General features: G+C 42.3%; 2 protein-coding genes and 3 long non-coding RNA genes across 19 annotated transcripts in view; 4 read left to right on the forward strand and 1 right to left on the reverse strand.

Moving 5' to 3' along the window:
• Nucleotides 1–24,061, forward strand: part of LOC120102821 (uncharacterized) — a 79,902-nt gene extending 55,841 nt beyond the window's left edge. The window contains exons 2-4 of the long non-coding RNA NR_190458.1: nt 13,615–14,925; nt 15,623–15,710; nt 23,347–24,061. This is a non-coding gene — a long non-coding RNA (uncharacterized LOC120102821). The remainder of the gene's footprint in view (nt 1–13,614; nt 14,926–15,622; nt 15,711–23,346) is intronic.
• An 18,574-nt stretch (nt 24,062–42,635) lies between these two features.
• Nucleotides 42,636–238,541, forward strand: Clvs1 (clavesin 1). Of its 3 annotated transcripts, NM_001108969.2 has the most exons (7): nt 42,636–42,812; nt 53,868–54,029; nt 54,850–55,474; nt 131,514–131,688; nt 210,011–210,121; nt 215,129–215,364; nt 236,164–238,541. In NM_001108969.2, exons 3-7 carry the CDS (start codon nt 55,020–55,022, stop codon nt 236,249–236,251), a joined length of 1,065 nt encoding a protein of 354 aa, NP_001102439.1. In that variant the 5' UTR covers nt 42,636–42,812; nt 53,868–54,029; nt 54,850–55,019; the 3' UTR covers nt 236,252–238,541. The 3 variants fall into 3 exon arrangements, with proteins under 3 accessions (NP_001102439.1, NP_001415617.1, NP_001415618.1); NM_001428688.1 differs by lacking the exon at nt 53,868–54,029; NM_001428689.1 differs by lacking the exons at nt 42,636–42,812; nt 53,868–54,029 and adding an exon at nt 42,862–43,084.
• Asph (aspartate-beta-hydroxylase) lies at nt 235,825–448,122 on the reverse strand. Of its 13 annotated transcripts, XM_087548665.1 has the most exons (27): nt 447,801–448,122; nt 413,751–413,900; nt 412,197–412,241; nt 410,519–410,587; nt 404,984–405,160; nt 398,157–398,198; nt 386,879–386,971; nt 384,252–384,326; nt 380,209–380,322; nt 378,447–378,479; nt 377,743–377,799; nt 376,183–376,227; nt 375,726–375,758; nt 372,365–372,403; nt 371,699–371,734; nt 366,359–366,403; nt 311,047–311,132; nt 306,559–306,645; nt 300,583–300,733; nt 298,259–298,395; nt 289,003–289,101; nt 287,288–287,377; nt 281,960–282,097; nt 264,231–264,366; nt 257,258–257,349; nt 256,787–256,920; nt 237,443–240,212 (listed from the first exon to the last, which is right to left on the reverse strand). In XM_087548665.1, exons 1-27 carry the CDS (start codon nt 447,922–447,924, stop codon nt 240,062–240,064), a joined length of 2,478 nt encoding a protein of 825 aa, XP_087404791.1. In that variant the 5' UTR covers nt 447,925–448,122; the 3' UTR covers nt 237,443–240,061. The 13 variants fall into 13 exon arrangements, with proteins under 13 accessions (XP_087404780.1, XP_087404781.1, XP_087404782.1 ...); XM_087548654.1 differs by lacking the exons at nt 398,157–398,198; nt 404,984–405,160 and having other exon boundaries at nt 235,825–240,212; XM_087548655.1 differs by lacking the exons at nt 398,157–398,198; nt 404,984–405,160; nt 447,801–448,122 and adding an exon at nt 418,634–418,757 and having other exon boundaries at nt 235,825–240,212.
• LOC120102822 (uncharacterized) lies at nt 288,874–318,388 on the forward strand. Its single transcript, XR_015620697.1, has 3 exons — nt 288,874–289,979; nt 313,268–313,439; nt 318,260–318,388. It is a non-coding gene; the product is annotated as an uncharacterized LOC120102822 (long non-coding RNA).
• Nucleotides 448,123–550,271: 102,149 nt separating the features above from the next.
• On the forward strand, nt 550,272–555,781 carry LOC103692300 (uncharacterized). Its single transcript, XR_015620698.1, has 3 exons — nt 550,272–550,540; nt 554,846–554,963; nt 555,579–555,781. It is a non-coding gene; the product is annotated as an uncharacterized LOC103692300 (long non-coding RNA).
• Nucleotides 555,782–576,716: the final 20,935 nt, after the last annotated feature.

The raw sequence follows: 576,716 nt of genomic DNA on the forward strand, positions 1-576,716 counted from the left end.
TAGATAGGCCCCAATGAGCTTCCCTTCCTGGACAAGGCATTTAATCCCTGGTTCATTCTGAGTAAGACTTAAACATTCACCCCATCCGCCCAATTAAAGCAGTTTGGACAAGCAAGGGCCATCTCCTTTATTAAGGATTGCAGCTACAGAGAGGGAAGCCTTTGTCATAAAGAGCTGTGCCTAAATCTCCCAGAGACGACCTCTCTTCCAGCCCCTCTGTACTTCCAATGGACGACTCTACCATCTGCTTCCTACCTTGCTCATAGGAAAAGTGGACCTGCAGACCACGGTTCTCAACTCCTCCTCGAGGTCCCCAGCAGCATGTGGGTACACAAGCATCTGTCCCAGATTTTGTTGTTTCTCACTGAGAGAAAACACAGGTTGGGACCCCTTATCTCAAATTGTATTCTGCTGTCCCTGAGCAGCTTGTCAACAACATTCCAGCATCCCAGCGGTGAGGCAGAAACACAGCCTGACAGGTTACTTCACTCAGGAGAATTATTTCTAGTTCTATTCATTTGTCTGTAATTTCATAATGTCAGCAGCTGAGTAATACTCAATCATGTAGATGTACTTTTCTTTATCCATTCTTCTGTTGAGGGACGTCTATGTTGTTTCCAGTTTCTGGCTATTAGGACTAAAGCTGCTATGAACTAGTGGCCTTGTGGTAGGATAGAGCATCCTTTGGGTATATGCTGAAGAGTGGAATAGCTGCATCTTGAGGTAGATCAATTCCCAACTTTCTGAGGAATTTCCATATTGATTTTTCATAGAGGCTGTACAGTTTGCACATTCACCAGGAATGGAGGAGTGTTCCCCTCACTCCACATCTTTACTAGCATCAGCTATCACTTGTGTTATTAATCTTAGACATCATGATAGGTGTATGATGCAATCTCAAAGTAGTTTTGATTTGCATTTCCCTGATGGATAATGATGAACATTTCTTGAAATGTTTCTCAGACATTTGAGATTTCTCTGTTGAGAATTCTTTCTTTAGAGCTATACCATTTTTAGTTAGGTCATTTAGTTTGCTGATATCTGATTTCTTGAGTTCTTTATATAATTTTGATAGTAGTCCTCCATCAGATGTGAAGTTAATAAAACTCTTTTTCCATTCTGTAGGCTGCCTCCTTGTCCAATGATGGTGTCCACTGCCTTCCATTTTTATGAGGTCCCATTTACTAATGGTTGATTTAGTTGCCTACACTGACAGTGTTCTGTTCAGAAGGTTGTCTCCCGTCTCAGGGTATTCAAGGCTGCTCCCCACTTTGTCTTTTAACATAATCCAGTGTGTCTGGATTTATGTTGAAGTCTTTGATCCACTTGGACTTGAATTATGGGCAGGGTGATAAATACAGATTTATTTGTATTATTTTACATACAGAAAATCAAGTTTGAACATCACCAATTTTTGAAGGTGCAGTCTTTTTTTTTTTTCTTCCAGTGTGTATTTCTGGCTTCTTTATCAGGTATTCATAGGTATGTGGGTTTATGTCTGGGTTTTCAATCAGATTTCATTGATCATCCTGTCTGTTTTTATGCCAATATTATGCAGGTTTTATTACTATAGCTCTGTAGTACAGCTCGAAATCAGGGATAGTGATGTCTCCAGCAGTTCTTTTATTGTTCAGGATTGTTTTAGCTAATCTGGGTTTTTGTTTTTTTCCGAATGAAGTTGATAATTGCTCTTCCAAGGTCTGGAGAGAATTGTATTTGAATTTTGATGGGGATTGCATTGAATCTGTAGATGCTTTTGCTAGGATGGCCATTTTTTTTTCTGTCAATCCTACCAATCCAGGAGCATGAAAGATCTTTCCATCTTCTGATTATCTTCTTCAGTTTCTTTCATCAAATCCTTGAGGGTTTTTTTGTTTTGTTTTGTTTTGTTTTGTTTTGTTATATGAGTCTTTCACCGGTTGGTTAGAGTTACTTCAAGATCCTTTATATTATTTGAGGATATTGTAAAAGATGTTTGCCTTATTTTTTCCTCAATTTGTCTTTTGTATGTAAAAAATTTATAGATTTTTTTGTTTGTGAGGTTTCCTCTGCAGTTATACATTCCTAAATATTTTCATTTTCTGAATTTCCTCTGTGTTTTCTTTATTGCATCTACTTCCATTTTCAGGTCTTGAACAGATTTATTTGTTTTTTTAAGTGTTTGTTTTTTCTTGGCTTTCTTTAAGGTCTTTATCCATTTTCCCCAATTGTTTGTGTTTTCCTGGCTTTCGTTGAGGAATTTATTTCCTTTTCAAGGACTGTTATCATCTTCATATAGTTAGTTTTAAAGTCGTTTTCTTGGGATTCAGCTCTGTTGGAATATTCAGGGCCTATTGTGGTAGGATAGCCAGGCTCCAGTGAAGACATACTGCTCTGGCTGTTACTGTGCTCTTATGCTGGTATCTAGGCATCTGGGTTTGTGGAGAGTAAACGCACAGTTGCTGATTTCCTGGGTTTGTCTTTATTGGGTTGGTGTTTTGTTCCTTGTTTTCTATTTCCCCTCTGGATTTTCAGGAAGGATGTTGGCTGACTGTTGCTTGTTTTACTGACCTATTCAGCTGGTGTGTTCAAGGGGAATGCTTTCTGGTGCTGAGACTGGGGAAAAGAGAGGCCAGAGGAAGATGATGTCTTGCAGCACTAGGGTGACCCTTAGAATTGGGTCTTGAGGAACACAGAGTGGATAAAACCCATGGGCAGCCTTCCTGGTTCTCTAGCAGGAATGGCCTGTGGTTGAGCAGTTGTCTGCCTGAGCTAGGGGCTGGGACACAGAGATGAGGCAAAGAGGGAAGGCCAGGGTGGGATCCACAGAGGCTGTGGAGGGGGAGGGGTTGAAGCTGCAATAAGATTCTATTCTAGCACTAGGGGCAATCCTGAGAACTGTGTCCAGGGTAAAAGATAGAGTGCTTATGCCTTGACCTTAATTTGTAGTTATGCCTCCAGCTTTCAGAAATGGATACTTGGCTCATTCTTCTTAAGAACCCTCCTAATATGATTTGTCCTTACTATATGTAATCTCCATATTTTATCTATCTATATATCTATCTATGTATCTATTTATGTATCTATCTATGTATCTATGTATGTATGTATGCATCTATCTGTCTGTCTGTCTGTCTATCTATTTATTTCAGTTTTTCAAGACAGAGTTTCCTCTGTAATTCTTGCTGTCTTGGAGCTCACTCTGTAGACCATGCTGACTTTAAACTCAGAGATCTACCTGCCTCTGCCTCCCAAGTGCTGGGACTAAAGGCATGTTTAGTTTTATTTGCTTGTTTGAATTGTGAAATATTTATTGTAATATGGGCTATTTATCAGTGGCCACATCACTAAAAAATCAGCACCACTACCCCGTTCCCAGTAGCCATTAACAGTACCTCCTGGATGGCACAGAAGGACTGTAGTCCTGAACTTACTACACAATACTTGTACAACATCAGGCCTATTAACATTTCTTCCTACATGGATGGTGGACTCATGAGGCTTCACCCTTCTCTGAAGAACCATTGGGGATAAAGTTTATGCCATCAGCACATAGAATACCTCCCTCTTTTGGAGGGAGGGGACAAGCATCAATAGCAGATTGTTTCTGTGCCTGGACTTTTGTGGGGACAAATTTACCTGCAAGTCATGGAAAGACTTCTTGTCTCTCAGGAGGAGGGATTTCTAGATGTTGTTATATGTAACTACCTTGACACAAATGCTTTATGGAGTGGAAAAAATTCTAATTCATATATTTTCCTTTCAATCTACCATCAGTATATATTTAATCTACCCTTAAAGTCAAAGACTTGAGCCATGAGCCCGTAAAGTTGGTGTTCCCAGTATCAGATGATTGGGATTAGGTTCTTACATCATTAATTTTTTCCCTAAGATCAAAATACATCGTGTATGTGTATAAAAATGTTATGATGAAACCCAATGCTATATGTACACAACACATGCTAACAAAACCCACAAAAGATTATGGGTCTTCGTATTCATAATTTTGCCATTTTTAGATTCTAGGTCATGGGCTTGTAAAATCTGTTAAGCAACATGGTCTATGGAACATGTCAGTCTCTGCTCTACACTGTCCCTGCTTAGGGAACCAAAAGAAGATTTCATTGGATCTTACAGTAGCTTTCAGAGTTTTATATTGAATAAAGAATATTGAACATGTTTGAATGCTGTATATTGTTAATGATTGTCTGTCTAGGGGTTCCCCAAGTGTCATGATTATGAAGATCTCTAAAGATAAGGTTGAATGTAGTTTGGCTTAAGAAAAGTAACCCCAAATTGGTCTTACTCTAATAATACTTTTCAAATCTAAATACCATCTTTGGCTTAACAATATGTGACCCATCTTTCTTTTTCATATATTATATGCTATTGCTTTGAGAAAAGATTAGCTAACATTTTCATTTTTAAAGTGTTTTATTGATTCTTTGTGAATTTCATACCATACATCCCAAATCCCACTCATCTCCCTGTCCCCTCACCCCACCCTCCACCCTTGCAACTTGCCATCCAAAAGAATGTGGATGCAGTAGTGTGTCCCAGTGTGCCCCACAGTGTACTCTGTGGATACTGTAGTGTGTCCCAGTGTGCCCCACAGTGTACTCTGTGTATGCTGTAGTGTGTCCCAGTGTGTCCCACAGTGTACTCTGTGTATGCTGTAGTGTGTCCCAGTGTGTCCCACAGTGTACTCTGTGGATGCTGTAGTGTGTCCCAGTGTGTCCCACAGTGTACTCTGTGGATGCTGTAGTGTGTCCCACAGTGTACTCTGTGGATACTGTAGTGTGTCCCAGTGTGTCCCACAGTGTACTCTGTGGATGCTGTAGTGTGTCCCAGTGTGTCCTTCAGTACACTCCTTTGTCTATACTTCTTTGCTTACAAATTTTCATTGCAATGAGTCATTGGTTTGGTTTGAAGTCTATGGCTTCTGCTACACTATCAATACTGGACCCTCATGGGGACGCCACTTGCATATCCTGTTCTTGCCCTGCATTATGGAGATCCTGTAGTTTTGGATATGTAGTACTGGCCACTTCGAGTGCTCCAACAGTTCATCACTGGAGTAGATGTTGTCGGCCAACTCAAAACCCTGTATCTGAGTCAGTTACACTACCAGGTCTTCCACACTCACACCCTCAGAGGTAGTTTGCCCGCAACTCTGCTACCAGAGGCCGCTCTATTTCCTGAGTGATGTGCTGCTTTCCCAAGTACTAGAGCTGGTAAGGGGTGAGGGCCGCTCTCCCAGGATGCCCAGAAGAGGGTTGGGGCCAGTTCTTCATATCCATCAGACTTCAATATGGCCTAAGGCAGCAGCCCAGAGTAGGAGCATCAGCCTGGCCTTTGGTGATAACAGACCTCCGTTGCTGCAGGGCTCTGAGCCCAGACCCTGCCCTCAATGTCAGAACAGACCAGGACATCACCAGGATCTACTCACATCAGCCCATTCCTCACTACTCTTGAGACTCCGGTTCTGCCTCTCCTCATTCTGCACACATCCTTCTGTTTCCTTTTCTTCCATCTCGCCACCATGTACTTGCTCACCGTAGTGGTGCTCCAGGCCTCTGGGTATCTGGGGTCATCTCGGAAGTGGTCTCAGGTGTGCATGCCCAGTTCATGGAGTGTGGCTCCAGGCTGGGGTCATTTTGGGCATGGTCTGGCAGCCCAGGACTGAACAACGATAGACCGGCATTTGTTTCAGGCTAACTCATTGTCCAGAGCCTAGGGTGCTAGACATGTGACAGTCTTGGGCTCGCTCCCCACAGCTCCAGGTCAGTGGTGTCTTGTTTCAGACCCCTGCCATCCAGGCTGCATGGCCCTAGGTAAGAGCCCCATATTTCAATTTTTAAACATAGCAAAACACAGAAAAATGTACCGCCAAATTCATCTTGAAGCACAGAGTGACCTCTGACGTTCCGCTGTCGTGTAACTGATCCTCTTACTGTGCTCCAGAACTTTGCACCATCCCGCAGTGACTGCAACCCGGTGACACGGTGACTGTCTCTAGCTCGTCACAATAAACTCCATTCTACTTTCTTTTGGGGGACAGGTTCTTGCTGTGCAGCCCTGGTTTACCTGTAACTCACTACATAGATTAAGCTGGCCTTGAACTCACAGACAGCTACCTTGCTCTGTCTTCTGAGTGCTGAAATCCATTCTTCTACCTCTACACATTAGCCTATTAGGGACTTCACATATATGAAGGCATATGATATCTTAAAATACTATTTAAAAGCTAACTTACCTGGCCAAGGACTCACACGGTATGAAAGCAGAGGTAGTTGTTACTGACTGTGGTTTTTATGCATTCTGCTGATTAGATTTGAGAGGTGGTCTTAGCGAAGGAGGCAATTTTAGAAAATTTCAAATCGAATAAATCACTGTAGCCTTCTCATGTCACACAGAGCCTCTAAGTGGATTAAAGAAAGCATGTTTCACTGCCAGGCCTACTTATCTACTTACACACTGTTGTTATTGATTTCCTAATTGGAAATGTAAGTTTCTAAAGACCCGCAGAGTCTGACATCACGTGGCTATGGGGTGGTGGTCCTGATACAGAAGCGGTAACTTCCTTACTGTTCAGCGTGACTTTTCCCCCCTGAACCATTACCAAAATGCATTTGATTGATCCTAACACAGTCATTCCAAACTGACCCAAACTGATTACTGCTGCACTATTTGATGTGAACAGAATGCAGGTGGCAGGGCTAACTCCAACCAATGCATTAGCAGTGACACTTTCATTTACTGTCACTGTGCTAATTGAGCGGACAGACATTTCCTTTGCTGTTGTGTGCTACACTTTGCAGCAGACAAATATTGATAAAACGTCTCTCGTAGTTCTCTCACCTGTTAAGCTGATGGCAGGCGGTCCTCAAGGCCTATAAATTTGACATTTACTCTACAAAGTCCCACAGTTTAGATCTTGATGTTTAAGATTTTATGAGCTTTAAATATGTCTTCACTCCAGACTCTAAATATTTAAATTATATGTGACTTGTATATGCTTGGAAAAGGTGGTAAAAATCATTTAGAAGCTTTTAGTTCTCTGTCTTCTGTGTAAATCAGCTTTAGAAATGGAATTTTTCCTGTCTGATGGCAAAGTTGGTTGTAATTTGCCTACCTGAGGACACAGGCTACAAGACCGTCTAGATTTCTACCCATGTTCCAAGGAGATCATAGAGCATTGAGTGTATTTTATCAAATTAAAGGAATGAGGACTGGGTGACTTAGCTAGAGAAAGAGGAGCAATGAAAGATAGGAAGAGAAAAATTCTGAGCCGGATGAGGAAAAGGGATAACCTAGGCTACAGTGTTCTCAACACATCTACTTAGATCTGCAGTTGAGAAGGCAAACATGACACACTGCTCCCTCCCGAGTTCCTGGGTACATTTTCTTGTGTGTCCCGTTTCTCCATCAGCAGAACCTGGTTTTACAGTGCTGTTTACTGCTTACATGTTGATGGTTATTAGCACTACTGATGATGATGATCCTGGTAATAATTCACCACTAAAGTCAGGAAAAGGAGGCAGGTCAAGACAGAAGGGAGAGATGGGGAAGGGCCTCTGGAAGAGTGAGGACAGACACTGGGAGGAACGGCTGACTCCCCTCACTCCACCCCACTGTGTACTTCAGTGCTGGGAACGCTCAGGACTTTCATTGTTTTAAGTTGGGAATATATGTCACTTTAACTTCAAAGCCCTTAATTCACAGTGAACTCAAGAAGAGACCGTGGAGTAAGATTTCCAGAACTTTCTTGATAAGTCAAATGCATAAAATGCCTTAGCATCTGGAGTTAAGACATCCCATAGAACTACCTTTGGTTTCCACAGCCCTGCATACCTTTTAGCTGAACATTAACAGTGTATCCCACTGCAGACGCTACAGAGCCCACCATGGACCCTGCAAAGAGAAACTGTTCCTCACACAAATCCCAAACCACCTATGAGTTTCTGTGGGGGCAAGGAGATGGTGGTGAATTTCTGAATTGTTAAGACAACTTGACTAGTGAATTGATCTCATGACTAGCATTCTTGTTCCCATAGCACAACCAGAAGTGTTGTGTGTGGGAAGGTAATGTCGAATTGTAGTTTCATTTTATACATTCCAAGGACAATACAGAGCATAATGCGTAGGGCGAGGGTAAAGCCTTTTCTCTTAACTCTGTGGTCCCTTTGGTATAAAATGTTTACAATCCTATGCCTGCCAAGTGACATTCTGAAGGTTATGGCAAGGCCTAGTAAGAATGCCACAGCCGAACTCTCAGAGTTGTCTAGTCAGAGCATATGTTATGAGTCAATACGCTGTCTCTGTTGAAAAAAAAGACACAGAACATCATTAGCAAATGACTTACAAATGACGTACAAATCAGTTATGTTGGCATATGCCTATAACCTCTATACCTGGGATGCTGAGACAGGAAGAGAGTTGTGAGTTCGGGGATAAACTGAGGCTCATCATAAGGTGGAGACCAGTCTGAACTGTACAGTGAAGTTCTGTCTTCAATAAGAAAGAAAGAAGGGGGGAGAGAGGAGGGGCAGAAAAAAGAAGAATCATTGTTAGATCACTAGGAAATGAAGCTGTCTATCTGGGAAAGGCAGATGGAGTGCGCCAATGTCCCCTCTTGTCATTCTTCCCAGGGTACTATGTTATAGCAACAACCTTGTAGTATAGTCCTTGTAAGCTATTTCAGCATATCAATATAAACTCAGAAAACAAAGCCTTTCATTAACTCTTAAACCTCATGATAGTTCTATGCAAGTAGGAATATCCATACCGATAGTTGTCCGGCAGGGATATAATTAATTACAAGGTAGCAACTATATGTGATACTTGACTCAAAGTGCACACTTTAAAAAAACAAACAAAAAAAAGACAAAGGTGTAGATTTTTATCTTTTTTTTTTTTAACCCTAGTACTGGAAATAGGACCCAGAGCTTCAGGCCTATGCCATGGGCTTTCCCTACTGAACCAAATCCCTGCCTGACAAAGAATGAGATGACATACACAGGATGTTGCCGGGACAGAGGTTCCAAGACTTAGCACTATGGAGTCATCGTGGCATTCAGTCAAGCCTGGCGTCACTGTGCGAATGGATGCATTTGGCTCTCTGGAGTACTGAGTGCCTTGATTAATTCCATGCGTACTCAGGGTGAGCAGCTGGTCCCGAGCAGGGTTGTGCCTATGTGTCGGGCTGCCAGGCTGCTGCTGTTGGCAGAGGAGTGTGCAGAGTGTGCCCCGACCCAGTTCTCCCAGATGAAGTATAGAGTTTGCTGCACCATCCCAGATCTCCTCCTTGCCTGTTCCCAAGGCTCAGCTGCTGCAGAACTCTAGGCTTCCTCCTTTACACAGACAGTCCTTCTGCTTCGAACGTGTGAGTCCCCTTTCAGCTTTCTCTCTGTTGGCTTTTGATTTCAATGTCACTTCTTTCTCTGCCTGCTCCCTCATTTAAAGCAGTCCCTTCTTGGTGTCTTTCATTGTATTCATGTATGTGTTACGGATGTGTGTATCATTCTCCTTACTCCCACCCTTTCATGAACAAAGGTGTTAATGGCCAAAGACTTAGAGGGGATGCTGGAGGGTGCTCAACTTCATTAACAATGGCAATAGGACACTAACATCAGAAAGTGTGTTTGACTTCATATGCACCCCCCCCCATTAAATAATGGAGCAAACACTGTCCATCTAGTCAGCATTTTTTGTTTTCTTTCCCCTTCTCTCTGTCTTTAGCAGAGCCTGCCATGGGGTCCCCTTCTTCTCATACACCCATAGAGCAAGACTAAGTGTTTTACTCCTCTCTTCAGTCCTGCCAGGGCTCTGTCATTTCGTTCACTTATTACCAGCCATGCTGTTGCCTAAGGATGCTGGTATACGACTGTAGGGTTCAGGGATCCTTTCTTTCACTCAGAGAAGGATGTAAGGCCCTCCCTGGCCCAGGCCAAACATACTGACCCAGGACTTAAATCCTGTTGTTTATCCTTCTATCTTCTGTTATTTGCACATAAGCATCTGCTCCACACCAGAGAAGCAAAGGAGGGAAAGACAGCAGTGTTGGGAAATTGCTGGTCAGTGTGAATGAAACACAAAAATTTGCCAACAACAAAAAAAAATCAATTCCTCTCCCCTTTTCTTCCTCTTCTTTCCCTCTATTCTTTGACTCCTCCTCTTCCTCCTTCTTCAAAGAGGATTTTAGTACATTGCCTAAGCCGACCATGAAATAGCAGTCACCTTTCTTCAGCTGGCTGAGAGTGTGAATTATACTACCATACTCAGTGGGGAACTTTTTAAGATACAAATTCCCAGGCTCTCCTAATCTCCTGGGTCTCAGATACAACTAGAGTGAGTACAATACAGGATGCCATGCTCAATCCTCAGCACCAAAACAACGTAAGATCCTACTCCTTCTTGAAGTTGAACTTACTAGGTCTATGCAGTTATATAACTCTACCTTGATATCACAAAAGCCAGTCTATTTTCTTCGACAGTCACAATGACTACAGCTCTGTGATTGGAGTCAGAGTTCCCATAGCACATGTGTTCGGGCACAGAGGGCCAAATGATACTGTCCTAAAGACTAGACTGTATCCAGCCCTGTTTATATACTTTGCCATGTCTTACAAATACTATCTTTGGGACATAGTCCTCCCACAGTGTCCTCAGAACCTGGAGTTCTGTGGCCCTCACTGATAGTTTATCTTCACATATTCAAGTTGCTGATAAAAAGTGGTGTTGTGCTTACTCACAGTCAATGTGTCTTCCCCAATACTTGAAGTCATCCCTAGAGTACTTCGAGTATAGGATAAATGTGAGTTCTGTCTAAACTGCGGTTATGCATAACTTCTTAGGAAATAGCGGCATGAAAAGTAAGTGGCAGATACAACAGTTTTCAGTGTTTTAGATTTGTAACTGGTTAGCTTTCCTGATGTTGACACAGTGCTGCTGTGATTTAGATGCAGGGGAGTTCAGCAAGTACTCCTGTCCCTTACCTCCAAATTCCTTGCATGTGAGAGATGTGAAGGTCGGGGCAGGAGTGTGAGCTGTAGTCTGGATGGATGTTTGTGCTCCTATTGAGTGCACACTGTGAAATCCTCGCCCAGAATGTGATGAGAGCCTTAGCTGTCCTCTTAGGAGATGTTGGGAGGTGATGGATAGGAGAGTGGAGCCTTTTAGTATGGAATCAGGTCTCCAGCATGACATTCTAGAATGTTCATTGGGTATCTTCCTCTACACGGAGTTGGGACTACCTGTGACCCTCACCAAACATCAAGTCTGTTTGACGACTTCACTTTGAATATCTCAGCCTCTGGGACTCGTAAGAAACAATATTTCTCTTGTTGATGAGCCACTGTGTTGGTGATTTTCTTTTTAATATTTTTACCCACCAAGTGCCCCAAGGTAGATATCTCCCTCTCATCTCTCTCCTCTCTTTCTCTCCCTCACTCTCCAAATTCCAGTGATTTTAATCACTAAAACGTGCATTTATCTTTCTACCTTGAGACAATGCCATGCTCCTGATGTGTGTGAAATTCCCAGAAGTCCACCTTAAATCACAGCATACCCTATGCACTCCGATGCCTCTAGGCTCTTCAATCAGGATTTATCTGGGGTCATGGAACCCATACTCCAAGGACACTGTGGAAGGACTTTGTTCTTTTCTACAATTTCTCTCTAGGGGATAGTTGGCCTGTTTGGGTTCTGGGGGGACTGGCACTTAGCTAATACTATTCACATCAGGACTTTCAGAACCAAAGACAGTATTTATAAGTAAGGCTGAATCAGGTCTTGCCTTTGGGACAGGATCATCTAGCCCTCTCTGGGAAATTATCTGAGCTAAGCACATGTGATATGGAAACTCTGACTCAGATCACAGAGCTATAGTCATAGGTGCCTGGTCCTTTGTGACTGGCAAAGAAAATAGACTGGCCCTTGTGATATTGAGGTAGATTTATAACTGCAAAGACCTAGTGAATTCCCCTTTAAGAAGGGGTTGGCTCTTTTGCTGTTTTGATGCTGAGGACTGAGCAGGGGTTGTACGCTGAGCTCATTCCCTGAGCTGGGTAAGGCGATGGGGGACTGCACCATTCATATTCTCCAGGTAAAGGACTCTCCATTCCTCTACATTTGGTAGCAAGGATCATTGCCTTGTACTTTGAAAGTTGGATGCTTCTTGGTGGTCTCAAGGAACAGCGTTCATGTTTCAAACATATAGCTTCTTTCCAATGGGGACTTGGCACCATTTCAATGAAAGTGCATGTGATAAGCTTGGATGCCAGTTCAGGGAGGATTTCTGTGGTGACAGAGGAGGTGGCCACCACCCTGGGCTCCTTTGTTCTGTCTCACTTTTTTTTTTTTGCCAGGAGCCATTTTAGATCGCAGCTGTATGTGGCTGGATCAAGGAATTACCCAAGATGCAATCCACGGACCACATGAAGCTCAAGAAGAAGTATGACCAAAGTGTGGATGCTTTACTCCTTCTTAAAAGGGGGAACAAAAATATCCATAGGAGGGGATATGGAGGCAATGTTTAGAGCAGAGATTGAAGGAAGGCCATTTCTCACACAAACGCAGGAGGCCACGGCTGGTTTTTGTTTGTTTGTTTTGTTCTCCATCCCATTTTTTCTTCTACCAGATTCATTTCTACATCCCCCACCATTTATAACAGCTCAGTTATACAACTGTGGTTTTAGAAGCTCTTGATTAGTTTTGTCTGACTTTTGGGTATACTTTTGTATTTGTTAAAGAGAGTGGGTGAGCTTCGTGGTTTTGAGAATTTGTGTTTTGCAGAGCCTCCCAGAGTGTGAGAAATTGCCTAGTTCCTGTCTGACTCCTTCTATGGTTCTTATTCATAATCCATGTTGTCTTGGCATTAACTACCACCAACCCAGAGGCCTCTAGGCTAGCAAAAGAGATAGGGTTAAGTGCTTGTATGGTTACCCTTCTCATCTGGTAAAATTTGTGGGAGACTCAGGCATGACTCTGGAGCACACTGGGGTGCTGAGTGAATACATGGCTGCAGATAGGGCAAGCAATGTAGGTCCCCAAGATGTAACTCATCTTATCATGCCCAGTCTAAAGCAGGTCATTTAGTGTCACCGAGCACTAAGTCAGTTAAAGGTTCTTGTCAGTATGCACTACTTCAGACATGGTTCTGAAGGTCAAACAAATGAAAACACCAGTAAGTTGTAGTGTGTCCCTTCATATTTCAAAGAGTCTGGGGCTCCAGCATAAGCAGATGTCTCAAGTGGAGAGATTGTAATTGTCAGAACAATTGAGAAGATGATTTTCTCTATATTCTACAAGGAGAAAATGTGCTGATAGCCATGACTATTCTCCCTTGGTGCTGTCAGCAATTTCTCTTCAAGTAGTGTGAAAATGATCTCTTATCCTTGGAGTCCCAAAGGAACATGTGTTGGAGGTTTGGTTACCAGTTTGTGACACTTCTGGAAAATGGTACAGGTTTTATAGGAAGTGGGGCCGAGAGGAAGGAATGTAGTCCACTTGGGGAGTTAACCTTGCAAGGCGTGTTTAGACCCTAACACCTTCCTCTCTCCCTTTGTTTCCTGTCAGTGATGTGATGAACAGACTTCATTTAACATGCTTCCATAATTCTCTCTCCCACTACAGCCAGACCCAGCACATGACAAGTGACCCATGACCCATGAAACCACCAAGCAAAGTGAACTATTCTTCGAGTTGATTTATTTCTGGCATCTCATCACAGAAATGAACCGCTCACAAAGAAGTGGTCAGAACATGCAATCTCATACTGTAGTCAAGAAACATAGGTCTGGAGGGTGAAGGCAGACAGTGTCTCTGCTGAGCCTTGGAGAGCCCGGGGCGCATTCCTTGACTCTTCCTTCTCAGGTGATCTCATTTGGTCATGTGCTACTTAGTGTTGTCTGTATACCAAACATGCTCTAAGTTACAGTTTCAAGTTGAGACTTTCCCTGAGCCCCAGAGTATGTCAAATGAGACCTTCAACTCATCTTTTGGATGTTTTGTGGGCAATAGAAAATTAATACAGCTGTCCTGAGTGGTCACTCTCTCAAATCCACCTTCTACCATGCCCCAATTACCTTAACAAATAGTGCTACCATTCACTCCGTGCTTTAGGTCCACATTATAAGAGCCATTTATGCTAGACTTTGTGCTTGGGTAGTTATTGAATCTCCAGTGTTACAGTTTCCAAAAGAGAGAGAACAATGACATATGTATCCATTTGCATGGAATTTTGGAAGACAGTGGTGGCACATTGAAAAGCTTCTGAAGATCCTGACTGGCAAGCATATTTCCTTGTATCTCAGCTGTATTTGGACAGATCTGTTTTCAGTTTAGTTACTTTTTTCTTTTTTTGTAGTTTTGATTGAAGACCTGACCGGAAGCAACTTAAAACAGGGAGCTGAAGCAGCATGATAGTTGTGTACTGCTGGGGTTCCTCTCATCTCAAGGCATCAGGATGCAGGACAGGATCTTCTACTAATCCCTTTCTTGCAGATAGATTTCACCTCTTAAAGGTTGCACAATTGCCTCAAATAGCTCACCAGGAGGGGGACGAGTGCTCAAGCAGCAGCCCGTGAGGGATGCCACAGGCAAAGGTCACACTGAATTTGATTACTTTTTACCATCGTGATACCACAGTCCCACTTAGATAGATAGCTTTTGATCTCTATTCAAGTCCCGGGGTACTTTCTTTTCCATCCCCTGTCTTTGCTTTCCCTGACTATAGAACAGCCAGAATCCAGTTCCCCACAATGCTTTTCCCTGTTTGGTTGTGCCTTCCTTTCATCCTCAGTGCTGCCCTCTGTGCTAAGAATAAAACAGGTTGATATGAACCCAGAGATGGGATGTGATTGGTAGACACGAGACTACAGAAGTCTCTTGGAAGAGGCTGCATTTAAACTGCAAAGTAACTGATGACCAGGAGCGGCATGGCAGGTAAGACCATGTTGAATAACAGACCCGAGAGAGTTCTTATTAAGCTTGCACCGAGCATCACATTAACAGTGCAATGGTGCACATATGTAACCCCAGCACTCAGGAGCAGTGGCAGGAGGCAGGAGGAACGGAAGACCAAGATCATCTTCTGCTACATAGCAAGTCGAGCTACATGAGCACTGTTTCAAAATAAAGTTTTAGAAATCATAGTCACCTTTATGCTTCATGCTCATGAATGAGACTAACCTTATGTTACCTGAACCAAAGAAATTATGGTAGATTATAGAGATGTGTTAGAGATGATTGGAGTGTTTATGCTTATTATATATTGTTATTTCGCTTGGTTTTAACTTAAATACAACCAGAAATATAATACAACTTTCTACGCACATCTAAAAATGACAAATCCTGCTTAGGTAGTAGATTTTCCATTTTTGAATTCTTATTAAAGATCTATGATTGCACAGGATATTTGGCCTTTTCTAGATATGAGGGCATTCCCCTCATGTCCTTTTCAGCTCTCCCACTGGGTCTGCTATGACAGATAGGGTGATAAACAGGAAATAAAGTCTCAGATATCGAGAAGATGCTTCTTTGCCCTGTAAGTGAATAAACATGAATGAGTTAATTTTCCCTAAAAGACTGTTCTTGGCAGAGTGACTGTTCCTCCTGGTGTTCTTCTTCCTTTGCTCCTTAGAATCAGCTCAAAGTGGAACTATGTCTTCGTGGAAGCCACACGACGATGGAAGTCAAGCAATCGGGATTGGGATATCGGAAGTCACCAGGTACAAAGACTGACAAAGCTACAGTATTTTGGCAGAATCTCGCACGGCAATCTGCTTTCCCTTTATAATAATCACCCTTTAGGAACCTATCATGTGCCATGAACAGACTCCAGGTGTGGTAGTTTGAACAGAAATGCGCCCCATAGTCTTGGGCATTTGAACACTTGTTCCGCAGTTGGTGGTGCAGTGCAGGAAGGTTATTAAGTACGCTGTCCCAACTGAGCCACATCCCCAGCATTAGATAAGAATGCCTGCAAAAGAATTATTTTTAGTATAAATGCAAACAATGAATTCATCTGATGCTTGTATTTCTTTACTTCGCTAGTTCCCAATAACAATATAGGGAAACCAAAACTTATTTAAAGCTGCATATCAATACCTGTGCAGTCAGGTGATCTATCTTAACCCTCCTATGCTAGTCTGGCTACCTCCCAGCCCTGTGTCCATGACATAGCTTTAAAATATTGTCTCTGCCTTGCCAATAAATGCGGATCACCCAATGGCTATGCTGAAGAGTGTCTAGGATAGAAACTTCTGCTAGCCATGGGAAGAGAGAGAGAGGGAAAAGGAGTTGGAATTGGAGCCACAAGGAGAAGGTCTGAGAAGACATCATGCAAAGAAATAGCTGAAGCAGGGAGAGCTAGAGCAGTATTCCAATTCCTCCTCCCTTTCTCTCTTCCCCTGGCTGGCAGAAGTTGCTGCCCTGTTCTCTCTTCTGCCCAGCCACTGGGTGAGCAGCATTTATTATAAAGGCAAAGGATAGATGGTAAGAACTGTTTACACAAACTTGAGACAGGAGATTCTTGATCTAAGCTTTACAGTGCTGTGTCTGGATTGAAACAAGATATGAGGGCAGAGAAATCAGCCTTTGAATAACACAGGGATAATATTTACACAGTGCAAAAATCATTGTGGCTACAGATGACTTCATAGGAAAAAGGATCTTCAGCCTTAAAAGGCAGGCGGCTCATAGTTTTCATGTCCTGTTTAAACAACTGATTAAAAATTACAAATTTCCATCCAAGTTTAGCTTTTTCTCTTCTTGTGACTAAGCATCCTTGTCAACTGTACATAAATTAAATGATAATCATGGCTGAGGTACATAGCTAATTTGGGTTTATTGCCTTCTCACATGTATAACAACTATAAGCCTTTGCAGATAGTTTCATTTTATTTCAAGACCCATAAAATGGGCTCCGATTTATTGTAACTTTATTGTCATTTTAAGTTAATTTACATAGGAAAATTCTGTTCACTGTGATTCAGGAATCTGTCTCAGGACCGTGTATGAAAAGGCCATTAATTAGATCTTTATTGATGGAGTGATCAGATGGAAAGGCTGTCCTTCACAGACAGGCATGGGATGACTTAACCCAATGGAGTCTCGATGGCAGCAGCTACAGGACTGGATGGGCATTGTAACTCTGCCAAAATTAGATATGGTTAATTAGTCTGTCCACAATTCTTAAAGACAGCATGCAGAAGTGTTTTAAATGTTTTGACAAATAGCAGGGACTCCTCACTAATTTACCGATCGGCGACATTGTGACCAGCCCTATGTTAGCAGCCAACATAGGTTAACGTGGGGTGAGCAAAGAGTGTGGGAAGTACCTGTTCTCAATGCTCACTTAGGAAACTGCCCTGCTATGTCACTGTCTGCTTAGATTACATTAAATACACTTTGGCTCCGTCTCCCCCACATTGTTACCGGATGGGCTTACTTATTTCAGGTGAAATTAGCTCTATTTGCCCAAGTCTAAATCTCCTTGATAGTTATTGATAACGCCATTTATCTGCCCTGATGAATCACTTAACCAAGGACATACTTAATTCTCGAGACTCTCTCCTCTTGGTTTTTTTTTTCCCCCTTTCTACTCTTCTGTCGTAATCAAACTCTGATTAGTGGGCTCATTGCTTCACGAACCTGGATGTCTTGACACAGGTAACACGTTTGAGATGTTTCGTCAAAGCAGAGAATTTGCTATTTCCCTTTATCACCATGCTGCAGTCGGTTTTCAAGCCTCAAGAGTTTAGCCTCATTTATGCGTCATAACAAAGACTGTACAGTCATACATTAATTTCCAAGTTCGGATGACTCAAAACACGTATCTTTAGTCCAGATTGAGTTGCTTGAAATGTGGTCTCCCTCTCTTTAATGGATTAACCTCTGCAGTCTCCTGCATCTTCATAATTAATATCTCAGTCTCTCTATTTCTTCAAGGATAAACGGGCCTGTCAGACGTTAGTCCGCCGTCATTGAGCAATGCATAAAGACTGACGTATGGCTTGGTTCTGTGGTGATGCAGTGAGTTAATGACGTTTTCACGCATGCCTAATTTGCAATCAGGTGATACCTCAGATCCTGAGAGATCAAAGCCAAAAAGTAAAGCTTATAAAATTATTAGAAATGGAGGGGGAAGAAAAGCCTCATCTAACCTGGAGAGGACAAGCGTATGGCCTCCAGGCTCGGTCCACTCTACAGAGAGCTTGCTCTTCTGTTTTGATTTGGGGTGTCTTTAGGAAATGCAATGGAGTACTAGTTTATTATGCTCCACCAACACCACACACACACACACACACACACACACACACACACACATACACACAGACACACATATACATACAGGCACACATACACACAGAGACACACACAGAGACACATACACACACACTCACACACACATACACACACAGACACACACATACACACACAGAGACACACACAGACACACACACACATACACACATACACACATACACACACAGAGACACACACAGACACACACACACATACACACATACACACATACTCATATACACAGACACACATACACACACTCACACAAAGACACACACACAGACACACACACACACACACACTCTCGCACACACAGAGACACACACACAGACACACATACACACACACTCACACACACACAGACACATACAGACACACACATGGACACATACACTCAGACACACACATACAGACACACAGACGGTCACACACACTCAGACACACACATATACACACACAGACACACACACATACACAATACACTCACAACACACACACTCACAGACACACACACACACACACACACACACACACACAATTGCCTCATTGCCTGGCACCTTAAAGGCACTGGAATCTGAATCTTTGTTATCAGTCTAGGGAATGAGGAAGTGATGACATCAAGGTGACTGATAGGTGATAGGAGTTTGACCTTCATGTTGAAAGTTCCTTGACCGTCAGAGGTGACATCTGCATATATGAGAAGGCATTTCACACACAGTCTGGTTTTACATCCTGAGCCCTTCCCACAGTTGGGTTCATCAGGATAGTTTAAAGTCAGAGTGAACTAAGAATCTGGGCCACTAATACAGTACTGGTACTACAAAGGGATTTTAGAGGAACAGCCAACAGAAAGGTAGCACTTCCTCCTCATTCAGAGGTAGACTCAGATGCAGCTGAGGTGGAAGCTGCATCTTGAGTCGTGTGTCCAATCCCTCTTATGGGCTGATGTAGTGCTCATTTGCGCAATGATGGGAAAACCAATAATTACTAATTAAATTTGGCATTTCTTCTTGCAACAGTAAGATCACAGCTTCCAAGTAGATCTCTGTAAGACACTTGCTTTCAAAGTGCCATCAGTTGCTAAAAGGAGCATCCCACCAAATTAAAACAAGTAAAATCCTTGTGTGCTGGTGGAGAAATTATTTTCCTAGTCGTCGTGTTACTTATCAATTATTCCCTTATTTCAATGTATACTTCCATTTAAAAAGGTTGTTCTGGGAATGGGGAGATCACTCACTTGGTAATTTTGCCTTACAAGCCTGTTTCCCAGCAGTCACATAAGATTTCTAAGGGTTATGGTGTGCCTTTAATAATCCCAGCTCTGGGGAGGCAGAGACAAGATCACTGGAGGTGGGGGAGGAGAGGCGGTGGGATCACTGGTCAGACAATCTGGCTTAATTGATGAATCCCAGGCTAATGGGAGGATGAGGCTCAACAGAGCAGATGGTATTCTTGAGAATGACAAATGAGGGTGCTCTCCAACCTCTACATGTGCGTGCGCGTGCGCGTGCACGTGCACGCACACACACACACACACACACACACACACACACACACAATCTCCACCAGTCATGCTCAGTGCCTCCCTTCCCTCACCCCAGAGGCACACACATAGGAACACACACACACACACACACACACACACACACACACACAATCTCCACCAGTCATGCTCAGTGCCTCCCTTCCCTCACCCCAGAGGCACACACATAGGAACACACACACACACACACACACACACACACACACACACAATTAAAAAGATCATTTGCTTTGACATAAGAGGCTGCGACGTTTCTAAATCCGTGTTGCCATTAATGTGGTCAACCAAAAGCTATCCTGAATCTTGAAAATTAAAAGGGAACAGAGAAGTTTGCACTGGGAGCTACTAGATTCTTTGAACTTTCTGATTCAGAGCGAAACGCCATTAAGGAAACGATGCTTCCGTGGCCTCAGCTTTGGAACACACCATTAGCAAGCAGCAGGGAAGGTGGCCACAGGATGAAGGACAAAGTGCAGCCCGATAATTAGAAATGCTCTCCCATTAGTTTTGACCCTAACAGGTGGCTTCAATCACATTAGTTTACACTCCATTTCCAGTCTCTTTGCTTCCCTTCTTATTTCTTAGCTACTGTGCAATCGATGAACTTAGAATTAAGTGTCTTCTCATTATTTTGTTTTCTCTTCTACAAGGTGATCCTAAAGTGCCCCAGCAGGAGATGCGTATGGGTTAGGAAGATTGCCCAAGAAACCCTTGTGTTTATGCAGTGTGAGTCTGTGTTTCTGGTGGTGTCCCCTGGTTTGTTTTGACATCTTCATTAAGCTAGACTCAGTGTTTAAACCTCCTCTGTACACCATGGCTTTCCCTTACACCTGTAGTCAGCACTTTCTGGTTGCCTTGCAGTTATTTTCTCACTTATTCAGTTCCTTCATTTGACTCTCTGTGCCTCGGGGACGAAGGATTACATCTCCATCAGTTTTATGTTCTTAACACGTAATGCAGTACGTGTTAGATTATTGGAAGAAGAAAGAAAGAAATGACTTAATAAAACCTCGCAAGCTGATTGTCCGTGAAGAGTCCTATGTTTAAAATCTCCAAGTGTTAGTTAACATACTAAGATAGAAAAGGTAGATTTGAATCAGAGAGGATGATTTATGCAGGGGCTGGTACCTCCAGGGAAGGGAAACAGACTCCAGGCCTGTGGCGTGGTGTGAGAGAGCAGAGAGTATACCGTAGTGCTCTTTGTCGAGTGCCCTCCTTATTCTGTGCCTTGCTCATCACCCTTTCTCATTGGGTCTGGGGTGATCTGTTCGATTTACCCTTCAGAGCTGCCCTTTTCTGTGTCATTATAACACCACCAAAAGAAATGTAAGTCTCCTTTCTCAGTCCCAGGTTGCTCTATTATTTGCTGTTTAGGTCTGTCTCTGTTGACATCTTTCTCACCCCACCCCAATCTGTTTCTCATTCTCTGTCCCTCTATTTCCCCCCTCCCCGTCCCCAAACCCTGTCATGAGTTAATTCTAAGCACAGCTTTAAAATCGGATACTTGGGCACGGGAAGACTTGAGTGCATTTTTCTTCTGAGATGTTACTGTCCCCAGGGATACGTCCAACTGGAATTTGAATCTTTCTTTCATGTTTTGAGGACCCAGCATATAAGAATTTTCTGTCTAAATGGTTTCCAGATCTGTGTTCAGAGCTTGCATGGAGTTCTTTCCAAGGTCTTGATGACAGTGTCTTTGTGCTGATGGTTAGAGGTGAACTTTGATGTTTTCCTGTGTGGATCGCTCACATGCTGCCGCGTGCACCCTTTAAAGTTACTACGGACCACGACTTCTGTCGAGGGGAAAAATAACTGCTTACATTTTAAAGGTTGGCTTTATTTTTAGTTTTGAGTGTTGGGTGTACCACTGTGAATACAAGTATGCTGGTACCTGTGGGGGCCAGAGGTACTGAACTCCCTGAAGCTGGACTTGCACACCGTTGGGAGCTGCCCATGTGGTACTAAGTCCTGCTGAAAAGTATGTTCTGTTAACGTCTGAGTTGTCTTTCCAGAATAAACATAAATGTTTAGAAGGAAGTAGGTCCATTTAGCAAAACGACAGTAGAAAGTTCTTCCAAATGATAAATGAGGTATCTAGTCATTGAGTTTTTATCAGTTTTACAGTACCAGGCATACATTTCCGGTTGAGAAACAAGTCTCAAGTCCGAAAAATACATGGTTGTTTGCATCCACAACACTAATGTAGCGATTGCCCCAGGGAGCACACATTGGAAATCCTTCCCCCCGCCCCCGTCTCTTTTTATAAAAATCATGACATCTACTAAATAAAATAAGAGAGATAATGTGGTGAATACAGGAAATACTCCTTGTGAGCAAACAAGAAATGCTTTTTCATATTAGCTGCTTCCATTTTTGTCTCCTGATTCCTGCTTGAGTTCCTGCCCTGACTTTCCTCAGTAGTGGACTGTGACCTATAAGATGTAATAAACCCAGTTCTCTCTCCACCCACCGCTAATGACTAATTTGTTTCCCCTTCAGAAGGAGATCTACGAATCCTCCCTTGGTCTCTCCCTATCAGCTAGTTTCTTTGTGTCTGGGGATTATAGCATGGTTGTCCTGGACTTTATGGTTAATGTCCACATATAAGTGAGCACATGTGTGTCTTTCCTGGTCTGGATTACCTCACTTACAATTTTATTCTCAAGCTCCATCCATTGGCCTGCAACTTTCATGATTGCCTTGTTTTTATAGCTGAAGAGTATTCCATTGTGTAAATGTACCACATTTTCTTTATCCATTCTTCTGTTGAGGGGTATCTAGGTTGTTTCTAATTTCTGGCTATTATGAATAAAGCTGCTATGAACATAGTGGAGCAAGTGTTTTTGTAGTACAGTGGGGCATCTTTTGGGTATATTGTCCAGTAGTGGTATAGCTGGGTCTTGGGGTAGAACTTTCCCAAATTTCTGAGAAACTGCCAAATTGATTTCTGAATTGGTTGTACTTGTTTGCACTCACACCAGCGATGGAGGAGTGTTCCCCTTGTTCTACATCCTTGCTAGCATGTCCTGTCCTTTGAGGTTTTGGTCTTAGCTGTAAGATGGACCCTCAGGGTCATTTTGATTTGCATTTCCCTGATGACTAAGGATGTTGAATATTTCTTTAAGTGCTTCTAGGTCATTTGAGATTCCTCTGTTGAGAATCCTCTGGTTAGCTCTGTATTTCATTTTTTAGTCAGGTTACTTGGTCTGTAGTCTAATTTTTGAGTTCTTTATATATTTTGGATATTAGTCCTCTGTTGGAAGTAGGAGAGGGGACAAAGAGGAGAAAGGGGATAGGGATCAGAGGTCCAGAAATGAGAATGGAAATCTGTGGGACCAACTGGAGGCCTGGGATAGGGGAGGCTTCAGGGAGTTTATGGGGGTGAGATCCCTGTAAGAGGGGATAAAGAGACTGAAGTGGCCACTTCCTATAGCCAAATAGGACTTCTGGTGGAAGAAGGGGGGACATAAACCCACCCACAAAACCTTCAACCCCAAATTTTTCCTACTTACAAGATGGACGAAGACTAAGAAGAGAGTAAGGGAACAGACAACTGATGATTACTCAACTTGAGACCCATCCCACATGAGAGAGCCAATCCTTGACACTATTAATGATGCACTTCTATGCTTGAAGATAGGAGCCTAGCATAACTGTCTCCTGAGGGGCTCAATCCAGCAGCAGATGGAAACAGAGACAGAGAGCCGCAACCAAAGATCAGGCAGAGCTTGGGGAGTCTTGTGGAAGAGAGGGGGATAGAAGTGAGTGAGCTGGAGGGGTCAAGGACACCACAAGAAGACCTACTGTGTCAACTACACTGGGCCCAGAGTGGGAGCTCACAGAGACTAAACCACCAACCAAACATATAGAGGCTGAACCTAAGCCCCGCCCCCCACATTTGTACGGATGTGCAGCCTGGTCTTTATGTGGGTCCCCTAACAACTCTCTCTGACTCTGTTGCCTGCCACAGGATCCTCTTCCCCTACCGGACATCCTGTTTGAGCCTCAGCGTGAGAGGATGTGAACTAGTCCTGTTGATACTAGATATCCCACTGTGGAGTGGTACCCAAGGGAGGTACCCTTTCTCTGAGAAGGGGAGGGGGTAATGGGTGGAGGCATTTGTGAAGGTGGGACTGGGAGGAGATAAGGGAGTGGATCTGCAGTTGGGATGTAAAATGAATAAAAATAAATTATATTTTAAAAAGATGCAATAAACCTCTTCTCTTCTAATTTCTTTTTTGTCTGTGCTTTATCACAGCAAATGCAAGCAAACTGTTTACCAGTCTTAGATTGCTAGGAAATCTTTAGGTTCACGTGCCTCTAAAATTTCAAACAATTCTTGTTTTAGGATAAGTCTTTGTTTTTTTTTGTAATTTCTTTTTTAAAAACTTTTTATTGATTCTTTGTGAGTTTCACACCATGAACCTCAATTCCACTCATCTCCCTGTCCCTCCATATCTGCCCTCAACCCTGGTAACCTCCCCAACAAAAAATATCAAAAATTAAAAAGAGAAAAATAAATAAAAATCTAAAGCATCTTACCATGGACGCTGAAGTGTGTCATGGTGTGTCCCAAATCAGACTCTTCTGTCTGAACATCCTCACTGCAAGTGTTTATTTCAGTGAGTCATCGGTCTGCTTCAAGGCCTCTGGCTTCTGCTGCATCATCAACACTGGATCCTCACCAAGACTCCTCTCGCTTACACTGTTGTTGTCCTGTGTCATGGAGACCTTGAAGCTTCGGATCTATTGGACTGGCCCCTTCATAGCTCCAACAGTTCTGAGATGGGGTAGATGTTGGGTTGAGCCAACTCCTGGGTGGTAGCTGAGTTGGTCAGCACCCCAACTCCCCACACCACCAGGGCCAGCTCTCTAGCACACCCAAGTATAGGAGCCATCATGAAATGGGGCCAGCTCCTTGCTCTCATGCCCTTGGGCAGGCTCTATGGCTGACTGAAAGGTAATCAAGGGGTAGAGCCTTCTCTCCACAATGCTGCAGCCTGTTCAGTGCAGGGCCATCTCTTCACAGTCCTTGGTCATCAACCTGGTCTTAACAGCAGCCCCTAGCAGTGACATCTGCATGGCCTTTGGTGGTAACATGGGTCACAGACGTTGACACAGCCTGCTGCTACATGGTCATGGGTTCAGTTATGACCCAGGGTGGCAGCATGGACCAGGACTTCACTACAGCCCGAGGCGGCACAACAGTCTATTCAAATCAGACTGTTCCTCACCACCCTCCAGTCTCCAGTTCTGCCTTTCTTCACAGTGCACAAACCTTTCCAATCCTTTCTCTCCCATCTCTGCACAGCATACTTGCACATCATAGGCGGTGCTATGAATTAGAAAGGTTTGCGAACTCTGTAGGACACGTGGGCTTCTGGTGCCTATTGCCAGGAGGCAGGCTTCAAAGGATTCTTAACTTTAAAAAAACTCTCTCTCTCTCTCTCTCTCTGTGTGTGTGTGTGTGTGTGTGTGTGTGTGTGTGTGTGTGTGTGTGTGTGTGTAAGAGGTGTCAGAGAGCCCACAGAAGACAGGGTGGTAGATGGCTGTAAGGAAACAGTATCTTCTGGACACAGTAGGGCAGCTGTACATACAAACTTCTAGCAGTTGTGACAGCACACACAGAGGCTGTGCAAGTCCAAGGCAGACTTCTAGATGGCGACTCCAGACCACCAGTATGGAGAAGGAGGTTGGTCATGGAATTTTACCCCTTGTCATAAAGCTATTGTTGACTTACAGTTTCTGAAAGAGGAAGTGTCAGTTTCTTTTTCCCCAGGAGTGTAGCCCTTAGTAAGTGACCTGCAAGCCCTGGAGAGACAAGGATGTTTGGGCACACATTTGTGTTGATGGATTATTTTCAAGGGACACAAATTCAGGTGGATGGGGAAGTGGGGTTGACCTGGGAAGAGTTGTAAGGAGCAGGTGACTATGATCAAAACACACCGCACAAAGTTCTCGAAGAACTAAGAAAATTATTTTTAAAACCCTCACAAATGTAAAAATGTTTTATACTTTTTTTTGGTGGGCATTATTATTATATTATTTCCCTGTTTCCCAAGCAGGTGTTTGGAAATTTTCCGATTTACAGTGAAGCTGTTGGATACAACTTTCCAGGTTCTCTGGTGATGTCAGTAACAGCAGTTCATTTGTTCATAGTTGGTGCTAGTTGCCATAAGAGTTAAAATGTGTGTGTGCGTGAGTATGTATATGTAGCACACATGCACTACATGTTATCCTTTTCCTTTCAGCGAGGATGTATACATGCATGTGTACATATATATATATATACACATACAATACACACAGATACATGTTATATGTACAAACATAAAGTACACACATATTCATATTATACATACACACATAAAGTACATACATATATGCATATTATAGATACACTCATAAACAAAGGATATACATGTTATAGGTACATTCATACAAAACAAGATATACATATTATACATATGTGTACAATATACACATATTACATATACATGCATAAAACACACAAATATACACGTTTATTCCAGGACAAAAGAACCTTGGAATCATCTTCCTCCAGCACTCTTTCAGTTTAGGAGAACCCCACAGAAGTTGTCTCTTTCTTGAAAAATGTTCTCGTCTTGAAGCCACTAAGGATAACTTTACTCTGGAACATGAACTAACTAACCGTCTCTTACCCAGTTCCATGATTCAGGGTCCTTCTGGGTCCTCTGGGTCAGGTTGATGCTGAACACTCAAGCACTAACAGCCTCAGTTTGGTACAGAGACCACAATAGTGAGGCAACATGTTCAGTGACAGGAGCTGCAGCCTCTGTGTAGGGTTAGGTCCCATATATGACTGACAGATGCACTGACTATGGTGGGCCAAGTGAACTGTAGCTCTAGAGTCCAGATATTGGGGCCACATCCCTGTAGACTTATCTAGCATCTGGAGTGTGTTATGTGTTCAAGATATGTTATGCTTGAAGAAACCTGATGTGTTTCCCAGTACTTTGCCCTCCTAACAACGTAATTCTCCTTCTACGTCAATGTGGAGAACTCTTGTTTCAGAGCTGGCCCCTCTGCTACATCTCAGTTTTACCTTTCACATGGCAGGAGATCAAGGCTACTCTGCCTAGGGGGCCTTTTCCTCCCTTCACAAGTCTTCAGGCAACCCTCCCCTGCCATCTCTGTATTTTCTGTTTTGCCTCCTTTCTCTGCTCCCAGTGACTGTGTCTCTTTGTTTCTAACGGTCTTTTAGGGTAATGACTTGCAAATGACCAATTTAGCAACAAAACTCTTTTAGATGCTGAAACGATCTGCAGGAAAAATTCTACAAGATTGGAATAATAATATTCAAATTTTGCAGAAACCAGAACTTGCAGTGGCTAGAATCAGTTAAAGCTAATTTGTGCCTTAATTTCCCAAGCCAGAACTCTTAAATCCCTGCTATGTTACCCACTGAGCACTCTAGAAGGCTGGAAGTTTGTAAATTTAACATAGATCATAAGAACATGAATCTGAAATATTGACTCAATAAGATGTGCATTTAAGTTTGATGTCCTGTAAATTATTCACTCATAAATGTATGCATAGAATATACCCACATATAGTATAATGATTTTTAAACCTGTAAGATATGTTGCCCAGGTTCAGGATCTCAGAAATCTTCGTGGTAATATTGATGTGAAACTTAGAAACGATCCTAATAATTTAAACTTAATTATTTAGTATAAAATTTCAACTTAATTTCTGGATCTGGAATGGTAGCTCAGTGGATAAAAACACCTGTTACACAAGCATGAGAATCTGAGTTCAAATCTCCAGTACCTATGGAAAACCTTGGGACCAGCCTCAGTGGTATGTGGAGAGGAGGTAGAAGGATCTGTCAGGCTTGCCGGCCACCATGCTAGCTCCAGGTTCAGTGAGACACCATGTGTCAAGCGAACAAGGCTGAGGGTAGCAGAGAAGTACACCTGGCATCTTCCTCTGGCCTCTGGGTATGTGCAATTTACTCCAATCTATGCATATACCACACACACACACACACACACACACGCACACACACACACACACACACACACACACACACACACACACACGATAAGGAATAGGAAAAATCTGGCATGACAATATTTCTTTATGGAGATACAGGCTTATTATTTAAAAGACGAACTTGGGAAGGGGGTGGGGGAGATGTTGGGAGGTGGGGAAAATGGAATAAGGGACAGAGAATACACATGGCCAAGATACATTGTATGCATGTATGAAATTTCTGTAAGGAATCTACCTGAACAAAATATGACTTCAAATTATAAATATTTTATTTTGTATATGATAAAATCAGCATAAACATTTTCTATTTGTGTTATCTATCACATTATTCAAGGTATGAAACAAAAAGTTTAATCGAGGCTTGTAAGCAACAAGCCTAAAAGCCATAGTTTCCATAGTTTGTCTTCTATATTAAATAGACCTTTCCTCTGGGATCAATTTGATCATTCATTTTAGATTAGACTATTGGCTTATACTGCAATTGAAAGTGAACATGTTAGGAATGTTAAATATCTACACTAAAATATGGCAACAAAGTAGTTTTTAAGAAACCCAGGTATAAACTAGGTAAGATGGATGAAGCAAAGAAGTGCAGGCCGACAGGAACCGGATGTAGATCTCTCCTGAGAGACACACCCAGAATACAGCAAATACAGAGGCGAATGCCAGCAGCAAACCACTGAACTGAGAACAGGACCCCCGTTGAAGGAATCAGAGAAAGAACTGGAAGAGCTTGAAGGGGCTCGAGGCCCCTTATGAACAACAATGCCAAGCAACCAGAGCTTCCTATACATGGACTGACCCTGGACTCTGACCTCATAGGTAGCAATGAATATCCTAGTAAGAGCACCAGTGGAAGGGGAAGCCCTGGGTCCTGCTAAGACTGAACCCCCAGTGAACGTGATTGTTGGAGGGAGGGCGGTAATGGGGGGAGGATGGGGAGGGGAAGCCCATCTAGAAGGGGAGGGGAAAGGGTTAGGGGGATGTTGGCCTGGAAACCGGGAAGGGGAATAACAATAGAAATGTAAATAAGAAATACTCAAGTTAATAAAGAAAAAAAAATTTAAAAAAAAAACGAAACCCAGGTATTGTTTTCAGCCAACTCCCCTAATTTTAAATGTAACAGCTCAAAAGGAGAAGGATGAATTCTTAGAGAACCTCTATATTACAGTTCAACACAGTCAGTTACTTATTAGTCCACACACATACATTTTCATAGCTATTCCCTCTGAAGAACATTACAATTCACTTGAGAAATGCAGGTACTCTTCAGATCTGGGTTCTGTAAGACAGGGTCTTCAAATGGCTGCCATCGAACAGATTTGCCGCATTTGTTTCCTGTAGATTCTTCCTCTTGAGCAGAATCAACAGCAATCATGGTTGGTTTTTTCGTTTGTTGGTTTTTTAAATGTCCAAAAAGTCCTAAGGAAACCTGGGCCTGGTAGTACAGGTTTGAAAGGCCAAGGCAGAGGATGCTAAGTTCAAAGTCTGTGAAAGACCCAGTCTCAAATTTTAAAAGTTAACAGAAGCAGGGAGTGGGAGCTCGGACTACATTCAGTGGTAGAGTGCACATACATTCTTGGTTCAAGCCTCAGTATAAGAGAGGAGGAGAAGGATAGGAGGTGGACCTCAAGATCTCTTATTAGTCCTGAGTTATGCTGACAAGCTACATCAACTGGTGAGCTGAGGAAGAAGGAGGAGGGTGGATTGAAGGTGTGCTGTTTATAACCTAGTAGGTAAGGGGGCGTTGTGAGCTTAACTACGGCTCCTTCCAACCATATGCTGCATCACTGTTCCCCAATGTAAGAGTGAGAACAAAAGTCGTTACAGGGTCCGTAGACAACCAGATCTCAGGAGCAAGAGACGGAGTAGTCAGAGCTCAGTGGTGTAGTGCTTGCTTACCTAGAACAAGATCAGAGGCCCTTGCTTCAGTTCTGAACACAAAAAGACGATCACAGAAGATGGGACTGAGCTGAATTTTTCTACTTTTCCAAGAGCCCTGATTGCTTAGTTCTGCTGGGAGTGGTATACTCCAATAGTCACAGATATCAGGGTTTGGTGGGTAACCACTGTGATTCTAGGTTCTGTGTCCCAAGGCTTGGAAATGGACAGAGACACAAGGACAGTAGCAGGAGCAAAGAGAAACACTTCCAAGTTCAATTACAGTGCTGGACAGAGGATGGGAGCTTTTCTGTCCATGGCGTTGGTTTCGTGGCGCTCTGCTCAGGTAGGTGTTCCTGAGCATGCTGTATCGTTACACAGCTCTAATACTCTGCCATGCATCATGTATTTTCATTGCATCTTAAAGCTCTATTTTCCTTATTGAAGATTTTGCATTTTAGCATTCTAACAAACCACAGGACACCTTCAGACACTGTCATGTCCCTCTGCACCCGTGCCGAGGCTGGCTTCTGTGGAGGGGAGGGGTCTCCTCTTACTCTTTAATAAAGCATTTTTTTCTCATATGCTACTTTGCCGCCTTTGTGTGGTGCTTTCAGGACCTTACCTCCTGCCCTGCTCTCCTGTCTTAGTAAAGCAGAACCATGGTTCAAGAAAACTGGCCTTGGGCAGTCATTGGTTGGCCATTCCCTCAGTCTCCACTCTATCTTTGTCCCTGCACATCTTGTAGGCAGGACACATTTTGGGTCAAAGTTTTTTCGTGTGAGTTTCTGTCCTTATCCCTCCGCTGGGAGTCCTACCTGGCTACAGGAAGTGGCCACTTCAGGCTCCATATCACACATTTCTAGAAGTCTCAGCTAGAGTTACCCCTATAGACTCTCCAGGGTTTCCCCCGCACCCCAGGTATGTCCTAGAGATTGCCCCTCAGTGCTGATCTCCCTTCTCTCTCCCCTCCTTCCTTTGCTGTTCTTTGAGTTTTTGATCTTAGCCATTCTGATGGGTGTGAGGTGGAATCTCAGGTCATTTTGATTTGCATTTCTCTGATGACTAAGGACGCTGAACCCAGCCCACAGGCAAGAACTAATCCCTGACACTATTAATGATACTCTGTTATGCTTGCAAGCAGGAACTTAGCATAACTGTCCTCTGAAAGGCTCTACCCAGGAGCCAATGGAAAGAGTTGCAGAGACTCAGACCGAAACATTAGATGGAGTCTGGATCAAGGGGCTTGAAGAGGACAGGGATTCCACAGGAAGACTAACAGAGTCAACTAAGTCACCCAGACTCTTGGGGGCTTCCAGAGACTGGATCACCAACCAAAGAGCAAGCATGGACTGGTCCTAGGTCCCCTGGACATACATAGCAGATAAGCAGCTTCATCTTCATGTGGGTCCACCAACAACTGAAGCAAGGGCTGTTCCTGAGCCTGTTGCCTGCTTGCCTGTGGATTCTGTGATCTTAAATGGACTTGGACTGCCTTGTCTGGCCTCAGTGGGACAGGATGTGCCTAATCCTGCATTGACTTTATTGGAGCATGGGGGTTGGAGGACTGGGGGCATGGGGAGTGGAGTTAGTGCGGGGTGACATCCAGAGGGGGTCTTCCCCTTCTTGAAAGAAAACAGAAAGGTAGAATGGGGGAGGACATGCGTGAAGGGGAACTGGGAGGATAGGAAGAGCTGATGTTGGTTTGGAAAGTGAATGAATAAATTTAAAACAAAACAAACCACACACACACACACACACACACACACACACACACACACACACACACAAAACATCTCAAAGCAGTGGTTATTTTGGCAGCTAGATTTGGCAAATTCCTGTAAAGGAACTTACTCATTGTACGATTATGAAATAGGAGAAAGTACAAGGTGTATTTACATTAAAAAAAAGAATACTGTTCTTGGGAACAAACAGCTATGGATTATGACCCCAGCTGCCAAATTATTGAGGTATGGTACTTAAATTCCATGACTCAGTTTTCCCAAGAAAATTGAAACAATAAAGTATCTGGCTCACGAAACTGCTGTGTGTGTCCGATGTAATAGAGTTTGTAAATTGCTATATAGTTTGTACATAGGAATTGCTGATAAATTTGAGCTGTTACCACTATGTACTGTTTATCTGTTTTTAAAAAAAGCTTCCATTCAATAAATTAAATAAAAATCAGGTCTGTTTCCCATCATCTTAAAAAAACTAAAACATCCCATGATGTAATAATTCCTCTCGAGAATGTACTTTCATTGGGAGTGGTTTCCTGGGAATATAAATTGGAATAGTTGGTTTTTCTTGTGCACGCGCATGCGCGCGCACGTGTGTGTGTGTGTGTGTGTGTGTGTGTGTGTGTGTGTGTGTGTGTGTGCACTCGTGCCCTCACAATGTTAAATCTGCTTAAAAAAAGTTAGGATTCCCCAGAGCATGTAGGCAAAACCCAGTAAGGGGGGTGGTGCCCACTGTGGTTCCCTGCTCATTTCCTAATCGAAAAGGTAGGCTGTTCTTAAGAGCATCTATTTCCTCAGAGAAAGGCTTGCCTCACAGAAGCAGGTCTTACAGGGAAATCAGAGCCCAGCAAATAAAACAGTTCAGAAAAGTCAGTCAAATGGAGCTGACATATTTTAATATCAGTGACAGAAATACATTTTAAATTAGTGTGAGAAGCTATAGAAAACAGATCCTCGGGACAGTAGATAAATCCCACATTATTCTTACAGTACTCTTCCTAGGTCTGAGAATCTTCTGCTTCCTACTGTTTGTTGAAATGCTCTACTAAAATGAGCAATAGTGGTCCAGGGCGTCTTAGGTCTTTAGAAGATATTTCTTCAAAGGAGTATTGGCTAGGTAGGGCACATGTGTTTGTCACTGTAATTAATTCATCTGGGCTCTCTCAGCTGGAAGAGATTTGAAAGAGGGCTGTCTCCAGTTTTCATGCTCTGTCCTTACTCATGCTGTTAGGGATTACCCGTCTGCTTTCAGGTTACAGAAGTGATGATTTGGGTCTAACAGTGATTGGGCTTCCTACCTTGATGCTTTATGGACACCCAGGACAGAGTAGATTACTTTATTCTTTCTTTCTGTAAAGAATATCTGACCTTCGGCCATTTGATGCTACACCATGATCCTCTGGGTGAGTGTCAGTATATAATGTGTATCATTGATCTATGTTTTCTGCTTCTCCTAAGTGAGTCTGTACTTCCTTTTGAATCTCTCTTGTACATTGAACTACCTTATCTATCTCTGTGTGGTTAAGAAGAATGCGATGATTTATTTTGGACAAGATGATACAAGGAGTGAGTGAGAGTTTTCAAGTATCCATTTCCCCCTTCATGATAGCTTTCACAATGATGTGACTTAGCTCCGAGTTTGACTTTGCAGAGTACAGACTTCCTTTCCCCCCAGCTCTATATTCATTCAAACTAGCAATGAAATTCTAGCCTGAAATAAAGCTTTGTTGGATTAAACTTCTTTTTTTTTTTTTTCGGAGCTGGGGACCGAACCCAGGGCCTTGCGCTTCCTAGGTAAGCGCTCTACCACTGAGCTAAATCCCCAGCCCTGGATTAAACTTCTGATATCCTTGGTGCTACTTACTGTTGTAGCACAGATGCAATCAATGTCTTGAAGATGATTTCTGAAGAAGAAAAGTCATGTACTGTTGATAGTTGCTGGTAACATGTGGTTAGAAGTGAACATGAAAAGCAGGAAGATACGGTAATGGTAAAACACTTCCCCAAAACTGTCACTCGGGGGCTGGAGAGATGACTAAGCAGTAAGGACTGCTTGCTGGGCATAGCCATTTGTAACTTCAGTTCCAAGGATCTGACATCTTCTTGTGACCTCTGGAGAAACCAGGATACAAACATATAATCAGGGAAACACTCACACATTTAAAGAAAAAGAAGAAGAAGAAGAAGAAGAAGAAGAAGAAGAAGAAGAAGAAGAAGAAGAAGAAGAAGAAGAAGAAGAAGAAGAGGAGGAGGAGGAGGAGGAGGAGGAGGAGGAGGAGGAGGAGGAGGAGGAGGAAGAAGAGGAGGAAGAAGAGGAGGAAGAAGAGGAGGAGGAGGAAGAAGAGAGGGGGAGGGGAAGGGGGAGGAGGGGGAAGAAGCAGAGGATTACAAAAAGCTTTTAAAAATCTTTTACATGCAATATGTTAGGAGTAAGAGTGTTTATATAGTTTACACAACATCCTAGCATGTATGTCATATTATTTACTGCACTTTTTAAGACAATAAAGCAAGAAATGACCTGGTATTGCAAAAAGAAATAAGACTACAAGCTTCTAGAAATCTAAAGTTTTGACATATTCTAAAAGCAAATCAACTCATGTTTTCAAAAGAAGAGGTAAATTTAAAAAGCATTTGAAACCTAGCCAATTGCTTGGGCTAGTAAAGTCATGGATCTTGGTAAAGAACTTACAAGCATCACTTTACTAAGCCAGCGTAATCCCTAACTATAGAGTGTTCTTTGTACTCACATCACAAATAAATGTAACCCTCATGTTAAGGACTTTCCACCAGAAACCATCATAGAAAATCACAGCCAATCAAAATCCAGAGCTGTGCAGCCCAGTTCCAGAAGATTCATCTATAAAATACCTTGTACACACAAAGCTTGGGGAATGTTGTAGAAGTAAGGGTGGGAAGACTGTAAGAGCAAGAGAAGCAGGGAGATTTCGGGGAGTCTGTAACTCCTAGCACTGTCAGAAGACTTTATGGCACTCATGAAGTCTTGCTGGCATGACTGCATAAACATGATCTGAACATGGACGACAAGAATAGACACGCCAAAGTGGACGGAGCAAAGAGCATGAGACCTCAATCGCACACAAAAAACTACGGGAAACTAAGTTGCCGAGAGTGGGAAAAATAATCTACCCAAGGGAACAGCACATCAATATCAATGGTCAGCCCTGAAAACATACAGTTAACAATCTACAGACTGAGAAAGTTGTGTGTGTGTGTGTGTGGTGTGTGTGTGTGTGTGTATGAAACGATTTGGAGGGAAACGAGGGAAGGTAAAATGATGCAGTACTACTGTAATATCAAATATAAAATAAAATATTCAAAAAGAAAAAAAACACTTGAGAAAAAGACCCTTGAAACCCCTACCCCCATTTTCCCTAAGAGCCATATTCAAGGTCCATCGATTCTGGCAACTTAAAAACTCCTAGTATGCTAGAGTGTTATGCTAGAGTGTTTTAACAAGATGTGAAATCAATTTAACCTTAAACTTTTTAGTATTATTCTAAAGGAACTAAGTTGCTTTAATAAGCACACGCCTGGAGCATGTGAGAATGTGTCAATCCAGGGACATTCCAGCTGAAACTTGAATGAAATCTGAGTGAAACTTTGGGCCACAGGAGTGTGAGGTCCATCACCCACATCAAAGCTGTTGAGAACTCTTGGACTCCTACATGACCACAGCTTTTGTGGACCAGTCTGTGAATTCAGCTTACCAAATTCTCCAAGAAATACTGAACTGTTGTCTTCAATCATCAGGAAGCCCCTGATAGTGGTTAAGACAGAAGTACTGCTTTCCTTAAGCATCCAGTCTCAGCTTTCTTATTTTTTTAAAATTTGCTGCCTAGCCAGTCTATTGAGGAGATAAATGTTGGAATGTTTAAATATTTAATGGTACGTTTTTCAAGAAAACGCTTATTTACTTGGATGTGTTCATGTTCGCATGAGTATACATGCATTGTATGGTTGCTGAAGCCAGGGAGAGGTATTGAGTGTCTTGGAACGTGCGTTACAGAGGGTAAAGAGTTTGCCTGACATGGGTGCTGAGAACCAAACCCAAGTCCTCTGCCAGAGCAGTGAGTGCTCTTTTTTTTTTTTTTTTCTGTTGTCAAGGTCTCGTTTATTGAGAGGAATGTACAGCATTTAAAGCTCTGAGGCAGGAATAGAAGTGGGAACTGAAGCTTAGGGTGGGGGACTTTGGGAAGTGCCCAAGGATATAAGGTGAATCACTACACTGCAAGATATCCTCCTAACAAAGAGGCAACAGTCTTCCGGGGACATGTTCTTTGAAACATGTTCATTCCTTCTTAGGAATCTGCTCAGGGACATCCGGTGTTTTGCTCAGGCTGAAACATCCTGTCATTGCTCCCAGGGTCTTCCTGGGAGAGGCTCTTAGTTCAACAATCTCAAGTCTGTATGGCAGTCATTTCAAGGTTAAACCTCTGTGGCCATGCAGCCCAGAGTCAAGTAGCCACCTTGAGCTATGCAGTCACAAAGCGGCTAGGCCCAAATCCAATACGGCTCACTGCATCTCCCCCGTTATTCTTTTTTTTTTTTTTTTTTTTTTTTAAAAAGGACCATTAGGTGGAAGTAGTGGTCTGAGATAGATCAGACATGCCTCACAGAGTGCCCAGCTCGGCCATGGCGAGCCACTCTTGCAGTTAGGACTGCACCCCAATGGCTAGGAATGAACTTATGCTGTAACACACCGTTCTGGGCTATACGTGTGTGTTATTGGGGGAGAAACTGGGCAGAGGAGCATTTGACCGGCCCGTACATTTAAACGGGGTGTAGCCACCTCTGTCTTAGGATCGACCTCTTGAACCCCAGCCTTATCTGTCATAGGATCACCTTGTCGCCCCCAAGGCACCATGTCTTAGATTGGTCAAGGGTCAGAGGAAGTTGCCCGTCCCTGAGGATAGCTACATTGGATCATCTTCTCATTCCTCTTACTTGAGCCCAGGGGCGAAAGAGTAGGAGCCAGATGGCATTAATATAAGAGATTGTGGAAATTGAGCCTCTCCCGATAAGTAGTGGGCACCTCATCTGGTTCTCCTCAGCTGCTACCACCAAGGGCCGTAGTCAAGCCGCTCCTGTAATAAAATTTAGAATTCCCAATTGTTAGCAACTACTCCAGAAAGTTCACCCACTGTGCTTGCCTAACAATAGATTGGGGGAGGGTAACTCCAGACACTGCAGACACAATGGCTGCAGCAGTAATGGCTGCTACAATAGCAGCGAAAATGCCAAGGTCTTTCCCAGGACAGTTCAGGATCGGTCATTCTTCTCTGGAACAACCAGCAGGCAATGGAACCATGTCTGAGATCTGCAAAACCAGGGCAGAGTTCCCCAGTCCACAGCAGCTTCCAGCAAGCAGCAGTGCACAGAGGGTCGGAGCACAGGCCGCGGTGGGACAGGACACAATGACTGCAGCAACGCCAGAATTTCTGTGATGACAAAAGATGAGTGGGAATCTTCCATCTTCCTCTAAGGACACAGGAATGACTCCAGGGACCCGAACCAGGAGAGCTGAATCTTCATGTTCCCAGGATCAGCAAGTCTCAGCAACCACCTCTGGCAGCTGGCACACTCTTGTAGCATCCTGTAGAAAAAACACAAAGATTCCCTCTTCCCCATATAAAATATCTGAACAGGATCATGCCAATATGTGGATCTTTCTATTTCACCTAGGCAGAAGTATGCCTAGCTGTAGGGTGCCATAAACTCAGAGTGTTTCTTGGCATCCAAATTTTAAAATTGAAATAAAAGGAGCATATTTTAGCATACAGGGATAACTCCCCTTTTTTATTTACTAAAATATTGTTAAAATATTATTTATTAAGATAAGTCCTTGAGGATTAAATTGAGGACACTGAGCACTTGTATTTATACATTGACTTTTATACCAAATTATTGTCTCCAGCATTATTGTTTTGGATATATAAAGAATGAGATTTTTTGACTAACTGTTCCTATGTAAGGCCTATAATCTGCCTGGTATCATTGTCCTCCCTCCCTCTCCAGCGACGCACGAGCGATGCGGCCTGAAGAGTCCTCAATTCCCGCTGCAGCTATCTTATCTCCGTCGTCCTGTAGTCGGCCTTGCTTCGGGGTCCCTGTTCAGGCGCCACTTGTCCCCGCCAGCGGGGACCCAGTTATTCAGGGTCCCAAAGAGGCTTTCTACCTGTGGGCCAAAATGGGGGTGAAGAGAAAAAGGAGACCAAGCAAGATTCTGTTGTCAAGGTCTCTGCAGTGAGTGCTCTTAACCTTAAGCCATCTCTCTAGCCCCTAACCATGTGACAGCTGGCTATACAGTTCTCCCCAAAGAATATAGTGTTTGCTCTGATCTCAATTCTTCTGCAATTGAAATTCAACTTGGAAACTGGAATTCAGCTGAGGACATTTTACACAATTGCCATTCTATATATGTCTGAGTAGGGTGATAGAAGCCAAAAGACTTTTCCAGACAGTACTGCCATGCTTCCAAGAGGGTAAGTGAACAGCGTGGGAATCTTCTCCCACAAAGCAAGTGTCCTAGCCCTCTGTACAGAACTTCCCTCAAATTCCCCGGTGAGATTTCAGAAAGGAGAACTCAGTGAGAATCAGATGTCCCCATCTTTTCCTTATTGGTTTAAGTGTTTATCATTGCCTACTATGCCACTGTCTGCTACTCTGTGTTTGTCTCCTATGGGAGGGGGTTGGGGATGATTTGTATTTTTAGATTCTACATCTTTAGAGCAGGAAGTTCTACATTTGGACACAGCAGGCATAAGGCAGTCACATAAGATCTAGAGATCTGGGATCGAAAACAGGCATAGGGGTTGAAGGAATCTTTGGAGATGGATTCAGCATGTTCCACATAGTAAGCAAAAAAAAAATTAAGATGTTTTATTCATAGTTATATGAACAAGCTGGTGTGTAAGGTGACTGTCATGAGATACTTTGATGACTGCCAGCATTCCCAGCTCCTTTACATTCAGGCGGGGCCATTGGATTAACTCTGACTACGTGTCGTGTGCAGAAATGGTCTGTGCTGAAGCTCAGGAGCAGGTGCAAAGCGTCACTGCTCCCCAGTGCAATAATCCCTCGAATGGTAGGTACTTAGGTGGTTATGCAGTTAACACCGCCTCCTCTCTTCATCCCTCACCTTCAGTGAGAATAAGAAAGAAGCCATTGTTACGGGAAGCCAGAGGACTAGGGCTGCAGAAATAGTTCTTACTTGTCAATATCTTCTAGGCTATTCTGACTAGTATATAAACGTTGGGACTTCAAATCTGACCTATACACTACATAATAAAAATACCAGCGACAATTTTCATGAGACCATATTGAGATACACGTCACAGAACTATGATCTAGTTAGATAGAATGTTCTCATTTTCGCAATTTGACCTGAGTTCTCATAAGTTCTTTCAGCTCTTAAACATTTAAGCTAGGCAGATGTCCAGAAGCTTGTTGCTTGGCCATTGTAATATCATCCTATTATCTCTTTCATGAACAGCAGAATTCTTCTGGGTACTAATCCATTCTTGCACTTTCAACTTCAATGCATCCTCCATGTGGATAAACCTTTACATGTTGCTTACCAACCCATGTCTAGATCATAATGTACTGTAGCTCATTTGGGGATCAAATACCAAATATCCTGCATATCAGGTATTTATATTATGATTCATAAGAGTAAGGAATTACGGTTACAAGGTAGCGATATAATAATTTTATGATTGGAGCTCACCACAGCATGAGGGTTGAGAACCATTGGGATAGAGAAATGGGAGTTATAAAAAAAATACAGAGGTAGCAAGCAGGGTGTGAAGAGGAGAAGGGGAAGAACACACTGTTGCTGTCATTGTTGGGAAAAAACCCAAGTGCTCACATATATCAAATACATTTGATTTCATTATCAGTGTAATTGACCTGGCTGACACAGACCTATGATTCTAGCACTCAGGAGGCAGAGGAAAAGAATCCTGAGTTCAAAGCTAGCTTTTGGCAGCATAGTAAATTCAAGGATACCCTGGACTACATGCAACTCTGTCTCCCAAACAAACAGAACCAAAACACAAGGCCCCTTTACATTATTTTCAGTAAACCTGAATTTTAAGCTTGCATGTTTAAACTTTAGGATATAAGATTGTACTCCTCTAGTTAGTAGCTTCTGTAGTACCACGCACCCCTCTTAATGAACTATGGGGTTATGGTTTTCCCAATACAAATAGCATCATCATTTATATGATCAGCATATTATGATCTCATGCATCTGATTTTTTCTATCACTTAGAATGTATATAGAACCCAGCTCTGTTATCAATGGTGTCATTCAAATGTCTCGATCAATATTTGTTATCCAAATGGTAACACTGGTCAAGCAAACTGCATCAAAGTACAGGTCAACTTCAAGAAAAACTACTCATTATAGAATTACGCACTTCTGAAATGCCCTTGTCTTGGCTTGCATTTCTCTTAGCAGGGATAGAACCAAGAAAGAAGTGTCTGTGTGTGTGTGTGTGTGTGTGTGTGTGTGTGTGTGTGTGTGTGTGTGTGTGTTTGTGTATGTGTGTGTTTGTGTGTATGTGTGTGTGTATGTGTGTGTGTGTATGTATGTATGTGTGTGTGTGTAGGGGAGAACTGGTGTCAATCAATACTACACCTCAGAAGAAGAGAAATTGTACAACATTTTTTAAAATAAATATATAGTCCAGGCTGGCACTCCCCCCGGACCCTTCCATGTTAGATTCCTAATGTATGAGATTTTAAGCCTCTGCTACTACATCCAGCCCACCAAAGTGTTAAAATAGCATAAATCAAGACCGAATGTCTATTATCAAGAAAACACACACACACACACACACACACACACACACACACACAAATGTTAGCAAGGATTGGGAGAAAGAAATATTTTTGCATGCTGGTAGGAATGTAAATTAGTCCAGTTTCTATGAAAACAAACATGGATATCACTCAAAAACCTTATCATAAAACTACCATGTGATCTAGCTTCATCTTTCCCAGAGATATCCCTGGAGGGATCGACGTCAGCGCACCACAGGGACATCCCCTCAGTCACGTCCATTGCACAATAACCAATACATGCAACTGGCTTAGGTTCCCCTTAGGATATGAACAGATATACAGGAAATTATATTATGTTAGCCACACAGAAGAACGAAGCTATGTCATTTGCTGGAAAGTGGATGCAACTGGAAATCACCATATCAAGCAAAGTAAGCCAGGCAAGACAATACGGATATCACATGTTTTTCTCATATGTAGAATTTAACACGATGGAAAGTGAACAACATGAAAGAAGACAGGGACTACGACAGCACAGGATTGGGGGCGGGGAGGAGAGAGGCAGAGAAATGATTAAAGTAAGCATGTGCATGAACCGAGACAGCATAAAGGGAATTAATTAGGGAAAGTGTTTTCCTTGGACACGTTCTCATTTAGTGTCTTTGCATGTGTCTACGATGAGCTGAGCCATGCCTTTGAAGGCATCCCTCTAACTAAGCTTGAGCAATGAAAGTTCAGCATCCCCTGCAGACCATTTTGATGTGCTGAGCCTGTTCAGATCAATTTCCATACAAAATTCATAGCTTCATAAAATACTTTAAATACACATATATGTGTTGTGGGTTATGTCATCCATCCATTTACTCTTGCACCCAGGACATTTATTGAAGTACTGTGAAGTCCCAGGCAGCCTTCCGTGGCTTACAAGCAGCAGTGAACAAAGTGGAGCTCTCCTGTGCCACAGGATATATATATATCTCACATACAGGGAGGGAGGAGGGGAGGGCAGGAGGGAGGGAGGGAGGGAGGGAAGGAGAGAGAGAGAGAGAGAGAGAGAGAGAGAGAGAGAGAGAGAGAACATGTGAGAGCTAGAAGATTATTTAAAAGTCATGATGAACTATATAATAGGAATATTGGAAAGAGACCCATCAACTTTCAGTTTTTAAACGAATGTGGCAAATTTAGGTAAATACATGGAAGAAGATTGAGTCACCTTAGCAGAAAGCACACTTACTTGTTATGTCTTCTACCCAATGCCCCATCCAACGCGAGGAGCAGAGGCTGGGGCTGGATGCTGCATTTGTGTCTTGTCTCCGTCATTTCTATTTTGCAAACATTTCTCTTTCCTTTACTCTTCAGAAATGTAGCTTTTATCCAGAAAACCCTGCAGCCTGTATAAAATTAAGTTTATTGTTTTTGATAATTTCTGTGATCATTAATGAAATTTATATGCGTAAACACACAAATTGCTGAGTTGAATTAGAAGACAGTATATAACATGTACATTTTTTAGAATGTTGAAATACATTCCGAAGGTCTGTAGGAAGGTTACACTTTCTCACTTAGGATATGGGATACTGAGTAGATTTAAATGTTTTTTTTTTAAATCCCAAACCATACATCGTTGCTCTTTTGCTTTTCTCTCTCTGTTTCTCTATCTCTTTCTTCTTTTGGCATGTCTTTGGTACTTTATTAAATTATGTGTTGCTTTTTAGTGGTGAGGTTGACTTTTAAAATGTTTGTTAGTTCTTCAGCAATTTTCCTTTTATTATGAAATAGCTATGCATGAAACACATACTTGCAGTATTTTTTCCAAGTGATAAATTTACATTCACAATCTTCGAGATTAAGAAATATTTTATGCATTCAAATCTGCTGACCTCTCTCCTGTGATTTCTTTTATTATTCTGCTCAGAAAATGTTTCATAGCCCTAGATCTTTAAAAAGATACACATCTCATACTCGTTCTTTAATGTTTTAATTTTCATTGGTGGATTTAACTTACCCGTTATTTTGACAAGATGGAGCCTTAATTTGAGCCTTTTCCGACAGTCCATTTTCTGAATGTCATCTGCTAATAAAAATAATTATTTTTCTATAGGCATATGATGCTTTACCATTTGTCTAGTTTATGTACACCGGACCTGGAACTTGAAATAATCTGCCTGAGAGAATCTGTTTTAAATGTGGAGAGAAATTGTTTCCACTACTTACCCCCCAGTTGTTAAAAGGTTACAACAATCTTTAGTACTGTATTGCCTGAATGGGTGAGACCAACCTGCGGAGGCATTTAGGACCCAGGGGAAAGCCAGGCTTGGTATAGAAGGACAGAGTCTCTGGCGCACACGCCTCCTACCCAAATCACAGCCCAGTGCAGCCCGGGCTCTCATTCACAGCTTTCTAGAGAAATCTGAGATCCAACTGCCAGGGTAGGGGATATCACCCACCCAGTTCAGCCGCGAGGACACCTGCAGAAACACATTCTCAAAGCAAGCCTGGGCGGCGGTGTGAAGGTATTTGTTGCCTTTTTCTTCCTTCTGTGTTCGCAGCGCCTCCCCGCCCGTCCCCGCTCTAGCGGTGCCATGGCTGCGGCGTTTCAGCACTTCGGCGCGTGGACAGCTCCCATCTGCAATCCCACTGCACTCCATCCCTTCTGCACCCCACTCTCCACCGCCTCCGCGGTCCATCCTCTTGCCACGCCGCACAGCCTGCGCTCCCCAGCCATCAGCACCCTATCTCCACCATCGCCGTCATCATCTCCACCACCTCCACCACCACCGGCGCGGTAACTACAGTCCACACAACTGTGTCTTGTCACTTAGACAAAGCCTGAGGTCCGCAAGGTAGAGAGGAAAGAGCTCAAGTTCTCAGGCATAGAAGGGAAAGTTCAGGCGGAGAGACCCCTGAAAACAAAGAGAGATGCCTGTTCCAGAGAAAGGGGAAGTGGAGGCAGCAGGAAGAGACCCCAGCAAAGGGACAGATGGGGACTTGCCAGACACCAGCAGTTAGCCAGCTGCCTTTCAGCAGATTAGAGACTGTTTAGTTCAGGAAATTAACATGGCCTGAGGCATAGTGTGATTCCAGGAAGAAATGTTAGCTCAGCCCCGATATTCTGGTTTTCCAATGGAGAGTCACCAGGAAGCAGGGTGGGGGCGATCAGTGACTCACAGCACCCACATGCCTGTTTTTGTTCATAGCATTTACCGTAGAAACTCTGAAATTAAGTTTTATTGAACTGTTCTATAAAATGAGAACCCCAAAAAGGTTAACTCTGTGGCCAAAAATGGAAATTAAAATGATGGTTATAAGAACCTAACGAATAAGGCTTTCACTAGGAAATTCCGTTTGCTCAAACAGCTCCTTTTCTTGTCTACTTACTTCAATTACCCAGTCTTAAACCTCTCCTGGAAGGAGAACAGATATATCCCTTGCCCAAATGGCCAAAGTGGTAATGATATTCAGAGCAGATGGCCTGGCTTTGTTCATTACTAGTCAAGGACTGGCTCAGATTTGGAAGGCGAGATTTTTGTGTGCTTTCTCAGTAATCAGGCGATAACACCATTTTCCTATAAATAGTAAAGGGTAATAGAGTGCAGAAATTGAAAAGGCATTTTATGTAACTGTGGTTCGCCTCTCTCTGCTTTCATTTCCTATCAAAGCTGATGGGGAGTTGGGACATCTTTCAAATAGCCCATCCATTTGGACCTGATGGTCCAGTCCTAGGTCATGGCACCTATTTGATTTAACCAGGGTCATTTGCTTTATGAAAGCTGACAAAGTACAGCAAACAAGTGCTTGCCTCTCTCAGGCACAAGTGTGCTGAAAGGGACTCTTTGGATTGACTTTACCGAACTGCAAAGTCTTGCAGTTTCCTCTGCTGCTGTTTTTCTGTTTTGTGTATTTTTATTGTCTGTCTTCAGCAACGTAACATCAGGATCTTAATTTAAATGTGTGGTATCTAAGTAGGAACGCAGTCAGGTCGCTGGTCACAAGAACATTCGAACCAAAGAACAGAAAGCCCAGCTTGACAGTACCCTTGTGCATTTGATCTGTCTCTTGGAGAAGGGGCAGTGAAACTAGTTTTGTTCTTGCTTATCCTTTGAGCACCACCCAAAAGTAAAGAGACTCACAGATACCTTCAGGAAGAAGCTTTGTGCAAAAAGTCATGGTCAGTAACCTTTGTAAATGAGGACTAGTCGAGTTATGACAGAAGTTTACTTACTGTTACTAATGGTATGAACTTAGGCTCAGTTTTCTATTTGTCTTTAAATTCTGCTCATTTTTAAGCTCAAAGCATGAAAATATTTGGCAAAGCATACTGCATTTGGTCACCTACCCGTAGACTGATAATATGCACAACAACCAGGAACTCTCAAGTCTCTGGGAGAGATTTCTTAAAACTGCCTTATCTCTGTGCAAACAATGGTCCAGACCAGGAGGTTGAAAAATGTGCACATGTTGCCAATTTGAGCTGCTTCACCAGAAACACAGGCCCGGAATGCAAAGCTTCCGAAGATGCTGTCTTCCTGTGCTTAATGCAATTTCCTGAGGCTGGTGAGATTTCAAAGCAGGGCTGCTTCAGGGAGATTTACAGGCACCTGCCTCCGAAGCAATGCTTCTCTCCTCCCTGTCTGAAATATGCCCAGCTTATTAATTTTCGTAGCGTGCGACTGTTGCAGCGTTCACACATTTCTTGATTAGGGCTGTTTATCTTTCATATCGGTAATAACAGAACTTTCTCATTTAAAAATGGACTTACAGGCAAAAGGAAACATTGTTTTTCCAGGACAGTGCCCCCTTTGTGGATGTGCTTATGGAAGGGTACAGAAGTTTAGAATCTAAGGATATAGCCTGGAGGTCCATTTCCTAAAAGATCAAATCTGGCACTCTTATGTCTTTGGGCTTGATAAGAGAAACACCCTATTATCTCTGAGAAATCTGTCCCTGACTTCACCATCTCTGTTGCTGCCCAGCCCCCCTTCATAAATGGACTCTGGCTGGCTTTGATCTTCTCTGCTCTTGTGACAGTGTGACTTGGACAGAGGAGGTGACAAGCAGCAGAGAGAAAAAAAGCGTGGTGCTTGTATGGATAGAAGAACCATGACCTCAGGGTCATCAAGAGAGCTGGTCCTTCCTATATACCCTTTCCCAAATAGTCATTGTTTAGATAATTATCATTCCTCCAGATCTCTCAGGAAGGAAGCTATAAGAGAGGGCCCACAGTGTGAATGACCACAAGTATGCAAACCTCATTAGCCCAAGTGCTGTATCTTCTTAGAGAAAACTGGACTCGACTTCCTTAAAGGAAGTTTGGTTCACCTGGATATATAAACTAGCTGGTTGGACACTGTCGGCCTCATAAAGAACCTTTATCCATTCAGATATAAGTTCACTACTTCCCCCACATTCTCTTTGTTTTCTCCATTGGGTCACCCTGTACTGTTTATTTTCTATAGCCTTGCTCTATGTCAGGAGGTATGAAAAATGCCCTTTGTAGTAGGTGGTGTACTCCGTGTCCTAGGTACTAACAGCTGAATCTCTGATTCTTCGACATCATCCAGGTATCCGGCTATCCCTTGCCTGTTTCTGTTTCTTAAAATAGCCTTGCCTCAATTCAGATTCTATTACTGCTCAAATGGTATTACGTAAACGTCCATACCTTTATGTGTGTCACATGCATAGGTTACTTGGTGTTCTGAATTTTACAGTTTTGGAAGAAACAGCAACAAAGCAATGGGCCAAGGGAAAATGGAGGGGCTCAAGTTACAGGCTTTGTAAGCAAACTTCTCAAAAATGGAATCAATTGACATTTTTCCAACGCTTTCTTTTTCCATTTCTCCCTCTCTTCTTCTTTCCCTCTCTCCCTCTCTTCTTTCCCTCTTTCCTTTCCTCCTCATCCTTCTCCCCACTTTTGCCTTCCATCTTCTCTTTCTTTCATCCTTTCTTTCTTCCCTCTTTCCAGCTTTTTAGATGCTATATAGTGTGTAAGCGTATGTGGATGTAATTTATAGGGTGACATTGTAAGCTGCCATGGGAGCCATTGCCCACATGAACAGAAATACTAGTGACATGCTTAGTTTTCTATTACTGTGCTACTGCTATCCACAGACGTTGTGAGATTTGCTTTGGGACAGGTCATCCAACCCAGCAATTTGAGGTCATTGCTTCTCAGGTCTGACATTGCTCATTGAGTGAGTCGGGGTGTATCTCAGTAGTCTGCGCTCCCAATAACCTATGAAGTTATGAGACTGTTACTGATTAATGGGCTACTTTTGATGAAATTCTTGATTGATACAGAATAGTTACACATATTTTTGGGACATTGTGATCTTTCAATGAATGCTTATAATGTGTAATGACCAAATCAAGCTTATTGTTGGTTCCTTGTATTAAGAACCTTCCTACTTTTCTAATATATAGTTATTGTAAACTGTAGTTGGCCCATAGTGCTCTGGAATAATGGCGCTTGTTGCTCACGTTTAGCAATGTTCTGGTACTTATCTCCCTTCTTCTACATCCTTCCTCCCCTTTGCAGACTCTGCTACCTTTCTCTTCTACCAAAGCAGTGTGTTTTGTCTCTCATATGTGAGGGAAACCACAGTATCTGCTTTTCCGTGTCTGGCTTATTTCTCTTAACATGAGGCATGGCCCTCTCTCGAAGAAGGAAAGAACAGTTACCCTCTTATTTAAATGTCACACCGCCAAGTGTAATTAGTAATGGCTATTAACTGCAAAGAAAGGCAAACCATTCTGACTTCTCAGGCAGTTCCAGGGTCAGTTGAAGGGAAAGTTGGAGGGGCTCTTCTTTCCTCTCACCCAACTCCAGAGCAACTTTCTCCATTCCACTTTCACCTGACAGGTTTCTTCATTCGGTCCCAACTGCTTCTATGAGAAGAGTCCCAGTTACATAGATGTCCTAGAAAAGCAGGGCAAAGGGGGCAATTTAATGCCATTTGGGGAGTCTCATCTTGTGTACGCCTCTAGATTATTTTTCTCAAATAATGGAGTCTATTTGGGGGAAGCATCTTTTTTCCTTTGAGACAAAATAGTCAAGCATTTCCACTTTCTCTCTTCCTCTCCCAGAGATATGCCTACCAAAGGAGACTGATCCACTTTGGGTATGGAGTGCCAACTGGTTGAGATTTCCTATGGCAATAGAGTAACATCCGATGAAGACATTTCAGTCTAATTTCCCACATGTCTATTAACCCTCTTCCCCACACACTGTCTTTCCACAAGATTATAGAAAGAAAAATACCCTAGTGAAAACCTCCTACCTTAAACAATGGAGAGGCAGAAGAAAACCTGCTGTCTTCCAGTTTACCTAGCCTCCTTTTGCATTGTCACACAGCAAACCAAAAAAGCAGGAAAGATGACAAAAGTTCTAGAACTCAGGAGTCAACTGTTTGCCAAATTGCTCCAATGTACCTGAGACCTAGTCTATTTTCATTTTGATCTGGCATCTATTTTGGGTAAGAAGTTCTCAGTGTCTCTAAGTTGATGGAACGCCTCCCAATTTACTTTTAACCTTTCTCAAGAGCGGGAGCAAATGGAAGCATATGACTGTGTTTGGTTGCTATTTTAAAAGGATCCAAGGGGATCTACACAATGAATATTTATGGGGCAGGAGTAAGCCCTGGGTTAGGGCTGAGCTAAAGGTGACGGAATGTTGACAGTGAGCCAGGGCTAAATTCTGATCACACTACACATTCTGTTGATTGAAGGTCTTCCCTCTGTCCTTCCAAACTCGACTCCCCACCCCTAGTACGGAGAATTCCTATCTGAAAGTTGGCAAATCTTCTATGAAAGTCAGTACATGCAGCAACATAGGCAAACTCAGGGCTTTGGTCCCTTTGTCTACAGAAAGGAAGAAGTCCAACAAACCAAACCAACCCCTTGAGAACCTAACAACTGCAAAGACCCATTTCAAAGACTGACACAGCCTGAATGTGTAATTAACCGCCCCTGGGCTTAAATGTGGGTTCCTCTAGCTATGGGAAACATGTTAGCATTCAGGAAAGACCACAGATAGAATTGCCAAGCAAAAAACGTTTTGTGTAGTGTGATTGTAAACATTGGTCTAGATGGTCCAGATGACCATCTAGTTTGACTTCACTTTGTATAAAAATTCCTTGCATGGAATGCGGTGCCGCACTCCTATTATAAGAACAGTCAAGAAGCTTAGGCAAGAGAGTTGTGAACCTGCGGCCATCTGAGCCACATAGAAAGATGCCTTTTGAAAAGCCCAAGAATAACAATAAACAACTAAAAGATACAACAATCGAAGCAAACAAATTAAAAATCTCTTTGGCATTCCTTGGTGAATATAAATGCAATCTGCATATTTGGAATGAAATTATAAACAAAATATGCCTCAAATTTGTAAAAAATAATTTGTGCTAGTAGTTAGACTTTAATAAGTAGGGTTTATCATAAAGATTCACTTTTTCTTTCTTTTGTAAATGAAGAAAGCTCACAAAATAAACATGATTTTCTCATTTCATATGTATATATTAATATACATGTGAAATTCTGTGCATTACTAAGAACACACAGAAATCACACTCCTCTGAAGCTTTATTTATTAGTAATTTGTGTCCATATATTTCAAAGAATACTAAAATTTTATAGGTTCTGCTGTTACTGTTTTGAGAAAGGGTCTAATTTTGAATCCTGAGTTGGCCTCAAATTTATAATCCATCTGCCTCAGTCTCCTGAATCTTGTGATTACAAGTTTAGTTACTATGCCTGGTAAGATTTTATAGATATTATATGTCTGATCCCTCTTCACATTTCATGCCTGATGTATGAGTGAGTGTGTGACTGTGACTGTGACTGTGTGAGTGAGTGTGTGTGAATGAGTGAGTGTGTAAGGGTGTGGGTGAGTTTGTGATTGTGTGAGTGTTTGATGAGTGTATAAGTGAGTGTGTGTATGAGTGTGTGTGAGTGAGTGTGTGCTTGATGAGTGTGTGAGTGAGTGTGTGTTTGATGAGTGTGTGAGTGAGTGTGTATGTGAGTGCGTATGAGTGAGTGAATGAGTAAGTGTGCGTTTGATGAGTGTGTGAGTGAGTGTGAGTGTGTGAGTGAGTGAATGAGTGTGTGTTTGATGAGTGTGTGTCAGTGTATGAATGAGTGAGTAAGTGTGTGTTTGATGAGTGTGTGAGTGAGTGTGAGTGTGTGTGTGAGTGAATGAGTGAGTGTGTGTTTGATGAGTGTGTGAGTGAGTGTGAGTGTGTGTGAGTGAGTGAATGAGTAAGTGTGTGTTTGATGAGTGTGTGAGTGAGTGTGTATGTGAGTGCGTGTGAGTGAGTGAATGAGTAAGTGTGCGTTTGATGAGTGTGTGAGTGAGGGTGTGTGAGTGAGTGAATGAGTGAGTGTGTGTTTGATGAGTGTGTGTCAGTGTATGAATGAGTAAGTGTGTGTTTGATGAGTGTGTGAGCGAGTGTGAGTGTGTGTGTGTGAGTGAATGAGTGAGTGTGTGTTTGATGAGTGTGTGAGTGAGTGAGTATGTGAGTGTGTGTGAGTGTGTGAATGAGTGAGTAAGTGTGTGTTTGAAGGAGTGTGTGATTGTTAGGATGCAGTTACGAAGAATGTGTTGTTAAAGATGGCAACTCCTCAGAGATAAGGGAGAGCCATGAACAAAACATGTACAGGCAATTTGCGGTATGAAGGCTTGTTATATGTATATGTGTTTATGTATATATATCCATGTTTTGATCTAAGCTCTCAGTCTCTTCTTTCACCTAATAATAACCTGACTTTAGAGATTGGCTGTAAATTACATAACATAATGCTAAATCCCTGGCACATAACAAGCAGTCACAAGTATCTGTCTTTTCCCAGGCCAGCACTAGTTCATTATTTGACTTTAAGGCAGCCCAGAAGCTAGTGTGCATCTCAACATCGTTTATTTATTAGGAGATAACGTAATTATGATATTAACAAGGACACCACAGCTAATGGCAGATAGATTTTTTCATTTCATAAACATCTTCAGTTGTATCATTTCATGTGATTTTTACCTTAGTGTTTCCCAGGAAATTATCTTTCTTCAACCCATCGGAGATCGTTGTGACAATGGACACAATAATTGATGTAAAGTGCCTTGAAGTGTTACATATTTTTAGAGAGGACATTGCGACGATTGTTCTGATCTCTTCCAGGTATTAACTCAGGGTTTCTGAAGATGATAATAAAAATAAAATACATGAGAATAGTTGGTGACAGAGGACCTGAAATAGGTTAGATTTGAAGCTCTCTGCTTTACTAAGGTTTTTTTTGTTACTCTTCATACAGATAAAAATATGCTATGCATTTATAAGCCACTTCCTTAAGAATGAATTGTATATGAGCAAATGTGTACGTAGATTTATTTTTGTCTTACTTGAGATGAAATGCTTATCTGGAATCTATGGATGTCAGCATTTAAACTCCTAGCAGTAGAGACTTTCTTTCCTCCTCATTTATCTAAAAATATTACAACCCAAATTTCTAGTTTATTAGCAATTTTTGCAGATTATAAGCACAAACATTCTAGCTTGACCTCCCAAGAGATACTCTTCTTTCAGAATAAAAAGCCATGAGCGTCCCTGTAGCACTGTGGAGAGCTGCTTTCTGCACCCTGCCTAAAGCTCCCTCTCTGCCTGGTGAGCAGACTTCACTGTTGATGCCATGCTTGGCCCTCTCCGTGGCATGGTAAAGGATGAGTCGTTCTGAGACAATGGCAGGGTCTTTGATCTGTTATACCAGACCAAGGAAAATAATAAATAGAAGAACAAACTATTAGTGAGAGCTGGAAAGGCACAGTCAACTGAGTCCTAAATGACTCCAGCCATTTCCCAATGTTAAAAAGAGGATAGAGACGGTGGGTGTCTATCTGTAAGGTACAACACTGCCTAAGGCTGCCTAAAGAAGTCTGGCCACCCAGAGGCAGATGTTGGCTCACAGAAGGTTAGTGTGGAAGAGATGTGAGGGAAGGGGAGTGAGGGTCTGGAGCTTTGAGAGGAATGTCAAGCAGATGTTAAGTAGCTAATACTTAAACCTCTGCTGCACAGTAGAGACAAACCAGCACATGGATGAAGAACATAGTCCAGAGAGAGGGGGGAGGGGGAAGGGGAGAGGAAGAGAGATCATTTGGACTATCATCCCATTTCTACCTTTTGGCAAGACATTTAATTTCTTTGCATCTCGGATTCTACTCATTTGGTCTAGTCATTTGAAATGTATTGTAGTATATAAAGAGGCTATTTGAATGTCTGGGATATAATAAATACAGCAATAATAAATAATGAATTATAGCTATTATCATTATTCCGAATACCATCAGGAAAGTAAACCACTTTCACTTATGAGTAGGGCATCAAGTCCAATGTAACCCTACTCATAAATCTGAAAAGCCTAGTGAGAACAAAAGCCTGCGGTTGGTTGAAAATGCCACATTGTGATAAACATTCTTCATACAGCTTTTTCTTGTGCCTTAACTAGCATTGATTGGTGTTATTTAAATAGCAGTTGGTTCAGGATTCCAGTATGATTTACCTTTAATGAAAAAAATTATATATATATGTATATATATATATCATATTAAGCATGAAATCCAGTGACCCTGGCTGGACTGTTCTCACCAGAAGCTTCTACTGCATGCTGAGCACTGAATAAAGATGTAGATTGGAGCAAATTTATTTCAGATATTATAGATCGGAGGCATAGCTATGTATGGAGGCAGGGCATGAAATATGCATCCTCGATTCTCCCCCTTGAACCCACAGTAATTTATCTGGGAAACATTGTTGAGTTCCGTGGACTCTGAGGTAAGTAACTTGCTCCAAAGCAGCTTTAAATCTTCTTCTGGGAACAAGCTGTTGCTATGTGCTATGCTCTTACTGCTGTGCTCCTTGGCTTGGAACTGTGAACATTACCCAGAATGCTTCAGTCGGACCAGGATCTGAAATACAATGTGCCTAGTGGAAATTCTCTAGGGCCCTGGGAGGGGGATTCTTTATAGATAAGGGAGGGAATTAAAGGTTAGCTGCAAGGCTTTAAGAAAAACTAGCCTCCCCCAGATATGGGAGAAACACTGACTTGCAAAACAGCATTTTGACTGTTGTTTGCATTGATGCTTGGTAGCATTTACTGCATCATGTACCCTGTCCTAGGCACTGAGAAAATGTCAGTGATCACAATGAACTTCTTTGCTCACAGAGCTGACCCTCTTTATGTCACACACACACACACTGAGGATTCACAGATAAATAATAGACACCCTCCTTTTATAGGCGATTCTGTATGAAAGGGAGAAGGAGATGCTCATAAGACGTAGTGTGGTTAAATGTTTGTGTGTCATCTGATTTCTGATTTCTGATTTCTGAAGGTTGGGGAGGGTTTCCTGGGGAGAGTGACTTTCAGACTGAGTTCTGAGGAATGAAGAGGAGTTGGAGGCTAACAATGGATGTTAATACACAGCGAGTGTATTTCAGTTGCAATACAGAGAGAACTGGGAATGCAGAAAATAAGTTCGCAGCAAAGGCCACGGTAGAAAGCCTGTTTCCAATCTAAACACTGGAGTGGATGATGGTCTCAGTTATGTCAGCAACCGTGGATCAGGACAAATGAGAAGATTTGAGAGCTAGTCAAAATGTGATGTGGACGGCAACAGAGAGGGCATAATAAGAAATATCTTTCAGATCCCAGAAAGTGAATCTTTATGGGAATTGTTGCCATTCACTGAGGGGTGAAGCTGGAGGATCAAATTCAGGATGAGGAATTATGAATACTTTAGTTTTGAACATAGTGTGTTTGTAGTATCTGTAGGTTATCTGCAGGAAGATGCGCAGGGACAACTGAATGAGAAACCTGGAGATCAGAAAAAGCTATGGACTGAAGCTATGTGCACACAGGTAGACAGGTCATGGAGCAGGATCCAGAAAGTTCTGGTATTGGCTTGCACAAAGGGAGAAGAATGAGCAGGGGGAGGCAAGAAGCCGGGGGCAGAGATGGCCAGGGCATATGGACAGAGAAAGGAAGGAGGGAAGGAGAAGATGGTCTAAGGAGGAAAAGGTCGGTGTCCAATGCTAATGGATGTCACCTGAATTGGAAACTGAAAATTGTCTTTTGGATGTAGCAACGTGAATGCCATTCAATACTGTCTAGACTGTGTGGTACCCTTCCGGCTTATGTTTGTTCCAGCTTCATCATTGCTAGTGTCTATCTTAGCCAGGGTCACTATTGCTGTGATGAAACACAATGGACAACATGGGGAAGAAAGAGTTCGTTTTACATATCCTAAATCATAATTCATGGAGGGAAACCAAGGCAGGAACTCAAAGAAGGTGTGAACCTGGAGGCAGGAGCTGATGTAGAGGCCATGGAAGGGTACTGCCTACTGGCTTTCCCCTCATGCTTTGCTCAACCTGCTTTCTTATAGCACCCAGGACTCTCAGCCTAGGCGTGGTACCACACACAGTGGGCTAGGCCCTCCTGCATCAATTACTAACAAAGAAAATTCTGGACAGACTTGCCTATAGCTTGATGTTCTGGAAGGATCTCTCAGTTGACGTTCCTCCTCTCAGATGACTCTAGCTTGTTTCATTAGCGCCTATGTTTCTATAACAATGATACCTCCCCCTTCGGTTGGTTGGTGAGAAGATGTTGATCAGGATGTCTAAGAGCGTGGTGAGTATAGGGATGAATTGGAGGAAGGAGGTACACAAAGAAAGATTCAAGGAATACGGGCAATTTTCTTTTGTCCTTTATCATTTATATGGAGTAATAGGATGGTAATCAAAACTCTTTATTTTCCGGTGTAAAGCAGTATCTCAGAACAATAGAAAAGTTGTAGAAAATGGATGGATTTAGAAGCCCATATGGGTGAGGTAGAGAGCACATTGGGTGCCTGTGGTTTCTTACCAGGAGTCTAAGATATCAAAACAACCAACTCCACATGAGCCTGGAAACCTCTCTCATGGCTGTCCTTCATGAAGGTCAAGCTTCCAGCCCTGAACTTGTATCGCACAACCCAGCCTGTGACCATCCTCTTTTCCTTAATTATACACCTTAGGGTTAGGTTAGGGTGACATTTAGTGTTCTCAAGCTGTGAAGGGTTGCCTTTACGAGACATGAGGAACAGATTTATGTCTGACATACTGGTTTGAGAAATGAGGCTAATGGAAAGCAATCAATTGTATAACAGCCATAATTTTTCTGCTGTATCTAGGTCCAAGAACAGCCTCACAAGCATGCTTTAGCATCAACAACAACAAAAACATTTATTAATAAAATACATTCTATCGCTCTTCTGACCACAGTCCATCGTCTTAAGGAGTCACTCACTGTAACTAAAAACTTTGTGAATGTATTTCAAATATTTGTTTATTAACCATTCAAGTTATTAATAACAAGGCCAAATGTCCTATCTAAATGATTATATGTGCTTAGTTACAAGGTATACACTCATCAAAAGAGAAACTCATTTCTATCTGGCTTTAATTATTATGCCCAGATATTCTCTGTTTCATCTCTCTTTTGTTTCTCTTGTGTGCATCTGTTTTTCAGTAAGCAATGGCTTCGGTTTTCCTTCTCTTTTGGATGGCCACCACCACATAGGGCCTGAATGTCCTGCTGTTTTCCAAGGACAGAAAGAAGACTCTGTACCTGTCTGTTTGGAGAGCAGTCTTGTAGGAGAGCCATCGAATGGGCCGCGGATTCAGCACATTTCCATGTGAATGGGACCAGTTTCTGTTCTTCCCAAACCTCAGAGCATAAGCACTTGGGAAGGAGATTTGGCCAAGATGACACATTTGCAGGCCGGGCTCAGTCCAGACACGATAGAGAAAGCTCGCCTGGAACTGAATGAAAACCCAGATGTTTTACATCAGGACATTCAACAGGTCAGAGACATGATCATCACCAGGCCAGACATTGGATTTTTACGTACAGATGATGCCTTCATCCTGCGGTTTCTCCGAGCCAGGAAGTTTCACCAAGCCGATGCCTTCAGACTCCTGGCCCAGTATTTTCAGTACCGCCAGCTAAACCTGGACATGTTCAAAAACTTTAAGGCAGACGATCCCGGGATTAAGAGGGCTTTGATCGATGGATTCCCCGGAGTGTTGGAAAATCGTGACCACTACGGCAGGAAGATTCTCCTGCTGTTTGCTGCCAATTGGGATCAGAGTAGGTAAATGTAGATAGTGTCTTTACTTGGCTTTGCTTTGACATAGCATCACTACTGCATGCTTGGGTTGGATCGCTTCATAGGTCAAAACTCATTCCACATTCCCCCAACGAGGTTTTAAGACCCAGGTACAATGTTACCCAAAAGCAAGACTACCAGAGAATCACAGACTCTGAGTTGTATTGGACTTTAGAAGTAGGTGTTCTACTCATCAAACTGGGTCATTTATTTTAATAAACCCAAAGCTGATGTTGTAGAAGGATTTGCTAGTTGGGTGTCCACGTATACAATAGTGTTTTGAATGCTCTCTGTAACTTTAATATCCTCCTCTTCTGGGTGGCAGATTTTTCCATCCAAATGAACTCCCTTCCTAAATATCCTTTTTAGGGCTCCAAACTCCATGTAACCATGCATCCTTCTTCATTTCTCTACTTAGGCCTTCGTGCCAAAATATGGGATCAACTTTGGCATCTTCTCCCCAAATTCCACCCGCCCCCACCTTCTCCCTTAAAAAACGTTGCCAGTATCTTCACTTCACCGTCCCCATCACTATCGGCCAAGTTTGGGTTCACATTATCTTATGAAAACAATTATAGCAGAAATGGAAGTCACACCGTCCAGAAGATAACCTTTTTTGGTGCTTGCCACATGTTCTGCTGCGTATTTGTCTGATCGCATCGAACCATCCAAGACCTTAGAATTATAAACGTTACTGCCACTTCCCACCCATGCTTCACATTTGATGGCACACGAGTGTGAGAAGTCACGGACCTGGACTCACTGTCACGCTGCTAGTGAGTCCAGAATGGAAGTTGTATCCTGGTTGTGTGACTTGAGAGCCAGTTGTCATAGCCCAGCTATGTAAGGTCACTGTGTGTCATGAGATCAGGGAAGATGGTGCCTTTTGCATTTTTATCTATTTGTAGAGAAGCAAAATAATGAGTCGATGTTGACTGGGGAAAAATGGAAGGAGCCACTTGCTAGAACAGCCACTGTGGCTGTGGCTTTCACAACATTATAGATAAACATTTTATGTTCATGGGAACACACATGCTTAATGGAAAAATATATCAAAACCTTCCCAATGCTATTTAAAGAAACTTCTAGTCTGTCTTTTCATTGTTTCATGCCACTGTTTCTCCTAAGAATCCCAGAAGTGCAGGGGGCTTCACCATCATTGGCTATTTCCTGGTGGGTAAATCAAGGCAGGACCATCTGACTCTGGAAAAGTACACAGATGTCTTGACACAATCAGCCTAGACTTTAGTCAAATCTGCACCTAAACCAATAATAGTGATGTGGAATAGACACTTGGTTTACCAAGTTCAATTGCAGTTCATGGTGAGTCTCGCTTTATTACATTGCTCCACTGATGAGAATGATGGCTGGATTTTTACATTCATTCATCCATCATTTAATCAACAAGCATGTACAGGTGTGAGTTTGAGGCACTTAAGACCATGATGAGGACATGTGGTCTTCATCAGGGAATACTCATGTGCAGGTCATGGTCTAATAAATGGTGCAGTACATAAATGGCTAGATGCTACCCATTAATGAATACTTCCTTCTAAGGCACAGGACTTAGACATGGCATCTAAACTGAGGGGAACAGTCTTACTCACAAGAATGGTACACTCACATTTTGGCTCTGGAAGCCAAGACAGTTCTGATGATTCTGAAGAGTTGTCATGCTGATGTCACTGCTAAATTGCCAGTGTCCTGAGGCTTCCGTCTGCTAGGATTTTGTGCCACCGAGCTGTGCTGTTCACATAAGCAAATGAACCACAGTAAGATGTTTTATTTTGTTTTAAGATTTGGTCTGTATATATCCCAAAATATGTCATGAAGAAAGAGGAGGTAACAAATCTCTGGGGAAATAATGAAAATGTTTATGATTATGGTAACCTTGGACAAGTTACTTCATTCTCTGTTCCTTGAATTCCTCATGTGTAAAGTAAGATTCTAGCTCTAATGACTCATGAGTGAGAAGCCCATTCAGCCTCATCCGATGGATGAGAAGGGATTTTCAAATTCACTTTATAGGCTCCCCATTTGCTCAACTTTTAAAAGATAATGTCTCTTCTCTTTCTCATAGTCCCATGACCTAATTTTCTTCTAACTATACAATTTTATCCAAACCATTTTGCTTTTGACAAAGTGGTATTGGTAAGTTGATCCACTTGGCATTATACCAGATGCAAACAAACCAGTTTGAACATGAAGAGGACCATCTCTCTTGTGGTTATATGGAGCGGGGGACAGCAACGTTACACTGAAGTTCATTGTTTGGCATACAACAGGCATTCAGTAGACATTGGCTTCTGATATTATCACTACTAGTTTAAAAATCTGACTTCAAAAATAATGGCAGACAGATGGCAAATAAATTAGAACTAGATCCAGGAGGACACTGTTTTAAAGTGGGAGTGGGATTATACATGCAAGAAATCTGCCCACGTGACTAAAGCACCTGCTTGTTTTCCCCAGATACCTGCCACACAGACCCCGCCCAGATGAGATACAAAAGGCTAGGGAAATTCTCTCAGCCTTGCAACGTGGTTGCGTCTCTCTGGGGGTGTCAAATGATCAGGCAGTGATTTGAATATCTCATGTGGAAGGTCTAACTGAGATTAAGATGATTATTAATATTTATTAAAATGATGTAAAATTTCATCAGTCTTGACCTGGCACATGTATAAAAGTGACCAGCTGGAAGCAGGTCACAGCAAAGGCATGATAGCAATTGAGTGACCATAATTCAAGCTGGTCTTGCCGGGAGGTGGAGGCTCCAACATCAGAGATCTGTCTGCTTTCTGTGCTTTCTGTAGCTGACAGTCTGAGTGGAAAGAGATAAATACAAAAGAACCATGTACTCATTCATAAGGTGAACACGGCCAGCCCTTCCAGAGGTAGCGGAGTTATTCTAGTGCACACACTTGGTGTGCCTTGGGAACAAGGTAACATCCATACTCAGTGATTTCTCTGTTCGCTTACCTCAGCTCATAGCAGCATTAGTAAGACTTCACAATCTGCCCCTTTAAGATCCTAAAGAAAATCCATCTCTTGCCCTTTTTTCCTGAGCTGCAAATTTGCATGTGCCGCTTTGCTGTCAGGACACTGGTGCTGGAAAGGGAAAGACAAGCAGAGAGGAATGTGGTGGGTATTTTATTCCTGGACTACACTTCAGTCAAAAACAAAAGTTAAGCTTGGCTGTTTTACTGTTCGGAGTCTCAATTTCTCAATAAGACATCAGGCATCTCAGGCTGCTGCAAGGACAAACCCAATCTTGGGAAAGTCCCAGAGACAGAAGAGACTGAATGACAAACTCTGAAGCCAGGTGGCCACCTTAAATTCCCGCAGCCTCCTGACCAGTCCCATGCTTAAACACGTAGTTGAAATCCTATCATGTAGTCTCTCCCTGCAAAGCAGGGGTGGTGATCCAGGTTTACACTGGTGATGCACAGAAGGACTTCTTTCTTAAGAATAAAAAAGCACGGGGATAACAAGTGAGAAGAAACTTTCTTAACCCAGAAACTTTGATAAAATTATCAACATTTTCCACTTGGAAAACTGTAAAACTGGTAACTGTGACAAACTATAACTTCAAAATTAGATTGGGTTGGAAAGCTCTGTTGTTCTTATTTCGATGTTGTTCTGGTTTAAAAGCCTCTTCTTACTGTTGATCATAGATTGTAAGAACCACAGTCAGAGGACTCGAGACAACACAAGTACCATAACACACCGAAATCACATCCACAGTGATTTTGTGCACACACCGAAATCACATCCACAGTGATTTTGTGCACACACCGAAATCACTTCCACAGTGATTTTGTGCACACCAGCTGTTCCCACCCCAGGTTTTTGGCTGGGGGACCACATCAGAGGTACTATTACAAGTCAGAACATATAAAAATACAGAGAATATTCTTCTGTCACTATCAATGACTCTCATGGAAAAAGTTCAGAAATCAGCAAGCAAGTTGAAAACTAACTGAAAACATTGTTTCTTTAGGGAAGTTGAGGCACTGTAAGAGTTGGACAACTCTTAAACCAGTAAAGGAGGCCGGTGAAGAGCTTATTAATACCTTAAAACACAGGGATGGGAAGAAGGCCAAACAGGCTGCTTCTCCTCACAACATGAGATACAGGATAAAAGGTCTATACCGAAGATTAGCAAGTCCCAGGCAAGGTTTAAGACAGAGAGCTGACACAAAGCTGAGAAAGGAGAGAAAAATTTAAAGAGGAACCCAAAACCTCAGTAATTTCCTCAAAGTAAATCATATTCCAGTGAAATGGTTTAGAAACTTACACTTAAGATAAAGATACATAGTTAACAAAAATCAATATTGCTAAAGGCTGGACAGCGTGTCTGTTTTGTTCTGGTTTGACTGAGCATGGCTCTGCTATGTCGAGCCAGCTATCTTGGGGAAAGAACCTTCATTAAATTGTGTCCTGTTATTTCAGCTCCAGTTCCTGTAATGGCAACACACACACACACACACACACACACACACACACACACACACACACACCAAGACACACACACACACACACAAGATACATACGTATATACATACATACATACATACATATACACACACACACACACACATATATAGAGAGAGAGAGCGCGCGAGAGGGACAGAGAGAGACAGAAAGAGACAGAGACATAGAGAGAGACAGAGAAAAAAAGACAGAGAGACAGAGACAGCTACAAGCATCTTACTTTTCTGAAGCATTTCTACGAGTATTTTCTCAGTTACTGCTAAGATCTGCTGGGGAGACAGAGCATCACTAACTGATGTCGAGGAAAGGGGTTTGGGAGGAGATGGTGCTGTCTTCTTCAGGGAGCAATGTGACTCACCCATGGAAAAGCTGAGGCTCACGGCTTCCATTCCAAGTTAATTCCAAAGACATCTGGAACCAATTACTCAGCTTTGGCATTATTAGCTGTTTCAAAAATACCATTGGAGCTTCTGCAAGGCTCTCTGTGTGAGTGCACGTGTGTGCGCGTGAGTGTGTGTCAGAGGTCAACATCGGGGGTCTTTCTGGATCACTCTCCAGGGTCTCTCATTCAGTCCAGAGCTTATTCATTCAGTTAGGTTGCTTCCCCACGAACTCTGTGGATCTGACTGTCTCCTACTCTCCAACACTTGGATTCTGAATTTGTATTACTATGCCTGACTTTTATGTGAGTTTTAGGAACTGAACCCAGGTTCACATGCTTGTGTAGCATGAACTTTACTGACTGAGCCATCTACCCATCCCGTAGACTTGGTATTCTTTTTTTTCTCCATCTTTATTAAATTGGGTATTTCTTATTTACATTTCAATTGTTATTCCTTTTCCAGGTTTCCAGGTCAATATCCCCTAACCCCTCCCCCTCCCCTCTATATGGGTGTTCCCCTTCCCATCCTTCCCCCATTACCGCCCTCCCCCCAACAATCACGTTCACTGGGGGTTCAGTCTTGGAAGGACCAAAGGCTTCCCCTTCCACTGGTGCTCTTTACTAGGCTATTCATTCCTACCTATGCAGTTGGAGCCCAGGGTCAGTCCATGTATAGTCTTTGGGTAGTGGCTTAGTCCCTGGAAGCTCTGGTTGGTAGGCATTGTTGTTCATATGGGGTCTCAAGCCCCTTCAGCTCTTTCAGTCCTTTCTCTGATTCCTTCAACAGGGGTCTCGTTCTCAGTTCAGTGGTTTGCTGCTGGCATTCGCCAATGTATTTGCTGTATTCTGGCTGTGTCTCTCAGGAGAGATCTACATCTGGTTCCTGTCGGCCTGCACTTCTTTGCTTCATCCATCTTATCTAGTTTGGTGGCTGTATATGTATATGTCACATGCGGGGCAGGCTCTGAATGGGTGTTCCTTCTGCCTCTGCTCTAAACTTTGCCTCCCTATCCCCTCCCAAGGGTATTCTTGTTCTCCTTTTAAAGAAGGAGTGAAGCATCCGCATTTTGGTCATACTTCTTGAGTTTCATATGTTCTGTGATTTAGGGTAATTCGAGTATTTGGGCTAATATCCACTTATCAATGAGTGCATACCATGTGTGTGATTGGGTTACCTCACTCAGGATGATATTTTCCAGTTCCATCCATTTGCTATGAATTTCATAAAGTCATTGTTTTTGATAGCTGAGTAGTATTCCATTGTGTAGATGTACCACATTTTCTATATCCATTCCTCTGTTGAAGGGCATCTGGGTTCTTTCCAGTGGAGCATGTGTCTTTGTTATATGTTGCGGCATCTTTTGGGTATATGCCCAAGAGAGGTATAGGTGGGTCCTCAGGTAGTTCAATGTCCAATTTTCTGAGGAACCTCCAGACTGGTTTCCAGAATGGTTGTACCAGTCTGCAATCCCACCAACAATGGAGGAGTGTTCCTCTTTCTCCACATCCTCACCAGCATCTGCTGTCGCAGGAGTTTTTGATCTTAGCCATTCTGACTGGTGTGAGGTGGAATCTCAGGGTTGTTTTGATTTGCATTTCCCTTATGACTAAAGATGTTGAACATTTCTTTAGGTGTTTCTCAGCCATTCAGCATTCCTCAGCTGTGAATTCTTTACTTAGCTCTGAACCCCATTTTTAATAGGGTTATTTGTCTCCCTGCTGTCTAACTTCGTGAGTTCTTTGTATATTTTGGATATAAGCCCTTTATCAGTTGTAGGATTTGTAAAGATCTTTTCTCAATCTGTTGGTTGCCGTTTTGTCCTAACCACAGTGTCCTTTGCCTTACAGAAGCTTTGCAGTTTTATAAGATCCCATTTGTCGATTCTTGATCTTAGAGCATAAGCTATTGGTGTTTTGTTTAGGAAAATTTCTCCAGTGCCCATGTGTTCAAGATTCTTCCCCACTTTTTCTTCTATTAGTTTGAGTGTGTCTGGTTTGATGTGGAGGTCCTTGATCCACTTGGACTTAAGCTTTGTACATGGTGATAAGAATGGATCGATCTGCATTCTTCTACATGCTGACCTCCAGTTTAACCAACACCATTTGCTGAAAATACTATCTTTTTTTACATCAGATGGTTTTGGCTCCTTTATCAAAATAAGTGGCCACAGGTGTGTGGGTTCATTTCTGGGTCTTCAATTCTATTCCACTGGTCTATCTGCCTGTCTCTGTACTAATACCATGCAGTTTTTATCACTATTGCTCTGTAATACTGCTTGAGTTCAGGGATAGTGATTCCCCCTGAAGTCCTTTTATTGTTGAGGATAGTTTTAGCTATCCTGGGTTTTTTGTTATTCCAGATGAATTTGCAAATTTTTCTGTCTAGCTCTATGAAGAATTGGATTGGTATTTTGATGGGGATTGCATTGAATCTGTAGATTGCTTTTGGTAAAATGGCCATTTTTACTATATTAATCCTGCCAATCCATGAGCATGGGAGATCTTTCCATCTTCTGAGGTCTTCTTCAATTTCTTTTTTCAGAGGCTTGAAGTTCTTATCATACAGATCTTTTGCTTGCTTGGTTAAAGTGACACCGAGGTATTTTATACTTTTTGGGACTATTATGAAGACCTGGGATTCTTTTAATGTGATAAGTAAGAATGCATTCCTCATGCATTCTAGAGTAACCAGAATAACCAGAATAGTCTGGCCTGCTGTGCTTTCTGAAGGTCCCCATGGAGTCCTCCTGTCCTGGGCTCTATTCAAGAACCACATCTCCCAGCAGTGTCCCAGTCATCCACTACAGGCATGTCATGTGAGGAAGATGAATGTTCAGGTGTCGAAGGAGAGGACATGTTATTCCATCCTGATGATAGATCTAAACTAAAGTGCTTGGGTCTGTCTGTGCTTAGAGATGGTTGCTTTCCAACTCAGCACGGTTTCTTGAAAGGTGTTCAGTTGTTCCTTGTTCCCTGACACTGTGCAGTAGTCTAATTTGGTGAATTTTTCTAGAAAGAGTAGCTCCTTCAAACCTGCAGAACTGGTGTAGAAAAGGGGCCAAGTTCAGTGGGTGCAAGATGGCCGCCAAGGTTATTGGGGATGAGTTTTATGTCAGTTCTTTCTCCTGATTGAAATCCTGTGGCCATAGGTTGGGTTTACCTCTTAAAACTACAAATAAGCTAGCTGACTGACGCTCTCCTTTAGCTACTACAAAGGCATTCAAGAACCTTTTACATCTGGCAGGAGTTCTGTGCCTCATTCAGTTTGGTTTTCCTGAGTGATCATCTGTATTCTCACATATCCATGCTGAACACTTATGAAGAAAAAAAAAAGGAGGTGGGGCTGGGGAAACTGCCTGAGTTCTCACTGGGGTCAGGGAAACCCTGTTCTCCAAATCCAGAAGGCTATTCAAAGGGAGATCCAGCAAAATGTTTAACCCTCTATTGGTTAAACAACAACAACAACCCTGCAATTCCCATGGCAGTGATCAGTTCTCCAATTGTTAGGAGTTTGGAGGTGAGCTGGAGAGTGAGAGTGACCAAAACACAAAACTAAGCACTCCTGGCTATTTATAAAGTGCTTATCATATGCTAAGAAGTGTTCTTGGATAGACACTAACAATAACCGTATAAGCAAGTGATGAAATTAAAGCACAAAGAAGTTAAATCATCTATCTGAGGTCCCAGAGTGGCAAAATGGTAACATGGGCAAAAATCTGAACCCTAACTCCTTAGGTACAGTAGCCCACCACACGGCTTGTCACTGGAATTCATCTGCCCATTTTGGGGCTGAGTAAGCAGACATTCAAGAGAGCACTAAAGAAATTGTGAGGAAGCATTGTTAGTCACCTCTAGTATCAAAGAACATGGAAGACCTTGTGGTCTACAGAGCAAATCATTCACCATATTCTACTTTAATCTTATAGAAGCCTGGAAGATCAGAGGTTGAAAAATCCTTATCTAATATACTGGTTTGATTTTCTCTTGCTGTGATAAACACCATGACTAGAAGTAAACTTAGGCATAACATTTTTGTTTGTTTGCTTGTTTTTGTTTTTGTTTTTTACCTTTCTGGTTATTGTCTACTACTGAGGGAAGAAATGGTAGGAACTCAAGGCAGGAGGCTGCAGGTAGTAACTGAAGGAGAAACTGTGGAAGAACATGGCTTATTGCCTTGGTCTCCTGGCTTCTTTAGATATCTCTTTTGTACAGCCCAGGCACGCCTTCCTAGAGATGACATCACCCACAGGAAGCTGGGCTTTCTATGCCAATTAACAAGTAAGAAAAAGTTTCAAAGATATCTGGTCATCAGGTCATCTGATCAGGACAATTCGTCAGTTGATATTCCCTCTACTCAGTTATGTCAAGTTGACTATCAACTTTAGCCATCATAGCCAGTTTCTGCCAATAATACTTCACAAAGTCAATCATGACAACAGAAAAATAGTATAACTTTCATTTTCACAAACCCATTGTCCAGTAAAGGAAATTTGATATTACTTGGAAATTATTTTTTTAAAAAATGACCTCAATCTAAGCCAAAATAGGGGCCAACTTTACCTACCCATTCCTTTTAACTATTAAGTGTTCCTATGTAGATTCCCAGTTGATATCAGAATTTCAGTTCAGTTTGCCTTGCCTGTCTTGGGCCTCAGGAAGCTCTACTTTCTGCTCAGTGTCCTTATTTGGTAACAACAGCATGTGCTCAGCAGAACTGTCAGGACGAGAAAAGGTGCAGTAGGAAGAGTTTTCCACACAGTGAAACCCTCTTATCTTTTTTTCACAGTTAAGAAAGTTTTCTAACTTTGATGTAACTCAGAACCTCAAGTGTCCAAAACAAAATTTCCCGTTCAACTGAAAGAGAATAAAATGCATTATGCAATTCTAAAATGCTACTGATTGATAAAGGAATGAAATTAGAAGGGTTTATAGTATGCCTTCACTGACACTTCTTTAATGTAGCTTGTTATGCTAGATGACCAAGCAATCCCCTGACTCATTCAAATCTCTTCCTACACAAGAACTTGTTCCCAGACACAACCCACCACTTTCATGGTAACCAGTAGGCAAATGCTCAGGGAATTCTGATGACACCACCTCTATGTCTGGTCGAAGCCACAACTCATGTACACTAACGGATGAGATACATAGGTCTGAGTACACATAGAGATATTATGGAAATCATGTCTGTGTAAGCAGAATGCTACTTCCCAGGAAGGCATTAGTGTCCCATGTCCCATGGCAATCACTCACAAAGGCCAGTGGATTTGAGCTTAAGGAGTTGTAAGAATTCAGCGAACAAAGTCTGATGGACAGAATGTCTTCCTCTGTCACTGCTCCTCCCAAATTTTCCTCTTGTAGATAAAAACACTCTTGAGTGTGGGCATAAGAATGACTTCTTCCTTTTGAAGGCAGGTTCTGGTTGAGGAGACTTGGTGTGAATTCCTCCGTTTGCCGTGGTCTGCCTTCTGAACAATGGCTTTCGTTAACCTTGTCTGAGTTTGTTTTTCATTGATGCAACGAATCACCAAGACTAAAAGCAACAAGGGGAGAGAAGGGTTTATTTGGCTCATACTTCATGATCACAATCCCTCCTGAAAGGAGGCACAGACAAGAACCTGGAATAAGGAACACGGAATAAGAAGCCATGGGGGAACACCACTTGCTGACTTGTTCTCCATGGCTCAGGCTACTTTATTATACAGTTCAGCACCACCTGACCAAGGGTGGCAATGCTCACAATTGGCTGGGCCTTACCACACCTATCATGAATCAAGAGAAATGCCCCACAGATTTGCCAACAAACCAATTTGATTGGGGACATTTTTTTTAATGGAACATCCCTTTCCCTAGATGATCCTAACTTGTGTCAAGCTGAGAAAAAATATTAATCAGCATGAGAGTATTATTTTGAAATTTGTATTTACATTTATTTGTTTGTGTACATATATAAATGTGTGTACTAGGGTGTGTGTCTGTCTCTCTGTGTGTGAATCTCTTTCTCTGTGTGTGAATCTCTTTCTCTGTGTGTGTGAGTTTCTCTCTCTCTCTCTCTCTCTCTCTCTCTCTCTCTCTCTGTGTGTGTGTGTGTGTGTGTGTGTGTGTGTGTGCGCGTGCGTATGTGCTTCTGGGAATCATTTTCTCTCTCCATTATGTAGGTTCTGGGGAACAAGGCTCAGCAGGAGAAGCCTTTACCTTAGTCATCTTGCTGATTCCAGTGTTAGCACTTTAAAAAAAAACAGTGTCACTAAAGGAGAGCATATAGAAAGAGCATTGCTCATCATGCCCTGCATTCACTTGGAGATTTTCCAGGAGGTGTAGCAGGCACTTGAATATATGCGTTGCTCTCTAGCCATATGTCGAAGTGCCTCAGATTTTTAAGAAACCTGGACAGCATTTTCTGATCACTTGAGAAAGACAGTGTCAACCTGAAGAAACCTCATGGCACAGCCTTACCACCCCACTGGGGCACTGAGCCTCCTCAATATCCAACCAGCAGCTCTCTTGCCCTTTAAATATGGTTCCCAGATAATCACTCCTGAACGGTGATATACAGAGCCTTAAGCAGCTGCTGGAGATGATTAAGTGGCCGTGCTTAGCGGAGGCTGTAAATCAAGCTCAGAAACCATTTATTGTGAGTGTATTATAAAGCAGCTAAGTTACTGCTGCTCTCCTGCAGACTGTAACACTAGGCAAGAAAATAGAGAGAGGCGAAATTTTGTTGTGAAGGTTTTAAGGTGATGTGTTCTTCTTCCTTGGCCCGTTCTCTTCCTGCTTCTCACCATTTTCTTTGCCTATTTCTTCCCGGTCACTTGTATTCCATGCTGGATGCATTATGCTGTAATTTAAAATATGGTTCTCCTTGGAATAACAACCCAGACCTTGCTGGGTTGAGGGCACTAGCATCAATCAATAATGGTCTTGGGCCTGTGTGTCCACGTTTCCCATTGTTTTAGTTAATCTTCATGACTGTGTCTGCAGAAGCTGCTATTTCCATTCTATTTGTCATCTCTTCCTTTTTATTGGAAATAGGCTTTAATATAATATATTCTGATTATCGTTTCTCCTCTCTCTACTCCCCCCAATTCCTCTCCACCTCCCACGCCATCTGTATATACACACTTTCTGTCTCCAATTAGAAAATAAACAGGCTTCTAAGGGATAAAAATAAAAATAAAATATAATAAGATGAAACAAAACCTAACACACCAGAGTAGGATAAAACAAACAAATTCAAGAAAAAGACCTCAAAAAAGATGCAAAGATAAGATGCACATGAAACAGATCCAGATGCAGGGACTCACTCATTCGCAGATTCAGGAATCCCATAAAAGCATTAATCTAGAATCTGCAATATGTACTCAAAGGATCTATAGGATAAAATTATATATATATATATAATTTATATATATTTTATATATAAAGTAAGATAAAAAGTGTAAAAGTTCTGACATGAATTATAAGACAAGAAAAGTCTTCCCATGATGCCTTTGAGTTTGTTTTCTGTTGGGCATCTATTGTTGGGATACGACCTATTCTTTTTTTTTTTTTTTTTTTTTGAGGAGGAAAGGGTTTATTTTTGCTTATAGTTATAGGTTACATTCCTTCATTACAGAGAAGCCAAGGCAGGAACTTGAAGCAGAAAACATAGAGGAATGCTTCCTACTGGCTTCCTCTCTCTGGTTTGTTCAGGTAGCTTTCTTTTTTTTTTTTTATTATTATTTTTTTTTATTATCTTGAGTATTTCTTATATACATTTCAAGTGTTATTCCCTTTCCCGGTTTCCGGACAGACATCACCCTCCCCCCTCCCCTTCCTTGTGGGTGTTCCCCTCCCAAACCTCCCCCCATTGCCACCCTCCCCGCATAGTCTAGTTCACTGGGGGTTCAGTCTTAGCAGGACCCAGGGCTTCCCCTTCCACTGGTGCTCTTACTAGGCTATTCATTGCTACCTATGGGGACAGAGTCCAGGGTCAGTCCATGTATAGTCTTTAGGTAGTGGCTTAGTCCCTGGAAGCTCTGGTTGCTTGACATTGTTGTACTTTTGGGGTCTCGAGCACCTTCAAGCTCTTCCAGTTCTTTCTCTGATTCCTTCAACGGGGGACCTATTCTCAGTTCAGTGGTTTGCTGCTGGCATTCGCCTCTGTATTTGCTGTATTCTGGCTGTGTCTCTCAGGAGCGATCTACATCCGGCTCCTGTCGGTCTGCACTTCTTTGCTTCATCCATCTTGTCTAATTGGGTGGCTGTATATGTATGGGCCACCTGTGGGGCAGGCTCTGAATGGGTGTTCCTTCAGTCTCTGTTTTAATCTTTGCCTCTCCCTTCCCTGCCAAACAAACAGTAGTTTGTTTCCCCAGTGCGACTCCTTTGGAGAACACCAATTTTTAATTTGCAAGTGGTTATCAGTTGAGCATTGCTTCTGGATTAGGGATGAGGGACATGTGTCCATTTCTTCTTCCAGTTTTAGGTTCCCATGTGTTGCAAACCTGTGCATGCTGCCTCAGTCTCTATGAATTCACACATTCATCGACCGTGTAGCTTTAGAAGGGCTGTTTCCTTGGTGTCTTTCAACTTCTCTGTCTCTTACACTCTTTCTGCATCCTCTTCCATAGGGTTCCCTGAACCAGGAAGGGAGGACATTCATGGCGACACTCCTTTAGAGATGAGTGTTCCAAGTCTCTCATTTTCTGCACATTCTCTGGCTGTTTGTTCCCAGCTACTGTAGGAGAAAGCTCCTCTGACGATGGGTGAGCAAGGCCATTTGATCTATGAGTATGGTATGGCATTAACAGCCATTTCATTGCTATATTTTTAGTAGAACAACAGTATTAAGTCTCTAGTGTCCCAAGCCGAGCTGGGTATGGGCTCCATCTCATGAAGTAAGCCTTAAGTCAAATTAGATACTGATTAGCCAATCAATATCTATACTCAACAGATATGGAGTGAATGGATTACTTTTCCTTGGTACTGATTTCAGTGGAATTGCTTTGAGTTTCTTTCTAGTTAAATTGATGTTGGTTGTAGGGTTGCCGACAACTGCCTTTATTACATCCCTTATGTTCCTAATCTCTCCAGAACTTTAATCATGAAAGGGTGTAAGACTTTGTCGAAGTCTTTTTCTGTATCTAATGAATTGATTATGTTGATTTTTCAATTTCAGTTTGTTTAAATGGCAGATTACATTTATTACTTGTATTGAATCATTCATCTCTGGGATAAAAGCTACTTGATCATGGTAGATGATCTTGGATTCAGTTTTCAAGGTTTGTTTTTTTTTTAGAAATTTTGCATCTATGTCTTTAAGGAAAATTACCTATAATTTTCTTTTTGGACTTCATATGGTATCAGGCTAACTGTGGCCTTGTAAAACAAACTGGGAAATGTTATTCTTGTTCTGTCTTGTAGAACAACCTGAGTATTGACATTAACTCTTCTTTGAAATTCTGGTATAATTCTGCACTAAAACCATCTAGCCCTGGGCATCGTTGCTGTTGTTGTTGTTAGATATTTACTGGCTGCTTCTATTTCACTAGAGACTATATGTCTGTTTAAGTTGCTTATCTGTATTCGTTCATCCATTTATTTAGGATTGTCTGGTTTTGTAGAGTACAGGTTTTTACAGTATGGCCTATGCTCTGCATTTCCTCAGTGTGTGGTGTTAAGTCCCCTTCATTTCTAAGTTTGAGTATTTTGACAACCTTTCAACCATTTAGTAAATTTTGGATAAGAGCTTGTCAGTTTTATTGGTTTTCTCCAAGAACCAACTCTTTGTTTCATTGATTCTTTGTATTGTTTTTGATTGTTTTTATTTTATTGGTTTCATCCCAGCATCATCGAATAGTTCTTACCGTCTAATTTATTTGGATATGACTTCTTCCATTCAGGAGTGGGATTAAGTTGATGGTAGAAGATCACTCCTCTTAGAATGACCTTCGTTGTGTCCCAGAAGTTTGGGTATGCTAGGTATTTATTTTCATTCAATGCTATAAAGTATTTTGTTTCTTTCTTAATTTCTTCCTTATCCTTTGTTTCATTTGGTAGTGAGTTGTTCAGTTTCTATGAGTTCGTAAGCCTTGTGTTGCTTCTGTGGTTGTTGATTTTCAGCTGTAATCCATGATGGTCAGACAGCATTCAGGGCTTTATTTCAATTTTCTTATATCTGTTAGGACCTGTTTATTCGCATCCTGTATATGCTCACTTTTGGAGAAAGTTTCATGTGGTTCTGAGAAGATATATATTCTTTTATGTTTCGGTGAAATGTTTTGTAAATGCGTGTTAGACCCTTTTGATTTATGGTGTGAGTTAGCACCAACATTTCTTTGTTTAGTTTTTGTCTGGATGACCCATGTACTGGCCAGAGTTGGGTACTGAAGTCTCTCACTGTTCATTTGTGAGGATTAATATGTTGCTTATGCTGTAGTAATGTTTCTCTTACAAACTTGGCTGCATCGAAGCTGGGAATTGTAATGATAGATTTTTTCCTTTGGTCATTCTTTCTATTTTTTTTTCTGATTAGTTTTGGTTTGAAGTCTACTTTGTTAGATATGAAAATGGCTACACCAGCTTGCTTCCTTCTTAGGTCCATTTGCTGAAAATATCTTTTCCCAACCCATTATCCTGAGGTAGTGTCTATCTTTGATTTTAAGTATGTTTTATGGATGCAACAGAAGGACATTTTGTTTGTGCATCTCAATCTGTTAGTCTCTGTCTTTTTATTAGGGAATTGAGATCATTTGTGGTAAGAGATGCCAGTGATCAGTATTCTTTGATCCCTGTTATTTTGCTGTGGTGCATGTCCCCTCTTTTGATTTGCTAGCCCACGGTTATTTACTCTGTATGTTTTCTTGGGTGTGGCTAACATCTTTAGATTGGAGTTTTCCTTCTATCTGGCTGGATTTGTACAAAGATGTTACCCAAAATTAGTTTTATAGGGAATTCATTATTTTCTTTTTCATGTATTGTGATAAAAAGTTTTTCTGGGATACATTCTGAGCTAGCATCTGTGATCTATTAGAGATTTAGTACATCTATCCAGGCCTCTCTGGGTTTTAAGTCTTCATCGAAAAATCACATGCTATTCTAATACATCTATTTTTATATGTTACATGGTTTTTTCTCTTGCAGCTTTTAATATTCTTTCTTTGTTCTACATGTTTGCAGAGAGGACCATTTCAGGTTCAGTCTATTTGTCATTCTGCTCACTTCTTATACCTTAATAGGCATCTCCATCTTCAGGTTAGGGAAATTTTCTTCTATTACTTTGTTGAAAATATTTTTTGTTCCCTTGACCTGTGTTTCTTCTTTTTCTTCCATTCCTATTACTCTTAGGTTTGGTTTTGTAACTTATCCCAGATTTTCTGGGTGTTTTGTACTAGGAATCTTTTAGATTTAACATTTTTCTAAGGCTCAGGTATTCATTTCTTCTATTAAGTCTTTGATGTCTAAGATTCTCTCTTTCACTTCTTGTATTCTGTTGGGGAGGCTTGTCTCTGAGGTTCCTGTTTGAGTTCCAATATTTTTTATTTCCAAATGTTTCCTGATTTGGTTTTTAAAAAATTGATTCCACTCTCAGGTTTTGAACTATTTTATTTATTTCCTTTCACTGTTTGTGTTGTTATAGATTTACTTAAGGTATTTATTAATTTCTTCTTTAAGGATATCTATGATATTCATAAAATCTATTTTAAGGTCTTTGCCTTGTGCCTCAGCTATTTTGTAATTTTCAGGGCCTGCTCTGATAGGATTGCTGGCCTCTAATAGAGACATATTGCTTTGATTGTAATTGATTGCAATGTTATTCTAGCTTAAAGGCCTTTGGGTTTGGGAAAGTTGCAATTCCAGGGACTGATATCTGGTCTTGTGTTTTTTGAGATGGGTGTTTTGTTCCTTGGTTTCTGTTTTCTCTCTGTTTTAGGAGTGTGTGGTAGCTGTGTATTGCCTGGTATGAAATTCTTCTGGGATTCTTCTGGGTAAGGCTACTGAGGGTTCTGGGTAAAATGTGTTTCTAGGTATTGGTAGCTGGCAAATAGAATTGGGGGTTGGCTTGGAGGATGCTGAAGAGTGGGACACAGGAGGAAGGAAAGCAGAAAGCAGGGTGTTCTACCAGGTGCTGATTAGTCCCCTGGGAATGGGGACTAAGACCATGAGGAGAGGCCATACAGGTAGTCCAATACTGAGATTGGAATGAAACTGGGATGTTGGGTTTGGAGGAGAAGAGAGAGAGATGGAGGTCTGCACTTTCCCTACCTGGGAGCTGAGTAGCCTGTGGGTACCCAGGAAATGAATGTTGTAGTTGGGAGATGGGAAAAAGGGATACATGGAGGGAAGGAAGATTGGAGGGGATTATCTGTGTGATCCACTGGATATGAGAGTCAGGTGGTCTGCTACATTGTCGAGGTGAGATTTGGGAACTGGACTTGGAGGAGAGGGTGCAGAGGTAAAGATCTTCGTGCAGTCTATGTGCTTCCCTTGCTGGGGTCCATTACCTCCATTTTAAGCAGAGGATATTTGATCTGGACCTAATCAATTCTGGTTAGAGCTTTGATCTTGCGGATCTCTCTTTCTCTCGCTCCTGCATCTAGCCTCCTAAATTAGGGACCTGCTTTTAGAGAATGGGCCACCTAATCTGTAGTTGCTCAAAATGTGGTGAGAACTCTTTGCTCAGAAATCCATACCACTCCCTAATAAAGTTGGTTCAGCTTCAATGCCATACATTTTGCCTTCTGTAATCTAGTATCGCTTTCGAGATCTAAAGAGCATTTTCTGGTGGAGTTCAACGAGCCTCTCTCCCATGCCCTTCTCTTCCCCCTCAGTTCTTCCTCATTTCGTTTGTGTAGTTCCTCCATCTTTGGTCCCATGAGAAGGGGCACCTCACTCCACTGAGGGTATTGGGGTCTCAAAGAGATCTTTCTCTAGGGGTTATCTAGGTTCAAAGAAAACCAAGAGCAAGAAGGTGATGTAGGGCAATGCATTGGAAGCCCGCTGGAGACAAAACAGCCCAGTCAGAGTGATCCTCAGAAACAGAGCTTACTCACTCAGGAAAACCTATACTGGTTCCGTGGAGCATAGAGCACGAAGGGTTCCTGGAGAGACATGAGGCTTAGGAGCTAAGCTGAAGCCAGGAACAGAAAATCTAGTTTTATGCCAAGGACACATCAGCTCTCACCTGCCTTTCAAGTCCCACATCTGCAGTGAGAAGCTTTGATCTCCCAGTGTGTGCATTCCCTGAAGGAAGCTAGTGGAGGATCCTCCTCTCTGGTATTTGTGGCTACAGAGTGTGTCCTAGAAGCATCCTGTTGGCTGCCTGGCCTTATGGGAGAGTAATCTGAAGCAGTCGGAAGTCTGGACAAGCCAGCACATTCCAGGCTCTTCTCGGTGTTTTGAATTATGTGCAATTGAACTGGAGAGTAAAGGAGAAAGAGTGTAGGATGCTCATGCAGATCCCCAGGCTTGGGGTCCTTGGCAAAACACAGCGGACACAGAGAGTTTTGTAGAAGCCACAGCGGGATGAGGGCAGGGGCAGGGAGTGGGTGGAGCAAAGTTTGGTCAGGCTTTTCTGCTGTGCACCATGGACTCAGTAACCACTCCGAATGATAAGGCTGTGGAAGGACATGACCTGATAGTTTCCTTTCAGCTCATAATTTGCACCCACACCCAGTGTTACTGTGTACCGTACACGCTTAAGCCAAAGCTTCATGTTGCAGATGCCGCCATTGTTAGCGATGCTAAGTATGAACTGAGATGAGGGCATAGGGAAGGCCAGCTCCCTGCTTCGTTCTCAAGGAATAACTTCCTATTTCTACTCAGCATTCCCTCACTCTGAAAGGCTTGTGTAAATTCTGGCAATAACCTACTCCCTCGTGTGTTTTGGAGAGGTTAATCCATCATGTAATTTCATCGCATGCGTGCAGATGGGCTAACCGCCCCTCCCACGGGCAGAGCGCTGCAGCTGGTATCTGATCTGTGGAGTCTACCCATGCAAAGCCTCGCTTGCCTTATATCTTTGGAAAGGAAAAGTGTATTCTGGACATATTGAATTTCCAAATAACCAAGGGATGTCTTTGAGACCCAATTTAAAATTTTATTTTATCTGCCTCTGTTTAAAGTAAACAAACCGTGTTACACAGTGCTTTGTGGAAAGCACTGTCTATGAGGATTGTGAATAACCGTGGCAGGAACCGAAAACAACCAGAATGATGGTCCATCAGGTGTGGGCTTTGTCCCCTGCTACACTGCCCACCCTACCACACTTTCTGACTTAGCTAATACTCTTAACAGTTTCTTCGTTCCCTTTAGCAGTAGCCATTAGTAGTTCTGTTTCAAACTCTCTTTCCATTTTATTTCTGGTGTGGCAAGTCTGGAAACAACACTTGCTGAAATATATGTTTTGGGTATAGACCGATGGGGAATCCCAAGGAATGAAGTAAACCTGCTGTAGCTGGGAACGGATTTACAGCCTCTCATCTGTAAGCCCAGAAGAACAGTCTTCCCAGAGCAGTAATAGGTGAAGCAGGAGACATTGTCTAGATTCTCTAGAATCTAGAGCCATGAAGAACTAATACCCTGGCCAATTTTACTCCCAGGACCTTTTTAGCCTTGCACTTTGACATCCAGGACATCTGCCTCTTTCTTCTCTTTGGTCATCTCCCCAGCCTTTCAGAAAGAGATCTATCTTTTATTTAAACTTGGACTAAAGCTCATTTTCCCTTGGTGGTGACTCCCTTTTGTCTCTTCACTTGTAGATTTTTCTCGCTATTAAATATAGGACTTTGTCTCTCAACAAGGCAGTATTAGGGGAAGAAAATAATGCGTCTGGTTTTGGTTTATTGTTCCCACCTCTTTCGTCTTTTCCTTTGGTTGTTCATCAGAGTTGCCACCGCCTCCTCTTTTCTGAGGGATCATCATGACATTTGTGGCTGTGGCCTACCATTGAAGCCACGAATTTACATTGGCATGTTTATATTTGCACTGCTTTGCTCCAGTAGTGAGAAATCCACATGTAGAGTCAGAGAGCCTCAGCACAGCATAGAGAGATAAACGTGAGAGATGTTTTCTTCCATGGTACCGGGTGTGGGCTGGGTAGCTGACGTCTCTGGATAAGTAGAACACTTTAACCTGTTTTCTTCCCTGTTTGTTTGGTTTGCTTTGGTGTGTATAAGTTAGGCTCTTGATAAATAGTCCATGCCAGCCCCAAACTTTGGATCCTCCTGCTTTAGTCTCCTGAGAGCTGGGTCCACAGACATATATTATTGTCCTTGGCCTAACCTGTTGTTTTTTACCCTAGAACACATACCTAGGGCCCCTATTTGAATGTTGGGAATATATGAATTTCTTTGAACTACTGATTCAAATACATTCAGGAGAGGAGAAGGTAGTTTATAGTAGATTCTGGTTAAGTCACATCCCCAGAGTTTAAGAATCAGCACCTCTTACCCTTCCATTGGTTAATGCAAATGTACAATTCTGTGGTGAACTGAGTAAGCCATTACTCTATTGGTATTATATGGTTTAATTCTATTCTAAAAGCAAAGTAATATATAAGCGTTCAAGGTAAATACTCTCCTGGAGTATTCTGAAAATAGAAGAAGCACTAGGATATTAAAGTTCCCCTAAAATCTGGCCAATTTTATATAGTCACTATTTTTATTAAGAACTAAGGTATATAACACACGAGGGTAGAGGAATTGTGAGTCTGAATCTAAACATACCAGCATTCTGATAAAGACTAGGACACTGTAGCAACACTCTCAAGGTCAGGGTCCAGGGGAGCACAGCACCCTGCACCTCACCTGTCAGTGAGAATAAAGATGTCTTCTGCCTTGAAGGGAGATGGTGAGAACTAAAGAAGTGAATGCGACTGAAAGAGAAGAAACATGTTGGCATTCAATCAATTCCAATGCTTTTATTGCCCTATTCTTCACTTGAAACTATGACAGATCTACTCTAATGGCTTGCTAAATGTTGGTCTTATTAGGTCAGATCTTGGTGTTACAACAAAACAACCAAGCTTATGAAGAGATGAAACTCATTTCTGGCATTTCTTGGGGACCGACAGGATCTAGGCAACAGGGTTATCTGGCAACGGTGGTTGCAAGGCGGGGTTTGCTGCTGAAAGCTGTGGAAGGAAGATGGACTGTGTTCTTGCATGGTGGAGTGTAGACGGGTAAATGAGCCAGATACTAGTGAGGTCTCTTAGATTAGTGCTTTCACCTATCATTCTCATGAAAGGAGGAACTCTCAAATGCTGGTTGCTTCTAGGACCAACCCCTTTGTACTTTGTCTATTGAACTTTAACATCTGAAACTGGGAATTCTTTAAACTACATTAAACTACAACTAACGTCAGACATCAGGCAATTTCCGTTTGTTACTTACAAAAGTAATGATAAAGAGTACCTTAATATCTATGTATTTTTCCACATTTTCAAGTTTTTCCCTATCGAAATTCCTGTTCAAATTCCCTGTTCAATTCGTGAACAATGAAAACTTTATCTTTTGTGTCACACACAGTTCAATCGTTTTCTAGAATGTTGCTCTAGTCTCCACTCACACAGGCAAGGCCCATCTCTTCCTAGCCCTCCTAAAGTGTACTCCACATGTTTATATTGTGTTGTCTTCAGTTCTGTGTGTTGAACAAGGTGCTTTGTGCAGGGAAGTGCTATATCTCAGAGTTACACCTCCAGCCGTAAAGTGTGGCTGTTCGCTGGTTTGATCACATTGCGTTTCCCAACTTTACTTCTTCCCTTCCAGTTTAGAAGTTACTAATTTCTATGGCTATTTCCAACATTTTAGTTTGGCTGTTTTAACAATATTTTTTTGTAAGTACAATACCAGTCAACTTTTTTTTTTTTGGTTCTTTTTTTCGGAGCTGGGGACCGAACCCAGGGCCTTGCGCTTCCTAGGTAAGCGCTCTACCACTGAGCTAAATCCCCAGCCCCACCAGTCAACTTTTGTGTTCTCATTGGAAGAAGAAGAGGAAGAAGAAGAGGAAGAAGGGGAAGAAGGGGAAGAAGTGGGAGATGGGGAGGAAGGAGAAGAAGGGGAGGAAGGGGGAGAAGTGGAAGAAGGGGGAGAAGGGGAGGAAGGGGGAGAAGTGGAAGAAGGGGAGGAAGAGGAAGAAGGGGAGGAAGGGGAGGAAGGGGGAGAACGGGAGGAAGGGGAGGAAGGGGGAGAAGTGGAAGAAGGGGAGGAAGGGGAAGAAGGGGAGGAAGGGGAGGAAGGGGGAGAACGGGAGGAAGGGGAGGAAGGGGGAGAAGTGGAAGAAGGGGAGGAAGGGGAAGAAGGGGAGGAAGGGGAGGAAGGGGGAGAAGTGGAAGAAGTGGAAGAAGGGGAGGAAGGGGGAGAAGGGGAAGAAGGGAAAGGGGAAAAAGAAGAAGAGGAGGAGGAGGGGGAGGAGGAGGAAGGGAAGGAGGAAGATTATTCTACACTTTATTTGGAACTCTGTGTCTTCACAGTCCTTGCTGTCTGTGTTCTAGATCTACTTTGTCTTCAATGACTTCGGTTATTGTTGTTATTGCAATTCAAAATTTGAGCTTGTTCAAATTTCCTAAGGTTTTCTACCTTTCTTGGCTCACTGTTAAATCTGACACCCATAATCCTCTCTGTGGGCTTACCTCCCTTCTTGCTGAAGTAGAGAACAAGGCAGTAATTGACAAATTTAACACGTTAGAAAATAAGGTTTGTCTTAAATACTGTTAGCCCGGAATGTATTTCATAGCAAAATGTTTTTTTCTTAAAATTTGAAGATTTTCATTGCATTTTGGTATGTCTTTAAAAAGGGTATTTATAGCCTGATTCATGTTCCTAATTTCCTTTCCCCTTGTACCTTTAAATCTGCTGCTCTGTGAATGAAGGTGCTCTGTCTACTTTTTACTGTTGCTTGGTGCTTAAGATACATACATACATACATACATACATACATACATACATACATACATACATATGAAAATTTATATTTGAGAAAAATGTGTGTGTATGTGTGTGTGTGTGCGCGCGTGTGTGCACACACGCACAAAGCATTTACTGCATGATGCATGTTTGCTAGACACCAGAGTACAAGGCTCACTAAGGACTCACAGCTAGTTTTAAGGACCTTAAGAGTGAGTAGAATCACATTCAGACTTTCAGTCTCAACACTCACAAATCCCTTTAATTTCTCAAATAAATTCTATTACTTCTTCAGCTATTGGATTGTTCTCATTATTTTCATCATCTTCACATGAAACTCCAATTAATCTGTTATCAAAGTTCTCATTATATTTCTATGACATTTAACTTTTCCTTTATATTTTCTTTTTTTTTCCAGAGCTGGGGACCGAATCCTTTATATTTTCTATATTTCTATCTTTTTAAAGTAGATGTATGAAACAGCTTTTCAGTTCTGTGATCTAGTTTCTTAATGTTTTAAAAGCCACATCTGTTCTGTTTTAATTTGGTATATCTATTTTTCCTTTTAATTGCTATTTCATTTTTTTTTCAGATTTGCTTCCCCCCTTCCCCTTCCTCTTCTTCTTGGTTTAGTTTCATTCTCCATCCCTGGCTAGAATATGGAGTATGTCCTCCAAGGTATCCTTGAACTCAAAGTAATTCCCCAGCCTCAGCTTCCCAAGTACTAGGATTTTAGGCTATGGCCATGTCTTCCTTTTATTCAGAGTATCCCATTCTTGCTTCCATGAATACTTAAATGTTTTCTGGCTTCATCAAGCTGTAATTTCCAATAGATTATTCTGGAATGCAGCCCTTATTCTGCCCTTAGGATGCTGGATGAATGTCTTTTATTGTGTCCTCACACAGGGGGAACTGACTGGATTTGTCCTCATTCTCTAGCTGCCTCCCAGCACTCCTATGTCTAAGGACTCAGAACAACCTGGTTTTGTCACAGACTGCTTTCTGGGTGACCTGGTTGCTTGCTTCTTGATGCCAACACATTCTTTCTTTTGGTTCATCCTCTTCTTCTTCTTGTCAAGTACTGGAAATTGCTCCTTATTTGTGCTATTATGACACTTTATTTTCTTGAGACATAATCCACACTAAATTTTTGAAGTTCAGCATTTCTCTGTGTCAGGAACAAGCTCCCTTATTGTCACTGTTGATTTCTCTCTTGTTTCTTGTTATAATAATAGGAGTTTTCTAATGATGTAGTTCTGCTTGCCAGACTGACCTCATTTATCAGCCTCTTAATGTCCCATAGATGAAATGTTCTGAGTTATTAAAAAGAGAATTTTCATTTTACTCTCAAATATTGTTTTTCCTCATTATGGACTTAGTTTGGAGGTTCGTTCAATATATCTGATATAGTCAATGTCTATGGCATCATAGTGAGGTTTCCCCTGACCACCTAGCTTAGCAGTACAATGTCTCCTCTGCCTTTTACTTTCTCATTCTGTTCTTTGCTTTTCTAAAACACCATCTTTTCATTAGCTTGTTTAATCTACTCTTTATAGTTGTTCTTCTTTTATCCTAATTTCAATGCCACTAAAATACCAACTCCTAGAAAAATAATAAAGATCTTTAGATCCAGTTCTCGGTTGGATCCCAAGTAAGCAAACAGCCACGGGCAAACACTATCAGGTGCTTATTAAGGAAATGTTGGATGAGTGATGGAGCTCTCCCTCATGTGGTGTGTTCTGCTCATATCTATACATGCAAAGATGTTCTTCTCTAATCTGCAGGTATGGAGGAGGGGGTATGGCATGGCTTTTTGGTAAGCTTCAAGTCCTGATCACCTCAGAAGGAGAAGCTGGACATTGACTATGAATTGGAACCACCATCCCAAGCATGCTCACCCTGGAGTAAAGTATGCGAGAGTAACTACTACCGGAAGTCATCTCTCTTTTGAAAATCTGCTCTTATAGGGCAAAGTTTGCACAGGTCTTAGGTACTTCCAGATCCTTCCATTGGTGTCAGTGTCCTCCCATCCCTCCTTAATATGATTTTTCTTAACAAAGATTGAAAATAAAGTAAGTTGAAAACAATGGAAAAGCAGGGAGGAAGGCAGCTGTTATTTTCTTCTGGGAACAGAAGGACAGACTATTAATTACTATTAATGCTATTAATGGAAATATTCTCATCTCTGTGAGCCAATTCTTCACATTCCAAATAATCAATAACTGAATTCATGGCTGTTAACACTTTTAGTACAGCTTGTCCCTGCAGGTCCCATGCCATGGCACCTTTTAAGCAGTGGAGGCTTAGCAAAAGGAAACTATGGTCATGGGTTCTATGGGAAGCTGGTCTTACAGAGAGACTTCATCTTCTCTTACAAGAAAGTTGTAATGGAGAGGCTACTTCATGTGCTTGGTTTCCTCTGTATCTAGCTGTTTCCCTTTTTGCTTCTCCAACAACCAAGCAAGGTCATTGCAGGGGTCAATACCATTCTGCTCTGATTGACTGTCTCCAGAACCGAGTCAAACAAACCTCTTCAAAGCATGCGCACTCAGGCTTTTTGCTAATGCAGCAATAATAAAGGAATGCAGCAGTCGTCCATGGTTTTAAGAACATTCTAGATTTCTATTCATGATTTCCCTAATTTAAACACTCTTCAAGATTTAATATAAAAATCACCTTTAGGTATTCTTCAGTGTTTGTTTTAGACAAAACTGAGTAATCAGTTTGGTTCACCCCATCTTAGAGCTGACTCCGTTACGATACATAACAAAAGCATCCTTGAATGCATTCTTTAGTGGCTGTTTTTCTTTCCTAATGCACTTCAACTTTTCAGAGAACGGTAGCCGTCTAATCTATTCACGGCTGCATAAGAACCAACAAAAACTTACTGTCTCAAAAGGTGTTATTTCCTAACAATTCTGGTAGCTGACTTCAAGGTTCTTCCTCGGTTTTATGTGAGCCTGTTCTGACAGATCTATTTAGTTGGAAGCAAGGGGTGTGTCATTTGGTCAATGGGTTCTGCTGAAATGAGTGAACAGTTGGACTTTTCTTTCACACTAGGTTTCTTCAGTGGCTGGGTTTTCCAGAGCACTCCCTAAGAGGCCAAAGACAACAGAAACCATCACTCTCAAGAAATGTGCCCTAAAATGCCATCTTCTCTCTTCCTATTTTTCTATCATCCTCTCATGCAAATAATGCAGCGGGCACTTATAGTCAAGACAGCAATGAGCTGGTAGCACCAGGCAATCCATAGTCTCCAGCAGTCCTGAAAGCTTAGCGACCACAGTCTAAATTTCTAAATCTAAAGGCAGAGGGGGCTGTTTAATATGAACTTGTTTCTAATCTGCTAAGATGATTTCCTCATTTATTATCCTCTTTGGGATTTTCTCTGTCCCACCCCTCTTGGTTTCTTTCTTTCTTCCTTCCTTCCTTCCTTCCTTCCTTCCTTCCTTCCTTCCTTTCTTTCTTTCCTTCCTTCCTTCCTTCCTTCCTTCTTTCTTTCTTTCCTTCTTTCTTTCTTTCTCTCTCTGAGAGATGGGTGTTGGAGAGATGGGTTAGTAGTTAAGAGAATTCCATATTCTGGTAGAGGATCCAAATTCAGTACCCACCACTCACATCAGTTCCTAGGTTTCTACTGCTTCCTTCTGGTCTCTGTGTGCACCAGGGACACATGCGGTGCACATACATATAGGCAAACAAACACTCATACAAACTAAACTAGATTAAAAGTCTAATGTGAGTGCATTGATCCGCTCTATCTCAATGAAACTAACTAAATACAAATTAGTAATGGGTTGGCAAATGAATAGTGCTCCCAGTCTTCTTCCCATCCAACAATGGAGACAGGAGTTGGGGAAAGGATTCTCTTCACTTTGGACTTCGTTTATTTTTATCCAATCTATGGTATTTTATCAATACAGATTTCCTGGGAAACTCTGAGTGTCTTGTACATCTTCTCAGTGCTTGATCAGCCACATGAGCTGTGTTTGAGCAACAGACATTACTATTGGATAAGCAGTTTGTAGGTGGCAATACCTTGAGTTTCTCTGTCTGCTGGGTATCATTTAAGCATTCCCAAGGTTTTCAGGAAAGCCTCAGAACCACATTCTTGTTTTGATCTTCATGTTGAGGCCACATTGCACACTGATCATTCCTCTGCTTTCGGGACAGATTGAGAATATGAAACAGTTCAGTTTTCCAACTCAACAAATTCTGGGCCCATTTATCTTTCTTTAAGTTATACTCACAAGTTGAAACCTTCCTTCTTTAGTTCATCTCTCTCTTGACATAATTTATCATACACAGCAGAGTGCCAATTGACACTGTCAACTTTCTGCCAGATCCTCAAACTCATTAGGAAACATTTTTGATGCTCTACAACATCTCAGAAAATAGTCTTGTAAATGTTCCATCATTCCATAAATGGATTGCGTTCCCAAATCTTTTAATGACAGTCTCCTTCCCACACTTATGACCTAAAAAGCAACCTTCCTACTATCTTTTAGCTTTTGTTCCCACCCACACTTGAACTAAAGCCAAAGTCACATGTTTTAAGGCATGGGTATCCTATAATGGATCTCTACTTCCTGCTATCGATGTGTGCTTGTTGTAGTTTTGGTATCATAAAGTCTATCAAAACTGAACAGCTTATAGTAGCAGTGAGTAAAGATTTCTTGTGATTCTATGGCCCAGTTGGGTGGTTCTTTGCTGGTTTTGCATGGCTTTTCTCACATGGCTACATTCAGGTATAGTGTTAGTGTGAGCTCAGTTATAGCAGCTGGAGAGCTGGACCCTGCATCAGTAATTTTATTGTCTGTTTGTTTGGCCAGGTCATACTGTGTAGTCATAGGCTGGCTTCAAAATTATAATCCTCCTGCCTCAGGTTTCAAGGTGTCGGGATAATCGATGTATGTTACCTCATCAGGCTTTTCTATGCAGTGTATTTGGTTTGTGGAATGACAGCTGCATGGTTCTAACTAAGAAGGGGCAAAAGCTACCAGATCAGTTGAGGTCTGGAATCTAGAACTAAGCTGTTCCTTCTAGCATATCCTGTTTATCAATGCAAGTCACATAGCCAGGTTGGCTGGAGGGAGTGAATGGAGACCATGCTTCTGTGCAGCACAGTTATTGGAAGCGAATGTGGCCTGAGAAGGGAAGGCTGTGTAGCCATTAGATAATGTATCGCAGAAGCCAACTGCAATTAATTTTACTCCTTATGTCATGAAGAAGATCATCTGGCATAAATATGTACTGTAATAGGTACTTGTGGAAAAGAAGGAGGAAGAATTGAGGTCAAATCTGATGCTCTATTTACAGCAGGCTCAGCTTCCAATACTCTCAACGGCATTTTCTTCTGGTGATTTAGGGGATTTCTCTCCACATAATAAATGCGGCTGGAGAACTGCTGATTTTATCTTTTAATACTTGAAAACCCTAGAAACATGGCTCAGCTCAGCTACTAGATTTTCGATTTAACAGCTCTCATGAATATGATATTTGGGTGATTGCTGAGAATTGGATAAAATAGAGTTCTAGGGCTAGAGAAAAGGGAGATTTACACACACACGAAGACATCCACTTTTATGTGAGTGTGACTGTAGGGAAATGTACAGAGAATTCAACATCAACCCTGTGATGGGTGATTCTTATCTCAACTCGACACAAGCTCAACTCATTTGTAAGGATGGAGCCTTTGTTGAGACTATGCCTCCATGGTATTGGGTCGAGTAGGCAAGCACATAGGTAAATTTCTTAATTGGTAATTGGTGAGGGAGGGTACACCCTAGGTTAGTGGTCCTGGGTCTATAAGAAAGCAGAACGAACAAGTCATGAGAGTAAGCCAGCAAGCAGAACCCTCCATGTCTTCAGCATCAGCCTCTGCCTCTGGGTTCCTGGCCTGCTTGAGCTCCTGTCTTGGCTTCCTTCAGTGACTAACACTGATATATGGGAGTGTAAGCCAAATAAACCCTTTCCTCTCAACTTGCTTTTAGGTCATGGTGCGTATCATAGCAATTGAAACTAGAACTAAGACAAACCCTTCAAAGAATGAGAGCATGTTTTTCTCTTCAGCAAAGAAGTGTGACCCATCGCATGTTGTGTACATTGGAACAAGTTTTATCCTGAGGCATCTTAAGTGACTTGGCATTCAGCGGTGAACACAACTGTGCAGATATTGTTGTAGAGTTTTTTTTTCCTGTCATGGCCATGTCTATGTTTCATATCCCTTACCTTCTTTAAAATTTCTGCTCATCAATAAGCAGATTAGTAAACAGACAATGTCTTTAGGTTTAGTCGCTCCCTCACCCACCAGCATGTAGAGCCAACTAATTTAGGATAATGAATTTCTTTCATCAAGAGACAATAGTGTCTTTGTCAATAGACTCCTCAACATGGAGTCAGTCTTGTTAACAACGTGCCGAACACTGTGACAGTGAGGGAACAAGACAAGTCTATTCTTCAGAATGCATGCAGTTGAGTTAAGAAACCTGTTCCAATTACTGATGTAATCCTGGTAGTAATAGCATCACAGTGCATTACTAGACTGTTCTTTGTCAAGAGAGCTTCATGTGTCACCTTTCATTCCGCCCCAAACACTGTGAGTCAGACAGTTAGTTACTCTGTGCAATTTCCAAGTAGAGAAAATATAGGCTTTGGAAATCTTGGAACTTTCCAGAGACTAGAACTCAGTGAGATTGGATTGACTGTTCTCATCCTGCAGCCTAGTTTACCTGCCATCCCTGTCCACCTCGCTCTGGGCAGTCAGAATTTTTCCCCATCATCATCATCATCATCATCATCATCAACATCATCATCACCATCACCACCACCATCATCAACATCATCACCATCACCACCACCATCATCATCACCACCACCACCACCACCATCATCATCACCACCACCACCACCACCACCACCATCATCATCACCACCACCACCATCATCATCATCATCACCACCACCAAATGGCCTTTTCTTCCTCCATCCAAGGCATCATGCAAATCATTCTGAGTTTGCTTTCACAGGGCCCGCTGCAGAGTGCCACCCCCACTTTCTGACAGCCTGGAAGCCCCTGGCATAGATGTCCATTTCTAACCTGTCCCGGCTGGAATTCTGTCTTGCTTATTACCTGTGGTTCCATGTTTCCCCACTTCTCTATGTTCTGTGTCGGTGGGAGGCAGATCTGGAGGACAGGCTGTCTTTCTCTATAGCTCCCCTTGTATCTTCCTCCTGCTATCCGTTTATACTGGACATGCAATGAATCTTGCCACAGACTGACTCAGAGGCATATTGTAAAGAATAAACCAAGGCAGAAACATTACTGGGTCACAACCCAAGAAGCTTTCCTAATGCGAACCTCTACATTATTTTAGCTCCTAGTCACATTCCCATTCATTCCTAAAGAACTTTCATTTCTGCTGTTGTCATTACTACATTTTCTCATTATATTATATCTCCTCCTCCCTCCCCATCCCCCACCTGTGGGATTACAGATGATCATTCATCCACCTGCCCTGCTGCGTTGCTGTGACCCGTCACTCCCCCTCCACCCACCATTGAATTCCTTTTTGTCTTCTCTAGGTGTCTTCCCTGATGTTTTCTGGATCCCATGTGTTGTTCTTCCTTGATTTATGAAGAGCACACAAGCTGTATCTTCCCACTAAGCTTGGTAGAAATCAATAGAATGGCAGTTGGCGCCCCAGCATTTTGAAGGCATTGCTTCATTGTTAGGCTTCTAATATATCGTTAAGTCCGGTGATCCTTTAATCCTTGGCCTTTCACGTGCCTTCTGTTCCATTTCCATCTTTAATTCTCCTGGGCGCATCTCCTGCTGTTCTGTAATTCAGATGGCTGTGTTTCTGTCTTCTTTCGTATTCTCAGCTGAGAGCTCTATGGGTCCATTCATTTTGAAAAACCATAGGCACTAGCCAGGGTTTTTTCTTACCTTACGCACAATTAAATTCCCTCCAACATTTTCTCTGGCGCTTACATTTCAAAACTATTATTTGAATGTTTAATTTCTGCAATTTTTCGCCTCTTTGTAATCTTTTCTGGAATCTTCTCCAACATGATGGCTCCTTCTTCCCCTCTAGGGGTGGGAAAACACAAAATATTGCATTTTTTTCTATTCTTGGTGATGGTTGTGCATATGTTTTGTTTCTTCTTGTCTTTATGGCTATGGTATATTTTATTGTCTTTTGGAGGACGTCAATTCTAGTTCTCGATCCTGAGTTTTCTACAGACCTATGTTTTCCTCTTGTTTGAAAGAAGAGAACAATTTATTTCTGAGTGTTGGTTGATGAACACTCCTCGAGTATAGAAAGGTTAATGCTTTCATGCACTACGACTTTAAGAATTGGGCTACGGGTAGGGTTTGTGTTATCTCACAGATCCATGGCTGTGGCTGTGGTGAGGCAGGACTGCCGTGGTAGCTGGATCTTTTTCCTTGAGTGATGCATAGCCCAAGACACTCTTCGGTCACCTGACGAGGGGAAAGGATGGACTGCCAGGTTTCTGTGGGCTGAATGGAAAAGGAGTAGCAAACACGTGGGGCTGAGTGATTTCTTTTTCAGTTCAGGTTCCAGATTTTTCACATTGTCCATTTTCAGCCTTGGCCTTGACCTTGACCTCAGCTGGGATTGGTTGACCTCCTCCTGCCCTCTGTGCTTTAGGTACTAAAGTGCCCTTTTGCTGGATGGCTATCTGGATGTAGACCTGTTCCTTTAAACTCTTCTATGGCGTCCCCTGTTGGCCACCTGCCTTATTTTCAGGGCTGCTCTATCTCCTGGGCACCCTCAGGAGTGTGTGGTGTCAATTGACAAGTTTCTTCTTAGTTTGCTTTCTCTGCTCTGTTGGGACAGCACCACTTGCCCATCTGGCTACCTCCCCAAATCTGTCACCATGCCTCATGTGCATCAGCTCCTCACAAGCATTCTTTGTCCTATGATGTTGATCATAAAAAAATAGTGATTTGCTCTATATTAATGGCAATTTAGATAAAGAGCTAAACTCACAAATTCAGTCTGTCATCTGTGTTTGTTTGCTTAGTCAGATCTCACAGCACAACCCAGGCAAGGTTACCACCTCAGTATCCCAAGAGTTAAGATGATAGGTACCAACCAGAATGTCCCCTAGGTCAGCTCCATCAGCCATGTCTAGCTGAAAGTTTTACTAAAGTTTATATCTGTATTTTTTTCTTTATATGACCTTATGATCTACTATTAACTATATGAGTTATCATCAAAAATATCTGTATAAATTATCTTTCTAAAGTCTTAGATGTATTTATTTATTTTATGTGTATGAGTGTTTGGTCTAAATATATGTATGTGAACTACATGCATGTCTGTGCCCACAGAGGTCAAAGGGGCATTGGATCCATTGGAACTGGAGTTAAAGATGGTCTTGAACCCAGGTGGGTGCTGTGAATCAAACCCCGGTCTCCTATACGAGCAACAAATGCTCATAACTTCTGTGCTATCTTTCTAGCCCCTGTATGATTTAATTCTTAAAGCAACAAATTTTCTAATTTATTTATTTTTATGAGCTTATTAATTGTATTTTGACTACATTGCCCAGGAAGTGAAATTGTTTAAAATAGCCTTTGGATTGGGATAGTTAGCATAAATAAAAATATGGGCCGGTTGTGGTGGCGCACGCCGGTAGGATTTGCTGAAGGAGGCAGAGGCAGGAGGATCACGAGTTCGAGGCCAGCCTGGGCTACACATTTTTGGGCTGGGGATTTAGCTCAGTGGTAGAGCGCTTACCTAGGAAGCGCAAGGCCCTGGGTTCGGTCTCCAGCTCCGAAAAAAAAAGAACCAAAAAAAAAAAATGGAATGCTTGCAGACAGGAGCCTAACATAACTAGTTGTCCTATAAAGGCTCCACTTAGCAACTGACTGGAACAGATATGGAGACCCACAGCCACATTAGACAGAGCTCAAGGAGTCTTATGAAAGAGTTGGCAGGAGGATCGAGGGACTTGGAGGGGAGAGGGGTTCCTCGGGAAGACAAACAGGCAGCTCCTAGAGACTGAACCATCATCTAAAGGGCATGCAACATGGGACGAACTTAGCCACTGCCTCCCCTGCACATGTGTAGCAGATGTGCAGCTTGGTCTTCAAGCGGGTCCTCCAACAACTGGAGCAAGGGCTGTCTCTGACTGTTGCCTGCCTGTGGATCTTGTTCCCCTAACTGGGCTGCCTTGTCTGGCCTCAGTGGGAGAGGATGTGCCCAGCCCTGCAGTGACTTCCTGAACCAGGGTGGCTTGGCACCTGGGGATCAGGCTATTATTATTATTATTCCCTCTCAGAGGAAAAGGGGAGGTAGAGTTGTGGTGGGGGCTGTGGGGGGAAATGGGGCTGGGAGGAAAGGGCGGTGATAGTGATGTGAAGGATTAAGTAAACAAATTAATGGAAAATAAAAGAATATGGAGAAACTTAAAGGTTAAATTATTCTTTTACAAAACTTATGACAAATAATTACTCTCTATAATAAGTAATTATAAACAGGAAATCTTGAAAGAATCAGATTTTAGTAACCTAGTAACCTAAGGCTCTCTAGGATGTGGTGGGTCCAAGAATAAGAGTAGCCCCCAGGAAGAAAAAGAAAGTCTAGAAGGAATTTTACAATTATCAGAAACAATCACAGTGGGTAGTAGAGAAGAGGGGCTGATATCATAGTAGGAATGCTGTGACCCCAAGATCTGTAAGGTCCCTGGAAGTAGCTAAGGAAGGCTAGAGAGAAACAAACATGGGAAGGAGGATGAGGGCCTGGCATGGTGACCCAGCACCTCAGAGAGTCTGCTGCTGTGCCCTGTATACAGGCAGGAATTGCCCGCTGGCTTTGTCAGGAACAGAGGCTTAAGGAAAGACAGAATCTAAACCAGATTTCTTTAACAGGCCTTTTCTTCTGGTTCATCTCTGGAGAACAGCAGTTCATCTAACTGTTAATGAGGCAAAGGACAGTCCTTCTAAGGGGCTGCATTCAGCCTTGTCCTTGCTGAGGAAGGGCTTGTCTGCGGGAGCTCTATCCTGAGTCCTCTGGGAAGGAGGTCCTTTGCAATCAGCTAGTTCTCAGAGCACAAAGACTGGCAGGATTTCTAAATTGTTGCTATTTTTCTAGGATCTTAAGAAGCAGGTCAATTGAGCATTGTCAGTATAAATAGACAAGATGGCTATGCCCGAAAAGACAAGAGGCTGGGATGGGAGAAAACTGAGGAAATATCTCAATATAAGGGAGTTAATGAAGGGTCAATAGAAATATGCAGGTTACCATAGCGATTCAGGGAAGGAAGGACAGGGAGCCTAGGCTAAGCTAGGTCTTAATGCGTGGCCATGATCTACTCAGGTGGAGACTAGGCCATCAGCCCCAAACTAGAGAATGTGGTGGAGGTCGTGAAGGCAAATGTGCTTTGTAAACCTGGTGCAACCAAGCTTACCTGAGACTGGATGAGGGAGAAGATGGGCTTGGCTTGTGGACAATTTCCTTCTATGTCTGCTACATCCATTTTCTTCATACCAAGAATATATTTGTAAACACCTACTGAAATCTCAGGGAATGCACGGGAGTTTATGTTGGGCTTATCTTCCAACTCAGGGCCTTTGCTGTCTCTCTCCATCAAACTCATTGTCTCAAAAGTATCAACTCCTGCTTTATCAAAGTGAACATCACAGCAACACATACATCATCTAACTCTATTCTTTTTGAGCAACAGACTGCTGTAAAAACAGATGTCTCCTTTGTACTGTGGAGACAGTAAGCAGACCACTTCCCTTTGCTTGTTGTTGAGTGCTGGCTGGGAAGAAACCTATTTATGTGACCCAGCAGGGGTATCCTATATGGCAGATAAGGGCACTTTGACTTCCCCACGGTGTGGGGGATAAAGAAGGGGTCGAGATAGAAAGCTATCCAGGTAGAGGAGCAATCCCTATGGTGCTAAGGATTCAGTGAGGAGAATAAGGCAGTCCACATCCACCCACCGGTCGGGCTCTCCTGTCCATCTTCTGTTATCCACCTGGGTCAGAAGCCTATTCAGCTGGTGCTCTGGTGCCACTAATTTTCCTCCAAGGACCAACTCACATTTGTCCCCCTTGAGAAGAGCCACATTTCCCCCTACGTGAGGCCCATTGCCTAACCTGGTGCTTGCTACTCAATCCTTGTATTTACTGCCATCTTAAAATGCGCTGTAAGTCTTATGATGGGGGTGGGGCATGTCCTTCCTGAAGCTAGAGATAAAGCTACACTCTTTCCTGACAGCGCTTCAGTGGCCTCTCATTTGTTATCATGCCTCTTATGCACCAAGGACAGCTCTGTCTGGCATCTGGCTCAATCACTGAAGTGAGCAGGTGGTCCTGTCTGTATGACAGGGAAGGGTGTGTGTGTGTGTGTGTGTGTGTGTGTGTGTGTGTGTGTGTAGTGTGATGTGTGTGTGTGCCTGTGTGTGTGTAGTGGGGTCTGTGTCTGTGAGTGAGTGTGTGTGTGTGTGCCTGTGCGTGTAGTGTGGTGTGTGTGTGTGCCTGTGTGTGTGTAGTGTGGTCTGTGTCTGTGAGTGAGTGTGTGTCTGTGTGTGTGTGTTCCTGTGTGTGTAGTGTGGTCTGTGTCTGTGAGTGAGTGTGTGTGTAGTGTGGTGTGTGTGTGTTCTTGTGTGTGTAGTGTGGTGTGTGTGTGTTCTTGTGTGTGTAGTGTGGTGTGTGTGTGTATGTAAATGTGTGTATACAGTGAGTGAGCAAACAAAAACAGGAAATTAGGAGACTTATCATCATCCTAGTAATAATAACGTGCAATAGTGAGGGGAGGAAAGAAACAAAACTCCCTGAAAAAAATCAGTGGCAGAGCCCAGGAGAAGCCCGTTAATGTGAAACCTCAAGTCAGCGTTACAAACTGCAGACATCTAAAGAACGATAAAAGAATGGATGTTATCTACCACTAGTAAACAGAACAAACAGACAAACAGACAAATCCATCTGGCTCTGAACATAATGAGAAGAAGATACAACCAGAGCAGACAGGGAGCAGATGCTCAGTGTCAGGCTTGCCAGAGAGGCTGACTGTAAGGTGAAGGCTACACAGCTTGCGCCACTTCTTCCTCAGACTGTGACCTCAGTAATTCAGAGTCAGCCCCATGCTGACTGATCACACCCCATGTCCCTGCACTGAGCCCAGGACCACAGAGACCAGGGTACTTAATCCTTAACTACTCCAACCCTCTCCCAGCCCAAAGCAGTGAGTAAGGCTTGCTTCTCCAGGTGGGGAACCTGTCGTTGCCCTTCTAGCCACGAGGTTTTCTGTAACTCGTCCTCTTCTTGACCCTACAGTGGTCGGACACACTTGGCTCCACATTTTGGATTCCTGACCTCTTAGAGCCCTGAGCAGTCCCTCTGTCTTGTTTCAGTCCCCGCTAGACTTCCGGTCACTCCAGAACTATCAAGGCATCTTCCATCGTTTAGAGATTTCCAGTGCTATATCCCACTGTTCAGATCTACCCCCATCTGATCTCACCAGTTGAATTCCGATAATCTGTGATATGTTTGTATGCAGCCTTTTATTCTGGAAAATAAATTTATGAGGTGGGATATTGCTGTCTTTATTTTTTTAAAACAAGAGGACCAAAGACTAGGCTCATTAAATAAATAACTCATCGATGGTTAAGAGAAAGCGGCAGAATGGTAGGGCCGACACCCAGAAATTACTTGTAACATCACTTTTTAATGGACCCTGCTTGAAGAGTGCTTCTGTGCCTTTCCGTTTGTAGAACATACCATGGAGGCTCAGAAATGTTAGGGGAATTCTTGAGGCAGCCCAGCTAAATTAGGCAGGCTTCCAGCCCCAAACATTCTGATTTCCGAATGCTATCTTTGTTCTTTCTCAGACTAATCTTCCCTCACGACAGATTACTTCGGAAGGAGTTTCTTGTCAGTGTCTCTGCCTCCTGCCTCTGGTATAGAGTGTGCACACAGTTCCCCATGACAGAGTCCAAGCACAGGAAACATTCCTAAGGCCCTTAGCTAGGAGTCACTGCTGCCTGTACCCTGAGTCGGTGGTTGTGGTTGCTTAGCTTTTCAGTGTATTCATGCCCAGTTGCAAAGCAGAGCCAGACAGGGTCTAATTTATTCATTGCAACATCCCAGCATGACAGTGCAGTGTGCCTGGTGGTAAGAGGAACTGGTTGTGTGTGAGCATGACTGCCATTATTCTGAGGGGGCCAAGATGCTCTGGGGGGTAAAGAAGAGAAGTGTGCCTGTTGTCCTTGCCTGGTTCAGGCATAGCCAGCTGGAGGTCAGCCCTGCCCATCCATTCCTTAGCCTACATGAGTAGGAATGAGGAGACTGTAGTGACCTAGTGAAAACCCTTGTTAAACCCCAGGCCTAGTTGTCCTCCATCACTTGGCATGGTTGCCAGAGCTGCATAGACAAAGCTTCAAGATGCTTGAAAGTTTGCTTAAGATGCTAGAGATTAAAACCATAAATAAACATCTAAGCTTTTAGGCTGCCAGCCTTTTGGTGGTCATTAGCATCTATTTGTAAGCCCTGAGCTGAGCTAGTAGATGCCCTAGGAAGCTACCAAATTCCCTCAAGGGGTGCGAGAAGTGAGCTGGTCACTAGTCTGTCCTCTGAGGGGACATATTGAAAGCGCTTCCCCAGTTTGAAGCACTTGGCCATGTCTTATCAGTAAACAGATATTCAGAATAGCTAACCCTGAGGCAGGACTGTAAAATATTAAAACGTGAGAAGGAATATTACCAATCTGTATTAGCATTCTTGAAAGGAACCTAAGAGAATAAATTCATATATTAAAGCAGATTTATTACCCTGGTTTATAGGATATGCCTGGGTAGTCCAATCATGGCTGTCTCACACTGGAGAGGCCCAGAATCCAGTAGTTTCTTAGCCCACAAGTCTAGTGGCATGAGCAGTTCCAGTCTTGTGCTTGTGGCTGGCCAGAGTCCTGGACAGCTTCTGGTCTTTAGTTGACACTGGGAGCCCAAAGAAGCAGGTTCTAATATTAGCTAAGGAGTACCCGAATGACAAAACGTATAAACTTGACAGTGAGAGTGAGAGCAAGCAGGCAAGAGGCAGTTTCCTTCCTCCATGTTCCTCTTTCCGGGGCTGCCACCAGAAGGTACTCCTATGTCCGGGGTGAGTCTTTCTGCTTCAAACAATGTGATTCAGAGAATCTCTCACAGGAGAGCCCAGAGGCTTGTGTTTCAGTTGCTTGTAGATTCAGTCAAGCTGACAACCAAGATTAGCCACCACACTCTCCTAAATTCTGGACTTCTTACCTTCCTCTCGGGTTATTTTGATTAGTGAATTAAAATTGTGTGAATTTATGGCAAACCACATGATTTTTAAAAAGTATGCATACATCCCAGAATGAATAAATCAACTAATTAACATATTCATTATATCGCATACATAGTTTTATGAGGTGTAAACACTTAAAATCTAATCTCAGCACCGTTTAAAATTGCACTATTTAGCTACAGTTAAGTGATAGTTATTAACTATAGTCATCATGATATGTAACAGACCTCGTATCTAACTAAAATTTTTTTTTTTGGTTCTTTTTTTCGGAGCTGGGGACTGAACCCAGGGCCTTGCGCTTCCTAGGTAAGCGCTCTACCACTGAGCTAAATCCCCAGCCCCTAAAATTTATAACCTTGACCAACATCTGCCCTTCATTCCCAGCTCTTGGTCACTCCATTCTACCTTGCTTCGGTGTTACACATGAGTAAGATAGTATTTACTTGGTTTGTCCTGTGTCTGGCACATTTCATTTCGTATCATGTTCTATCACTTCAACAATCCATGTTGTCAAGACTGATAGGATTTCTTTGGTTCTAAAACACACTTAGAGTCTACTCTCATATATATTGGGCTTTATCCTTTCATCCATTGATGGAGATTTGGTTTGATTCCACAGTTTAGCTGTCATGGGCAGAGCTACGATAAGCATGGTGTGCAGTGACTCTTCAGCATGCTGGCCCCTTTGTCTTGGTTGTATACTCAGAAGTGGGCTTACTAGTCAAATGACATTCCCATTTTTAATGCATCTGAGGGACTTTCATACCATGGAGTCTGTCTTAGCACTGGGCACATTTTTAATTTGGACGAATTTCAATATCGTGCTCTTTGGAAGCAAGCGGGAATTTTGTTCCTGAATTATCTCCCTGTTTTTAATTGCCTCGATAACTTTAATCTCTGCTGTGGGATGTTTTTGAGTTGGCACTTTGGGAAACGTGAAAACAATTTGATACCGTGGGTCTGATCTGCCTTGTTTTGAGTCTTAGGTATCCGTGCTGTCACATGCTGTCAACTGAGTGAAAGAGTTGTGGGCAAGACGCAGACAGGAGGACAATAGGCTTAAAAGTATTATTAATAAAAACATATAACTTCAAAATGCACCAAGAAGTGTAAACAATGCCTAGTAGGAAAACAATAGAAAAATGTCTCCTCTCCAGCTTCAAGCCGCTTTGTTGTTAGCCATTTCTAGACACCGTGTTAATAAACTCCATCCCACATGTTGCTAAGTGCGCCATTCTGTTTAGAAAGAACCAGGTTTGCAGATTGCTTCGAGCCTGAAATTGGATGACAGCAGGAAGCCGTTAAAGATAATAGACCTGTGTTAAAATGCACAAATGAACAGAGTCATCCTCAGGCTTGCCCGAGCAAGCTCTTTGTCATCCATTTTCCACATGTACAACATGTTCACAGCTGGCTGTCCAATCTCTTTTGGGGACCTTTGTGAATATGCATGTTCAGATTATTGCCCTAGCTTCCAGACCAGGAATTCATGTCTCTGTGTATTTCCTCAAACATCTATCAGGAGGTTCCTAATCAATTTAGGACCTGCCATCTGGTGTGGTCATTCTGGTAGCCCTCCCTGCTGAGACTGCATACCCTGCAGACAGCAATCCAGGCTGATTTGTTCTGGGCAGTCACTTGGATGGACAGTTCCCTTGGGGTTGGGAACTTTGTTTTAGACAAAAAGGAGTATACACAAGAGACAGACTGGCGATGTTCTCTCCCTTTTAAATTAAGGCTGGAGGGGAAAGCCAGCGTTGTACAGGCAGATAGAACAGTGCTACCTGAATCTGATTGATGGCTTTTAAGAGGCCTCTGCAAGACCCAGCCTGTGAATGGTCCTGGGTGAACACAGCTGCTCCCTCTTTTCTTTGAGTGAACGTTGAATCCACTGTCATGGGACATGAAGGACATTCAGTGCTCAGGAGGTTAAAAAAAAGTCATGAAGATTGTTAATTAGTCCTTTCATAGAAAGCAATTGATTTTTTCCAACCTTCAGCAAGCCACCTGTGAGTGTCTAGGTTTGTAAAGGGCATTTGGAAGGCAGATACTTGGTGGCTTGGTGGTGTAGCCAAGATCTCTCTGGTACATCTGGAAGTGCTAAACATGGCCATTCTTACTCCCAACCCCTGGGAGTTTACTGCATGCCCCTGTTTTCCAGAACCATATTTTATTTCCCTCAGGTCCAACATTGCTTCATTCTGCTTCCTGATGAAGGGAGCAAACATTCCCCAGTCGGACCAGCTTAGGATTTTTCTATTTGCACCGTTGGCTTGATAGAGAAAGGCCTTTAAGAAAGAGGAGAGAGTACTTTTTTCCTTCTGAAGGAGAAAGATAACCCAAGGAGGAGACGGCTCAGTTCCTACAGTCTTTAGTTAATAACCTTGACTTTGGGCACTTGCTAGATTTCTCTACTCTTAACTCCCTGAAAAGAAGAACCTGTATGACTTAGCCCATTTCAATAACCCCTTTGATCTTCCCACCCTAATGGTGTTGTGTGTTTAATTCTATTCTTCCTGACTGGTGGACTTAAAACAAGATGTTTTCCTCCATTCCGTGGCCTCTGCATCTGACACGGTGCTTGGTATACAGAACCCAGGCACCTCTTGTTGGAAACCCAAGTGGCAGTTGTCATTCCTTTCAAAGTTTAGTTTTAAGAAGTCATCGTGATGCAGTGGCGCATGAAGGCTGCTCTATGCATCCAATGGAACTACCTAGATTAGCACTCTGGCATTCTTTCTAGAACAGCAAATAATGAAGTAACACTTTCTGCAGAGCTCAACAGTGTGGTGTGGTGGGCAGAGTTTCCTCTAGCCAGACTTAGTTACTACATGTTTTAATTGAACTTTGGAAAGACTGAACAACATCCAGAAGAGCTGTGCTGGGTGCCAATATGATCAAAGGACACAATGATTGACAGAAGAATAAAGAACTAAGAGAAATGGAGACCCAATATTATACAAATCTGATATTTTCAAATGTCCACCTGGGTTCTGGTATTGCCATCAGAGTGACCTTAGGTTCTCTACACAGGGGAAGGGGAGAGACCTTAGTGTTCCACTCAATTAACAAGACTTCAAATGAAGTCTTAGAATTCTCTTATAATTCATAAAAATGGGTCTGGGAGATGCCTCAGTTGGCAAAGTGACAGCCATGAGGACCCACCTTTATTTTTTTTCATCTTTATTAACTTGGGTATTTCTTATTTACATTTTGATTGTTATTCCCTTTCCTGGTTTCCAGGCCAACATCCCCCTAGCCCCTCCCCTTCCCCTTCTGTATGGGTGTTCCCCTCCCGATCCTCCCCCCCATTACTGCCCTCCCCCCAACAATCACATTCACTGGGGCTTCAGTCTTGGCAGGACCCAGGGCTTCCCCTTCCACTGGCGCTCTTACTAGGCTATTCATTGCTACCTATGAGGTTGGAGCCAGGGTCAGTTCATGTATAGTCTTTGGGTAGTGGCTTAGTCCCTGGAAGCTCTGGTTGCTTGGCATTGTTGTTCATATGGGGTCTCAAGCCCCTTCAAGCTCTTCCAGTTCTTTCTCTGATTCCTTCAAGGGGGGTCCTGTTCTCAGTTCAGTGGTTTGCTGCTGGCATTCGCCTATGTATGTACTGTATTCTGGCTGTGTCTCTCAGGAGAGATCTACATCTGGTTCCTGTCGGCCTGTGCTTCTTTGCTTCATCCATCTTGTCTAATTGGGTGGCTGTATATGTATGGGCCACATATGGGGCAGGCTCTGAATGTGTGTTCCTTCGGCCTCTGTTCTAAACTTTGTCTCCCTATTGCCTCCCAAGGGTATTCTTTTTCCCCTTTTAAGGAAGGAGTGAAGCATTCACATTTTGGAGGACCCATCTTTAAACAGCAGGTGTAGTGGTGCTGATTTATAAGCACTTTATAACGAGGCAGAAACAGGAGGATTCCTGAAGCTGCTGGTCAGTCAGTCTGGTCAAAGCAGTGAGCTTCAGGTATAGAGAAATGTCTGGTCTCAAATACAAGGCTGAGAGCGACTGAAGAAGACATAAAAATAGACCTGTGGTCTCCATCAATGTGCACAACATTTTTGCATGTGAACCTTCATGCACCGTGCACATGTATGTGCACATATACACAGTATATGAAAGTGCTTTTACCTGGTTGATTGGGCCTTGGTGGTTCTGATTTTCTGATTTATAATCAATATATTTATATATATGGAGATTTTATTGGTTTATGGTCTAGCTTTGTATTAACAAATAAAGCTTATTATGCTTCTAGGTGGCTAGCAACAAGAAAGATCTCACTTGTCATCAGATCTAGACAAGAGGTTATTAATAGTTGGCATGTCTGTTTAACACTGGAGAAGATATGCCGACCATAACAGGTACAGCCTGATTCCTTCCCTGGATATCGTCAGGGCAATATATCCAGAGACAAGCACAGTGTTCCAGGTACTCAGAAATCTGAATGAGGGCAGACATCCACAAGCAAGGAAGTGAAAACGCAAAACGTGTATGCCTCCACAAAGCCCTGGCAAACTGCCATTGCGGGGTGGTGTCTGGGTCTTGGGGTCAATTACAGAATTTACACTGAGTAAAGTCTTTTGTCCCCTTTCCAATTACTCGGTGTCTCCAAGGCAAAATTCTCAGAGGTCACTTCACAGGCAGATTTCATTTTTGGTGACGCCAAAGGGTCGTTAGCATCCTATGAGAAAGAAAAGGCTGTAGGAATAAAATTGACATGCGTGCTAGTCTCCCTCTGTTTACCTCAAATCTCAGCAGTAGGACTGAGGAGCTAAACAAGTATGCAGTACCTGTTTTGAAGAACCACATAACCATGATGTATTGCACTATTATTAATAAAGCCCACAATGTGGCATTCTCCGAAAGGACAGCACATACCATAATAAAATGCCAATAGTGCGTGCCTTCTATGATAGGCTCTGTTCTTTAGGTCTTTGAATGCGTTCTTTTCTCTGCAGTATCCTAAAGCCTTGGTTCTACCATTGTAATATACAAATGGAGTCTCTGAAGCACAGAGAAATTCAAGACAGTGAACCGACCCTGACCATGTAAGAGCTAGTTTGGTCAGAAACGCTCTTGAGACTCCGGAATCTGCTTCCCAAACTGCAACGTGCCCTGAAGATGTTCAAAAGTAAAATAAAAACAAGCAAGCAAGCAAACAAAATGATCCTTCTGCGAACAGCAGAATCAGGCAGAAAATTATGCTCAGTGCATTATCAGACAGCACCAGGACCAAAGCAATCCGGTTCTCTTGGCTAAGCTCTCTCATTTCCGTGATGTATGAGCCCTTGAGGTATAGCCTGGAATTTGCACAGCTGTCCTATCTCAGTTGTCTCAGAAGGGGAAGAGAGCCGGGGAGTGGCACTTCTATGCAAATGAGTGAACAAGTGACTGTCTACATAGAACCTGAGATATTTTTCCCTACTAAAGGAATCAGTTTTATTCTGCCTTCATTCCAGAACTCTTTTGGCTATGAGACTAGCTTCTTTGGTCATTTGTCTCCTTTCTTTAGTTTATACTGTGGTTTAGCAAAAGCATAATATTCAGTGACTAAAATGAAGGAAAACAAAGTACTATTTCAGCATAGGAATGTATGTGGTTAAAGTGGAAAATTGCATGTGCGTCCTGCTGAGGTATCACAAAAGAAGTGTGTATTGTATTGTCTGAGATTTGCTTACCTGGGCTGTAACTTCCTGCTCGGGCCTCTTTCATAGTAATAGGGGTGATTTTCTAAACTGTCCTTCTGATCAAACATGATTCTCGTGTTGGAGAGTGTTACTGTGGAGAGCAGTGATACCAGGCTGTAAATCCACAGCAGTTGAAGGAAGTTTAGAGTCATTACTCTCGACCCCCTGGCCTGTGCATGCCTTACTGATTTTCTTTTGCTATAGTCCTGTGTTAACTGCATCTTCCCATTACTGCTAATGGCTCTTAGGGTACAGCCAGCCACTTCCAAAATCACATTTGTACTTGCATTTTTGTTCACAAAGCAAGTTAGTCTGCATTCGGATATTTGCAATACCAGGAACATTTTGTGAAAGAAGTTACCAGGAAGCTCTTCCAGAGGCTGAAGCTCTGGGAAATACAGAACTGCAGCTGGTAACCTCTCCTCAAAAGCAAGGGTGTACCCAGGCACTGAAGTGATGCTCAAAGAAGTCCTGGAGAGAGAGACTCTTCTATCTGCATGCGGGTTGAGGCTATCTATGAAGCCTCCCTTCCTAGTGTGTGCACGTGTGTGCCTCTATGTGTGCGAGGGGGATACACTTGGGATTTTGATTAACATCATGGATTGCACATGGGGTGTATGTGTGTGTGTGTGTGTGTGTGTGTGTGTGTGTGTGTGTGAGAGAGAGAGAGAGAGAGAGAGAGAGAGAGAGAGAGAGAGAGAGAGAGAAAAGCTTCCTTTTTTAGCTGGCAAGGTGCTAGTTATGAGGGGAGATGGACCTTGTGGATGGTTATCTCCAGGGCTAGACAGGAAGTGGGAGGTGGCTTGAGTTCCAGGGCATGTATTTAAGCAATTCAGGAAGAATCACCAGGGAAGTGACTGAAGGGCTCCCAACATACCTGTACTAAATTGCTGTTTTAGAGGCAATGAAGAAAGAGTGCGTTTAGCTTTCCTCTGACTTACTTTAAACTGAGGTTGGCCTAATGGCCTAAATGGTATCTCTTTGTTCATCAGATCTTAACAAAAAAATATTGAAATATGAGTACCCATCCAATTTCCCCTGCATAAAACACTCCCTGAAGACATCTTCACATCTGGTATAAAATATCAGTCAGCATTTCTTTGTGCAGGCGGCCTGAGAACTCTAAAATGATTATAACAGCATATTTGGGAAGAGACGAGGGAATTTGTATTCTAGAAAACCTTCCCATATACAAAAGCTGGACTGAGAACTACATCCCTAAGTAGATTCCCTGTTGTAAAGCAGATGAGGAAGTCAAACAAGCCAAGAGTACATAACAGTGGGAATCTCTTGGGCACCCTTAAGGTGTGTATAGATAGACGTGTTATAGACAGGGCAGTATAATACAGATTCCTACCAAGCCCTAATGATAATCTTTTGTCTATCTCTAATTAGTTAAAAAGGAGTGCATAATTAATTTCCATTTGGCATCACCTCTCCCTCAGAACCCTCCCAATATGGTGATCGCTGGAAGTTTTTATGTGAATTGATTTTCCTTTTCCCCAGATAATGCCTCCATTCATTTGGCAGGCACTGAGTACCTCCCATGTGTAAGGCACAGTGCCAGAACCTAGACAGATGATCATTCTGTACTCATGGGGTTTCCCTGCTAATAGCAAAGGCAGTCACACAAACAACACTCCATCTGTCCATGCTTTGGCCATTATGAGGTGAAAACCCACCAGATCTGGCCACTTGCTGTATATTCGTTAGAGAAAGAGGTAGTCAAGAATGCTTCTTGGCTCTCTACATAAGAACCATGTTTGAAGTGGTCACATCTCCTCCAATGGAGGAGGACCAAATCTAGGTGGTCAGATATTTCAAGGCACACACCAAGAAACTTCATTTAGATTTATTCTCCCCCCCCCTGTGTGTGTGTGTGTGTGTGTGTGTGTGTGTGTGTGTGTGTGTGTTCTCTGGTCGTTTTGTTTTATTTTGTTTTCCATTAGAGCCTTAATCTGAGTGCTGAGAATAGTCTCAATTTCCCAACTGGAGTCAGTCAGAAACAATTTCATGTGATTTGCAATTTCAGTGTAATTGATCCCAAGTTCTCCTGGCTTGAAAATGCCAAAGAGAAAAATTATGTAAATAAGCCCAACATATTAAAGTTACCCACAGGAACGATCGTTGTTGGGGAGGAGTAAACTCCAGGTTCTAGGGTACTCCCCAAGCACAACACGGTGTGCTATCTACCGGTCACTCTTGAGCCCCAATCAATCCTAGATCCCGTCATTGATGGATTTGCCATGCAAGGAACTTTTTCAGGAAGGTCTGACTTTGTATCCTTCGCAGACTAATGAATGTGTGGAGTAGACAATTAGCCAGAACGCATTAAGAGGTTGTTCCTCTCTGCTTGCTGCCCTCCTGAGGGTTTTTGACCACTGAGTGGCATGTCCCATGCAGGCTGTTGCTTAACTCCCTCACCAGAGCTCTCCTTAGCATACTCACCTCGTAATTTTGCTCCAGTTCCTCTGTTTCCCCAGAGAGCTATCCCTTTTGAAAGTCCATACTTGGCATTATCTGATGTTATTCTGGAACATATTTTTCTCCACGTTGTAAAGTACTGTGCTAGTGAGTCACAAGGGGAACCACTTCAATTAACCATTAGAAGACCATTGCCTCTGAATGGTGCTTTTTTATTACTCCAAGGATAAGCTTGTGTTGTTATCTACCATCTTGTTAAATGGACATTCGGAATTGAAGAGATTTTTATTGAAATCTCTTTCAGACTCTAGGCAGCTTAAAAAGAAGTAGTCTGTTTCCCTGTCTTCTAACAAACCTGTTGTGCTCATGTGCACTGAAATCAAGGGCAAGACACAAAGGCGCAGCTCCCATGTAGAGGATGCAGAACTGAGTGAAGTCTTTCATTCACTGGAGACCTCCAGACATCCTTGCTGTGATGCTGCCTTGGGTCCAGCCCCGGTTCCTGTGAAACTAACACACCTCTCTTTCTGAGTGTGGATTTGACTAGAAATGATACCCCACTTGTCTGGAAAGCAGTGTGGGCTGAAGGAAGTGTCTTTAAAAGGTTAGAAGGTTCAGCAGGTATTGTAAGAACATGGATGGTATGTGTTTTGTCTGTCCCAGGGATATATGACTAATTAATATGTCTTTGAGGACATTACCCATATAGAACCCACTCAGATACTCACAAATGCTTTGTAATTGAGTTATTGACTCAGATGAAAGTCTGATTGCTTTCAGCCTCCTTAAGCCTGATAGAAACATTGAAAAACGTAGGCGCACACAGTCAGGGCAAGCAGCCTTGACCAGGAAGCCTTTGAGTACTTGTGGGCCCAAGTTTTGTTTTGTTTTATTTTGTTTTGCTTTATGCATAAAATACTGTTGTAACCTTTGAGCATTAATGAGAAAACCCCAAGTCTCCTTTCTACATGGTCAATACAACAGCCTATGAAATTTTCTTCCTATATAAGATAGCACAAGCCAGGGCCAGTGGGAGCTGCAGATACACCAGGTAACACTGCAAGAGGCTCTGAAAAAACTTCTATTGGGATCACGAGTCAAAATATCAGCATGCGGGCTGGAGAGATGGCTCAGAGGTTAAGAACACTGACTGCTCTTCCAGAGGTCCTGAGTTCAAGTCCCAGCAACCACATGGCGGATCACAACCATCTGTAATGAGATCTAATGTCCTCTTCTGGTGTGTCTGAAGACAGCTACAGTGTACTTATAAATAAATAAATCTTATGAATAAACAAATAAATAAATCTTTTAAAAATATCAGCATGCTTAACAAGGTGCGAAAGCTGGGTGTGGTGGCTCTGTGTTATTCCATCACTCAGGAGACTAAGGCAGGAGGCTCCTCATGACATCAGTGTGGGCTGCAGGGTGACATCTCATCTCACAAAATCCTGAGAACAAAACAAAAACCGAACAGTACTGAACTTAGGTGGGAGATGGGGGCCACCTGATAAAATAAATGACTTAGTGAGACGCAGACTCTCAGAGCACCACAACCAGGATATAGCAGCATAAGAAACAAAAACATGCGCACGTATGGCTTTCAAGGGAGAGAAGGAAAGAACGCCGCGCTGTGGCCTTTACAGCTGGTGAAAGCGCTTTTCAAACATGAGAGGGCATATTCTCAACAAACACAACTGGAACTTTGCTCCTGGCAGATCCTCTCCTAAAGACTGGCAAGAAATGTCATTCCATAGAAAGCAACTAGTAAAAGAGGGAATTGTGGGGTCTTATTAAGACAGGACAGAGAAGACCAGAAGCAGGACCCAGGTGAAAGACTGGCTTCTACTTAATAAATCTTAGAAAGCATACTTCGTGATTGATTCAAAGTTTTATACTATCTGATGGTCCAGATAATGATAGCTAAGAGGAGAAAAATAAAGGAAGCACTTTGGGGGTGATAATGTTCATTCCCTCATTTTATTAAACATAGATTCTTTACTCATAATCTGAATACAGTACCCTCCCCCTTCTCCTTCCAGTTCCTTCCCACCTCCCCTCCCATCCAGATCCACTCCCTCTCTGTTTCTCATTAGAAAAGAAGAGGCGTCTAAGAGAGAACAACCAAACATAATGAGATAAATCATAAGATAAAACAAAAAACATCACATTGAAGTTGGACAAGCGAAGTAAAAGAGCCCCAAGAGCAGGCACAAGAATCAGAGAGCTACTCGCTCACACACTCAGGAGTCCCACAAAAACACTAACCCGGAAATTGTAATATACGCAGAGGGCCTGGTGCTGACCTGAGTAGAGCCTGTGCTTGCTGTTTGAGCCTCTGGGATTTCACATAAGCTCTGCTCAGTTGTTTGAGGCCCTTGTTCTCTTGGGGGTCCTACATCCCTTCCGTCTCCCCTATTTCTTCTCCCCCTTTCCTGTGGAGTTCCCTGAAACACCTCCTTTAGAGCTGTGTCCATGAGCATGGGAGATCTTCCCATCTTCTGATCGCTTCTTTAATTTCTTTTTCCAAAGACTTGAATTTTTATCATACAAGAATTTCACTTTGTTAATTTGAGTTACTCCCAAGATATTTTATATGTTATCTGAGGCTATTGTGAAAGGTATATTTTTCTGACTTCTTTCTCAGTTAGTTTGCCTGTGGAACATAGTAGGGCTACTAATTTGTGTGAGTTTATCTTGTATCCATCCACTTTGCTTAAAATGTTTATCAGATCTAGGAGCTCCCTGGTGGAATTGTTAAAAGTGAGTTATGTATAGTCTTATATTATCTGCAAATAAGGATATATTGAGTTTTTCCTTTCAATTTGTAGCCCCTTGACTTCCTTCAGTTGTTTTACTGTCCTAGCTAGAACTTCAAGTACTATATTGCACAGACGTGGAAAGAGTAGACAGCCTTGTCTTGTTCCTGTTTTTTTGTGGAATTGTTTTGAGTTTCTCTCTAGTTAATTTGATGCTGGCTATGGTTTGCTCTAAACTGCTTTTATTATGTTAGGAATCCCTAATCTCTTCAGGACTTTTATCATAAAGGGGTGTTGAACTTTTATTTTTTCATCTTTATTAACTTGGGTATTTCTTATTTACATTTTGATTGTTATTCCCTTTCCCGGTTTCTGGGCCAACATCCCCCTAACCTCTCCCCCTCCCCTTCTCTATCGGTGTTCCCCTCCCCATCCTCCCCCCATTACCGCCCTCTCCCCAACAATCACGTTCACTGGGGGTTCAGTCTTGGCAGGGCCAAGGGCTTTTCCTTCCACTGGTGCTCTTATTAGGCTATTCATTGCTACCTGTGAGGTTGGAGCCCACGGTCAGTCCATGTATAGTCTTTAGGTAGTGGCTTAGTCCCTGGAAGCTCTGGTTGCTTGGCATTGTTGTACATATGGGGTCTCGAGCCCCTTCAAGCTCTTCCAGTTCTTTCTCTGATTCCTTCAACGGGGGTCCCGTTCTCAGTTCAGTGGTTTGCTGCTGTCATACGCCTCTGTATTTGCTGTATTCTGGCTGTGTCTCTCAGGAGAGATCTACATCCGGCTCCTGTCGGCCTGCACTTCTTTGCTTCATCCATCTTGTCTAATTGGGTGGCTGTATATGTATGGGCCACATGTGGTGCAGGCTCTGAATGGGTGTTCCTTCTGCCTCTGTTCTACACTTTGCCTCCCTATTGGGGTGTTGGATTTTATGAAAGGCTTTTTCTGCATCAAATGAGATGATCTTGTGCTTTGTTTTTTTTTTTTTTTTTTTTTTTTTTTTTTTTTTTTGTTCTTCAGTTTATTTGATAGAATACAAATACTGATTTTCATATATTAAACTATTAGTACTTAATCTCTGTCAGGAAGCCTACTTGGTTATGGTAGATGATCTTCTTGATGTGTTCTTGGATTCGGTTTCCAAATATTTTTGCATCTATGTTCATAAAGGATTTTTGTTTTCTGTCAGATGTGGCCTGTGGATTATTAGGGGATGCCTGCTTGAGTTGGGGGCTAGGATAGAGGAAGAAGTAGATTGAGGGAGGTTAGGAGGAGATGATCTTTGAGAACCACAAGAAATGCAGACCAACAAGGGGAAGTAAGTATTATTGTTATCTTGTCCATACAGTAATACAGCCACAAATATACACATCATAAATAAGGACAAATGAATCCTGCTGTAAAAGAATTAAGATGCAATTCTAAAAGGTATCTAAGTATCTAAGAAGCACAGAGGGGGTTGGGGATTTAGCTCAGTGGCAGAGCTCTTGCCTAGGAAGCACAAGGCCCTGGGTTCGGTCCCCAGCTCCAAAAAAAAAACCAAAAAAAAAAAAAAAAAGAAGAAGAAGAAGCACAGAGGAAAATATAAAGGGGAAAACCGAGAAGTAATAACCAGATAAATTAAACAGTAAACAATCAGTAAAATAGCAAGGAAGCACAAATAAACCAATAATTATGTTAAATATCAGTAGTTAGTGCACCCATTAAAAGATGGAGAATAACAGTGAAGTTTTTAAATGCTCTAATACTTTGCTTATAAGAAATTCTCTTGAAATTCATTCACATTAGTAAATTTAGAGGGAAAAGATGGCAAATATGTCATATGAAGATAATTAAAGATTTTAAAAATGGCTAGATTAAGATAAATTAGATGAGAGAAGAGGATATTACTGTAAATGAGAGATTTCATAATTGAAGAATGATTAATCTATTGGGCTATTAGTAATTTCAGTAGGCTAAGTGTGTGCACACTGAATAAGCAAAGCACAGATTCATAAGCTTAGAGATGCAAATACATCTACATCTGTACGTGGGGATTTCAACATCTCCTCTCAGGACATGCCACAGGTGCATATGGGAACTCTGAACCACATCATCAACCAAGACCTCACGGACAAACACAACCGAGAACATTCTTCCCCCAACAACATGATCCACATTTTAGAAATGTATTTATTTTTAATTAAAATATACTTTATATCACTTTTCTCACATCCCTTCAACTACATCTGTGTTCCCAATTTCCTCTAAAATTCATTATTTTTTTTCTTTAGTTTTTTTTGTTACACACACACATATGAATAAATATATAAATACCGCTTGCTAAGCCTGTTTGGTATCGCTTGTATATATGTTTTTAAGGATGACCACACTGTATTAGAAAACCAATTTCCAAATGTTTATGGGACATTCATCAAGAAAGAACATATGTAAGGGCATAAAGTGAGCCTTAGCAAACTAAAAACTTACATTGTGCAGGTGTGGTATTTCACCATGGTATCACTGAACTACAAATAGGTTGAAAGATAATAAAGAAAAAAATTGAAAAACAGAGAAATTAAGCAACACACTTGTAAACAGTCCACAGATCAAAGGGGCAACTCAAAGAAAATTTGAAAAGTTGCATACAACTACTGAAAAAGAAAATAGACTTTATCCACAAATGCAAATGCTGGTTAGATGCTCCTGAGAAAGGGCTGGGGATACCATAGCTTCTACAAGCGCTCGCTGCCAAGCCATGGAACCTGAGTTAGAATCCCCAGCACTCAAGCACACCAAAGAGCCAGACGTAGCTCCACATATGCACTGTAACCCCAGCACTGAGGAGTTCGAGGCAGGAGGATGGCTTAGGTTAATGTTCATCAGAGTAGCTCTAGGTTTAGTGAAAGAGCCTGCCTCAAAGGAATACAACAGAATGCGACATTGACCTCTGACCTCCATTTATACATGAGAGCAAGCATGCATATGTCCTAATATCATGCATGGACATGTGTGTGCTCGTGTGTGCATGCACACATGCACGCACACACATATACACACATACACACATGCACATACACACACATGCACACACATATACATTCATACACACACATGCACACACATATACATTCATACACACACATGCACATACACACACATATACACAGACACACACACGCACACACACATATACACACACACACACTACTGAGAGATAACCAGTATAAGATACTAATAGAAAAAAATGAGGAAGGACACAAAGACAAAATTCTAAGTTCCCTCAAGAAACTAAAAGGGAGAATAGAGCAAAACAACCCAGGAAAGCAGAAGGGATAAAATGATAGAGAAAACCTCTTGAAATGAAAGAAGTGTAGAAAACCCAACACAAAAAGGTAGCTTTAGAAGTTAATAAAATCAGAGCTAGAGAGATGGCTGAACAGTTAAGCGTACTAGCTATTCTCCCAGATGGCTGGATTTGATTCCCAATGTCTACATGGTGGCTCACAACCATTAATATTTCCAGTTCCAGGGGATCCAGTATCCTCTTCTGACCCCCAGGGGCAACAGGCTTGCAACTGATGACATGAGCATGTCTCAAACACATAAGACACAAATGCTCAAACATAAAATAAAAACAAATGCCACCATCGAATGTAAAACGGGATGTCAGTGGGAGAACACTCCTCACCTACCAGAGGGCCTAAAATACAGTATATTAGGCTGAGGATACAGCTCAGTGTCAGATGCTCCAGTCGCTACTTTGAGGACCCAGCTCCTGAAAGAAGGAAGGACAGAGCTGGTGACACTGGTGACACTGGTGACACTGGTGAAGGTACAACAGAGCCAGGGTACAGGGACATGGAAAACACTCTCTCAGCCTGGCAGTTTCTTAAATGTAACAAACATCCAGTGGCTATAAGGCGCAAAAGTTTTACTCTTGGACATGCAGCTCAGATACATTGTAACATGTACATTAAGCCTGTGTACGATCAGTCGGTTTTGTTTGTGACAATCCGGAATCAAATCATTTCAGTCCCTGTCCATAGGTTTAATGATTCAAGTCCCTGCACATTGGCGGCACGGAACGTGACTCAGCAAGAAAAGGAACAAAGCTATTGCATGTGTGCCAGCTTGGATGGAATTTAGGTCTCTATGCCGTATGCACGAAAAAGCCGATCTGGAAAGGTTTCACATGCCAAGGATGCTACCACTTTAAATATGAAGGACAGATTACTAATTACCAGGTGTTATGGGACACAGTGTAGAATCTGGCTTGTGAATTTGTCTGAATGATCACTGGGGTGGGGAAGGTAGGCCCACTTCATTCAGATAAGAGTGTATTAAATGAAATATACACACATTTAAAGGACTACGAGCGGTGCGTGTGAACCTATACTTACATCAGTTAAAAATATGTCCCCCTCACCCTTTTAACTATGGAGCTGAGTTTCCTCTGATCCATGCCCATAACAACCAACTCCACCTTTTACCAGCTGACGCTAAGCTTTGAGGCCACCTTTGACTTCCTCAGCTAGAGTTTTTTGCAACAAGTCCCCAGTAGTTGGGGTGGGCAATGAATCCAAGTGCTGACACATCCCCATCTATGTACACGTTCTTCCAGAAAGAGTCAGCTCGATCATATGACAGCCTTTGGAACCCACTGTGGTTCAAGATGAATATGATCAGGGATATCCAGGGAGAACAAGAAGCAGATGCAGACATAACATGCTGTGGGGGAATATATGGAAAATGGTGTGATATACAGCATTTTCATTCAATTTCCTTCTAGCTGTATCCACACATCCACACATGCATATGCACTAAGCAGCCCCACAAAAATGTTGACAATTTTTTCTTTGAATAAAATGCTCACTGTGTTGTTATACTATCCTTCCAACTTTTCTGTTTGCCAGGACATTTTCTTAATAAAAAACTTGGCAAGAATAAATCCTGCTGTCTGCCTAGGGATTATATGATCTTTTCTGTCCCTTCCTATGGTGATATTCAGACAGGGAAGTTCAAATCGTGGCTCTGATATTTATTAGCTGTGTCCTCTGGGTCTTAGCTCTTCTCATGTATAAAGATGAAAGCTTTGGATGAGCTCTAAAACTCTGTATATCTTAAGGTCGCCGGAGAAATTGATTTGAAATCCCTGGGTAACCCGTTCACATTACGAATAGCCCTTTGTGACAGTGCATTCCTGCTTCCAATCTGTATCTCTCAAAGAGGAATTTAATAACTTCCTTCTTCTCAACCGGAAAAGGAAAGGAGGAAGATGAGCAAACCGTCCTCGACTGCTTGAGGATCAGGCTTCCCTCCCTGCTTGCTTCTCTCCTAAGTCAGTTGTTCTCAGACGCTCACATCGATGCGTTATCCCAGTGCTGTATGCCAGTCCCATTTGCTTTTTCCCTGGCCACGGTCAGCCATATTTTACTCCTCTGTATCCTTTTCCAAAGTGTGTCAGTCCAAAGCCTAGTTAATCCTAGCTAATTTACTTCCATTGCTCTGAACTGCCCACTCCAAGTTCTCTGGTTATAAATTCATATTTGTTTATGATTCTGGGCATCCTAATTTGTTTTTTTCCCCAAAACATGATCATGCAGACTTACACCAAAGAATGCGTTCAGCCTGTATGGCGGTAACACCAAATGCACAGATGCTAAAGCCACCGTGAAGCAGTGGCATGGTATTTACACAGGGCCCACGCACATCCTTGCAGGACTTTAAACCATCTCTTAACTGATTACTATACCCAGTGTGGTGGAAATGCTATGTATACAGGTGAGTACAGTATCGTTTAGGGAGCCATGACATAAAAGGGACAGTTCACGCTCAGCGCCAATGCACTTCTTTCTCTTTTTTGAACGTCTTCACACTGTGAATGGCCGAAGTAAAGACACGAAATGTGTAGATGTCTCTGGATTCAGTCTTCTACATTTATTGTAAGCAACCTTGAAATTTTGTATTATCATAATTTAAAATGTAAGCCCTTTTAACTTACATTCTCTTTTAGAGGAATCACTCATTCATAGGTTCACATTTTTCAAAATTATGCTTTGGGTACAAAAAAATAATTCACAAGTTTTGCTTTGAAAATTGTTTGCATTAGCTGACCATTGCTTACTGCAACAAATCATCATCATCACTTGCAACACTAAGTCCCAAGAGAGTGTCCCCTTGTAACCTGATTGGGTTACCACACAGGATCAAGTTCAGAGACTGTAAAAACCAGCCATCTCTTAAAGAATTAGCAAGAAAACGTAATTTGTTTCCGTAATGCAAATCTCTCTCAGAAAGCATCTGTCTGATTAATGATACCAGAAAAGACTTCAAAAATTGATAGATCTAGAAAGAACTTTGCAGCAAGCTTACTGGGTATAAACAATTAGCCTGAGATAACTCAGTTCTTTATTCCCAGCTCAATGTTCCGCCTAGACCAGCAGTAACCAACTAATGGATGGCACGTGCTCTGGCACGCTGTGTTTAGTTACACGTGCCAGCTGGCCCTTTAAGAGTTGTCAATGGCTAAGTCCTGTTTCCAAAACTAAACATCCTTTGGTCTTCTAGTTTACTGAACACTACCTCTGAGCCTGTACTGAACCTTGGGGATGACACATATCCCAGCCTCTGAGACAGATAGACATGCCACAGAGCCATTATGGACAGTCCTGAGAGAGCTGGCACCTTTTAAGACTTGGCTAAGCAAACATTTGTGTTCATGCATTTAAAATGGGAAATACAAATCCATCTATCACACAATGCATGCTTCTTACTGCTGTGTATTCTCCTAGAAAAAAGGAAGGAGAGTACGTCTGAGAGACAGAGGTCAGCAGGCAGCCAAGAGACAAATCTGGTTTGAGAGACAAAGTTAGCTAAAGCCAATGTCTTATCTATCTGGATCCTGCTTACTCCTTTATTTTGGAGATTGCTGGGAGCATGTGGCTGCAAACTGCTTAGGAGCGTTAAGACACATTTAGCAAAGAATGACTGGAGGTGGATCCTCAAATTCTGCTCGGGGGATTCCTGATGCACAGATGTACAGCATAGCTCCTCATTGGGCCATCCTCTCCGTACTTGTGTGTTCTTATGTTCACTCCAGTGGGTGGCTATGAGAACAAATGAAGTGGGGTGTGTGGAACACGCGGCACACGGTACCTGGTACATGCAAGGTAATCCTCAGATATTGTCTTTGATCTTTCTTCTAAGGCCCAGCTAGGTGAAGTTCACCCAGGATGAGGGCATATCTTGTGCTTATATAATCATTGTCTGGTGAGGTGGCTGTGCTCTAATATGGTGCCTTGCACAGTGAAAGAAAAGGCCCCGTGTGTGGTGATTCAAGAGTAGCTGGAGAGCAACAAAGAAAGGTGGTTTTCTTCGTGGCGTTTTGGCATTAAGTGGAAATAGGAAACGTATGCGTTGTCTCTTCGAGATAGCTAGTGTGGGACGTCAGAACCCTTCCAATGACTCTGGAAAAATCTGTGACTTTTCCTTAAATACTAAGCAACAAGTGCTACAGTTGGCTTTCCCTAAGAACACTATTCTGGCTCCCAGTGGTGACAAATGAGTTAGCAAGGCGTTCCCAAATGAGGGGAAGTGGGTGTGTCCATTCGATGAATGGGGAATAGCAAAGGAAAGACGTGGCCCATGTGATGTCCTCCTGGCCCTTTATTTCATCCATATAAGTCTAAACTACTGTAGTCAACCAACTTCCTCTGAGCCTCAAAGAACCTTAACCCTTTCCTGTCTCAGAGATTGATTTAACTGATGACCTCGGATATAAACAAGGCTCATTAACCCAAACGAATGCAACAAATCCTCCTTGGTGTCCATCCCCGGGGAAAGCTGTTTTGTGTTAATGGCAGACAGAACAATCCAGTCTCCACTGTTTGCAGTCTCTGAGGGATGCCTTGATGTCATCCACAGGAAAGAGAACTTCTCTGTCTCAGCCTGGGCCAACTTGCCCATTTAGGGATATTTATTTACAAGACGTGTGCCATGGACTTGTCTATTTGAGATTCATATATTGTACTCTAAAAGAAAAATTATTCACCAGACACTTGTTAAGTGTGGCAAAAAAAAGACCACGCAAGACTACTGCAGCCGGGGTCAGGGCTATTATAACAGGAGAGAAGGCTTGACTTTGACTCTGAAAGAGCTAAGAGCAAGTGATCATTTGTACAGAGAGGCACAGTGAAGGAGTAGGCGAACACTTACCAGGAAGAACTTGGTTAGGAGTTCAAAGATGGAATGAGGGAGAAGAGGAACTCACAGATGGCCTTGAGCCACCAAGTGGTTGCTGGGAATTGAAGTCCGGACCTCTGGTAGAGCAGTCAGCACTTTTAACACTGAGCCATCTCTCCAGCCCTGCCTCCCAGTGCTCTCAGGGACTAGACCACCAACCATGGAGTGTACAGAGAGGGATTCAAGGTTCTAGATACATATGTAGCAGAGGATGGCTCTGTCTGACATCAATGGGAGGAGAGACCCTTGGTCCTGTGGAGGTTTGATGCCCCAGCATAGGGGATGGATGCTGGAATGGTGGGGCGGGAGACAGTTGGCAGGTTGGGGAGCACACGCATAGAAGGAAAGGGGAGGGAGGAGAGGGCAGACATGGGGTGGAGTGGTTGTGGAGGGGTAAGTGGGATATCATTTGAGATGTAAACAAATGGAATGATTAATAAAAATAAAAATAAAAAACTAAAGGAAAATTTACTCAAGACTTAAAATGTGATGCGACTTCATACTACAAAAAGGAGGAGAATATCATAAATGGGTGGGGAGAACAATAAGAAATGGTCTTGATCCCATGCATTGTTCAGCCTCCCCTTTCAGTTAATATTTCTTCCCCGAGTTGTTGTCTGAGTTTCAGGATCACTAGACACTAGACGAAGGAGCCATGGTCCTTGTTCCAATTGAGCAATGAATTGTTCTTTACAGTTTTACTGAGCTTATCTGAAACTGGACTTCACGTTATCTAAGATAAGAGTCTGCTGACATTTGGGATCTTTTTCTGGATTTATTGTACTTTGTGGGTTATTATTCATTACTGGCTTCAGCTAAACAAATGCTGGTAGTGTTCTCAGTATTGTGAAAATCATCAACTCCCTTTCTTTCTGTGCACAGTAGCAGATGTACCCTAAGTGGGCAGGGAAGGGGAGAGGAGGGGAGAGGAGAGGACAGAAAGGTAGGGGACAGGAGGGGATAGGACAGGTAGGTAGGGAAGAGGAGGGGAAGAGAAGGGGAGAGGAAGGGAGGGAAGGAAAGAGGAGGGGGAGAGCAGGGGAAGAGGGGAGGGGAGTCCATCTCCTTTCAAGAGTCACTTTTGTCATCAATTTTTAACTGCTTCATTCTATTTTAATTGCAAATCTATTCTGTAAAAACCAATCTTAATCATGATCCCCAACCTCTGTATTTCTCCAGTCCTTGAGATTTCTATAGTCAGTGATTAGAATATTTATATGTTGTCTCAGGATGCAGAGAATTATACAGAGGTTAGAGCAATCAATGTCTCCTGAATTCAGAACAGAGACAGAAAGCTTTAGTGTTCTCTCTTGGGAATGGAATGTTTGAACAGTTAGGAAACGAATTGTATCCCTGTGGTTAGATGAACAGACTTGGGCCAGGCAATGACCCGTCAACCTTAGCATTCAGGTATTAAAACAGGAAAAAAATTTAAGGTAGAATTTTCCAGAGGCAGAACATTAACATTTTCCCTCTTTGGACACTAAACTACTTACTTCTAATGTAGGTCCTAAATTTTTAGTGTTTTCCAGTTGTTATCAATCTCTATGATTTTGTTACATGAAGGCACCCAATTTCTTCTGTGGAAAAAATCCCAAGTTGAAAGATTGCACTTTCTCTTTTTGTGAGAATTTAAGTTATAGGTGTATTTATGTGCATATGCAATGCATTTTCCAAGTTCTGTTTTGCTATTCAGAGTGTGGAATATTTGGGACCTATTTTGAAGACAAGAAAAATCTTGCTGGCGCTTCACAATTTCTCCTGCAGGGTAAATGGTAGTAATAAATAATTGCTTAGAGAACTTCTAAGTGATAATCTGTGGTGTAATTAAAGGAAAGAAACAATGTTGCCTTTAACACTGCTATAATATAATTTCCCAGACAGGCATCAAATTTTCCATGGGGAAAGAAAGTTACCTGGTGGGATCCAGTGAACTGATCCCACCCCTGGGACAGGAGCCGCTGAGTATTCCTTTAGCTTTATTGTTTGCTTTCTGTTGATTGATGACTTGTATTGCCCTATTTCCATTATTTTACAGTAGAATTTTGATATTAAACATCTCTTCTTCTTCCTCTTCCTCTTCCTCTTCCTCTTCCTCTTCCTCCTCCTCCTCCTCCTCCTCCTCCTCCTCCTCTTCTTCTTCTTCTTCTTCTTCTTCTTCTTCTTCTTCTTTCTCGCTCTCTCTCTCTCTCACTCTCTCTCTCTCTCTCTCTCTCTCTCACACACACACACACACACACACACACACACACACACACACAGAGAGTTAGAAAATAGAAAATAGACATTTCTGACTGACCGGCAGAAAGCAGGACTAGAGAACTCCCAAGTCACTGGTTCATGAGACAGTGCAGAGAACCCATATGATTGATGATCAGTAGAAGACACCCATATCCTCCAAGATGTCTACTTGTCTACTGACCTCCTGCACATATGCAGCCCTACCACACACAAGAGATTAACTGATGAACAAATAGTATAATTTTAAAAAATCCAATTGTCACTTTCATTATACATAATCTGCTTGGTTCAACTGGTACCTAGGGCTCCTTTTTATAGTAAAGCTAAACTTTCTCTATATCTGCCTTAATGTAAACAGGCAGGTCATTTATGGTTGCGTGTGCAGTTGACTGTCACGGTCACAGTGTTCTGGGTTCTACCCATTCACTGTCTCTCCAGTTAAATTAAAATAGTTTCTGTATTTGTCATGCTCTGGCAGAGCCTCTCTGGAGACAGCTATATCAGGCTCCTGTCAGGAAGCAATTCTTGGCATCAGTAGTATTGTCTGGGTTTGGTGGCTGTATGTGGGATGGATCCCCAGTGGAGGTGGCTGTATGTGGATGGCCTTTCCTTCAGTCTCTGCTCTACACTTTGTCTCTATACAGAAGCAGATGCTCACAGCCAAGCATTGGACTGGAAGAGTTAGAAAAAAACTGAAGGAGCTGAAGGGGTTTGTACCCCATAAGAAGCTCAACAATATCAACCAACCAGACCCACCAGAGCTCCCAGGGACTAAACCACCATTCCAAGAGTACACAGGGATGGACCTATGGCTCCAGCTTCATATGTAGCAGAGGATGGCCTTGTTGGACATCATTGGGAGGAGAGGCCCTTGGTCCTGTGAAGGCTTGATGTACCAGTGTAGACGAATGTCAGGCAGGAAGGAGGGAGGGAGTGGGTAGGTGGATGGGTAGGGGAGCACCCTCATAGAAGCAGGGGGTGGGATAGGGGTTTTCTGGAGAGGAAACTGGGAAAGGGGATAGCACTTGAAATGTAAATAAAAAATATCCAATAAGAGGAAAAAATTAGTTTCCATTCCTGAAGCAATGGTGGAGTTTGCTGGAGACTTTTTTCCTCTGCCCCATGAAAGCTCATGCAGTTTGGCTTCAGGGTATAATTAAGCCACGAGTGACAGCTGTTATTTGTGGAATATTAAGCATGAGAGACAGTCAAGACAACGAATTCTCCCATCAGACTTGCTTCCTGGCACCATAACTCGGAAACGGCGTACTCAGAGAGCAGCATTGCTCTGCGTCTGAGAGCTGTAAGGTCATATGCGTCTTGGAGGTCTCCTGAAGGAGATATTGTCACTGAGAAGTGGCAGCAGGTTGAAAATGACAACTTACAAAGTAGCAAAAAAAATTACATTCATTACTGAAGTCTGGGAAGCTAGCTCCATGATGTAAATAGACGAATACTGTCCTATAGCTTCTCTTCTCTGTCTATCACGAATGCCTTGATCATTGCTGATTCCATGGCTTGTGGTTGAGAAGGCTACGTGTTTTAGAAAGGAGACAGGATAAGCTAATATTGTAAACTTGAATCAGATGGCACAGTCTCTAAGTTCAGTGCCTATTTACTCTTACTGTGGAGTTTACTCACAGTTTGGAGGGCTCAGATGTTTAGTTACAGACAACTAATTTTAGAGCCTGGGTTTTTCCTGATTTTAGATCTTCCAGAATGTATTGATCTCTTTACTGAGGACAAACCTTTCGAGTTTTTGTTTTCAGTAGACGATTTTCTGAACTAATTAAAATTCTGAGGTACGATATACTCTCAACTCATTACTGTCATGACAGTCCATATTATAGGTCATTTTTCTAGTACACAATTTAATTTGAGTCGCCTTGCGCACTATTTTTAGAACTGGTTACATTGAGAAGCTATTTCCTGATTGCTGATTGCAAGCAACTGCAAAGTGTCATCAAGAGGGAAGGGTCTCCGAGTGTGGAATCACTCAGAGCGCCGTGTACCATCTGACTGACATTTTCCTCAGGTGCCTTCTCGCTTGTTACCAGGTGCCTTAACTTGAAAGTGACTTTATGGTTCTGAGTCAGGTCAACTCAGGGAAAAGAACATGCCATTTTAAGGAGTGACTGGGACATTTCCATAAACACAGTACTAGATCTGTAAATGCACACTGATCCCCACCTTGGGGATGATGTTTGTCACTCCACTCTGGTGACCACACTAGCTGTCTGTCTAATGCACAGGGAAGTTTGGTGGAATATCAGTGAAGACGTGTGTAAACCAAATGGTGCTGCTGCTGGTGTTGTTGTTGTGGTTGGTTGTGGTGGGTGGTCGTGGTGTGGGTGGGTGAGTGAGAGAGAAAAAAAGAGAGATACAGAGACAGAAAGAGACACACAGAAAGACATGCAAAGAGACGGAGCTCTCCACTGTGAGATCACTCAGTGATTGCACAGGGCGACTGAGGGACTTGGAAAGCGGCCATGTGTTTTTGGATAATAAGTGTAGGAAAGCCTTCATTTGTTTGAGAAGCTCTTGTTGGAGGCAGAGAGGCCAGAGCAGAAACTAAAAACAGTGTTTATTTAACTATATTAAGCGCTCATTTGCATTCTTGACATCCCTCCGAATTCTTACTTCGACGATACTTCTCAGCCAAGGGAGTTACCAAAATAGACAAGGATGAAATCAAATTTTCATCCCACTTTAGTAATGGATAGAATGCTCACTTCCATTGAAGCTTTTATTTTATTTATTTTATTTTTTTAATCCTCTCTGCTTAATAAGGATTGCTGAGTGAGGTTACCTCATTCTTGCTTTCATTTCATGTGTCATGAAGGGGTCTTTGGGGGAACTAGCTCTTTCTCATCAAGCAAAATACTATGGTACACCGGCCTTCCTGTCTATAAATATGTATACAAGGCATTCGCTATTAACTCTTCTATAGTCCCCGTTCCTCAGTGACCTCCTTCACTCACACACAAACCTTGCGTGAATGCAAGTAGCAGTCACTTTAATCAAAATCAAAGTCAAGCCAAGTATGGTGGCACATGCATGTCGTTTGAACTGCCTGAGAGACTGAGGTGAGAGGATCTCTTGAATGAAAAGGTTTGGGAACAGCAGAACGACTTAAGGAAAAAAAAAAGACTTGTAAAAAAAAAAAACAAGCAATGCCCATCAGAAAGGCCTACTTCCTTTCTTCTGCTTGGGCCTGTGGTCCTCAGGAGAGCATCACCCTCCACTAATCCGACCCAGGATAGGAAAAGCACTAGAAGGCACACATCAGGCATCAGTGACAAGCAAGGACGGCAATGACAGAATGCAGCCGCCGTGAGTACCGTGTAGGCTTGGTCTGTTTGCAGTGTCTTGAAATATGTGTGCGTGCTGCTTGACTTGCCTTCCTCCCCCGTCACTGGTAATTGATTGAGCTTCCTCTGTGTGAGGGAACTAGTGATTGCTTAGGATTTAGAGGGAAGTACACAGGCTTCCAACTCTCCTAGAACTCACAGAGCAGCCCGCCGAGGCACGGATACCTATGATACAAAGACAATAAATAATTTTCTTTGAAGACAATGCTGACTTATTGTGGCTTTCCTCTCCTTTGACAGGAATGTGTCCCGGCCTCATTAATGCTAAAGTAACATAGTTTCCTGCAACCACTCTGAGGCACTTCCTGCCTCCTGGAGCTCCTCTCCTCTCTGTGGCACCACTGCCCTGCCTACCTCTGCATAGAGAGTCCTGCTAGCCTCTTAGTGTTTCTTACAGATACCATTTCCTTTGGTTCTTGTCCCTTGTGTAGCAGTCACTTCCTTGTGACTAGGCTTGTGTCTAGACCCTGCTTGTATCCAAGTCCCAGCTGACCATCTGGGTCTCCACGTGCCCAGCTGCTAGCATCGCCCTTCTCCTCCTGCGCTCACTTATGAGCGATCCCAGAAGGCAGAAAGCAGGTGCATCCCAGCACACCTCTGGCTCACTTTTAATAATTGTTTGCCTCATTTCACAGGACCATGTTGTTCCAAACAAAGAACAAGATTTCCCCTGTATGCTCCTTTATGTAGCTCTTTCTGCCCTTTGCTTTCAAGTCCATTCCCTAAACCTTCCCATTCTTCCTGGACCAATTAAAGAATTTCTGAAAACTCTCAGTCTGAAGTGAACTCTTCTTTTTATTACCCCAAGCCTATTACAAACCACTTATACTTCTTGTCTCATCCCATAGTTCCTCATGCAAAATCAAAAGCCATCATGGTTATCAGCATCTTCCAAGCACGATTTGGTCTATGTTGGTGTCATGTGCTTTGCCTCACTTTATCGGTGCTAGGGCATTGGGTGGCATAATCTTTCCTCAGAGATGCATCTAAGCCAGAGAGAAACTTGCCAAGCTCAAGAGGAACAACTATGTCTCGACTCTGAATCCACTACACTCCAAACACACTTTAATGACCTTGTTATCCTTCAGGTCCAAAGGTGTCTGATCCCTCATACAGATCCAGTTTTTCCTGTTTCATCGGATATTGTTTTGGTTTGGGCCTTTTTATATGACAGATAACTTTTGCTTTTATAATATGGTTTGTATAAAATAGATCTTGTGTTTTATGGGCTTAGTGTTTGTTCTTTGGGTGTGTGTGTTTGCGTGTGTGTGTGTGTGTGTGTGTGTGTGTGTGTGTGTGCATCTGAATTCCTGTTTCTTCTTTCTAAAAAGGTTTTTGTTTCTTTGATTTGTTTTTGTTGATTTCCTAAAGAGAGAGAAAGAAAGGGCATGGAGTTGAGTTGGTGGGAAGGTGGGGATTGGTGATTTGGGAGCAATGAAGTGAAGGGAAACCATAATGAGAATGTATGGTATGGAAAACAATTTTGTATAAAGTAAAAGGCATTGGCTAAGCATGTGTTGAACTATTGACTAAGAAGGCTGATGAACTTCTGATGCATTGGACAGATTACTAAAGTAAGTGGGCAAATGCACCTAATGTTCACCACTTTTTCTGAAATTCTAGGAAGGGTTGGAAGACTAGGGCCAAATGTGACACAATACTGTGTCTTTATTTTTCAACCAGGTCTTCATTTCAACCAAATAAGAATTAACCATAAGTGAAGTTATCATGGATGACACGCATGCACACACCCACACACACACACACACACACACACACACACACACACACACACACACACACACACACACACACACACAATTTGTATTATTGTTCTGTAAACGAATTCAAAGAAGAAAAGAGCAGGTTAGAATGGCAGTGCTTCATTTTCAATGCTTCTGAATGTCAGGTATGAACACCGTGCTTTCTGCTCTCTGTAAAGGAGACAGAAAGCCCGTCAGGGTGGTCTGCAGAAACTTTTTCTTAACCTTGCTTTGCATTAATGAAGGAGCATTTGCCTTATCAACTATTTTTTTGGTAGCAGAGCTTTATCATGATATTGCTTGGTATCATTTTATGCCTTTTCATATAAAACTTTAAAAATTAAAATTTGCATTTGTCTTAGTTTGGGTTATTGCTGTGAAGAGACACCACGACCAAGGCAACTCTTATAAAGATAAGCTTTTAAATGGGGCCGGTTTACAATTTCAGCAGTTTAGTCCATTATCATGGTGAGAAGCATGACGTCATACAGGCAGACATGGTGCTGGGGGAGCTGAGAATTCTTCATCTTGATATGGAGGCTGCCAGGAGGAGGCTTTCTTCCACACTGGTGGAATCTCAACATAGGAGGCCTCAAAGCCCACCTACAGAGTGACACATTTCCTCCAACAAGGCCACACCTCCTAATATTGCCACTCTCTATGGCCAATCACTCAAACACATAAATTTATGACTGCATTCCTACTCAAACTACTACAGTATTGAGAATTCCATACTTGAATACTATGATTATATAATGGCCATCTTTCCCTCTAAACTTCTTGGTCCTCTTCCTCTCTTCCAAATTTAAGACCATTGTTTTTAAAAATAATTATTCTGTTGCACACACACACTTCTCTCTTGTCCTACTGAGATCATTTAGTGTTACTATTGTGTATATATATTTAGAGATGACTGCTGGATTGGATAATCCATCAGGAGGTTCGTGTCTGGAGAAGACTCAGTCTCCTGTCAAAGCAATGGACTCCCTGTAGCTCTTCATTTAGGGTTGGCCTTGTGAAATCTTCCCCATCCACATAGGTATGTTCACTGGTGGTGTCATCATTCTGGTCTTGTTTAGGGAACTACATTGTTGAGATTTTGTGAATGCACTATCCCTGTCATGTTGTTCTCCACTTTCTGTTCTATTAGATTTCATGTATGTGGTTTTACATTGAGGTCCTTGATCCATTTGGACTTGAGTTTTGTGCAGGGTGATAAATATGGATCTATTTGCATTATTCAGTGTCTGGCCCAAATTAAGACCCTTTCCATCAGCAAGAACCAATCCCTGACACTATGGATGGCACTCTGTTACGTTTGCAGACAAGAGCCTAGCATAACTGCCCCCTCGAGTCTGCACCCAACAGCATATGGAAACAGATGCAAGGACTCACAGCCGAACATTAGATGGAACTTGGGAAGTTTTGAGGAAGCATTGGGGGAAGGATTGCAGGACCCAAAGAGGACAGGGACTCTACAGGAAGATGAACAGAATCAACTAACTTGGATATTTGAGGGCTCTTAGAGGCTGAATCACCAACCAAAGAACAGCCGTGGAATGGATCTAGGGCCCCTGGACATATGTAGCAGATGTGCAGCTTGGTTTTCATGGCGGGGGATGTGAAATACCAGGGCAGGGGGCTCTCCCTTCTCAGAAGAGAAGAGGAGGGGATAAGGGACATGATTTGTGTGAAGAGGTACTGGGAGGAAGGGGTGGCCGATATTGGTATGTAAAGTGAATAGATAGATAGATAGATAGATAGATAGATAGATAGATAGATAGATAAGTGGGAAAATGCTTCGTTTTGTTTTGTTTGCCTATTTCTGGCTTCTATATAGCAGGCAAGTGTCATGGGTATATGGATTTACTTCTAGGTTTTTTTATTCATTTCCATTGATCCCCCTGTTTGTTTTTATGCCCAATGACATACAGTGGTTTTTACTGTTGCTCTGTAATACAGTTTGAAATAAGGGATGGCGATATCTCCAGATGCTCTTTAATTGTTCATAATTGTTTTAGCTATTCTCAAGTTTTTGTTTTTCCATATGAAGTTGAATTTTGTTCTTTCAAGGTCTGTAAAGTATTGTATTGGAACTTCAGTGGGGATTGTGTTGAGTCATAGACTGCTTTTTGATAGATGACTATTTATATTATATTGATCTTACTGATAAATGGACAAGGAACATCTTTCTATTTTCTGTTATATCTTTTTTGCTTTTCTTCTTCAAAGACGTGATGTTTTAATCATACAAGTCTTTCACTTGCTTGATTAGAGTTACTACAAGGTATTTTCTGTTATTTGCAGTTATTGTAAAGGATGTCGTTTCCTTGATTTCTTTCTCAGCCACTTTGTCATTTATTTACAAGAGGGCTACTGATTTTTTTGCATTAATCTTTTGTCCAGCCACTTCACTAAAGATGTTTGTCAGTTATAAAACTTCCTTGGTAGAACTTCTGGGGTCCCTTATGTACACAATCATATCATCTGCAGGTGGCAATATTTTGACTTCTTCCTTTCCAATTTGAATCACCTCGATCTCCTTTAGTTGTCTTATTCCTCTGGATAACACTTCAAGTACTATACTGAACAGATATGGAGAGGGTGGAAAACCTTGTCTTGTTCCTAATTTTTGTAAAATTGCTTTGAGTTTCTCTCTGTTTAATTTGGTGTTGGTTATAGGCCTGCTATGTTTATGTATATTCCCTGTATCCCTGATCTCTCTGAGACTTTTATCAGGAAGGGATATTGGGTTTTGTCAAAGGCTTTTTCAGCATCCAATTAGATGATCATGTGTGTTTTTTTCTTTCAGTTTGTTTATATGATGAACTGAATTAACTCACTGTTGTAGGTTGAATTGTTCTTGTATTTCTGTGATAAAGCTACTTGATCGTGGCTGATGATCTTTTTTATGAGTTATTGGATTGGGTTTGCAAGTATTTTATTGAGTATTTTTGCATCTCTTTTCATGAAGGAAATTGGTCTGTAATTTTCTCTGTTGAATCTTTGTGTGGTTTAGGTATCAGAGTGACTGTGGCCTAATAAAGTGAATTTGGAAATGTTCTGTCTGTATCTATTTTGTAGAATAGTTTAAGGAGTGTTGGTATTAGCTCTTCTTTGAAAGTCTGGTATAATTCTGTTCTAAAACCATCTGGCCCTAGGTATTTTTGGTTGAGAGATTTTTAATGATACCTTGTATTTTCTTGAGCATTAGAGGTCTATTTAAATTGTTTATATGGTCTTAATTTAACTTTGGTAAGTTGTATCTATCGATAACGTGGTTCATTTCATTTAGATTTTTCAATTGTATGGAGTATAGGTTTTTGAAGTATGACCTAATTTTTGGATTTACGTTGTGTCTTTTGCTCTGTTCCCTTTTTGTTTTTTTTATTTTGTTAATTGGATATTTTGTTAATTGGATATTTGGTCTGTGTCTTTCAGTTAGTTTGAAAAACAATTTAGATATACTTTTTGATTTTTTCAAAGAACCAACTCTTTGTTTCATTGATTCTTCTCTTTGTTTCTATTTTATTGATTTCATCACTCAGTTTGACTATTTGCTATAGTATACTCATCTTGATTATGTTTGCTTCTTTTTGTTCTAGACCCTTCAGGTATGCTGTAAAGTTGCTAGTATGATATCTCTCCAATTTCTTTATGAAGTCACCTAGTGCTATGAACTTTTCTCTTAACATAGCTTTTTATCATATCTCATAAGTTTAGGTATGTTTTACATTCATTTTCATTGGATTTTTGGGAGTCTTTAATTTCCTTCTTTATTTCTGCCTTGAACCAATAGTCATTCAGTGTACAGCTGTTCACTTTCCATGACTTTGCAGTCTTTCTGCTGTTTCTGTCATTGTTGCAACCTAACTTTTATCTGTGGTGATACAGCAAAATTTTGGAGAATGTTCCATAAATTGCTGAGAAGAAGACATGATCTTTTGTGGTTGGGTGAAATGTTTTGTAGGTATCAGTTAGGTCCATTTGGCTCATAACATTTGTTAGCTCAATTATTTTTCTAATTAGCTTCTGTCTGGATGACTGTCCACTGATGAGAAGGGGGTATTAAAGTCTCCCGCTATCAATATGTGAGATTCAATGTGCTGTTTAAGCTTTAGTAATGTTTCTTTTACAAATGTGACTGCCATTGCATTTGGATCATAGATGTTGAGAACTAAAACATCATCTGGGTAGATTTTTCCTTTGATGAATATGAATCATCTTTCTCCGTCTCTTTTGATTAATTTCAGGTTGAAGTATATTTTGGTGGATATTAGAGTAGTTATATCAGCTTGCTTCAAGAGTCCATTTGCAAGGAAAATCTTTTTGCAGCCTCTTAGTCTGAGGTAATAGCTACATTTGATATTGAGGTGTGCTTCTTATATGCAGCAGAAGAACAGATCTTGTTTTCAGATCCTTTCTGTTAGTCTGGGTCTTTTTACTGGGGAATTGAGTCCATTGATAATGAGAGATATAAGTGACTAATGATTGTTAATTCCTGTTATTTTGTTGTAGTTGTTGGCAGTGGTTTTGTGTGTGTATTTCCTTCTTCGGGTTATGTTGGTGTGAAATTATTTATTGATTTATTGTCTGTGTTTTCTGGGGGAGTAGTAAACCACCTTGGTTTGTAGTTTTTCTTGTAGCACATTCTGTAAGGCTGAATTTATGGATAGATATTGTTTAAGCTTGGCTTTACCACAGAATATCTTGTTTTCTCCATCTATGATGACTGTAAGTTTTGCCGAGTATAGTAGTCTGGCCTGGCATCAATGATCTATAGCACATCCACAGCACATCTGTCCAAGCCCTTCTGTCTTTTAGATTTTACATTGAGAAGTTGGGCCTAATTCTAATAGGTCTGTCTTTATATATTACTTGGCATTTTTCTCTTTCAGTTTTTAATATTCTTTGCTCTTTGTGTTTTATTATGAGACAAGGGGTCTTTCTTCTCTAGTTCAATCTATTTGATGTTCTGTAAGCTTCTTAGACCTTTATAAACATGGCTTTTAGTTAGAAAACTTTCTTCTATGATTTCGTTAAAAATATTATTTGGGTCTTTGAGCTGGAAACTCTCTCCATCTTCTATTCCTGTTATTCTTAGGTTGGTCTTTTCATATTTTCCTAGATTTCCTGGATATCGTGTGTCATGAATGTTTTTGATTTAACATTTTCTTTGACTGGAGCATCTAGTTTATCTACTGTGTCTTCAGCACCTAAAATTCTTTCTTCCACTTCTTGTGCTTTGTTTGTGCTGCTTCTTTCCGTGTTCCTTCTCCCTTACCCAGATACTTTATATTCAGAATTTTCCGTTTGTGTTTCTGTATTGCTTCTACTTCAATATTAACATATTGAATGGTTTTATTCGTCTCCTTGAACTGTTTGTTTGTTTTGTCTTGGCTTCCTTGATATTCTTTAATGGAGTTATTCATTTCCTCTTATCTTTTGATTGTCTTTCCCTTGATTTCTTTAATGGATTTATTCATTTTTTTCTTTATGGACCTCTAACATAAAGTTGTTTTTTATGCTGTTTTGTTGTGGTTTAGTTGTGTTGAAATATTCAGGGCTTGCTGTAGGTAGATAGCTGTCCTCTGGTGGGAACCCATTGCCCTGAATGCTACTGATTATGTTCTTACACCTATGTTTAAGCACCTGGATTTAGATTGATTGTAGGTCTAGGTGCTGATTTCTGTGGTTGTCTTTGTTGTATGAGTATTTTCTTCCTTCATTTCTATTCTTCTTCTGGTCTTCTGGCTGGAGTGGCCTATGATTGAGTAGAGGGTGTCTTCCCAAGTTGGGTATGGGCTCCTAATGGCCTGTAACGCCTCTGGTCCACCAGGAGTTTGCTGCCCAAGTTGGGCTCTGGAGTTGGGCTACATACTTGGCCAGAGGTCCTCTAATCAGAATGTTGGCCAGGCTTCTGGTGTGGTATTAGTTTTCAGCCTGGTTTTCAGGGAGCTGGCCTTGTCCCTGGGGTTCAGGATGCTGGCCTGGCCTCTGGTGGAGTAGGAGGCTCCTTTCAAGGGTGGGCCAGGATACTGTGAAGAGCAGAGGGACAGTTGGAGTTATGCTGGTTCTTCATGGCTGGAATAGGTGGTGGTTTTACTTGGGGTTCATGGCTCTGGCCTGGCCTCTAGTGAAATAGAAGCTACCTTTAAAATTCTTACGGAAAACGTTCATAAATATTGAATCACACTGGTAAATATTAGAATTGACATGAGGGCTTTAACTACAAATATTAGTGACTTCTTGCTACAATGAAAAAGTTACTGCAGGAGTATGCACCGTGGTTATGGAAGTGGCTGAAAACTGCACCATTCTCCCCAAAATAAGTATTATTTATAATCTCTTCAGGCCAGTGCATGGTCGTCTGTTCAAATATGACCTCTATCTGATATAGTACAAGCCCCAAGGTTCAAGCCTTAGAACAAAGTCAAGACAAATGAGTAGGTTCTTAAAAGTTAAACAACTTCTAATTGGTAACCCCTATTTTACATCATTTTGTTTCCCATTTGTATTAAATTTTAAAACCATAAAGGGAGATGTTAAACAATGATAAAACTGCAAGCACGAGGCGACCCTAACATAATCTGTATTTGTAGTCTCTAGGTGTTCTCGGTCTGATGATGAAAGTGCTACTAAAACCCACTGCTAAGTCTTAGTTAATTAAAATCCTCATGGGAAAGTCCCAAAACTTTTTCTTTTTTACCCTAGTAATTCCTTACATTTTATTGGCAATTTACAGTTCGCTTGGTGCTTTTATATGAGGTTAAAGAATGTGGCACTAAATTCTGAAATTACAAAAGCTATGCAAATTATGGAGAGAATGGATGAAATGTAAATAACCCTCTTTATCTGTTATTTCATTCTGAGACACATACTAGAGTATTCTAATCTAATTGTGACTGCGGGCAAAATGTAGTCTTTTTCCTTTGGGTGATTAGAGTTAAACAACTCGTGTCTACATCAGTTCATCTGGTGAAGACACTCTGAAAATGGCTTCTGTTCTTCCAACCACAGTTTCCCTTAGGTTGAATTGTTGATGACCATTTTGGTTTGTCTGGAACCATTTTAGAGGATATAGATGCAAGGCAACAGGCTACAAGTTCCAACAGGTCTATTTTCTTAAAAAAGCAACCATACTGACAACAGTTTTACAGTTACAAATTACGGTGAAGATGCCAGGGAGACTTACTTGGTGTTCTGCATGAAACTAGTTGACTGAGATTAGCATCTGAAATTAGTCTGCAGTCATTTGTCATAATGAAATAACTAAATTAAGCTACTATTATTCACTATGATCCATACATACTTCAGGTCTTCTCAGTTCGTTTTTTAATTCTGTCTCAGGCTCTCAGAAAACTGTGTTACATTTGGCTGTCGTGTCCCTTAGAGGCCTTTTGACTGTGGCAAAAGCTCAGAATTTCCCTGCACTTTGACCTAGCTCACAACTGTGAGAGACACTGGTCATCAGTTTTCGGGAACGTCCTTCAATTGAAGTGTGTTTAGTGTCTGCCTCATTATTGCTCTGACGGCATGATGTGGGGGAGGGGGAGGACAGTTCTCAAAATAAAGTGCCATTTTTAACATCCCAGCAAGAAAATGCCCTTTATGGTTTCTCGCTGCTGATATCACCTGTGGTACCCTGGCTCTGACTGTGTCCACAGCTTTCTCCATTGAGTAGTGACTCTTCTCCTTACTGTAGCCTTTGGAGGGCATCAACATGCTCAGCCAGTATTTATGGAGTGGTAGGTTACACTCCAAATCTTTCAGGGTGGATTATCTACATAAATTATTTAGTTTATTAGTTATTCTAACTTTCAAACAGCCAAGAGTGTTTCACAAATGAAGCATATTCCCCCAGAAGAAAGAGGATGAGGGTGGGGGAGGGGTGCTGTATGTGTATGAGTAAGTCAACGACGCAGGAAATGAAGGGTACAAATCCAGCACAGGTAAGCAGCGGGGCTTCTGTAGCAATGAACCCTCACAACTCCTGTTCCATCTGGTCTCTTCCTGCCCTGCAGTTCATCCAGGAAAGTGGAGTACCTGGTGTAGCAGTGAGTTTATGCTTCACCACTCTGGCTGTAGGCAGATCACACTTGCATACCTGCCCAGGAGCTATCTTTGGATCTGTGAATGGAACACACACACACACACACACACACACACACACACACACACACACACACACACACAAACGTACAAGCTTATTTTTAAAATGCCTTGGCTCCCACAAAGGTTGGGCACTTCTAAAACCTTCCACTACTACCCCGGGCCCATTCAGGGGACCATGGGCCAGCCATTGGCCGTTAACATCTTTATTGATTGCTAAAAAACCAACTGGGGACAAGGATCTTCAGCGTCTGGACACACAGATTTCTGAATGAATCAAAGCTTTTGAACCAATCTCCAACAACCTGAACATTTGGAAGGAAATCTGAGTCTTAAGTTCCTTTTACTTTATTTCTCAGGGTTCATCACATGGGTGTAACATTCTGGTCCTCAGGTAGTTTTAGAGGTTTCTAGATAGAATTGAGCATCTTTTCTTTTTTTTTTTTTTCCGGAGCTGGGGACCGAACCCAGGGCCTTGTGCTTGCTAGGCAAGCGCTCTACCACTGAGCTAAATCCCCAGCCTGAGCATCTTTTCTTAAAAGTGGACACAAATGACTCTGCTATAGGAAGAGACACAGCTCTTACTTAAATAAGTTAGGGAATAGTTAATTTATTAAATACCTTTATTTTATCAATAGCTCCAACTATCAGCTAAAGTGCTTTCTCAAAACTTGTTCAAGATGAACTCTGTTGCTGGGAACCATGGTTCACACATTTACTCACAGCACTCAGGAGACTGCAATTGCAGGAGTGGAAATTCGAGGCCATTCTGGGATTCTTAGCGGAATCCAGTCTTAGAAACTTAATCATCCAAACAACTAAACCACGGCATCTACCTGTGAACGTGCCAGTTACTTCTCTTTCCCCATTCTCCTTAACCTTGCTGTTGCCCTGACTTTGAAAACCATCCTCTTGTCTTGAACAGTGACTGATGCACGGCGAACTATACCAACACCGAATAATAATTGTGTATTCCTGCTCTTCTGTCTATGGGGAGTTCATCTAGGCAAGGTTCAGACAGGTATCCCTACTTCTTACAGAGAGACCTGACAGTCAGTTGGGTATCACTTCCCTGTGTATGTCTATTTCTCGATCCATCATTCTAGCCATGGTATGGTTTGACCATGGGCATTAGTAAAAGCGTGACTTGAAGAGCAAGACTAAGAACTTGAACAATTTTGTTTTAATCATGGCAAGTCACATAGATAAGGAACTATGCTCTTATCGAGTAGGTAGGACATGAGGATTTGAGGTCACTGATGCAGAAATAAATGAAGTTTATCTTGCACTAAAACATTCTCTTCTTTTTCTTAAACCATCTTGTCTTCACATTTTTACCTTTCATTATTTATTTAATTCTTCTTCCTTCACTTTCAGTGCTGTCTGTAGAGTTTATATAAAACTCAGATTCTTAGTCCTTGTTGTATTTCTAGATTTGCTCTTGCTAAAAATGCTTATCCAAGCTCAGATTCCCAGTTATCCCAATGGTTATTTCCAGCTTATCACCAGATATTTCCATATTGCCATTTGAAATCACCCAGACACATAGTTTTTGGTTCCGTGTTCCCCTGAAATCAGCATTTCTTCACAAGACAAAGCTCTGTTTCTGACTTAAGTAAGTGTCTGGTAACTGTGTAAAAATGCAACCTAAGCCACAATCAAAACCAGCTCCTTAAAACTTACCCTAAGAGTCTAAGACCACAGTATCTCTAAAATAGGCATTGGTTTTAGAAGAAACCATAATGGCAAAAATGATCTTCAGGAACCACCATTTCCATCTAGAGGTCTTACATGTCCATGAGCATCATGTTTGCAGAGCTGAGGGTGTATGCTGTGGGTAGCTCCACGTGCTTCCCTGTCCCTATACATTAGGTCTAATCTAAGTAGGTATACTGAGGGAAGGAGAATTTTAGTTTGGTAATGGGGAAAGAGAACCTGACATAGAAAGCAGAAATAGAGTGAGCTGTTTATTTTTATTTTTATTTAGGCCTCTCTTCTGTCCTGAATTATTTTCTCTCTATTATTTGAGTTACTCATCCGAAGCCCGTTCACTCAAGGCTTATCCCAAATCGTCGTCTCTTCATACACTCCTTCCAGACTGAGCGAGTGATGTCAATCCCTCTCAACACACGTAGCACATTTCTAGCCTCTCTCCGACTATTATCTTTAAAAGTAGAGACAGGGCATACTAACTTACAACTGCAAACATGAAACAGAACTCCGAGCTTGTATTCATCAGTGTGTACTATTGCTGTCCTCCTTTCCAATCATAGATGCTCAAACTCTATCCTGAAGACATTGTGGTTAAGGTTCTAAACCAGACTGATCACTTTAGGAATACAACCCTTAGAGAGTGACTTCACATAGCGAAGTTTCTGATTTTAAGGAACGCTTGAAGGAAGTCATAGAATTCACAGACACTTGACATCCAGACTTACATCTTCCAGCTCATCAAAGACCCTCCCTGATGGTGAAACTCTTGCAGTGCCTTAGATCTGCAGTTAGACGATGTAACAGATCATTTGCAAGTGCTTCTGTCATCATTTGCTTGTGTCTGAAAACTCTAGTAATGAAAGTCAGCCAGCCATTTGGATCAGTGATGTGGAGGCTTATAGCATAACCCTGAAGAACTATCATCCTAGTTTGTATTCAAGTCCGCCTGTTGTCATAGTTACTGATGTACTCAAAGTGATTTCCCTTCTGAATCACAACCTATAGACCTTCAATGAAAACAAACTGCTCGCCCGCCTTCCTTTCTTTCTTTCTTTTTGCTACCCATGAATCGGATGGAAAAACATGGCAACAATAGCATGGGCTTTCTTACACTCTCCACAAGGTTCCAGCATAGAAAAGGAATAAAAGATACTTAATCCAAATAAGGATCCATGATTGAGGTTTCACTCCATTTGTTCAATAAAGATTCATTGAGTACTGAAGAGATTATCTTGGTTTGTAGCACAGCCCCTGCCCTGTGGACATCAGACCCTGTTTTTTCATTCGTTTTTGTTGTTTTTGTTTTTGATGTGTATGTCTGTGTCTGTGTGTGTCTGTGTGTGTGTGTGTGTGCACACGCCAGATATCTTTCCACAAGGTGGGTACAGTGATGCAAAGGGGGCAGAAAACAGAGAGCCATAGGATGCAGAAGAGTGATATCTCATTAAATCTAAGGTGCTGTTGGGACAAAATTAAAGGGAGCACCCATCCTAGCCACCTCGAAGCAATAGTCTTGTCACTCAGTCTGCCTTGCGAAGCACTGAGAACCTTAGTGTGACTGCATGAACACCTCATGGGGCAGCAGGGTGAGGACAGCAGGGATCCTGCACACAGTGTACCATCTGTCAGCTGTCGAGACTCACACCCTCCTCTCTGCTCTGGCTGCAGGAACTCCTTCACAGACATCCTTCGCGCCATTCTCCTGTCCTTGGAAGTCCTTATCGAAGATCCTGAGCTCCAGATAAATGGTTTCATTTTAATTATAGACTGGAGTAATTTTTCCTTCAAACAAGCCTCCAAGCTGACACCGTCGATCCTGAAACTGGCCATTGAAGGGCTGCAGGTACGTTTAACGGCAACGCAATGCAAGTGCGCCCGACTGTACTTTTGCCTGATTTTTGCAACCGAAGTCTTATCTGTCCTTTGGAGTGGAAGAAGGGAATGTGAGTTAAACTCACCCGTGTGTGCTCCATATTTTTACTTCAGCCTGAGCTTAAATGTTTGTTGTTTTCCTTTATGGGCCTTCATTTTCATTAACAATATTAAATTGCTGTTACTCCGGGCACACGTTTCCTGCCAGAGCAATAATGAGGAAAGTCTGGAGACGTTCGGCTAAGTCCCAGAGTTCACAAAATGACAGCTAGGAAGCACCTGCTTCATTTTTTTCCCACAGTGATGGCATGGGGGGCTGGGTCTCTAGGATCGTTTTGAGCCCCAGAGATGCACTCTCTGGATCTTTTCTTCCCAAAGCATTTGTTCTGTGCCGAAGAATCCGTAGGAAAGTAGATTGCTTCCCTGTGAACAAAGGAAGTCGGTGAAGCTCAGCAGGCAGTTGCCAAAATGAGCCCTTTGAGGAAGAGATTTCTGTGTTTAGGGCAATTTTCAAGGACCTTCCTCGGCCCTCTCATCTCCCAGAGCAGTGGGCCTTTTAAGGGCCAGTGGTTCTATGAAAAGTAGCTAACTCAGAAATGCTGCTTGGTATCCTGAGGTGATGTGTGCAAAAGCAGAATTAAAGGCACATTTTGGAGGCATTAGCTATCCTCATAGGTGAAGTTCACATCCCTTCTTAATCTGATGGATTCACTCCAGGGGGTGACCAGTTTCTTAATGGGCAACCACACACCAAAACATGGACAGTGAATACTGACGTTATTCCAAACCCGAGTCTCACCACCCACAATATCTGCGCACCACAAGGGATGGCTCCATTTCTTAAACCGTGGCTTGTTCTTTCACAGGCCTCTGAGGAACATATGCCTATTAAATGGATATTATTATGACATTAACATGGTTTCCTGTTTCCCAGAGGAGTAGATCTGGCATTTCAGAAGAGAAACATCCCATGTGCATGGTCCCGGGGACATTAAATGGTCCTGGGGACATTAAATGGTCCTTGTGCATTGTGGGCACAGCTTAGTTACTTTTGTAGGTTGCTATGAGTTAACTTGTGTTCCTTTATATGTATTTTTCCAGAAATAAAAGCCCTTTAGTCAACCCTATGTGCCAATTTTTGTTTCTGAAAAAAAAATGTGTGGATTATATAACAGGCCCTTGCTAACTAACTGTACTAAGCAGACGCAGGTCTTCCTGCATTAAGGCAGGTGGGTATGGTTTAAAGATGAAGTTATTTACAAAGCTGAGTTATTGTTGCAGGAAATACCTAATGAACCTTAGTAGGTCAGGATGGGTCCCATTTAGGTCTTCATCTTCATGTGCCGGGGTCCAAGGTGAAGTCCACAGTGTTCTGCAGTTCCAGTTAAGGGGTAGCCTCTCTTAGGATGATTGAAGGTTTGCGAGACCAGAGCCAGGGGATGGACCGAGTGTGACCGGGGGCGGGGGGAGTTAGGTGCTTGCCTGATCTCCAGAGCGGTGGGCTTCCTTTTATAGAGCCACTCTGACTTGAGAAAGCGTCAGACCATTCTGTATACTAATTATCTAAATTGTGATACACCTCTGTCTCTTCAGACCTCAGGATGCTTAGGAAGTGATGGACAGACACTTCATGCAAAGGGCAGGAAAGTCATGGCCGAAAGGAAGTTAGGATAAGCTATCTTCCTAATGATGAGGCCCTTTAATGCCGTGAGTTCCTCATGTTGTGGTGACTCCCAACCATAAAATTATTTTCTGTGCTACCTCATAACTGTAATTTTGCTATGTTCTGAATTATAATGTATCTGATATGTGACCTCCAAATGGGTCATGACTCACAGGCTGAGGACTGCTCATCTAGGATACGGATGGTCCAATACTGGGCTTGTAAAATGCATGCTGTCTTGGACATGAAGAAGTTACTGAGGTAACTCTCACCCCTACAATAGCCGCTCTATCTAGGAACTCAATCACTTTTCGTACCAGGCTAACCTCTCTCTGACTTAGGGACCATCTAGATACTATTACCACTATGTCTTCTAGGGATCTTTCTTTATCATGGGGGTTATCCTCATCTTTAGGTGACTATGGACCCTTCTGATACCGTGAAAAGGTTATAACTAGGACCGAACAAAATCCATTCATTTTTTGTCAATGGTGCTGTACAGTAGCAAGTCTTCATAGATCTCCAATGGTTGTCTACAATGGCATTGTAAGATAATGTACATGATTTTGACATTATGTCATCATACTCACCTCTTGGCCAAGTTACCCCACACCACTGTATCCTCTACTAGACTTCCTCATTTCTTCGTTCTGGGCCACAGAGTGAGAGTTGATCCTTCATAAGCATTTTGAGGTGCCCATGCTGCTGGTATGACCACACTTTGGTGTGGGTGAGCACATAGTCTACTCTCTGGGCTTCTAGCTTGTCTCTGCACCTGACAAATCATTCCCTCCCTGGGTTCCCGTTCTCCCCCTGCGCAGTGTAGCATCGCAGCAATGCCTACCTCACATGTGGTAGCAGAAATGAAATGAAAAGTGGCTTTATTCAGCCAGCACCTCATGAAGGTCCCAGTGGTATTGAACAGATGAAGAGACCTGGTCAGTAGACTCATTTAACTTTAATGCACTTGCATACATAAAATCTGCATTGCCTGGCTCTGTAAGCCTGGATTTCTGAGCACTGACCCTCGGCAGCCTCATTACTACTCCTAAACAAGGAAGTTCCTTATCTATCTGTGTTACTGTGACTCATCACAGATGGTGTCACCTGCCTGTGCAACATCACCTTCCCTTCTATTCTTGTGGTGTGATCTTTCAATTATCACCCAGTAGCGGAAGAATGAGTCCAGTCCCAATATCTTGACACTGGGTGCTGGGTAGAGACTTATAAACTAATGCACTCCCTCCCCTTAAGACTTTTGCCGCAGCAATGTCTGCAGCATCTTTGACTCTGTGTGCTAAAGCACATTAGGAACAGGGTGAAGGAAAAGATATTTTGCATTCTGGACAAAGAATCTAATGAATGTGTGTCTTCTAAACTTTTCATGTATGCTCCAAGAAAATGTTTCCTCTAAGCTAACTCTTTTGTCTTCTCACACTACAGAGCTGGAATTGTGAATTTGCAGGAGTGCAATCAGTTAATATGGAAATAGTAGAGGAATAAAACATCTCCTTAAAAGGTCTACCTCATTTAGTGTCAATTAAAATCATGAAAGGAATCAGGGCTGATGACACCCTGGTGATCCTGACGCAAAGAGTGTGGCCCATTTAAAATGGTTCCGATAAATAGGTGTATCACTCTGGCATACTTTTGTTACACAGTCTTTGGGCTCCTGTGTTTTATAAACCTAGCCAGTCTTCTAACTCAGTTCAATCCATGGAGAAACAATCTCTCCGTCTTTACTTCTAGTTTACCCACAAAAGCAAAGAGACACAGCCTCTGACGCTGGGAAAATTGTACTTCAAAGCAAAGCCAGACTTATGAACAAATGGGAAAGAAACCCAACTCAGAACACTCAGAAAGGAAGAAAAACCACGAAACAAATAGAATCCCAGATGAAGAAAACAATGCAGGAGCGTAGAGCATGGTTTCCTGGGTAATACCACCACCCCACCCCTGCTCATTCTTAACAGACGAATGCTGAAAAGGGAAGTAAAGACAGAAGGGAAGGGACTGTAGGCAACGGGAAAATTATAGTCAAACATACAGAGGCCTGCCTGTTGTACTTCAGTAGAAGAGAAAATTAGAATCCATTTCATATCCCACAGCTCACAAGCACCAGGAAGGACTATGGTGCATCCATGGCAATCTGAAAAAGTAGATGACATTAGAACATGTCATTACCGAAGCAATGCGGCAGATTTGTTTCCCACGGTGACCATTCAGAGCTTGTGAGTAAACAAGGTGATTTAGTTTCTTTCTTCATCATTATGACCCAAATTTGTGACAGAAGCAACTGAAGAGAGTAGACTGAAGGGCCCATTATTCCCAAATGAGCCATCTACTGTGACAGGAACGGTGTGCACCCATAGCTTTGTGAGCAGGTGCTTCTTCCCTGTATAATCTAGGTATTTTGCCCCGTCTTCCTCCTCTTCCTCCTTCTCCTTCTCCTTCTCTTCTCTCTCTATGTACAATCCTTTTCTTTCTCCCCCCCCATGAACTCGCCAGAGAAAAGCTTCCCAATAAACCTATCTTTAATATGATCTAAAAAAGATAATAATTGAAACAAGGCAATGGCTGCTTAAAGCATCTTGGCAGCTCAGAAAACTGAGTGGCAGTTGGCGTTGTGCTGGGCTGTAATCTTCAATGGCCTGCACCAAGCAGAGTGTGTTTTCTAGATCGACCACCCAAGTTCCAAAGTCTTACAACCTCCCAAAGCAATGACAGTATCTGAGTACTGAATCCACATGAGCCCGGAGGTGGGTGTGCAATTCACATTGAAACCATGACAGACACTTCAAAGGCTGACTAGACCAAGGGAGGATAAGATGTTAGACTAAAAGAAATACAAAAGGCTAAAAGAGATTTAGTAACCAAACAGGAAACAAGATAAGAAAATTTGATTCGTGAAAGGGCAAAGTTCAGGTGTGAGGTAAAAGGCGAAGGGTGAGGCTACCGAATGAGATGATACTGGGCGAGGTGGGTCCATGTGGAAATGAAAGCTCCATAGAGCATTAGTTCTGGGCCTCAGATAGAGTCTGATTATATTTCTCAAAGGTTCGTGTGTCCAAAGTTTGGTCCTGTGTGTGGTGTTGTAAAAGTTACAGAGGTAAAACCTTGTCGGGTGAACAGGTCATTAGGACAAGACTGTGGGACAAACTCCTGTGGGACCTCACTGGGTTATCACAAGAGTGCTTTGCTCTGAAACAACGAGACTGGCATTTCCTGCTGTCCCAATATTCTATATAATTATATAATATCATTCTTGGCCCTTCCTATCTATGCCTTGATGCTTCTGGATGATAAAGCCAGAGGGCAATGTAAAATTAAGGTTCAATGACATAGTCTAATGGTTTACATTGTCTGAAAAGAAAGAAGAAATTTGGGCATTTTTTTATCTTTAAAGTATATTTTCAAATGTATTTATTTTATACACATGACTATTTTGTCAGCATCTTTATCTGTATATTATGCATATACCTAGTGCCTTCAGAGGCCAAAAGAAGGCATCAGATCCCCAGGGACTAGAGTTACATGCAGATGGTTGTCAGCTGTTATATGGGCACTGGGAATCAAAACCACGTCTTCTGGAAGAGCAGCCAGTACTCTTAATCTCTGAGTGATATCTTTAGTGCCTATTTTTTAAATTAAAACTCACTTTATAGTGATGAATTTATAAAATAAGGGATCTAGTCAAGGAAGCACTTGCCCTGTACACAATCAGAGCCCAGGTCCAGTGTGTATGGACACCCTGAAGCTTCACATAGTGTCTTACACTTTTGCTACCAATTACTTTTTATGCAGTCATTTCCCATAAAAAAAGAAAAATCATGGTAGAGTTAAAACTAGAAGAGCAATTAGCTTTATTCTTCACATGTCCACTGCCTTTATTACTCTTATCACCTAATAGTCTATGTATATATAAGTGTGTTGTATGTTATATGTTATACATTACATATGTATTACATATTACATATATCATACATAATATTTTATATGGTGTATATTATACATCACATATCACAAGATATATATTATATATTATATACAATATGTAATAATTATGTATATTCTATGATCATATATGTATATATACACATATACATACAGAAAATTATAGGTTGAAATCATGTTAGGGAAACATACATTTCTAAGATTGTGTGACATCACTTAACATGACACATTCTAAGTCCATCCATTTTCCTGAAAATTTTGTGATTTTTTTTAGATTTCAGAGTGTTTAAAATCTAGGAAAGAAAACATTCAGGGAAAACTTAGGAACGGGAGGCGGTGACTAAAAGAATAGTTCAAGGGAGGAAAGAGAAGCATCAGCTCAGAGGACGAGGAGCAGCCACAGAGTAGGGCAGGAAAGCCAGACTAGAGAGTGATCACGATGACTGCAAGAGCTGAGAGTTGGGCTTCGTGGAGGGACCTGGTGTGATGCTATGGTGAGGTGCCAGCGAGAAGTTCTGGGTTGAGAAAGGAAGACACACACCTCCTTGCCAGTAGCCATATTTCACCAGACTACAGTCTCAAAGACGTGGGAGACGCTTGAGCAGAGGAAACATGGAGATGTTAGCAGAGGAAATGTTAGTGTCACTTTTCTGCTGACAGAGGATGCCCACTAGAGGCAGGCATTGGGGCCTTCATACAACTGCAAGAGCTCAGTCTGGACAACGTGTTAATCTCTGTGGATTTTTTTAAAGTTATTTTTAAGTTTTTTAAGTTATTAAGTTTTTTAAGTTATTTACATTTTGACCATCCCCAAATTCTTTATTTGGGGCATATCTCTTATTTTGTTTCTCTTCACTATTACAGAAAAGCAGAATTAGGTCATATCCTTCAGCCAGCTGGTGGTGGCGCACACCTTTAATCCCAGCATTTGGGAGACAGAGGCAGGTAGACCTCTGTGAGTTTGAGGCCATCCTCATTGAGTGATCTGAGTGAGTTCCAGTTATCCAAGGCTCCACAGAGAGACCCTGTCTCATAAAACAAAAATAAAAACAAAACTCTTATATTCTTCAGGTTTATAGCATTTAGATTTCATAGAAACTTCACCCATAATCATCCAGTGCTTTTTTTTTTTCTAAAATGATAAAGGGTTTCTTTTATTAACTGGTCCATAGATTGTAAAGTGAACTGCCTGCTTTTCTGCTCTGGTAAAATGTACCTTTATTTTCCTTCTTTTTCTTTTATTGGATATTTTTTAATTTACATCTCAAATGTTATCTCCTTCCCTGGTTTCCCGTCCATAACTTCCCTCTCCCATCTCCCATCCCCCTTCTTCTATGAGGGTGTTTCCCCACCCATCCACCCACCCCTTCCTGCCCTGACATTCCCCTACACTGGAGGGAGGGTTCCAGCCTTGGGAGAACCAAGGGTTTCTCTCCTGATTGGTGCCCAACGAAGCCATCCTCTTCTACATATGTGACTGGAGCCGTGGGTCTGTCCATATGTACTCTTTGGATAATGGTTTAGTCCCTGTGAGCTCTGGTTGGTTGGTATTGATGTTCTTATGGGGCTTCAAACCCCTTCAGCTCCTTTGATCCTTTCTCTAACTCCTCCAATGGGGACCCCATTCTCAGTTCCATAGTTGGCTAGGAGTGTCTGCCTCTGTATTTGTGATTCTCCATGCACTTCTTGGCATCAGGAATAGTGTCTGGGTTTGGTGGCTGTATGTATAGAGACTGGATCCCTATGTGGGGCAGTCTCTGGATGACCTTTCCTTCAGTCTCTATTCCAAACTTTGTCTTCTTATCTCCTCCTATGAGTATTTTGGTTCCCCTTCTAAGAAGGACTGAAGCATCTGCACTTTGGTCGTCCTTCTTGAGCTTCATGTGGTCTGTGGATTGTATCTTGAGTAATTCGAGCTTTTGGGCTAATATCCACTTATCAGTGAGTGCATACCATGTGTGATTTTTATTTTTATATTTTATTTGGGTTACCTCACTCGGGATGATATTATCTAGTTCCATCCATTTGCCTAAGAATTTCATGTAGTCACTGTTTTTAATAGCTGAGTAGTCCTCCATTGTGTAGATGTACCACATTTTCTGTATCCATTCCTCTGTTGAAGGACATTCTGGTTCTTTCCAGCTTCTGACTATTATAAATAAGGCTGCTATGAACATAATAGGCATGTGTCTTTGTTATATGTTCGAGAATCTTTTGGGTTTATGCCCAGGAGTGGTATAGCTGGGTCCTCAGGTAGTACTGTATCCAATGTTCTGAGGAACATCCGGACTCATTTCCAGAGTGATTGTACCAGCTTGCAATCCTATCAGCAATGGAGGATGTTCTCCACATCCTCACTTCTGTGAATTCTTTAGTTATAGAAAAACACTTGTCAAAGAGTCAAAGAAAAGATCTCTTCCTCTTGTGATTAGGAAATGAAGTGTGAAGTGTCTGCCCAGGGATTCTGTTCTGAATGTATCGTTGTAACACATCTGCAGAAAGATACCATTACAGATTTCTAATTTGGTTTATGTCCTGGGGAACCCAGCATCATGTCCAACCAACACATGGCATTCCTAAAGGGCCTTTCCCTGCATAACCCACATTCTCATGAGCCATGTATAGAAAGTAAGAGCCCTTGCAAGCATTACCTAGAGTTCTCTGCTTCTATGAGCTAGAAAACCAACTCAAGCAAAAGCCAAGCAGAGTAGAAATGAAGAAGATTTACATAGAGGAATAATTCTGAGCTGTGCTGTCCTCGACGGTCAGCTAGACCTGGCTTTAGAAGGGGAAGGGTTCCTGGAGAATCAGTCTTTCCCTTCCCATCTGTCAGTCAGTCTCTGGACCAGCTTTATTTCAGAAGAGTTTTCCCATGAGATGTTGTAGATGTCTGAACGTTCCCTGTATAAGTCAGAGACCTGTGGTGTCTTCATCCTTTGCCAGAATGAAGAGATAAAGGAGGGTTTTCCCAAGGTGCTACATCTGAAGCTTAGCAAGCCCTGCAAGATAAAACACGTAGAAGATGGTTGGGATACTAAGTCAGGCATCCCTTATGAATGAGACTTTAGTTTCCATGGAGACCAACTAAAGAGCTCACACTTTCCCATGTGTCTTACCACGGGAGAGAGTGTTCTTTGGGGGAATAAACATGTGAGTTCATTTGGTGAAAATGAAAGCGTTTGTTTCTAAAAAAAAAAAAAAAAAAAAAAAAAAAAAACACTAAACATTGCTAACCACTGTTTAGTGCAGAGGGGAAAAAGTAAAAATGCAGTTTCTCTTTTTATATTAGAAGGATCTGGTTTTGTATCTGGAAATACTAATGTATAAGTTACGTTCTCAAAATGTATGGTTCAGGTAAATTTTTAGAAACTGAAAGCATCTAAGTAATTAATGGAAAAACAACAACAACAACAACAAACAGATCTTATGACCCAGGGGTCATGAGTCTAAAAATTAACACCAAAGGTAGTCACTTTCCTAACTTCCAAACCCCAGATGGGTTCTTGTACAGTTTAACCACCCCCTCCCCACAAACAAAACCAAAAAGCAATTGATGTTCAATTGTTCCTATCTCAGCCAATCAGGCTCCATGATACTGGGGCCTGTCTTGAGTATGTTATTGTCATAACCAATCTAACATTGTGTGTCCATGAATGAAGAATAGAACACACATTTTGGAGACATAGAAATGCAGTGCCACATTGCTTAAGGAATTTAAGTGTGAGTGTATTCACATATCATATAGAATGTGCAACATCACGGTATTACAAAATCACTATCATCAGTTGCACACTGCCATTAAGAGGTGCTCTGTTAGAGCTGATTTGCTCCTATTTTTACAAATAAGTCTTGCTGATACATTCTTCACTTAGTATTTATGTGATGTAGGCAATATTAAGAAATAACAATTGACCGAGGGTGTTGCTCTGTGGGAGAACACGTGTTAAGAGGATTCAAGGCCATGGGTTCAGTCTTCTGCCTTTCTATCCCAGCTGATAGCCAGAGAAGAAGCACAAATCGTGTAAAACTTTCCTTCTGAACCTGTGTAGATGCTGCAGTTCATCTGTGCCCCGAGGGAGTCAGTGTATCATAGCATCAGATCCAACGGGCACAGCTGTGAGACTAAGCAGTCTGGAAGAGTCCCTGTCACATCCAGTCAGGGCTACCAAAAGAAGGGCACATGCAGAACATCAGAGAGGTTTTTTGTCTACGATAGTTGCAGTGTGGTATAAAATGTTTACAGCTCAAGTTAGCTCTGTGTGTATCTTAAGAGTTATAGAGCCTGTTCACAACCCACTGTTTCCCAGAACCTTTCTAAAGGGAAATGGGAGGTCAGTTGGATACTGTAAGTTATACAGTATGCAGTAATAAAAATGCAAGACTCTAATAATAATAATACATAATACCATATAAATTCCAACCCCTCTCTGAACCCCCCATTACATCTTCAGTTACTGTGCACAAGATTTCAGGAAATCATCTTCAGAACAGGGAAGGAAGAGGAGAAAGAAGCAATGGGGGAGGGAGGAAGGAAGATGAGGAGGGATCCCTGACAGTGTCTAATCCTCAATTTCATAAACCAAAACACTCCAGATACTAAGTGTAAGTACTTAATATTTGATTGACGTATCCTACACATAGCATCTTGTGGTCGGTGCTGTGAACACTGTGATTCTTTGTGAGATCTCACAGTTTTCCATATGTTTATTAAATATTTTATTCTCTCCTCTGCATATGACTTGGTAATCAGCCCTGGCCATTTGGGGGGTGGGAGTTAAAATCTTGCCTAATAGCTTATAATCATCTTTTAACCGTTTGCCTCACACAAAAGGGTTCACACAATTTACACTAATATTTAATGGTGTTTCTCTTATTTCAAATGGCTGCAAGAGGTTTTGCGAAAAGTTTGTTAAGTGCCTTTGCTTAGACTTATAGTGTCATCATTTCCCGCCCCCCCAAATGTTAAATAAAACTCGCTAGTATCTTCTAGACTTGGATTCCTTCTAATGCATCATTTTCTTGACTCTGGGTGTTTAGAAGCTGTGAGGAAGAAGTCGAAGTTGACTGTGTTTCGGTATGCCCCGGTGCCTGTTATTATTGGAAAGCGCATCCTGAAGTACACTTTAGAAGGCAGATAAATGAATGTCCGGGGAATATTAAGGCATCCCGGGCAGAGCTACAGCCCTGTCTGCTTTCTCTGAGACTTCTGACCTAGTATTCGGTCAGCACAAGCTCCTTTCACATCAGAAACTGTTTACTTCAAGCAGAGGTAGAGAAAGAGGCTTCCCAGCGAGGTCAAACCTGGATGAAGTGTTTCTTTGGGACCATCTGAAAAAAAAACAAAAACAAAAAACAAAAAAACCAAGCAAGCAAGTAAGCAATGACGTTGGCCAGCTGGAGATGCGAGGACGTTATTGTGAGGCTCAAAAACAATTCTAAAGGGTTTTCAAAATTCTCTTCACTCCTGAAGAATTCTAGAATGTGTAGTCATAAAGTAACTTACACTGTCTCAATAGTACATTGGGTTTTAGAAACTTTTGCTTCTAAGGTATTAAGAATGTGAAAACAAAGAGCCGGGGTGCTAAGCTAACGCCAGCTCAGCTGAAACGTCGTTAGTTGAAAGGAGTAATTCTAATGCCCTAAGCTGCAGACTCATTAGGCTTTGGAAGGAATTGTGAATTTCCTTCTCCATTAACTTGAATAAGGTTTTGATGAAGAGAACACTGGAAAAGCAACAGCATAGGACAGCGTTCAAATGGATTTTAAGTCATTGCAAAGGTAGTCAGTTCTGAAAGAGAGTCTACACAAGATTCGGCATAAGCTCCCAGGTATCTTGAAAGCAGGAGCCTGTTCTCGGCTGTTGTCCTAGGACGGACACCTGAGCGTGTCTAGGTGAGCATGCCTTCATTGAATGCATGGCTGCCAAGCTCTGTTCCTGCCTGCTCTGGCAGTTTCTAATGTGTGTTTCTTAATTTTTAACAGCCTCTTCCTCAGAAACATAGCTGTATATAATGATCATTTTAATCCCAAGAATAATAAATAATAAACACATCGAAAGCACAGCAGCTAGTATTCTGTATCTGAGACTGTCCTTCCTACTCAACCAAATCTACTCATGAGGGCTGCCCAACACAACCTCCTTTCCTGCCTATGTCGTGATTTCTTCTCCGATGATGATTAAACTGTACATTTCCCACTTTCACGTTCTTGCTGGCCCCTCAGTCTACAATATTGCAAACTCCTCTACCTTTTCATCTTCTAGAATTTTCCGCTTCCCTGTGATGAGCATTGTTGTACACTGATAGGGCAAGTATCAGCTCCTGAGATTTCCTCTGGATGCTTAGATCCTCTGTGAACTTTTCTGCTCATAGTTACTGCCTTTGATCTAAGAGGGAATATTGGGAGTGTTATACATCATTGTGACCCAAACAGACATGATTCAGAACCTACAGAAGAATTTTAATGATGAGAATGCTTGAGGTGCAGGCGAAATGGCCCAGTAGACGCTCTTGAGACTCAAGCATGAGGACCTGTGTCTGGATTTCAGCACCCATGTAAAGGCCACACATGGCCATACATGTGTCTCTAATCCTGATGCTGTGAGGGCAGTGGTTGCACAAATCAGGGCAGTCAATGTACTCCTCTGGCCTCTGTGAACAGACATGCATAAACATGCATGCACACACACATAGTGCTTATACATATATATACTTCCATATATATACATATATACATACATATATATATATATATCATCCCACATACAAATCACACACCCCTATAAACACATGCACCACAAACACAATACCACATGTACCTCATACACACACACACACACACACACACACACACACACACACACACACACACACACACTATGGTTGCCCACTTCTTGGGATTTGCATTTCTTTGGTGCAGGATAGGGTCTGAGAATACGTATATCTACACAGAAGCACACATATTGTTGATGCTTATGGTCCCAGCAACACCCTCAGAGAATCATTTCTTTATAGCCTCTCCTTATATAAATAAGAAGTCAAGAATCAGATTGCTCAGTGTTCCAAAGCCCTCTAATGGCACATGAGGATAGCTTAGTATAAACTTCAAGGCCAGATGTCAGATCAGAAATCCTGACTGTCTACCTGGTTATGAATGAAGACCATTATCTCCTTAATCAAAAACTAGCTTTGAATTAAAATATCCATTTTCTGTGATTTTCAAATATTTTAAGATCATAAAATGTTTTACTGTTCACATATTTGTCCCAAATAGCAACACTGATAGAATTCATAAACCTCCTTTGATGTTCCTGGGTTCATAGTTGGTCTCAAATTTTAAGTGACTATTTAATGTTTCACAAACTTTCGTCATTTTTCTCTCCATCCCTAGAGCTGCCGCTTTGGTTGGGACCTCAGCAGTTCTTTCCCAGAGGACAGGAGAGGTTCCCAACTACTTATGCGCTGGTCTAAGCAGGGCTTAGCGCATTCATACACTGCATGGTTGTCTTTGGAGAAAATTACTTCTTTAGTACACATCATTTGCTTTTAATTTGAATAGGAATTAGAAGTTTTAGGTTTAAAAATAAATGATAGAAATGTATTGGAGCATCCTGGAAAATTTCCAAAAATATAAGGGAAATTATTCCTCCTTCTCTCACCCAGGATTATTTTTAAACTTAAATTTAATTTTTATTATACTGCTTTTTGAAGATACAATTTACATATCACATAATTCATCCAATCCAAATGTGCGATCAGTGGGTTTTAGAGTACAGCGACATGCAACCATTGCTAAAACCTAATTTTTAAAGACATGTATTTAGGACTGCGCTGGTAGCGTAGTCTAAACATGTTTGTCTTGAGTGTATAAAGTCCTGAGTCTGAACTCCAGGAGAACATGAATGAAGCATAGCGATGCAAACCCGTCAACCTAATATTTTGGAGGCAAAGGTAGACAGACAGAAGTTTGTGGCTATCCTCAGCTACATAGCCAGTTCAAGGGCAGCGTGAGAAGTCCGAGTCCCTGCCTCAAATATTTTTCTTTTCCATACAAAGCGATTCAACTCCTGTTGGCAGCTACCTTAGTCATTACTTTCTCCACCCATCCTAGAGCTAGAAGGCACCGGAAATCTACCTTCTGTATGCATGCACTTTCTGATTCTTGCTATACCTACGAGAGCAATCATACAATGTCCAGTCCTTAAGGCGTGCCTGACTGCTCTCTCTTAACATGTTTGCAAGACTCATTCACATGAGAGCCTGTGCCAGTATCTGGTTCCTTCATATTATTGAATAACATTCCATGGTATGTGCACATCACCATTTAGTCTGTTTCTCCATTGCCTGAATTTGCGTGCTTTATACTTTGAACAAGTATGAGTAATACTGTTGTGATCATCGATATTGAGGGCTTTTATTTTTACTTCATGTGTGTGCATGCACATTCATACCATAGCTCATGCATAGAGGTGAGACAACATCTTGTGGGAGCCTCACCCTCCTGCTAACCTGTGGGTCCCAGAACGTGAACTCAGGCTGTCAGGTTCGGTAGCAGGCACTTTTACTGGTTGAGCCATCTTGATGACAAGTAATACTTCTGTAAGGGTGTTGTATGCTTGCAATACATGTCTAGGAATAAATTGCTGGGTCATGTGGTAAGTCTGCATTGAACATTTTGAAAAGCTGTTGAATTATCTCCTAAACTTGCTGAATCATTTAATATTTCCACTTGCAAGGTATCAGGGTCCCAGTTTCTTCAGGTCTTCAGTTATTCACGCACTTGAGGTTTCTGTCATTGTATTTTAAATTAAAATCGTGGCTGTTACAGAGAGCAGTGTCTTGCTGTGTCTTTGTATTTCTCTAAGGACAGATGATACTGAAAACCATTTTCTGTACTTGTTATCTATGTATATTTGTGGTAAAATATATATTAGATCCTTTGTCGACTTTTAATTGACTTTAAATTACTGAATTGTGTGAGACATGGGTATATTCTCAGTACGGTTTCTCTGTCATATAAAATGTTTCTCCACTCCATAGTTGTTTTTTCACTTTCTCAACGGAAATCCATAAATCACAAAGGTTTCCATTTTGATGGAGCCTCGTTTATTATTTCTATTCTTTCAAGACGTGTGCTTTTGGTTTCATACCCTAGAAAGTGTCACAAACCAGAGTCCCTATGTTGTCTTCTAAGAGATTTACATTGAGATGTGTGTTGCATATTGAAGCTTTTCGGTGTATGTGGCGTGAGGCACATCCAACGTCTTCTCCCATTCGGATTGCCCCAACATCATGGCTAAACGCTCTTCGCCCATCCTGAATGGTCCTGCTTCCCTTATGGACACCAGGCAACCATGGTCCATTCATATCTGAACCTGGTTTTATTCCATCGGTTGACGTGTTTCTACTTGACTATAGTAGCCTTGGAGTGATGATTTCCAGTGACAGAGGAAGTATGAGCTGCCCGGCTTCACTTTGTCAAGATCGTTGGCGCTACTGAAGATTGTTCTACACTTTCATATCAATCTTAGAGTATATTTGTCAGGTTTGTCAAAACGAATCAACCAAACAAACAATGCCAACAACAACCCCAAGCTTGGAATTTGAAACATGAATTTTAATATTTAGATCACGATCAGTCTGGGATAAACTGTCATCATATCCAGCATTCGAGCATGACACATTTTCCCATTTCTTTTCTCCTGAATTTTTTTTAAGATTTTTTTAATGTATAAAGCCTCCCTCTGTGTCTTTTTTTTTTCTTTTCTTTTTATCGGAGCTGGGGACAGAACCCAGGGCCTTGTGCTTGCTAGGCAAGCGCTCTACCACTGAGCTAAATCCCCAACCCTCTCCTGAATTTTTTAAGATGGACTTTATTAAATTATTTATTTTTATTATTTACTATTTCTATAATTTACACATTTGGCCCCCATGTGTTTCTCTGTGCAGATATCAGATTATCTGGAGCTGAAGTTACTTACAGTGATGAGTTACCATATGGTTGTTGGGAGTTGAACCTGGGTCCTCTGGAAGGGCAGAGTGTGCTCTTTTTTTTTTTTTTTTTTTTTTTTTGGTTCTTTTTTTTGGAGCTGGGGACCGAACCCAGGGCCTTGCGCTTCCTAGGCAAGGGCTCTACCACTGAGCTAAATCCCCAACCCCCAGAGTGTGCTCTTAACTGCCGAGCCATCTCTCCAGCCCCTCTAATAGTTTGATGTTAATTTTCAAGGATTTCTTTGGGGTTTTCTGCGCAATGAAAACAGAAACTTTTATATTTCTTTTTCTTTTTTTTTCAGCGCCGAATAGATATGATGAGAGCAGATACCCTGCCTTTACTTTTGACTTTAGGTAAATAGCATTCAATCTTCTATCATTAGGTATGGGGTAAGCTGTGGGTGTCTTATTAATTATTATTAAATACGCACAGCTTATTAGATTAACGAAGCTTCCGTTACTCAGGGTATGTTCAGTCAATCACTGCCGTCACGTTACGTGAAACAACTTTTCAGAGTGGGCTCATTTCCGCCTCAAAGGAAGTTTGTGCTTTGTAGCCTGTTGAGAGATCCTCGTAGCCCTGTCTCCAGTCTAATTTCCAGGCTGGGCCTGTTAGCCCCGCCCACCCTGCAGTCACCTCTTTCAGCCTCACCTCTATGCTCCAGCCACCTAGGAAGCCGCAGAGAGCGTGTCGTAGTCCGTGTTGCCTGGCTCTCAGCTTTCTCATTGCCTGATCCTGAAGAACCACTTGGTTGTTCCTCAACACACAAAGCAACTGCTACTAACTGCACGACTTCGTGGACAGACTAGCGCTACCTCAGCGACTCTCCTTTCGTCTACTCACAACAAATACTCCTTCATTAGATATGAAAATATTAATATTCTATTTTAAATTTCTCATTTTAAATTTCTGCCTCTCCATGCGGGATACAATTCTTAAAGTCACAAGCTGTGTTAGGCATCTCTCACACACAGGACCTGGATTCCACCATGTTGATAGGCACGAAAAATGAGCTGTATGCCACTTTTTATGTTGAGCCTTCGTAAATTAGTAAAAAGATTCACATAGTTCTATAAAAAGCAAGAGGCCCTAAAGGCAAATGCAGCTATTTTTCTAAGGCCTTGGAATATAAAAAGGGAAATGACAAGCATATGAAAAGACATGTCAAGCAAAAAAAATGTATTAGAAGCTTGAGATTCCAGAAATTTTCTCTTTCTAGAAATAATGCTCCGTAGGACATTTCACCTAGGAATACTATTATTCCCCACCTCTCCCGCTCCTTACCCGTCATCATCAACATAAATTATTCTGCAGTCTATTCCACTGAAGAATTACGGTAGTACTTACAGTACTCGGCCCATTCACATACAAAACTGCTGTCACCCGTGATTGCCATCAAAGCAAGTTGCACCAAATAGCTAACATTCAAACAAGAGTCAGTAAAACATAAATCCACCAATAATTGTGAGCATGGGCAGAACGTTCATGAGTAATGCCTTTTCACTGCCACGAAAAATTCCTTGGAAGGCGAGGGTCCTTTGTCCACAATTATTGTGTAGTGATATTCGGTTGCTTGGCTGGACAGTGAGTGAAGAGCGCTGCACGGTTCAGATCTGTGTATTCAGGGAATCCGTGCTTGAGTGAAGACCAATGCTCCGTAACACACTGCCTATTATCCGCTCTGTGAATGTTTATTGAAAGCCATCACAGGTATCACCTAGGAGTGCTTGGGATACATCAGTGAACATTATACCGAGAAGAGCAGGCAGGAAACAATAACCACATTGTGTCTGTGTGTGAACACATACATATAAATAAGATTCTGAACTCGGTGAGTGCCATGGAAAAGAAGAGAGGCAGTGAGGGTGCTTGGGACCAGTGAGCATACATCAGCACAGCGAGAAAAGGACTCTTCTGAGTGCCGCCTCTCACCAGGATAAATATCAAATGAGGCACATATGTTTCAAGTGATTTTAAACTATGGCACAATGTATAATACATTCAGAATCACATGGACTCCCATAAACATGTATGATTTTTATGTCCCAGTAACTTTTTAAAAGGAGTTTAAAAATTGTAAAAGATAATCAAATTTAAAGATGAAACAGGCCATGACTTATGAATGGCTGTTTGGGGCACAGTCTTTAAGGAGGGAAAGTTGTTGGCCGCACAGCTACTGGGTAAGATGTTCCAGGCATAGCAAGGGTGAAGACTCTGAGATGCCAGCATCCTCGGAGAGTCCGTGGCATAATAAAGGTACTCCGCTTTCAGTCAGGTTCTTGACCACAGGGATAAAAGATTAGTCAAGGTGGAGTATCTGGTCAACTTAAAAAACGTTTAGACTTAATAAAACAAAGAACAATTGTAAGGTTTTGAGCAAAGGAGAGATTCAATTGAATTTATATTTTAAGCAAAATACAGACAATCCGTGGTTTCCAATGTTTTCTTTTTCTCACTTTATAATGGCACAAGAGCAAAAATGCACCCTATTCCATTTGGAGAATGACCTAATGTAGTCATACTCCTGGTTTGAAATGAACGAGTCTATTAAGCACATGGCAAACAGAAGTAAAAGAACAAAAGCAGACAGCAGAGACAACATAATCGAATCTGGAGCTTACCCAAAGCAGCAGAAATGAGTGGGAAAGCCCTGCTCCGTCATTCTAAAGTCCCCAGTTGAGAGATTTCCCAACAGAACAGAAGCCCTGGGTGGGCTTCCAGCTTTTTGCTTCCACTGTAAGCATTTGGATACTGTGGGGCAAACAGTAATCACCTTTGAATAGTGCTTTACGTTTTTGCCGTTTTCTAGGGTACTCTGTTTTGCTGTTCTCTTTCCTCCTTGTTACAGAGCCAGGGGCCAGCCTGACCCAGAACAGGGAGTCTTGGCGGACATTTGAATTAAACATTATTGAATCTGATACCATGTACCCAGTCTCTCCTCTCAGTCAATTCTCTGTAGTCACAAAACACATAACAATGTACCTGTATGATTTATATTACGACAACTCAGTTGAAACTGTATTTCAACATGAGCTGTGCTCTTTGCTCACACTAAGGATAGGTGGCCTTAACATTACTTTTTATGAAGGCCAGCAGAACCGCCCTGAACCAGAGCCACAGGTTAACCACAAGACGAGGAGACTCAGCCACTGCACAGCGGGCTGTGATGTGGAGCTGTGCTATACGGTGTCTTAGGTACGCAAAATGGGTTTTGGACGTAAGATACTTTCATTCTTTGATCAACCTTACAGAATATAGCCTGTAATTCTGGAATGTCTGGAAAATAGATGTAAACTTAAAGGGAGGTGTTAGGAAACTAGTTGAGAAATTATTAGTATAATTTATACTTGATCTTAGCCAAAATGCCGAGAAGTGGTATTATGAGTATAATTTAAATTTGAGGGATTTTTGGGTGTTTTGTTCTTCGGGTTCTTGTGACTGAAACTAGAATGTAAATAATAGAAACGCTTGGAGATTTCTGATTAATATATTTATTAATAATATATTACATTATAATAATACATTAATATATTTAAATATTTGAACTTAAGCTAGCAGATCGACTTAAATTTAAGGTTAGCAAATAGGGTATGTTAACCTTATGGGACATAAGTGGGGGTAGGACAAAGAGAGGGTATCAAAGATGCCTTTGGTGTTTTAGAAACGTCTTCTCCTTAAGAATACTGAGGAGGATGCAGAAAGATTCAGGTGAAATGCCTGAGTGAGAGGGAGAGAGAGAGAGAGAGAGAGAGAGAGAGAGAGAGAGAGAGAGAGAGAGAGAGAGAGAGAGGAGCCCAGCTTTGCATATTGTTCATGAACTCTCCCTAGAATAGCCACCGTGGAAGTAATTCTGTCTGCAAGTACTGTGACAGAAGTTTGTGTGGGGGGTGGGGGCCGTGAGAAAAGAAAGCTATGATATACACGTGTGGGATTCCTAGGGAAAGAAGTGCTGTGCTTGGAAAGGAACAGGAAAGGCTGGAGACGTGAAGTGGGCACTGGACAATAAAGAGCTAATAGAGAGCATTCCAGACCCTTTGATCGGAGCAAGCAGGGAGTTTCTGAGAATAGCAGACAGTCAGCCGAACATGGACATTTACAGAAATGCTGACGACACATGGCTAGGTAACTTAGGGACAAATATCACCTATGGTACTTTAAAGGCTAGGTTCCCTCAAGAATGCCACTCCAGGCCCACTGTCCAGAGCCCTGCCAAGCCCTCTGTGGCTACTGTCTACATTCTTATCTGGGAACCATTCCAGGGTATTATAGGAGTACTCACTTTGCTCTCAGACTCTGAGATTCAAAGTTATTCAAGAACAAAGACTACACGTTTTTCTTATTCTTTTTTTTTAAACCACAATGATTTATTCAGAGAAGCCAAATCAGTGCTTGCTCAAACAATAACTTATATTTTACCATGCTTTTCCTTATTCTATCTTACTTTGGTGCTTATATAAGCAAACATTTTACTTAAAAATAAAATTTTCTTTATTGAATAGTAGCAGGCCATTAACAAGAGCCCACCTTGAAAGAATTAACACGGAGAAAAGTTCCAAATATCAGTTTTCTATTTTCTCTTTTCTTTATTTTTATTGGTTATTTTATTTACATTTTGAATGTTATCCCTCTTCCCAGTTTCCCCTCCACATACCCCCTATCCCTTCTCCCTCCCCTTGCCTCTATGAGGGTGCTCCCCTACTCATCTGCCTCAGAGCTTCAGAATTCCCCTATACTGGGTTGTCAAGGCTCCAAAGGACCAAGGGCCTCCCCTCCCATTGGTGCCAGATAAGGTAATCTTCTGCTGCATATGCAGCTGGACCCTCCATGTTTACTCTTTGGTTAGTGGTTTAGTTTCTGGGAGCTTTTGGGGGACCTGGTTGGTTGATATTGATGTTCTTCCTATGGGGTTGCCAAGCCCTTTAGTTCCTTCAGTCCCTCGCCTAATTCTCCATTGCGGTCTCTATGCTCAGTCGGATGGTTGGCTGCAAGCATCCAAACTTGTATTGGTCAGGCTCTGGCAGAGCCTCTCAAGGAACAGCTCTACCAGGCTCATGCCATAAGCACTTCCTGACATCAGCGACAGTGTCTGGGTTTGGTGTCTGCAGATGGGATGGAGGGACAGTCTGTGGATGGCTTTTCCTTTAGTTTCTGCTCTACTCATTGTCCTTGCATTTCCTTTTGACAGGAACAATTCTGGATTTATATGTTTGCCCTTGGTGGGTAACACCCTACCTCAACAGGGGGCCATGCCCATCCACTCGATATGATTTCTACAGATTCTATCTCCCCTTTGTTGGGTATTTCAGCTAATATCCCTGTCGGGTTCTGGGAACCTCTTGGGTCCCTGACAATGGCAGAGAACACCACAGTCCCCAGGGATGTGCCAAGATGGAAATTTTAGAAACTTAACAGTAAGCAAAAGATTAAGTTGTCATGAATTTATAAAGGAGAGTTAAGTGGCTGGTTTTCATAGACAAGTTTTGACAGGTTTCTATCACCGAGATAGATATTGCAGACATTCAGGTTTAAAGGAAGAACCGTTTATTTGGGCTTATGGTGTTAGAGGCCCATGATAACTCATGTTTGGGGCATGTGGCAGCTTAGTGCTCCACACGCAAGAATTTCACACCTTCCTGGGGATGGGAAACAAAGGAAAATCAGGAGGCAACACCCCTGCCAAGTGCATACCGGGGTAGACTAACTTCTTCCCATTAGGTCCTACCTCCTGAAGCTTCTGCATCCTCCCAATAGTGCCACAGGATGGGGACCAAGCCTTCAACATGGGGATCTCTGAGGATCACCCTAGCACTATTGCACATTTATAAGGATGAACGTTTTGAAGCACTTTTGCAGATTAGTGACAAGGACTGGGACAGTTAATACTCATCCCGCCAGAGTCCTGGAGCGAAGTGCAAGGCTCAGCGTCCTCCAAGAGCCTCTCTCCAAGCTGAGAGAGAAGGGAAGTTAGCATCTATCTCAACCTCCACCCCCGGCAGGGGGACAGACTTGCCATGGATAAAGAACCCTAAACTCCTAGCAACTGAGGCTACAAGAAACAAATCGAGAGAGCTGCTGAACGCAGGCAAAGGCGGAGTGGCAGATGCTTGAATCCCAGGGGCCATGCTTCTGGGCGTGTCTGAATGTTCCAAAGAGCTCTCTGTGGGCAGTTAATACGCATGCTCGCTTACCCTAAAAAAAGACTGCATTACTCATTGTAGCTTGCACTTTAGGAGCTCAGTAGGAGCTACTGTGGCTCCTCTGACTCATAGGCTCCTGTATGTGTTAGCTAATTTACAAACACTACTGCTTGTTTTCCCCAGGAGTACAGGGTCACTTCCGTCGTTCTGAAGAAAAATGCATGGCTAAATATTTGTAATATGTCTTTTTTTCTTATTTACTTGAGTATTTCTTATTTACATTTCGAATGTAATTTGTCCTTCGATGAACCTTTCATATAAAGGACGCTCCACATAAAGAGCTGGTTCGCCCAGCCCACTCTTGGAGAATAACCACACAGCAACACATACTCTAGTCTGCTGAAGGATTACTATATCCTCACATAGGATATTAAAGGTGTGCATTTGAGGTCAAGATTAAATAACTCCACTAACTTTTTTTTGTTCCCCTCCCCCTTGTCGCCCTCCCCCCAACAATCTAGTTCACTGGGGGTTCAGTCTTAGCAGGACCCAGGGCTTCCCCTTCCACTGGTGCTCTAACTAGGATATTCATTGCTACCTATGAGGACAGAGTCCAGGGTCAGTCCATGTATAGTCTTTAGGTAGTGGCTTAGTCCCTGGAAGCTCTGGTTGCTTGGCATTGTTGTTCATAAGGGGTCTCGAGCTCCTTCAAGCTCTTCGAGTTCTTTCTCCGATTCCTTCAACGGGGGTCCTGTTCTCAGTTCAGTGGTTTGCTGCTGGCATTCGCCTCTGTATTTGCTGTATTCTGGCTGTGTCTCTCAGGAGCAATCTACATCCGGCTCCTGTCTGCCTGCACTTCTTTGCTTCATCCATCTTGTCTAATTGGGTGGCTGTATATGTATGGGCCACATGTGGGGCAGGCTCTGAATGGGTGTTCCTTCTGTGTCTGTTTTAATCTTTGCCTCTCTATTCCCTGCCAAGGGTATTCTTGTTCCCGTTTTAAAGAAGGAGTGAAGCATTCACATTTTGATCATCCGTCTTGAGTTTCGTTTGTTCTAGGGATCTAGGGTAATTCAAGCATTTGGGCTAATACCCACTTATCAATGAGTGCATACCATGTGTGTTTCTCTGTGATTGGGTTACCTCACTCAGGATGATATTTTCCAGTTCCAACCATTTGCCTATGAATTTCATAAAGTCATTGTTTTTGACAGCTGAGTAATATTCCATTGTGTAGATGTACCACATTTTCTGTATCCATTCCTCTGTTGAAGGGCATCTGGGTTCTTTCCAGCTTCTGGCTATTATAAATAAGGCTGCGATGAACATAGTGGAGCACGTGTCTTTGTTATATGTTGGGGCATCTTTTGGGTATATGCCCAAGAGAGGTATAGCTGGATCCTCAGGCAGTTCAATGTCCAATTTTCTGAGGAACCTCCAGACTGATTTCCAGAATGGTTGTACCAGTCTGCAATCCCACCAACAATGGAGGAGTGTTCCTCTTTCTCTACATCCTCGTCAGCATTTGCTGTCACCTGAGTTTTTGATCTTAGCCATTCTCACTGATGTGAGGTGAAATCTCAGGGTTGTTTTGATTTGCATTTCCCTTATGACTAAAGATGTTGAACATTTCTTTAGGTGTTTCTCAGCCATTCGGCATTCCTCAGCTGTGAATTCTTTGTTTAGTTCTGAACCCCATTTTTTTTTATGTTAGTTGTTCTTTTTTTTTTTTTTAACTTGAGTATTTCTTATATACATTTCGAGTGTTATTCCCTTTCCCGGTTTCCGGGCAAACATCCCCCTCCCCCCTCCCCTTCCTTATGGGTGTTCCCCTCCCAACCCTCCCCCCATTGCCGCCCTCCCCCCATAGACTAGTTCACTGGGGGTTCAGTCTTAGCAGGACCCAGGGCTTCCCCTTCCACTGGTGCTCTTACTAGGATATTCATTGCTACCTATGGGGTCAGGGTCCAGGGTCAGTCCATGTATAGTCTTTAGGTAGTGGCTTAGTCCCTGGAAGCTCTGGTTGCTTGGCATTGTTGTACTTTTGGGGTCTCGAGTCCCTTCAAGCTCTTCCAGTTCTTTCTCTGATTCCTTCAATAGGGGACCTATTCTCAGTTCAGTGGTTTGCTGCTGGCATTCGCCTCTATATTTGCTGTATTCTGGCTGTGTCTCTCAGGAGCGATCTACATCCGGCTCCTGTCTGCCTGCACTTCTTTGCTTCATCCATCTTGTCTAATTGGGTGGCTGTATATGTATGGGCCACATGTGGGGCAGGCTCTGAATGGGTGTTCCTTCAGTCTCTGTTTTAATCTTTGCCTCTCCCTTCCCTGCCAAGGGTATTCTTTTTCCTCATTTAAAGAAGGAGTGAAGCATTCACATTTTGATCATCCGTCTTGAGTTTCGTTTGTTCTAGGGATCTAGGGTAATTCAAGCATTTGGGCTAATAGCCACTTATCAATGAGTGCATACCATGTATGTCTTTCTGTGATTGGGTTAGCTCACTCAGGATGATATTTTCCAGTTCCAACCATTTGCCTACGAATTTCATAAACTCGTTGTTTTTGATAGCTGAGTAATATTCCATTGTGTAGATGTACCACATTTTCTGTATCCATTCCTCTGTTGAAGGGCATTTGGGTTCTTTCCATTTTCTGGCTATTATAAATAAGGCTGCGATGAACATAGTGGAGCACGTGTCTCTTTTATATGTTGAGGCATCTTTTGGGTATATGCCCAAGAGAGGTATAGCTGAATCCTCAGACAGTTCAATGTCTGATTTTCTGAGGAACCTCCAGACTGATTTCCAGAATGGTTTTACCAGTCTGAAATCCCACCAACAATGGAGGAGTGTTCCTCTTTCTCCACATCCTCGCCAGCATCTGCTGTCACCTGAGTTTTTGATCTTAGCCAATCACACTGGTGTGAGGTGAAATCTCAGGGTTGTTTTGATTTGCATTTCCCTTATGACTAAAGATGTTGAACATTTCTTTAGGTGTTTCTCAGCCATTCGGCATTCCTCAGCTGTGAATTCTTTGTTTAGCTCTGAACCCCATTTTTTAATAGGGTTATTTGTTTCCCTGCGGTCTAACTTCTTGAGTTCTTTGTATATTTTGGATATAAGGCCTCTATCTGTTGTAGGATTGGTAAAGATCTTTTCCCAATCTGTTGGTTGCCGTTTTGTCCTAACCACAGTGTCCTTTGCCTTACAGAAGCTTTGCAGTTTTATGAGATCCCATTTGTTGATTCTTGATCTTAGAGCATAAGCCATTGGTGTTTTGTTCAGGAAATTTTTTCCAGTGCCTATGTGTTCCAGATGCTTCCCTAGTTTTTCTTCTATTAGTTTGAGTGTATCTGGTTTGATGTGGAGGTCCTTGATCCACTTGGACTTAAGCTTTGTACAGGGTGATAAGCATGGATCGATCTGCATTCTTCTACATGTTGCCCTCCAGTTGAACCAGCACCATTTGCTGAAAATGCTATCTTTTTTCCATTGGATGGTTTTGGCTTCCTTTGTCAAAAATCAAGTGCCCATAGGTGTGTGGGTTCATTTCTGGGTCTTCAATTCTGTTCCATTGGTCTATCTGTCTGTCTCTGTACCAATACCATGCTGTTTTTATCACTATTGCTCTGTAATACTGCTTGAGTTCAGGGATAGTGATTCCCCCTGAAGTCCTTTTATTGTTGAGGATAGTTTTAGCTATCCTGGGTTTTTTGTTATTCCAGATGAATTTGCAAATTGTTCTGTCTAACTCTTTGAAGAATTGGATTGGTATTTTGATGGGGATTGCATTGAATCTGTAGATTGCTTTTGGTAAAATGGCCACTTTTACTATATTAATCTTGCCAATCCATAAGCATGGGAGATCTTTCCATCTTCTGAGGTCTCTTCAATTTTTTGTTCAGAGTCTTGAAGTTCTTATTGTACAGATCTTTTACTTGCTTGGTTAAAGTCACACCGAGGTACTTTATATTATTTGGGTCTATTATGAAGGGTGTCGTTTCCCTAATTTCTTTCTCGGCTTGTTTCTCTTTTGTGTAGAGGAAGGCTACTGATTTATTTGAGTTAATTTTATACCCAGCCACTTTGCTGAAGTTGTTTATCAGCTTTAGTAGTTCTCTGGTGGAAGTTTTGGGATCACTTAAATATACTATCATATCATCTGCAAATAGTAATATTTTGACCTCTTCTTTTCCGATCTGTATCCCCTTGACCTCCTTTTGTTGTCTGATTGCTCTGGCTAGAACTTCAAGAACTATATTGAATAAGTAGGGAGAGAGTGGGCAGCCTTGTCTAGTCCCTGATTTTAGAACTCCACTAACTTTTACTGTTCCGTCAAGGATTCCTTTTTGGCGAAACTGACACATTTAACACCTAGGGCACGGAAAGGTGGGAGCATAATGTCGAGTATGCTTTGTGCCACTGTCTATTCATGGATGCAAATGGCAATGCAGTAAAAACAAGCCAAAAGATGTTAATATTATTAAAATAATTCTGACTGTTTTGTTCTTCTGAAAACATATTAAGGAACTCCAGTGGATACAGCTGCTCTAACTGTCCTGTGTGTGTGTGTGTGTGTGTATGTGTGTGTGTGTGTGCCTGTGTGCCTGTGTATCTGTGTGTGTGCCTGTGTGCCTGTGTGCCTGTGTATGTGTGTGAGTGCATATGTGCGTGTGCCTGTGTGTGTGTGCCTGTGTGTGTGTGCCTGTGTGTATGTGTGCATATGTGTGTGCCTGTGTGTATGTGTGCGTGTGTGTGCCTGTGTGTGTGTGTGTGCGCATGTGTGTGTGTGTGTGTGTGTGTGTGTGTGTGTGTGTGTGTGTGTGCATGCCTTGACGTTCTTGGGTAAAATCTATAGAAATTCTAAGTGCTTGGTAATATTAACTAACTGCTATGTAGGCATGCTCCACTGAAGTCTGCAAAGGTAGTGTTTCTGATTGGCCTGTTTAAGGGAAGAGAATGAATTTAGGCTACAAATTCACAATTCTGTCTTGTTGGAGACAGAGATAGTAATTCCTTTTCAATTTTCTTTGCTTCTCCCAACTCAGATGTCTCTACTGTTGATAGATTTTTGATGTAAACTCCAAAACAACCTTCAATACCTGTCCAAACAGGAGAGGCAAGAACGTGTGTTCCAAGAAAATATTTCTATTCTAGCGACTTACTACATAGACACCAGCCTTCAGCAGGGCTGCAATTTCATTTATTTTAAAATGTGACTTTATACATACCTTCATTGTGACAAAATTCTACCACAACTATACTTAGTCTGTAATCACGGGAATGGAAGGAAACAGAATCTTGTTAAGTCGCACGATTGCAAGAAGACTGACATGAAAATCCCTCAAACCGAAGTTATAGCAAGACACTCTCAGATAGATAAGATTCTGTCGTCTTAGGGATTTCATTTGTTAGTGGTTGGCATTATGATTAGTGGTAAACTTAATAAAAATAAGATTTGCATTGGTCTCAATTCAAAGGTACCTAGTCACCAAGGGATGGCTTCAGAATGCAGACAGCATGAAGCAGAAGAGTCACATGACAGAATTAGTCACGTCAGAAGTCCCGTAAAGCTTGAGGCAGTTGGCACAAACCCTTAGAGGGCATGTTGTCAGTTCCCAATATGTGAAAGTCACCTAACATCTTTTTGGAACATTTCTAAATATTCAAAAGGGCTGTCCATTTTCTCCAAAGCCTGGTGGCCACCTGTAACTTCCTCCCTCAGGAAAGATTGCCTTCAAAGGGCAAATCGTTCTTCCTAAAAACAACTCAGTCTCCTGAAACCCGTGTGCCAGTACTTTTAACTGTTCCAAATAATGCTTAATACTTAGCACCAGTGGTTTACATGTGTTGTGTCACAGTTAACATCCACTAAGTCAATACTAACCTAGATGCTTGTAAAATTAAGACATCTGTTTACGTGTCTATAAAAATGACATCTGAAATTGAAATAAAATCTTTTGGGGCTCTTTTCCTCCTGTTGGCTTGCCCTGTTGGGTTCTATTTTGATATGATGGGTTCTATTCTGTCTTATGGTATTTTACTTCATTGTGTTTTTCTGTTATTTCTTAGAAGCCTGTTCTTTTCTAATGAGAGACAGAAAACAGTGGCTCTCTGGAGGGGAGGGAAGGGGAGATGGGGAAGAACTGGGAGGAACAGAGGGAGGGAAAACTATATTCCAATTACATTGAATGAGAAAAAAATTCTATGTTTAATAAGGAGGCAGGGAATTGCCACTCTTGGGAAAAATAGACTTCCCCAGGGAAGAGAACACCAATTGCTTATCCAATACAAAATTATCAGTTCTAAAAGCATGCATGTGACATTATCGGACAAGTCAGGGTGTGTATGTCTATGTGTGTGTGTGTGTGTGTGTGTGTGTGTGTGTGTGTGTGTGTGAAAATGATGCCATAAATTTGCCAGCAAACGGGGAGCATGGGAGGTAGAGGGAGAAAAGGAAAGGGAAGGGGATATGATGAAATTACAATATCAGAAACAAAGGAAAATATAATAAAAATAAAATAAAGAAAAAATTGTAATAAAGAGAATTTCATTACCAATGACAGTCTTGTACAATTGTCTTAGTTAGCTTTTTCTCTTGCTGTGAAGAGACACCATAACCACAGCAAATCTTATAAAGGCAAACATGTCACTGGGGCTGGCTTACGATTCAGAGATTTATTTCATTATCATCAGGGCAGGAAGCATGGCAGCACACCGGCAGGCATGATACTGGAGAAGGGGCTTAGAGTTCTACGTCTTGATCCCAAGGCAGCAGGAGGAGATGGTGTGCCACACTGGGTGTAGCTTGAGCACAGGAGACCTTAAATCTTACCCTCACACACTTCCTTCAACAAGTCCACACCTACTACAACAAGGCCGCATAGTGTCACTCCCTGATGACCAAGCATGCAAATCTATGAGCTTTTGGGGACCATTCCTATATAAACCATTAGAATTTCTTTTTAAATCAGTTATTGGGGGAAAATAAATTCACTTTGTGCAGTTTCTGTGGATCCTCAAGAAAGTGCATGCCTAAAAAATGAGTCTGGTCGTCTTAATTTAAAGTGAGAGCTTTTTAATTTAAATATATGTCTTTAAGTCCAGTTAACATCCTTAACTCCAGTACACTGAAGTTTTAAACAAGTCAGATGAGAAAACTATTTTTATCCAGATTTGAAAGAGCTTAAAATTTCTGTAAACAGGCCTGGGAAGATCAGTCTGAGTTTCAGAGCACTTGCTGTTCTCGCAGACCACGCCAGGTCAGTTTCTAGCACCCATGTGATGTCTCCCAGCATTCTCATCTCCACTTCAGGGAGAATTAGCAGCCTCTTGTCGCCTGTGTGTATTAGACGTGTGGTACACACACACACACACACACACACACACACACACACACACACACACACATGCAGGCAAACCAACTGATGCACAGAAAGGGAAATAAATGGTTCGTAAATTGATTTTTTTATAGTGCAACATTTAACTTAATTGACTTATATATTTTAGATTTATAATAAATCTGAAATGACTTACAAGTTGCTATATAGTAGAAAAGAATAACCATTAAACACGGAAAGGTGAAGCTTCCTTTTCTGAGACAGTCTGAGAGGGTCAAAAGACAGCAGAAATGTCTAATGTCAGCATTACTTAAATGATTTTACTCACATAATATACATTTGTTAAAGACATTTTCATATGCTAGATATTTGTGTTTAAAATAAAAATCACTCCGTCTGACTTGGGCCCTGGCCATTCACTTATTCATGGAAGTAGTATTAGTGAGGCCCTTCTGTGGATCAGATACTATTTCAGGCACAAGAGTATTCTGGAAAGCAAAGGAGACATGGTCCCTACTCTCCTGGAGTTCACAGTGCTGAGAAGAGGGACAAACATGACGAGAAATGAATCAATGAAGCTCACTCAGACAGTGGCTTGGTTCTGTTGAGAAAATAAATTCAGAGGATGGGAGGAGATCATAGAAATGCATCCCAAGAGGCAAACTTTAAGGTCAGCCCTAAAGGAGAAGGTGAAGGACAATGTTTAAAGAAACAGGGTGGAAACTTCCAAGCAGAGGCAGCAGCTACAAGTGCCAAGACTGTTCAAGAGGATTGTTGAAGAAGATCCAACTTCTAAGGCAAGAGATAGGCAGCAGGTAATAGCATTGAGTGCTCTTCCACGGGACCCTGGTTCGATTCCCAGCAGTCATATGGCGGCAAACAAGCACCTGAAAATCCAGATGCAGGATTTCTAATGCCCTTTCCTGGACCGTGAATGATCCGTTCACGTATGTGGCATGCACACATACCTGTATAAACACCACCACAACATAAAATAAAAACAAAATGAAAGCAACAAAACAAAACAGAAAAGCCAAGTCAGGCAGTGGTGGTACATAACTTTAACCTCAGCACTGGGGAAGCAAAGGCAGGCGAATCTTGGAGTTCAAAGATACCCTGCTCTATAGAGTTCCAGGACTCCCAAGACTACACTGAGAAACCTTGCCCCCTACTCCCCAAAAATAAATAAAATAAACATTTAGCTTCACCCAACGACCTTCTTCCTCCCAACCTAGAAACTGACCCACCAGCCAGGAGACTGGCTTCAGGGCTTCAGATAGCCTACAGCAACTTGCTTACAGACTTAATGTCATTTCGTCTAAGTTGCAATTTCAAAATGTTTATATTTTCTGAAAGCATTAACAGGTTCTCAATCATTATGTCTTAAATGAAGAGGCTTGCAAAAGCAGTGACAGGCAGGGACAAAGGAACCATGATGTTACTCATCACAGTGCAGCAGGCAGCTTGTGGCAGTCACTCTTAGCTTAGACTAGCAGCTGCTGCTGTCTTTGATGTTATTAGATGACTGGGAACAGTGACCCAGAGTAAAACACTGCACTTGGTGCATTAAGGAAAGCTGGTGTCTGTGAGACAGGCGCCCAGCATAAGTAGTAAACAGACAGTCTCCATGTTGTTGACAAAACACCCCAAGCCTTCAGCACACTCATCATCATGGGCATTTATTTTCTGCCTCAAGCGGAAGGACAAAATCCATCAGGTTTAAAGGCATAGTAGGAACATGCCCCGAAGAGAAAGGTGGGCTAACTTGTACAGAACAGTTTTGAGTGTTGTATTGATTTCCCGAAGGAAGACTATCTGATAAATGATTAAAATTGGACATACTTCAGTGTGACTGACATATGTGGTACCTGAGAAATTGTTAATAGCTGATCCAATCACACTACATGTGAATGGAGACAATATAAACAGACTTACTAAGGAATTTCAGCCCCATTACACCCCTCATTCCCACTAGGGTAGATTTCTGTTAGGTTTGGATTTTGGAGGAGTCTCTTTTTTTATCTTTTAGTATGTTAGACGACAGGAGTCCATATTCCTTCTTTTATATTTATTTATTCCATGTACTTAAGCGTTTTGCCTGCATGTATGTAGGTGCACTGTGTGTGTGCCTGGTGCCCATGGAAATCAGTAGAGCTGAAACTGGGGTGATATGTCTGTGAGCTGTCATGTGGGTACAAAACCGAGCTCCACTACAAAAGTAAAAAGTGCTCTTAGGCACCGAGCCATTGCTCCAATCCCAGAAGTGCGTACTTTTATATTCAAGTACATGTTCTTGGATATTGAAGGCATAGTGCTAACTATGAGGTTCTGCCTTTGACATTTCTGCCATTGACGTTTTTAGCACATCTTTTCATTTACCAGAGCATTACCCTTACATTCTTTAACGCATGCATGGTACCAATTATGTGGATATAACATTAACTGTAAACACAATCCTCTATAAATAGATATCTATTCTAGTTCTAAGGTTTCGGTATGCAGACTCTGCCGTTGTGAGTAATGTTCTGTATTGCATCCCTCTGTATTGGGACAATTATATTTTCAAAGTAAGTTTTCCGGAATGGAATTTTTGTATAAACTAAAAACTATTTGTCATTGAGGTAGTGACATGGGGTGGTCTGTGCTATGATGTCCACTATTGGCAATAACCCCTGGGAATGTCTACCTCTCCAGTGAACTCATCCTCCCACTTCCAAGGTTCTGAGAGTTGACCAAAATGTCCCGATGAGTTTTTATGTTCCAGTTTTTTAATCATGAACATTATGAGGAATCTTTTCATATATTTGAATGGAATTTGTGATTTCTTTCTATTCTATTCATAGTTTTCTTTATTATTTTACTATGGTGGTTTCTTCCCATACTGACTTTTACTATGGAGATGGGCTTTCTGTTATATGGATGACACACATTTCTCAGTTTTCCTTAATTACCTTTAGACTTTTTCCCTGTAGAACATTTTTCCTCATCTTGTTTTTGTCTGGTTGGAGGACTTGTTATTGTGGTCTTAATGAATTTTATATGGCTTCCTTATTTTCTTCTAAAATTTGAAGGCTTTTATTTAATTAACTTTTATTTGTTTTGAGACAGAGTAGTGCTATATATTCTAGGCTGGTCTCAAACTTGTCACCCACTTGTCTCAGACTTCTGAGTGCTATGGTTTACTTGCCTGTTCCTGCACAGTTGGCACACAATGTAAATTTTCCATCCATCTGCAGTTCATCCTCTGTACCAAGGGAGGTGTCTTTGTATATGTGTTTGCTTCCCAGAAGGCCGACGGCCATTGCCACACAGTTTTTGGACGGCTTTATTTTGTCTCTTCGGATTACACTTTTCCACCTTCGTTACTCATCGCATCCACTTGAGTCCATGCACGCAGGGATACCACGCTGTCTTAATTATTGAGGCTTAAGGATGAGTTTTGCATCCAACCCCTCTGGTTCCTTTGAGGAATTCTCCATGGTATAAATTTATCTGCTGTGAACAGAAATAGAGCTGATTGCCTGAAGCTAAATGCATGGTTTCTGAGGTCAGAGTCACACGGGATCCATGAGAGCAACCTTCCCCTTCCATTTACAGTCTCTGCAAAGCCACACCCCCTTTCCACCCCACACGTCTCATCCTTAAAAGTGGTGTTTGTGGGAATGGTGAGTTTCTTCCTCCTCCTTCCACTGTGCTTTCCAGGGCCTCCCAGACTCCCAGACACGGGGAGGGAGCACTTTATCTGCATCCCGGACTACTGACCCAAATCCCTAAACATTTGTCTAGAGAACAGATAATCATTACCTTTTTAAAGGGTCAATACAGAAATACATGCACCCAAAAGTGTTATGTAAACCAAATAAACAGACGAAAATATGAATAAGGGGAAAAGGAGCATTTTTGAGGCTTTTGAGTTTGTTTCTTGGCTTCCAGAGAAGTATCGAATACCTCTCTCCTGAGTAGTTCCAGCCCTTGGTCATTCCACCATCAGGCTTCGAGGACAGGTGACCTGAGAGAATAGAGGAGATCAACCCCCTCAGCAGAAGGCTCAGAGAACAGATCAGAAGGTAGAAAGAATCTAAGAGTTAGAGTACTGGATAGAGTTTGTGAAATGTTGTTTGCCAGAAGTAACATGCCTCTCACCCTAGTGCTGTTTGCCGGAAGTGACATCACTACTACACTCATGAACTCAGAGTAGCTGTAGTTACCTGCCCAAGATGGCACAGCATCAAGCCATTTCAAGCTTAGCATAGACAGGAGTGGAACTCTCCGGGCTGCATCCCTTATCGAGGAGCGATTGGCTATTGATAGCCTCTGGAAACAGAAACTAATTTGTTCTGAGGATGTGATAGGTTTCTCCTAGTCAAAGGCATGCTCCCACATTCGTGCACATATGGGTGGTACTAAAACTTGAAGAGGGGAGAAGAACATGTTTGGGAGGATAAGGGGGCGATTCGACGATGTAAATGAGGGTGTGTGTGATTATTTCATTGCAAACATGGATAAGAAATTAAGAATAAAGCAAAAGGTTTAAAAAACATAAAGGAGGGAGAAGGGGAGAATGAGAGGTGAAGAAAGGACTAGAGAATTTGAAGGAAGACTAGTGGACTCAGAACTAACGTTGGAGTCATTGTTGAGAACATTTAACAGTGACATTGTTGGTGGTGGTTCTAAAAAAAAAGATAAACTTCTACAATATAGGTCAAAGAAATTGAGGCTCCATGTAACTCCTATTACTTCTCCCTCCTCAGACTTCCACAATGAAGCCTCCCTCTCCTCACTGTCCCAGTTAACACCTATTCTGAAGTGGCAACCCAGAGTTTGAAACTGACCAGGGTGTTTGGGACAGAAGATACAAATGCAGGGCTCTCTGTTATCCTCTTAGACCATGGTGTCAATGACAAATCTCCATTATTGGCTCCAAGGATCATGTTTGTCTCCAATTATGTTACTCAAAATACACAGAAGTGGGTCAGCATTGGGAAACAGGCTCAGACAGCAGGGAAGATGAATGATGGGTTGTGGAGGGGCTCAGTGTAGAACAGGAGTTCCTGCCCTTCCAAGAGGTCCAGGACTCTCTTGTCTCCCCTGTCAAAGTCCTGCCCCTCCAAGACTGGCTCCCCATTCTCTCTGAGTTCTGCTGTCTCTCTGGACCAGCCAACTCTGCTCTTATCACCCTCAGTCACAAACCTCACACACACGTGCTTGGAGTTCTTCTTAGTTCCTCACCTCGCATACCCACACTCCCCTCCTCTCACACACGCGTGCACCTGTATCTGCTCCCTTCACACTGAGTACCACAGACATCCTCCCTCGTGCTCCCACTTCTCATCCCACATTATGTCCCTGCTCATACCCGCTCCCATACACACCCTCCTTTCTGTCATTCATCCAGTCACTGTCAGTCATTCTCATTCAGTCACTTATCCATCCTTCATGTTAACTCACTTCCAAGTTTTTCCTTCTTCAGAACAAAAGAATCCTATGCTAATCATACTTCACTGATAAAGAAGCATACCATGAATCCATGTGCTTGGAGTGAATGAAGGCACTGTAGCAGAAGTCAGATCTACAGGGGACTTTTAACAGAGCACAGACAGTAAAAGGTTAAGCACAATGCAGTACTCTAGCCTCATTTGGAGCTTGCCAGAGACTTATCAATTTTCTTTAAACAATTTTTTGTATTGGGGTTGAGATTTTTAATATTCTTAATTTGTGTGTTATATACATCTGTATGCTGGTAAACTTGCCTTGGCACATGCGTAGAGGTCAGAGACAATTTTAAAGAGTCAGTTCTTTTCTTCCACCTTTCTGTGGGCTCCAGAGAATGAACTCAGGTCTCCGGGCTTACAAGGTACTCTACCCACTGAGCCATCCCAGAGATTGGGAATTTTTTATGTGTGACCCAAAGTGAGAACAAAAGAGACATTTTAATAAACGTGCTTCTGTAACCTGACAGGACTCTGAATGTTTCCCAAAAGCTTGAGGATGCCTCTTCCTGAAATTAACTGAGAAGCTTCAGGGAAAGGATAAAAGTAGAGAACAGAAGAGAAACCTCATCAAGATGCTGAAAGTTCCTAGGAATAAAATGACCCTCGACTGTCTTCTACAGCTGCAAGTTCTCCCACGCCTACCCAGATGGAGATGGATGAAGTACCAGTGTGGCTCTCATCCCCATGCTTTGTCTTTGCTCTAAGTCTGACATCTTTCTGTACCCTCTCCTATCCTGATTAGGCCATTTGTTAGCATACATTGTCGAGTCACAAGGCATGACCCTTATTCTTTACTTATTGTAAGCCCTGGGAGAGGCAGAAGGTAGGCTTCATCTGCTGGTTGAGATATGGGAGAATAGACGGTTGCATTCTCAACCCAAGGTCAGAGAAAGCAAAAGTGTGCTCTGGGTGAAGGCTCACATCTTCTGGTGTGGTTTTCGCCATGCTAGCTCCTGCCTTAAATCTCTCTCCTGACAGCTCCCTCTTAAACATCCTGTCTGCATGTCGCTGCCCTCATCCCTTTTGCCATTTCATACATTTTGCTTGTTAGCAAGACCTTGATGACCAAGGGAAGGGTGGGATCCTCTCAGTGGCACTGAGGTATCGCCAGTATGGCCCTGTGCTCACAGCCATGTGTTGTGGAGCTCCCAGTACTGAGGGATGACATGAGCCTCCTTATACTTATCTTTATTTTTCTGTAATAAATCGTAGCTGGAACCTTGTCTAGTAGCACACAGTGAATCTATAAGAAGAAAAATGGCCCCATATGAGGTCTTCATTTGTCTTTCTGAAATGACATGTCTCAGCTGTCTGAAAGGCATAGAACTTTGTTCAAAATATCAAAGCAACTCAATCCTCCATTGTCTCACTTCATGTTCATCAAACTGTTAGTGGGAGCACAGAGTCCCAAGAAGGACAGCAGATCAGCAGAATCCATGGGACCCTAAAGACCATCAGTACCTCCACGTGTGTTGCTCTCTGCTCCATGCCTTTCATTCTCCAGGATTGTAAAATATGTCTGGAGTGCCCTCTTCCTCAAGGAGATGAAGTCCGTGCATTGTAATTATGTAGGAACCACGCAGTAAGGAATCCCAAGGCCATTGCGTTCAGGAGATTATTTCCTGTCTTCGTTGATTTCACCTTGCCTTGGATTTATACATCCACTATCCAAAAAGCTTGGAGGTTTCTGAGCTAAACTCTGATGACCAAACCACAGAGCATGAAGGATCGCCTGCCCCGCTCATCACTGGTTCAGAAGTAGGTGCTGTGTTCTGTGCAGAGGCCGAGTGGAACACCCAGGCTACACTTGCTTGGGGTGGAGAGGATCCTGGCCAATCTGCAGATATGGGAGCAGGCATGTGGATAACAAGGTCATGGAACCAGTAAAAGAAGAAAATGAGAAATGAGTGAGATGAAAACCCCTAAAGAAAACCATGGGCCCACGTGACTGAAGCAGGAAGCAGAAGTCCATGCCTAGGTTCCCACTGTGCACACATGTACACTCTGCTCTGAGGAACATGATGTGCATATGGACTATTTAGGCTACATTTTTCTATAGGCTTTTGGGTCTTCATATGTGATTCCAAACAGATATTGACCCATGAATTTCTAGGCTTATTTTTAGCCTTAGTTAATAAACTTTATGGTTATCTGATAGGCTTGCCCCAAGTGCCTGAATGGTTCTGTGTGCTTGTTCTCTCAACTCCAGGTGCTGTTAACTTCTTTGGTCCCTGTTGTATGTAGCCACTGAAGCACCCCCCCACCCCTAACCCATCCCCTCACCTTTTAAGAGTTTTTTCATGGGAGAGGTGAAGAAATGTCAGACTATAAACTAATTTTTACTGGCATCAAACATGAAAATTGACATTTTAAAGAAAATTTAGGTAGAAAACTAATTAAGTATCTAATTAAGTACTCAGAACTCCCAATTCGTATCTAGAATTAAAAGTCAGTCATCCTTAAACTTGTTCCTTATGCCAGAGCTGATGACCCAAGAGCCATTTTATGATAAAGAGCCAGGAGCCATCAGTGGGGTCTAGATTCAGAAGAAGAAAACTCAGAAACATTGAGGAGCCCAGTGTAGTACATCTCCCCAATGGCTGACATCATAGCCAAAGCCTAGTAGTCATGCCTCAGTCAAAAATGTCCAATTCCTCAGTATTGAAGCGTTTTGTTTTACTTTGACAAAACTGTCTTAAATCCTATGCTGTTCTATGCTTTTCCTGTGAAGAACAAGTACGTTCTGTGGTTGAAAAAAAAATCTCACCATCTTCCCCAATAGAATATTGAAAATGAAGCCTGGCTCTGTCTCTTCTTGCGGCCATTACTAGAACAGACCCATGCCTACTCCAGACTTGATGTCTTTGACTGTAAGTGTGAATAATAGTTATTTTCGGCCATATAAAAATTTCTGTATTTGTTCTTAATGTGAAATTTTAGCCACTAATCTGGTCTGTGTCCCCCTTGCATTCTGGAGGCAAACATAGCCACCAATATCCTCCTTCCTCTCCTTTACTCATTGCTCATAAAAAACTTCACAGATAAATATAGGCTTTTTCTTTGTATCAAAGCATACACACACACACACACACACACACACACACACACACACACACACACGCACACACACACACACATGCAGGAGAGAGAGAGAGAGAGAGAGAGAGAGAGAGAGAGAGAGAGAGATCAATTATTCAGTTGATTATCAAGAATCAAATGAGATGAGACCCAGGAAAGAACTTGGTGCAAGGTAATCATCACACATCCAGGTAGATAATATTACCAGGTGGGATTTGGTTAATCTCTTTAGCATTAGGAGGTGGAGTGAAGGAATGAATAGAGGGATGAGTTGATGGACACAGATGAGCTTAGGGACTTTTCCATCAAGTAGAGTTGTCCCAGATGCCTATTCAGGACTGGATGGAAGGTTCTTAGTGGGGCCCAGAGGCTGGACAAGAGTACTACATGCACAGTTAGCCATAGAAATATGTAGACTGTCTTCCCAGAGTGGCCAATCATAAACTGGGGGTGAGAAAAGAGAGAGGTCAGCATAAATTACCTCATTTTCAAATGAAACAAAGAAAGGTTGGGAAATGACTCATCATAGGAGCCCAACAACCTGAATTTGGTCCAGGGAGCCTACACAGTGGGAAGGAGAGAACCAACTCCCACAGATCATGTTGTTTTCTGACTTCCACAAAACCTCCCATTGAACACATGTACACACATAGACACACAGATAGAAAATAAGTAAATGTAGTAAGAGAAACACATAAAATACAAAGAAGACCACAAACTGAGCCCATTTATTTAAGCAGTAAGGGTGAACATAAGGAAGGGCATGTGAGAAAATAGGGAATTTTTCCTCTAAGAGATTACATTCGAAGGAAGCAATGAAAAAAAGTTGCCAACACACTGAAGGTTGACAACAGGGACCTGCGTTCACCAGCCATGAGGGTTCCAGAGCAGAATTGGAGGTCAGGCTTCACTTTTATCCTCATAGAGTCATAGACTAGAGCATCCTTCTGTGGTCTGCCATATGAAGACAGGGCTTTGTGTGTCTACAGCTAGAGCCATGTGGTAGAAGGCAGGTTCTAGCTATCAGTTTCCCTGCTAGTACATGGCTACATCACATTTTCTTCATACACCTGTTGATGATTTCTATGCTGATTTCACTGTTAGTTACTGTGGATTTATAAGGCACATCATAGATGTCCAGGTATCTCTGTGGTATGTTGACTTAGAATCCTTCAGATACAAATCCAGGAGTGGCACAGCTGAATCATACAACACTTCTGTTTTTAGTTTCTTGAAGAACATCCACACTGATTTTCATGGTGTCTGTGCTAATTTACATACTCGCCAACGGTAGAATTCCATTTCCTGTGAATTCTTGACATTGGCCCTTATTTGCTTTCATGACAATATTAGTTCTGACTAGGGTGAGATAAATCTTTTTTTTTACATGAATAATGTGCTTTATTCAAATTTCCTCCACGTTCATTTACCTCAAATTACTTCCTACCAGATTTCTGAGTTCAAAGTCAGCCTGGACAGAAGTGAGTTTAGATCAGGGCCCAGGCATGGTGGGAATGGTAATCTCAGAATAGGATCTCACCCAATTAAACTTATTTTTTTTATTAACTTGAGTATTTCTTATATACATTTCGAGTGTTATTCCCTTTCCCGGTTTCCGGGCAAACATCCCCCTCCCTCCTCCCCTTCCTTATGGGTGTTCCCCTCCCAACCCTCCCCCCATTGCCGCCCTCCCCCCCATAGTCTAGTTCACTGGGGGTTCAGTCTTAGCAGGACCCAGGGCTTCCCCTTCCACTGGTGCTCTTACTTGGATATTCATTGCTACCTATGGGGTCAGAGTCCAGGGTCAGTCCATGTATAGTCTTTAGGTAGTGGCTTAGTCCCTGGAAGCTCTGGTTGCTTGAGATTGTTGTACATATGGGGTCTCGAGCCCCTTCAAGCTCTTCCAGTTCTTTCTCTGATTCCTTCAAAGGGGGACCTATCCTCAGTTCAGGTTTGCTGCTGGCATTCGCCTCTGTATTTGCTGTATTCTGGCTGTGTCTCTCAGGAGCGATCTACATCCGGCTCCTGTCGGTCTGCACTTCTTTGCTTCATCCATCTTGTCTAATTGGGTGGCTGTATATGTATGGGCCACATGTGGGGCAGGCTCTGAATGGGTGTTCCTTCAGTCTCTGTTTTAATCTTTGCCTCTCCCTTCCCTGCCAAGGGTATTCTTTTTCCTCATTTAAAGAAGGAGTGAAGCATTCAATTTTGATCATCCGTCTTGAGTTTCGTTTGTTCTAGGGATCTAGGGTAATTCTAGCATTTGGGCTAATAGCTACTTATCATTGAGTGCATACCATGTATGTCTTTCTGTGATTGGGTTAGCTCACTCAGGATGATATTTTCCAGTTCCAACCATTTGCCTATGAATTTCATAAAGTCATTGTTTTTGATAGCTGAGTAGTATTCCATTGTGTAGATGTACCACATTTTCTGTATCCATTCCTCTGTTGAAGGGCATCTGGGTTCTTTCCAGCTTCTGGCTATTATAAATAAGGCTGCGATGAACATAGTGGAGCACGTGTCTCTTTTATATGTTGAGGCATCTTTTGGGTATATGCCCAAGAGAGGTATAGCTGAATCCTCAGACAGTTCAATGTCTGATTTTCTGAGGAACCTCCAGACTGATTTCCAGAATGGTTTTACCAGTCTGAAATCCCACCAACAATGGAGGAGTGTTCCTCTTTCTCCACATCCTCGCCAGCATTTCCTGTCACCTGAGTTTTTGATCTTAGCCATTCTCACTGGTGTGAGGTGAGGGTTGTTTTGATTTGCATTTCCCTTATGACTAAAGATGTTGAACATTTCTTTAGGTGTTTCTCAGCCATTCGGCATTCCTCAGCTGTGAATTCTTTGTTTAGCTCTGAGCCCCATTTTTTAATAGGGTTATTTGTTTCCCTGCGGTCTAACTTCTTGAGTTCTTTGTATATTTTGGATATAAGGCCTCTATCTGTTGTAGGATTGGTAAAGATCTTTTCCCAATCTGTTGGTTGCCGTTTTGTCCTAACCACAGTGTCCTTTGCCTTACAGAAGCTTTGCAGTTTTATGAGATCCCATTTGTCGATTCTTGATCTTAGAGCGTAAGCCATTGGTGTTTTGTTCAGGAAATTTTTTCCAGTGCCCATGTGTTCCAGATGCTTCCCTAGTTTTTCTTCTATTAGTTTGAGTGTGTCTGGTTTGATGTGGAGGTCCTTGATCCACTTGGACTTAAGATTTGTACAGGGTGATAAGCATGGATCGATCTGCATTCTTCTACATGTTGCCCTCCAGTTGAACCAGCACCATTTGCTGAAAATGCTATCTTTTTTCCATTGGATGGTTTTGGCTCCTTTGTCAAAAATCAAGTGACCATAGGTGTGTGCGTTCATTTCTGGGTCTTCAATTCTATTCCATTGGTCTATCTGTCTGTCTCTGTACCAATACCATGCAGTTTTTATCACTATTGCTCTGTAATACTGCTTGAGTTCAGGGATAGTGATTCCCCCTGAAGTCCTTTTATTGTTGAGGATAGCTTTAGCTATCCTGGGTTTTTTGTTATTCCAGATGACTTTGCAAATTGTTCTGTCTAACTCTTTGAAGAATTGGATTGGTATTTTGATGGGGATTGCATTGAATCTGTAGATTGCTTTTGGTAAAATGGCCATTTTTTACTACATTAATCCTGCCAATCCATGAGCATGGGAGATCTTTCCATCTTCTGAGGTCTTCTTCAATTTCTTTCCTCAGTGTCTTGAAGTTCTTATTGTACAGATCTTTTACTTGCTTGGTTAAAGTCACACCGAGGTACTTTATATTATTTGGGTCTATTATGAAGGGTGTCGTTTCCCTAATTTCTTTCTCGGCTTGTTTCTCTTTTGTGTAGAGGAAGGCAACTGATTTATTTGAGTTAATTTTATACCCAGCCACATTGCTGAAGTTGTTTATCAGCTTTAGTAGTTCTCTGGTGGAGCTTTTGGGATCACTTAAATATACTATCATATCATCTGCAAATAGTGATATTTTGACCTCTTCTTTTCCGATCTATATCCCCTTGATCTCCTTTTGTTGTCTGATTGCTCTGGATAGAACTTCAAGAACTATATTGAATAAGTAGGGAGAGAGTGGGCAGCCTTGTCTAGTCCCTGACTTTAGTGGGATTGCTTCAAGTTTCTCTCCATTTAGTTTAATGTTAGCAACTGGTTTGCTGTATATGGCTTTTACTATGTTTAGGTATGGGCCTTGAATTCCCATTCTTTCCAGGACTTTTATCATGAAGGGGTGTTGAATTTTGTCAAATGCTTTCTCAGCATCTAATGAAATGATCATGTGGTTCTGTTCTTTCAGTTTGTTTATATAATGGATCACGTTGATGGTTTTCTGTATATTAAACCATCCCTGCATGCCTGGGATGAAGCCTACTTGATCATGGTGGATGATTGTTTTGATGTGCTCTTGAATTCGGTTTGCCAGAATTTTATTGAGTATTTTTGCGTCGATATTCATAAGGGAAATTGGTCTGAAGTTCTCTTTCTTTGTTGTGTCTTTGTGTGGTTTAGGTATAAGAGTAATTGTGGCTTCGTAGAAGGTATTCGGTAGTGATCCATCTGTTTCAATTTTGTGGAATAGTTTGGGTAATATTGGTATGAAGTCTTCTATGAAGGTTTGATAGAATTCTGCACTAAACCCGTCTGGACCTGGGCTCTTTTTGGTTGGGAGACCTTTAATGACTGCTTCTATTTCCTTAGGAGTTATGGGGTTGTTTAACTGGTTTATCTGTTCCTGATTTAACTTTGATACCTGGTATCTGTCTAGGAATTTGTCCATTTCCTGAAGATTTTCAAGTTTTGTTGAATATAGGTTTTTATAGTAAGATCTGATGATTTTTTGAATTTCCTCTGAATCTGTAGTTATGTCTCCCTTTTCATTTCTGATTTTGTTAATTTGGACGCACTCTCTGTGTCCTCTCGTTAGACTGGCTAAGGGTTTATCTATCTTGTTGATTTTCTCAAAGAACCAACTTTTGGTTCTGTTGATTCTTTCTATGGTCCTTTTTGTTTCTAATTGTTTGATTTCAGCTCTGAGTTTGATTATTTCCTGCCTTCTACTCCTCCTGGGTGTATTTGCTTCTTTTTGTTCTAGGGCTTTTAGGTGTGCTGTCAAGCTGCTGACATATGCTCTTTCCTGTTTCTTTCTGCAGGCACTCAGCGCTATGAGTTTTCCTCTTAGCACAGCTTTCATTGTGTCCCATAAGTTTGGGTATGTTGTACCTTCATTTTCATTAAATTCTAAAAAGTTTTTAATTTCTTTCTTTATTTCTTCCTTGACTAGGTTATCATTGAGTAGAGCACTGTTCAATTTCCATGTATATGTGGGCATTCTTCCCTTATTGTTATTGAAGACCAGTTTTAGGCCTTGGTGGTCCGATAGCACGCATGGGATTATTTCTATCTTTCTGTACCTGTTGAGGCCCGTTTTTTGACCAATTATATGGTCTATTTTGGAGAAAGTACCGTGAGGAGCTGAGAAGAGGGTATATCCTTTTGCTTTAGGATAGAATGTTCTATAAATATCCGTTAAGTCCATTTGGCTCATGTCTTCTCTTAGTCTGTCGACATCACTGTTTAATTTCTGTTTCCATGATCTGTCCATTGATGAGAGTGGGGTGTTGAAATCTCCCACTATTATTGTGTGAGGTGCAATGTGTGTTTTGAGCTTTAGTAAGGTTTCTTTTACGTATGTAGGTGCCCTTGTATTTGGGGCATAGATATTTAGGATTGAGAGGTCATCTTGGTGGATTTTTCTTTTGATGAATATGAAGTGTCCTTCCTTATCTTTTTTGATGACTTTTAGTTGAAAATTGATTTTATTTGATATTAGAATGGCTACTCCAGCTTGCTTCTTCTGACCATTTGCTTGGAAAGTTGTTTTCCAGCCTTTCACTCTGAGGTAGTGTCTGTCTTTGTCTCTGAGGTGTGTTTCCTGTAGGCAGCAGAATGCAGGGTCCTCGTTGCGTATCCAGCTTGTTAATCTATTTCTTTTTATTGGGGAGTTGAGGCCATTGATGTTAAGAGATATTAAGGAATAGTGATTATTGCTTCCCGTTATATTCATATTTGGATGTGAGGTTATGTTTGTGTGCTTTCATTCTCTTTGTTTTGTTGCCAAGACGATTAGTTTCTTGCTTCTTCTAGGGTATAGCTTGCCTCCTTATGTTGGGCTTTACCATTTATTATCCTTTGTAGTGCTGGATTTGTAGATAGATATTGTGTAAATTTGGTTTTGTCATGGAATATCTTGGTTTCTCCATCTATGTTAATTGAGAGTTTTGCAGGATACAGTAACCTGGGCTGGCATTTGTGTTCTCTTAGGGTCTGTATGACATCAGTCCAGGATCTTCTGGCCTTCATAGTTTCTGGCGAGAAGTCTGGTGTGATTCTGATAGGTCTGCCTTTATATGTTACTTAACCTTTTTCCCTTACTGCTTTTAATATTCTTTCTTTATTTTGTGCGTTTGGTGTTTTGACAATTATGTGACGGGAGGTGTTTCTTTTCTGGTCCAATCTATTTGGAGTTCTGTAGGCTTCTTGTATGTCTATGGGTATCTCTTTTTTTAGGTTAGGGAAGTTTTCTTCTATGGTTTTGTTGAAGATATTTACTGGTCCTTTGAGCTGGGAGTCTTCACTCTCTTCTATACCTATTATCCTTAGGTTTGATCTTCTCATTGAGTCCTGGATTTCCTGTATGTTTTGGACCAGTAGCTTTTTCCGCTTTACATTATCTTTTGACAGTTGAGTCAATGATTTCTATGGAATCATCTGCTCCTGAGATTCTCTCTTCCATCTCTTGTATTCTGTTGGTGAAGCTTGTATCTACAGCTCCTTGTCTCTTCTTTTGGTTTTCTATATCCAGGGTTGTTTCCATGTGTTCTTTCTTGATTGCTTCTATTTCCATTTTTAATTCCTTCAACTGTTTGATTGTGTTTTCCTGGAATTCTTTCAGGGATTTTTGCGATTCTTTCAGGGATTTTTGCGATTCCTCTCTGTAGGCTTCTACTTGTTTATTAATGTTTTCCTGTGTTTCCCTAAGGGAGTTCTTCACGTCTTTCTTGAAGTCCTCCAGCATCATGATCAAATATGATTTTGAAACTAGATCTTGCTTTTCTGGTGTGTTTGGATATTCCATGTTTGTTTTGGTGGGAGAATTGGGCTCCGATGATGCCATGTAGTCTTGGTTTCTGTTGCTTGGGTTCCTGCACTTGCCTCTCGCCATCAGATTATCTCTAGTGTTACTTTGTTCTGCTATTTCTGACAGTGGCTAGAGTGTCCTATAAGCCTGTGTGTCAGGAGTGCTGTAGACCTGTTTTCCTCTCTTTCAGTCAGTTATGGGGACAGAGTGTTCTGCTTTCGGGCGTGTAGTTTTTCCTCTCTACAGGTCTTCAGCTGTTCCTGTGGGCCTGTGTCTTGAGTTCACCAGGCAGCTTTCTTGCAGCAGAAAATTTGGTCTTACCTGTGGTCCCGAGGCTCAAGTTCGCTCGTGGGGTGCTGCCCATGGGCTCTCTGCAGCGGCAGCAACCAGGAAGATATGTGCCTCCCCTTCCGGGAGCTTCAGTGCACCAGGGTTCCAGATGGCCTTTGGTGTTTTCCTCTGGCGTCTGAGATGTATGTGCAGAGAGCAGTCTCTTCTGGTTTCCCAGGCTTGTCTGCCTCTCTGAAGGTTTAGCTGTCCCTTCCACGGGATTTGGGTGCAGAGAATTGTTTATCCGGACTGTTTCCTTCGGTTCCGGCGGTGTCTCAGGCAGGGGTCCTGCCGCTCCTGGGCCCTCCCCCACGGGAGCCCAGAGGCCTTATACAGTTTCCTCTTAGGCCAGGGATGTGGGCAGGGGTGGGCAGTGTTGGTGGTGTCTTCTGCTCTGCAGCCTCAGGAGTGCCCACCTGACCAGGCGGTGAGGTCTCTCTCTCTCACGGGGTCCGGGAGAAGAGAGCTGCTGCAGGCCGGGATCCGCGGGTGTGGGACTTCCGGTAAACACAGGACGTGCTCGGTCCTAGAGGAATTGTGCCTCCGTGTGTCCTGAGCTCACCAGGCAGCTTTCTTGCAGCAGAAAAGTTGGTCTTACCTGTGGTCCCGAGGCTCAAGTTAGCTCGTGGGGTGCTGCCCACGGGCTCTCTGCAGCGGCAGCAACCAGGAAGGGTGAGATAAATCTTAATGTAATTTTTAGTTGTATTTCCCTAATTGGTTAAAGATAGCGAACACTTTTTTCTTAAGTTTATTGATCATTTATAGTTCATCTTTTAAGAGTTGTCAGCTCATTTCAAAAGCTCATTTACTGATTGAGGTTTTGGGAGGCATTATTTGGGTGGTTCTCTCTTTTGTTTTTAGTTCTTTTTGTATTCTAGAAATTAATCTTCTGCTACATGCAAAATTAGCAAAGGCGTTCTCCAGTTGTAGATTGTATTTTCCCTCAGGTGTTTCCTTTGCTGTCTAAAGAGTTTTAAGTTCATATATTCTCCTTTATCAACTCTTGGTTATATTTCCTTTATATAGAGAGAGCTATTTTCAGAAAGTCTACACCTCTCTCTATCCACAACTTGAAGTAGGTCATTTCCAGGGTTTCAGGTGTTCTGTTATATATTCTCGATTCATTTTTGACTGATGTTCAAGCTTGCTCTGACCTAAGGGTTGAGTTTCATTCTTCTCTATATGGATATAGTTTTCCCACCAACAATTCGCAAAAAGGTTGCATGCTGTACAATTATATTTTTTTTTTCCAAAAACCAGGTGACCGTAGCTGAGTGCTTTTTATTTCTGTTCCTCTATCCCCAGCTTTTAAAGTACGGACAGTGACCCCTGATTGAGTCCCATAGTGGAATCTGGAAATTGTAAACATTTGGTAATGGTAAAAGGTTTCTGAATGATCAGTAGCCAGAAGTTAAGTCAAATCAAGCATACAGTGAATGGAGGTCTTCGCAGTGTACACATGAGTGCAACACATGAGATTCCCCCAGAGCATTGGCTCTGAGCCCACGTGTACTCTGTGCTAGCTGAGACCCCATACAACATCAGGAACACTGCTGGAAACAGATTAGCACAGATAAGAGATCACTGTCTGTGAAGAAGTACAGTGCTTTACTGTGTACATGAAGTGTTCTGTACTTGCACAAACAGCCCCTTAACTGCGGAAAGCATTTTAAGTATTTTCATACCAGCATTCTTTACCATGTAAACGTCAAAACTTGATATCTTCGGATTGGATTGTATTACAGTGTTTGGTGTTTTTAAAATGTCGTTTGAATTGCTGGTGACTCTGATTTTTAAAAAAATACTAGATTAATTTTGGGTTTTGGATCAGTATTGAATTTCCAATGATTTCTTAAATCACCCTGAATTATATTTCTGCAGTTGTGTTCTCTGTGTTAGATGAGGCAGTACTCTTAGCATTGATGATAAAATAAAATCATCAATCAGTTCTGCTATGTCCTGCTGCATAAATATTTGGTCAAGGTTTAATTTTTTTATATAAATACAGATCAGCATCTCCATCTCATTAGTATGAACACTTGCTTTCATATTTTACGAACAGGACGTTTGTATCATTCTAAAGAATTGCTTTAAAATATTTTTTTTATTTACTATCAGCAAATGTTCTATTTGCATGTCTTCCGTATGACTGTGTACCCCAGGACATGTTATGGCTCAGATGAAAGTGGGGACATGGATAGGAAGTGGGGACTGCAAGAAGCTATGCTGTGTCCCCCATTATTGTCTGTGTTCCTATTTCTGTTCAGTATCACACTGGTTTCGTTACAGCGGATCAGCAGTACAACTTCACATCTCGCAGCCTCTCCAGCAGAGCTCTTTCTGTTCGGTGTTGTTTGACTGAGTCTTTTGTGTTTCCACTCGAATCTGAAAATCAATGTTTCTACTTTGGCAAAACTTTTTATGGAATTCTGATGGGGATTGCATTGAGTTTGTACGTTGGTTTTGGTATCAGCCATCTTTGTATTATTTATCGTACCAGTCCATGAGCATGGGGTGCCTGTTTTGTCCTCTAGTGTCGTCTTCAGTTTCTTTATTTGTTGTTTTATCATTTTCACTGCAGAGACTCCTTTGCTTCTGTGGTTAGCTTTATCTGAAGTTTGTTTGTCTGTTTATTTAAAGCTAATGTGCATAGAGACATTTCCCCTGCTCTCTTCCTCAGAGTGTTCATTATTGGTATATCATAAAGCACTTGTTTCTTTCATGCCTTTATGCATATGGTGTGCATGTGTGAGTATATGTGTGCTCGATTGAATATGGGCACTGTGTGTTACTAATGTGCATGCATATGTGTGCACATGTCTGTGGAGGCCAGAGGTTGATGATAGGCTGTTTTCCTCAACCTTATTGATCGAGGCAGAATCTCTCAAATGTATTTATTGCTCGTTGATGTGGGTGTCCTGGCTAACCAACTCAACCCATGGATCTCTCTATATCTCTGAGCAATGGAATCACTGGCAAGTTGGCACACTATTTCTTCCGTATGCGTATTCTAAACCCCAGTCATCACGCTTACACAGCAGATGCTTTAACCCTTTAAACTCTCTTACCAGCCTTCCTGATTTGTTTTGTGTTGAGCTCTAATCCTGTTTTGTTTTCTTCCTCAAAGTTTTTTTTTTTTTTGCTTTAAAGGTTTGTAGTGGAGTGTCTAGAATCTGTACATGTACAAACATATCATTTGCAAATAATAATACTTTTATTTCTTCTGTTCCCATTTGAATCTGTTTTATTCTTTCTCTTCTAAGATTCGAGCTAAGAGTCCAAGCAATATATTGAATAGGAAAGGAGAAAATGGATATTTTTATCTCATTTCTGATGTTAATGGAAACGCCTTCAGTTTTCCCCACTTCTGTTGGCTATAGGTTTATTGAATATAGTTTTCATTGGGTGTGGAATTGTATTCCTTCACTAATTATCATTTAGGGGTTTTGAATCATAGTAATCTTGGGCTTTGTCAAAGGTCTTTTCTGCATCTGCTGAGGTGATCACGTGATTTCTGTCTTGGAGTCAGTCTTGGATTTTCTGGTGTTTTTCGCAGCCTTGGCTTCCTCTTGCAGCTTCCTCCCCAATTCCCATCTCTTTCACCACCCATCCTAGAATCAGAAGTCCCACCTATCCTCTCTAAAGCTCTGTATTGCCTCATTGGCTTTTACAGACAGAGAATAAATGAGGAACAACGTTCATACAAACTTGAGACAGGAGCTTCTAAGAATAAACATGCCAAAGCCATGTCAGGATTGAAACAAGATACAAGGGCAGAGAAATCAGCACTTGAATAACACAGGGATAACTTGTACACAGTGTTCAAAAACATTATGCCTCCAACATATTTATTTTTATTTTACATATATTGGTGCTTTGCCCACATAAGTGTATGTGGACCACACCAGCCTGGTGGCTTAAAAAGCCAGACAAAGGCATTGGGTTCTCTTGAACTAGAGTTACAGATGGTTGTGAACTGCCACGTGGGTGCTGGAAACCCAGCCCATGTCCTCTAGAAGAGCAACAGTCGCTCTTAACAGCTGAGCCACCTCTCCAGTTTCACATTTACAAGTATTTTATTGCAAACTTAACTATTTTTATTAGAGAAATTGGCCTTATTTTTTTGGTTGGGTCTTTGTCTGGTTCTGGTATTAGGGTAAGGTTGGCTGTGTAAAATGTTTCAGTAGTATTCTTTCCCTTCTATTTTATGGGACAGTTTGAGGAGCATTCTGGAAGATCTGGTAGATTAGACCTAGGATTCAAGCAGTGAGTCCATCAGGGCCGAGGCTGCTCTGACATGGAAGGCTTTCCTTACTGTTCAGTCTTGTTGCTTGTTAGACATGTGTGTAAGTTGTTTATATTAGTATGTATCTAGAAAATTTTCCATTTTTTGGGTTAGAGGTTTAAATGCTTAGGAATATAAGTTTTCAAAATATACCCTAATGAGCTCCATAGATAATTTATGGTTGTGTCTCCCTTTCAACTTTTATTTTATTGACAGAGATGTTCTATTCAGAGCTGAATATATTTACTCCTATTACTTCATTTTTTTAAAGATCTGGTATTTTCCTAATTCTCCTTTATTTAGCTGTTATGATGAAATTTATTTTTCCCTCTGATCTCATCTTTCTCTTTTCTGTGTATGATTCTTTCAGGTATCTTTTTGTAAAGCTTGCTTAGAGGTAACGAATTTTTCACTTTGTGTTTTCGATTGTGAAGGATAGCTTTTAGAATATAGTAATTGGCATTGGCACTTGTCTTTCAGAGCTTAAGCACATAATTCCATTTAAATTATGTGAATAGAGAAATCTGCTATTATTCTGATGAGTATGTTTTATGTATGAGTTGTTACTCTTTCAGCTTCAACAGTCTTTTGATGTTGTTTTGTAAACTCAATGTTTTCATTATAATGTGACATGGGGATGCTCTTTCTGCTCCTTTAATTTTGGTGTCTATTTGTATCCAGATAACCATCTTTTCCCCTAGATATGAGAAAATTCTGCCATGATTTTATTGAATATTTCTATGGCTTTAACCTATACTTTTCCTTCTATATGCATAATTATTAAGTTTAATTTTCTAAAATTTTTAATAGACCTTACAAGTTTCATTTTTACCTTGTATTTTTATTATGATCTGAATTTTCTGATTCATCTATGTTATCTTCAAGCTCTGATATTATATGTAGAGAGTGGTTCTGATGCTAAGGTCCTGTTCCCCAATTAGTTCTTGATCAATCAATAAAGATGCCAAGGTCCAATTGCTGGGTGGAAGGAAAGAGGCAGGACTTTCAGGTCCGTGCAGACAAGCTAAGAGTCACAGGAAGAGAAAAGGGAATTTTTGCAATGCTTCAGAGGGAGAAAAGGTGACCAGCCATGTGAGATCTCTGGTGGAATGGTCCATCATAGGCTGCTTCTCCAAGAGGGAGACTAGAAGCACAACTAAACTGAGGGCAGATTTGGGGTGTTGATCTTGGACTAAAGGTAACTGAATAAATAAAAATGAAGGCAGATTTAAGGTGCTGAGCTCAGAATATTGGGAAGGGCACACTAGTTGCAGGAGATTAGAAGAACTCAGCAAATAAGTCAATAAGGAAAGTTAAAAATGAGTTAATGTATGTGTGTGTTTCATTCACCATCCTGAGGGAACCTTGGTGGGGTTGGTAGTATGGTCTACCTGGAGTTTAAAGCGGGGTAGTAAGAGCTACATACTACAATTGTATCTTCTATTTACTTCATCCTACTGGTAAAATTTTCCATTAAATTTTAGTGTCACTTGCTGAGGCTTTTCTTACAAAAATTCACCAGTATCTATCTATTCACTGAATTCCTCCTTAATATCTTATGAATTTTTTATTTATCTAGCTGTTTACTTACATGTGTTTCAACTCATTTGAGACCTTGTAACCTTCCAGTTTGGTTGTACATGTTTATATTCATTTCATTGAACTCTTGCCTGGGATTTCATTTAACTAATTTCTATTAGACTCTATTACTGTGGAACTGTTATGTTTTGAAGGAAGCATATGGCCTTGTTTTTTTTATGTTCTATTATTTTTGTTTGTGTTTTCTTGTGTTTCTATTTAAGACTTGTGCACCAGGGATTATGTTGTGGGCTGGATATTTCTACCCTTATCCTTCCACTGAAGTATTTACAATGTTCAAATGAGATTAAGTTGTAGTAGATTTGAAGTGTTATTCCTCTCCAATTCCCTAATGGCAACTTCATCTGATGCATAGGTTGTCATAAAAATACAGTGACAACGAGTTAAAGCAAAATTTCCCTTCAATTGTAATAACTTAGGGGAAATAAAGATACAAAAGTAGTATGGTACATACTAAAATATTAGTTGGTAACAGAAAATAGGCTAAGACTAGTAATTTGTACTAAAGCAACAGAAAAAAATAGGAATGGGAATAGAAGGATATAAGGGGAGGGGTAATAAAGAAAACAGGAGGGCAATCGAGCAGCTCCAGCTAAAGGCAGAGTGAAAAGACAAAGAGGTAAAGAACTGCAATAATAACACAATCTCCAAGCAACTCCAGCACTTGGGAAGCAGAGGCAGCAAGAGTCCACACCTAGGTCTGTCATGTTTCCTTTGAAAGAGCCTGTCTCAAAATGGGTCAGCAAGAAGAGCATAGGACAAAGCAACCCATAAATCTAATATTCACTATTAAATTAGGTCTCTTTTTCTGCAGATGCCCACCTGAACTCAGGTAGAGGCTGTTCTATGTAGTCACGTGCCTAGTAGTTGTAGAACCTACACCATCTTAATTTCCCTTCTCTGAACATTCGGGTTGGTGTGTTTCAATGAGTGTGGAGTCTGTTGGACATTGCATTGATCATGGTGTTCTTCGCCTTACAATCAGAATGGATGGGCCGTGGGGCAGGCAAAGGTCATTATATTAGGAACAGGCTTATGCCAAGCCTTCCACTGGAGTTCCTCAGAGCCCATCCCTTTTAAGTTGTTGCCGATGCCTGCCTTTCTTCTAGGGATCTAGGGAGATTCACTGCATGACTCAGACCAGATTTCCACAGCTTGAAGTACTGCACAAGCTTTGTCCCTCAGCGAAAGGTGTTCTTCAGGCCAGGACTTGGAAAACAATCCACTAACCCTTGCCCTGAGTTTCTGGAGGGGGTTATGTAGGGAACAGTCTTCATTCCTAGAGGTATTTAGTCACCAGCTGAGCATGGGTCTGTTAGAAAGCAGTGTCTTGCTGATTCTCCAACGCTGGAAAGAGATTCTTTTAGCACATATATGGTGTGTGAACACCAAGCTCTTCTGTGTAATTGGATGGCAAATCTGCTCAATGATGTACTTAGTGGCAGCTGTGCATGTTTTGTTTCTAGGGGTTTTGTTCTGTTTTGTTTTTCTTTATTCTCCATCTTTCTTTCTTTTATTGTTCCATGTACCTCCACTCCTCCTGCTCCTTTTCTTGCTTTACCTCTCTTTCTACCCACTCCAGCCTTTTCCCTCTGGAGGCTTCCTTTGTGGTTCCTAATCTCTGAAGTTGCAGCCACTGTACAATGAAAGCAGGATGCTCTCCAAGTGGGATGAGCTACCCAGAATGGACTATCATCCTGTCCTGTTTTGTAGAGTTTATATTCTTTTTTGTTACTGAAACTAGTTTTTTTTCCTATTCCTTGTTTATTCCCCTGAAGATTCTAGTTGTCTATTAGTGAGTGCTGTCCATTAACCCTGTCTTCTAAACAAAGCACGGTTTTGTAAATAAATATACAAATAATTGTTATTATTTAAAGTATTGTGTTTTTTATTACCCATTACATTTTCTATTAAATAATCAAAAGCATGCAACGGAGTACACAGTTCAATACATATGCAGCCCATGGGAGTATGCTCTTGTGTGAGAAACAGAAATTAGAAACCAACATACAGTATACCACTGGCTTTGCCCATTTGTTTAAGCTGTTGGTGTTTGGAGGCAGGTTCTTTGAGGTATTGAAAATGATTATATTTTAGAAATGATGCCTAGGGCTGCCTCTCTTGGCATATCCCCGCTGGATGTGACTGCTAAACTATGTACTCAGAGCTGTAAATACCAGCTAATATGTTATAGTGATGTGGGAGAGTGGCCTGATTGGGGATTTGGGAGGGCGTAGTATGAGGCAACACTCCATGGAATGAAGGCATAAATACAATAGTACTACACAAGACCTTAACCTATACTCTCAGAGTATGTGTGAATACTGAGAGATCCTGGAGAGTACAGGATGTTTCCTGGGCATGATACCCTAGCACTTTAAAAGATCCTGGCCTTCCTCAGTTGACAACAAAGGGAGCAGAAACTATTTCCATGCACAGAGGAAGTAGACCCAAATCTAGTGGATCTGATCCCAGCAGAACAGGAGGCTTACTGAGTCCCCGTTCAAATCAATCAGCCTGTTGCTGTTTTTTGTTTGTTTGTTTGGTTGGTTGGTTTGTTTTGTTGTTGTTGGTGGTTTTTTTGTTGTTTTGTTTTGGTTTTTTTTTTTAAGTTTTTTAGTTTTTTTCCCCCTCTGGGACCAAGCATCAGGACACAGTGTTGCTGTCGTCACGTTGTGGTTAGATGTAAAGGTGCAGCCACTGGTTCTCTTTGCTGTGGTTCTACCACTCTGGCAGAGGAGTAGGAGGGCTCAGGGAACTTGGCTGAGGCTCTTTCCACACTCTCCGTTGGGAGCAGGCAGAATAAAACCCTGCCAGTCTCAGGAAAGGTTAGGATCAGTTGGAGATATTCAAATATCGAAAGTGGTTTCTCTCACTTTGACATTTTTATTTTGAGGAAGATAGGGTTGCTGAAGATCTAACTCAGAGCCTCAGGGATACAAGTGCTGTACAGCAAAGCTCTACCTGCTGCTCAAAGGAATATTTTCTCATCTGAGACATGCCATACATGTATGAGTATGAATTGGCCTCTGTTCTGGTTGCGAGATCCTTTTCCCCAGCTTGGTTTCTTGTTTTCCTTTGAAGAGCCTTTCGGTCAGGTTTTAAGATCTTCAGAAATATAGATGTTTATGTTCAATATTCTAATTAAAAGTAAAGTAAAACAAACAACGAAACTAAGTGAATAAATCCCCCAGAGCCTTAAGGGTCTTCCAACAGTGGTATCTAATTTCAATGAGAATGCACATCTGTGGGCACACCTCGCCTGACAGAACTACAGGGATCAGAGGGCAGGTTGTGAGTGGCTCCTACACACCTCACAATGAGTTGGGTGATGCTTTTGAGGAGTGTGAGACTCAGGTGATCCACCATCAGTGGAATTGGGTGTCCAGAGAAGAAAGCATGGACTTAATAAATGTGCAACTGAAAATTATATGGAGCATGATGAAGAAGAGAATGTGGATCAGAACACTTTGATAACACTTTGTAAAATTGCCTTAACTGTTTTTAATCTGTTAGCCTGGGTTGTTCAGACTAATGCTTCAACTACTTCCTTTCTAAGGTCTAATTCTTAGATTTCCACCTTAAAACATAACCTGTGATGAGTTGTAACTAGCATATAAGTTATTTACTGTCGCATGACAGTAGCTGCTTTATTAACTATGTGGTAATGTGGGCAGAGCTTCTTTTAATTATTTAAAACTATACATGGTCTCTTAAATTGAGACTCTTTCAACACATAGACCTTTGCTTTACTTTTTCTTGTGATTTTCCCCATCAAGTGACATTCTCTCAAGGGAAGCTTGGTCACACTATCTTTATATATCTAATATCCCTAAATACAGTGGGTTTTATGGGATAAAGAGAATAAGAATTTTATGCACATTATTGGTTATTCTGAGGAAATCTGAGTTTTCTTTAATTAGGACTATTCACACAAAGGAAATGAGCATTGACCATGAAGATACTATCATTTACGCAATGAAAAGGTAATTATCTACTTCTCCTTGCTGCGACTATTTTATCCACAAGCAGATTTTAAAAAGAGAGTTTGAAAATGACTTCCTACGTGGGCAAAGGGCTCCAGCAGATTTCAATCCACCTACCTTATCTGGCTCAGGGCCACAATCATCCAATTGTTCCTGTATACCATGACATCAATTCCTTTACCTTTGCGCAAAGGCCAGGCCTTACTTCATCCCTATACAGCCCACCTTCCATCAGCTAGGATTCCTTTTCAGGAGAGAAGAACGGACTATAACGTGATGTTAAAGTTTCGGAATGATTGAAAAGGTAGGGAAGAATGTAAGATCAACATCTCAAGCCTGATTCTCATTTTTTCTCCTTTTTTATGACTATAAAATCTTGGTTGAGGGTGCCATCTTGCCTCTTTCTTCATCCACCTAGATTTTCATTGTCACCTTCTCATGCCTGGATTCTTGGACTCTGAGCTGATCATCCTTTCTCACCCATTCCTGATTGTCTGGTTTCTACAATTTTCCCTGTGCCTTAGGTGTAGGATTGTTTTGAAGCTATATCCACCGGGACTGGGCTCCATAACTCTGCATTTTGACTGGTTGTGGTATTAGTGCTCTCCGTTTGTTGTAAAGAGAAGCATCCTTGGTGAACAGTAAAGTCTACACTTACATAAGGATAAGTGTTTGTGTTCTTAGCCCAAGTTTTCATAAATATCATGGCTACTGGATATTTACAACACCTGTCCATTTAGACAGAGCACCTTTCAAATGGTTAGTAGCCACTTGTGTCTGCTTAGTTCTTTGCTAGACAGTAAGGGCTTGTAGGCATCAGTTGCCTAGCAGCCACCAGTCACAGAAGTGTGGATTGAAGGCTGCACAGAGAACTGATGGAGTTCCGTGCCAAAAATGTAAGGCACTCTGCCAGGAAAGAACTTCCATATTTCTGTGGTAGAACTATCAAGAGTTGTGTTCAAATATACCCATTTCCGAGGTTACTGTATCAACCCTGCCTGGGTTTTCCATCTGAGAGATACGAAGTCATCGTGTGGTAAGGAAGGAATCTGAGTAACCTGGTAGTACTTTCAAGTGGCCTTAAAGAAGTTCAATCTTTCCAGTGCTCCATTATTCAACTAGCGATGGCTTTAATTTTCAGTAAATTTAGAAAAATACAGGCTTGTGAGGTAGTCCAGCAGGTAAGGAAGGATACTGCTCTAGCAGAAGACTTGAGTTCAGTTTCTAACATGCATACTGGTCAGCTCGCAATCTCAGCACAAGGGGATCTTGTGCCTTTAGCCTCTGAAGGTAAACACTTGCACACACACACACACACACACACACACACACACACATACATACATACACACACACACAAAATTAAAAATTTTTAAAAGAAGAAATATAGAAGATATTAAAAAATACTAATCAGGTTTTTCAATAAATAGGTGTTGGGTTAAAGACCAAATTAAACATTAGTTTGCTGCCAGTTCTCTGTTGCAAAAAAATATCACTAGCTCCAGGTTCCAGAGCCCATGTTCATTTGCATGCTGGTATTCTGTTGAAATGGCTTTCACAATTCAAAAGAATAAATTTTATCTCAGTCCAAGGTCATTATTGGCATTGGATTATAATATAAATCCCTTTGCCTTCAATAATAGGGCTAATTTATTGCACTGTGCACAGTGAACTCTACTTCGGTTCTTAGGAGTTATAAGGCATCTGGTTGAGACTGCCGATGGTGATTTTTTTTAAAGTATCTCATTAATATGTGATCCAAATGCAACAAAATGCCTTCCAAGGGCATACATCTGTACGCTTTGGTACATTCAGAGTTGTGCAACTGTCGACACGATCTAATTTCCAAATATTTTTGTCACCCCAGAAAAACTGCCCAACAGCAGTCACTCCATGCCACCCCTCCCCAGCCCTAAGTAGCTACGTTGCATCTGGGACAGGAACTTCCATGCAAAGCTTGAAATTTTTGTAATGAAAGTAGGCAGTGGGCAGTTAGAGTGCTGCTCTCTATTGTCCGCAAACCACGTGCTTCTTCATCTGCTCCGTAAGCATCCATTGGATGGCGCTGGTGTGCCAGAGCACAGGAGCACAGATAGTTTTGTCTGTGCAGTGTGCTCAGAGTGCATAGGCTGCATCTCATTTGTTTGCTTGGTGGCTGTAAAATCAGACCCAGCACCATTTTGCATGACGTTTACTTTAAGTTACTAAAATGTCATCATCTGCTATCTCTGACCCCAAAGAACTATAAAACAAATTTTCCCCAGGGATGTGCAATGGGGCCCGTGGCTTCCAGGTTTACCCAGATAGTCTTTTTTCCTTCCACATCACAGACTCCAGAGTGTATAGACTGGTGACTGTCCACTTCTGTCTCACATTCTGTCTCTAATCCTGTCGTATTTTCTGTTCTCTATTCTGTTCTATTCCTTCCTGAAATCAACCTGGGTATGCCCTTGAGTACCCTTCCTCATTCTTACAACATAAGCCTCTGTCAGGTGGTCCATACTATCATCACAGCATCATAACATTATTTCTACTATTGGTTCCTGTCATATGAATGCTTTGGTAAAGGTTTACCTTGTAGAAAATTGAGAGTCCATTGTAGCTTCCAGATCCTGATTTGTTTTTTCTTCACTGTACATGGATTACATCATCTGATAATTATGTCTTACTTTTTTATCACCTTCCCCAAATAAGTGATGACTCCTTAAGAATAGAGAGGAACACTCCTCCATTGTCGGTGGAATTGCAGACTGGTACAACCATTCTAGAAATCAGTCTGGAGGTTCCTCAGAAAATTGGACATTGCACTACCTGAGGACCCAACTATACTGCTCTTGGGCATATACCCAAAAGATGCACCAACACACAACAAAGACACATGCTCTACTGTGTTCATAGCAAGCTTATTTATAATAGCCAGAAGCTGGAAAGAACCCAGATACCCTTCAACAGAGGAATGGATACAGAAAATGTGGTACATCTACACAATGGAGTACTACTCAGCTATCAAAAACAATGACTTCATAAATTTCATAGGCAAATGGAATGAACTAGAAAATATCATCCTGAGTGAGGTAACCCAATCACAGAAAAGCACACATGGTATGCACTCATTGATAAGTGGATATTAGCCCCAACGCTGGAATTACCCTAGATGCATGGACCACATGAGATTAAAGAAGGATGACCAAAATGTGGATGCTTCACTCCTTCTTTAAAAGGAGAGCAAGAATACTCTTGGGATGGAATTGGGAGGCAAAGGTTAGAATAGAGGCAGAAGGAACACCCATTTAAAGTCTGTCCCACATGTGGCCTATACACATACAGTCACCAAACTAGATAAGATGGATGAAGCTAAGAAGCGCAGGCTGACAGGAACCAGATGTAGATCTCTCCTGAGAGACACAGCCAGAATACGGCAAATATGTAGGTGAATGCCAGCAGCAAACCACTGAACTGAGAACGGAATCAGAGAAAGGACTGAAAGAGCTTGAAGGGGCTTGAGACCCCATATGAACAACAATGCCAAGCAACCAGAGCTTCCAGGGACTAAGCCACTACCCAAAGATTATACATGGACTGACCTTGGGCTCCAACTGCATAGGTAGCAATGAATAGACTAGTGGAAGGGGAAGTCCTTGGTCCTGCCAAGGCTGGACCCCCAGTGAACAGGATTGTTTGGGGGAGGGCAGTAATGGGGGATGGATGGGGAGAGGAACACCCATACAGAAGGGGAGGGGGAGGGGTTAGGGAAATGTTGGCCTGGAACCCAGGAAAGGGAATAACATTTGTTATGTAAATAAGAAATACTCAAGTTAATAAAGATGGGGAAAAAAAGAATAGAGACCTCATGGGGTTGGGAATATAGCTCAGTATCTTCGTTGTAAAGGCCTTGACTAGCATGCATAAGGCCCTAGGCTTGAGTCCCTGTGCTGGGAGAAAGAAAGTAAGAGACCACAGAGGTATTATCTCTGTTTCTGTCTCTGTCCCTGCCAGCACAGCCCAGCACATCCCAGCCCAGCCCCTCTGACTATAGTATGATCCTTTGGCATAAAAGCATAATGATTAAAACCAGTATAGCTGACAGGTATTAATCACCTTTTTCTAATGACTTTATTCCACTCATTTTTAATTAAAATATACTAGTTTTCCTCTTTCTATTTACTTTCTCTAAATCCTCCCATCCCTTTCTCTTGTTCAAATTCCTAGTTTTTTTTAAATTGGTGTGTGTGTGTGTGTGTGTGTGTGTGTGTGTGTGTGTGTGTTAAATATATAAATACAACCTGTTGAGTTTGTTTAGTATTGTTATATGTATATGATTTTTAGAGCTGACTACTTGGTATGAGACAATCCATTTGTGGCTCATCCTTAGGAAAAACTTCTTCTGCTTTCAGTAACCCTTACTTGTCTGTAGTTCTTTGTCTAGGGAGAGACCCATTCGATTTCCTCTCCTATGGTAGTATATCTATTGGTGTTTTCCTTGCTCAGATATCTTGTTCAGTTGGTACAATGTTGAGGTATCATGGGCGAAGCTTCCCTGGCATTGCTAGGAGACACAATCTCACATCAGATTGTCTGGTTCTCTGGCTCTTACAATCCTTCCAGCCAGTCTTCCAAGATGCTCCAAGGATGTACAGGACTTGCGTTTTTAATTTATTCACTGGGATCAGTTCACTAGGATCAGTTGTTCTCTGTGCTTTGGCCAGTTGGGGTTTTGTGGTGGATCCTGTTTGCTGCAAAGCAAAGCTTCTTTGGGTTGGGAGGGTTGGGAGGGTTGGTAGGTTTAGGAGGTTTGGGGTTGTTAGGAGGGTTGGGAGTGTTGGGAGGGTTGAGAAGGTTGGGAGGGTTGGGGGTTAGGAGGTATGGGGGTGTTAGGAGGGTTGGGAAGGTTGGGAGGGCTGGGAGTTTTACATCGTTGTGGATATAAGGACAAGCATTTAGAATGCATTTAGCAATAATGCTTGTTTATTAAAATGGGGATAGTAGATTCTCCTCCAAGAACCATGACCTCACTAACCCCGAGGCAGCTGGCTAGGTTTCCAATACCAGTCATAACTTCTCTCCTGTGGGGTGAGTCTGAAGTTCAATTAGATAACTGTTGGTTAGTGTCAAAACGCGAGTGATGCTGCTCCATTTTGACACCGTTTCACAGTACTGGAGAACTGGCTTCCTACAGCAGATGTTGTTCTGTAGTCTTTCTACTCTCTGCTGCTGAATTTCTCTCTTCTTTGGGCTCTGACTTTGTGACTGACTCTGTAGAAACATACTTAAATCTCATTCCTCCTGTGTTCTCATATCATCTCTTCATTTCTGTCATCACATTAAATATATACATTAAGAGATGCTAGCTCAGCCATCTCCCTCTCTGGGCTGTGGACTTACATAGGCTGTGTACCATTTCATGGGTAGGATAGAACCTTGCATATACCTGGTCCATAGCAGGCCATTCATCAATGTTTATTTCATAAATTAACCAACAAACAAAAACCCCAGTGTTCTAGAAGCTTTCTGACTACTTGTAAAGACAACATTTTTGAAGCAATGAAGCAGGAAGCTAACACCATTTAGGTGCTAATCACATAAATCAGACAATCTGTAAACCAACAAGCTTTAGGAACCCACGCAGCGTGGAGCTGACAAAAGAAAATCTTTAAGTATAAGTCAGCTACCACCACACAACTACATAGAGATTGGGTTTATTTTGCTCCTCTTTCAGAAGTTAAAGGAGACATCACTCACACTGCCCAGAGACACTTCATGCTATGCCCTCTAGGTCCCCAATCCTCCCATTTCCTGTAATAGTCTGCAGCCTGTCACTCTTTGTCCTCATGTCCCTTTCTCACATCAGGCTGTACCTACTTCCTGGATATCTCCATATCTCCCAGTCCTTCCCATCAATACGCGTGCACGTGAGCATGCACGCCCACACCTACGCATGCACGCACGCACGCACGCACGTACGCACGTACGCACGCACGTACGCACGCACGTACGCACGCACGTACGCACGCACGTACGCAGACACACAAATACACAGCCTTGCTTGTGTCTCCTCCTCCCAGTTTCACACATTTCCCCAAATGTGTACCATAAACAAAAGCCTCAAATCAACCCAGGTGCCAGAGACTCCTTCCCTTCAGGAAGTAGCCGGGCAAAGGGAGGGCTGCACGGAGGAGCTATGGACAGTGCTGTGATTTAAAAATGAATACACTGAGACTAGGAAACAGAATATCCCCGCTTGGAGTTAGCCAGCAGCCTCTCTGTCTGTCAGGACATGCCCTGGCACTGTGTATGCATGACAAGGAGCACATGGAAGCTATGCGTGACCATTAAGCCTGGGATAAAGCAGGAGCTGGATGAGGAGTCACTCCTGGGGCGTGGTGCTTTAGGCCCCCTTTTGTGGGAGTTTCGTTTTCTGATCAAGTATATTCGATGTCCCGTATACACAGACATCCTACCTAAGCAGCCCTCACCTTCATCTTCTTTCTCTTCACATGGACAGTTGTGCTCATCTGGCTCCTGACACCAACCTCGTCCTTCAAGGCTTCATGCCCACCTGTCCAGAAAGTCTAAGGATGCAACGTCTTGCGTTATATAGCCTGAACTTCCCATCTGGGTGCTGAAGTGTGGTGCTTATGGCAACACAGCATCTCTGTCTTGGTTAGGCTCCCACGAGGAGAAAATTAATATTTAAACAAATTATTTTCGCTTAATACAAGGAACCTGCTAGACTGACATGGTGATTGTATACCTGAGACGCCAAACAGTGGCAGCGATGCAAGCTAGAAGAAGGGGAAGCAGGGAATGGAAGCAGAGATAATAGGTTACTGGGGTTCTGGCAGTGTACTTCATAGGCCTATCCTGAGGAAGCTGGTACCCCAGAGGTGGAATTGCCACCAACAGAGAGCCCAAGTAGAACCACATGAGGAAGGCTTCCACCTTTGTTCCCACAGCAGTCACTTCGGACTTTTCAGTAGTAGCCTCTGTGGGGTATAGACAAAGAGACATGAATGGTGTGGGTAGGAGAAAAAGGGTCCCCTTAACCCAGAGGGAGGAAGGGACACTAAAAGAACAGGTCTGACACACATAGGCTATGGTATGCATGGTCTGTTGGATATTACTAATGCTACAGCCAAGACACTTTGGCATCAAGGTGCAGAGCTGGCTTGGCCATATGTTCATGTTGAGATGGACATCTAACATGGACAGAGAGTAAAGACTAGGAGAGGGAAATGCCTAGCAAACTGCCATCCCCAGGCACAAGGTTACGCCACTGAACAGTCACTATAACCTGAAGAATCGTAAGGAAGTGGATACACACTGGTTTAGTAACTTGCTGAAAGCCCCCTTTAAAGACTAGAAAAACTTTTGCGTCATATTCTTAAAGGTCTTCATAAACACATATATGCATTGAGTCCTAGATTAGGATGACCACTGAATATTAAGAGAGAATTTTTTTAAAAAGATATTGACAATATCAACTGTGTCCTAAGACATATGTTTTGCACACTATGTAGCATGACAAACATATTCAGTGAGTATAATGGATAAAATGTTACCATAAAAACCAAGTTGTTGGGGTTGGGGATTTAGCTCAGTGGTAGAGCGCTTGCCTAGGAAGCACAAGGCCCTGGGTTCGGTCCCCAGCTCTGAAAAAAAGAACCAAAAAAAAAAAAAAAAAAACCAAGTTGTTTTCCTTTTAAAGAATGGATGGTAATGGTGTAGCATATAGAGTAAAGTCTCAGGAATGCAGCAAACCCTGTTTGTGTCTTTTTCTTAAGTAATGGATTTCTCCTTTCCTAACCAAGAACTTCATGAAGAGCATGGGGCTAGAATAGCAGACTTGAGTTATGTACATTAAAAACAAAACACAGCTTTTTCCTTCCATATACTCTCTAATGATGTCATTCAGCAGAAAGGTGTGTTTGTGTGTGTGTGTGTGTGTGTGTGTGTTTGCGTTTGCGCGCACGCTGATTTAATAAAACTCTTTAAAAAGATAACATCAAGTTCTGAAAGAACTAATTATCAATAGAATAGCTTAGTAGTATCACATTCAGCAAATTCAATGCTCACTACTAGTATAAAATATAAAGCACTTATTAGAATTTGTATAGCTAATAAAAAACAAGAAAGCCACAATGCCCAGGGTATATTATAAGAGTGGTGGAACATTTTTAATGGAAGATTTCTTAATTTTATTAGTAATAATCTTCTCTCTCTCTCAGCCCTTGGGTTTCCCAAGAGGCACATAGCTGAGTTAAAAGCACAATCACTGGAATTGAGAATGTTATGAGGAGTGTTACAGGTGAGCTGTTCTCTCTCTAGTCATTTCTAACGTATTTAGCTCTATTTGTTTATGTCAGTAGATGCTGCTCTTTCCGTGACAAAAAGTACTCAAGCACTCACAATGGTTGGCATGTATGTACCAAGAAACTGATTGTGCTTTTATGTCGTGGCCCTGAAAGAGCACTCAGACCTGTGAATTACTGTGTCAAGTCTGTTGTAAATTCTACATTCCCATCACAATCCTTCCGTAGACATCTTTAGGCATATGAATATATCTATGCTTTATGGGCGTTCAAATCAAGTTTTATATTTGCTGAAACCACTCAAGTAATTATATGACAGTAAGAGTCTTCTCTGGACAATGACGCTGTCACGAATTAGTTTAGGCCTCTACTCACGACTGCAGATTCATGAGCATAAAAAAGGGATAAATTAGATACTTTTAAAACAATGTAGATTGATGCATATCTGCGTCTGAGGTGCAGCGTGACTCAACACATTTACTCCATGTACTGAAGGATTGCATTAGAATAATTAGTATTTGTTCCAGCTATGACACCTTTCTAAAGAAGGAATAAAATTGCTCCCAAGTCATTTACTAGCATCTGCCTTCAATGTGTGTGTGTGTGTGTGTGTGTGTGTGTTTAACACCCATCAAAAGAGCAAAGGCATATGAAAGCTGCAAAAGGGAATATATTGCTAATATATTGTAATATAGTACAGCATATCTACTCTATGGTGAGTCACTTGGAAATGCACATCCCACTATGAGAGAGTTATAGCAGACTCTTGTCTTAGTGGGGATCTTGGCAGTTGTTCAGATGAATCCTGCTTTCTTTCTCTTCTGTGGGGACCCAGGTCCCAGTTATCACCACGTCTCCTAGGTTCTGCTACTGCCTGCATCCTCTTCTTAAGATGATACCCAATCCATTCTTCATAGACGTGTGTTAGATGAGGTGGAATGTAAAACTTATTCATACAGTTCTTGATTCACATGATCCAAATTATCCTTGTGTGTGTGCACGCGCGCGCGTGCGCGTGTGTGTGTGTGTCTGTGGTGTGTGTGTGTGTGTGGTGTGGTGTGTGTGTGTGTCTGTGGTATGTGTGATGTGTGTGTGTGTGGTATGTGGTGTGTGTGTGTGTGTCTGTGGTATGTGTGTGTGTGTGTGTGTGTGTGTGTGCGTGTGTGTGTGCAGGTGCACTTACCCCTCTGAGCACAGGTAGAGGGCAGAAGTTGATATCAGCTCTCTTCCTGTAGACTTGTCTTCACCTTGTCTTATGGGATTCTTTTGAGATTCTTCGATGAACCCAGACCTCACTGTTTCATCTAGACTGGTCAGAAAGCCTGAGATATCCACCTATTTCTCTACCTGTCTCTTCCTATACATGGGATTACAAGTGTGAACCCCACTGACCAGCTTTTCCATGGGTCCTGTAGATCCCAGCATCGGCTTCCATTCCCGTGCAATGAGCACTTTACCCACTGAGCCATCTTCCCAGTCCCTGAATAAGTCACTCTTAACCATGTCCACTTTTAGTGTTTCCTCTTTAAGTTATATTTATTGTGACTGAAGTGTTCCTGGACTTGCTTTTTGCAAAATTATAGACCAAAAGGATGAGTCGCTGATTAGAGGTTCAGCGTTTGCAAAAGTCTTAGACTGGATGACCTCTGTGATCTTTCTGCTGTACTCTCTTCTCACTGGGGCATCAGCACTTGGGAGCTTAATGGGCAGGGTGAGTCACATAAAGCAAGTTGTCTCTGCTGCCATCGATTTCCTCCGTGAATCAGCCATTCAAGGGATCTGGGTTTCTCTGCGAATTGGCTTTTAAATAATGAGTAGCAATCATTTATTTACCACTTACAGGTCCTTGGGGAAATGACTGAAGATGAAGTATTGTGTAATAACCATAATGTATTTGCTATCTAATAGTCAAATATAACCCCTCCTTCGGGTCAGTGTGGTTCGAAAAGCTGGACGTGATCTTTATAGCAAATTAAGTTTCCAGTGCTTGGGTTCAGTTCTGCTGATACAGAGTGATCAGGTGGATGGATTTTTATTCTGTCCCTTCTATCTCCAAGTCCTATCAGAGGTCACCTCTCTGGTCATCTTGTCTGGCCATCAGTGAGATTGGCGAGGCTAGCAAAGTAGATAGCTCTCCCATGTGGAGCTTTATTAAGTAAGAAATAAAGAACGCAATTTATATGGAGATCCTGTTTGGACTGAGCACTCTGTCTCTTATCCTCAGAATTTTGGCCAGTTATGTATGTCTGCACTGTCTGCCGTCCACTGCAAATGAAGCTTCTAGAGCAAGGTTGAAAGCAACCAAAGTCTATGAGCGCAAGCTAAATATTTAGACGGCAACTAGGCAGCATAGGCATTTAGCAAACCAAAACTAGCAGGTTCAACCCTAGAGCATAAGCCCAGCCATGGGCTTTTGACCAATGATGGTAACAGTACCAGGTATACAGTTCCTTCCCGAGATGAGGCTCGAATCAAATCAGGAAGTGGTTACTTTTCTCTTACCAGCTATGCCATTATTGTACCAGTGAGCACGTCTTGCCTGGCAGGTTCCTGTGCTAAATGAGGTCCCTTGGGCACAAGGCAGGTATCATTGTCATCCAGACAGTCTCTAAATGTATGGTCAGTTTTCTGCTACCTTACTGAAAATTCAACAGAGGTGCATCCCTTCATGTTTTCTTCAGGTATTCATCTTTCCTCTCTCATTTTATTCCTCCATATTACCCACTCCCTTTGGTCCATCAATATAATATTGTCACTGTGTTCAAGGGGAAAAGATGAGCTAAGCGAAATGTAGGAGTTCCAATTGGCTAAATTAGACTGTCGAATACAAGTACACATATTTACAAAAGCTTTGTTTAGTTCCTTGACGGCTATAGTGTTTAACTATCTTTTACGAGCATAAAGGAAGATATAACTGAATGTTCAGAGTTCTACTTTAAATTCTTATTTGCTTTTTTACTCATCCAATTTAATTTTGTAATAAAAATATAATCATATTTACCCATCTCTCCAACTCTCATCTGCCCTCCCCCTCAAAATTCATGTTATTTCCTTAATTATGATTGTTATACATTTATAGATATATTATATGAATATACACACACATGTATGTACACACATATAAATACAGCCTTTTGTGTATGTTTAGTGTTACACACACACACACACACACACACACACGCACACATTAAACAGAAGCTTTGTTTAATTCCTTGATGGCTATAGTGTTTATTTTATGAGCATAGAGGAAAACATAATTGAATACATAGGGGGGTGTGTGGGGGGTGGGTGGGGGAGAGAGAGAGAGAGAGAGAGAGAGAGAGAGATAGAGAGAGAGAGATTTTGAGGCTGAGTACTTGTTATTGGAAAACAAATTAGGGGCACCTCCCTGAGAAAAGTTAATTTTCCCTTTCTTGGCATAACTATTTACCCATATTCTTTGTATAGTTGCAGGGATCTGTGAGATTTCCCTCTTTCCATGTTAGCATGTCCATTGGCGCCATGATTGTTCAGGTATAATTTAGGACTCATACTGATGAGGTATCACAGGGGGAGCTTCCCTGTCATTCTAGAAGACACAATACAACAACGGACTTCCTGCTTCCCCGACCCACTCAGAAGGGCTAAGACCAACAAAACAAATGACCAAAAGTGCTGGATGTCGAGTCCTCCATTCACTGTTGGTGCAATTGCAGCCACTCTAAAAATCAATGTGGACAATTGAAGTGGAAACTTAAGAATTCTTTGGGAAATCAGTTGTGTTGGATGGGGTTTTGCTGGAGCAAACAAGTAAAGGAGCATTTTTCTGAAGTGGAACAGGTGGAAAGCTAAGGCAGACTCCTGAAGGTTGAAGCAGACATAGGAGAAAGAATGTTCTGCTAAAACAAACACGTGAAAGGACACGTGATAAATGATTCTTTTTGCTAGTGGCATGCATGTGTTGATCTGCCCTACATTACGTAGTTGAGCTGCATTTGTTGGGACTCTGTAGAAAGAAATGTGCCAAGAAACTTCTAGTGTTGTGCTATAGATTCTCGCCACTTCTGTGGACTCAGGCTAATTGGCAGAGTGATGTCAGCTGTGTCAGGCCCATGTGCTGAGGTAAGACCCATAGAGGACACGTGATGTTTGGACAGCATATAAAAAGGACTCAATGGACAGTGACATGGCCTGAGCTTGCTGGGACAGCTAGCTGTGCAATGCTTGTTCTTCTCAAGTCTTCACTGATATTCACTTTGCTGAGAGAGGCACAGACAACACTTCCCCTGGCATTCCTCTGACTCCCTCTTGCTGACTCATGCCAAGGCTGAGGCCTGGCTGTCTCTGCTAGGTCATGCTACCCCTGCTGATTCATGCTTGCTATCCCAACTCTGTCAAACTGGACTGCTGATGCATCCATGAAGAGTTTGTGAGTGAATTGAGCTGCTGCAGCTAACTTGAGAACTGAACTTCTGATTCCCAGACAATAGATTGGATTTGCTCCAAAGAACCTTTCTAAACAGGTCCACTTTCCCTTGTATCCTTTCTTTTCCACTATAGGGCTATAAGGGAGGTTAAAGAATTTAAGAACCATCATTAGAAATAGGTTTTGAAAGAAATTAAAGATATAAACACTCCTCAAAAACCTAAGAATCAATATACTATGTGGTCCAGCTATACAACTCCTTGGCATATGCCTGAAGGATTGAGCCTTTTATTCCACAGATACTTTCTCAGCCATGTTCATTGCTGCTCCACTCACAACAGCTACAAAACAGAAACAAACAGAAGGTCCTCTAACTAATAAATGGATAATGAAAAATGTGGTAGGAAAAATGAAATCTTAACTACTGCATGCAAATGAACGAAACTATATTGGGTGAAGTAACTCAACACAGAAAGACAACACCACATATTCCCTTTCATCTGTGGTCCCCAGCACCAAATCTTTAAATGTAATCCATAACCTGTGGTATCAACAGAAACCAAGAAAGTAAGAAGTGATAATGGTGGAAGGAGAAAGTGAACGAGCATGCATGCTAGAGAGGAAATAGCAGGATACCAGTGATAAGAAGGAGAAAGTAAGAAAAAGGGTGGGAATTTAACTGAAGAGAAGGAAGAAGGTAAAAGACAGAAGGAGAGGGAAGGAGAAAGAATAAATAATAGTAAGGGTGTATATGAATAAGTGTGCACATACATTTTTTCCAGTGGCTGATTATATTCCTTTCATAAGAACAATAGAATATCTAGCAGAAACCACAGTGTTAGGCAAGAGAAGCTTCCTTCCAAGTTGTTGGTCACTATTATAGGTTATAGGTTACTATTGCTACCTTTGTTGTCTCCTGGAAGTTGAAGGTAAGTCTTTATGGATAAAGACACTATGCATTTTGGACACAGGACTTTGCTGTTTGAGCTGTGTCTGATCTGAAATCCTCCTCCCTGAGGAGTAACTTTCATAGCACTTGAAGGTGTTATTAAAGTTGCCATGGAGAGAAGCAATCAATAGTTGAAGCCAGTCATGATACGCAGGATCTACAATAAGGGCCAGCATGACAAAATGTCCCTAAATGCTCAACAGTAGAAACTGTATATTGGTAAAAATTAAACGTTGTCTAATTGGGCGTAAGGCCTCTTTACCAGGAAGGAAATCATGCCTAGGGATGGAAACCTAAGGAACAGGCTGGGGCTTGTGAAATTGTGGATCTTACGGGAGAGCATACTTCACTAAACTAGTGTATCTATTTTCCTAACTGCATTCTACATAGTTATCCTAATACCTAAATAAATCTAGCTGTCACCATTCTACCAAAAGCAATTTACACTACAATCCCAATAAAAATAACCACATTTATCACAGAAATAGAAAAAGTATTAAAATCTTTAAATTCATATATAATCAGAAAAGTATAATAAAAAGATTACCATTTCAGATTTTAAGATATATTACAAAGCTATGGTAATAAAAGCAGTGTGGTATTGACACAAAAACACACACCGAACAGAACTGATGGCCCAAGTAGTATATGTAACTACAGACATCTGATATTTAGGGAAACAGTCAAAAGAATACATTAGAGAAAAGATAGCACCTTAAATAAATTTTGTTGAGAAAACTGGATGCCCATATGTTTAGGAATTAGACACATAGATACCACCCTACACAAAATAACTCTAAGTAGCTCTAAGATAGCAACCCCAAGCCTGAAACAGTAAAACTGCTGAAAGAAAATAGTAAGTACACTACCAGATAAAGGTGTAGGAAAGGACTTTTTGCACAGGGATCCATTTCCTTAGGAATAAAAACCAGCAATTGACAACTGGGGCCTCACGAACCTGAAAAGCTTCTGTTCAGTTTGGAAAATAAGCTAGAAAGAAACCCATTTGTTGTATGGAAGAGGATCTTTAACAGCTATACATCCAACATAGGTAATATCCAAAATGCATAAGGAATTCAAGAAAGATTCAAGAAAACAAATGAGCCACCCAGAAGTTGGCTATGGATCTCTAAGATAATGAGTAATAGAAATCTAGCTATAGACATATCATAACTGGCTGCAATGAAGTATGTAAGAAATGTTCATCATGTTTAATAATTAAAAATGCAAATCAAAACAACTTTAAAATTTCATCTTACCCCAATCAGAATGGTTCAATTTTTGGATTCCAACTTTCTTTCTATAGCTCAGGCTGACCATGTAATCCTCCTGCCTCAGCCTCCCAAATGCTAGGATTGTAGATGTGCACCACCATATCTGGCCTGACTGGGTCATTTATAGAAGGCTTTTTAAAATTTGACCACAGCAGGACATGAACATTCTCCTGCTCTTTTTTTTTTCTTTTCTTCGGAGCTGGGGACCAAACCCAGGGCCTTGCACTTGCTAGGCAAGTGCTCTACCGCTGAGCTAAATCCCCAATCCCCATTCTCCTGCTCTTAATACTTAGTTATTGACTATTTAAACTCTCTTCTCTGGAGAACACCCAAAAAAGCATGGCCGCTGAGCCTAAGGTCATATCTTTCCTTCACAGAAGGCACAGTCACTTGTTTCTTCTTGGACAGTGAACTTACTGAATGGATGTCTTTGGTACACCCTGCACCTTCTACTTTTGCCTTTGTAGGGTAGTTTAGCATTTCTTCCTGAACTGGAGATCCTCATGCAATTGAAAAATGAAGGTCAAGGAGTGTTGTTTAAATTGTAATCTCAGCTTCATCAGCAGACCTCATTTGTTTGGCAGAGGACAGATTTGCTCATTGGGAGAGCTATTTTGTATTAAGACACAGAGGAAACTACCCCCAGCACACACTGATCTCAGTATTCAGAAATACCCTTTTTACCTTTGAACCCAAGACAACATTGAATTGGCATAGCTTCTTAGAGGTTAGCACTACCCTGCAGGAAACCCTGAGACAAGCCACACTGTGTGGTCAGATGCACCATTGCCAGTCTTCCTGCTGGTGAGCATATTCTGTCTGCTCTCTCACACTGATTGCTGACATGTAAATCTACTATCACGCACAGCTTTTGCATGAGTTCTTCGTTTCTTTGCAAACGCATGCATAGTTATTTCTACACTAATGATTGCTATGTGGCATGATAGAAATCCATCATCATGCAATATGGCATTTTTACAGGCTCCCTTGCATCAATGAAGCCAATTTGCATTGCTAAAGATGTTTTCTCCTCCCGCTTTGAAGTGAGAAGTAGATGTCATTGGTAGGGCATGCATGGGGGGAATAAACAAAATCTAAGTGCAGGCCGTGTCCTTGCTGTGCCTGTAGAACTCCATATGTGCAGCTATATGAATGAAGATTAGACCCAGAGGACACTTAGGAAGGAGACCGTAGTAAGAGGAGAGCTTTTGTGGTATGCCCTCTCTGTTTTGCATTTATATTTTAGCAGCATCTTAAGCGAGGAGGTGAGTCATCTGTTTTCTGAACTTTAGTAGTCTTGTTTTAGTTTTCCTATGAAAGCATGAGGAAGAGAACCAGGCAGCTGAGAGCTAGAGAGTATGGCTCCCGAAGCTTCTGAAGGCTAAGTGGTTTTTGGGTTTAGATGTGTTTTTGAATAATGTTGTAAAGTTCCTGAGCCTACAGGCATTCTAAGACTTACCAACAGCTCCAATAAGTGCTGTATGATCTGCAGGAAAAGCAACCCACAGCCATTAGGAACAACAATGCTTGATCATCAGCAAAAGAAAAACAAAACGCTTTGACCTCTTCCAGGGTGTCCCTAAAGTTTGATCAAACACACAACAAGGCAGCTAAGTAACATTTGAAGAACGGTGCTAGTGTGGAAGTAAAGTGTGGACAGTGTGGCCATTAAAACCGATGGGCAACTAAGAGATGTCAAGAACCCCTGAACTCTATCTATGACACCCAGAGAAAATAGAAGATCCTGAACTCAGTGCTTTACTTGGATTTTTGTTCATTGTCAATATTCTAAGTGGGCAGAAACAGCAGTCTTTCTCTTGTGTTCAAAAGTCCAGGGCATCCCATCACCATAAGGACTGTTCATGTTCCCTTTTCCAAGCCACTCCTACCCCTAGCCCTCTACCCACCTCTTAAGTTTTACATTTCAAGAATACCACAAAATGAAATCCTGCAAGTATATAACTTCAGAGAATATTTTTTGAGACAAGAGTCTCACTATATAACTCAGCCTGACCTTGAACCACTATGCAGATTAAGCTGGTCTTGAACTCACAGAAATCCAGATATACCCTCCTGCTGAATGCTTGGATTAAAGGTGTGCACTACCATGCTTAACATAAACACACACACCTGAGAAACTTGGGTTATTGCACATAGCATTAATTTTACCTTTTGTTGGTGACTGGTATCCCATGGTATGGACACAATGGTTTGTTTGGTCACTTATTTAAATATGTGTTGGTTGTGTTCACTCTGACTACCTCAAATAAGACTTCTATGCACATATCAGATTTTTATGGAAATAAATCTTAATTTCTCTGGGCTAAATAATTATAAAACATTTGGTTGGTGATATGCTAAAATGACTATGAAAATGGGCAATTTTCTTCTATCCCCTATTAATAAATGACTAACTTCATTCCTCTAAATCTTATCTTTACCAGCATTTTGAAATATATATATATATGTATATATATATGGTGGTTTTCTGTATATATGTGTGCATGTGTATGCACATGTGAGAACACATATTTGCCTACACGAAAGCCTGGAAGAAGATGTTAAATGCCTCACTGTTTTCAGTAGATCCCCAGGCCAGTAACCTCAGCAATCCTTCTGTCTCTGCCCTCCACACTACCAAGTTCCAGGCTCAAATATGGCTCTATGTGGCATTTTATGTTGGTGCCACTCGTTTGAACTTGAGTTCTTATGCTTGTGCAGCAAGCTGCGTCATCACTGGGATAGCTTGCTGGCCCCCAAAGTGGTCGTTATTTTTAACACCATTCTGATAGGTTTGGAGTGTGGTTCTCTGGTACAGTTTGCTCATGATTAATGGTGTAGAGCTTATCTCTTGTGCTTATGAAACATCTGTATGTTTAGTGAAGTGTTCCTCCAAGGCTTTGTACATATATTAATCGAATTATATAATCCTGTTCTTCTAGTACTGCTGTATTTTCATTCTAGACCTACTTTTGTTTCCTATGTTGTATAGATCATGCTTTTGATCCAAGTCTACTAGTCACGTCTAGTCTCTTTGCCTAGTCCTACCTCTTGAATATAGACACTTTTGTTTTCTAAAAGTGACAGAAAGCTTGGGCATTTTTCACAGTAATGAATGATTAAGGAAGAGAAAGGAGCCTACAGTGGCTTAAGATAGGATAGTTTGAATAATTTCAAGGACTCCCCGGTATGGGGTCTTCACCAGTAGTCTGGGTTCCGAACCTGGACTGCTACATGCAAAGGACCAGCAATGCAGAGTTCAAAGGCCCAAGAAAGAAGCTAGTAGGGAGATGGAGCGATTCATCCACCTGTAAGAAGACAGTTCCCAGGCTCCTCATTGGCTTCCTCACTCATAACTGTGACAACCCCTCCCGGGACGGGAAGACCCCATAGGTTAAAGTACCAGGTATAAAAACTAGAAGATGTTAATACAATTATGACTTATTTTGATATTGTTCCAGACTTGTAGGTTAGAGTAAACCTTACTTAGTCATAATGTATATACTTCTTTGCATAAATTGCTAGGTCCCATTTGCCAATACACTGTGAAGGATTTTTCATTTGCACTCATGAGTAATAGTTTGAATAGCGCTTGGTAGTTTGATTTGCTAGTATCATTCTTGTCCTGTCTTGACATCAGCTTCATAAATGAATTGAAAAATGTTCCTTTTATTTTTTGAAAGAGATTGTATGGAATTGGATTTTTCCTACATAAGCCTAAAGAATTATTTTTTTGACAATTTTAATTTCCTTAGTAATTAGAGAGATATTCAAATTACCTGTTTCTTGATGACCTGGGGCAGTTTGAAATTCAAGAGTGATTCCTGTCCTCTAGGTTGCCACATCCCCATGTAGGACTGTATTTCTGTCCCCAACTCTCCCTTTGAAGCTGTGTGACAAACACAGTTTTGTTGCTGACAATGGTATGTTGTTGTATCCTTCTTTGTCAGTCTTGATAAAAGGCTGGATAGTTTTATATACCTTCTCAATGAACCAAGTCTTGGTTTCATTGATCTTCTTGGCCATTTTTCCATCTTAAATACCACTGATTTCTGTTCTTGTTTTCATGGTTTCCTTTCTGTTCCTGGCTGTGGCTTTGTTTTCGTCTCCAAAGTCCAGTGGGCTTCCCATTATTGATTTGAAGCCCCTTGTCTTTTGTCCAAAATGCGTTCAGTTTGGCAGATCTCCCTGCGGGCAGCAAGCTAGCTGTGTCCTGTGTGGAGAATCTTGTGGTTTTGTTTCCAATTCTTTGAGATGTTTCTGGTTTCTGGTTTGACTCTCTTTTCAGTTTTGGATATAGTTTTGTGACTGCATTTATTTGACTTTAGAATTTTTTATGGTCTGCCTTGGTGTATTCCCCCATGCAAATGTGTAAAGGAAATGTATTCTCCTGTTGGGTGGAATATTTTATAAATACATAAATAGAAGTTCTCAGTGGAGAAGGAAAAGAAGCCATCACTTTTATGCAAGTTTGGGGGAAGACCTGACTCTCCAAATGGTCTTCACAGAGACCATCATCATCTACATCCTAGGTATTGGTGACAGGAGTTGCTGACTATGGATGTGGTGAAGGTTCTGGATCTTCCCTGGGGCTTTTATAGCATGCCTCATGCCCAAATGCTGCTTATTTAGTTTTAGCTTCACTCGGTTGACAGTTTAGGCTGCCTTTGCTAAAGTGTTAACACAGATAATGCTGAAGTTGGAAAGGTAGGTGACTATATAAGGCAAGTCCAGTTTACCCAGTGCAGCCCAGTGTTTGGTATAATGAGCATGTAGAACATGCTAAATGATGGGGGAGGGCAAAGCATGATGGGAACCAAGGCTAACCCACTTGAGATCTGTTCTGGGCATGCACCTTCATGAAGTCCCTTTGGATTGTGGGAGATGCCTGAGTGTGATGATAACTCCCCCTTTGCCTGCAGTTGGCTCATGTGATCAGCCAAGGGGGTCAAACTGGCAGGTGCTGACTGAAAGCTTGTTGTGTTTGTCATTTTCTCCTCATTACTGTGCTGTGACAGAATTCCTGCCAAGACATCATGGGAGGAAGAATTCATTTTGCTAACAAGTTCAGAGAAAACACTATAGCAAAGAGCAAGGCTTAGTGGCTGGATTACCTTGAACTGTGGTGTCCAAAGATTGACAGATTCATTTTTTTAAAGATCTATTTACTTATTTTATGTATATATGAGTACACTGTATTTTATGCATATATGAGTACACTTCAGACACACCAGAAGAGGGCATCAGTTTTCCATTACAGATGGTTGTGAGCCACCATGTAGCTGCTGAGAATTGAACTCAGGACCACTGGAAGAGAAGTCAGTGCTCTTAATTACTTAGCCATCTCTCCAGCCTGATTGACAGACTCTGATAGTATCGTCCAAAGCGGAAGTGGGGTTAGCCTGCATCCTTCGAAGGCTCACCCTAGCATTCTACTCACGCTCCACAGCATCTCAAAACATCCCTATGACCTGAGAGAACCAGGGATCAAGACATGAGACCTTACAGGACATTCCAGTTTCAAACTATAGTAATAGGTTTCTTATTTAACATTCTCCCTCTGCAGCTCCCCCCACAATAAATACACAGCCAGTCTCTGCCCAAAACATTTGCGTATGGTAGTTACCAAACAGGAGAACCTCTCATTTGAACGTTATGGGAGAGACTTGAAGAAAAATGACTGTTTCTGCTTGAACCCAAGCTCAAAACTCCAAGACTCAGGTTCATGTGGTTTTGTTTGCACGTTTTCATTAGCTGATTTGTGGGAGGGCAGTACAAACTTGCACAGTCTCTCTGGCACAGACCTGACCCCGAGTCAATTAGAGAGAACTTACAGTTGCTAAGAGAGATGGCTTCTTTTCAATCTCCCTTGGCACAGACAGGGGCCAGTTTTTGATGTCTTTGATGATTGAGGTTTTGTAGGCTAAAACTAAATATCTCCAGGTATTTTTAAAAGTTAATATTGTTATTATGATTTTTTTCCTACTGTCTCTTGAGTAATTTTCAGCATTTTCTTCCACTTTACTAACATAAAAATACAGAATACAAAAGATTATTGGAAGAAACATAAAGATTCTTATTAGTTACAGTAAAAATAAAACCACACACACAGAGTAAAGTTTAGTTTTATGAATAAATGCCCCATTCCTGTTTTTTTTCTATAGCCTCTGAGAACTCACATTCATCATGTAAGTTATGTTTCTGAATAAGAGATCAAAAGAACCAAAAAGAAGGAACCTGAGGTGTAGCCCGTCTTAGAGAGAAAGAGCTTGCAGGGGCAGCCTCATGTTTTCAAGGAACCAAAACTATTCCTGGGTCTTGGACTAGGCATAAAAGGACAGCATTGTCGAGGGAGTAGCTTGTTGATACAGAGCTTGCCTAGCCTAATAAAGGTCCTGTGTTCAAAGTGTAGCACAAACAAAGCCCCAACTCCCTTACACACACACGTACACACACACACACACACACTCACATACACACTCATACACACAGACACGTACACACATGCGCGCGTGCGCACACACACACTCATACACACACACATAGACACAGACACGAGCATGCGCACACACACAGACATGTACACACACGTACACACACATACACACACTCATACACACACACACACACACACACACACACACACACACACACCCCTTATTTATAGCTTGGATCTTTCTGCAATCAAATGTAGAAGATCACCAAGTCTACCTTGACGAGTGTGGGTGAGAAAGTGCTCACACGCACAGAGAGATGATCGACTGGCTGCTCCTACAGTGAAGGAAACTACCCTCACTGAGCCTTACTGGGCACTGAATGACAGCCAGGCCTCCCTGTAGTACACTGTTTCCTGTGCCCCTTCCACTCTCCTTCACAGAATGAAAATGCATTTGCACCAGATCTCCTTTGGTAATGTCATCTGCCAATCCCTTTACTCAGTCATGGTTCCATTGAGTTCCAAAAACTCAAGATGGATGAACTGAATGAATAAACTGAGATTCTCTAGTTTAACCCTCAAAACATTCCATTGGGGTTGGGGATTTAGCTCAGTGGTAGAGCGCTTGACTAGGAAGCGCAAGGTCCCTGGGTTCGGTCCCCAGCTCCGAAAAAAAAAAAAAAAGACTGGGTTCGATCCCCAGCTCCGAAAAAAAGAACCAAAAAAAAAAAAAAAAAGAAAAAAGAAAAAAAACATTCCATTATTTCCTATTTTGTAAAATGTCTAGCTAGAATAGAAGTTATTTTTAAGATTTTCAAATGTCAGCCTTTAAGTTCAGTTCCACATACTTTCATTGGAACCAGGTCTCCTTGTGGCAGATGCCTTGGAATCCTGTAGATACAGAGAGTTCTGGAAAAATGAATAGCCCTCTCATTATGATGTTAAGAGTGATCCAGGCACGGTATTTTTTACACCCAGAGAGAATGCTTAGCTGCCTGCTTCTTGTCTTGCTAACATGTTACAAGACGTTTGTTGCAATGAACCTCACTGACTTTTTGGTGGGCCAAAAAGAATTTAGGTGTTTCCCTTTCTAAATGTCATTAGTAGTAACAAACCCAGTCTGCTGAAACCACACATCAAGACTTCCTCCCCAAGATCCCTCCTCCTGTGGACCCCTAAGTCTCAGAGAGGTTTACTAGGTCACAAGTCACAGACTCCTGTTCTGGTCTGGATTCCAAACTAAGAGCCATTTTAAAAAACGCCGTTTTGGCTTGATATTTGCAAACTGTGCAGAGGATGGGGCTCTTGTTCTGTGAGGGAGGTCAACCAACATTCACACAACATTATCTTTCCTTGAGGATCTGCTTCCAGGGTGGATCCAGAAAGTGACCAACAGTTTATACTGTCAGACCAGTGTCATGAGAGAACCTCGTCTTAGATCCTATGGGACATTGTACAACCCTTTCTTGTGCAGCCTGCTCACTCACCCAGCAAGTCCAAGCTCTGGACTATTATCAAGTTGACACAATACGATGGAGAGAAAATGGAGGGAGAGCAGAGACAGAGCTGTACTCAGAGCCACCAGGAACTGAAGCGAGGTTATACAATGCCATGAAAAATTCCGACTTCTAATGGTCTGGGTCACATGTACTTCTCTGCGCCTAGATGAGTCAGTCACTGCCCTTTGGGAAGATTAGCCTGGACACATTAGGCTGTGCAGTGGGGGGTGGGGGAGGAGGAATGAGAGAGGAAGTCAGGGGAAGGTAACCAGGCCAGGAGCTGAGCATCCGAGCCCTTTCTTTCTCTGGAAGTGGGGACTTCTGCCAGAGGCTGTCCCCTAAGGTGCTGCTGTACTGAGTGGCAGTAACTGACGTGCTCTCTCACTCTTTGTATTCCCTTCCCAGGACAGCTTTCCTGCTCGCTTTGGAGGAGTCCATTTTGTCAACCAGCCCTGGTACATCCATGCCCTGTACACGCTCATCAAGCCATTCCTCAAAGACAAGACAAGAAAACGGGTAATGAGAAAGAAGTGTCTTTTAAATTCTAAATGGGGGAGAAAGGCTCCTCAGCGGGTTGGTGCTTTTCTGTGTGCACACCCCCCTTCACCCCCTGCCTATAGCTTTCACCATTGTTGTGCAACTTTTGAACATTTGCGCCTTAGCAGGAGTTTGCAAATAACCCGTGTTTAATCAATAATCGTGTAGAATGAGCTCTTTTCTGAGCACCAGACAAACCAAAAGAAACTTCGAAGGCACTCAAACACCAGGTGCCAAATTTGCTACAAATGCCTTTAGGAATAGTGCATGAAGCCACACCCTGCTCCTATTTGATTTGGCTCTTGTTTTTGTGGGATATGTTTGTTTGTGTGGGGGGGTTAGGTCTTAATACGTAACACAGGCTAGCCACTATTCTTTTTCAAAGATTTATTTATTATTACTTTATGTATACTGATTTTCCTGGATGTGTGTATCCATATGTACAACAGCATAGAGTAAACCATGAGGCCAAGAGAGGGAATCAGATACCATGGGACTGGAGTTACAGAAAATTGTGAGCTACCTCATGGGTACTGGAAACAGAATTGGATCTTCTGCAGTAGCAACAAGTGCTCTTACGTGCTGAGCCATCCCTCCAGTCCCTAGCCTTAAAGTCTTAGAGCTCCTACCTCTGTGTCTGGAATTCTGGGATTATAGGCACTCGCCCAGTTGCTGCTTCTTGTTCATGGACTATGTCAGTAGCTAGCATTTTGCCCCGTATCATGACTGTGAAAAGTGGTTCTTTATGTTTTTTTTTTTCTCTCATGGATCTTGGTAACTGCCAGATTCATCATCTGTAAGGTTGAAAACACTGTTTGTTGAATGTAATAATCTTCAGAAGAATGCTTGTTATAACGACATCAGTCAACATTTGAGAAGCCAGCCTCTTTCATCAGAGTCAAGATAGCATGACATCCTCTACAGCAGAGTGACAGGCATCCGATCACTACTCTGAGCCTGGCTTTCCTGTTCGTTGTGTGAGGAGATTAGCTCCCGTACCTCAGACTCTTCGGAGCAAGTTAGTGAGACTCTATATAAAAACGTATTCATAACGCCAGTCATGTGCCAGACACTTGGTGACTTCAGTTGCTTTTTCCCTCTTTGTCTTTTCCCCCCACTAGCTTTACTAAAACATACTTGACAAGTAACATGGTATGTGTTTAAGGAACACGGTGCAACTGTTTAATATATAAATACACAGCAGCATGGTCATCCCAATCAAACTAAGATATCTATAGTTATGTAGCTGATGATATGAAATTCTCTGCACACACACACACACACACACACACACACACACACACTTACATGCACATGCACACACTCAATCAATCAAACAAACAACAAAAAGCACAGACAGCATCTGATGGAGGAAGCTATAATATGCCATGGTCTGACCCACAGTGTGTCCCTCTGTCCACACATCTTCATTCACAAATGTTCACTGCAATGAGTCATTATTCTGGTCCAAGTTCTCTGGCTTCTGTGACACCATCAATATTGGATCCTTATTGGGACACCTCCCAGTTATTATGTTGTTACCCTGCGTCATGAAGATCCTGCAGCTTTGGGTCAGCAGGACTGGCCCTGTCATGAGTCCCAACCATTCACAGATGATATAGATTTGGGGATGGACACTCTCAGAGACCTGGACCTGGGCCTGGGTGCTAGAGCTGACACAGCTCTGGCTAGGTCACTCAATGCTAACATCAGCAGGAGGCAGGGCCAGTTCTCTTGCTCTCATTCCCTTGGGTTCAGATCCCCTGATTACCACAAGTGGCAGGGAGCAGGGAGAAAAGGACATCACCCCCTCAGCCATGCCACTTCACAAAAGTCAAGCAATGGGGCCAAATCTCTCCTGCTCTTACCCTGGAGGCTGGCTCGCCTGCTCTACTGTGCTGCCCAGGTAGGGTGCAGGCTCTGCTTTCCTGAGGGTGCAGCAGTGAGGGACAGGGCCAGCTCAACTCTTCTCATGACCCCAGGGCCAGCTCTCCTGACTGCTTCAGGTGGTGAGGGATGAGGCAGGAAGGGGTCACCCCTCCCCCCTTCACACACCACCACCACCACCACCATCACCTCTGAGCAGACAAATGGCAGAGCCAGGTGCCACCAGGTGCCACTCAGGGCTGGCTCAGCTGTGCCCCTACCCACCAGGGTTGGCTCCGCTGTGCTGTCCAGGGGAGGTTCAGGACCTGCTCTCCCAAGTGTTGCAGCAGGGCCGGCTCTCCAGAGCTCATGATCCTGTGGCCACCTTTCCCAACAGCAGGAGATAGTGAGGCGCAGGGGGTGGGGATGCTTCACCTGTATGCCTATGCTACCCCATGGAGATGAATGGCAGGGTTGGCTCTCCCGCCCTTATGCCCCCAGGACTGGCTCACCCACACTTGGCAAACCCAAACACTTGCCCTTAAGGCCAGCTCCACCTCTCTTCTGGGTGCTGCTAGCAGCCAAGCACCACATATAGTGATGGACAGGGCCAGTTCTGCATAGCTCTTGGACATCCACATGGTCCCCAGAAGCTGTGCTAAAACAGTGACATCCTATGGTAATATGAGCCCCAAACATCTACACCAACTCCTGCCATTGCATAGCCACAGACTTAGACATCACCCTCAGTCATGGCTTGGGCAGTGACATCACCATGATTTTAGGTAGCAGGGCTGGTCACCCACAACAGGCTACTCTCTCCACCCTCAGGTCTGCAGTTCCATCTCTCTTCATAATGCTCAAACTGCTCCACTTCTCTTTCTCTCCCACCGGACCACAACCTACTCACACATTGTGGTGGCTCCAGCTGCAGGCTGGCCACATGACTGGCAAGCCACTGGTGACGTCCTCCATCCACGATGCCTGACATGTCAGCAAGCAGGTGTTTATAGCTCATCTGTGCTAGAGGGCAGGTCTGTGGATGCCATGGCAGTCTGCAGGTCTCTGTTTGTCTTCCTTCTCCCATGTTATGCTGCCTGGATTTGATTTCACTTGGTTTGTTTTTTATGAGTCCTAGGCATAAAAGAGCTTTGGCTCCCAAAATAGGCAACACACTAGGAAGAACAAGGGACTGCTATCTGCTCTGCCCCTGACAATTGTAAGAACATCACCACCAATAAGGGATCCCTTTGGCCATTGACAGTGGGTGAAGATTCTTAATTCTTAAGCCTTGAATACAGCTTAGTTTTTAGAGAACATTGTAGTGGACTATTGGAGAAGGACAAGCTCCTGTTTCCAAACAAGAACAGAACTTAGAACAAGACATCACCAGCACCAAGAAGCAGGCATCTTATAAGACATTCTATAGGCTCCTCAGGACAGTACCAAGAACCATGTGTCCAACATTGTTTGCAGCATGGCTTCAGGCTTCCCAGTGCTTGCATTTTCTACCTACTATAGGGATGGTGGGAATTCCTCCTACAGTAGACACAGTCTGCTGAAGCAAAGCAGGGAGTTTCTAGAACTCCTAACCCAGGAAAGTGGGTCCAGTCCCCTATATCTGTGTTCCTTTCGATTGGACTGCAGGATCAGGAGGGCTCCCAGAACAGTCACCTTAAGCAGTACATCTTGTCCTTTCAGAATTGATTATGTGTGAATACAAATGCTTACAGTAAACACCAGAGCAGGACTTGGTGTGCTTCTAATACTCCAGCATGCACTATAGAGTTTCATAAAAGCCAGAAGATTTTAGTTTATTCACAGCAAATCTTTTTTAATATTACCTTTCAGACATATCCAACAGCAATGCTCATTGCTTTCCTGGGCACTGCCACACTCAGAAGGGCTCCACACTTACCTTCTTTCCCCTTCTCCTTTTATGGTGGTATTTACAATACAGGCTAATGAACACCGGAGGATGGGGAAACAGGAGTTTGTCGCTGACACCCAAATATGGGTATTTTAAAATTCATATTTAAATTTCTTCATTGCCAGCTGTGGCATGCATGTCCAGGCATAATTGATGGTATTCCACTTGAGTACCACTTACTCCGGATAGTTAATTGTGTGTAACTTGCGCATTGCATGTCATTTTTTATGCTTGAAATGTGTATAATAACCAATATTATTATAGATGTATTTAAGTCAACTATCAAGGTCAATTTCTAAATTGTAGTCAGTGACAATTATCTACTTAATACATGTGACTTGTGGATTTATCGAAAAATAACTGAAATCGGGAGCTTTTCCCCCACTCTTCACTTTGCCCAGTTTGGATCATTCTACACTGACTGTGTGCTTGGGAAACACAAACGTGTTTGGGTATCAGCACTTTATGCAGGCGAGAGGAAAACTGCTACGAAGGAATTCCTACAACACGTTCTCAGGTCTACACTGAGTAGAAACCACTTAGCATCTGCCTAGTACACACACACCATCCTATAACTAAGGAGTATGCTGGATAGCAGGGTAACATCATCATCTTGTTCTCCCTAAGACCCAATGGAATGAATTGGAACAGAACTAGAAGCATCAAATACAGAAGAGTTGATGGGAGGAAGGGTATGCAGAGTCAGCATGGGTGGGCCCCGGAGAGGGCAGGAGAGGCAGAATGGAGAAAAGCCCATAATATATTCAGGGAGAGCGTGCTCTTGGTTGGGCCTAAGAAGATGATTGGGAATAGAGAGGTTCAGGGGACCAGAGTTCTCGGAGAGAAAAGGGGTACCCAAAACATGAGCAGTTTTGAAGCATTTGATATTCCTGTTCCACTCTTAGTAGGAATAACCAGGAGATGACTGAATGCACAAATTTGTGTAGTGGGCAAACAATGTCCAATCTATTTTTAAACTTCCTTTTATAAAAACGACTATCAGTACAGTCCATTTTCTAAGCAATAAAATATCCTTTTATAATGAGTTAGCCATGGGCACCACATAATTGCCCCTTTGAACACCATGGTCACCAGAGACATTTCCAATTTGTCTTTGCTAAATTGTATATTAGATTAAACAGTTAGTCATATTTTAATTTTCTATGTTGGCTATTTTTCTTCCTTTCCAGATTTTCCTACATGGGAACAACTTGAACAGCCTTCACCAGCTAATACACCCTGAGTTTCTGCCCTCTGAATTTGGAGGAACTCTTCCTCCTTATGACATGGGGACTTGGGCCCGGACATTACTTGGCCCTGACTACAGCGATGAAAATGACTATACCCACACTTCCTACAATGCCATGTATGTGAAACACACCTGCTCCAACCTGGAGAGAGAGTGCTCGCCCAAGCCCATGAAAAGGTACAGGCCTGCCAGAAGGCGTCAGAAGGTTGACTTAGATCTTACTGTGGCTCAAGGAATTGAAAACTCAGTGGGTACAGAATTGGATAAAATTATTTTCATTAGAGTTTTACAGAAAATGGGTCTTGGCTATTGTCCCCTTTACACGATTTAAAGGACGAACTTCGTGTCATGATTGCAACCTGACTTTTAAACTGCTAAAGTTTGGGAGGATACAGGTGACATGCTGGTCCTTTGAGAGACACTGATGGGGGCCGTGACGTGCACCTTGAGAGTGTAAAGAGGGTTATGGGCATGCAGTACACCCGAGAGAGTTAGACTCACCCGGTAAAGTGTGTTGTACGGGTGCTCAGGACAATGCCACAGAAGAAGATTGCTCTTGGTTTTTCTCCTTTATGCTTTTTTTTCCTTTCTCTCCCTTCTGTTTTCACCCTCTCCTTGACCACTTGTAATTTTTTGGACATTTCAGAGAAAGACCCAGAGTTTTGTTTGTGTCAGCTCGGTCTACCAGTGACCCACCTGCCCATCCTGAGCATGGTTTTTGAAATTTGCTATACAAATGATCCTGGCACACTAACGACCCTTTGATTTTCTAAGGCTAAAATCCCCATTAGTCACCATCTCAGTCCCACGACTAAGACTAATCTCTCTCCACCCACGTGTACTGGTACCCGACAGGGTAAGGACCTTCCACTTGCTTTTCCATGGACTTTGCGCACTATGTGCCCACACCTAGTGGTTTTCTGACATCGAATAATGAGGATTCATTGGCTTCAGCTACACCCAGGCAGTCTTGGTTCCTTAAACATCAGGAACGTCTTTCCTCGCAGGTCTGGGACAGAGAGAGCTAAGAGCAATGTGTCGGGACACTCGGGATCTTTGCAGCTTCTCCTGCCATGCAGGTGGCTGTGCTCTCTCCTTGTCTTCACATGATCTTCCTTCTGCTTATGATTGAGTCCTAATTTCTTCTTATGAGAGCATCAGAAATGTTGGCTTAGAGCCCACTCTGACCACGTATTACCTTAATGAGTCCTTTCAAAACTTCATCTTCAAATGCAGCCATAACCAGAGGGATTGGATTGAGAATTCCAGTCTGGAAGTTTAGCAAGAGAGGGAGAGCATGATGACTGTGTAGCATCTGTCTGTGTCCTACTGTATATACTGTATATATCTAATGTGGCCTAGGATCCCAGAGCATTGATATATCATTGTAGCCATTACTTTATTGGTGAGTATTTATTTAGGCTCTTGTTTAGTTAGTTTGTTTCTCTATTTGAACAATTATTTTCTCTGTGTTTGCCCTTAGCTTGTTTCCTTTTCCTAGGAAGGTGTTTTGGGAAGCCTCGGATCCCTTCCATTGCTGGGCCAGAGAGCCTGACCTCTTTTGGTTTCAGTCCATACTGCACAAGGGGGTCCTGGGAGGCAGTTTTACCAACAGTGATTAAAAATCAACTTTCCCCAGACCCAGATACCTCACTGATGCAGGAACAGAACTGTACATTCATTGTATATCTGCACCCCTTGGAACCTGCAGAATGCAAGAAAAATGAAAATAGACGTAGGGAAAAGCTTCAATATAAACTTGTCTGGTTTCCCACTTATTATTAGATGGATCTTTTACTCAAACCCTGGTTTCCAGGAAGCCTCATTTTGCAGTGTACAGATTCAGACAGGCAGTGATGGAGCAGTGCGTCCATGCTGCATGGCCATGTCAACGTTCTGGATTGCTGAGCTTGGAATAGTATTGTGAGGTCCAACGGGCGTTCACAGGTTCTAGTCTCCTCCATGATTCTCACCATGCCTCCAGTCCATTTGGAGCAAAGTGGTCTTTTGTGGACTGTCTTTGGGAACTGATCACTTTTTGTAACAAGGCTTCCGAGCATATGTGGCTCTGGGTTCCAAGCTGATTCTTAGTTTCTCAATGGAATAGTTTATGGTAAAATGAGAGACAACTGGCTGTCTCCCCAAATGAGTGGCTGTAACTGATGCTGCTTCCTCGTTTTTTGGTAATTGTGATTCTGCCTTTAATCAGAAAAGGTATTATTTACCACTTTAATGGAACTTTTTTAAAATAGATCATTTCAGGGTTTCAGGGAAATTCACTTTAAGGCAGGTAGGAGTTTGAGGCATTCTCTGCTCCAGTATTCTAAACTTTCTGGAATTTCCTGAACTTTTCATATATGAGTGTGAGTGTGTGTGTGTGTGTGTGTGTGTGTGAGAGAGAGAGAGAGAGAGAGAGAGACAGAGAGACAGAGAGAGACAGAGAGAGAGAGAGAGAGAGAGAGAGAGAGAGAGAGAGAGAGAGAGAGAGAGAGAGAGACGCTACAGGGCATATGTAGAAGTCAGAAGATAATCTAAAATGTTACTTTTTACTTTCTATTTTGTTTAATATAGGGGTTTCTCTTTTTTCTTTATTTTTTACTATTGAGTATGCCAGAGTAACTGACCCATGCATGGGCTTGGTCCACCTCTCCCTCTCATCCTATGCAGAAACATTGGAACTGCAGCCATGTGCTCCCATATTTGGATTTACATGGGTCCTGGCGATTTGAACTTGTATGACACGTACTTAATCCCCCACTGAGCCCTCTTCCAGCTCATCATTTCTGGGGGATTTTTAATTATAACAATTTCCTTAGGAGCCCTCTTTCTCTCTCTCAGTCCATTAGCTGTTTCAAAAAGTTTAAGTGTAAAAGAGCCTATTTCCTCCTTCCGAACTCATTGTTTTAATGTGTCTGAAGAGTCTGTGGCCAAATTTGTACTTTTTTTTTTATCAGCAATGATTATTTTTGTTTCGAATGCGACAAAACCTCAACTGCCTTAATTAAGAAGGGAAGTTCATTATTTTGCATAATGACATAACATGTCAAATTCAGGTGTCTGCAGGAATGCAATGAGAGTGGTTTAGTGGTGACACAGAACCCAGGTTCTCGCCATCACGTCTGACACAACTGTGAGACTCCCAAGCTTACTGCCCCTGACTTGTGTGGGAAACCCATGCCCAGACAAAGGGTCTTTGTTAGCTGGACAGGAGGAGGGAGAGCCTGGGGCTGGAAACCAACTGTCCTGATGTAAGCTTAGTTAGAAGTGTAAGACTGAAATTTCTTTCCCATGAAGTAATTGCATGACTTTTAAATCCATGTCTAGATTTGTGCCCTCTCTTCTAATCATTAGGCATATTTATTTTCTAATTCCAGCCTTTCTCTCTGGCAAAGTAATTAAGATGTCTAGAGATATGATAAAAATCTAACATACCCACAGGGTTACTGTCTTGAAGTAACTGCTGGTACATGGCTAGTCATTTTATGAAAGGTTTACATACAAGCATACTTACATGCATAAATGCATGCATACATCATACATACATGGTATATGCATACATACATATATATGTGCATACATATTTACATACATGCATAATACACATATACAAATATGTACCCATACATTTGTATTGATTAGAAGATTATTGATAAATTTCATTAACTTTTTATCCTATTCTCATTTGGGTTTGGGGATTTGAGCTGTCCCCTAAAGCTGGAGCCATGTACTTGTTGCAGAGGAGGGAGTCTGCGTAGGATTTTGACTTCTAGGCAATACTGAGAAGGAGAAGTCAGGGCTGGCAGCTTGCAGCATGCCAGAGATCACAAATGGCTCTTGGGTTTCATTGTTTTGTTTTTCCTTCTAATTTTCTTCAACCCCGAGGCAGCCGTTGACCCTGCAGCCGATGATCTCAAGATAATCAAGAGCATCTTTCTTTCTTGTTTTTTCTGAACACAAATAAAAGGGAGGATTTTTGAAAAGCCAGGACTTGTGTTACCTTCTGGACCTGTCACTATGTGCAGGGAAAAGGCTTGTCTAATTTGCAGAATTAGGCCACAAGGTTATCCAATAAAGGGTAGGGGACAGATCTGAACTACACATGACTGTTATAGAAGGAGAGGGGGGTTCCTAAATGAGCATGGGCCAGGTCAGAATTGTGTTCCCACTACAGCAATGCAGACCGTTCCTGCCAGAGAGAAAGCACACATTTTAACATATCCTCTTGTTGAACTTGAGCAAGTTCCTTCTCCACTGTATCTGAGTGCAGATCTGCTCTATTTATAGATGAATGTTCCCTGAATAGTATATAAAAATACATTTTGTGGGAGGGTGATATAAGAAAATCATGAGGTCAAGCTCAACCTGGGTTACATAGCAAGACTCTATCTCAAAAGGGGGAGAGAGAGAGAAAGAGAGAGAGAGAGAGAGAGAGAGAGAGAGAGAGAGAGAGAGCGCCACAGAGAGACAGAGACAGAGACAAAGAGATACACAGAGAGAGACAGAGGGGTACATACCTTTCTTTGTATTGCTAGACATTTATGACACCAGATCCAGAGGAGCTCCTTAGAAGTCATCTACAAGACATCAGGGGTTTGCACCATTAAAATTCCATTATCCTCCACATGCTTATGGGTACACGTGGCCTAAAGGATACTGACTGTTGAGGATGTCACTTTTACTGATCAAACATAAGCTTGTATTTCTGTAATATAGCCATTGCTGTTTCATAAACTTTTAGAAGTTTATTAAATTTCAACAAAGTAGAATTGCTTGGTACTTTTAAAATTCTTACATGCATGAAATACTTGCCATTTTATGTACTACGAGGAAGGATGTGAAAGCATTTTATCCATCTTTTTGCCCAGTGCTGCTCTTGAGAAGTGGCTGTGCCTGAAGCATGAGCCTACTCCCTTTAGGCTTCAGGGATTTTCCTCTCTTATTCTCAATTTCCTTTGCCAGCATTTTAATGATTTTTGCCCAGCACATGATCTACACAAACATCTTTAATGTTAAAAACACACAGTGCAGACATATTCTCCTTTTATGTTGATATTAAAGTTATACAATGTTTCCTTATCCATGGCCAAGATCATGAGACGTCATGCAAGGGAGCAGTTAGAATCTTATATCAACAAAAACGGTTTTCCCTCAAGCTTTTCTTCATGTAGCATGGCCTCATGTCTTAACATAGATGTGCCTTCTCATGCTTCCATGAAAGCACACTACAGTGACTGGAGTGCAGAGTGTACGGTACCAGCCTGGGTGAACCTTGACTGACGATCATTTCCCTCACGACATGCTCAGAAGCATCTGCTTCGCAATTTGAGCCTTGTTTAGGAGCCCTGCTATACCAAGAGAGGGATTGATTTTTTTTTTAAAAAAAAGCCAGATTTGGGAGCATTTTCCTCTAATTACAGCATTTCACAATCTGAGGCAGGAGAATTGTAAATTCTAGGCCAGCCTGGGATACACAGGAAGACCTTATATCAAAAACAAACAAGCAGGGGGCTGGAGAGATGGCTTGGTGGTTATGTTCTTCCAAAGGTACTGAGTTCAATTCCCACAGCTACATGGTGGCTCACAACTATAATGGGATCTGATGCCCTCTTCTGGTGTTTCTGAAGACAGGCACAGTGTACTCATATACTTAAAATAAATAAATAGTTCTTTTTTTTTAAAGGACTTTCATTTAAAAACAACTAACTGACGAACACCAAACAAACAAGCAAACAAAAATCATACAAGTATCCCAGCCTTGTTCAACTCAAGGACTCCATTCATGTCTTGGCAACATAAAGAAAGACTTGAAGCCTAATGATCCTGAAGCCACTAACCCCTTGTCAGCAGCCCAAAGTGATGACAGGAAGGAAACATTCTTTGCTCAGCAGAGTCCATTTGAGAAGGAGATAATGTAGACTTAGAGGAGCACTGAGAAGAGGTGCTTCATATTGGATCCAAATACCAGGCAAAGAGCCAGGCCTATCCACCCCATTCCTAGTCTCAGCATATATTCACACAGCCTGTCCATGGGTTTGAGGTCACAGGTCTGTCATGGAGTAAAGAGACTAATGTCAGCCTAGACTAGCACACACACACACACACACACACATACACACACACACACACACACACACACACACACACACACACACACACACACTGCCTCAGTCATGAGATAGATAATGTGAATGCATCACTTTTGGTTATTAACACTATACTGACATTCCAACCTGATAAAACATGCCATAACTCCCTTTTGGTATATATTTAGATTAAAATTGTTTATTGCTGGGCTTTAATTTTTTGTTCAAAAGGTGGTAAGCATTATTTAAATAAAGTCAAACTCAATTCTAGTAATTTCTAGGAATTCTACAGTAAGTGTTTGGTGCATTATGTTTATAGCTAAAGTTAAACCTTTAGCACTTATTAGGGATCTTGTAATGATCTGAACCATTAGACACATAATGGCGCTCCAGCTTGATGCTATTACAAGAGAGTAGAACTTTAAGAGGTAGAAGGTCAAGAGTGGGAGGTCTTGGGTCACTGGGGACATACTGTGTCCACCTGTTTCTGTTTCCATTCCAAACCACAAGAAGAGCAGTTTTCCTTTGCTCTGTGCTCCCACCATGATGTGCTGGGTAACCACAGGCCTAAAAACAATGGAGTTAATCAATTCTGAAATGGAATTGCTGAAACATAAGTCAAAAATAGGTCTTTTCTCTTTGCCTTTCGGCTATCTCTTATATTTATATAGTTGCAGAAATCCTGTGAACACAGGTGCAGAAAGCAATTCCCAGAAGAAGATTAACAGATTCCATCTATGATTTCTGTCACAATGAAAGAATAACTACTGTTTTAGAAAAACTTTTTGTCCAGCTTCATATGGAGGGACCAGTGCTTTGTGGCCCTCAGCAGCTATGCTATAAAAAGTCTACCTTTGTATTTGTAGCCAAACATTTTCATCCCTATGTTCCTAGAACATCTTGCTGGATTGTGCATAAAAGTGAAAAAGTGGCATAAAGACACTGTGAGCCACCTGATTTGGGGACTGTCTGAAGAGAAGATCGCTTTAATTGAGTTCAAGTTTCTGAGCAAGACAGATCTACAGATCAGAGTCTCCTCTCTTTAGCAACCCACCCTTACTGCTTATATTTGTATAGCCCTAGTGATGGAAGGACCTTGTGAATCTAGTAATTTTCAGTGACTTCCTAAGACTCCTGAGTTGTTTATTTCCTGAGACTTAAAGAGCTACATCTAGGAACTTCCTAAGTCTTAAGAAGCCCCCCACCAGTATGAAATGTTTCAACTGTGAAGAAATTGTTTCAATCCCCTCTCTGTCTCTCTCTGTATCTGTCTTTGTTTCTGTCTCTCTCTTTCTCTCTCTGTCTTTCTGTCCTTCTTCCTCCTCTGCTCTCCTCCCCTTCTCTCTCTCTCCCTCCTTTATTTGTGTATAAATGCATGTGTATACAGAAGTACATTTATGCTTATGTGCACATAAGTGTAATGCATGTGGAGGGCACAGGTCAACTTTGGGCGTCAGTCCTCCATCACTATCTACTGTTTTAGTTTTGTTTTTGATTTGAGAGGGGTTCTCTTACTGGCCTACAGCCCATTAAGTAGGAAAGGCTGGCTGGTTTGTAAGCCTCAGACATCTGCCTTTCTGACTCTGAAGTGCTGGGATTATAAGCCTGCACCACGATGACCACCAGCTTTTCTGTGTGGATTCTAGGGAGCAAACCTGGTCCTTATACTTCTGTGCAGGCACTCTACTAACTAAACCATCTCCTCAGCAACTACTTTGTTTTTGGTTTTGTTTATTTTTGTAGTCCAAGTTCAAGTTTGTTGGATAATTATTCATTTCCAGCAGAATTAATAGATCATGATTAAATACCAACCATGTGAAAGAGTGACAAGTGGCAGTGTGAGCACAGAAGGACTCTACCTTTAGAGCAGGACAAGGGATCTTGAAGTAAATAAGAAGTACTCCAAACAGCCACTGAATCCACACACATTATATAGCTCATCATCTCTTGATGAATATGACATAGTCTCTACTGTCCTCTCAGTTGTCTGGAGTCTGGTGTCTAGTTCAAGTAAGGTTGAACACTTTAGATTTGGGATGTCATTGCTACTGAAATAGGTGAAGCTTAAAGCTATAGCTTCTTGATGTAATGCATTTCTAAGGAAGCTATACAACTCCAGTTTTTTTGCAAGTTTCTAGATACTGGCATGATCTACACATGTTAACAGAAATTTGTTAGCATTTCAGTGTGTGTGTGTGTGTGTGTGTGTGTGTGTGTGTGTGTGTGTGTGTGTTTGCTTGCTTGCTTGTTTTAAGACAGGGTCTCACTATATAGTCATTCCCTCTGTAAACCAGGTTTGCCTGGAACTCACAGAAATCTACTTGCCTCTGCCTCTGCCTCTGCCTCTGCCTCTGCCTCTGCCTCTGCCTCTGCCTCTGCCTCTGCCTCTGCCTCTGCCTCTGCCTCTGCCTCTGCCTCTGCCTCTGCCTCTGCCTCTGCCTCTGCCTCTGCCTCTGCCTCTGCCTCTGCCTCTGCCTCTGCCTCTGCCTCTGCCTCTGCCTCAAGTGCTGGAATTAAAAGTATGTGCTACCACTGCCACAAGCTATTGTTAGCACTTTTTAAAGAATAAAAAATAACAGGTATCTAGCCTCCTCCTTAGCTGGGCATTTGACACAGTTAGAAATGCAACCTTTATCTTTCTTTTCTGAGGTATAAATGAAGGGAGCCATCTCTTCCAACTATGTCATATGTAACCGTGAATCAGTGGAGTGAAAGAAAATCTGTATGATGAATTTGTAGGCAATAAAACGAATGTGGCTAGTTAGAGCCTGTGTATAAAGGCATGTTTCCTCTCTTTTAAAAGAATGACACGAAGAACTATGAGATTAAAGATTTCTAAGCCATAGACAAAGCAAAGAAATAGGGTTGAATGAGAAGGAAATGAACAGGTGTGGAGAACTGCCTGGATAGACGTACGGCAAGTACGCTCACAGTACTTGCTCTGAGATTCTGTTTGTGGGAGCATTGAGCAGGGATGCAACCTCTTAGGAAGGGCGACAGGAATGCCACACCAGAAAGGCAAGGCATACTAATGTCTCATGACACATACTGGTAAATGAACACTTGACTGATTCCAAGTAAGCTGGAGCCGTTGTCCTCAAGTAGTCAGCCAACAGCAAACCTCTTCTAACCTTTGCTGACCACGTGAACAATGCCGAATATTTGAGAGTATGCAAGAGAGCCCTCGAAGTCGAGTCATGCTTACGAGCAGTGTGCCCTTCATGCAGCAATTTGCCTCCCTTTTTCATTTCAAACTGATGGTGTAGTTACAGTGTTATGTTAGCTCTGTATCTGCATAAGTTATTCGTGCGTGCCCGTGTACACATGAGTGTATTCATGTGGGTGGAGACCCATCAGGTGTCCCCCTCGTTTACTTTCCATCTGACCTCTGAATCGGGGTCCCTCACTGAACTTTAATATTCCTCATTCAGCCGTACTGGATGGCCTGTGACTCAAGGGAACCTCCTGCCTTAGCCTTCCCAGCAGTGAGGTTCCACTAGTGGAAAGCCACAGCTGGCTTTTAAAAATGTGTGCTGGGGGGCTCTGAACTCAGGTCCTGATCCTTGTACAGCAGGTAGTTTACCAAGTGAGCCATCTCCCTAGGTCTCACCTGATCTTGAGGTGTTTAAACAGCTCTATTTGAATTTTTCCACCAAGACTGTAAATGATGAGAGCTTGGTTGGAAACATCTTGGGACCCCACTAGAAAGCATGTTTGGGTTCCTCACGCCATGATGACAAGCACAGTTGAGCTTTCGTTTTGCTCTGAGTTCTTCCTCACAGGTCTCTGTCAACTGCACTGCACCATACCATCATGCTTGCTTCAGTCCTGTGACCTTTTAAAACTTTGTTTCTATTGATTCTTTGTGAAGTTCACCTCATGCACCGTCATCTCCCTGCCCCTTGACCCCTGTGACCCACCTAAAGGAAACAAAACAAAACAACACAAAAATAAAGCAAAACCCAAAAACGTCTTGTTCTGAAAGCTGCAGTGTGCCGTAGTGTCTCCCTCAGTGTCTCCCTTTCTCCAAAACAACTTTTCTCGCACATGTTCATTGAGTAATTGGTCTGATTCTAGGCCTCTGGCTTCAGCTACACTGTCAATACTGACTCCTCATGGGGACTCCTCTTGGATACCCTTGCTGTTTCCCTGTGTCATGAAGATCCTACAGCTTTGGATCTGCTGAACCAGCCCCTTCACATGCTCCAGCAGTTCATAGTTGGGGTAGATGTTGGGGTGGGCCCACTCAAAGCCCTGAATCTGCAATTGAGTGTAACTGAGTTGATCTGCCCACCAGCTCTCCTGCACCCAGGCCATGGTGCTGTGACTTTGAGCTAGGGGTATATTTTGTGTTTCTTTTTACTTATTTTTATTTCCAAGTCTGGTCGCTTTCTTTCATCACTTAACTGCATAGTGCCTCGGTTTTTGTTTTTGTTTTTGTTTTTTTCTGCTATAAAATGTGCATGATATTTTGCATGGCCTTGCCTGTTGCTGCTAAAGTCAAATAGCAGCTGGGTGACAAAACACCATAGAAGAACACTATGAAGAACAGCGATCCCTTCCCAGCAGCACACACAAGAATTTCCAGAGAAACAGGGAAGGATCAGGCCTCCAGGAAGATGGTTTGAGTTCCTGGTCAGAAATCAGGTTTCTCCTGGCCGTCTCTCTTCTTGAAATGCATTTATAAATAAAGCAAATCTAGATTTCTTTGTACCTTTCATATCTTACACTCAGAACATGCCCAGGCATAGGGAGTATAGAACAGATAAGGTCAGACAGATATTCTCTCTCTCTCTCTCTCTCTCTCTCTCTCACACACACACACACACACACACACACACACACACACACACACTCACACAGATACACACTCACACACACATACACACACAGAGAGAGAGAGAGAGAGAGAGAGAGAGAGAGAGAGAGAGAGAGAGAGAGAGAGAAAGTGACAGCACCCCACCTCCCTTCCTCTTTGTCTGCAAAGGAGCTGTCTTTCCACAGGACTCTCAGCCTGAGCTGTCCTCTGACCTGGGTGGCAATTCTGTCTTTAAATTCTTTCTGTATTGATCTTTATTGGTGTTGATCCCTCCTCTGTCCCCTCTCATTAAAACTGTCACATATGTACCTCCAGTCCCATTTTTTCGATATATATTATATGATTTTTTAATTTACATTTCAAATGTTATCCCCTTCCCTGATTCCCCCTCTGGAAGCCCCCATCCCATTCCCCATCCCCCTGCTTCTATGAGGGTGCTTCCCCCATCCACCCCTTTAGCCTCCCCGCCCTGGCATTCCCCTACACTGGGGCAATCCCATTTTTTATTTTAGACTTCTCCAACTACCAGCCTCTGCATTTATCTATGAGTTCCTCCCTGTAATCTCCGCCGCCCATGGCACGCTCAGCCTCACCACTCATGCAGTGTCAGGACTGCACACCTCTGGGTCACAGTGACTCCTCACTCCTCACATCTGCCTTGCACTGTCACATCCCTGAAGGACGTCGTCCAGCCTCTTTGTCTCAAGAAGCATCACTATACTGTTGTATATTTGCGGGGTTTGTTACATTTCAAGTCACACTTCTATAGTTCAAACATTCTCCAAGGGCAGAGAGTGCATGGCTACCCGTTATTAGGTGACCTTATCTCACATGATCTTAGTATATAAGAGGTTCTCAGGGTATCTTCATGAAGGGCAGGTGGGGGAGCAGAGCAGAGGTGGGAGAAAACAACAAAGAAAGGGAACATTGAAAGAAGCGGCTGTTGTGGATACTCTATGGAGTGAAAAAGAAAACACTGCTTACAGTCTGCATGGCTCTACAGTGGATGGACAATAACATAGCCTTTGTAATCGGTATTTGATTGGGATTTGAAATCATCTCTAAGATGTCATATGATTCCTCCTAGATTCTGAAATTCCATTAACAGCTAACATTTACAGCATTTTTTTTATAGAACAATCATCCATCTATTCATTAAGATTTCTGCTAAGTGCCAGCTTACAGAATAGGATAAAAAGCCATTAAGAGAATGGGATGTGAATCCCACTTCCATGAGCTCAGAGGGGCTGCGTGCCTGAGTAGCTAGCAATCTATGAGTTAGCTTTTCTCTGTCTAAGATGAGCAGCAATTAGTTTACCTTATTGCTATGCTATGAAGATTAAATGACAGGCAAATATTAGAATTAGATGGTGAAGGCTGAGCTATAAGCAGGTTCGAGAGACTTCTGCACATACAAAAGTCTGTAGAAGTCCATAGCCTATGTAGAAGACAGATGTTGCAGAACGAGTCTTACAGATGTTTCAGGAGGTTGCATAGGGGCTCCTAGCTCAGTCTCACAGAGAGACAGGCTTGGAAGACGTTCACTGTGAACTATCACGTAGGACTCCAAGGTTGTAGCCCTCTGGCCTCTACATTCCCTATGTAAGCTTACACACACACACACACACACACACACACACACACACACACACACACACACACACCACATGGAAAAACACATTTCATTTCTCTTTCCTCCACTTAAAGCCTTCATTCAAGTCTCCACTGGCCCTGGGCAAAGTCCAGCACGCTTATGTCCCATTGGCCCTGTCTGGAGATCCTGAGTACATAGCCAGACACTCTTCTCCTTGCGTATTGATCTGCAACCTCTTAACTTAAAAAAGGGAAAACAGTAATTCACTGAATCTGAGGCATTTCAGTTGTACAGGAAATCCTGTCTGCAATGGCCTTGACTATGATGACCCCCGCCCTATCACTGGCCATGGAACTAGCTTGGTCTTTCTAAGCATTAACATTTGCTGCCATCTCCATCCTCCTTTCTGCCTGGGGAACTGTTTGTCCCAACTGAGCAATCTCCCTGCCCCATCTTCTCTTTCCTGATATTTACTTACTCATATATTTATAAGCAGGGTCTCAGTTAATATGTAGCTGAGGCTGGGATGAAATTTGCTAAATGGTCCAGACTTGCTCCAACATCACAGTCTTCCCCCCCTAGCCTGCTGAATGCTGGGATTCTGGGTACCAGGATACTAGGCTATAAATTTATCAAGACCACAGGGAGCACAATATCTTGTTTTGTTTTCCCCATTCCAAGCCAAGCTTTATCTCCTTTACCATATTGGTCTCCATCCATCCATCTTTGTCCATCTATTTGTCCATCCATCTTTCATCCTTTAGCCCTGTATCCACTCACCCTTCAAGTTTATTCACTAGGCCTTTGCTTAGCATCTGTTGCTGTCCTGGCTGTGTGTCACCATCATGCCAGCCTGGAGACTGCCCGCCCTATAGACAATCGCCCACTCTGAGTTACATTCTGAGTCAGATGGATGTGGATATTCAGAGGCCTAGTATACAGACTGATCTAATAACACCAGACAAGTTCCATTAGCATACTCTCATTTGATTAAAAAAGCAGAACTCTGAAAGGGCTCTGTTGTCAAGAGTACTAGCCATTCTTCCTCAAGCCATCCTGGGAATGGGATGAGTCACCAGCCTTGATTGCCTCAGCTGTTGGCAGCCTCCGCTGTTCTGCCTCTTCAGAACGTCACATCCCAGTCCTGCTGTGGTGACATCACTAGGCTCACGCCACTGATTCTGAAGGGAGGGAAAGGAGTGTGGATGCCGAGGTTGACTCATGGCTTTCTGAGCTGGTCTAAACCTAAAAAAAAAAAAAAAAAAAAAAAAGACTGCTCAAAGTAGGCAGTGTGAATGCCTGCAATCATTGTCTGTGCTGTTATTTTAAGTTCTGGTTTCAAAGTTGATAAGAAGGTCTAGAAATATCTACGTGCTCAAAATTCACATATCTTGTGCTTCTTATGACCACCTCCTACACTTGAGCTCACTTCAAAGTGTGTTAACAAAAGCACGACAGACGCTCAATGCTTACACCTCAATGCTCACAAACCTACACCCACCAAACATTGAATGACTGCAGAGATGAGATTCTCTCAAACACAGAACCTCCTGTAGGCCTCACTTCAGCATCTGCTATCCTAATAAAGAGAATCTGCACAACCAACCCATGTCTTGACCTCGCATACTCTCATATATGATGTGTAGTAGAGTAACTCTTTTTACTTAACTTTTTAATCAATTCTCTGTGAATTTCACATCATGTACCCCAACCCCACTTATCTCCATCCCTTTATAACTTTCCTCTACCATTGCAGCTTACCCCCAGAAGAAAAAAATCTCATTGTGGAAGCCATAGTGTGTCACTGTGTGTCCCACAGTTTGCCCTTTTGTCCACGCTTCTTTATTTGCTAATGTTCATTGAAATGAGTCCTTGATCTGCTTCGAGGCCTCTGGGTTCTGCTACGTTATCAGTACTGGATCCTCACTGAGACTCCTTCTCTTAGGCATTCTGTTGTTTCCCTGTGTCATGGAGGTCCTGCAGCTTTGCATCTGCACCAGCCCCTTCATCTGCTCCAGCAGTTCATTGATGGGATAGATATTGGGGTGGGCTAACTCAAAGCTCTAGATCCAGACCTGGGTGATAGCTGACCACGAGTTCTCTCTACCCACACTACTAGGGCGAGCTCTAGCTACCCTAGCTAGCTCACCGATGCCTCAGGAGTGAAACCGGTGTTCTGTTCTCATACCCTGTGGCCATAAAAGCTGGACCAGCTCTAGTGTGATGCCCAGGAGAGGTGCAGGGCCCTCTCTCCCAAGTGCTTCAGCAGGCAAAGGCCAACCCTCTGCTCACCCTGAGAACAACTCTTCCATCTACTGCGGATGGCTGGGGCAAGGGAGAGGCGTCTCTCCTTTGCCCATGCCACCACACAGTAGATGAGCATCAGAGCCAGCTCTCCCATGCTCCCACCCTCTGGGCTGGCTCACCTGCAACTCCCACAAGCAGAATCAGCTCTACTGTACTGCCTTGTGAGATGCAGGGCCTCACTGTCTTGAGTACTGCAGCTGTCGAGGGGCAAGGTCATCTCTCATGCTCTCATGTCTTTATAGCCAGCTCTCCTGGGATGCTCAGGTGAGGGGTGAGGACAGCTCTGTATAAGCCCACAGACATCAGTCAACATGACTCTAGGTGGCAGCCCAGACCTGGGAAGGCTGCTTGGCCTTTGGTGGTAACATATCCCATGTTGTAGGGTCACAGAGAGACATGGCCCTTGGTGCCAGTATGGACCAGGACCTCATCATGGCCTCAGGTGGCATCACTGGCTACTCATATCAGGCTGTTCCTCATTACCTCATCTCCAATTCCCTCATTCTTCATTGTGCACACATCCTTCTGCTTCTCTTTCTCTTCCATCTCTCTGCCACTTACTTGCTTATCTTAGTAGTGACTAGGCCTCTGGGTGTCTGGGGGTCACCTCAGGAGTGCTATGCCCACCCATGATGTGTGGCACCAGACAGGGGTCATCTCCATTGGGGACCCTCTCGGGCTTGCTCCCTATCTGGTCTACATAGCCAGAACGACTCTTTTAGGAAGAGTTGTTTGGTCACTGTTTAGTCAGTTAAGAAACACTACTAACCTCACTGTTAGTAGTGTGACGAGTCTACTCTGTGGGTGTTTTGGGAGGTTTTGTTCTGGTCTTTCCTATTCTTCAGTGAGTAGATGCGGGATGCCTCTGTTCTGAGGTGAGCTGAGCACCAGGTACTCATTCCCATAATGTGCGTACTCAGGGAGACGTCAGGGCAACAGTTTGTCAGGTCACACTTCAGAGAGTTCTGAGTCTCCCTTTTCATCTTTCAATGGACATGTGGAAATCACTTAACTTCATGTATAGAAGGAAGAGGAAGGCAGGAGAATTCCTATGCCTGAGATGCTCTCATAATGGGCAATAAAACACTTTGCAAATAGACAGGAAACAAAGTTCGAGTCTGGCTGATGGTTTCACCACAGCCTCTCTCGTCCCTTCTGGTCCATTCTTCCTGGTCTCTACATTTTGATTTGTTTTGTGGCAGCTCAGGTCTGCTCTCATCGACATCCACTCTGCCCCAATCACCATCGCACAGGGTCTCAACCTTGGTTAGCTGCATTCATTCCCTGTGGGTGTCTGAGGTATTTGGACGGATGTTGAACACGTAGAAGAGTCTTGAGGTATTTGTTACATACCATTTATTAATTGACGATGAAGATGTGACGTCACAGGCTCTGACTTATACTTTTGTTCTCAGTAAAGATCTTCCAATCTTCTGATTTCATTCACTGTGACCAAATTGAAGTCTCCGTCAATAATGGGTAATTATATTAATTGTTGGATTGCCTAACAGGCATGGAGGACATAGTTCTATAAGAATTTGGGTATTGGCACAATGACTGCAACCCCAGATCTTGGAAAGCTGAGGCAGGAGGACTGGGAGTTCAAGCCCAGCTTGAGGTACATAGTGAGAACTTGTCTCAAAATACAAATGAGAAAATAAACATTTAAATTACTGGCATGATTATGTATATAGATGAACTAGAATAACAGCTAACATTAACCATATGCATACCTTTAATTCATATGTGTACCTCAATTCCTCTAGTCCCCAATATCCTGCGATTCTCATAATATAGGCGTTATTATTATCTCCAATTTACAAAGGAGAAGGCAGAGTTAACCTGAGGACATAAAGTTGGTGTTGGCATTCTAATCTAGCAGTGATCCCCTTAGGGGGAATTTCTTCCATACTTGAGGTTACTGTAGGAAAAAGGCCATACATTGTTTAGGATCCTTTAAATATATGGAGTGTGTGTGTGTGTGTGTGTGTGTGTGTGTGTGTGTGTGTGCTGAATATGTGTAGTTTTTGTACAGAGCGCATGTTTACATGGGGTGCATACACATGTGTATGTAGATCAGAGAATCATCTCAGATCTCATTCCTCAAGTGCTGTTCACCTTGATTTATGAAACAGTTTCTCCCATTGGCTTTGGGTAACTAAGCAGACTGGCCAGAAGTTCCGAACAATCTGCTTATCTCTCTTCCCCAGCACTGGGGTTGCAAGTATATCTTTGTTTCGTTTTTTTTTTTAATGTGAGTTTTGGGAATTTAAGTCAGGTCTTGATGTTTGTGCTGTAAGCACTTTACTGACTGCGCTATCTCCTCAGACCCAAATATATTTTTAATTTGTTCTTGGAGAATTTCAAACATGGATAAAATGTGCTTTGATCAAATCCACCCTCTACCTCCAGCAGACATTTCTGTCCCTGGAGAGAAGTACAACAGGCTAAGGTGTCAGACAGTTCTGAGTTCTTACTCAAAACCAAACTGCCTGGTGACTTGGAAAACTAAAATGACCTTTGTGGGGTTCTTCCTGTTGGAAAGTAGAGGTTGGTTCACAGAAAACAAATGGTTAACCCCTGACTCAAGGGAGGACCTTACCAAACCATCTCTGTAGCACCCTTTGGCCTTGGCATTGTGATTCCTGGTGTATACTTCATGTAAAGGACATAGCAGTTAGGCCCTTATAGGGCTCCTCCATAGCTCAGATGGGCAATGGAGGTCAACTAATAAGAACACAGACCAAGCAGAGAACCACAGGAAAGCATTCCCTGGCTATAAAGTCTTGTAGGGATTGCCTTCTCTAGCACCGAAATTACCCGTCACCCTCTGCATGACCTTGAGGTTAGATGGTATTCTGCATTTAGAAATACAGATGTTTATTTTAGCACGAGACCTCAGCTTCTCATGAGTAGATTGAGCTACTAAATGGTCTTCTCTGCTGCACTGAGATGAGCATGCCAACCAGATAGAGACATTTTCATCAGAGAGCAATCGATTCTGCTTCCAGAGGCAATCTTTATTTAGCTAACACACTGAGGGCATGATTCAAGAAGGATCCCAAAGAAATGGGATTTTCCCCAGAAATCTCACTCTAGATGAAGAAAAGGGCAGCAGCCAGAGAGGGAGCATGTCTCCTGGAAAAAGATTTCAAACAATTCTAACAAGTTGTCAGACAGGATGAGACTGAAATCCAGATAAAGGTGGGTCAGGAGTACTTGAGACCATGCTTGACCTCCTGACGGGTTTGCTGGGTGCCTTTGCCCTTCTTCCCAGTGTGCTCCATTTCATAAATCTCATCCAATCCTTTCCATTACAAAAGGAAGAGCTTAGCTATTTTCCAGTGAATTTCAAATATTTCATGATATAGCGAGTCACCATTTTGATATTAAATGTCTATTGTGTGACTAGGTAAGTAGAATTCTATCATGTCAAAAGTTAAGAAGCCATGTTCTTAATTAGGGAACATACAAACCTGGGACAAAATGCTGTTTGCTTCTTCATTTTCAATATCTTGGAAGAGGCCTATTGTTACTTATCTGTCAACCAAGACACACTCTATTGGGTAAGACATTCCAGGTCATTGCTGTCAATGTATATACTGAAAGAAATAATACAGGTCCCAGTTACATCCCATGATGGATAAGTGAACAGTGGCCATCTGAATAACAATGGCAAATCAGACTTGTGTGTGAGTGATAGATCTATCCTTCCATCTCCCCTTAGTTCCACATTCTCTTCTCAAGCATGTCTTCTCTGACTGGGCAACGTGGCATCTGCACAGGTCTACATTCTTGTTTGGATCTGTGTGTCTGGGTGACTTAACAATGAAGGTTTCGGCACATTTGCTCCTAGAGATTGGTATAGAGCAAAGCCTCACAAACATCATTTAGTACCAGTCGGCAGGAACAAATGATGGTTTGAAAACACTGAGAGCTACCTGACTTTTCACTAATCATAATGTGAGAGGGGAAAGTTTGGAAATAAATCTAATCGTCATTAAAATCAGAGGCAATAACTTGGATTGCCTAAACATTTTAAGATCTGAAAGAATGGAGATAAGTTGGATACATGAAGAAAAGTGAAAAACATAAAATTTGTTTCTCAACCTGAAGGTTTTTGAAGAGAACTCTCAAGGTATGAAGGAGGTGGATAAACAGCATCATTTCCAAGGACAGCCTGCTGTACACTGATGCCAGGAAGGAGAAGATAGTTCTTTATAACCAAAACCAAACAATAACAGATAAAGTGATCATTTCACTTGAGGTCACACCAGGAATGTGGTGCTGGCTGATGGTGAAAAAAATCTAGAAATCTTGGCCCAACTGGAATAGGTAGGTAGGGAGACTTTGAACTGAAACAGGGCTTCAAAGCTGACTCTTGAAGGGACTGTGTATGCTAAGCCCTCCACAGACAGAGGTTGTACACAGTAGATCCAACAACCGAATGGGCAGACTTCGCTTCTTGCAATAATTCTCTAAATAATAAAATATATACTTTGTATTAGGCAGTATAGTCTACGGAGAGTGATTCTATGCAGGTACTACACCTTAATATAAGAAACTTGATCATCTGTTGACTCTGATATCCAGGAGGGCCCTGGAACCCATCCCCACAGGCAGAGAGAAAGATGGCAGCCTCTCCTGTAGCTCTGGGAGGAGGAACCCAAAGACAGGACACAGGTGTCTTCAAAACCAAGTTTGAGTTCAACGTGAAAAAGATACTTGAAAGGTTCATCTTTTGGGAGTAAGCTTCCCAAGTTAGCCATCTTCAAGAAGCGGTGTGTATGTGTGTGTAGCGGTGCCAGTGAGCAGCCTGACCTCACCCTGGCTCTGGTCCAGGTGCCGTTTTGTGTAATAAAGTTAGTTTTTCTGTCAGAGAGAAGTTTAAAGTTTCCACCAGGCTCTTTTATTTCCACAAAATCCTCAGCACAAAGCAATTATGCAGTGGTCTAAGAATCTGGAGGGCGGCGATGCGTGTGGGTGACCACACAGCTGTGGTCTGATCTTTCTTTTTTTTTTTTTTATATAGGACCTCAAAATATAGCTCAGGCTGGCTTGAACCCACATGCCTCTAGCCTCAGCCTCCCAAATGCTGCTTTTTACCAGTTTGTCTTGGTATCTTCTGGGGTTTCTGATTTTTCTGTATTTATGTAAATGAGTGTTCCTTCCTCCCTCCCTAACACTCATGCTGGGCTCTTAAGTAAAACAGACTGAGTGGAATGACATTCCAACTGCTGCCGAATCGATCTACTTCACTTCCAAATGTTGCACACAGAACGTAGTTCTGTTGAGTTGATTGACGTTTATAGTCGTGTATGTAGTTATATGTAGTGATTCCCATACCCCTCTCTGACATAGGACCTCATTATGCAATTTAGGCTGGTCCGGAGCTCACTACAGTGCCAAGACAGGCCTTGACATTGCTTCTCCTGCTTCTCCCGAAGCTCCCCAAAGCTGGTATTACGAGGATGTACCACCCATGCTCAACACTCATTTATTTCTCAGTCTTGTGCTTCCTGGGCTGCATCTGTATTACAAAAGTGGCTAAGAGCTTTGGGTTGCAAGTCATTTCCCCACAAAGTGTTAGGATCATCAAAGCGGCTCTGCAGTCACAGAGCTTCCAGGGCAGAGCTGATCCTCCGCAGATCCTGTTCATCATCTTGTGATATTGCTTTTCCCTCTAAGCTGTTTCTCTATCAATCCCTTAGTTTGTCTTCAGCACTTGAAAATGGAGACTGTATCGCCATTTCTCAGGGTTGCAAAAGTGGTAAGATCATACCTGTGAAGAAGCGTTAGACAGCCACCAAAGACACACAAAACAGTGTTTGCGCTTTTGTTTTTGTTTTTGCATTTATGGGAATGCTTTTATTTTTATTCGATAGATGGAAACATTGACAAAATGTTACACTCACAGCTGTGGTTTATTACAGCAAAAAGGTATGGATCAAATTCAAGAGAAGGAAAGAGTCTCAGAATGACCAGGTTCAATCTTCCGAAAGATAAAGGAAAGAAATAAATAAAGTGGTGTGTGGAAAACAGGTACCAAACAGGAAGTACTAAGTAGCTATCTTACATGCTTGGATTTTCCAGGGGAATCACAACATGGACTGTCTGTGACTGTGTGCGTCTCCTCTCTCTCTCTTTCTCTCTCTCTCTCTCTCTCTCATTAGATCTCAGTCCGTGGTAGAAGCTGGGACCTTGAAACATGAAGAGAAGGGGGAAAACGAGAACACCCAGCCACTGCTGGCTCTGGACTGAGCCAGCATCATGCGACTCCTCCAGTGGAGCAGCCACCTAGCAAGCCTGTGCCACTGACCTCCAGACATGTGTGCTCTGCTTGATATGACGTCCTCCATTCCAGGCCCAGCCATGACTGTCAGCAGCCATTGGTCTGGGCAGCCCACACTGGACAAGGATCTGAGAGATGCTTTTAAAATGTAACTAATTAATTTATGTTTTAGTGAGGGATGGTGGGGGGATGAAGAAAGGCATTTATGTAAAAAGGATTCTCCCTCCCCTCCTATTTATGGCAGCAAATCTACTTAAAAAGGGGGGGGGGAACCTAAATTAGCCGCATATACATCGCTCTAAGGATTCACACAGGAACTCTCTCCAGGCTTTGCGAAGTAAGATGAATGCATTCCCAAATAAATACAACAGAGTTAAACTGTGCAGACGTTGTCAGTCAGCAAGCTTAAAGTAGTCCCGAACCCCAGGCAACTGTAGCTACTATAATTTCCAGTTGTACTGACTTATTTTCTGACCTCATCACCAGCATCTAAGTGTGCTCAGCCTAAGGGCGTGATCTCGCAGGTCTGGCTATTCACAACGTTTTTAATTTACATATCTATCCCGCAAGAATGATTTTGACATCATGGTGTTTGTCAGGACTTCAGCTGACTTCATGAACCGTGTTTTTTTTTTTTTTTTTAAGAAGACACGGGGCAGTGTGAAAAGAATGACTGCTTCATCATAACAAAGTGATTTCCTGTAGGCATGGCTACAGAGAGGAGGCAACTCATTGTGTCATTGTGACTGATGAGTCCATTTAAGTTAGTTCTTGGGTTACTATGGCCAAAAAAAAAAAAAAAAAAAAAAAGTGCTAGCAAATAAGTCACTTTGTCCCAACCCTCCCATTACCTGTGGAGAAAGGCTCTGAGGGGGCAGGGAGTCAAATCTCACAGGAAGACACTTAAGGATGGCTCAGCATGTAAGTACCAAGCTAAAGAGGACCAAGAATGCAAGATGAAATGCCAAAGACAACCTATTTCCTTATCCATTCTCCTGAGAAATGGACCCCAGTCCCCACTCAAAGGAAGTCGGAAAACATCATAGGGTAGGATATTTTATCTGTGTCATGTTTCCCAAGGCCAGTTGAGTATACGTAGGTATCTTATTCCCTAGCCAACTCTCTGACAAAGACAACACTTACTAATATGACCAGAGTGCTTAATGTCAAAAATTTTAATTAATAACACTTATTAAAATACTTTACATTTTAAGCATTTGGTAGGTTGACTTACACCCTAAACATCCTAAAGAAAACAGGAAACCAATTCTACTTACTTCCATCCATAAACACGCAAACAACATTGCTAATTGTGACCACTTCCTTCTCTTCGTTTCTCTTCTCTTATTCCTGCCCTTTGCTCTCTTCCTGTCTCCCTTCCTCTATTCCCGCCTCTTCCTCTCTGTCTCTTTCCCTGTTCCTTCCTACCCTTCTCCTCCTCACCCCTTCTCTTTTTCCTTTGTCTTTCTTTCTCTGTCTCCCTGTTCCTCTGTCTTCCCTGTATCCCTCCAGTGCTGAAGATCAAACCCAGGACCTTGTCCTGTCAGGCAAGTGTTCTACCCCTGAGCCCCGAGCTACAGCCTAGATTTATACTCCTTTGTTGATCTACTGTTTTATCATTTTTTTTCTACTGGCAGAGAATAGTAACAGAAGCTATTTTTATGTTCCAACCTTGAAGAAGTAAAATCGAAACAGAATTTAAAGTATTTCCCAAACAATGGCATCATAGTATATAAAATACACCAATTCACTTTGTATAGACCTTTTGAATCATAAAATAAGAACCTTCAAAAATATCTACCAAGACATGGATGGAAATTCTTTTCTTATGACACAAGAGAAAGGAAAAATTAAAGTGAATTGGAAAATTGTTTATTGCTTGTGTTTATAAGATAAACGTGGGATCCAAGTACTCAAAATGCTGTTGGAGTCAGTTACTGCCAACACTTGTAATAGTAATGGTACTTCTGGCTTTTCACAAGGCAATATTTAGAATCCTGCTGTAATGACCATATTTTAAAAAACATGTTATAATTACTAAGTTAAAAGCTAATTTTCACTCATTTCTACCATTTTATTACATGAATGTAAGGTGATAGTTTAACAATGAGAACATATGGTTTGCATTTCGTTATGTGTATGTAATATATAGGAGAACCAAACCCAGCAGGTAACCAAGGGTTACTTCATGAACACTGGATTGAATTGCCTTTTGTCAGTGAGTTCCTCTGTTTAATAAATATTGAAGAACACAAATAACCTTTTTCTTTTGTCTGAGAATTTGTTTTCTTTTCTAGAATTTGGTAAGGATTGGGTATTCCCCCATGCCTTTGCCATCTGTTTTAGAGGAATTTTTGAACACTGGCAAAAGAGGGAACAAGTGCCTATTTTAAGAATGGACACATTTTGTAAACTTTCCTACTAAGAGCCGTCCTTAAGCTAAAAGGGAAAAGATCAATTTCTAATGAATGGCTCTTTCAATGAGGTACACAAAGCTGCTTCTTTTGACATTGGTTCAAAAGCCCGCATCTCCATTTTATCTACCTGTGTGGCTGGAATTCCAGCCATTTCTGCAGAAGTGATCAGTGTATGAATGTCATTACATTCTAAAGTTTGAGTTATCCTTAATTTGAAAATAGAAAATAAAATGCAGCCATGCTTCACTAATGATCATCTTGAGGAGCAAGATGACTTTCTCCTGCTCTTTCTCAGACATGGGTAGCGCTCAAATCAAACACGCCCATAAAACGCTGTTTCAAAATATAGTGAGATGGCTGACATGATTTTGAGGGAGGAAGACGGAAAAGCACTGCAAATTCATAATCAAGCATGCTCGACCACCTAGGATGCTAGGTTTGCTGAGCACCTCCTATGCTACAATTCCTACATGGATAAAATAGTGAAGAGACTCTCAGAGTCCAAGAGGCCGTCTTCTTGACACTCTAGTGGATCTACAGTACGCAGACACTGGAGAGTCCAGGCCTTGTATACAGAAGGCTAAGGGACCAGGCTGTCTGGGCCCATGATCTTGAGCAGGAGGTTTCACTCCCATGTAATATTTTTCTCTCCAAGCTCCAATATCTGTGGTATTTTATCAACAAGAGCTTCCTATTATTAGCACAGAGAAAAAGGAAGACACTCAGCATAAATGAAGATACACAGGTAGACTCAAGGGCAAGTGTTGGCACAGTTCACGCATCCCGGTATAACTTCCCATTTATGTTAGGAAAACAAAGTCCTTTTCTTCATACATGGCTTTCTTTTTCCAAAAGGGAGATGTCTGAATTTACCAGGAAAATTACCACTTAACAGTTAGAAGTAAAGAATTTATACTTCTTGTCATTAAAGTCAATGAAAACGTGGGGGTATGTGGTGACAGAATAGTTTAGCTACTTAGAAAAATATAACTGCATAGAAAAATTACAAACTAGAGTGACTCATTCACAGTTTCTATATATAGTATATCCTCCATGTACATTGATGTAGACACTAGTCTATGTAGAAAAATATCTTTGGCCAGCTATGTAGACAACACAACCAAGTATTCCCCTTCAATCCAGGCACCAGTTCTGGGTGCCATGAAGCAAGGGGGCTCCTAAATGAATTGCAGGAAGGCAAATACTCCCTCCAGTGAGTTCTAATCCAGAAGGAACCTTAGAGCTCTTCAGCTGCAAGGCAAGGGGGTGAAGAGTCATGGCACTTGAGCTTCTATCTGCACACCCAAAAGGAACTGGAAAGGCGGCCTCCCTGGAGAGCAACCGAGTCTGTGTTGATGCCTTTCAAATTGCAGGAAGGCTACGCCTCTGCTGAGGGGTCAGCTCGGGGTGCCACACATCCACAATAAATATCAGCCGGAAAGACGAGGCATCCTGCCAAACCTCATGCTCAAAAGAGTCATCAAAGATGAGCACCTTGCCTTCTTCCCATGACCTGGAAGAGAAAAGGGCGTATTTGTCAGAATGGCTTTGGGAGCTTCACAGCCTGAGGACTGGTTACTATCCATTGGCGGGAGGCCCCTTTTGTGACCTCCTTTGGGATATGACCATAACATCAAGCCTTAAAATAGTCTTCCATTAATAATTAGGAACTTCAAGCTTCGTTCTTATTAGGGACAGCGATTTTCTCATCCTGCACTAAAGATATGCAAAGGACAGGAACTGGTGATGAGGACATAATGACAGCCTTCATAACCTCCATTTGGTCTGACTCCAGCCTTAAAACAGTTCTTAGTCAAGTAAGGGTCTACAACAGTGGTTTTCAACCCTCCTAATGCTGTGGCCCAACCCTTTAATACAGTTCCTCCTGTTGTGGTGACCCCCAACCATAAAATTATTTCATTGCTACCTCACTGTAATTCTGCTACTGTTATGAATCATAATGCATTTATGATACACAGGATATCTGATGGGTGTCCCCCAGGAAAGGGATGTTGGATCCCCAAAAGGGTTGCAGGTGACAGGGTTGAGAACTGCAGATCTAGATGTGTGCCCTGGTACCTCGGGCATGGGACAGCTTCTAGGACGATAATTACGCAGCTGTCCCATTTGTCACTTCAGAAACTGGTTTAGGCTTCTGGGTGGTGAGAACCAAAGTTTCCTTCCCTAGCACCACATAAAAGGCAGACACATTGCATGAGGCCTATAATTCTTGTGTTCCTATGGGGAGATGAGAAGTTGCAAGGCCAAAGAACCTCTGGAAGTTTGCTGGCCAGCTGGCCTGGTGTACATAGTGGTGAAGAACAAGAGAGACCCTGTCTCAAATAACACAGAGTGTGGGGACCCACGCTCACGGCTGTCACACCTCTGCAGTGGTATACACATTCCTACAGCTAATCTCACACAAATATGTGCACACACACACTTAGCAACCCACTTCACCATCTGTATACCATCCACACACAAAATAAAAGGGCAGGCAGGTGAGTTACGGTATCAATAGAGCTTCTTCCTGTATCAAGGCCGAGTGGTATGCTGCTGTGTGCTGCTGTGCTGCTGTGCTGCTGTGCGCTGTTGTGTGCTGCTGTGCTACTGTGTGCTACTGTGCACTGCTGTGCTATTGTGCACTGCTGTGCTGCTGTGTGCTGCTGTGCTGCTGTGGTGCTGTGTGCTGCTGTGTGCTACTGTGTGCTGCTGGGCTGCTGTGTGCCACTGTGCGCCGCTGTGCTGCTATGTGCTGCTGTGTGCTGCTGTGTGCTGCTGTGCGCCGCTGTGTGCTGCTGTGAACTGCTGTGAGCTGCTGTGCACTGCTGTGCTACTGTGCGCTGCTGTGTTGCTGTTTGCTGCTGTGTGCTGCTGTGCACTGCTGTGTGCTGCTGTGCTGCTGCTGTGTGCTGCTGTGTGCCACTGTGTGCTGCTGTGCACTGCTGTGCTGCTGTGTGCTGCTGTGCGCTGCTGTGCTGCTGTTTGCTGTTGTGCGCTGCTGTGCACTGCAGTGTGCTGCTGTGCTGCTGTGTGCCTTTTGTGTGCTGCTGTGCGCCGCTGTGTTGCTGTGTGCCTTTTGTGTGCTGCTGTGCGCCGCTGTGTGGTGCTGTGCTGTTGTGCTGCTGTGTGCTGCTGTGCTGCTGTGTGCTGCTGTGCACTGCTGTGTGCTGCTGTGCTGCTGTGTGCTACTGTGTGCTGCTGTTCTTTTGTGTGCTGCTGTTCTTTTGTGTGCTGCTGTGCACTGCTGTGTGCTGCTGTGCGCCACTGTGTGCTGCTGTGTGCTTCCTCCAGTTCAGTGTATCCTCATTCACCGAGAGACATTTGGTTGCTCCCACCTTTTGCCCCTTGTGACTTAGCTGCTGTGAGCAGGGCAAGGGGTGGGGGTGAGGTATGCTCTCTTTTGGGCACTTGCCATCCTTTTCTTCTATCTATCCTGTAGTTTGTCCCTTATAGCCACTAACATTGCTCAATTTCTCTGGTAACACTGAGATCAGGAAAATGACCCTCTCTCTGTTCAGGTATTTAAACAGAGAGGGGTTAGTTGATTCCTCCTGTTTCCTTCTTTTTGGTTTGTTCTTTTCTTTCCATGTTTTGTTTTCCATGGTAATAAATGTCTGTTCTGTCATTTGGTGCCCAGACTAAGTTTCTGTCCTTTATAACACTTGGAGTGAACACTCGATTCTCCATATTCAGAGGAATTGTATAAACAGCTAAGCAACACATTTGCTGAATGCAAGAGAGAAAGCTGAGATTTGTGCAGTAGAGGGAAGGGGCAGGCAGGCGGGTGTCAGATGAAGAAGAAAGATTGATCTTTTTACTAAATATTAGTTACTGTTTTATAGGTTTATTGACTTAGAAATGTTATTGTTATATTTCTCCAATGTGCCAGTTATTCTTCTCTGGAGTGACTTTGCCTCCCCTAAATCCATCCCCACATTTGGAAACTCCTGTAGACATTTCTCCTAAACCACCAACCAATGAGTACACATGGAGGGACCCATGACTCCAGCCACAAATATAGCTGAGGATGGCACTGTCCAGCATCAATAGGAGGAGAAGCCCTTGGTCCTCTGAAGGCTCATTTCCCCAGTGTAGGGGAATGCCAGGGGGTTGAAGTGGGAGTGGGTGGGTGGGAATGGGAGCGCCCTCATAGAAGCAGAGTGTATAGGAAAGGGGGGAAAGGGGATAACATTTGAAATGTAAATACATAAAACATCCAAGAAAAATAAAATTACAAAGAAAAACATTTCTCATTGTCACCGAAGGTGTGGAGCACAGTACTGCCCTCTAGTGGCTGGGACCAGGGGTTCTGCTGTAGATCAATGCATAAGACCACCAGAGCCAGATGGCCACAGTTCCAGGGCCTGCAGTGCATAGTCCATAAAATGACATCAATCATTTTCTCAAGCACTGTGCCCTGGTGATACTATGGTAACCAGATAGCACTGCTCCTACTATTCTGTAACTCTTTGCTAAGGTGCAATACAAAATTTTAAATGCTTAAGCGAAATTTTAATATTCCAAAAAAGTCCTCGTGAAATTTTCCTTTAAAAATCAACTGCATTTAGCACATTAGTATTACTTAAGCTGCATCTTCACGTCAATATAAATACAGGAGCACTGAGTCCACCCACAACCTTTGGTGGGTCAGAAAGGCACTGCACAGCCCCCACCTGCTGGTTCCCTCCTGGTGCTTTGTTTAGACTACCATTCTAGAGTTTGGTTCTCACACAGCTTTCTCCTGAGGGTCTGCTGGAGGCCCCGTAGGGTGCTTTGCAGCTCCAATGTAAGATATTCCATGTATAACCCACTTACATAGTAGATGAAGCTAAGAATATAAACAAGATTAATTTCCAATCTGTCTGTTTTCCTAAGATAGAATACTACTTAGGAAACACCTAGTCTGGGTTTCTGGTCACTGGATGTAAGACTCATTTCTTCCCTAAAATGGATCTTCAACAAACAGACTGAGCTGGAAGTGAAATCATTTGGACCCTGTGTCAGGTGTTCTCCTGAGAAATGAAAACATTCTCAAGATCTGACTGCAAGTGCTGTTATCCAAGGAGCCCTCCCCAACCCGGCACAGACGTATCTTAAGGGCATTATGCTAAGCAAATCCAGGGAGTCACTAAAGATCATGAATTGAGGGAGTCACTAAAGATCAGACTCCCTGGGATTCTGCTTGTGTAAGGTCCCGGGATAGTCAAGATCAGACACTAAAGAGAAGCTGTCCTGCCAGGGCCCCAGTCACAGTTTCTGTTGGGACTCCCCACAGCAAGGCCTACCGGGTGTCGATGGAAGGAAAAGAGAGATGGGTTGAAAAGGATTAGCTATTTCCACATCATAAACTCTTACTCTGAGGGTTTGAGGCACTTCCTTAAAATGAAAACCAGAAGAAAAAAAATATTTTCATCTCTTTATGTTCTTGGTACTCAACCATTCAGACGAGACTATTCTGGATGTAGGTTGTGGCAATGAGTGAATGTGAATGAATGAATGTGAACGTGAGTGAATGCTAACTAACCATGTGTTTTAAAATGGTTAACATATTTTACTTTATGATATGTATTTAACCATGATTAGATAAATAAGAAAAAGGGAGAAAGTCAACAGGGACAGAAAAGAGTAAAAAAAAAAAAAAAGCATCAGAACACAGCAGGACACTATGGCCTTTGAAGGGAGCAGAATAAAACCTTTTGGTTCTGGCATTTGTCACTTGTGTGATCTGGGGCAAGTTACTGATGCCTCTTTATTAAGGATGATTTATGATCTGATAAATCCATCACGAATCGAAAATCCCATGCATTGCTGAATGTATACAATACACTGTCCAGACTGAACATGCCAATCTAACCTATGGTATACATGCTCTGCATGTTCACATTGGCCTAGAGCTGGGCAAGGTCATCGAATGCAAAGCCTACTGAACAGTAATGTGTGAAATTGCTAGCATTACTTATCAGAAACCGATATCCAACACATTCCAGCAACATAGCCCCTGGTAGCATCTTGGTTGGTTGTCCAAGTGATGGAGTGGCTGATTGAAACTGGGCTGCTGAGTTCCAGCATCTCTAGAAGGTGTTAGCACATATTGCTGACCCAGAATAAAAGCAAAAATTACAAGTTCAGTTTCTAGCAAATGGGTTTCATTTCTTCACAACCGTAAGGTTGAAATGCTGCAGGCAGAGCTGTTATTACACTAAGCATTGGGGTACATCCAGACACGTGTTCTCCACCCTCAGACTTGGTAAGAGGATATGGTAGGCATTCAACTTCATAGTGAAAATTATGAAACAGCCATGGGAGGAAAACAAGAGACACAGAGAAGACAATAGATTACCAAGAATATACTTGACATCACTCCTTATGAAATCTGATTTAATTTGTGAAGACTGAAAATATATCTTGGATACCAATGACAAATGGCTCTTGAAGTTATTTGAGCAACCAGAGAATCTGCAAGCTATTTAAAAGTCTACATGTAATTCAAATAAAATACAAAAATCTTCACTGCATAAAGGGACATTTTCCAGGATATTTTGATTGGTGTAATGAAGCCAAAGATGTAGGAATGTTTAAAAAACATAATCATTCCAACGATTAACTTATATTTCATAAGAGCTTGGAAGACTGATTGCCATGGAGCATTCTGACTTCTACATAGAAGACTTCAGAACTACTGTTCATGGATTTTCTAGTATTCTAAGTCAAATGTGTATCAGATGTGGTCACATATGTCCCAGGATAGTTATGAGTATAGACTAACACAAAAATCTTCAACTTACTCAAAACATTGTGTGTGTGTGTGTGTGTGTGTGTGTGTGTGTGTTTAATAACTTGGACACACATGGTTCTTGAGCATAAACTGTATAGGTAACGCTATGGTCTTGCAAAGTGGAAAGGTTGACAGGACCAATACTTAACCAATTAAAAAAAATAGACCTAAAAGCTGGAAGACATTCCCATGGATTGTGTACTAAATATTTTTTAAACAAAATTCACTTTAAAACATTTTATTGACATATGACATGTGTGTGCATGTGCATGCCTGCATGGGCTTGTGAGCATTTCTCCGCTGTCTGTGAGGTGATAGTGATGCAGAGGATGGTGGCCTTCCATCACGTGCATACATCTCTGGGGCTGAGCTAAGGTTGTTGGACTTGGAGGCAGGCACCTTTACTCGCTGATCCATCAGCCCGTGATGGAGTTTTGTAAGTCTTTAAAACACTATGCAGGGCTTGAGGAAGCATGATCATGAGTTCAAACGGTCTATATGGTGAGTACGAGGCTAGCCTGGGCTATCCAATTAGACTCTGTATCAACAAGTAAGTATGCCCTTGAATTTTCTGTTTCCGTAGAACACTGCAGTGGCAATTACTTAGTTGAGATCCTTTCCTTAAAAACACAGTCCTCTGTCTTTTCATTAGTGTTCAGATGCAGGATAAGTAAAACTTCAGCTTCAATTATCCCAAAGAGGCAAAGCAACACACAATAGGGCATTATCCAAGCCATGTCTCAACCTGAGCTGACACAGGGTTAACCTGGACAGATATTACCAGCCTGGGAGAGAACAATGTTTCACATTACAAAGAGATGGGGCATGCAGTTGCCTAAGGTCTGCAGATCTCTTTGGAATGAAAAAAAAAAAAGAATCAGTGGCACAAGAATAGTTTCCAGAACACTTGCTTTTCAAGAAAAGCTCTAACAATTATGGCCAGGTTATGAGCGAATTATGATACAGACAGCTAACAGAGTGGCAAAGCTTTTCAGGGTGGCCTTGGGAGGCAGTCTCTTGGAGCTGTGAGGGGTCATGATACAGGGCTGGAAGTGGTAGTGGCTGGATAAATATGCTGCTTACTGTTCAAATATCTGGCCACTGAGAGAGGAAGGCCTTTTGCCTCGTATGCCAAAAGATGCAAGAATATCCAGTAACGAGGTAATGTAATATTGCATAATCCTTCAACTTCTCAAATTATTATAATCATAACTAATGATAATGGTGGCATGGAATACTTAATAGCTATAATTTTGTCATACAATTACCACCAATATTAATAAGGCTGCTGCTGGCACTGCATGCTTAAAGTCTTCCACCTAAAACTTCTACAGATAAAAACACCAGCGAGCTTTGCGAGAAGGTTTTCAAATGGGTGAAAGTCATGCATGGTTGTAATTTTTATCCAAAGGAACTTCATGAAGACAAGCCCAGTTCCCTTGGCTCCACAGCCAACACAGGCTGGTTCTGTAGAAGCTGTGGAAATCCCTTAGGTCTGCTCTTACAGCTTGTAGCTCAGGATCATGGCCCGAGGGAGAGTCTTAGTGTCTGCGGATGCCATTATGGGGTGACCTACAAGGCATTTAGTCTGGCTGAGTGGCACAGGAAAAGGGGGTTCAGAGCCCAGAAACAATAAAACCCAGTCCAACCCTTATACATTCTTTTTTTTTTTCTTTTTCTTTTTTCTTTTTTTCAGAGCTGGGGACCGAACCCAAGGCCTTGTGGTTGCTAGGCAGGCGCTCTACCACTGAGCTAAATCCCCAACCCCACCCTTATACATTCTTATCTACCACAATCTCCTAGTATGGAAATTCTGGCATAGGCTTTCGATGATGTGAAAGCTCTCTGTCCCCTTCTCCTCAAAATACACACCGACAGATAGCCACCCACCCACTCATTGTTTTGGAAGCCAGGGTGCTTCTGTTCTTGCTTCAATGGCTGCTGACCAGCTCTGACCACAGCAAAGTCTTTCATGTATCCATTGGCATTATGTTTGAAAACGGATAAGATGGACTCATGTTCTCCTTTCAGCCCTAACATTCTCTTAATTCTTTGAGTGAAAACTCTTTTTTTTTTTTTTTTTTTTTTTGGTTCTTTTTTCGGAGCTGGGGACCGAACCCAGGGCCTTGCGCTTCCTAGGTAAGCGCTCTACCACTGAGCTAAATCCCCAGCCCCGAGTGAAAACTCTTAAACTCTTGGTTCATTCTTTCAAAGGTACAGAAAGCAAACTTTCATCTAAGACATGGGTGGTATCTGTTAGTTTGTTCAAATGTGAGTACATTGAAAATGGCCTGACTTCACAGAGAACCGCTCTTCCAATTAGGATTAAACCATTTGCTCCCTGGCACCCTGAGCCTTGTCGCCTCTTCCCTCAGTCCCTCATAGGTGTGCCCTCCAGCTGGCCTACCAGAGGAATTCCTCGCCTGGTCACATCGATTAGCCCTGTGCCCTCCTCTGTGCCTCTCCTTGCCATTTCTACCTTCCTTCTCTTGGTTCTAGGCTATGCATAGCAGAGGGGCCATGGATGTACAGGTAAGAACACTGTAAGGGGATGTAACAGGAAAGGAAAGTTCTCGGGCCTGTGCTGGTTAGTGTATATCAATGACACCAACTGGAGTTACCCAGGAAGAGGGAATGCCAATTGAGCCATTGTTCTTAGTTAGTTTGGCCTGTAGGCAGGTCTTTGGGGCCATTCCCTGTTGATCTGGAAAGCCCAGCCCACTGTTGGTGATGTTAGGCCTCGGCTGATACCTGGGCTGTATATGACAGCAAGCTGAGCAAGCCATGGAGACTGAAGAAGCATGAAAGAAACTCTCCCTCAAAGCCTCTTCTTCAGTTCCTGCCTTGACATTAATCTTAGACAATAGACTGCAAAGAATGGGACAAAACAAACCTCCTGAGTTGATTATGGCCAATGCTTTATTGCATCTCGAAACAGAACAGAGACACAGGATGAGACGACAGCCCTGAACCCAATCTCTGGTATCAGGGCTGGTCCAGGAGAAGGGTGAGAAACACAAGTTGGGAAGAGAGCCATGCTAAACCAGCAGGGCCACACATGCTATACTGATGTCTTTAACTTGGAAACTTACTTAGATATAAATGTTACTGTTCTGCAACAGGCAGACCTCGGGAAAAACCACTCTTGCCTACTCCCTCAAATCCCACTTCCCAAGTGTGCCATGCCTTCATCAGCCATGGGCCAACACACTCTCCAGGTGCTCCTTCATCATTTCCTGACTCCTTAAAACCCCCGAGTTTGTACTCTAGGTGACAAGAACCATCACCAATGTTACAGGAGTGTTGGGCTCACTCCCTCGAATCTACAGGACAGATGAACCCCTTCCGCAGCAGCTAGACGCAAGGGTAGCAATGACTCAAATGTACAGAGTCCATGAGCTCTCAGTGCATTGAGTGCATTCATCCCTATGGATGACTTTAATACTGAGACTACGAATACACAGGCATTTATTATTCCCATTTAACAGACGAGGAAAGTCAGGGTTAATGAATGTAGTGGTTTGAATAGGAATGGCCCCCATTGGCTTATTTGAATGTTTAATCATGAGAAAGTGTCAATATTTGAGAAGGATTAGGAGGTGTGACCTTGTTAGGGTAGGGTGTGGCCTTGCTGGAAAAAGTGTGTCACTAGGGGTAGACTCTGAGGTTTCAAAAGCTTATGCCAGCCTAGTCTCAGTCTCTCTCCCTCCCTCCCTCTCTCCCTCCCTCCCCTCCCCTCCTCCCTCCCTCCCTCCCTCCCTCCCTCCCTCCCTCCCTCCCTCCCTCCCTCCCTCCAAATCAGGATGTAGCTCTCAGCTAATGCTCCAGTACCTGCCTACAGCTGCCATATTCCTTACCATGACGATAATGAACTAAACCTCTGAACCTGTAGGAAAAAGCCCAATTAAATTCTTTTCCGAGAGTTGTCTCGGTCACGGTGTCATCTCAGAGCAGCATGGCAGTGGCTAAAGCAATGAGGTTGCCAAGTTGTCTGCGGTCACACCAACTAAGAAAGCAAGGACTTGAACTCGGGTGGTGTTAGTTCAGTGTTTGTAACCTGCTTTTATGAAAACACACGATGCTAAGACCTAAAGACCCTGGGATGTGTCTTCCACACATAGTCACGTCTCAAATCTTATTAGAAAGGCTGCGGTTTGTGAAGCTTTTGGAGGCTGACCCCAGCAGCTTCCGCATCATTTACTACTACTACAGGAAAATGATTTTCAACTTCCCGACAATTCTTTCAACAATCAAACGCTTACACAATCCATTTTCTCCACAGGTACTGCAGTTTCCTGTGGAGGGTAGCTGCATGCATGTGTGCATTCTACCTGGCTGAGTGTAGTAAGAACTGTAGGTATAGTCTGTGCTGAATCAACAGGGTCACACGCACTATACTGGTGTCTTTAACTCACCGAGTGGCTTAGACACAGAATGCTATTATTTAACAGCAAGCAAAGCTCAGGAAAAACGTCCTACTGGTTACATGCATTCTCGTGTGGCCCCAGGGGGGCGAGCTCTGCTGGCCACAGGAGTAAAGTCTCATTGCAGTGCAAGTGGAACAGAAACTAAGGTTTTGGGACAGATCTGTGATTCTGGCAGGGAGAAAAGAAAGTGGGCAAAAATATTTATTTGCAAATGATTTAAAATTCACAGCTCTTCTAATGTGAACATTGTGAGACTTAAGACATCGCAGATACCTGCCAGAAACAAAGCAAGATCAAGAAGTACTGTGAACGTGTGTGGCAGATTAAAAATTAATTTTCCTCTTAATGTACTTCTTTTGGCATGACGTCTACATAACCTTGAAGCCTTGGGAGATTCAGAAAGACACATCTTATAAAACATACTGTTTCTTTGGACAGCAGTGTATTGACAACGTGGATAGCTACATGCCCGTTCGCCTCTCATTGGTCACTAATGCCAGCTTGTGCTCTTCTGACTAAGGTCAGTGCTGCTTCAGGTTTCAAGAAGGGATGTGCTGGTCTGCAAGAGAGTTATGAGCTCATATGCTCTTAGCACAGTTCCAGTGTAGTTTGAAATGGCCTCTTAGAAATATGGGATAATTCCCAAAGCCACTCCTTAGAGTTGTAACCAATGTCCCTTGCTGGTAGCACGCTTATCTACCAGTTCAAGTTTATTCAGCTTTGGACCAAAGTTGCTAATGAGCTAACTTACAGCCTTAAAATAGGACCTGCCACAGATGATCTCAGACTCCCTAGCTTCTATCATTTGAAATTATTACCTTGAGTAGCCCAGCAGTTTTCAACCTGTGGATAGTGGTCACGTGAGATGATCAGAAAACACAGATATTTGAATTATGATTCATACCACTAGCAGAATTACAATTATGAGGTAGCAACAAAAATAATTTTATGGTTGTAAATTACCACAACAAGACAATTGCATCAAAGGGTCACAGCATTAAGAGGGCCGAGAGCCACTACTGAGCTAGAGTTTTCTGGGAAGAAGAACCTTGATTGAGAAAATGCCTCCATCCGATTACCTGAAAGAAAGTCTGTTGGGCATATTCCTGAAAAATAATTGATGTAGCTATACAGAGCAGTATTGCCAACTACTGCCTGAGGGTCTGGTTAGCTGTCCGGATACACAATGTGAGCAGACAATGGAGTTCTTCAAGTGCTGGCTTTGGTGGCTCATTTCACCCCATGGTTGGCAGTGGTGAGAAGCAGCAGCAAGCAGGAGGAAGAAGAATTAGTGCTACCTCCTCATGTTGCAGGCCCCTAGGATCAGGACTCCTTGTCCTGGGTCTGGTGGGGCTTTTAGGCAGGTCTAGGAACCCAGGATCCCCGAGCCCTTGTTTGCAGCTGCTGCTGCAGCCTCTGGACTGATCTAGTATATCTCCATTCTTCAGGCCTTGACAGTCGCCCTTAACACTGGCCAGTGTCATAGCTGGGATCAGAGACCCTTGGTCTTACACACTTAGCTCTCTGGTGACAGAGGCCTGAAGGTCCTCTGTCCTAGCTCCTTGAAGCATCTGGTCCTTCCGCATTTGTTAGTTCTCCACCCTCTCTTGCTATCTCTCTACTACCCTGCTTTAGCCACCTTTCTCTTTGCTGTCCTGGCTAACTTTGAACTGTCCGTCAGCTTCAGAGGCCTGAGATTTGGCTCGCTGGACCTTCCCCAACCTGGCTTGTCCCCGGCAATCACTGCCACTGCCCAGTGTCTGCTGTCTTCTGTTGTTTCTAGTCGTGCTACTAGCTCAGCATACATTACTAAGTGTAGGCCAGGAAAGGGTACTCTTTAATGGACTTGGTGCTACGATCCTGGGTGAGCACAGAGGCGTGTATTCCAGTTAAGTTTTATTAACCCAAGAGCCTTGCTTAGGTTTGGACCAATCACACCCTTGCCTCTGCTCACCAGTCAGTGCTGTCTCGCTGCTACACAGTCAGGGAAGAGCTCCCTTCAGTGGTCTGAATGGTCATGGTAGTACAAAGTTTAACCTTCAAGGGGCTGAGTTAATCAGCTGTGATCAGCACTTAGCTTTTTGAAGGTATCTAAATACTGTTGCAGACAGATGGTGCTGGTACAAGTTCTCCCTGCTGGTTATATGACAATCCTTATGCTGAAGACAGCCATGGCAGGCAGGGTATCACATGGTCCTTCCCCATCATCTTTGTTTATTTACAGCTAAGTGGACACTAGGAATGTTTACAGTAACAACTTAGTGAATGTATCATTAATATTAATGCTAACGTATTTTAACAGTGCTTTGCCAGTGCTAAATGCTTGCCCAGCGACATGGGTCCACCTCACATGTCTCAGTAATTCCTAGGTTGGGCCTAGGAATATATAGTTCAAGTCACAATACCTCGGATTGAGCCTACTTCGGACTACCTGTTAATATAAAAAACCCACATCTGCCAGAAAGTTGTTCTGAAATAGAGATCCATGCAGATGTCAAGTTCATGCTTTTGAAACAATGTCAGCCCTAAACAATATTAGGGTCCCTAAATCCAACAGTGTCCATGTCAAAGAATAAACAAGAAGATACAGGAAGCAGGTAGGGGCAGAGCTTGCAGTATCTATTAGCCAAGGAACACCAAATCTAAGAAAGCAGCCCCAGGATGAGGAGAGGAGCGAATGGTTTCTTTAAGCCCTCAGAAGGAGCGAGTCCTGCAAACGCCGGGCTCTCACACTCCAGCAGAGTGAATTCCTGTTGTCTTATATCATCTAGCATCTGGCCATTTATAAATTCCCAAAGAAACTAGTACCAATTTGCAGTCTGTTTTTATAGTTAAGTCTTCCGAGTTGTAACGCAGGGGTTTAATAAGCCTGGATATCTGCGATTACTGTTGAGAATGATGTTGTACCTGACGTGCTTAGAACTGGCTGTGTCACTGCTGTGTTACTGGCATTAATAACAGACTGGTGGCAGCACTGAGAAGCATCTGGATAATACCCCTGAGTAACAGGATCAAAGGCAATCCTTTATGTCGTATTTCTCTGTGTCTTATAAATTACTTCCAAGGGACACACAATCTGATCTTGCAATCAGAAGCCATTTGTAAGCCTGAAGTGGTATTTTAAGATATAGAGGCTAAATATCATGCAAGCTCACTGTCAGGGGAAAAAATGTGTTTTGTGTTGCAGTGGTGGGGTATTTAAAGGACTCATAACCTGGCAGGAACCCCATGATTCTAGGGCAGCAGAAATCTGATTATCAAGATCTGAGAACTACAGCAAAAAAAAACATGGCCGTGGGTAACCTGCTCTTCCAGCCCGCCAGGTGTCAGGCTCTGAACAACCACTGCCTGCCACCCAGCACAAGGATGCTCGACTTCTTTCCTGGCCTGCTTATTTTGACACTCGGTTCTTGTACAGTGGATCACAGAACGAGGCCTCCAGATTTTGTCTGAAAGCCTTGGTATTCTAAATCTTTCCAGACTGTGCACTCTTCAGTTTCCTTGGTATTTGCACTTTAAGCAGTACGTAGAACCTAGCTAAACCAACCCATTTCTCGTATGAAAAGCAGTATTCTGTCAAGGAAATACTAAACTTGTTCAAAGTACCACTGAGTTAAGGATTCAGGATGAGAATGCACCTCAGACTAGAGCACTCCTGACAGTAGGGATGGAGAGGGACTGCTGACAGACAGCCACGGTGAGGAGTCAGACTCTCCATGCTCCCAGCTCCTCTGCAGAATCAACTCAGAGCCTGGTAATAGGCAAATGGGTGATGAGCGCTTTTTGAAAATGACTGTGAATTTGCAAAATAGACCACCTGCAAATTACTGTTTTTAGTAGCTCTTCAGGGTCACACGAACTAGAGTGTATGTTAGCTCAGCAGAAACTGATAGTTGGCAAGACAATAGCCTATCGAGAGTCCTCTAGGTAAGCGGTGTGACCTCTGTCTGGTGAGAACTGCTATTCTAGGGGTGGTTTAAGTTTCATAGCAGTGGCTGGCATCCTCAAGTGTGGCCATGAGAGACTGGAGTATTGGATGCAAAGGAACATCCAAATGGACAATTCCAGGTAAGGCCACTGTGGTGGTTTGAATATGCTTGGTCCAAGGGAAGTGGCACTATTAGGAGGTGTGGCCTTGTTGGAACAGGTGTGGCCTTGTTCAAGGAAGTATGTCACTGTGTGGGTGGGCTTTGAGGTCTCCTAATGCCCAAGGTCTGCCCAGTATGGAAGAGACCCTCCTTCTGGATGCCTTTGGGTCAAGATATAGAAGTCCCAACTCTTCCAGCACCACGTTTCCCACCATGATGATAATGGACAATAAGCCAGCCCCAATGAAACGTTTTCTTTTCTAAGAGTTGCTGTGAGGGGTTCGGGATTTAGCTCAGTGGTAGAGCGCTTGCCTAGCAAACGCAAGGCCCTGAGTTTGGTTCCCAGCTCCGGAAAAAAAAAAAGAGTTGCTGTGGTTATGGTGTCTCTTTACAGTAATAACATTCTAACTGAAACAGTTACCTAATGTTCTGTACTCTCAGAGACTTTGTGGTTACATCTATGGCTCTACCCACCCACTCCCCTACCTGCCTGCCTGCCTGCCTGCCTGTCTGCTTGCCATGGTCATCCTTCAAGCTGAGCTGTCTCCTTCCTCCTCAGGTCCCTGAAGTCAAGGGTCAGTTCCACACTTTCCTACCTATGCCTAAAGGGGAGCTTAATTGAGTAGTTTGGTTCCAAGTAGCTATAAGCTGAATGGATAAGAAGTAGGAAGGAGGGCAGGAAGGAAGGAAAAGAGGGAGGGAAGGAGGAGGAAGGTCTGGAGGGAGAAAAGAAGGAGTGAATAAGAGACAAAACATGCATGGGAATGACTGAAAGCCATCAGACAAGTTCCATACACTCTTTGATATTCAGAAAGGAGAACTAAAAGATTCTATCCATTCCTTGTGCTGGCACCCATCTCTGCTTCCTGCAACACCGCCTCCCCATAACTGTCACAACTCAGTTATTGGTCAAGCTGCCCCTCAGATCTCCTACCAAGCTCGACTCTCAAATCCCCATATTCAACTTTATTTTAGCTCTAGCCAGGTCTTTGATAGCAATGTAAATAAAATAGGTACAAACACTAAATTCCTTTTCCTTTCCATTAACTTGCCTCATACATTTCCAGTTGCCAATGTTTCCAAGCACCAGCACCTTCCTGCTGAAGACTGAACATGGAGAGCCATTTTGGACTGCTTTGGTTACCACACTCTGAGGGTTCCTGAGTCTACCCTCTCATATCTCTTGCTTCTTTATTCTCCATTTCTTTCCAGCACCCAGTGTTTACTCTTCTTCACTCTGGAACATTTCACTGTGTCCGTTACTGAGGGTGCTCTCATCTCTTCACTGACTGAACTGAGCCATCAGTTTGGTGTCAGAAGCTTCCTTCCTATGGACTGGCCTTGGCCACACTCACTCCCCTACCTTCCTCCTCATGTGCTCTCTACTCTAGGCTGCTGAGTCAATAGTGTTTCTCAGATTTAGCATCTTTATTTTTATAGATGTTTCAGAAAGTTTTCCTCTCAGCTTTAAATATCTATATTCCTCTTGTCTAAAAACAAATAAGCAAGCAAACTGAAAGGAGGGGGAGGGGGAGGGGGAGGAGGGGGAGGAGGAGGGGGAGGGGGAGGGGGAGGGGGAGGAGGAGGAAGAGGAGGAGGAGGAGGAGGAGGAGGAGGAGGACGGTGACAACAACAACAACGATAACACATTACCCAAGATTCCCAAACCTTAGGAGCAAGTAACCCATGTGTAACCTTTGACCTGTGTTCCCCTTGGGCGCATGTAGTACCAGTTCTCCTAAAATCTTCCTGATCTTGTGTGTCTGGGAGAGGAGAGGAGAGCCCCATGTGGCCCAACATCGTATGTCCCATAACAGTTGTCTCGTCTTCCATTCTGTCCCCTACCATAGACAGACAATAAGGGCTGGAGAAGAAGGTAACTTCCTGATTTCTCCTCTCTAGGAGCTTCCATTCAGCATGATCAGCAGGCTAACAGACATTAACAACAATGATACCTGGCCAGAACTACTGAGACCACCCTGTGCATGTGACTTAAGACAGCAAATGGTAGGTCTTATTTTTGTGAAGTGAAATTGGATCCTAGTAATTAGTATACTTTGAATCAATTAAAGCAGCTGTCTAGGTAACTCCTCACAAAAGCTACAGCTTATGAGACTTGTTCAAGTGTGGCTTAAGAAAATATGCCTTGTTCACAAGAAGGGTGAATCAGCTGCTGTGATTAGAAGAGGAGAAAGCGAGATGTGAGTCCTAACATTTACCACCGCCTTGTTCACTTCACCATTATACAGCTCTGAAGAGTCAGGATTGCTGCCAAAATTTATAAGCAGGAAGCTGAGATTTAAGGAGATAAAGTGACTAGCCAAAGTCACAGAGTGACCGAAATGGTTCCGTAAGTGGCAGTCACTCACAGAACCACGCTGTTGCCTTTAGAGCAAAATGCAAATGCCTACTGGGTGACGTCTCTGAGGAGAAAGACTTCCTATACATATGCATAACCCAAGCTGTGGCACCTTAAGCACAATGCAGAACGTGGGGAGCTTAAGGCAAGCGATTGACCCTGAATGCAAGGCTGTCCACTTTGAAGAAACAAGGGAGCTGGGCAGGCAGATGAGTGCTCTGGGGGTAAAAGGCAGACCTGCCCTGAATATGAATGACATCTCTGTACCCAGGAAGCACAAAGAAGGTCACACACTCAAACCTGGATGCAAATGACTTCATTCCTATATACTGCAGCCACCAAGGAAGGGACATGATTCCATCAACCACAGACTTTCTGTAGGGAACATCTGTTGTTGAGCAACCTGTAAAAAAGAAAGTGACAAAGGAAACATACCTGGTCTCATTGGCACACCTGATCTTGCAGCCTTCCTTGGGAATCACCAACCCTAGATGCATTCGGAGCCTGCAGTTTGTGGGTCCTGTGTGTGGCCACACATGAGTTCCAGGGTGCATGATGGAATATTTGATCTGTACAGAAAGTATAACACCCATGTAGACATTTATCAAAGTGAGAAGAAGCAGCAGAATCAGTATCAACTCATATGAGAGCCTTTATAACCCTTGGAACTTAGATTCATATCTTATTTCTCTGTGAGGGAGCCAAAAAACAAGCTCTCTTGTTTCCCCACAGTGACATAATACTCAACATTTCCCACCTTCAAATCTTGACATCCACCATATGAAATTATGTCTCATTAAAAAGTGAATGGGAAAAGAGACATCCAGTGTGCCAAGGGAAATAATTGTGCTTTTTGTAAAGGTCAACACACTGTCTTCTTCCCATCTCTGAGAATACCCTTAGTACCTGTCCTCTTCTGCATCCTGTTGTCTCGGAAAACTTTTCTAGTAAAGTACAGGTCTTAGGAGCTCCTTTACAGGCATTCTCATTTTTCCTTCCTAGAAAGAAACATGATACAAGTATTGAGAGAAGCAAATCACAGTTATCATGGTGCACCTGTGGTCTCGGCTACTCTGGAAGTTAACTAGGAGGATGATTTGAGCCTAGGAGTTCAAGACTAACCTGATCACATAATGAGACTCTGCTGAAACACACATACATACACACACACACCACAAAACCAAACTGTAGTAAAAATTTATCTCATCCCATTTGAGCCACATGTACTTGTATGATCACCTTGGCTGTCAGAATGTAAAGGCCAAGAGAAAAACAGTAAGAGGCCAATGTCATTATAGGGCCCTTACATGTGCAAACATGTGAGAGAAGAGTCTATAATCCAGATTCTAAGAAGACTGACCAGCCATTGCTCGTTTTAGAGATAGACAAAGACACAAAAGCCATGGGCAGACACAAAAGCCATGGGCGGATACTAGAACCTGAAGTCTGTTGAAGGATAATGACTTGGATTTAGTGAGTGAAACCCACTGAAGACTCCCGAGCCATGCCTTCAAGTCACTAGTTTCTGTTAATGTGTTATAGTACACACTGGAAATTAATGCAACCTCTAAGAAAGGAAAATACTTTATACTCTATGCCTAACCTAAAATGCAGTTCTACAAGATAGCAAAACACTTTTGAGTTGGAATTTAGTGTATGTCTCAATATATTAAGAATCTTTATGTGTTGCTAAAATGACATTTAAATGAAGAACATCAGGATCTTTAAGCAAAAAAAAAATTATGAGTAATTGTATCAAGAACAGATTCTGTGACTTGGACCATGTAAAATTTCTCCACACTCGTCTTGGGAAGATGTGCTCAGAATGTATGCAGTGTCACCAGCTTTCATGGAGGAGGAAAACAAGACTTGGTTTTGTTTTGGTTTTTAAAGAACACATTTTTGTTTTTCTATTAAAAATTTCTATAAAATAAATTACATCTAAAGAAGAGTTTGGCTTTAATGCTCATGTACACTAAGATAATCTTATGCTGAGAATGAAATTAGTTCTAAGAGACACCACACCGTGACTTCTGCTCCAGTCAAGTGGACCCCTGAACTTAGGAAAGAGCTTCTACAGTGTTGTTAGCTCTTTGCAGGGGAACTTTCTGCTTCTTAATCGAGTACATTGCTATGTGCTCTTTTTACTTAGTAAAATTGTGTCCCAGTGAGCCGAACAATGTATGCCAGCTTGCAAGAATAGCATACAAATATATAAGCCATCATAATGGACTTTAAAACCAGGGCATCTATGAGCAAGGTTTTGGAAGGGCTGGCACAGAACCTTCAGCTATGACCCATGCTGCTCAAACTGAAGCTAGGTGAAGTCTGGTAGCTTGAAAAGACACCAGGGCTGCTGGGTTTCCCTCTGCACATTGGTTAAGGCCTGAGCTTGTATAATACCTGATTGGTCAGTTGAGCCAAGACCACCAAATCAATCCTATCCAGGACTTCCTCTGGTGAGGTCTGGGTTTTAACCTCTAGGTACATAAAAAGGGACGATCCCTAATCTACATATCCACAACCTGAAACTAACCAAGCTTCCTGGGTATAGTGTTTGAATGACCTCAGGTCTAGACCATGCTTTGATCATAAACACTCAACTGGCAGAGTCCGTGTCCTTATTCCCAGGTCAGAAAAACTTGGAAACTTAACTATTCCTGGTCTCAAGCATCATGGATTCAGCTCGTATATCTCATGTAGTCAGAAGGTACAGAGTCTCCCTCAGGAGAAGGTTGTGCAGTAGTGGTTCCACATCCATGGCTTGCAACCCATTGTTTTAAGAATCCACATGTGATCGGAAAGCTCTGCTAAATACAAAATTCCCCCAGTGCTCACTGCAGTCAGATGCTTAGAGTGATGTCTGATGTTCCCTGTATGAAGGAAGCCACTCAGGTCTTATTAAACAAGGACAAACTGACACACAGAGGGGAACACAGTAAGGGAAGAGCAGAGTTGACAATTACAATGCAGTTGTCATGGATCTGACATCTAGGCTTTTAGATAGGCCTTGTGATGGTCCCATCTGTGAGGGAATTTTTGCTTAATTAGATCATTTGAAGTAGGAAGGGGCCACTTCTAATATAGATCTTTGAGGTGGGGAGGTCACATCTTTAATCCAGATTTTTTTGAGATGGGAAGACACACCTTTAATCTGGGCCACACTTCTGCCGGAAGCCTATTTAAAGGACTTAGAAGAAGGCAATTTCTCTCTTCACCTTCTTGCTCTTGCCCTCACTAGCAAGTCCATTTCTTCACTGGCATTAGAGCCTACCTCTTTAGGATTCCAGATTATACCAAAGACCAGCTGAGACAGCCAGTCTCACAGACTGAACGACTATTGCATTCTTGGATGTTCTTTTCATAGGCAGCTGTTGTTGTATTAGCTGGACTACATCCTGAGAGACTCATTCTATAAGTTCTTTTTTTTTCCTAGAGAACATTGACTAACCCAGGTCTCAAGACTGCCTCTTTGTTGCCCTTTACTAATGAGTTCCCATTACACAGCACTGTAGAATCACTGGCATATATTCAATACTCTTCTTCCCAGTATTCCCCGGCAGTGGGAAGTACACCATACTCAACATAACTGTTTTCATTACTCTTTTCAAGGAGATTCAGGACATGCCCACAGGAGAGATCAAGAGAGGATATATTCAGGACTGTAAACGAGGACCATGATTTCCAAATCTTATGCTTAAAGAACACTTCTTCATTTTGTTACATTACAGGTTACAAGGCAGGAGGCATTCCGTTGAGTGTGTAATTGAGTAAGGAATGCCCGGCATTGGTAGCATAGTGGAATTGTTTGTGTTTTTATTATTTGTCACCAAAGTTAATTCTCAACAAGCAGCAAACTTGGTTTCTTTTCGAGAATGGCTCAGGCAAGAGATCTAACAAATGCAATGCAGATATAAAAGAATAATACATCACTTGAATGTGGTTTTTCAGGTAATATTCATGGAGCTAGAGACTGGAGTATACTCCTCTTAATATTCAAGACTCTACAGAAAAGGGAAATTTCGTTCTGCATGACAACTCTGACCGATAATTGTGGCTGTTCAGCACAACAGTGTACACTGAGCTTGTCGTTTCCAACCTATGATTTAACATACAGTTTCCAATCCCATTACCTCTTGCACCACAAGCAGATTTCACAGAAGGACTTAAAGCTTTAGTTATCCTGAAGTGAAGGAGGGTTGTGTTAGCACCATTTCCCCTAGGCTCTAGAATAAAGATGTGTCCTTCGTACTTTAGTCATGGTTGGCAATATTTGTTTAATTTGTGAGCAAGGCACATGTTTAAGATAGACACATAGTAACTTGTTAGAGTTTTGGCAAGCAAGCACAGGGTCTCATACAACCCAGGCTAGAGCTCTAACACTGACTCAGGCCCCTAGTCCCGAAGGTAGCATTTACAAAGTCATTTGTGAGGAAAATATATGTTTTCAATGCTAAAAAGTTGATTATTCTTATATTTTTGGTTTTGAGTCTAGCCTTTAACTGCTGAACCACATCACCATTTGGACAAAATGGCAGCCTGTAGAATGGGGAGAGATTTTTAACCAACTATACACCTGGTACAGGGCTAATATCCAAAATACAGAAAGAACTCAAGCAACTAGTATCAAGAAAACAACCCAATTATAAAATGGGGTACATATCTAAACAGAGAATTCTCAACAGAGGAATCTCAAATGGTTGAGAAACATTTAAAGGAATGTTCAACATCCTTTGCCACCAGGGAAATGCAAATCAAAACTACTTTGAGATTCTATCTAACTCCTGTTATAATGGCTTCAATCAAAAGAGGTGACAGCTCATGCTGGAGAGGATGTGGAGTAAGGGGAACACTCATATATTGCTGGTGGGACTTTAAACTTGTACAGCCACTATGGAAATCACTGTGGCAGTTCCACAGGAAGATGGGAATCAATTAACCTCAAATTCCAGCTATACCACTCTTGGATATATACACAAAGTGTCCTACCACAGAGATCCTTGCTCAACCATGCTCATTACTGATCTAGTCATAAAAGCCAGAAACTGTAAACAACCCAGAGGCCCCTCAGTGGAAGAATGGATAAGGAAAATGGACATTTACACAGTGGAGAATCATTTAGCTGTTAAAAAATGGTCTCATGAAATTTGCAGGCAAATTGATGGGACAAAAAAAACAAAACAAAACAGATAAACAAATAAACAAATGCATTTTTGAGTGAAGTCTCTTAGACCAAGAAAGACAGAATGTTATTATTTGAGTACTGTATTCTATCTGGTGTTACATCAATGATTACCAAACTACAAGCCATAGACCACAGAGGGTAAGTAAGGGACTAGAGAGAACAGATAGATCTGTTGATGAAAGAGAAATGGAATAAATACATATGGATGAATTGGGGGAGGGTGGATGGAAGGATCAACAGGGGTTTGTGGGACGGAATACATGGAGCAGCAGCTAAGACTGAAGGGCACTGAGGGGTGGTATGGAAATCTGATATAGCAGAACATCCTAAAATATATACAAGTAATGGGGAGATGGAGTTCCAACTGGCCATCTCTGGTCACCAAATGAAGCTTCTTGTAACCATAATTAGGTTACATCTAATGGAATTACTGGCCAAAGGGGCCCCACAGGAATCTTCAGACAACCCAGGCTGTTATCAAGACTATAGATTGCTTTCCACACATGGACAGCAAGACCCCATTCCTGAAGTAACTCCTATACAATCTATTGAACATGAGATACTGAACCGGTGCCTACGTAGAGCCTTCACCCCTGTGTGCTAGTATCTTTGGCACAGGAAGGTACTCTCCAGGTTATGGGAATAAAAACGTAAACAACACATCAACCATGAGCCCTTTACCTGCAATGGTGTCCTGCTTGCACGCTGTGCTAGTGCAGTGATGGCACAAAGCATAAGGGGGTAACCAACCAATGTCTGATTCGACTCAAGGTCCACGCTGCAAGATTAAATCCATACTCAATGCTTCCTGGGTGACCAAGAACCTGAGACTAGATAACTCAGGGACCTAGAGTAGAGGCCAAGTAAGACTGGTCTAAAGAAAAAAAGTGTAGCAATAACATGACTCATAACGATACTCTGCTATATTCGTAGACCAGTGCCTTGTTTAGCCACCATCAGATAAGCTTCATTCTTCAGAAGACAGGAACGAATACGTAGACCCATAGACAGACCCCGCAGAGGGAGAGACCTTGGAACACTCGGCACTAAGTGGAATGTCTCCATCAAATCTCTTTTCTCACTACTCAGAGAACCCAGTGAAAGAGGAAGCAGAGAGAATGTAAGAAACAGAATGGATGGTGGACACCACAAGGCTCCCTAAATCAATATGAGCAAGACTTATACGAACTCGCATAGACAGAAGCAGCATGCATGGGGCCAGCATAGGCCTGCACCAGGTCCTCTGTGTTTACATTATGGTTTCCAGAACTTTGAGTGTTTTTAAGGAGATTCCTGAATATGCAAATGAGCGAGTCTCTGACTCTCGTGCCTTCTCTTGGGCTCTCTCTTTTTCTTAAACCCCTGTTGGGTTGCCTTGTTCAACTTTGATGTGATTATTTCTCTTTTATCTTATTATATGTAGTTCGTTGTATTTTTATAAGGTGGAATGAATAAATGAAAGAATAAATACCTAGCCACATGGGTAAAGGTTAGCAACTGAACTATCATTTATACCTGCTGGGACAGGGAAACTCATTTTTTCCCAAGAAAGTGACGCTGGCTACATCAATCACTCCAGGGCCGGGCTCATGTTGAGGAGTGGTTGACCAGCCCGTAATAGACTCCACAGTTTTTCTTCTTCTTGTTTTTGCTTGTTTTTTTGGTGTGTGTGCGTGTGCGTGTGCGTGTGCGTGTGCGTGTGCATGTGCGCTTTTATGTGGTTGTAGTTTGTGGTTGCTGAAGGAGGGGCATTATTTTATCTTGTTCTCTTGCTTTGGGAGTTTTGTTGGTTTGGGTTTTTTTTTCATTTGTTTTCTAAGAAAGAACTTAAAAAGTTGGGTGGGTAGGGAGGGGGAAAGCACCAAAATACTTTAAACTTAAAATTTGTTTTAAATAATAAAAATATAATTAAAAGAAAAAAAGTCCATTATTCGAGAAGGAATACAAGAGCTGGGGATGGAACTTGGTATTTCATCATTTGCCTAATAGAGTGAAGTTCTCCGTTTAAATCCTGCAAAACACACACACTCTCTTTCTCTTCACACACACACACACACACACATACACACACACACACACACACACATAAGATTATTTTGATTCAAAATGGAAATCAAGACATAAATTCGGTCTCTTTTAAAACTCAAGTGAAAAAAACCACACACAGTATAGATTAAGCATCTGAAGTCACATATCCATTAATTAACTTTAAATGCTTATATTAATAATGTAACAAATGCACTCAGGCATTTCAGCCAAAATGTTTCCCAGAACAACTGAATATCAACATAAAGAACAACAAAAAGGAACTTATGAATGGGGAGTTAGAAAACAGTCATAACATAAAATAATATACCAACAACGGTATCCGGTGCAGTGGCTCCCACCCACACTCGTGTCACTTTTTCCTCAGCATCACCTTCATTTTTACAGCAGTGGACACAGTTCAGAGACACTCCCTTCTGACATAGTGATAGACACGGGCTGGGCTCTCATTCACCGTTGGGTACAGTGGATAGCGCACTCTTTAATCAAAAGCACTTACATACTTATCCATATACATATATGTACACAAACGAACAGATGCACACATGTTGAGAGACAGTGAGGGTGTATCATAGTCACAGGCAGCTGTCAGTAGACCACTGGCTCATCCTCTGGCACGAGGAAGGTAATCTAGAAGCCAAAGCTCACCTTGCTGCCATAGTGTGAACTGGCTCCAGTCGCCCTTCTCCCGGAGGTTTTCATCCTCAGGCAGGAAGAGACCCTTGGCTTTATCCATCACCATGAGGCCTTCGTCTCGGATTAACTTCCAGTTTCTCTCTAAAGACTTCAAAGAAGATTTTAGTTTCACCGAGAAGAAAAGAATGTCCTACAGAACATCTCACAGGTCTCCCAGTGACTTTCGGTTGCTTTGTTTGTTTAAGAGAGAAAGAACTAAACCACCAACCAAAGAGTACACATGAATGGACCCATGGCTCCAGCTACATACGTAGCAGAGGTTGGCCTTTCATGGCATCAATGGGAGGGGAGGCCCTTGGTCCTGTGGAGGCTTGATGCCTAGTGTAGGGGAATGGAAGGGCAGTGGGGCGGGAGTGGGTAGAGAAGCACCCTAATATAGACAAACGTGAGGGGGATGGAATGGGTGTTTTATGGAAGGGAGACCAGGCAGGGGAACAACATTTGAAATATAAATAAATAAAATAACCAATAAACAAACAGACAGACAAAAAAAACCCATCTTGACTAAAAGCAAAAATGAAAAATCAAATAAAAACAGAAAATTCTTGCTTGCATTTAGATTCTTATTTTAGTTTCGTTGGAACCTCTTCTCAAAGAGAAAGGGGCCAGGGAAGGATGAAGGGAAGGAGGGAGGAATGGAGGGAGGGAGGGAGAAAATTCAGATCGGAAGGCAGCTTATTATTGGTGGAGAGTTCTGGCTAGCTATCTTGCACAGGACCAGGCTTTGATTCCTTGAACCCATAGGGTGGCTCACAACTGTCTTTAACTCCAGTTCCAGGATTTTCCCATTCCCCACTCCAAACCCCAGCCCATGGGCATCAGGCAGACATGTGGTGTACATACATTCAAGCAGGGAACATGCACACACAAAATAAAATGAAAAAAAAAACTTATTCTTATACACTATGAAAACTTTCCTTGCTATAATTACTTGTATTATGATAAGCTTTAAGATTCTCCCTTTATTCTCACCCCTTCCTTTCTTTGTCTGTCTGTCTCTCTGTCTCTTTCCCTTTCTCGCCCTTCCTCTCCTCCATCTCTTGCTCCTCCCTCCCCCATGCAATCTAACAACAACAGCGGTCTTGCTGACGGTGCAATGACCGAGTTCCATGTGACTCCCGCACCCACACTGGAAAGCAGATCATGGATTTAATTTCAGTAGTGTTCCCCACGGTGACACCATTCCAACAAGATGAGCAGTAGTTAAACTTTCAATGGTTTTGGGAAACCCGCCACGGGAGCAGGATACATTATAAAGTTAATAACAAAAGGAAAAAAGGTTTGGAATTCAGTCAAACAAACATGTCCTTGACTTGCTTATAAGACTGTTTTAGCCTTAGCCATGGCTTGCTGTGGGCAAACTGAGTGACTGCTGCTGCTGGCTCTCATCCCCATCACACTGTGGTGTCCCTCAGGGGCAGGAAGGCTGTGGGAGCAATGGGTAGAAGCAGAAAGGGGTGAGTCTACAGAGCATGAAGGAGGTACAGAGTGAAACTGGGGTTTGGGAGTGGAAACCCCATTGTTCCGTGCTCCAGGAAAAGTGAATGGAACAACACGGGAACCCGGAACAGGGCAGAACCACACCGCCTGGATTTCAAGACAAATCAGGGAGCAGGCACAGCAAGCTGTGGGAGGCTTAGTAGAAGGGGGGGGGGACACCGGAAGTAACAGCCAGTAGCACCATTTTAATGCACAGCGTGGAAACAGTGAGTACTTTCTGAAGTGAGCTGCCTTGTGAACAGCTTGGGGTAAAAAGAGGCAGACCATAGAATGAAAGTGTTTCTGCTGTTGTTTTATTTTGACCAACCTATAGTCCATGGACTTATGATTTAATGTAGGGAAAAAAATCTGATTAAATCAGAATGGCTGCACAGGTAGCAGACTCCAAAAAGCAGACATTTTCAGATTTTCGTGGGGACTATACCATCCCAGCATGAAGCTGCTACCTTATACATAATTTCACATTACCTCAAGGATTTCCCCATATAGAGGGAAATACACTTAGGCTTGATATGTATCCGGGTTGTAACCTACTCTGGGATCAAGTAGGTGAATCTCAGCCAATCGCCAGATGCCAACCGTTAAACCAAGGTCAAATAGGACAAGCCCCAGCCGCAACCAACATGGCTTCTTTGACTGGCTTACACTCTCTCTCTCTCTCTCTCTCTCTCTCTCTCTCTCTCTCTCTCTCTCTCTCTCAATTCACTTCGTTTTCTCTGGTTATAAATACAATCTGCTCCCAGGGTAAAGAATCCTGAGAAATTAGACGCAGACTGCTCCCCAATTCTGGAATCACATGTAAGGCCAATTGAGGTTCTGTCTTATAAGGCAAGATTTGTCACCCTTGCTTTTAAAACCAGGGGACATCTTTCTGTATCACGTGAAAGCACAGGATCTCTTAAAATATTGCAGGGCATGGGATTTTGAGTTATTTTGTCTCTGTGAAACCCATCATCGCCTTCCTTGCAACCAACCCATGTGCTTCCTCCTCCTGTGTGGAGGGCTGCCAATCACTGCTCCTCACTCAACACAGTCCAACAACCACGGACTCTGTTTACTCATCCCAAGCCAGCAGTTTATAGTGAGTAAGGTCAAGAGCACATTCCAATAAAAAGAGGCTCAAAAGTCTTTGCTGTCCTGGGTCCCTGGTTAGAGGATTGGATGATTTCGTTAAAGTTTCAAGATTATGAGAAAGAGGAAAAAAGCGCACCCCAGGACTTTACAGTCTGTTCATCATGAATGCTTCTAAACTGTCACAGAACTCCGTGCCATTGTAGCTTGGTCAAGTTGCTAGGTAAACCTGTCAGACGCTTGTGAGTCTGTCACACAGACAAGGAGAGAATTACCTCTCCAACACATGAAATCACTTTCCTAATGAGGTTATCGGTGCCTTATAAGGGCAAACATTTCCTTCCCCCCGCCCCCAGTCTTTTAGAAATCCCTCATTTCTTTTGAAAGCTGATTTTAAGGGCATAGTTGAGAACAGCTGATCTTTTTTGTTACTAAAATAGGGCACAAAGTCCTAGGAGAAAATGTTAAAGTGATTGCATCACTCAATATAATTTAAATTTTCTACTTAAGAACAGGCTGTCTTTTTATATAAAATGTCAGTCCTGCACCCTTCACCCGCAGCCTCCCGGAAGTGTTGCCAAGGTACTTTTCCATGGTAGTAATAATTTTTCTTCTCTCTCTCTCTCTCTCTCTCTCTCTCTCTCTCTCTCTCTCTCTCTCTCTCTCCCCTTGTGTGTCTGTTTAATTAATTTAATTAATCAATCAATTAATTACTTTTGCTGGTGTAGGGGGCACATATGTGTCACAGTGCACATTAGAAGGTAAGAAGATGATTTGAAGGAGTCATTCTCTCCTATCATCTGGGTCTTGGAAATAAAATTCAAGTAGTAGGCTTGGCAGTAATCTCCTTTATGTGCTGAGTCTTATAGCCTACCTGGATTTTGTTTTTAAAGCACAAATACCTTGTATGTGTCAGCTGAGCTGGGCGACAGCTGAAAGCCCAGAAGGTAGAGGGGTCCCATTACCTGACTCTAAACACATGGGCTAAAATGCCACACATGTTCCCCATCTTACTTGCCCTGGTTGATCTTGGTTGTCAACTTTAGTGGACTGCGAGATGCCCAGAAAACTAATATAGCAGAGCCCTAGGGGTATCTGTGTAGATGATTCCAGAAATGTGAGGCATGAGGGGTGGAGAAGTGGGGAGGGAAGATGCTCTCTGAACATGGGTGGAATCATCCAATCATCTGGGAGCCTGGATGGAGCTAGAAGCATCACAGGGAGGAAGCTGGTATATGATAGACCCCCTCCCTTCTCTACCTACCTTCCTACCTTCCTTCCTTCCTTGTTTCCTTCCTTCCTATCTTTCTTTCTGAAACTACCCCTCCCTTTATTGAGACTTTCTTCTACCACACTATCAGAGGAAATCAGACTCCAGCCTTTGACTTTATTTCCCTAGCAACCTGCCATGGGACTTAGACTCACAGCCTCCCACCACAGCTCTATCTTCCTGGTTTTCCAGTTCCTAGCCCTGAGCAGTAGCTATTGCTTTTCTCGGCCCTCCGGCTCTCAGACGGTCTCTTTGAAACTAACCAGGCTCTGGTCTTCTAATAAATCCCGTTCTAAACGTAAGCATATTCTTTCGGTTGTGTCCTTTGTACACTACTATGACTAGCCAAGAGCTACAGAGATTTCTACTTATGTCCGTAGTAAAACATCAACGTGCTCTGTTTCTCTTTTGACTTCAATGCTCTGTCATAGAAATGAATGGCGGGAAGGACCTCTACTGTTGCTCTAGGGTATAGCATTTCTCCTCAGGAAACACAAAATGACTCTTGGAGTGGTTATTAAGCCCACAGCCCACAGGCCTACGGCCAGCAGAGCTAGCAACAGAAAGCCACTCTTCCGTCTCCTCCTCAACTGTTCCTAAGGCACCCATGGAAAGAAAGAGGGGCACACCTTGGTCCACAGACTATAAACTGTGGTGGGCATAGTGTGATTGCCCCCAGAGTTCTCACAAATTGGGGCTCTCCCAGGCGTCCATGCACAGTAGTTCACACAGGCATGTTCAAGTGCCTGTCAGAAGATACGCCCTGTGCTCAGAGAGCCTGTTCTGCATCATCCAAGGAGAGCAACTCAAAGGTAGCTCCCACCTAGGACGATGGTCAGAACTGAGCGAACCATAATATGACACCAGGAAGCCTGGTGCACACAACGGGAAACGCAGGTTCACACCAAGCACAACCCTGTAACTTTCGATGGCAAGATCTTTTAACCACATTGACGACTCTGGGAGATCTCATCTTTGGAATGATATAATAGGGCTTTAGGGAGAAGTATGGGAAGGACCTGGAAATATTTTTTAACTATATGGTAAAAAAATAAGGTATATAAATTTCAAACCTAATTACAGTGTGTGTGTGTGTGTGTGTGCGCGCGCGCGCACGCACGCGCACGCTTAGCTGGTATGGTCCATAGCTGAGTGGCTTATGAATAACAGAAATCTAGTATTTTATTTCTCATGACCCAGATCAAGAAATTGGAAGCTTTGGTGTCTTTCGAAGAGCTATTTCATGTTGGTTCTCTTCCCTTGCTGGAGAGATGGCTCAGCGGTTAAGCGTACTGACTGTTCTTCCATAGGTCCTGAATTCAATTCCCAGCAACCACACAGTGGCTCAAAACCATATGTGATGCAGATCCAATGCCGCCCTGTGGTGTGTCTGAAGACAGCTATAGTGTACTCACACTGGTGCTTTTCCCTAACAACTCACAATGATGGTACAGAGCAAGGCATGAGCGTCCTAAGTGCCTAGCTTTGTGATCCAGTCTCCTCTCAAAAGTCCCACATCTGAATGCCTTCATCATGGGACTCAGGGATTCAACACAAGGACATGGCAGGGACACAGCATCCAGACTCCAACAGAGTCTGTCTGTCTGTCTGTCTGTGTGGGGGACCTGAAAGTAAGAGGGTAACAGAAACAACAAGCACCTTCTCCACAGTTGTCTGAGATGCATCGAATGCCTTTTTAAAAATGGTAGCAGAAACTCGGATGCAGAATGAGCAAATTGACACATTTTTCAAAGCTTCATTTGAACTATGATCCCTTTGGTCCTTAATTCATCCATTTGATAAGACCAGACAGAGGCCAGTTTCTAGGAAGTCGGTGCCTTTAGATGCATGTTGCTTCTGGCGGCTACATGGATTTTTGAACCCAGAGGTCTGCCATTATAGAGCTCCAGGGACTCATAAACGCTTGGCCTACACTTGCCTGTTGAGTGAACCTCAGCTGTGTTCCTCTCTCTCATTCTCTACAAACAGACTTCGAATCCAGGCACTTCGGATAGAGTGTGCCAGCTTTGCCTCCATCAAAGCTCTGGCCTGTTAAAGTGGCTTCCTCATCTGCCCCTCTGCCTACTGCACTGACCTGACAGGCTTTTCCAACATCCAATTGTTTCCAAGCCCTTTTCTATACAGCCCTTCAAAACTGACTTCTGCAAAGTCTTGTTTTTAAAAGCTGGGTGACATCTTAGTGGCAGAAACCATGGGTTATATTCCTTGGACTGTCTCCCTCCTCGAAAAAAAAAATCACTCTTTGGAGACAAACTAAAACCAAACTCAGTTTCATTAGTCTCTTTACTAACTTTTCTCTTAATGAAAAAAAAATTCTGTGTTTGTTTAATAGCTAACCATTACAACACATCCTACAATGAACACAGTGTTCTCTATCCACTCTTCTCTAACACTAACCCCCCTCACAGCTCATTCTTTTAAATGCTTCTTTGCCTCCTTTTATCTAAATAAGATCTGTGTATTACTATTCTTGACTATGAATTATAGACACTATCACTCACCTATGAGGGATGGTTAGCAACTTAAAATTTGATGGCTTTCTCTTTTCTCTCTTGGTGATCATTGACTTCACAAATCTATCACAATCTGGGTAAATTCACATTCAGATTTTATAATATTATGACAGTGAAGTATCACTCCTGCTTGAGTTATAGGATCATACTTCATTGCCTGCCTAGCTGGTAGACATCCTGCCCCCCTTGGTGGCTTAGTTTTCTAATGCATGAAACCATATTCTTTATTGCCTCTGAAAAAAAGTTCCTATACAATCTCTTGATGCCACAGATTGAGTGTGCCTACTCCAAACACCTAAAAAGCCGAACACTTCAAATCCAGGAGCTTTACGAACAGTGACAGCTAGAAAATAACATACAAAACTTTGTTTCGTGCGCAAAATTATGCAAAGTAGTGTATAAAGTTACTTTCAGCCTATGGCTACAAAGTGCATTTGAAAGAGAAATGAACTTTGTGCTCCTCGCAACTTCTATCCCCAAGACATCTCTTTATAATAGCCCTTAAAAGGCAACTCTGAAACATTTCTGTCCCCAGGTATTTTGGGTGACGAATTCTACATTTCATAAAAAAGAAAAAAAAAACCCTCATAGAATTTGTTTCTCCTTTTCCAAGGTAATGATGACAAAAGCCACCTGCATGGGGCTTTTCACAGCAGCTGTTGTCTGGGCTCCGTGACCTGGCTTGACCTGGGTCTGGTACCAGGAAGCCCATTACTCCTAGACTACTGCTCTTGAGAGAACATACCACTGGTAAACTACATGTCTAAAATTATCGAGGGCATGCTTAACCTTGGTCAAAGCCTAGACTATGTACAATAAGTGTTTCTTTAGAACGTTTTAAAGACACCTGTAGTCAACAAGTTGCTCTCTTGTAACTCAGAGTTTGTACCATCCTGGCCAACATCCCCCTTTCTCTCCACTCCTTAGCTCATGACAACCACTGTGCCATTCTTAGCTACTATGGCTTTGACTCTGTCCGATTTCACATACAAGTAATATCACACAGAATTTATTTTTCCATGTCTGACTTATATCTCCTTCAGGACCAGATGATGTTGCAAATGAAAACGGCTCCTTTTCTAGAGGCCAAGCAGTATCCTCCTGGGTATATGCATGTACCATGTTCTTTATGCATGTACCTGCTGGTGGATACAGAGTTATGGATTGATGTCTACATGCAGGTGAGGGCAGGCACAAGATAAGGTAAAGCCTGTGATTGGGCAGGGAAAGTGGGTGCAGAGTTTTGGAGAGAGGAGAGAGGAGGAGGGGAAGAAAAGAAGCTGAAGGAGGAGAAGGATGACCTACCCTCGTGTGGCCTTAATAGCCACAGGTAGCTATGAATATCTTATAAGGGACGGGTTGTTATAGGATAACTTGTCTTACATAGGTGGGCAGTTTATATCAATATCAATTGGCTGTGAGTTATTGTGTGGATGTTTTGTGGAATCAGAACTTACTGATATAAATGGAGTTGATAAACATCCACACAATTAGACCTCCTCCACCACCACTACCACCACCTCCCCACACCACAACCTCCTCCTCCTTTTCCTCCTGTCCTCCCCTTCTGTGCCCTCCTCCCTCTCCTCTTCTCTTCCTTCCCTCCTCTCTCATTCTTTCTCAGATAGGCTGCTTGCTTTGCACATTTGATTCTGCTGCCTATCAGCTGTGTGATTCTGGGTAAGTGACTTAAGTTATTTATCAGTTACCCTGGGTTTCTCATCTTAAAAGTTTCCTTCAAAATTCTCTGAGAGGGATATAGGGAAGGGCAATTAATACTAAAGGTCCTTTGAAAAGCGGCATGGAAACCTTCTATTCTGTCTTCTCACTGGGACCCCTTCTCACTGGCTTGTCTTCTGAAGGGGTGCGCCTCTGGGTTCTATGGATTTAAATCTCATGCTCTGAGAAGGGTTTCAGTTAGATGGGGTCAGGGTCCTCCTCAGTGGCCTGACTTTAATTTACTCACCTGTAGGATGATGTCATTATGCAGCAAGGCAGGTCCAGGATAAGGCGAAGCCTATCATTGGACAAGAAGGAAGGGTAGGCGGAGAAAAGGTCTAGGAAGGAGGAGGAGGAGCGAGGGAAGGAAGATGGAGACAGAGGAGGAGGAAGATTCTGATCCAGGTGGTCCAGGTCAATTTTATCTTGTCTAGGTGGGCGGTTTCCGTCTTTATTAATTGGCAGTGAATTTATTCTGTGGATGTGTTGTAGATTGAGAATGTAACATAGAAATCTAACTGTTAAACTGTAAGTTTCTAGAACTTTGATTTTACCGAGCTACAGGGGGTGCCAGCAAATTCCCGGCGGGCAGAGAGACAATGTGTCTCAGTTCTGGAAGCCGTGCTAGGCTATAGAATGCCTGGGGCTAGTGTGGTGTGGTGCCCACGCTAGAACAGGCCCGAGGAACTCCATGTGTGTGTCAGGCGTGGTAACAGCTCGCCAAGGGGACAGAGTGTAAAAGCGGCTGGCAGAGAAACAGCTGGAGCACAAGGCTCCCCTGGATCCATGCAGAGGACATGCAGGAACCAGTCCCTCCGCCTTTTTATTTCTACTGCAACACTCACTTTCGTAAAGGTCCTACCTTCCGTCATCATCACGTTGTGAGGTACTGTTGGCTGGCACTTCAACGTATGAATTGGGGAGAGAGAGATGATCCAGTCACCACCACAAAACATGTTCAAGTAGGAACCTGCCCTAGCTAAGAAAGCAAACAGCAGACGGCAGGTCCTCAATAATTCTTTATCAACAAGAAGATGAGTCAATCCGTACAAATAAAAGTAATGGAGAAAGGGGAGAAAAAGTAGATTTTTCAGTGTGTGTTAATGCACACCTTCAGTCCTATGACTGCAATGGTAGAAGCAGGAATATTTCTGAGTTCCAGGCCAGACTGGTCTACAAAGCGAGATCCCTTTATAGAAGAAATAAAAGATGGGCTGGAGAGATGGCTCAGCGGTTGAGAACACTGACTGCTCTTCCTAAAGGTCCTGAGTTCAAATCCCAGCAACCACATGGTGGCTCACAACCATCTGTAATGAGATCTGATGCCCTCTTCTGGTGTGTCTGAAGACAGTTATAGTGTACTTACACATAAAATAAATAAATAAATATTTAAAAAAAAAGAAGAAATAAAAGAGTTATGATCTTAATCTGTAGAGAAACATAGTACAAGAACTCACAGGGCTCAGAGTAATCTAAGTGAGATGCTCTGGTGATAAGTAGTTTGAAAGAAAAAATAACTGAGACTGCAGACAAGGCAGTTGTGAAAGTTCTAGTGGTATCAGGTACCTTGACAGGATCTGGAAGTAAATTAAAAGAAGGGGTGTGGTCAAAGGGACGTGTAGGCAACAGCTGTTCATTTACCTGGAATTAGAATAGACTGATCCCCATGGTGGATTCATTCATATATATATATATATATATATATATATATATATATATATATATATGTGTGTGTGTGTGTGTGTGTGTGTGTGTGTGTGTGTGTGTGTGTGTGTGCGCGCGCGCGTGTGTGCACGCGTGCACGTGTCCCATCTTACTTAACTTCCTAGAAATATGTTCAGTGTTCATGTTAGGAATTATATATCTTGTCTTGGAAATGGTGATCATTTATCTTATTTTAGGAGTTATATACTTTGGACACAGCAGCAACATCAAGGCACTGCCCCCTTCTTGGTGGGGGAGGGGCACGGCTGAGGAAGGCGAACAGAGCACAGGCCACTTCAAGTGTAGAATCTCAGAGCAAATTCTCTGTACAGTAATCTTAATAAAAAACTCACAGATCAAAGGAAAAAACTTCTTGATAGCCCTAATGCATTCTGACCAGCTCTGTTTTTCTAAGCTTGAATATAAAGATGAAAAGAAAGTAGCTATCACTTCTTATTGTGAAAATAAAACAAGACCAGTCAAATAAAAATAGCAGAAGCCATTTATTCTGAGCTTGGAGGGTGCTGGGCTTAGCCAATCGAGTTTAGGTGGGAGGAGTGGGGGAGAGTCAAGGGAAGACCATAAAAGATCTGACAAAGGAGGGTGTCTGCTGGGGCTAAGTTAGAAAGTTAGAAGCGTCTTCTTGGCTTTTTCTGATTAAGCCAAAAAGTCCTGGAAAAGTGTTATTTGTGAATCAGATCCCTGCCGTTTAGGCTAATGTTACAGAAGCCACTGCCAAGTTTCCTAGATTGTCGCTGAACATAGGGGTGTGGTCTTCTGCAAGCCTCATTCATAGCGAGCTGCTTGCCTTGGTTGGTTATTTTAGTGTAGGCCTTAGGCTCCCAGCTATATTTCTGTGGGGTTTATCATGTTCCAAGCTGAGGGCTTCGGGGACTCGGAAGGCAAGTGAGACACATGGCCATATGTACCTTGAAGATATTGATCTGTACACGTGTGTGTCAAGCCGCAGACCAAGAACTTGTGGCTCAGCATTTTTAAACCTAACATGGAATATGAACTATAGACATTCTGAAATATCAACTGTGCTGCGCTGTGTACTCATCAAAAGCGCTGGCCATAAAGCCATCCCCCCCCCCCCATGTTAACAAATATTGAAAACTCACTTTACTTTGTGAAAGAAAAGCTGCCTTTTGGCTTAAAATAACTCAAAGGTGATGCAACATTTCAACATTTTGTTCTTTGCCAGACTTGGTTTAAATATGATGATCTTAAAGAGGCCCTTAGGTTTTAGCTGAAAGATTCCTCACCTTGGGCCTACAAGGTGATGAGAGGCTGGGAGCCTGCTTTACATTGGGTCACCTACCGCTTACCCCTGCACATAGGCATGTCAGTCAGTCAAGAAGGGTCTACATAAGCTCGTGTCAGGACTCCAAGGATAAAACTTCGAGACCCCAGACACCTTTTCTGTGCTTCTTCCCAACGAGCATAGATTAAATCTCTCTGCGCCTTACTCTTAGTTGGCTCTTCGTTGAGGTGTTAGAAGCTGTGCTTGAGCCTGAGTTTGGGTGGCAAACCTTTTGCCCTACAGCTCCGGTTACAGTCTCAGGACAGAGCTGACTCTAAACTGCACCCAGGGACATCCTAGGTGGTGGGTTTCCTTGTTTCCTGTTTTGAGTCTGAACAAGCAAGAGAGGAGGAGATGGTGTAGTTACTTCCAATTTAGAGATAAAACAGTCTTGGTTGAATGCAGTTGCTTCTCCAGAGCACCAGACCAGAGAGCAAACACGTCTCTGCCTCTAACAGGGGGCTCCTCCACAAGGCTCACACAGAAGGCTCTCAACCATTCACCTCATTGTTTTATTGCCATTTTCAGTGATGATATCACCGTGGTCCAAAGTTAGAAGTGTGCCTTAACACAGAAAGATTACACTGCTCTGCAAATCTTAAGGAACTGCTTTTGTTGCTTCTCTACCTTTCAACCCTGACTTTTATGTAAAACTGCTAATCCTCTTAATTCATGGCTTAATTCCACACTAAATCTGACTTGTTTTTCCTTCCTCAATCTATTTCATTTCAAAGCAAGTTCAAGCTCCTTGAGACCATTCAGATATTTAATCACGGAGAGAGAAATGTGGGAACCCTACCATAGTAATTACTGGGGTAATCCCTCATTCTGCCCAGGTGAGGTCATCCATCCACGATGGAGTTCATAAAAAGAGCAGCATCTAATGGAACGGACAGAATTTGACCCGGATCAATCATTCCTGGCACACCACTGACACAGTGCTCCTGGAAGCTTCTCCAACTGAAGAAGACTTCGAACAAAGGCAAACTTCTCCTTTCCACCTACTGTTTGCTGACGCTCAGAGGAGATTGCAAGAGCTGTGTGTGCATGTGCATGTGCGTGCGTGTGTGCGTGTGTGTGTGTGTGTGTGTGTGTATGTGTGTAGATCGTGCCAGAGGGATATTTTAACCTACAGCTTCATCTGCTCTTGGCTGCTGGGTTTTGAATGCACTATTGTAACTTCTAGGCCTGGGCGTTTACATCCAAACTGGCCATGAACATGCACTGATCAAACTGCTAATCTTGACAAGCTGCTAATCTCAGAGTGTAATCTCAGTGTGTGATGGCTTTTCTCCTTGTACAAGTAATGCTCTCTATTGTCAACCTACCAAGGGTTTAAATCCATTCTTATATCAATTTTTAAGCTGAATGTCTCTCAGGAATTTGGCACTCATGATATTTCTGAACGATATGCAACATGCCGAAAACTTTAATGAAGATATACCCCAAGGAGAAAACGCTGCTGTTAACACTTCGCTCTGCTTCTAGAGAGATCTAGATTTATAAACCCAAGGTCAGAGCTCCTGAATTAGAAGCTCTGCAGTAAGGGTCGACAAGTCAACAAAGTGGGGCTGTAATATGGCATTTCCCTCTGCTGTATCCCAACCAGCATGGAGATGTCCCTCTTTGCCTCTAAACACAGAGCAGCCCGAATGAAGACATACTGGTAGTTAATGTAAGTCACTTGAGGGACTTAGAGATGCTCCCAGAAATTATTTTGAAAGCATTTTGATCGAATGTGACAGTGACTGTATCTGGAAGGTTTCCATTTCAAGATATCAATGGCTGGGTGGTGACTCCGGATAATCAAACCTGTAATTTTGAAATGGAAGATGATCTTGATGTATGTTTGGCAACTGAATCGTGACAGGCTGTGTTATTCCTTGGCGCTCAGCCATTACTGATGGCACTAATTCCCTGAAATGGTTTTCCTTTTAAAAGGTCACTCCAGGTATGGTATTAATATTTCTGCAAGTTAAGGTAGCAAGATGAAATAGTCTCACATAGAACTGAGCTGCAAGATGTCACCCTGGCTGAGATTGCTTGCTGCTGGACTCTCAGATTAACATCCAGGCTCTGCCTCCCTTCAAAAAAAAAGCTAAGTTTGAATCAGATTAAGAGCTAAAACTCAGAAGCTCAGTTACACATTATTATGAAATACTAGCGAGAGACGATCAAACGACCTAAGAACAAATGTCAACAATTCTGAAGGGCATCCTAGGGTACAAGGGAGGACATGGATTTGAGGGTAAGGCCATGTGGGTTAAAATCCCAGTTCTGATACCATTAGAGATGGGGACTTAGGCAAGCATCTTAATTAGATTAGAAATATAAAAGTGCTCAGCACATTGATGACTTGTAGGCAGCATTTAATAGATGTTAATTATTACGTTATTATTCCAATACCAGAGGACACTTCAACATTAACTTTACAGTTGTTTTTAGAGATGCTCAAAATCCCGTGATTAAAATTACAGCCACCATAGCAACAATGACTAATATTTACAGAGCATTCCTACTTAGACATAAGAGTGAATGCCGCGCGCACCTTGCAGATAACGAAACCACTGTGTGCTTGGGTTTTCTGTCATTCCACCAGCTCTATGCACTTTACAAGATTCAGAGATTTGAAGAATCATTAACATTTGAATTTTAAAAGATTTTTCACTTCAAAACATAAGCCCTTTCTCATTAGAGGCCACTCCCCAGGATCCCATTCATTTGGACTCTAGAGAACACGTATCTATTTCCTTTGTCGGTTGATTTGCCTAGTGAAGACAGTTTATAAGAACACACGTCCATAATGTGCTCTTCTTGTGACTAGCTTGTCTTACTTGGCATGACTTTTTAAGGTTCACCATGTTGGACTAGGTGTCAGGACTTCCTCACTTTTAGCTGTTGGAGCACAGGTATAACCCACCATATCTGTCTATTTGTTTTTTTCTTTGAAGGACCCTGATTCTACTAGAACTGAATTGCTGGGTTACACCCTTAGTCTATATTCAGCTATTTGAGGGGCAACTACAGTGTTTTCCAAAGTGAGGAAATGTTCAAAGGTTTATGTTTCTCCATCTACCCATCAACACTTGTTAATTCCTGTCTTTTCTTTTTAAATAGCTTAGTGGATATTAGCACTTTATTTAAAATAATCGTTTGGCTTAATACAATTTTATTATGAATAAATTAATTACATTAATATATTTTAATACTAATTTTAGTAATGTATTGACACTATGTTGCCTTTTCTCTTCCACTATATGAAGACCCAGTGAGGAGACACCATCAGTGAACCAGGAAGCATGCTTTTCCCTTCCCAGACATAGACTATGGCTATATTCATCTTAGAGCTCTCAGATACAGAATCTCGAGAACTAGATCTGTGCTGTCCCCAGAACATTCTCTTTGTGGGATTTTGTTATAACATCACAAATGAACCAAGACACTGGCTAAAACCATCAAGTTAGAAAGGCATAGGAAGGAGTTTACACGGTATGCAAGTTTTCCAGAGAATGATAACCTTAATATAGTTGAATGTGGACTACAGAGTGAGAAATCTATTTGGTAGTATAACTCTAGTCAACATTTTCATAGGAAATAAACCAAAAAAGTGATCATAGCTTTAAAAATTAACAGAAAAAATGAAAAAAAAAAAGAACAGAGAAAAAAGATATTTGTGCTGGTGCGTGCCGACAGACAACACGGCTGCCTTCCCAGATGTACCCTGGCTTTGTTAGGGTCCCCACCTCCTCCTGATAAGCCACTCCATGTAGACAAAGCCCTCTGGATGTATTTATTGGGGTTTTTGGACAACTTCACAAGGCCTTGCCCCTCAAATGGCTCAGTCAGACTGGAAGGACAGACCAGTGTCCTAGGTTGGTAAAGCAATACTCTTTCTCCTCCTGGAAGCCAGGAAGCTACTCTGTGTCTCATGGTGCCTTGTACCCACGAGTGCCATCTGACATATCATTACCAATAGGAGAGGCTCTTCCCAGAAGTCTCTAGTATTTGTGTAATGGCCCAATGGTGCTTTTATTCTTCCCAGCTCCAGTCCAAGTGCTGCTGACATCTCTCTCACATTGAAGACAGAGCAGACTAAGGAGGAAGGGTGAGGCCCAGAAACCATCTTCCTAACTAATCCTCCCCACCCCCCAACACACACATCTGTTCTAATACCAGGCTTTCAGCTATGTCAATCAATCAGGCTCCCTGTTGTTAAAGCAATCTTTGGGTTTAATATCTGTCACTTGAATTTAAAAGTATCCTGAAAGCTTCAGCAGGCAGCCCAACTTTCAGAGTCCAGGAAATATGAACTTCCAGAGGAGTCGGAAGAGCTCAGCGTGTGTTCTGAGGGAAGATGGAGTCCGACAAGGAAACATATATGATGGACATCACTAAGAGCTTAGGATTCACAGAGATGTTCCTGTGCTCTTCCTGCTCAGATGTGGGGCCTCTTAAGAGAAGCCTCAAAGAGCACTGCTAGACTATTTCCCGACTGACCAAGAGCTTAAAGCCTGAGGAAGAGAAGCTGGCTTTAACACTGGAGTGCACGACTATAAGATATGCAGTTATACGAAATAAGAACAAACAGTCAATAAGGCCTGCTTCATAAGTATATTGGAAGCAGATTGTAGTTCTTCCTCCTAGGCAGACCAGACTCATCAATAAAGTCGAGTAGGTCTTAAAGACATTTTATTCCAGGTGGTTTTTCATTCAACCTGTGACTAGAAGTTGGGTCTCTGAGTTCAAGGGCAGCCTGGTCTACAGAGCAAGTTCCAAGATATCTAGGGCTACACAGAAAAACCCTGTCATGAAAACAACAACAACAACAACAACAAACAAGAAACAAAGCAAAAACAAAGCAAAAGAAGTGACTAATTAAAAACATATATCCAACCGTAAAAAAAGGATCATGGAGCTTCCCCATGTCCATCGTCCAGGTTCTAGAATAGCAATGTTTGTCACCCTGTCCTTTTCTTCATACATAAAATCCATAGTTATTGGAAAACCAGAATGTATCACCTTCTAAAAACTGACTAAAGCCCATCTGACCGATGATACACATTTTCTCCACTTGAAATATAAAGCAAATTGTTAGTAAATCAATACCCAGTCCCATTTTATTAATGAGTCTGAGAACACATTTACTTAAAGCAAACATAAGCTCACTAATCGCTAACAAAATCACATGTAATCTTTACGTTTAGATTCAATCTACTGATGTAAAATGTTCCCATGTTTTATAGTTGTTATGGTGTTAGAATAACTGTGTTTATTATCTAGTTGTTATGATCATTTGTAAAATATTTATAACTACTTTCTTGTTCTGTGGCTTTAAGGCCAAAAGTTTTCAAAGTCCAGTCCAGGAATGCCTGAGGTTCTGGGCCCTTCAGGAATTTGAAAGGCCCAAACTATCTTCTAGATAATACAGAGGAACATGTAGCTCTTTGCATATGCACTTGGGCTACAGAGGAATTTCCAGGAGCTATGTAATCTCTAACAACAGTGCTTCAATGGAAGTGGGGAGAAGACATCAGATTCCTGCCATCTTCTACTAAAGCAGGCACTGAAAAGACTTGTAAAAATATGTCATAATTTCAATCTTCTCATTACATTTTCTATTTAGATTCTATATGAAAATGATTCTACATCTAAATGAAGATGATTCCTTTTGAAAACATAATTAATCGTATTATCACATATTGAGGTTATTTTTAAAGAATTAATTCAAAGAACTGAAATTGTGTTTCAGTTTCACTTTGATTATTCTATAGAAAGGAAGAGTCCCCACTTCCCATCCCCCCAAAAAACTCCACAAAGCTCAATAGTTTTAAGAGCATAAAGGGCACAAAGATTCAGAAGTCCGAGAACTGTTGTAACACACAAATTTCCTTGTCATCTAACACCCCAAATGTTATTTTTTGTCAATGATTTGAACTAGAGTCGGATCCATAATTGAAGAGTCGGTTTCTTCAGATTGGCCCATGAGCAAAGTGATGGGAGCTTTTCTTTTGATTAACAATTTATGGAGAAGGTCTAGCTGACTGTGGGCAGTGCCACCTCTGGATGTATAATAAAGCAGGTCAAGCAAGCCATGAGGAGCAGGCAGCAAGCAGCATTCCTCTGTGGTCTCTGCTTCAGTTCCTGCCTCCAGGTCCCTGCCTTGAGCTCCTGCCCTGATTTCTCTTGATGATGTACTACAACCTATAAACTGAAATAACCCTTTCCTCCCCAAGTGGGTTTTTGTCAGTGTTTTATCATAGCCAAAGAAAGCAAAATAGCCCAGAAATTGGTACCAGGAATGGGCTATTGCTAGGATAAATATGACCACGTTGCATTGGGAGGGACTATGGGAAGGTTTTAGAGCTTTAGGTTAGAAAAGGTCCCTGAGTGCTCAGAGCATAGTGTGCTGGGTGCTTGAAAGACAGAAATGGACAGACAATGGCAGTTGGGCTCAGAAGGCTTCAGTTAGACGATTCTCTTACGAGAAATAAAATACCTTTTCTCAAGCATTCCCCTCCATATCTGTGGTTTCAGCAGGAAGTAGGTTGGACGAGCTGCTGTGGAAGTTAACACTCACCTTCACTAGCTCTGTGTAGCCAGTCTCCCTGGGTGTCCACCACGGCTGAGCCTTCAGACCATTCACATTGTAAAGAGAACGCTGCCAGACAGAGGCAAAATGTCCTCTCTTGTGCCCAAGTTCATACCACTTATATGCCTGAAAGAACAGAAAGGCGGCTTCATGTTGTTCTTTTCCAGAAAGCATTTTTGATTTCAAAATTGAAGGATGTCACATAAGCTGGTATGGATGCTCCTTGAATTATTGTCGTTTAGCCACCATACAGACTCACTGTCAATACTCTACAGTGAACACCTAATTACTCCTGATGCACGAGAGTATCTTTCTTCAGCACCAGTGCTCTTGCAGAGGGCCCTCTGGCTCTCCCTATGATGGATGACTGACAGAGCCACAGGTCACCATCACAGCTGAGCAGCACGGACAGTATGGTTATACACTGCTAGGCTGAGAAGAGCTCAGAAATCAACATCTAAAGTGTGGCTTCTATTGAATGCAGACTGAACTGAAAAAGCCTTCAAACAACTATGACCTTTGTTAATTGGGGGACTATCTGTACCTTGAGATAATAAAATAAATATCTTCCTGATGGTAGCTGGTGAAAATCCTGTGGTCTAACGGAGCTTCTGTAAACCTTAGGGTAAGTGAACACTATGGATCCATGCCTCACCTAGTTTGGTTTCCACACATCTTAGCCAGTTTAAAATGTAATTTGTTGTGTATACTCACAGTGTAAGACATCGAAGGAGGCCATGCTTTTATTTAGCTCTCATTTTGGGAGCTCCATTTTTATATTTTCTCTCAAGGGGGTGGATTATGATTTAAGCAATTTCAAATACATTCACTATTTACCAAAATGGGCTGCTAAAACCAACCAAGAGTAAATTTATTTTCCTAGTAACTTTCTTTGATGTCCGTGGTGACAGAGTGGATAAAAAGGAAATATTATCCTGGGCTGGCAATAAATAGTATAGCAGATATAGCTGCGATATACATTGTACGGTATACCAGGCTTTTTAATGGGAAACTTTTGTTCATGAAGTGTGTGCTTTTTCTGCAATAAGGGACAACATTCATGGCTTCACATTGGCTCTCATGGTACAAATGGCACGTAAGACTAGCTTTTGCGGGGTGGGGCTATCTGGCTGCAGAGTACTTGTTCCATATGGCCGGTCCTAATGCAGATTGGTCATATGCCCTTAAGTGGCCCTCCTTTCTTGCTGCCTGACCTACAGGCCCACTGTCTTTGGGTAGAAGAGTTTCTTAGTAGCACATGGAGTACCATCTCTTCCATTGCTGTGTCAAATCTAACCATGGCTCTTTTGAGAACTGATTTTTGAAAAAAAAAATGTGCAGCCCTCCCCATATCCTATACAGTGTCTCCTTATATAGGCTAGGGTAACCTCCAATGTGTAATCCTCCTGCCTTGGTTTCTTATGTGGTGAGATTATAGGCATGTGCCATCACACCCAATTAAACCTAGATGCTTTTGATCAATAAAAAGAATTTAATGTTAACTTCAATACTTTAAAACTACAGATATATTAATTTAAACATAGAAAATATTGAATTATTTTTATTTATTATCAAAGAATACTTGGCAGTAAATAAAATCATGTTAATGTACTAAATTATTAACTTTTGAAGGTGTTTAACAATCATGTTGCAAAATGTTTGTGTTCAGCAGAGTCAAGGGTGTGCTGATGGCCCTCTCATTTTCCACAGCACTCTACGATTGGCCTGTGACATAAATGACTTCATCAGCTGCTTCTAGCAGCTCCAAATCTCTCCCTTCTATAACCGTCAAAACTGAGAGCTTTAATGCCTACATTCTTGGACTAGAATCCAAGGCCCCTCAAAACCAGCTAAACACTCATTCTCTCTTTGTAACACCTTTTGAAACCATCAAAAAATTCTTGATTATCTTTCTCATTAAAATTTCAAAGAGCACACATACTAATACTTCTTATATATTTTCCTTGAAAAACATGTAAGTCAGGCCCAGACTTTCTTTAAAGTCCAGAAAGTTAAAATGGTTAATAGATGTCAGGCAAGGAAAAAGAAAAAAGGAAGACAGAAAGATAACTCATCTTTGAAATAATTTGATCATTATGGCTTCAGCCAATTTGAATGTAAGACTTTATTTCCTGAACCTTCTGCTGTTAAACTAAGCACCATTAATTACAACATATGATTCTTTTTTTTTTAAAGTCTGGTAGTTCGTTAATTTTTGAATCATTAATAATTCATTGGAAAGACTAGCCTTATTGATGGAATAGTGTATAAAAAAGTAATTATAGGACAACCCGAACAGAGGCAGTGTGGCTCATGCTGCAGCCTTCACGGTCTTGGGTCAGGGGCTGCCCTGTGCTGAGCGCCTGGACAAGGTGAGTCCTTACGGAACCTGCACACAATATTTGTACAGCACAGTATTGTGAGCACTGCTCTCCCAGTCAGCACCATCCACTGGACAACAGCCTGGAAATCCAACTCCCCTGCCATTTTTATCAGAAACAAAATCCTTACAATGATAGATCAGAAATTTAAAAATGGTGTCTACTGGTATAAAATAGAATGGATTCAACAAATTAGGCTAGATTTAGAAAAAAAAAGAAAACATGTAAAATGACAACAAAAAATGTCTAGAAAGTTCAGTCAAATAAGAAATTTGTGTAAATGACCTCTACTTTGTTTTCATTTTGTTTTGTTTTTCCTCTGAGACAGGGCCATGCAGCCTGGGTGGTCTCAGACTGGCTGTGTAGTTGAAGATGACCTTGAATGTCTGATCTTCCTGTCTTTCCTTCCTGAGTGCTGGTACTATGGGATGCGCTACCACACCCACTCTATGTGGTGTTGGGGACAGGAACACTAGGCAAGCACTTGAGGAACTGTGCTACATCCCAGCCTTGGGCTATCTTCTTAAATGTATTTTATGTCAATGCCATTTCTATTTCTATTTTTGTCAAGTTATTGCTGTGTATTCTTTAAACACACACACAATCTATGTGACAGATCTCTCCTCAGTGGCCCTGCTTGAGCTGGACTGCCTGGAATGTTGGTACATTGTGGCTGGTACATTTTGGGCATTACACTGGGTGGCAACTTACCAGTGTTGACCTATAAATGACATTGCATGGAAATAGGGCTTTGCTTCACATTGAATCACAAATGTTTTGAGAAGAAGGGCTGGGGAGAAAATGTAATTAATGCAAGAAGCAACAACTAGGTTCTTACAACAATCAGAGGGGGCTGATGAGAAACTGGAATTAACATCCCGTGAAGAAAGATGTGTGCGTGGGGGGTTGGGGTGGGGGCTGCTAATGAGAGCAGGAAGTCTGTTCTTTGGAACTTGCCCTCAGGAAGGGAGGAAAAGAGGGAGGAGCTACGGCTGACCCCAATTTTGATTCAGAAGTTGGCAATAAAGGAACCAGAGGCAGAATCTAAAAGAAAAATGGTAGAGAGGAGAAGCCAGCTTACTGTGGGAGCTCCATGCCGTGCCCTCAGACTGGTCTGCGGATGGAGAGTGAGACTAGAGTTGAGGACAGAATGTGGACTCAAGTTCCGGAGCCTCTGAAGCCTGACTGCTCCAGGGCTTCCGTGGGTTGTCTTCCTCTCTTTCTCTTCTATCCTACCAGAAAGATTCACTAAAATCCATTTTCTTGTCAGCCTCAGTGACGGAGGCTGTGGGTTTGCCTCTGAGGAGTCTATCCTCCCTCAGACCAGCAGTGAGCTCTACAGATGCAAGCAGAGGGCGGCTGCTTCCCTGTGGGTAGTCTCTGACACACAGACTCAACACCTAATATTGGGTTATGCTAACACGGGGCTTCTATGGGCTTGTTTCTGTTCCGTGTAAGCATGAATCTTTATGAGCGTTCCGAACTCAGGAACTGTGCCGTTGTTTGCATATTAATGATGATCGCTGGTGGAACAGTCCCCTAGGCTTAAATACCAGGCTCATAACAAGTGTTCAGTAGTGAATTCATTGTCCTTGAAGTAAGAGCTGTTTTCATCTAAGATAGGAGATGAAGTAGATTTCTTTTATCCGTCTTTGCCCTGTGCCACGGAATGTTCAAAGACAAATTAATTAGTGACAATTATATTTACAGAGATTGAATACAGACTTTTACCTAGTGTTGGATACTGTGGCAGACATTCTCTTGTCTTTCTCATTCAAAGGAGGGTTCTTTTTTACAGCAAAAAGGAACAAAATAATGACTACCCGTCAGCAAGGCCTCCCCCTCCTCTTCACTTCTAGTGTCTTGTTCTATTTTAGTCAAATGATTGGTAGGTTAAAGGGGGAAAGTACACACGAATAGAAAGGTGGAGAGAAAATACTGTCAATCACCCAGAGTTCTGCTGCTCTGGATCCTTCGTGTTTCTGGCAGAAGGCTGTGTAGTCACAACTCCCCTTGCTTCTCTGAGCTTCTAGCTGCTGCCCAGAGGGTCTTACATTCTTATTAAATTTAGCAATTTGAAGCTGTGTTGTCCTTAGATGTCACGTCTGAAGGGCAGTGGCCACAAAGGGTCGCCGTCTCATCTGCACTTTGATCTTCAGACTCTGAAGTTAGAATTCCTACGGTGGTGTGGGACAGAGGAGGCAGGCCTCATTGATTACTGGCAGGTAAACCACGGGGGTCGTGAAAAGGCTAGAAATTCATGGTACGTGACCTCACGACTGATGTCATGTTCACACAGGCTGACAACTGTACTCAGGAAAAAGGTAATGACCAGGTAGACAGTTCACTTGTTTCTGTTACTGCACCAGTGCATGCCTGCATGCGTTGGTTCCCTGCATTGCCCTAGCTGTAAATGTTCAGCTGAAATTTAAAATGAAAAAAGTACATGGCTAACCAGTAAGACCACAATGCCTGAGGATTAATCAAATAGTTGGTTCTAGAAATAACTACTGCAGAAATTCAGAAATGAAACATTAATTTCTGTAAATGCTTTTAAAAATTAAAACAATTTTAGAGAACTCTGTATTTCTTAATTTCAGTGATACTTTTCAAAGACAATTACATTTTGCTACACTCATACACAAACACACACACACACAGAGGTAGATAGATAGATAGATAGAGAGAGAGAGAGAGAGAGAGAGAGAGAGAGACATATATCCCAAAAGAGTCTCTTTTCAGATTACATATTTGATACTTAGGAAGGCAATGTTCTTATAAGATCTTTGGAGTTTGGATTTTATGGTTTATTTTTTTCCAAAGTATGAAAGTTATGCTAAGAATCTTTGTATGGTTCTAACTGGTTCCTAGTAGTAAAAATCCCTTCTTCCTTTATCATATATTGGATTAAAGTCACAAACCCTGTCAGTCGTACCTCTTTGTTCCCGACTCTCTGCATGGCGTCCCCCAAGTGGAAATAAAACCGGCCATCATCCGTGCCAGGGTCCCCGGATTCGATTCCTTCCTGGGAAAAGACAGTGTTACCATCTGTGAAGGATGACATTTGGGGGTCGCCTTCCTTGACTTCTGTAGATTTTCCTTATGGATCTCAAAGGAAAACTACAAAACCTTGAAATTTTTGTCTCATTATTGAAATTAGGTGATGAGGTTGATCCATATTTCACAGTGTAAAAATAAAATGAGATGATCAATCTAAATTTAACAATAAGGTTATCATTAACCAACAGTGGACTAACCCAGAAATTAGCATGCACTCTGTGTACTCCCACAGTGGGAGCTATCATATTTCAATATTGCAGATGGTTTCCCTGGCTGGGTATTTTCACATTTATTTTGCTCTCCAAGTCTGACCATATGCCACCTACAGTCTTTTTATCTGTGAACCCAAACACTATTTTGCTCGTGTTTCAAGCGATGACAGTCGGAGTGTAGGTGACATTTCTTTCTCCCCTAAACAAATGTGCCACGGGCAGCTAATGAAACTTCTTTCTAAAATTTACAGGATTCAAGCCAAACACCAACTGGAATTTTGACACAGGTAATTTTTACTGCAGGATTTCTATTGTGAAATGCTCTGTTCTTCCCCCTTTTCGGGAAAGCACTGGAAATGAGATTTTTGTTTTTTATTGAAAAGGGAAGAGAAAACACTGAGGCCGAATATGGGAAGGAAAACGAACAGACAAAAACATGAAATAGTTTAACAGTAAGGACCTCTTTTCAGAAAGCTGCATCTTTGAGGCCTCTCCAGGAAAGGCACATTACCGAGGGCTGGTGAGATGGATGGCTCAGTGGGTGAGGCCACTTGCTGCCAAGCATGGTGACCTGATTTTTATCTCCAGGTCCCAAATATTGCAAGGGAAGAGAGCCAGTTCCTGCAAGTCGTCCTCTGACCTCCAAGTACGTGATGTGGATGCACACACATACACAATTCACATACCTAAGGTTTTACATATATATCCCACCAATAACATTTCTTCTGGGAAAAGATAATGACCATATATGTTTTTCTTCATATATATATATATATATATATATATACACGCATGCATATATGAATATTATATATTATATAATACATATATACACAAATATTATATATTATATAATATATAAATATGAATGTTATATATCACATATATATATATATATGTATATATATATATATATATCTCACATATATGAACCTTGCTTGCAGAAGTATGTCGCCAGGGGTGGGCCTTGATGGACACTCTGCTTCTACCTCCCACTCATGGTCTCTCATTCGTGAGCAGAGACCACAACGTGAACCAGGTACCTTCACATGTCCCTGCCACATCAAGCACTTGTGTGCCATCCCCAGGATGAAACACAGAACCTCCTGGAAACTAAGAGCCCAAACAAACCTTTCCTTACAGAGTTTCTGTTGGGAATTTTGGCAGCAATGATGCCAAAGTAGCTCAAGCCGTTGGTGCTTCTCCATGACGTTTAGTCAGGTGACTGGACGCACTGCCTGTGACGCATGCGCCCCATGCAAGGAAGACTAAGCAACGCGTGCCAATCCGTTAGAAGCCACCACTGGAAGCCATGACCAAAGGGGATCTCAGATGACTCCAGGGAAAGAGTATACGGGAAGCAGACCACAGCAGTTACCTTTAAGTAGGGAATACTCTCGGCTATCCTGTTCTGCGCCTTCAGGATGAAGCCGTAATGCACTTTCGCGAAGCCATCATTCGGTGTCACGTTCAGCACCTAAGTTCAAAGAAAACAAGGAGCGACTGTGATAGAGAAGAGACTGTACGAGTGACTGTTTGAACAAATCCTAATCCGTTCTGCTGTACTCGGAATGTATTAGGATGTTACAGCTTCAATCGCTGTGGGAGCATCTTGTCTCGCTGCTATCATTAAACCTAACAAGCCCATGGCTTCGCAACCCAAGATGCCTTTCACAATTGCTCACTGAGTAAAGCTGTGAATGAGAAGCCCCGTCTGTCCATGCTCACGGAACTCAGTGGCAGAAGCCGGGGAGGCTTAAATGATGGGAACCTGAGTGTTGGCCTAGTGAGCTACCAGGCTCTGATTCTTTTAACTCTGTGCTGAGGCCATAGACAGAATGGCTGGGGATCTGAAAGTATAACATGTGTCCTACTTGGGTAACTTTTTGGAAGTCTGAGATTGTCTAGAAATAACAAGCTTTAAGGAGTTATGAATGAAAATGAGTTCCTGGGAGTGCCACGATTCTAAGTGCTGAATACAGAGTTGGTGAAAACAGTCCAACTGTTTGTGATAGAAACCCGGGTGGCTAGTTCATATGCGCTGGCCAGTTCATCACCACATGCATTTATTATGATTTAAAGATGAATTATGCAAAACGCCTCTAAATTAAACATGAACAGTGAGAGAGCAACACAGGAGCATTAGGTTTGTGAAGCTGCTTAGGAAATGGACTTCTTGAACCAAGAAGACAACGGAGGAGATCTGAGTGGCCCTTTCAGGGAGAAGATGCCTGAGTACCTCTCCTCTCTATCCCTGAGCCAATGAGAGAAAGTGAAGTCACAGCTACCATAGGAGCTTTACAGAGGAAGAGAAAGTGATCTACCAGGAAGCCACCAACACCCTCATTGGACTAAGTAAGTGTTTAAGGCCTATTTAAAAGGTGACATTCAACACTCTCCCTGATGCTGCACTGCACCTAGTCTCCTCTCCTTCACAGACTCCTGCAGGACCCCTCAGGAGCTGATTCACTGCACCCTGCTGTGTTCATTGTCCATATGAGACCCGCAGGGAAACTGTTTGATTCCAGGGTTAGACCTGATCCTTCCTCAGGTCGGTTTACTTAGCATGAACGACTACATTCAAGGAACCACCCCTGTAGCCCACACCTGTCTGGCTCTGCTCTTGCCCTTCCCTGCCATCCCTCTGAGGCACACTGACTCCTTGCTATTCATAGCAAGCCAAAGGCACCCTTACTACAAAATGTCCTCCTTTGGCTCACTTTCTCCCAAGTGGCTCATCGCTTTCCTTGGGTAAGAATGACTGTGTTGAAGAGTTCCCACACTATTCCAGTGCATTCTACCCCTGATTATCTCCCAACTAGAAAACCAATTCCACTCCTGGCCCTAGGTCCTCTCTAAGTTCTTTATTCAGACCATTTCCACAGGAATGACCGCCATCTGACCCATCTGGATATTTTATTCCCTCTCTAACATATAAGTTCTACAGGGACTTTGTTTCACTCATGACTCATCCCTTGAGCCTGGTGATGGGGGACTCCCATCATCTCTGTGATAAAGGTGTGGCCCCAAGCATGCTGGGCTCTCCTTCCTAGTAGAATCTCTGTGAGTTTGGGCTCTGTTTCTTCAGCTGACAGGCCCTACACCAGACCCTGGGCTGAGAAATGGAGCTCCAGGACTGAACAGAATCAGTGTTGATCATGGTTCTGCCTGCACTGTTACAAACGAGTCATTGTAATTACTACACTACACTGATGATACCCCTGCCCACTGCAACCACATAGATGTCACCTCAAGTAGCTATCAAATGCATTTTCTAGGATTTCAATACCCATCAAATTCCTCTAGGTCCTGGATATGCAAACAGGAATGAGATACTCTTCTCTCTTAAAGAGCTCTCAACCAAGTACAGGAGACACAAGCACAGCAGACACTGATGACATAACAGCTTCCAGAAACAAGCAGAGGCATGCAGTGGTCCAGGGGAGGAACACCCAACACACTCATGGTGAATGTGATTAGAAGAAAGGTACTATAGGAATCTGGGAACATAATCACCAGAGAAAGGGAAAGCAGGGACTGATGGGGAAAAAGACATTTAAGACAAAAAAGAATGAGGAAATATAAAAAGGCTTGTAGGGCTAGAGATGGAAAGATAGCTCAGTGGTTAGGAACACTTGCTGATTAATCATGAGGGCCAGAGTTCAGGTCCTAGTGTCCATGTAACAAGCTGGTGTGGTGGTCTGAATGAGAAATGCCCACAAAGGCTCACAGGTTTGCATACTTCATCCCCAGTTGTGGCTCTCAATCCTTCAGCAAGATGTCAAGCCGTACAGAGGAAGTGTATCTCTGAGGACAGGCTTTGAGGATTTACAGCCTTGTCATACTTCCTATTCTCTCTGCTTCCTATGTGGGGATGAAAGCATGACAAGCCTGCTTTTTGCCACAATGCTTTCTCTGACCATGGCATGTTATCCTATCATGATGGACTCTCTCCATTTGAAACTGCAAGCCAAAATTCATGAACTTATGGGGCTTTCTCATTACTCCACCATACCCAACTTGCTTTTATCAGGGTATTTTAACACAGCAAGAGAAAAGTAACGAATACACTGGAAATCTCTAAAATGTCTGTAGTTAACTCCAGCTCTGAGGGATCCAATGCCCTTTTCTGGCCTCCACAACACAGGCAGCTCCCCCCACCCCCACACAAACGTTTTCATACAAACACAAATGTACACATATACATAGAAAAAGGGAATGTTGTGAAAGAATATTAAAAGCTGCAAGGGAAAAAGGTCAAGTAACATATAAAGACAGACCAGTTAGGATTACATCCAGTTTTTCAGTGGTGACACTAAAAGCCAGAAGGGCCTGGGTGGATGTCATGCAATCTCTAAGAGACCATTGATTTTGGGCCAGAGTACTATACCCAGTAAAACTTACAATCACCATAGATGGAGAAAACAAGACATCACATGATAAAGTCAAATTTAAACAATACCCATCTACAAATCCAGTCCTACAGAAGGTATTAGAAGGGAAAACCCCAATACAAGGCAGTTAATCACACAAAAACACATGCAATAAATCAATAAATAATCTCATACTAATATAACCCAAAGAAGGAAGCATGCACACAACACACACACACACACACACACACACACACACACACACACACTCTCCACTACCAACAACTACAACAAAATAACAGGAATTAACAATTATTAGTCACTGATATGTCTCAATATCAATGTACTCAATTCTCTATCCAAAAAATACATGCTAATAGAATGGATATGAAAATGAGAATTGTTCTGCTGCTGCATACAAGGAACACATCTCAATGTCAAAGATAGACACTACTTCAAAGTAAAAAGTTGGGTTGAAATTTTCCAAGCAAAGGGACCGGAGAGGAAAGCTGGCGTAGTTATTCTAGTATCTAGCAAAATGGACTTCAAACCAAAAGTGATCAAAAGAGATGGGGAAAGACTATATCTTCTTCTCAGTACCTCATGGAATTCTCCAAAATTGACTCATTCTCCACACAGCAAGTCTCAACAGATACAAGAAAACTGAACTAACTCCCTGAATCCTATCAAACCACAATGGAATAAAGCTGGGTTTAAAAAAATGACAAAAACAACAGAAAGTGTCTAAACTCATGGAAACTGAACACCTCTATATGGAATGACTAGTGGGTCAAGGCAGAAATGAAAGACGTTAAAGACTTCCTAGAATTCAATGAACCCAAAACACACCCAAACTTCTTAAATGCAAATCTAAGTAACCTGGAGATTCCACTTTACACCTGTCAAAATGATTAAGATTAAAAAACACAATTAATAGCTCCTGCTGGCAAGGATCTCGAACAAGAGGAACACTCCACCATTGCTTTGGGAGTGCAATTGTGTATAGCTACTTTGGTAATCAACATGGCAGTCAGAGTCTCAGAAACTTGGGAATTAATCTGCCTCCAGACTTAGCCATACCATTCCTGGGTATACTTCCAGAAGGTACGACATCCACTACAAGGGCACTTGCTCGATTTTATTCATAGCAGCTTTATTCATAATAGCCAGAAACTAGAAACAACCTACATGTCCAACAATTAAAGAATGGATTTAAAAAAAAAGTGGTACATTCACACAATGGGGTATTACTAAACTGCTAAAACAATGACACGATGAAATTTGCAGTTAAATGGATGGAATTAGAAGAAATCCTGAGTGAGGTAATACAGAAAGACAAACACAGCATACTCACTTAGCAGAGGATATAAGCTGTAGAGTAAAGGATAGGTACAATCTACAGACCCAGAGGGGCTAAATAACAAGGAAAGCTTAGGGTGCAATTCAAGGGTCTTCCTGGGGAGGGGACTAGAATTGTTTCTTTGAGTAGACTTGGGGTGGATGGAGATGGGAATAGGAAGAACCAGGCGTGGGTGTGGCCATGGAGGGAGGGAATCCTGGGAGAGACGACTGGAACTGGGGGGCATTTGGGGAGTTAGGTAGAAACTTAGTACAATGAAAACTCCATGAAATCTACAGGGATGACATTAGTAAAGACTCCTAGTAATGGGGGATACAAAGTCTGAACTGGCCATCCTCTGTAACCAGGCAAGTGGAGGGACTGGGACACCTACCCAGCCATAAAACCTTTGACCTACAGTGTCATTTCTGCATAATGTGCTGAGACAGAGCCTAGCATAATCATCAGAGAGACCAGAGAGACTTCATCCAGCAAGGGATGGGAGCAGATGCAGAGTCCAACAGGCAAATATTAGGTGGAGCTCAGAGTGTCCTGTGGAGGAGGTTAGGAAGAACTGCAGGAGCCATGGGGGTTGAGAATACCACAAGACCAAGGCACACAGAATCAATTGACTGGGACTCAAATGGACTCACAGAGATCAGGGAGTCTGCATGGGTCTGAATAAGGCAGGTCATCTGCATGTGTGTTGTGGTTTTATAGCTTGGTGTTCTTGTGGGATTCCTAACAGTGAGGGCAGGGATCTAGAACAGTCACTCTGGGGGTGAGGCAAGATAAACACAATACTGTTGTTGAGCAGTAAATGCTGTGTGATCAAAAGTAAACTATATCCCAGAAAAAAGATGACAGGAAGTTGGGGGATAGGAAGGAGGAAGTGGAAGGAAATATGATCACAATACATTGTATGAATATTTCAAAGAATATTTTTAAGGAAACTATCCTGAAGTCAGGTAATGGTAGGACAACCCTATAATCCCAGCTCTCTGCGGAAGGTGGGCACAGTAAAAACACATGTTCAAGGTCAGTCTCAGCCACAAGGCAAGATTGAGGCTAGCCTGAGCTAGAGGCCTTATATATAAAAAAGAAAAAGAACAAAAATTGACACATTTTTCTTCAGCTTCCTAATGTGACTCATTATATCAAAAAAAAATTAAAGTAATTAACTACAGACAAGAACATATATGCTGACAGGCACAGATCACTGTTATAGGAAAGGCTAAACCACAGGCAACTAAATTAGTATATTTTGAATATGATTCTTAAGTGAACTTCTCAGAGGGAAAAGAAAAAAGGAAACACTTCGAAATTACAACATTTAAAGTTCTAATGGTGGGCAAACATTTCAAGAGTTCTCTGTCCGAAACAGGTCACAAGACTGTATACGATCATACAACTACTTTCAGACCAGGAAAAAGGAATAGCGTGTTCTGTCTTAGAGGGAATCTTTTACCTGCATAGTTACAGGGATAAGAGTTGGATACAAGAATAGAAGGCAGGCCAAGCTTAGTGGTGCATGCTTTTATTCCCAGCAAGTGGGAGGTGGAGATGGAGACAGGCAGGGCTCTGTGAGTTCCAGGACAGCAAAGGCTACCAGGGCTCCACAGAGAAACCATGTGTCAAAAAAAAAAGTTTTGTTTTGTAAAACAAACAACCAATCAGCCAAACAACAACACGACAATGACAATGACAACACCAACAACAAAAGACTCTATGGTTTAAGTTATCACTGTGAGCTGCATGAGGGAATGTCAAATTATGCTGTCTGGCCTGGGATGTGAGCCACTGACTTTTCGGCCTGTCCATATTGTAAATGCTACCTGAGCTTGCGTTCCAGCGGATCCCTGTCTCATTTAATAGTGGCTCAAGGCAACACTGAGATGTAACACACCTGCAGCGCTCAGCGCCATCTTCATCACTAGGCATCCACTGTAGGTCTTAGAGTGGATTCATCATGGATGCAAGAATGCTACCAAACCACGAGTAGCACTTCACAGTGGTCGGACTGAAACAGGAACATTTTAGGAAGAGTGAAAGGATTTTTGTCAGTTCAATAAAATTTGCGAGGCACTCGAAATATTTCATTTGAGCTTAAAAGCTTATTTGGAGGGCATGTACTTTTCGTCAAGTATGCACCACACGAGTATACATATATAAATAGACAACACTTAAATCTATAAACATCAGATTGAACACTTTGTTCTAGAAGGGTACAGCATCAAGGATATTTAAAGAACACTGCTGCAGGAGGCATGACAGACTTAGCACTGAGAGCCATGGTCACGGTGTACCTGGCGTACATGAAGGTCAGAGGACATCAATCCTACAGAGGGATCTGGGTCGGTTCAAGGTGATCAGTGTCTGGTGAAAGCATTGGGAAGGTGGATCTATTTGGAGAACAAAATGAACAACTGGTGACTTGGCCCCAGATCGTAAGGTCCATGAAGACATGAAGACACATTCTGTGCCACTTCAATAAGCTCACGCCCTGAGCTGCTGTGTGTGCATTTAAATAAGTGTATGCTGGCTGAGTGACGTATCTGCAGAAGGTGTGTGTGGTAGCAAAGGATTTGGGATGAGGCTGGGTTGGGATCCTAAGCTGGTGGCGGTGTTACTACCTTGGGAAGGAGCTATGGGAGGAGTCTTCCAAAAGCACAGATGTGAGCAGTCTCTACCTAACTCTGTAAGCTACTCTCTGTGCTGAAAACAAGAACAGAAAACAAACAAGCAAACAAGCAAACAAACTAAAAGTTGGGTTTCACAATGATTTTCACGTATGTACTCAAAAACTAATGTGAAGAAAAATATGCAGCCCTGGTATTAGTTTCTGAAATGACCTTGGAGAAAGAGATAAACACACCAGGCCAAACTTTGGTTAGGGAAAGAGTAGCCATCAGTCGCAGCTCGTTAGCTTAGAAGAGGACCTGCATTGCTTTCAAGGTGTGAATGCTTCTTTTAGAAGAAAACCAGTCAGTTGTGCGCTAGGCAGTATCTGGAGCTTCGTGCCAACTAGTATGCTCACCCAAGTGAGGATATCATCCTAAGTGAATAACCGACACAGCGTAATGTTGGTTTTTCAAGGTGAAGAAAAGCATTCCACATTTCTGAGACTTAGTGTCAGGTAGAAGGGATGAGTGTATTCAAGGAGGAAAGGTAGGAGAGGGAAATGCGGTCAGATGCTGGTCAGTATGTGCACCTGGCCTGCTGTGACTTCACTTGTGCTTGGCTCCCAGGAAGTAATTCACTGGGCTCTTTAGACTGACATGGGGGAGGGGGTGTAAGAGAAGGATCCTGAAAGGAAGGAAACGGGAGAGTTGGGAAACAGGAATGAATTTTACAAGGAGAAGAAAGAAAGGAGTGTGGGAGGGAGGGACATACAAGAAGGAAGGATCCCTGGACTTCGGTTTTTGTCTCGGACGGTTTGTTTACAAGATCCTGAATTAATGCAACACATGACGTTTCCTTTAACCAAGCTCTGCAGGACAGCGGACACTGGGTATGTTAGCAGACACCAAGCCCCACATGGAGCTACGTTATGGCCTGGTGCAGGTCTTTTCTAGAGAACACACACTGGCAAATGCTGAAGTCTTAGTCCACTGTGCAGGTATTAATGATGTTATAAAAAGCCAAGGCCAAACTTCCGCTATCTCAAAAACAATCAAATTATGACAAGGGTAGGAAGACCATAGCTTCAGATTTCAATGACTTTATAATTAGCACCAAGAGCAATAGAGGCAAGTACCTCTTTGTGATCCGACTGAAGGACAGGCCGCCGCTGCTGACGATGTTTCCAACACAGAAGAGACCCTTCTGTTACACACCTAGCTCTCTGAAGTAGCGTTTAATGTAAAGCCAGCAGCTTGGAAACCATTGATCCCGAGGCTCAAGTTAGAGAACAACAAGGACCCTCGTCTGTCTTTGTTTTACAGAGCTGTTAGCTTTCTCCTGCTTCAGAGTGCATTTGACATACCGTTTGCTTTATACCAAAGAAGTTCCCTTGCTGCCTAGAGGAACCAGTTTTCTAGGTTATAAAGTTACTCGTGACTTTAGAGCTTATCTATTAAAATGTCCACTATAATGTAGAAATCCTTTGAAAGCCATCTCGGCCAGAGGATGGGGTTATCAATGCCCCTTTGAAAATGGTATAACCTACCACTTTGGCCTGAGAGCCTCACACCGCCGAACTTGAAGATAGTATATTATTTACATTTATTAACTTCACTATTAACCTCACTCTTTCTCCTATCACAACAAAAACCCTTAGAAAGGTGTCTATACAGACTGATAAAAAGGAGGCTTAAATAAAAATTAACTAAAGTTTAAAGTGTTCCAATCAAGATACAGGGTTTAATATGATCAATAGGTATGTATACTTGAATAGCCTTTATGGAACCCATCACTCTGTACAATGGAGGCATGCCAATAAAGAAAATCAAAGTAAGAAAAAATGGCAGGCTGGAGAGATGGCTCAGTGGTTAAGAGCGCTGACTGGTCTTCCAGAGGTCCTGAGTTCAAATCCCAGCAACCACATGGTGGCTCACAACCATCTGTAATGAGATCTGATGTCCTCTTCTGGTGTGTCTGAGGACAGCTACAGTGTACTCATATATAAAAAATAAATAAATCTTAAAAAAAAAAAAAGAAAAAATGGCCATGGTGGCAGCAGCTGAAAGTTTGAAGCAGGAAGATTACCATGAGCTAAGGCCAGTCTGTGCTCAATGTGACTCCCAACAGGGAGTGAAGGAAAGAGAAAGCAATGGGAAAGCCAAGTCCAGAATGTTAGCTACAGTAACTTACATGCTGCTTCATTCAAGATAAAACATGGCACATACTCCATGTCATTTTCAACCAGCACTTGGACTTGTCTGCAGATAACTCAGTGCGGCTCAGAAAACACCAGTGCTTACCTCTTCGTAAACCTTCTTGGCACTGTCGTTGTCTCCCATCAAAAGGTATCCTACGCCAAGGTCGTTTTTTAAGGTCGTATCACTAGGGAACAGCTGAACTAGTCTCTGGAGGGTAAGTAGAGAACCCCTCATGTGACCTGGTGTTGGAAAATGAGGAATAGGTTAAAAATATTATGAATACAGACCACGAAAGGATTTAGCAGAACCTGAAGACCACCTTACATCTCGCTATCTGTAACTGCTCCACGTAGATACTAAATACGATATCAATCACGGACTAAAGACAGATTTATTTTCTGAATCAATTCACATTTACATTTTTAAAAATTTTTTCAGTTGCATTTTTATTTACATTTTAAATGCTATCCCACTTCTCAGTTTCCTCTCTAGAAACCTCCTATCCCATCTACCCTCACCCCCTTCTATGAAGGTGCTCTCTCACCCACCCACTCACTCCCTCCCATCTGCCCGTCCTGAGATTCCCCTACACCGGGGCATCCATCCTTGATAGGACCAAGGGCCTTTCCTTCTACTGGTGCCTGACAAGGCCATCCTCTGCTCTATACCAGGCTCCTGTCACCATGCACGCACATCTTGGCATCAGCAATAGTGTCTGGGTTTGGTGACTGTATATGGGATGGATCTCCAGGTGGGGCAGGCTCTGGATGGCCTTTCAGTCTCTGCTCCACGTTTATGTTTTTTTACCTTAAGTTCTTTCTTGAGAAAATGTCAGTTACCAGTGCTGCTGAGACAACATTTTAATGGAGTGCAGATACTAGGAAGCTTGAGTTTGGGTCGAGTGGTCAAAATAAAACTTAAACAGGCACGAGGGGTGTGGAACAGGCTTCTCTGTGGATGCCTTGTCTAACAGAGGCAACTTGTCTCTGGGTAGTGATAATGCAGAGAAGACATTTTCCAGTACTATGGCAGCCTCTGGTGGCCGACAGGCTACGGTGCACTACATGGCTCAGGAAACCCCAGCTGCTGTTTACTTGGAGGCGAAAATGGAAACACTCTGGGCCCACTGTCACTGTTCTTTGTCACAGTGCAAATTGGAAAAACAAACTGCAAATGGGGGCCTGGAAGGGGGTGTGCTAAGTAAGACAAGCATTTGTAAAAATGTACCTTGCAGGGAGGTATTAATGCCTGCAAATGGGGAATATTAAGAAGCAGAAGCAGATTCAGTCAGGGAAAGCAGCTGCTGCTTAGCTAACAAGAAAATTCACTCCCTGCTCTGTGCCCCATTGCTGGGTAACACTATTCCAGTCAGGACTCTGGGTGGTTTGCCCAGGCAGTCATTCCCTCTGTGGCACAGACAGCAATGATGCCAACGGTGCAGGTACCTTCTGCAGACACCTGCTGCTGTTCCTTCTCACACCTTGTCCGGATCCCCTGTTCTACTGTGAGGGAACTCTATATTCCTGCAGTTTCAGGATCTCTGTCCAGTTGCCTCAGAGCCTTCTCACGTGACCTCGCCTCATTCTCACCTCAGCAGAAGAGAGTATACTAAAAACTGGGATTTCTGTGAAAGGTGAGACATCTTCACAAGATCAAGAGACCTTGATCCTGGGCTGGGAAGCAAGAGAATCTCTTGATATAAAAATGGAGAGGGAACCAAAGACAATCCATAACTCTAGGTTGAATAATTGTTTTAACAAATTCTCAAAAAAAACCCCTCCAAAATTAATGTAAAAATTCACAATTATTTTGTATGTGTTTATATGCATGTGTGAGTGTGTAAATAGAGGCTAGAGGACACCCTTGGGTGTTCTTCCTCAGAAGGTATGAGCCTTGTATGCTTGTCTGAGAAAAACTCAATGACTGGAAGGTAGGCCAGCCTTGCAAGCATGAAGTCATATGATGCCCAGAATCCAGGCAAAAAGGCCACACATGCTGGCACAGGCTTGTTGCTAGGCAGAGACACACAGATCTCTGGGACTAGCAAGCCAGCCAGTCTAGGTTATGTGAAGAGCTTCAGGTCAGTGAAAATGCTGTCTTAGAAAAACCAGAAGAAATGGCATCTAGGTTTTCCTCTGGCCTAGACATTCATAGATGTTTGCTTCCATACATGCATGCATGCACTTGTGTGTGTACAGACAGACAGACCACTCATATACAACTGCCCCGCATACACACTCATATGCATGCATGCAATTACTGAGGCTAGGAATGGTTGAATGTAGAGAAGGTATAAGACAGACAAGTTACCGGAAGCCAAAAGGCAGGCTTCTTCCCAGGCACCTTGTCTTTGATAAGGCACTATGTGGCTGCCACTGAAGGGGGTCATGTTCCACCTCCCATCAGTTAGTGCTTCTGCTTCTCACCTAGAAACTGCTGTCTTTCTGACCGTCGCTTCAAGCTCAGCTTCACCAGGTCTGTCGGGGCATCAGGCAGGCTAGCCGCTTCCTGGTAGGTCTCAATGGCCCTGCGCAGAACCTCATTGCTTCTCTGCTTCTCTGCCAAGTCATCTTCACACTAGAGGCAGCCCCCAGACAGATCAATGCTTGTCATCTCCCCCAGAGATTCCGTGACACTGAACTTTTAGATGTGCTTTTTAAAAAGACCATTGACCTTTTCTTTATCGAATGTTACAAACAAAAGAAAGCGGGACAACTGTTGTTTCAATAACAGGAAGAAAAGTCTGTTGCTAGATCACAGATGAGAAAGAAGACTATAAGACCAAAACAATACTTTGTAGGGATGATGGGGATGGACACAATAACATATGAGAACACTGGACATACAGGGCTCTAATTATGGTCTGTTCTTCAATTTGTGCGCCAAGTTACTCATCCATTTCACTCATTAATTAATTCATTTAACAGCTCTTTTCAGGGGTCAGATCACTCTACCTATGTGTCACCCTAACTCAACAGATCAGGATGAGATCTTTCCTCATTGTGCTTTGATTTAGGAAGGGACAAAATGACAAATATAAACAAAGGTCCTGTGCATAGAAACAGCAGACCAATGCATGGTGAGTGCAGAATGGGGAAATTAATGGTCTAATTGAGACAACTAGGGGAGTCTACAAGAAGGGCCAGAGTGCGAAGCTACAGGAAAGGTGTCTGAAGGCAGAGAGAAAAGGATGGGCTGAGGCTTTCTAACACAGTGAGGAACAGAGGAAAGGCTGCAAGAGTGGAAGAGAGGGGAAGGGGGAGGGGAGGAAGAGGTGACAGTGTCATCGGGTGATTCAGGCCTGGCAAACCATTGAGGATTCTGAACTACTCCATGATGAGAAAGAGGAGGGCTTTTTACACTTCTAGTATCTTGAAGGGAGCCAAGGGATTGTGCTAGCAACAGTACTGAGGACAGGCTGAGAGATGGGCAGAAGTGGGGAAGCCAGGTAAGAAGCCAGGCATGGACGACAGTTGCTTGGGCTAATGCACCTGTGATGAGTGGTAAGAGATGAGAGTCTAATTCATCTTGATGGTCAGGGCCAAGAGAGCCACAGACGCTTTGAGTTTAGTATCAGAGACAGAAAGAGAGAAGATGACTTCAGGTATGAGTGCCTACCTGGCTGAAGTGTCATCCCCTGAGAATGAGAACACAGGACAAAGGCAGGTCTTGGGAAGGCATGGGAACAGGAGTCCAGTCTTTGGTACTCTAAACCAAATGCCAAGTGGAGAAGAACACTCAGAAGGTGCATTTCTGGGTGTGGAGTTTGGGGAAAAGTTGGTGTGAAGGACGTGCACATGGAAGTTGTCAAGGATGGAAGTGATATTTAAAGTTGGCAAGCTAGAAGAGTCATGAATGTAGACTGGGAGATTTCCAAGTCAGGGTAAGACAGTTTTAAGAGGAAGAGAAGTATGCTGCACATAGCCACCAAGTCGGACAAGAGAGTGACACTGAGGAGAGAACGTAATGGCTTTGTGGAGCTTTGATGGCCCTGCCATCGTTGTTTCCATGGAATTGTTGAACACATGCATCAAACTGGAGCAGCGTCAAGGGAATTTGGGAAGGATGAGGAAGAGCTAGTTTTAACAGGAGCCAGAACATGTGTGTGCAGGTAGAGGGGGATGGGAGCCCAGGGAGAAGTCTTACAGATAAGATAGTACATCAGGTTTCTCAGGAGATACAAAATACCCAGCAGAAAGGAATGCCTAAAGGCAAAAGAGAGCACACAAACATAAGAAGTGGTCCAGTAGGTGAGAGGGGAAGGGGACAGGACAGTTCAGACCTGCCAATGGATGGATGCAAGGTATCAGGACAACTGTGTGAGAGGGCAGAGTCTCTGGATGCCTTTATTTTCCTAATAAAATACCCCCAAATTTATAACTTGAAACTGAGAATTGGTAATGAAACACCAGAGACAGAAAAATAGGGGGTGTGTGTAAGATGGCCCTCAGTAGCCCATCAGACTTTACAGACTTTCATTTAAAGGAAAATAATAGCAGCTCCGTACTGAAAGTAGTCTATGAAATTTTTAATCAGGATACATAAATGTAGTCATGATTTAACATAAACTGTGTGCTGGGTTAATGTATAAAGTCTGAGGACTTTAGTGAGAAAAAAATCCTCATATCTCTTCCCTCAGGTGACAAATAAATTGTAAAAACCAACACCAGTTGATAAAGTTTTTTTTGTGTGTGTGTGTGAGAAAGTTCTCTTCAGAAAACAGCACATCTATAAAGTAACATGTTAACGTACATTCATTACGATAATGACAACATTTCATCCTTGCCTGACAGAAATACTACTCAGACCACTCAACTACTCTTTGGAATACACAGTAGACTCACGGAGCAGATTCAGCTCCCAGGGCAGGGAGTTCCATGTCAACAATCCGTTTTGACCACACATCCATCCACCAGCTACTCACAGCCAGCTTTTCCACTTAACTATCTGCCTTTTGGTTCTAGTGAGTTAATTTCCAAAACCATGAATACTGATAGATGACGGAACAGAAACAATGTCCCTGAGCTGAGTGAACCCTTGCCGCTCGGGGCCTGCAGAACTACCCAACTGACCTGAAGACTGTGTGGGATTAGCAGAAGGACAGTGCCGCCCTCAAGGATCCTTAGAAACAGGCATCAAATCTCTTAATGTCAGATTGGAAAAAGGGGAAGACATGTAACCCATGTGCCCAGGCCATCTCTGCCACACAACCTTTTGTGGATGGACTAATTCACTCAAACTTCCTAGGGGACATGTCACTTTGTACCTCAGAGCCACTAATGGCTTGTGAAAGACAATGAGGTGAAGTCATAATTTAAGACTTTTGTGTTCACTATTTAGAGAACTTGTGTGAAACTGATTTTCAAAAAGATACATTGATAATGATGCAGTCAGTGGTACTGGAAAATATAGGCATTGTAGTTTTATTTGATTTGGTGCTGACCACTTAGTATCTGTTGAGAAACTGCAAAGAGTCTGGTTAATTTGCTAACTGAGAGTGGGAAAGTCACAGTTTAGTCCTCCTTAAGAAAAATCTGCCTACTTTTACTTTTAAAAACTCTGATAAATTTAGTTTCCTTTAAATTACTCGATTAAGATTTAATTTATCATGCTTAACTTTTTTTATGCCACATTAGTGTTAATATCAATAACATCTGTGGCATAATGGCTTAGAAATTAAAAAAATACTGCCCGAGGCCCACATCTCAAATTCCTCCTGTGAAAGAAGGCTGCACCTACAGAGATCACCGCATTCCAGAGGCTCCTGGAACCATGATTCAAATGACATACGGAGAAAACTTGGAAAGTACAAAACACTTTTTTCCATAATTAGTATTTGCACAACCATTTTCTCTCCTGTCAGTGGGCTTTCTGTAGTCAAAGGTCTTGATATTAGTGACAAGGCACATCACTTGCTTGGACATTCTGGATCTCAGCTATGTAGTTTCCAAAGGTTGGAGGGATATGACCCAATTAGTTTACCAAAACCACACAGTAAACCTGGTAGGTACCAAGGACAAGGGATATTTATTTGTATTAACTGTCTTACAAATTTAATTTATGTAAATTTAATTAATGAAAATTTAATGAATTAGTCTCCAATGGGATAAAAAAAACTGAAGAAGGATGAGAGCAAGGCCCACTGTTTCCCTGCAGATGTTTTACTACCTGTGACGGTCACACACAAGGGAATACCATCTGCTTCTCCTTGCTCCACTAACTTTTGTAGCGCTCTCGCATTGCTTCGCTGTGACTGGTCATCTCCTTCTTCCCCTAGGAGGAATGCTGGAGCTTTACATCTTGACAGATTTGTTTACCAGCCCTGGCTTTACTCTGAGTTCCAAATTCCATAAACCCAGTGGTCTCCACACGGCTATCTAAAACACACTGCAACTGCAAACTTCACATCAAAAGCAGACTGCCAGTTCCATCCTCTCCAAACCCGTTGTCCCACTTGGTCAGTTAGCTGGCATTATCTTCTCCTCAGCTGTTCCCAACAAACCAGGAGTCACTGGTCAACTCTTTCCCTGTGACCCTTGCACCTAGAGTTCTTTCAAATCTATCTCTGCCCTTGTCCCCCTCCATGGCCAACTCACAGTCCACACGTGCTACCAGCTCTCATGCATACCACATTTCGACTGCCCCCTACTTTCTGTGCCTCTGATTCTATTCTCACAGCCCATTTCCAACTGGCAATGAAGGCAATCTTTACAAAAGTCACCTGCACATGTCATACCCTGCAAAGGCTTCCTCAGGCACCGAGAAAAAGAGCTGTGAGGTGTCGCTAGGACCCTGTCTGCCCTATGCTCCCAGCATGCCTCTCTTTCGGTTCAGCTTTCTGATGCCAAGATAGTTGCCCCGAGCGGTGACCTTTGTCTACCTGTTCCCTCTACCTGGACAGCACCTTGCATAACCCTGACACATCTCAGCTACTAGCTCCTGTCACTGTAACTCATATCACCTGCGACCAAAGCTCTTAATAAGTGTGCTCTTAGAACCTGCTGCCTTCTTCCTTTGCCTACAGCATGCATTAATAGGCAATATGACCTAATATGTTTATACAGTTTTAATATCCGTAAGATTTAACAATATATTCATTTAGAAAAACTTCAAATATTACCTTCCTGGTGACCCTTTCTCGATCATGGTAACACCTCACATATCCCCCATTTCCTTTCATTCTAACGGTCACCACTTGCAAGTCTATGCCTGGTACTTCCTTGCTCTATCCAACCTCTTTCCTTCACAGTAGAGCTTCGTGAGTACATTTTTGCCGAGGAACATATTGCTAATACCCAGCAGAGCCTGACACACAGTGGACTCTCACTACATTTCCTTAGAGTAAGTAGGCCTCAGGTGTTCCTCCTGTTGTCTTGGGAATACTTTAAAATTGACCATGTTTTATAATAGTCAGAACCTCCAGAACATTTCTAGGGCTTGCTGTCTGAGAGAGGGCAAAACAGCAAACAAGCCTTTATATGCAATCCATGCAGCCCAGGGCCTGGCCTTCTCTCCGGCCCCACAGCATAGGAAGCCACATCCTCTGCCTTCGTCATGCCAGGGCCAGACACTCATCAACTAGAAGCCATTGTTGTGGCTCAGCTTGCTAGTGTTGTTCAGTGCTGGGCTGAACACTCCACTTCCCTTACTTTTCTCATGGAAAGCACCCAAAGGACCATGTTAAACCTCCCTTCAGGGTTTGCCTTCCGTTCCTGCCATCTTCCCTGTGTCAGTGTCCAGGGAGCCACTTCCTATCTTTAGGTCAGGAATAGAATAAAACATTTTATGTTGATCCATTTCTGTATCCTCTTTTGTGATCCTTTGTGACTATCAAACAGACACACACCACACACGGCTGGCACAGGTGGGTTCATGAAGTTGCAGGTGAGTATGGCAAGCCTTGTGACAGGAGTTGAAAGATGACAAAACACAGCATAGGAGGTGACAGGGAAAGAAAGGAGAAGGGAGGTGGCTGGTAAGACATGAGTCACATCAAAGAAACTGTTGGGAAACAAAGCGCTGTCCATGCCACATTTCAAAAGGTCTCTCCAAGGCAGAATTTATACTCTTCAGTCACACAGTGGAAGTCTAAAAGCTCCAAAGAGCCTGAAATCAAAACCACGAGGAAATTCAAACAGAAGGGAGATGTGCTGATACAGGACTAATGGCAAGATGAGTCACCTGGATGTCATGGGATCACTCAGCACACAGCACTGAAAACAGCCCCAACTAAATTGTCACCCCCCACCCCAAGGGTGTACGTATATACCTGGGAAACTGACTATCTAGAAATTATAAGAGGAACAGATTTCTAAAAAGCAAACACAAAAGAGTGAATGATCTGATTATGTAGGACACGTGAAGGACAGAACAGTATTGTGATTTCGGACGGCCCAGGGTACCTGTGCTTTGCCGTATCTTGCACGAGGGCTCTGAGGGTACCTTCGAACCAATTCTTCAAATGCACTCACTGCTTCTTCGATTTTACCCTGTTAGGTAGGCACAACTGCATAAATACAACGCCACTGAATAAAGATAATTCTGTTTTGTTATTTAATAAGTTGCCAAAGAATTGTTTAGTGCTACAGGAGTAGCCCACTTACAAACAAGCAAACAAAAAACTATGTTAAGTAACAAACATAAAACTGTAATGAGTGTTACAATCTTAATTTTTAAAATGATGTGTGCTGATAATGATGAAAAACGAATTTTCTTGAATATAACCACGTTTTTCTCAATCTACAGAGTCCCCGCATGCTTTCTTAGGGTGTCTAAGTTATATGTGGGGGCAAACACTTCTAGCAGCAGGATGCCTTGCAGCAGGATGCCTGCCTTGGGCCTGTCAGAGGCAAGGAGACATCACCATAGCTTCCAAGTGTCTGGAAAGCAGAAAGAATAAACAACGAGTCTGTGAGGACCACTTGGCCATCGGACTGCGCTCTGGTGGATGTCAAGGTTGATTTGACTCGTCCGGCTGAGTGGAACACAGGCTGCCTCTGTGGCGTGCATGAGCTCTTAAGTGCCTTCTCTATGGTTCTTTAAAAATAAATAGCATCCATTTCCTACGGGGGGGGGATGTAACAGATTACTGCAAATTTCCTGACTGGAGAAATGAAGGCTGAAACTGGGTTTGTGATGTTGGAATCAAGGTGTCAGAAAGAAAGGCTCCAGGGGAGATTCTTCAAGCCAAGCCAGCCCCCATCGCTGTCAGCATTCCTTGGCCTGTGACTACACTGCTCTAATCTCTTCTGTCTCTACATGGGTCTTTCTCTGTATCTCGATGTCTTTACTTCTGTCTGGATCAAATCTCTGTTTAGCTTTCTGGAAATGACGCATTAGAGTCCTTTCCGGATAGCCCATGAAAATCACACCAAGAAAGACCCATTTTTAAGATGTTTCCAAGGTACCATTTGTAGATCTCAGGAAAACAGAATTATCTTCTGAGAAGATCATTTTCGAGTCTACCAATACAGGTTTAATTTCCTATTCATGCAGGACCATACCAGCATAACTCTGGTGCCTGAAAACGAGAGAAATTTGTTCTCCCACAGTTCTGAGCAAGTAGATGCCAAAAATCGCTTCTTCTGGGCTCAAATAAAAATACTGCTAAGACCGTGCTTTTTCCAGAGACCCCAGGGAAGGGAAGTTCACTCCTTTCTTCTTGCCAGTGTTCCTTGATTTGTGGCCCCAACACTCCTACTGCCATCAAATCCTCTCTGTGTGCCTTGTTCTGCTTTGTCTGTATCAAGTTTCTCCTCTTTTCAGCAAACATGACTACACTGAGGGACAAAATGGAGAGAGACTCCAGTGTAATCTCGACCTCTAGATCTTTAAGAGTCCAGGGGCTCCAGTTTGTTATCTTTTGGTGGACCCTCTTCAGCTGATTTCATATCCTACATTAATTGCTCAAGCCACTTTTTGGAGTACCAGATTTATAACAGATTTTACAGCATATTGTTCCTCTTTGGCAAAAGTAGCATCCTATTTTGGCTCTCCTAGGCATTCTTTGGATCACCTCAAGCCACAGGCTGTGTGACCACCATTGGGAATCAGCATAGCTGTTCACACGTGGGTTGACTGTCATGTTAACCTGTCTGTTTTCAGTCAACTTCTTTTCTTTGAGATCTTTTCTAGCTACAAACACTCTTCCTCCTCCATGCATACTCTCATTTTAAAAGCACACAGAGATTTATAATGAATTGCCTAAAAATGATGTGTGTCTCTCAATGTAGCTTACTTATACATAGACCGCTCACGGGATCGATGCATACTTGGGCCATGCTGTTGTGGCGTAAAGCCAGGTGGATGGCAGAATCCACTGGAGTGATGTGGGAAGTGTGGAGTCAAGACCCTTCACTGCTCATCCACATGTACAGCAGAGCCTTATATTATGGGCTTGGTGCAGACGGCCATTACACTGAACATATATTCTAGTCGCTTTGCTTTCTCTCATTCTGCCTCCAAGGAAGTGGAAGTGTCTTTGTCTGCAGCATGATTCAAAGCTTGTAGGGTGTGTAACCTTTCCTGTTTTCATTCTAGCATGGTTTTGTTATAGTTTCTTACTACCCTCACCTATAAACCAACCAACCAAACAAACAACCACCACTGACAACAACATACATAATACCATTATAAAAAGAATTCCAAAAAGGAAATGAATGTATTTCATGAGGTCATGTCAACTCCCAGTGTGCCTTGGGGGTGAGGATAAAGGAAAGTCTTAAATAACACATGTTATTTTTAACAATTCAATGTCTCAGTGACAAGAAGATGAGTCAGTAAGCTAAGGCACTTGCCAGCAGGCCTGACAATCCAAATCTGATGCCAGCAAGTTGTCCTCAGATCATCATAGTCTGTGCCTTCAGGGTAGGCCCATGCACACATGTGCACACACACAAATGCATATCATGAAATCAAGGAATAAATCAATGCACCTTTAAAGCTTTACATTTTTGATTATTCAAATGTGATATGATTTTTATACATTTTTGGATGAAACAAAAAAGTAAGCCTATGCTTCCTTACAGGGCAGAATTTGGATGTGTGCATAGATGAGGCTGTCCTCACCATCTGGGCACCTTAACTCAACCATCCATGATCTTGTCCACTAAGTTGTATCCTTTGAAAATGCTAGCTATAAAAACCAATGCAAACAAGATTTAATTATGTTGATGGTTCTGTCACAACACATCTGGAGAGAAGGTCCCATGTGGCTGTGGTTCCTGCCTCTTTACTGACCTGTGACAGGCTCACAGAGCTCCTACAGGAAAACACCATCATTTCTCCAAATGAGCAAGACTGGAGGAAATGCTGTCAACAGGGCCAGCACTTTAAGTCCTAATGAGCGCCTTAGTAACTCAGCCCACTTTTTCCCCCATTATAACCACAGAAAACTATTTCTATAGAGTCCTTTATTGATGTTTTGGCCCCAAAGACACCTGTGCCTACAGCCTCCTCATGTTTGCATGTGTAATCTAGGATAGAGAAGGTGAAGGAATCATTTTGAGAAGGGGGAAGATGGTCACTGACTCCTTTGGATTAAGAAACACAAATTCCTCTGCCCACCACACCCCCCAAAAACAACAAAAACCATAGATGGCTTCGCTTTATGAAGTGAAACAAAATGAATGCAGAAACCATTCTATTGACAAAAATCTCAGTACAGTGAATTGTCACCCTTGGCAGCATCCTCTGGAGTCGGTGTTTCTGTCTGCTGGTAACCAGGGTGGGCCAAAGTTCATCTGCGAGGTCCTGTCCAATGCTGGTCACAGAGGCCTTTTGCTTCTGCTACTGTTGTAAGAAGTGCAAACGTATCCCACTTCTATCCCTAACATGTGTACTCTTCATCCTGCTGTCTCCTGGCTTGTGTGCCTTTTGTCCACCTCTTTGTAGCTAACGGCTGCTCAATAGAAACGCACACGCCAGAAAAACTATGTATCTAGAACAGACTCTAAAATATAATCAAAGAGGGCTGGAGAGATGGCTCGGCGGTTGAGAGCACTGACTGCTCTTCCAGAGGTCCTGAGTTCAATTCCCAGCAACCACATGGTGGCTCACAACCATCTGTAATGGGATCCAATACCTTGTTCTGGTGTGTCTGAAAACAGCTATAGTGTACTCATATAAATAAAATGAATAAGTCTTAAAAAAAAGAGAAGCAAACAGAAAACGAAAGATTCTAATTACAGTATAATAAATATACCATGGGTTACATTATTATTACAATTTATTACATGATTATGACCAGACTCAGGGAGATAAAGACTTCAATATAATGTTAATTCATTGTTTTCAAAAGCTGGGCCATCTGGTGAGAAAGCAGGACACTACAATTCCTTGATGACAGGGCAGAGTTGTCATGAGCTGCACTTACCTAAGTGAGGAAAATTCCAAGCCTGTGACACTTCATGGGTCACAGGTGCTGGGTGAGACTTTTTGTGTCTGCACTGACATGCCACAGAATGAGCTGGTGGTGGGAACACAACGCATGGCAGTGATATGATTTCTTCTAATTTGAGCTTAACAAAAAGCAAGACGGATTTTGGACACTAGTAAATATACATCACTTTCGTTTTTATAAGCGAGGACACTGAAGCCTACAGTAGCCAAGTGGTTATGGATTCCATGTAATTAGAATTCCACGGAGCTGGGCTGACCCCAGGTCAGAGGTCCTGTGGTTCGTTCCTCTTCCTCTGTGGCCCCTGGGTGCAGTTCTGTCGGAAATGGGTTGAGGTGCCGAGAAAGTCACAGATGATAATGTCTTTTACTTTTACTATCGTTGCCATTCTTGTCATCATTATTATACTTATTATACTTTATCCTGCGATTCCCAGGTTTCTAACAAGAAAACCATTGTACATTTTTGTGCAAAGCAAAAAATATCAGCCTACCCTTTTCCGGAGCTTTTCTGCAGCGTCCAGCTCGGCTTTAATTGTTTTATCAAATTTATTTAGAAGTTTGGGCTTCTTCTTCTTAACTGAAAGGAGAGAGAGAGAGAGAGAGAGAGAGAGAGAGAGAGAGAGAGAGAATTTCCATTTAATTTGCTTTTTGTCAGTGCCATTATTTTGCTGTCCAGCATGTAAATGCAGGAGGGAGAATATCCCAGTTCACTTTCAACCAGTGAGCACAGAGCCGGTAACACCTAGGGAGATGCTGCCATCCTGCGGGATATCCTGGACTACATGGCACAGAAATTCCCTTTGTACAAACAGGATGTGGACACCATTTTCAAGAAATCAGTGGGTGAACCTTTCCAACAGTGTGCACTCGTTGGTTGATTAAAATCTTAATGTTGTTAGATCCGTTCTGGTGACTTGTAGCCAGAGATCTTCATCCTCGTGTTGCCACTGCCTTGGCATGCCTCGAGCTATACTCATACTTGACAGAAAAACCTATCACAGGAAGCCTCAACTACCCCACAGATTCTACGCTTCAGCCAAATGAGAATACTGCAGGCTCCTTTCTTCCTATTCTTAGCACCATTTCTTGTGCCAGTTTTACATGAAACGTCTTTCCTTATGTCTCTAGGCTGGAAACACTGCTATGCTTTCATTCAAAGCCATGTGACTGATAGAGCATCCCTTGCTGCTCAGTCTCGTAGCTCTCTCCCCATCTCCTCCTCCTTCCTGAGGCTTCTGTCTTCTTCCCTCCCCTTCTCTCCTCCGCCAGGCACATCTCTTTAACAATCTCTCCTCCCCCATTTAACCTCTAGTATCATATTCATCCCTGTACTTACTAAGCCCAAGCTGTAGAGCTCTGCAGAGACACACTCCATGTCTTAAGCCCAAGCTGCAGTTTATCGTTTATTTACACATGGCTTTGGGTGCCTTTCTCCTGAAGGCATCAGACTGTGCAAATGTAAGGGCGAGCCTGCTGGTGCACACTCGCCAGTACCCCGGGAATACTAAGGCACATGGAATGTCTTGAGAGCCCAGCTTGCCAAAGGCAGAAGCATGAAGGGTAAAGCAGAAGCTTCCAGATAGAGAAGGGAGGGACTTACAGCTGGAAATGGGACACAAAAGAGAACAACCTAAAGATGAACTCAATTCTTTTTACACTAAAGTTAACAAACTTATTAACCTTAACCTAGTTCTGGGTGGGACAAAGCAAGAGAGACTCTGTTTCCCAAGGGGCCATGTATATACCCACATATCCTCATCCTCTGCCTGAGAGATGAATCTTCTCTGTGTCTCCCTCGCTACCTGTTCTTGGGCTCTGTGAAGATGTAACGATGTTAAAGTCTCTGTCGCTTTACAGCAGACCGACCAACCCATCCAAACCCAGCCTACCCACTTCCTCTCACCCTCCTCTCTCCGTTCCTCTCACGATGACACCTCTCAGTACTCTGCTTCCTCACTACCACATGGATAAACACAGGCCTTCCAGAGGGAGAGAGCTTAACAGTAAAGGTCTAAGGTTTGACTCCATCACAGCACGCACACGCACACGCACGCACACACACACACACACACACACACACACACACACACACACACACACACACAAGCATGCACACACTCATGCATGAAGGGTTCTAACCCCGAGTCTCACTTTTCTGCTTTAGAATTGTGTTGGGGGAGATTAATGCCATGAGTGCAGCATTTAACCCAAGTCCTGCCATGGAGCCCATGTTGGCCCTTGGCTGTTAATGCTATGCTGTCTCCACAGCCCACTTGCTCTTTTCTTTCTTGTTTTATTGGTCCTGGATCTTCCTGACTTATCTGGCACAGGTAACCACACCCCACTCCGACCCTAACCCACTCCTTGTAATTGTTCTTTTCCATTGCTCTGCTGGGTCCCTTACTTTGGGCTCCATAGCTCTTCCCTTCTGTGGGACCCTGGAAGGATATGTCTCTGCGGGTTGGTCTTCAGCAGACCATGGGGCTTTAATAGATACATTTTTCACACTGAGCCACAATCTACAGTTTTTGTTTTATCTGTTTGTTTTGTTTCGTGTGACTGTAAGTCTAAGCGTTTACCAACAGTTGGCTCAGAGGCAGTAGACCAGAAACAAAGCCCTTAGCCTCCTGCTTCTCCCCAGGACAGAGGATAGGAGTAAAGGATGGGCCCGTATGCCTGAGTTCTAACCCTTCATCATCTCCATGAACATAGGTTTGGAGCCAGGTCGGCTGCCTGAAATGAACACAAACAGAAATAGAACAGAATGGCTCAGGAGAGTGCACACCCGAGGAGGGTGCCTGACCTCCGGAGACACGGGGGAAGTGATCAACATGCAGGGGAGGCACCTCCTGAAAAACTGGAGCTATTCTGCTCCCCAGAGCAGGCAAGTATGCGAATTCTGGGGCTGGGCATTGATAAGTCGGTTATTATTTATGACCCAAGGCCATCTTCACTCATCTCTCCCCAGAAGCTGAAACTGTAAGTACCTTTAATCCCACTGTTTATATCACAAAAATGACTGCTCCGGTCTTCCCCCATCCCCTCTATTCGCTCCGAGTTCTCAGTTAATGAGAACTTGTTTTCAAAAGAGATGGGAAATATTGGCAAACAATGCAACTTCTCGGCTGCACATTGTTCCCGCCTTATCATCTCGGTGAAGACTGGCATTTCCCATGTCGGCAGAGGGAGAGGGGGCCTCCAGGAAAGCCATTTGAGCCCCAGATGGTGGGCTTCCCTGCAGGCTCTGTAGCTTTGCCCCATGTCCTCTGTGTCACCAGGCATGAACTTTAAGTTAATATGAGATTTATTTAAAAGAAAAAATTATTAGCAGTCTGGAATGGCCAGAACAGTCTGTGGAAAGATAAAATGCTCAGTAAAAGAGTCACATGGGGGACAGGATCCTTCCAGTCTCCATCTCCACCTTGGAGTTAACCCTGTGGCACAGCTCTCTGGACTCAAATTCCCATAGGGAGCTGGTCTCCTGAGAGTACTGTCACACCTATAGGCTCACAGGAAAGACATGCTCTGTCAGAGACAGCAAGACCAGCTAACACCAGAGATAAGCAGATGGTCAGAGGCAAGGACAAGAACCTAAGAAGAGAAACCAAGGCCACTTGGCATCATCAGAACCCAGTTCTCTCACCACAGCAAGTCCTGGATATGACAACACACTGCAAAAGCAAGATTCAGATTTAAAAGCACCTCATGATAATGAAAGACATAAATAACTCCCTTAAAGAAATGCAGGACAACCCAGGTAAACAGAAGTGCTTAGAGAGGAAACACAAAGACCCCTTAAAAAATTACAGGAAAACACAACCAAACAGGTGAAGGAACTGAACAAAACCATCCAGGATCTAAAAATGGAAATAGAAACAATAAAGAAATCACAAAAGGAGACAACCCCAGAGACAGAAAACCTAGAAAAGAGATCAGGAGTCATAGATGCAAGCATCACCAACAGAATACAAGAGACAGAAGAGAGAATCTCAGGGGCAGAAGGTACCATAGAAAACGTTGACATGGTGATTGTACCAGCTTGCAATCCCACCAACAATGGAGGAGTGTTCCTCTTTCTCCACATCCTCACCAGCATCTGCTGACACCTGAGTTTTTTATCTCAGTCATTCTGACTGGTGTGAGGTAGAATCGCAGGGTTGTTTTGATTTGCATTTTCCTGATGACTAAGGATGTTGAACATTTCTTTAGGTGCTTCTCAGCCATTCAATATTCCTCAGCAGAGAATTCTCCTTAGCTCTATACCCCATTTTTTAAATTAACTTGAGTATTTCTTATATACATTTCGAGTGTTATTCCCTTTCCCGGTTTCAGGGCAAACATTCCCCTCCCCCCTCCCCTTCCTTATGGGTGTTCCCCTTCCCACCCTCCCCCCATTGCCGCCCTCCCCCCAACAGTCTAGTTCACTTATACCCCATTTTTTAACAGGGTTATATTGTTCTCTGGAGTCTAACTTCTTGAGTTCTTAATTTATATTAGATATTAGCCCTCTCAGATGTAGTATTGCTAAAGATCTTTTCCCAATCTGTTGGTTGCCGTTTTGTCCTAATGGCAGTGTCCTTGGCCTTAAGAAGCTTTGTAATTTTATGAGGTCCCATTTGTCTATTGTTGATTTTAGAACATAAGTCATTGGTATTCTGTTCAAGAAAATTTCCCCTATGCTCATGTGTACAAGGCTCTTCCCCACTTTTTCTTCTATTAGTTTGAGTGTATATGGTTTTATGTGGAGGTCCTTGATCCACTAGCACTTAAGATTTGTTCAGGGCAATAAGAATGGATCGATTTGCATTCTTCTACATGCTGATCTCCAGTTAAACCAGCACCATTTGCTAAAAATGCTATCTTTTTTCCACCGGGTGGTTTTAGCTCCTTGGTCAAAGATCAAGTGGTCATAGGTATATGGGTTCATTTCTGGGTCTTCAATTCTATTCCACTGATCTACCTGTCTCTGTACCAATACCATGCAGGTTTTATCACTATTACTCTGTAATACAACCTGAGGTTAGGGATGGTAATTCCCCCAGAAGGTCTTTTATTATTGAGGATAGTTTTCAATATCCTAGGTTTTATTCCAAATGAATTTGCAAATTGCTCTTTCTAACTCTATGAAGAATTGAGATGAAATTTTGACGGGGATTACATTGAATCTATAGATTGCTTTCAGCATGATGGCCATTTTTACTATATTAATCCTGCCAATCCATGAGCATGGGAGATCTTTCCATCTTCTGAGATCTTCAATTTCTTTCTTCAGAAACTTGTAGTTCTTGTCATATAGATCTTTCACTTGCTTAGTTAGAGTAACACCAAGGTCTTTTTCATTATTTGCGACTATTGTGAAGCGTGTCATTTCCCTAATTTCTTTTTTGAGCCTGTTTATCCTTTGAGTAGAGGAAGTCTACTGATTGAGTTAATTTTATATCCAGACACTTTGCTGAAGTTGTTTATCAGGTTTAGGAGTTATCTAGTGGAAGTTTTTGGATCACTTAAGTATACTATTATCTGCAAATAGTGACATTAATTTGTATCCCTTTGACCTCCTTTTGTTGTCTAATTGCACTGGATAGGACTTCAAATACTATATTGAACAGGTAGGGAGAGTGGGCAACTTTGTCTAGTAAATCTGGTGGTTCCTCAGAAAATTGGACATAGTACTGACATCCCAACTATACCACTCTTGGGCATATACCCAAAAGATGCTTCAACATACAACAAAGACACATGCTCCACAATATTCCACAAAGTTCATAGCAGCATTATTTATAATAGCCAGAAGCTGGAAAGAACCCAGATGTCCTTCAACAGAGGAATGGATACAGAATATGTGGTACATCTATACAATGGAGTACTACTCAGCTATTAAAACCAATGACTTCATGAAATTCTTAGGCAAATGGATGAAACTAGAAAATATCATCTTGAGGTAATCCAGTCACAAAAGAACACACATGGTATGCACTCACTGAGATGTGGATATTAGCCCCAAAGCTCGGAATACCCAAGATACAATTCACAGACCACATGAAGTTCAAGAAGAAGGAAGACCAAAGTGTGGTCTTCAGTCTTTCATACAAGGGGGAACAAAATACTCAAGGGAAGAAATATGGAGACAAAGTGTGTAGCAGAGACTGAAGGAAAGGCCATTCAAAGACTGCCCCACTTGGGGATCCATCCCACATACAGTCACCAAACCCAGACACTATTGCAGATGCCAAGAAGTGCATGCTGACAGGAACCTGATATAGCTGTCTCCTAAGAGGCTCTGCCAGAGCCTGACAAATACAGAGGTGGATGCTTGTAGCTAACCTTTGGACTGAGAACAGGGTCCCCAGTGGAGGAGTTAGAGAAAGGACTGAAGGAGGTGAAGGGGTTTGCAACCCATAGGAAGAACAACAATATTAACCAACTAGATCAACCTGAGCTGTCAGGGACTAAACCAACCAAAGAGTACACAGGGATGCACCCATTGCTCCAGCTGCATAGGTAGCAGAGGATGGCCTTGTTGGACATCAATGGAAGGAGAGGCCCTTGGTCCTGGGAAGGCTGATGCCCCAGTGCAGGGAAATGCAGGTGGGGAGGTAGGAGTGGGTAGGTGGATGGGGGAGTATCCCCATAGAAGCAAGGGTGGGTAGGATGGCATAGAGGGTTTCCAGAGGGGAAACCAGGAAAGGGGGTAACGTTTGAAATGTAAATAAATAAAACATCTCATTTTTAGAAAGAGTCATATGTAACCACCGTAGTCCCACAATATTTCCATAACAGCATAAACACACAGAAAATATTAAAACCTCATAGCACCCACTACCAAGAAAATAGTCTGCCCCATTTTTCATACTGAAATTCAGGTTTTAGCCTATCATGGTTAGTTTTATTTTTGAATGTTTATAAACATAGGGAAGTTTTCTCAGTTGTAAACTTTCACCCCATACTTATTCTGGAGGCATATGAACAAGTTACAGGAATGATGATTCTGGTCCTGAGAGCAGACAAGAGCAGGCAAACTTTCTCTCGTTCCCTGTGCCTCAATGTTCTCATCTACAAACAAGAGCTTTGTCTGGTTCTCTTAAGGCCTCTTCAGTCTCAGAAAGCCCCTGTGTCTGGTTTTCCTCAATTTAATCAGTTTACTAGAGTTCGTTCCCCACCCCACCTCCCATGGCCCAGGGATTGAATCCCAAGTCTAACACATGCTAGGAACACGCTCCACCACTGACCTATATTCCTTTCTTCTTACTTTCAATTTTTGAGGCTTGATATCATTAATTCCTCAAAGACAGATTTGAACTCATTACTCATTCTACATCCCAGGCACGTTCTGAAGTTGTAATCCTTCTCCCTCAGTTGTCTGAGTAGCTCAGATTATAGACCTGCACCATCATGACCAGCCACTGAGCCTTTCAAAGTAATCACATAGGGGATTGGGAAGGATGGTTATTTTTGTTGAATTTGGATCGCTTAAGATGGTTTGTTAGAACTCTGTCTATGTTACAGCGGAGACTTCTATTTTCCAATTGCTGTTGATACAGGTCTTTATCCAGAAGTACAAGCAAATGTGACTGTTACACTTCAAATCCTTGCTTCCTTTACTATGCTATAGTTGAGGTATCAAGACAAATACAATTAAAAAGGACAAGAACAGTAGAAGGCATGGAAAAATTAGTCATGATTGTTTTTTTCATTTCCCTTTAGGTCATAGAAAATGTATATCGGAGAAGCTGGCCACCTACAAAAGACCCAGAATCTTCACATTTCACATGAACTCCTTCACTCAGACAACAAGCAAAACAATTTCTCCAATAAAAACAAATGAAAAATTAAGACATTTCTACCTGTTTTCTATGCCTACAGTGTCATACAAGTCTGAGAATCTTTCTGAAATGCAGGTGGTTTATGCTACTGCATTATTCAAAGAAATCTTGTTGATCCAAGAATGTCCAAAACAAAGCTCCAATTCCTTCAAATGTCAACAAATGCCAATCCTACCAATAGGAAATGACACCATATGTTGGGAGAACATCTACAAGGCCCTGCAGTGAACACTGACTAGGCTATCTTACATTAGTCACCAAGTAGAGAAAATCCAAAGTCTTAACCTTCTAAAGGTCATGATCGTGCTTGGAATTTCAACAGGATATTTTTAGAAGGAAGCTAGAGCCTTGTGTAAAGTTAGTGTTCCATTACTGCACGATAAACCAGATGCTGAACTTATATGATGGCAAGGTTAGTTTTGGCATACGTTTTCAGAGGTCTTAGTCCATGTTCAATAGATTTCAGTTCTGGGCTGAAGCAGTACTCCATGAGCACAAAGAGGAAGAAGTTGCTCACTTTGAGCAACAGAAAGCAAAGGAGGATGAGGAGGGGCTGGGAATCCCAGGATCCTTTAAGTCAGCTGACCTACTTCCATGAGGCTCCACCTCTTTTTTATTTTATTTTATTTTTTTATTAACTTGAGTATTTCTTATTTACATTTGTTTTTTTGTTAACTTGAGTATTTCTTATATACATTTCGAGTGTTATTCCCTTTCCCGGTTTCCGGGCAAACAAACCCTTCCCCCCTCCCCTTCCTTATGGGTGTTCCCCTCCCCACCCTCCCCCCATTGCCGCCCTCCCCCCATAGACTAGTTCACGGGGGTTCAGTCTTAGCAGGACCCAGGGCTTCCCCTTCCACTGGTGCTCTTACTAGGATATTCATTGCTACCTATGAGGTCAGAGTCCAGGGTCAGTCCATGTATAGTCTTTAGGTAGTGGCTTAGTCCCTGGAAGCTCTGGTTGCTTGACATTGTTGTTCATATGGGGTCTCGAGCCCCTTCAAGCTCTTCCAGTTCTTTCTCTGATTCCTTCAACGGGCGTCCTATTCTCAGTTCAGTGGTTTGCTGCTGGCATTCGCCTCTGTATTTGCTGTATTCTGGCTGTGTCTCTCAGGAGCGATCTACATCCAGCTCCTGTCGGCCTGCACTTCTTTGCTTCATCCATCTTGTCTAATTGGGTGGCTGTATATGTATGGGCCACATGTGGGGCAGGCTCTGAATGGGTGTTCCTTCAGTCTCTGTTTTAATCTTTGCCTCTCTCTTCCCTGCCAAGGGTATTTTTGTTCCCCTTTTAAAGAAGGAGTGAAGCATTCACATTTTGATCATCCGTGTTGAGTTTCATTTGTTCTAGGCATCTAGGGTAATTCAAGCATTTGGGCTAATAGCCACTTATCAATGAGTGCATACCATGTGTGTTTTTCTGTGATTGGGTTACCTCACTCAGGATGATATTTTCCAGTTCCAACCATTTGCCTATGAATTTCATAAAGTCATTGTTTTTGATAGCTGAGTAATATTCCATTGTGTAGATGTACCACATTTTCTGTATCCAGTCCTCTCCACCTCTTAAAGGCTCTGTCATCTCCCAGTAGTACCACGAGCTGGAGACAAAGACTTCAGTACACAGCCATTGCAAAGCACTTATCCTAACCACAGAAAGTGTTACTGGGGAAAAAGATATTAAAGGGAAAACTAGAAAGGTAAGTACATGTTCTGTGTACAAAATACTTAGGATAAGAAATCTTTCATCTGTTTCATGTATGCATACATTACACATGTGTACACACACACACACACACACACACACACACACACACAAGTTGAGTGATCCTGTGTTTTGAATGATATGCATCACATCGGATATGGGATTTTCTGCCTGTGGAATTCTATCAGTGCACAACAATGTTTTGGAGCCTGCATCATTTCTGACTTTGAGATTAGAGATGTTCAGCCCACAGTTATACATGGTAGGGAAGGAGTAATAGTAATATATCTGGGAAGAAGTGGAATGGTCTTGGGAATGACAGAAACCATAGCTATACCCAGGTAAGGGTAGTCCTCTAGGCAGAGGAAGACGTAATTACTCTGTAACTCAGTACTGAGTGCATGCATTGCATGCGTGCCTTTTTTTTTTTTTTTACTGCAGATGTAGTGTGCCTTGCTCCTGTTGCTGTGACTTCCTCCGCAATGATGGACTTCCAGCTTAAGCGTGAGCTGAAACAATCCCTTACCCTTTAAGTGGCTTTCGTCAAAATATTTTATCCCCATGACAGCACAGAAAATGAAGGCAATCAGTAAGCTGTACCTCTCTTGTTAGCTGCTTACATTTTAAGCAAAAGGGCAGACACACTAAAGTCTGGTGTCACAAAATACCAATTCGTGTATTAGCAAAACCTGAATTTTCTAGACTCTGGTGGGCTGAAGGTGCAAGGCTGCTTCGAAGTCTGCCTGTGCAAAGATGGAGCCTACTTACTGATGCCAAGCTTGCTGCAAGAGCCAACGGAGTCCACGCACATGCTCAGTGATCGTAAGGTTTGCAGAGGATGAACGCACAGCACACCCAAAAGACCAGTGCAACGTAAGACCTAGGCATTGGCACCCAGACAAAGGAGTCTACGTGAAGACAGAAGCCACACAGAGAGACAGGGAATCTGCTTCTATCTGCGGCTGCCACTTTGATATACGTGATTACTAATTAAAGATAGGCATTAAATTAACTGTGTGAACATGTCCCACAAACCCCCCTGAAATGCTTTACTTATTTGAGGGAATAGTATCTACCTTGAGTTTCTTCACTGTTGTGCTTCCTGGACCAGCATCCTTCCCAAGTTGGCCCCCTAGCTCTGTTTTCATCCTCTGACACTTATCTGTGAAGCCTACATTTCCTATATGCAGCTTCAAAATATGCTGCAAAACTGCATACTTGACTTTTTTGGGGTGTTTTGTCTATTTGGCAAACTCTTCCACGACTTCTGTTAAAGGATCATCTATCTCACTACCTGTGATCCTAACTTAAAGCGAAGTCATTTATGATCCTTCATCAAAAAAGAATACCTTTTCTGTGCCTATATTTTATTTCTAGAAGTAGAAGTAGTAGTAGGAGGAGGAGCAGGAGGAAGAGGGGGGAAGAGGAGGAGGAGAGGGAGGAAGAAGACGAAAGGGAGGAAGAGGAGGGGGAGGGGGAGGAGGAGGAAGGATGGAGGAGTGGAGGAGGGGGAGGAGGAGGAGGAAGGATGGAGGAGTGGAGGAGGGGGAGGAGGAGGAGGAAGGATGGAGGAGTGGAGGAGGAGGAGGAAGGGGAGGAGAGGGAGGACGGGGAGGAGGAAGCACTCCTCATACTGTTAATGTGGATGTATGAACAGCACTCAACTTTCTCATTACTTTCTGACCCTCTTCCCCTTGCAGGCCTGTTCCAACAAGGAGAGAACTGACCTTAGCATCATTGATACCCAGTAGTTTGGCACTTGACCCACCATAGAGAAATCCTTAAGAACTGTTTCTGAAAGTATGAATACATGAACAAACCCAGACATCTTAGAAGGGATGGCAGCAGGATCAGTTTGCAATTCAGGTATACTGACAGCAAAAGTATACAAAAGTATACAAAAGCAGCAGTTGTAAGAAACATAGGTACACAACAAACAGAGAACACTGTTTTAAAGAATATCTAACCCAAAATGTTCAGTTGACAGGAAGGACAGAAGAGGAAGACAAGAAAAAGAAGCAAGGTAGGCTCAAACGGTTTCCTATAGAACACCCCAAGGAGGGCACTGGTATGTATTCCACATGTCGTATTCTAAGTCTTTAGTGAATTTATTAGACCTGAACAGATATGACAGGACAGGGGTGCAGCTTCTAGTTTTCTAAAGTTCAGCTATTTTTAGCGTGACAGCAAAACTCCATAACACAGTTTGCTTTTATATAACATGTTATCAAATTCTCTCTCTCTCCCCCTCTCCTTTTCCATCTCCCTCCCCCGCCCCCCCCTCTCCCTCTGTATGGATGTAGTCTCAGGTAGCCTAGGATGGCCTTGATTTCACCATGCATCTGAAAATGACCTTAAACATCTGACTCTCCTGCCTCCATTACAACATGATGATAGACATGAGTCATCGTGTTAGGTTTTAAGACTGAACCCAGGGCTTTGTGAATGCCAGGCAAGTATAGTACCCACTGAGCTACATTCTGGGCTTCTCAAAATTCTTTTTCTCTTGTTAATGAAACAAAGGTCTCGCTGTGTTACTTAGACTGGCCTTGAACCCACTGCCTGAGGTAATCTTCCTACCTCACCAATCCCAAGTCCTGTTTATGGGTGCCAGTTACTACCAGGGGGATGAATTCATTGTTGATATATAGTCATCATTTATTGAGCACTTAGAAACTTAACCATGTGTCCCTTACCTAGGACACAGATTCTGTGAACAGCAGGAGTCAAAATTGGGTCTCAGGTTGTCCCCAGCAGACTGCAATGCCAACAGTCTTTACAACTGCTTCCTATCTCTGGCGTCGGTCCCAGACATTGGGAGAGTGGGCTGTTCACAGCTTTGTTCATGGTGGCAGAGTGGAATTAAGCATTAGTGTAAGTAACACATTGTGCGAAGGAACTACCAACTTTGTATTACTGTCTCTAAAGACAAAGGTAACTTTATAAAACCATAGTAATTTCCCTTTATTTTGTGTCTTCAGCACCCAGTTAGATTACACAAGCACACAGAAAGACAAGGGTGTGAGTCTCAGGGCTGCCACTTGTTTGAAACATGGGGCTAAGCCACCGTTACCATCAGCGTAATGAAGGTATCTGACTCTACCTGTCTGCCACAAAGGATAGCCATAGGCATCAAGCACCACAGCGACATTAGTTATGATTCTTACACATGGCTTCTTAATGTGCTTTAAAATTCTGCCTTTTCGATTCAACGGGAAATCTGTATTAGCTATCTTATTAGTAAATGTGTAAAGGCTTTCTTCTTTTTTTTTTTTTTTTAATTTCACATTTTCTCTATGGTCAAACAATTCTTTGGTAGAGGTGCAAGCCAACAAAACGCAAATCTGAAATGCCCTGTTGTACAGGCTATCTTCCTAGCCAAACTGTTGCAATTTTCTATAGCCCAGGGTAGGCCTGCTCAACAAAGATCATCACAGGTATGTTTGTTGACCTTTCCTCTTGGAAGGAAGGAACAAGGCAGGTTGGGTCATGGAACCCTCACCCCAGCATTAAGCTACCCCCCCCCAACACACAAACTCTATGCAATTCTACACTCACTGTATGTGGCTGTAGGATCTCTGGGAGAAACAAGAGGCTATAACTGGGGAAGTGTGATGGTTTGAATATGCTTGGGTCAGGGAGTGACACTATTAGGAGGTGTGTCATTGTGGAGGTGGGCTTTGAGACCCTCTTTTAGCCATGTGGGAGCCAGTCTGCTCCTGGCTTTATTTGCATGAAGATGTAGAACTCTCTCAACTCCTCCAGTACCACATCTGCCTGGACACTGCCATACTCCCACCTTGACGATTAGTGGACTGAACCTCTAAACCTGTAAGTCAGCCCCAATTAAATGTTGTCCTTATAAGAGTTGCTTTGGTCATGGTGTCTGTTCACAGCAGTAAAACCCAAACTAAGACAGGAAGGATGAGTGGAGCAGCTCCCGTCTACACAGCACAGGAAGCTATCATTCCTGCTGTATGCATACCTTCCAGTATGGATTCTTTAAGGTTATCCATGCTCTTGAATGAATATAATGCCCCACCCATTACTCTAAGTAAGCCTAAATATCTCATTAGCTCCCCAAGATAAACTCTAATGAAGTCCCAACTTGGTTTGTGTTTGGACCTTACAAGAAGGGATACTGGGCTGGAGAGATGGCTCGGTGGTTAAGAGTACTGACTGCTCTTGCAGAGGTCCTGAGTTCAAATCCCAGCAGCCACATGGTGGCTCACAACCATCTGTAATGAGATCTGATGCCCTCTTCTGGTGTGTCTGAAGACAACTACAGTGTACTCAAATAGGGGAGAATACCTGTATGGGGGAGAGGGAGGGAGAGGGGAGGGGAGGGGAGGAGGGCTTATAGACAGGAAACTGGGAAGGGGAATAACATTTGAAATGTAAGTAAAGAAATATATCTAGTAAAAATATAATAAATAAATAAATCTTTTTTAAAAAATCATTAAAAAAAAAAATCTGGTTGTTTTCATCTCCCTCAAGTGAAGGAATTTTAGTCACATGCCCAAAAGTCTGAAACTTTCTGAGTAACACACGTTGTTACAAATCTGATACTTCAATACATACAAACTTTGTTTCATGCAAAAAAATTAATGTCTTAGTTACGTTTCCTGTTAGTATTATAAGATATCCTGACAAAACTCAAAGATGGAGAGATTTATTTTTAATTCAGTTCCAGGTTCCATCACATCAGGGAAGGGCCATGTCAGGGTGTCAAAAGCTTGAGGCATATGGTTGTACCCACCACAAGGAAGCAAAGAGTGAAGAATCCCTGTGCTCAGCTCACTTCTCCCCTTTTTATACAGTCCAGGAAATAGGCTTAGGGAATGGTACCACCCATGGGTGAGTCTTCCAATATTAATTAAAATAATCAAGATAAAGTCCCTGAGGCTTGTATCTCAGGTGATTTTATATCTCATAGTGCCGACAATTGAGATTAACCTTCAATATAAAATATAACCTTCAATATAAAAAATAACTTGTCTATATGAATCAAGTAAATATGAAATATAACTGAATTGTATGACAAGACTGGTTTCTCAAGCGCAAGGCATCTGACTTCGCATATGTAAATATTCCAAAATACTGTAAATCTACTTCCAAATATTTCAGGTAAAGGATACCCAACTTCAACATGTATTCCTCAGAAATATGAAAAATACTAGTGACTGGCTTTTATTACAGTAGTTACCAAAGGTAGAATCTGATGCAAATTCATCAAGATTAATTAATTTGAAAAGCAAAATAATTTATTTATTTTTTATTAGATATATTTCTTTGTTTACACTTCTTTTTCTAGGTTTCCTGTCCATAAGCCACCATCCCCCCCGCCCCTCATATGGGTGTTTCCCCCCCAATCAACCCCCCTTACTGCTCCCCCTCCAACATTCCCCTGCACTGGGGGTCAAATATTGGCAGGACCAAGGACTTCCCCTTCCACTGGTGCCCCAACAAGGCTATTCACTGCTACATACGCAGTTGGAGCCCTGGGTCAGTCCGTGTGTACTCTTTGGGTAGTGGTTTAGTCCCTGGGAGCTCTGGTTGGTTGGCATTGTAATGCAAAATAATTAAAGGGAAAGAAATATGAGATTGTATTATAGTGCCCGAGGAAAATGTGCTTCCCACCTATGATGCAGGATAAAGCTAACAGAGCAATTTCGCTACGGTCATCTTGGTAAGTAACAATGAAGGGCACATCCTAATATACATACTAATCTTCCTGACTTAAAATCAGAGGTTACATTTGATGTTTTTAAAACAAAATCACGGACAAATTTCAACATAAGGCATACATGAAGACACGTTAGAAGGAAGAGTAAGCAAGCAAGTAAGCCCCTACAGAGAGATTTCTGATGGAAATCTCTCTGCTGAGCGCGGGACAAGCAGGCTTGCATCTACGTTGGAGTGTTCCTAGGAGAGCAGCAGGGAATGTGGGCCGGAGCCCGCAGCCATTTTCTCTTTCATTTAAAGGTGGGAATTGTGCAAGGCCTTCCCTACTGCTCTGCATCCCACTGGCTCTGCAATCAGTTTGCTAGGAAATTGAGAGACAGACACGTTCTCTGCTGTCGAGAAACCCAATCAGCAGACGGTCATAGAAGGGCTTCCGGCAGGAGCCTTTCTCCGTGTTATTGCTGTGAGAGAAAGGAAAATTAATGTGCCAGAAGTAACCCCTTGTGAGGTTTTCATTCTCTAAGGCTACACACTTCACAAGGAGGAGTGGGAGAAGGGGTACATTTGGACCACTTTGGGGAGATGCTCTGGCTAAGCTGCCAGGCTTCAGCCACAGTGTGATGGGAAGAGTGGACAGGGCCTCCTTCCTGGCCTCCTCTGGTGGAAGAATAATGGACCTTTGTTCTCCTCAGAATTAAATACCAACTACAAACCAGCAGGAGTCCAATATTCAAAGCTTACCCTGAACAGGGAACATAAATATTTTTTTCAGCTAAGAGACACTAACTAATCTGACACAGTAAACATTCTATAAAGGGCGACTGTTTTCCTCTGCCCCCTTGATGGAAATACCGTGAGGTGCAGCTGGGAGCCTTCCATGGAGGCAGGAAGTATTTCAGTTCATTAAATGGAGTTGGCTGCCTCCCCATAGGGTTATTTTAATAAATTATACATCATTCCCCTCCTAAAGTAATAATCCTTCAACAGATGTGACCCCATATGCTAAATTAGAAATTTTAGACACTAAGCGATGCGGTCTTTTAGAGGTAACAGAAAGCCCATCAGTGCCAAGGCGGGCCACACTCTTACACAGTCTTACGAATGCCCCCTCTGAGGTTCAGGAGGGAAGAGCTCAACCCTGGCTTCACTCCAGACTCAGTTCTGACCATCCTTGTCCTCCGCTTCTCTAACCATTAACTGAGTATTAAGCAACACAAGACAGAAGCTGGAAGTGCAGCCCCAAGCTGGATCCCATGCTCAGCACAGGCAAAGCATAGGCCCCAGCCTCAGCAAGTGAATGGGTAAGGGCGACAGTGGCTGGACAGGGACCTGCTCAGCAGCAAGCACAACTCAATGTAGAGACATTGACACATTCAACGTAGAGAAGGCAGAGAAGCCGACTGAATATGTACATGTTCAAAAAGCATCACGCGTGGCTGAAATGCATAAGGCTACTACCCATATTAACAACCCCCAAAGCGTTACTGCCCAATGCAATAACTGGCGGTCATTAAAATGAGATCTGTAGTCTCTGATTATCAGCCATGAAAGTCTGTAAAGCCTCCACTGTCAACGATGTATGTCAGAAAACTATCTTCCAAACTGCACTGATTTTGTTTAAATGGTGATTAATAGTACTTGAACTCTTCCTTTAGGAGCTTTGTTTCTGTGAAAGTGATTTCCCATGAATATCAAAACAATGCCCTTCATATAATCTCCAAGCCTGGCCATGGACCACTGTCTCTGGGAGAACCTAAAAAAAAAAATAGGAACCCCCAAACCCCGATGATGGGTAAGCAGCAAGTGACTCTGAGGTACAACATCTCTCATACATCGACACACAGAGGACTGTATGGCAACAGTAACGACTTAGGGATTTACAAGAGAGTTCTTGATGCTGGATTTTCACTGAATTGCCTCACTCTCAACAGGTTCTGTAGGTTTAATGGGCGTTTGTCAGCATAATAGTGACTTCCTTCAATCAGCACGTAATTCCTATGATTATGTATACGTATATGATGTATAGGTACAGGTATATGATATATAGGTACAGGCATATGATGTACAGGTACAGGTATATGATGTATAGGTATATGATGCATAGGTACAGGTATATGATGTATAGGTACAGGTATATGATGCATTGGTACAGGTATATGATGTATAGGTACAGGTATATGTGGAGATATCACTGTCAAGCTCTAATACAAATATGATCAGAATAAGAGACATTTCAACCGAATCTTTCAGATTTGTTCCTGAAACCAAAACGAGCGCCTGCACACCTGGTGTTACAGAAGTTCTGAATCTTGGCTTTTGGGAGCAATGGTGGATAGAAGATGCAGACCTTTGGCAAGCAACCCAACTGTGACTATCTTGGTCTCCAGAGAATGAGAAATGCTTACCCTTATCTGGGCAACCGAAAAGGGGTAAAACTATTTCTGATAGTTTAACAAACAGGGGAAAAGTTATGTGTTTAACTGGTACATTTCTCATTATAAACATACATGATTTTAATTTATAGTAGAACCAGGGACTTAAACATATAAGTTGCTATAATGTAGAAGCAAGCCATTAATAGCAACAAATAGCAGTACAGTAGAAGGGGGTATTTCCTTCAAATACTAAAGTTATGGTTAAATATGACAATGTTTTAAATATCTTACATAACTCATGAGACAACGGTTCCCTAGAAACTGTTTCTCAAACCAGCTTTAAAGGGAAACTTCTAAAAGCAGACAGGGTGACCAGGTCCTACTCAAGAAAACGAAAATAAAGAAAACGGAAGGAGATGTGAATGGAGAACAGGATGGGGAGAGGAGAGTACGGGAACAGACAATGTCAGGTGAATTAATTAAGGAAACCAGATAAAATGAAGTGAAAATTCTTGGAAGCCACAAACTTTAAGAAGTAGGGCTGGAGAGATGGCTCAGATGTTAAAGAGTGCTGACAGGGGCTGGAGAGATGGCTCTTCCAGAGGTCCTGAGTTCAATACCCAGCAGCCACATGGTGGCTCACAACCATCTGTAATGGGATCCGGTGCCCTCTTCTGGCTTGCAGGCATACAAACTTAAAAAAGTAAGTCATAAAGAATTAAGCTGAATATGCTTGTCAATTAAAGAAATTAAACTTGCCGTTCAAAATCTTCCCACAGAGAAAACTCTAGGCCCGATAATCTCAACTGGAGAATTTTACTAAGTATCTGAGGAAGAAGTAGCACAGAAACTCTTGAAGAAAACAGACTGTTTCTCAACCTACACCATGAGCCAGCATTACTCAAGACCAAGAGCAGACAAAGACATTACATAAAAAAAACACTAAAAACTAGTGTGCTTTACGAACACAGGTGCAAAGGATTCTCGGCAAACGTCTGGCAAGCCCAATCCAACAAGACAAAGGGAACTGTACAGTAAGGCTTAACTCCGAACCGTACACTGCTAGGCTAACATTTGAAAATCAATGAAGGCTATTTATCATACCAGGACAATATAGATGAAGAAGTGAAAGAAGCTATTTGCAAGATAATGTTTTCTACTTTTTGAAACTACCGCGGCATACTCTCCAAACTCAAGATGAAACAAAACAAGCATACCTATAAAAAAAAAAATACAAAAAAATAGGTAGAGACACTTCCTCCAAGACAAGGTAATATGAGGAAGTTCAACAAAGGATGTTCAAAACCATCCGTCTTAGGAAAATGAAAGCTAACACCAAATGAGAAATAAACACAGAGCTATCGGAGTGGCCGCAACAGCCGGCAGCGGCCGAGTAACAAATCTTGGCAAGGGTGGCCAAGAACTGACACGTGATCAAGAGAGCCTGAAATTAATTTGTACGTCCATTTGACATGGCTTAGGAATTTCTCCAGAAGTTAAAGACATACCATGTAATACAACCTTTCTACTCCTATAAACCTCAAGAAAAATGAAAGTACGTGTCTTCACAGTGACTTCGTACATGGATGGAACTAATCCAAACGCCTGCGAGTCAACTGATGAACGAACTCTAGTATAGCAATAAAATCCACAGCACTTGTCAATAAAAATAAGGTACTGTCCTGGTATATATTTAAAAAAAAATGCCTAACCTTTTACCCTGTGCCGTGCTGGCACCCGTAGGGCCACGTGGCACTGCAGGGTATTTTTATCTCAGGAGCTCCAAGCTGCCCTCAGGTACTCCCAGACCCAGGCAATCCGAGAGCCCTTCCAGCGTGGCACCTTGCCACACTGATCTCTAGAGTCAGTTCTGGCACCCGTGGGGCCATATGGAATTAACCATAATTTATCTCTGGTTAGCATCTCTCCTAGTGGCTAGCTACTAGCCGTGAACTCTCTGGTTCAGCAACCTGGTAAAATCAGGGCTCTAGAAGTCCAGCATGGGCTGGCCTATCGTGGCCCCTGCCACGAACTCTGTCCAAGCTCCCAACAACCGTGCCCTGGTAGTTAAAGTATAAACTCCCAATTACCCAGTGAAATCAGGACTCAAGAAGCTGTAATTTATCAATCAGATTTATATGTTAAACTTCCAATCCACAATACATCCACACGATAAACTCACCACCAAATAATAAAGATATAAACTGCCCACCTAGATAAGATAAATTGACCTATAGAAATCCACCCCTTAAGAAATATTCATAACAACCTCAATCTACGTAGAGATGCATGGCAAGGATCATTTACATCTGCCTCCATGTTGCCTCTCTGCTCCTTCCTGCCTCCCCGTTTCCTTCTAAAACTTTGTTCCCTCCTCCATTCCTTGTCCAATGACAAGTCTTGTTTTTACCTTGTATCTGCCTTTACCTGCATAATGACATCAACCTACAAGGTATTACTGAATACTGTTGCACAAATCGCAAACTAACTGCTCAGTAAATCTCTACCCTCAGGCTGGAGAGATGGCGCAGCGGTTAAGAGCACTGACTGCTCTTCTCTTCCAAAGGTCCTGAGTTCAATTCCCGGCACCTCATGGTGACTCACAACCATCTGTAATGGGATCCAATGCCCTCTTCTGGCCTATCTGAAAACAGCTACTGTGTATTCATATACATAGGATAAATAAATAAATAAATAAATAAATAAATAAATAAACAAACAAACAAACAAACACACACACACATACCTACATCTTCAACAACAACAAAAACCCCTCCACCTTCAAATAGAATTTGAAGTACATTCTATAATTCCACTAACCCAGAGTCCTGGAAGAGGAAGGCAAATGCCCAGGAACCTGGGTTTATCAGTGACTGTGTGGTGTGGGGAGGGACAGAAGATGGGACGCAGAGAGTACAGGGGACTTCTGATTCCCCGGGTGTGAGTATTATCTGCATGGTGGTAACTTCTTTGCTGTGACACAGGTCAAACCCTCAGATTGTGTTTCCTGAAGTTTATCCTGCCTACGACACATCAATAAAAGCATTACAATAAACATGTAAAACGTAATTACAGTAAGATTCTATTTTTAAGAAAAACTCAGAATAATTCTGAGGGGCAGGAGACATGGCTCAATAGTTAAAAGCACATGCTGCTCTTGGAACAACAGCCCCGGGGAATCCAGTGCTCTCTTCTTTCCTCTCTACCTGCACTCATGTGTATGCACACACACACACACACACACACACACACACACACACACACACTCACACACACACTCCAGAATTAAAAATAAATCTTTAAGGTAAAGAAAGAATAATTGTGAATACCACGGTTGCACACTTGTCCTGGATAGTGTTTATAATTTGTTTGTTGTTTTGCAGAAATCTTAAAAAGTCCAAAGACTGTGATATTGATCCTGTCTGAAATGTCAAAACTCCTCACATAGCCCTGTCAGACAGGACTGAATCTCCCAATCAGTTTAAACAGCTGCATCCATTGTGCGGTGGGAAACCCCAACACAGGATCCGGCAGTATGTCAGCCATGCTAAGAGCAGCTCCCAGGCACTCTAGCACACACTTACTGAGGCCTCTCCTCATGCTAGTTAGGGCAACAGATTCAAAACTACACCAAATATAAATACACACCCAAATGCCTCAGATAATGGGGAGGTCCACAATGCATACACCAAGCTGGAAGTGACCAGCCAAAATAGGAATTAGTGTACCCACAGACAGGCACTCTACTTGGGCCAGTGAGAAAGGAAATTTAGACAAATCCAGTGTTTGGAGCCTTTAAAACGCAGATCTAACTTGGGGAGCAGGAAGGAGGAAAGTTGATTCCAACATGAAGGAAACTGGGGACGTTGAAACAGAAAGGAAGTAACTTCAAGGATTCAGAGAGACCATGGAGGGGTTTCCAGGGTGAGGGCCAAGGCCTCAAGGTGGCCTGAAGTCAGATGACCTGTTTCTCTGACAATGTTCTGGAGAAGGAAGACTTTGCTCTGCAGACAGTGTGGTGTTACTGTGGCTTTAATGGTGAGGATAACAGACCAGCTTGAAGCCTTTCTGGTACACACATAAGCAGAAATAACGTAGCAATAGACAGATCCTTTGCGATATGATGACCGCAGGGCCACGAGGACGCAGCAAAGGGAGAGGAATTATTTAAATTTCTGTCATAAATGAATGACCAGATGTTAAGAGAGGGAAAACGTATTGAAAATAAAACTCGATTTCCTATGCTTATACACGTTCATGTTGCTTTTCATAATGCATGTCTGAACACACCACCACTTAGAAGGTGGTGACATTCCACAATATCACAAATTATTGTCATCCCCCAAGATATATTATGCTGTGATCCTTTGTATGAATAATGTGTGGTTTATTTTTATGCAACAGCACACCACATGTTTTGGTTTCTTAACAGATGGCAAACTCTTTATACCACCGTTTTAAGCTTGCACACTGGGAATGAAAACTATTTATACAGTAAACACTTTAGCTGATCCTATCTTTGGACAAGTTTAATTAAAGAATGAGATACCAATTGCACAATCAAGGAGACTCATGGGAGGAAGAGGGAACTTGCTTCTTTGCTGAATACATTATTTTACTCTAGCAATTTAAAGCATACATGGAAATTAATGGCACTGTTGAGTCTCCCCAAAAATCCCTTAAGCATTTAGCTTTTTTCCATTGCCTGTTTTCAAACTCCACGTTAACACCCAAGGTGGAAAGAAAAGTTCACTGGCTGTTTATTTAATGAGATGCCATCACAAGCCTCCCTCTAATGGCTCCCCAACATGCCTGCACCTCATTCAGCTAGTGGACGTTCACTTTCCCTAAATACACACTTCATGGAGAACCAGCCCCAGAGAATTGGCATCCTTCTCTTGCAATTAAGACATTAGGAACAGTAACCAGGCTGTCATGTCAGAAAGTCATCGTGTTCACCCAGAGCCTTGTGCAACAAGAACCAATACAGATCGCTCGATTGCTAGAACACTTGAATTTGGAGACCATGTAAATTTTACTTAAAACTACATTTTGGGTTTCTTTTGAGGCTGGATCTGTCATAGCCTTGGTGGTCTGAGACTCTAGATAGAGGCAGAGTGATCTTGAACTCAGGACATGCCTCTCTCTCATCTTTGGGAGCCAGGGATTAGAGATATTCACTACTGTTTCAGACCCCTAGGCTTCCTGTTTTTTCGTTTTGTTACATTTTGTTTGTCTTTAATCCATCACAGGGAGAGGGAATGGTACGAGCTGGTGACATCTGTAGTGCAATGTACAAGGAACAAAGCGACACAGTCACGTTCAGTAGACAGAAACCGCAGGAATGAGAGAGTATACGTTATTTCACAAGCGAAGAAAGAAATGTTCCCCGAGACCAAGCGATGGGTTCAGAGTCCCAGGACAAACAGGACAGAGCAGAGACTTCGGCTCTGCTCCAGGCTCCTTTGTGTTGTTTCAGGACAGCGACCCTCCAGTTTAAAATAAGTGATTTCACACAAATGGCAGGAAAGAACATGATGGAGAGCAGGGGGGGACTACATTAGTGGCTGAACAGGTTAATGCTCTCAAATTTTCTGCGTTCTCAGTGACGACCTCAGCGCCCAAAGCCACACTCAGACTCACCCTTGATCCTAAAAGCTCAGTAGAACTGAGTCCTGGTGCCTGAGAAAGCAGAAGTGGCCGCCCGTCCACCGCCAGCGCACTAACCTTGCTCGATGCTGTTAATCTGAGATGTGATTTAAAGATACTTCTCTCTCTCTCTCTCTCTCTCTCTCTCTCTCTCTCTCTCTCTCTCTCTCTCTCTCTTTCTTATTCCCCCCTTTCCAACAAGTCTCTTCACTTGCATTTCATAATCACTGAGAAATACTGAAGGAAGCACACTGTCAAGCTATTATCATACTTCTCAGGGGGTAAAAGGCAATCTGCCTCTGGCCTCCTTCCTCAGGAGGCACAGAGGTACGCAATTAATGGCACAACAACACATACCCTGCTGGGTCCTATACTGTTCGACTCTCGTGACTGTCTGCAGATGCCATGGAAAAAAAAAAATATACTGCCAAGAGACGCACGCGGGGTTCGCGGCAGCAGTTAAAAAAGCGAGATGCCGTATGAATCAAAGTGACAGGGCCCAGAAATTAAATGCTCGCCCAAGTTCATTGGTTTTATGTCCAGGCTATAATTTGCAATTAATGCTATGTCCAGCCTCTGGCTCACTGAATAACATCACTGATCCGTCGTCAGTGCACACACTGGGAGCCAGTGAGCCTCAGGGGCGGAGGAGTCAAATTTCTAGGAAGCATAAAAATTAAGGTTTATTACCTGAAGCACAACTTCATCAAACCCTGGCTTTTACCTAAAGGGTAACAACTGAAGGCGCCATGCTATGTAAACATATTTTATCTGAGTTGATCTTTCAGTGTGCTTCACACACATGAGCAGGGTTAGGATGGCAGGTAACACAGTAAACCAGGCTCCAGACAATGAACACTTAAAGGGGGATGCGAACAAAACCCAGCACAAGAACCAGGACAGGACAGACAGATGGTGATCCCATCAGCACAGTGAGGACCCAGAGTAGAGAAAGTGTGTATCTCTCTGGATAGTGGAAGAAAAATGAGGCCTGCTTGCTTTCTAAAGAGTAAGACCGCCAGGGCTGAGGGAGTCTATCCTGCAGAAAGTGTTCTGCAGATAGCACTGGCCCTCATGCCCCAGTACTGCTGCTCTCTGCAAGAGAGATGAGTTTGCTATGAGCAGGAAGTCCCACAGTTCCTTTCTGTATCAACCTACTACCCGGTCATTAAAAATAAGAGGGTATCAGAATGCATCGAACTTTTACATGAATATAACCCCTGCTGGATACTTGAGGAAAAGCCTAAAAGGCAATGCCATGCAAGAATGGCTGTGGCCCCAAGACAGAGTGAAAAGAAAATGTTAGAATACATAAAATACTTTCTCTTAATTCCTTTCTGTGCACATACAGATGTCTTCTTAAAGAGAAACAGAGAGAGAGAGAGAGAGAGAGAGAGAGAGAGAGAGAGAGAGAAATAGTAACTCAAAAATAAGTAAATAAATCCTACACTCTCTGCTTCAATCACAGCCAACTGGAAAAATGCAAAAATTTGTAAAACAACTGTACGCACATTGGCCTTAAGTAGTCAGTACACCTACTAGTGAATGATCTGGGAGAGAACCATGAAAGCTATTTTAATCATTTTGGTTATTTTATTTATTAAGTTTTGTTCTTTTGCCTGTCCTGGGAGCTTGCTACATAAATCAGGCTGGCCTCAAACTTGTGACAATTGCCCCTGCCCCGCCCCTGCTAGAGCTGAGATTATAGGCGTGTGGCACTGGGCCACAACCCTTGGTTGTGTTTTCTTGTTATTTCAGTATGTTAACAGACAAAACAAAAAGTTCTCCCTGGAAACCTGAAGCAGGTCCATCCTAGCATCCAGTTGAAGCTGCTGCCGTCTGAGTGGAAGGCACAGCAAGACCATCAGGAAAAGGCGACGGGAAGTGAAACCACAAGGTGAAAGACATCAGGCTTCCATTTCCCCAAATCATGTGACCACACACACATAGGCAGTCAGCGCTAGTAACTGCTGTGTCCATGTCTGCAGACGCCCTGCAGTCAGTGCCTAAGCCCTACCAAGTCAGTTTCCTCTAACAGCGGAGCAATTAAGACTCTCAGAGAAGGTGTCTCCCACTGGACGGACTGGTCAGTGAGGAGCAGAGTGGAGTCAGGAGTCCCAGTCTGCAGCCTGGAAGTGGAAGCGAGTGCCTTGCACTTGCATGGCCTGGGGGGGTCCCACCCACCTCAGGTACCACCTGAAGCACTAAAGGACCCTCAGGGTTCCCTCCATTAGCATCAGTGCAGTCATGACCACCCTTATCAGAAAACCCAGACTAAAGAAATGTCCACACTCATCTCCCATAATACCTGAAGTTGAAAGCTGGAAATTTCTCAAATCATTCTCCCTTACTTCTGGTTTAAATCTGTGAGGGACAGGAAAGGAGGAGAAAGGGTGACGTCTGCAGGTGAGACAGACAGAAGAAGGGCAAGAGAGGTGTGGGAAGAAGGGTCATTCTAATAAAAAGAAAAGGTATGCTCTACAGTCTGTGGTGCTACATAAAATGGTAGACAGGTTTCTTCCCAGGAAGAATGAACTAGGTTGCCCAGAGCAAAACAGCCAGGATCTTGTCTATTTTCTCTATGACTGGTGGGATGGCGTGACCTTACCGATGGGAGATATAGCCCAAGCAGCTGCCTAACACTGTAGGCCCGGCTAGCCCCATCGACAACGTGTTGTCTGTACGTGAACACCCATTTTTGAGTCCGACTCACAAACGGCACACTCATGGGTTAACAAATGCAACGAATGAGACAGAACAAGCACAGCCATGTATTATAATAGGTGTTATGGCGATGGTCCCACCCCTTTATCAAAATAGTGCACTACACTGTCCTCAGGGAGATCTGAGCTGACCCAGTCAGTCCCCGTGTGCCGAGGTGAAGTGAGGCGAATCTCTTAGACGCTGGAGCACAGTGTCCTTCAGACAGGGATTTCTGCATTTGGGCATCCTTGACCATGAGTGTGCAAAACCATGGGTAAGAAGCGGACTGTGCCCTTTCTACAGTAAATAAAATCTTTATGTTTAAGGGAAATATAAAATTATATGCTAAGAATTACTTACTATTAAGGCCAGCAGAAGCTACCCATAGAACCATAAAATAGAAAACACTACAGGAACGGGCCTATGGAGTTATGGAACTCTGAATAAGGTAATTCTCACTGTCCCTTTTGAACTAACGCTAATGCTGCTAATTTTACGCCTGATTTAAATAAACTACCCATCGTTCTATTTATAGCACATTTTCTTGCAAGTTTAAGTTAGTCTAGGCATACATAACTAACATGTTTAATTGATTGAGTATACTGATAGAAAGAATGTTGATAAAGTCACGGGAGTTATTCTGGCTTAACGTGCCACAATTCTCTTCGATTTAAAAGAAATCGAGATGCTAACAGACCATTTAAAAATGCCCTAACATTTTCTTTCTCTCCCCTTAAGTAGCTTGTTTTCCTTTCTTGCCCACATTGTCACAATCATTACACAAATTAGTCTTGGCAAATCTGGAGAGCTCAATGGGGAGCATCGGAATGGGATTTTAATGATAAGGAGGAAGTTGCTATTACGGCCCTGCAGAGCGCTTGACTGAGGCAGCACTCTGGTGGAAACAGGTGTCCTGGATCATCATGCGTCCTACAGTAGAGCTGAAACCCTGTGACGAAAACTAAGAAACAAAGCAAATGGGTATTTCAACACAGCTGAAAAGCCTCGACTCTACTTGCCGTGACTGGTAATATATGCTGAGCTTATTTAAATCCCTAAAATTGCTGTAATTAAACTTCTCTCTAAATCAGTTATGTAAGAGTCAGAAATCTCCTATAATTAACTTATCTGTAGAAGTAATCAGACAATAACCGCCGATGTATTTTAGGAGGCACCGACACCGCCGTGGCTGTTGAGCGTGATGGCGATAATGAATCTCGCACGGCAGTTACCCCAGACCCGCTTCTCACAGCTGTGGAGTGGGGTTGAGATTACTTTTCCAAGCTCTTGGACTGAGCTGACTTAAGCGCGGTTTCTACCTTGTTCTTCTGTAATATGGCGAGATCACTGAGACAGAGGGTTGCGGTCTGAACTGACACACCAGCCAGCACAACAAAGCCCAGATGGGATGATGGTACGAATAGTGAAGGGTACTTTGTGTTCTTGGACTGCTAGAAGTGGTGAGCGAAAGCATGTTATGAGCAGCTAAACTGTGTAGACCTAACAATGTGGCCATTCAAGGCAGAGAGGCCTTGACCAAGTTCATGCAGGCCAGATGCATAGGTGGAGTGATTGTCCCTTCGTGACTGGTGTCTTCACAGCCAAGTGCGCAGTTCTTGTCCCCATAGGTGATTATTAAGGGAAGTATCAAACGTCTCACTTTATATTTCCCAAGCTTCCTAGCTCATCGAGTCTTTTGGTATCTGTGTGTATACTTTGTTGCTATGGACGAGAAGTATGTGATGTCCCTATGCGCAGTCTGAGTTCTCTAGAACAATAGAGAATGGAACTGTTTCTTGTGCTCCTGCCTCTGTGTGTTGAGCTTACACAAATACTTCGTCTTTTGAGGCACATGAAGCTAATGTGTAAAAAAAAAACACACAGGGAAGTAACCGTACCAAGGAAGCCCACATATGAGATGTTCAGCCTGCTTAATACTAAGTGGACTGGAATAAACACTTCATTAAAATGTCATCAAAACCTCATAGGTAGCAATGAAAATCCTAGTAAGAGCACCAATGGAAGGGGAAGCCCTTGGTCCTGCCAAGACTGAACCCCCAGTGAACGTGATTGTTGGGGGAGGGTGGTAATGGGGGGAGGATCGGGAGGGGAACACCCATAGAGAAGGGGAGGGGGAGGGGTTAGGGGGATGTTGGCCCGGAAACAGGGAAAGGGAATAACAATTGAAATGTAAATAAGAAATACCCAAGTTAATAAAGATGGAGAAAAAAATTTCATCAAAATATTTATAACCACTTTTTGAAGGCAATGGAGAAGGAGCAAGGGTGGCAGAGACTAGCATGTGCTGTTCTTAGAAGATCATTTCTGCTCCTGTGTGGAGTCTTCCAGCCGCACATGCCCACAGTGCTTTCTGTTCCGAAGCAGAAGACAGAGGAGAGTGGTGGTGGTTCCAGTTCTGTTCAACCTGGTTGTGTGATTCCTGCCCACCTTTATGGGCAGCCTCAGAAAGTATGTAGACAAAGTCGACACAAAAGGGATCTGGTGGTGTACAGGTGATATATGGCTGCACCAAAGAATTACCACACAGAGAATCATGCGACATCTATAATCACTGGGTAAGTTTTTGGACACATGGACCAAAGCTCATGTGTAAAATGGCAGCTGATTTCCCCAAAATGAGTGAACCAAAGAAAAGGAAGTTAAACACTGTGGCATCCCTTCTATGACTGCCATCTTGGAAACCATACTTGGTCATTTCTGTAATACCCCACTGGTGGCATGCTGTCTTGTTTCTTTTCCTTTTGCTGTGATAAAATTTTCTGACAAAAGCGACTTAAAGGAGAAGGGTTTGTCCTGGTTCATAGCTCTGGGTACATCATGGAGGGGACATCAAGGCAGCAGGGCTTAAAGCAGCTGGCCATGTCATATCCAGAGTGACAAATGGACACTGATGCCGAGCTCTCATTCCCCAAGAGGCCAGAATTCCAGCCAGGAATGAATGGCGTCTCCCACAGCCGGGGTCCACTATGTTTCCTGGAGGCCAGTTCCTATGGGGATGTCCTCTGGACAGAACTGCTTCTGCCCAAATAACCCAGTTACACTTCCAGGTCACACTCAGTGTGGGGGCAGGACATGGGGACATAATACTGGATGTATTCAAGTTGGGAAAAGCTAGGATGTCAGATGGTGAAGACCAGAAACAGGAGAAGCAAGTCTTCAGAAGGAACTCTGCCCAAATCTCTGGCAGATTGGTTAAGTTCTAAAGGCGACCCCGTCCCCAAAGGACTTAGATTTTGGAAACAAGTAGAAGCCAAAAGTCAGGGTGAAGATGTCAGCAGCTTTATATCAGTGGCTTCAAATTACAGAAGACAGGTTTGTTGTTTGTTTTGTTTTTCAGTTTCAATGAGGATAAGTTAGTGCCTTACTGCACGTCAGCTCTCTGAAAGAACAAACCAATTTTAGAATTGCCGAGGATATTGGAAACACGATTTACCTTCTAATCAAAAGTTACTACACAGGAGGAGAAGACAGGGATCACCTGACTCATGAGAGAAAAAAATCTACGCAATAGCAATGGCTTTCTATTAAGCCCAGATGTCGATTTTATTAGAAAAAAAATCAAATCAATGATTATCAATGAGTATAAAGAAACAAAGAAAAATAAAGCATTAATTAATGGACAGAGATGGAACCTCAATAGTCAAATAAAGACTATTTTTAAAAAGCAACTGGAGATGAAAAGAAAATAAGCTGCAATAAAAATTTTATTAGTGGACCCAACAGAAAGTTGAAAACAAAACAAAACAAAATGGTGAACTAAGGATGCTGTGCAGAAATGGAGCGGTCTAAAGGGCAAACAAAACGGTAGCAAGAATCTAAATCTCGGAGACGAGTGAGATATTAACCCAAAGTCTAGCATACATGTAACACAGGCATATGCATCTGCAATCCCTCACATATAAACATGCACCCTTCTACACACACACACACACACACACACACACACACACACACACACACTAACACAACTCACACATACACACACACTCACACATACACACTCTCGTACACACACTCTCACATACACTCACTCTCATGCACACACACACACACACACACACACACACACACACAATCACAGAAGCAGAAGTTCAGCATGAGGCTTGGTTATCCTTTCTGCTAGCTTTTATTTTTACTTTGCTTATGATCACAGGAAAGTAGGAGCTCTTCATACGAAACTGGAGCTTCATATGAGGCTCCAGTTGCACAACCGACTTCCTGGCTACAACCTAACTGCCTCAGCCTTTTCTTTAAGCTGAATTACAAATGTGATTCCTTTTTTCTTTTTCTTTTTCTTTTTTTTTTCTTTTTTTTTGGTAGCAAAACTATGACTTAGTTTCTACTGCCATCTGGTGTTTTGCTGGAGCACTGTTTATTCTTAAAATATTATAAAGAGAGAAAACTTCTAAATGCCTTTTCAGAAACCTTCGCACTAGGTACTAATCACTAATTGTATGTAATTATATGACTATTGTTCTATATATTATATATACATACACCTGTGTGTATATGTATGTGTATATATAAATAATTGAGTATTGGTTTAAATCAAAGGAAATCATGGAAATATCCGTGATGAAAACACCATTTTATTTAACAACACACATTCTCCCTCCCTCCCTATCCCTCTAACTCCCTTGCTAATCATGGTTCTGGTTGGTCACTTGGATGTCTGCAGTAGTATCTTAATTGCTTTTCCTGCCTGCATCTGTACTTGCTAGGCCAGAATAAGGCTCTGGAAACAAAAGCAGTCCCTTGGGTTCTCCTCTAACTAGAGACCAGACAGAAGTCCTAGCTGTGACCTTCAAAGCTCTCTGTGAATTTTCAACCGCTCTGATCTTACCACTCTAACACTGCCCCCCTCCTCACATTCTTCAGCCATAAATATCACTAACCAATTCTCAAGGGCACTGAGCATGGATGCCTTTCAGCCTCAGAGGATTCTCTGTGAACCCCAGACTCTCCTCCAACATGAAGGAGCAAAACTCCTTCTCTAAAGTCTTCAAATCTCTTCTGACTTGTCAGTAAGGAGCAACAGAGAGAGAGGTGGGGGGGGGGGGAGATGAGAAAGTGTGTGTGTGTGTGTGTGTGTGTGATATGCAACAGAGCACTTTCTAGTACACATCAGGTCCTGGTTTCAGTTCTCAGTACTGAAAACAAAGAAATACACAAGCACACATGGAGGCCAAAAGCAATGTCCAGTCTTCCTCACTCTCTTATTGTTGTCTTGGGACAGAAGCTGTCACGGAACCTGAAGCTCACTGATTCAGCTACACTGGTGGCCAGCAAGCCTCTGTGGCCTTTCTGCCTCTGCCTCTACCCTCCTAGCGTCAGAATCCTTCCTAACTCAAGTTGCACGGCTGACATACATTTCAGACTGGACCATTTCCCTAGCCTCTCTTTTAACTCTTCTCACTACCTGTTACACTGAACTGAAATCCATGTTTACCTCCCTAATACAGTCAAAATGTAAATCCAGATTAAGTATCCCTAATGTGAAAATCCAAAATCAACACTGTGCTACAAGGAGAAGATTGTAAAGCAATTTTATAATGTTATTTCTCAAACAATACATGGAGGGCACATGTGACTCTTAGGAGATGTATGTGTATATATATATATATATATATATATATATATATATATATATATATGTGTGTGTGTGTATATATATGTATGTGTGTCTGTATATATGTATATATATACATGGGCTATTTTATATATGTGTGTATGTAGATAGATGATAGATAGGTATAGATGCATGCACAATTATATATTCAAATACTTAAAATCTGAACAAGTCCCACATCCAAAACGTTTCTGGCCCCATGTATTTTGAAAAAGGGAAATTCAACCTGTGCTGTAAAGACTGGGGCTTCATTTTATCACTGTTGTTATAATAATGTTGTGTGTGTGTGTGTGTGTGTGTGTGTGTGTGTGTGTGTATCACTATTATGCCCTCAGCAGAACCTGGCAGCAGGACCTGAATAGGGATTAGATGAGTGGATGAGTAAAATGTCGTTTGAGTGTGACAAACGGTGAACTGTCTACACTGTAATGGTTTGTAACTCATACTTGATTTAGACTCTGGAATATGAATATGTGGAGAAAGATGACATCCAGTGGAGAGAGACTGATATAGCAATTCTATCTAAAGCAGACACATAATTTGATTCCATTTTAAATTTAGGCATCTCGGGGTTAGGGAGACAGCCTGAAGGGTAAAATGCTTGGTTGGCAGACCACAGACCTGGATTTAGACTCCCAGTAATCATATAATGGCGGCCCTTGCCTGCAACACCAGTGCTATGGACAGACAGACAGATCCCAGGGACTTGCTGGTTAGCCGAACTAGTTCATTTGGTGAACTCCAGATTCAGGGAGAGATCTTATCTTAAAAAGGTAAGGTGATGGATGCCGGCCCACAGCTCCCTGCTCCCAAACCCCGTGGGATAGAGAGCTGATTGCCCAGACCTATGGGCAATCCTGAGACTGCAGGGCGGGAGAGACTGCCACTTCTGCCCACCTTTGCCCACATCACTGGCCCAAGAGGAAACTGTATAGGGAATCTAGGCACAGGAAGATAGGGGCAGTCAAGCTGCAGGAGCCCTGCAGTCCAGACTGTGCCCAGATCTGAACGGACCTGGTCAAACAGCTCCCTGCACCCAAATCCCGTGGGAGGGAGAGCTAGACCTTCAGAGGGGCAGACATGCCTGGGAAACCAGAGAAGACTACTCTCTGCCAACATTTCTGACTCTAGAGGAAAACGCCTAGCACCATATGGACCCTTGCACACAGGGACCCAGGAGAAGTAGGGGCACTCACTTCTGGTTCCTGCCCACAGGGACAGTTGAAAGCCAGTGGACAGGAACTAACACACGCCTGAAAGCAGAATACTCTGTTCCCATAACTGGCTGAAAAAAAAAAACAGGAAAACAGGTCTACAGCACTCCTGTCAGACAGACCTATAGGATGGTCAAGCCACTGTCAGAAATAGCAGAAAAAGGTACCACCAGAGACAACCTGAAGGCGAGAGGCAAGCACAGGAACCCAAGTAACAGAAAGCAAGACTACATGGCATCATCAGAGCTCAATTCTCCCACCAAAGCAAACACTGAATATCCTAACACACCAGAAAAGCAAGATCTAGATTTAAAATCACATTTGATCATGATGACGGAGGACTTTAAGAAAGATATAAAGAACTCCCGTAGAGAAAAGCAGGAAACCACATGTAAACAAATAGAAACCCTTGGAGAGGAAACACAAAAACCCCTGAAAGAATTACAGGAAAACACAATCAAACAGGTGAAGGAATTGAAAATGGAAAAAAGAAATAATAAAGAAAGCACACAGGGAGACAACCCTGGATATAGAAAACCAAAGGAAGAGACAAAAAGTCGTAGATACAAGCATCACCAACAGAATGAAAGAGATAGAAGAGAGAATCTCAGGAGCACAAGATTCCATAGAAATCATCAACACAACTTTTAAAGATAATGGAAAATGGAAAAAGTTACTGGCCCAAAACATACAGGAAATCCAGGACACAATGTGAAGATCAAACCTAAGGAAATAGGTATAGAAGAAAGTGAAGACTCCCAGTGCAAATGACAGTAAATATCTTCAACAAAATCATAGAAGAAAACTTCCCTAACCTAAAGAAAGAGATGCCCATGAATATATAAGAAGCCTACAGAACTCCAAATAGATTGGACCAGAACAGAAACTCCTCCCGTCACATAATAATCAAAACACCAACTGCACAAAACAAGAAAAGATATTAAAAGCAGTAACAGAATAAGGTCAAGTAACATATAAAGGCAGACCTTTCAGAATTACACCAGACTTCTCACCAGAGACTATGAAAGCCAGAAGATCCTGGACAGATATCATACACACCCTAAGAGAATAAAAATGCCAGCCCAGGTTACTGTATCCAGCAAAACTCTCAATTAACATAGATGGAGAAACCAAGATATTCCATGACAAAACCAAATTTACACAACATCTTTCTACAAATCCAGCCTTACAAAGAATAATAAATGGTAAATCCCAATACAAGGAGGCAAGCTACACCCTAGAAAAAGCAAGAAACTAATCATTTTGCAACAAAACAAAGAGAAGACAAGCACACAAACATAATCTCACCTCCAAATATGAAGATAAGAGGAAGCAACAAACACTATTCCTTAATATCTCTCAACATCAATGACTCAATTCCCCAATAAAAAGACACAGGTTAACAAACTGGATATGTAATGAGGACCCAGCATTTTGCTGCCTACAGGAAACACACCTCAGAGACAAAGACAAACACTACTTCAGAGTGAAAGGCTGGAAAACAACTTTCCAAGCAAATGGTCTGAAGAAGCAAGCTGGAGTAGCCGTTCTAATATAGAATAAAATCGATTTTCCACCAAAAGTCATCAAAAAGATAAGGAAGGACACTTCATATTCATCAAAGGAAAAATCCACCAAGATGAACTCTTAATCCTAAATATCTATGCTCCAAATACAGGGCACCTACATAAATAAAAGAAACCTAACTAAAGCTCAAAGAACACATTGCACCTCACACAATAATAGTAGGAGACTTCAACACCCCACTCTCATCAATGGACAGATGATAGAAACAGAAATTAAACAGAGACATAGACAGAATAACAGAAGTTATGAACCAAATGGACTTAACAGATATTTATAGAACATTCTATCCTAAAACAAAAGGATATACCTTCTTCTCACCACCTCATGGTACTTTCTTCAAAATTGACCATATAATCGGGCACAAAACAGGCCTCAAAAGATACAGAAATATAGAAATAATCCCATGCATCCTATCAGACCACCAGGAGCTGAGGCTGGTCTTCAATAACAATAAGGAAAGAATGCCCACATATGCATGGAAGCTGAATGACACTCTACTCAGTGATAACCTGGTCAAGGAAGAAATAAAGAAAGAAATTAAAGACTTCTTAGAATTTAATGAAAATGAAGGTACAACATACCCAAACTTATGGGACACAATGAAAGCTGTGCTAAGAGGAAAACTCATAGCTCTGAGTGCCTGCAGAAAGAAACAGGAAAGAGCATATGTCAGCAGCTTGACAGCACACCTAAAAGCTCTAGAACAAAAAGAAGCAAATACACCCAGGAGGAGTAGAAGGCAGGAAATAATCAAACTCAGAGCTGAAATCAACCAAGTAGAAACAAAAAGGACCATAGAAAGAATCAACAGAACCAAAAGTTGGTTCTTTGAGAAAATCAACAAGATAGATAAACCCTTAGCCAGACTAACGAGAGGACACAGAGAGTGCGTCCAAATTAACAAAATCAGAAATGAAAAGGGAGACATAACTACAGATTCAGAGGAAATTCAAAAAATCATCAGATCTTACTATAAAAACCTATATTCAACAAAACTTGAAAATCTTCAGGAAATGGACAATTTCCTAGACAGATACCAGGTATCGAAGTTAAATCAGGAACAGATAAACCAGTTAAACAACCCCATAACTCCTAAGGAAATAGAAGCAGTCATTAAAGGTCTCCCAACCAAAAAGAGCCCAGGTCCAGACGGGTTTAGTGCAGAATTCTATCAAACCTTCATAGAAGACCTCATACCAATATTATCCAAACTATTCCACAAAATTGAAACAGATGGATCACTACCAAATACCTTCTATGAAGCCACAATTACTCTTATACCTAAACCACACAAAGACACAACAAAGAAAGAGAACTTCAGACCAATTCCCCTTATGAATATTGATGCAAAAATACTCAACAAAATTCTGGCAAACCGAATTCAAGAGCACATCAAAACAATCATCCACCATGATCAAGTAGGCTTCATCCCAGGCATGCAGGGATGGTTTAATATACGGAAAACCATGAACGTGATCCATTATATAAACAAACTGAAAGAACAGAACCACATGATCATTTCATTAGATGCTGAGAAAGCATTTGACAAAATTCAACACCCCTTCCTGATAAAAGTTCTGGAAAGAATAGGAATTCAACGCCCATACCTAAACATAGTAAAAGCCATATACAGCAATCCAGTCGCTAACATTAAACTAAATGGAGAGAAACTTGAAGCAATCCCACTAGAATCACGGACTAGAGAAGGCTGCCCACTCTCTCCCTACTTATTCAATATAGTTCTCGAAGTCCAAGCCAGAGCAATCAGACAACAAAAGGAGATCAAAGGGATACAGATTGGAAAGGAAGAAGTCAAAATATCACTATTTGCAGATGATATGATAGTATATTTAAGTGATCCCAAAAGTTTCACCAGAGAATTACTAAACCTGATAAACACCTTCAGCAAAGTAGCTGTGTATAAAATTAACTCAAATAAATCAGTCTCTTTCCTCTACACAAAAGAGAAATAAGTTGAGAAAGAAATTAGGGAAACTATACCCCTCATAATAGTCCCAAATAATATATAATACCTCAGTGTGACTTTGACCAAGCAAGTGAAAGGTCTGTATGTTAAGAACTTCAAGCCTCTGAAGAAAGAAATTGAGGAAGACCTCAGAAGATGGAAAGATCTCCCATGCTCATGGATTGGCAGTATTAATATATTAAAAATGGCCATTTTACCAAAAGTGATCTACAGATTCAATGCAATCCCCATCAAAATTCCAATCCAGTTCTTCATAGAGTTAGACAGAACAATTTGCAAATTCATCTGGAATAACAAAAAACCCAGGATAGCTACAGCTATCCTCAACAATAAAAGGACTTCAGGGGGAATTACTATCCCTGAACTCAAGCAGTATTACAGAGCAATAGTGATAAAAAAAAAACTGTATGGTATTGGTACAGAGACAGGCAGATAGACCAGTGGAATAGAATTGAAGACCCAGAAATGAACCCACACACCTATGGTCACTTGATTTTTTGACAAAGGAGCCAAACCCATCCAATGGAAAAAAGATAGCATTTTCAGCAAATGGTGCAGTTTCAACTGGAGGTCAGCATGTAGAAGAATGCAGACCGATCCATTCTTATTACCCTGTACAAGCTTAAGTCCAAGTGGAGCAAGGACCTCCACATCAAACCAAATACACTCAAACTAATAGAAGAAAAAGTGGGGAAGAATCTCGAACACATGGGCACTGGAGAGAATTTCCTGAACAAAACACCAATGGCTTATGCTCTAAGATCAAGAATCAACAAATGGGATCTCATAAAACTGCAAAGCTTCTGTAAGGCAAAGGACACTGTGGTTAGGACAAAACGGCAACCAACAGATTGGGAAAAGATCTTTACCAATCCTACAACTGATAGAGGGCTTATATCCAAAATATACAAAGAACTCAAGACGTTAGACTGCAGGGAGACGAATAACCCTATTAAAAATGGGGTTCAGAGCTAAATAAAGAATTCACAGCTGAGGAATGTCGAATGGCTGAGAAGCACCTAAAAAAAATGTTCAACATCTTTAGTCATAAGGGAAATGCAAATCAAAACAACCCTGAGATTCTACCTCACACCAGTCAAAATGGCTAAGATAAAAAATTCCTGGGACAGCGGATGCTGGCGAAGATGTGGAGAAAGAGGAACACTTCTCCATTGCTGGTGGGATTGCAGACTGGTACAATCATTTTGGAAATCAGTCTGGAGGTTCCTCAGAAAATTGGACATTGAACTAACTGAGGACCCAGCTATAACTCTTTTGGGCATATACCCAAAAGATGCTCCAACATACAACAAAGACACATGTTCCACTATGTTCATAGCAGCCTTATTCATAATAGCCCAAAGCTGGAAAGAACCCAGATGCCCTTCAACAGAGGAATGGATACAGAAAATGTGGTACATCTACACAATGGAATACTACACCACTATCAAAAACAATGATTTTTTGAAATTCATAGGCAAATGGATGGAACTGGAAAATATCATTCTGAGTGAGGTAATCCAATCACAGAAAAACACACATGGTATGCACTCATTGATAAGTGGCTATTAGCCCAAATGCTTGAATTACCCTAAATGCACTGAACACATGAAACTTAAGGATGACCAAAATGCAGATGCTTCACTCCTTCTTTAAAAGGGGAACAAGAATTTCCCTTGGGAGGGGATAGGGAGGCAAAGTTTAGAACAGAGACTGAAGGAACACCCATTCAGAGCTTGCCCCACATGTGGCCCATACATATACAGCCACCCAATTAGACAAGATGGATGAAGCAAAGAAGTGCAGGCTGACAGGAAAGGGATGTACATCTCTCCTGAGAGACACAGCCAGAACACAGCAAATACAGAGGCGAATGCCAGCAGCAAACCACAGAACTGAGAATGGGACCCCCGTTGAAGGATTCAGAGGAAGAACTGAAAGAGCTCGAAGGGCCTCAAGACCCCATATGAACAACAATGCCAAGCAACCAGAGCTTCCAGGGACTAAGCCACTACCCAAAGACTATACATGGACTGACCCTGGACTCTGACCTCATAGGTAGCAATGACTATCCTAGTAAGAGCACCAGTGGAAGGGGAAGCCCTGGGTCCTGCTAAGACTGAACCCCCAGTGAACTAGACTGTTGTGGGGAGGGCGGTAATGGGGGGAGGATGGGGAGGGGAACACCCATAGGGAAGGGGAGGGGGAGGGGTTAGGGGGATGTTGGTTCGGAAACAGGGAAAGGGAATAACATTTGAAATGTAAAGAAGAAATACCCAAGTTAATAAAGATGGGAAAAAACAGGGAAGATGAAAATCAATAGAATTCATCTAACATCAACCTCTGACCTATAAATATATATTTATAACAGGCAAGTGTGTGCTCACTCAAGCAAAGCATGCACACACAGCTATAAATAAGACAACCTTCTAACAGGGCCACAGAATTACTAGTTCTAAGGAACACGGTCAGTTTCCTGTTCCTGTTAGTAATTCTTTTCATTTGTCTCTTTTGTTTTCTGTGTGCGAGACAAGGTCTTGCTATGCCACGTAGGCTGGCCTCAACCCCACCATTCCTCTGCCTCAGTCTCCCGGGTGCTGAATTACAGGTATGACCCACAGTTCTAGTCATCAATATTCCAGGGTGGGATAATGTAGACAGGAAATTAGGGAACCCAACATATCATTCTACGACAAATTCATTATTGCTATTTTAAAAAATTCCTCTTTCTGCTCCTCTGAGGCTAAACTGTGGCCATCGAGCCCACTGGCATATTTAAAAACAAAAGGCTTGATTTTCCTTGCAACTCAATCTGTGTAAAAAAACACAGGATTCCCAAGTATGAGGATTTTCTCAATGAACCGCTGGTGACACTATTTACTATTTCTTTGAATCATAGCGACTCCTGTTCTCCCTCCTAATGAAAAGGTTTAATTATAAGCATTGTTTGGTTGGTACGGACCTCAGCTCCAACTTTATTTAATTCTGATATTTTTCAGATAGGGTTCTCATAGATCAGGCTGGTCTTGAACTTCTGATCCTCCCGCTGTTTGCTCTCCTACTCTCCTCAAGTAGCAGAGCATTCCAGAAGGTGTGGGGCCCTCAGGTTGGGCCTCTGCTGCTAACGACATAAAAGGCGCAGAAAGCTGTCGCACTGTCTGCTGCTCCAGAGACCCCAGGTCTCAGACTCTCGAGATGACCCTTTTAGGACTTACAGCCCTTGGAGGATGGACTCGTGCAGTACGCACAGGACTGTGTGGATAGCAGACAAAGGTCGATCTGGAGCTAGGGTGTGTGGGAAAGCAGGGCCCATCACAGTGCTCATAGATGTCTGTATCTACAAGAATCCACCACCACACTCTTACTGCTTGTTCTTCCGTTCTATAAGTACAATGGGGAATTCCTAAAGCACACGCTTGCACCAGTGGAGGAGAGAGGCTGGGACAGGCATAGAATCTCACGCATGCGCTAAAGTGTTCTTGCTACCGTGCTCCAGCCTTGGACCTTCTCTAGCTGCCCACATTTGACTCTTGGCTTGCTCAGGGTTCTCAGTTTCAGCGGCCTTCTTTTGCTTCTCGGGGACCAGTGCCGGCTGCTTCTCAGCTGAAAAATGCCCCCGGATGGCATCACCAACCTCAGGGACCTGCCTCTCTCATACCCAATCGCCCACTCCTGCCCTCCGGCCGGGTCTTCAAAGAACTTTTGTTTCAGCTCTGCTGTGCCCGGTTTGTGGGAGGAGATTCCCTGGCAGCAGCAGGCTGCTGTGTGCTCTCCAGAGCATCCGCCTCACAGCAACTGCACACAGGTATCTGGGGAGATCAAGCATGCCAAGTGGGTATCTTCACAAGAAAGACACCTCAGTGGCCTACTGTGATGTTAGTGAGGACTGTCAACTTGGCCGAATCTGAAATCACGTAGGGGACAAGTTCCTATGCACACTTAGGAGGGGTCATTTAGAGCAAGTTAACATGTGGTCATGTTAGTGGGGCTTACCTTGTTTAGGTTAACTCACGTGGGAAGCTCTACCTTAAAGCAGTGTAGGACCAGTCTCTGGGCTTCGGTCCTAGACAACATAAGGAAGAAACTGGCTGGGCACAGACCCTTCATTGCTCTCTTCCTCCAGGCTGAAAAGCCAACGTGACCAGTTGGGTCAAGTTCCCACTGCCTTGACTTTTCTGCCATGATGGTCTGTCTGTACCCTTGAACTTCGAGCCTTTCTTGACTTAAATTGCTTTGTTCAGATTGTTCTCTCGAAGCAGGAAAGATAACAAATACGACCAGCGGATCATCCCATCTTAGCCATGGTGGATGGATGTTGAGTATCAATTGGAGACAAATGACTAAGATACTGCTCCCAGCTGCTAACTGTCATTTATTCTCAATATTTAAATTCCTTCCTCCTCCTACTCCTTCTGGAACAGTATTAAATGCAGTATTAAATAGAGTTAAATGCAGCTCTTCTAAGAGAGCTCTGGCTTTTTGTTTTGTTTTGTTTTGTTTTTTCCCCAAAGCCTCTTTCTAGCACATAGATGTGGTTCCAATGGCTGGTAAAAAAAAAAAAAAGGCTGAATAGTAAGAGAGGCGCTGGATCCCTGGGAGATGCTAGAATAGTCACGTGCATAACATAAACTTTTAAGCCATTGGAATTTGAACTTTTTAAATGACTCATAAGTAGATCTAACTATAGGGATGTTGTAAAGCCAATGGCAGTATCTCACGTGATAGCCAGCCGTGTCTCTCTGCTGGCCTTGTGATTCCATGGGATGCTAGCAGTTGTTGCACAAAGCACCCACCTATTATAAAGAACTAACTACAGATGTGTTTGTTGGTTTGTTTATAGACTTAAAAAATTTTGCTCTCCATCATGTTTCTCCACTGTTCCCCACTGAAATGAGCATCCTCTTCTGAAGAAGAAAGATTGAGAAACTCTGGACCTCTGCCCTGTTAGCAATTCACTCCCCTTCAGCTCTCTCTGCCAGTACTCTCTGACCAGTCCCTGCTCTATGCTCCATGCTCCATGCTCCTGCACCCAGAGTTCATGTTTCTGCTCCAGTGTCTGCTCCAGTGTCTCCTCCAGCGTGAGAGCAAGCTCCCATTCTCACTCCCCCCCTTATCTCAAGCTCCCATTCTCAGTCCCTCCCTTATCTCAAGCTCCCATCCTCACTCTCTCCCCCATCTTTAGCTGACTTAGCCCAATGCTGGGATCCCTCCACTTTGCAGCCCTCTCTGCCATTCCTTGCAGGAGCTCCTTATGCAGGTTTGCTACTGGAGTTCCCAGAAGGTCAAAGGTTATCCTTAATTAACATCCCTGCAGAATGACGATACAGAGCCTGCCTTCTCTCATTTTGCCAGAAGCATTATTTTAAGTCACAATCTCTCAATGAGGGTTAGAGACACGGCTCAACAGGAAAAGAAAGCACTTGCTATACAAGGATGAGGACCTCTGTTCCCAGCCCCAGAACCAACAAAAAAAGCCAGACTTTGTAGCATGGGCACCAATAATCCCTCCCTCCACCCCTCACCCCTCACCCCACCCCTGTGTAGCTGGGACAAGAAAGAAGGAATCTGGAAGCTCCAAGGGATGAGAACTGACACCCAAGAATGGCCTCTAATTGACACATACAAGCCATGCCATGCATGTATGTACCTGCGCGCATGGCACGCACACACACACACACACACACACACACACACACATACACAGACAGACACTGACACATACAGAGACACACACACTCATACACAGACACTGATACATACAGAGACACACACTCATACACACAGACACACAAACACATACTCAGACAGAAAACAGAAACACACACAGAGACACACAATCACACACACACACACACACACACACACACACACACACACAGTGGGGAGAGAAAGACTAACATGCACAACTGATAGTAAGCAGCCGAGTGACCATATGCCTAATTTCTCAGTACTGGACATGCTGTTCACTTTTTTCACACGTGCCAACAATGTTTCCATATACTTGCATTGTGACTTGATATTCTAGCTAGTTCCAAGTCTTCAAGTGTAGCATTTTGATTGCCATACAGGAAGACACTGGCTTCCTTCAGATCCTGAAGCAGCACCATCTGACCACCAGTACTTGGTCTGTGACGGCATCAACTAAAATACCACCTAAAGAACAAACTCTTCACCTATGTATTGTCCAAATTGGTTCCCTCTGTAATGACACTAGCTGGACCCTTTCCTTCACAATATCCCATGCCAATGTACAGGGCTGTAAGTATGGGTCAATTGCCTCATCGTGATGATGGACAATGGTTTGAATGCTGAAGTCTCGGAACCAAAGGCACTTTTAATACAAACATCCAATTCTCAACGGACGTCACAGAAACTAGGTTCTTACCAACCTATTATGTTGCTGTGCATCTCTTGACACCAGGCAAAGGAGTGCAGCCCGATAGATGCCCTAGTACAGGGTAGCCTCATCCTCTCCCTGGGTCACACACCTCTATTGTACCCAGACTGTCCAACTGCCAATACCAACAGCTACTGTTCAACCAACCTTCCAGCATAACCGTACAATACCTAACGTCTACTGCCTAACTGCCCACTATCAGTGCCCAACAGCCACCAGTGAACAGACCAAACCCCTGGCCTGGCCCCAGTCAACCATGCAGTCCCAAGCACAGGCTTAACTTGCCATTGAAGCCTAAACTCTTACATGTTTATGAAGAATATAAATAAATACTTCTCGATAAAATGACTAATAACAAAACAGAAGACTCAGTGCCATTTTCTTTCAATTTATGATATAAAATAAAAATTTCCATTATTCTTGAATTGAGATATGACATTTTTTTCCTGTACATGTCTTTAAAGGCCGCTAGTTAGACAATTTCATGTGTTCTCTTTTTTCTGTATCACAGCTACCTATTTGTGTCAGGAAATTAAAGCAAAACAAATGAAGTGCTGTGCAAGTAACTATTCGACATCCCAAAACGTATGACTATGTATTTCCATTAAGCCCAGTGAGTGCAATGTAAAACAATTATTTCCAGTCACATGATTCATTTTTATTAAGTGCTGAATTCTTCACATTCAAATCTCATTACAGAATACCGGGAGTTGGGTTCCTACGAATTGTTTTGATGTCACTGGACAATGACTGCTATCAGATGACTGGCTAAGCATTTCCTGTGGATGAAGACAGCAGTGTAGGCAGCATAGATCAACACCAAGCATCTCTGTGGGCGACAGACATCACTCCAAGGAGAAACTAAGGTGGTAAGATTCCATTACCAAAGCTCATTCAGTATTCGCACTGTCTCATAAACCCCAAGTACTTTGATAAGAGTCGTAGCGTATCTAGAATGTGGCATAGTACACTACTTGGATATTATTCTCCTTCCTTCAAGGACTTGACACATATGCAGATGACCCCTTGGAGGTGCCTATATTGGATCCCGGATGTATCTATCCAACTACTAAGAGTTTTAATGTGAAACGGAAGTCTTCCTGTGTCAGCCTCACAAACAGCAACTCCCAGAAATGAGGAGTGTAAACGCACTGGGTATCTGGAAGAGTAGATGAAATCTACCTCTCCCATGGACAACAAGAAAGGAGCCACCATCTATTATAATGTCTTTTATGTACACACAACTTAAGAGCAGGCATCCATATCTGAGGGACAACTGAAACAGCTAATTCTCAAGGTATAGTGGATTATAGCTACCATAGACACTCGTTTTGTTTGTCTTTGGAACTGTGTATGTGTTGACCTAGGAATGAGGCAGAGTGGGTGCAATAGATACGAAGTCTGAGACACTCTCCTCTCCCTCCACAGCAGACATCAGAGTGTGTAGGTATAACTAATGCTATAATCCAGAGAAGAGTGACACCGATCAGTTGACTTGTGAGCTCAGCACATTTGAGATTCAGTCACGGAATACATTCTGATGTGGAAAGGGGCTTTGAACAGGAAAGAGCCTTTTACAGGCTAGCCATGCTTCTATGCCTCTAAGACCCTAAGTAGAGGAAGAGAACTGACTTTGAAATACAGGGTGTCAAGTTGAGTGCCATCTGCAAATCACAGCTCCTATACTCTTGCCTCCTGACTCCCTATCGGAAAGATGTCTGCATGCAAAACAAGTAGAGAATGAGCAATTGCAGAGTTTCCCAAGCTGTAGAGGCCAACAGTTTGCAGGATTCCAAGCCCTTTTGTTCTGCCCCTTTGTGCCTTTCCCTGAAAGAGATATGAAAGGACAGAGAGGCACGAGTCTTCACTCTTCCTATGAGCAGCTATAGTAAGGGTGACTTTCTGCATTTAACTCTTGCTAAATCTACAAGGTGCATAAAAGATAAAATGAGAAAGAAAAGGGAACAATGTTTCTTAGATTCCTGTTGAGTGTCCCAGAACTTTGGAGGTAATCAACCAATAACGTCCTTAAAACTAGACAGCTACATAGACAATTCACACAGTAGTTAGAACACTTTTATTTTTGCAGTATATGTTTGGCTCATGTATATATAAACACATGCAAATGCACATGTGTGTGCACATGCATGTGGAAGCCTGAGGTCAGCACTGGGTGCAGTCTGCAGTCTGTCTTCACCTTATATTTTGAGGCAGAGTGTCTCAATGAACCTACAGCACATTGACTTGGCTACTAAGAGTCAGGGATCCATCTATCTCTCTCTACCTGCCCTAGCTCCAGAATCAGTCATTAACACATATCATTGTGTCTGGCTTTTACGTGGGTGCTAGGGATCAGAACTCAAGTCATTTACTGACCCTGCCATCTCCCCAGGCCCAGAAGTGCACATCAACTGGGCAGAGTATCTGCCTGCTATTCTTATAGATAATAAAGAAATGACAGAGAGGAAACCATTAAAATTTGTGTACCCACATTACTCTCTCTTCTAGGATGTATAGTACTCTGGGAATCCCACAACACTACATCCTAGAGTCATCACAATGGATTAAAGTGACTCGAGAAGCCACATACAGAGAACATACCCAGATCGATCAGGAGTGTGTTAGTCATGAAGGGGTCTCTCCACCCCTAGAGAAAAACTACAGAAGGACTGTACATTCTAAATACAAGTAGAAGGTTCTGATCCCATATGGACATACATGCTGTGGGCCACAATATCAGGTCTCTTTAAGTTGCTTGGACCTAGATTCCTGAGGTACTTGGAAGGCAAGTATGACTGGACTAATCCCAGAACTAAGACACCATTTTTCTCCACTCTCTCATACAGCACATAGGATACCTAATGTCTACGCAAATTTTCCAGGCTCCGGGGTGAAAGCCCCATTCCCAACAGGCTGGGTTCTGAGGCATAAAGTAGTTAAGGAATCCTATCTAGGGTAAAGACTGAGGATGAGGACGATCAATTTCAGAGTCCATATCCTAACATTATGACTTTAGTCAGACAATAATGAACATTCCAGTAGTAAGGAGGCTAACCTTGGGTTCCCTGAATGCTGACAACCTTGACCCTTAGTATTTACAGTCTCCTGTCCAAAAATGGTGTAATGCATTCCTCTTCTGTCTTGATATCATTCTTGTTTCCTCTCTCACATTATTTTATCACCATGAAGAAATACTAAATGGAATGAAATCTTGATCTTTACAATTTTTCCTGCAATCATGACTGGAAGTCACTGGTGGACTGGACTATTCTATATCTTGGCATATCCCATGTGTGTGTGACTAGTGTGCCTACCAAGGAGTTTATAAAACCCAGCAGCTGAAGCTATCTTGCCCCAGGCCCACCTGCTCTCTCAACTGTCTCACCCCAGGCACTTGCTCATTCTGAAATGCAGGACCCAGTCTGTTTCTACCTGAGTTCTCAGGCTGCCCATTCTGTAAGTCACACCCTTCATCATGGCTTCTCTGTCTTTACTCACACTGCCTCAGTTCAAGCTGAAGCACACGCCTTTGCCTTGACAGGTCCCTACCTGGTCTCCTGTTCATGCAATGGCTTCCCCTCATCGTGTCCACCCTCCACCTGCTACCTGAATGCTGCCCCTGGAACCCAACCACAGACTAGGAGGCATTCCCAGCCCCCGATTCTCAGTTTCCTTATATGGAAGCAGAGATAATACCCAGTCACATAGAAAAACTTGACTCCCTAAGCTGTGTAAAGTAGGAGCAGAGTGGGTTAGGCTCATTTGAGGACGATGTCACTTAACAGGCAGATCTAGTTATGGTTTCTTCTGAACCCACTGCAAGTAAAAACCACCTCTTTCAAGCCCACCTCTTTCAAAACTTGACTTGAGGTGAGTGTGTATGTGTGTGTGTGTGTGTGTGTCTGTCTGTGTATGTGTGTGTGTGTGTGTGTGTGTGTGTGTGTGTGTGAGAGTGTGTGTGTGTGTGAGTGTGTGTGACGTGTAAAGAATTACCTGTTGGGAAACAAAGATTGAAAATGGGAAGAACAAAGAAACAGCCATACTATCCTAACAACTGTTCCCTAGTGAGGTTTGTAACGTCATGGTCCGGTGGTCTGGAGTTAAGAATAAGACCTCCCCCCGCCACAGGAGATAAGCAGTTTTCCAGTGCAGAGCAAATACCTATCCAGGACAAAAGCAAGAGCATGCATAAACTTGAATTCTGTCTTCTGGCAATGTAGCATAGTAGGACCTTTACAAACAAACTTGCATCACTTCATGGAACCCAGATTAGAAAGAGTGTGACACTTTTTCCCCTTGTATCCCCAGCTACATGGACGGCTAACACAGGAAGTTTACAAGTTCAAAACTAGCCTGGACTATACAGAAATTTCGGGGCTACCCTAGACAACTTAAGAGAGCCCTTGCTTCAAATAACTAAAGGACTTGAGGTGAGTGTGTGTGTGTGTGTGTGTGTGTGTGTATGTGTGTGTGTGTGTGTGAGTGTGTGTGAGTGTGTGTGAGTGTGTGTGTGTGTGTGTGAGTGTGTGGTACAGTAGAACAGTTAGTTGCTTGGCAGGTCCTAGTATCAATTCTTAGTACAGACAGCAGAAAATACATAGGATAGGTTAAGAAAAGGGGTTGAAGGTGTGCGCTTCTTTATGATTTTGGTCAATGAATTTGTTGTAATTCTAATTAACACATGCTAATTATATCATGCAAAGTTTTAAAATACTTCAAAATAATGACAACCTAGAGAAGATTCATCTGCATTTTATTGCTCTTCAGCAACATTGCACAAAAGACATTAACATTTTCAGACAACCCACCCCTGTCACCCAGCATGGCACACATTTGTAAAGGACAAGGCTCATTAATTCACATATTGCTTTTTATCAAAGTATTTGAAGTTGGCCCCAATGAACCCTCACTTCCCAGAGTTCTACAAAAGATCATATACAGAGGTCCAGAGAAACTTATTTCAGCCATTTACCAGTGGGGTGTCACTTCTAAGTTACCCTAAAAAAAATACAGTAGTATAAAAAGTAGTGTTCTACGACTTGCACTATGAAGAGCTTTGTTATAATTCAAGTTTTAGCTCTACAGCATCTATATCACAGCTTTAAGAGTTATTGCTTATTGATTTGAACTGAGACACCAGCACACGGACATCAGCACACTGGGGTCACAGTGTTCAATCATAAGGCTGACTCTGATTTTATCCTAAAGGAAGGGGAAAAATGGTGTTACCGTAGTCGAGAGCTGCCACTGGCCCACAAATCAAACAACCATATGGCTTTTTATAAATGGCCGGTGGCTCTCCTCAAACTGTATGTCAGCATACAAATCAATTTTTCCTCACAGCTCTACTCCTTAGCCACAAACAAACCACACTAAAAATATGATAAAACCACCAGTGTATAAAGGAAGAGAGAGGCTCATCCCTTAGACCCAGCAGCAAACTTTGGGCTCGGTGACTCATATACTCTCATATACCCTGAATTTCCTCAACCTGAGGGATTGTGGACTTCACCTAGTGATAGCCCTGAGCAGACACCAGGGCTAAGAGGGTGGTACCCATTCAGACCAGCACAGGGCAGTCCTTAAGGTATACAGCAATAATTTATATAAGTTTTCTGGTAACTAAATACCAACTGGCCTACAGTTCTTATAAAATTGACCTAGCATGCTGAAGCGTGAGGACGTGTATGTTTTGCAAGCAACTGTTTACCTTATGTCCCCACAAGGAGCTTAATTTTCTCCTCGCTTTGAAAAGCATATTAGTGATCTTTTGCACCTTAAAATATTACGTTTTCAAATAAACATCTAAAAACTACAAAAAGTTTCAAAGCCAGTGCTGTAACATGTCCACATGAAGAAGCTAATGCGACCAGTCATGATAAGAATATCAGTGCAGACATACACCACTCAGAGCTTCTCCTCAGCATACTAGGGCCTCGCTTACAGTTTTCAGAGTGCTCATTAATACAAGGAGCCCACCATGGCTTCAAGTCCCCATTAACAGTGCTCATACAAGTCAGTTCAACACAGGTAATTCTAATTATTAAGAATATATTAAAACCCTGTCATGACAATTTCTGCCATATTATCAATGTAATTACCAAGTCTTCACTGAAAAATACACATAAACATAGAGAAACTAAAGCTGTACCACAAAAAAGAAAAAAAAAAAAAAAAAAAAAAAAAAAAAACGGCAACCCAACCGAGATCCAGATGCCCTCAAGTAAGGATATGCAGGAATGTAAGTAACATGATTAAAAACAGATTCACTAAAATGCCAGCAGACTGTAACTGTAATTCACTCTACACATCTTTAGTGTTCATTCCCAAAGACCTTGATATGCCAGTAACTACATCACAAGATCTATCACAGCCATCTTTTGGAGCGTATGATTAGTCTGGTCCTCCTGTGGTAGTAAGGGCAGTCTGTTTGAAGCTTTAAGTATCTGTAAAAATAAGGGGAAATCTAAATTAAAGGACCAGTCAGGCAGTCCGTGAAACTGCTTCATTTTCATACAACTTAAAAGCACACACACACACACACACACACACACACACACACACACACACACACACACACACACCAGCTGAAGGAAATGTTTTTGTCTCTTTTTAAGGCTAATGTGGAAACAGAATAACTTAACAACCAAGAAGCCTCAGGCTATTACTTGACAAAGCTGCTGACCAAGGTCTGGGGCTCTTGGAGAGGAATCTCAGGTTTAAGGGAAACATCAGCACTCAGGTTTTTCCTCTGACCAATGACTTTAAAGAAATACCAAGGAGAGTTGGTATTTGAAAAACAAGGGCATAAAGAATTTTCCAAGATGTGGCGTCTAATACATAGGCTACAGAGCTGGCTCAGGGTTTAAGAGCCCTTGCTTTTCTTGCAGGGACATGTGTTCAGTTCCCAGCACCCATGTGGGGTAGCTCTCAACCTCCTGTCATTCCAGCTCTAGGGGACCTGACCCCCTCTTCTGGCCTCCCCAGGCACCTGCACATATACACGAATATTTTTTTAATCATTAAAAAGATAAAATAGAGAGTAACTTTATGTTAAATTTCAAGGCTGTTGACAAGTGGAACGTATTTTAAAACAAGCAAAATCCATTCGTACCCAACTTTGGACATGTCTCTTTGCTCCATGTTTTGGTGTGTGATTTGTTTCATTGCATAATTTGGGGTCTATATACAGCACTGGGTAAGAAACAGAATAGCTACTTCTGATGGTCCAGCCAAATGCTGATACAACTTCTAAAGACAGAGTACAGTTGAAGCATGGCGTGCTTCCCATAAACTCATGTGTCAGAAATTTAATATAAAGTCATATATATTGTGGTTTTCAGAGACAGGCCACTGTAGAAGAGGTCGGGAACCTTGGACAGCGTTAGTGTTTTTAGAAAACAAGGATTGAGAGCCAAACTCTAAGGCTTTCCTAGACTCGGCACGTGGTATTTTACACTCTGACAGGAAGTAGTCAAAGAGCCATCACCAGAAGCCAAGCGCATGCTGGCACCAGGTGCATGGACATTCTGCAGAACTGTGAGTTAAATGTACATTCTTAAAAAAAATAGTTAATTAAGATATTTTATGACTATGGGATTATCTGTGCTGGCTGGGTTTTGTCAACTTGACAGGAACCTAGGCATAGATTGGAAGAGGGAATCTGATTTGAGAAATCCCTCCAAAAGATTGGCCTCTGGTCACATACGTATTGTCTTGACCTGTGACGGATGTGGAAGGACCATCTACTGTGTCCAGTGTCATCCCTGGGCATGTGAGCCAGCCGGGAGTGAGTAAGAGAGCAGACAGCAAGCCATGGGAAGCAAGCTAGCAAGCAGAAGTCCTTCTCTGCTTCTGTTGTGTCTCTAGTTCCTGTCCTGGGATGACAGACTGCAATGGGTAAAAGGAAATAAACCCTTTTCCTGTCCAGGGTGCTTTCAGTCATAATAGTTTATCACAGGAACAGAATTGCTAAAGATGCCCGTCTAACCATCTATTTATCTATCTACCCAGCCATGTATCATCTATCTCTATTTAGCTAAAACAAAACCCAAGCCACCATAAGCAAGGACCGTTGTTATTCATGTAGAGCAACTAAAAAGTATATGCGGGCCTAAAATGTATATGAGTGCCTTTACATAGCCAACAAAACCGGCTGCTTAACAACCAATGGAAAACATATACAAGAATAGAGCTCCTTCATTTATAGCAGCCAAAAAAAAGAAGAAATAATTATTATACCTATCAAACTCAAAATAATAAAAACATTACCAAATGTTCTTAGAAAGCAGGGATGGTTAAGATTAAATTACTAGACTTTAAAGCAAAGTAACTGAAGCTCACAGATATTATACTGTACAGAAACCAATCACAAAAACGTGTGTGTGTGTGTGTGTGTGTGTGTGTGTGGTGTGTTTGTATGTTGTGTGTGTGTGGTGTGTGTTTGTATGTTGTGTGCGTGTGTGTGTGTCTGTCTGTCTGGTTACATTAAATTCAAAATTAGACAAAACCAGTCTTGATATTATAGGCCAGAACAGCAGTTGTCAAGATTGCTGGCAAGAAATAGAGTTTGGAGGTACAAGACGTTTTCTAGAATATGGTGTGTGTGTTTATAATCATGCATATACATGTAAAATTTCAATATTTTAGCACTTCTCAGTATGCAATACGAATTTTTAAAAACATCAACTTACTGTATGCTATAATGCAGAATTTAACAACTAGCTAGACTTTGAGAAAATTATATTTAAATTATATTGAGACAATAGGACGTTTGTCCAAGTATAATAGTAAATGCCCATTAAATAGTAGTGAGGGTGTCCTCACAGAAGGCTCAGCAGCTATGAGTGCTTGCTGGTCTTGCAGAGGACCCAAGTTTGTTTCCAGCAGTGATGTAAGTAGGCTCACGAATGCCCAGAACTCTAACTCCCAGAGATCAGCTGTTCTCTTGTGACCGTCCTGGCATCTGCACACACTTTCATGCTCCCTACTGGTGCACACATACATACAAATACCTAAAAATAAAACCAATCTTTGTAAATACTCTACAGCCACCAGTACAATCTTCACAACTTAAGTATGTGCTTTTATTTACTCAAAGACGTCACTTAGCGCGTGCTTCATGAGGGGCAAATATTCTCCCACGCACACAAAGCTAGTCTGTGCTGCTGCTGCTGCTGCTGCCTTTATCCCGCACATCTAGGCATCTCCATGGAGTCCTTTACCCACAGGACCTACCCTGTGCCCTCCCGATGGTTTACTGCTACCTCTAATTTCTGTGACGTCGATGTCTTCCTTTCGGTTACTCTACCCTGCCCAGCCTCACCACTTCAGACTGAGACGTACTCGCTTTTCCCTGACATAGCTCCACTTTCTTGTTGCACGGCCCTTTTCAAATCTGAACTTGATCCCGTTACTTCTCTATTTGAAAAACAAAATGTAGTGACCTTTTGGCTGTTCTGGGCTCCAAGTATAAATTTGCAAAAACCATAGAGAAGACACTGCGAGATGCCCGTCTGCTTTCCACCGTGTCTTCTGATACCCCGGATGACAACTGTCTTAGCCTTCGTCATGCAGCACTTGCCTCTACCTGCACACCCCCTGCCAGAGCAGGGACCAGTTGGGGTCCATCCCTCTCTATATAGAGTCCTTCTGAAGTCAAAAGAATTACCCACCCACCCTCACTGAGAGCCACCCTTTGCAGAAGTTAATGCTATCACATTTGTCTTACCACACCGTACTCCTATGAGGTTCTAGCCCAGGCCAGGCCAAAGACTTATTGATTGACTGACCAGTGCAGAGCTGTGTCAAAGTAGTTATTCAACATATGACTTGTGAATGTATGATCAATAACGATAATAACAGAAAAGTATGGATTGATTATTAAACACTGGCCACTATGAACAAGAAATCATACTCTGCTGCCTCAGACTTCTAAAGCTGCCAGAGTTTAAAGTGCTGGGTGAGGGGACACTTGGGTGGGAATGTCGCCTGCCTGATGTAATTCCTATGTCTACGGCAGGACAATTCCAGAGTGGGGTGAACCAAGAGCATCAACGCCAGTTTTAGACAGCCAAGAGCAGAAGAATCCCTCAGAAAACACAATGACCTCATACCTCTCTTCTGAGCCTAATGATTCTCAAAATGTAACTGATGTATTTTTACCCTTTGATGTGCACATTTGAGACAGAAACTTTATGGAGTCACTTAATTCACAAAGTCTTGAGTATTGTTTGTCAATACTCTAAAGAACTGTATAATGACTCCTTCATAAGTCATTCTATTGGTGCTAAGTGTATGTGCGGATCCATGCTCTGAAATGACAAGAAATACACCGGATGACTTCAAATAAAAATAACAGTTTAAGGAGAAAGATTAAAAGTTGTTTTTTTTTTAAAAAGGTAAATACTTAAGTAAATCAATTAAAAATATCTGACATTCGAAATATTTAATTTCTAATATCAGAATGATCGTTTCTTAAGACTGATTTCTGTCAGACACCACAAAGCACTAACACATTTACAGAGGGAGTGACTGTTACATCGTTAAGACAACTTTGCTTTATGCCAGTCTTTCACATCCACAGTCCTATGTGACAAACCAAGGAGGACTGAAAAAGGCATGGAGGAGCGTGGTCAGTCTAACTTATCACACTCAGAAAGCTCCAGACACTTCCGTCAGCTCCATGACCTTCACGCACGTGAAATGTTCTAGAAAACATCAGGATTGTAGGTTCTAGACTCACCCTGTGATGTTCAATTGCACGTCTGCTAGTTATCTCTGGGGTCTCAGGAAGGCCACTGCCTTGCCATATCCCAGTCTCCTCACATGTAAAACGGACACACCAGCAAGCTTCTTCAGTGTGGCTAACTATTAGGATAGTCCATGAAATGTCCTAAAAACCCACCGACCTAATTACGATGAGCTGTTTCCTACCTTGTGACTACTTCTATGGCAGTAAGGTCTCATGGGATTAACACTGTATGTCACCAGGAACATTAGTAAGCAGGACTTAGATCCTAGTCTTGGAATGACCCAGGAAGGAAAAAAACAGCATTCTGCAGAAGTCCTCCAGTTCTGCTTTCCCGTGAAGGGTTCTAGTGTGGGGGACAGGCCTGATGGCTGGCTATGTTCCCACAGTTCTACATCAGACAAGCAACACTTTGGCAAAAGCAATCAACTGACTGAACCAAGATATCATTAGCATAGGTTGGTTATCTCCCTGTTCAATTACGTAATATGAATTGGAATGTGAAGTGATACTAAGTCCCAGATTCAGGAAGTGAGAAAGACCAGTGTGAAGGCCTGGCAATGACTGATGTTGACTCTGAGCCCCACACTTTCCTGTAGCAAAGACAAATCACAGCCATGCGGAGGGTCTAGGGAGCTTCTAGAAACCCACTTACAGGACCCAACTCTTGATTAGTTCGTTCAGAGTCCCAGCTCCTCTTGCTCTACCTGGCAGATCAAGCTAATTAACTCCTGAGCAGAAACAGCCCACATCCACCATTAACTGAGACTTAACATCATACTGGGAACTCTGCCACAGATCACACTTTTACTTTGATGTGCTTTATTGAGGTTGGTAAGTTTCTCACTTTACAAGTTACCTTGCTCCACTACCCTGGTAACCACTTGGTATTTTATGTTTATGTGCCAAAATAATTAGGGCATCAGTTCATAGGAAACTGAAATAAAGGCACAGACATTTACAGGCCCAATTTCTTTCACTGTGGTTAGGTCAACGACAAACTAAAAGGTATAGATGACAACTAGAAAAACACTCTGAAAATTCATTGTTTCTAAGGTTATTTCTCAAATACTTTTCTTGAAATGCCTATGATCATCAAAATGTTAATTTTATAACCTGCTCTGTCTGTCAGTGTCAAGTAGTGTTCAACGAGAAGCAGAAAGCCAACAAAAGTTTCGGCTTCCCTATGTGCCTTTTTTTTCTGAATAACAGAACATACATTGTTCTATATTCATCCTGTGAACTCCTCCATGGATACCTCCTCCCATTCACACTGTGATGCCAATGACCCGGGCCTCAAATGTAAATGTTCCTGCATATTAACTAGCATACGAGAACAGGGTCTCAGCACTTCCAAAACTTAAAACATCCCATCCACCATATGAAGACACACTAAAACATAATATACTCATGAGTTTACCCATTGGATAGTCTTTATTCTGCAAGTCGCTATTCAATTCTTTTTGACAGGTACAATTACTCCTAACAAAAACCTATGGCCATCATACACATCACCGCTAAAGATCTGCATTATACACAATCTGACAGGGAGTAAAGACTGAGCCCAGAGGACACAAATAGAAAAATACAGAACTTACAAGAAATGTGAATGGAGAAGAGATGTAAGGGAAAAATCTGGTAAAAACATTATTTTGCCCCCTGCCTATGCCAGTCTGACCACCATAGTTGTCACCTCTGTCTACACCAATGTGACCACGATATCTGTCACCTCTGAAAAGCCCTTGAAAGTAGCAGTCTTGGCTCAAGGGCCACTCTCACTCTCCAAATTCACTGGTGACAGGGGCGGCAGTGGGCTCTATGTAGTGGCTAAGGAAGGATGTGGGGTTCTGAGCAGCCCTCCACAGGCTGGGCAGATAGAGGACGATGTCGAAAGACACCATTTCACTTTCACCCCAGACAACCATTTCTATACCCGCCATCACACACCCTGCTAACCCAAAAAAGGAAAAAGAAAATCCCACAAGTCCATAATTCCACATTCCATTCCCACCAGCATCTGCACTGGCAAGCTCATACAGACTGTTGCTAGACACCTCTGAAACTCTACACAACAGGCATGCATTAGTCTGAACAAGGGGCGTGTTTCCCATGACTCTGTCACACCATTAAAACACAAACATCTTTCTTTTTAGGTACGGAGATAGCCTGCAACTTTTTATCCACTGAAGTTCTGTCTCATAAGGCCGGCTTAACACCAACACTATTTTAAATTTAAACGAAAGAGCAAAACGCACTGGATTCTAGGGAAATGTCATACCTGGTGGTGTGTCTTGCTGTTCTTCCACGGAGGCGACATTTATTTCTAAAATTAAACAGAGGAAAAATCCATTATATGTGGCAGATTACGGCCGAGGTAATCATTTGCAGAGAATTCACCTATGATTGCCATGAGTGCAATTAGGCATTGATACCACGACAACAAAAGAATTAGCTACGGTGGGGCAAGGCTGCACACTTCTCGGTCATTTGCAAAGCAGGTTCAGGATGGGACCTGCCTAAGAGTCCTATAAGGGAGATGGGCACTATGGCCTTGGTTTTCCCCATGGAATCATAACAGACTCCATAAGAAAGTGGGGAAAGACCAGCTGAGCACCTTGTTTCTTTTCTTTTTCTTTTTTTTTTTTATTCATTTATTATATATAAGTACACTGTAGCTGTCTTCAGATACACCAGAAGAGGGCATCGGATCTCTTTACAGATGGTTGTGAGCCACCATGTGGTTGCTGGGAATTGCACTCAGGACCTCTGGAAGAATAGTCGGGTGCTCTTAACCGCTGAGCCACCTCTTCAGCCCACCTTGTTTCTTTTATAGAGAATCAGCCACTAAAACATTGTCATTACTCTCTTTGGGGCAGTGGGCCAGATCAGGACCTTGAGTGTGTGTGTGCATGGAGTCTCCTTACCACTGCTGAATGACACTCTGCCTGCTTCTGCTTAAAAACTCTTCCTCATACTTGTAACACTAAATAACATTTTTTAAAAAAAAAAAATTAAGTTGTAAAAGAATGCTGAAATCAAACAGCGTGCTCAGAAAAAGTTGTTTCGGAAAACAATAATCTTCAAGATGAATCTGCATTTTATTTTTATGTCTTGGGTGCTATGCCCTGTGTTCGGTAAAACATCTGAGGCCATTTAACAAAATCAATGAAGCCCCCAAATCCTTGAGCTCCAAATGCCACCAATCCCTGAGCTCAAAATCCCACCAATCCCTGGCATGAAAACTCATCCATCCTGAGCTGGAAATCCCACCCATCATTACCCTGGAAAATTCTACCCACAAGAAGCCCCGTATAAAGCCCACCTTCTGCTCAGTTGTGGCTTCTAGCCTGAGCAGAGCCAGCCATTCTACCATGTCTCTCTTACTAAATCTCTTGTGACAGGTCGGTTGTGCAATTTGACTTGTGGAATTCCTTGGGTCCTGACTGCTAGGATACCTTTCCCAAGAGCTCTGCGACACTTTCATTAGAGAGACCCTCCCCCTCAGAGCTGTCACACTCACACACTGAATCCAGAACCTTTCACTCCAGCATGAGCAACCGCTGAGTCCTCCACCCAAGAGCATCGGATATCCTAAAGTGACTTGAAGATGTGGATGTGAACTTGAGCTGGTTTTCTTTCCTTTGCGCTTCATTTTGAGGTGGCTACAGAGGCAGAAGGCATAGCCAGCCAATCAGAATCCCTCTGTAAATCACCTCACATACTAGTTTCAAACCTGGTGATCCACTTAACACTACCTTAGACTGTTAGTTTTCACTCCCTATGAATTGTCACCAGATGTGAGTGGCACACACCTCTGATTCCAGTGCTGGGAAGGCAGAGGCAGGAGGATCTTTGTGACTTGGGGCCAGTCTAGTTCATATACCTTGGGTTATATAGTGAGACCATACCTCCGTAAAAAAACAAAATAACCGAAAGATAGAGAACATTAATTTTTCAAGTTCTTTTTAATGCTCAAAATAGTGATATGTCTTCCTTATTCATTTTTGTGCTTGGTATAACTTATTTTTAATTATACAAATTGTGCTCAAAATAGAATATTAGATTTATTTTACACAAAAGGAAACAGAAGACTGGCTATAATCCCAAATCCCGGCACTGTTCCTTCCTGCAAGAAGTTTGCCAGGAGTTCCAGGCCAGCCTGGACTATATAGAAAAATTAGTGTTTAAAAATAAGTATTTCCTACTTACCTTAAACTTTGAGCTAATTCTATTCTGGGAAACTCATTCAACAAACTCATCGGAAAATTTTATCAAATTTTATCAATATATGATACATTTGGATTCGTGGTTTTAAATGTAAAACACCTGATTAATCCTAACAACACAACCAAAAAGTGGTATCTATTTCATTTGCATAGCTTACTTTAACTTATTCCAGAACTTTCTTTTTTCCTAAAATTTCCTTAGATGGTTTAATTTTACATGAGAACCAGTGAATACTGAAAGGCACCAAGATCAAAAATAAAATCGAAACTTAATGAAAAGTTTAATACATATAAATGTGCAAGAGTGGAGACCCCAAACCGTGGTAACACTACTAACCCGAAAGAGGGAATTCAACTGACGTTAAATTCAGGCAGAAACTCTGACAGAACACTATTAGGCATTTACGATTTCTCAAAACTAATCAGATGATAATCCAATCAATGGTAATTTTAAATTCAGCAGATGTAACAGTTACTGAGATTTTTCTGCTGATAGGAAACCTTCGCCTCCGCTGGGCCCCTTTCTAGTTCTCCAACATTGGCCTTCCTGACTTCTACAGAGACACAATATATAAAGGTCCACGTGAGAGGGCGAGATGCCTTTAGTCCCAGCACTCGGGAAACAAGGGCAGGCAGATCTCTGTGAGGCTAGCCCGGTCTACAAGGTGAGTACAGTAGAGCCAAGGCTATTACCCAGAGAAACTCTGTCTTAGAAAAAATATCCACATGAGAGAAAAGAAAAATAGGTGTCCTTCTGGGCCTAGGTTTCCACACTGGTCTCTTCCAGGTCCATCCATTTTCCTGCTAACTGCATAATGCTTTGCTATAAAGAAAAAATGGAATTCGTCCAAGATTTTTAGAAGCCACTTCACTGAAAACTGCTTTCAAGCCCACCAATGACTCCGAGTCATGCCACCTCGAGCCAATCTGGAATTTGTTTCTATTTATTATCTGCAGTGAGTATAAGCATCTTCGCAGACCGGGAAGACAGCAGCAACAACAGATCTTCTGGGGGAACCTGGATTTTACATAGAACATCCTGATGGGCTGTCAACTGTGGATGGGTATACTGAAAAACATGGCTAGTGGGATCCTGTCATCTGAGACTGTCTGGACCAGACAACTGTCCAAGGGCCACAGAGAGAACAGCACACTGGGAGCATTAGGATGTGGGGATTGGTTGTAGAACAGAGAAGAGAACTCAATAACCCTGTATTGTTTTTCTGAAATTCCAAGAATATACTGATAGAACCAGTTATATAGCCAGGGAAGACTGGAAGGAGGCACACAAAGGGGACAAACTCCCTCTTTGCCATTACAGTCCAGCAAGGGTTGTAGACAAGGCTCTCAGCCCTGCTGACCACCAGAGAGTCTAACGTATTCGCAAAATGTCTGAACATTCTTAGAAAAGAGCCATGTCTCCAAGACTGGAAGTGTGCATATGGTGACTATGATGGTTATTTATGATTGGACCTGGGATTAACTAAGAGGCGGTGCTATGGGCTTGATTAACCCAGGCAAGATTAATGAAGGGGTAAGACTCTTCCACAGACAGGTCGAACCTTCCGCAGCAATTAGACGGACAGACGTTGCTGAAAGAAGAGTGGTGTCTCCTGCTGTCACGTGAGAGCAGCTACCCCACTACCGCTTACCATCCAAAGTCATCAGAACCCAGCCTGTTTGACCTTCTGTGTGGACTGAAGACCAGCAGCTGTCTGGGAATCCTCAGGCCTTCATCAGCACCTCGGGACTGGGGAGGCATACAGCGTTGTATACTGAACAGTTACCAGGTCCTCAGGTTTTCCTGCATTCAGCCAGTCATTGTTAGGCTACGTAGCCCTAATCTGATAAGCCAAACTAACAAAGAGCCTTTTGTAATATAATAATATAGAGTCATGGTATAAGTTCTGCTCCTCTAAAGAACCCTGACTAATACAACGATGTCAATTATTTTCTTTTTTCTTTTTTCTTTTTTTTTTGGTTCTTTTTTTTTTTTTTTTTCGGAGCTGGGGACCGAACCCAGGGCCTTGCGCTTCCTAGGTAAGCGCTCTACCACTGAGCTAAATCCCCAGCCCCGTCAATTATTTTCAAGTAAGGAAGGCTCTATAAAATTCTCCCTAAGTGTTTCGGCTTTCTCTTTTCTAATGCTCATTGACTCGGAGATATTCAAGATATTGAAGGGTGGAGAGGAAATCTCAGTGTAACTAACCATCACTGGTACCTGAAGACAACTCCGATCTGAATTCAGGAGGTACACAGGGCCTGTGCAGGTATGTGCACAGGAAAGAAAATCTAGTCACCAGCCCCTCACACACGTTTCCTCAAATCACTCTTCCATACAGTCTGTCAAACCAGGCTCAAAAGCACACAGCACAGATCGGCGGCAATATGCTCACCCAAGCTGGAGGCTCTACTTCCAGCCTGACAGAAAATGTAAATTCAAAACTCTAGAGTACTTCCTCAAGGAAATATCTCCTCTGGTAGCCCTCTGATGAGAACACAAGCATACCCACACAGGGAGCTAGAGAACCCGAGAGAAGAGGGCACAGAGCTGGGATCACCCAGCCCTAGACATCCTCCCAGGTTTTGCACATTATTTGTTTAAAAAAATAAAAAAAGCACAGTCAGCTTTGCCCTGTCTGCTTCTGAGTGTCTACGGTGAAAATCAACAGAAACGACCCATATGAAGCATCCTCTAACAGAATTCTAAGAATTGTCGATCTGTTTGCGCTGAAATATGGCTACTTAGCAAGGCCTAAGCAGATACTTTCACTCTTCACAAAATAGTCCTTCCTCTCCAAGAAAATCTATCAACTACCCGAAACAAGCCATAACTGCATTTTTTTCCCTCTCGCATCTAAAAGACATCACGGACCATGTGACCTCCAGCCCATCTCCACCCAGAGTAACCCTTTCTCACCAGTCTTCTCTGCAGTGGTCACTGACTCATAAACAAGGGTGGCCTAGCACCCGCACCCATTTCTCTCACAGTGGCCTGTTTCTGTCACTGTCTTTGCACTCCTCCCTTATTACATCCGCCCATTGGAATGGAGGCCTCACAGATCCCTGTCAGCTTTATTCGCCAGCACTGCCTGCCCCCCGTCCTGGGTAATCACAGATTAGGACACAGAATCTGAATAAACTGCCCTACTTCAGTATAGAATATAAGACCATCTCTTAAAAATAAACTAACAGCCAGGCATGGAGGAGCACGCCTTTAATCCCATCGCTGGGAAGCAGAGGCAGGCAGATCTCTGTAAGTTCCAGGCCAGTCTGGTCTTTGAAGCGAGTTCCAGGACAGCCAGGGCTACACAGAAACTGCCTCAAAAACAAACAAACAACAAACAGACAAACAAAACAAAGACAACAACAACAACAAAAAAAGCCCTTACCTTCTGAAATGATGTTGGAATCATCAATGGCATTATCTAAAAGAATAAATAAAGCAAGCGGATTGCATTAACTCTCCTCCACCTAGGGCAGTGGTTCTCAACCGTCCTAATGCTGACCCTTTAATACAGCTCCTCGTGCCGCTGTGACCCCCCCACCACATAATTAGTTTCATTGCTACTTCCTGATATAATTTTGGTGCTATCATGAATTGTAATGTAAATATCTGTATTTTGATGGTTTTCAGTGACCCCTGCGAAAGGGTCATTTGACATCACAAGGGCGTCACAAACCATAGTTTGAGAACCAATGGCTTAGATACCTGACGTGGCTAATATCCACTCAGAAAGTGAAAGGTAGGCTGGGAAACTCCCATAAAGAGTCTTTATTTATACTACGAAAGCAACTTTAATTCTAAATTGTATTCAAAAGTTTAATCTTTTAATCCTGCTGATCTAAAATATTGCATAAATATAAAATTTATAGTTCATTACAGGCTGCAAATGCTGTGCTGTTTTATACAAGGGCCTAGAATATCTCAGATTTTAATATCTGTTGGCCATCCTAGCACCAACCTCACGGTAGAAACCCTGTTTGACAATTCCCAAATACCTATTTCCTATGTCTCTTTGTTCCACAGCTATGTAGTTACCACAGGAAAAACTCACCTGAAATTTCTATTCTTTCATTTTCTGAAGGTTCATATACTATGAAGTAAATAGAAAACAGAAATCATGTAGCACCAAGTAACAATAAAAGCAGACATTGTACTACAGGTTTGGCCTTATTTCATTTATAAACATTTTAAGCCCGAGGCTTACTAACAATGTAGACTACCAAGCAGGGATGGGAGAAATCTGGCTAAAAGCTATAAAACAAACTGGCTCGGCTCCCATTTTAGCCACTGGGTAGCCATGGGAGATGGTAATTTCATGTTTTCCTTCCCTCATAGGGGGAAGCATAAGTTCCTCCCACAATCATTGTTACCAAGATTCACTGATTAATTGACATGGATTCTCCGTTTCTTATTTTCCAGTCTGTGTGAGCTCTCCCCTGCTAATTATCCCAGGATCCCAGTTGTACCAGGAAGCCTTCAGTTTGCATAGTCATTGGGATGGAGACAAACACCCCCCCACCCCCCACCCCCCCACCCCCACTGGTACCCTCTTAGCAGGAACTGGCTGACAGGACCTTTAATTTACCATGGTAACCAGGGCCCAGGGGACTGGTGCTTCTGTGCTTTGAGCGAGGGCTGGTGTCCCCATGGCCCTTCCCCCACGCCCAGCAGCAGGAAATTTTCTCAGTCAACTGACATCCTAAAATGCTTTTAGTGTCTGGTACACCAAAAACAAACCTTCTGGTCTGCCTCAATGGCGATATATCTTACCACAATGTATTATAGCACAGTGGCACACCCACAAAGAGCTGTTTTTAAATACTGACTATCTTTTAGACATTACTTTTGGTATTAGAGTACAGTTATATCAGTGGGCAGTTAGCATTTAAACACGTACAAATGAACTTCTGCAGACCTCAGGAGCAGACAGCTTTCCTCGGCCAGACTGCCTTTGCCCTGCTTTTTCTACTTCAGATTTCTTCAGTAAGTGACACTCCTCTCCTCTCCTCATCCCACTCCCATCAGTGTCTGAAAAGGAACCCCATGAGAAGGGTGGGGACTCTGCCTTACAGGGGCTCTCAGCAACAGGTCTCTCTCCAACCCCTGCCCTGGGTGTCTAGGGCTCCCTTTCCTCCTCAGTCTTCCCAATCGGCCCAGTTCTTTCCTCAGCAGGCAGCAGAAGTGTGGACCCTCAGAGCCAGGACCTACCCCTGAGCCCACCATTCCTCACGTTTCAGGAGTCACAGTCTGGCTCCAATTACCAGCTAGAGCCCAAGAATCCTGCAGAGGACTGGACTCCACTGCAAGCTGAACACCATCAAATGGCTTCTCTGGTCTCACCTCTTGGGTGACTCAAAGAGCTCCCACTACCAGTTTGTAAGAAAGTGGGCCCAAGGTCTCTCTCTGCCTCCCCAACATCTATCAAGCCAGCAGAGGAGTCAGAGTTCCCGGCATCATGTTCTCCCTCTCGCCATCTACATACACGCAGCAAAACCTAACAATTCTACCCTCCAGATATTTCTCACCACCCTCCCTCCGCCTTTACTGCCACTACCCTGGTTTCCTGGCATAAACTGCCACCATTGTCATCCAACCTGTCCACTGAAACACTCGTTAAGCGATGAAGAATGCTGATTTGACTTCTCAGTGGCCCTGTTGAACATGATGTTCTTGACCTCACCTTCGCATGGACCAAAGGGCCATCTTAGCTCCATTCCTCTTTCTCCCCAGAGAATCCATAAACAGACATTGCCAACCATCCTTATCTCCAGGCCTGTCAACTATAACAGAAAGCTACACTGGAATTACTGGCTAATTTCTTCTTCCTGCTACGTCACCGGGTCCATGATGATGCCAAACCCACAGTCCTTCACTTCAGCTGCTGCAGTCACCTGTGCTGGACACAGACAAGTGACATAGAAATAAGTAACTCGCTGTGCCCTCACTTCCTACACTGTGCACCATAGCCTTGATGCTTTGGGGTGAAAAGGTGGCTCTTGTTCGGCCAAACCAAGTGTCCACCAGATTCTGGAATTTGATGTCAAATGTGCATGATATTTCTCCCAAAGTTTCTACCTGCTATAGCTTCACTTGCATATACAGTAGGGAGACGCTAAGCTGCTAAGCTTCCTACCAGATCCTGATGTCCCTTTAGGTCAGGGCATAGTCATTACCCCTTGTTAAAATTTCAAAATAACATTTAGTATTAATCCTGGGCCTATGAAAACTATTGCCATTAAGTCTGATAGCTAATGTAACTCTTTGACGTTTGATTTTCAAGTCCTCTACAGCTTGTCTGAACAACGCAGATCAACCATGTTATATGTTTAAAAAAAAAAATCACGACGTGATTGGAAAAATGAAGAAAATTATATCTTAGCTCTAGAAATAACTTTTGATGAATAAATTTCTATTTGCTCCTTCAAATTCAAGAATAAAAATTTAAATGTTATCTCAGTGGCCAAGGTCTTTCAGATTTTTAAAAATTATATATAAGGACAACGTGGGCTTATCATTTATACCCCACTAGAAATGTTGATTATAGATAGTGATCGTGATATGTCCCCAAATCTTAAGCACATACATACAAATTACCCTGTCAGACGCATGCACAGACACTGCCAGCTCTCAGGGAGCTGTAACTTTGGGAAGTAGGGCCCCTACAGCCACACTTCATAGATCTGAATTTCAATGCTGTGATGGACTAGAGCACAGCAGGTCTTTACACTGAGATGAATCCCATCTCCTTCTCTCAGCCTTCTTCCTTCTACTCAGCTGTTCTCAGCTGACTTCTGTCTTCACACTGTGGTCCCGAGGTGTTCGAAGAAAAACATCATATCACGGACTCTATTTCTTACTCATAAAATCTCGAGCAACATATCTATCTTCTCCAACCTGACTTCTTTTGCCCAGTAAACAGGAAAAACATAGTCTATTTCCTGGAATTTAAGAAACCGTGCTGGAGATGTCTAGAGTCAAGAGTAGTTGACTAAAGTTTATTACCTAAAGGCCAGTCTGCCCTATCCCCAGCCAACCAGCAACTGGACTTGCAGCCAGAAATCAGCTCTAGGTCTTCCCCAACAGGACAAAATATCATTGCAAGTCACAGCCATGAGAGGACTAGTTTGTAGAAAGGAACTCTACGGAAGAGGCTGTTCATTGATATTTTAGTCAAGAGGAATGACTACTAAATGATATTAATGTTTTAAACAGCTTGTAATTGCAACTTGCAGAAAATAAGGTATCATCTAGGCAGTGACCAGATTTACAAGTAAATTCTTTTAAGATGGTTGGTCTTTTGAATGCCACATGATAATTGCAGCTTAAAAAACAATTCTCTACATTTGATATTTAAAAGAATAGATTCATTTTTAAACAAATGAGTGGCTGAGGGTTAGGAAATATTTACAAACCTGGTTCATCATAGTCTTCATGTCTTACTTCCTCTGCAAAAAAAGAAAAAAGAAAACGGAGATTTAAAACAAAATAAGTATTAAACAAAATATTAAAGCTGTATAACTAAAGGAAAAAGAAACAAATATTTAAAATCTTTTCCTAAATACAGTTCTCTAACTAACATTACAGTTACAAATGTGTGTCTGTTCCAAAGGGATGAATGTAAAAGAAGGAAACTGATTTTCATAGAAGTTCCTCCTAGGAATCTATAAAGCGTAAGCATTAGGGGTCAGTGGCCTGCTCTGTTAGTGGGGCTGCCAGTAGGAGGTGAGGCAGAAGCTCATAATATTCTGTTAATAAATAAAAACCCACTAAAGTTGCATCCTTTCTTTAAAAGAAAAAGCCACCAAATAAAGGCTGTGACCCAGAAGAGTACCCCATGATTTAGAGTGACTGACAACGCTCTTATAATACCTGCGTGCTGCTGCAACCCATCGTCTGTCACTGCTTCACCGTGATCTAAAAGGAAAAGAGGGGGAGTTGGCAAAGAGCAAACAGCATGCACCAGGTCACAGACGCCTTTGTAAAAGTGTCAGGAATTCATTCTGAGAGAGATACTGTTAAAATGTCCTAAAGGCTCCAGCATTGGAAACTTTGGCCCACATCAATGGAACTACTGACTGTTAATTGGATCAATCATAAAGTGTTAACCCCATCGATGGATTAATCCCTCAGTGCATCCCTAGGACTTAGTGACTTACTGGAGGAAATGGGTCATTGTAGCACTGTGCGGTAAGTCTCTGAGTACACATTGCTCTCCCCTCCTTGTTGCTTCTTGCACGGCTACCATGACGTGAGTAGCCTCACACTGCCATGTGCTCCTGCCGCATAGCATGCGGCTCTGCCTCAGGTTCAAAGCAACGGCATTAGCAAACCCAAAACATGGTTCTGGGCTAGGAAGTGGTATCATGGTAAATGCTTGCCTAGTATTTAGGTGTCCCTCGGTTTGAACCCCAGCATCGCCATCAAAAACAACAACAATAATGATAAAAATCTAATTCTATGAGCTAAGAGCAGTCTCCCCTGCTTGGTTGGATCCTGCTATCCCACTATACCTGAGGGAATCTAAATGTATACGATAGGGACACCCGCACACTTCTGTTTGCTGCTACCCTCTTTACAACAGCTAAGTCATGGGATCAGCCTGGGTATCCTCCAACAAGTGCCTGGATACAGACAATGTGGTACACATAAAGACCCATGCTTTAATGTAGCCATAAAGAGCACCACCATGTCATTTGAAGTAAGTGGCTTGAAGTGAAGCTCACTAAGGGAAGTAAGCTAAAATTGGAAAGACAAACCTGATTCTCTCATATGGGAACCATATGCTAAAGGGGAGGAAGGGGAGGAGAAGGCAAGGGGAAGAAAGGAAAAGGAAACAAGACGAAACACAAAAGCAGAAGGGGACTATAAAAAGGAAAGGAAGCAGAATGGTGGGTAGTTGGAGAAGGTAGACAGTAGGGTGTGTGTAAATGCATAACATACTCTGGACCGATGTATGAAACATCACAAAGGAAGCTGTTATGCTACAAAACTGAAAAACCTTCCGTCCTTTCAAAATTACCTCTCTGTTACTTCTTTCCCAGCAATGAAAACTAACACACACACTACCATTCTCTTTTAATAAAATTTAACATGGAAAAGGTCCCACGAGCTGCAGTCTAGCTGCAAAGACGGTAAAGAGCAGGGGTGAGGGTTTGTACCCCTCCTGACAGCGTGACATCACACTCACTTCCACTCCTGGTATAACAGACAATCCCAGTCACGGTTTAAGGAACACTTCCTTTTCTCTCCCTTTTCCTTGTCATGTTAAATGATATGCATAAAGCTCAGCGGCCTAGGAAATATGAACGACTGTAAGAATTATTAAGTGACCTCTGTGGGAATCACAGTCAACCATTTACCCTGACTGGAGCCTTCCTTAGTCACAACCTCCAACAGGAATATACACTGATGATTTTAATATCTACATACCTGAGCTTTCCTGTTCACTCATCACCTCTTCCGCATCGTTGGGATGGTTCTGCGATGCTACAAATTAGGAAAGGGTCATTTAAAATGTCTCAAACAAGCTTATATATCATACCTAAAATCCACCACGTTCAGCACTGCTTTGCTTTTGTTTACTTTTCCTTTTCTTTCTCTTGCTTTGCTTGAGACAGGTCTTACTTTATAGCCCAGACTGGCTTCAAACTCATGGCAATTCTCTCACCTCAGCCCGCCAGATGCTGTGGGTACTGGGATTATAAGTGTGGGGCACCATGCCCAGCGTGGGTTCCTTGCTGCTGTTGTTGGTACTGATATTGTTGTGGTGGTGGTGGCAGTATTGGTGGTGTGTGTGTGTGTGTGTGTGTGTGTGTGTGTGTGTGTGTGTGTGTGTGTGTTTTGACAAGGTCTCACTATATAACCCAGGGGAGTTTTGAACTATATAAGTAAGACATTAAAGGTATATATCATCAAAACCCAAAACAGTTCCCTTGTATATTTTGACAGAGTAATTCCACTACTTGGGATTTATATTCAGGGGATGAATATAAACAAAACATAAATAACATTATTAGCTATATGTCATTTGATACATTAGGTATTTTTAAAAATGAATAAATAACATTTTATTTTTACCTCATGAGGCTGCTAGAAGATTCACTCTAACTAATAAAGACTAATAAAAATCTCACCTGTCTCTTCCACATGATAACTATCCTCGGTGTCTGGAAAACAAACATTGGGTTGATATTACTACTCTCATATGTAGTATATGGGTAGGTAATATGTCTATATGAATATTTTGAATGATAATTCAGGTAAGTCCAATGCATTTCATTGATTTTATTAAGAAACTTTTAAAATAAAGATGAACATACCAATAAGTATCTATCGTTTTCTCGGAACACTCTACATCACAACATTCTCTTACGGTATCCACTCAACAATACTACAGTGTTGACACACACCAAAATCCCAGGCAAATGGAGAAGGCAACTCATGCAGTGACCCACAGGGACAAGGGCTGAACCCCGGAGAGGTGCAGATGGCTAATCCATTTCACATGCCGCGGTGGCACTGTATTCACTAGCTCTGTCCCGCCACTCTCTAAAGCGCATGTCTACAGAGGAAAACGTGAAGAAGACCAGGAGTGGGGCCATACGCTCACAGAGAAAAGCGAAGGCCGCCTTTTTAAGTTGCTGCTGGTTGGTTTTGTTACTTTCTTTTCAGACAAAAGTTTCGCTAGGTGGCTGCTGCTGGCATGGAACTGTCTACTGAGACCAAGGTGGCTTAGAACCCGAGCACCACCTGCCTCTGGCTCCTGAGCACTGGGACTAAAAGCATGCGCCACACTCCTGCAATGGGCCAACTATTAATCTGCTTTATCAAAGATTACATTAGAAAATAAGGTTTTTTTTTCCAACTTACAGACTTCTTAGAAGTGTTTCTTCCTACCGGGAGCTGAACCTCCTAACCTTATTGATAGTAAACCGTCCTGCTTCATGTGGCTTGCAATTTGCTGGATACACAGCAGCTCAGTAAAAATTCCGAGCCACCGTAAACCACGCCGAGCCATCTTAGCCAAAGACGAAAGGATAAACGTGATGTATGAAAATGGAGACACGGGTGCTTGAGCATCCTTGCCCAGAAATGAGAAGCATGTTGCTGTACAAGCGATAAGTCTGAAGGTGTGCTATGTGCATTCCTGACACTTGGGTGGATGTCATCGCCCATCAGTGCTATCGAGTTTCTACGCAGAATGCCTCTCCTTCTCTAAGCCCACTTGAATGACCTCTCGTGTACCAATTAGGAGCTGTCTGCTACTAGAGAGACTTCCCAGCATAGTGTGCCAGCCGCCAACAGGCTTTGCTCTTCTGTGACTTGTAGTTTTTACAATTATTTATCAGCTGGTTCTGTAAACAGAGGTTCATGGAAACAAAGCACGTTTATACTCAATCAATTACAGTTGATGACTGTCTCTGTACTGGTAATTGTAGCTGAGTGTTCTAGAAGCTAGTGAATTCTCTTCTACATAAAAATACTTGATACCTGACTATTTAAAACAACTGTCCGGGGACTTGTGCTATGGAAGGTACAGACTGCGCTGTGTGCAGTCGGGCAGACGGTGCTGTTGGAACAAAAGCCAGAGACAGAGTGCAAGTACAGTTCATCCTGACTTGAACTTCATCTAACACACCACACCAAGGTGAGGCAACACAGGAAAACTGTCTGCACTTACTATTATCCGAAACCCACTTACTAATGAGTTTCCTTCAGGCTTTAAAACAAATCAGGGATCAGTTTGCTTTAGAGAACACTTTATTCCCTCTGAAGCATTCAGCTTCATCCTCAAAATACTTAGATGAAATTAAATATTGTTCTTAAAGAAATTTTAGAAAGATTTTAATAATTACACCATAAACTATCAACTAGTCTACAACAAATGTGGTCTACCTTCATGAACTGTCCCAGGTTCCAGGGCCTCAAATCTGTCATCGCTGTCAGTGGCCGTGAGGAAGTCCTCAACCTCTGACTGTGGCTCTCCTGCTGGTCCATCTGCTTCGAGGTCTTCAATAAGGAGAAATGCAGTGACCAAGGGGAACAGTAAGGACCCACAGAGGCAGCCACCCATGAGCCTCTGTCATTGTCCCCTCTAAAGCTATTTTCTCACTCTGGCCAGTGCCAGTGTGTCTGAAAGTCACTTCTTATTACAATGGGGACACCTGGAGGACAGGCATCTCACCATGTTGCTCATACTGAATACTAGACAGGTAGGACTATGACTAGCCAATGGAGGTGCTCCTCAATGAACAAATAGATTAAATTATAATTACTAATGCACACATCTCTTTTATAATCACTGCGTCAGAAAAAAAAAAAAGGTGACATGGAGACCTTTTTTTCAGAACTGTCAAATTCCATGTAGCAACTACAATTGACAACTCAAATGCTTTAATGTGGAGAGCAGCTGGCTGCATTCTCCTTAATCACATTGCTACAGCCCAGAAACTCCTCACATTGTGCTTCCGAGCTGACCTGCGCTTAGCGTTTTAGTTGGCAGAGATGGAAAGCTAATTGCTGAATTTGTTTTTAGTATATGCTGAGTGAATCTGAGTGAATCTGTGACATTATTCCATTTCAATACAGTTGGGACTGTGACCTTGCTCTAAAATTACCCCACAATGACATGGCTTCTTTTTCTAAGATTTCATTTTGTAAACAATGCTTCAACAGAACCAGAGTGGGCTGGACTAGGCTGCATTTGGGAGTCTGGAGCCTCGGGAGGCAGCAGGAGGCAGGCTCTTTATGCCGGCTGTGTTGAGTGTAGACAATTACCTACTCCGTGCTTGAGATTCCCTTCCATATAATTCCCAATTATCTCTTCATAGCATTGATAAGAGGATGAAAATAGTTAGACACATGCCTGCCACGTCCAAAGTATCTAGCTGTGGTCACCACCACTATGATTACCACAGAAGTAGGACTCTTCCTACTGCTAGTGAACCACCCCCGTGGCCACAGGAAGCCCTCCTTAGTTATTCCGCAGCGTGTGCCATGGTCATGTTGGGTTTCACTGGATCACACTGACCTATTTGTGTAGATACTTTTACAGAAGTTGCTCTTTTTAGCTACAGTTTTGCTTTCTCTGGTTCTGCAGTTTCATTTGTCTAGGGCTAGCCATCATATGAAGCCTGAGAATACCAGGAATAAAGAGGTCATAAGTTTTGAAATATGTTCAACTCCTACTAATAAACTCCCTCTTCACCTCTCTCCATCCCACTAGACATATGAATCACCCTGTGGTCCAAGCTCATCGGCACTGCATTCTCAACCTGCCCATGAGCCATCTAGCAGCCATATTTAACTTAATAACGGCACCAAAGCACAGGAATGGTGACGTTGGCTATGCCAAGGGATAGCACCCATACAGTGTTTTTATAATTGACTTTTAAAGAAGAAAAGAAGAAGAAAGGAAGAAGGAACCCAAGAGAGTGAACGAGATTTGAGATAGCCACAAAATCTTCATGTTGAGGAAGAATGGTGCTCATTTTGCTATTGTACCTTTAACAGAAGAAATTACACTCAAGGTATATGATAAAGATGAGGGCGGGGTTCAGCAAAAGGATGGGATTCGGTACTATTTTTGTTTTCACAGATTACAAGCGTTCTCGGAGAGCAGCAGGAAGATGGCCAGAATCTGCTTCCCATCTCTCCTCACCGCCTGCTCTGGAGTCCTTCTCCTTTTAGCTCTGCTGCAACTCAGTAAACCATCCACCAGTCCACAGCAGACCATCCACCCAGTCCACAGCAGACCATCCACCAGTCCACAGCAGACCGTCCACCCAGTCCACAGCAGACCATCCACCAGTCCACAGCAGACCGTCCACCCAGTCCACAGCAGACCATCCACCCAGTCCACACACACCATCCACCCAGTCCACAGCAGACCGTCCACCCAGTCCACACACACCATCCACCCAGTCCACAGCAGACCGTCCACCCAGTCCACAGCACACCATCCACCCAGTCCACAGCAGACCGTCCACCCAGTCCACAGCACACCATCCACCCAGTCCACAGCAGACCGTCCACCCAGTCCACAGCAGACCGTCCACGAGTCCACAGCAGACCATCCACCCAGTCCACAGCAGACCGTCCACCCAGTCCACACACACCATCCACCCAGTCCACAGCAGACCATCCACCCAGTCCACAGCACACCATCCACTCAGTCCACACACACCATCCACCCAGTCCACAGCAGACCGTCCACCCAGTCCACAGTACACCATCCACCCAGTCCACAGCACACCATCCACCCAGTCCACAGCACACCATCTACCCAGTCCACACACACCATCCACCAGTCCACACACACCATCCACGAGTCCAATTGCTGGGAACGGTGGAACTCCGCTGAGTAAGTGCTCCTCCCTCTCCCTTTATCCCATCCAGAGAAGTTCTGTGATTTCCGTCACTGCTCGTCAGCACTGCTGTTCAGTGAACAATGCTCCGAGTGGAGAAGCCATGAAAACACTGTCCAGTGACTTTGAGGCTACGGCTAAGCCAGGGTCAGCCATCTGTGAGGTAAAGAAAGCACATCCTGGACTCCCTCCACTGGGCGCTGCCAGCCCTCCATGCTATTGCACTTTCCCTGGACAGCTGATGCTGTTATACAGCTCTAAAGCAGGAGGGACCGTGCTCAAGGCACACAGCTAATACATGGCAGGTGCAGTACAGCAGTGAGGTTCATGACAATAGACCCAAGGAGGCCAGGCTCAGTCTGATGAGGTGTGAAGATGAGGTAGGAAGGAGAAATACCCAAGCAGATGGCACCGCAGATGCCAAGGCCCCAGGGCAGGTAAGAGAAATTATTATTACAGGAGACAGTCAGCTGTGCAAGAGGCTGTGTGGAAACGCCTAACCGACAAGGCCACACCCAACACAGCACAGAGAGGGCAGAAACACATCTAAACAAATGCCATGACAGGAAGTGACAGACACAACTGAGGAACAAGAGTCAGAACGTGTGTGAAGAGCAATTTGGACAGGGCTAGCAGCAGGGCTAGAAGCGGGAAGAAATCATAGAAAACACATGGAGTTTTAACTTGAGCCACTACAGACCCGGCAAAGACATTAATGAGCATATGAAAAGCTCAAGTGAGAGCAGTTGGCTTAGGGAAGAGCTAATGAGGAGCTGAGAGACTGCTCGGGGAAGGAGAACCTGTGCTAGGCACAGCTCCAGGCTGAGTCATCACGGCATACCCAAATGGAACTGTAACTGGGCGTAGTACAACTTCTAAAAAGTCACTGGTGACACGCACAGGAGTAGCAACACTTAAGTGATGTCTGACGCCATGGACCACCTGTGTAACTGCCTAAGCAGAGAATCTCTCTAAGGATATAAGACAGAACCCAGAGAGTGAGGCAGGGAACTTGGCTGGGGGATAGACTTCTTTCCTCTCCAGTTAGCTCGTCACCACAGCCTTAGCCCCTGGACCAGTCTGACAAGTACCTGCTAAACTTTCCACTCTTCTGCTCCCCCACCCTTGCACAACTGACTTTCATGAGCCATGCTGACTTTAAGTTTGGTCTCTCTGACGCACACAGGCATTGATGATGGCTCCCAAGGATGGAGGACCACTGTAAGACAAGCAGCCAGAGCCCGCTGGCCTGTGTTGGTCACTCCACTCTGACTCTCCATTTATTCTTATATTTTTGGTTGTGAGCCTAGCCTTTAACGGCTGAGCCATCTCTCCAGCCCGACTCTCCATTTATTCTTGATAGAACCCAGGCCTTGAATTATTTACGTTCACTTATTCATATGATTTTCAAATTAAAAGGTGTCCGTAAAACTCCTTCACAGTGAGGTAGGGTTTTGAAAAGTATAGCCAGTGCTCCCCGTCGAAGGAATACTTAGTCTATAACTACTTGGAATGTAGTTATAGAAACCCAACTATTTTAGGAACTTGTGTAAAACAGAATTGAATTCATACCGTGGTCTGTGTGTACTGATTCCTGGAGAAGGGACTGAATTTGTTCTTTTACTTCATCTTCAACATTCTGGGCTTCTAAAACAATTACAAATCATAAATAAATAAATAAATAAATAAATAAATAAATAAATAAATAAATAAATCTGAAGTATTAATAGGAAATTCCAATACTTAAATATGGCATTGACACACATTGACTACATTTAGCTAAGAGGCTCTGTATTTTTCTACCCACATGCTATTGAGTCCCCTACATCAGCAAACATAGATACTTAAAATTGGTCTTATTTGTAAACATTGAGACTTTTCAGAAGACTTTTAAAGAAAGAAACTAATTCGGGCATAAAGGTCTTTCTTTCAGAAATAGTCTGAGAGAAAATGCTTTCAACTTTTAATTAATAAAATTTCCACTCATGTTAGAAGCAAAGGCAAGCTTTCCATAAAGAGGGGTACTGGAAAGACAAAATTTAATACACACTAAACCATGCTCTGAACTCCTGACAGGAGGAAGATCACCATTGGTGGTGTGAGGACCCAAGTGAGTAGGGCTGGTCGACACAAATATGAACCTTAGATGATAATGAATATTGTATCAGCTTCAGAACAATGGATCTGGAAGCCAGATGCCCAGACTCAAATAACAATGACTTAAAAGTGGTCATCAACGATGACATTCCCACAGCACTATAGCACTTATCGGATTATAGGATATACCCCCGACACTGCACAGCAAGCTGTTTCCACAAGACTGTTGCAGGTTGGTGAATAACAGCGCTAGACTTCATCGTGGTATCATCAGTGGCTCATGCGGGAGCTACAGAGATCTCCAGTGACAGAACAAACAAATTTAGCGTTCAGGCAGGGGAAGGGTTTCACACGCTATGCTAGTCACTTACTAAAAACTTCTAGAGCACAAAGATCTTATATTTCTGCTTCGCTAGTCATCCACATTGATATCCTGACGTAATTACAATGGTCCCCAATCTCTACTCTTGCTTCTGTCTTAACTGGGCCATTTCACAAATGCTGGGAAAGCATCCAATGCACCACAGGAAGGTCTCTAGCCAAGGTGTGGGGATGCCCTGCTCCCATGAGGCCACAGGAAGGTTTCTAGTGGGGGTGTGGGGAATCTCTGCTCCTGTGTTTGGCTTCTTACTGATTCTGATGCCGCCATGGATTGAGAACTACAAATGGGCTCCTCCACACTTTCCCAGACTCGTCTGTGACCAGTGCCTGTTTTGAACGAGGCAAGCACTCCCTGCCACTTCATTTCTGATTCTATACATGACCTCCTTCCCCCTTGGAGATGGAGCAGGGGCAGAAGATGGGCTACAACACATTAAAGAACGAACAGAAAATAAAGTAAGAAGGCAATGCTGTCTTGTGCGTTCTTTCAAGTGTGGTCGCTATGATGAAGGGAGGGAGTCGGGGGAGGTGGCATTAGGAGGGCACCCAGGGCTTCATTTTACTGCATTTTATGAGAGATCAGTAGCTGTGTTTGTGAAACACGAAAGCTGGAGAAGAAGAAGCACTAAAGTGTCAACAAGAGAACAGCTGAGAGAGCAGAATGCAGGCTGGAAGGGATACTGCTGAGAGGTTGGGAAGAATGGGGCTGATAGTACATGGGTGAGCGCCCAGAGTTAGCCAAGAAGATGAATAATTCTAATAACCACAGGAAGAATGGAGAGCACATGGTGCATCTCAGACCCATTACCTGCTCAAGAACTAATTTTTCAACTACAAATTCATTTAGTACAAAGAAAAATGTTACGTGTCAAATTCAAGTACTTAAATTAAAAAACCTTTTTAAAAATTATTACGGATTCTGGAGCCATATACTAATTTCACAGGCATGGAAGGGGTACAATGAATTCTCCTAAGGTTCTGAAGTGAACACATAATAAAACGTAGACTAACGTATCATTCCTTAAAGGAACGAAGGGAAGAAAACTAAATAGTGTTCTCCAGCACAACGTGGGTGGTGTTTTGTTTCCAATAAAGTGTCGTATCCGGCATTTCCAATAGGTGGCGCAATGAAACCAATTTTCTTAAGTATTGCGGCAAAGAGCAGAAGCTCATATTCTCTAATTACTATGCCACAATCAGAAAATGATGGTGGCAGGCTAAAATTTTATGTGTCAATTTATTAAAATACCTCAGCATTTTTGATCTATGAGTCAAAGTCCCTTTATGGTGATCTATGAAGCCACCAGAGGCAGAAACAGCATGGCAAGAGGCTTTGGGCATAGATTGGGGGGGGGGGGGCGCTTAGCTCTTCATTCTGCTGGAACCATTCATGTGGCAGACATCAGAGGCTGTGTCCGGTCTGTGTGTGTCTTTACTTTGGATATAATAAGGGGAGAGTTGAAAATAGAGTCAGGACACATTTGGCTTCCGTTGCTCTGAACTGCATGGCCATGGGTTATGGACAACAATAGTTTGTACCTTGGAATTTTGATTACAAATTTCACACTTTTTTTTTACTACGAGATTATTTATTATAATTCCAGAAAAGAACAAATGGTAGCTCGTTTTAAAAATGATGCGAACAACTGGGTAAGTCATGACTTTGTAACTGCAAAGATACCTCCGGACCAAGCAGCCCTGAAGTGTTCAGGCACACTTACCTGCCCCCTCAGGGGCCTGCTCCTCCAGCTCGGCCTGTGTCTCTGCCTCCTCCGGTGGAAATGTCCTCTCGGAAGTAGATCTTTCTTTAAGGCCTGCATTTTTTTATTCACAGGGTTAACTAAGTAAGACTCCATTAAAAAAAAATCATCTTTATACTTTAAATCATAAAAATAACTTTCAAGCATTTGATTGGGACAAGTTTTAGATGCTTTCCAGTGCTGTCTAAAACTGAGGAAAGGTCTCTTTTATCTCACAAGCGTCTTCCGTGTACCTTTTCTAAAGGGTATTCATAGATATTCACAACATATAACCACGTCTAGCATTGCCCAAAAGAAGATCAGTGTGAGTCCAAGCTCCTCTCCTGTTTAAGAGGATGCATATCCCCTAAGTCAGGGCTCAGTGCCCAGCAGAAGAAAGCACGAGACACGCACAAACTGGGCTGTGCACACTCCCGACTTGCCCTCACTTTCCACAGGTAACGCTTGATTCTTCAGGGAATACTAGAGTCTTAAACAAATCACATGTAACTGATGAGAAGTTTCACAAAGTACCACCTAGAGGCAACAATATTATTTCTCTGGAGCTAAAAGGTATCAAAAACTCCCTGCCTTAAAAAGCACAGAAAGCAGGGCAGTGGTGGGGCAGGGCTTTAATCCCACCCAGTACTTGGGAGGCAGAGGCAGGTGGAGCTCTATGAGTTCAAGGTCAGCCTGGTCTACAGAGCAATTCCTGAACAAGTGGCAGGACTACATCATTGAAAAAAAAAAAAAACAGAGCAAATTAATATTAATATAAACTTTAGACAAAATAAGCCACACTGAAATGGCTTTATTAGACCAGGGAGATGCTCTCGCCCTGTACAGTTCTGTTTCACAAAACCAGACATAAATAGCACATGTGACTAATTCAGACTAAAAGGAAGGGGGTTTTTTTTGTTGTTGTTGTTTGTTTTTGTTAAAGCTGGATTCATTTATTGAGAAGTACAAATGACAAAAGGGTTAGGGCTGGAATTTGAAATGAATATTTAAAGTTATATTGTGAAATGTAATGTGTTTGCTGTCTAGTCCCTGTGGCTACACATAACAAAATTAAAAGGAACCCGTTTAGGTTTCGAGAGACACAATACGCAAAGAGGCAGCTTTCTGTAACTCAACTGGGAGTCGTTTGTCATTTCAACCCAAAGGATAAAAAGAATGGAAAATTCCACAAAAGAAATGACACACTTACAAACAGCTGGTCATGCTGTACCCAGATTCACACTAGTTTGCGCTCTCTCGCTCTCTCTCTCTCTCTCTCTCTCTCTCTCTCTCTCCCCCTCTCTCTCCCTCCCTCCCTCCTTTTCTCCCACCATCCCTCCCTCCCTCTCTCTCTCCCTCTCTCCCTCCCTCCCTCTCTTTCTGTCTCACTCTCCCTCCCTCTCTCCCTCCCTCTCCCTTTCTCTCTCTCTCTCCCTCTCTCCCTCTCCCTTTCTCTCTCCCTCCCTCCCTCTCCCTCTCCCTCTCTCTCTCTCTCTCCCTCCCTCCCTCTCTGTCTCTCCCTCTCCCTCTCCCTCCCTCCCTCCCTTCCTCTCTCTCTCTCTCCCTCCATCCCTCCCCCCTCCTCTCTCTTCCTACCATCTAACTTAACTTGTAGAGCAGATGCAGGCTGGCTTGCTCCCAGCCCCCACCTTGGCCTCAGACAGCCACTCAGCTCAGAGGCAGGCCTCTTCCAGATGAGACATCCAGAGCCAAGGGACCACTGTCTGTCTGACTGCTCCTGAGTCTTGAGGACCTCCTGCAGTGCTGCCTTCCACTGCAGCTACTTACTGACACCGAGGTGTGGAAGGAACAACACAGAGGGCAGAAACTAGTGAGGCTCCTAGGTGGAAGAGAAGCTATGGAGAGAAGCTGTGTCAGGAGGGTAACAGAAGGAAAGGGGCTCAGCGACTGGACCTCCATAGACTTCTAAAGGTCAGAAGAGCAGGGCCGGGAGCTACACTTCAATCCTCGGGCAACGGAAGAGCAAACTGAGAAGCTTGAGTCAGTGGGGCAGGAAAGGAAAGCAGGGTTTAAACGCAGAGATGCCCTAGGATACTACGTCTCTTCCATCCCAGAGGGATGAATCACCTTTCCTAAGAATTACACTGCTCTTCGGTATCCAGGGAGGATTAGAGCAAGAACTTACAGGACACCAAAGGCCAAAGATGTTCAAATCCCTATTCACTTCCCTATACACTTCCTCCTGCACACTTCTTGTCATCTCTAGTTACTAACCATACCCAACACAATAGAAATTCTAAATAAATTTAAAACCTAAGACTTTAAAAAAATTACTTAGTCTTCATGTACTAGTACTGTGGTGTAAAGGCTGGGAAAAATGCCGATCTCACTTTTCCAGGTTCCTCTAGCTACTGTCACTTGTGAAGAATTGGTGCCAAGACAAGCCACTGCTCAATACATCCCGAGAAAAGGGCTAACAAGCACATGAAACCTGACAAATAACCCGAGAATTCAATATACCAGAACGGTATCGATCAAGTTTCTTCTTGTTCCCGCCTTGTACAGTCAGTAAATACAGGTACACCAAAGCTTTCAGAACTAAGCAAGAGTCTGAGATCCAGAACCAAAAGCTGCCACCTTAATAAAATAGGGGAGCTCTTTATTCGAGGGATCTTTACTGGACCCAGTAAAGACAAAAAAATTCAGAAAGAAAATCATGCCGCTCTACAAATATTAACAATAAGGCTCCTTCCTAATAGCCTGGACTCTAGGAGGACTAGACAGAGTGTCCTCTCCTTACTATGGAAACAAGAACTAAGGAGTTCCCAGCACCCAGGTGTGGATGAGCTCTGGTGCCTGAACTAAGTGGGGTGCATTTGAATCTCACCTCTAGCAACTGGCCCTCAAAACACCTTTGATTTTCCATCAAGAAAGAGAGGGGGAAACCAGCATCCCTTAAGATTTTTTAAAGACAAAACATTTAGACCCAGTAAAATTGTGGGATCTTTTTTCTTTACCCAATTTACTTTCTCATTTCTACAAAAAAACAAGTGCCCCACCCCACCCCTTGCACACATAGCCACAGGACAAGTTAAACACAGCAGTTACTGAAGCTTTTCTTTTAGAAAGCTAATGTCTCTTTCCAAAAGGTCTTCGATCGTCTTAAAAGACCTAAGACCTTTCAGCTGATCCACTGTGTACAATCCCCACACAGCAAGCAAACACTGACTACAGACTGTTGGTTATTGGCCGGCTCTGTGCAAGTCACAGTCTGAGAGCAAGGGTGAACAGGAGCTCGGCACTGCAGCTGTGGCAGAGTGCCCAGCCTCCCAGGCAAGCCACACACCATAGGTGCCAATGTGCCAGATGGGTTGGGTCCCACAGGAAGGTATTCTCGGCAGAGGGAGGTGCCACCCACAGCAGCCTTACTTATACTTTGTTCTACATCAGCCCTTCATTACCTCACAGCACTTCACTAGGGGGACTCTGTCCAACTGATGGCCCATTTCCCTGAGTCCCCATCGAGTCAGTGACACACTGAAGATTCTCCAGGGCGAGGGGGGGAGGGAGAAGGGGGAGAAGGGAACTGTCAAGTGAGAGTGAGTCAGTGAGTGAGAAATACTGTCACAGCAGTTAGAAAACACCACTGTCACAAAGAACAAATGCTTTAAATAGACCTTACAAATGCAAAACCTCTTGCAAAGATTGATGTCTGTGGGGAAAAAAGCTCAAGCCAAATAAAAAATATAAATCTAGTTTATGTGATTATATCCTTGGGCAAGTAGGATATGAGACTGCTGCTTGCTACTGAGAATCTTTTTCCTGATTTTTTTTTCATGAAACCTGGGGTACTGGTCCATGTCTGTAATCTCAGGAGGTTAAGGCTAGATCAGGAGCATAAAGGTCAAGGCTAGCCTAAGGTACGGGTGACAGCCAGCAGGACAACTTACTGAGATTCTGTCTCAAAATAAGAACAAAAAGAATTAAGGACTAGCCTTTGTTTAAGCTAGGTAGGGTCTGCATTCAATCCCCCATACCCTGAAAAATGAGTTTTTGTGAAACTATATCTGTCATATAATACTCACCCTTCAGCTTCTATTGGGGCAGAGGGAAAGAGAGGAGGAGGCAAAATCGGAAACCAACGCAGAGCTTGCCAGGTAGAAATGCGGCAGGACAGTGTGGAACCATTGCCTGCCTAGAGCCTCCTCTGCCTCCCCTAAGGAGAGGAATTTCCTTCCAGGAAAGCAGTGTTCCTTCCCCCACACTGTAACAGTGGGCACTGTACACAGCAAAGGTCTCATTGCTTGCAACAATCCTAGCCCCCATCCATATGGTTTCATCCGACCAGGAGTGCACGGCCGTCTGAGAAGGAAGACAATGTTCTGGAAGGGCCTGGAGATGAGCAAAGGCCCAAGGTTCTAGTAGGTTTAGAATCTTTCTCCTTGGCCTCACAATGGTATGAGATATCAAAGCTATCTATGTATTCTAGCTGAAATGGACTTACCCATGTAACCAAGGGAGTCCAGGAAAATAACCCTAAGTAATGGCAAATACCCAAAATGTTTGCACTTCTGAGGAACAGCAACAAATATTTTCAGAGTAACACAGTAACTGACATATGCTGAATCAGTCATCTGTGACTCAATATGTTTGCACTGATGACCCCTAAAGAGCATGAAGTTGCTTGGTGGAAAACATGTTCTACGTCAAAAACTTAGATTTTTTTTTCTTACATGTGGCTGACTGAAGGTCAAATCTTTTAAATCCTGTCTCTGTGTTGCAGTCTGTGTATAGCATGTGGAGACCTAAACATTCTTAGGCCTCCACCCAGGTGTGGCACTCATTAGTATTTTCTCTAACCCTCAGTTAAAGAAATACAATTTCGGCTGAAGGCTTCATGAAGACATGTGCAGCACAAAGGATTGAGAACTTAGGCACTTGTCTCTCAACGCGTCCACAGAAGTGAGAATGGAACCATTGCTCCCACGCCTCTTTCTCCAGCCCCTCACTCAGAGTCCATGGGCCCATTATCATCCACTTTTCCTTCAGAGGAGAAGGGACCTGAGGAGACAAGACTGTAGGCACATGTGCAGCCTACAAGGCCTCTCGAAGCCATTCTGACACAGGTGTCACAATCTACTAACAAATGAGAAAAACCACAAGTGCCAACATGTATGTCATGTTGCAAGAGTTCACTCACGGCATTTTAAGAATGGCATTAGCAAATGACGAAATAGATGATATACCCAGCATATGAAAAAGGACTACAGATAACCTAAAATAATAAATCATAATCGTTTATTCCCTTTCATTCAATCAATGGAAACAGCTAAGTCTTATCCCCACGAGGGTCAGAAACCTGGGGAGCAAAGCAGGTCTAGCACAGCATGTTTGTTCCCTGTGAACTTGGAAAATTCACTCAGCTCTGCAGTTAGACAAGCAGCTACGCCTACTAATGTCTGTCTCATTAGACCGTGTAAACCAAGCCCAAAGTCAGACTCAAGAAGCAGGTTCTATATGGCGTCAAGTTAAACAGCCTGAGCTCCACAAAGAACACTGGCAGCCAGGGGAACACCAACAAAGGGGAAAGCGGATGAGACAGTGCTTAGAAACAATGTCATCTGAAGGTTAGAAGGTGAGAAAAGGGAGAGTCTTAGAAACACTGAGACTCTTGAAAGCATTTTTAGAAAGCAATCTTTAAGGCTATCTGTCCCTCAAAGGTCATGGATCTCCAAGGTTTAAATACGTGCAATGTCACTTTTTAAAAAATTTACAGCATTCTCTCGGAAACTATAAATGTTAGGGGTGTGATTAAAAATTACATATTTACTTTTCCTTTTCAAGTGTATCCTCGGAAGTCTTGTTTGCTAGCTACAAGGAATCATAGACTGTGTTTAGCTGAGTTCTACTGTAGCCATCGGATTTAATTCTCCTCCGAGGGCACTAGGACGGATAGGAACTACCAGGGAATACACCTGAGTAAATCTGAGAACGAACAGACCGCCTGTGCTCTTTGACTGAACTCTGGGTGCTAACACATCGGACCAGATGAGAATACCCAAATCCTCAATTTTAGGCAATTTGTACCCTAAAGAGAAAGGAGAGACTGACAGGGGAAAGGAGAGAAAGGGAGAACAAATCCAGTCCCAACTCACAAACATTCCCCAAAATGTAAAGGGCTTAGTATCTCTGCTGGGTGCTGTGAGCCACTTCTGTGACTGCCCTGGACCTCTGAGCTCCTGTTCTATCCTGGGTGCTGTGTCCAGAGGAGGAAGCGCTTCTACATCTAAAGAAGCTTATAGCATCTTCCCAACATTGTAGCAATGCTCACCTGCTCATGCTGGCCCTGTTCCTAAAGCCCTTTCATTGCCTAGAACTGAGTGTCCCTATACTTTAAACCCCCTCCACAGCTCTTCAAAACCAAGGTAAAATGAATAAACATGCCGCCACTAAATCTGGGCTCTTCCCTGGCAAGTGGGGGGCATCGCCTGTAGGGAAAATATCATTAAATATCTTGCAAGTAATTTTTTTTTAATTTAAACCATGTATCTCACAAAAAAGTCTAGCACCAGGATACATTTGAAGATACTGAAACTCTTGTGCATGGTAGGTTTTCTGTTTTTTCAGTTATCCTTGCAGGTTCTCCGTTGTCCCAGAAGTCCATTTGTGAAGGTAAAAATGTCAAAACAATTTCTGTCACTCATTCATGCCCCGCCCCCAATCTGTTTCCAAAACCAAATGGTCTAAAAGGAATGTTGGACAGATTCTCCCAGGGAGTTTGTTCCACAAGAACCCTCCAGAAAACTAAGGCCATGTCTCTGGGGCCTGTCGAGGTCTCCTTGTGTACCACGTGGTTGTATCTTGCAGGGAATAAAATGGGCCAAATTAGCATGACCAGGATTCTGGAACTCAAGCTAGGAAGAATTAATTTCTCATCACTGATCTGACCTGGGGAAGTCATCAACCTGAAGCCAGTCAGTGGAGACACAAAGCCCCTGATTTTTTGTGTATGTGGTTTGGTATTTGATGAAAAAAAAAAACTGGAATACAAAATACCCTGACTAACCAACACAGAAAATCAAGTCATCATGTGGTGCAATTTCTTTGGGCCAAGAATATAATAGAGATCTTGGTATATGTCCAGAAAGTCTCCTTTGGTGATCCTTTAAGTGAGCTGAGATTTCTCACAGTTTAGTACTTAGCTATGTATAAGCAGCCAAAGCTGTTGGTTTTTAAGAAAAAAAAGAAATGCTATTCTACATTTAAGTTTACTTATATCTGGTTTTTGAGGCCTTTTAACTAGGCCCCAAAAATTCCATTTCAAATCTCTTCATAGAAAAAGTAAAAAGTGACTTTTAAAAAAATAAAGCCTTCCTGAAAAAAAAATTTATTCTATTGTCAAGTTACTTTTATTTTAGTCTACTATTTGTGTGTGTGTGTCTGTGTGTGTGTGCGTGTGTATGTGTGTGAGTGTGTGTATGTGTGTGTGTGTTGAGGTGTGTGTCTGTCGATGTGTGTGTGTGTGTGGGTGTGTGTGTGTTCAGGTGTGTGTGTCTGTCAGTGTGTGTGTGTCTGTCCATGGGTGTGTGTGTGTGTGTGTGTGTGTGTGTGTGTGTGTGTGTGTGTGTGGTGTGTGAGACAGTATTTTGCCCAGACAGGCTGCTGTATGTAGCCAAGGAGGACCTCAAACTCCTGGTCGTCCTGCCTCAATCTGTCAGGAGACACCATAGCCTGGTCAGACTTTGTAATCAATAGGTAATCTAAAGATAAATTAAAGCATCATGCACAGACCAGCACACAACATTTGAAGAAATGTCTCTCTCGTTAATATTTTCTTTATTAATTGTTTACGATGGGCTAAGAAGTTTGATCTCAAATTTGTGGCTGTTTGGATAGGTTAAATAGTCATTACACAAACACAAGGATATAGGCCATCTAACCACAACAGCTGAAAATCGGTGAGTCGTACAGTACCGCGGTGAAGCCAAAAGAAGCCTTTCGAGGATTCAGAATCCATAAGGCTAACATAAACAAAGCATTTGGAAATGCTCTCCTACACAAAATTCTTTAATTCTTGACAACACACAGAACTCAGAATGATGTGTCCGGTACGGGATGAACAGGCTCTCTGTGGTTATGGTGGTGGTAGTAGTGGTGGTGGTGGTGGTGGTGGTTATTATGTAATGGAAAGAAGGGGTAAAAACAGCAAGCTAGGTAAGAAGAGGAGGGGCAACTAAGGAGGCCTAAGGGGAAAGAAGGTGAGAGATAAGGCTAAGGCTGGGAGAGCTGAACCTGGACAGAGAATGGGAGAGATGGGGGGAGAAGGGAAAGCGAACTGGGAAGGAGCTACAGGGCAAAAGGCCTAAGGAATGAGGAGGGAGATGCCAGGGACAGTAGCCTGGGGCTGCCATGGAAGAACTGCGAGTTGGTTGGGGGGAGCTGGGAGTTGGGGAGAGCCAGGCAAGACAGTCAGGAAGGGAGTAGAAAGGGAAGACCCTGCCTAGCTGCGTCACCGCACATTAACACTGCCCAAGGCTCCAGCTTCTTTCTTACTTACCTCAACAGGAGCATTTGATGGAGGATTAAAACCATTACAGTTCATATCACACATAGCAATAAAAGTAGGTTATTACATTTTAGAACACAAACTTTCTTTTTTTGTTTTTTTGGAAACCGAGATGACAAAGAATGCTTGTTTCACAGAAGTTACTTATTGAGCACCAATAAACACATTCAGTGGTTAATATGTAGCATTTCCCCAGTCCGAGTAATCCCGGATTTCCTCTGCCCTTTAGCAGCAAATCGGAGTCAGGAAGGTCACCCATTGCTGGGTGTTAACGATGGGCCTTCAGTTCTTTCTCTTCTGGCTATTTTCCTTTGTGACTGGAGCATGGCTGGAGGAGCCTCTTCCTTTCCTGTCTTTGTCTGTGGAAGCCACTTTACTAGGAACGGACTTTGTCTCTGCTGCCTTTTTCACGGTTTCCTTGGACTTCCCACTTTTATCTGAGCTGGCTTTCTCCTTCGCTCTGTCTCTCTTACCTCCAGGAGACGCTTTCTGGGATATGTCCGAGTCAGACTTTTTCTTCTCCTTCCTTCCATCCTCCCGCTCCTTCTTCCCCCTTCTTCCCTCTTCAGTCTTGCTAGGCACAGCTTTCTCTCTCTCCTTCTTGAGCTCTTCTTTGGTGGGTTCTTTAACTTTCAGGTTTTCCAATCAAAGGGAAAAATGTTTACTGACTAACCTCTTAAATCACAGAAGGCCCTTGTTAGACGCACTGCCCTGCTCCCACCCACCCCGCCACTGGAGCTCTCTCCTTCGGGAAGTTAGTCTAATAGCTCAAATGTTGAGTCAAAAAGAGGTATAAACCTCCATGAAGTATTAGCTATGAAATAAACTCTGGGACTATCTTATCCTATTTTTCCAGCTTCAAACATGGCTTGACTTGTATTTAACAGAGGCTGGCGTGCAACATTAACAAGGTGAACCCATCCATTAGCGCAGAACATAGGCACCATGAGAACAAACTGTAACTTGTTCTTAAACAACCATAATGAAAACCTTTAGGCTTGAGTACACCATCATGCCGTTAAAAGTTATGTTTACAGGCCTTCAGAGTAAAGGTACACAAGTAAGTTAAACACCACTTAGCTCTTCATTCCTCACAACACAAAAAAACCCACATGTACACGTTTTAAATTTTCTTATCTGTAACATTTGTAATAGCAATTGTGTGAATTATTTTAATGCTGATAGTCAACTCCCTAAAATCAGTATTCTCTTTCTTTAAGTGTATGTCCCTGGCAGTTTTTGGAAAGCCACACAAGTCAATATACAAACGCTCCAGGCTCTGGAGGCAAGAGAGAGCAATTGAATGGAAAAGTCAGATATTTCCAAGCCTCAGATAAGATACTGTTTTCACATTACATTTTATAGAGTTTAACTGAGCAGTTAACGTCTCACTCTCTGCTCTCACCAGGACGTGATAAAAGATTCCCACTGACACAAACAAAATGAAAGAGCTAAGGACACGTGAAACAGGACTGTGCCAGCAAAGTGCGTCTAAGATCCGTGTAACACAAGGACGTCCAGGGTGAACCCTGGACATGTGCTACTCACAAAAGACGGTACCTTTCTATGTGGTCTACAAAACTATGTGGTCAAAAAAAACTCACCAAACTATAAAAATACCAATTCAAACTCCTAACCATCTGCAAGTCTGCATCCCACTTTGGGGCTGTTCACAGAGCAACCGAAGATGGCATGGCAAATCGTAAAACACTTAACCAGCTCACTACTGTCAGGCCTTGGTCTGTGCTGTATTTTTAAAATTACATCCTTAATGCTAAAGTGGTCTTAACAGAACAGGAAGAAGGATTATAATTTACTGGCAATTTAGTTTAAAAATTGCTTATATAAAAATAAAATGATAAAAAAATTATTTTCTTCTTGGGGATTATTTGGGACTAACTAAAAATTGAAGATTTCTCAACCTAAAGCTGAAAATAAAAACTAAAAAAAAAAATCCTGCATACCCCATAGCAAAAGGCTTATACAGTAATGATTTAAACACACAAAAAATTATAAATATGCCAATTACTTACACACACACACACACACACACACACACACACACAAACTGTCCTAAGATTTTGAAAGAAAAGCATGCATGGTTTCCATGCCATCCTCCCAAAGAACATTTCCCACTCTCAGAAATGTCTCCATGTAAGGATATACAGGCTGTAATAGGCAATGTTAGTCTACATATGATATCACACAGGTATGGCAATTTTAATGCATTAGACTATCAAACACAGCATATCCTATAGCAACAATCCAGTGCGCTAAGTTATAAACCTAGCCTTTAGTGTTAGAGCACACTGGTTTCTATTCTGCTGTAGGACAGCATCCTCACAGCCGTGGGAGAAATGAAATACATTGCTGATGGATTCACCATTGTACGGTATTTTCTTTTTAAATCAGACCATAAAATGTTTTAGGCAGCAAGGGAAGATGCACATTTGTAAATTCAACAGGCACATTCCTATAAATGTAGTTAACTATGTCGACAAACTCTCAAGGTACAGGCTGTTAGAAAGATCTGGTAACAAAAAAGGAAATTAATTAAAACTGCAAGCTAGCTAGAAGAAGCAAAAGCCTATAATTTAGTCTTCAAAAAGCTGTTCATAACACAGGCCACCCAAGTACTATTAACTGTGGCTGCATTTCCGTCAGAAACATCATGCGCCATCAAAGCAAGAACTTGATTCGCTAGAGGCTGCTTGGCAAAACAGAAAATAATACCTTTAGCCTTAGTTTTCCTCTTGGCTAACCCACCAGGTCCTTCTGTTGGTATTTACAAGACAAAAAGAGGTTATGAAGACATATGTTGAGGAAATTAAAATTCAGTACCTGTAAATTAATTTAAATTGATATATTCCTATGAAATGAATTAAAGTGCTTACGTTCACCATTAAAGGACAGTAAACATCAATCAGAAATATAACCTTAAGACCAATAAATATGGTCTTAAGAGGAACACATTATAACTAACCTGATGATCAATCAGGACCATAATTCACATTAGACCTTCAAGATTTTAGTGCATAATTTGCATTAGACCTTCATGGTTTTGCAACTGCTATGGCTTCTCTCTGCAGGCAGTAGACTTTCCAAGCCACAGACGATCCACAGAAAGGGCTAGGGCCTTCATTTCCCTATTGGTTCACACTGCTAATCACACAGATATTCCAGTAGAACGTTAATCTTTGAGCAAGCACTGCTTTTCCCTGTCATGCCAAATCCAGTGGTTTAAAATTCTATAAGCAAACGATACATTATTACATAAGTCGTGCTTACTTGTTACTCTAAAAATCTTCGCAGTTTTGCTTTGTATTGTCACTCTTGGAAAGTCAAAGTTGTGATAAAGGGATTTGGGCGGTTGGGTTTTTTGTTTGTTTGTTTTGGTTTTGGTTTTGATCCTACTCTTTTGGTTTCAACATACTCTTTTCCGACAAGGGTGTACTTAGATCTCAGTCAATTGATTTTCCTTTTCTATTTGCCACTCTCAAAAATGTTGTCTTATATTCACACACTGGCAGGCTTTCTCAAGTGGCACTCTAAGCTGCCAATCCAACTCTTGGATGTATCAGGTAGGAGACACAGTTCTTACCCGTGGGAGGGTAAGGGATCTACAACTGGTTACCCAATACCTAAGGCTGGAGGGTATCAAACAGGAGTCCCAAAGCCTGAGGTTTATCATAGTACAAACTACAGTGGCCATTTTGTTTCCCCACACTCCAGTCAGAACCCCACTTCTGGAATGAGGTGTTCTTCTGTTAGCTTTGTTGCTCCCATCCTCCATCTTTAACTTCCTCCCCTTTCTCTACTTGTAGTCAACTGTGTCCATCAAACTAGACAGCCCATCTGAGATGGTCGTTAATTACACTCAAAACGTTAGGATCATCATTCTGGAGAGGGAAAGTCTGAGAATGCCATGCCATTGGCTGTATCAAGAGAGGGAGGAGGGGAAAGTGAAAGGGTAGCCGGGATTAGCTACCTGCTTTCTATGGGAGACCTAACAATGGCATCAGAAGAACAATTACTTTTCAAAGGCAAAACTTGATTTTTTTTTTAAACATGATCAGTAACAGTGCACCACTGTATAAAATACTGTCAGCACTGCCTAACAAGTTTAATTAATTCAGAACAAAATACCAGTCCTACCTCTGTAACACTAACCTTTAAATATGTGAGTACTTTTTAATGTGCAAAAGGAACAAGAATAGAACATCTACACTCTAGGACCTTGGATGCCCTCTTGCATTGGTGCATTGTTTCCATGGTAGACCAGACACCCACTAAAGGGGGGCGGGGGGAGGGAGAATCAATCTATTCCCCACACCAACTCATTAGAACCCAAATGAGCTACACTGATGAAATCCCAGGGTTAAAGCTTAACCATAGACAACCCAGAGCACTGGATTACGGCCAGGGTCGTAAAACATTAAGAAAGACTGCTGCGCTTAAAACTTTAGATTTGATGAAAGGCATCAAAGGAAAACAAACTACCCAAGAGCTGCAGATGTCCAGCAGTTCCAAGCATTGGCTTACGGTAATGTTTTCCCAGGGGTGGGGGTGGGGGTGAAGGGGTTGAGGGGGGATAATTACTTAAAAATTTAAAAACCCACAGTGACTTTGGAGGAATTTTTTTTGATGAAAAGATTAGGGCCAGCAACCAAGTGACACCTCTCATACTCAGTTTCTAAAGGAGAGAGAACAGACAGGAAAGGTCCAAGCTATTAGAAGAGAAGAAATTAACAAACACACAGCCCAAGAACAACAGAAGAAGAGCAGGAACAGGGAAACTGGGTTCTAAAAGTCACCACGGGACAGGAGGGAAGCCTGCAGGCTGCTAAGAAATGTTGGTTCCTGTCACCTGAGCTTCCTCCAGTTGGTTTCCCAGCAGAAGGGACAATGGCACTGAGAAAGGTGACCCTGAGACCAGCTTGTTCAGGAGTGGCAGGCAAAGTGATGCCACAGGCAGTTCTCAAGATGAAGCAGACAGGGAACAGAGTTTGGAGTGTTTATCCAAATCTGTGCTATATGAAGAGTAGGACAGGTGACAGGAGTGGCTTTGAGGAAGGGGCAGCTGAGCTACTGGGAGGTGAATGATGGGGAGACAGGCTGGGGTAGATTAAGGAAAGGCTGAGTTTCAGAACCACAAACTATAAACATGTCTGAAGGAGAAGAAGCAAAAGCTCGGAAGAAATTCTGTAATGGAAAGAAATGTAAAGACGGGGTCTGTGGAACCGAAGCCAGCATCTAACAGAAAAACAAACAAACAAACAACAAACAAGCAAACAAAAAAACAACGCATAAAAGAGAATCACATGTCCAGAGGAATACAAAGATGGCGGACCGAAGAAGAGCTTGGCTAGTGTTTACAGCACTAAAGGGAAGAGGGTGGTCCTGAGGCCACAGGACCAGCAGAGGTAAATCACTACTTTTTGTCTCTGGCTGCTTGTGCATTCAGACTGTGGGACATCAACAAACACCCTTTCACTTTCCTCTTTTCTCTCTTTACTAGCAAGGTCAGTGCCCCGGGGACAAAATGAACCCCATTACACAGTAAAAGGTGCAGGTGCTATTTACAACAGTGTAAACAGCTCCCGAGCACTGTAGAGAAAGTTCATCCTGTGGGAAAGGGAACCTCTGGCTACCTGTAATCCACCCGGATGTCAGTGCTGACAGAGCGCACCCCAATTTAAGACAGTCTTGATGGAAACAGTAAAAGAATGTAAAAGGGAAAAAAAGCAACAACAACAATGACAACAACAAAAAGTATGCCAGACTCCTCCCCCCACCCCACCCCATCAGCAGTCACTGTGCCTTTTCTCTGCTAGTGTTCATGGTAATTGTTGTTTACATGTAAATGACTACGAATTCTTTAACGGGTGATTAAGAAAATCTTATGTTTTTCACTTAGAGAGAACTGCCTGACGTACACTCTTTTGGCAACTGCCACAGGGGGCATGACTACAAACACATTTTCAAAACATGGCATCGACTATGATGTGAAGACATGTGCACGTTCCTTCCGACAGCTGGACCCACGGTTTTGCCACATGCAGAACACAGAACTTTAGAAGAAGGGCTCTATTATGGCATCCAAGTAACCCCTTCAGGCAACAGATTCTGTCGTTCCCATTGGGGAACGGTTCTGTCCTTCTTCAGGCAACGGTTCTGTCCTTCCTATTGGGGTCACCTGGTCACTCCCATGCTCCCTAAAAAGACTGTGATCACCATGAGTCCTAGCTTCTCACTTTCCCCCTTCCTATATTGGAACACTGCAGCCATTTCCAACATGGACTACACAAAACCCAAGTTTAAAGGGTCCAAATGGTAAATACACAAAAGTATGACAGGTTTACTTTAGCAAATATAAGAAAACTATGCCATGCTTGCCCTATCAACCAACATATCAACATAGTCACTGAATTCCTTGTTCAGTGTTCCAATATACATCCCGATGGATGAAAATTCCACAGCCCATACCATAAAAGGCTGTTTTACATTTTACAGAGCTAGCCCAGAATCTCCTTAAGAAAGTGCTGTTAGTACCCCTCTCCATGAGACATTGCAATAAGATAGGCAGCAGAGCAGCAGTCTTTATCTGCGTCCACAGTTCTCTAAAGCTGCCAATATTGAGAGAAAAAATAGTAATAATAACCACTGTAGTTAGAATAACTAAGCGTAAATACATATCAACCCAAATTTGAACAGAGAAAAGGCTTTTCTTACATGTCCGGACAGGAGCTATGCAAGGCAGGGGTAAATTTGTACAGAAAAAGACAAGCGCGAGGGGAGCGAGCAGGGCCAGCCAGCGCTCCATCCGGTGCGTGGCTTCTGCAGCAGCCACAGGCAGCAAGCCGACAGCCAGGTTTCCTAGTTAGTAAGGTCAGTTCCTGGAAAACCCTCCGATTTACATCCCAGTGGTCAACATTCCAAGTGAAAGAGTGGCTGAAAGTAGCCAGAGAACCACACACAGTCTCCAGCTCCCCTTCCCGATTTAACTGAACTTGAAACCGGAATAGTGGATCAGCGCATGCGCGAGCAGAACAGCCACATTGGGAGGGGGCCAATGCTCTGTTGACTGCACAGCACGCATCAGGGTTTTAAATGGTGGAAACTGAAAAGGCAGTTGATAATACAGTGATTGACAATTCTGTGACTAAATGAACACTCCTATATACAGAATACAAAGTAGCCGTTCAAAGCTGGCCCATAAATTTAAGACGTGAAGTAAGAAAACACCTACGAAACAAAATTACCAAATAAATTTAGAAATCACAGCTTAGGTGTATGTACTCAATGACACTTAAGAAGAGTTACATTTGCTTTAGACCACGTTTTTGCCAATATCTTTATTCTTTCTCAGACACACACACACAAAAAAAAGCCTTAGACACAAGTTGAAGGAAGTCACAGAAGTCAGGGGTTCAGCAGCTACCTGTATTTTATCATCACTTAAAGTTTTTCAAATGCTCTGATTAAAGATGGTATAAAAGTGTTGGGAAGTCACCATTGCGTACACTTACTTTACAGCTGGGAAAATGGGCATAATTAATTTCTGTACATAGAATGAGCATTAGTATCATGACAATGCAAAAACCTGGTGAGGAATTAATTACAAACGTTTTTAACACAGAAATTTAATTATTCATTCCTGACTAAAACCATCCACAGTTAGTAGTAGTCATGACACTTAAAGAAAACTGCTTTGAAAACCCGCTTTTCAGCCATTTGGGTAAGTGACTTTTATTGAGTTTAGGACCTAAGGTTGTGAATTCAAAACTAATTACCTTTGATTATTCCACAACATTCAAATTCAAAATGAATTTAGTCATAATCAGGAGGAGAGCTAAAACAACTTTGAAAATGATTATTAAGGAGTCCTCAACTTACTACGTAGCTGAGGACTGAGTTGAAGGGCTTATATCCTTGAGTACCAGAAGCTTCTGACCAAGTCCTCAGCGACAGAGTAAAAATACTGTTTGAACACAGAATGAGAAAAACTCTTACCAACCATTTAAGCTTTGAGAAGACCTGGCCTATGAGTGGCACATGTAACCACGTATAAGAGTAGCGACAGTTAGAGAGAGAGCTGCTGCGTTCTGATTTCAGGAGTTGTACCTCAGCCAACATTCCATCTTCCCAGAACAAACGGTGCCCCATCATCCTGGAGCAAATGGTTGCTGACCTCTTACTAGGAGGTTAGTATGTAAAAACAAAGAATATTCGGGAATGATACTTAAATAAAAGTGTCTAAAACTCCGGTGTATTCTGGTTTCAAACGCATGAGGACCCAAAGCTGGGCAGAATTTTAGAGGCTGTCAATGGGAGCTAAACACTCTGACAGGCATTTGACAGTGCCTCTTAGGTGGCACTCTCCCCAGTCTCAAGGGTGGTCACTAGGGATACTAGGGTCACTAGGGTCACTAGGGATTTTCAGAACCGGGCTTTATACAGCTAATAACTGATTCTGTATTACTGAGGCAAACTCAGTTTCAAACGGCTAAGCCAAAGCTGTTGCTACCGTTCATAGTTGGGGAAAGAAAATTTTCTCCTAAACATGAAGGACCACTTCAATAAATTCAATCTATAATTCTAAACATTATATTACACATAACCCAAACCAACAGCTAATAAGTTAGTAAAAAATGGAAACGCCTAATTCAGAAGAGATAGTTTTAATATATACAACATTCTGCAAGACGCACGATCACACGCTCCCTCTTTTATAGTAGGGTGGCCTAAAAAAAAAAACCAATTACAAATTACCTTCTCTACGTGTATACTTGAAAATGAAACCGAAAATAAATTCTGATTTCAGAAATATACATATTCAGACCTGTTAGTATCTAAATTCGGAAACTTCACTACCCTAAGGCAAAAGCATGGAATTTTTAAATTATGTCAAAAGCACCATGAATACAGAACTTGAACAAGTTTGTAGGAACTTATATGACTAGTCAATTAACCTAAAGAAATTACAGATTAAAAAAATACCAGCTTCTTAAAGGGCCATCACTACACAGCAGGCAAGGTGAAGGCCGCAGGAGAAGCATTAGCTTATTAGTCATGCGGGAAATGTTTTTAGAACCACTCCCATTAGAATTATCATTAAAGTGTGAGAAAGACAGGCATGGGGGTTAAATACAACACAATTTCCAACTTAGTTCAGTGAATACATTAAGTTGAAATAAAGCGATACAGAAACCAATTGTATTCCCAAGAACATCGTTTCCAGTGCACTTTGTGAACAGCTACTGGGGTGAGGAAAGCCACTTCCTTTCTGGGTGTGGAGGGAGCCAAGCGGGGGGGGGGGGGGGGGGGGGGCTAGCTAAGTGTCTGTGCTGGGCAACATCCTCGGGATCACGTGGTCGGCATCTATCTGAAGTCACAACTGCCCCCACTGTGCGTTGAGCCCTGCATAAGCAAAGGGGGGAGGCGGAGGAGGCTGCTCCATTTTACCACCCACTGATTTTAGTCCCTGAATCGAAGTTACTGGTTATGCAAATCCAAAATGACACAGGTCTTTCCCTGAACCCCTTCCTTCTGCGACGTACCATCAACACCGTCTGCAGTTTCTTCTTCCTCTTCTTCTTCTAGCATTTCAAAAGGAGTCATTATATCATAGAGAAATGAGAGGAAACCATAAAACCAATCTGAACTCTCCTCCGCTAAAATAGTAAGGACTTCCTCAAGAGAATCAATATTTTCATTACTGCCATCTTTGGTCAGGCCTACATAAGAATAAAGGAAGAGAGAAAGAGAAAACAAGAAGAGCAGTTAGGTGGAAAAAAGTTATTAAGCTTAGGCAGAGTGATCTCAAAAGGGGGGTGGGGTGGGGCATCACAGTCACAGATTTACAGAAAGGTAAAGCAGGAAGTAAAGAAACCAGTTGAGAAAGCTCACCTCCAAGCCAAGCCTCGACCCACCCAACACACCGAATATCCCCCCAGCTCATAAGCAGGCTGTCTTTTTCCCACTAGAGCCTTGGGCGGGAACATTGGCAAAGAGCATCAGCAAACTCCGTAGACAGGAAAGGAGAAAGTGATCCCAGAGAGCCTAGCATATGCTCTGACAACCTCCCAACCGGCACACTGATGAACCAGAGCTGACCATACACCCTGGAGTAAACTGCAGGTGCTGCAGAGCACGAAAGCCAGTGGACTACAAGCATCTCAGTTGGCGTGAGACACTCAAACATGGTCATTCATACCAGCTGACTCGATTAGTGCTACACACCCTGTAAGTTAAAAGGAGCTGATATAAACCTCTCTGCCTACCTATAAGAACCCTGAGGAAGGCTCTAGCAGCCACTGGTTGGGGAGGAGAGCAACCCTGACACCTCTTCCCCCCCCCCCGCCCATGAAAGGAGGATTTCTTACTGCAAAGACTTGACGTCTGCTGTTTCCTAAGCACTGTTGCCAAACAGGACCCTCTAAACAGAAGAAATGAAGACGTAAGTTATCATGACTGTCTCCAGAGGGAAATGACCTGGGATACGGAAAGACCCGGGGGATATGAAATCAGTTCCCTATACACTTCAAGGCCCCACAATTTGAGGAAGGAAAGCAGGTGGTAGTTATGACAGGAAGAAATATGAGCATCGGAACCTCCAGAGCCTTCACCTATGCAAGCAAAGCCTGGTCATTTCAGATCATTTCCAACACATTGTCTCCATGTAGCACAGCTACCAGCAATGCTGACACACAAGAGATAGCAGAATCCTGGCTAGCTGTAAAGATTACACTGAAGGTCTCTGCTGGTGTCAATTGAAGATCTAGACCCTGTCTGTTTCCACATGTGAGGGGAGAGGAAAGATACAAACTGCAGTTACCATTTAATTATTTTTTTTTGACAAGTCCTGGGTGTTTCAAGTCTCCAAATGCTATAAACAGAGATCTGCATTTCCATCCAAGACTGGTGAGAATGATTCTTCTCCCCACCTTAAATGCTACCGCTGTGTATTTAGAGAAAACCCTCGTTGTATTTCATTATCCTTTGTGCTTTAAGTGTTTCACATTACTACGTATAAAGTATGAAACTTCTGTGCTTCAGAAGTAGAACTGAGCAACAAATATTTGGGGACAGTAACGTATCTATGCAGCCTGTAGTTGCATGTGTCCCGAATGCATTTGTGTGCACCACACACTTGGCATGTGTGCATATGTGGTGATCAGAAGTTTATGTCATGTGGTGCCAAGCATCTTCTTCATGAGCCAGTGCTGAGCCTGGAAGTCTTAAAGTTCACAGTGAGCTTAAATGGAATGTGGGAGCCCGGGTAGGTTCCAAGTGAACCACCACAGGGTTTCTCCCTAGAAGAGAGCACTGATCAGGCTAGAGGAGCTGGACAGCAAGTCCTGAGGGATTCTCCTGCCCAGCCCCTGAGGATAAGTGAACTGTTGCACCTGTAAGGATCCAGACTTGGGTCCTCATGCCTCCACAGCAGAGTATTACCAACCAACCTATATCCAAAGCCACATCTGTAGTTCTTAAAACAGGAATGCCAGTCTGAAGGGAAAAGTGATCCTGGGTCTGCGATTCCTCCGAATCAGAGTCCACGCCAAATGAGCAGCATTAAATGCTGGGCGAGTTCCATGTTCCTCCCCATGGCCTCACACTTCTCTCAGTCTGTACCTAAGGCATGTACAGGAGCCGCTGAGCATCTGCCCTTGGTGCCGCAGCCACACCTGACAGGGGTCAGCTATGTGTTATAGAACAAGGGGCAGGCACGCATCTTCAGGTGAGGTTCTTATAAGATGTTACTCCTAGCACAGTCCTGGGACATTTCCTACGGACAGTGTGTGGGAAACATGCTTTGTCTTTATTTTATTTTTATCCCATTTTCTTGTTTGGAGATTGTGAATCAATTACATCACTTTCCCCTTCCTTGCCTTTCCTCCAAACCCTCCTGTTGCTGCTCCACCTGCCTGCTGTCTTTCCAGCTCACTGCCCCTCGCTAACTGTGGTCGCAGACACACGTGTCTGTAGGTTTCCTTAATACACTGAAACCAACGTCACTTGCTTTTTAGACAATTTGGCCTAAACAATAAGAAAGTCTACATCCAAGGACACGATTGGTACATTTTCAAAGTACACTGGGAGACTGTGAACGGATGGAATCAGTAACAGCTATTGGTGTTGAGGAAAGCCTTAATAGGTGGAAAAAAAGCACCGTGTCTGTAGACTTTCCACAAATTAGTATGATTTAGAGTTAGACTTCAAAGGCCAAGGGGTTAAAAACTATGGCATACGCCAGGTCTGTGGACATTTGACACGAACATTAATTACTGTGCCTCTTGGTCATCTCTGTCCTCCTCCCTCCATTACCTTGCTTCCTGCCTTTACCTAAAACTATGCTCTTAGAGCCCAGGTCTCACCCCAGCAGCACAGAAAGCAAGGGTTGGTGCCTTCGTGGGGCATGCTCTGTAGCTTCTCCCCCACCACAAGGAGCACCCCAACTCTGTCCCAGCGCCTGCATATAACTGAGGCACAGCTAGGCTTTAGTCACCTCATGCTGGAGGAAAGAACCCAGCCATCCTAGTCGGGGAGAGCTGAAGTGTACCGGGTGCAGAGGAAAAAGACCTTGCAGTGCCTGGGGACAGGTGTCATTGGACCTGGCAGTTCTTCATCAAAGTCATAACGCAAGTACATACTGACAGCTGCTCACAGAGTGGCTCGTTCAGAGCTCTCCCTCCCCCCAAGACTCGGCTCCTGGCGCAGAGGTGGAATAAAAGGAGCAAACTGGGCTGCTCACACTGTTTGTGTCTACTGCAGACAGCCATTCTCAGTGTTACAGTTAACTAGCCTGGTGCGTGTGTGTGCGTGTGTGTTATCCTTTAAAAGCTCTACTATTCAGAATTCACTTACAGTAGCATCTTGCATCAGGAACACCAGTTACAGCAAGAAAAACGCCATCCTCCTAACGGATTAAGTTGCTCATGACTTTATTTCTTTCAATTGCCTAAAACTACGGTCACCTGAGGATTTAATGTAGGTACTGAAACTCTAAGATAGAAAAATGATAAAATTACAGTCAGGATGCCATCACCACTAGATCAAGAGATATCATGAAAGTGGTACAGTGGACTTCCAACTGTAAATGACTGCCTCCCACCGTGCAAGAGGGAAAAACACACCCCAGGGCAGGGCTAAATCAGAAGCTGAATTACAGCTAAAACTGTTTCCCATGCAGAATTTGTTTGAAAGGAAGTAAGGTCTAACTATGCAAAACTGCTTACCTGCTACAGTACCTTCCTATTCCTTCATAATCACAAATTCACAAAAATGGTTTCTTTAGCAGGTTATTAAACTCAGTGCATAGATAATATCAGGCCAGAACTACTGCTTTGCTAAATCACTTGCTATAAAGCTTTAGTACGTATCTGCTTCATACTAAGGAAAAGGAAGTGAGCTGCCTAAAACCAGAAATAACAGGCCACAGTACACAAAATTTGCATATTCAAATTGGCACTGTCCTTTCTGTTTAAAATACTAAGACAATATTTTAAAGCAATGAGGAAATACCAATCTTTATTCCAAGAGAAACCTAGCTGGTAGCAAAATTACAGAGAGGAATCCATGACTGTCAAAGCAGAAAAATGTGATTAAAAACCGCTAGGTTCACATTTTAATGTGAAAATTAGCTACAACCAGGACATTAAAGATTATTTACTGCCACGGTTTTATTTCAAAACTAACCTATGTAAACCTTGAGAAATGTACAGTGTCGTCTACAGTCATATCCCACTGAACATGCGGTCCTCATTTGGTCTTATGAATGGTAAGTAAAGCTGGCCCTAATCAGTATTTGAAAGGGAGACATTTACATCTTATAGTCAGAATAAATCATACCAAATGGTACTTTAAAAAAAAATCAGTTCTTCATTTGAAAACACATGAGGACATTCTATCTCTAAACATTAAGTTCAGAATATAAAGTGCTTAAATCTGGAAACACAAATGAAGCTACAATTATTAAAATTTGATGTGTTAAGAGCTACATGCTCTTGTAAGAGCGATTTGAAAAGCCACAATGGAAAAGTGCTCCTTTAGCATATCAATAAAAATGAAATATTAAGTTGCAAAATATCTTCCATAAAATGTTCACAGTTCCTACCCCTGAAAGGCCAGGAGAATGAATGGAAATCTGCAGCTGCCAGGCACAGGGGTTGGGAGGAGGGGGGCGGTACGGAGGTTGGGAGTAGCGGTAGAGGAATCTCTAAGACGTCCCAGAGACCTGCGAATGGGGGAGGCTCCCAGGACTCAATGCAGGTGACCTTAGCTGAGATGCCCAACAGTGGGGATACTGAACCTGAAAAGGCCACATCCTGTAGACAGACATGAGCCCCAGTGGAGAGATAAGGGCAGCAACACACACAAAATTTTCAATGCAAAATCTGTCCTGTCTAAAAGAAATGCAGGGACCAAGGTGGAGCAGAGACTAAAGGAATGGCCAACCAACAAGGGCCCAACTTGAGGCTCATCCTAATGCAGGCTCCAATCCCTGATGCTGTGAATGATACTCTGTTAGGCTTACAAACAGAAGCCTAGCATAACTGTTCACTGACAGGCTCTACCAGCAGCCGACAGAGACAGATGCAGATACTTATAACCAAATATTGGATGGAGGCAGGGGATCCCTGTGGAAGAGTTAGGGGAAGAATTGAAGGCCCTTAAGGAGATGGCATCCACATGGGAAGATCAACAGGATCAACTAAGCTGGATTCCTGGGAGCCCTCAGAGACTGAGCATACATGGGCTGGATGGAGGCCCCACACATGTAGCAGAGGGATGCCTTGTTCTGCCTCAGGGGAAAAGTATGTGCCTATTCCTACAGAGACTTGATGTGCCAGGGCAGAGGGATACCCAGAGGGTCCCCACCCTCTCAGAAGTGAATTGGAGGGAGGGGGAAGGAAGGGACTCTGTGAAGGGGAACCGGGAGGGCAGCAGTTGGGATATAAATAAATAAATGAATGAACAAATCGATAAATAGAAATGTTTACACTTGCTGAAGATAATTATCAGAGCAAAAATATTCTTTTGACTTCATTATCTAAGTCCTTCTAACAAAAGAGAGGAAGCAGGGTACTTGCCTAATAAAACCTTGGCATCATCCACATCGAAGTCCCCATCACCATCTGCGTCATAGACTCCTAGCTTTCCTACAACAGGAGAGAAATGACAGACACAGGAACAGAGAGAAAACAAATTTAATAAGTATCGGTCTCTTGCTGCCAGTTTTAGACACCATAAATATCATGAGTCCTCTCCTTTCACAGCTGCAAAGCCAGACTGGAAGAATACATCATCAAAGCTACCAGGCAGGCATCTACAGACTCAGGGAGTATACGGCTAACGAAACTCTGAGTAAGAGGTTTTCCCTAACAATTCAGGAAGATTCTGATTCTATCACTTCACAGCAATTTTACTATTCTCCCCAAAATACTTTACATAAATACCTTAATTTACATATACAAGAAGAATAGCCCATTTCTAACAGTCTAACAATGTATATAATTTGATGCTTTTGAGATATAAAACTTCGCTGAACTATCAACAATCTATGCGACTCAAGCTTCAAATAAAAATCAAATATTAGTAAATCAAGTGAAAGCATAAGTACTTCACAGAGTGAAACATGTCTAGTCTGACATTTAACAATAATTTCAAGAAAGCACTCCTCTACTTGAAGTGGAGTGGTCGATTCTGGAGGTAAAGTAGGTGAAACTGGGGGCTTCCTGAAATGCTGAAGAAGAACGGAGTTATCTATTTAAAAATGCTGTTGGCACCAGACGTCCATTGCTTAAGGGTAGAAAAGGAAGTCAGGTTCAACTCACTCAACAATGGCTGTTCATGACCAATGCTTTCAGGGTGTTCTCTACAGGTTTAGCATTTCAAATGACTTAGAGAAAATATCTCGTGTCTGTATGGATGTGGCACCTGTCAATAATAAAACTCATGGCCTATAGCTTAGGCACGAAAAAGGAGGTGGGACATCTGGGAGGCAGAAAGGATTCTGGGATAAGGCCAGGCACAGAAGATGTGACAGACGCATAGTACCTGAGCACAGGTAGCCAGCCACGTGGCAGAACACAGATTAGAATGGGTTATTTTAAATTATGAGCTAATCAGAGAAAAGCCTACCTGTATGGCAAAGGTGTCTGTAAATACATTTTAAGTCTAGTCTTATTTCTAAGAGCATGGGGCTAGGAGAAAGAAGCAAACCGAACTTCAACAAGTGAGTCTTATACAGTCTACACCCTAAAAATTATTCTAAAATCAACATGGTTTATAACTCATCACTGGACAAGAACTATGGGGGATAGAAATCGTAGTGCACAGCAATATTTTAAAGAGCAAAAGTATAGCATTCTTATGAAAAATGAACAGCAAAAAAAAAAAAAATAGTTTCCAGTTCTTTAATCCGAAGTATAATTGCAGCAGGAATTTTGGTGCAGAGCAAAATTCCCAGATCCCTGACTCTAATTTTGTCCAACTTAGTACACACACAAGAAAACTGAGAGGAAAGTCGGGATGAAAACGGGATCCTTACTGTTAAGAAAACCAAAGTGATAACCTGTAATTCAAGGCTATCAATAGCACGGTGCTTTAATACCATTGTAAAGACAGCAGGCCACACCTTCCTGAGAACCTTACAAGGGGAGACTGGTCCAACCATTTACGTTCCTGGGGTAGATGACGGTTAGGAGGTAAGGGTGAGGTCTTGGAGACAGATGCAAAAGCACTTAGATTGCATCTCCAGTAGCCTACCTTGCAGTACCTCTGATAAGTTATAACGGAAGTCCTTCGCTTTGGCTGCATGCATACAAAAACATGAAAATCGTTATTTATCAATAGAAGTTCACCCGTCACCTAGCAATGCTGTACGCTAATGAAATCATACACTTTTCTTTATGATAAACCAAAATTTTTTAACCTATCTATTTGGAACCACTTCCCTTAAAGCAGTAAGAGGGGAAAACACTGGTGAGTGACAAGTTCTACATAAGCATATTGTGTTCTCCTCTGTTCTCCTCTGTGACTGCTTGAGAGGTCTACTCGAAGGGGGCAGGTCTTCGACAGGAAATCGGCAACCACATCGTTTCCCTACTGGCCTGTCGGTGTCCTTAACTGAATCATTAAAGGGGACGGCCATACTTCGTAATTGCCCAACAGTGAAAACAAGTAACTCTCATCACTGGTTTTTAGCTAAGCAGAGTGTGCTGTACCCATATGACTGAGTATTACTCTGGACCTTGCAGACACGCATGTATATGCTATACTCAGAACACCCAAAACAATCACGGCAAGTCAAAGGGACCTGTAAGGGAAAGAGTGTATCATAGAAACGCTCTAAATTAGATGATGATGGTGGTGTAAAATTGTGAATACACCAAAAAAATGAATTTTAGATTTTCAAGTGTTTACAATATTTAACTTATGTGATTGCTCTCCATTTTTTTTAAAAAAGTGGTTAAAATAAAACAAATCATTTTTTAAAACTTTAGTGTGGCTGGTTAAATGGCTCAGCAGCTGAGAGCACTTCTGTTCTTCCAGAAAACCCTAGCTTCAGGTCCCGGAACCCATATCAGGTGACTCATGGTAGCCCCAAGGGATCCACTGCCCTACTGTGACCTCAGTGGGCACCCACACGCATGCACTCACACAGCTACATAAATAAAAAGCTTAAAGCTTTAGTGATTATATGAAAGAGAACAGGAAATACTACCAGAAGTACCCCCAGCGACGTCCTCACGTGAGCTTGGAGACGCCCTACCTGACCAAACGGTCCACCCCAGCACCTACACAGCCATGCGCACACAGGCTCCTATCTCAACAGACATACACTGCTAGGTGTTTCTTGAAAATCCTCTCTAAAGAAAGGGTTTGCAAGTCAACCATGACAGCTCTCATCTGTAATCCTAACACTGGAAGCCACTGGAGGTTTCAGGCCAACCTGGGTCATAGAATAAGATGGTATTTCAGATCTATGCCCACTAAAGGAATCAGTTCATTGCCTAGAATTTTCTAAAACTCGTAATAAAATTGAACAGAAAACAAAGAGTGCAGAAAATAGTGAAAATGAATTTAGCAAAGCTTGCTTTGATGGAATCGTCCACATATCACAATAAACAGAGAGCCTACATGGAAACCTTCAAGATTCGGGTCACTGCCCAGGGCGGCCCTTTGCTTTCAGTTTTTTAAGACTCGATGGGCACCTACAGTTGGTAATCACAGAAGAGAGGAGAGACCAAGCCTTGGGTTACCAAGGGCTATCATTTCACTCTGACAAACTCACTAGGGAGAGCATACCCTGATTCTTACCTAGAACTTCCTCATAATCAACGAGGTCAAACCACACGACGGCCACCGATGTCCAGACGCCCAGCAACGCAATGACCATGAACCACGTGAAAAAGGACCCTCCGGAAATTCCTCCTCTCCGCCCATTCTTGTGTCCTCCGTGCTTTGCCTCTGTTTGGAGAAAGAAAAGCATCAGGCGTCATCACAGGGAAAGAAGACACTGGGCCGAATGCCACTTTCCTCCCCGCTCATATATTTTGACACTAATTTGATAAATCATTTCAGAAACAAGTTTTATTTAAATTCTCAAAGTGCACTACATAAAATAATGACTCCGAACACAATGAAGCTTCTGCCTACTCAATCTACTCAATTACCACGTTTAAATAATCTTAATTTTGAACACAAGCAAACTCCTGATGGGCTATGCTTTTTTTTTTTTTAAATATGACAGAGCACATACATCCCTTCCATGTCCTTTGTCAACATGGCAACACTTTCTGTGTCCAAATGGCCCCAAGCCCTGCCTCAGGTGCTAATTAGCAAACACTGGTATGTCATAAGCCTTCCTGAAACTTCAGGTTCTTGCCTTCCTGGACCAAGGAAAATACTGGCCCCAACTTGATATCTCTCACTGTTCTCTTGCATTATCCAAAATTTAAGTTTCCAACTAGCCAACGCTGTTCAGTTTTCATTTTGTTATGACATCCAAGTCTTTAACAAGTGGCCCGGACACTTCCACTTCTGTAGCTTTCTGTCCTATATGGCGCTCTAATCCCTTAATGTCCATGCTGATCTTCCTGGTGTGGCTCTGCCAGCTCCTAAACTGGTTGCTGCCTTTTCCTGGTGCTGGCGAGTTGCTATTTTCTTACGAAGCAATATCTCTTGCCAAGACAGGATGAAAGACCCACCCTAAGAACCCTTGAAGTTCAGTGAGTACCAGCTAACAATGAAATCAGAGACGCATATTGATCCTTTTCCGTATCCTATTCACATTGTGCACGGCCTGAATTGTATTAACTGCCACAGGAGAAAACAATCTCCTCTAAAATTATGCAATATTGGGGAAGGTGAGAGAGAGAGAGGAGGTACAGAAACATGAATCACAGACAAAAAGAAGCAACCCAGCCCAGTTCCACCTCCCTCCTCCAGGAGATCCAGTAGGGCGTGGGGAGGCAGGAAACAGGCCTTGCCAACTGGCCTCAATGCAGGAAACAGCTCTGTAAACTGCTGTTCACCAAGTGTCGTTTATCACGCTTGCTGTTTTATGTGCCATATAATCTTCCAGAAATATTCTCCTAGTGGTTAAATAAACAGAAGTCACTGGTCACTGCAAAAAAGTCAATACTTTTTTAAAAAGTGAGCATCATATGCAAATTTCTCTTTTAAAAGAATATTATATTCCCAGATTATATATATATAAATATATATACTTAAGAAGGTTGTATCCTATCCCCAAAGGGCATCTGGGAAAAGGAAACCATTCTCCATCCTACCATCACAGAAGGACGATGATGCCTGTTATGTGTGGCATGGTGGGCTCTTCCCACAGCGCTGGCATAAGCATTGCTACATACATGGGGCCCTCAGGGCAACTTGCTCACATTTCCGCTGAAGGTGTTTCTAGAAGCTTAAGCAGGACATTGCCTTTTCTGTACAACTCTCCCTTGTGTGGCACGACATCCAACATGCTGAATTCCCCCCACCCAAAGGCAGATGGGTCCCAGGATCATTCCCCCAAATGTCCCTATGCATCTCTTGCATGGGCACTGCCCGCCTGGGAACCCCTGGATTCTCAATCATCATCTATTAGAGGGCAAAGAGGAAGGCGTTCACCCACTTCAGCACTGCACACTGGGCAGAGCTCAGAAAGTGACCTCTGTGCCTAATGAGGACTGACCTTCACGACTTGCAGCTCTATCAGCTCTTAGAACCTGCCTTCTACCTCTAGACAGGCCTCTAAGAGAACACTGAAGCAACAAAATGATTCCAATGAATGGCTCACAAAGAAAGCTGAAACCCTGTTTGTTAAAAGGATATCCTTTTCTTAGATTTATTTTATGCGTGTGAGTATTTTGTCTGCATGTACATCTGTGTATCATATGAGTGCCTGGTGCCTGTTAAAGGCAGAAGAGGCCATCGGAACTGGAGCCATGACAGGTCGTAGGCTAACTACGTGGGTTCTGACACCGAACCCAAGTCTTCTGCAAGAGCACCCTATGGCTTTAACAACTGAGCCCTTGTTTCAATCCCAAGAATATTCATGTTTTAAACCCATTAGGAGATTAAATATTCAGGAGATAAAAAAATAGCTCAATCTTAGCGTGCGTGCACAATGTGTATACATGTGTATACGTAAGTATATTCCTGTAACTAAGTGTATAAAATTATGGTGAGATAAGATGTTTTATTGTAAGGGGAACATGGTTTCCAATATTTTTATATGCCGTAAACAATCATATAAATCATTAAATGATCATTAAATCATTATTAATGATTAAAATAAGCTATCAGTGGGATTTTTCAAAGTAAGGGAGGAGATGGCAAAGATCTACGGGGCAGGAGGGCACCCTCAGTAGCACTGTTCGGTGTTTAGTTTACTACGCTTTTATAGACACGAAGACATCTTCCCAAAGCCATATGGAAAGGGCCCTTCTTAATTTTATATAACACAGAAATAAGAAGATGCTGGAGAGACGGCTCGCTGATCAAGAGCGTGCACCGCTCTTGTGTTCATTTCCCAGCACTCACACGAGTGGCTTACGACTGTACAACCTGTAACTCCAGCTCCAGAGGATTCCAAGGTCGCCAGCCTCGGTGTGAACCTGAACTCATGTGCACAGACCCATCACTAAAAAGCAAAAATAAACCTCTCTTCAAGGTAAAATGCACCTCAAACGGAAACATCCATTAAAAATCAATGATAAAACTACAATAAACTGGGGCCTTGTCTTATCTGTTCTTGGACACTCTGACAGACACCATCTTTTCCTACTGCCCCTCATTAGCTAAAATAGCAAATTGTTAAAAATACTTTATCCCTTTACAATGTCAATCAGTGTGTTATGCCAGCATCATTAACCTTATTACTATTAATAACCCACTAAGGATGAAAGCATTAAGTCGTAGAAGCATCTTTCTATCGGCACTTCCAAGTCTTTCCTTTAAACATGCTCACGAGGAGGGCGAAGCATGCATTACGGATCCAGACGTCCTTTAAGAGCCCCTTCCCAGAGCATACAACACGTGCTTGGCCTGTCCCATTGTAAATGTGCTGTGCTTAGTTCCCAGGGGCAGATTCGCTTTCCTGACTCAAGAGAAGTGTGGTAAGGCCAATGCTTCCCAAGGGCTTCAAACTCCACCAACAAACTCAAAACCGGGACGTCACCACAAAAACATTCTGGAAGAACAACCAGCGGTTGATGCTATTTTCTCAGATTAAAATAAGTCTGAGTCAGTCACATCTTGTTCTCTGACTCTAGATCCAAACGACGGTCCTAGGGACTGGTCACCGGGGTTTCGCAGCGTTAAGACCACAGCAATTCATTTTCTGACATGAAAGTGGAATGAGATTCATTTTTTTTTATTTATTTTTATTAACTTGAGTATTTCTTATATACATTTCGAGTGTTATTCCCTTTCCCGGTTTCCGGGCAAACATCCCCCTCCCCCCTCCCCTTCCTTATGGGTGTTCCCCTCCCAACCCTCCCCCCATTGCCGCCCTCCCCCCATAGACTAGTTCACTGGGGGTTCAGTCTTAGCAGGACTCAGGGCTTCCCCTTCCACTGGTGCTCTTACTAGGCTATTCATTGCTACCTATGAGGTCAGAGTCCAGGGTCAGTCCATGTATAGTCTTTAGGTAGTGGCTTAGTCCCTGGAAGCTCTGGTTGCTTGGCATTGTTGTACTTTTGGGGTCTCGGGCCCCTTCAAGCTCTTTCAGTTCTTTCTCTGATTCCTTCAACGGGGGTCCTATTCTCAATGAGATTCATTTTTGCCCGAGCTGCTTCATCCAAATGACACCCACATTAGAAAACGTTCACGCATGAACTGGACAGAATATTACTACGGAGAACAAGAGTTCCAACAATCAGAAGAGAAGACTCCAAAATGAAGTCTGGGCTAGGGACAAAGGGCCACTGTGTGTTGGTTGAGGAAAGAGTAAACAGAGGGGTCAAGTAATTCACCTGCCATTAAGTAGACTACAAACGATCCACAGACAACTGTCAGTGACCATTGTGCCTGGCATTTCACACTGACCCTAAACAGAGCATCTAAAAGAGTAAAACAACAATTCCTGATATGGAAAGCATCCTAACAGATGCTTTCACAAACAAAAGGCAACCTTTGATTATAAAGAAAATGGAAGATACATACACAAGGAAGTAAATTCAACACATTAAGGGAACGAAAGTATCCACTTAAAGAGTCAAAATCCTAATGTCTTCTACCTTGTTTTTCATTTACCCTCTGCTGCCCATGAAGTAGGTCAATTTCCATATAAGGAAGCATGCTCCAGCCAGGCATGCTCATGATACAAGACTAGACTTACATAGCCCTTAAGTTCCCCCGTCCTTTTCTATGAAATCTGAAACACAGAATTCTCTAGGTTCATTGTAACAGACATAGCAGACGATGGGCGTTTGTAAAATGTGGTTTACAGTAGTAGACTATAATAAAAGACAGCTTAAATTAGGACACCAACGCCTGTTCAGATTAAAGACAGATTAATTCATGAAAACTTAGCTACTGTGGACAGTCGATCTCTCCAGAAATTCAGGACAGAAAATGCAGAAGGCACAAAGCACTTAGCCAAAAGCTTCTGAACGGAGTAGTGGCGCTGAAATGAGGTAAGAAGCTGGCAGCTAGGTCCAGGCCCCCTTTTATGCCAAACAACAGAAATATACCTTTATCTTCAGCCATTTTGATTTCTTCAATCCATGAACAAAATACACAGAAGGGGAAAAACTAAGGTGCCCCGGGGCACCCAGCAAGCCGTTCTTCCCTGTAAGAACCGTGGCTACCAGTATTGCCAGGACAAGGGATCCAGTGCTAAACTGGACCTGACTCCAGCTCACCAGCTATTTTTAGAGACCACTTCCCCATGGCCACATGCTGCTAAATCGCTCAGGCTGAGTGCACTCCTGAGGATCCTGTGGCCCTTCCCACTCGGGATAGATGCCCTGCTTGGTTGGTCCCTACCTCTTCTAACTCCAGCATCTGAACGATGAAGCAGCCGGACAGGGTGCACAAGGAAACAAATTGTCCCACCAGTTTGAGTTTCTTCCGAACAGGCTTCGAGGGCCTCAGCGTCAACACCAAATCCTCTGTAATTAAAGGAGCCCACATGTGGCCCCAAGCCCAGAGCCAGCATGATTTGACCCTTCAGAATTTTAATCAAGAGACTGCAACACTAGTTATCCAGTTTGCTAAAAGGAAGACAAGTGATAAATGAGAAGAAGCTAATGAATTCTCTGGAATCCTGATACACAGCATTATCACCTCAGGAGCAGTCCTTCCAACAGCAAAATTAAAGACAGGGCAGGAAAACATTTCATCAGAAGACAGGAGAGGCCTGGGGGCCACTGAAGGAAAGAAAGAGGAGGGGGGATGACTGGAAGGTTAAGAAGAAAGGAAAAGTTCCTCAAAACGGGTCCTGGACAGAGATTATACAATCCCACATCTAAGGGTTCCCTTCTGGGAAATGAAACTGGCCCAATTTTAATACCATTTTTTCACTATTCTAAGATTAGCAGTTCATAGACTTCGTTCAAGCTCTAATTAATACGTGAAATTAATTTAGAGCAAGGGGAATCTAGAGCAAGCAGCAACTTTTCAAAGCTGCCTCTCCGTCTTTATATTTCTTATGTATTCATAAGCAAACAAAACATTTAAACATTCTGAAGAGAAGTCAGTAACTTAAAATCTGATAGTCCAGATATGAGACAGGGCGAAGAATGTATCAGAGACAACTGAAAAAACAACTCGTGTCTTGTTTTTCAAAGCTGGAGTTAAAGATGACTTTCAGGTAACTAATATTGCGAATATAATATGATATGATTATGCAATCATTATACGACGTTTTATACTATTGTAATATATTATAAGTGAATGTTCTGGAAGCTTTGTCTGAGGGTGTAAGGGCCATGTTGTGGGACCACAGGACCAGAGCTGACTCACAGAGTGGCCACACTTCGGTGGCCTGGTATGAATCTGAAAGGGGGATAGGGCTTATCAGCTTCTCCATCCTCCCAGGGAGTCAGCACATGTCAGGAGATCGGTTTTCTGCTTACGAGATATATTGACACACACCAGGCGTTCAAGTTCTTGCTGAAACCATCCACACCCCACGTTTTCCAGACTCAATCAGAACCTTACAAAAAAAATCTGCTTGCGTGCTCTCAGTTCTTAATAAGCCCAGGTATCCCCAACACAAGTGCCGACATGCTCCTTAGCTCTTGGCCAGCCTGTGTCGGGCAAACCTTGTTAAAAGTTACAAGACAGTAGCCGATTCATTAAAGAATCATGGCCATTAAATTAGGGTTAATGTAAGCCTTGGGCTTCTTCAGTACAGAGCTGGTTACTCCCTGGGGTACTAATCTTAACCGCCACCATATATACACTATTGTTAACGTGCTGCAGAGTTTTACATCAATGTCATACAAGCTAAAGTCATCCGAGAGGAGGGAGCTTCAACTGAGAGAATGCCTCCATAAAATCAATCTGTAGGCAAGCCTGTAGGGCATTCTTTTAATTAGTGATTGATGGAGGAGGACCCAGCCCATTGTGGGCGGAGTCACTCCTAGGCTGATGATCCTGGGTTCTATAAGAAAGCAGGTTGAGCAAGCCACAATGGGCAAGCCAGTAAGCAGCACCCCTCCATGGTCTCTGTGTGAGCTCCTGCCTTCAGGCCCCTGCGGTCAGTGACTTCCTGCCCTCCATAAGTGAGTTCCTGCCCTTCATGACTTCCTCCAGTGATGCCTTATGATCCGGAAGTGTAAGCCAAATAAGCCTTTTTGGTGAGTTGTGGTGTTTTGATGCATCAAAAGGAAAACATAACTAAGAGTTAACCCGTTCGTTCTTCTATATGCAATAGTTAAATAAGCATTGTTATAAGATGTCTTTCTTGCCTAATTTCACAAAGGTGACAGACCACCTGTGCAGTGGGATAAACGGAGAAAATGGCTCTGAGACACCGATTTAAATCATTCCCATGCTCATTGTAGGGAAAGTAAATTCTGAATTCCAAGAAATTGCCTGTAAACTTTTTTGATAGAAAGAATTCATCTAAAAGTTCTTTTAAAAAAATAATAAACGGGATTTGTATGTGGCAAATCAACACCGCAGCAGACGACAGTCACTATCAAAGTAGCAGCTGCTGGGACTAAGAACCAGCCCTGGGTACAGGCAGGGAACAGACCTGTAATGTGAACTCACAGCCTATTAATATCAACCTGCTATGACCTGAGACCACAAGAGCCAAGACCTACATCACCTGAGCCACCAGCTGCACTGTCTCCGAACACCTGCCCCGTGAAAATCTAGAGCCCTCTCCAGCCAGTGCTGGCCTTGGTCCCCAGCCACTCAGTATCTGCAGCAGCGATACACGGAAGGATAGCCTGGGGCTTCTTAATCTCTTCCTCCCAAGCTGGCCTTCCTGAAGGTCTGTAGAGGTTTCCCCGGAGCACACGTAAGATCCCAGGGGTTGGATGTTGGTCAGGGGGAACACACGAGCTGCTGAGATCCTCCACATGGAAGAGAAACTGAACAGCAGCCACTGGGAAGCAGGGATTTGAAGGCTGGGTTTGGTGAGCACACACTGTACCCAAGTCCTAGAACGTCACAGAGATGCCATGACTGTGTATGATGGCACGATAATGTATGCAAACGAATAAGTGAGCAGTGCTACATAAGCCCTGGGAGTCTCAGTCTCAAGGAAAAAGCAGCTGTTTGGACCAACTGCAAGACTATCAGTTCCTTGCACTCCCATCCCCCAAAAACCAAGCAACAAGAGCTCTGCTCCTCCAGTGCTCTCCGCATGTGATTGCACACCCCTGCTCCTGCCCCATCCTTAGTGGCCTGCCCACCGCCTCAATCTTAGCTGTAACCAAATGGACTGAATGCCCAGCCCTGGGTCAAGATCACAGATTCTCTCCCTCTTTTCTTCACCCCCAGAAGGCTTGCTCCCTATATGCCTAACACCTACCCTTATGGTGTGCCTTGCTGTGGCCTCGGCCTAATTCACTGTCTGAGGCACATCTTCATTCTCGCTCAAACACTCCTGTAGCCCTCCAGGCAGCCATTGGCAGAATCTAACTTCCTACTGAAAGTGCTCTGCTTGTTTGGGTCCACTACGGTGCCAGCAGGACACCCCACTCTCAGTAATGTTATTTAAACCAACACACATATCCCCAAAAGAGGAGCTTCCCTCCATGTACTTATCCTACCTCAGCAAACACGGGAGAGCAGTGTCATTCTAAACCTAGTATGAGTAGCCAAGAGTACCACCAAAGTAACCAAGGCAAAGCCATGGCAAATGACCTCTGCGACAAGAACACAACAAGAATACACGAGAGAGCTGTTCTTGCAGCTTGTCTAGTTACTGATTTCTTTTCTAGTTACAGATTCTGTAACTCCTTACCTCCCCCTCCCTGCCCCAGCTTGCTGTTTTTAATGTGTGTGGTGTCTCCTAAGCGATCCATGTCTCCAGTGTAATGCTGACAGGAGGTGAAGGTCAGTGGGGCATACCCTCAAAAGCAGGCGCCCACCTGCCCTCTCGGTTTTCCTCGCTCTAACATGTGCCTCCACCATCGATCGGCTGCTCTCCCCAGATGCCCAGAGTGATGGAAATGCCTAACCTGGAAACAAACTTTCTAGAACCATGAGGGCAAACTTCCACCTCTTTACAGATTTAATTAGCTGAGGTGTTCATTATAGCAACACCCCCACCACCTGCTTCCCTGTCTCTTCATACCCAAGCTGGAGAACAGGGTTCTCTCCTGACAGGCTGGCCACTTTTGCTACTGTGCTGACTGACATGAAGGCCTCCTCAGACGGGTACTGTTCCTCCTCCTGCCAAGGAGCGTAGTCAACCTCTCAACAGTGGTGCCGTGGTCCATTACAGCTTCCCAATGACCACAAAACCTGTTTCGAACTTCCCTGCCCTTAAATCCACTCTACCAGCTTCAGGATTCTCCTAGCCTCACTGCAGAGAGAACCTAAAAGTAGAGCAGGGAACTGTCTTGGGAGCCTACACCACCCATGCCCACAGCACTCCTCCCAGCTTTCTGCCCTTCCCCCTGGAGCTCTCCACTTTCGCTCCTGCCCATGGCCAGTGGGCTGTGTGCCTTTCCCTCTCTTCACAGGTACAATCCTTTAAGAGTACTTTATTTATTTGTTTGTTTGTTTATATGCATGTGAGCGTTTTGCCCCAGCATCTCTGTGCACCGTGTGTATGCCTGTTGCCAGCAGAGACTGAGAGGGCATTTGGATCCCCCGAGACGAGAGTTACAGATAGTTGTGAACTGGTCTGTTGAGTACCAGCCATGAGCCTAGGTCCTCTAGAAGAGCAGTCAGTGTTCATAACTGAATCTGCACAGGTACAATTCTTTGCAAAGGTCTTCCGTCTCCTTTACCTTCCCAGTCACAACTTAGAAACTATGCACTGGCCCCTGCTTCAGCATACCCCAGAGCAGGATCTCCAAGCTCACACTAGTGAATCCTGTATCACAGAGTCAGTGGAAAGCCTCCTGGTCCATCTTCTTTGACCTCTTAGCATGATTCTCTCCCATTATGTTTCTTCCTTCCTTTGCCCTCTGAATGAATTAAGGCCAAGAAATCTTCAATGGCATGGCTGTTCCCCCTTGTAAGCTCGAACGGGGAGACGTTTCATTGATTCTACTTTATCCAGCATGGGAGAAGGACGTCATTCACTATTTTCAAAAGTAATCACGGAGGGGCAGTGGATTTCCAGGTAGGAATACCTTTCCTAGAGGCACCTTCCTATCTTCCCTCCCTCCCTCCTTCCCTCCCTCCCTCCCTCCCTCCCTCCCTCCCTCCCTCCCTCAGCTTCAGCCTCCTCAGTCATTTCCATCAGCTCCCAGCACTTTCCCATTCCGCCTTCTTGGGTCAATCTCCTCTATGTGACTTTGGAGCGTGACAAATTAGCTCACTGGTCTCCAACTCACTTCAGCTACTATCCGCAGGATTAAAACGCATCTCTCCTTTGGCTACAAACCCAGTTAACTGCCTCCTATGTGTCCTATATGAATGTCTGACCTGCACAAACGTTTCTGACATCCTTCCCTCCCCTCTGCAAGGTCAGGGCCACAGATCACTTCCAAGAGAGAAACTTGGGATTTACCCCAGCCCCCTTTCCAGAAGGTTCACCTAAGGCTATTTCCCCACCAGGCTACTGGGAAAGGGCTAATTATGCAAATATGTGGCCTCCCTCAGCACCTGGGTATCCTTGTCAATTAAAATCAGAGTGCCCAGCATACTATGGAGGCCAAAGGATAACTTTTTTTCCTTCCACTCTTGTATGGTTTCTGGTCCTTTGCAAGCATCCACTGGCCCATTTCACAGGCCCCTGAGCAACTCTTTCAGTGGCTTTTCTTACGGTGTGTGTTTGTTATGAAAGGAAAAGGGTGGGGAAATCTGTTTGCTCTCATTCTGCCTTCTAAGTATAAAACTTATCATGCAAACCCAAGCTCTCTTCCGCTAATCTATCAACCTCAACGTAACTTCACGGCTGTCCACAGTTATAGTCGTGCTTCAACCTGATTATGTTATAAGATTTTTAAAATATTAATAATCCTTATGCTACTCTCAAAACAGCAAAACTTCAAGACACAAAGGAGGGCAAAGTTGGGCTGGCTCCAGCTGCTCAAACCTCAGCTTTGTTTCACTTCCCCTGAACTATTTAAAACCTAGACGCGCGCGCGCACACACGCACGCACACACACGCACACACATACACACACACACACACACACACACACACACAAACACACACACACATCTGTACCGCTATTCATGCTCTCTGCCCAGCCTGACCTGAAATGTTCCAATGCTGCCACTGCCTGCCACAGTCACTGTCCTGCCCACGCCTCACTATTTCCTGTTCTATCTAATACACTCCTCCTCAAGGAAGCCTTCCTGGTTTTCCTTAAATGCTCTGACAGCAATCAGCATGTCACTGGGAATTAGACTGCTTAAGACAATGGGTTTCTAATCTTCTTCTGCCTCTAGAAGGTAGGTTTCAGCAAGCCAGGTCCGGAAGAATTGACCTCTTCACTAGTGAGCAGTTCCACAGCAGCTCCACAGGGGGAAAGGTATTTCCACAGCTCCACCTCAGATGTATTTGTAGTGCTACTCAGATTGAACAGGAAGGAAATAGGCAGCCCCTTCCATGGGTTTCAGCAGCCAGAAACAAAACTATGCTTGCTCTCTTGACTCAGCCTATGGAGAAAAGGCACAGTGGCTGGAAGATTGTCCTATGCTAGAATACTAGAAAAAAACAAAACAAGTAACAGTTTGCACATCCATCAGTCTAGGTTAAAATGAAATATTAAGCTACCCAGGCCTGCCTTCTAGCCTTCCAGAAGGCTGCCTGCCTATCTGCCTGCAAGCCCTTCCTCCCCTCCTCCATTTGTCCTTCCATTTGAAAACTAATTATCCTTTTGAACCCTCCGATAAGTACCACTACCATAGCATTCACCTGTGTTTGCAGTGATGCTGCACGAACAGAGGAGACTAAGGAGATCAGGACACATGGGTCCATCCATACCCTACACACACACACACACACACACACACACACACACACACACACACCACCACCACCACCACCACCACCACCCCTACCCCACACATCCCCATTAAGAGTCTTTTAGTTTCTAAAATTACAGTGGGAAACTTGGGTTAGTTCTTCAAGCCATGCCTAATGAATCAGTTTTTAAAAGTTAATTAGTTCTCCCCATAGAGTGTTCAATAGAGGAGAGTCCATCTCTGAGGAATAACCACTCCCCTAGGCTAATTACCCATGTAACAGGTATTAAGACAACATTTAAAATGAGGCAAGTTTCTTGCTGGCCCAGGAAGGGAAAGTTTTTGGGAAGTGAGAGAATGACGTTCAGTCAGAAATCAAAAAGTAGTACAATAAAAAAAAAATGTGAGAGTAAAGGTCTTCCATTTATTTTCACTAAAATCAGTAACAGATGAAAGAAGGAAGGAGGGGCAGGAGAGGTGTCTCAGCAGTTAAAAGCACGGATTGCTCTTCCAGAGGACCCAGGTTCAATTCCCAGAACCCACCTATCAGCTCACAACTGTTTGTAACGCCATGATCTGACACCTTCACACAGGCATACACACAGGCAAAGTACCAACACACATAAAATTAAATAAATAAATAAATAAATAAATAAGAAGGAAGGACAAAACCTGAAAACATGGCCACTCATTTAACTCTTAATCCAGAGACAGTGGTTGCGAAGCCAATAGTGAAAACTGCTGATCTTCAGTTGTATCCTTGAAGGTTTCTTGACAACAATGAAGGTGCCTTAGTCAGGGTTTGTATTCCTGCACAAAACATCATGACCAGGAAGCAAGTCAGGGAGGAAAGGGTTCACACTTTCCACATTGCTGTTCATCACCAAAGGAAGTCGGGATGGGAACTCATACAGGGCAGGAACTTGGAGGCAAAAGCTGATGCAGAGGCTATGGAGGGGTGCTGCTTGCTGGATTGCTTCCCCTGGTTTGCTCAGCCTGCTTTCTTAGAGAACCCAGGACTACCAGCCTAGGGATGGCACCACCCACAATGGGCTGGGCCCTCCCACCCTTGATCATTAGTTGAGTAAATGCCTTATAGCTGGGTCTCATGGAGTCATTTCCTCAAGGGAGGCTTCTTTCTCTGTGGTAACTCCTGCTTGTGTCACGCTGACACACAAAACCACCCAGTAGAGAAAGTAACTGTGAAAATTAAAAAGCAAGAATGACTGTAAGCAGAAATTATAGAGCAAGCTTACAGAGACAGTTTGACCAGTGTAATGAGGGCTCTGTCACAAAAACATGAGGACCGGAGTTAATCCCTGACATCCATGTAAAACGTTGGGTATGGTTGTAATCTCTGAAGTGAAGAGGCAGAGACAAGATCTAGAATTCACTGGCCACCTAACCTACTTGGTCAACTCCAGGCCAAGGAGAGACCACATCTAAAAACCTGGATTTTCCCTGAGAAATGACATCCAAGGTTGATGTCTAGCTTCCATATACACAAAGACCTACACACAGACCTGCATCCACATGGAAATGCACTTAAAACAAATGTACGAATTATACAGCAAGAACTGCCTCTCTACAGAGATACCCTACTTGATAGGCATCCTATCTAAGGCAATGGTTCTCAACTTGCCAGTCATAACCCCTTTGGTGGTGGTGGTGGGGTGTCACATATCAGAGATTTACATTACAATTCATAATAGTAGCAAAATTAGTTATGAAGTAGTAACAAAATAACTTTATGGTTGGTGGGTATGGTGGTTTGAATAGGCATGGCGCCCATAGACTTGGGTGTTTGAGTGGTTGGCCCAAAGGGAGTGGCACTATTAGGTGTGCCCTTGTTGGAGGAAATATGTCACTGTGGGGGGCAGGCTTTGAGGACTCCTATGCTCAACATATGCCTGTGTAACATACAGTCCCCCTTTGCTGCGGATCAAGATGCAGAACTCTCAGCTCCACTGTCAGCACCATGTCTGCCTACCAACAGCCATGCTTCCCGCCTTGACAATAATGGACTAACCCTCTGAGCTGTAAGCCGGCCCCACATTCAGTGTTCTCCTTTATAAGAGTTGCCATGGCCATGGCGTCTCCTGCGAAACAAAACTAAGACAGGAGTCACCACAACATGAGAAACTGTATTAAAGGATGCTGCATTAGGAAGGTTGGAACCAGTCTAAGGACTCTGGGCATTTAGATAGCCTCCCAGTGTGACTGATGAGGGAAACTGTGGGCCACACGATTATCAGGTCTGATCTTGGAAATGCTAAGCTGAAGCATGAACCAAACCTCTACAAACCCTGGACACCAAAAGCTAGATGAGCTCCCAAGGGCATTTATTGGTCATAGGGCATTTATTGCATTGTATGTGCCCTCCATTAACTGTTTCTACTTCTTTTCACTGTAATAGAAAAACATTGGTGAGTACAGCACTTTGCTGAGTTCTGCCATTTGTTCTAGTGAATTGCTGCACACACGGTGGCTGTAGGGGCCCTCGACCTTGAGGTCAGCTGAACTCGGTGCCCTCAGGAGGCCCCAAGCCATGGCTAGTGTCTGAAGTGAGACCAATCTTGCAGTGCTGTTCCCTCAGGCTCCAGAGTTTGCCTCACTCCTGGTGCCCTTCTCTCCACCCACAAGAGCTATACATTTTCTTACATACTCCTGACTGGGAGAAATTCTACAGCTTGGCCAAAAGCTGGAAAGTACACTTCTACAGAACAGTAAGCTGGGTTTTCAAAAACTCCTACCACATTACAGCAAACACAGCAAAGACATTAATAACATGTATGAACTCCCCAAATCCCCGCTTAATGCCAAATGGGAGCAAGGGACTGGGAGAATTATACACAAAAGATAAAAAGCTTCCTGGAAGAGACTCTCACTCCCTAAGGGGATGCACACTCAAGCAGTGGGTCCAAGAGACCACTTTACCCGTGAGCAGCAGAACAGGGAGAAACGTGAAGCAGAGGCTACAGGGAAAGGGCCACACACTGCAGCTTGAGCTCCTGGAAAGACCCGGCTTTCCATGGATGAAAGGGGGCAACAAGGACGACGTAGCAGTTCCCTCCCAGAACTGACTGCCCACATGAGTGACTCTGGGTCATCCTGTGGGCTACGGTGAAGGTTCCCACCTGGCACATGTCTCTTGTGAGCAACCTGCCAGTCAGTCTTACCAACTGGCAGAGGAGGCATTGCCAGGAGCTGTGAGGACAGAGGCTTTTCAGGCTCCTCCCTGCCTGGGAACTCCTGAGATGCAAAAGCCTTGAATAGGCAATTATGGACAGGGACAAAAGATACATCACCGGAGGTACTGGGTAGTCCTTGCCCCCTGCAGGCCCTTCTGCCTGCCTGCCACAGACAGAACGTGGCACTGAAGATGAGGTCAGTGCTAAACCGGCCAGACTTAAATATGGAAGGTGACTGGGATGTTGAGGAATCTGTCACACAGGTGGGGGAGAGCCTGTGCTCCCTAGAGGAAATGAGGGATTAATCCTAACCAACTAAAGGAAGATGTAGGGCTTCCACTAGTACCTGGCAAACAAGAGATACACAAAATAAATGTCTACACAATGGAAAATAGTCAGTAAAAATGACAGGGACACAACTCATATGTGAATGTGTCTCCAATGTTTAATTAAATTCCAAAATGCACCATTCAATCTGAAATAAGTTTATAATGAGTACTATAGATTCTGTTGTGAAGGGATTAATGCATGGCTTCTGTTATAGCCACTCACCAATCTGTATTCACCTTTTAATCAACCTCGTGTATACGAAACAATTCAAAGTAAATTGTAAACATCAGCACCCGCCACTTCAGTAAGTATGGCACACAGTTCAATTTTTTTTTTAATAGTTTTTAGTGTAAGGTTCCCATGAAAGGAAGAGCATTCACCTTAAGTGACTAGCTCCTGGGCTTTAACAAATGTGTACTCTGCTATTGCAAAATCCTTGTCAAGACTAGAACAAGAACCCTATCTATCCCACTAATGATCCTTCCCAAGCTTGTCTCGCCCTATCCTGCTCTGAGCGATCGCTCTGCTGCTCTGTTGAATGCTTCCCCGTTTTAATTTTCTAACTATATATTAGTTCTACCTATCCCTAAGAGTCTTATCAAAATGGTGCCATATAATGTGTCTTTCATGTTCGCTCCATCGTACTGTAGTATGCTGCTCTCATACTAGGTAACCAAGGAGGAGGCTCGCTGTCTGTATACGTAAGTATATAAGAGTGAACACAGTCAATCCATTCTGCTACTAGTAGAGAACTAGGCATTCCCCACACCACAACGACTCTGAATCAAAATTGCTAGAGAAACTCTCAACCAAGATTACTGTCAATCCAGCAGCTTTCCATACTCACAGTTTCTACATCCATGGATTCAATCAATAGCCATTGAAAATTGTATCTATGCTTACATTTGTACTTAATGTGTACTGACATTTATTCCTTGTCACTATTCCCTGAACCATGTGGCATCAAACCACTTGCATAGGCCTTGCATTGAATTAAATATTAGGGCTGGATAGTTTATGTCAAATTGACACAAACTAAAGTCACCTGAGAGGAGTGAACCTGATTTGAGAAAATGTCTCCATAAAATGGGGCTGTAGGCAGGTCTGTAGGGAATTTTCTTAATTGTTGATCAATGGGGGAAAGCCCAGCCCACTGTGGGTACACACACACACACACACACACACACACACACACACACACACACACCCTGCTGGTGGTCCTGGGTTTTACAGGAAAGCAAGCTGAGCTAGCTATGAGGAGCAAGCCAGTAAGCAGCTCCTCTGGGCACTTCCCCTGTCCATCATGGCTGCTCCATCAGCTCCAGCCTCCAGGATCCTGCCCTACTTGAGTTCCTGTCCTGACTTCCCTCAGTCATCACTGTGTTCCCACAGTGATAAGAAAGTGCAAGCCGGGGGCTGGGGATTTAGCTCAGTGGTAGAGCGCTTACCTAGGAAGCGCAAGGCCCTGGGTTCGGTCCCCAGCTCCGAAAAAAAAGAACCAAAAAAAAAAAAAAAAAAAAAAAAAAAGAAAGTGCAAGCCAATTAAACCCATTTTTCCTAAGTTGCTTTGGCCACGGTGATTCCTGACAAAAATAGTAAGCGTAACTAGGTCAGCACTAGAAGTAATCTGTGGATGATTTGAAGAATAGGGTGGGGGGGCGGGCTATGCATAGTTTACCTGCAAATACAACACTGGTGTGCACATGGGGCTTCACTTTCTGTGTGAGGAGGTTCTTAGAATCAATCTTCAGATAAGGAAGGATAATTATACACGACACATATATAATTAAGATTAAGATCAATATCAGAACTGCTGGGTCCCCAGGCGTAAACATAGTGGGTGTTATAAAAAAAAATAGACATATCATTCGCAAAGTAATTCCACCATTGAATGTGCTCATTAAGAACCACTTACCACTCTGTCACAGTTAGGAGTTTGTCTGTTTAGGTTTAGCCATTCTAATGAGTGCATCGTGGATCTTACAGTGAGCCTCGCATATGCTCTCCTGAGAATTAGTTATGCGAGCACACATTTCAAATCATATTAGCCATTTACTTCATACAATCAGTGAAGCATTCGCTCAAATCTTTTACACATCTGCTTCTGGTTTGAATAGACTTGTAAGAGTTCTTCCCATTTCCCTGAAACTTGCCCATTAGCATTCACAACCGGCGAAACCTGTTTCTCCGGGTCTGCCTGCTCAGCTCCTCAGTGACCTCTTCAGAGAGGCTGTGTGCAGTATTAATGAAGCAGTATGGGGCATATTTTAAAGACATCACCAGCATACCATGGGTGAAGGGGTAACAGGGTTCCTTGTTTCGCCATGAGGTGTGACATCTATTTCAGGGCTTACTTGCAAATCACTGGCTCTAAGAAACACAGACACTAGCAGAATCCTTGTTAAGGGCAGAAACTATGCATGGTGAGGTGGTTTCAAAACAGAGGTCAGAATATTAGCATCTCTTTATGGCTCTCACCAAGAGTGAAAGTAAAAAACAGGTGATGATTTTGAGGGTTTTTTTTCCCACTAGCTAAGTTATGAAAACTTTGGTCACTCAAAGTTAGGAGCAGAGACTGAAGAAATGGCCATTCAGAGCCTGCCACTCCTGGGGATCCAGTCATGTACATACAGCCACCAAACCCAGACAATATTGCCAAGAAGTGCATGCTGATAGGAGTCTGATGATATAGCTGTCTCCTGAGAGGCTCTGCCAGGGCATGACAAATACAGAGGTGAATGCTCGAAACCAACCACTAAACTGAGAATGGTGTTGACTCTGGAGGAGTTAGAGAAAGGACTGAAGGAGCTGAAGGGGTTTGCAACCCCATAAAAACAACAATGCCAACTAACCAGAGCTCCCAGGCACTAAACCACACCCAAAGAGTACACATGGACAGACCCATGACTCCAGCTGCATTTGTAGCAGAGGATGGCCTTGTTGGTCACCAATGGGAGGAGAAGCCCTAGGTCCTGCCAAGGCTGGACCCCCCCTCACCCCCAGTGTAGGGGAATGTCAGGATGAGGAGGCTGGAAAGGGTGGGTGGATGGGGGGGACACCCTCATAGAAGAAGGGGGATGGGGAATGGGATAGGGGGTTTAATGGACAGGAAACTGGGAAAGGGGATAACATTTGAAATGTAAATAGAAAAAAAGAAAAAAAGAAAAACTTGGTCATCATTCTATCAAATTTAACTACTGAAGTCTGACTTCCTTGCTCTCCAGTTGCCAAGCAACACTTTGGTTCTCTCACTTTCCACAGGAACAGCCCTACCTGTGTTCTGCTGGAGTCCGCTATTTTAATAATAAAATCACATTTTAAAAAAATCTTTATATAAGCGCTATCAACAATTCAAAGATACACCAGGCATGGTGGTATATAGCTATCTTCCCAGCACTCAGGTGGCAGAGAAAAGATCGTACAGGGTAAAAAGCAGGCAGGTTGGAGGATATTATTAGGGTAAAATGGGAAATCCTGAGTTTTGTAAATATTACCTGGACAGGCTTCTTGACGTTCCTACACCTGGGTTCCACAAATCGATTGCCTTTCACACTCTACATGTGATTAATGGAGACCACCTTTGACCTCAGGGCATTCCCAAAATGCTCAGCAAAGCTTAGAAGCCAAGACTGAATCAGACCAATGTGCAGCGAATGCCTACCCAACATATAACAAAACCATCTTCAGCAGCCTGGACTCGACAAACAAAGTCCAAATGTTTACAGCTGCCTCTCTGGGCACTTCAGAATGCTTTTTACAGACAGAATTCACTGAGGATTACTTTGAAATTAATCAAGTTATAGTTGTTCTGAATCTACCTCTCTTTTTTCCTTAAGCAAAAATGGAAATTCTGTCCCGTTAGCCTCCCGCCTGCCTGCCTCTCTGACTTCTAGATTCTCAGTGGTGAAATATGCAGGAATTGTTGGTTGCTGTGAGTTCTGAGAATTTAAAAAAGCCTTTGGTTCTCACCCTTCCTCATGCTTTAATCCAGTGAGTGTCTCACGTTGTGGGGACCCCAACCGTGAAATTATTTTGTTACTACTTCATATCTATAATTTTGCCACTGTTATGAATCATAATTGGAGCATCTGATATGCAAGGGTATCTGATATGACCTGCTAAGGCTTGGCCCTTTCTAGGCCTGATCCTTTTCTTTAAACCTCACTGCACAGATCACACCAGTACACACATTATTTCCACAAAAATCTGAAAGAGAATACAAATAGTGACTTCTGTCCCAACACAATGATAAGGCAACTCCTAATATTTGTAGAGTTAATGGAAAAAGAAAACATGCACACAATTCTGATTCTGTTTACCCCACACATATGTCTGCCTGTGTTCCCATCACAATGTATCCCAGTCACACAGAGTTATGACCAACATCACTACCATGTTCAGAGATGTCCCACAATTCCGATCTCACTAACTTTTTGCTCTAAACTTCACTGTAGGAGCGTGTAACCCCCCAAATGTTTGACCTGCTGCAAAGTGCAATTCTTCAGGCTTTATACAAAGTCCACAGATGCTATTGTTCAGGCAGAAAGCCACAGTCGTAGAGCTTAAAGATGACAACCCAAGAACTCTGGCTTAAAATACTGCTTTACATGACAAGTTTTAGGTCACCATCAAAGTTAACCCATGCCAAACACTCCCTGGATAGCCAGGAACAAGAGACCGGACAGCACAGAGACCTAGGATGGGTGTCTTGACCAGTCGTCATCAGAAAGGCTTCCTCTAGCAGCAGATGGGGTCAGGTGCAGAGACCCACAGCCAGACATCATGCCAAGTCTAAATATGAGGCCTCCATTGGGATTCTACTCTCCGAGCTCAGAGAACACCACAGAGGAGGGGAAGGCAGGATTGTAGGAGTCAAGAGGGGATGGAGGACAGCAGGGGAGCATGGCTCACTGAACCAACTAAGCAGAGCTCACATGGTCTCACAGGGACTGAAGTGGCTAGCACAGGGCCTGGAAAGGTCTGCACCAGGTCCTCTGTGTCTATGTTGCAGCTGTTAGCTTGGTGTGTTTTTTTTTTAATTAATTAATTATTTATTCTATCTAAGTACACTGTAGCTGACTTCAGACACACCAGAAGAGGGCATCAGATCCCATTACAGATGGTTGTGAGCCACCGTGTGGTTGCTGGGATTTGAGCTCTGGAAGAGCAGTCAGGGCTCTCAACCACTGAGCCATCTCTCCAGTCCAGCTTGGTGTTTTTATGAGATCACTAACAGCGGCACCAGGGGTGTCTCTGACTCATGCCTGCTCTTGGGACTCTTCCTCCTATTGGGTTGCCTTGTCCAGCAACAGTGAGAGGGCTTTCACCTTCTCTTATTATATCGTCTTTTGTTCTGTCTGCTGTCACCTCTTGGAGGCAAGCTCCTTTCTAAAGGAGGAGAAATTGGGGAGTGGATCTGGGGAGAAGGTGGGGGGTAAGGGAGCTGGAAGGAGCAAAGGGAGGTAAAATCACCATCAGGATGTGTTGTTATGAGAGAAGAATCTAATTTTAAAAAATCCACACGTGCTAATGCACAGGAAGAGAGCCAAGCACAGTCATGATGTTTAAATACGATAAGACAGCATTAGCTAAAAATACTATCTTTACATAAAAAGTTCTGGGTCACCATTAAGTTCAGATTGGCAAAACGGATCAGCTCTGTGAGGTAGTGTGGACTGTGGGAGGCAAGCCTAACCCTTACGATGGCAAATTTTAAATGGTTCCTACAGATTTTTTTTTCAACATGAATTCATTTGTTTATTCAGCTAAATCTCTGCCCTATCCCACAACAGTGAGTCAAAAAGGCAACTGAACCTACAATCCAGTGAGGAGAAGCTAGAAAGGTGGTAAAATTCACACTGCCCAGACAAAAGCTGAACAGGGTCTCAGGATGTCGTCATTCGGGAAAATCAGACTGTTGAATTTCAAACGTGTTAACTCAGGTGCTAACGTGGCAAGCCACTCTATAAATATCTGGTCTACTTGATAATCTGGCATTGTTTAATGAAAATTGGCAAATCTTAGTTTTAAGGAGGACATAGTCATAATTCTTACAAAGGAATTTCGAATCTGAAACCCAAAAAGGAGAAGAAAAATTCAGCAGATGACTCCACGCTTCAGTATTTACATGAGTAATTTTAGACCATACTTTTGAGTCATGTTTAAAAATAAAAGGGAAAATTGAAACCTTGCAAATAAGTGAAGCTTCTCCAAATATTGCACGCTCGCGCGCACACACACACACACACACACACACACACACACACACACACACACACACACTGAGGGGGAGGGAGAGAGGTAGGGGGATGGAAAGGGAGAGAGAGACAGAGAACAAAGGAACTGACAAGTGTGACCCAAGAAGCCGAGGAAGAGCCTGTCGCGAGTGAGCTATCTACTGTATCTAACACTGGATGGACTTGATCTCTCTGGACCATTCTCTATGTACACGAAGTACACATGTTCTTAGAATTCTTTTCAGCTCTAACACTTTTCAATAGGATTTCTGTCATCTTAGCACAAGCCCAAGAAATCCCCCGAGACAGGTCATCTTTGAGAACGTATAGCACGTTTGAAATTCAACAGCAAAACATCGAAAGCAAAAGAGACAACAGCACAGCTAATTGTCATCGCGTTTTGGGCTAATAACAGAAACGTTCCCCTGTGTGTGTTCACTCCAATGCTGTCTGCCTTTCTGTGGACTGAGTACCTACTCCGATGCTCAAGACTGGTGCACCATATAAAGAGGACCTAGCTTAGGCAGCTTCTGAAACACCAGACACAAAAACACGTTATCTACAGCACAGCAACCCCCAGCCTCTGCAGTATCCTAAGTAAGAGTAAACCATGGCCAAGGTCCCAAGGTTTAGGGCTTTGGTTTTGGTTTTATTTGTTTGGGTTTGGGAATGATCCAGGCACTAAGCCTGATTTTAGCTTTAGAAGAGCTGAAAGGAAATCAGAAGAAACTTCATAATGTGAGGTTTATGTGAAATTCAGCTGCAGTGCCCATAATCAGGTTTTATTGGAACACTGTGATATTCTCCTCCTGGCTCTAGCGGCCATGGCTACTTCCAGGCAAAAGCCTCAGAGCTGAGAGGCCGGAATGGCGGCTGCATGGTGGGTCCCGCCTCTTTAATCCATCACAGTGGGTACTCGGCAGCCAGGTTCACACGGGACAACCTCAGTCCAAGTAGGGCAGGAGAAGCAGCTAGTCTAGCTCTGAGGAAAATGCAAGGGGAAGCCCTGCTTGGTTTTCTCCTCGCTGCTACTGGCTGCTTCCTTCCTGGGTTCCCCACAGGAGAGAAGGAGCAGAGAAAAAGGTCCGTAGGAGACAATCTGAGCCAATGATCCCTGCACATCCGGAGCCAGATCCACATCTGCTTTGAGTGGAATTGAATGAAATCGACTTTGTAGTCAGTCTTCTTCCCTGCTGCGAAGTAAGTACCATCACCTTCGTCGCGAAGACGGAGAAAGGCTGAGAAGCACTGGAGAGGTTTGGTGGTTTACCTCCATTAGCAAGCAGAAGAGCTTGGGTTCGCATATGGGTTAAGTTCGGCGGGAGACAATTGTGTGGACTGCGCTTTCAGCTCTCGGAGAAGCCATACCACACGTTCCAAAGAAAATGGTGAGTCTGGTAATGGAGGTTAGTAGACCTGCTCTAAAGAAGCTGGCAAAGGAAGCACGCTTGTGGGCGGGGCTTGGGGGCGGGGCACCTCCAAGGAAAGGAAGGCAAACTGAAGCACAAAAGTGAAACAGTTTAATAAGCCATGCATTGTGCAGAAAGGGATGCCGTACAGCGAGAGGCAAGGTGGCTGGCATGCTAAGTCACCTGCTCACAAGAATTAGGCCTGGACTCCTCCTCTTCCCAAACTATTGGTTTGGTTCCCAGTCCTATTGGTTGAGGACACAGATCTTTATTAACGAATATTCTAGAGCTTGAGATCACCCCTTTTCTGACCAAGAGTTGGCACACAGCAGATGACGTGTAATTTTCTGAGTCTCGGAGTTCTGAGCCATGCTGGCAACGGCTGCCAGTCAGGGGAGCAAGAGCCTAGCAACTCCTGCTGGTAACCCCGATGAACTTTAAGCATACCACACACTGAAACTGCACCCCAACAATTTTATTTCTTATGAACTGATGGAGAACGTTGTTGCTGAAATACACCGGGGTCAGACAGAAAATGGTGAGAGAGACAGAAAATGGCGAGAGAGAGGCTGCGCACTCCAGGAACAGTGCTGTTCAGAGCGTGATGACAAAGGGATGAACAGGGGGCCCAGGAGGAGGCAGACCCTGCTCTGGAGTCGGCTGACATCACAATTTTGGCGAACTACCAGAACTTCTCAATAAAAAGTGCCTGTGATCTCGGTTCTACTTTATAAGGTCTGCTGTGACATCAGGCTGTGGTGAGAGTTGGTCTGGGTAGTCTAAGTGACAAACGATGCTCTAACGTGCTCTGTGACAGCAGTTTCAGACTCAACACTGGGATCCGTACTCCAGCTCCAAGTTTTGCTAGCTTTCTTTGGCAAACTATTTCTCTAACCTTCCATTTCTCATCTACAAAAGGAGACACAGACAATTACTATGGAATCAAATATTAAAACAGAGATAAGCATTCAATGTCTGAGCGGTAGCGGCTATTTTATTCCCTGTACCATTATTGGTATTATTTCCTTCTACTGTTCAGGAAACTGCGTCCATCAATGTGTGGTTAAAGCTATGGAGAATGGTTATCTAGAAAAGATGTCCTACTGGAACATACTGGAAAAATGATCCTCTAGGGAGCAAAGGGCAAACAGAGCCCACTAGACTGGGGTTGTAGACAGTCTCCATTGACTTTGGCCAGAAAGACCTGAAGAGAAGGGAAAGGGTGTCTCTGGCATTCACTGGCTAACACTTTGCATGATAGAGTAAACAGAGCAAAAGGTTTCTGTGGAGTTCACTCTTTTTATTAGGTGGGAAGACTAATTTAGGACGGGGGAGAGGAGAAGAGTTCCCAGGGAGTCAGGTAACTGCACTAGGTCAGAGAAGATGGCACCCGGTTCACTAAGGACTCTGTGAAGAGGTGCAGCACTCACACACCAACCTTTACTGTGTCTGCTCTGAGGCAGGCTGGGATCAAGGGGCTCTAACAGCTGAGAGCACCATGATTTTAAGGTTTAACTGTGGGGCTGGTACTGCCTGACTCTTCAACTTCACTCCCAGGCGACCTCTGCGGCTGAAGGAGAGGGGCTTCACTGAACTATGCATCAGAGATGAACCGCATAAGCCCATGGCCTTTCATGTCCTACGAGAACACACTCTTTCCAAGATTCTCGACTGAACTGCTTCTGCAACATCAAAGGTTCCAAATGGAGGGGCAGAGAGCCTCTTGCCAGCTGGCTCACCATATCGACTCCGGGATCAACTTCCACTCACCAAGCAGCAGATGTGGAAGCTTTTGAAATGAGATAGGAAAATGGGAGGGAGCTGTTTGACAAATAGAAGGGCAGGGATAAGGCTGGCCATATGTAGAATTAGAGGTAGATCATTTTAAGGTGAACTAAAGTGTACCGAAGTTCTTGTTTTTCAACTTGCATTTGTACTTGCATTTATTGTACTGTCTCAATACACTGCAACAGTATACAGCATCTGTGCTAATAAAGACAGAGACTACGTTCTAGAATTCTCTTCCGATCAGTGAGACATTGGGGAATGTATAAACTTTTAGATAAAACTAAAAATCTAAAAGTTATATTATTCTCAGATATAAGATTCAATATTATAAAGATATAATTTGTCCCAAATTATTCTATAAATTCAATATATTCTACCCACATTTCTAAAAAAAAAACCCAATTATTCATAAAACCTTGAGAAGAATGTTCTAAAATGCAGAAAAAAAGCCATACACAGAAAGAACAATAGCGAAAGGGGGTGTGACCTGTCCTTTCAGACACGGAACCTTCACACACAGCTAAAGCGCACTCAGTAACATGGGTCTCTCCTCCTGGAACATGGTTCAAGGCTTAGAAAAAGGTAAGACTGACTCTGCAAAGTCCATATGAATGCTAACTACAGAACGCTTCCTTACCTACTCTGTAAAAAACAAATATTTAAAACAGATCCCCTCCACTTGAACGGTCCATACAGTAACTAGTGCTGTTGAGATCCAAATGCAAAAGAGCAAACTTTCAGATATTTGATGATCATACTTAAAAGGAATGTCACCATCTAGGCTCCAAACGATGGTGACAACACAAAAGCCTCAACCATTTAGTAGAAAGCAGTAAAGTTCTATTATTGCTATACAAAAAGCATCAAGTTCTGTTGAGTAAAATATAGCACAGGAAATGGCAGTATAAACAATCCATGATGGAACAGAGAAGTCCTTGACCTGCCACTCAAGCAAACAAAAGGCTTTGGGTTGTGAAACACACTCTACAGTCAATACACGCACACATACAAGTTAAAAACACCAAGGAATAGTATGAACAAGAAAGTCACAGAAGAAACAAACATGTCACATCTTACTAGGACGCAAGAAAATGCAAACCTTAGCCACGTAAGAGTACTTAACATGCGCCAAACTTACAAATGTTAAACTTTATCGAGAGTGGCAACAAGAAAGGTAACTACTGTAATTCACTGTAGGTAGGATATTAATTCATACGACCACTTTGGGTTTAATAAAATACTCAATACCCAAAAGGGTTAATTCATGCTATGACTCAAACAATTCCAATCTTTTTTTTTTTTAAGTATAGAATAGAGTTTATTCAGAGCATGGGGAGGGGAGTTAAGAGGGGGGGGAGAGAGAGAGGGGAGTAGAAAGGAGGAAGAGGAGGAAGAGGAGGAAGAGGAGGAAGAGGAGGAGGAAGAGGAGAAAGAAGAGGAGGAGGAGAAAGAAGAGGAGGAAGAGGAGGAAGAGGAGGAAGGAGAGGAGAAGGAGGAGAAGGAAGAGGAGAAAGAAGAGGAGGAGGAGGAGAAAGAAGAGGAGGAAGAGGAGAAAGAAGAGGAGGAAGAGGAGAAAGAAGAGGAGGAAGAGGAGAAAGAAGAGGAGGAAGAGGAGAAAGAAGAGGAGGAAGAGGAGGAGGAGGAAGAGGAGGAGGAGAAAGAAGAGGAGGAAGAGGAGGAAGAGGAGGAAAAGAAGGAATAAGAGGAGGAAGAGGAGAAAGAAGAGGAGGAAGAGGAGAAAGAAGAGGAGGAAGAGGAGAAAGAAGAGGAGGAAGAGGAGAAAGAAGAGGAGGAAGAGGAGAAAGAAGAGGAGGAAGAGGAGAAAGAAGAGGAGGAAGAGGAGGAGGAGGAGGAAGAGAAGGAAGAAGAGGAGGAAGAGAAGGAAGAAGAGGAGGAAGAGGAGAAAGAAGAGGAGGAAGAGGAGAAAGAAGAGGAGGAAGAGGAGAAAGAAGAGGAGGAAGAGGAGGAGGAGGAGGAAGAGGAGGAGGAGAAAGAAGAGGAGGAAGAGGAGGAAGAGGAGGAAGAGGAGGAAGAAGAGGAGGAGGAGGAAGAGGAGAGAAAAGAAACAGAAATAGAGTAGAGAAGTGAAGTAGAGGCCCGCCATGAGCACGTGGAGAGAAAGGGAGAAGGGATTGGAGAGAGAGGGGACAAAGGGGAAGAGGGGAAGAGCAAGAGGGCAAGAGCTCCAATCTAATTTCATAGCATGAAAAAATATTCAGATACACATAGAAAAGGGGCAAGCTGGTTTCGGTTTGGAAGGTGGAGCACAAGGAGCAGCAATCTCAGGCAGCCTGATCAAACAGGAAGAAGTATATGCACACAGTGAGGAACTGTGGCCACAGAAATGAAGACCATGGTAAACTGAGCCAGAACCAGGTCCCAAACACTTTTACTGCATGTTACACAGGCGCATGCACATCTCCATACGTAAGGATACAGACAGGCTTCTCAAGCAGTTTTTGCCCATAATGCTAGCAATAAATTATTTCACACTTGGTGCTAGAGAGATAGCTCTGCAGTTCAGAGCTCTTCCTGCTCTCCCATGAGACTTGAGTTTGGTTCCCAACACCAATGCCAGGCTGCTTACCAGCTCCTGTAAGTCCGGCTCCAAGGGAGTTGATGCCCTCTTCTGGCCCCCAAGGGCACATGTACTCTTGTGCACATACACAAATGTACACATAGACAGAAAGGAAAAATAAATCTTGGGCTGGACAGATGGGTGGCTCAGTGGTTAAGAGCACTGGTTGCTCTTCTAAAGGCCAGTATCAATTCTCAGCATCCACATGGTGGCTCACAACTGTTTGTAACTCTAGTCCCGAAAGATTGGATGCCCTCTACTGGTCTCCACAGGTACCAGGCATGAATATGGTGCACAAATATATATGCAAACAAGCACCCATACACATGAAATGAAATTCTTTTAAATTTTAAATCACTCTAAAAATATATCTTTAATAGTAAGTATATTTTAATCATGTGTACATTTATAAATACAATACATAATATGTAAGAATGGCTAAGAAGTGATACTCCAGAAGAAAATCCACAAGGTGAGAATGGTTTGTTCCTTCACATATATAGTGGATACTGTTAAAAAAAAAAATCACACTTCAACAGATACAGATCTAAAAGTACAGATGGGTTTTACTTATGAAGTGAAAGGTGGTAGTTTCAAAAAGCAAGTACTCGGAGCGATTTTGAAAATTCAGCCAGAAGCATGTTATTAAAATTCACTTTGACTCAAAGACTGGAAAGGTAAACTTCGATGCTAGATAGTCTTTCAATACACATTTGTAACACTAGCTTTTGTCCATGGAAAAGAAGTTAGCTATTCCCGAACAATATGTACGTGTGAACCTAAAGCTGAAGAGACTTCCCAGCATGCCACGTTAGCATGACTGAATTCAAACACACAGTGGATGTTAACACTCTGCATACAGGCATACGTGGCATGAGAAATATAATAGTTATGACATATTAACAATGACTGTCTGGCAGGGCAGGAATGGCCATCGAGCCTACGGCAAACAGGAGCAAAATTATAACAATGGTGGTTATGGAATGAGATTATTTTATCAAACAATATTCTTCCACTTTAAAAACAAGACAACCCTGGCTACCTTCCATAATGAATGAGTCATTGGGTTAGATCTGTGGACATACACAGAGAAGAGTCAACATTTCTCCAAATTCAGCAAGAGCTCTGTCTCCGGCTAAGGCTCTCCTCTGGAAACGGACACCCCCACCCCCACTCCCCTTTCATACTGATCTCTGCTTAGGAGCAAAAAAAAAAAAAAACTACCTACCACTACCTATGGTGGCACTTGTAAAATGAGCCAAGCTTCCTTGTATCTCAAGGCCGAAGGACACCCTGCAACCTTCTGCCACTTTTCCTGTAACTTTTCCCTTTAAAAGCTCGTGGAGAAAAAGGAATGTAAAAAATCTCTCAGTCTAATAGGTAATAACTTGCTTGTCTTCAGCCATCAGGGATCTGATCAGAATTAGTTCCATTCAATGCCTTGCTATTGAAAGATCGGGCCAGCAGCTGAAAGGAACCATATCAGATCCGTGAAATAAAATGCCAACTGCAGAACAGATGTGCGAACACCCAAGGCAGAGGAACATAAAATAAAGGTAAAATTAATTATAAAGTCTGATAATCCACCACCCAGGCTCCCAGCAGTACCAGAGCTCATGGACTGGATTCCAGAATACACCACTGTGGTGGGACAGAGGGAGTGAGCATCTCATCGCTAGCCTTCTGTACAATGGAGCAGGTATGTGTTCACTACAAATGGCATATTCTACCCATGAAACAAAACTGAACAGCTACACACAGGGGCAGTAGACGGAGCCAGCCAGGTACCACTAGGCTTAAGGACAGACAACTGAAGCTTTCCTCATATTATCCTGGTAAATCGTAAATGGCTTTCAGTAAATTTTTAACTGACAGTGAAATATTATACATATGAATGGAATAACTTACAATGTTTCAACATGTATAATATGTAAATCAGGCAAAACATTCTATGTTTAAATATGATTTTTATAGTGAATTTTTTAAAAATAATGTCTTATCTTGAAGTGCACTATACATTACTATCAACTCTAGCCTTAGCCAACATAATTTTTATGTTGTTTTTACTAAATGGGATTGACTTAACAGTCTGTTGGATTTTGTACTTGCTGGGGATGCAGAAGTAGCATATTGAAGATGCAGGCCAAGTCCTTCTCCTGACATTAAATCGTAGCTGGAAGAGCATCAAAAGAGCAAATTGTATCTGAGTTGTACTACGATACAGAGTGTTACAAAAGCCTAAGAGCGCAGCAGGCAAACAGCAACTGGAAGGCTGCTGTAAAAAAGCAATGCTTACAAAAATGTATCGAGTGCTTCAGAAAGTTACAATACAGTCTACTGCAAAAAGTATCCTGCATTTGGAAACAAACATGCTACAGAGTAACAGTAGTATAGAGGGTCAAGATGTATACTTTGTATCCGCTCAGGTTTTGCACTCTAACCATCAGCCTGGACAAGTGTACATATCAAATTTGGCTTAGGCTATTGGTACTAGGAACCAAAACAGAGTAAATGGATTAAGGTTCGAGATGTCAGAGAGACTTGAGACATGTTTCTTCTTTTTTTTTTAACATTAAAAATAATTTAATGAGTGCACAAAATTAGAGAAAGTACAGTCAAAATTTATGTCTAATATAAGCATTGCAGTAAGGAAATAGTGATGATTCTTGGCATGAGTTGGTAAAGAGAGCTTGATGGGGTTTTTTGTTTTTTTGTTTTTTTTATTGTGCTAAAAGGTAACTTTTTTTCATCTTTATTAACTTGCGTATTTCTTATTTACATTTCAATTGTTATTCCTGTTCCCAGTTTCCTGGCCAACATCCCCCTAACCCTTCCCCCTCCCCTTCTCTATGGGTGTTCCCCTCCCCACCCTCCCCCCATTACCGCCCTCCCCCCAACAATCATGTTCACTGGGGGTTCAGTCTTAGCAGGATCAAGGGCTTCCCCTTCCACCGATACTCTTACTAGGCTATTCATTGCTACCTATGAGGTTGGAGCCCAGGGTCAGTCCATGTATAGTCTTTGGGTAGTTGCCACATGTTTCTTAAGCCTGGGCTATCAGATTCTTTGTTCCAAACTGCACTGCCTTTTCATGAGAAAAATGGGGTTTTTGTTGTTCTCTTTGGGGATCAGTACACATGAACAAAATATCTAATACTAACCAGAAATAAAGAAGTTAGCGCACATAAGCATTTAACCATAATAGTATTATTAACTGGCAGAAAATATAAATCTTATCTACGTATTTTCTAATAATTTCTATGAGACAGATGATATCAGTACAGGACTGCAATTATGAGTCTGTAGTTCCCAGTCCATGGTATGGTTGTAAAGAATTTCCTCCAAGAATTTTATAGAACTTGTTTTTATATGATCTGGCCAAACTAGCAAAACAGTGCTACCAGCACAACAAAAACATACAGTTCTTAGAGTGAGCAAATTATGGCCTTCCTATTTTTCTATCCTTAAATGACTGATAGAGTATTAAACCACTGCCTCTAACTGATCCCCTTGGTTAAGTAAAAAGAACCATGACTGGGCCCCCTTCTTTTAAGAAAGCCAAGACACACTCAGCAGCATACTGTGTACATTAGTAACCTAAGAGACACAAAAAGTATATGAATGCTGGGGAAGAATAAATTTGGAAGTGTGTTTCTCAATGACTAAAATGCATCAAATGATTGTGTGAATTTACATCAAATATATATATGGATAGATTTTATTCTTGATAAGTCTTAAGGTTGTTCCACACGAACGCTTATTATTAAATTTCAAAATCTGTTAGCTATCTTGAAAGAACTGAACACCAGCAGATAAGAGTTCCTGGGTGAGTACAGACTGATTAAAATAATTTTAAGGCCCAATTGCCATTATATAACTTGAAGCTTCAAACTGGGAGAGGAAACATGTTCTACAGCGACACCTCCTGGTAAGTGGCAAGATAAAAGCAAGCCATAGCCGAAAGAGGCAAAGGGTGGTTATGTCAAGACACTGGGCACAATGGGGATACAGGGCACTGGCCCCCTCTGTACTGTATCATGAACCCAAAGGCAACCATGTCCCCTCTTCCTGAAAAGCTTTCCCAATCAATTGTCTGAAAAAGACCTTCTGGGACCACTGGACACTTAATGATGAAGCACACTCTATGAGTGAAATGCCTGTCTTCTGAACCCTGGCCGCGTAAAGCACATTTTTATATGCACATTAAAACTCCCTTCTTCCGTATTCTAAAGAGTGCATTTGAAAAACGTAAAATGAAATTCCACTGTATCATTTCTCAGCTGAGCTGAAGAAAATGAAAAGCAGAAACCTGCTTTAAAATGTTTTCCCTATAGGTGTGCTTTATGGGAATGAAACACATCTCCCATCACTCATCATACTTTTACATAAAAATCTAAGTACTAATGAGTCACCACTGACATCAGATTCCCAATGTGACAAACTTAGGGCGTTTCCTTTTCAAACTAGGATTTTCAAGTGTGCTACTTCAAACATTTTTTTGGTCAAAGGCCTATTAGTTAATGACAAAAGCACAAATTTCTGCAATGACTGTAACTCTGCCATGGAAAATACCAGAAGAAAACTTGACAAACTACTTCAACTCCCCACCCTTATAAGATCTGACGTATTCTACTTAAGAACCCACCATTCAAACAGTGAGGTGGAGTGATGTGTGACAGAAAACCTGCATTTTAGTCTGTGCTCCTCCTTCCTACCTGGGTTTCCACAGGCTGAGCAAGATAACCGTTAAGCAGTAACTGTCCTACCTTCTGTAACCAGAAGACACTAAAGGCCACAGCAGTGTTATCTGCACCTAAAGCAGCCAGGGTTGGTTTGCATGTCCATGTCCCTGCCTCAGTGACCACATAAAGTTAACTTTTCTTTTAGTACGGTGTTTATCTCTCAGGTACCCTGCTGTAAGAAAGCAATAAACAGAACCACACATTTGTTTCTACATCTGGTGCCTTCTCCTTCACCCAATCAGAACTCAATGGTTAAGTGGTTATTCAAAATAATGGCCTAGGAAGAATTATGCGCTCTATGTAACTTAGGCTTGGGTTTGGGGGGAGGGTTTAGAACACGGGTGTTTCATTCATTATGAATGAAAGTGTGCTTCATTACAGCCTGGACACTCTAAAATGTGAGCAAATGACAGAATAAGGTAGAAGACATCCTAATGATAGAATAGAGTACTATATACATCTTGGTGTTTTCTAACCTGATCAGCAAACTGCTACACTGGTTTATTTATAGGGAAATGATGCACTCTCTCCATACTTACTGTACTGACTGGCCTCATAATGGATTCCCTGGATGCGGTCACTTGTCTACTCAGGAGTTGAAAGGATAGTGATGAAGGACTGGGGTGTAGCTCAGTGGCTAGAGCACTTCCCCCGTGTGTGCACACACACAGCTCCCAGGACAGGAGCAAAAGCACATTTCACTAGCCAATAGCTACAGAAAACGTTAAAACCATAGTCATTAGCTTTCTCTACGGTACCTCAGCATTCAGTAGGCTCTTCTCATTCACATAGTTCAAATCCACAGCTCTAGCCACAGAGCAGCGGTGCCGCCTATGCCAAATTAGCCGACTTAGGAGCCAGAGATCCAGAATGTCCTTTTTACTTGTATTAATTACTACAGTAGCCTTGGACCTCAAACTGTGTACATAGAGTTCGTTCCATTAAGAATACAAACAGTTCTCGAAATGTCATTGTGTACTATGGATCTAACTGCATTACTTCCCCCATTTACCTTTAGTCATTCATTTTTTTCTAATCAAATATTTATTGCACATCTATTAAGGAAAAGAACTATTCTAGTTGAGAAAAGGGAATAAATAGAAGAGAGTGAAACAAAGACAATATACACGAAGACGGTAAGTGCCATGAAGAAAAACCAGAGCTGGCTCATCTATTTTCCTGACGTATATTAATAAAACCATAACCATCCAATCTATATATGACATATAATAATGGGCTGCCCAGGGACCGCAGCACAGAATCTAAATCATTTCCAGTGATGTTGAGAGCTCACATTCAGTACACATGTGTGTTCCAGTTCCAATATTCTAAATATGAGTCAAAGGAAATATAAAAGAAACTGAGAACCGGTGAAATATGACACGAAACAGATTTAAAACATCTGTTCTCCACTCTGCTGGCTAAGCACATGGAGAAGAAAGGTGAATAACCAGTAGGGTTTTTTGTTTTGGTTTTTGTTTTGTTTTGTCTTGTTTTGTTTTGTTTGTTTTTTTAAGAAAAGAAAAAGGAAGAGAGCACACAAAAATACCTATAGTACTTTATGATACCCCTTCGCATTTTAAAATGCAAACGTAACACATTTTAAGAAAACGAAACAAAACTCCTTAAAATAATTTGCAAGAACGATGCATCCAGTCTCATCCCGGCCCCTGAATACACTCCTCCAAGCTGCTCCTCAATGCTGCTGGCCAGGCTGAAACTTGCTTTCCCTGACTTTGGCTCAGGGTCAAGCGACCTGAAATCTGCAAGAAGATAAAAGACCCTCTACGCGCGGTTTCCACCAGGAAAGGAAAGGAAAGGGCCGTGCAAGGCTCGGGCAGGCGGGTGCTAGAGTCCCCCTCTGGCGTATTCTACCCCTCCGCCTCCCCACCCGGTGAACGCGGCCTCGCCCCGCGCACACAGGAGCCTCGCTAAGGATGGAGAGGAGCGGCGGACAGATGACCAGACCAGACCTGCAGCGCCCACCCGGCTCCCGCCCGCAGCCAGGGCCTGGCCTGCGGGGACTCTGACCTCTCCGCGCCCCGGGGCTACTGCTGCTACCGCTGCTACCGGTGCTCGGGCTACCGCTGCCCGAGCCGCTGCCGCTGCTGCTGCTGTTGCCGCCGCCGCCCTTGGCGTTCTTGCGCGGGGCCATCGCGAGCTGCTCTAGGGACTGCAGAGAACCGGGGCCTTGCTGAGTGCTCTAGGGACACCGGGGCTCCTGGACTCCTGCAGCAGCGCCTCAGCGTCCACCGCGCTCACCGCGCCTCGGACGACTAGCACAAGCGTGCAGCGGCGCGGCCAGCCTCGCGTGCGCCTAGCCTGCGACTCCTTTGGCTGCCAGGAGCACTCTGCTCCCCCGGCCTCGGCCCCGCCCACGTCAGCCTCGGCCCACCCACCAAATTTGAAGGACGCCAACACAAGCCAATCCCAAGGACCTCTGGCAGGGGGCGGGGCAGGCTACGCTCCCAAGCCCTCCGCAGGACTAAGCTTGTCTTTTGCTGCGCAGTGGCTGCAAAGCCCCAGCAGCTTGTGGCTTTCTAGTCTGCCTTGATCCTCTGGAACGTGGCAAACGTGGAAGCCCGCAGGACTCTCGCGAGCGTTGGCGCTCTGGTTCCAACGGAATGGGGCGGGTATGAGGGCGGTGCCCGAGAGCAGTGCACCACCTCTTGGCTTCTTGGGAATTTGGTTCCGGTGCCTAAGCACGTACCAAGAGTGCAAACCCTCTTTTTGAAAGGAATTTGTCACAGTTCCGCCAGTACACTGTGATCCTTGATCCTTTCAGTGTCAAAAAAAAAAAAAAAAAGAAAGAAAGAAAGGGATTTACGCCATTTGTGCCATCAGTATTTTTGGAGAACCTTAGTTAAGACATCAAATTGTTAATATGACTCAAAAACCCTATTTTCTTAACCATGCACGACACTCTCACCACCCTAATACCTAGAGTTACTTCATGTTTCCAGCCACGGATCTCCTCCTATGCTTGTACAGTGTACTGCCTCGGAATTGAGAACTGAGTATTAAAAATAAAAACGGCAGCAGCTGGATGAACCAGCTAAGGTCCAGTAGAGACCATCATCATTTTTGTGTTACCAATTACCTACCTGGTGTCTGCGAGCAACAGAAAAGCATGAAGTATTCGGTGGTTTGATACATTGCTGTCAACTTCAAGAACTTCCCGGAGCTCTGGACCACCATGGCAGCAGTCCCTTGCAAAAGACCCAGAGAAAGACACTACTGTGGGACGACCCCTGAGCCTGCAGTTTCCTCAGCCACCATTGACAATTCTTAGGTTCCACTGGCCTCTGCCTAGTCAGCTGTGAATGCTGAGTAACGGCCAGGGGAAGAGCGGAACCCATTGAGGGCAGCTTTGCAGAACAGGGAGAAAGAAGGCCTTCTTTTCAGTTTTCACACTAAGAAGATGCGAGTTGTGGTCCGCTTTTACTGCATTTCTTTATCTCAGAGCCTCCTCTGCCTATAGGATCTTCTCTCTTGGGTTCCCCTTCTTGCCCACAGAGGACATTATTTCAGTAAGAAACAATGACAGGGATGAGGAGAAGCTGAAGGGCAAAACTGATCTATATCACTTAATGTAAGATACTGAAATCTAAACTACAATCAATCAATCAATAACAGACTCTCAATCCCCAAATAAGAATTTTAATTTCCAACAGAGCAATATTATAGAGTGCATGCTTGGGTGGTGGGGGGTCTATCTAAAATATCTCACACAAATGTTTTAAACCATTATTCCCAGTTTGTAGTTCTGGTTTGGGAAGCTGGGGATTCTTCAAGAAATGGGACCTGGCTGCCCAAATAGGTCACTAGGAGCAGACCTTTGAAGGTTATTTTATTAGTCCAGGCCTGCTCTCCTGCTGCCATAGGTTTACACTGCCTCTGACAGTGGGGGCTGCTACTGCTATGCCTTCCCTAGTCACAGTAGATTAAAGTCTCTCTGAAACTGTGAGCCTAAATAAACCTTTTCTCTCTTACATGATTTCCTTTGGGTATTTTGATCACAGCAATGCTAAAGTAAGGAATCCGATAATGTCCCAGAGTGGGTGATAGAGAGGGGATGTGAACTCGGGCTGCATGCAGAATTACCTCCAAATTAACCTTCCTAGAAAAGACCTACTCTTGACAGATGTCTCCAGGAGGTCAGAAAGCACACCTGGTATCTCTAGCCATAGGGACATAGTCACATCTCAACTCCATTCTTCCCGGAGCCTGAAGACATAGTTCCCCTTTCCTCAAGAGACCCCCAGTCAAGCAAGACCCCCAGTCAAGCAAAACCAGGATTTGTGGCTGCCCCAAAGGAAAGCATTTCACTGTAATCCAGTAAGAAACTGAGTTGGAGATTTTGTTAAAAGCAGGTTTTAATATAAATCTTAAGCAGGGGGCGCTTATTAGGGAAAAAGAGAAAGAGAGAGAGAGAGAGAGAGAGAGAGAGAGAGAGAGAGATGCTGTGGAGAGGGAAAGATAAAGCACACCTAACAGGACAAGTATGAGCTCAAGGGAAAGCCGCAATTGGGTGTGTATGGGATTTGGGTTGTAAGCTAGAGGTTGCTAAGAAACCGTCTCTTTCTTCCTAACTTTGTCCAAAAATTGTACATTGTAACAGTGTTAAAAGTTAAAGGATTCTTCTCAGTAACAAAGTTGTACAGTGTGTATTCATGAGAGGTATCCTCTAAGTGTAGGTGAGTGGGGGTGCTAGGAACATAAAGATACAGATCACTCTAATCCTAACACAACCTACACAACCTACAGGACCCTACACAACCTAACTTCTGCCCATGCTTGATTGAGAGGTCTCTGGGATTACATCATTGGGACCTAAGTGAGCAAACTCTATCATTCTTGATAAAACGCCTTTTGGTAAGCTGGAGAGCTAGCTCAATGGTTAGGAGCACTGGCTATGTTGGCAGAGGTCCTGAGTTCAATTGCCAGCCCCCACATGGTGGCTCACAAATGTCTATAATGGGATCCGATGCCCTCTTCAGCCATGCAGGCATACATGTACATAGAGCACTCACACACAAATAAATAAATCTTAACAGCAACGAATGCCTTTTAGAAAACACATATTGTCTCAGCGAGCTGGAATGTCCACTGCCCTGAACCTATGCAGGTCTTGAATGACAACCACAGCTCCTGTGAGTCCATGAACACAGAGGTCCTATGTCCAGGAAGCATTGCTCCACTCCAGTCCTTAAGACCTTTGATCTTGCAAATCTTCTGTCTCCTCTCCTCTGTGTTTGAACTTTAGTTGTGTGGGTTGATATAGGTGTCCCATGAACTGATTAGCATTCAATGGATACTTATTTTCTGCACCTTGATATTTCTGCATTAATCACAAAAAGAAACCTCTCAGATGGATTTCTGAGAGCCAAACTAAATATGGCCATAAAAACAAGAACGTTTTAAAGCTTTCTCTATTTACAGTATTCCCAAAAATGTTTCAATAAATTAGTAAACTGTCATTTGCAACAAAAACATGGCTTTTTTTTTTACTACAGACAAGCTTCTAAGTTACTTCCTTATGAAAAACTTTGAAGTAATGGCTATTGCTAGGAAATTGGTAGAATTACCGTACTATTCTTAAGCCTTGAACTTAAAGGTAGGTAGTCTTACACATAGGGAGGAAGCTAAGTGTGGAAGAGTAAAAGTTAATTTCAACCACAGGTAATGCGAGCTATATAAAAGGAAATACTCTGGCTATTTAGGTGGAGTTGTTAAAAAGTAACTGAGATGTAGAAAATAATGTGGAGAAACTCAAGAATTCAATTTGTAAGATCATTTTACTCAAAATATACAGTTAAATGTCTTGCAGATCTAGTAAGCCCCTATTTCCCTCCCTTTCTCTCCCCTCTCTCTACCTGTGTGTGTGTGTGTGTGTGTGTGTGTGTGTGTGTGTGTGTGTGTGCGTGTATAGGTATGTATGTAGGTAGGTAGGTATTGTACTTGCATATATGTATGTGTGGTACGTGTGTTCATGAAATCACCACCCTCTGAAATAGGTCTGAGATCTAGAGGGGATTATCCTGACACTAGCATCAGTGACCTTTAACTTTCATAAAGTCTAACTGAATAAAGCAGGTGAACTTTCCTTACAATGAAGACGGTTACTGCAGTGAACCTGAATCCTTGGGAGTTTGTGAAAAAGCACTGCATGAGTTACATGAAATTCGTATGAATTCACCCCCACCCTTTTTTTTGCAAGGATGTCATCCTAACTTGAATCTGCTCTGCGAGTTCATGAGCACATGACAAACGATTGAGCCTGTACCAAAACAAAATTCTAAGGAACTGTGCCAAAGGTCCTGGCAGCGTGAAACTAACAGGGAATATCGGTCCCCTGCAGGATAATAAGATTTCATTATTCTAAAGATATCTATTAATATATATGAAACCACTTTTTTTTTACTTTGGGGAATACATCACTTCATATTGTGCATTGTAAGTGTGAGGTAGTATTCCTGAGTGTTTTTCAGTCCTTCGTGGAATTGTTCTAATGCTGTCCTTTCCCTTCTCTCTCAGCAGATATGGAGTTAAGAACGGTTATAGCCTAGATGATCCCCAAAGCCGCTTCTCCTGGTGCCAGAGGGGACACTAACCTGTGAGTATTCGGTAGAAATGGTCTCTGAGCTGCTACCTCACAAATGATAGCAGCTGGTGGGTTTCCCCCCTCTGTTTCTCTGAGGAGTCACATGCCACTTAATTGTTCTAGTTATAAAACAAAAGACGAAAAAATGAGGAACTCAGTTACCAAAATGGATGCATACAAAAGCAATTGTGTAAAGGTATAGGTGTGTCCTAAGAGATTGTTCAAACACCATTTTCCTCCCAGAGTCTGAGAAAATCGAAATGAAAAAATACCTTGATATGGCACTTGTGCCTAACCTAAGACAATCTAAGTTACAAACAGTAATGAGGAGATGATACAGTCTAGCCACAGCCCAATGGGGAGGCCTGTTGTGTTCACTGAGCTGTGTAAGGTCTGTGGTTAAGCCAGTGTCCAGAACAGAGCAAGGCTGACAGCACTGACTCTATGCTGTACTCTCTGGACTCACCTTTTCTGCTTGAGGCTATCTTTCCCCAGTGCCCAGAGCCACACTACCCTCCTCCCCTTGTTTAGCTCGAACTGCTCAGTATCTCTCAAGCCGAAATATATCCATGGCGAGCTATCTATGCAAAAGTTAAAAAATGGTTGTACACAAAGCACCGTGAAGCTGCACGTGAGAGATGGCATTTGACATTGACCCAGTAAAGTATCATTCAACAGAAAACGTCTTCGCAAACAGCTCTCAACTTGAGAAGTATTATTTGCATAAGCACTGCTGACACAGCTCACTGGTCACTTATTCCATTCCCAAACTGTGGGCAGCCACAAGTAAGCAGTGGTGAGAAATTAAAAGGCAAGCATGGGAGGAGAATGAAGCCATTGTGTGAGTCCGCACAGCAACCACTCAAGAACCAGAGTAGCCTCTGGAAACAAGCTGTATTCAAGGAATTTCTGCTGAAAATGGGAGAGCTGACTCCTTATAAACACATAAACTGCCAACTCTTCACAGCCAGAGTGAGCGTCCCACAGCAGTGCCACTGTTCCCAATCAGACCAGCACAGAGCAAAGATACTCTGTGACTGGCATGAACTGAACACAGAGCAAGGAGTAAAAGACGAATCTGGGCCACGTGTTTGCCTAATAGTTGTTTCCTTCTTGTTGTTTAGCTGTTAACTCTTTCAAATTAGAAAATGAGTCTGACGCCAATATTGAGCTCCATTATTTATAGTTGGTTGCGGGGGTGTGTTTGGGTTAAGAACCTGGTAAATGCCACGTAAGTTATCATATGCTGGCAGTTCATATTTCATTTCACTCTCAGGAGAGATGATGAGTGAAAAGGATTGCTTCAAGCACTAAAAGATGGTGGACTTTATCTTCAGGGTGAGGTCAGGTCTCGGGATAAATGCTGCTCAGAAGGAGTAGATACTATAAGCTACAACATTCTCTGATTGTGCTTCCTGGAGCACATGTGTATTAGAGGTCTTATGGCACGGGTAACATGTGATTCACATGATCATCATCAAGTGCCAATCCTTCAGGCGTCTATCACCTTGGCCTCAAAGCCTCTAGGATAACTGCCTGGCTAACTCATGCCCCTGTCATCCGATATTTTCTAGTGATTCTCCCTTCTTCATTATTCCTGAACATAACCTGTATTTACATCCTGGCCCACACAGGAAAGGAACTCCGAGCACAGGGCTCCCCACTCCACTGACGCCCTTCATGTTTTTTTTACCCCTTTCCTCTGCCCTGTCATCAGTACACTATGAACCAAAGTGCTTTTCTGAGTTGATCGTGTAAGCAGGTTAGAAGTTCTGTAGCTTTAGGAAACCACCTCTTCCAGCTAACGGGACACCATCTTTGATCCTACAGTCGCCCTCAGGACTCACAGCCGAAGTGCAGATTGCTGGGGTGGAAAGACCTGAGGCTCTGTGTGACTGGCTAAACTTTTCCTAGCCCCGATCATCATACAATGGATGGCTCTGCAGTAAGGCCATGCAAGAGGCCCAGGCCAAGAAAACATTGAAAACTGGGAATTGGGGGTTGAGAGAGCTTAGTAATTGGTGATAGAACAAGGCTCTCAAGGCAGGGAGGCCTGTTGGAATCCCACCACTGTCAAGCCCATACTTTCCTCAGAGCAAACTCAGCGGCCATCTTGGAACTGAGCATTCCTCTTCTCCATTTTTTTTTTTGTAGCAGGAATATAGACAGTTTTCACCATCACCCGCTGGCCGTAAGCAGAGTTTAAAGTGGCTAAGGAAAGAACCCAGTTTTATTTCTTTTCTTCCCCTCCCAATCAGTCCATCTTACAGGTGGGACCTTGGTCTAGTGAGAGCAAAATAACAAGCCTTTGTGCTGTCTTTTCTTATACTAGCAGTCCCCAGCTAGCATTCTGTGGCTGCTGGGAACACTCGACCATTATTTTCTGGTTGGCTGGACAATAATCAAAAAAAAAAAAAAGGAAGTGCCATTTTTCATACTTCCTATGGTATCAGTCTAGTGACTATGACCAAGGGTCTGTGGCTTTATAATGTTTCTAACTCTTCCTAGCTTACTTCTCCTATATATCTTACTTCCTAATAGACAACTCATCCCACAGAGACCCTAAATATAGTTCAAAGTACTTCTGAGGTTTGCAGAAGTTCTTAACTTACCGTATGGATTTTTTGGGAACTGATACTACAGGCTTTTCTTTCTAAAGCTCCATGAACAAACCCTGAAAAGTCTCTGTCTCTGCTTCAGCTCTTCTCTGCACTGGGGAGACTTCCTCTAACACTTGGAAGGCTTCATTGGTTGCCTAGGAACCACAGAGCATGTGTTCTCTCTTTGCTTACACCATCAAGTTGAAGCCCTTTTTACTCAAGTCAAACTGTTTCCTCATAATCTAAGACAAAAATAGGCACTTGGTCAAAGGAGTGTGCGTGTGTGTGTGTGTGTGTGTGTGTGTGTGTGTGTGTGTGCGCGCGCGGCAGAAGGGTTCTCATGGGTATGTTCATGTGCATTAGAGACCAGAGGACAACTTCGAGTTACCTTAAGAATCATCCATCTTTAATTGGGTAGGGGAGTGGGAGAGTGGAGAGGTGGAAGGTTGTGGGTGAGAGGTGGGAGGATAGGGGTTTGGGGGGCTGTGCAGCACCCCTCACTGACCTGGAACTCAGCAAGTTGACTAAGACAGGGATCTGCCTGTCGCCCTGTCCCCAGTGCTGGGATTAACAGGGCACATTACTATGACTGTTTTTTATGTGGAGAAATATGTAAGGATCTGTGACTAAAGATTTGAGCAGAGAAGGAGCAAAAAAGAAGAGTGCAAATGTTTGTTTAAGCCAACTACTGGTATTTTTCTATTTCTACACTAGTTAACTGTTTATTCATCATGCTAGTAGCTACCATTGAGAGGAGACCTTTTCCACATGGTTTTTGGGAATTCTCACATACAAAAATGAAGAGATTTTGTTTTAAATCATCTCAGTAATATTTCTTATAGTGTCACTGATAATTTTAGCATGAATGCATTTAAACCATTTTATTTTTCATTTTTAGAGAATTTCTGAATGGCCTTTTCAGAATCTTTTTTTTATTTTTTATTTTTTTTTTATTAACTTGAGTATTTCTTATTTACATTTCGAGTGTTATTCCCTTTCCCGGTTTCCTGGCAAACATCCCCCTAACCCCTCCCCCTCCCCTTCTTGATAGGTGTTCCCCTCCCCATCCTCCCCCCATTGCCGCCCTCCCCCCAACAATCTAGTTCACTGGGGGTTCAGTCTTAGCAGGACCCAGGGCTTTCCCTTCCACTGGTGCTCTTACTAGGATATTCATTGCTTCCTATGAGGTCAGAGTCCAGGGTCAGCCCATGCATAGTCTTTGGGTAGTGGCTTAGTCCCTGGAAGCTCTGGTTGCTTGGCATTGTTGTTCATAAGGGGTCTCAAGCCCCTTCGAGCTCTTCCAGTTCTTTCTCTGATTCCTTCAACGGGGGTCCTATTCTCAGTTCAGTGGTTTGCTGCTGGCATTCGCCTCTGTATTTGCTGTATTCTGGCTGTGTCTCTCAGGAGAGATCTACATCCGGTTCCTGTCTGCCTGCACTTCTTTGCTTCATCCATCTTGTCTAATTGAGTGGCTGTATATGTATGGGCCACATGTGGGGCAGGCTCTGAATGGGTGTTCCTTCTGTGTCTGTTTTAATCTTTGCCTCTCTATTCCCTGCCAAGGGTATTCTTGTTCCCCTTTTAAAGAAGGAGTGAAGCATTCACATTTTGATCATCCGTCTTGAGTTTCATTTGTTCTAGGCATCTATGGTAATGCAAGCATTTGGGCTAATAGCCACTTATCAATGAGTGCATACCATGTGTGTTTTTCTGTGATTAGGTTACCTCACGCAGGATGATATTTTCCAGTTCCAACCATTTGCCTACAAATTTCATAAAGTCATTGTTTTTGATAGCTGAGTAATATTCCATTGTGTAGATGTACCACATTTTCTGTATACATTCCTCTGTTGAAGGGCATCTGGGTTCTTTCCAGCTTCTGGCTATTATAAATAAGGCTGCGATGAACATAGTGGAGCACGTGTCTTTTTTATATGTTGGAGCATCTTTTGGGTATATGCCCAAGAGAGGTATAGCTGGATCCTCAGGCAGTTCAATGTCCAATTTTCTGAGGAACCTCCAGACTGATTTCCAGAATGGTTGTACCAGTCTGCAATCCCACCAACAATGGAGGAGTGTTCCTCTTTCTCCACATCCTCGCCAGCATTTGCTGTCATCTGAGTTTTTGATCTTATCCATTCTCACTGGTGTGAGGTGAAATCTCAGGGTTGTTTTGATTTGCATTTCCCTTATGACTAAAGATGTTGAACATTTCTTTAGGTGTTTCTCAGCCATTCTGCATTCCTCAGCTGTGAATTCTTTGTTTAGCTCTGAACCCCATTTTTTAATAGGGTTATTTGTCTCCCTGCGGTCTAACTTCTTGAGTTCTTTGTATATTTTGGATGTAAGGCCTCTATCTGTTGGTAAAGATCTTTTCCCAATCTGTTGGTTGCCGTTTTGTCCTAATCAGTTAGAACGGGGACTATCCCAAAAACTGTTGCCTGTATGTAGAGTATGTTCTTGCTGGGCTGCCTTGTATGGCATCAGTGGGAGACTTGAAGTGTCAGGGTGAGGGGATACTCAGGGGGTCCTTACCTGCTCAAAGGAGAAGAGGAGGTGGGATGGGGGAAGGATTGTGGGAAGGGGTGGCCAGGAGGGGGCAGTGAGTAGGATGTAAGGCGAATAAATTTTTTAAAAATTAAATTGAATAAAAGAAAATCTTGGGCTCAGGTGGAATCTCAGCCCTGAGAGATGAAACACATGCAAGCCCCTGTCCCTAACCCAGAATCTATCTCCAATTGACAACAGAGCTCAAAGGAAAACTTAGTTTTCTCCAACAAATTCCCACTGGTGCAAACCAATTTTAAGGGCAAGCTTCATGTCCAGCAGTAGATGACCAACGAGAACTTAACTCAATGGCATTTTGGAGTCTCCTTCATAATGATTAGTCTGGGCATTAGTTTCTGTTCTTTCTTTCCTTTTTCTTTCCTTCCTTCCTCCCTCCCTCCCTCTCCCTCCCCCTCCCTCCTCCCTCTCCTTTTGGTCTTTGATGATCTCCTAAAAGCTCTTAACTTTAAAAGGATCTTATCAGCCATTGTCTATTCATAGATGATTTTAGAGATTCATGTATCCAGGGTTAAGAATATTTCACCAAAACCATTTACTCCTTGCATTCCAAGATGTTAAGTCTGGATAACCTCCACTGGGGACAATGTCTTGAATTTTTTTAATCTGATCCCAAGATTGCCTGAAGGTCTGATATCTGTAGTTTGGATATTGTATAAGTATATGTCCTGGAGCTCCATGAATTGAAAGCTTACTTCTTCCTTACAGTGTCTTTTTTCCCATTGTTGTGGTATAGTAGCAATCCTGGAAAAACAACTTGATGGAGAGGAGTCTTGTCTTGAATTATAGCTACAAAGGAATACTATGGAAGTTTAAAGGAAAATAGAACCCATAGGCTCATATAGTTGAATGATTGCTCTCTAGTTGGTGGACCTGTTTGGGAATGGCTAGGAGGTATGGACTTATTGGAGGGGGTGTCTCACTAGAGGTAGGTTTTGAAATTTCAAAACCCCACACTGTGCTCAAAATGTGATTGTGTGTGTGTGTTAGTGCACACACATGTGTGCAAGCATCCACATATGTGTCTGTTCTTTCCTCTCTCCCTTCTCTTCCTTTCCCAGAGAGCACCACTAGTTGGGAAACGAGTGTTCAAATACATTAGTCTACGGGAGGACATTTGCTATAGTGAGTGGTGTAGTGAAACTTTTAAGATGTGAAGTTTAGTGCAACACGATTATGCCATTGAAGATATCACCTTTCAAAAGGGATTAAGGAGTTCTTTTGGCCCCCAGCTGGTTCCCATAGGGTTGTTAATGAAAGAATTAGACTGGCTGCTCTGATGTTTCTGGCTCCCTGTCTCAGCATGTGACCTCTTGCTCTTCTATACGTTCTCCACCATGATGTGGTGCAGTGTGGTCAGGGAGCAGGCCTTCAGCAGAGTCAGCATCATGCATGCTCTTGGCACTTTCAGTCTTCAGATATTCAGCCCAAGGTATCTTCTCAGTGCAATGCAAAGTGACCCAGTGTAAGTGGTGAGTGAGTTTTCTCGTATTCGATGCAACTTTGAGTCTTATCAATTAGTTTATGAAGATAGTCCTTAAGATCATTACATAAAATGCAAATAAAGTATGACCCAGCAGCGGATTAAACTATTTGCTTATTTGAACTGATTTTTATACATTATGAAACAATGAGAAAATTAATGATAAAGTATACCAGACAGTAAAGTGCTTTCCAAAGGTAAAAAAGTGTTTTATAATTTTAAATGGTAGCATATCCACAGACTCAAATTGTACCTAAGACAGGTCTTGACCCAATGATGTTTTGACACTACCCTGTGAGTTACTGCCCACAGTAAGGTTTCGTTTGACTTCACAATACATTATGCTGTAAAATTGCTGTCCAAAAGGTCCAACTTTGGCAATGCCGTAAACTTTAGTGAATAAGTATAGTTGATGGTCTGCTCAGGAAACATAAATGAAATTTCGACTCCCTGCAAACACCGTTCTTGGTTCTCAAGGAGTTCCTGTTGTTTTGGAGGGAGAAAGACGAGCACACACCAGGGCATGCTACCTACTGCTTTTGCCAACAATCGTTGAGGACAGGGATTCAGTCATCATGGTCCCATGCACACCATAGGAGTCAAAGGAACCCAGGTTGGCGAAGGCTTTCTGATGAGCATGTCGCTCAACCGTATTGTTTGAGATGTGAGAGTAAGAGTGATTTATTGCGTAAACAATTAAAACTGAACTGGTACATACATTGTTATATTTAGTTTTGTGTCTCATTGATGCAGAATTCTTGACCAAAGCAACTCAAGGAAGAGAGAGTTTATTCCTGACTCACCTGACTCACAGTTCTAGGGAATGTAAACCATCATAAAAACACATGATGTTGGCTGACAAAGTAATGTTAAAAGTGAGGTTTCTGTGACCCAAGTCGGCTACATCTTCAGCAACCCTGCAGTTGCTGCCTTCTGATCCTGGGGAACATCCGTGAGGATTTCAAGCCCTTGCCTGCTGTGTCTCCAAGGCCATCACTAAACTTGAAACAGTGCTCTCTCCCTTGCCTCAAGTCTTGATTCCCATGGATTGCCTCTTTCCTTCTGTCTTCTCCTAAGAAATCAGATCTCCGCTGCATTTAATTCTCTTAGAAGAGAACTTAAGACTTTGTGTTCCTCAGTTTTGGCTGGTTCATCACTTACCAGTCTCAAAGAAGGGAAACAGGGAGAGATAAACCCTGAGGATAGGCACTTCAGGTATTATTTACTTGGTGATAAACTGTGACTGAGGATTCAGGAGCTCAAGATGGCTAGCTATCAAACCATAGAAATATCAGCAGCCCAGATGATGCATTGCTGGTCATAGGGCTACAATGATTGCTTTCAAGTTAACTGTATTTTATTGAAAATTAACTTTTCACAAGGATCACTTGGGAGCTTTGAAAAGTGCATTACACCCTACCAAAGACCAGGAAATCTTAATTTCTGACTTAACGCACATCAAAGATACATGAATAGTTACACACACACACACACACACACACATACACACACACGAGCACTCATATACACATACATATTTTAAAAATGGCATGTCTACTAGTGGTATAGCTAATATGCTAAAACACATTATGGAGAAAACAAGATTCAAAGGAGAAATGGGAAATGTCTGCGTAAATTTATTCTTTTAAGAAGTTGCAAGTTCCAATTGTGTGTTCAGGCTTCCTTTCCCTGTTTTCTTGCTTCTTCATAAAGCTATCTCAATGCAATACAGAATCCTAAGGCTAGGAAGCCTGGCAGTACATCAGTGTCAACTTGTACATAGGAAGTTCACCCTATCGACATCAGGAACTTGTCTTGAGAATAAATATTTATAAGTTATAAATAATTAAATTTGATGGATGTCTTGTAGTCAAAATGAGCTACAAAGAAAATGAGTCACTGACGTGACTGTTTGCAGACCGCAGGCTGAAGTAATATATCGCAATATGTTCTGTAGTTCAGAATATTGCTTCTTCGAGGACTAAGATATCCTGAAAGAGCAAAGTTCATTTTGCTGAACTATTTCCTTTCCATGTGTCAGTTGTAATCAGTGCCTCTTATGATTCTAGATACACTGTGCAATCCTTATCCAATATTTAGAAAAGGAAAAATATCCACGATCTCACAGCTAACATTTTGGCTTATTCTCATCTGGTCCCTTTGAATTATATATACACATGTAGAATTTTTCTGCTTTTCTTTCTTTCTATGTTTAAAAATCATGATGGAAAGGCTAGGAAAATATAATTGTACATTACTTGTATGTACTCGTATATATACCATATATATTGTATATGATTTAGTAGTTCTATATAGAAGTAAACTTATTTTTTATAATTTTATTTTCCTTGGATATTTTATGTATTTACATTTCAAATGTTATCCCTTTTCCCCCTCTTTCATGCTCCCTCCCCCTGCTTCTCTGAGGATGCTCACATTCCCAACCACTCACTCCAACCTCAATGCCCTGGCATTACCCTACACTGAGGAAATGAGCCTTCATAGGGCCAAGGGCTTTTCCTCCCATTGATGCAGGACAATGGCATCCTCTGCTGCTCATGTGGCTGGAGCCATGGGTCCCTCCATTGGTTTGTGGTTTAGTCCCTGGGAGCTCTAGTGGGGTCTGGTTGGATAATATTGTTGTTCTTCCTATGGTGTTACAAACCCTTTCAGCTCCTTCAGTCTTTTCTCTAACTCCTCCATTGGGGTCCCCTTGTTCAGTCCAATAGTTAGCTGCAAGCATCCTCATCTGTATCAGCGAGGCTCTGGAAAAGCCTCTCAGTAGACACCCATATCTGACTCCTGTCAGCAAGCACTTCTTGGCATCAGCTATAGTGACTAGGTTTGGTGGCTGCATATGGGATGGATCCCCAGGTGGGGCAGTCTCTGGATGACCTTTTCTTCAGTCCCTGCTCCACTCTTTTTCCCTGTATTTTCTCTCATGAATATTTTGTTCTCCTTTCTAAGAAGGATTAAGGATCTAAATTTTAGTCCCCCTTCTTTTTATGATCTATGAAGTTTTTCTTAGGTATTCCAAGCTTTTGGGCTAATATCCACTTATCAGTGAGTGTATACCATGTGTGTTGTTTTGTGACTGGGTTACCTAACTCAGGATGATGTTTTATAGTTTCATCCATTTGCCTAAGAATTTCATGTAATCATTGTTTTTAATACCTGAGTACTACCCCATCTTGTAGATTTACCACATTTTCTGTTTCCATTGCTCTGTTGAGGGACATCTGGGCTCTTTCAAGCTTCTGGCTATTATCAATAAGACTGCTATGAACCTAGTGGAGCATGTGCCCATGTTATATGTTGGAGCATCTTTTGGGTGTCTGCCACAAGTGGTATAGCTGGGTCCTCAGGTAGCTCAATGTCCAATTTTCTGAGGAACCTCCAGACTGATTTCCAGAGTGGTTGTACCAGCTTGCAAACCCACCAACAATGGAGGAGTGTTCCTATTTCCCTGCATCCTTGCTAGCATCTGCTGTCACCTGAGTTTTTGATCTTAGCCATTCTGATTGGTGTGAGGTGGAATCTCAGGGTTGTTTTGATTTTCATTTCCCTCATGACTAAGGATGTTTCTAGGCCATTCCATATTTCTCAGTTGAGAATTCTTTGTTTAGCTCTGTAGACCATTTTTAAAATAAGATTATTTGATTCTCTAGAGTCTAACTTATTAAGTTATTTGTATATTTTAGATATTAGCCCTCTATTGGATACAGAATTGGTAAAGACCTTTTCCCAATCTGTTGGTTGCTGTTTTGTGCTTTTGACAGTGTCCATTCCCTTACAGAAGCTTTTCTGGGGTGCTATTTGCCAATTCTTGATCTTAGAGCATAAGCCATTGGTGTTCTGTTCAGGAAATTTTCTGCCTTGCCCATGTGTTTGAGATTCTTGCCCACTTCCTCTTCTCTTAGTTTCAGTGTATCTGGTTTTATGTGGGGGTCCAAGATCCCCTTGGACCTGATCTTTGTACAGAGAGGTAAGAATGGGTCAATTTGCATTGTTCTACATGTTCTCCAGTTGAACCAGCACCATTTGTTGAAAATGCTGTATTTTTTCCATTGGATGGTTTTAACTCTTTTGTCAAAGGTCAAGTGACCATAGGTGTGTGGGTTTATTTCTGGATCTTCAATTATATTCCATTGATCTACCTTCCTGTCTCTGTACCAACACCATGCTGTTTTTTGTTTTTTGTTTTTTAATGCAATTGCTCTGTGATACTGCTTGAGGTCAGGGTTAGTGATTTCATCAAAAGTTCTTTTATTGCTAAAAATATTTTTTGCTATCCTGAGGGTTTTGCTTTTCCAAATGAATATGAAAATTGATCTTTCTACTTCTATGAGTAATTGAGTTGAATTTGGATAGGCATTTCATTGAATCTGTAGACAGCTATTTTTATAATATTAATCCTGCCAATTCATGAGCCTGGGAGATCTTTCCATCTTCTGAGATCTTCTTCAATTTCTTTCTTCAGAGATCTGAAGTTCTTGTCATACAGATCTTTCACTTGCATGGTTAGAGTCACACCCGGGTATTTTGTATTATTCGTGGCTATTTTGAAGGCTGTCGTTTCCGTAATTTCTTTCTGAGCCTGTTTATCCTTTGAGTAGAGGAAGGCTACTGATTTGTTTGAGTTAATTTTATATCCAGTCAGGTTGCTAAAGTTGGGTATCAGCTGTAGGAGTTCTCTGGTGGAACCTTAAGTGTAAGAGTCACTTAAGTACACTATCACATCATCTGCAAATAGTGATATTTTGACTTGTTCCTTTCCAATGTGTATCCCTTTGACATCTTTTTGTTGTCTGATCGCTTTGGTCATACTTCAATACAATAATATGAAATAAGTAGGGAGAGAGTAGGCAGCCTTGTCTAGTTCCTGATTTTAGTGGGATTGCTTCAAGTTTCTCTCCATTTACTTTGATGTTGGCTACTGGTTTTCTGTACATTGCTTTTACTATGTTTAGGTATGGGTTTGAATCCCTGATCTTTCCAAGACTTTTATCATGAAGGAATGTTGCATTTTGTCAAATGTTTTCTCAGATTCTAATGAAATGATCATGTGTTTTTTTTCCATGAGTTTGTTTATATAGTGGATTACATTGATGAATTTCTGTATATTGAACCATCCCTACATCCCTGGGATGAAGCCTACTTGATCATGGTGGATGATCATTTTGATGTGTTCTTGGATTCGATTTGCAAGAATTGTATTGCATTTTTTTTGCATCAATATTCATTCGGGAAATTGGTCTGAAGTTCTCTTTCTTTGTAGGGGCTTTGTAACGTTTTTGGTATAAACGTAATTGTGACTTCAAAGAATGAATTGGGTAGTGTTCCTTCTGTTTCTATTTTGTGGAAGAGTTGGAAGAGTGTTGGTATGAGGTCTTCTATGAAGGTCTGATAGAATTCTGCACTAAACCCATTTGGTCCTAGGCTTTCTTTGTTTGGGAGGCTTTTAATGACTGCTTCTATTTCTTTAGGAGTAATGGGGCTGTTTAGGTCGCTTATCTATTCCTGATTTAACTTTGGTACCTGGTATCTGTCTAGAAAATTGTCCATTTCATCCTGTTTCATTGAATATAGACTTTTGTAGTAGGATCTGATGATTTTTTTTTAATTTCCTCAGATTCTGTTATTATGTCTCCCTTTTCATTTCTGATTTGGTAATTTGGACACACTTTCTGTGTCCTCTCGTTAGTCTGGCTAAGGGTTTATTTATCTTGTTGATTTTCTCAAAGAACCAACTTTTAGTTCTGTTGATACTTTCTATGGTCCTTTTTGTTTCTACTTGGTTGATAGCACTGAGTTTGATTATTCCCTGCCTTCTACTCCTCCTGGGTATATTTGCTTCTTTTTGTTCTAGAGCTTTTAGGTGTGCTGTCAAGCTGCTGACATATGCTCTCTCCTGTTTCTTTCTGCAGGCACTCAGAGCTATGAATTTTCCTCTTACCACAGCTTTCATTGTATCCCACAAGTTTGAGTATGTTTTCCCTTCATTTTCATTAAATTCTAAGAAGTCTTTAATTTCTTTCTTTATTTCTTCCTTGACCAAGTTGTCATTGTGTAGAGGGTTGTTCAACTTCCAAATGTATGTGGAAATTCTGATACTTTTGTTGTTTTTGAAAACCAGTCTTAGTGCATGGTGACCTTATAAAATGCATGGGATTATTTCCATCTCCTTGTATCTGTTGAAGCCTGTTTTATGACCAATGTTTTTATGGTCAATTTTTGAGAAGGTACCATGTGGTGCTGAGAAGAAGGTATATTCTTTTGTTTTAGAATGAAATGCTCTATAGACGTCTGTTAAATCCATTTGGTTTGTAATTAATGTCAGTTTTACTGTGTCTCTGTTTAGTTTCTGTTTCCATGATCTGTCCATTGATGAGAATTGTGTGTCGAAGTCTCCTACTATTATTGTGTGTGGTACAATGTATGCCCTGGGCTTTAGTAAAGTTTCTTTTATGAATGCAGATGCCCTTGAATTTGGAGCATAGATGTGCTGGAGTGTAAATCCCCGTGGATTTTTCCTTTGATGTATATAAAGTGTCCCCTTTTTTTTGATAACTTTTCGTTGAAAGCTCATTTTATTTCATATTAGAATGGCTACTCTAGCTTGTTTCTTGGGACTATTTGCTTGGAATTTTTCCCCAGCTCTTTACTCTTAGGTCGTATCTGTGTTTCTCACTGAGGTGCATTTCCTGTGTGCAGCAAAATGTTGGGTCCCTTTTACGTATCCAGTCTGTTAATCTATGTCTTTTTATTGGGGGAATTGAATCCATTCATGTTAAGAGATATTATGGAATAGTGATTGTGCCTTGTTAATTTTGTTGTTAGAAATGTAATTTCGTTTGTGTGTCTCTCTTCTTTTGGGTTTGTTGCAAGATTACTTTCTTGCTTTTTCCAGGGTGTAGTTTCCCTCCTTGTATTGGAATTTTCCATCTATTATCCTTTGTAGGGCTGGATTTGTGGAAAGATATTGTATAAATTTGGTTTTGTCATGATATATCTTGATTTTCCTGCTATGTTCTGGCTGTGTCTCTCAGGAGAGATCTACATGTGGTTCCTGTCAGTCTGCACTTCTTAGCTTCATCCATCTTATCTAGGTGGCTATATATGTATGGGCCACATGTGAGGCAGGCTCTGAATGGCCATTCCTTCAGTCTCTGTTCTAAACTTTGCCTCCTTATCCCATCCTATGGATGTTTTTGTTCCCCATTTAGAGAAGGAGTGAAGCATCCTTCTTGAGTTTCATGTGTTCTGTGTACCTTGGGTAATTCGAGTGAATATCCACTTATCAATGAGTGCATACCATGTGTGCTTTTCTGTGATTGGGTTACCTCACTCAGGTTGATATTTTCTAGTTCATTCCATTTGCCTATGAATTTCATGAAGTCATTGTTTTTGATAGCTGAGTAGTACTTCATTGTGTAAATGTATCACATTTTCTGTATCCATTCCTCTGTTGAAGGGCATCTGGGATCTTTCCAGCTACTGGCTATTATAAAAAAGGCTGCTATGAACATAGTGGAGCATGTGTCTTTGTTATATGTTGGGGCATCTTTTGGGTGTATGCCCAAGAGTGGTATAACTGGGTCCTCAGGTAATGCAATGTCCAATTTTCTGAGGAACCTCCAGACTGATTTCCAGAATGGTTGTACCAGTCTGCAATCCCACCAACAAGGGAGGAATGTTCCTCTTTCTCCACATCCTCACTAGCATCTGCTGTCGCCTGAGTTTTTGATCTTAGCCGTTCTCACTGGTGTGAGGTGAAATCTCAGGGTTGTTTTGATTTGCATTTCCCTTATGACTAAAGATGTTGAACATTTCTTTAGGTGCTTCTCAGCCATTCGACATTCCTCAGCTGTGAATTCTTTGTTTAGCTCTGTACCCCATTTTTAATAGGGTTATTTGTCTCCCTGTAGTCTAACTTCATGAGTTCTTTGTATATTTTGGATATAAGCCCTCTATCAGTTGTAGGATTGGTAAAGATCTTTTCCCAATCTGTCAGTTGCCGTTTTTTCCTAACGACAGTGTCCTTTGCCTTATAGAATCTTTGTAGCTTTATGAGATCCCATTTGTTGATTCTTGATCTTAGAGCATAAGCCATTGGTGTTTTGTTCAGGATATTTTCTCCAGTGCCCATGTGTTCAAGATTCTTCCCCACTTTTTCTTCTATTAGTTTGAGTGTATCTGGTTTTATGTGGAGGTCCTTGATCCATTTGGACTTAAGCTTTATACAGGGCAGCAAGAATGGATCAATCTTGGGTTGGGGATTTAGCTCAGTGGTAGAGCGCTTGCCTAGGAAGCGCAAGGCCCTGGGTTCGGTCCCCAGCTCCGAAAAAAAAAAAAAGAACCAAAAAAAAAAAAAGAAAAGAAAAAAAATAGACCTGTTAAAAAAAAAAGAATGGATCAATCTGCATTCTTATATCTACTGACTTCTAGTTGAACCAGCACCATTTGCTGAAAAAACTATCTGTTTTTTCCATTGGATGGTTTTGCCTCCTTTGTCACAATTCAAGTGCCCACAGGGGCATGGGTTCATTTCTAGGTCTTCAATTCTATTCCACTGGTCTGTCTGACTGTCCCTCTACCAATACCATACAGTTTTTATCACTATTGTTCTGTAATACTGCTTGAGTTCAGGGATGGCAATTGCCCTGGAAATCCTTTTATTGTTGAGGATACTTTTAGCTATCCTGGGATTTTTGTTATTCCAGATGAATTTGCAAATTGTTCTGTCTAACTCTCTGAAGAATTGGATTGGAATTTTGATCGGGATTGAATTGAATCTGTAGATCGCTTTTGGTAAAATGGACATTTTTACTGTATTAATCCTGCCAATCCATGAGCATGGGAGATCTTTTCATCTTCTGAGATCTTCCTCAATTTCTTTCTTCAAAGCCTTGAAGTTCTTATCATACAGATCTTTCACTTTCTTGGTTAAAGTCATTCCATGGTATTTTATATTATTTGGGACTATTATGAAGGCTATCCTTTCCCTAATTTCTTTCTCAGCTGGTTTCTCTTTTGTGTAGAGGAAGGTTACTGATTTGTTTGAGTTAATTTTATACCCAACCCTTTGTTGAAGTTGTTTATCAGACTTAGGAGTTCTCTGGTGGAACTTTTGAGGTCACTTAAATATACTATCATATCATCTGCAATTAGTGATATTTTTGACTTCTTCCTTTCCAATCTGTATCCCTTTGACCTCCTTTTGTTTTCTGATTGCTCTAGCTAGGAATTTGAGAACTATATTGAATAAGTAGGGTGAGAGTGGGCAGCCTTGTCTGGTCCCTGATTTTAGTGGGATTGCTTCAAGTTTCTCTTCATTGAGTTTGATGTTGGCTACTGGTTTGTTGTATATGGCTTTTACAATGTTTAGGTATGGGCCTTGAATTCCTGTTCTTTCCAGGACTTTTCTCATGAAGGGGTGTTGAATTTTGTGAAATGCTTTCTCAGCATCTAATGAAATGAGCATGTGATTTTTATCTTTGAGTTTACTTATATAGTGGATTACGTTGATGGTTTTCTGTATATTAAACCATCCCTGCATACCTGGGATGAAGCCTCCTTTATCATGATGGATGATCATTTTGATGTGTTCTTGGATTTGGTTTGCAAGAATTTTATTGAGTATTTTGGGTCTCTCTTTGGACAGTCAGTAGAGAGAAAGTGGGGTCCTCTCTGTTGCCTTGGGCTTAGGAAGGAGAGTGCTTCTGGCCAACCAGATCTCTGCTGTCAGGTTTTGTGTCTGAGTGCTATGGGAACAGACCCTAGCTCTGGGCCCAGATGGAGACTGGAAGGTATAAGTTAACTTTATAAAAATACCCAAAAATATAGAATGTACTCTCTGATGCTTAGTTGTTGTTTTTTCCTTGATCCGTGAATAACTCAGGAATAATTTTGGTTACCTTTGGACCCGGTTATCCATCATCCATTTCTGAACACTCACTGATGTGTAAATGGTCAAGCTCTAGCACTATTCTACTTTGCTTTCTGTTGCTGTTATAAACACCATGAGCAAAAGCAACTAGGGGAGGAAGGGGTTTATTTGGTTTACAAGTTAGTCTTTCTCAAGGGAAGGCAAGGCAGGAACCTGGGGGCAGGAACTGAAATTGAGACCATGAATGAAAACTGTTTACAGGCTTGCTTAGCTTGATGTTTTTTTAATAGACCATGGCCACACACATCTAGAAGTGGTAACACCCTCCCTTCCTTATCTGTTATCAATAAAACCAAAAATGTCTTGTTCAAGCACACCTACAGGTCAATCTAATGAAAGAATTCTTCAAGATTCTTTCTTCCCAGATGTCTCTGGTTTGTGTCAAGTTGTCAATGCTCACCAGTACTAGCACCTTCTGTTCATGCACCATGTTCTGGTCTTTCTTCCTGCAGCTCTTCTTGATGTGGTGGATCTCCACCTCACTGACCTTTCCCTTTCATGAACTTCTCTTGTTCTCACACTAGCTATTGTTCCCCATTTGTCTCCTTTAACAGTGGACCAGTTGTACAGTCCACACCTACGACTCCATATAGTGTCATTTCCCATGACATCTCATCTTGCCATCCAGAGCCTGCAGATCTGCCTGAGTCAACATGCACATACTGCTCAGACCTGGCCTTCATGTTACAGAACAGGTTCTGAGTAACCCCCCAGGGTCCTCAGAAATGTCAGTCTCCACTCAAGACTTATATACCATTCTAACTGCTGCCCCCCTTAACCTCTCTGGCTTCTGCCTCTGGCACTTAGCAGATGCTATTTCTTCCTATTTCACAATAGGACAGCATTGTTGATCTCCCTCATTTCCTTCTGTGTCATAGTAATGAATTCACACTCTTCTGAAACCATGCTTAGTTCTCTGTTGTCTTCCCCTAAAAGAGAAATGCCCCTGTCCTCTGCCCCTGCAGCCTTGCTACACCCTTTACACTAACAAATACCATTTTCCCATGTTTCTTTGGCTCCCTTTCTCCTAGTCCTTTCTTCTGACCAGTGTTTCCAAAACTGGATGTGTTTTAATGTCCTCAAGAAAGCTCCTAAGAGAATATCAATCAACTCAGAGTTCAGTCACAGAGACAGGAGCACTGCTTTGGGCTCAGAGCTGAAACATGTGGGCTTCATCATCTGAATGCACTCTGTCCTTCAGTACCGAGGACCCTTTCCACTTCCTTCCTGCCTGTTCCACTTCTAACCAGTTTCCCCGGGAACAGCTGTCTCCATCCATTGTCTCCTTCACTGCTACCTTACCTATATGACAATTCTTATGAATTGCTATGACAATTGCTAGGCAAAACTTACTCTTGGTGCCTAGTTCATGCTCTGAATTGTGTTCCTAAAACTAAGAGCACTTCATCTCTGTTTGTACATGACCTCACTAGGGAATTAGATATTCGTGGCAAGTCTTTGCTAATGAAAGGTAGTCTGGCTTCTCCAATGATCTGGAGCAATCTGCTCCTTTCTGCTCTTTCTGCCCTTACGAATGCTTCTCTACCATGGGATGTTTCCCTTGTATACCACTGTCTTCCATAGCTTCTGTTACCATACCTAACCTAGTGACAACTAAATGTATCTAAAGTTGCAACCCTGTGGTGCTAAATGCCTTTCAGAACATCTGTATTTTTTAAAAAAATGTAAAGTTCATTTGTGAAGTAAGGGAGCACACCTCATAAGTGCAAAGGCAAACAAGGTTAAATGTGTCAACACATGGTAAGCTCTAATATTCTACTGAGCAAACACAGATCCTTTGCAAAGGTTTGTCCTCAACGGGTTGCTTAACACAGTTCCTTGATGTTTCCTTTTGTAACTACAGAGTACTTTTTCTTTTTTCAGAGCCCATGCTACAGGCTTTCCCTACCCAACATATCTTCTTCTATTAGCAGCTGTCAGCAATCAAGAAAATATTAGGTGGTATATAAGTGTGCTAAATAAAGAAAGGTCTCTAATACCAGTTTCCCCCATGACACCAAACTGCCATAGCCCCAGTAAAAATCCATCACTGAACACAGACAATAGCTCAAAGCATGAAACCTCAAGACACCTCCTCATGGATGAACATGGGATAAGTGTGGGTACTGGGTCTGAATAGGTACCCAGGGCAAGGAAAAGACCAGGGGGTGAGTGTGCACAGTAAAGTCTTGCTATTTGGTGCTTAAAACAAGGCATCCAAAATGTGAAAATACGTTAGAATGATACAGACAGTGGACCTGGAAGCACTTATCTGCCATTACAGTAAAGTAAAAGAACTAGTTCTGCCTGTTAAAAGCAAACATTGGCAGATGTATGCTATTTACAAATGACACACCTAAACATATGGAACAGATACAAAGGTCAGAATAAAAGGGTGGTAATAAAATGGCAGAAAGTTACTAACCTACAGATCTACTTTTGGTGGTGCGAAGACAAAGTGATGATTTTCATAGCTGAACAGTAGTAGAATTTCAAGTCACTAGCCATGGAATAAAACTTTTAAAATACGTGAAGGGAAAATAAACACAGTAGTATTGAGAAATGTGCCATCTTAACGGGAGGTTCAAATTCTCCTAATTATTGAAGCAGACCAAAAAAAAAAAAATGATTGAGTAAGTCACTTAGTTAGTCACTGCATTGCTGTGATGAAACACCCCAAAAATTTGGGGAAACGAGAACTCATTTGGCTTACACTTCCACATTGAAGTCCATTACTGAAGGAAACTAGGACAGCAACCAAACAGAGTAGAGCCTAGAGTCAGGAGCTGAGGCAGACGCCGTGGAGGGGTGCTGATTCCAGACTTGCTTCCCTTGGCTTGCTCAGCCTGCTTTCTTATGGAACCCAGGACCATCAGCCCAGGGATGGAACCACTCAGAGTGGGCTGGGCCCTCCCCCACCAATGCCTTACAGCCAGATCTTCTCAACTGAGGTTTCCCCCTTTCAGATAACTCTAGTGTGTGTGTCAAGTTGACATAACACTAGCCAGCACAGTAAATGGAGACCTGATGGCAAAAACAGTAAATTTAACTTCATGAGATTTAAATCATCTAACAGGTATAATTTATGCACATTTCTTCAGTAAGTATGAATCATTTAGAAGTAATAATGTGGCCACCAAGAAAATTCTAAAAATATTAGTATAAACATATTCTGTTGACTATGATCTTTGTTTACAGTGTAAATTAGGAGAAATTTGACCAAGAAACATAAGTAAAAGTTCTCACATATTTGAAACTTTAAGAAAAATTACATTGCTCAGTAAGCCATGAGTTAAAGAGGCAATCACATTGAATCTGAAAACATCTGGAACCAAGATGGTGGCAAGATGTGTTACTTGGAAGGCTGCAGAGTAGTGTATTAAGAGCCCAAGGCCAGCAGGACTACAGAGTAAGACCCCATCTCAAAAAGAGCTAAAATTATTCAAGAATCAAATTCATATACGTCTGTACATTAAGATCAGCCTACACTGAGAGATCCTAATGTAGTCACACTCGTTTCCTCTCTTCATATCTTATACAAGCATTTGCCACAGTCAATACTTAACTCTCTTACGTAGTATCATTACACAGAGTAGATTAAAATAGTACTGCTAACAAATTTTTATGCTTTATTCAGAATACCTTACATTTTACTCTAATGTTTCTTTTCTGTTGCAGGATCCAATCTAGCACATTTTATTAGCATCATGTATTTTTGACAGTTTCTCAGACTTCCTTCAGTCATATGACATTGATAATATTGTTTGCGTTGATTTAACCATTCAGCTGGGATAGCATGGGTCAACGTCTTGCCCTCAGTTGAAGGTATCCGTCCCCCTCAGTTTTTCCATGGTGTACTCTGTCAAGGGAAGTCACTAGGTATAACTCACATTTGTAAAGGTGCAAATTATAATGCTGTGTTTTCACACTTGGAAGGAAACCACTGTCTTCAATACTTTTATTAGAGAAGCTCCCCTCAAAGTTAATAGGTCAAGTAGCTATTAAACATTAAATATGGTTGGTGAGGCGACTCAGTGACTAAAAGCTTCTGCCACAAAGCCTGATGAGCCAAGTTCCAGCTGCAGAACCCACATCGTGGAAGGAAAGAACAACTCCTGGGGGCTCAGTGGTTAAGAGCACTGACTGCTCTTCCAGAGGTCCTGAGTTCAAATCCCAGCAACCACATGGTGTCTCACAACCATTGTAATGGGATCTGATGCCCTCTTCTGATGTGTCTGAAGACAGCTACAGTGTACTTATATATAATAAATAAACAAATCTTTTTTTAAAAAAAGAAAAGAACAACTCCTGGAAGTTCCCCTCTGACCTCAACACAAATGGCGAAAACAGGTGGATTTCTGCAAGTATTGATCAGGGGAAAGCGTGGAGGACACACCCTACAGCTTTTAGGACCTGCACCTTTTGGACTTTTGCACTGCTGCTGGCAGCAAAACCACACTTGGGCTGTTTGTGGACTCAGACACAGTGCTGGGGGGATCCACTTCCTTTCACTCAGGTAGATCAATAGAACCTGAAATCTGCAATCTCACCAAACCAGGACAGTGCAGCTTTCTGAGGTCATAGCATCGCAATTCGGGATGTCTTGAAGAACATGTCAGGATAGCAATTGGGGAGCAAGGCGTATGGTAGATATGCAATCTGTGAGAGAAGAGATAAAGGTGGGGAGAGAGCCCGGACTGCTGTGCAGGGCTAGCCCAGCCTTAGTCACATGGTGTGAACTCAGGAGCCAGTGGCCCCATCTGGGTATGCTGCACTGACAAAGTGGTTATGCTTTCTTTAACATTTTAAATTTAATTTATGAATTGTATATTTGTATAGGTGATGTGTGTGAGTGCAAGTACATGTCTGTCAGGACCTGTGTGTGAAGGTCTGAGGACAATGTTCAGGAGTTTGTTCTCCATCACTGTAGGTTTCTGGGATCTTACACAGGTCATTAAGTTTCGGCTGCCCGTTCTTTTTACCTACTAAACCTTCTTGCTGACCAGCTATGTCTTTTTATTTATCAAGATCTCAAGGCATCACATGCAGTCCTCTTCCAGAAGGCACCTTTGGAAATGTAACTCCTTATAGTAGAAGGGCATCCTCAAAGAGCCACAACCTGTATTATCCTAGATAAAGGAGATGCACAAGGTGAGAGGACTAGCAGTTCAGAGGCCAAGCTTTACTGTGGAACCTCAGGAATAAAACCTGCAGTTATTACCTCAGTCACCTCAGAAGTCCGAAGCTAAACTACTTACCTATGGCCACTTGATTTGTTGAAGCAAAACAGCTTTGCAGTGCATTGCATGGATGAATGATTGATTGGTAAATGATTCCCTGTCATTGGAGGATAGTGAATCGGCCAAGGTCCAGAGAGAAAACAGTGTCAGTGTTTTAAGAGACAATTGGACATAGGGAGTGTTCCAAACAAGTGTTAGGGAACCTCAGTGGCACAGGTAGATAATGGAATTAGTTAGTCAAAAGTGGCTGCCATTGTTAGGATGCAAATGCTCCAGTGGATAAGTCTGTGAGAGCAATCATTCCTTGATGTCCGTGGGTGACAGTTTGAAAGACCCCTGTGGACACTAGTATCCATGGCTGTTCACATCACTCTACAGAATGACAGTGTTTGCAAACACCCTATGCTCAGTTTTCCCCAAGGCTTTAAGTCATCTCAACTTTAATAGCTAATATGATATAAGTGTTATAATTAGTGTTTGTCCCATATGGCAAGGGAAATGGATGAACGTGTTCAGTATAGATGTGAGTTTTTTTTTTTAAAGCCCAGGAGCAAGCCAGAGACAACTACCTTTTTGGCTGCCTCGTGTTCTGCAAGGGGAGCAAGCCTGGGAAGCCCCCTGGCTCGTGCCACATGGCATAGCACTTCTGAGACCGTTCCTGAGATAGTTCCGGACACCTAGAGGCCCCAACTACCACTAAGATGAGCAAGCCAGTGGGGGACAGATGGAAGAAAAAGAGAGGCAGGAGGATGTGTGCACAATAAAGAGAGGCAGAGCTGGAGGCTTGAGGGTCGTGAGGAACAGCCCGATGTGAGTAGCCAGTGATGACACCTAAGGCCCTGGTGAGGTTCTGGTCCATCCTGCCACAAGGGCCATTCTCATGACTCTGCAGAAGTTGGTGTCTGTTACCTAATCTAGTCTTGCCCAAGGCCATGATGACGTTGCAGTGCACAGCTGGCTCCACCCCTCTCCTGGACACTGTGGGAGAGCTAACCCCAAAGCCCTGAGAGTAGGAGAGCTGTCCTTGCTCCTTGCCAGCTGCAATACTCAGGAAATTGAGCCCCATACCTTGCCCAGGAAGCACAGCAGAGCTGACCCTGGTTGTAGGAATTGCAGGTGAGCAGGCCCTAAGGGTATGAATATAAGGGAGCAGATCCCACCACTCATCTGCCATGAGGGAGCATGGGCAAGGGAGAGATGGCTTCCTACCCCCTCACCCCTCACTTCCTGCAGCAAGGCAGGAGAACTGGCCCCAGGGTCATGAGAGTTGGCTCTGCCCCTCACCAGTTGCTGCACTCAGGAGAGTTGTCCCAGCCCCCCCCCCCCAACTGGGCAGCACAGTGGAGCTGACCCTGGTGACAGGAGTATAGGTGGACAGGCCCAGAGGGCATAAGCATGGGAGAGCTGGCCATCTAACTTGTCTGCCATGTGATGGCATGGACGAGGGAGAAATGTCCTCTCCCACTTTGCTCCTCACTATCTGCGGTAAGCAGGAGAGCTGGTCCTGGGGTCATGAGAGCTGGATGGCAGGCCGTGTACCTCCCCTGGGCAGCATAGTAGAACTGATCCTGGATAGAGGGGACCAGGTAAGCCAGCCCTTGAGCTGCGAGAATAGGAGAACTGGCTTTGCCCCTTACTGGCTAAGACATTGGATGAGCCAGCTAGGGCCCTGCTGGAGAGCTCACCCTGGTGGTGTGGGTGTGGGAGAACTGTCAGGATGACCGGCTCAGCTATCACCCAGGCCCAGATCCAGGGCTTTGAGTTGGACCATCCCAATGTCTACCGTATCAAGGAACTGCTGGAGCATGTGAAGGGGCTCGTTGTACAGATAGACAGTTGCAGGAGCTCCATGACAGGAGGCAGCAACAGGATATCTGAGAGGAGTCCCAGTGAGGATCCAGTGGCAACAGCCAGAGGCCTTATCACACCCAGGGCTCATCACGACGGGCATTTAAAGCAAAGAAATGTGGACAAAATGGTATACTGCTGGACACATTGTGACACACCACAGCTTCCACTACAAGATTTTTTTTTCTTCCTTTTACAGGAGAGGTTGCAAGGGCAGAAGACAGGCACAAAGGGAGGGGAGGGATACAATAATGTAAACTCCGTAAGAAATAGTGCTGGCTCAGTCCCTACAGAAATGCATCTGAGCTTACTTAATGAAGCAGCCGGGGGCAGTCCATTTTCAACGTGTCAGATCGAAGGTGATGGATGTGTGGTCACCAAGAATAATTTAAAACTATTTAAAACCTTTATTGGGTATCAGAGAAGTCGTCTTGCAGCCTACATCCAGCCCGTCCTCCTCTACTGTTTTCAAGGGTTTTCTAAGTACATCTTTTTAGCTGCCCTTGTTGTGCAATCTTCTCATATCTTAAAATTTGGACCATCGGAGGTCATTGACATAAATCCAAACTTGGGCTCCAAACTGAATTAAAGACTGCTTCTTTTCCAAGCCAAATACGAGTGAGCACAGTCCAGGAAATCAGGTATGAGGTGCTCTGTTCTCTGTGAATTTCTAGAGTCCATGGACAAAAGATTGTCAGAAATCGAGAAAATTGCCAAAACAGCAGTGAGGGCATCAGATACGCAGGATACAACAAACTGTGGTGGGGTGGCCGGAGGGTGGTTTCTCTGCTGAGAGTCTCAGATGTTATCTGATGACATTAGGTTTTCATTTGATGGAAGCTAGTGGTCTGCTAAGTTAAAACACATCAAGAGTTTTACCTGATAGTCAAGGGGAAGCTGTTGTAACTGTGTGGCTAGTAAAGAGACCAGATACTCTGTGGGTTGGAGTGCTGCCCACAAGTTGTCCTCTGACCTACATGCATGCCCACACAAGTAATAAATATGTAAAAATAATAGAACAAAAGGTAAAAGACAGGGGCTGGGGATTTAGCTCAGTGGTAGAGCGCTTACCTAGGAAGCGCAAGGCCCTGGGTTCGGTCCCCAGCTCCGAAAAAAAAAGAACCAAAAAAAAAAAAAAAAAAAAAAAGGTAAAAGACAGTCTAGATGGGCTGTTTGGGTTGTTTGTTTGTTTGTTGTCTTTTGTTTTTGTCATCTTAACACAAATTCAAGTCACTTCAATAAGAAAACGTCTCCAACACCTTGGCCTCAAGACAGGTCTATGGGGCATTTTCTGGATTAATGACTAATATTATGAGGACACAGCCCACTGTGGGTGGTGCCATCCCTAGGCAGGTGGTCCTGAGTTTTATTAGGAAGCAGGCCAAGCAAGCCATGAGGAGCAATTCAAGTAAGCAGTGCTTCTCCATGCTCTCTGCCCTCAGTTCCTGCCTCCAGCTTCCCACTCTGCTTGAATCTTTGCCTTGCCTTCTCTCAATGGCAAACTGTACAGTGGATGTAAAATGTCAGATAACTTCCTTTCCACGTTGCTTTTAGTGTTCATCAAAGCAGTGCAAAGCTGGGCTTGTCACCAGATAATTTCAACTCTTGATCTTTCTGCAACATCTTCGACACAGGTGCTGGTCTTCCAGGGAGCATCTGTTTACCAGGCCAACTTCCAAAACAAACATCTAGCAGGTTTAGAGCTAAGGTTTGGTTTTTCTCATGCTATCAAATCCAATGCGAACAGAGGTTCATCTCAGCTCCATATACTTGCTGGGCAAGCCATCCACCCTGATGTCAGGACTCACTCATTCCTAACCCACTGTCACCGCTGTGAAGTTGACGAATGCTTAGTCTAGGTTCCAGTAGACAGAAAGAGGCAGTGTCAACGATGTGGTCCAAATTCTCTCTCATAGATGGCAATCATTTAATTTGTAAGAACATAGCCACATGGCTATATTTAAAACCTGGTGGGGTCTGAGTGTAGAGGCCTTGTCTTTATCCAGGAAAAATGATGAAAAATATGTAGCTCTGCTGGGTCACAAGAAGTTTTCCTGTACTCACTGTCGAGACACAGCTTCAATTCGAGTAAAACGGTTCGTGTTTGGGAAGTCTCTAGTGTGGCTGTGAACGGGCCAGTTTTACCTATGCTTCTCTAGCTGTGTGCGGATAATTTTTATGTCTGCATATCTGCTCAATTCAATTCACTCTCCCTAGTCACCTGCTGCATTCTGGGCACAAAGCTAAGCACTAGTTCTTCAGTTTGTTTCTTCAGAAGACACAAACACTTCTAGGTAAAGGAAGTTCACGGGTGCTTATCCAGGTGTGCACACGTCTGTGTACGTGCATGTGAAGGCCTAAAAACAACCTCAGGTGTCATCCTTCTGGAGTCTTGACTTTTGAAACAGTTCCTAACTAGTCAGAAGTTTACCAGGCAGTCTTGTCTGGCCCCAGGGATCTGCTTGTCTCTGGCCCCACCAACACTAGGTGTGCAAGCACACACTACTATACCTGGTCCTTTAACCTGGGCTCTGGGGATTTAACTCAGGTCCCAGTGCCTGTGCTGTAAGCAGTTTATTGATTGAACCATCTCTCTAGCCCTTAATCAGAGTTCTTGGGGGGAAGGAAAGTACACTTGATTTAAAGAACACATTTTCTCCTCTACATATGCCCCTGTTTACATTTTCTATTAACAATTAAAGTTAGCTCTTTCTTTTTCCTGCTTATAAATCTTTTGTTTTCTCCAAAGCCTCCCTTAAATTATGTGGTCGCAGGGACAGCCACCGTTCACTGTATGCAGTCATCACTTTTGCAGTGGGATTTCTCCAGTGAGATTTGGCACAGTTGATCTGGGACAGGGCTTGCATTCTTTCCTGGGACAGAGCTTTGAGGATGTATGCTGTTAGGAGTGAGCAGTATGTCTCCTGTCATGTGGTCAAGCCTACCTCCAGCTGCTGGACACAGAGAAACAGAAATAGGAGGTAGTGACTCCCAGGAAGATTATGAGTCTTTAAGTCTTATCTTTCCCAGTTTAGAGATTGGAGCGAACACAACCTCGTCTTCATTTAAACTCTAGGAACTGGCTCTCTACATTTCTAATTGAGAGTCTCAAATGATTCAGGAACAGACATTATGCTTTTAAGGAAGAATTTGTTTAGGAGTATAATTGTTTCTAGCTCTTGAATTAAAGGAAAATGAAACAGAGTGCTGTTTCAAATGGAAAGGACTGTGAATAGTTTAAACAATGCTACCCAGGCTGAATGCATAGCAACAGGTCTGAAAACCTTTCCTAAATCTGAAAACTCAACAAGAGCTATTCAAGAGGCAAAGAAATGGAAATTAGTCACTCAGATTTTAAAAGTAGGGTTTAATTTTACTCAAAGTGTGGAGGCCTGCTATTCTTGCCTTGGTACTGGATTCTATTTTTATAGTGTCAAAACATGATTCAGTCCCACACACTGGTCTTCTAAAATGTTACTATTATGTAGACGGCTGGGACAAACAGATGTAAGAAGATTTCAATTCGCAGTTCCTCAGCTGGACCATCCATGTGTTAAATTTAATAAAAAAAAACTGGAGCTCAATTTTGAGGTATTTATATACATATGTGTTTATTTAATTTTCTTACAGGTATGTGTTGTTATATGTTGACTGTATCCACTCCACCCCATTCCCCTTCCTTCACCTACCTCTCTTCTCCCACCTCCCATTTGTTCCACTTTCTCCTTGACACTTCAACTTTTACTTGCTTTTTTTCTCCATCTTTATTAAATTGGGTATTTCTTATTTACATTTCAAATGTTATTCCCTTTCCCGGTTTCCAGGCCAACATTCCTCTAACCCCTCCATCTCCCCTTCTGTATGGGTGTTCCCCTCCTCATCCTCCCCCCACAACCACCCTCCCCCAACAATCACGTTCAATGGGGGTTCAGTGTTAACAGGACCAAGGGCTTCCCCTTCCACTGGTGATCTTACTAGGATATTCATTGCTACCTATGAGGTTGGAGCCCAGGGTCAGTCCATGTATAGTCTTTAGGTAGTGGCTTAGTCCCTGGAAGCTCTGGTTGCTTGGCATTGTTGTTCATATGAGGTCTCAAGCCCCTTCAAGCTCTTCCAGTCCTTTCTCTGATTCCTTCAACAGGGGTCCTATTCTCAATTCAGTGGTTTGCTGCTGGCATTCGCCTCTGTATTTGCTGTATTCTGGCTGTGTCTCTCAGGAGAGATCTACATCCGGTTCCTGTCGGCCTGCACTTCTTTGCTTCATCCATCTCATCTAGTTTGGTGTCTGTATATGTATGGGCCACAAGTGAGACAGCTGAGCCACTTGTCTTATCCTATCACTTCAGCCAAGACTTCTTGTATTGTAGGAATAAGAGTAGAATAAGAGGTGTACACCCTTGTTTTTGATTGCTTAGCATTTCTCCTGTTTATTATAAAGTTGACATACGTTATTTTATAAAGGGCTTATTAACTTTAAATGTCCCCCTCTGTGTATTTGTGTGTGTGTGTGATGTAGAAGCATGTGCCTGTGTGTTCATGTGTGGAGTCCAGAAGAGGGTATCAGATGCCTTTCTCTATCACTCTCTGCCTTATTTTCTACAGAAAATATCTTTTACTAAAACTGGGGTTTACCACTTTTCCCACAGAGCTAGAGACCAGCAAGCCCCAGTGAGCCACTGTTCCTTGCTTTTCCGATGCTGTGGTCACAGGTACACTTACAGTCATAGCTGACTGTCTACATGGGTGCTAGGACTCGTCAAGCATTCTTACCCACCAAGTCATCTTCCCAGCTTTAAATATTTTTTTTCAAGATTTCTCTTTTTAAAAGCAGAGAACAAATGCATGTCATCACCAACTACCACAATTTATGCAGACAAGTTTCCAACTTTGGGGAAATCGCAGAGGTCAGAATATTTGGTGTGCAATAGGTAAGACTTGCTCTAGGAAAAAACACCTCATGATCACAGTGTCTTCCCTACTAGGTATTTCTTTTCCAGTTTTCTTCTAAGATTTCATATGATGTTAGATTCTGTCAAAATCATTTTCTGCATCTATTGAGGTGATTGTATGATTTCTCTGGGATATGTGTCTTAGAGATGACTATTGGAAAGATACATATCAGATTCTGAATTGAAGTGGCTACTGTTGTGGCTCTAAAAAAAGTAAAAGTAGGGGTTGGGGATTTAGCTCAGTGGTAGAGCGCTTGCCTAGCAAGCGCAAGGCCCTGGGTTTGGTCCCCAGCTCCGGAAAAAAGAAAGAAAAGAAAAAGTAAAGGTAAATTGTTTATTTTTCATCTTCTGTTCTCACCTTCTTTGTTCACATCCAAATTTATACATTTTCATTGGCTCTCAGTTGTAGAATGTTCAACGATTGTAAAAGCACCTTTCAATGTTTCATTTCTCAAATATTTTCACTTCTTCCCTTGAACACTGACTTCTGAAATATAGCTTGACCGTGTTCTGCTACACCGAATGTATTATAGTGTGTGTGTGTGTGTGTGTGTGTGTGCGTGTGTGCATGTGTGTTTGTGTGTGTGAGTGTGTGTTTGTGTGTGTGAGTGTGTGTTTATGTGTGTGCATGTGTGTGTGCATGTGTGTGTGTGTGCATGTGTGTGTCCGTATGTGTGCGTGTATTTGCTAACATCTATTTATTTTGAGTGCTATTATTCTGGATCTGTACGGATTGGTAAAACAATTTCTTCCCTTATAAAACTCTGGTTAAAAAAAAAAAGTTCAGACAAAATATTCCTCATTCCTTTTCCATACCATGTTTTATGTAGTGTTGAATGAACATGGAGCAAAGCCCTTTGTTACTGACAGACTGAAAGCACAGGGAGAAGTGGAGAAATCACACTGGAATCACTCTTGGCTAAAATTACTCCAAGGACCAGATCCATTAATGTGACATTGCTACCTCAAAGTGTTTTAATTTGCATTTCCATGATGATTATGGATGTTGAATAGTTACTGGGCATTTGCGTTCCTTCTTTAGAAACCATTCTCTTCGTTGGCCTATTTAGTAACTGGCAGTTTTCTATCCTTGGTATTTGATTTCTGCAAGGTTCTTTTCCTTTTTTTGTAAATACTGCATATTAGCCCCTAGTCTGCCATAGAACGGTAAAGATGGTCTCGCACTGTGTAGGTTGTCTGTGTGCCCTGCTGATGGTCGTCTTTGCTGTCCAGATAACACTGGTCTTATGCAGTTCCATCTATTGGTACACGGAAAACAGTTCCTGTGCTGTGTAGTACCGGGAGACGACAGTTTTCCTCTATCAAGTGTCTGCGAGGGTGCTCCCTCTGCTCTCACTGAAAGTGTAAACGTCCCAGGCTTTGAATTAAGATCTTTGATCTGGTTGAGTTATTTTTGTACAAGGTAAAAGATATGAGTCTAATTGTTGCAGTAACCTCAAATAAGCCGTGCAAAGAAAACACAACTCGATTAATATGAAGACAAGCTCCCGCCTGGATCAGATCTACCGCTGCACTACTCTATTCCCCAGCTGGGAGCTCCCTTATAACTTGCTCTTTCTCCACGCCATGTGCTTCAGCTCCATCTTCCTTCCTCCTCTCTCCTCAACTCCCCCTCTCTCCTCCTCTTCTGCTCCACCTTCCCTTCCTCTGCCCAATCACTGGCTCTCACCTTTATTTTACAAATTAAAATGCAGAGAAGGTTCTGATGAAGTCACCTGAGTCCAGAGTGCAAGACTAGGCAGCCATCCTTGGGGCAGCGGAATTAGCATCAAAATACAGACAACTCCAGGGCAAGCCACAATATCTAATACCATTTTTTTAATTGGTGGAGACCCAGCTTTGTCAGAATCATTTGTTGAATAGGCTAGCTTCACTCCACTACACACTTCCCCTTCTTCGTTAGTCAAATATTAGGAGGCCATGATTCTGCCCGTTGGTTTGCAGATCCTCTCTTTTGTTCGGCTGGTTGACCTGAGCATGTCAATGTCAGTACCAGGCAGCCTTTATCACCATATCTCTGCTATAACATTTAAGGTCAGGTATTAACCTGCATTTTTAGTCTTTGGAACTTGGTCATCTGTCATGTTTCCATATGAATGCTTGGACTGTTTTCCCTAGATCTGTAAGATACAGCATTGGAATTCTGACGAGGATTGCATTAAAATGCAGCTTAATGTTGCTAGTACAGATTTTCGCAATATTAATTCTGCCAATTAAGGGGCACAGAAGGGCTTTCTGTCCTTGAACAACCTCTTTAATTGCCCCCTTTTCAAGACCTTGACGTTTTTGGAGGTATTATGAGTAAGGTATTTTTCAGATTTCTTTATTGGACAGTACACTGTTGGTAGATATAAAGGCTATAATCCTTTAAGTTTTATTTGTGTGTGTGAAGATAGTGTCAGAATCTCTGGGGCTGGAGTTGTAGGCAGTTGTGAGCTGCCTGCATGGATGCTGGAAAGAAAACCGCAGTCTAGACATGGAATGTTCTTAACTGCCAAGCTATTACCCAGGTCTTATTCTGAAGTTAATTTTGAATATAACAACTTTATTAAGTTTTCTGATGGATACTTTAGAATGTGTTGAGTAATGAATCATATATCCAAATGGATTAGTTTGACTTGTTTCATGGCTATATTTATCCCTTTTATGTTTTTCTGTTGTTTAAATGCTTAGAGACTTCAAGCACTATATTGAATAAAAGAAGTGGGAGTAGCTATTCTTGTCTTATTCATGACTTGGGAGAATAAAATGCTCTTAGTTTGTCTCCACTTACTGTCATGGTAGCTATAGGCTTTGTACATACAGCTTTTGTCATTTTGAAGCATGCTCCATCTATTCATAAGAGCTCCTGGACGTTTATCATACAGGCATGCTACCTTTTGTCAAATACCATTTCAGTACCACTTGAGATCATTGTGTGTTTCTGCCATTATGTTTGTTTATGTGGTGCATTTGCTGTTTTACGTCTGCTGAACCAACTTTGTCTCATTGCAAGAAATGTACTTGGTCATAATATATAATCTTCTTATTGCATTCCTGATCTGGATTTGCAGGTATTTTTATTGATAACTTTTATATTTATGTTCATTAAAGAAATTGGTTTGTAGTTTTTATTCTGCTGTCCCTGTTTTAGCTTTACCTAGCCATGGCTACCAGAATAGTAGTACCTTTGAAGAGCGAGTTTTATGATCTTGTTTTACGTTTTGTGGAAATAGTTAAAAAGAATTAGAATAAGAACTTCCCTTAAAATGAGTTCATCCAGTCCTTGACTTTTCTTTGAGAGGACATTTGATTAAAGCTTCAATCTTATTGCTTTTAATGGGCCTGTTAAAGTTATTTTTAACATCCAGATTTGATTTTGCTAAGTAACATATGTTTTGAAATCTATCAGTATCATCTAGGTTTTCCTGCATTGTGTGTGTGTGTGTGTGTGTGTGTGTGTGTGTGTATGTGTCTAAGTTTCCAAAGTAGTCTCTAATGGCATTCTGTGTATCATTGTATTTATAAAAAGCACATAAGGACAAAATGATCCTGACATAATAATAGTGAAGGGTTTCTGTATCCCATTCTCATCATTAGATATGCCTTTCAAACTAAACGGAACAAGAAACGTAAGAACTAGAATACACTATGGATCACTGGACTTAACAGATATGGACTTCACGGAATATTTTGCCCTACAGATAGGGAGCATACATTTTCTCCCAGTGGCACATGGAACCTTCTTCAAAACTGATCACATCACAGAACACAAATCAAGTTGTCAACAAATACCCAATACTGAATTAATCGCTTGTGTCCTATCTGATCACAATGCAATAAAAGTAGATATCAACAAGAAAGGCTAAGGAAACTCTGAGCATAACTGGAGATGAATCAGTACACTTTTGAATGGACAATCTAAGAAACCAGAGAGAAATTTTAAAAATTCCTAGAGAAAAATGAGAATGAGAACCTGACCTAGTAGCACCTTTGGGACCCAGCCAGGGTAGTACTAAAGGAAAGATTATATTATTAACACTTCTCAATTAAAAAAGATTGGAGAGATATAAAATAAACAATCTCATAAAGGCACACATCCAGATTCTCCTTAAAAAAGGAAGCAGCCATTTCCAAACCCAGTAAGAACAAAAACTAGCAAAGAAATTGATAAGAGGCTAAGAAACAATACACAAAATCAACTAAACAGAGTTATAAAATTACAAACCTTCAGCCAAGCTTACAAAAAGAAAGAGGGAGAAGTTAGAAATAAGTAAAATTAGCAAGTAAAAGGGTTTCTGTACACAAGACAGACTCTTGTCATTCTTCTAATAAGAATGAGCAGCTGACTTTTAGAAACTTTCAGACAATATGCTTATCTTCTTGGTGTAAAAACTTCAACCATATTTAACCTTATCCTGAATGTATTGTTAAGTTTGAATGATAGACACAATATTGAGTTTAATACCAATGATATCATTTATAAGGTTGATTAGGAGAATCTCAAAATTATATTTTAAGAATTTAATTTCATTAGTGTGGTGGTTTGAATAAGAATTACCTCTCTGAGCTCATATGTTTGAACACTTGGTCTGTAGTTTGTGGATCTATTTGGGAAGGATTAGGAGGTATGGCCTAGTTGGAGGGGGAGTGTCACCTAGGGGTGGGCTTTGAGGTCTCAGAACTCTCCAACATTAGAGATGTCTACCCCCCTGCACACCTAACACTTATGATCACAATGTATGGACTTAGCTACTGTTTAGGATCAAGTCTGCATACCTGCTGCTATGATCCCCACCATGATGGTCTCTCTAAAGGCATGAGCCACAAGCTAAATGCTTTCTTTTATAAGTTTTCTTGGTCATGGTATTTTTTTTCATTGTAATAGAAAGGTAAATAAGACACTTAGCATGAGTTATAAAAATACCAATAATAAAAGGTAGATGCCATGATGCACATCTGTAATCAAATAGGCTGAAGCTGGAAAATTCTTAAGAGTTCAAGGCCATCTTGAACTCAGAGCAAATCAGAAACAACCCTGGACACCCTTCCAAGACTTTGTCTCAAAAACAAGGAAAACACATACACACAACAAAAACATACTCTCCAAGTAAAAAACCAAACAACATCATTCTTACTAGATTTTCAAAGACCACTCTAAAACACTCAGGTGAAAGTGGGGGTTCAAATCCACGTCTGGCTCCGTTACAGTTCTTAAAAGCTCGTGTGGCTTTTGGGAGTTTAAGAGGGCTTTCCTGGCTCCTGGTGACCTTAACTTGGAGTACTAAAGGTCTGAACAATTAAATTACCCAAGCCAGTGGCATCTGAGTTCTTTGTATCACCCCCAAGAATAGTAGTAGAATTTGAACCAGGAGAAGCAGATTCAAAAATTTGATTATTAAGGAAAAGAAAGAACGTCCAAGTGTGAGAGGAGCTCCAAGGAGAGAATACTACCAGATTGTTCAGCCTGATTGGATCTTGTGGAACTTATGGTGGGTATTAGATAGATACTAAAGTACTTTTGATTGAAATTGGTCATCTTTTAGTATTTTTGTGCCTGAGACAGTAAGAAGTCACACTTGCAAACTTCCTCAGCCCAACCAGGTAGTTACTTCTCTACTCTCTAGAGGGACTCATACGTGCAGTGACTAGCTCACATCCACTGTGGATTCCTCCTGTACTGCTTAAGTGAAGATCGCTCCTGTCTTGCAAATGCTTCATGGGGGATACTCACACCAGTTCAGAAGCCACTTTCTATCTCAGTAACTAGGTGACTTCTGAGAACACAATTGACCCCACTAAAGTTAAGGTCATCCTCAAGTAATGAACATTCCTGAAGTGATGTGCTTGTACACATAAACCCTCTAGGTGTCCTGCTGACCAGCCACTTCTTAGAGACAGACATGTCCCTTGCGTCCCCTCCCCTCCCCTCTCTCACTCTCTCTTTCTCTTCCTTTCCCTTTCTTCTCTTCTTCCCTCCCCTATTTTCTTCTCTTTCTTCCTTTCCTAATGTGATTTATACAGCGTTTTTAAGGGAACATGAAAGTTCGCAATTTTTATTTGATCTTGGAGAGTGAAATAAAGAAGAGAGAAAGGGTTAACTGGGAGGAGGGTAAAATTTTCCCTTTGGGGATTAAGAAGAATGGTAGGAAGCAGGTCAGGAGACATGGCTAGTATAGTCCTTGTCTGGACACATAATGCAGAAGTTAGTGTTCGCATGCCAGTTTGTATTGGGTGGCAGAGGGGAGATAAAGACTCTGTTGATCTCTTTCTGGTCACACATGATCAAACAGATCACACAAACAAGGCAAGCCAGAGCTACACATCCCAGGAGATAGTTTAGAACAAAACTCATTGTGTTATCTAGATAGATAATGAAGCAAAGGTTTGTAGAAAGTGTTGTTACTATCGGAAGTTCAAATATGTATATTTATTAGAGTTGAAAGTTAAAATAGCCTCACATACCAGAAGGCCAGCTTGTTAGCATGCATTTGAATTATCTCGTTTAACATCCTTAAGAACACATAGTCAGTTACACTGTTAGCACCACTTTACAGAGCAGTCAACTGACATTAAGAGATATAAGTGGCCCTTTTCACCGAGCAAGGAATGGCAGAAACGGATGTGGAACCGACACTTATAACCACTCTGTGTTCCTATAATGTCTGTGTTTTCTGTAATTAGAGACTGAGCTGCCCATATTGTTTCTTCTTCAAGTCTGAAAATGCCCGGTAGGATTTGCCTGTTTTGAATTCTTCTGCGATTTAACTTAAATCTTGAAGTGATATTGCTCTCTTAGCAATGAAAGGGAGCCCAGAAGAAATAAGGAGACGTTTCAGTGGTACAAAAATAGGGTTTTTTTTAATGCGGTGACAGGAGGCATTTCATAAACTTACAGCACAGGCAGGCTCTCCTGCTGGCCTCCCAGAGCAGTGGCTGAAATAATTGCAACGTCAGTACTAATAGCTCCTGACTGCTCATGGCTCCCGGCTTTATACCAAGACTGCTTCAATGTGTCAACTCATTTAACATAGTCACAAGTGCCAGAAACAACGAGCATTCCTCTTACAGGAGTGATTGCTCTATTTCTAAGGCTACAACGTATTTGTTGCAGTGGTGGAAGATCACATGGAACAATTCAAAACAAGAGGAGACTCATTTTTTAGCTCACCCTCCACGGTGGATTGGCTTTATATGATTGGGCAGAAAATCGCGGCAGTGACGTTGTGTGCCAGAGGACTGTTTCTTCATTGTGCTAGACAGAAATTGGAGAGAAGAGAATAAGTGGCAATAGGGCAGGTACAGCCACCTAATGACTTACACCCTTGAGGTATTCCCATCTCTTGGATCTACTTCCTCCGACTAGACCCACCAACCACCTTTCATCACTTGCCCGCAATACCACTATGTTGTCTCTTCATTGAGGGGAGCGAATCCATCGATTAGCTCAGTGTTGTCAGGAGGCCGTCATGTCCCAAAAGCCTTCTAACTAGCAATCAAACTCTCACTCTATGAGCCCGTTGGGGATACTGCATAGTCAAGCTATAACATAAAGCCTTGTGGCTGGTTAGGGCAGGTGTCCTTGTTTGCAAGTCCAAAGTTAGCTCCAGCTAGAATTTGCTCATGCCACACAGAAACTGGACAGAACATTATCAGATCTCCGTATTGTTGGTTCCTGCTTTTAATTGGACTCTATGAATATTCCCCATGCCTTTACTATTGCAAATATTAGTTTCTTTAATCCATAGACTCCCCATAGTCATTACCCCACAGAGTCTGAATAAAACCATGTGTACACTACATGTATGTCTTATAACCATTATAAATTATATCCAGACTTCCTCATAAGCAGTGATCTCTGCTCTGGGAGGATATGCAAGAAACTACAATGTCTCTAAAAATTGCTCATGACAGAAAATTCCCCTCAAGGCTCTGGTAGCGTGAATTAACTCCCTGCCCTCACAGATGATACACAGGCTAAGTGGGCTGCTGCAGCTTCCGGGAAGACTGAAAACACTTCTGAGTTCTTGCAGAATGTTCTCCACAACACTGGCTGGGATCCAAGGCAACAGCACCAAAAGAGCTTGCCAGTGCCAGCCTGATATGCTACTTGAAGTCGGGCATGCTGGAAATGGCCATGCAGTCTGTGTGGGAGCAGTTCAAGTACTGATGGGGGACTGCAGATTCCCTTCTAGCTTTTCATAGAGGGCTCCTCCTGTCTTCCTTCTTCCTCCGATTCTACCCCAGCCCCCTCTGTGCAGCAACTTCTTCCGGCTCTGAAGTCTAGTGTCCAGCTGCCGACCAGCCTGGGGTTCAGCTCATCACTCAAAATTTACCCACTCATGTCAAATAAGGCAACAATGTACAGTATTTTTCTTGTCACCACATCTTGACCAGATGGACTTAATACCCCAGATTTCAGAATTTTCTGACCACTGGAGATTTTCTTCTTTTTTTCTAATAATAATTATTACCAACTCTAGGAACTATTAGAATGTACCTGTTATCCTGCTGGGGACAAGAGTCCTAGTGTTTTGGTTTTTTTTATTTTTCAAGGAAATCATCAAATCCTTCTAAATTGGCTAAGAGCCTTCTGATCTCTCCCTCTGCCAGTGTAGTCCCTCATAGTCACCTGGACTTGTACTTTTTACCTGCACTTGGTCAAAATTGTACTTCTCATTTCTCCCATCTTTTTGAAAGCTCCCTCGATAAGAAAACTTTTTATTTATTTCTTTTTAAGTTTTTGTGTGGGTGTGTTTGTGTGTGGGAGTGTCAGCACATACATCTCATGGTGTGCACATGAAGGGCAGAGGACAACCTTGGGTATTGGTCCCACTTCTCCACCTCACTGACAAGAAAATTTCCAACCCCTGCTTCTTTGTCCTCTCAGCCTGAAGCCAGCCCCTCTATATTTAACAGAACATATGGTGCTTAGTAAGCACGATCAGGTATAATTATGGCAGTGCCTGTCCAATTCTTTCTGCTGGCGTCTGTTTGGAGTCTTTGTGGCACCCTACTGTGTATTTAAGTTTCTGCTTCAGCGTGCTGTCTTACATTCAGAACAAACAGAACTGACTGGCTGCCATCGTTTTCCTGCTCTTTTGATAGATAGAGCAGGCTGGCAGGAAATCAGCCTTCTCAGCAGAACACAGAGTTATACTGGCTGGAGGGTAGCTGATCTGCCTTCCAGCGCTGAATCAGCTTCCTAAAGTTGTCCCAAACACAAACTCCCTGATCTACTTGGCTGTGTGACTCCAGACAAATATTCAACCTTACCTTCATTTACTTCCTGTGATGGTGCAGTCATGAAACCTATCTTCCAGGGCTGAGTGAGCCGCAACAGGGTGCAAAGGCACACAGTTCTTTCTCCCACCATGCTTTGAGCAGCAGGCACTCTGTTTGCTCAGCACTGCTTTTCTATCATATGCAGCACAGCTGTCCCCAGCGGTATGTGTGGTCCATTGTTGTCAGGGACTTTCATGGCATTTAGTGGAGAAGGTATTTACTCACTCCTCTAGCTGATGGGCTTTGAGACTGCTTGGGAGGGGTGGTTTATCCCTATGGGGAATGATCTGAGGAGTATTGGCATTAGCTCTTCTCTGAAAGTCTGATAGAATTCTGCACTAAACCCATCTGGGCTTGAGGTGTGCTGTTGTTGGGAGACCTTTAATGTTTGCTTCTATTATACAAGGGTTATGGGTTTGTTTAAATTACTTATCCAATCTTTATTTAAGGTACGTTATACCCATAAAGACAACTAGCTATTTCTTTTAGATTTTCCACTTCGGTGGAGTACAGGTTTTAAAGTATGTCCTTATGGTTCTCTGGATTTCCTCAGTGTCTGTTGTTATGTCCCCCTTTCTCATTTCTAATTGTATTAATTTATATACACTCTCTTCACCTTTTAGTTAATTCAGATAAAGGTGTGTTAATCTTATCAATTTTCTCAAAAGAATCAGCTCTTTGTTTCATTGATTCTTATGCTTTTGTTTCTATTTTATTTACTATCGTCCTGAGTTTATTTCTTGTCTACTCCTTTTGGGAAGGATTCCTTTCTTCTGGTCTAAAACTTCACAGTTTATTTTAACTTGCATAAGATCTTTCCAATTTTTTATTAGGTACTTAGTGCCGTGAACTTGCCTTTTGGAACTACCTTCATCGTGTCCCATAACTTTGGGTGTGGAGTGCATGCATTTTAATTCAATTCTAGAAAGTCGTTAATTTCTTTCTTATCTGCTTTTCATTCAATACTAAGTTGTTAAGTTTCCATGAGTTTGTAAGCTTTCTGTTGCTTTGTAATTTTTTTCTACAATTTGTGTTTTCATAGATTTTTAATTTCTTCTTTAAAGACATCCATCATATCTATAAAGGCTATCTAAGGTGTTTCTCTTGTGCTTCATCTATGTTGGAGTATTCAAAGTCTACTGTGGTAGGGTTTCTGGGCTATACTGGAGACATAGTGCCTTATCTGTTATTGACTCTGTTTCTATACTTGCATGTAAGCATCTACGCATCATTTGAGAAGATTGTAATTCTAGGTGCTGATATCTGGTTTTGTCTTTTTTGAGTGAGTATTTTATTCATTGGTTTCTGTTGCCTTCTCGGATTCTTAGATGCGTGTGGCAACTGTATGTTGCCTGGTAGGGAATTCTGGGATCCTGACAGGTGTGGCCACTGAGGGTTTCAGGTCAAATATGTTCCTAGGTATTGGGATTTGACTCGTAGTGTAGGAGGAATGGGAATTGGCTAGAAATATGGGCTGGGCTCCAAAGGAGGGAGAAAAGCAGGATGTTCCACCAGGATTGTCTTAGTCTCCTGGGACAGGGTACAGCCAGTGAGGAGAGGTCTCAACACATGGTCAGCTGCAGAGTTGTGGATAAAACTGGCATATGGATGGACAGATAAAGGTCCACAGTTAGGCTTCTTGCTGCAGTGGCACGAGGGCTCCTAGTGGATGCCTCATGGATTTGGGACTGGGTAAATTGATGAGTTGCGAGAAGATCTGTGTGATTCCTGGAGATTGGGACAGGGAATGAGGGGAGGCTGGAGCAGGTGATCTGCTACAGAGCTGGAAGAGAGACTAGGGTATTAAATGTGGAGGAGAGGAGGGAGTGGCAATGATCTGCAGATGGCCTATTTACTTCCCTGCTTGATATGGTCAGACTTCCCAGGGATGCCTACTGGTGTTAGGGTGTGGGATAAAGCAATGAGTGGGGAGAAGGAAGAGTGAAGGGGAAGGTCTACGTGGTCTGTTGGGGATAGAAACAGAGGGGAAGAGGATGCTGCAGCAGGTGGTGTGTCACAGAGTTGGGGATGAGAGGGGAATGAAGTTTGGGAGAGGATAGGTGACAGTCTGCAGTTAGTCTGCCTGCTTCCATGGAAGAAGTGTAAAAGAGAAAGGGTCCTAAGTGCAGAATTCTCGTGCTTTCGAGCAGGCCCAAATGCTGTGTCTTCTCCAGTCAGTGGACTTATCTTTTTTCTACGGTGATGTCATCAGCAGGTGTTTGACACATGATTCACAGAGACAGAGAAACAGAGAGAGAGAGAGAGAGAGAGAGAGAGAGAGAGAGAGAGAGAGAGCGCTAGCCTGCCTCTTCTACCTCTTAAGTCACTGCATGGGCATGTTATGCAAATTTATTTTATTATATTATAACCTATTTTAGGGCTAGATCACATGTAACAGCATACAGAGCCAAACAGAAGTTATTTTAATTAGTTTAATTCAGAGTCTCTGATGTAATAAACAAGAACAGTAGTAATAATCTCAGTACAACAGAACTTCATCATCTACCCACTGTTAACTCTCAATCTCCTTTCATTTTTTGATTCTGGCTCCTCATCTCCCCCCCCCAAAAAAAAGAATAAAAAGAAAAAGAAAAAAAGAATTTAGTGCAAGAAGTGTTTGCTAAGATTTCAAACCCAGTGTATCATAAATTTATTTTTTTTAATTATTATAAAATTAAATAATATGAATAAATATGTGGCAAACTGCCAGAAATGTGTGTATGTTCATGTATGGCCATCTGAAAAACAAATAATAAGATATTTTCAAAATAACACTTTTATACAATTGATTAGATTTTTTTCTATTCTTAATGTAAGCAGTATTAATAGAATTATATATCCTCTAGGGATCCAAAAGGGTGTACAAGAACATCCAAGACTCAATAATCAGTAACCTACCTGGTTGTTTTATTTTAATGGATTTGTAAAGGTTAAAGCAGAAAAAGCAAAGTTACAGTCATCTGAAAAGACTCTACCAAATTCTGTAGACAGATCACTGAATCTGGGTTAGTCGCTTTTCCTCAAAAGTCACCCAGTTCACCCAGATTCTGAGTTTCATTGACCTCATAGTAGGGTTAACCTTTCTAGTCCCTCAAGTTAAGAGAACTCAGTGAAAGTGGACCATCCCAAAGGAGAGTGTTAGGGTTAAATGTGTTAGTAAAGAGTTTGGCAATCTCAGGCAGATGAGCTGGAGTTCCGGCTCCATGTCTTAAAGAAGTGATGCAGGGATGGTTTGATTTAAGGAAATGCATCAACGTAATCTGCTATATAAACAAACTCAAAGATAAAAACCACATGATCATTTCATTAAATGCTGAGAAAGCATTTGACAAAATTCAACACCCCTTCATGAGAAAAGTCCTGGAAATATCAGGAATTCAAAGCTCATACCTAAACATAGTAAAAGCAATATATGGCAAACCAGTAGCTAACATCAAACTAAATGGAGAGAAACTTGAAGCAATTCCAATAAAATCAGGGACTAGACAAGGCTGCCCACTTGCTCCCTACTTATTCAATATAGTACTCGAAGTCCTACACCAGAGCAAACAGACAATGAAAGGAGGTCAAAGGGATACAAATTGGAAAAAAAAGAAGTCAAAATATCACTATTTGCAGATGATATGATACTATACTTAAGTGACAACAAAAATTCCAGCAGAGAACTACTAAACCTGATAAACAACTTCAGCAAAGTGGATGGGTATAAAATTAACTCAAAAAAATTAGTACTATGTCCAATTTTCTGAGGAACCACCAGATTGACTAGACAAACTTGCCCACTCTCACCCTTTCTATTCAATATAGTATTTGAAGTCAAAAATTCCACCAGATATCTCCTAAACCTGATTAAAAAAAAAAACTTCAACAAAGTGTCTGGATATAAAATTAACTCTACTCAAAGGATAAAAAGGCTGAGAAAGAAATTAGGGAAATGAAACCCTTCACAATAGTCCCAAATAATATAAAATATCTTGGTGTGAATTTAACCAAGCAAGTGAAAGATCTGTATGATGAGAACTTCAAGTCTCTGAAGAAAGAAATTGAAGAAGATTTAAGAAGATGGAAATATCGTCCATGCTCATGGATTGGCAGGATTAATATAGTAAAGATGGCCATTTTACCAAAAGCAATCTACAGATTTAATGCAATTCCTATTAAAATTTTCAATTCTTCTGAATGGCTGAGAAACACCTAAAGAAATGTTCAACATCTTTAGTCATAAGGGAAATGCAAATCAAACCACCCTGAGATTTCACCTCACACCAGTGAGAATGGCTAAGATCAAAAACTCAGGTGACAGCAAATGCTGGTGAGGATGTGGAGAAAGAGGAACACTCCTCCATTGTTGGTGGGATTGCAGACTGGTAAAACCATTCTGGAAATCAGTCTGGAGGTTCCTCAGAAAATTGGACACTGAAATACCTGAGGATCCAGCTATACCTCTCTTGGGCATATACCCAAAAGATGCCCCAACATATAACAAAGACACATGCTCCACTATGTTTATAGCAGCCTTATTTATAATAGCCAGAAGCTGGAAAGAACCCAGATGCCCTTCAACAGAGGAATGGATACAGAAAATGTGGTACATCTACACAATGGAATATTACTCAGCTATCAAAACAATGACCTTATGAAATTCATAGGCAAATGGATGGAACTGGAAAATATCATCCTGCGTGAGGTAACCCAATCACAGAAAAACACACATGGTATGCACTCATTGATAAGTGGCTATTAGCCCAAATGCTTGAATTACCCTAGATGCACGGAACACATGAAACTCAAGGATGACCAAAATGCGAATGCTTCACTCCTTCTTTAAAAGGGGAACAAGAATACCCTTGGGAAGGAATAGGGAGGCAAAGTTTAGAACAGAGTCAGAAGGAACACCCATTCAGACCCTGCCCCACATGTGGCCATACATATACAGCCACCCAATTAGATAAGATGGATGAAGCAAAGAAGTGCAGGCCGACAGGATCCGGATGTAGATCTCTCCTGAGAGACACAGCCAGAATACAGCAAATACAGAGGCGAATGCCAGCAGCAAACCACTGAACTGAGAACGGGACCCCTGTTGAAGGAATCAGAGAAAGAACTGGAAGAGCTTGAAGGGTCTTGAGACCCCATATGAACAACAAAGCCAACCAACCAGAGCTTCCAGGGACTAAGCCACTACCCAAAGACTATACATGGACTGACCCTGGGCTCCAACCTCATAGGTAGCAATGAAAGCCTAGTAAGGGCACCAGTGGAAGGGGAAGCCCTTGGTCCTGTCGAGACTGAACCCCCAGTGAAGGTGATTGTTGGGGGAAGGGTGGTAATGGGGGGAGGATGGGGAGGGGAACACCCATATAGAAGAGGAGGATGGTTAGGGGGATGTTGGCCCGGAAACCGGGAAGGGGAATAACAATGGAAATGTAAATAAGAAATACTCAAGTTAATAAAGATGGGAAAAAAAAACCCGAAAATCTAAAAAAATAAAAAAAAATAAAATTTTCAATTCTTTATAGAGATAGAAAGAGCAATTTGCAAATTAACTTGGAATAACAAAATACCCAGGAAATCAAAAACTATATTCAACAATAAAAGAACTTCTGGGGGAATCACCATCCCTGACCTCAAGCATATTACAGAGCAATAGTGATAAAAACTGTATGGTATTGGTACAGAGACAGGCAGATAGATCAGTGGAATAGAATTCAAGACCCAGAAATGAACCCACACACCTTTGGTCACTTGATCTTTGACAAAGGAGCTAAAACCATTTAATGGATAAAAGATAGCATTTTCAACGAATCAGTCTGGTTCAACTGGAGGTCGGCATGTAGAAGAATGCAAATCAATTCACTCTTATCACCCTGAACAAAGCTTAAGTCCAAGTGGATCAAGGACCACCACATCAAACCAGATACACCTAAACTATTAGGAACTATGAGGAAGAGTCTCAAATACATGGACACTGGGAAAATTTCCTGAACAAAACACCAATGGCTTATGTTCTAAGAATAAGAATTGAGAAATGGGACCTCATAAAACTGCAAAGCTTCTGTAAGGCAAAGGACACTGTAATTAGGACAAAACAGCAACCAGCAGATTTGGGAAAGATCTTTACCAATCCTACATCTGATAGAGGACTAATATACAAAATATACAAAGAACTGAAGAAGTTAGACTCCAGAGAGCCAAATCACCCTATTAAAAATTAGAATGTTTAACATCCTTAGTCATCAGGGAAATGCAAATCAAAACAACCCTGAGATTCCACCGCACACCAATCAGAATGGTTAAGATAAAAAATTCAAGGGACAGCAGATGCTGGCCAGGATGTGGAGAAAGAGGAACACTCCTCCATTGTTGGTGGGACTGCAAACTGGTTCAACCACTCTGGAAATCAGTCTGGAGGTTCCTCAGAAAATTGGACATTCCACTAGCTGAGGACCCAGCTATACCTCTTTTGGGCATACACCCAAAAGATGCTTCAACATACAGCAAAGAAACCTGCTTCACTATGTCCATAGCAGCCTTATTTATAATCGTCAGAAGCTGGAAAGAATCCAGATGCACTTCAATGGATGAATGGATTAAAGAAATGTGGTATATCTACACAATGGCGTACTACTCAGCTATCAAAAAAATGACTTCATGAAATTCATAGGTAAATGGAATGAGCTAGAAAATATCATCCTGAATGAGGTAACACAATTACAGGAAAACACACATGGTATGCACTCATTGATAAGTACATATTAGCCCAAAAGCTCGAATTACCCAAGATGCAATCCACAGACCACAGGAGACTCAAGAAGAAGGATGAACAAACTGCATATGCTTCACTCCTTCTTACAAGAGGGAACAAAAATATCCATTGGAGGGGATATAGAGGCAAAATTTAGAGCAGAGACTGAAGAAACAGTCATTCAGAGCCTACCCCATATGTGGCCCATATATATATATACAGCCTCCAAAACTAGATAAGATTGATGAAGCTAAAAAGTGCATGCTGAAAGGGACTGGATATAGATCTCTCCTGAGAGACACAACCACAGAATGTCAAATTCAGAGGTGAAGGCTACCAGCAAACTACTGAACTGAGAACAAGACCCCCTTTGCGGGAATTAGAGGATGGATTAAAAGAGCTGAAGGGGTTTGCAACCCCATCAGAACAATGCCAACCAACCAGAGCTTCCAGGGACTAAACCACGACCCAAAGACTATACATGGACTCCAACTGCATATGTAGCAAAGAATAGCCTTGTTGGGGCACCAGAGGAAGGGAAAGCCCTTGGTCCTGCCAAGGTTGAACCACCAGTATAGGGAAATATCGGTGGGGGATGGTAAGTGGAGGTGGATTGGGGGAAACATCCTTATGAGGGAGGGAAGAGGATAGGGGGCTTATGTACAGGGAACCGGGAAGGGGAATAACATTTGAAGTATAAATAAAAAATGTATCCAATAAAAAAAAAAGAAGTACCTGCAGTATTAGGCAATGCTGAAAAACTTACTATGCCCCACATTGTATCATCTAAGCCTTCTCTGAACAGTAGGAGAGATGCCTTAGATGGTGTTACTGTTTGAAATTGTCTCTCTACAAATATCGAAGCTGAAATCATTGCCATTCATATGATGACATTAGAATGTACATTGTAGAGAATGATTAGATCATAAAGATATAGATCATAAACTTCCCATTCTTGTAATGGAGACCACAGAGAGCTCCCTTGTCCCTTCAACAAAGGAGGATGTAGCATGAAAGGACCATCCAGGAAGTGGGCCTAACAAAGCTTTCCACTCTTCCAGCACCTGGCTCTCATTGGGCTTCCCAACCTTCAAAAACATAAGAAAATTAATTCTGTTGTTTACGCTACTGAGTCCATGGTACATTTTTTTATAGTCAATCAAACAAAGAAATTTAGATGTATATATCAGATCAAGCGTTCAGAAGAAACTTCCAAATTTTTCATAGCTCAATAAATATGCCAGCAAACGCTTCATGGAAAAGATTAGACATTTCCTAAAGGGCTGTCTTCTGAAATATTTACTCAGAATTGATTGCTATTCCACTCATCTGCCAAGGCCATCTGCTTCTACAAAGATTCTGAGAATTACCCCTGTAGCGAGTGAAGACTGTGGTGTGCATATCCCTAGTGCAGAAAGTGGCTGTGCCTGTGCAAACACAGACAACAAAAAGTGAAGTCAGTGGAAGTTGGAAAGGAAATGGAGGTGGTTAAGGGGAGAGTTGAAGGAGAGGGAATGGTGGTATTTTTATGCAAAGGTACACATAAGCATGAAATTCTCAATAGCAAAAGCAAACGGGTTAAGATTCACATATGACATTTATTAATAAGTTTAGCCAAGTGAAAGTCTAAGGACTTAAAGCTCATTAAATACTTAAGAGCTAATACGCTTGCTCACACAGAGGACACGTGACTTGTAATATAACAAAATCGTACAAATCAATCTCATTTCCAGAGTGCACCTCTAACTGTACCTGAGGTAGATTGGGGTGGGTGCTCTCCGATTCCACAGCTCTGCCCATCTCCTAGGAGGACACAGGTGAGATGCTCACACCAATACCCAAACCAACATCAATTAGATGGAGAGAAACTTGAAGTAATCCCACTGAAATCAAGACAAGACAAGGCTGCCTACTCTCTCCCTATCTATTCAGTATAGTACTTGAAGCTCTAGCTAGAGCAATTAAACAACTAAAGGTGATTAACGGGATACAAATTGGAAAGGATGAAATCAAAATGTCACTATTTGCCAATAATATGATAGTATACATAAGTAACTTCAAAAATTCTGCCAAAGAACTCCTACAGTTGATAAACAATTTCAGCAAAATGGCTGGATATAAAATTAACTCAAACAAATCAAACAAAATAGCCTTACTTTATATAAGTGATAAATAGGCTGAGAAAAACATTAGGCTAACACAATAGCCACTAATAATATGAAATATCTTGGTGTAATGCTAACCAAGCAAGTGAAAGATCTGTCTGACAAGAATTCAAATCTCTGAACAAAGAAATTGAAGAAGACCTCAAAGACAGATACATGTCCCATGGTCATAGATCAGTAGGATTACCAAAAGCAATATACAGATTCAATGCAATTCTCATCAAAATTCCAACACAATTCTTCACAGACATGAGAAGAGCAATTCTCAAATTCATATTAAAACAAAACCAAGATAGCCAAAATAATTCTGAATGATAAAGGAACTTCTGAGAGAGTCATCATTCCTTATCTCAAGCTGTACTATAGAGCAATAGTCAAGAAAACCAACCAACCAAACAAACAAAAAACAGAAAACCTCATGGTAACAGACACAGATAATTCAATCAATGGAACAGAATCAAACACCCAGAAATAAACCCACATATCTATGGACACTTGATCAGTGTCAAAGAAGTCAAAATTATACAGTGGAAAAAGGAAAGCATCTTCAACAAATGGTGCAGGTCTGCATGTAGAAGAATGCAAATTGATTCATGTTTATCACCTTCACAAAGCTCAAGGTCCAGTGGATCAAAGACTTCAACATAAAACCAGATACACTGAATCTAATAGAAGAGAAAGTGGGAAATAGCCTCAAGTACATTGGCACGGGTGCAAAAATTTCCTGACTAAATTATTTATGAATAAATTCTTAGGCCTAAAATTTGGCCTTGGCCAACTAGCTCTAACTTATTTAACACATTTATTCTAAGTCCCACTACAGAGCTAGTTATCTCTCTTCACATTCGTGTGGCCATCTCTGTCAGCATTCAGGGTGAATCTCCTCCCACACCTGATTGTATCTCAGGATTCCCTTTCTCTGCCAGAACTTTCAGCTCCTATTTCTAGCCTAAATGAACAGGCAGTGTTTTTAGTGACAGATAATGTATCTATACAGTACACAAAAGGATTCACTCTATAAAAAGTTGTATAGGTATTGTAAGTATTGACAGCAATAGGTCCTGGCTGTCAGATTATGTACAGCATACTATAGCCTTGGCAACAGCCTAGGTTGTTTGGAGGTGTCCATAGAACCCCTTTGTCCAACAATTTAATTAAATGTAACACAAACCCTGTAATAAAAGCTTCAACTGTGATGAGAAATAGTCAGTGTGGTTCTGTTTCTCCCATTATTTGGCAATTTCATATAGATAACATTCATATATATATATTTTTTAGGATGCTTCTTCTGTATAGGTTTCCATATTACCTCTCAAATGTCCCTTAATTTTAGCTGTCTCTCTCATGTTCCCTCTCAATTCCCTCTATCTTCCCCCTCCTAATTTGATCCTCCCATTCCAACTCCCCACATCTATCCATAACTATCCATTCTATTTCTCTTTCCTTGGAAGATATGGCTCCCTTCCATAGTCTTCTACTTTATTCCTAAGCTCTCTGACTCCACAGGTTATAGTTTGGCTATTGACTTAACAGTAAATATCTACTTATAAATGAATACACCTGTGAACTTCATGATGACATTTTTAAAACAGCTAGATAATATTCCATTATATAAATGTACCACATTCTCTTTATCTAGTCATCCATTGATAGACATCTAGGTTGTTTACAGTTTCTGGCTATTATGAATAAAGCTGCTATGCACATGTTTTAACAAGAGTCTCTGGAATAATGACACAGTCCTTGGGTACGTGCCCCAGAGAGAGATAGCTGGATCTTGAGGTAAATCAATTTGCATCTTACCGAGGAACCACCAACACTGATATATACTGGTTGTAAGTTTTTACTCTCACCAGCAATGTATGAATATTTCCCTTACTCCACATCCTCAACAGAATGAGCTGTCATTGTTTTATTAATTTGAGCCATTAAGATGAAATCTGAAAGTAGTTTTGATTTGCATTTCCCTGATGACTAAGGATATTGGACATTTCTTTATGTTTTTTGGCCATTTGAATTTTTTCCATTGAGAACTCTCTATTTAGATCTGTACCCTATTATTTTAATTGCGTTATTTGTTTTCTTGATATCTAGTTTTTTTAATTCTTTATCTATTTTGGACATTAGCCATGTATTAAATGAAGAGTTGATACAAATCCTTCTCCATTCTGTAAGTTGCCACACAAAAGTTGTACTTTGCAATGTAATACTTACCTGTCCAAAGTTCTGTTTGCTTGTTTTTGAGTATATATATATATATATATATATATATATATATATATACATATATATATATGTATATGAGAGAGAGAGAGAGAAAGAGAGAGAGAGAGAGAGTTGGGGAGGTAGGAGAATCTGAAATAATGGGGAAGAAAAAACATGATCAAAATTATATATATGAAAAAATTATATATAAATATATATTTATATAACAGATTATATGTATGTATCACACAGTCAGTATGTGTAACTATAAGTAAACACATCCTATACAACAATTTCCAGAATTGGCCAATACATATATGCTGCAGTTAAATGAATTTAAAAATAAACAGACTGAAAAAGAAAGTTGAATTAGTCATACAGACGGTAAACCAAGGATCTGAAATCTGATATCAGATAAAGTCCTTTATATTCTTCAGTCCTCTGCTGTTACAGCACATACCCAATCAAATCAACTCACAAGGAGGAAGATTATTCTGAGTCACTGTTTAGAGGTTTCAGCCGATGACCAACATTCCTGATGCTTTGGGTGGGTGGTTGTGTAGAACTTCATAGTTAGAACAGATAACAGAATATAAGTAGTCACTTCATAGTGGCTGGGAAACAAAAGAGAGGAATGTGAAGAAGTAGAGCTCCTTTGAGGGCATATATGCAATGGCCTAGAAACTTCCTACTAGGCCTAACGTCATAAGAATCTTATCACAAGCATGGCTGCACCAGTAGACTTTTAAAATACTCTTCTCAATACAGCCGCTCATTCAAAAATTCTACGAGACAAATTTTGCTCATTCACTGGTATGACCAAATGTCCCACACGAAGTCCTCCTTAGTCAAGGAGAACTTCAACTTCAGATACCTCAGATAAGGATGAGAGGACTTGACTACTTCCCCACTCCCTTCCTAACCTGGTGTCAAAAAGTGGGCTGCCCCACCACAACCCTAGTAAGAATTTATTACTCTGATAGCTATCAGGGTTCATTCTTTGCTTGACCTTATAAGGTTTTTCTCCCTGACCCTATCGCCTGTGAGTATGCAGATGATGTATCTTTCAACATTCCAATTGCATATAGCCATATAAACCTTGTCCCAGAGACCCTGGCCACCTCCTCAGGAGCATGAAAAGTTCCCTTTCCCACCAATAAATTGATCCACTTCTTTGAAGCTGTTTTCAGGTGTTTGTCCCTTGCTCCTGCACTCACCACCAACCAAGACCCTGCCTGCATCCACCCTTGCCCAAAGGGCCTTGGTACCCCAAGGGAAGAGTGGGTCTGGGCTGGCAATTCCTAGCTGGATTATTGCTCTGTAGAAAGTCAAACAAGCTGGCTCTCCGGATGATTTAAATTCTCTCCTGCCTTGGCTCTCATCAATTCTTCAAGTCCAAAGACTTAGGACTGAAGTAAGACAGTAAAATTAGCTTAATGTAAATAATAGTTTTCTGGGGATATTTAGGGGAATCGGTTGTCAGTAATTTCGTGTCATTCTACCAGGTTGCATTGAATATCCCTTTGTTGTACAAGACCATGGCCCTATGTGTGGTATCATGAATCTTCTACACAAGACCTTCCTCTTGTGTCACAAACACATCTCTATTTACATCATATTTGTTCTCTGAATTTTTTCCAAGCCATTCATGTGTCTCATATGATTGAGGAAACTTCCCCTAATTTCCAGATTTAGGACTTTCAATATGTCTTCCACAGGAGGAAAACTAGAGAGAGGGCAGGCCCAGGCCCAGTGACTTAATCCTGTAAATGGCTGTAGCAGCTAATGAGTTCATGTCACATCAAATGAGGTTCTTTACACAGACCATCATTTGGGGAGCTGTTTAAAAACGTGTAGGACCTTTGGCAGTCTTGTCCTTAAGTTCCTGGGAAATGTTTGATTTTGTGTTTTCCCTGTGTATGTATCAGTTTGTGTTTGAGGTGGTATGCAAACATGAGTACACATGCAGGGAAATTATACGGGCATCTTGCCTGCCTGTGGCTATTCTTCCCCAGCAGACAAGGGCACTTAGATTTTTACATGTTTTTCTCTGATATCGTTACCATTTAAAAAACATTGGCTCGGCATCTTATCTAAGACAGGCTTTGACTCTAGCTTCCCATGATAGAAGTTTGAGGGCTGCCTGGATGACTCAGAGAGTAAGAGCTCTTTCTGGTTAGCTCTGGCAACCAGAGTTTGATCCCAGAAGCCACACAGAGATGAACGGAGAGAATGACTTCACGAGGTTGTTTTGAGCACTGGCCTTTGCACACACATCATGGCATGCCTGCACACATAGTCATCATAAACACATCATGCAATAATATATACTAAATAAATACATTTTTAAAGTTTGAAAATCATTTTTATTTATTTCAAGTTTTATTATCCAAAACAGCTATTGTATGTACAGCTTATAAAAGGTTAAGAAACTTTTATATGTTTATTTCCAATGAAATTGTAATATGCTTTAAAGATTAATTCTCTTTTTTCACTTTTTAAAAGTTATTTTATTTATTCACTTTACATCCCACTCACTGACCCCCTCCCAGTCACCCCCTCCTAAAATTCTTCCCTCATCCCTCTTCCCTTCTTCTCTGAGCAGGTGGGGGTCCCTGGGTATCTGGAGTTCTCTTTTTCTGTTCGGTCTTTGTGTGGTTTAGGTATAAGCATAAGTGTGGCTTCATAGAATGAACTGGGTAGTGTTCTTTCTGTTTCTATCTTGTGGAAGAGTTTGGAGAATATAGGTATTAGGTCTTCTATGAAAGTCTGATAGAATTCTGCACTAAACACATCTGGCTCTTGGATATTTTTGGTTGGGAGACTTTTAATTACTGCTGCTATTTCTTTTGGGGTTATAGGACTGTTTAGATGGTTTATCTGATCCTGATTTAGCTTTGTTACCTGGTATCTGACTAGAAAATTGTCCATTTCATCCAGATTTTCCATTTTTGTTGAGGGTAGGCTTTTGTAGTAGGATCTAATGATTTTTTTGAGTTTGATTTTTGTTATGTCTCCCTTTTCATTTCTAATTTTGTTGATGTGGATTCTCTCTCTCTCTCTCTCTCTCTCTCTCTCTCTCTCTCTCTCTCTCTCTCTCTCTGTGCCCTCCTTTACTCTGGCTAAGGGTTTGTTTATTTTGTTGATTTTCTCACAGTGGGAGATAGTATCACTCAGCAATTTTGCCAAGAAGGCAAGTTAAAATTGAACAAATCTCTCTCTCTCTCTCTCTCTCTCTCTCTCTCTCTCTCTCTCTCTCTCTCTCTCTCTCTGTGTGTGTGTGTGTGTGTGTGTGTGTGTGTGTGTGTGTTTTATGCTCAGCTTCAAGGGAAGCCAGGTGGGAACTAGTAGTCTGGCTGATCCCAGAGCAGCAAATAGACCAGTAGAACAAAACTATATGCAACAGTGCTGAATGGAGAAATAGCAAATCCAACTGCTAGAAAATTTTTAATTGAGTCTGTAACTTGAAAAAATTTTGATGCTGATTGCAGGAAAAGTTAGACCTTTACAAACCAGATTCACATCTCTTTATGAATGGGTCAAAATTACTGTAGATGTAGAATTTAATGCTCATAATTCAATTGAGATTGAACAAAGAGTAACAGAAACTATCAACACACAAAATGTCCTTTGCTGTGGCTATTATAGATCAGGTCATCCCCTAAAGGACTGTGTAGATTAACAATTTTGGGGGGCTTTTGTCTTTTTTTTTTTTTTTTTTGAGCTAAGGACTGAACACAGGGCCTTGCACTTCCTAGGCAAGCACTCTACCACTGAACTAAATCCCCAACCCCTAGTCTTTTGGCTATTTTGTCTTTTTTTAAAGAGTAATAATTCTTAAGGATAAATTCTTCCATAATAATAGTTCAGGGAGAAAGTTTCCTTTGATATACAGAATGTGTGGGAGGAATGGACGTAGGGCTTATGAATGAAGTCATCCAAGGATATTAGAGGCAATTCCTTAATTTCAAAAGAACTAAGGGGCCTCACTCAAAACAACATGAGTCATTTACTTCCTGTCCACCAAGGAAAGACTATTCTGAAAAACCATGTAGAAAATCAAAGCCTGATAGGACAAACCATGCTGCTCAAAATTTAAATTAACCATTTAACAGAAATAAAGCTACTTCCATTGATAAAACAAGAGATTCTAAAGATACCAAAACCCAGATATTTTGGTACGGTAATATAAATGATAAGAGACCAAAGTTAAATTACATCTAGATGAAATTCAGATTGAAGGATTAATGGACACTGGAGCAGATGTAACTAAAATTTCACCCCATTCCCAGAGTCCAACTTAGCTACTTCAAAGGGCATCTACATAGCTCCTAGGGATTGAGACATTGTCTCAAATAAAACACACTCTAAAATTGATTAAATGTATAGGAACAAAAGGTCAAATAGGAAAATTAAGTCCACATGTAGCTATGTTCCATATGTTCCACTGTGGCCTCTGGACCCATTTACGCAGCTCTCTGGGCCTGACTTTCTTGGATCAGACCCCGGGGCACTCTCTTTGCTTCTCTACCCCACTTTCTTTTATTTCTTTTAATTTTATTTTTTAATTGGATAGTTTATGATTTTGCATTTCAAATGTTAACTCAGACTGAGCACAGGGACCTTTCCCAGTTCCCCCATTTCCCATTTCCTCTTCCCCTACTTCTATGAGGATGATCCCTCACCCACCTACCCATTTCCACCTCAACACCTTGGCATTCCCCTACACTGGGGAAAGAAGCCTTCACAGGACCAAGGGCTTCTCTTTCTATTGATGCCAGACAATGCTGTCCTCTGCTACAGATGTGACTGGAGCCATGGGTTCCTCCCTCTATGTGTGTTCTTTGGTTGGTGGTTTAGTCCCTGGGGGCTCTGGAGAGGTCTGTTTGGTTGATATTGTTGTTCTTCCTGTGGGGTTGCAAACTCCTTCTGCTCCTTCAGTCCTTTCTCTTAACTCCCTCATTGGGGTCCCTGTGCTCAGTCTGATGGTTAGCTGCAATCATCTTAATCTGTATCAGTAAGACTCTGGCAGAGTCTCTCAGGAGACACCCATATAAGGCTCCTGTCAGCAAGCACTTCTTGGCATCAGCACAGTGACTGGCTTGTTGGCTGCATATGGGATGGACCCCCAGGTGGAAGTCTCTGGATGGCCTTTCCTTAAGTCTCTGCTCCACTCATTGGCTCTGTATTTCCTATTGTGAATATTTTGTTCTGGCTTCTAAGAATGACTGATGCATCCACCTATTGGTCTTCCTTGTTCTTGAGCTTCATAGAGTCTGTGATTTGTATCTTGGGTATTCCAAGATTTTGTGCTAATATCCACGTATCAGTGCATACCACGTGTTACCTAACTTAGGATGACATTTTCTAGTTCCATCCATTTGCCTAAAAATTACATGAAGTCATTGATTTTTATACCTGAGTAGTACTTCATTGGGTAAATGCACCCATTTTCTGTACCCATTCCTCTGTTGAAGGACATTTGGGGTCTTTCCAGCTTCTATTATAAATAAGGCTGCTATGAACATAGTGGAGCATGTACCCTTGTTATAGGTTGGAGCATCTTTTGGGTATATGCCCAGGAGTGATATAGCTGGGTCCTCAGGTAGTATTCTGTCCAATTTTCTGAGGAACTGCCAAACTGATTTCCACAGTGGTTATACCAGCTTGCAATCCCACCAACACTGGAGTTTTCTTCTTTCTTCACATCTTCGCCAGCATCTGCTGTCCCCTAAGTTTTTGATCTTAGCCATTCTGACTGGTGTGAGGTGGAATCTCAGGGTTGTTTTGATTTGCATTTCCCTGATGACTAAGCATGTTGAACATTTCTTTAGGTGCTTCCCCCTCATTCAATATTCCTCTGTTGAGAATTCTTTGTTTAGCTCTGTACCCCATTTTTAATAGGATTATTTAGAGTCTAACTTCTTGTTGTGACTCTAGCCAAGCAAATGAAAAATCTGTATCACAAGAAGTTCAAGTCTCTGAAAAAAAAAAAAGAAATCAAAGAAGATCTCAGAAGATGGAAAGGTCTTTCATGCTCTGGCAGGATTAATATAGTTAAGATGGTCATCTTGCCAATGTGATCTAGAGATTCAATGCAATCTGCATCAAAATTCCAGCTCAACTCTTCAGAGAGTTAGAAAACACAATTTACAAATTCATTTGGAATAACAAAAAACCCAGGATAGCGAAAACTCTTCTCAACAATAAAAGAACTTCTGGGGGAATCACCATTTCTGACATCAAGTTGCATTACAAAGCAGTTGTGATAAAACGGTATGGTATCGATACAGAGACAGGAAGGTAGATCAATGGAATAGAATTGAAGACCCAGAAATGAACCCACACACCTATGGTCACTTGATCTTTGACATAGGAGCTCAAACCATCAAGTGGAAAAAAGACAGCATTTTCAACAAATGGTGCTGGTTCAACTGGAGGTCAGCATGTAGAAGAATGAAAATTGATCCATTCTTATCACCCTGTACAAAGCTTAAGTCCAAGTGGACCAAGGACCTCCACATAAAATGGGATACACTGAAAGTAACAGAAGAGAAAGTGGGGAAGACCCTCGAACACATGGGTACTGGGGAAATTTTCCTAAACAGAATACCAATGGCTTATGCTTTAAGATCAAGAATTGACAAATGGGACCTCATAAAATTGAAAAGCTTCTGTAAGGCAAGGACACTGTCATTAGGATAAAACAGTGATCAACAGAGTGGGAAAAGAGATTTACCAATCCTACGTCCAATAGAGGGCTAATATCCAATATATACAAAGAACTCAAAACTTAGTTCTACCCTTTCTAAGGCATGGTTGGTCTCCTTCTCCTCTTCTCCAAGGCCCAAGCCCAGGAATCCCAAAATTCTGTCTCTGTGTGTCTTCCCCAGCTATTGGCTGCTGACATATTTTTTTAACCAATCAGAACCAAATGGAGACAGGTTCCCAGAAACTATGTGCAGACCCTCTTGTGCAAACAGGTTTTGTGGGGAACATAATAAGCAGCTCCATCCTCTGTCTTCTCTCAGTATCAGACATTTTTCCATCAGACATGCTCATCTAAGTGACATGAGTAGTCTTGTTTCTGGTGCATTTCTAAGCTTATCATCCTTTTAGTCAAAATCCACTGTGACTGCTCTACTTATCATTTTTACTGCTAAGAGCGTCATCCTGCTTATTTTCATCTAGATTTTAAACGTAAGTATTCTGGATCACATTGCCTCTGAATTCCTCTGGTCAGCTCACTAACAGCCAAGCAACATTCATTATCTTCAGTTGCTTTGCCCAATCTAATCAGCCCTACAGTTCTGCACTGCTTTCTTCTTGGTGGACGTCCATGCCTCCTCTCATACTGCTAATCCCACCTTATCGGCTGCAACCCGGTGATTCATCACATCCTGTGGTCTTGTTTTCTAGAATTCTCCTGCCCCTGCTCCTCCTCAGCTCTGAGCCCTCGAAAGCATCCATCATCCACTAAAGTTTTGACTTGCTAAGGCTTATATTCATGCCTTTAGTGTTTACTACCATTTCCTCCCTTAGCTCCCATCTCTCTTTTTCCTTTCTTCTCTACTGCAAATGAATATTATATAACAGAAAGGCCTCTGAATAAAGTTCTTGGGCTGCATTGACGAGTAAGACATCCTTGACTTTGCAGCATGTACTGACAAATGAGAGTTAGTTTTGCGAATCAAGCAAGAAAGAAGAAACAGAAAAACCAAATAGACAGAGTGGAACTGCATCTCTGAAGAAGAGCTTCGAAGCTAAAATGGATGACAGGTGAAGGAGACCCCCTCCAATAGCAGGGGTTCCTTTCGAACCCCAGGTTAGGCACAAACTGCACCCAAACACCTGTTTTCACAGAGAGATCCTTCATTAAGCAGGTTAGAAAAGGTAAAGTGTCTTCCTTCTGACTCACGCAGAAAAATAGCAGCAAATGACCTTGCAGGTGTAATTTTTAAGAAGAGAACAGGGGAAAAGCTGTGCTAGAATGCTCTAGAATGTGGCGGTATAATTTGATTGAGCATGTTAACTCGGTTGACCAAAGGGAACTTTTGCTTGCTAGACTTCAATATTTTGATAGCTGGACCTTGGTAGTCAGGTTCAGGAGAAGGAAATGGCCAGATAAGGGAATAGACCTTGATAGCTAGCTTCAGGACTGTGAAGGCAAGGCTGGGAGAATGAGGGAGAAAGGCAAGACCTGCCAGAGATACTCTTGCTATATGTGAGCTGGCCAGAGTCCTTCCACAGGCATTCAGTGGGAGGAAGGGCTTGATCTACATTTCATCTTCAGGCACCACATGCTGGCCACAGTGTAAAGAAATTATTTAAACAAAACCTCTCAGTTCCCAGTGAAGAAACCTGTTGCCACACACATCTCTGAACACATCTGGGGAGAACCTGAGAATCTGCATTTAGCACCAACTCTCAGGAGATACACACTTTGGAGATGACTCACCAAAAAAAAGTGGAAGCAGGAGAGGACAGGAAGCTAGGAGAATTACTATTGTAAGTGGACAATGAAGGTGGCCTGGACTGGACGAGAGACGCAGTGTCAGGTTTGCAATTCATAGGGAGCAGGGAGGAAAGAGGAAGCAATCAAGAAAATTTCCAGTGAAAAGTCCCCAAGTGGATGGGGTGCTGTTGCTGGAAGTAGGGGAGCCAGGAAGAAATGTGGAGCTAGCGTAGGACAGAGCTGAGTTTAGAGTGAACTTTGATCCTTCAGTTAGGGATGTAGGCTCTGTAGGCAGCCTTCTTGGGTTTGGATGCTAGCCTAACCCTGTTCCAGTTGGAGAAGCCCAGGACAATTCTTCAGACCGACTGTGCTCTGCTTTTCTTGGTTTGATATCGTTAAAAATAGTATGCCCAATCTAGGTGTTCAGGAAGGCCGGCTTCATCCTTCTGTGCATGTGGAGTCTGCAGCAGTGTTTGCCATATTGTATTCCAGCTGAACAACTTCATCAATCCTGAAATACTGTCGATCTCAGGCTTTTCTAATGTGCTTGCTTTCTTTTATTTTGAATCTTATATATAGAATGCCTTTTAAAAACAATTTCTCTATTCAATCCCCACTTGTTCTCAGAGTTAAAATTGAAGGCCACTTCTTCCATGATGCCACCAGACTTCCCAGAGATACCGTGGTCCCGGCTCAGCTCATACTAGCTATCTTTTGTCACCTAGTTTTAGAACAAAGTGTTCAGCATGGTGTTCTGAAGTTTTCTACATATGTCTCACTGGAATTCCCTTCACTGGCCATGGTAGAGCAGGTCAGAGTTTCTGATTTTTGTTTATCCACAAGGTCACTAGGAGAGTGAGCTCCTGCAATTAGTGGGTGAGCACTGAGGGAGTCAAGCGTTAAAGTTCTCATGAGTTGTGGGTGGTGTCATGATGTGTTTGTCTTAGATTACACTTGCACACACAGGATCAGCTTTATTTGTGACTTATGAGGTTATAGTTCATCACATGCACACATGCTGCAGTTTTGTGGTCTCTCTTTTTATTGTGGGGAGAGTAATTTGACTGCAAACTAGAGTAGTTAAAACCAATTTTGTCATCTACGATAAGAAGAAAATCTATGTTTGGAAAACTAAGTAAATTTTTGTCATTATACAGAGACAGACAGACAGACAGACAGACAGACACACACACACACACACACACACACACACACACACACACACACACACACACTTTCAACAAGTCATTTCTGTTGTACTGCTTTGAGCATTTCTCAGTGCCCTTCTCCATATTCTAAAGACGTTTGAGCACGCCACAACACCTCCAATATAGAATGATTTTTTCTTTTTCTTTTCTTTTCCTTTGTTTTAACATAACAAAATACTCTAGAATAAATGCAGAGCATTCACCAAGAAACAAACTTTTCCCTGAATAAGGCATAAATGAATGCCACACATAAACTCTTTGGAAATCGTAAAAAAAAAAAAGTATGAAAAAATAGCACACAATGTTATCTTGGAAGATTGTATTTGAGGGATGAAAATAAAAAATATTTTCCATCTTTGGTTTAATTACTGCATTATTTCTTTAAAATTATAATCATACCTAAGGAATCAAACAAAAAGTAATGAAATTATTTTTTCATTTGCTGTTGTTTTAAACAGTGTTTTGATAGCCCAGGCTGGATCTAAACTCTCTGTGTAGTTTACAGTGCCCCTGTGCTCCTGATGCTCCTGCCTCTGTCTCCCAAGTGCTGGAATTATAGGCATTTGTCAACACATTAGATTCTGAGTCTTAATTAAAGAAAATTGGAGATGGTGAAATGTCTCAGTGGGTCAAGGTTTTTGCCCCTAAACCTGGCAAACTGTGTTTGATCTTCAGGAGACTACATGGTGGAAGGAGAGAAGTGATTCCTGAAACTATATCCTCTAACCTCCATGACCATACTGAAACATGCGCACGCACGCGCGCGTGCGCACACACATACACACACACACACACACACACACACAGGCAAAATGCAATAAAAAGATTATGCTTTAAAAAGAAAGTTTCTCTCTATCACAAGGGACTTACAGCAATATTTATATTATGAAGAAGCTATGGCTGTCTATGGACTATGAATTACTCCCTGCATCTACACTGGAGCCTCTATCCTAGACTTGTCTGGGCATGAAACTTCTCAGTTCTTTCAGTTTCCTGAGCAATGCCTTTCTGGGTAGAACTACCAGACAATGAAAGAAACTAGGCTTGACATGCAAAAAAGTTATGTAGGAAGGCCCTGAAAATTGTGTGAAAAGCAAGGGTCAGTTTCTAAATTTAGAACATTTTATGATCTGTATGAATTCAGATGTCTCTACCCAGCAACTCTAGGCACCCTGTGTTGGGTGCAGTTCATGTTAAGTGGGCAGCTGCACAGATGAATTTCTGCTGTCCTGTTGGAGATAGTGGAAAACTGTGCATCTGATTATAGGCTTATGATTAAAATGCATGGATACATGTATGGAGCCACTAGAATAAGAGGGCACTTCTCCCATTCCAAGGTCTGCTTAGGTTCCCCTAAGTGTGCACTGCAAACAATGATCCACATTTGGGGACATAGAGGATCACAGTTATAGTGAGGTCAAAACTGCTCATCTTACAGGCAGATCCTGGGAATACCTGAGCTTCTCTTTCCTCAGGAACAATGGCAGTGTTAGCCCAGACATACCAGGAGGCAGAAATGCCACTCATTGTCATGTGTGCCTCAGCTCACTGCTAATATCTACTGAAGGCATGCAAGCATAATCCACTTCTTAAATTGTAATATAATATTGTTATAAATTGTTTGAGAACTCCATAGAGTGTGTTTAATAATTCCCATCCCACTGTTCCTCCTATATCATACCAAATCCATCCCACCTCTTCTTAATTTCAGACTCTTTTTGGTTTGTTAAATAATCCATGGAGTTTTCCATGGACTCACAGATATGGGGCCAGGCATACATAGTCAACCTACTAGGGGTCACACCTTTAAAGAAAATTGAGTCCCCATCAGAAATTAGCAATTGGCATCCAATTAGAGTTAGGGGCTCTCAAGCCCCTCTTCCCTCCATGATAGCACACAGGCTGCTTGATCTTTTGTACATCTTCTGCATCCACAACTGATGTGGGTTCATGCCAACAATGGTCCTGTCCTGTCAAGAAGACAATGTTGTATTTTGGTCCTTCCGAATCCCTGGGTTTTACAGCCTTTTCACCTCATTGTCTGTGATAGTTCCTGGGGTATGTGTGTGCTGAGCACTGAGTCTGATAAAGAAATACTGAATCCTGCCTTCTGGGTTCTGCCTGCTCATGGAGCTGACCTGGTCCCACAGTTCTCTGTACTCAAATCCCATTGGGGAAGAGAGCTGGACTCTCAGAAGTACAGACAATCCTGAGATCTCAGGGAAGACCACCACTTCTTCTTATATTCCTGACCCAAGAGGAAACCCTCTTGCCACAAGAACCTAGGAACAGTCAGGTACAGGATCCTTCCACTTTCTACCTGTGCCTGGAGCTGACTCTGTGACATAGCTCTGTATACCCAGATATCACTGAGAGAAAGCTGGTCTCCAGCGGTATGGACATACAGGCTTACAGGAAAGTCAAGCCACTGACAGAGCCAGCAGGACCAGCTAACACCAGAGACAACCAGATGGCAAGTGGCAAGCACAGGAATCTAAGCATCAGAAACCAAGACTACTTGGCATCATCAGAGCCCAGTTTTCCCCCTAAGAAAATACTGGATATCCCAACCAACCAGAAAAGCAAGATTTGGATTTAAAATCACATCTCATGATGATGGGAGAGGGCTTTAAGAATTTCATAAATAACTCCCTTAAAGAAACACAGGACAATACAGGTAAACAAGAAGAAACCCTTAAAGAGGAAACACAAAGACCTCTTAAAGAATTACAGGAAAACCCAACCAAACAGGTGAAGGAATTGAACAAAACCATCCAGGATCTAAAAATGAAAATAGAAACAATAAAGAAATCACAAAGGGAGACAACCTTGGAGATAGAAAACCTAGGAAAGAGATCAGGAGTCATAGATGAGATCATCAACAAGCAATTACAAGAGATAGAAGAGAGAATCTCAGGGACAGAAGATACCATAGAAAACAATGACACAACCATCAAAGAAAAAGTAAAACTCAAAAAGCTCCTAACCCAAAACATCCAGGAAACCCAGGACACAATGAGAAAGTCAAACCTAAGGATAATAGGTATAGAAGAGAGCAAAGATTCCCAACTTAATGGGCCAGTAAATATCTTCAACAAAATTATAGAAGAAAACTTTCCTAACCTAAAGAAAGAGATGCCCAAAATCATATAAGAAACCTACAGAACTCCAAATAGATTGGACAAGAAAAGAAACTCCTGCTGTCGTATAATAGTCAAAACGCCAAATACACAAAACAAAGAAAGAATATTAAAAGAAATAAGGGAAAAAAGGTCAAGTAGCATAAAGGTCAGAATTAGACCAGACTTCTCAACAGAGACTATGAAAGCTAGAAGATCCTGGGCAGATGTCATACAGATCCTAAGAGAACACAAATGCCAGCCCAGGCTACTATATCCAGCAAAACTCTCAATTATAGATGTAGAAACCAAGGTATTTCATGACAAAATCAAATTTACACAATATCTTTCTTTAAATCCAGCTGTACAAAAGGATAATAGAGGGAAAACCCCAACACTAGAAGAGAAACTATACAGTAGAAAAAGCAAGAAAGTAATCTCCTTGCAATGAACCCAAAAGAAGAGAGACACACAAACATAACTCCACTTTTAACAACAAAAATAACAGGAAAAACAATCACTATTCCTTAATATTTCCTAATATTAATAATTAATATCAGTGGACTCAAATCCCCAATACTTGAAGTCCTAGGCAGAGCAATCAGACAACAAAAGGAGGTCAAAAGGATACAAATTGGAAAGGAAGAAGTAAAAATATCACTATTTGCAGATTATATGATAATACACCTAAGTGACCCCAAAAGTTCTACCAGAGAACTACTAAGCCTGATAAACAACTTCAGCCAAGTGGCTGGATATAAAATTAACTAAAACAAATCAGTAACCTTCCTCTACTCAAAGCATAAACAGGATGAGAAAGAAATTAGGGAAATGGCACAATAGTCAAAAATAACATAAATAACACAAATAACATAAAATACCTCAGTGTGACTCTAACCAAGCAAGTGAAAGATTTGTATGACAAGATGGAAAACAATTTCATGTATGTACTGGACAGAGTGCAACATCCAACTCTCTCATAACCTATTAAAATCTGTCATGGACTTAAAAAAAAAAAAGAACTTCAAGTCTCTGAAGAAAGAAATTCAAGATCTCATGAGGTGGAAAGATCTCCCATGCTCAACGATTTTGAGGATTAATATTGTAAAATGGCCATTTTGCCAAAAGCAATCTACAGATTCAATGCAATCCCCATCATAATTCCAACTCAATTCTTCATAGAATTAGAAAGAGCATTTTACAAATTCATTTGGAATTACAAAAAACTCAGGAGAGGGAAAACTGTCCTCAATAATAAAAGAACTGGGAAAATCACCATCCCTGACCTCAAGCTGTATTACAGAGCAATAGTAATAAAAACTGTATAATGTTGGTACAGAGACAGGCAGGTAGATTAGTGGAATAGAATTCAAGACCCAGAAATGAACCCACACACCTATGGTTACTTGATCTTTGACAAAGGAGCTAAAACCATCCAATGGAAGAAAGATAGCATTTTCAGCAAATGGTGCTGGTTCAACTGGAGGGCAGCATGTAGAAGAATCCAGATCGATCCATTCTTACCACCTTGTACAAAGCTTAAGTCCAAGTGGATCAAGAACCTCCACATCAAACCAGGTACAGTCAAACTAATAGAAGAAAAAGTGGGGAAGCATCTGGAACACATGGGCACTGGAGAAAATTTCCTGAACAAAACACCAATGGCTTATGCTCTAAGATCAAGAATAGACAAGTGGATCCTCATAAAACTGCAAAGCTTCTGTAAGGCAAAGGGCACTGTCATTAGGACAAAACAGCAACCAACAGATTGGGAAAAGATCTTTACCAATCTTACATCTGATGGAGGACTAATATCCAAAATATATAAAGAATTCAGGAAGTTAGACTCCAGAGAATTTAATAACCCTATTAAAAATTGTGTACAGTGCTAAACAAAGAATTCTCAGCTGAGGAATATCAAATGGCTGAGAAGTAGCTAAAGAAATGTTCGACATCCTTAGTCATCAAGGAAATTCAAATCAAATCAACCCTGAGATTTCACCTCACACCAGTGAGAATGGCTAAGATCAAAAACTCAGGTGACAGCAGATGCTGGCGAGGATGTGGAGAAAGAGGAACACTCCTCCATTGTTGGTGGGATTGCAGACTGGTACAACCGTTCTGGAAATAAGTCTGGAGGTTCCTCAGAAAATTGGACATAGTACTACCTGAGGACATGCCTATACCCCTCCTGGGCATATACTCAAAAGAAGCTCCAACATACAACAAGGACACATGCTCCACTATGTTCATAGCAGCCTTATTTATAATAGCCAGAAGCTGGAAAGAACCCAGATGCCTTTCAACAGAGGGATGGATACAGAAAATGTGGTACATCTACACAATGGAGTACTACTCAGCTATCAAAAATAACAACTTCATGAAATTCATTGGCAAATGGATGGAACTGGAAAATATCCTGAGTGAGGTAACCCAATCACAGAAAAACACACTTGGTATATACTCATTGATAAGTATCAAAACCCTGAAGAGAGAAGTTCCATAATACAGTGGGTGGTTATAATATATATATATACATATGTGTGTGTGTGTGTGTGTGTGTGTGTGTAAATATATTATTACTATTGCTCTGTAATCCAGCTTGAGGTCAGGGATGGTGATTTTCTTTATCATGAAGAACTGGAAGAATAAGTGGGTTTCAGATAGAAGTAAATGCTGGATGACTTGATCAGTGTGCAATGCATACATGTGCTGCAACCTGACACTTCACCTCATAAATATGTATAGTGCTTTCATTAATAATTTTATTGAAGAGGAGAAGAGGACATCTAATACTCTTATGGGTGCATTTGATTCCTTGCCTGTGACAAGCACACATACCCCTCCGGATGAATTTCCAACCTCAGGAAATGGGCAAACTTATTACACAAAATGATTGAATGGAATAAAATACAGGTGAACATGATATATTCTTACACTCAGTATTAATACAATCATTGTCCATTGTCATTTGCAGTTTGATAGCTTATTGTCTAGGGCTGGATAAAGATTCGGAGTTCTAAATGGCAGGAGATCAGGACTTTTTGTGCTTTTTCCTCTAGTGACCCCTTTATACTGAGAATGTTTTACAGTTTATACCTGTGTATGTTACACACACACACACACACACACACACACACACACACACACACACACAGGTATGTGAAAAGTTATTTAACTCTAACATTTTATGTGCATGTGTGTTTTGCCTACATGAATGTGTATTTACCTTGTGCATGCCTGGTGCCCATGGAAACCAGAAGGATGTGTCAGATCTTTTGGAACTGGGGTTAACTTTGGTTTTAAATCGCCATGTGGGTGCTGAGAACTGGACCCAGGTTCTCTACAGAAAGAGTAAACTTTCTTAACCAATGGAGTGTCTCTCCAGCATCCCTCACCCCTAAAAATACTTCTTTGTTATAATATGATTTATTTATTTACTAAAGATGAAATAAAATGTCCATACCATTGAAATGGGTATGCTTGTTTATTTTAACAGAAAGTATTATATTTTGGCTAGAGGTTTGCTGCTTCAGGGCAAAAAATATTGTCAGTTTTTGGTCTATTAATATTTTAATTTTATAATTTTCATTACAAAATATAAATATGTAAAACAAAAGGGAAAAACTATGTATAGGGACCTTTTAGAAGTTTTTAGAAGTTCTGTACTAATGTCAAATCAATACTCATTGAGCATTTATTTTCACGACACTCAAATGAGCAACGGATAAATGTTTAGACAATTGCATACACATATAGAGCATATCGTAATCATATACGTCCTCTATCACTCTTCTTTATCCCTCTTCTACCTTTACTGGTTCTCTCCAACCTAACTGTTCCCTGTGTGTGTGTGTGTGTGTGTGTGTGTGTGTGTGTGTGTGTGTGTGTGCATGCATCTGCATGTGCACACAAAGCCAGAGTTTTAAGCAGTAGCTCTAATATGTTTCTCATTGGTGTGAGCTGTTCATGTCATACAGAATCTGTTTATCTCTTTCATCTACTCTTGATAGGCATATCATCACAGTTCAATACTCTTTAAGTTTGCCTACAGTTAAGAGGTCAGGATTTCTAGAGGAGCTTTTTCCTTCCATTCTGAAGGACTTACGGTGGCATGAGGTAGACACAGGTGAAGGTTTCTACATGAGCAAACCCACCCATTCCCACTATTCATGAAAGGCAGATGCCTTGCTAGTCTTCAGAGAGATGGTTATTTACTTTGAAAAGTGAATTCTAGGCAGATATTTACATTCCTGATGATCAGGGATGTTTCTGTGGAATGTCACTGAAATGACTCACAGGAGAATATTTCCCAATATGCAGCAGAAACTTGATCTCCCTGCTTACCATCTGGTGCAGGAACTGGAAACAGCTCATTGCCTCACTGCCTCTCCTCACACACTGCTTGGGAATAGGGAAAAGGCACACTCTAATTTTGAAGCACTCTCAGTGAGTAAACGTGATAGAATACTGGTGTGCAAAATACTGAGAGAAGGAACTCTGGAGGACACAAATTAATGTACATTTCTATTTAGATATCTTTTCCAGCATGGGGGATTGAATGTAGCACCTCATATCTGCTGAGTAAGCACTCTATCATTAACTAATATGCCAATTCGTCTGCTTAGTTTTTATTTTGATCCCTTCTCACTAAATTGCCAAAGCTAGCCTTAAACTTGAGACCCTCCTCCTTTAATCTTAATATAAACTGTTTTGTGACATTAAGTATGCTACAATGGTGTACCCCTTGTTCCATGTATGACAGTGCTGGAGTTTCACCACTCTCCAGTTCCAGGATCTTAAAATCACTGCTAATAAGATTTCTGCACATAGTAATAGTTTGCTTCTAATCCCTTTCTTCCTCAATCTTGAGGTAGTCACTAACCCCTAGTAATTACCTTCTGTCTCCCCAAATTTACTTGTTCTGTATATTTGAAATGAATAGAAACTGACACGTCCTGACCTTGTGAATGTGGCTCCTTTCATTTAATGTATTTATTTCAAGGAATAAATTGTACCATGAGCCAAGACTGCATTCCTTTCTCTGTCTTAGTAGTAGCCTGTTGAACGTACAAACACAGTGCTTTGTTTCTCTATTCATCCACTAAGGACATTTGTATGGCTTCCACCTTTCTGTTTTTGTAAGTAGTGGTATTAGGAATTGTTTTCTGTTCTCTTGGGGGATATATCCAGAAGGAAATGTTTGCTGGGCATTGCTAGTTTGGTATGAACTTGTGAGGGAGCTCCTAAACTCATTTGCATAGAAGCTGTTCCAGCCTACATTCCCGTCATTAAGTTAAATCTTGTCAAATCTTCACAGCCTTGTAAATGCTGGTTATTTCTGGTTTTGTAGTAATCATCCTATTTCACACCTACTAGGTGTTATTATAGCGTGTTATGGTGGCTTGAGTTTTATTCCTCTGTTGACCAATGGTGAATAGCATCTTCTGTGTGTTCTTGACCAGTGATATATCTTCATTGGAGCAATGTCTGTACAATTTCATTGCTTATTGTTCATCTGAGTTGGTTGTCTTTGGCTGCTGGCTTCATTTGCTTTTTAATGGCAAGGTTTCTTGTCCATTATTTTTTAAGCTCTGGTAAGGGGACTGGGCTTCTGATTCTGTTCATGTTCTTTTATCCCCAGAGCCGGTGCCTGTGATCCCTGACCTATTAGCAGGAATTCTGCAGCTGTTATTACATCAGGAAAGGAACTTTAGATGGGAAGTTTATCCTCAATTATGTGATCCCACAGTGATAGCACAGACTTAATAAATGGAGGCCAGAGAGTCAGAGAGGGGGGGTTATGAGAAAACAGAGGCAAGTCAGAAAGATATGTTCGGTGAGGTAGGAAGGAGCCACATGATACCTCTAGACACCTTCCCAGGTAAATGCCGGTCTATCAGCCTGTGGATTTGAGCTTCTTAGGCCACTGATGAGCAGAACCGCAGGACTACATATCCATGTCGTATGGAGCTATGAGTATTAGTAAGTTGTTGTAACAGAGAGAAGAGAATGTCCCGTACATCTGAAGACAGGAAGTGTGTTTACAAGTCTGAAAAGAACTTGTGTCACCTCTGACAAGAGGTGACAGCATTGTCTCCATAGCCTGTCCTCTGCACAAAGACGGTTGAAACCACTGAGTACCTTGCATAGACACTGGCCCACCCACATCCTCCATGTGTCTCTTCTGCCAATTCTCATAGAAGGGAACTGCTTGGCTATAACAGTTTAGTAATCATCTATTTGGGCAGAAACAGGGATTAGGAAGAAGAAAACTTGTTAAAGCTTGTACATTTTTTGTGTAAAATCTACTTAATTCTCAGTACAGGTCAGTAACAGAGGTAGAGAAGGAGTACGCTATAAAACACTAAGTATGAACTCAACCACACACCAGGGTTTTCACTGGTGACTTTCAAAAGTAACAGAGGATAGACATAACATGTTTTAAATAACAAATGTGTTTTATGGAATGTGCTCTCTTTGGTTGCAAGTTTTCTGGGAGGCATAACTTAAATAAGAGGCACTTCTTTTTTGGGTTGGGGAGGGCAGTTTTGCAACTTTATTTGCAACCAGTAGGTTAGTTCTCATGTACACTGACCATCTGTAGATTGTGAACGTGGTAGCAGGCACATAAGTTATCATTGTGTAGAGCTTATTTGGTGACTCCTCGTCCTCAGCCCTTTTTCTGGACAAACGTACTCAGATACGATATAGAACATTCCTCATTCCCTTGGCCCAGACGGCTTTACTGAGCCTGCTGTCAATGCACACATCTGGAGTGCCCATTGCCTTCACAGCAAATTTCTGAATTTCTTTGAGTGCCCGAGGAGCTTCTTGAAGCCCACTTCATGGATGTGCTCGTGAATGTTGATGGTGTATTCTCAGGTCACCAACTCGTTGATGACAGAACAGGCATTCTCCTTCTCACCATTCTTTGCGGGAGCCATTCTGCTGGTCCCAAGTTGGAAAGACGATGCGCTTCTTCTAAATGATGAGAGCAGAGGGTTTTGTCAAATGTGTGAGTCATGAGGCGGGGTTAGTAATGTTGGCTTCCCTCGCTTATCTTCCGCCACAAGGTTTCAGCTCAGGAAACCACTGATGAGCTTTGCCAGATTAGATGTGTTCTGTTGAAATCTCATTTCATTTTACATTCAGTTCTATATTTTACCCACAATTATGACAGTATGGCAGGTGAGAGGTACAAAAGGATGGGGATGTGAGTAATTTCCTTTTTGCTCTCACTTTAGGGATTAATGGATTATTAAATTGTTCTTCTAATAGATGGGTTGTTTTATCTTCTGTTTTGTTTTGTTTGGTTTCTTTGTTAATTTTCATTTTTTTGTTAATTTTGCTAGAATATCTTCTCTTAGTTTTGCCCTTTTCCATAATAAAATAATATCTTGAAAATCTTATTAATTTTTGGCTTATTATATTTTTATTCTACTTTTGTTTCTGATTACCTTAGAACCAAGGTAAATGGTGGTATTCCTCACCCACTATGTGGGCTGTTTCTAGCTAGGTGTTGATTCAAGGTGAGCAGAAGAGAATGTTTGGACTGACTCTGTATAGTATTCATAAGAATGACTTCTAAACATGTCCTGACATTTCCCCACGAGATACTGCCTAAAAACTAAGAAACATAACCCAGTAGCAGGTTGGTACATGCCATAGTTGGACTGTATTAGAGACCTAACCCTCCAAAGCAGTAAAGCTTGGAGGTGGGGCTGAAAAGGCATGATTCATTATGAGGCTTGGGGTCATGTTGGGGTGATGAGATGAAGCCTTGGCAGAAGTGGTTTGGTTGGTGCAAGAGTCTGCTGTGGTAAACAAGCATCTGAACTTCTCTTGGTGTCTCCGTCCCTCCTCACACACTTTTTCTTTCCACCTTCAGCTGACACAGCACAACGTCCTTCAGTGTGCCAGCCTCGCACTCCTTCTTGGATCTCCAATGCCCTAAACTGTGAGCTGAAAGTATTTCCATTGCACACTAAAAATATCAGAACAGGATTTTAACCTGTGTTAAAATTCTGCAAGGTCAAAACTAATAGAGAGTTAAAACAAGGCTTTGAGTTAACTTCAGTTTCCTTGAAAAGAAATACCATGTATGCGCAGGTACAGAAGAAGAAGTTTGATTCCCTTGAGCCAATCGTTATGTGGCTGCTCATAACTGAGCTTTGGTTCTCTGATAAACCCTCTTAACCCCTGAGCCATCTCTTCATCTCCCATCAGAACTTTGAAATGTATGCTTGGCAGACCACTATTCAAGTTGACACATAAAATGAGCCACCATGCATTACTATGACATAATGCCTGGAAGAGCAGGGGAAAATGTATGTGGGTTCATGGTTTGAGAGGACTTATTCCATCACAGTGGTGAAGGCTTGTCACATCCAGTCATAAAGACAGGCCACATCATATCCCAATGGCATGAGTGTGGTAGAGGCTGTTTCTATCACAGCAGACTACAGAGAACTGTGAGAGGGAGGGAATGAGAAGGTCTCATTTTATAATATTCTATAATGTCAGTATAGATCGGTTCGACCTTTTAGAGACCAGCAGCAACACTGCACAGGGAGGTGTGGTTTATTAGCTGGTGATCATGGTCACAACAACGCAACACATGGAACTTTTTAACTGAACGTAGCTTATCTCTGTTGTGGCTGTGCATTCTGTCATACAGAGAGAACTTCCTCATTTTCTTGGTATCAGATGGTCCCTTCTCTGCTGGTTCAACAAGCACATGTTAGGCTGTCTATACTATTTGTGTTATATGTTGTACTGGATAAAAGAAGTTCATGGCAACTGAACCCTACCTAGTACCTTCTACAAGGAAATCTATACTCAGAGGAGTAGCACGTGGGCAAGGCATGAGTGGACAGAGCTAACAGGCTAGAGCAAGAAGGGAGGATGGTAGAGAAAGACAGTAATGTGAGAAAGGGAGTAGAATAGAAATGGGGTTGTATTCTCTATTTTTTCTAAATGCTGCCCATAATACATACTTTCTTAGATCTCCACCTTGTTTTTATCAGGAACACTTTAACTTCAAAGTATAGAAAATTAATATTAGAAGTTCTTTGTTCTAGGAAGAGCATTTTAAAAAACTATCTGATCAAACAAGAAGATAAGTATATTCAGGTTGTAAGCATTTACAAAGATACCTGTTGGCTATTTGCATGTCTTCTCTTGAGAGCGAGCTTTTCGGATCTTTAGCCAATATTTAACCAAGTGTTGTTGTTGTGGTGGTGGTTGTTGTTTTGTTGTTGTTGCTGTTGTTACTAACTTCAGTGAACCTGTCACACTTTCTAGATAGTAAGCCATTAGCTAATACTTCCCCATTCTGAAGGTCGGTTGCCTTTGTTGATGTAAAGTATTATTTACAAACTTTCTGTCTTTGTTGTGTGACTTTTCAGGACCATAGTCAAACCCAGGGTCACACACATGCTGGGCAAATGCTCTACCATGGAGTTTCATACCCAAGTTTGCTATTTGTTTATATTTTCACATTTTCTCATCAGAACTAATGGGAAGAGACCTATTAAGATCCCTGTTTCTTGCCTAGCCTTGCAGACTTGAAGTAACAGTGGGCGGGGGGATACCCAGGGAGCCCCCACCTGCTCAGAGGAGAAGGGGAGGAGGGATGGGGAAAGGATTGTGGGAGGGGATGACTAGGAGAGGGACAGTGAGTGGGATAGAAAGTGAATACGTTAAAATAAAATTAAATTAAAAAAGATTACTGCTTCTCTCTCTTGTAATGATAATTTGTTGTTGCATGTTAAAATATGTAACCTACTCTTTAATTTTGATTTTATAGAGGGTTATAAAAATGCTGTGAATCACAGCAGAACTCTGAAGCGTGGACTCTTAAAACAGTGTCAAGGCTGCGTTAAAATATAGGGACACATTAAGTTAGACTGAATGCATTTTTGAATTATGATATAGCCTGAGGTCAAGATGTAGCTCTCGGCTGCTGCTTTCGCTTCATTCATGCCACTATGCTCCCGCCATGATTTTACTGGACCCCTGAAACTGTAAGAAATCACCCCAGTTAAATCTTTTCTTTTATAAGAGTTGGCTTGGTTATGGTGTCTCTTCCCAGAATTGGAACAGTGATGAAGACTCTCTCTCTCTCTCTCTCTCTCTCTCTCTCTCTCTCTGTGTGTGTGTGTGTATGTGTGTGTGTGTGTGTGTGTGTGTGTGTGTGTGTTTCTGTGTCTCTGTGTGCATATGTGGTGTGAATGGAGAAAAGCTCGAGAGATTAGAAGAGGACCTTCAGATCTTGAACCTCAAACCCAAATGCAAGGGTGGCGGGGGTAATGGGAAGTGGTGTGAGGCATTTTTTGCTTCCAAAGCTTGTCCTCAGTAATATACTTCTTCCAGTGAGACTACTATGTAGCCTTCCTCTACACTTCGTAGACCTCCCCAAATAGTGCCAACAACTGGGGACCAAGCACTTAAATACTTAAGCCTGTGAGGGACATTTCTCATTCAGATCACCACAGATTCCCCTAGGGATGGAATTCCAGGCAGTGGTAAGCTAGCGATGTGGGTGCTGGAAACTGAACTCAGATCATCTGCAAGATCAGGATGTACCCTTTTTACCACTGAGATATCTTCTTAGATAATAGTCAAGACTTTTAATAGTCCTTTCTTAGAATCTCCTTCCCAGGTGACTTGGGATTCTTTCTTTTCTCTGAATAACCACCAACAAGTTGTTCTTGGAATATATTACTCCATAGGCTGTATGTTCAAATTTGCTACATATTGCATTTTTCATCTGTCTGCCACAGTTATAACTTTTCATTGCCAAAATATTTCCTCACAATCATTGTTTATTTATTGTTTACAGATGAATCTTACTATGTAACCTTCCTTCGCTGTCCTAGGAACAGGTTTATACCATTTATGGAACAGGTTTGTCTTGAACTCATGTTGGACTTTGTGCTTCTGACTCTTGGATTCAAGGATTACTGGTATCTATGACCATTCCCAGCTTGTAATTTGAAACCTTTTTTTTTTTCAGGAGTTACTCAAACAAATCTATGGCATAGAGATATGGGTCATCCAAAAACATGAGATTACCAGTATTGATAGAACAAGCAGTCTTTTGTGGAGAGTTCTTTTCATAGCCTTTCAAGATACATCCCTCCACGTGACAGCATGAATCTGTATCTCATTCCTTTTCACGACTTCATAGTGTTTCACCAGATAAACACTTTATATGGTTTATTTATCGTATTCATCAATCAATAGAAATTTAGTCATTTTAGTCTTTTACCTATTTTAAACATTTTTATTTGAATATCTGTTTTCAATACTTTGCACATATACCCAAATTAGCGTTTTCTGGGCTATATAGTAATGCGACATAAACACATTGCTTTATGTCATTCTTTATATTTTGTGATTCTAGTTCCACGACTTTTGATGGTCTATAATGACAAGTGTGATACATCATTTGGGGTACTGATATGTGTGCAACTTTTGTTATTCTTTTGGAGAAATGTCTATTAAAATGCTCTGGCCATTTTAAAACTGATATTTTTTACTGTGGAGTTGCAAATATTTTTGTGTCTTCTGGATATGATCTTCAACTATTTTCTCCCACTGAATGGGTTTCGTTTTTATTTTGTTGATCTATTCATAAGTGCTATGTCTTCTTGATAGATACTACCACAAAATGTCATCTTCTATCAACAGGAAACAAATTTTTGCATGTTTTTACTTAATATGATTACAGCTACACGAGTTTTCATTTGGGAACTGTTTTGACATTATATCCACTGAGTACTGTTTTGATTATATGGCCTCCTTCATCTTTTGCTTTCAGGCTAGTTACATTTCTGGATCTATATGTACTCAGGCTAGTTACCTTTTGGGATCCATATGTGCACATTTTATGCAGGATGTATAGTTAGAACATTACTGTAAATCCATTCCCTCAATCTCTTATTCTGATTGGCTGACAGATTTAATTCATTTACATTCATGATAATAATACTAATACTACTACTAATAATAATAAAGCAAAACTGCTATCTTTAATTCTACAATTTAAAATGTGTCTTTGATCTTGTTTTCTTTTTTCTTCAAAGCTAGTTTTATAAGAATATTTTCTATTACACTGTACATGCAGGTAGATGCTTATAAACTATGTAAGTGTTAGTCTCGTCTGGGCCTGCTAGTGCCACTTGGAAGCATGGGACCCATCTCGTGCCTTGTTTTATCTAAAACACACTGGCAGCATTAACATACATACTGGCCAGTATATACACAAAAATTAATTTAAAGGTGGGACAATTATTTAAGGAAATGTTATGATTGATTTTTTTCTCTTAAGAAATGCTGTCTTAGTAAATGTTCTATTGCTATGAAGAGACACCAAGACCACAGCTGCTCTTATAAGGAAAACATTGGGGTTAGCTTACAGGTTCAGATGTTTAGTCTGTTATCATCACAGAGGGAATTATGGCAGCATGCAAGCAAACACAGTGTTGGAGAAGGAGCCAAGAGTTCTGTATTTGCCTGCAGGCAGCAGTAAGATAGAGACACTGGGTCTGGCATAAGCATTTGAAACCTCAAAGCCTATCCTCCCACCCCCCACCCAGTGATATAATTCCTCCCAAAAGGTCACACCTCCTTGGTGACCAAGCATTCAAATCTATTAGTCTACAGGGGCCGTTCCTATTCAAACCACCATAAATCCATCAACATCTTAGTGCCTTCTATTGCACTTGGCAAACACTGAGTTGCTCAGCTGGGAACTGAACTTTTTAGCTGTCACAGAAAGAAGTTTATAGGACTAGCTTGTTGCTAGCCTGTTGAATAGCTATACCTGATACCTTTGTCAAGAACAGGCTTCATGCCTTGGTTGGGGGAAGGGGAATGTTTTGACACTTGCATCTGATGTTTTGTACTCACCAAAAAGAAAAACACCTGTAGAAAATGGAACTATGCCTTTAACCTCGAATTCATTGGCTAATTCAGGATAGTTTTAATTCAAATCAGTGGGCCTTTCAGATTTAGCTATGTAACCCCTGAATTTATTTTCTTTATAATTCAAAACTCTACATCTGGTTTCTTCTCATTGGAGATGCTGTACTGGTTAATTTTTTTCAAGTTGGCATAAACTAGAGTAACTTTGGCTTAAAGAACAACGGTCAAGAAACCCTTAAAGAAATGTTTAATATCTCTACTCATCTCGGAAACGCAAATTAAAACTACTTTGATATTTCATTTTAAAACCATCAGAATGTCCCAAGATCAAAAACACAAGTGACAGCTCATGCTGGCAAGGATGTGGAGTAAGAGAAACGCTCATCCATTGCTGGTGGGAGTGCAAACTTGTGTGGAATAAGTGTGGTGGTTTCTCAGGAAATTGGGACTAGATCTATCTCAAGATTCAAATATACCACTCCTCAAAGGACTCTACTTTGTTCTATATACTGTAGAGACACTTGCTTCTCCATCTTCATTTCTGCTCTATTCATAATAGCCAGAAATCAGAAACCACCTAGTTGTCTATCCGCAAACAAATGAATCAGAAGAGTGAGCTACATTCATACAACATCGTGCCACTCAGCTGTTAAAAAATCAAATCACAAAACTTGCAGGATGGGACTAGAAAAAGGTCATCCAGAGTCCCAAAGACAATATTGTATGTTTTCTCTTACATGTGAACACTAGTGTTTAAGCCTTTGGTACTCATGCTACAATCTCTATAACCATAGAGGTTGGGTATTAACACAGTGGTTCTCAACCGTCCTAATTCTATGACCCTTTTTTACAACTACTCATGTTATAGTGACCCCAACCATAAAATTATTTTCATTGCTATATTATAACAGTAATTTTGCTACTGTTATGAATTGTACTGTAAATATCTGTTTTCTGATGTTCTTAGGTGATCCCTATGAGAGTTATTGTCTGCACCCAAGGGGTTGCAACACACAGGTTGAGAAATGCTAGACTAGGAGGAAGGGTTTCTAAGGAAGACAACCTAGATTATATAGGTATGGAGAGATGGGAGGAAGGAGACTGGATGAAAGGATTAAATGGAGAAGGGAATGAAAGAGAGAGAGAAAGGAGAGAACATGGGAAGGAACAATTAATACCAAGGGCCATTTGAAGGACCATAGGGAAATTTACTACTGTAGAAATTTCTACTGGTAATGTGGCCAAATATAAGATGAAGACAGCAAAAACAATGCCCCACACAGACAATTTTGCAACAAAGCAAAACTGTCAATGTTGGAATGGATTACATTTTGTTTAATTATTCACCTAAGAGGTCCCCAGGCAAAGCCCCAAAACATCTTGGGTCATTCCCAAGGCTATCAGTTTCTCTTCACAAACTGATGTTAAGTACCTATTGCTAAAGACAATAAATAGTTATCTTTCTTCCTGAATATGGAGAAGTTGAGTTTGTGCCTAATTAGAGGCTTCCTAGTGACTAGTATTCATGATATTGGAAGACACTCTGTATGCCATGATAGGTGAGGAATCATCAAGCCAGCTACAAACTCCATTACAATTGCAACCTGCTTGCAAGTCATTGCAGGAGTAACCAATGACTCCCTGACTGGATTTAAGGCTAACAGCACAGGATAGAACCCATCCCCAGCACTGGTAGAGTGGTCAAGAATTTGAGACTAGATAGGATTCGAATCTAGAGGAAAACCAAATAGCATTGTTCTGCTAAAGGAACGTAGCAATACAATGGCTCCTGATGACAGTCTTCTATACACATGTATCCGTATTTTGCTCAGCCCTCATTAGAGAAGTCTCCTCTTGCAGTAGATGGGAACGTGGAGACCCACAAGTAGACAATAAGCAGAGAATGAGAGACTTTGCAGTTAGTCCTAAAGGGGATGCCTTCATCATACCATTTCCCATAGGACTTACTCCTTTCTTCTATTTCTGTTTTTGGTTTACACCCTGGCTATGAGAGGATCAGTTTTATTCTGCTCTCTACTGCCTTACCTCAGGCTCAAGGAAACAGAGTTAATTCATTGCAGACTGGAACCTTTAAAGCCATGCATCAAAAGGAAAGCTTATTTTTAAACATAAGTTGATTGTAGAGGCACTCATTATAGTGACAGAAAGCTAATACATGAATCGAACCACGTTCTAATAAATCGAGTGAAAACTAGGAAAAGAGAATCCTTAAGATGTCCAGAAAAACATGTTCCTTTAAAGATCTGCTTACAATAAAAAATGCTGGGCCGGGTGTGTAAGTCAGTTGGTAGAGTGCTTACCTAGTTTGCTTTAAGCCATGAATTTTTTCTCAGCACCACATAAACTAGGAGTGGAGACACATGCTTAGAATACCAACACCTGGGAGTAGAATTGAGAGTCCTATCCATGGCTACACACCAAGTTTGGGGCCAGCTTGGGCTACATGAGTTCATGTCTTAAAACAACCAGACAAAAGGGTAAGATTTCTAATTAAATCCTGAACTGCAAGAATGGATAAAGACTAAAAAGTGGGTTTTAAAATGTATGCAATTCAAAATGTGTACATTAGTGAGTGTTCTTTGCTGCAAACGTTAAACACGGTCTCTGAGTTTTATAAGCTAAAAATCTTGAAGCTACCATTTGGTATCTGAGGCTCTGGCCGATCGTGTGGTCTGAACTAAGCCCCAGGGAGCTGTGAGGCATGAGGAGCACTCCCTACAGCCTACCTCACATGCTTATTAGATTAGACTCCCAACCACTGCTCTTTCCCTCAGCCATTTAAGCTATCCCCACAGGATACAGTTTGCTCTAAGTCAGGGATAAAGAGTTCTCAGCTTTGGCTTCCACATGGGAAGTGACTGCTTTCTCCCACAGTGGACGTTTTCCCAGAGGATCTGAGATGCCAGTGGAACTTGATGGCTGAGTGTTGGGCAAGCAGAAACCAATCAATGATCCCCGTTGACTTCACATTTGCCAATGAAAACTCCATACTCCATATTCATCCATCGTCACATATTCATCCTTCAAAGTACACCTTACTTCCGCCTAATAGAGGGAGGTATTTCTATAAACTAAGTGCACATAGTGAGACCCGTTCTCCAAATACTCACCAGAGTGACTCCATTTTTGCAGCAACCCACACATGGGTTGTTTTGCGTGTTGGACTACAAAGAAAGAACATCTTCCATAGTGTGATGGTGTTTTCTAAGATGAACAGGATCAGCAAAGGCCGAGGATGGGGAGGATATAAACCTCTGAAGGTTTGCATTGATTTGTCTGTTCTATTTTCTGTTCAAAGCCACCTTTAGGGCCTTATGACTGTGTATCACTGTGAACACAGATTTGCAGGAATCCAGTGACAGACTTAGAACCATGTGAAATACAAACTTTGTAACTGTGTGTGGACGGTTTATGACTTTAAGAAAATGAAACTCTATGTAGTTGTCTACTGCTTCTGAAGAAAACCTCAATAAACTTGTTTTACTTCTCAATGGCGAGCCTTTCTTGGATGCTGACGCAGTCTCTATCGGGGAGGAATATTAACTTTATGTTCTTTCAGAACAAGCCATGCAGCAGGAGTTGTCTAACCTTTTGACACTGAGCATGGTATCATGCACAATTGCTCTCATATCTATGTTGGTATGCTGCAGCCTCACATGTAAGCTGGCTATATCTGACTAAAGTCTAGTCAGGTTCTAAAGACGTTACCAGGTAACAGTGAACTTGTATGGAGAAATCCCATTATGGCCTTGGCTTGTGTCGGCATAGGCAGGATTTCAGACAAGAATGAGTGAGCCTTGAAGCTATTTCCACAATTATCCTTTGGGTCCCTTTGGCTGGTGCTGCTTATTCTTACCAACCCTCATCTAAACTGCATATTCATGAGAAAGTAAATGTTCTTAGCTTTTTAAAAAGCTCCTAAACATTGAGCGAGATTAGCAGAGTAAGTAATATAATCTCTAAAAGCGGAGCCCAGAGCCTCTTGGACACAAGAAGGTTTATTTTATAAACCTTCAATTGAGTCAAGTGGTAGATGTACGTTTCCTTTTCATGCTTCAACTTCTGGGCATTTTGGATGTGAGAGAAGGCATTCTCATGTTATACAGTGTCTACAAGTTCAGATAACTCTCTCTAACAGAGGCCCCAACATTTAAATTGCAGCATGCACCGTGAAAGCTGCAGAGTTCTATAAAGCTAGCTATGCCTGATTAACAAGGATACATGTAAATTGGGACAATGCCATATTTTCTCCATTGTCAATTGAAGTTCCTAGGGGCAATGCTTCAGCAGTTCAAAGCATAATGAGGCAAGAAGGTGTCTGCTATTTTGCAGATGCCAGGTTGCCTGAAAGGGAAGATTCCAAAGTCATTGACTGCAGAGTTCTTGCAGAAGACTAGCTAGCTTCCTCTTCTTTCAAGAGAACAATAGTTCATTGTGATGGTTAAAGAGAGGTTTCCATTGCTCAGCTCTATTCTCTCTCTCTGCCCTCTATACAAACAAAGATGGCCTAATGAGTTGCTTAACTGTATTGCTCTAGGACAGCTCTGTTCAGTGAAGAATCACATCACTGTGTTCAGAACACAGGACCAGCCTATGGCTGCCTGGAACTTACTGGAATAATAATGACCTGTTCTCATCTCTTTCTTTTGGTTTGAATGCTCCGAGGTCTTTGAATTTATTGAAGTTTTTATGCCAGCAGTGACCCAACCATTGAATCCTTTATCTTATGAAGAATTTGCTTTAGATAATGTACCAGCTATTCCTGGTTGTCAACTGGAGTTAACTAAAATACAAAAACGGATCTTAGTGAGGAATTTTGCTTCATTTGAAACAGGAAAATCTACTTCTAATCCAGATCTTTGCAGTAGGAATACAGGCCTTTAACCCAGATGATTGATCCGATCTATTCTGGGCCATGCCTTCTGCTGGAAGCCAATACAAGGATATGGGAGAAGAAAGCTTTCGTTCTTTGCCTGGTTGAGGTAAAGGACTCCACAAGAAAACCTACAGAATCAACTAACCTGTGCCCATAGGAGCTCACAGTGACAGAACCACCAACCAAACAGCATGTATGGGATGGACCTAGACCCCCTACATACATGTAACAGATGTACAACTTAGTCTTCATGTAGGACCCCTAACAAGTGGAGCAGGGCTATCTCTGACTACATTGCCTGCTTTTGAACTTTCCCCCCTAACTTTGCTGCCTCTTGTGGGCTCAATAAGAGAATATGAGCCCAGTTCTACTGCAACTTGATATGCCAAAGTAGTTGGCTATTCATGGGATGCTTCCTCTTCTCTGAAGAGAAAGGGAGATGGAGGGAGGGGAGGGATCAGGGAAGGACTGGGAGGAGAAGAGGGAAGGCAAGTTGTGATCAGGATGCAAAGTGAATTAATTAATTAATTCTTTAAAAGTAAGGTAAATAATTGCAAATAATGGGATCTTGCAATTTAGGATAAAGATATGTCGGAGAACCCATTGAAGCTGATAAATATGAATCCTCAGATTCTCAAGGGGTTTTCTCATCTAAAGACTCTACCCTCATACTCACCCCTTGAAATTCTACCTTTTCATCTTTGAATGAATAAATTAATCCTTCACTGTTTGCTAAACTAGCACTTTCATCTGGAGAGAATGCCAGACAAGACAGCTCTGATGTCTCTCAGGGCCCATCACTGGATACCTCTATACCTATACCCAGACTCAAGGTAAAGCAGACTTAAGGTAAAGAGGAGAGGTAGACCGTGTGTTCCATGAGAAGGTGTACTATACTACTAAGGAGTTTCATAGTTTTGCTAACTCATTCAATCAGAAGTCTGGGGAATATGTGTGAGAATAAATTTTAAGGGTGTGGGATAGTAGTGGAAGGAACATATAAATGGATCAGGCTGAGTTTTTTTTTATATGAGTGAGCCTTTGAATGGAAGTTCCAAGTTTAATATGAGAACCTGCAGAGTTAAAAAGGGTCTCAAAAATTTGAGTCGTTGGCTGAAGTATTTGTCAAAAGATGGCCTACTGAAAAGGGACTGGAGATGCCTAAGATCCCTCAGCTTAGTGCTGATGAAGGGATTTTTAAGGCTCAGATCGCAATGTTAGAATTGGTGTGCTGTGTAAAACCTAATCCTCCGCAATAGGAAGGTCCAGAATATATGCCCTTCGCTAACCCTATAAGACATGAAATAGTGAGAGGGGCACCAGCACATCTGAAGAACGTTGTTGTCACCATTCATCATGTTCAAGACCTTAGGGTTGAAACTGCTGCTGCTGCTGCTGCTGCTGCTTCATTGAACAAATTAAATGAAATGGCTTTTAATGCTCTAAGGGAGCAGGGGCCAGCTGGAAGCACTGAATCACCGAAGGCAAGGGTATCATACTTATCATAAGGCAGAACAAAGTAATGTACATAATTTCTTAACCCATAATATGCCTTCAGCACAGTCGAAGTGGACTTCATGGTGGTATGACTTGTATGGAGCTTTAGTAATGGCTAATCAACCATTGTATTTCCAGGCATGAAATAGTTAAGAAGTCTACTGAATCTTTGTTTGATATATATATATATATATATATATATATATATATATATATATATATATATATCACAAAAATTCTCAAGTAAAGGGAAGAATAAATTGGATTATAGCAAAAGGGAATCTCCATCCATGAATAAATTTCCAGACTTGAGCCAGTTTGTAGACCCAGAACCCCTTAAATGAAGGGATGGCCATGTATCCCTGAGGAAAGATCTTAATATAATATCCAAAAAGTATACTGTTAACCTTTCTCTATTCCTTATCCAGAGGGACCTACATCTTGTTACAATGGTTCCTCATTACACATTGAGGGAAAGGAACCAGACTTTCCAGAGTACATTGGATACTGTCTCTGAATTGATGCTGCTTCTGGGAGATTCCAAAACACATTGTGGCTATTCAGTTAGAGACTTAGGCAGGTCAGATGATTACTGGAGTTCTGGCTATAGTCTAACTCATAATAGGTCCAGTATATCTCCTAGCTCATCCTTTGGTTATTTTCCCCAGTCCTAGAATGTATAATTGAGGTAGATACACTTAGAAATTTTCAGGATTCTTACATTGGGTCCTTGACCCCTGGAATGAGGGCCATTATGATTGGAAAAGCTAAATGGCAGCCTTTAGAGCTTTGCCAAGGAAAATAATGAATCAAACCCAGTATCACATCCCTGGAGGAATTCCACTGTCTGGAATTGGAAAATACCAGTGGCTGGTGGTTCTCACTGCATCTCTCCTGCTGGCCAGTAAGGCAGACAGGTGGATTGTGGAGACTGCCAGACAACTGACTATTGAAAATTCAATCAGGTAGTGACTCTGATTGCTGCTGTTCTACCAGACATGGCGCTCTTACTTGAGCAGACTATCATCTCTCTTTGTACATGGTATGTAGCTATTAATCCAACAAATACTTTTTTTTCTGCAACTGTCCATTAGGACCACAAGAAGCAATTTGTTTTCAACTGGCAAGGCAGCCCTATACTTTTAACATTTTACTGTGCCATGATTTAGAAGGAATCTCAATCATCTCTTCCATAAAATATCATATTGATGTAGTATATTGATGACATTATGCTGATTAGACCAAGTGAACAGGAGGTAGCAACCACTTTTGACTCATTGTTCACACCCCACATGAATATCAGAGAATGGGAAATAAATCCAATCAACATCCAAAGGCCTTCGGCCTCAGTGAAATTCTTAGGAGTGCAGTGATGTTGGGCATGCAGAGATATTCCTTCCTAAAGAAGGAAAGTTATTGCACCTAGCCACTGCCAATACCAAAGAAGAAAGACAATGTTTAGTGGCCTATTTAGGTTCTGAGACAGCACATTCCTCACTTGGATGTGTTACTCAGTCTATATACCAAGTGACTTGGAAAGTTGCTAACTTTGTATGGGGCCTGGAACAGGAAAAAGGCCCCTCAACAGGTTCAGGTTGTTCTTGGATCACATGCTCCAGCAGACCTGATGGTATTTGAGGTGTCAGTGGCAGATGGAAATGCTGTTTGAGACCTTTGGGAAACCCCTATAGGTTGACAATTGGTTACCAAGTTACCATGGAACCCGAGCTGCACATCATGAGCTGAGAATTATTTGATCCATCAAGTCACTGCACAGCAGTTGTCCATTATTACATGGAAGTGGTATATAGGTTATCAGGCCCAAACAGGTCCTGAAGGCACAATCAGGTTACATTAATATGTTGCCCGACGGCCTATGGTTTCTACTGTTACAATGCTATCTGATGTCAAGAGTATACCTGTAGCCCCATGGGGTGTGTCTATGATCAGTTGACTAAGGAATAGAAGACTGGGGCCTGGTTTACTTATGTACAGTATGCAGGCACCACCAAAAGTGGACAGCCACAACATTACAACTCCTTTCTGGGACAACCATGAAAGACACCTGCTAAGGGAAATCTTTGCAGTGGGCACAACTTCAGGCAGTACACATGATTATACATTTTGTTTGAAAGGAGAAATGGCCAGATATGTTCACTGATTCATGGGATGTAGTCAATGGACTGGATAGATTGTCAGAGACTTGAAAGGGGTATTATAGAAAAATGATGAGGAAAACATCTGGGGAATAAGTATGTGGATAGGTCTCTCCAAATATGTGGAAGATGTGAAGATAATTGTGTCTCGTGTAAATGCTTATCAAAGGTGAATTTAGCTGAGGAGGAGTGACCGAGTCTGGGGATAGTCAATCTTTCCTGCCTTCCATTCCTGTCATTGCCCAATAGGTCCATAAACAAAGTGGTCATGGGGTAGAGATGGAAATTATGCATGGGCTCAATAACATGAACTTCCACTCACCAAGGTGGACCTGGATACTCTACTGCTGAGTGACAGGTCTGCCAGCAACAGACACCAAGAGTGAGTCTCAGATATGGCATCATTGCATGGGGTGATCAGCCAGAGACCGGGTGGCAGGTTGAGTATATTGAACCCCTTCCTCCATAAAAAAGACAATGTATTGTCTTTACTGAAGTAGATATTTGTTCTTGTTATGTTATGCAAATGCCTTTCCAGCATGTAATGCTCCTGTCGAAACTGCCATCTACCAAATTAGAATGCCTAATCCACTATCATAGTATCCCACACAGTATCTGCTTCTGTGAATTACTCACTTCACAACCATAGAAGTGTGACAGTGGGCCCATGATCACGGAATCTACTGGTCTTACCATGTTCCCCACCATCCTTTAGCAGTTGGGCTGATAGAAAGATGGAATGACTATTTGAGTGACAAGAATTAGGTGGCAGCAGCCTGGAGGGATGGGGGTAGGGTTATTCCAAAGGCAGTATATACTTTGAATCAGCCTCTGATATATGGTATATTTTCTCTTATAGCCAGAATCAAGGGGTATAAATAAGAATAGTTATACTAGCAGCCCTACTAACCCATTAAAAAATATCGCTGCTTGTTCTTATGATATTAAGTTCTTCTGGCATAAAAATTTTAGTTCCATAGTGGGGAGTGCTCCTTCTAGAAGCCACAATAAGCATTCCATTGAACTGAATGCTTAGGTTTCCCCCTGGCCACTTTGCACTTCTATTGCTTTTAGGCCAAAAGGCTATTAAAGGAATAACAGTGTTAAGATGGGTGATTGGTCTAGATCAGCATGGATAAATCTATTGCTTCTACACAATCGAGGTAGAAAATTTTATTTCTGAAATTCCCCAGATCCTTTCCGGCATTTCTTGGTCCTACCATATCCTGTGATTAAAGTCAATGGGAAACTACAAAAGCCTAATCCAGGCAGGATGACAAAGGGCACAGACCTGTCAGGAATGAAGGTATGATCATCTGGTCCTCTTTCTTTTTTTTTTTTTTTTTTTTTTTTGGTTCTTTTTTTTTTTCGGAGCTGGGGACCGAACCCAGGGCCTTGTGCTTCCTAGGCAAGCGCTCTACCACTGAGCTAAATCCCCAACCCCTCTGGTCCTCTTTCTTAACACTTGCTAAGGTTCCTGCCAAGGGTGGAGAAATATAGAAAGGGCAGTAGAGGAAGGAAGTATAAATATTAGCTAAGACCACATGACAATTTGTAGAAAAAAAGCATTATAATTGACATGAATGTTTCTCTCTTATTTTGTTGAGACTCAAAATGACATGCATGGAATGCACTCACTAATAAGTGGATATTAGCCCCAAAAGTACAGAATTCCCAGGATACAATCCACAGAACTCAAGAAGGCTAACAAGCTGAAGGGTCCAAGTGAGGATACCTCAATTCCACTTGAGAGGGAGAAGAAAGCAATCACAGGAGGAGGTGGAGGGTGGGAGGGACCTGGATGAGAACAGTGACAGCAAGGGGAAGAAGGGAACATGATCATGTATTGGGGGGAGACAAGACTAAAGCCCTGGATGGTGAGCAGAAAAAATTGAAACAGGCAACCATGGAAGAAGATAGGAGGTGGGGGGAACCTCTAGAATGTACTAGAGACCTAATAGGTGAGAAACTCTCAGAACTCATCTAAAGCGGGACCTTGGATGGAATGCCCTATAGTGGGGAGAGCCCGCCTCCAGTAGAAAGACGGGGCATGAAGTGAAGGGATATGGTTATCATTCCATAGTCAAAAGTCTCTGACTCAGAATTGTCCCTGTCTGAAAGAACTGCAGGAACAAAAATGGAGAAGATCCTGAGGACAAGGAGGTTCAGTGACTGGCCTAAATTGGGATCCAACACAGTGGGAGGCCCCAAGGTCTGACACTATTACTGATGCTATGGTGTGCTTAAAAGCAGGAGCCTAGCATGACTGCCCAACAAGCAGCTGAAAAAGTCAGATGCCAATATTTAAACCCAACCAGTGGATAGAATCTCTTGACCCCTTTGGTTGAATTAGGGAAAAGCTGGACGAAGCTGAGGATAAACGGGACCCTATAGGAGGACCAGCAGTTTCAACTAACCTGGGCCCTGGAGATTGCTCTGACACTGAGCCACCAACCAGGCAGCATACACCAGCTGTTAAAGACAAAATTATAGAAGAAAACTTCCCTAACCTGAAGAAAGAGATGCCCATAAACATACAAGAAGCCTACAGAACTCCAAATAGATTGGACCAGAAAAGAAATTCCTCCCATCACATAATAGTTAAAACAACCAATGCACAAAACAAAGAAAGAATATTAAAAGCAGTAAAGGGAAAAGGACAAGTGAATTATGAAGGCAGACCTATCAGAGTTACACCAGACTTCTTACCAGAGACTATGAAAGCCAGAAGATCCTGGACAGATGTCATACAGACCCTAAGAGAACACAAATGCCAGCCCGTTACTGTATCCAGTAAAACTTTCAATTAACATAGGTGGAAAAACCAAGATATTCCATGACAAAACCAAATTTACACAATATCTTTCTACAAATCCAGTCCTACGAAGGATAGTAGATGGAAAACTCCAACACAAGGAGAGAAACTACACTATACAGAAAGCAAGAATATAATTTCCTTGCAATGAAACCAAAAGAGAGACAAACATAATTCCACCTCTCTCAATGAAAATAACAGAAAGTGACAATCACTATTCCTTAATATCTCTTAACATCAACAGACTTGATTCCCCAATAAAAAGATATAGACTAACAGACTGGATACCTAAAGAGGACCCAGCATTTTGCTGCAGGAAACACACCTCAGAGCCAAAGACAGACACTACCTCAGAGTAATGGCTGGAAACAATTTTCCAAGGAAATGGCCGGAAGAAACAAGCTGGAGTTGCCATTTATTTTAATATCAAATAAAATTGACTTTCAACCAAAAGTCATTAAAAAAGATAAGGAAGGACACTTCATATTCATCAAAGGAAAAATCCACCAAGATGAACTCTCAATCCTATGCTTCAAATGCAAGGGCACCTACATTCATAAAAGAAACCTTGGGAGGGGGGAGGGAGATGTTTGCCCGGAAACCGGGAAAGGGAATAACATTCGAAATGTATATAAGAAATACTCAAGTAAATAAAAAAAAAAAAGAAAAGAAACCTTAATAAAGCTCAAAGCACACATTGCACCTCACACAATAATAATAGGAGATTTCAAAACCCCACTCTCATCACTGGACAGATCATGGAAACAGAAACTAAACAGAGACATAGAGGAACTAACAGAAGTTATGAACCAAATGGATTTAACAGATATTTATAGAACATTACATCCTAAAAGAAAAGGATATACCTTCTTCTCAGCACCTCATGTGTCCCGCGCTATCGTCTCGCCAGCAAGAACACGCAAGGACACACAGATCCTTCTGCAGCAAAGCGTTTATTACATCTTGAAGAGGAGAGAGCTGGGGCCCAGAAAGGCGCTGCTTATAAAACCCTAGCACAGCGCGCCCACACCTGATTGGTCGCTTACCCATGATCTCATAGGCACGCCCCGGAGTGGGCAAAGACCTGGCGCGAACACACTCTTGCACATGCGCACACAGCTAACTTCCTGAAAGGAAGTCGGGCTGGCACGGCGGAAGCCAGCGCCATCTTGTGATGGCGAATGTTATTGCGGCTTTCCACATCCATGGAACCTTCTCTAAAATTGACCATATAATCAGCCACAAAACAGTCCTCAACAGATACAGGAGGATAGAAATAATCCCATGCATCCTATCAGATTACCATGCACTGAGACTGGTCTTCAGTAGCAACAATAAAGACAGAAAGCCCACATATACATGGAAGTTGAACAATGTTTTACTCAATGACAACTTGGTCAAGGAAGAAATAAAGAAAGAAATTAAAGACTTCTTAGAATTTAATGAAAGTAAAGATACAACACTCCCAAATTTATGGAACATAACGAAAGTGGTACTAAGAGGAAACTCATAGCTCTGAATGCCTGCAAAAAGAAACAGGAGATACCATATGTCAGCAGCTTGACAAATTCCTTCTATGAAGCCACAATTACTCTTATACCTAAACCACACAAAGACCCAACAAAGAAAGAGAACTTCAGACCAATTTCCCTTATGAATATTGATGCAAAATACTCAATAAAATTCTTGGAAACCTAATCCAAGAACACATCAAAATGATCATCCATCATGATCAAATAGGCTTCATCCGAGGGATGCAGGGATGGTTTAATATATGAAAATCCATCAATATAATGCACTATATAAACAAACTCAAAGATAAGAACCACATGGTCATTTCATCAGATTCTGAGAAAGCATTTAACAAAATTCAACACCCTTTCATGATAAAAGTCCTGGAAAGATCAGGAGTTCAAGGCCCATATCTAACCATAGTAAAAACAATATACAGCAAACCAGTAGCTAACATCAAACTAAATGGAGAGAAACTTGAAGCAATCCCACTAAAATTGGGAACTAGACAAGGCTGCCCACTCTCTCCCTACTTATTCAATATAGTACTCGAAGTCCTAGCCAGAGCAATCAGACAGCAGACAGCGAAAGGAGGTCAAAGATATACAAATTGGAAGGGAAGAAATCAAAATATCACTATTTGCAGATGATATGGTAGTGTACTTAAGCAATCCCAAAAGTTCCACCAGAGAACTACTTAACCTGATAAACAACTTCAGCAAAATATCGGGCATAAAATTAACTCAAACAAACCAGTAGCCTTCCTCTACTCAAAGGATAACAGGCTGAGAAAGAAATTAAGGAAATGACACCCTTCACAATAGTCCCAAATAATATGAAATATCTTGGTATGACTTTAAACAAGCAAGTGAAAGATCTGTATGACAAGAACTTCAGGTCTCTGAAGAAAGAAATTGAGGAAGATCTCAGAAGATGGAAAGATCTTCCATGCTCATGTGTTGGTGGGATCAATATAGTAAAGATGGCCATTTTACCAAAAGCAATCTACAAATTCAGTGCAATCCCCATCAAAATTCCTACTCAATTCTTTATTGAGATAGAGAGAGCAATTTGCAAATTCATTTGGAATAACAAAAGACCCAGGACAGCAAAAGATATTCTCAACAATAAAAGTTTCTGGGGGAATCACCATCCCTGACTTCAAGCAGTATTACAGAGTAATAGTCATAAAAACTGTATGGTATTGGTACAGAGACAGGCAGGTAGATCAGTGGAAAATAATTGAAGACCCAGAAATGATCCCACACGCCTGTAGTCATTTTGTCTTTGACAAAGGAGCTAAAACCATCCAATGGAAGAAAGATAGCATTTTCAACAAATGGTGCTGGTTCAACTGGAGGTCAGCATGTAGAAGAATGCAAATCAATCCATTCCTATCATCATGTACAAAGCTTAAGTCCAAGTGGATCAAGGACCTCCACATCAAAGTAGATACACTCAAACTAATAGAAGAAAAGGTGGGGAAGAGTCTCAAATACATTGGCACTGGGGAAAATTTCCTGAAAAAACACCAATGGCTCATGCTATAAGATCAAGAATCGACAAATGGGACCTCATAAAACTGCAAAGGTTTTGTAAAGCAAAAGACACTGTCGTTAGAACAAAATGGCAACCAACAGATAGGGGAAAGATCTTTACCAATCCTACATCTGAGAGAGGACTAATATCCAAAATATACAAAGAACTCAAGAAGTTAGACTTCAGAGAGCCAAATAACCCTATTAAAAATAGGGTACATAGCTAAACAAAACATTCTCAACAGAGGATTATCAAATGGCCAAAAAGCATTTAAAGAAATGTTCAACATCCTTAGTCATCAGGGAAATGCAAATCAAAACAACCCTGAGATTCCACCTTGAACCAGTTAGAATGGCTAAGGTTAAAAAATCCAGGCGACAGCAGATGCTGGCAAGGATGTGGAGAAAGAGGAACACTCCTCCATTGTTGGTGGGATTGCAAACTGGTACAACCACTCTAGAAATCAGTCTGGAGTTTCCTTAGAAAATTGGACATTGAACTACCTGAGGACCCAGCTATACTTCTCTTGGGCATATACCCAAAAGATGCCCCAATATACAACAAAGACACATGCTCCACTATGTTCTTAGCAGCCTTATTTATAATAGCCAGAAGCTGGAAAGAACCCAGATGCCCTTCAACAGAGGAATGGATACAGAAAATGTGGTACATCTACACAATGGAATACTACGCAGCTATCAAAAACAATGACTTCATGAAATTCATACGCAAATGGAATGAACTGGAAAATATCATCCTGAGTGAGGTTACACAATCACAGAAAAACACACTTGGTATGCACTCATTGTAAAGTGGATATTAGCCAAAAAGCTCGAATTAACAAAGACGCAATCCACAGACCACAGGAAGCTCAAGAAGAAGAAGAATGACCAAAATGCAGATGCTCCCACTCCTTCTTAAAATGGGGGAAAATATCCATAAGAGGGACTATGGAAGCAAAGTTTAGAGCAGCAACTCAAGGAATGGACATTCAGAGCCTGACCCACATGTGATCCATATATATACAGCCACAAAATCTAGATAAATTTGATGAAGCTAAAAAATGCATGCTGAAAGGGACCAGATATAGCTCTCATCCAGAGCATGTCCAAATCAGAGGTCAATGCTAGCAGCAAACCACCAAACTGAGAATGGGGAATTAGTGGAAGTATTAAAAGAGGTGAAGGAACTTGCAACCCCATAAAAACAACAATGCCAACCAACCAGAACTTCCAGGGACTAAACCACTACTGAAAGACTATACATGGACTGACCCTGGGCTCCAACTTGAGAATAGCCTTGTTGGGGCACCAGTGCAAGGGGAAGCCCTTGGTCCTGCCAAGGTTGGACCCCCAGTGAGGGGAACATAGGGGGGCAATAGAGGGGATGTATGGGGGAATACCCGTATGGGAGAGGGGAGGGGAGGGAATGGAGGCTAATGGACAGGAAACCAGGGAGAGGAATAAGTTTGAAATGTAAGTAAAGAAATATATCGGTGCACGGAAGCCCCCGGAAATGGCGGCACTGATCTTCCTGGTTGCTGCCACCGCAAAAAGCTCGTGGGCAGCACCCCGCGAGTGAACTTGAGACTCGGGACCACAGGTAAGACCAACTTTTCTGCTGCAAGAGACCTTCCTGGTGAACTCGGGACACACAGAGGCAGAATTCCTCTAGGACTGGGCACTTCCTGTGTTTACCGGGAGTCCCAAACCCGAGGATCAAGGCCCGCAGCAGCTCTCTGCTCCCAGACCCCGTGGGAGAGAGACCTCACTGCCTGGTCAGGTGGGCACTCCCGAGGCTGCAGAGCGGAGGAGACCACCAACACTGCCCACCCCTGCCCACATCCCTGGCCCAAGAGGAAACGGTATGAGGCCTCTGGGTTCCCGTGGAGGAGGGCCCAAGAGCAGCAGGACCGCTGATTCTGAGACACCGCCAGAACCTGAAGGGATCTACCGGATAAAGAGTTCTCTGCACCTAAATCCCATGGGAGGGAGAGCTAAACCTTCAGAGAGGCAGACACACCTGGGAAACCAGAAGGGACTGCACTCTGCACACATCTCGGACGCCAGAGGAAAACACCAAAGGCCATCTGGAACCCTGGTGCACTGAAGCTCCCGGAAACGATGGCACAGATCTTCCTGGTTGCTGCCGCCACAGAGAGCTCGTGGGCAGCACCCCGAGAGCGAACTTGAGCCTCGGGACCACAGGTAAGACCAACTTGTATGCTGCAAGTGACCTGTCTGGTGAACTCAAGACACAGGACCACAGGAACAGCTGAAGACCTGTACAGAGGAAAAACTACACGCACGAAAGCAGAACACTCTGTCCCCATAACTGGCTGAAAGAAAACAGTAAAACAGGTCTACAGCACTCCTGACACACAGGCTTATAGGGACAGTCTAGCCACTGTCAGAAATAGCAGAACAAAGTAACACTAGAGATAATCTGATGGTGAGAGGCAAGCGCAGGAACCCAAGCAACAGAAACCAAGACTACATGGCATCATCGGAGCCCAATTCTCCCATCAAAACAAACATGGAATATCCAAACACACCAGAAAAGCAAGATCTAGTTTCAAAATCATATTTGATCATGATGCTGGAAGACTTCAAGAAAGACGTGAAAAACTCCCTTAGGGAAACACAGGAAAACATTAATAAACAAGTAGAAGCCTACAGAGAGGAATCGCAAAAATCCCTGAAAGAATTCCAGGAAAACCTAAATAAACAAGTAGAAGCCCATAGAGAGGAGTCACAAAAATCCCTGAAAGAATTCCCGGAAAACACAATCAAATAGTTGAAGGAATTAAAAATGGAAATAGAAGCAATCAAGAAAGAACACATGGAAACAACCCTGGATATAGAAAACCAAAAGAAGAGACAAGGAGCTGTAGATACGAGCTTCACCAACAGAATACAAGAGATGGAAGAGAGAATCTCAGGAGCAGAAGATTCCATAGAAATCATTGACTCAACTGTCAAAGATAATGTAAAGCGGAAAAAGCTACTGGTCCAAAACATACAGGAAATCCAGGACTCAATGAGAAGATCAAACCTAAGGATAATAGGTATAGAAGAGAGTGAAGACTCCCAGCTCAAAGGACCAGTAAATATCTTCAACAAAATCATAGAAGAAAACTTCCCTAACCTAAAAAAAGAGATACCCATAGGCATATAAGAAGCCTACAGAACTCCAAATAGATTGGTCCAGAAAAGAAACACCTCCCGTCACATAATAGTCAAAACACCAAACGCACAAAATAAAGAAAGAATATTAAAAGCAGTAAGGGAAAAAAGTCAAGTAACATATAAAGGGAGACCTATCAGAATCACACCAGATTTTTCGCCTGAAACTATGAAGGCCAGAAGATCCTGGACTGATGTCATACAGACCCTAAGAGAACACAAATGCCAGCCCAGGTTATTGTATCCTGAAAAACTCTCAGTTAACATAGATGGAGAAACTAAGATATTCCATGACAAAACCAAATTTACACAATATCTTTCTACAAATCCAGCACTACAAAGGATAATAAATGGTAAAGCCCAACATAAGGAGGCAAGCTATACCCTAGAAGAAGCAAGAAACTAATCGGCTTGGCAACAAACAAAGAGAAGAAAAGCACACAAACATAACCTCACATCCAAATATGAATATAACAGGAAGCAATAATCACTATTCCTTAATATCTCTGAACATCAATGGCCTCAACTCCCCAATAAAAAGACATAGATTAACAAACTGGATAGGCAACGAGGACCCTGCATTCTGCTGCCCACAGGAAACACACCTCAGTGACAAAGACAGACACTACCTCAGAGTGAAAGGCTGGAAAACAACTTTCCAAGCAAATGGTCAGAAGAAGCAAGCTGGAGTAGCTATTCTAATATCAAATAAAATCAATTTTCAACTAAAAGTCATCAAAAAAGATGAGGAAGGACACTTCATATTCATCAAAGGAAAAATCCACCAAGATGAACTCTCAATCCTAAATATCTATGCCCCAAATACAAGGGCACCTACATACGTAAAAGAAACCTTACTAAAGCTCAAAACACACATTGCACCTCACACAATAATAGTGGGAGATTTCAACACCCCACTCTCATCAATGGACAGATCATGGAAACAGAAATTAAACAGTGATGTCGACAGACTAAGAGAAGTCATGAGCCAAATGGACTTAACGGATATTTATAGAACATTCTATCCTAAAGCAAAAGGATATACCTTCTTCTCAGCTCCTCATGGTACTTTCTCCAAAATTGACCATATAATGGGTCAAAAAACGGGCCTCAACAGGTACAGAAAGATAGAAATAATCCCATGCGTGCTATCAGACCACCACGGCCTAAAACTGGTCTTCAATAACAATAAGGGAAGAATGCCCACATATACGTGGAAATTGAACAATGCTCTACTCAATGATAACCTGGTCAAGGAAGAAATAAAGAAAGAAATTAAAAACTTTTTAGAATTTAATGAAAATGAAGGTACAACATACCCAAACTTATGGGACACAATGAAAGCTGTGCTAAGAGGAAAACTCATACCGCTGAGTGCCTGCAGAAAGAAACAGGAAAGAGCATATGTCAGCAGCTTGACAGCACACCTAAAATCTCTAGAACAAAAAGAAGCAAATACACCCAGGAGGAGTAGAAGGCAGGAAATAATCAAACTCAGAGCTGAAATCAACCAAGTAGAAACAAAAAGGACCATAGAAAGAATCAACAGAACCAAAAGTTGGTTCTTTGAGAAAATCAACAAGATAGATAAACCCTTAGCCAGACTAACGAGAGGACAGAGAGAGTGTGTCCAAATTAACAAAATCAGAAATGAAAAGGGAGACATAACAACAGATTCAGAGGAAATTCAAAAAATCATCAGATCTTACTATAAAAGCCTATATTCAACAAAACTTGAAAATCTGCAGGAAATGGACAATTTCCTAGACAGATACCAGGTACCGAAGTTAAATCAGGAACAGATAAACCAGTTAAACAACCCCATAACTCCTAAGGAAATAGAAGCAGTCATTAAAGGTCTCCCAACCAAAAAGAGCCCAGGTCCAGACGGGTTTAGTGCAGAATTCTATTAGACCTTCATAGAAGACCTCATACCAATATTATCCAAACTATTCCACAAAATTGAAACAGATGGATCACTACCGAATACCTTCTACGAAGCCACAATTACTCTTATACCTAAACCACACAAAGACCCAATAAAGAAAGAGAACTTCAGACCAATTTCCCTTATGAATATCGACGCAAAAATACTCAATAAAATTCTGGCAAACCGAATCCAAAAGCATATCAAAAGAATCATCCACCATGACCAAGTAGGCTTCATCCCAGGCATGCAGGGATGGTTTAATATACGGAAAACCATCAACGTGATCCATTATATAAACAAACTGAAAGAACAGAACCACATGATCATTTCATTAGCTGCTGAGAAAGCATTTGACAAAATTCAACACCCCTTCATGATAAAAGTCCTGGAAAGAATAGGAATTCAAGGCCCATACCTAAACATAGTAAAAGCCATATACAGCAAACCAGTTGCTAACATTAAACTAAATGGAGAGAAACTTGAAGCAATCCCACTAAAATCAGGGACTAGACAAGGCTGCCCACTCTCTCCCTACTTATTCAATATAGTTCTTGAAGTTCTAGCCAGAGCAATCAGACAACAAAAGGAGGTCAGAAAAGAAGAAGTCAAAATATCACTATTTGCAGATGATATGATAGTATACTTAAGTGATCCCAAAAGTTCCACCAGAGAACTACTAAAGCTGATAAACAACTTCAGCAAAGTGGCTGGGTATAAAATTAACTCAAATAAATCAGTAGCCTTCCTCTACACAAAAGAGAAACAAGCCGAGAGAGAAATTAGGGAAACGACACCCTTCATAATAGACCCAAATTATATAAAGTACCTCGGTGTGACTTTAACCAAGCAAGTAAAAGATTTGTACAATAAGAACTTCAAGACACTGAAGAAAGAAATTGAAGAAGACCTCAGAAGATGGAAAGATCTCCCATGCTCATGGATTGGCAGGATTAATATAGTAAAAATGGCCATTTTACCAAAAGCGATCTACAGATTCAATGAAATCCCCATCAAAATACCAATCCAATTCTTCAAAGAGATAGACAGAACAATTTGCAAATTCATCTGGAATAACAAAAAACCCAGGATAGCTAAAACTATCCTCAGCAATAAAAGGACTTCAGGGGAAATCACTATCCCTGAACTCAAGCAGTATTACAGAGCAATAGTGATAAAAACTGCATGGTATTGGTACAGAGACAGACAGATAGACCAATGGAATAGAATTGAAGACCCAGAAATGAACCCACACACCTATGGTCACTTGATTTTTGACAAAGGAGCCAAAACCATCAAATGGAAAAAAGATAGCATTTTCAGCAAATGGTGCTGGTTCTACTGGAGGTCAACATGTAGAAGTAAGCAGATCGATCCATGCTTATCACCCTGTACAAAGCTTAAGTCCAAGTGGATCAAGGACCTCCACATTAAACCAGACACACTCAAACTAATAGAAGAAAAACTAGGGAAGCATCTGGAACACATGGGCACTGGAAAAAATTCCTGAACAAAACACCAATGGCTTATGCTCTAAGATCAAGAATCGACAAATGGAATCTCATAAAACTGCAAAGCTTCTGTAAGGCAAAGGACACTGTAGTTAGGATAAAACGGCAACCAACAGATTGGGGAAAGATCTTTACCAATCCTACAACTGATAGAGGCCTTATATCCACAATATACAAAGAACTCAAGAAGTTAGACCGCAGGGAGACAAATAACCCTATTAAAAATGGGGTTCAGAGCTAAACAAAGAATTCACAGCTGAGGAATGCCGAATGGCTGAGAAACACCTACGGAAATGTTCAACATCTTTAGTCATAAGGGAAATGCAAATCAAAACAACCCTGAGATTTCACCTCACACCAGTGAGAATGGCTAAGATCAAAAACTCAGGTGACAGCAGATGCTGGCAAGGATGCGGAGAAAGAGGAACACTCCTCCATTGTTGGTGGGGTTGCAGACTGATACAACCATTCTGGAAATCAGTCTGGAGGTTCCTCAGAAAATTGGACATTGAATTGCCTGAGGATCCAGCTATATCTCTCTTGGGCATATACCCACAAGATGCTCCAACATATCAAAAAGACACGTTACCACTATGTTCATCGCAGCCTTGTTAAAATAACAAGAAGCTGGAAAGAACACAGATGCCCTTCAACAGAGGAATGGATACAGAAAATGTGGTACATCTACACAATGGAATATTACTCAGCTATCAAAAACAACGGCTTTATGAAATTCGTAGGCAAATGGTTAGAACTGGAAAATATCATCCTGAGTGAGCTAACCCAATCACAGAAAGACATACATGGTATGCACTCACTGATAAGTGGCTATTAGCCCAAATGCTTGAATTACCCTAGATGCCTAGAACAAATGAAACTCGAGACAGATGATCAAAATGTGAATGCTTCACTCCTTCTTTAAAAGGGGAACAAGAATTCCCTTGGCAGGGAAGAGAGAGGCAAAGATTAAAACAGAGAATGAAGGAACACCCATTCAGAGCCTGCCCCACATGTGGCCCATACATATACAGCCATCCAATTAGACAAGATGGATGAAGCAAAGAAGTGCAGACCGACAGGAGCCGGATGTAGATCTCTCCTGAGAGACACAGCCAGAATACAGCAAACACAGAGGCGAATGCCAGCAGCAAACCACTGAACTGAGAATAGGTCCCCTATTGAAGGAATCAGAGAAAGAACTGGAAGAGCTTGAAGGGGCTCGAGATCCCATATGTACAACAATGCCAAGCAACCAGAGCTTCCAGGGACTAAGCCACTACCTAAAGACTATACATGGACTGACCCTGGACTCTGACCCCATAGGTAGCAATGAATATCCTAGTAAGAGCACCAGTGGAAAGGGAAGCCCTGGGTCCTGCTAAGACTGAACCCCCAGTGAACTAGACTATGGGGGGAGGGCGGCAATGGGGGAAGGGTTGGGAGGGGAACACCCATAAGGAAGGGGAGGGGGGAGGGGGATGTTTGCCCGGAAACCGGGAAAGGGAATAACACTCGAAATATATATAAGAAATACTCAAGTTTAAAAAAAAAAGAGTTGAAAAAAAAGAAATAATATCTAATAAAAATGTTTTTAAAAGTGTAGTCAGCGGAGCTAGCTCTGTCCTCTGCTCCTGCAGTCCCCCAAACGATGCTACTTACTTCATAGTCATCCCTGCCTCACAGATACCACCAGATGAGAACAAGAGGAAGGTTTGGGGCAAGCTACAAAAAAAAAAAAAAAAAAAAGAGAGACTGCAGAAACTGTATGTAGATTATATTAAAATGCTGTACCATTTGATGCAATGAATTTGAGCATCTGGGGCATCCTCTGGCATCCAAGAACCTCCTTCTTCCAAGTGGAGGAGCTGCGTACATGAAAATCTTTTTACCATATTACCTGTCTTGAAGCAATGATTCCATTAATACCGTAACAGAATCCTTCCTTCCTGTAACAGAATCCCGAATAACACCCTGCTACATCTCCTAACTTCTTGCTCTTTCCTCAAATGTCGCAAAGGATCAGCCTTCCTTGCAGAGCTCACTCAGATACTAAAGACTTAACTAGCTACTTCCAGGCCATCTGAGCTGCGCGTGCGTGCGCGGGGACCCTCCCTCGCCTCGCTGGCTGGTCGGTGACCTGATCCTCTTTGGTGGATCTCGTGGTGGTTTTATTTTCTCAGCAACATCTCCGCCCCCTTCTGCTGTAGCTGAATCTTGTGAGTAAGATTCCTAGGGCCCCAGTCCCATGTCAAGGTTTGTGCAAGGCCCAGTCAGCTTGAAGTTTGGAACCGGGACCTCTGTCGGAAGGAATGGGACGTGGCCGGACAGCGGTTTGGCCTCGTTCCCCTCCACCTTTGGACAGCTTGGGGAGGTGCTGAGGTAGGTGAGAGGACTTGTGCCACAGTGACCTGAGGGAGTACTTGGGCACTTGGATTCAGCTGCGTAGATCCTACCACTGGTATTTCTCTTCAACGCTGGTGACAAGGTCGGAGCAATTAGTATGTGAGCCCTCATTCTGTCCCTCGAGCTTTCTGCCAGAATTGGAAGGAGATAGGTAGGGTTTATAGTTTGGTTTCAGGTTAGCCTTGGTGAATATGGAACGCGCGTTGGAGCTGCAGGGATGGAAGGATTTTTGTTTATCGTATGCACTAGAAAGTCTGTCATGGACTAGAATGCCAGAGTGTTTAAAAGAGCATTCACTGCAAGCAGTGTTCCCTGACCTGGTTTTTGTTTGTTTTTAAGCTAATCTATGCCCTCCAGCGGTATAAAGTGGAATAATTCTTTAAAACACTACTGTTACTCTTACCATTCCGAGAAATTGTGAACTCATTAACTTCAGCCACTTGACAAATCTTTAAGGAACCTCACTCAGTTTAAGGTAATCTGCTTCCGTGTGTGTGATTAGTGTTAGAGACCTGATTTTAACAGAGCTCAGATTGGATCTTTTTCCTAAGCCTACTTTCTTTTCTGCAATGGGCTTTTAGTCCCGCTGATGTGGAAAGAGCTAATAGAATGTTCCTGGCACATAAGTGCTAGGTAAATATTAATCGTTGTCATAGCCCTGCTGTGTTTACAGTTTATCTCCCATACGTTTGTTTGTTTGTTTGTTTGTTTTACCCTTTCACATTTGTATCTTTCGAATCAGATATCATGTAGCCCAAGCTGGCTTTTTACTCAACTGAGTATTAAAGGATGGCCTTAAACTTCTGATGCTTTTTCCTCACCCCTAAGAATGCTGGAGTTGCAGATGTGCACTGCCACACCCATTTTATGTGGTGCTGAAGACAGAAGCCAGGGCTAGGCAGGGTAGGCAGGGACTGAGCTCCATCATCAGTCCCTTACTATTTCAGTTTTCCTATGGAGACAGTTCTATACATGAGCACTTCTAAGGTCGGAGGAAGCCATGTAGTAATCTGTACCGAGGAGTAAGAAGTCAGAGGGAGCTAACTGAGAGCTTGCCTCAGAAAACTAGAAGGAAGGAAGGAGGGAAGCCAGCCAGCTAGCCAGCCAGTCAGCCTGAAATCCTGTTCCGTGCTTTTAATTCTGGTTCTGTAGAGGTATTGATAGGCGGATCACTTGAGTGCACTGGCCAGTTAGCCTAGCGTACTTCACAAGTTCCAGGCTGTGAGAGATACTATCTCAAGAGAGAGAGAGAGAGAGGAGAGAGAGAGAGAGAGAGAGAGAGAGAGAGAGAGAGAGAGAGAGAGAGAGAAAATGAGAATCAAAAGAAAAAAGGACATAATATTCTCTGGCAACCAATCACACTTGAGATTCCCTACCCATCTCAGGTAGAAAAGAAAGATTAAGCTTGCTCTACTTTCTAGCCTGTACCATATCTGTTTTGTTAACATCGGGTACTATCCAGCTTCCTTGGCCTCTTCTAGGCTACCCCTCTCAGGCTTAACCTTGTCCTCCAGGCTAAGAGGTGTTTTTGCTTTGTTTTTGCATAAGAGTATTTGCATGTCAGGCATGAACTTTAAGGCTGAGCTATATTCCAGCTCCTACCCTATATATCATTATTATTATTGTTGTTGTTGTTGTTGCTGCTGTATTCCAACCCCTCCCCTATTACATTATTGTTGTTGTCCTTGGTAGTGGTGGTGGTGGTTTGTTTAGACAAGGCCTGGAATTCATACTCTTACTGAGTCAGCTTCCTCAGTGCTGAGATTACAGGCATGCTCTGTTACATGAAGAAGATTTGTTTGTTTGTTTGTTTGTTTGTTTGTTTGGTTAGTTTTTGAAGATAATCCAAGTAGCCAAACTTTTATTTAGTTATGGTATACGGCTGCATTAGAATGTAAACACATAATATGTCGTCATGGGGAGTCTTGTTTTTTAACTTCTCATTGATTCTTTATGAGTTTCACATCATGCACCCTGACCCCACTCACCTCCCCACCCCTCCACATCTGCCCTTGCAAACTTCACCCCCACAGAAAACAAACAAATATCGCCGTGGAGGCTGCAGTGCGTTACACAGTGAACCCCTTTGCTCAAACAGTTTTTCTTTCAAATATTCAGTGCAGTGAGTCATGTGTCTGGTCTGAGGTTTCTGGCTTCTACTCTATTAATACTAGATCCTCACTGGGACTCCTCTCAGATATCCTGTGTCACGGAGACTCTGCAGCTTTGGATCTGCAGGACCCACCCCTCCGTGTGCTCCAACAGTTCATAAATGGGGTAGATGTTGGGATGGGCCCACTAAAAGCCCTGGATCTGGACCTGGGTAGCAGCTGAATTATTCATCCCGCCAGCTCTCCTGCTTTGCCAAGGTGAAGGGTGGCACCAGTTCTCCTGCCTGAGGCCTCTGGAAAGAGCCCTGGGGCCAAATGTCCCACAGTGTGCAGGTGGCAAGGGGGACAGGGGACATTAAGAGTTTTAACATGGAGCAGCTCTCCTTATCCATTTACAAGTTCTGTCCTTTGGTGATCAGTTAACTGTTTGGGAAGAGAAAAATTGGCCTTATTTTTGACTAACCTATTAATATTTAAATGATTAATGGATGGTGTAAAACATTTCCCAGGAGATATAAGTATATTTTTAAAATGACGGTCAGGCGAGATTATGTAGACTAAAAATTTTGGAGACTAGGAGAAGCCTGCTTAACTCTCATAGCTCCACCCACATTGTAAAGAAAGTTTATTTCTGCAACTACAAAGGATAGAAATGCCCCAAGTCACCTTCCCGTCCCATCCCCCTTGAAGTCTGATGGTAGCAGGTGACGGAAGGACAGAAAGCACTAGACTTTGAGAACCCAGAGTGATAGGAAGAACACTTGTGAACAGTCGGCAATTTAATTCTGCCCTCACCATCTTCTCCCACGGCATCATGGGTAAAATAATTTATCTGCGTTACATACAAAGGGACACTACTTCTTAGGTTTATAAGAACACCGTTGTCTGCCTATCGGTGCACTGTGGCCCGGGTGTAGCGTGAGTGGACTGTAACTGGCAGTGTGGTAACTACGGTTGCAGTGCCAAGCAAGTGGCTGGATGGTTTTCCAAAACGGCACTGTGATGCTGCAGGATCCAATATCTGTGCCTTCTGTTAGCCTCTTCTCCCGCTCCTTGTTCTTTCTGAGTGCAAGACTTTTTAGAGACTTCTTACAGTTCCAAAAAGGTGTTTCACTTTGTTTTGTGTGTGTCAGGTTTCAGATTAAACTCTATTTTATCGTTACGTTTTTATTCTTTCTCGAAGAGGCTAAAGTCCTGAACGCTTGTTCTCACCTCTTTGTGTGATTTGTGAACGTTGTTAGAGCTTTCTGATAGCCACGGGTTTCACTTTGGGGTCTAGAACTTCATGGAAGCATAGTGAATGTTAGTGCTCCTCAGTGTAACTTTTAGTCCCCTATATCTTTTAAAAAAATATCTTATCATTTGCATATATGCCAGAGTGTGATTGTGGAGGTCAGAGGAGGGCTTCTGGGAGTCCTCCTTCCTCCCCGGGGTCCAGGGCTGAAACTTGGGTTATTAGACTCTGTAGCAAGTGCCTCCCTCTGCCTCACCATTTCCCTAGTACCAGTCAGTTAAGATCTTGATCTCAGATTAGAAGACAAGATATCGTCTACTCATGTTTTCAAGGGCAAGATATCCATTTGAAATATTTTCTGAAGTGGATCATAGGGAGTAAGAATGCTATCACAGTGGTTTCAAGTGGTTATCTTCAAGAGATAACCAGGGTGGGAAATGCTTTTGGTTTTGGTCTTACCTAATGATTTGAACTCTTGGTCTTTTTTTCAGTCAAGTCTTGAGTTATATGTCATAAAGATGTTTTGTTCATTAGAAAAGAGAAATCCTGGGTGGAGGAGATGCCTCAGTGAGCCACACAGGCCTGATGACCTTCAGAACCCGTGTGAAGCTGAAACAGTAGCACAAGCATGTATGTGGAGGTGTCCTTGCACACGCAGAAGCACACACACACACACACACACACACACGCACATGCACACACACGCACAGCTCCTACCAGCTGAGTTATATGTGTAATGTTAGCAGTGAGAAGGCAGAAGCAAGAGGATGGTCATTCAAAGCAGTTGTGAGTTAAAGGCCGGATAGGACAAACAAATGAGTCTGTGCGAATGCAAGGCTAGCCCGGATGCACAGTGAGATGCTGCCTCAAAAGGAAAAACAACTCCACTGCTGTTTGGGGTAGTTCTTGAATCTGGCTCTGCCTTTCCTATCACAGGGTTAATGTGAAATGGGACAGCATAGAAGACTGAAGATGGGAAAGAAGTCATAAGAAGCTTCCCTGAGGACCTTTGAGGGGAAGAGCGTCTCACATTAAGAGAGGCCTAGACCTGACCGTGAGTCATCGGGTGGTGCCTGCAGAGCCATGGACAAATATGAGGTGGTGGGGCAGCTCTGATGTCTCACACTGTGGGTCACTCAGGATGCAGACTCAGGAATAGGAGAAGCAGGCTTACTTATGCACTCTGTAGTGTTCTCTAAGTCAAACCACGTGAGGAGGTATCAGCAACCAAGTGAGGTTAGCAGAAAGCTGTCAGCTCTAGCTAACAGAGCAACATGATAAGACCTGAAACTGACGTGATATCTAAAATCATGAAGCCAGTCTCCAGTATGGAAGGCCTGGACTTGAATCCAGGTCTTCTGCTTTATGGACCACTGTTGTTTCCCCTGAAGTCCACTGGGTGATCTTCTAACTCCTGGGATGGGTTGGACTTCTGTCCTTAGACTCCATTGACACTAGGCAAGAGTCTATATAGGCTTTCTTTCCTCCTTGGTACTCTGCTGATCTACACACTGACCTCTGTGAGGTTTTATAAAATGCACATAGTTCCTAGAGGTTTAGAATATAGTTTCTTAGGTTACAAGCAAAAAGTAATTCATTGTAATGATAGCAATTCATTGTAATGACTTTCATTCGTGGTTTATGACCTGTTTGCTTCTTCATTTATTAGGACAAATTCTACCTTGATTATTCTACAAATTCTATCTGAAAGAAAGGAGAGAAAAGAATGGGCAAAAAGTGATCCACAGTTGAGATCTGTGGCTATGCCTCCTCTCAATATATCTCTGTGAAGCTGGTTCAGCCTGAATCACAATTTAAGAATTATTTGTCTACAGATGTCCCCACCTTAAATAAATGTCTATTGTAACCATTGTTGGGATGTTTGAATTCAAACTCTTATTTTGATAACGGAGTTCACTTTTCTGACCACTTCATCTAGACTCTCTAATGTGTTCTTAGTTGCTGCTTAACTGCTTGGAGATGACAGGGCCGCCTTAGTCATTTCTTCATTGGCTAGATAACCAGCGAGGACACAGCATTTCATACAGGGTGCATGGTCAGCTTCAGATTCTCTTTGTAGGTTTGAGACACTGGAAAGTCATACAGATGGGGGAAGGGAGGACCAGCTCTGAACAGATAGCAGCTTCCAAAGGAACCAAAGGAAAGAAGGGAAGGTTTACCCTGGGTTCCCAGGACTGGGGACATGGCCTCACCCAACACTGCTCTCTACCTCGATTGATTTTGCATCCTGCCATTCAGAAAGAAATTATGTATGAATCCTAACCTGGACTTATGAAACTTCTTGTATGTACAGGTGCACATGCCCCAGTGCTAATCAATATGTAGGCTAAAATATTTACAAATAAAATATTAGGAAAATGGGGAAAAACATGAAGACAAACCATACTTTCTTTTGAATGCTTCTTTTAGAACTGAGCTGGGCATAGTGAACTCGTCTTTAATCCTAGCACCAAGGACACGGGCAAGTCTGGTCTACATAGAGAGTTACAGAACAGTGAGGGCCACATAGACCCTGACTCAATACCAAAACACACCCCTACACCTTAGGTGCCAATCAGCAGAGACTTTTCAACTCATGGGCTAAGGTAAAAGAACAAGTTAGTCTCTCTGCTGTGACATTTGAGGCTCTGGTAGGAGTGATGCCTCGCAGTGGACAAGGCAGTAGAGGGAAGTCCTGCTCTGTGCACAAGATCGTGGTGATCTGCAGACAGCGAAGTCCAGTACAGTGAAAACTCAACAAACTCTTCAAAGTGTGCATGTGTGTATATACATTTCTTTCAGATACACACAGAAAGATGTTCAAAGACACTTCTGTTGGCCTTTACAACACACTCCTAATGTATGTTGAAGCCAGATATGCTAGATAGGCCTGGTGTCAGACTCTGGCAGTCCCAGCACTTGTGAGACAGATGTCTGGCTTTTGAGTTTGAGAGTGGCTTGGGTTGTAGAGTGAGACTCTTTTTTAAAGGATATCTTAAAAGATTAGAAAATATTAGAAAGCTAAAATTTCCAGAAACTTTCCTCTGATCCTCAATCATATTTTGAAACCTATCTTGAAATTTATTCTTTTCGGTTCTCCAGTGAATGAGAGCCTTCCTTAAAAAAATGGTTTTGCACCAATGGCTTATGCTCTAAGATCAAGAATCGACAAATGGGATCTCATAAAACTGCAAAGCTTCTGTAAGGCAAAGGACACTGTGGTTAGGACAAAACGGCAACCAACAGATTGGGAAAAGATCTTTACCAATCCTACAACTGATAGAGGCCTTATATCCAAAATATACAAAGAACTCAAGAAGTTAGACCGCAAGGAGACAAATAACCCTATTAAAAAATGGGGTTCAGAGCTAAACAAAGAATTCACAGCTGAGGAATGCCGAATGGCTGAGAAACACCTAAAGAAATGTTCAACATCTTTAGTCATAAGGGAAATGCAAATCAAAACAACCCTGAGATTTCACCTCACACCAGTGAGAATGGCTAAGATCAAAAACTCAGGTGACAGCAGATGCTGGCGAGGATGCGGAGAAAGAGGAACACTCCTCCATTGTTGGTGGGGTTGCAGACTGGTACAACCATTCTGGAAATCAGTCTGGAGGTTTCTCAGAAAATTGGACATTGAACTGCCTGAGGATCCAGCTATATCTCTCTTGGGCATATACCCACAAGATGCCCCAACATATCAAAAAGACACGTGCTCCACTATGTTCATCGCAGCCTTGTTAAAATAACAAGAAGCTGGAAAGAACGCAGATGCCCTTCAACAGAGGAATGGATACAGAAAATGTGGTACATCTACACAATGGAATATTACTCAGCTATCAAAAACAACGGCTTTATGAAATTCGTAGGCAAATGGTTAGAACTGGAAAATATCATCCTGAGTGAGCTAACCCAATCACAGAAAGACATACATGGTATGCACTCACTGATAAGTGGCTATTAGCCCAAATGCTTGAATTACCCTAGATGCCTAGAACAAATGAAACTCAAGACAGATGATCAAAATGTGAATGCTTCACTCCTTCTCTAAAAGGGGAACAGGAATACCCTTGGCAGGGAAGAGAGAGGCAAAGATTAAAACAGAGACTGAAGGAACACCCATTCAGAGCCTGCCCCACATGTGGCCCATACATATACAGCCATCCAATTAGACAAGATGGATGAAGCAAAGAAGTGCAGACCGACAGGAGCCGGATGTAGATCACTCCTGAGAGACACAGCCAGAATACAGCAAATACAGAGGTGAATGACAGCAGCAAACCACTGAACTGAGAATAGGACCCCCGTTGAAGGAATCAGAGAAAGAACTGGAAGAGCTTGAAGGGGCTCGAGACCCCATATGTACAACAATGCCAAGCAACCAGAGCTTCCAGGGACTGAGCCACTACCTAAAGACTATACATGGACTGACCCTGGACTCTGACCCCATAGGTAGCAATGAATAGCCTAGTAAGAGCACCAGTGGAAGGGGAAGCCCTGGGTCCTGCTAAGACTGAACCCCAGTGAACTAGACTGTTGGGGGTAGGGCGGCAATGGGGGGAGGGTTGGGAGGGGAACACCCATAAGGAAGGGGAGGGGGGAGGGGGATGTTTGCCCGGAAACCGGGAAAGGGAATAACACTCGAAATATATATAAGAAATACTCAAGTTAATAAAAAAGAAAAAAATTGATAAAGACTTGACAGAAAAAAAAATGTTTTTGCTTGTGGTGAAAGGAGTTCTTGAACATCATTAAAGCAAAACAAAAGGCAATTCCAAGAGATGGACTAGCAAGATGAGTTTGGTGTTTGGTTTTGTTTGGTCTTGCTTTAGAAAATGAATTTTTTTTTTGTTTCATGTGTATTGGTGTTTTGTCTGCATGTTTGTGTGTGAGTGTGAGATCCCATGGAATTTGAGTTACGTGCAAACAGGTGTGAGCTGCCTTATGGGAGCAGGGAATTGAACCCAGGTCCTCTGGAAGAGCAGCCATGCTCTTAGTCACTGAGCCATTTCCCCATCCCCACAGATGAAGTTTTGACTTAACAGGAATAGGATGTACCAGGCTAGCCACCTGTTCATGGTTGAAACTATGATATGACAAGAGGAACCTCACATTTAGGGTGGACTTCTAACCAAAACCAAACTGCCATCTACATCACTTGCCTACTGAGTTCTAAGTGAGAGCCAATATGCACATGTTTCTTGGAAAACTAAGAATGAACTTACAGCTCTTTGGGGTTTGTGTTTGTTTTGAAACAGGGTCTTCCTATGTTACTCTGGCTGGCCTGCAGCTCACCATTTAGACCAGGCTGGCCCACTGTGATTATACTCCCTCTGCCTTTCTGGTGCTGTGATTAAAGTCATGCACCATCACAACTGGCTTCGTGTTTTTAGTGTTGTGGATTATTCTGTTCTGTTCATTGTGAAGAATAAGCAGGACCAGGATTGAGATCGCTAGGAGGCTGGGTGATGGAAAGAACTTGTGAACAGTCCAGTGTAATCCTGTCACTGACAGAGGGGAGCCTTTCTGTTACCAAGAGCTGTCCTGTCTACAAGTCACTGTGAAAAAAATCTGAAACAGCTGAATCCAAGTCATTCCAAGCTGGTTCTGGGTTGGACCACATGAGCCTCAATCCCTGCGCTTTCTCCTTAACCTTAGGAAGACCAACTTCTGGGCATCAGTTTGTTCAACTGTAAAATAGAGCTAATGATACAATGTATCACTGAATTATGTAGGGAGGCCTTACAGCGCAGAATTATTTGAGGGAAACACGAAGTACTACCAAAACAAATTGAAGCCTGATAACTAAGGCCTTGGGGTGCTCTTCTTTCTCCTGGGGTCTCTTGCTCTCCTTGAACGCCTGACCCTGAAGGAAGTGTCTTTTGCCCAAGATAGGAAGAGCAGGGGGCGCATCCATAGTGGCTTCGATGAGGATGGAAGCCAGCTGGTTCCAGACTTTGCCTTTCACACTGACAGTGTTCCTGGATTTCAAACATGTCCCATCCTGCTAGTTTGCTTTGCACCACTTAAAACGTCTTATTTACTCCCCAAAGTTTGCAATCGATCTTGGCTTGGAATATATGCCGTTTCTAAATCTTGAAGGAAGACATTTTGTTACTGAGAAGTGGTCTATGTTCTGTTTATCTTACTGAATGCTGAAAGTCCATCTAAGACAGAAAGCTGGCTCAGCTTCCCTGCTGCGTCACTCACCCTGCCTGTTGCCAAAATGTGGGATGTAGAGAAAGGCACGTTGGGATCATGGACTCAGATGCTGATGCTGGCCTGACTCTCTATTGCACACAAATATTTAATGATAGTCTTTGTGCACAACACCATGTGTTTAATAAGGAATCTCTCCTAACACTAGTGATACTGTTTTCAAGTTACAGAATCTTAAAATCTAAAGTGTAATGATTTCGTGTATCTATGCAAGGAGTCTTTGTAAGACATTTGCTCTGCATTAAATCTAACCTGCTAAAAGACAACAGGAAAATAAAAACAGGTCTGAAGTCCAAAATCTAATAGCCATAGTAATTTCTCCAAAGTCACTACCAGGTGCTTTTTAAAAACAGAAATATGTTGAGTCGCTTTGAAAATAACCACAGTGCATGGAATTAAAAGGTTAAGTGAACATAAAGCTCACACCCAGATCCTTGACAGCCTGGTGTAAGAAGAGCAGATCAGTTTGCAGTGTGACTGAGAAGCCCTTTAGAGCCCTGCCCTGCCTCAGAGGTGAGTATGGCAAGATGGGTGGACAGCCCTTTCCCTTAGGAAGCAGGAATCCCTTTATTACAAGGACTCACGTTCTGCCACTAGGGGGCAGTGCACTACAACTTTGCAACTCGAAAGCACCACGCTGGGGAAGATTTATCCATTCTGTACCCTCACCAGCTCCCTCTCCTTCCTTTTTCAGGATGACAACACCTTGCAGGTTTATGGCCATCAGGAGAATTTACTGCTAAGCTATATACTGATGTAATGAAATCTAATATATGCCGTGCCATGAATTACGAGTTGTTATTTAGTTTGGGGATTTTATTACTTCAATCACTTATGACCATATTTCCTTTTATATGATTGCTCACTCTTTAAACATACCAGATGACTATACATGGAACACCTAATAAAGCCCATATATGTTAAAACATTGTTAAAATATAAATGTTTTCTTTTATTTGCCATAATTTGTTTCAATTTTGATTATATGGGTGTTGGTATAAAAGAAAAAAATAAAGCGTGGCATGGGACCAGTGAGAGGGCTCGGTGGGCAAATGTGCTTGCTGTTAAGACTAACAACTCGAGTTTAGTCTTGGAAAGAACTGAACCTACAAGCTGTCTTCTGACCTCCAGGTACACACACACACACACACACACACACACACACACACACACACAGACACACACTCATACACACACTCACACACACACTCACACACACACACACTCACTCATACACACACTCACACACACTCACACACACATACTCACACACACAAACACTCATACACACACTCTCACACACACACTCATACACACACATACTCACACACACACTCATACACACACATACTCACACACACTCATACACACACTCTCACACACACTCATACACACATACACACACACTCACACACACATATTCACACACACACTCACTCATACACACACTCACACACACACTCACACACACACATACTCACACACACAAACACTCATACACACACTCTCCCACATGCACACTCACACACACACAGGCATGTACTTAGACACATATGCCCGCACACATATGCAAACAAATACATGTAGAACTATAGAAATACTGGTCTTTAAAAAAAACCCAGCATGTTAGAATCTTAGATGTCAGATCAGATGGTGCTTTCTAAGTAATGTTTGGCTAGGAAATTTGCTTGTCTTTGTCAGGAAGAGCTGAGTCATTACTAGGCAGTTACGTTTTTGCATGTATGCAAAAAAACCTGTTGATATTTGAGTGTTTTATGACAAACTATTTAAATAATTGTGGATTCTGTCTAGATGTCCTACAGTAGAAAGAATGTATTATTTGTTTAACTTTGTATTTAATACATGTGCCTACTTTTGCATAAATGCCAGAAATGTAATTTTAAAATAAACCTTTGTGAAATTTCTGGTAACATGACTCAATTGAATTAATGCTCTGTAAGTATTCTACTTTTTTTTTAATTTTACATACCTACAAATTTTATGTCTAATCCAAACAAAAGGGATAATTATTTCTTTTTGATGAATCAGCTTGCAGTTGCTTTCCGAATAATGCATTTAAATTTTGCTTCACCACTAAAGCTGGAAACTCAGATGAGGTCAAGGTTCAGCAAGGCTAAGCTTCGTACTCACAGCTCTCCAACTACGCAGTGAAAGGACTTGGCTGCGGAGTCCATATAACTGCTTTCAGCAGCTTTTGCAGCCTGTGATTTAGTCTTTGTACTGCACTGCAAAAGTGAGCTCATGTTGATGAAACACCAGTCTCGCTCCAGACCGTGCCCCAACATCCTCTCTCTTTATCTTCCTTGCATCTTCCTGTCAGCGATGTTGTTTTGCCAATGGCATGGAGTAGAAAATTGGATTTTAAAGGTTTGTTTTAACACAAATATGCCTACACACATATAAACACCCATGCACAAAAACACTGACACAAAAGGTTCATTTAAATGTACAGATTGGGGCACAAGAATGTAACCATGATGTTTAGGAGACTGAGACATTGTGACACAAAAATGTAACCATGGACTGACCCTGGACTCTGACCTCATAGGTAGCAATGAATATCCTAGTAAGAGCACCAGTGTAAGGGGAAGCCCTGGGTCCTGCTAAGACTGAACCCCCAGTGAACTAGACTGTTGGGGGGAGGGCGGCAATGGGGGAGGGTGGGGAGGGGAACACCCATAAAGAAGGGGAGGGGGAGGGGCTAGGGGGATGTTGGCCGGAAACCGGGAAAGGGAATAACACTTGAAATGTAAATAAGAAATACTCAAGTTAATAAAAAAAAAGATTTAATTAAAGGCATATGAGAATTAAAAAAAAAGAAGATAATCTAATGAGAAAAAAATCCATGTGGATTTGAGTGAATGAGAAAGTGGGAAGAATCTAGGAAGAATTATGGGATGGGAAACCATAATCAAAATATAATGTATAGATGAAGATTCCCTAATTTTCTCTTGACTGGATCAATAAAGACAACAGAAGATAATCACTGAGAAAAGGATACATCAGGATTTCCAGGCTGGACAGGAAGAGAGGGGGATGGAGAGGACTGGGGAGTCTGACCAGGCAGTGGAATAGATAGGAAGCTACAGACATGTAGGTCTCTCAGGGCACTGATAGTTTGTAGCCTCCACAGGAGGCTGCAGAGAGGCCAAAGAGGATGGGGCAAGATATTCTCCCAGCCTTTGAGTTATCTGGTTAGTTTTAAAATATAAAATTCTCTAGTGTTTTCCTTCCATGGGGCTAAAGGAAGCTGGGTGAGATGGCCATTGCCAGCACTGGGCAGGGAACAAATTGAAACTGGAGCGGCTTGGCAAAACTAGTCATGGGAGCTGGAAGAGACAGCCGTTGTTGGCATCAAGCAATGTGGAACAGGTGGCATTCTAAGGAATATAGGTGGCAACTGTTCTCACATCATAGATGAGACTTCTGGAAAGTGTTAGCTAGCCATGACTACTGACTAGATGGCAGGTAAGTGACTGCTAGTCCCAGACCCTAGCTGGAGCAAGTATGATTTTAAAATTACATGCAACAATAATGTATGAAAAAATCTATAAGAATGAGTGCAACTATTCTATAATAAAGTACTTAATGAGTTACTGATAAAAAAAATGTAACCATGGTGTTTAAGAGCTCCAGTTCAAGGGGAGCCTGGAATACATGGTGAAACTAAAGTATCTCACACAAGGAAAACTGAAGTTCCTTCTACGTGTCAATATATAATTTTGTGGAGATTGGAGGGAGAAAGCTCATGCATTTCTTTCCCAGACAAGGGGAGAACTAAATATAGCAAATGGGTTCTCAATTATTGACATTTGGGGTGAATAATTTGTGGGGAACTGACTAGAACTCAATTGTCTGGCAACATCTTTGCTTTCTCTACATCAAATACTGTTGCCATCTTCCCCCTCCTACTTGCTACTGTTGTTTTGTTTCTAGGAGCTAAAAGAGGTGGTTCAGTGGTTAAGAGCCCTTAATGTTCTTCCATAGAGCTGGGGTTCAGTCCCCAGTATCCACACCTGTAACTCTACATAGGGGATCTCATACAGTACTCTGCCCTCCATGGACACAGAGCATACACCTGGTTTAATATTACATACATAGATACATACATACATACATACATTTATATGTACATACAGACAAAAACATTCATACACATAAAATAAAAATAAATAAATCTGACAATGCTTCTCTCTGTACTGCCAAATGCTCCTGGGAGAGTAGAACTGCCCCACTTTGAAAAGCACCACCGTAGGGAATACGAGAATAGAAATCAACATGGCGAAGAAAAATATACAATTAGATATGTAAATGAATATTGCCACATTACCTACAATAGTTATGTACTTGGTGTAATGAAAATATGCAGAAGAGAAACTGAGACAGTGGATATGGGTGAGGAGAAACTTGACAATTTAGCTGTTTCCAGAGAGTGAGTCAAGCTAAGAGGGAGGTAAGGGGCTTGTTGGGTAGAATAAAAGGCATAAAGGTAGTTTCATAATGATGGACTGGCATTTCACATTGATGGAGATGTGAGAGAAGGAAACTGGAAATTACACATCAGAGTGAGCTGCTTGGACTTCATTCTGTGTAGAGAAAGTGTTGACAGCTTTAAGAAAGTGAAGATGCATCAATATTCATAAGGGAAATTGCTGTGAAGTTCTCTTTCTTTGTAGGTGCTTTGTGTGGTTTAGGTATAAGCATAATTGTGACTTCATAGAATGAGCTGAGTAGTGTCCCTTCTGTTTCTATTTTGTGGGATAGTTTGAAGAGTATTGGTATTAGGTTTTCTTTGAAGGTCTGATAGAATTCTGCACTAAACCCATCTGGTCCTGGGCTTCTTTTGGTTGAGAGACTTTTAATTACTGCTTCTATTTCTGTAGGGGTTATGGGGCTGTTTAGATGGTTATTCTGATCCTGATCTAACTTTTGTACCTGGTATCTATCTAGAAATTTGACAATTTCGTCCAGATTTTTCAGTTTTGCTGAGTATAGGCTTTTATAATAGGATCTGATAATTTTTTTAATTTCCTCAGTTTCTGTTGTTATGTCTCCTTTTTCATTCTTGATTTTATTAATTTGGGTACTCTCTCTGTGTCCTCTGGTTAGTCTGGGTAAGGGTTTATCTATCTTGTTTATTTTCTCAAAGAACCAGCTCCTGGTTTTTTTGATTCTTTTATAGTTCTTTTTGTTTCTACTTGGTTGATTTCAGCCCTGAGTTTGATCATTTCTTGCTGTCTACTCCTCTTGTGTGTATTTGCTTCTTTTTGTTCTAGAGCTTTCTGGAAGAGAGGAGGGGAAGGGAGAAGGGGGTGGCAGGATCAGGTATGTGAGGAGATGGGAATGATATACAGAGGATCAGGAATTTGAAAAGAGGAGTGTTGCAATGGCTTATGAGGAACCGTGAATAGCCATAAGCAAGTCCCGGGTGCCAGGAAAGCAAGGGGCTCCCAGGACCCAACAGGATGGGATTAGCTGAAATGCCCAATAAAGGGGAGAGAGAACTGTAGAGACCATATCCAGAGCTTAGGCAAGGCCCCCTGTTAGGGGTTGGAGCCACCCACCCTTCTTAAGATTTTAACCCAGAAGCTCTTGTCTAAGAGAAATACAGGGACAAAAAGTGGAGCAGCGACTGAAGGGAAGGCCATCCAGAGACTGCCTCACCTGGGGATCCATCCTATATGCAGGCATCAAACCCAGTCACTATTGCTGATGCTAAGAAATGCTTGCTGAGAGGAGCCTGATATGGATGTCTCTTGAGAGGCTCTGCCAGAGCCTTACTGATACAGATGAGGATGTTTGCAACTAACCATCAGACTGAGCACAGGGACCCCAATGGACGAGTTAGAAAAAGAACTGAAGGAGCTGAATGGGTTTGCAACCCCATAGGAAGAACAACAATATCAACCAACCAGACCACCCCCCCAAGCTCCCAGGGACTAAACCACCAACCAAAGAGTACATATGGAGGGACCCATGGCTCTGCTGCATATATAGCAGAGGATGGTCTTGTCCGGCATCAATAGGAGGAGCATCCCTTGGTCCTATGAAGGCTCATTTCCCCAGTGTAGGGGAATACCAGGGCAATGAGATGCGAATGTGTGGGTAGGATATGAAGCATCCTCAAAGAAGCAAGAGAAGGGAGGATGGGAGAGGGGGAACCGGGAAAAGGGATAACATTTGAAATGTAAATACATAAAATATACAATAATTTTTAAAAAGTAAAGATGCTGGGTGCAGGGAAAATAAATATTTAATGTTTCACAATATTTAACTGCCAGTTGACTTTTAAAAAAGTTTATGATAACACTTCTCAACAATTGAAAGCCCCATGCACTGCATCCCTGTCTGCACTAAGCCATTTTCATGGAAACAGCCTTTGAGATTTTGCCTGGAGAAGTTTCCTGCTCAGATCTACATTTCTTTGAGTAAACATTTTTTTCACCTGCTTTGCCCTCAGCCTGTTTTTATTTTCATGGCTTTTCCCTTGTTTGATATATTTCTTCTTACCCGCCCCCAAATTTTGGTCAGTTCTTATCTCTGTGTATGAGTTCTTTATATATTTAGATAAGATTCTTTTTCTTAAACTTGCTGAAATGATGCTATTTTGCCTTTTGAATTTTGTTTTGGTTATTTTTATGCCTTTTAACTGTTCATGGTGGGTTTCATCAAATAGAGGTTTCTTGTTCGAATATAGCACAAGCCGTCAGTGTTCTCTGAGGGTTGACCTTTAAAAGAGTCACCTCCATCTCCCCCAGGACTTCATAAATATCCAAGGAGCTTTCTAGCTAGCACTTTTGGTTCTAAGAAGCAAACCCATAATGATTTTAAGTATCTGCAATTTAGATATATGTTGTGAACAGAGTGTATTTTTTGTTTTGTTTTGCTTTGCCTTGCTTTTGAGGAAAGCTCTCACCACTTGGTCTTGGCTGGCCTGGAACTCACTATGTCGAACAGGCTAATTCTGAATCCATGGAGGTCTGCCCACCTGCCTGTCTCTGCCTCCTGAGTGCTGTATTTAAAATCATGTACCACCACTCTGGCTCAAGTGGGAAGAGTATATTATGTGAGAGATCATAGGCTTCGTTTTGAGACAGCATCTAGAAAATGGGTTAGGTACAGGGTCAGGATTGAGACATGGGAGGATCCACAAAGTGATTCTGTTGAGAGGATTAAGGTTACGAATCAACCTTTCTGTGGGCTTCTTATTTTGGAGGATTGTTGCACTGTGCTGGGTGCTCCGGAACCACTCTGCCCTCCTCTACAACAGAAGGCTGCATCTGTATAGACTTCCAGCTCCTCCTTGGGTTTCTAGGGCTTGGATTTGTTCTACAGTGAAATCATCTGCCAAAGGTAGACAAAAAGAGAAGGAGTATTTGCTTCCCAGCCCGCGTCTTGTGCGGCAGTGATTACATTCCTCTGCAGAAAGCATTGGCTCCTGTCAGCCAATGTGACCCTTCACCTCTGCTTCCTTGTCATGGTTAGTCTCTTTACTTGGTGATTATCTAGGAGGCAGACCTCTAGGCATGCCTGTGAGGTTGCTTCCCGAAAGGTTTAAGTGAAGAGGAGAGGTCCACTCTGAATGTATGCAGCAGCATCCAATGGACTGGAGTCTTGGATGGACAGAAAGACAAGAAAGAAGAAATCGAGATGAGCAGCAGCCTTAATCCCTTCCTGACTGTGGACGCCATGTAAACAGCCACCTATACTCCCACTTCGAGTCTTCCTCTCGTAGGATGGACTGTACCATCCAAATGTGAGCCATAAACTCTTTCTTCTGTCTCTCCAACAAGAAAAGTGACTTACAGGCCTGCTTATTATTGTTGCTGTTAGTCTCTCATTACTTATTTTAGGTCACTAATAAGTGACTTTTCCTTGCTATGTCACACCCTCCCCTTGCAAGTCCATCAAAGATGGTCCTTCTTGACTTTTGTCTGCTTCTTGGTATTCATCCCATTCAGTCCTTGGACATTCCTCAGTAGCCTGACCATGTACTTCCATTCCCGTCAGAACCTGCACACGCCCCAGGAGTAACTGAATTGTCCTGTGAGAGCATCCAGCACTGCCTCTTGGAAATTGTTTGAATATGTCCCAAGGAAGCCCTGAAACCTTGCTACTCCAAGATTGCTGAACTCACTCCCCTATCAACCTCCAGGAGACCACACAAGCTCCCCCTGAAGGAAATGGTCATTCAAATCCTGCTCCAACTGTGCTCACCTCTGCCTCTACCTGTGACAGATCACTTCCAATCACAGACTCTGTTGTCTACACCATCTAACACAGGTAATGCTCATACTAAAGAGATGTCTGCCATGTGATGGAAAGCAGAAGGCGGGGCCATGTTGACAGACAGTTGCACTGTCTCTCTAGACAAGCTTTTTCCTCCTGCTTAACTCCCTCACCCCTCAACCTGCCACAGAATTCTGCCCAACCCTTCTTCCTCCTGTTCCTTTCTTGGAGTGTTGTTGGTGGCCCTTATCCTTCTCTCTGTTGCTCCAAATTCAACCTTTACGATTAATACTCCATGGTGTTTATACACAGAAACTGTCCTTGACCCCACAGACCCCACGATATTTTTATTCTCTTTGAGATTTTGTAAATCACCCATTGCCACAGACACTTGTTGCTTAACAAACGCAAATGTTACTTACCCCACACTCACTGTATGCCTTCCATGACTATTCACCACCATTTTTGAAAACATCTGAGTACGATTACAGTCTTCCTCAGAGAAGTGAAGAAAGTAGCAGAAAATCTCAGCAAAGAGCAACACAGGAGTCTAAATGCTGTCTGATGCTATGCTGCTATGCTGCCCTCTCTTGGAAATTAAAATTACTATTACATTTTTGTGCAATTAGCAAGAATACCTGAGACCTCTCTTAGCAAGTCTTTCAAGACACATTTGTGTTAGTTACCTTTCTCATGCTTGTGACAAAATGCTTGATAAGGCACCTTTAGGATTCCAGCATTTATTTTGCCTCACAGTGTGAGAGCGTGGTCTATCACAGGAAAGAAGGCACAGCGATGGGAGTTTGGGACAGCTGGGCATATTGTATCTATGCTTTCTCTTTTTTTAAACTTACGTTTTAGTTATTATTAGTGTGTATTTATGTATATGACATGTGTGTTCCTGGGTGTAAACGGATCTTTAATTTGCCTGTAGTAATTGTCATCTCCAAGGCTTACTGTCTCAGTCTGTTCACCTTAGTCCTGGAAGCGTCAGGACTACACACAGTCTCACATAAGTCTAGAATATTTTCAGTCTCTGAGATTCGCTACTGAATAAGCTCCCCCTTTCTTGTTCTTTCTGATCTCTAGCCGGCAGGTTAAACTCAGCTATTCTGACCTAAACTCCTCTCTAAGCTGACTGATTCAATCTGGCTTCTCTCAGCTTCCCAGTGAATTGTTATGCTTAGCCTCAAACTAACTCCAGCAATCTTCTGGCTCCTTCTCATTTTCTAGGTTGTTCTGTAGTCACCTGTGTCTTGCTTGTTCTCTCTTCAACCTGTCTCTGTAAAACTCTCCAAGAAGAATTCCCTTCCTTCCTTGCTCTCTGCACTGACCCTCAAGAAGCATCCCTTTCCCTCCCTCTTCTCTTGAGAATTTGGCATATCTTATTCTATCAAACTTTCTCTGATTCAACACTTTTCCATTCAATTAGACGTCACTTTCAAATGTGAGTGCTTCTCTCTACAAACTAACTTTACCTTCAGTGTCTGGGATTAAAGGTGTGCCCTAGAGGCATGTCTGTATTCCAGCCAAGTGATTAAAGGTCTGTGCTAAGACTGAGACATACTACAACTAAAAGCAGGCTTTTCCAGTAAACAACATAATCTCGGGCTCCCAGTGTGATCAAATATCTCGTAATATCTGGCAGCCAGTGTAGGTATCCATGTGCAGATCTGAGACAACTTGTAGAGGGTTCTGTAAAGCCAAGCCATCAGGTTTGCATGACAAATGTTTTTAACCATGAGCGACCTTGCCTGCCTTTACTTTCTATTTTTATTCAGTCCAGGACCCCAACTTACAGACAAGTACCTAGACTGGGTCTTTCCATGTCAATGAACATAATCAAGAAACTACCTTATGGACATGTCCAGAGGTCTGTATCCTAGGTGATTCTAGATCTAGCCAAGTCCTTATCAGCCCTCCAGTGACCCAGTCTTCCTATGCATCATATCGCTAGGCTGATTCGTCCTACATAACTGCAAACCTGGACCCTTTGATATGTTCCCCCCTCTTCACTACCCTCCCACCCTGCTTACTATCATCTAATCTCAGGTTCTATGTATTTGATTTTTTAAAGATTCTGTGTATAGATGAGATTAAGCAGGTTTTTCTTTCTGTGTCTGGCTTATTTCACTAAGCACAATGTCTTCCAATTTTGCCTCTCTTGCTGTAAACAGCAGCATCACGTCCTCTCTTCTAAATGATACCCCCATTGCATACGAGCACCACAATTTCGTTATCCATGCATCTGTAATCAAACACTCGTTGTTTCTACATCCTGAATAGTTTGAGAACTCTGGGATGGTGAGCACAGGAGCATAGATAACGTTACAAAGTTGTCATTCTGCTTCCCTTGGGCACATACCCAGAAGTTACGTTGCTAGATACTATGGTATTTGTTCTGAGGACCATCACATGGCTTTTCTTTTTTTTTTTTAAGATTTATTTATTTATTATATATAAGTACACTGTAGCTGTCTTCAGACACACCAGAAGAGGGCATCAGATCTCTTTACAGATGGTTGTGAGCCACCATGTGGTTGCTGGGAATTGAACTCAGGACCTCTAGAAGAGCAGTCGGGTGCTCTTAACCGCTGAGCCATCTCTCCAGCCCTCACATGGCTTTTCATAATGGTTGCACCAGCATGCATGGCCATCCCGGTGTAGAAAGGGTTTCGACATCTCTACGCCCTCACTGACGCTTGTCATCTCTTGTCACACCAGCCACAGTATGAGATTATGTCTCTTTAAGGTACTTTTTGCATTGCTCTAAACATTAGCGATGCTGAGCACCTTTTCATATTCCTGCTGGCCATTTTCCTGTCTTCTTTGGAAAGCCATCTAGTGCTTGGGCCTGTTTCTGTTTGAATTTTGAGGGCTTTCACGATGTACTGTTCAGGTCACCCCTGAATCTAGGCATTTAACTCCAACTGCTACTTGTTCTCTGTTCGTGCTTTGGTTTCTAAGCTCCCCATGATAGATGAAATCTTTGGTTTTGAAAAGAGTGTACAATGCGCACTGTCTCCAGTGAAGTGGCACTTAGACTATGCCTTTAACGCTGGAGGATTAAACAGCAGCCAGCCTGGTTTTAAGCTAGGCCATACATCATCTCAGATGCTCACAAACAAACAAGTAAACAAACAAGCAAAGCCCAACAACTGATCCTGAAGACCTGTTCAGAGATTGAACTGCCTGATTGGAGATGCAGTCTTGGGTACATCTGCTTCTAGTGTATGATTACAGCAGAGAAACACAACTCTAAGGGAAATATTCCAGCTGAGACCTCAGTGAGTGCAAAGGACCTGTGGCAGAAATGGACTGGGATTGGTGCTAAGGAGGTGGTAAATAGAGAGAGCCAGGTTGCTGAATCCAAATGGAAGAACAGGAGAGTGGCCCTGGGGTCAGGAAGGGGGTACACGGCATTTTAGCTTTGGGGAAGAATTTTAGAGACTGCATAAATGCAACTGGAAGCCCTGGAGGGTTTCGAGCAGTGAAATATTATTATAAAGCAAGAAGTATATATAAAACAACCTCATTCTTTTGAAGGAATGCATAACCCTCTGGATTATAGATGGACCATAATTTATTCAACCACTTTACTGTTGATTGACAGTTGGGTTGCTTCCAAACCAGTCCTGTTACAAAGAGAACTGCAGAGAATATCCCTGTGCACGTGTATTTTAGAACTGTTACGGGATCAAGTCCAAAAGCTTAAAACAATTTAGACCTGGAATGTGGTTGGTGGGGAGGGGGTGAAATCATTTAAGTTTCCTTGTCGTGGCAAGGCAGTGAGTGGGAGCCTCTAAGCTCGAGTGTTTCAGATGCATGTTCCATATCAGCCCGAATCAAGCTAGTTCTAGCAGACCATCAAAATTTTGCAGGCAGCCACTGGAGTGTCTACAGAAACACTGATGGGCTAGGAACAAAGCCACGCCCATTGTTCCTGAAACGGAGACTTTATTTCCCTTTAGGTTTTCACACACTCTGCTTTTAGATCCATACGAGCGAGGTATTCAACTAACAGAGCGCATGTCTAGTCAGCTTTTCAAAAATCCTCCCATAAATCAGAGCAGGATTTTCTTTTTCGATAAGTATACTTTCTTAAAAGCTTTTTTTTTTCGCCATCTAAAGAAAAGGAACCTAATATGAGTGATTCTCTTATCTATGCAAAGTTTCTTTCCCATAAGCCATTTACAACTGCTGGCACATGTTTGTGTACAATTATGTTTTAATTTGTCCATACAACTACTATTATCCAAACATGGTCCTTGGTGCTGAGGTCCAAAGATGAGTCACACGAAGACTTTTTCCTTATTGAATTCCTAGTATGTAGAGAGAAGAAAGTCCAGAAAGCAGAGAATCCCAACTCAGCGGAAGAATTTCCTCATGTTAAGCAGGGATGGTTATGGGGGCCCAGAGCTGGGGGCTGGAAGTGGATGACATTCAGTGGATAATACACAACATAAGCAGAAATCTGTTCTGAGAGACTGTCAAGGCAGACAGGTATATGCTGTAGCAAATTAACAGCTTAAAACAGCATGAGTTTATTCTCTTATAGCTGTGGAGGTCAGAAACTCAAAGTGAGTTTGGGATAATCTGTTTCTTGACTCTTTCAGCATCCAAAGGCCAACAGCATTCTGTGACCCTATCCCTCCACTAGGGTCCATTGGCCCATAACTTCACCTGTCTTTTCCTGTCCTGCCCTCCTAGTGTGAGAATTCTTGATGTTTCACTGAGGCTGTGTAAAAAAGCCCAAGATCATCTCTTCAAGTCAAGGTCCTTCACTGAATCGTACATACAGAGTTATTTAGCCTTGAAGAAATCCTGTTCCCAATGTGAGGGATGCAAATTAGAACATTCAAGAGGATGAACTTCGGTGTACCAGAGAGGGCCAGGGCAGATGGCCATATGTGCACATAGCTGGTGTCCTGCCCTGGGACTAGCCCGAAGCACAAAACTAAGCAGAAAACTATCAGACCCTCCTCTGCCATAGGGATTTCTAAGCTATTCCTGGGCTTGTACTGTTTCCAAGAGACAAACGCTGCCAGTAAGAATATGTAATTGGGGAAGCCTGGCTCAGGTGTCTATACCAATGCCAGGAAGAGGCAAATGACTCCTGAGGCACTGGCACTGAAAGATAGGAACTTGCCTTTCAGCAGGGTTTACACCATGTTAGGGCTGTGTCAAAGACACACAGAACTTGTATCCTGGAGGACTATTCAATGGAGAGAATGAGTAAGAAGCTTGGGACATTCATAGAGGTGGTGGTGGACCAGCAGAAAAGTGCTGAGACACTGACAGTCAACTAAAGAAAAACAAAGACCAAGTGGGGCACAGCTCTGTGCACATTGCTCTGGGTCAAGGGCAGAAAGAGGGCATCTCAACCCAAGGGTGAGCCCTGAAGCCACTGCACTGCAGAGACCAGCAAGCTCACTCAGACCTCAAATCCAGCACTGGATTCTGGTGAGCCAATAGTTCCTTCTGTGATGGAGTAGGACCCCAATTTGTCACTGTATAGGACTTTGAGAGCAGTGGCTGGGTGCCATCTTCCTTGAGAGGAGATTATAGGAGGCTCAGCTGAGGTAATCAAGTACATAAACCTACATTAGACTGCAGGGAGCCTGTCTCATCAATGGAGAATACCACAGTGAGTCCCATCACTCTGAGTACGAGGTCAGCAGTTTGAAGAACCTCTGAGGATACCAACCTGCCATTGGGTGCCACAGAGCATAAGAACTCTGAAGTTCATTTCTTCAGCATGGTGATTAACACCAAAAGTATAGATAGATTCAGAACATTTTGTCTGTGCAGATTTCAGTGCTCTCATTGCTACACACACACACACACACACACACACACACACACACACACACACACACACCTGGAAACCATTCCCAAGTTAGAACTTTAACCATCTCAGAGAGTGTGATCTGGAAACCGTCAGGCAGCAGAGGAAACCTGCCCAGCTCCCAGACAACAGAACCAAGTCTAGTCAGCAGAGGCTCCTGGTACACAAGAGAAGTTGCTAACGTGAAGACAGCTCTGGCAAGCATCACACACTTATGCAACACTGGCTGATCACCAGCATGAACTGTAGAAGATGAGAGACCGCAGGCTGACTGACCCAACCCCATCCCTGGGTGTAGCAATGGAGGTCTCCAAGTATCAAACACGTGTGAGAAGCTGCTCTGACATTTTGTCTTATTTCTCATCTTTCCATGCCTACAGATTTACCTGCTGTTATTTTTATATCTTCTTCATTATTGGGTAATATTTTTGTCCCTCCCCTTTTTTTCATTTTTAACATGTTCTTCCTTTCTACCATGTTTTTAGTAGTATTAGGGTTCCCCCCCTGTTTTTAGGGTTTTGTTCCCCTTCCTACATTTATCTAATTTTGTTTCCAATTTTTCTGATAATCCGATGTCTTAGTTACTCATCTATTGCTGTAAGGAGACACCGTGACCAAGGCAACTTATAAAACTGGGAGTTTGCCTTCAGTGTCAGAAGGTTGGTTCATTCTCAACATGGCAGAGAGACTGGCAGCAGGCAGGCAAGTGTTGGGGCAGTAGCTGAGAGTTTACAAATAATCTGAAAGTTGCAGGCACAGAGAGCAAAACGGGCCTGACTTGGGCTTTTGAAACCTCAAAGTCCACTCCACCCTCCACCCAGTGACACACCTCCTCCAGCAAGACCACACCTCCTCCTCAAAGGCCACACCTCCTCCTCAAAGGCCACACCTCCTCCTCAAAGGCCACACCTCCTCCTCCAAAGGCCACACCTCCTCCTCCAAGGCCAAATCTAATTGTTTCCAAGCTATTCCACTAACTTCGGACCACCTATTCAAATCTATGAACCTGTGGGGACCATTCAATCCACCAACGGAAAATCCCCTTCTCAAAGAAGCTCATATGAAGCATAAAAGGTCTCGGCCCAAATAATCCTAACTAGGAAGATTAATGCTAGCAGTGTCATAGTAACTGCTCTCAAATTATTCTGCAGAGCCATAATAATAAAAACTATGATATTGTTACAAAGGTATTGGATGTAGACCCCAACCTGCGTAGCTACAGGCATGTAGTATAGGTCAAAACCATACACGGATGGAAAAGACATGTGTAACAAAAGGTGCTGTAAAAACTGAGTGGACCATGCGGAAGAATGCAATTAGATCCATTTCTCTTGCCATGGAGGAAAATAAATTGAAAGTGGATAGAAAGCCTCAATGTGAAAGTCAGATGTCTGAAGCTGCTAAAGAAACACCAGGGGAAAAAATAAGCATTGTCAAGGACTTCCCAAAGGGTCTTGCACAGGATAGGAAGTCATCCCATGAATAATCCAGGGAAGCAAATCCGAGAGCTGGCAACCAGAATTACACAAAATTGAAAGGCTTCTTCAGGATGCAGAAAACAGCTCTGAAGAGACAACACACGGAGTGAGAAAAGATCTTTACCAACTACACAGCAGACATACACTTACCTAGTCTTTCTAAAGAACTCCAAAACTCAAACACCAAAAGAGCCAGAAAATTCGTTCCATGGCTGGGTCAATGAATTGAGCTGACAGTTCTCATAGCATAAATGAAGATAGCTAGAGTATTTGAAAAGTCACTCAATGGCCTAAGCCATCCAGGAGATGCAACTTAGAACCACCTTGAGATTTCATCTTATTCTAGTTAGAATCATTATCATCAAGAAGATGAAGGGAGTGATGACTCAGTGCTTAAGAGCACAGGTCCTGAGTTCAATTCTCAGCAAACACAGGGTGGCTCACAGCCATCTATAATGGGGTCTTATGCCCTCTACTGGTGTGTCTGAAAACAGTGTACTTGTATACATAAAATAAAATTAAAAACAAAACAAAAACCAAAGGACCACAAATGCGTAGAGAAAGATGAGCCCTTAGACACTGCAGATAGGAATGTAAACTGTCAAGTCACCTCTTCCCCTGTGAGTGTGTCCTGTGGCAGTCACTATCAATAAAATGCTTGAGTTTGCACTTTCTATGAGAACATTACCAAGTCAACCTTCCAACACACAAGCTGTTGATGATTTGCCACTGTGTAAATGACACTAAGTACCCAACTATCAGAAAGTTGCTTCTCAGTGTCCCCGTATCCCACCACCAGGAAAATCTGAGAGCAGTTTGAACAGGGAAGAATGTGTCTACTTTTGCCCCCTATCACAAGGCTTGAGTCCTAGTGTCCTTAATGGAAAATAGTAGGATTGTGTTGCTTAAAATTTGGTGGCTGAAACTTCTTACAAAAGCTACAAATAAGGTGGAATTTATCTTGGGTTGGGGTTCCCTGCTGCAATGGTCTGAAAAGAACACAATGGAC

This window comes from Rattus norvegicus, chromosome 5, assembly GCF_021556685.1.
Source record: "Rattus norvegicus strain SHRSP/BbbUtx chromosome 5, alternate assembly SHRSP_T2T, whole genome shotgun sequence".
In the NCBI taxonomy this organism is placed as follows: domain Eukaryota; kingdom Metazoa; phylum Chordata; class Mammalia; order Rodentia; family Muridae; genus Rattus; species Rattus norvegicus.

Excerpts from the sequence above, each read along its gene's own strand:
- Asph (XM_087548665.1), bottom strand. The coding sequence starts at position 447,924 with ATGGCCCCGCGCAAGAACGCCAAGGGCGGCGGCGGCAACAGCAGCAGC. Across the intron at positions 405,161-410,518 it reads TGATGCCAAGGTTTTATTAG|GCCTGACCAAAGATGGCAGT; the intron begins GCAAGTACCCTG and ends ATTCTTATGTAG. Across the intron at positions 300,734-306,558 it reads CAAGATACGGCAAAGCACAG|TGTGAAGATGACTTGGCAGA; the intron begins GTACCCTGGGCC and ends GGCTGCCTCTAG.
- Clvs1 (NM_001108969.2), top strand. The coding sequence starts at position 55,020 with ATGGGACCAGTTTCTGTTCTTCCCAAACCTCAGAGCATAAGCACTTGG. Across the intron at positions 131,689-210,010 it reads TGGCCATTGAAGGGCTGCAG|GACAGCTTTCCTGCTCGCTT; the intron begins GTACGTTTAACG and ends TTCCCTTCCCAG. Across the intron at positions 215,365-236,163 it reads TCGCCCAAGCCCATGAAAAG|ATCTCAGTCCGTGGTAGAAG; the intron begins GTACAGGCCTGC and ends CTCTCTCATTAG.